This window comes from Martes martes, assembly GCF_963455335.1.
Source record: "Martes martes genome assembly, chromosome: 11".
In the NCBI taxonomy this organism is placed as follows: domain Eukaryota; kingdom Metazoa; phylum Chordata; class Mammalia; order Carnivora; family Mustelidae; genus Martes; species Martes martes.
In genome coordinates this window covers 97,512,897-98,089,612 of record NC_137899.1, presented here as the reverse complement: position 1 = coordinate 98,089,612, position 576,716 = coordinate 97,512,897, and the positions used below count along the sequence as shown (strand labels likewise).

The 576,716-nt window shown below is 40.7% G+C and overlaps 2 protein-coding genes across 7 annotated transcripts; one reads left to right on the top strand and one right to left on the bottom strand.

The window, feature by feature from the left end:
• The first annotated feature begins 138,773 nt into the window (after window positions 1-138,773).
• TPK1 (thiamin pyrophosphokinase 1) lies at window positions 138,774-486,038 on the top strand. Of its 6 annotated transcripts, none has more exons than XM_080818623.1 (9): window positions 138,779-138,864; window positions 139,939-139,997; window positions 214,010-214,081; window positions 277,189-277,258; window positions 304,784-304,856; window positions 325,619-325,714; window positions 357,185-357,331; window positions 398,063-398,174; window positions 484,599-486,038. In XM_080818623.1, the coding sequence occupies exons 2-9, from the start codon at window positions 139,955-139,957 to the stop codon at window positions 484,715-484,717; spliced, it is 732 nt and encodes a 243-aa protein (XP_080674749.1). In that variant the 5' UTR covers window positions 138,779-138,864; window positions 139,939-139,954; the 3' UTR covers window positions 484,718-486,038. The 6 variants fall into 6 exon arrangements, with proteins under 6 accessions (XP_080674753.1, XP_080674749.1, XP_080674748.1 ...); XM_080818622.1 differs by lacking the exon at window positions 138,779-138,864 and adding an exon at window positions 139,466-139,550; XM_080818627.1 differs by lacking the exon at window positions 277,189-277,258 and having other exon boundaries at window positions 138,774-138,864.
• A 49,957-nt stretch (window positions 486,039-535,995) lies between these two features.
• Window positions 535,996-560,463, bottom strand: ARHGEF5 (Rho guanine nucleotide exchange factor 5). The gene is made up of 15 exons (XM_080818757.1): window positions 560,380-560,463; window positions 550,566-553,728; window positions 549,937-549,994; window positions 549,453-549,517; window positions 548,996-549,249; window positions 546,041-546,201; window positions 545,367-545,519; window positions 545,001-545,130; window positions 544,656-544,730; window positions 544,118-544,207; window positions 542,824-542,981; window positions 542,065-542,226; window positions 540,515-540,585; window positions 538,805-538,909; window positions 535,996-538,116 (listed from the first exon to the last, which is right to left on the bottom strand). The coding sequence occupies exons 2-15, from the start codon at window positions 553,714-553,716 to the stop codon at window positions 537,959-537,961; spliced, it is 4,791 nt and encodes a 1,596-aa protein (XP_080674883.1). The 5' UTR covers window positions 553,717-553,728; window positions 560,380-560,463; the 3' UTR covers window positions 535,996-537,958.
• Between the last annotated feature and the right edge of the window lie 16,253 nt (window positions 560,464-576,716).

The following is a 576,716-nucleotide window of genomic DNA, read 5'->3' as shown; positions in this document are numbered from 1 at the left end:
GTTCAGATCTTTTCATATTTCTTAATGTAGTGTATAGACTTCTGTATAGAGATACTAAGCAGTCTTTCTGAGTTTATTCCAAAGTATTTTAGTTTTGTTATTGTTCAATTTGTTTTTCATCTTCAATACAAACAAATTATTTCCAGTATAGATAAAACCTAATGAATTTTGTAACATTATTTTTTATTCAGCCAGCTTACTGTCTTCTTATATTAATCTTACTAGATTTATTCTAGGGTGTATATTCTTAGTAAGTCAAAAGACAAAGCAACCCAAGAGAAACAAAAAAAGTATAACAAAAATAACAGATAAAAATACATTTCTTAACACACAAAAAACTCTTAAAAACCAGTAAGGAAAAAAATGCAATGGACAATCTTGTAAAGAATATGAAAAGGTAAATAGAAGAGGCAAACACAAAGAAAAACAGAAATGGCCTATAAACATTTGAAAAGATGTTAAAACTCATGACACTAAAGAAATGCAAATTAAAATGAATTACTATCACATCGGTAAACATTTTACAGGTTGCAAATGCCTAGTTTTAAAATGGCAACGAAACCGAGATATTCTCATGGGCACTTTTTTTTTTTTTAAGATTTTATTTATTTATTTGAGGAAGAGAGAGAGAGCATGAGAGGGGAGAAGGTCAGAGGGAGAAGCAGACTCTCTTCGGAGTTGGGAGCCCAGTGCGGGACTTGATCCCAGGACTCTGGGATCATGACCCAAGCTGAAGGCAGTGGCTTAACCAACTGAGCCACCCAGGTGCCCACTTTCATGGGCACTCTTAATGGCAAATTCATTTTAAATTAAACTTATGTTAGTTGGTACTACCAGTTTGGTTACCATCAGCTCGGTCAAAGTATGAACGTTCCTACAGGCCATGGTTAAACACAAGGTTAAAGACATAGACAGGGAGGAGATTGTATAACGGAAGAAGAGAGGTCCCTTCTCTATTCTATTGCTCGTGTCTGGAAGGACCTGCAGTGCAACTCATTACCAGAAGAACAGACACCTTTGCTATTAGATAATCATGACAGCACAGAGTAATGAGAATGTGCAGGTATCTTCCTTAGCCCATGCAAATGCCCCTCTGATGCCTACCTGTTATTTACCTCACTCTAATCATTTTTCTCCCCTCCTTCTTTCATGTTCCTTGTGTCTTTTCTGCTCTTTCCCCTTCACCCCCAGAACTCAAGGTGGCATTTGAAGCAATTATATAAGGGGTTCTGCTGCTGAATCCATTCAGTGAATCACTGGAAAGAATGAGATATTCTGATTCTTAAGAGTAGAACGTCTATAAGACATTAAATTGCTATCGACAGCCTTTTATAACACAAATCAACTACATTTACTCTACTAAAAAAAGGTGCCTAGTTATTCCAAGGTGCTCCTCACTTCAGGACTGAATATGGGGCAGGAGAGAAGTGAAAGTAAACCTTGTCTTGACCCAACTATACTCCGTGAAATACAGTAAAACATGTTAGAAACCAGAATCTTGCCTTTCTTCTCTGGCTGTTTCTATATTATCTCAACTCTGGCTCTTAAAAAATAAATCTTTTGGGCTCCAGAAAGATCAATTATATTCTTCCACTTAGTAACTGAGTCACGTACTGACCAAGGACAGTCTGGGAATCACTGGCAGGACAGTGTCTTGGACATCCTAGGATCTAGATTATTGTTCACTGTTGAAGGGTTGTCATGATTCCTTCTCACCTGGAACAACAGCTCAACAGATAATAAGAGATGGGAAGTCGGGCAGGGATACAGCAGAGGACCCGTTTCGCTAAAGTCACTCTGCTTGCTCTTTACGGCAAATGGCCTCCATTGAAGAATTTCAAGCTTTAACCATAAGGACAATGGTGGGGTAAATTGAGAATTATTTCATTTTAAAATGCATGGTTATCACGGGTATTGAAGGGAAAAACATAGGTCAAAGCTCAATGTGCTCGACAGAGGACATGAATGGAAAACACCTGTGTGGGGTTGTTCCCCCCTCCTGTAGATACAAAATGCACTCACCTTTCAACTCACTGTGGTCATTCGATTTATTTCCTGGATTTTGTGCCTTACCAGAACCCATCATTCAGGTTCAGGCCAGCACTTCCAGTGTAATGAATGACTGGAGCTTTTTTTTTTTTTCTTTTAAAGCCATTTTTTCAACGTCCTGTCTCCATAGCCAGGAATGTAATAATTCAGGTTGAGGATGTTAAGGATTAGCAGACAGAAGAGTGCAGTCACTAAATCATTACATCAAGCTCTGGGTCTTTGCTTTTCCATCCAGTTGTCTTTAGAATTCTCTACCCAACTTCCCAGTCTGTCCATTACCCATTGCTCAGAACTCAGCTAACATCAAGGAACCTTGTCCATTTCCCAGCCTTCACTGCCTTCTGTATCCAAGCCAGGTTTTTAATCATAGTATGTATTATTTGAGGCTTTGGGGTTGTGGTGTGTGAAAGCAGCTCCAGAAAAATGTAAAGAGTAATTATAAAAATAGAAAGGACATGAATGTAGCCATCCTCAAAAACAGAACTTGAACTGAAAAGAAAGATGTTGAAGTCTCTTTCTCATCTTGGCTTTCTTTTTTTCTTTTCCCATTTCTGTTCTACTGTTTTCTAACTCTACTGGCCAGTCTTATCTTTTTTTTTCTTCAGTCTACATACTGTATTGTGACTGCTACACAGTTCTACTGGTTAATTTTACAGTCCAGCCACATGCAGAGATTCACGACCATTCAGAGCTCACTGCCATCCTGGAAGAGGATGCCTGGCCCAGCTAGAATCAGGTGGACCCCAGGATCAACCCTAGTAGCTAAACAGCAAAGTAACAGCATAAGAGTCAGGGTCCAAACCCTGTGGATAAATGAAATTTTTCAGAAAAGTGAGCAACATTCTAAGCAGGAAAGACATCCCAAAATTATTTGCTATAATCCATAATAGTTTCTTGAACTTACTTCCCTAACTTAACCTAAATAGAATAGAAATCATTTGAGAGTTAGTATGTATCTCATCATTAATTTTTCACCGCATAAGGCTTGGAATGTGCCACATAATAAGTGCCTGGTATTGTTTATTAAACAAATTCTTTTTTATTTAGCCCTTTTGAATGAAACATTCATCCAGGTGCAAATGGATGGTCTTATCACAGCCTTATGAAACTTGAGTCCTGATCATAACCTTAATGTACTCTTCGTGGGAGGTGGACCAAGATAGTATACTTTTAGTGTCCACATGAAAGTATCTTTGGCCATGTATTGAGATAGTATAGCAAAGTGATTTTTTAAAAAAAATGAGCCTTGGAGTCAAGAACACCAGGGTTTGAATAAGGACTACGCCTCTTTCTGTTTTTATGTTGTGGGCTAAGTCATTTAACTTCTACACCTCAATTTCCTCACCCACAAAATAAAGATGATAATAATTTCCATAGGAACATTTAAATACTGAAATAAGCTAGTGTATGTAATTGCCTTATAAGAAATAGACAATCAAATGTGGGTGTTTTTCCCTCTTCTTAGCATAATGCTCCTAAGCACATTGCCCACTATGTAAATTGCCCACTATGATGCTATGAAGTGCTTAAAAGGTAAATATAATGAGGCTTAGGAGGCATAAATCAAACCAAGGATTCTAGGAAGACTCATTATTGAAGTATAGAAAAATTACAGCAATGAAAAGATTACTGAGATTGAGAAAAGGTTTAGGCACAAAGAATTTAAACATTTAGAACTTGTTGACACCACGGGTCAGATGGTTCAGTTTCCTCATTTAAAAGACAAGTATGTGGGGCACCTGGGTGACTCAGTGGGTTAAGCCTCTGCCTTCAGCTCGGGTCATGGTCTCAGGGTCCTGGGACCCAGCCCCACATCGGGCTCCCTGATCAGCAGGGAGCCTGCTTCCCTCTCTCTCTCTCTCTGCCTGCCTCTCTGCCTACTTGTGATCTCTCTCTGTCAAATAAATGAAAAAAATCTAAAAAAAAAAAAATACAAGTATGTGATGTTTATGGAATTGAAGCTAAGTCCGCAGAGTGACATAATAGCTAGTGGTGGAACTGGATTTCCTGATGACCAGCGCAGGGTTCTTTGTGAGAGTAAGGAAGGCACGACCTGTACCTGTAGAAGATGACGCACAGCTGGGTCGTCCTGTCAGTCCACATTGCCAAAATTCAAGGTTCACGGGATGACTCCACCTAACACCTACCATCCTTAATTTTCTCAGCTGAACTGAATTCACTTTACACTCTACTGCAGTCAGGCATTCCTTGCCACTCCTTTGGTTGCATAGTTGACCTTGCATTCACTCAAAACTCTGAAACCTTTAATCCTACAGCCAACCCCATGTTCACAACGTCTAGTCCTTTCAGAGCTTGAATTCCCTTTCTCCACTGCATGTTCTCTTAGAGTCATTGACATCTCCAGCTCAGTAATTCCTTCCATTTTTCCCCCCGTGCATCTTCCCAATGTTTTCCATCCTTTCTCTTTTGACCCAGATTCCAAGAAACTCCGTGGGGTTCTTGTTCGCCAATGATCTCACATCCTTGGAACCAAGTCCTCACACAATACTATTTCTAATAATGACAGACAACAAAAACAGAAACAATGTATTCCTTCTTTGCCCCTAGTCCTTGCATGCTGAGCTTTGCTGAGTAAAAACTCAAAACTGGGCAGGTTAGTTCAATTCTCAGTGTATGGATTATAACCCAACTGGCACCTCCAAGTTTCCCTGCAATGATAATTTCAAAGTCATTTACTCAGTTCTTTTTGCATCCTCAGAGAAGCATCAAATGCCCTGTTTCACAGAGAAGTAGAAAGCATTATGCTAACCCAACTCCGTTTCCTGCCCTTCTGTTTCCCTCCCATGCACATCTTCTTCTTTCCCTCTCACAGGACGAAATATTTTCCCATCAGTCCAGAGATATCCCCCCTACTGTGCTCTGTATCCCATCTCTTCTGACTCTGAAAACTTCAAGCCACCATTTTCCCCTTTAACTCTGAGAAGGCACGTGGTATATAAACATGGTATTTCTCATCTTAGAAATGACATTATAGTTAACTTTAAATCCTCCCCTTAATACCTTGTAAATTCCATGTAATGAGATATTTGACCACTCTCTGGCCATAAAGAGGAATGAATTTCTGACAAATGGTACGACATGGGTGAACCTTGAAAACATTGTGCTAGAAGCCAGACAAAGGGCCACATGTTATGTGAAATTTCCAGAGTAGGCAAATCCATAGAGCTAGATAATGAGAGCTTGAAGGAAGTGGGAAGTAGGAATCAACGGCCAGTGGGTATGGATTTTGTTTTGGGGGTGATAATGTTCTCGAACTGGTAACTTTGCCAATGTACTTAAGAAAACCGAATGATACACTTTTTAAAGGATGAATTTTATAGTATGTGAGTCATCTCTCAGTAAAGTTTTTACTTAAAAAGGAGTCAGTAGAACTGCTAAATCCTGTATTATTAGACCAGCTAAGCAAATGGAACATCAGTATTTCTATCTTTAAGGCATAAACCTATGACCAAATGACAGCTACCTAGAGAGTCCACTCATAATAGAGAATTTGCAATAGAAAATGTAACTGCAGTAAATCATTCAATAACTGCCTGATTAGAAAATGAACTCAGGCAATAATAGGTAATCAAAAATGTAAAAAAAAACAAAACAAAACTATTTTGTGTATCAAAATTAGTAGAAATTCATTTTATATATCAAAATTAAAATACATATACTTTATGCTAATGGAGATTTGGGGGAAGATTATCATTGGCCATCTACGTAAATTGTCCCTTACTTTAAATGCAGTGCAATTTTAAATAAAATGTAAATAAGGTGAGATGTCTGTAAAGTCCCCAGGATATTACATTGGACTTTATATAACCTAACAAATTTTCTTACAGACTTAAATATAAAGATAATTTTTCTCAATGAAGGAAATAATAATTAACTTCTAAAATGCATCATTGTTTCAAAAAGAAGAAATAATGCAGCATCATGTATGCCTCTTCCGCAACTTAAGAATTTCTAACGAAAGAAGATCGATTGCTATTTGTTTCTTTTAGCTTCGAAGTTGAGGACCACTTGTCCAATAAATGGACATCAAAACTTCAAGGAATCAGAGGCTATGTTCAAGTGAATCGATTTGCCCTAACAGAGAATGGTAATGGGAAAACTGTTTTATATTTTACTCAAGTCCAAATATCTTGGAAAGATTTCTTTTTGAATTTCAGTATTCTCAATTCTGCCAGTAGGTTGAAATGAGGAGTTACCTTTTTGATCAGTAAGGCTCATAAAGTATTCATTCACATAACCTCCCTGTTCAAGGCTCCTGCCTTTTCCACGTCTGTTCACTTGTTCAACATGGGATTTAAAATCGAATTATTTTTAGTTTAAAGATTTTTCCTCCCTCAAGACTTTTTTCCAGCCTATAACTCTCAGTTCTCTTTCTTCAACAAGGATTGCATTCTCTTTTTGTCTCAGTAGTGGACAGAATAGCAGAGTCCCTTAACTCTAGCTGCTCAGATGTTCTGTTTTTCTGTGTTGAAGGCATTTTCCTCGGGGGCTTCTGTAATCATGCCAGAGTCTACAAAGTAGGTGATACTGTAGGTGAAAGGAAGCTCAGCCGGCCATCAGATATAGAAACCCCCCCCCATATCACCTGTCGTTTTGCCAATAGAGAAACTGTATCTTGATCCACATAAAATAGAGCTCAGGGACCCACTGACTCAACAACAAAATGAACCAAACAACAAAAAAAAGATATATAAATTAGAACGTGAACACATTTGTTTTTGATGAGAAGGGTCTCTGTCCCCTACTCCCAGAACACTCAGTCCTGTCTTTTCACTGGAAGACAAAGAATATATGAAAACAATAAAGCTAAGCAGTGAGTAAAAACACAGGAAAAATAAGAAAGGTGATTTTAATTCAATTTTCTGATCATAAAGGTGATTCTTGGTTTTGGGGCAAGATGGAATAACAGGGATCTGATCTGCTGTCCTTTCCTGTATAGTGTCTACATGTTCCTCAGAGCTACATTGGGCGTAATCTCCAGAAGACGCCGTAGCTCATCCTCTTCTCTATTCATTGCCCGGTTCATTTTTACTTTACCGTATTGTAATTTTCCATTTACTTGCCTTTCCCTAACTAGGCTATGAGATCTCTAAGGGTGAAGGCTGTATCCATCATTTACATACCCTCAAACACGGGCACGAAGTTGGCTGTCAATAAATATTAAATAGGGAGGGCGAAAGGAAGGGAGGGAGGAAGGAAAGAAGGAAACTATATATGTACGATGATGCTTAGAAAAGATTCATACTTGGGGGCGCCTGGGTGGCTCAGTGGGTTGAAACCTCTGCCTTTGGCTCGGGTTGTGGTCGCAGGGTCCTGGGATCGAGCCCCGCGTCGGGCTCTCTGCTCAGTGGGGAGCCTGCTTCCCCCTCTCTCTCTGCCTGCCTCTCTGCCTACTTGTGGTCTCTGTCTGTCAAATAAATAAAAAAAAAAAAAAAAAAGGAAAAGATTCATACTCAACAACTGTACTTTCTCTAGATTCCATTGTAATTCTTTTCTTTCTTTTTACCCTTAGATGTTCTAAAAATTATTGACTTTTTCAGCAGTGACTTTAATTTAGGCTAATTCTTGCTTTAAGGAAGCACATTTAAATATAATGATGAAACTAGTTTATTTGTTTTTAAGATTTTATTTATTTATTTGTCATGCAGAAAGAGAGAGCACAAGCAGGGGGAGCAGCAGGCAGAGGGAAGAAGAAGCAGGCTCCAGCAGGGAGCCTGATGCAGGACTCGATCCCAGGACCCTGGGATCATGACCTGAGTCAAAGGCCCTATGAAGCTGTTTTTAAATCTCAATGTAGAATGGGTTGTTTCTGAAAAGGTTTCTGAGGACCACAAGTGTAATTTTTATACAAGGATTTTTTTTTTTTGTAATAGTACTGCAAACAAGTTTCTCTTAGATTTTTTTGTTTTTATCCACGTCCTCCTAATAAATCTGTCAACATGTACAATAAACTGCCATTTCCAAATTACTATCACTTATTCAAACCACATCACCTTTATGTCAAAAAAGCCCTCTTCTTGCTTCTAAAATATTATTTTTCTTTTTTTTTTTTTTTTTTTTTAAGATTTTTTTATTTATTTATTTGACAGAGAGAGATCAGAAGTAGGCAGAGAGGCAGAGAAAGAGAGAGAGGAGGAAGCAGGCTCCCTGCTGAGCAGAGAGCCCGATGCGGGACTCGATCCCAGGATCCTGAGATCATGACCTGAGCCGAAGGCAGAGGCTTAACCCACTGAGCCACCCAGGCGCCCTAAAATATTATTTTTCTAAACACTACAGAAATATGTTTGTATTTGAAAAATGGTCTTGAGATAGGAATTCATATTAAAATAAACTCCAAAACAGTTGAATGGTTAAACATGAAAATTAAAATCATAAATCCTTAAAGATATATTTAAGGCTTATCCAGTCTTTAAAACTATAAGTTTTGTAACTTTGAGAGTAGATTATTTAAAGAAATAATATAAAAGTGTTTAACACTTAAAAAATCAAAATAAAAACACAACTTCTTAAGAAAATTTCTTTATAATACATCAGGTACTTAATACCTACTCATTCAAAATGTAAATAAAAGCATTTGAATCCTAAAAGATGATTCAGAAATATCTTAAAGCTATAGTTATCAAAAATATATATAATATCAGTGATTCTGATGATAAAATTTATATGTGAACTGAAACTATATAATACAGGCAGAAGTAAAAGTGTAATACTTTAGGAGTTGATCTAGAAGACTTATTAAAATAGTTATAACCTTTAATTAAATATTTATTTGCTAGTATTCTGGATTTATTATCCAAAAGTAAAAACAAACCACATGCATAAAAATAATCAAAACTGCTGTGAAGTATGTAAACCTAGCAATTCACAGACCTGTGCCCCTGGGGCTAACAATACATTATATGTTAATAAAAATAAATAAATAAATAAATAAATAAATAAATAAAAATGTATTCAGAACTGGGATTTATTATGTAACATTATTGTATACTATTATTTGTATAAAGAACCAGAATATCTAGCAGTAGATTTTTCATTAAATACAAATATCATAAAAACAATGATTAGGTTTAAAAACATGAAAACTACTTAGCAAAGTGGAACATGTTTATGATACAATGTCGATTGAAAAAAATAGGATATGACAAGTTCTGCAGTATGATTATGTCTATATTGAAATTATGTATGGCCACAGATAGATCTAAATGGGAACCTGAGAAATCTAAACATTTGATTGACTGTCATAGCAGAATCATAAGTTGATTTTTTTAACTGACATCAATTTAGATTCTTGGTTACACAACGTAACATATGCACTAATTTTTCAAATGGAATAACAAAAAGCTAAATTGAAAGGATGCTTTCTTTGTAAGTTTCTTGAAGCCAGGCTAGACAGTGTCTGTGGCTAATGTTGCCAGATTTAGCAAACTAAAAAAACAGGGCTCCCAGTTAAATGTGAATTTCAGATAAACAATGAATATGTTTTTGTTTGTGGGGAAAAATTTTTATTTTGGCTGATTTTTATAACTGTCCTGAAAATATTTCACTTCAAAGGGAATTAAATTCTTTGCTTTTTTACTGTAAGTATGTGCATTTAAATATTTGGAATAGGGGCACCTGGGTGGCAGAGTCATTTAAGCATCTAACTCTCAGTTTTGGCTCGGGTCATGATCTCAGGGTCCTTGGATCAGGCCCCGGTAAGGCTCTGTGCTCAGCAGGGAGTCTGCTTGGGTGTCTCTCCCTCTCCCTCTGCCCCTTCCCCCACTTGTGCTTGCGTGCACGCGTGCGCGCTCTCTCTTTCTCTTAAATAAATACATCTTTAAAAAAAAAATAAGGGCTCCAAGGTGGCTCAGTTGGTTAAGCAGCTGCCTTCAGCTCCGGTCATGATCCCAGAGTCCTCGGATCAAGCCCTACATCGGGCTCTCTGCTCAGCGGGGAGCCTGCTTCTCCCTCTCTCTCTGCCTACTTGTGCTCTCTCTGTCAAATAAATAAATAAACCCTTTTAAAAAATAAATAAATAAAAATAAATATTTGGAACATGATTTTACTATAGAAATATTTGTTGTTTGTTTGAAATTCAGATTGAATGGAGCGACTAGGATTTTGTCTGTCAGCTCAACTTGCGCTACTTAATAACCCATACTGACTCCAACCACGAACCATTCATATTAAACAGTTGTGCTCCTGTGTGAGAAGTAGGGGAGGTGGGTAGGGAGGCAGATGAAACAGTCACAAGAAGATGCAGCCTTGGCTCTGACCAAATACAAAAATGTTTAATTTTATTGCCATAATGCATCTTCTAGGAAAGCTTTATTTTATCCAGAGGGTCAGGAATAAGAACAGCTTCTGACACCAAAGTGAGGAAGAATGATGAAGGAGATTGTGAAAACTGAGATCATAATAGACAACAGGGAGAGTTATGTCCCCGTATTTTCAGGTTTTCCCAGCTCAGCTGCCTGAGACCAGTCTACGTCTTGATTAAGCCACCGTAACAGCCCCTCCTCTTGTGCAGTGTGTATTTCCAAACAGCCCAGCTCAGGAACGCAGTTGGACAAGATCCAGGGTGGTCCCGGAGCCACTGTCCCTGATGGAGCTTATCAGTACTTTGCAGATTATTTACTTTCCTCAACACGACGCTCATGATGGTCAACTCTGGCTGGATGGCTTGGTAGAGAATGTTGCCTAGAGAGCAACGTACAGCGGCTTCCAGATTATCGCTTTATCGGCTAATGAGATGTTTCGTGGAAATTTGGTATCCAGTTTCTTCGGGATAGATTATAAATCTCAGTCTCTTTTGTCAGAGGTATAAACGGTTTGGGTGCGTGGGCTGGTGGCCGCAAGGACTCTGAAGCGATAGCCTGGGGTGTCGCAAGCCTAGAAAGCAAGCTAGTGCGGTTGGGACGTAGTGAACAAAAAGAAGAGTGACAGGTGAGCGCAGACAGGTCGGGCCCAAATTCTGGACCACGTGTTTGGATACCATCTGAACTTGCATGTGCAGCCCTGGAGGGAGCCAGAGGGAGGATTGATACAATCTGATTTGGGGCAGGTAACATAGTTTTATTCTTATCAGTTGGGCCTTTTTTAATGGTCAGCTCACTCCTAGGTCACTGTTGCTGTGAATAAGGGCTCCAGGTCAACTATTCTAAAAATGGAATCATGGAGGGGATTTTTTGGGCAGACACCCTTCAACTGGCTTGTATTTAATAACCCTATGCAATTCTGTAAGTCAGTTTGATAAGTCGACTGACATTTTGTAAACAATATGTTGCAGAACCCAAACCATGATTATTCGTCACCTTAACTACTGCAGTAGTCTCTTAAAGTAATTGGTGTTGCTGTTTCCACTTTTGCCCTCCTCCAATTCATTCAACACCCAGAAGTCAGTATAATTTTTAAAATGTAAATCAACCAAATCATGTAATTTCCATGCTTAAAATGTTCTAATAAGGGGGCTCCTGGGTTTTTTCCTCAGGGTGTAAAGACCGGAAAAGATCATCACTCCCATCCATATATTACACAAAAGCTAAGCAAACTTCAACTTCGTAGCTTTAAACCCACCAGGTGTGGAAGGAAAGGCATAGTCACTACCAGACATAAAACCTCTCTATTTCAGTCTCCACTATCCTACACAAAATATCCATTTTTCAACAAAAATCATGAGGTATATAAAAAGGCAACAAGGAACAACATATTGCCAAGTGACAAAGCAATTAACACAACCATACTCAGGTATGACACTGATATTGGGACTACCTGACAGGGAATTAAAAATAACTCACTGGGGCACCTGGGTGGCTCAGTGGGGTAAAGCCTCTGCCTTCAGCTCAGGTCATCATCTCAGGGTCCTGGGATCGAGCCCCATATCGGGCTCCCTGCTTCCTCCTCTCTCTCTGCCTGCCTCTCTGCCTACTTGTGATCTCTCTGTCAAATAAATGAATAAAATCTTAAAAAATTAAAAAAAAAAAAACTCTGTCACTGGCTCCAAAATATTCTTATGAATTCAAGATCAGATGGCAAATGTCACCAGAGAGACGAAGGAAGGAAGGAAGGAAGGACGGACGGATGGATGGGTGGGCAGAAAAAAGAAGAGGGATGAAGTGGGGAGAGAGAGAGAAAAAAAAACAGTAATGGCAGTGAAAAATGACTTTGTAGACATGTTACATCTGAGAATAGTCAGTAAACTTGAAGATAAATCAATAAAAAGTCTTTACCAGGACTTAGCTATCAAAACTCAACAGTAAGAAAGCAAACAATGCAATAAAAAATGTGCCAAAGAGTTGAATATTGCACCCAAGAAGATCTATAGATGGCAAATAAGCATAGAAAAAGATGCTCAATATCCTCAGTGTAAAACAAAACCACAATGAGATACCATCAAGCACTTTTTAGAATAGCAAAAAAAAATTTTTTTTAGTTGTTAATACCCTGTACTTACAAGGATGAGGAGCATGAGAATTCTCATACATTGGAAATGTGAAATGTTACAGCTTCTTTAGAGAATACTTTGACATTTTCTTAGAGCTAAACACGTACTTAAAATATGAGCCAGCAGTCCCAGTTCTAGTGTTTACCTAAGAAAACTGGAAACAATGTTCATACAAATACCTTTACATAAATACTCATAGTTTTTGTTTTGGTTTTGTGTTTTTTGGCTTTTAGGTTTCTTTTTTGTTTTTTTGGTTTTTTTTTTAAGATTTTATTTATTTATTTGACAGACAAGAGATCACAAGTAGGCAGAGAGGCAGGCAGAGAGAGAGGGGAAAGCAGACTCCCCGCTGAGCGAGAGAGGCTTTAATTCACTGAGCCACCCAGGCGTCCCAGTATTTTTGTTTTTGTTTTGTTTTGTTTTTTAGAGAGAGAGCCTGTGCTCATGCAAGGAAGGTTCAGGAAAAGGGTGGGGAGAGGGAGAGAGAGAATCCCAAGCAGGCTCCACTCCCGGCTTAGAGCCCAATGCATGGCTCGATCTCAAGACCCTGAAATTGTGACCTGAGCCAAAATCAAAAGTTGGACACTTAACTGATTGAGACACCCAGGTGCCCTTCATCGTTCTTATTTTTAAACTCCAAAAACTGGGGGCGCCTGGGTGGCTCAGTCATTAAGCGTCTGCCTTTGGCTTAGGTCGTGATCCCAGGGTCCTGGTATCGAGTCCTGCATGGGGCTCCCTGCTCAGTGGGAAGCCTACTTCTCTGTCTCCCACTCCCCCTGCTTGTGTTCCCTCTCTCACTGTCTCTCTCTGTCAAATAAATAAATAAAATCTTTTTTTTTTTAGTTCTTTAAAAAATAAACTCCAAAACCTTCAGGTAACTCAGATGTTCTTCAGATGGTAAATTGTATTTTATTTGTTCTCGAGCAACCACTTCCAGAGTTCAGTTATGAACGAGTCCAGGTTCAGACAAAATTATAACCCAAACCTGTGGTTTAAGACTACTGTAGAGGGGCGCCTGGGTGGCTCAGTGGGTTAAGCCTCTGCCTTCAGCTCAGGTCATGGTCTCAGGGTCCTGGGATCGAGCCCCACATCGGGCTCTCTGCTCAGCAGGGAGCCTGCTTCCCCCTCTCTCTCTGCGTGCCTCTCTGCCTACTTGCGATCTCTCTCTCTGTCAAATAAATAAATAAAATCTTTAAAAAAAAAAAAAAGACTACTGTAGAGATTTTTGATCTGTTTTAATGCCTTTTTAAAAATGTTATCAATTAATAATCCACCTTATTCTTGAAATATCATGGTTACATACAAGCATTTCTTTTTCTTTCTTTTTATATGGGTCAAGTGTTGCCTGGAAGAAATGTGGAGGAAGTAGCTCAGAAGATTTAAAACTATGGTTTTTGGATTCAGCCACTCATTTAACAAATACTTATCAACGCTTATTATATTCCAGAGATTTTTCTGTGAATGAGACATTCCCCTGCCTTCATGGAGCTTGTATTCTAGAAATGGGGACAGTTAACAATAAAAAATTTAAAATTTAAAAATGATGAAGCAGACAGGGCCATTTCAAATTCTGATCATTGTTGTAAAGTAATTAGGCCAGGTGATGTGGCAGAGGAAGAGTAAATGAGAGAATTTGTTTTAGGTTCAGTGTTAAGTCTGTCTGAGGGTTGACAGCAAAGTTGCGATGTGAAAGAGAAGAAGGAACCAACCCAATTAAGACCTGGGGGAAAAGATGATGCCAAGCGCAATAGCATGAAATGGGAGAGAGGGACATGGGGCCGGACCCGTGAGAGCACTGAGTGAGGATCGATCCCAGGCGGAAGAGGTGAGGCACCGCCACAGGGTGTGGAAACCCACTTCCGTGGTACTGTAAGTACTGCAGAGGCGACCAGAAAGTTGTTTGCTTGTTGCATTTTACTCTCTATACAGTGAAAGATACTCTTCATGACATACAGTCCTATGGACTTTGGCAAAGGCATGACATCATGCACTGACCACACACTCATGAAGCAGATGCCTTCTTACGCCTCAGATGACTCACGTGGCCCGTCTGTGGTCAACTGTGTCCTCTCTCGACCCGTGATGACTACTGATCTCTGTCCCTACCTGTGGTTTTGCCCTTTAGGGGATACCGTGTAGACAGAGGCATGCGACATGTAGTCTTTTGGAATAGATTACTCTCTATCTGAAAAAAAAAAAAAATTGTAAATCTCATTGTGAAAAACATGAGAGCCGAAACTGTTTTGTTCGGCCCATCCTCGTATTTCAGATGTTCAGCACAGACCCATACGCGCACCGGCCGCATAGTCAGTGTTTGATGTATGCAGTAAATAATTAATCCACACAATTCCTCGATAGACAAACCCGGTGTACAAATGTGAAGCGTGGTGTAAAGATGCTGTGGGTTCTGCTGTCGGCTCTGCAACTAATTAGTGCTGTGACCTTCACCTTTCTGATCTTCAGTTTCCATGGAAGGAAGGAGTTCAGTTAGATGAGTCCTCGGGTCCTCTCCGAATCTCTTGGATTTTCCCCTAGGTTGTATTCAGAAATTCACTGTAAGACAGTTTTTAGAACTGGAAAGGTTTTTCCTGCAAAGTCAATGTTTCCAAATGAAGCAGAATCTCTCAACTGTCCCAAGAAAACCTGGTCTATCCTTAATTTGATGTATTGAAAGAAACCAAAGTGTGTGTGCACACGTGTGTGTGTGTGTGTGTGAGAGAGAGAGAGAGAGAGAAGCTAAGGAATATAACAATACAACACTGGAAATTGAATAAAACTGAAAAAGAATAAAATTGAACATAGCTTATCTAACCAAACATAGTTTATCTTGGAAGCAGCTCCTTGAGGCAAAGTAATTTTAATTAGTGGAGAATGAGCTGGTAGATGGAAACTATTTTAGGAATTCTGAAAATGTTCTGAGCATTCTCAAGGCCTTTTATGTCCCAACGACACTGTTTTGCTTATTATTATTACATCTAATATTTCTAAATGTATGACTTTTCTTTTTTTTTGTTACAATATACCTCTCTGTCATAATTTTTATGCTTAACAGTGGTGCTGAATTGTTCTTTGACCTTCTCAACTGAAGAGAGAAAGATGAAGGTGATTACAGATTGTCCCAGGGCTTGCGGGGGGACCTGGGAGGGGGCCAGGCAGAAGACAGTTAACAACAGTAACAGTTTGTATTGGTGGTGTAAGAAAGTAACTGTTAACAAAGAATTAATCAAGCTTGTGGCTATAAAAGAAACAGGCTGTGGGATTGGTGGGATTAGTGAAGACAAAGAGATGGTAGGAAGGAGGGGCTGAGTCTTACCATCTCCACCCTGGGCCACATCAGTTCAAGACGCCATGCATGTGTTCTAAGGCAATCCAGAAGGAAAGGTAGAGCCGCTTCAGGACAGGGGATTGGAAACAGTTTTCCCTTTCTTGTTCTTTAAGTCTTTCCACTGGTTCCTTATAAAATTGGCCTTCCTGTCTTCTCGTGCTGTTCTTGTGGTCTACTTACTACCACATAGAATCATAATGGTGCTATCTACTGTATCTATATCTATATATCTTTATCTATTTATGTGAACGATCATATATAGTCAACTTTCAGAGTCACATGGTATTCTTGTTAACATTTGAAAATTTTCCAAGTCTTGAGTCCCCTGCCTGTAATATATTGTAATGTAAATTGACAGTGTCTACTTACAACATATCATTATAACTGTAGAGTGGTAAGGGCATTGTACATTTTGAGGGAAAAAAAACCTAAATGGGCTAAATGACAACCCTGTTGTTGACAAAGTAGCTTCTGATGATATGGAAAAAATAGCCATAAGGCAAGTATCCCATACTTCGCTTGGAAATTTCTTCTACGTGAAAATAGAAACAAGTCTACGTATTCCGGTAAAAACCAGAAGACATCTACATTTTATCAGCTCACTCCCCCTTTGTTGAATGGGTCTAATGTGATGTTTCTCAAAGTGTGGTCCCCAAATCTTCCTGCATCACAATCGCCTGTGTGCTTGTTTAAAAGCAGATGCCTGAAATCTACCCTGAGTCTTTGGAGATGAGCCTGATATCCTGAATTTCAGCAAGCTTTCTATGTTACATTTACGCGTGCTAAAATCTCAGCATCTCCAGTGAAATGCAGGATCCTGTTGTGTCAGAGCAGGCACCACGCCAGCGCTTGGCCTAGAGTTTACCAACCACAAAGTAAACTGCCCTTCCTCTCTCCCTGCAACCCCCTGCAGTGCTTCCAGACTCTTCTTGCCGATGACATAGATTAGATGCTTCCAAGCACTCAAAAGCCCAAAGGTTAATGAGGCATCTCATTCATATTTCATGATTGCTGTTTGCCCTTCTCTGCCTTTGGGACACACAATGGAAAAGTGCAATCAATAGAATAATATCAGGAGCACCAGACAATTAGAAGATACCAGAAATAATCCATAGACTCCTACTGTATTTAAAGCAAATGCCCTGAATTAATAAATTATCAGCAGAGATCATTATTCCCTCAGAATTTGTCAATGTGTGAAAAAAAAAAAACCTAAATATATCAAACTCTCAAAATAAATAGCACCTACAATTTCTTTGTTCAACATCCCATCCTCACGTGGCTGTTTTCGTAATGTCTGCTCTGTTCCTTGTCATGGGGGCCATCGTTCTACTACTTTGTTCTTTGGGCTCACAGACTATGTAGAGCTCTCTACTCTCAAGCTAATATGCTCACACGGGGGACCATGATGGAAAAGACAGGAGGAACTCAATATGTGTGGAAGATAAATTCCTCTAACATTCCCTTTCTAAATTCTCTAAATCTCCACTACATTTTAAAGTTCATTTATTGGGTAAGGTTTTTCTTAAAACCTTCTGGGAAAAGGCTACTTTATTAATTTCTATTCATTGCATCCCTGCTTCTCTGGAGCCCTTTAGCTCTCCTATAGAGTCCTTTGTTTTATATTTAAAAGTTGATTTAGAATAATAATAAAAAACCATTATTGAGTATCTAAAATATCCCAGAACTTTCGTATGCATTATTTTTAAATCTTAAACAAGCATTTGCCCAGAATACGGTTCTCGCAACTCAAGTCCTCCAAAATGTTCTTTACAAAAAATAGGATTTGGGGATTAGGTAATTTAGAAACTGTTTCACACGGTGTCTTGACTTCCCAATTCCCCAAACACCTCCACATAGTAAATTATCTGAGGAAATCTACAGTGAAAACAAAACAATGCAAAAGCTTTTTTTCCCCAGAGTTGTTCAAGTTGACTTGATCATGAAACTTTAAGGTTTAAGTGAAATCACTTTGGAAAATGCTGCCTTAGGGGGACCTGGGTGGCTCAGTGGGTTAAGCCTCTGCCTTCAGCCCAGGTCATGATCCCAGGGTCCTGGGATCGAGCCCCACATCGGGCTCTCTGCTTGGCGGGGAGCCTGCTCCCCACTCTCTCTGCCTGCCTCTCTGCCTACTTGTGAGCTCTCTCTCCCTCTATGAAATAGATAAGAAATCTTAAAAAAAGAAAAGAAAAGAAAAGAAAATGCTGCCTTAAGCCAGATTTGAAAACATGTCATATTATTATTGATATTCTTGTTGCTATTACTCTCATATTAAGTTTAGAACACTAAGGCAGTGAAAAAAATGATGACTTGCACAGAGCCACACCACCAATGAGTAGCAGAACCGAAATTTGGACTCAGAAATCCACTTTGTTCTCACTATTTCCACTGTAGGCTTTCTTCTCCAAAACATTTCTGAAGTTCTATACATTCAAAGAAACTCACATCTACCCATGGATATTGTATGTGCAAGACAGAAATCCTCATTTATGAATTCTTCATAATTCCCCTGGGGGAAATAAATCATTGGATCTTGCTTATGTAATAACGAAGTATAAAGAATTAGCACACAACACTGGTTTTCCCTGTAACCCTTGCTTAACATGAAATTTTAAGACAAAAGTTTTGAAGTAGCGATCCATCCCAGGGCAATTTTTAAAGAGTTGGAGACCCTGAGGCCGAATTTAGCAAGAAAGCATACTTCAGAGCAGAGCATCAGGGAGAAACCTTCACAAGGGAAAGGAGGAAAGGAGGGACGAAAAGAGGGAGGCAGAGGAGGAAGAAAAAGAAGAGGAAAATTAAAGAATTAAATTTGAGATGAGTGAGATGGGGAGAATAGGATCTGGAGGTCGTGAGATCAAACGACACAACACCTCCCTTCCAGGAAAATGTTCTGCATAGATGTCTGCATAGGGAAGTCAAAGTAGCATAAACAAAAATGTTCATTACAGCATTGTTTATAAGAAGAAAACGGGAACAGCTTAGGTCCAAAAATAAGGAAGTGTTTAAATAAGTTATGATACAGAATATGGAGTAAGGTTTATACGAACAAATAGGAAACAACTACAAGGTATGTTTTCTTCCATTAAGAAGAGGTCCCAGAATAGTATGTGTAGCACGATCCAATTTGTGAAGGGAGGTGGGAAGGCTGAGATAAGGAGGTTGTGAAAGGCACCTTACTTGCACGCCTGTGTGTGTTACTGTTTGTGTTTAATAGCAACAGGCATGTAGTCCCGGATTACTTTTCTGATTTAAAAATAATTTTAAGAGATCAAGTGGAGAGTGTATGTAATGCAGACAGAATATTCTAGTGAACTAAACTTCATCTGTATCCAGACGACCTGAATTAAACTGCAAGTCTGCATCCTGTGATATGGGGAACTGAGCTTTTCTTAAATTTATCCAAGTCTTCACTTTACCAGCATAAAATGGGGATAGTTAATATGTGTCTTTCGGGATTCCAAGACTTCCAAGACTTATATGATGTATATAGAGGTGCCCAGTATATGGTATTTAGCATTAATAATAGCAAATCACTTTGGAGAATTAACAGTATATCACATATTTTGCTGTGTGTTGTATCTTTTTTTTCATTTATCTGCTCCTGGATGCAAGTCCCTTAAAAAAAGACTTGGTGGCTCATACTATTAAATCTCGGTCTCTTCTGCCATATTTACTTACCACTACCTGGTAATATCTTAGGATATTGCAGATTGGGGAAATAAAGTAGAATTATGCAAATTTTGAGCTGGAATATATCTTACAGTTTACCTAGTCTGATTTCCAATTTTACTACAAAGAGAATAATTGCTCATCATGCTAATTAGTCCATTAAATTTGTCAGATTTATAGTGTGCATCCCAAGGTCCTTTGTCTTAATGCTAACTCAGGGCTGTCCTCCTAGGAGGTCTTCCCACTTAACTCACACCATTGAGCTTCATTTCCTGGTAAAGAGATAAGTTTAGTTTTTTTTAGAGGCAAGAGAAAGTTCTTTATTAGGAAATGTATCAAAATCCCAGCCCCCTGAGTCAGGTCCAAAGAGGAAGCTACTCCGGCACTGGCAGAAAGTACCCAGGGAGGGCACTGTACCAGACATCACTCCCCAGAACCATAAATAGAATAAATATGCACAGAGGTCCCCGGAAAAGTCAGACCGCTCTTCTCTCCATGAAGAGGAAGGGACTTGGGGTCCAGCCCTGCTCTTACCCCAGGGGCTGGGGGCTCCCAAGAGGCATCACATAAAATCGTGACATTAAGGATTCAGAGTCACGAGCCTTAGCAAGTGATCCAAGGACGCCGGGACCCTCAGGTCTGAAGGAGCCCAGCTGTAGTCTAGCAGTGAGGGGAGACCCCTACAGCACTGGGCTGGTTCAGCTCCCCCACATAAAGGGGTGATGCATTTAGAACATGGAATGTTGGAAAGTATGCAAGTTGAGAACCATCGCTGCGTAAACCTTGAGAAGGCAGAGATTGACTGGAATAGAGAGGGAGAAACTAAGAACATTGGTTTGAGAGACACACTTCTCCTGGTTAGCCAGTCTTTAAATTCACTTGCATCATGTCCCTTACAAACAGTGTCGTGTTTGCTTTGGTACCTGTGTGTGTCGGACAGCTGTGCTATTCAAGCAATACAAGTAAGGAGAGGCACACCGACAAGACGTCCCCTCTTGCCCTCCTTGTATCAAAGGTGATAGAGACCATTGGAATATGATGAGATATTTTTCGTAGTGATATTTCAGAGTTCCATTTTCAAATTTGGGGCATTTCATCACAGATAAAAATGACCCCTGAGGTAAATATCCTAACGAAGTAGGTCTTCCATGTTTCAGGGCCAGCGCAGGAACTCCCTGTGAAGCAAATACTTCTACTTGGGGCATCACACACTATAGGAATAATAGCCTAAAAGAGATTTTTTTTTCCCTATTTTGAAATATTTTCAGACACAGAACAGGAACAAAAAATGAATAAGCAAAACATTAGAGATCTAAACGTTGCACCTCTGATCGCTATCCTGATTCGGCATTATTCATTCCTTGAATGAAGCTTTGACTATAAAGTATGTATCCTTAAACTATATGGTATTGTTTACAAGTATCCAAACTACATATAAATTGTATCATTCTTTATATGGCCTTACACAGCTTGCTTTATTTGCTTCAGTTTTTGTTTTTGAGATTTATACATACTGATACATGTAGTTCTGGTTTATTTAGGCTGCTTTTGGTATTATCCGCTTATAAGAATATATGATAACTTAGTCTCATAACCATGAGTGTTTATGTTGTTTTTGGATGAATTGCAAACAACATGGTAATAATGTTCTGGTATCAGTACGTCTCTACATCTGTCTATCTCTACATCTCCTTCAGCTCATGGACCTGAATTACATAATCGCTGGTCAGAGGGCATAGTTGCTAGATGCTGCCAAATTATTCTTCAAACCCATCTGCCAATTTATACTCCTACTCACATCTACATAAGAGATTTTCTGAGGTTCGAAAATCCTCACCAATACATGGTAGGGTCCAACTTTCTAATTTTAAAGGAGCTAGTTTTCCCTTTCTTTAAGTATGCATTACAGTAATGAAATGTAGTTTGTTTTCTATACTACTAGACTCTGCAGATAGCAGAAAGAAGAGATGAAAAGGGGAATTGGACATAACTGGGATAAAATAAAAAATAATGATAAAACTTTGAAAGACATCTAAATATAAGAAATGAGGAAATATTAAACATCCATTTCAAGGACTTTGACATAAGTGGCATTATAAATTCCCTTTGCAAGTCAAAGGGATGCTCCAAGATAAAATCTTTTAATGTGTATGTGTGCTTTGTGGATCATACACACTTCCAATGACAATTATAAGTCTCAATACGTTACATAAGACAGAGCAATTAAGTATGGTAAAAGTGATCTATTCTTGTGTTTACTATTTAGAAAACATATTAGAACGTAATATTTTGATACATTTGGAGTTTTATTCTGAACATTTTTTGTCTTCTAACTTTCAGCAGCTTTCTAGAGGTTCTTAAATTTCTCATTTTGATCCTTTCTTTCTTGTTTACCAAGTTACAAAACTCTTCTAATGGTCTAGGATCTAAAGAAGGTCAGGAATCAGTATTCCTTTCACTGGACAATTAGAGGTCCATGACTGTGAACTTGCTGTTGAATGCCAGACTTCATTCAGGATGTTTTCACTTGGGCTTTTCACAGGCTAGTATTGATTTCCCTCTTCAGTGCAGTATCTTTTCATGTAGTAGTGCCTTGAGCAGAGCAGAGATCCAAGAAGAATTTGAATTTTTGTCTGCTGAATACTTATTTTCAAAACTTTTACATATATTGTCCTCTTCCTTCATATCAGTTGAGCAGGGCTAAGTCATTTTCCCTCAGAATCATATTTCATATTATACGTTTAGAATTTCAAATAGGTAAGGGATTGTGTCAACCATCACAATAACTTAGAGGGAGAGGAGTTGAATAAGCTAAGGAAAGCTCCCCTCCTGACTCCCAAGTGGTTTATAAGGCTTCAAACTCCTAAATAATTTGCTACAGCCCACGTTCCTGCAGGTTGATGGTGTTGATTTGTCGCCACAAAGATGGGGGCAGTCACATTAACTAAGCTTACAAAAGTAACATATAAAATAAGAACATCAATTTATTGATTTACAGTGCAAAAAATGACTACAGAGGGAACCCATCACTCAAATCCTTTGGTCCTTATACTTTTCCCTGCAGACATGCCACAAGAGAAGTCAAGTTGTCAGGGTCTATGGTGAACCTGGAGACCCTATCCTTAAATTAATATAGTAAGTGTAGAAATTCAAAAACAAAACAGAACAAAAAGAAAAAAGATAAAGGTGCTCATGCTTGACCAGAACAAAAATGTCAGGGTTAAGAAGAAGTCATCTAAGAATCCTAATCAGTTTCCCACAGACCTTTCAAGATACTCTATCTATCGAAGAAATTAGAGTTAAAGTCCTTCCCATAAGTAAAACTCCAGATTCAGATAGTGTCACTAATGAGTAGTACCAGACATTTAAAGAAGGTGTAAGACCAAGCCTACATATACTCTTCTCTTTTTTTAATTTAATTTTATTTTTTATTAACATATAATGTATCATTTGTTTCAGGGGTACAGGTCTGTGATTCATCAGTCTTACACAATTCACAGCATTCACCACAACACATACCCTCCCCAGTTTTCATCACCCAGCGTCCCCATCCCTCCCACCCTATCCCCACTCCAGCAACCCTCAGTTTGCTGAGATTAAGAGTCTCTTATGGTTTGTCTCCCTCTCTGGTTTCATCCATTTCATTTTTTCCTCTCTTCCCCATGATCTTCTGCCTTGTTTCTCAAATTCCACATATCAGCAAGATCATATGACAAATGCCTTTCTTTGATTGACTTATTTTGCTTAGCCTAATACCCTCTAGTTCCATCCACGTCTTTGCAAATGGCAAGATTTCATTTTTGATGGCTGTATAATATTCGTGTGTGTGTGTGTGTGTGTGTGTGTGTGTGTGTGTGTGTGTATCACATCTCCTTTATCCATTCATCTGCCAATGGACATCTGGGTTCTTTCCATAGTTTGGCTATTGTGGACATTGCTGCTATAAATATTCAGGTGCACGTGCCCCTTTGGATCACTACATTTGTATCTTTACAGTAAATACCCAGTAGTGCAGTTGCTGGATTGTAGGGTAGCTCTAATTTTAACTTTCTGAGGAATGTCCATACTGTTTTTCAGAGTGGCTGCACCAGCTTGCATTCCCACCAACAGTGTAGGAGGGTTCCCCTTTCTCAACATCCTCGCCAACACCTGTCATTTCCTGACTTGTTAATTTCAGCCATTCTGATCAAAACTACGTATATTCTTCTTTAAAAGTGCAGATGAGGGAACATTTCCCAACTTATTTTATGAGGTGAGCATTATCATGATACCAAAACTGTGTATAAACATGACAAGAAAGGAAAACTGAAGACTATTATCCCTCATGGCATAGATGGAAAAATTGAATCAAGCAATATGTAAGAAGGATAATATACCCTGACCCAGCACTTTCATCCCAGGAAGGCAAAGTTGGTTTATGCTCAAAGGTCAATCAGTGTATCAGCAGACACACGATAAATGAAACATGGTATATCCATACAGTGGACTATTTGTCAGTAAGAAATAGAAATGAACTATATGCTACCACATGGATGAAACTTAAAAATATTTCACAAAGTGAAATTATCCAATTACAAAAGCCATATATTACGAAATTCCATGTATATGAAAGACCCAGAATAGACAAAGATGTAAACACAGAAAATTAATCAGTAGTTACGTGGGGCTGGGGAGAGAGAGGAGAGGAAATTGGGAGGGAATGGAGAGTGACTGTTACTAGGTACAGGATTTCTTTCTCGAGTGGTAAAAATGATCTAAAACTGGTAATGGTTGCACAACTCTGTAAATGTAAAAACCATTAGATTGAATTATATGATCCATAAGTAAAGCTATTTAAAAAATAATCAATGTAACTTACCATATTAGCAAACCAAAAAAGAAGATCATATAGTCATCTCAATAGAGGCAGAAAAGCATTTTCCAAGATCTAAAATCTATTCCTCATAAAATCTTCAGCAAACTAGGAAATGAAAGGAATGTCCTCACTTGATAAAAAGTATCTAGGACAAACTTAGAGTCAAACATCATGTTTTTTTCCCCATACTTGTATCAGTGATACACATCGGTGATAGGAAAGCTGATTCAGGAGCCACAGGTTGTCTGCTTAGGATCTTGATCCCACTGGATGTAATTGCATAATGAATTTTGAAAAGATGAAAGTGGATTTCTACTTCAAAAATAGACTCTGATATAAACATTTGAGCAGTAGCAAACATTTATAATCTGCAAGTAACATTCTCCTATCCAATAAATTAAGCAATCTACATTGCCCAACTGAGTATACATTTCCCCCCACTATGCATAATAAGACTCTTTTCAGTATGAATGAAAATCTGTGCTGTGTAAAATTTACAGTTTGGGGGAAAGTCTTTGTTGGTGTTGCAAAGGAAGGCAGTGCTCACAACCACAGTGGTTCAGCCCAGGTGTCGGGTGATGGAACTGCATTTTGGCCCTCATTCTATATGGAGGAAGAACTGAAGAATAAAATTTGGCATGGACTTAGAAATAAATGATTTTTACCAGACAATACGAGAGTTGTTAGTGAACACCTTTTTAAAATTGTTTTTCCTCTTTTTTGGCTTCTATTTTCTATTATTTGTGACGCCAGGAAAGTTGTGCTTTTCCTGAGCAGTTGGGGATTTTTTTTGTTGTTTCATTTTTTGTTTTTTTGTTCTTTCTTCTTAATCTCACAGACACTATGAACTGTGTCATCCATTATATTCCCTGTTTGAGTTGGTTACTTTTAGTATATATGCATAATCTTGCTTCCAGATTTTGTGTAGTTAATATACTCAGCCTTGTTTATTTAATTTTTTTCCCTCCAATTTTCACTCTGCCTCTATTTCCTCAACAATTTATTTTTGATGTTGTTTTATCTTGTCAGGGCATGTTTTTTTTTTTTAAGATTTTATTTATTTATGTGAGCGAGAGAGAGAGGGAGAGAGAACACAAGTCAGGGGAGAGGCAGAGGGAGAGAGAGAAGCAGGCTCCCCGCTGAGCAGAGAGCCTGACATGGGGCTCTATCCCAGGACCCTGAGATCATGACCTGAGCCAAAGGCAGATGCTTACCTGACTGAGCCACCCAGGCACCCCAAAGCATATATTTTTAAGCTGATGACAGCTGACATCATCCTGTCATGTGAGTTTCAAATGCTGTTATCACTGAACCCAACCCAGCCGGCTCTGGGAAACAATGTCTTCCACCCTTTCCAGATGTTGGAGAATGGGGAAAAAGATGTGGAGATATATACAAAATCTTCCATTTCCTTGAAACAAGAATGCTTCCCAATTTCTGTTTCTAGCCAATTAATTCAGTGTATAGATCATCTTGCTTTCTTGTAGTGCTGACACTTTCTACACAGCCATACTGAATGTAGGGCAGCACTCTGATTTTTTTTTTTTTATTGCTTCAAAATACCACTGACATAAGGCTATTATTGTGGTAGACAATTACTTCTCTAAAGAAAAGGGTGCTCCCTGTGGAGGCAGATTAGACCAGAGTAAATACTTCTCTATTTCATGCCATTTTGTAAATTGCTTTAATTCCTTATCAAAATAAAGCAAGCGTATGAACATGCAGTTAAAAATCTATCTCTGTTTCTGTTGCTAATGTACAAATCTGTACAAAAGTGTTTAAAGAAAAAAGCCAGAAAGACTTTCTTCCTCAATTGCTTTTTGGGGGAAAAAAAAGTAGGCACGAAAACAAAGATGTCATCATACTGGCATAAATTTGATAATCTGGGAATAGGAAGTATTAGTGAGAAAATGGAGATACGTGATTTCAGACATCACTGTTGGGAGTGTAAATTGGCAGATACACTTCAGAAAACATTAAAGAGTTATCTTGTAAAGTTGAGCATTCACATACCCTGTGACTTGAAAGTCTGTTCCTAAGGATAGAGACTAGAGTTGAACTGTCCAAGACAGAAGCCACCAGCCACCATGGCTATAACATTTTGGATGTTGAATAAATAGAATAAAATGCCCAGTAGTGATGAGAAGACCTGGTGTCCAAATCGTGGTCTCCAGTACTATTTTCCAACAAAGGGAGCCAGTACTCCTTGAAAATGACTGATTCTAGAATCGGGGCAGGAAATACACAAGATGAACCCGGAACACACACACACTCTCTCTCTCTCCGATGGGGATGTGTCCAAGAGACACAGGAAGCAACTGAAAAAGCTCCTGATGGCCAAAGCTGGAATCACCTGAGCAATACACTAAATTCGATTATTCCCAAAGTAGAGAAGCAGTATCCGTATGAGTTCATACTGTATATACTATTGAATACAAGAGTATATGGAAGAGAAAAGACGAATCTCCCTTATAGAAAAATTCCAAAGGATTCCCACTCCTCATGTGTGGGCTACACATAGCAACTCTATTCCAAAAAGTACTGCATGGAAAGGTCGTGCAGGGAAGGGGGGTAAAGGGTAAATGTTACAGAGGAGAAACCTGATAAATGCCACCTCAGCCCTGTGATCAAGGTCAACCACAGCTGTGAGTGCTAAGTCGTGTTCATAGTATTCATAGTGTGTACCCTTGATAGGACATGATGAAAACGGCACTCTCCTTCTGTCGTCTTCTTCCCCAAAACCCACGACTCCAGTTTCATTATGAGGAGAACACCAGAAAATCCCAATAGGGGGACACTATACAAAATATGTGACCAGGACTCCTTAAAATTGCCAAGGTCATCAGAAACAAGGAGAGTCCCCGAAACTGCCACAGTCACGGAGTGCCTAAGGAAACACGATGACTGAATTTAATGTGGTTTCCTGGATGTATGCTAGCACAGAAAAAGGACTTTAAATAAAACCATCACAAGCAAATTATAATATAAGTGAATATTAATAAGGTATGGACTTTAGTAAATGATAATGTATCAGGAAACAAACTGAGGGTTGCTGGGGGGTCGGGGAGTAGGGATAGTTATGGACATTGGGGAGGGTATGTGCTCTGGTGAGTGCTGTGAAGTGTGTAAGACTGATGACTCACAGACCTGTACCCCACGGCAAATAATACATTATATGTTAATAAAAAAATATATCAATATTGGTTCAGTAATTGTTAGAAATGCACAGTACTGATGTAAGGTATTTAAAATAGGAGACATGGGGTGAGGGACATATGGGAACTCTCTATGCTACCTTTATAATTTTTCTGTAAATCTAAAACTGTTCTAAAAACTGCAGGGTTTTTTTTAAAGAAGAGATATGATCAGAGAAACAAAACACCAGTAATAATATATGAGGAAACTCTTAATGGCATGTACTGTCCTCTTTTCCCACTAATCTTTACTTCAAAATAAATTTATTTCAATACTCCATGGATTGATCTTTCTTGGAAATTAAAGGCATAAAATCAATTTTGTAAAAATTTTAAATTAAATAAAAAATTCAATTTCTCAGTCACATCAGCCATATGAAGCCAAGAACTCGAAAGCCCCTTGTGGGTATTGGTTGTGATACCGGATACTGTAGACGAAACAGTTCCCATCATTGCAGAAAATCTGGTTAGGTGTTGCTGCTCCAGAAACTCTACCTAATCTGTGCACCGATATACATAAGCATGTTGACAGCATTGTTTATGGTATTTTTTTAATTGTAAAAACAAAATAATTCCCATCAACAGAAGAAAGAATAAATAAATTATGACCTATTCATAATGTAGAATCCTACCTAACAGTGCAAATGAATGGATTGTAAATTCGTACGTCAACATGCATGAATCTTTTATATTTTGAGTGAGGGGTTCCTGGGTGGCTCAGTGGGTTAATCCTCTGCCTTCGGCTCAGGTCATGGTCTCAGGGTCCTGGGATCAAGCCCTGCATCGGGCTCCCTGCTTAGCGGGGAGCCTGCTCTCTCTCTCTCTCTCTCTCTCTGTCAAAAAAATAAATAAAATCTTTTTTAAAAAATTAAAATAGGGCGACTGGGTTGCTCAGTGGGTTGAGCCTCTGCCTTTGGCTCAGGTCATGATCTCAGGGTGGGTCCTGGGATCGAGATCCGCATCAGGCTCTCTGCTCGGCAGGGAGCCTGCTTCTCCCTCTCTCTCTGCCTGCCTCTCTGCCTACTTGTGATCTCTCTCTCTGTTAAATAAATAAATAAATAACTTTAAAATAAAATAAAATGTCGAGTGAAAGAGGCAATTTTAAAAGTCACATATATTCTGAAATCATTTGTAAAATTCAGAAACAACAGCACCAAATAATGCATTGCTTACAGATACTTGTGTATCTGGTAAAATTATAAGGAGAAGCAAGAAAATGATAATCACAAAATTCAGTCTGGGTTGGAGGACAAAGGAGACTTAATTGGGAGGAATATTTGGAATTTTAGTGGCACTGGTGAGAATGTTTTTGCCGATGTTGGGTGGTGGCTCCATATATGTCTGTTCTGTTACCATGCTTCACAGTCTTCATTTTTATTTCATAAGATATTTTGACCATATCCTCTCTCTGTCAGAGCCTTATCTGATTTCTCCTTTTCTACATAGCATTTACCCATTTTTTCTATTACGGATTGCTCATTCCCATTATCAAGTGTTGCTCTACTAGAACAGTTGAAGTGAAAACTTGCTGGCTATCACGGGTTTTACTGTTTGTCTCCTGACCCTGCAAATGGTTTTCATGCTTCCAGATTTGCATTACTACATTTTAGTCTGGGTTTGTAGCCTAATTTAGCACTTCAGAACTCAAAATGAATATTAATATATGCTTCTCAATTCAGGGGACATTATCTTGCAAGTCAAATGAGCAAGGCCAATTCAGACAATCTATTGTTTAATCTTGTGTCATCCAAATATTGACTGTTCTTATAATGGAGCATCATTACCTAGAAGAATCAACAGCACTTGAAATGCACAAAATGTTTCTGAACTCACTTAGTAAGACTTTATTAATATTCTCCTACAAAATGCTGTTGACGCTGTTTCATTCAGATTTCAAAATCCTCTCCTTGATTTACTTAACTAAACCTCTACCCACTCTCTCCAATGCTGTATTAATTACTAACTTCCTTTTATATCCTGCTAGGGTTTCAAAAATAATAGTCAGGTGGGAAAGCCTATTTGGAATTATATTTTTAGTTATTTCCCATGCTGGTTTTCTGAATTACTATATTTCTCATATTCATATTTTAAAACAAATTATGTATTTAACCACAACAGATGGATATTCTGGTTATTTTTAATGATACGTAAATTTTTGAATTAGTTAGCCCATTTTATTTTTTATTATAATGTTTAAAAGTGACCTACTATTCAGAAATTAAATGTAAGGAGAAACCAAATCAGGTTAATAGAAAAATAAGCGGTCTTTTCCACTTAGCTAAGCATTTCTCACAAATGTAAATTAGAGAGAAAGAAACTCCATAGTCTAAAGGTGTAACCAAAGCTTTCCACTGTGATCGTTGTTCCATTGTCTTTTTATGTATGATCTGAGGTATATGCTGACTCTTCAGTAAAAATAGTAAATATCTATCTTCAAAAAAAAAATATTTTGGTCCAGAAATTATAATACAGTTGACCCTTGAACAAAGTGAGGGTTAAGGATCCTGACCCACCCCACCCCCAGAGGCAGTCAAAAGCCCACATATAACTTTTCACTCCCTAAAAATTTAACTACTAAAAACCTACCATGCACTGGAAGTCTTACCAATAGCGTAAACAGCTGGTTAACATATATTTTTTATTTCATACATATTATATACTATATTCTTACCGTCAAGCAAGCCAGAGAAAAGAAATGTGATTAAGAAAATCTTTAGGAAGAGAAGTACATTTACAGTACTTACGGTATTAATGGAAAAAAAAATCCACATAGACCCACACAGTTCAAGCCCCTGCTTTTCCATGGTCCCCTGTAGCCCATAGCCACTTTTTTTTTTTTTAAGATTATTTCATTATTTATTTATTTGAGAGAGAGTGAGAGAGAGCACACAGAAGGAGCAAGAGCAGATTCCCTATTGAGCAGGGAGCCCGATGTGGGGCTCGATCCCAGGACCCTGAGTTCCTGACCTGAGACGAAGGCAGATAAGATGCTTAACCGACTGGGCCACGCAGAAGCTCCTGTGCCCACATTTCAAACTGCTCATGTGTCTACGGCCATACCACCCTGAACGCACCTGATCTCGTCGGATCAAACTGCTCTAGTTAGGGACCGAAACCAGCCTCATTTCCACTTTGACAACGTTAAGAAAATAGAAAGGTGAACACTCACACTCTTGTAAGTAAGTAGTAAAAGTTAACTAAATCTGTAATAAATCTCCCTCAAAGACAAGGCCAACAGAACTGGACAGGACACCTGTGAGCCATCTCTGCCAAGCTCCGACCCACCTGAAAATAGACAGAAATATTCTTCTGTCATTGCCTTTGTCTAGGCCTAGAAGCAACCAGAAAATGGTTCCAAATCCTGCAAAGATCTGAGGTTGCCTAAGACATACTTTGACCCGCCGGTAATTCATTCCATATATCAGGTTAGAGACTCCAAATTCCAATAAATACATAGGCAGAAAGTGGAGGGAATGGGCAGAGGCAGAATGGAGAGCTGCGACTTCTGCAGGTCGGGGGGGACAGTGGGCAGTCTGGAAGCAAGGGCCTTAGCAGCGTTGTTTATTGAGAACAGAACTTTCAATCTTCCAATTTCTTTATATTTGTAAAGAGCCAAGTGTTTTTGGTAGATGTGTCCACACCAGTTGAAAGCAAATACGCTTCTCATAAAATGGACCGCCTAGACAGCCTTGCCTGCCCCCAACCTCCACCCCAGCCCCAGCCTGGCACCAACAGCATACACTGCTCCCAGGACCATTTGGCTCCCCTCATCTGCATGGTAGCAATGACTTTGATACTGTATGACGCCAGCCCACGGGCCACAGCCGACTGGACCGTGGGTGGAAATTAGCTGGGCCAGTAAACTTCATCCCCAGGTAACGTGGACTTGGGAATACAACGTCAGATCAGTCAGGTTAGTTTGCCCACGGAAGAGGCGTTCTAGGAGAGCTAATGACAGGTGTTTTAGACCATCCCAGCTTCCCCAGCAAACTGCGTGTCTGCAGGGAGGCTAGCCAGGAAGGGAAGAGGAAGAGGGAGGAGATGCGAGAAAGAGGAGGGGAAACAGGATGGGGAGGAGCTGGAGGAGGAACAGGAGTGTAGGGGGAGAGGGAGGCGGAGGAAGGGGAGGGGGAGGCGGCGAGAGGGAAAGCGAAGGCCAGAGCAGAGACGACCCAGAGTCCCAGCGGCGGTTCATCCCTGGCCCACCAGTTTCTGTTGCTCGTTAGATTCCAAGCTGCGTCTCTGCATTTCATATTAAACTTTGCTTTGCTTTAACGTAAGCGACCGAGGTGAATTTGTGTTATTTAAATCCAATGCAGTTCTAGGAAATGTGCCGAGCTTGTTACGCAGAGAGAATTTAATTATTCTTGACACCTCGACTTGCCCAGGTGCTACAAATATACAAAGGAGCTTTAGCTACTCCTCAGTGTACAGATATTCTCATTTCAAAACGGGGTGCGCTGCTCACAGCTGTGTCGGGGGGAGGACTGTCCCTCAGTGCTGCCTCCAAAGCCACCTCCGAATGCGGCTGTCATGCAGCTGCCGTCCAGTTCCACCTCTCACACCCGTACCCCACGGACCCCTTCACAAACCAAACGTGGGCTCGTTCCTCCTTCTGCCTCCAGTACACCAGACCTGCCCTGTGCCCATGGGAGAGGGCCGGGGAAGGGCTGGGGTTCCTGGGGCAGGTGTCTGGGAGAACTCTTTCAGCTTACCCCTGTCCTCTGGCCCTTTCCGGACTCTGTTCGGGGTGTACCTTTCCCATCTTGGGATCGCCCCCCGCTGGGCCGGCCAGGCGTTTGGACTCCGCTGATCCCATCGCGGCTCACGATGAACATTCTAGATACAGAGCCACTTGATGTCACGTGACCAAGTGTCCGGCCTCTACCAAGGCCCAGTAACAGGCCAGGAACTGTCTCTAAAGCGACATAACTCTTCGCTGCGGTTGGCAGGGACTTGCTTCCAATTCCGGGGTCTGGGTTACTGTTTTCTTACCGGGCTTGCCCTGAAATTCACATCGGGTCTTTCCCACCATTAACACCCGTAGTATCAGGGGGTCTGTTGGATCACAAGACCCAAATGCCAGCGCACCTCAACCTTCCACTGAGCCCTTTCCTGTTACAGGGCCACTCAGTGCCGACACCTGCCATGCCATGCGGTGTCCGAGAAGGAGCGACATTCCTGGGATTCTTACATCTCCTAACAAGAGTACACCCCATCTTCTGGGGTCTTCAGTGAAGTATTAAATACATGTTCCAAGAAACAACCACTGAGCAAATGGTGTCGGCTATCGAGTTCTACATTCTGGCCCCCTTTTTCAAGCCCTTGGGGTGATAGGCAATATCTTGCTAAGTGGCAAAGAGACTCAGTGACATAATTTCAAGGAGGTCTGTGGCGGTCATTCATTTCCCCACCTGTCTCCATAGTGTGCAAATCATTTGTCACAGAGTGTGCTCTAGACTTCATGATTATGTCTCTACTCAGGGCTTCCTTAAATGTAGATGATTCTGAACTCTGAATTTCTAGACTCAGTCTTGTCCGGGCTAAGCCCACTGCCCCCCTCCACTTTCCCTCCTATTCTAGTACTTTCCCCAAACCTAGTCCTGCTTCTCGGGGTGGGAACATCACACAGAAGGCATATTGGAAATACCAGCAGAAATCCCAAAAAGCCTTCAGCAATGTGAGACGACATTTGAGGCTAGCCTCGATGAACGAGTGCGTCAAATATCTATAACCAGAGAATGGAATAAGGTAGGTCCAGGCAGCGGCAAGAAAAAACAGGAAAGCTCCAGAAGGATGATGAGATGTGGCTTGTTTGAGGGAGAGCCATGATCCAGTGTAATGCGACAATCCTAGAGCCATTTCAAGGAGCACAAACTAAGAGCCGTCGAAAAACTGAATATTGTGTTTTATATTTGGACTCGTCGTCATGGGGGAAAAAAAGGACTGTTACTCCCTCAGGTCTTAGGTACAACACGTCAGTTAATTTCTCACAGGACACGCAACCTTGTTTGCAGCATGTTATTGTTCATCCACATCAAATTCATTGAGGACTATGACCTTAGTGCTTTCTGCCCCACATTTGTGGCTCCAGCCCTATAATTTTCTGGCTTTCACTTCTTTTTTATTTCCTTTTCTTCATATTCCATCTTTCCCTAGTGAATTACTTTCCATTTATCTTGATTAAACCTCACTCTATTGATTTCTATCCTTTTCTGTAACTTCTCAGAAACCTGCTATATATTAACTCTGTTTTCTGTGATATTAGATAGCCCTCCTGGCTCTGGGTAACATTTAGGGAAACTCTAAAATCCAACAACATAAGAGTAACCTCCCTTTCACATTTTGGATACTATAATTCTAACAGGATAAGAAAACATGTGTGTGCATATTTTATGTGAGGATGGTATTGTTCCAATAATTAGCTCTTGCTTCACTGTATAAAATTATAATATTTAGGAGTAATCTACTAAAAAGCCAAACTTTAATATATGCCTTCCTTTGCAATGGGAGAAAATAAAGAATAGTTCACATTCTAATATCAAGCTGTATTTACTATTTGAGCATTATGATATTAATGTATAATTACTTTTGATTTTATTTTTCTGTGTGTCAAATATTAAACATTCATATCATTCATGTAATTTTCACGAGAACCCTAAGAATGCACACTTCAGTAATTTATTCAGTGTGATGCGGCAGGGCGGGATTTGAACCCACAGATTTCTGACTCTTCCTACTGTGTAGAATGCTCCACTTTTAATTTATTCAGGCAACTGAATAATTATTTTTTGAGAGTCTCCTGTTTTCCACCCACACTGCTGGATGCTGGAGATACAGTGATAAACAGACAAGTTTTCGGCTCTCATAGATCTTGTCTATGATGAAGACAAGTGTCTCACTTAGGTTCACCCATACACTTTTCTTTACTGCACAGAAAAACCACCGGACACGAGCTCCTTCAACAGACCTCCACGCACCTCAAAATGTATCGATACCTCCCCATCTTGGCTTCTCTCCCTTTCATTTCAGAGCGAGAAATGTCCATCCTCTTCTCTCGGACCCACTGTCAGTAGCCAAAGCCATGGTTTTGATCCCATGCCCTTCCGACATTTCTGGAAATTGTTTTCCCTTAGTTATCACAAGCCTCTATCTCATCTTCAGTATCTCCCTGTCAGCCGATTGTTCCCTTTTGTCAACATTCTCCCCCCAAAAAATTAATATTTTTTTGTCTTGTATCTTTCTCAAGCAACTGCTTTCGCACTTGTCCTCAGCAATAGCTTTAACAGCTTTTAGACTTGTTTTGACACTTCCGCGCATCCCATTATCTCTTCAAACCAATATGATGTGACTTTTGCCTCTCCCTCTTCCCACTTGAAAGCAAAGGGAAGTAAATACAGAATGCCCAGTCCCTCCCTCCACCATGTGCTCCTTGTGAGGAATGTACTTCGCTTGGCTTTGCAGAGTGTCCCTGGGAGATGGGGCTGTGGTCACACATACTGATGGTGTCCATCACCTGTCACTTCCCATTCCCCTGCCAGCCCATCTGTACTTCGCCCACCCAGGTCCATGTCTCAGGTCTGCTCAGAGAACCCAAATTAAGAAAAGATTCCAATGGGGGCGCCTGGGTGGCTCAGTGGGTTAAAGCCTCTGCCTTCAGCTCAGGTCATGATCCCAGGATCCTGGGATCGAGCCCCGCATCGGGCTCTCTGCTCGGCGGGGAGCCTGCTTCCCTCCTCTCTCTCTGCCTGCCTCTCTGCCTACTTGTGATCTCTGTCTGTCAAATAAATAAATAAAATCTTAAAAAAAAAAAAAAAAAAAAAGATTCCAATGGATTCTAGTCGATTCCAATTCTTTACTCTCTCCCCTAATCTTTCTTCCCACGCCCTCTGTTCCTCTTTTAAACCTCATCTCTGGCTCCTGTGCTGACTTGTCTTACTGCTTCCACCACCTTCTCCCTCTCCACCATCCTTACAGCATGGAGTACAGTTTTTTCTAAAATGTGTACCTGCTCACGTCACTCTTCTGCTTAAAAGGTGTGGATGCCTTTCTTACTGCCCGCAGAAGGAAGTTGATGCCATTGATGCGGACTGTTGAGCCCTTCCTAAATTCGCACCAGCCTACATTTTTGGTCTTACACCCTGCCATACTTCCCGTGGTCCAGCCACATCGAATTAATTACACTTTCCCTAAACACACATCATTTATCTTCATAACCCTTGTCTTTGCACACAGTTTCCTCTTCTTGGAGTGCCCCTCTCTCTTTCCCTCCTTCCCTTGCCCAGAAACTCATTCGTTCTTCAAGACTCTATCCAGATGCATCTAGAAAGCATTTCATAATTTCCCTACATGTGGCTCTGTGTCTAATGGGATGGTGTAGCACTCTGCTCAGATCTCTGTCCTGCGACTTACATTTTATTGAAATCTGTGTTCACACACCTGTCTGTTTCACTAGCCGGCGAAGTTTTCCAGGACTAGCCCAATGCTTACCGATCTTGTTCCTGAACACTGGCAATGATACCGAGCAATAAGTATCTGGATAAATGAGCGAATGATAGAAATTTCAGTTAACTGACATGAAAGGAACGAAGCAAGTGGGATGACTCTAGGTTTTTTGCTCTCCCGTTCCCTCCATCCTCCTCCTCCAACACGTATAAACTAGAATTATAAAATTACTGAAGTATATTTAATTTTAAAGCAGACTCAGGTACAGCATGATTTTTGAAACAAGAAGGCCATTCCAGCCCTAAAAACATCGCTCAGACTACCTCTCCAATGCATGAAAAGCTTTCATTAAAGACACAAACCTTTCATTTCAACACTAGGGGAAGAAATGCTGAAGTTCAAATGACTTGGGAGTTAACACATTTATGCAAATTAGTTTTATTGCTAAAGTAAATTGTATCAAATTTTAATATGAGGAGAGGACTAAAACCCAAGAAGACAATGGATCTTTGAAGAAATGGGGCTACTGGCGCCCTGAATCCGTTCCTTTGTGCTGAGACAAATGAAATTTATGCAGAGACGTTTTATATTGTATATTTCCACACATTCTCCTAAGTTTCAGATTCTTTCTTCTTCTACCACCAAAATTTGTCGAATAATGTCCCATTGCCTTAGGACCCTGCTCTGCCCTTCTCCATATGGCAAATATATGACCTCTTTTATAGTATTTCATTTAACTCAAATATTTACTGAGTGTTGTTTATATGCCGAGTATACAAGGATAATATATCTAACATTTCACATTATATTCAAGCCCACTTTTTCCAAACCCTAAGTGGGCATTTATTGCCTCCAGGGCAAGTTGTTATGGTCAAACCAGTTTAAGGGAGCCACCCCGAGCTTCCATAGAATATGAAAATGATTTGAAAGAATGTGTCATTTAACAGAGAGGATATTTCCCTTCCCTTAACTTTTACCCACCCTCCTTTCCCTTTTTTAAGGTGATTTTATTTATTTATTTGAGAGAGCGAGCAAGAGTGAGAGTGTGTGTGCACACGCACAAGTGGGAGGGTGCAGAGGGAGAGGAAGAAGCAGACTCCCCACTGGGCAGGGAGAGGGATGAGCAGGGAGACCAACCTGGGGCTGGATCCTGGATACTCCAGGATCATGAGCTGACCCAAAGGCAGATGCTACCTCACTGAGCTGCCCGTGCACCGCCCCCCCACCTCCTTGCCTTAGACCACAAAGCGTCTGTACTGAGGATGAAGCGGGGAAAGTGACAGAGCACCCACATAAGTGTAAATATTCAAGAGAAGAGGGCTTGCAAGAAAGAAGATCCAAAGTCTCCCCCCTGTTCTCAACAACCCCAGGCACGTATATGCGTTCCTGGAGTGTTAAGGGTTGTTAGAGAAAAACAGCAGCATGGCCAGAAACAGACCCCAGGGCTTCCCCCCCTCCCCCGACCTGACCTGGTATAGAGTAGAAAAAAGAACACGTTTTCCGAGTCCTAGAGAATATCAAGGAATTGTCAGACATTGAGCCACACCTGAGAACGTCCTGAGCGCCCCATGACATAGCCCCACGACAACCTGTGCGGTGTGAAGATAGGACAGAGCCAGCCGGAGCCGGTGGGAACCGGTTTTCACACTCATCAATCTCCCAAGATTTGTGGGCAGCCTCAGGAAGGGGGGTGCCCCGAATTGAGGACATCTTCAGTTAACTGAGGTCAAAGTTCACCCCAACAGAAGAATGAGGGCAAAGATAAAATAAGTTTGATTCACGGCAAATGAAAGATACATTTCTCGTAAAACTGAACTTGTGATCTAGTATTGATGCCGGGACTTCATCACTTACCTAGCGTAGTGGGTGACTCTAAAAACACAGCAAATTATAGGGTCCCTTCCTGAAAAGGAGTCTGTGGAAAGAGAACAGCCGTTAGACCCGGCCAGGGTGACTCCTGCGTGTCCCCCCTCGTGCTGTGTGTTCACGTTTATTGTGGCTCAGAGATACTTTTGTTATCTCTAAAATGAGGGTGGGGTTTTAGAATTAAAGAGGGGTAGAAGTTAAAATCCTGGATACGGGTTACAAGCTCAGGAAATGTCTTTTCCTTTATTTCTACAAAAAGTTTTTTTTTTTCTTAATTTAGAGACCATATTTATGTAAAAAAAAAAAAAAAAAGAATCATGCCTAGGTGTAATGACTAGATCCTCTAACTGCTTACAGAGTAGGACTGAATTTGTCACTATGACTATAGGGGAAGACGGTCCTATTCTACTGATTGTGTGATGACCACTCGGTCCCTCCTGCCCAATTTCAGAATGCTACCCGTTTCACCCTTTTCCCAAATGTCTTAGATGTTCGAGTCAGAGGTTAACCTGAATCACTCTGGTTGCAGTGGCCACCGGAGCTCATCTGTAAACTCAGGGTAGGGTTCTGATCACAGTATAATAGAGGGAAGCTTTTTATTTTTGCTCAGAGTGGTAAGATTTTGTGCAACCGAATTTGAATCGTAAAGTCCGTTTCAGGCCCACCCGTTTTAAGCACTGGTCTCTGCAGATGAAAGAAGTAAAATGAGATTTCTAATTTACAACGAGCGTTATGATGCACAAGGTAGCCATAGCTTTTGGGGAAGGAAAGTGAGGACTTGACACAGCGATTTAGGATTTTTATAGTTAGTATCATCTTCTTGTTAGTGGGTCCACTGGCAATCATAATACCAAGCTATAAAAGTTGGTGTTAACTTTACTTTGTTATTCCCAAATTTTTACCTTATTTTTTTCTTGTTCAAACAATCACTGACAATGATAGCGTAAGTGATTTGTAGAGATCAGGCAACCCAGGGACAGCAGCGTGGCCGTTTCTAGGCAGAAGTCCGTGGACAGGTGGTTTTATTTTCTCCCCACAAAAATGTCTACTCTGCCTTTTCTTCTTTGTTTCCCTTCGTTTCTTGTTACTGTTAGTTTCCATTTTTCTTTTTTAAATCAAGGTATGACTTAGATCCAGGAAAGTGCCCAAATCTAAAGTAAATTTTTGTATCTGTATACAGGTGTGTAAATCGCATCCCAGTCAAGATACCGAACATTCCCAGTTTCTTTATAGCCCTCTTCAATAACCACAACCATCCAAAATAGCCACCGTTCTGATATTTATTCCTGCAGATGAGTTTTGTTTGCTTAATTTTAAACCTAGCATAGACGGAATCATACAGTATGCCATCTTTTGTGTGCATGAACACAGCTGCTGTGAATGGTCTTGTACGTGTCTTTTGGCAGACGCATGCACCCATTTGCGTGTGTTTATCCAGCAATTAAATCACTAGGTCACAGGCTATAAATACTTTATAGATATATCTACATCTGCCAGTTTTCCAAAATAATCGGTTTATACCCAACAGCAGTGTGTGAGATCCACTTGTTCCAAGTCCTCAGCAAGACTTGGTAGAAATGTTTTCAGTGAATTTTAATTTAAATATATCTAAAGTCTGTGGGAATCTTCCTCGGTCCATATACCTGCCCCTTGTCCTCTATCTAGCCATTTCATATCCAGAGTTTCAGTTCATGGCCCTTGAAGGCTTTTGAGTTAGACAAACAACTACTAATCTCATCCAGTTTCTTATTGATCAGATTAAGAAAACTGGTCCCGGAAAGTCTAACTAGCTAACCCAACATCGCATAACGAGTAACGAATCTTGAAACAGATCTCAGACTGGACTTCCAGCCCAAGCCTCTTTCCACGGGATGGCAGTGCCCTCCACTGACACTCAGCCCCTCTTTTAACTCTTCTCCCCACCTGCTAGATCCCTCTTCACGTAACCTTTTGAAAGACAAGGCACCCTTCAATCATGGGCCTCACTTGGAACCATGTCGTTGGCCTGTCTCACAACACTTCCTGTGCTTCTTTTTTTGAATAATAAATGGAAAGCAGAATTTCAATTCTGTGTTGCAGAGAAGGCAACATGCTGTAGATTTTAAAAAAAAAAAAAAAAAAGGAAAATAAAAGACTGGAATGGGAATCAGCTGACCACCTGCTAGTTTTCACAGTCTTATTGAAGGAGAGAGGAGCCTCCTGATAATGGGAATGGGTCATGTTCATTCTGCCTCCAGGGCTACGTTGCTGCATTCGCAAAATCTCCATGGAAAAGTATAGTGGTTTCCTGGCAAGCATTTCTTCCTAGTCTCCACCTAATTTATATGTTATAACCATTTGCCTAAAAACAGGGAGGGGTATCAACAATGTTATGTGAATAAATATGGTATGATTTGAAAGAGGGGAAGACTATTAAAAAAGGTTGAAAAGTAACCAAAGATACTGTGACGACATCTATTGTTTTCCTCAGTTTCTTTTTATATGAAATGAGGAGTTGGCTGAATTACTTTTAAGATTGCCTCCAGCTTGGTAGTTCTATGAATGGATTAACCATAAACATAATTTATATGATGGAGGGAAAACATAAAGCAAACCCAGAGTTTATTTATGAGGATCTAGTTTGAGAAACAGACTTAATTATGTAAACTGGAGACAACTGTCATCGGATGAGCTGGCATTTCCATTAATTGGTCATTGACATGAACTTGTCTCATTATTATGTCATCATCCATCATTCTCCTTCTCCTGCCTCACCTGCCTTCCAACTGTATTTGATTAAACAAATTTATGTTTAGTATTTGACAAAGAAATACTTTCTTTTCTTACAGAGTTACACTGTATCAAAGTGATATATTCCTTACCGGTTTATCTGAGAAATATGGGATCAATTATTATGCTATACAAGAGCAAAAATCTGAAAGCAATAAATCTATCTCAAATGAACAATATAAAATTGTATTTATAGAATCCGAAATGAAATTAACATTAGTCATCTTTTCACACAGTGATCTGAGGCATGCTTCTTTTTCCAACATGAGCTGAAGCAATAGAGTAAAAACTCAGGAAGAACTTTTGAGATTTCTCATGCCTAAGAAAAAAATATGAGACCTGTAAAAAAGCTAGATTAAAATTACCAGGGAGTGTTTTGATTTGTTTTGACAGCTTGGGCACTCCAGTGATAAGACATTCAGTACCTTAGTTAGGAATCACCTTTTCCCCTTGTCATACGAGGATTCATGTTTTCTTTAATTAGAAATTGATTAGAAGCCTAATAAAGCTTGATGAGTGGTAGCAAAATCCTTTTGCAAAAGGCTGAACTCTATCTACTCACACAGTTTCTTTCCTTGTGCTCACTCCATGTCCCCAGTCCATGTCTGAAAATAGGATGGAGAGAAATTCAAGGTATTTTTCTTTGTACAGTTTCTCACTAAATTTTTAATTACTAGGAGCAGTTCTAATGAGTAGGTCAGAGTAACCGAAAAAGTGTAAATAATCTTTTTTTGTACAGAGTGAATAAATTTGAAGGTTGACTTGAGGAAGTTTCTAGAGATTTGCAGAAATGGAGGCACACAGGCTTCTTTGAGAGAAATACTTTAGTTTACACCAACAGGAGTTGTAGTTTGTGATTCACTAAGACCAAAATCTTCAACCCCCCCCTTAGGGACAAATACATGCTTAAAAAGTCAGAAATGTAGATTGTGTGTATCAGTAAAACAGTATAAAAATCTCTCAGCAAAGGCTGTTGAGTAGAGTTCACAGTCTAACCGTTCCACACGATGGTATAAGTGATGGTACTGGGTCACCTTTTTCTCGCAGTCAGGCTTGGGATTTATCAGGGGTGTATTTTGAGGGAGATCTAGAGAGAGAGCTAGAGGGAAAACTTCGGTGGTAATGAGCAAGCAAGAGATGTTACTTTTCTTTACCAGAGAAATCAAAACTTATGTGGAAAATATTTTTTTCCACAGAAAAAATATTTCTGTGGAAAAAAATTTTTCATTTTTCAAGTGAAAAAGTCTGACCATGAAGTAAAGCAAGCAAGAGCACTGTAAAAGAGCACAAACGAGATACAGAGCAGTGCCCCCTGCTGGAAGGTCCTGTTTGGGTTCAGTGAGGGACACGCTCAGCGTTGGGTACGACCAGATTAGTTCCGTGAGGAACAGACAGGGATTGGGGTCACGATCAGGTGTCAGAGCAAGTGAGCAGAGACAACAGGCTGGAGTGGGGTCGCAAACAAGCCTCGAGAAGCTGAGTAGGGCAGAAACGCTCAGGGGGGACCAGAGGGATTAAAGTCAAGGAAGTAAGAACAGCAAAATGTATTTGAGAAGACATCAGAGTTCGGTCTTTCCACAGATTTTTATTGTTCCCGTGGTTCAGTGCGGCAGCTGATTTATCTGAGGAAATGACAGGCATCCCTTTGCTGGTCATTCTTCCTTACTAGAAGGATCTGAGGCCCAGAGGAGTGGTTTTATTTTCATCTAAATAAACTTTTTCTAAGTCAATACTGGACTCTAGTCACCCTAGGCAATCCAGAGCCTTATCCAAGAAGCCAGTGGAGGCAGAATTCTTTGAATCTCCTAAAACTTTTATTGTTCACTTCCTCCCCAAGATTAGAGTTCCAGTCTAATAGCTATGTTCTTACCTGAGATCCTCACGTAAACTAGAAAAACATTCAGAGAGTCATACAGGCTCCATGCTCTGTGTGGGGTCCGCTTGAGATTCCTTCTTCCTCTCCCCCTCCTGCTCATGCTCTCTTTCTCTCTAAAATAAAAAATAAATAAATCTTCAAAGAGTCATGGAAGCTAGAGATAGCAAAATATGCAGCTCTAGGGAAAATAAAAATAACCAGTTGACTACTGTGTGTCAGCTCGAGGGTCCAGTGGAAATTTGAACCTCGATCCAGAAGGAATCTCAGTGTAGCTAGAAAGAAAGAAAACATTTCTTAAATGTCCTAGGAGGGAAAAGTAAACGCCATGAGGCGGTGTACAGGCCAGGTTTGGGAGGCAGACCAGGAGGGTTTGCTATAAATTTCAGTGATTGTATACCGGAAAGAATTTAGACTTTCAGAAATCTTCAGGTATTGCAGTTTCTGTTTCAAAATATCCTTCCTAACCACATGAAGGGATTAGGGAAGAAAAGAACTAATTCATGTGAATTTTTAAAGCAGTAATTTTAACTGGGTATTTTTAGGCTCAAGACCAAAGGACTCTACACGAGCACTGTGCCCTCGTCAGTAAACTTGTTTCTCACGGGGCACGGCTGGCAATCTTGAATTTACTTAAGTATATTCTAATGTTGAACGAATAAGTAAATAGTTTATAGATATTAAAGCCATGAAGAAGTTGCAAAGAGAGAAAGGAAAAGACTAGAATGAATTGTGCACTGCTAGATCAGGGTTGGTGGTATTGGCATGAACTCATGGCCTTTAGATGACATAGGAAGAGACAAGATCTTCTCGCGTGCATAGTTGGTATTGATTCATGATTGCCTAATGCTGTCTGCTGGGAGCACCAGAAGCAGTAACACTCAGTAGAAATAGACACTTCTTAGTACCGCACCTTGGTTTAGATACACTGTTCTTCAGTAAAAAGAAACATTTAGAGAAGTGGTTAATTCCAGGTCTGGGGCGGGGAAAGCACAAGATGAGCCTGGGGAATCCTGATGGGCTAAAAACTAAGGATTGCTCCAAAAAGAATAGGAGTCATGATGAGACAACCCAGAAGCCCCCTGAGAGGCTGCGAATAGCCCAAACTGGAACATTCTGGGATGGATGGATGGGTGGATGGATGGATGGGTGGATGAGGTTGTAGCACATAGAATAAAATAAGTATAAATTAGTAAATTTGGGAGAAGAAACAGTTCTTATTTACAGCAGAATTATTTTTTTTAAGATTTATTTATTTATCTGACAGATAGAGAGCACAAGTAGGCAGAGCGACAGGCAGAGGGAGAGGGAGAAGCAACCTCCCCGCCAATCAGAGAGCCCGACTCAGGACCCGATCCCAGGACCCCGGGATCACGACCCAAGCCGAGGGCTGCCAACCAACCGACTGAGCCACCCAGGTGCCCCCTACAGCAGAATTATTTTAAATATATGTGGAAGAAATGAGGAAGGTAGACCATTACAACACCACAATAGTTGTGCAGGCAAGATCCAGTCATGGATGCTAAAATTAGTGGGTGAAATTTTGAGAAGCTGTAATTTCTCAAACTATCTCCCCAAGATATTTATTAATTAAAAAAGTTACCTCAGTTACCTCAGAGTAGTTACCTCAGAGTGGAGAACCCAGCAGACACCACCCTCACTTGGGATAAGGCAGAGTCATCATGCCCTCGCCAAGAAGGTGTGCTGGAAAGGGGACATGGCTTCTGTCACTTTCTTGCCAAAATATGCATGACCTCAGGCTACTCTGGAGAAAACAGGGGAGAAAGGCAAGTTGAGGAACGTCTACAAAACGACAGGCATCTTCAGAAATGTCCACATACGGTCATATCTGAGTAACTGTCACAGATTTCGGGGGACTAAGGAAACATGACAAGTGAATGCGGGGTGGGCTTGTGCATTGGATCTTAGAACAAAGAAAGGACTTTAGGGGAAAAGCTGGTGGAGATCCAAATAAAATCTGTAGTTCATATCATAGTATTGTACCAACGTGAATTTCTTGGTGTTGATAATTATATGGCAGGTATGTTGTCTTAACTTTGGATGGAATTGGGTGAAAGGTAGAAGCTCTTTGTACTATTTTTGCCACTTTTATGTAAGTCTAAAATTATTTCAAGGTGAAGGTTAAAAAATTATTTTACTTAATGATGTCTGCCGTCTTCTCCCTAAAATTGGATTGAATTGCATTGAAATGAATTAAACTCCAAGAATCTCAAAGACAGAGGAGGGAATGATACGAGGAGAAAAAAATAAGACGACTGTCTGTCCTCAGGACGGAATCCACTGGGAAGGACCCCAAGGAGTGGTGTCAGACAGTGTCAAGGATGGGGGCCCAGCTTCAGCCTGAATTATATCTCACCAAAGAGCTTCCGACTTCTCCGGGCGTGTTTAGTGGGCTGTGGAGTGGTGTCCCCCAGAAGAAAATTTACATCAGGGACTGAGGAGAGTCTGGAAAAGAACTTATTCAAAGGCAGCATTTCTCAAGCTTCAGTTACTTTGCGTATCATCTGCACAATTCTTGTTAACTCTTACACCTCCTGAATGATTGTTCAATCATTTTTATAACATTGATCTTGAAATTATTCACTTTTTAAACTTGCTGTCTTCTTTGCTACTTAAAATCATCTTTGGGCACGTGACTGATGCAGCTGGTTGAGCATCCGACCTCTTTTCAGCTCGGGTCATGATATCAGGGTCGGGAGATCAAGCCCTACGTCAGGCTCCACATTCAACCCGGTGTCTGCTTGAGATTCTCTCCCCCTCTCCCTCTGCCCCTCCTGCTTGTTCTGTCTCTCTCAAAATAAGTAAATAAATCATTAAATCATCTGGCATGTCACCAGTGGCTCACAGAATATGATGCAGAGGCAGCTGAGTCTTCGAGGTTGTGTAGGAAGCCTGCAGGTAATGCAGAAGCTAAGGGGACTCTCTTTTCCAGACGACACATCACACACACACACACACACACACACACACACACACACACACCGCTGTCTCTGCAGAGGGAAACCTGGAAGAGGAGCCAGGCATCCTTGTAGCTTTGGCATGGGAGCATCTGGGCTTTGGGGCATTGAGGGATCCAGCAAACGTTAAGTTAGCTCTAGAAGCTCTAGCACGTAGACTATCAGGAGAGGGGGTGATGGGTTCCTGGTGTGGCAGAGACAGCCAGGAGGGGGGTGTGGTGTTGGCACTTGGCCGGCAGAGGAAGGCAGAACCAGAGGTGGGAGCCTCTGTAAGAGGCTGTAAGGCCCTCTCAGGCGGTGGGGTGTCCTGGAAACCACACCAAACAGGCTGGCACAGGAATGAGGCAAACGACTGTGTCACAAAGGGGCAGAACGAACGTGTATCATGAGTAAATGTACGATCCCTCCAAGAACTCAGAAGTAACTAGGGGCTGACCTGTGTGACTTCATAGGCTCGGAGGTGCTGTGCTAGAACTCGGGGTGGAAGGCAGTGAGAACTGACCTCACAAGTGGTAGCTGCGATGCACTGTTACAAGAGTGTAAGTGGATAAAATCATTCTACACACATCTTGGCAATACTGAGTGAGATAAAGTGTGGGTGCATCTTATGATCCCTTCTTATGAGAAAAATTCCTACGTGGTCTTCTAAGGGGAAATGTTCAGTACAGCTCGGGTTGTAATAGCACTAATTTGAAAGCAATCTAGGCGTTCATTATCAGATTATTGGATACGTATAGTAGGGGCATACCATGGAACACTGAGCAGCAGTCAGAACAGGGAGTTACATGTGTGTAACAGCACATGGTTTGATCTTAAAAACAGAGTTGAGAGAAAATACAAAAAAAAAAAAAAAATCGTGGGGCGCCTGGGTGGCTCAGTGGGTTAAGCCGCTGCCTTCGGCTCAGGTCATGATCTCAGGGTCCTGGGATCGAGTCCCGCATCGGGCTCTCTGCTCAGCAGGGAGCCTGCTTCCCTCTCTCCCTCTCTCTCTGCCTGCCTCTCTGTCTACTGTGATCTCTCTCTGTCAAATAAATCAATAAAATCTTTAAAAAAAAATCGTGTAATAGCTAACACTTATGTAACATGTATTATGTGTCAGGCACTGTTCTAGGCCCTGTACACTTAGGAACTCACTTGCTCCTTGCACAGAGCAATGAGGTAGGTACTGTCCTTGTCCCCCAGACTCTTATGTGAGGAAATCCAGGTATAGAGATTAAATACTTAGGGATTTGTGCAAGATCAAATAGTTAATAAGTAGTAAAAAAAAAAAAAATAGATATAGTCAGACCCAGGCCACCTACCTCGAAAATCCATGCTAACTATAGTCATCATACTGTACATTAACCACTGTATGATACTGATACTCTCTGTCAATAAAAAACAAGAAGTGAGCTAAATGCACAGTTGCTATTTTAAAAAAAAACAAGTACATCCCCAAATTAGAGTACAAATATACAAAGATACATACATTTCTGAGAGCATTTAACAGGAAAGAGTAGAATGAATGCATGTGCCTCTTTGGGGTAGACAGGCAAGGGTGAGTGAAGAATAGGGTAGAAAGGGGAAAATAAACCAAATGAATGAAATAATGTAAAATAAACTCCATAAGGAGTAAGGCTTAGAACTGAGGAGACAGGCAGGGAAGTTTTAAGAAAAAGCAAGGAAGCCAGTGCTGGGAGTGTCTGATCAGCATCGTCCAGACCGAGAGAGAGATAAGCAAAGCCTGAAACTGATGGTCTACCCCATGAACCAGGATGCACTCACTCAGTGAAGGAAGCATTACTCTAGGATAGAGACTCTCTTCTTTCGTTCAGATGTACTATATAATATTCATTAAATTACTGGTCCTTTTATTCACCCAAGCAGAATATTTGTAGAGTTGAGGTGTAATGGACATAAAACAATATGTTAGTTTTAGATGTACAACATGATAGTTTGGTATATGTCTATGTTGCACATGGATTGCCATAATAAATTAAGTTACCATCCATCACCATACATTGTTACAAACATTTTTTTTTTCTTGTGATGAGAACGTGGAGGATCTGCTCTCTTAGCAACTTCCAGTTGGACACTAGACTACTGTTAACTTAGCCACCATCCCGTCCATTACATCCGCAGAACTTGTCTTAAAACTAGAAGTTTGGATGTCGTGACCACCTTCATTCACCCTTTGCCCACCCCACCTCCCCATCTTCCTCCTCTGGTAACCACCAGTCTGTTCTCTGTATCTCTGAGTTTGGGGGTTTCTGGGTATTTTTTGTTTTTTTTCTTTTTCTCTTTTTCTTTTTCTCTTTTGTAGTTCCACATACAAGTGAGATCATAGAGTATTTGTCTTTTTCTGTCTGACTTATTTCACTTGGCTTAATGCCCTCAGGTTCCGTCCATGCTGTTGCAAATGGCAGGATTTTCTTCCTTTTTATAGCTGAGTAATATCCCCTTGTATATATATACCACATCTCCATTATCCATTCATCTGTTGATGGACACTTGGGTTGTTTCCATGTCTTGGCTCTTGTGAATAATGCTGCAATGAGCATGGGGTGTATATAGCTTTTCAAGACCGTGATTTCACTTCCTTTGGATAAATACCCAGAACTGCAATTGTTGTGTCATAGGGCAGATCTATTTTTAATTTTGGAAGTAGTCTCTGTATAATTTTCCATAGTGCCTACATCAATTTATATTTCCTCCAACAGTGCACGAGGGTTCCCTTTTATCCACAGCCTCAACAACACTTATTATTTCTTGTCTTTTGATAAAAGTCATTCTAACAAATGTGAGATGATATCTAACTGTGGTTTTGATTTGTATTTCCCTGATGATGAGGGATGTTGAGCATCTTTTCAAGTACCTGTCTGTCTTTTTCGGGAAAATGTCTATGCAGTTACTCTGTTCATTTTTAACCAAATTGTTTGGTTTTGATTTTTTTCTTTTGAGTTACGTGCATTCTTTATGTATTTTGGATATTAGTTCCTTGTCATATGTATGATTTGCAAATATTTTCTCCCATTTAGTATGTTGCCTTTCCGTTTGGTTGATGGTTTCGCTTACTGTACAGAAGCTTTTTAGTTTGATGTCGTCTCACTTGTTGATTTTTGCTTTTGTGTTTGCTTTTGGTGTTAAATCCAAAAACTCCATGCCAAGACCCATGTTAGGCAGTTTTTCCCCTTTGTTTTCTTCTAGGGGTTTTATAGTTTCAATCTTATATAAGGCAGGATAGTTTGACCCCAAAATTTTGTCACCATATGCCTCAGATTCTATACCTTTGACCCATTAATTCTTTGTTCTTTCTGTCAAGAATTAAATAGTAGGTATTAATCTTACATCTGATTCATAATTAATCTTTCTGGTAGCAATAATCACTACAAAATTAAACTGATGACTAAAGTTATAAACTTAATATTTATTAGTGACTACAAAGTGTTGGAAATATCAAACATATCTTGCAAAAATAGATCTCAAAATTTGGCTCAAGAAAATTGGGCACCTTTTGTACACGGGAAATAGTAGACACAAAAGAAAATGGCAGTAGTGGAAATTTTAATCTCTAGTGTTGGACTAATGGATGGATTTAATCTTTGTTTTAAAATTTATGCAGAAAATTGTTTTCAACATACTTTCATTAAAATAAAAATAGAACAGAAGAAAATTTTTAATGACTTTTACCCTTGCTGTATAAAAAGTGATTAAGTAATTTAATTATAGTTAGCTCCAGGAAATTCTGAAAATTCATCCATGATAAAATATACATTTAACATATCTGTAGTAATAGGAAAGCAACCCTTCTTAGGGTCACAACCAGGGAGAACATCAGGTTCTCACAAACTTCAGGGCAACACCAGACACCACGGTTATTTTGACACGGGGTAGGGCAGACAAGCCCATCCAATTATATGTAAAAGTGCTGGAAAATTAAATTAAAAGTTTAGATTTCACAGCAAATACTGTTGGCTAGGGAGAGCGGGAAATGTTTTCTGATCTGAGCCTTAAATGATGAATAAGATTTTAATGGGTGTAGAGCATGGGTCAGAGGAATAGGAACCTTCTGAGACAGTTAATGAAAAAAGGAAAATATAAGACACGATCAGAAGTCAAAGGGCAACCTGTTTGGCTTGATCATAGGTTTTATGTAGGGAAATATGAGAAGATGAAGTGGAAAAGTAGGCGTGTGTCAGACTTCAAGGAATCTTGAAAACCAATCTGCATAGTAAGGATGCTATTAGAAAAATCATTGAATGGCCTAAAATTTTTGTCTGTTTAATAAGCAAACATTGATTTTTTTTAAAAAAGGAACCCCTCAAAATCCAAGATGCTTTAGAAAAAAATATTAGAAATTATGCCCTAAAAGATAGGATCCAATGATGTAATTTTGTACTTTCACAAGTCCTAGGAAAATACCACACTAGCAAAAACAGAATCCTCATAAGGGCCTTGGTTGGAGAATTGTCTGTCTCCCCCAGCAAGTGCAATAAATTTACTGCTCAGAATCTATCCCGCTTTTTGACTCAGCTCCAACCCAGCAGCAACTCTGCCTTCGGTGCAACCTTCCAAGGGCTTGGGATTTCTGTCTGCAGCTGTCACCTCCTGCTAAGGGCTCTTCCTCTCTTCTGCTGAACCAAGACAGCTGGGGTTGTAGTGGGAAGAAGCCTGAAACAGAGGACAGAGTTCACTTCTCAACTCGGCCACTCTAGAGCTTTGTAACCTGGGTAACTGCCTTCCCCACACTGAGCTTCATTATCTTTCCCTGCAAGGTAAAGGACTTGACCTGGGATGACCTCGCAGTTTCCTCAAGGTCTGACTTTTCGTGTCTCGAAGACGTTCCTTTAATAAGCTACCCTGGCGTTTCCAGAGCCACATCATCCTGTGGTGCAACACAGAAAGTTCTTGAAAACAGGTGTTAAGAGATCAACGATCAGGACAAAATTATAAGTACGTTAAGCCAAAGTAGCTCTTTCTATATTCAGTTTAACATACAGACCTCAGGAATTTGCCTTGTTTCCATATACCTTTAAGTAAAATACAGCTGAGCTACCTGGGCACAGCCTAGGGGTGCTCCAGCATCATTCTGCGGCACAGATTAGAAAGCAAACGAACAAATATCTAATTCCATTCTATTCTTTTCAGTCTACTTTTAATACTAATCTTGGCAGAAATAAACATGGTGATCAATAATATAGAGATTAGGACTAGAAAACACATGTGTTTGACTATTGTCACTACCACTTACTATGTTACTCTGATCAAGTTAGTTAATTTCCCTAAGCCCCAGTTTCCACATTTATAAAGTGATGTTTTATGAGGATTTAATAAGATAATGTAAATAAAGTCTTGACATATAATAAGAGTTCAGTAAAACAGAATGGTATGACAATGTAAAACATGTAAAACAAAATATCGACTCCCAAAAAGGAGTGGATTTTAATATGGCAGCTTCCCCTTAAAAAGTGTCCGGCCCGAAAAAAGTTACCTGCTGACATTTGCTGTTGTCTAATTAAGTGGTTCTCAATACTGACTTCATGGTGGAAACACTGGGAAGTTTTCAAAACTACCAATTCCCAAGTCCAGCCCCACACAGTAAATCAGAATATCCGGCTCACTTAGGTGAGGAGGCGATGGGCTGGAAAAATGGGCTCCTCAGTTTGAGAGCCCTCAGATCTCAAGATCTAGACATAATTTAAACTTAGAGACTCAAATCTAATTGGGTTGCATCCTCCCATAAATACCTGAAATTTATAGACCTGGACTAGTTTATAGGTGAACTCATGCTCTGTTTTATACAGTGAAAATCCCCTGTGGAAAAGCAGTGATTTTCCCCCAAACCTGGAATTCTTCTATATTCTGTATATTCTGGGAGAATTTCCTTTTCAAATATGCTAATGAATGTCTAAATATGGAGTTTGGAATCAGTTGTCTGTCATCTAGCTCAGACCTAAAAGCAGAAAGCGGACCTGAATGATACATGATGGCAAGATTAATATCACAAATCGTACTGGTCAGTTTTCGCATATATGCTGGTGCACTAGTATGTGATCTGGTAATGGGATGGAGTAACCTAGAGAGAGAAAAAAGCTTTCAAGTTTTTTATTCTCAGTATAAAATGTTTTTTTTTTCCCAATTTGATAAAGATATTTTGCACTTTGAAGTTTTGTTTTTAAAAATAGATTTTGGGGGGGCTGCCTGGCTGGCTCCATCGTTACAGCATGCAATTCTTGATCTCAGGGTTGTAAGTTCCAGCCCCATGTTAGGTGTCGTGATTACTTAAAAATAAAAGAATCTTTAAAAAAAATAAATCAAATTTTAGGTGTAATAAGGGCCCCATAACTAAATTAGAAAAAATAAAGTTAAAAATGTTAACTCTTCACGTGACTATTTCCATTTCAGTTTTGAAAGCATACTAATATTTTGGTGATGACTTTTGTAGGCCAACATACTTTCAGGCATCATGAGCCACTCCTGCTCTGATGGAGAGATAAGATGACTACACCATTTTTCCCGTGAAATGGCCACTGCTCAAAATATTGAACTTCCGTATATCATTATCTATATTTAGAAATGACACATGGTACTAAATAATATTATCACTTCTCTGCAAAACAGGTGATACTCTTTAGGAATTAACTTGCAGATTTGCTTTTGGGGTTCCTAGACTCTGCCTTCTCTAGCACATCTTGAATTAAATTGGCATAGCTAAATATATCACTATCAATCAGCAAAAACCTTGATGTCATATCTTGATAAATTTTTCAAAATACAGTACCTTTGGAGATGAAGCAGTTTGCATCATAAATAAAGATATCTTTCACTAAAATAATAGCAAATGGAACATCCTGTGATTATCACAATGGAGATTAATTTAAAAGATTCCCTAAAAACAACAACAACAACAAAAAACCCAGGGCAGGGAGTAGAAACAGCACTAGTCAGAGCGAGCCCCTGATCTTCGTCTAATTAATAATGTGACTCTGGAGAGATTACTTAAATTATCTGGGCTTCCGTGTTCTCCCTCTATCTCTCAAATCCTTTCAAGCTTCAATATTCTTTAATTCTTTAATTATATGTGCTGTCATGTTTATAATCAAGAGAACCGAAATCTCATTTCCGTGATACGCGAAGTGAGTGAGTTTCTCCTTGGTTATGTGCTGATCTTTAACGTGAGAATTCTGGCCTGCCAGGAACTGCTGTGTCTCCATTAAAATGAATAAACTTACTTCCTAGCCTAAGTTACTGTTCTGTGATTTGGGACAGCTATATTATTTAAGGAAAAGGTTAAGCTTCTGTAATAAGGAGGCCCCAGAATACAATGGCCTAAATAAGAGAGAAGTTTATTTCTCTTTCATATACCATTCCAGGGGACCTGAGGCGGTGGGGAGGACAGCTCTTTTTCATGAGATCATTCTGGCATCCAATTTCTTTCCCTTATGGTACTCTATAATACCATAATACCCTGGAGGCAGGGTATTATCCTCATCCCAATTTGGGAGTTGAAAATTTCCTTAATAAAAAAAGTTCTGGTTTCAAAACCTCAGTTTTCAGTGAAAAGAAATACATGGAGAAGAAGTGATTGATCCAGTCAGGGCTAGATCCAGTCAGATCCGGATGTGGTCAGATCCAGAAGACAGCCAGCCGGGGTTGGCATTAATCCCACACTTACCAGCTTCAGCAACATGTCTCTTCCATCACCTCCAACACAAAGCAGCCACTACTTGAGTACGATGGAAAGATCAGTGGCTTTAGAGGAAGCAAGCATTTCTTTCTTGAGCAAACGACATAATGTTGCATCCTTATAAAAATGAGATAATTCTTATTTCATGGAGAAGTTGGTATGAAATCACATAATGCAGGAGTGCCTGGGTGGCTCAGTGGGTTAAGCACTCAGCTCTTGGTTTTGGCTCAGGTCATGATCCTGGCTTCTGGTGTTTGAACCCCTCTTCCTGCTCTGTGCTCAGCAGGGAGTCGGCTGGAAGAGTTTCACCCTCTGCCCCTCCCCCCACTCAGGAGCTGGCAGTCTCCCTTAAATGAGCAAAAAAAATTTTTTTAAAAAGGAGGTCACATAATGTAAATAAACTCACTTACCATGGAACTAGACACATAGTAAATGCTACATAATGCCCCTCACCCTTCCTCACACAGATACGGAAGAAAGTATTTTTCCGTGCTCAAGGACTGCATTGTGGTAGCGAGATACTCTACCACAGACATCTCTTAAATGACCAGCCTCCTGAGCAATACAGTGTTTCACATTCACACAGTCCTCTGCAGTTATCAAACCACATGTGCACATCTTATCTCATTGGCTATCACCCCCCGAGGCAGGTAGTGCTGGAAAAATCCCTCTCATTTCACGACCATGTGCAAACCACTGCATCACACTTTGCATTTCCGAAGCCTCCAATACACATTACACTGTTTGATGAGCACAACTTCGTGGAGAAGGAAGAGCAGACATCATTGTCATCATTGTATATGTTAGAAAACTGAGTTTGGGAGAAGTCATTACTTCATTTTTTTTTTTTTAATCAGAGTAAGGAGCTAAATTTATATATGGTCAGTTCTCAAAAACTGTTTTTTAAATAAAAAAAGCAAAGGGATAAATCTGACTCTTGATTTCAAAAACTATTTTATCTTGAATTCTCAGAGAAAACTCTATCTCCCAGTTCGGACATGATCCTGAATTTAAAAAAAAATGTGTATATATATATATATACCAGTATATTTTGCACGTCACTATACCGGAAGGTCCCTGAGGCATTATCTGAGGTATTAGAGCCCCAGAAATCAGGGGTTATCCTCAGCATTTCTCTCCGAGAAAGACGGAGATGGCCACGTCTGTGACAGTGGAGCCTGCCTGACTGTTGTTATTACTCCCCTCTCCTGCTACCCCAGCAGGCTGTCAGTCAACAGGATGGGTCCCGGGAGCTGGAGGTGCTGATCCACCACAGTAGTGTTATGGTCTCCCTGGGCCAGCGAGGGATGTCTCTCCCCCTAGGGCTGCAGACTCTCATAGTTCATTGACTCTGGAAACTCCACCTCCAGGAGCTCACTCACTCCTTTGCAGCCAGGAATACTTTGAGCTGGAAGGATCTATTGTTATCAACTAGGAGTCTATTTAAAAGAAATAGACAATGTGAGGTGGTCACTGTTCTTGGTCCAGTGGCTCTGTGATAGCAGCTATGGTAGCTCCATGATCTTTCTGGCCTTTGGCGGGTCCATATGCTTGCATCTGCACTGCAGTCCTCCCAGGCCTTTCAAGACAATGTGAAGTTGGACACCTGCAAACATCCGCTTGACTGTATCCCTCCCTGGCCAGAATTCTATCATGTGGCCACTCTTACTTACAAGAAAGCTAACCACCTATGCTAGAATAGTATCTACTTTCGCTAATCTCAGGGGAATAAAATCTGGATGTTTGGGTCATGGGGAACTAACTTTCTTCTGATTTCTTCCTACTATCTTTTTCTTTCCAAGGTAAAACAGAAAAAAAAAAAATGACTAACTCCTGATAATTGTTTAAATTGGTGACTAAATATGTACCAATACAGAAAAAGTTAAAAAATATTTTGTACATACACACATTCAATGCCTAGAAGATAGTCTGAAAAGATATATACCAAACTCCTGATAGTCATAACTGTGGGGAGAAACATTAACTCCACTTATTTTATTTAGTTTTTAAAAACATATCCAAGTGTCACTTGCATGTATCTTTTAAAGACGATACCCACCAAAAAATTCTTGGAAACCAAGTTCTTGATGTTTTAATTGTCACCCATCTTCTTCGTGAGTATTTTCTCTCTATAGAAAAGATGCTTCCATTGAGGCCGTCTATATGTTTAGACTCTATCCGAGTGACTTTAATGAGATTGATTTCATAAAGAATCTTTGTCCTCTGTACTCTTGAATATTTAAAACCATAATTTAAGTAGAACAAAACAAACTTAGTTATGCCATGAACTCCTTACATTAATTTCTTCTCCCTAGAAATAACATATAAGGCACTAATAAGATTTACTCTATGATGTTTAGTCAAACTAATAATATAACACATTTAAGTGCCACATGTACTACAGGAAAGAGAATAATTATGTGTAATGAATCTATAAATTACACAAAACCAGTGGGCTGCAGTCGAGCTTATTAGTGGTAAAGAAATGGCATAATAAGCTCAACAATGGAATGATGTTCCATATGGGATTATTAAAGCAGCAATTTTTAAAGAGTATAAATGGAAAACTAAAAGTACAATTAGTTGCAGAAAAATATTGATTGCACCCTGTAGTTTTATAAAGAAATGACAAAACAAAAACATGTAGTTCTGTGATTGGCTATTAAAATATGATGCAGATGACATTTATAAGCCAAATGTCATTATGCTTAAGAGAGTATCACCAATGGGAACAATGTGTGCCTCATCAGTACCTCTAAATTACATTGAACTCTTCCAGTTGGATGCCTTGCAACTTGTTCCCTTTTAAGAAAGAAAAAGAATTTGTTAAAAAGCAAAAAAAAAAAAAAAAAAAGTATATATACATTAAAAATTGGAATATTTGGCAGTTTGATAGCCTGCTTCTAGACCAATGTTGGCAAATAGGAGGCACACAATAGCTATTGTTGAATAGATTACGAGATTGAAATACACACCCAAAAATGTTATCTTAGGGAAATGGGATTCGAAGGCATGTTCATTTTTCTTTCTTTATTTTTCTCTGCATCTCAAATTTTTAATGATTATATATTTCCTTGTCATCAGATAAAATAAATGATAAAGCAATCTTTAAAACAAAGCAACTTAATTAAGGCAAGAACCATTTGAAAACCTACTGGGTCAGGTTACAGGGTCAGGCAGTTAGGAATAAATCATACTCAGGGTTATCTGAGGGAGACACTGAAGAGGTGAGGACAAGAGCAAAGAGAGACCTGGATATAGGTCTTACAGGTTCAGATTTTATGCATGTTTTCACTTAGAAAGCCGATATCCAGGAACATGTTGCCCTTCTCTGAATATAAACCTGAATATCTCTTCACTACCCTGGGGTTATGGTCATGAATGAGCCAGTAGCCTCAGGTCCTGGAGAAAAGGAAAAACAAAAAAACAGTTAACATGAAAGATTGAAATGCCAAGTTTGTGCTACATATGCCTATATGGTCTGAATTCAGGCTCTCCATATAGAATACATCCTCCCAAAACAGTAATGTAAAATTGACTTAAAGGAGGAAAACTACATGAGTCAATCCTTTAGTGCAACTTCATGGCTGTTCTTACCTGTGAACCTCTAAAGATGATACTTTCAGGTAATGAGTATGGATAAGGATTACAAAACATGTGAAGAAATACAAAGCCTAATTGGGGAAGGCAAAAAAAAAAAAAAAAAAAAAACAAATGGAATAACTCATAGGAAGGTATTCAAATAGAATAAAACAAACTGGAAAAGAAAAACTTTACAACAGGATTATTAAAGAGTGCAAACAGATGCCATGCAGAAGAGTACCTTTCAGCCGAAACAAGCAGTTATAAAACAAGGAAAGGAGAAAATGTAAAAGAGCCAAGGTAGGAATCCTGGGTTTGAAACATAAAGTCACTGAAATAAAAGTAAAATATGTAGTATACTAGTAAGAGTAGAATAGATACAGTTGAAAAGGGAATTAGTACATTGGAAAAACAAAGTACATCTCCCTGAATATAGCACAAAGAAATAAACTTGAAAGGCTTAGAGAACAATTAGAATGAGAAACTCCAGCATCTGTGTAAGGGAAGTTCCAGAAAAAGAGGAGAGAATATGACTGAGAGAAGATATATAATACAACAATGGTTGCCAGTTTTCTGGAAATAAGTCAAGAGATAAGCCCTTGGTCCAAACAGAACTAAGTAAAATTTTTAAATTTTACTTAGAGAAAGTCAGATCATCAGAGATGGAATCAAAACTATTTAAAGCCACTGGAGACAAGAGAACAATTTTCCTATCAAAGAACTAAAATCAGACAAGTAGATACCATATCAATGAAAATAGACACCAGACCGTAGGGGAGAAACATTTTCAAAGTACTAAAGTTAAGTGATTTTGAATCTGAAATTTTTAAGTAACCAAATTATTATTTTAGAGAAAGTATAAAAAAGACATTGCAGAAATGCAAGGTAATAGAAATTCACAGGCCACAGAACTACTAAATATGTTTCTGCCTAGCTCAGTTGGCAGCCAAGTGCCCTATCAAATCTCTGTCATTTAAAAACTTCAGGGAGTAAAAAACAAAGGAAAGCTACCCATTGCATCTTATGAATCAATTATTAACATGATACTCCAACCAAAGAAAACCATTACTGGGGAAGAAAACTATAACCTATTTTATTTATATTTTCACAGTAAAATTTCCTTACAAAATAGCAGTAAATTAAATCCAAAGGTACCTAAAAAAGTATGTCATGATGAAGAAGAATTTTTCCCAGGAATACAAAGATGTTTTGACATTAAAAATTGTTACTGTTTCTAACATATTAAAGATGAGAGGAAAAAATGAATAGTCATCTAAACAGAGAAAAATTATTTAAAGAAATCAGTAATCATTTATTGTTTTTAAAATGATTAATAAACTATGAATGTAAGGAGAGTTACTTTACATAATAAGGTTGAATCTGGCAAAAACCTAAAACAAATTTCACACTTTAGAAACTTTAGAAACTTTAGAAAGTGTTATTACTGCTGGAAACAGGACAGTAAAGCCTCCTATTACTTAGTCAGTATTCTTTAGGAAATAATAATCAATACAATAAAGTGAGAAAAAAGGAAATAAGAGAATTATGGCAATTAAGGGATAGGAAGTGAAAATAGTATGGATCTTGCCCTGTCACTTTATGAAATTGTAACACTGGACAAACGCTGGATAAAGCAAGTGTTTCCAAGAATTGGACAACAGATGTGAATGGAGTAGTCCTTGAAAGAAAGAAATAACAAATTAAGCCCTATTTTCCAAGCTGTGACAGAGCACATGAAACCAAACAGAATGCAATGGCCTTGTTGGACTACAAAAACCGACTGGAAGTTGGGTTTTGAGGGAGCTGGAATTTGTGGGCAGGGGAACAGGAGAGCAGAAGTCCTGGACATCACTAGAAGGTTCCATTTTGTTCTTAACCCAACCCTGTGCTGTGCATTCACAAAGCAAAGGTCCCTAGGCCTGGTTGTAAACAGCTACTGGAAATGAGGATGCGGCTCTGAGCTAAGCAGAGATTCTGTGAATAAGGCCTTTGTGGAAGAATTATGTAACTTTACTAAAAGAAAGAAAACAATTATGAATATATTAAGACATTTACCATGTTTGCCAGGAGAACATGCTAAATACATTTATTCTCTTCTAATTAATCCATAAATTCAATTTCATTTCAATAAAAATTTCTCCTAAAATTAAACATGGAAAAAATAAAGGTGTATACAAACCCAAGACAACGTTTTTAGAAATGAAACCAAGAGGGGATGTGAACCTTGGGGTAGAGAAGATATTAAGACACACCCATCAAAAACATAAAGCAAAATTAGATGAGTTTGACTCTATCACAATTCAAAATTTCTGTAAGGCTTAAGGAGCTATAAACAATAATATAAATCAAGGAAAAACCAGAAAAAGTATCATCCAGAATATGTAAAAGATAGTAAAATGGTTAAAGTAGGAAATGTTAGAAAAAGACAATGGGTAGAAGAGGGAATACTAATGGAAAGTTAATACAAAAAGTTGCTCAACCTCAACAATAATCAAGGAACCACTGACTGGAACATGAGATACCGTTCTTCTTCCCTCAAGTCAAACGTAAATAAGTCTCCTCGTGTAAAGTGCTAGTGAAGATATGAGGAAAAGAAATTCTCATACACTGTAGGAGGGAGTAAAATCAAGTAGGGCCCCTTCAGAGGATAAATAAGGAGACTGTAATATCATTGGCAACACTCATAACTTTGAACCCTGCCATTTCATTTCTGGACATATAACCTCTTCCCACAGAATCCTTGGTGGGGGGGGGGGCAAGGATTTCCATGCACAAGGAAACACATTCAAAGATGTCTTTTGTGGTGTATTTTTAATAACAGGGGGGAGATTAATGTAATTGTAGGTAAACATGAGATTGAACAAATAGCAGTATCCTTGTGATAAAATACTTTGTAGCATTTAAAAAGAATGAACTATATTTATATATATTAATATGGTTTGAGAGCAGCATAATGGCAGGTTATAGAAGGCAAATACAGAATAAGATACATATATATATGCACATATATACACACACAGACATATACATAAAACACAATATAGAGTATATGTTTATGTATGTATTTTGCTTGTTTGTTTTTAAGGATTGGTAGAGCAACCATCATAGAATTCACTCCCAAGTTCAGAATTATGAGTGGCTTAGCTAAATCCCTTATGTTTTACCTAAGAAAAAAATACTAAAATTTGTGATAAAATACTAACATGTCAGGGGGGTTAGTAATTGTGTATTATCTTGATCCTCTATTTTTTTAAAAATATCCTGAAACTTAAAGAAAGTCATCATTTGTATAACAGTTGACAGAAATTGGTGGTGGTGAAAAATAATTGAGAAAATCTAGGGTCATTGCAAATACTGTCACAAGTCATTTGGGGGAATCTTGTCTTGCTTGTCAGGGCTTTGAGATCTCTAGGTTTTCTTTTTTTATCAAAGAGGTAAATTAGAATGGCTTAAGCTACAAAAAGAAACTTTTTGTTAGTTTACCTGAAATAACTCCCATCTGAAATATTTGTTGGTAGCACATAAGCTTGGAAGAATTCTTTTGTTCCCTGTTCTCAGGCAGTGAAGTTTTCCCTAAGAACATTTTGAAGCAAAAACCAGACACAAGGCCATGCTCTAACGGCACCATTAAATTGTTCAGTGCTTGGTCTGGTACTTACAGTAATACTTAAAGCATTCCCCCAAGACCCATCAGAATAGAGCTGAGATATTATGTTCATTCAAACAAATGTCTTGCAATTTACACCTAATGAAATTTTCTCTAACATTGTTTCCTCCACTCCTCCCTCGTTAATCAATTAAGAAGGAGTAGAATTAAAATACCAACTGTAGCATAATGCAAAAAAGTTTTCCAGCATTCCATAACTGGGGAGTAAGCAATACATGTTTTGTTTTGTTTTTTTTTAAATGTGTGCAATATATCAGAAGTGGACAGAGGACATTAATGTGAACTTGGGGGAAATAATACAGCTAAGATTGTTCAGTAGCAGATCTTAGATTTGTTTTTCTCTTTGATTTTGAAATTATTGGATACTTTTATGGACTTTGCCAGTAAAATAATTCCAGTTTTATTGCTATCCATATCCTGTGGTTTTATTTCCTAATAAAAAGATGTGTAGTGTTAGTGTTGTCCTGAAATGTAATTGATTTCTGAGAGGTATAATTTGCTATCTGGGAAATGGTCTTGTGAATTTCTATAAAATAGTGCATGGATGAATGAGATGCTGAGAAAGACTGCTGTGCCAAAGAGTAATAATGGAGATAAAAATTATTTTTCATTATTTCAGTATTGGGTAGTTTTGAGTTTAATTTACTGAGCTTTTTAAAGCTTTTATCAAAATTGCATATTTCAACAGAAACCTTCAAAAATTCGTTTTGATGTCGTGAAATTTTTTCATTCCTCAAATCATTATGCTCTCAGTAATTTTAAGCTGAACCCACCTTTTTTTTCCCACCAGAAATGCAGAGAGATTTACTTGGGTTAAAATCAATGATCACATGAAATTTCACTGGGCAGTCCTTAAAAAGACAGTTTCTGATTTGTTTAGGGTCTAGCCACAGGAACCTGTGAAACATCCCAAAGAATTTATAATGTGGGCTCATGTGAAGGACACATCCTAAGCATTACAGGAGGCGTGAAGACACAAGATCTAACTGGGAAGAAAGCTGTATCAGCTCCTACTGTAGCCCAATTACCAAAGACAGGAGTCAGCTCATCTCCCATACCTGCCCGCAGAGCCCAGCGCCAGCCATCGAACCATTCAGCAGCCTAGCAAGGCCACTGTGCTCTGCTGGGGCATCATTTCCTTAAGTCCTAGTTTGGGAAGGAGCCCCAGGGAGAAAGCTGACTTTGTGTGCTTGCTTTCTCTCCCAAGTCACACCTGCGCTTCTGTTGTCGAGTTGCAGAAACAGTTGCTTTGAGTATCTTTTGCTGGGCTGTAGTTGTTCGTGATCTTCATGCTTTCATGGGCAGGACTGGAAGTCTGTTCTCCTCTCTTCATAGCCCTGTAACTCTTAGGTCTTTTTTCCTTCTCCTCCCACACTAGGGCCTGAGCGACCCAAGGGCTGGACTTACATATTTGCCTATGATATAGACTGAGGGCCCAGTGAGATGTACATTGAATGAAACTAAAGGGACCAACAATTTACATATGATGGATGGCTCAAAGGTTTTTCCAGTCCTGTTTTCCTTATTTCCTCTGAACAAAGATGATTTTGTTTTGGATTTCTCTTGAGAATAAGAATAAAATGACCAGAGGTAACAGTCTCTGGATGCAGATACACAATCCTTTGTCCACAATTCTGAAAACCACCAAAACTCAATTTTTTCCCCAATTTTGTGCCAAAACTCATTGGGTAGCCAAACCAGACCAGAAGTGGCACGGGTAGTCAGCTACGTGTCCGTGTCCCAGCCACATGCACTGGTAATGATTATTGATTTTTGTTATAAATTTTGGTTTAACTGAACAATGAAAATGCCAAGAGAGTTAGCATTTGGGTGACATTGAAGAGAAAAGGAAGCATCTGTCATTATCAGCAGTGCCGAAAATGGAGTTAATGGGCAACTATAAAGCATCTTCCTGAAGAAAATAGTGTGGCAGCTGCCACCATCGATAATTTAGAGGGAGGTGAAGACAAGATGCTTAAACTTTATGGTGACAGTGATGACAAGAACCACTGAAAACAGGGAAGTCTTTTCAGAAGGGAGTAAGTACATAGCTGTGGGTTGATTAAAGAGTTCTGACTACAAAAAAAAATTTTTTGTAAGCATACCATTGATCAGTTTGCCAGACAAGCCACCAACCGTGAAACATGGAGATCATTTTCCAGAGTATGCTTATCAGATGTTCTGCCCACGCAAGTCATACATATTTTCCGTTTCGTTCTTCAAAACAATAGACTGTTAAGAAAATGGGACCTCATCAAAATTCCCACATAATGCTGAAGTTTCAGTCTTCAGCACTGTTGTTCTCCTGGAGAAAGGCCAAACAATGCCATCCTGGGACTTGACTTCTAGAATTAGGCTAGCCAGAACACTCCACTAGCATTCCAAAATGTTATGTTCAATGCATGTGAGTTAGTGAAAATAATAATAATAAAAAAAAAGACACCGTAAGTCAAAATTTGACTTATCATATCAAATAATAATATGCGAATTTAGACATGTTTGTATTTACTATATCTTAAAAGTAATTATGTTGTTACTAGAAGTGAGTTTTGGGGGACACCTGGGTGGCTCAGTCAGTTAAGTGTCTGCCTTCAGCTCAGGTCATGATCCCAGGGTGCTGGGATTGAGTCCCACATCGGGCTCCCTGCTCAGTGGGTAACCCGCTTCTCCCTCTGCCTGCTTGTGTGCTCTCTCTGACAAATAAATAAATAAAATATTAAAAAAAAAAAAAGAAGAAAAGTGGGGTTTGGGGGTGGGGTTTGTAAGTCTATGAGCAATTCCCTTCCACTTTTCTAACTTTCTTATTGGGTCAGCCTGTTTCACAGACAACACAAGAGAAACATGGTAGAGAGAGAAGAGAAAGGACAGAGCTAGAATTTTTTTGGTTAATTTGACTATAGTACTATGAAGCCAAATTGTAATGCTATAAGGTTCTTGTGAATTCCTTTCAGAAGAGATGTGGACAAGAATTGCGGAAATTCTGATTTACTCACCCATATGAAAACTGGTTTTTTTCATTCCCCCATCTTTTTTATTTATGCCATTAATTATGTCTAACATTATTGGAGTGAGATCATAGCAAGTAGGGCATTCTCGATCATTTTTCTGCACCATATTGGATTTCAAGGAAATGATCTGATTTTCACTTGTTTTTATATAATTTCATTTGTATAGATGTAGCCACCAAATGGATTTTTTTTTCCTGCTTTCTTGAATTTAAAGCCAATTTAATAAACCCTGTCTTGATCCAAATTGCCATTTGGAAACCTAGATACTATGGATTTATTTTTTTGGTTTCCATAGTATAAACACAACTCTGAAAAATCTGCCTAATTCCATGGATGGTTTTCTAGGTAAATGAAACCTTTCCTTTTATACCTAATGAGTTAATGAAATGTATGTAAATAAATTTCCTCTTTCTCTAATACATGTTTTAAAAACATAGAAAGTATATATTCAAACAAAAACAAGATTCTTGTCAGTTGTGTAGATACAATTCCAAATGATTAAAAAAAAAAATAACACGGGACGCCTGGGTGGCTCAGTTGGTTAAGCGGCTACCTTCAGCTCAGGTCATGATCCCGGCGTCCTGGGATCGAGTCCCACATCGGGCTCCTTGCTCCGCAGGGAGCCTGCTTCTCCCTCTGCCACTCTGTCTGCCTGTGCTCACTCTCTCTCTCTCTCTCTGGCAAATAAATAAATAAAATCTTTTAAAAAAAAAATAACACTGAATGCCTTCTCCACTGACTGAAAAAAAAATAGTTTATAAAAGCTGTTAACAAAACATGAAATGATCTTATCCTAGACAATAATAAAAGACATACAGATCTCAGCAAACTTGAGATCTCAGCAAACTTGAGATCTCATCACTTTTACCTTACTTACTACATTAGCAAAAGAAATTCTAATTTTAAATTTACCTTTGTCGAAGGTGTGTAAAACTGATACACTCCTGTATTGTTACAAGTTTTCTTGGAAAGCAGTAAATAGATATTGAATCATAAGAATGTTCATATATCAATTATTTAAAATAATGCTGGTGAAAAGAATAGTCTCATAAAACTTATTTAGTATCCAACGTGAAATGACAATATCACATAATAAATGTTCACTATAATTGCAACCGTCAGTAAAAATCCAAAATCTTGCTCTGACACAGAGATTTAAGAGAAAGCTAGAGCCTTATTTATCAAAAATAACAAAATATTACCTGTGGATTTTCTCTCCGTTTTTTAAAAAATGGCAAAAAGGGAATTATTTTCAGACTCTAGAGGCACATGTAACTATTGAGCCCTTAAAAAGTGACTAGTCCAAACTGAGACATGCTATAAACATAAGATATACTCTGGATTTGAAAAATTTAGTATAAAAAAGAACGCAAAATATATCACTAATAATTGTTATATTGATTACATGTTTAGATTATAGTATTTAGCTACATTGAGTTAAATAGCATATTGTTAAATTAACTTGGCCTGTTTTTATGTGACTAAGTCATTAATTAAGCATGATCCTGAACTAAAGAAAGCCCCTAGGCAAAGGATTGCAGATTCCTGAGAAGGGTGTCTACAAAGCTACAGGGGCCCGTATAGTGGACCCGAAAGCTATGGGCGAGGCACCTTCTGCTGTGCGAATGTTTGATTGGATCCATCAATATTACTGAGACTGCTTCTGATTGCAAGCAGAAAATTCAATTCCAACTATATTAAGTAATAAACAGAATGTATTATTCTATGGAACTCAGAAGTGCACAGGCAGTCCAGGTAACTTCTGATGCCATAATTCCCCAATTCAACAATGTCACAAAAATCCAATGTCCTTCTGTATGCAAAATCGGATTCATCCTAACAAGAGCCCCTTGTGGCAGTATGATGGTTGCCAAATGATAATGGAGAGCTCTGTGCTTAAATTGCCTACTTTAAGACCAGCCAGTGAAAGAGAATGTGTCCTTTTCTTTTTTTTCTTCCCTTTTTTTTTTTTTTTTTTTTGGTTGCTCTCCTGGAATGAAAAGGAAGTTTCTTTCCCAAAAGAGGCTAACAAATACCTCTCATTAGCCTTAATTGCATCCCAGTTTCATCTCTAAACCAATCGCTGTTGCCAAGTGTTAAGACGAGCTGAATGACTTAAGGCAGTCAGGGATCACCACCTGTATTTGAGAGCTTCAGGCTAGGGGTCAGTCCTGCCCAAACTGCGCAGTTGGGAAATTCAGAGTTGTTTAGGAAAGGATAAAAAGTAAAACGGATGCTAGGGATGGACCCAACAAATAAGCACTCCGCAACCTCAGGCATAAACACAGAGGCAGGAATTCTGATGGGAATTTTAATTAACATCTTAGCATGAGAAAAAAAATACCCACGAGGGAAAATGAATATATAAACTTTGTTAGACTTTTTAGGAAACTTTGTACTATCTCCAGGTTCTTTGCTATCTATCTCGTTTTTGTTTTTTTTTTTCTCATAGTCTAAACAATATAACCCTTAAACTTAAGAGGCCTAGGTATTTCTTTTTTTCATCTCGTGAGGGGCTATTGAGCTAAAAAGGTAGGAGAATGACACAAACCAAAGCAAGTATTAAGAGTTTGAAAGGACAAACATTAATCTCTCACTCCATACTTCTGCTTATCTGTCCATGTCTTAACTAGATTTATCCAAGGAAAGTAGGATTAAAATTCTCATTTGTCAGTGGTTATGACATGGTCTGCCTGATCACAACCAGCTGGGAAATTTGGTTTGTATATATTAAATGAGTAGAGCTGCCCATATGCTTCCTTTATTCATAATAAAAAGTAAGGTGGTAAGGTATTTCTACCCCTAATTCTATTTCTGTTATTTATCTTATGGATTTTCTTTCTTTTTTTTTAAAGATTTTATTTATTTATTTGACAGAGAGAGAAATGAAAGCAGAATGTCTCTAAATTTATAGCGTATTTTTCCCATAGCTAGGATTTTTACCCTGAACACTGAAAAATCTGGGAATGTTTTATTTCCCCACTCTTATATATCCAACAGAAATCTGTGTGCATGTTTACTGAAGACACATTCAAGAATGTTCATTGCAGCATTATTCTCAAGACCTCCAATCCAGAAACCACTCAAATATCTATCAATGGTAGAATGAATAATTACCTATCACAGTTTATTTATACCATAGAATTCAACATAGCAATTAAAAATGAGGGGCACCTGGGTGGCTCAGTGGGTTAAAGGCCCTGCCTTCAGCTCAGGTCATGATCCCAGGGTCCTGGGATCAAGCCCCACATGGGGCTCACTGCTCAGTGGGGAGCCTGCTCCCCCCACTCTCTATGCCTGCCTCTCTGCCTACTTGTGCTCTCTCTCTCTCTGTCAAATAAATAAATAAAATTTAAAAAAAAAAACCTTTAAAAATGAATGAAACTTGGGGTGCCTGGATGGCTCAGTTGGTTAAGCAACCAACTCTTGGTTTCAGCTCAGGTCATGATTGCAGGGTCACGGGATCAAGTGCCGTGTCTGGCTGCACGTTCAGGGAAGAGTCGACTTGAGATTCTCTTCCACTCCCTCGCATTCCCCTTCTGCTCCTCCCCTTGTCCGTGTGCTCTGTCTCTCTCAAATGAAAAAACAAAACAAAAAAAACCCTTAAATAAATGAACATTTGCTATATACAGCAACACAGATGATTCTCATACACATAGCTTTAAGCAAATGAGGATGACATAAAAGAATTCATGCTCTATGATTCCGCTGAAATAAAATTTGAAAATAAGCAAAACTGATCTATGATGTTAGAAGTCGGGATAATGCTTACCTCTGGCAAAAAAAATAAAAAAAAAAATGGGGACAGCATGTGGGAGGGAAGTAAAACGGGGACTTCTGAGTAATATTCTTTGTGTGGATTGAGTAGTGGTTACACAGGTGTGTTTATTTCACAAAACTCAGGCTGTTCAGTTATGATTTGTACTTTTCAATACATATGTTATAGTCAAAATTTAAAAGGGGGGCATTTTTCATAAGGGCTCAGCAGTTCTGGCAGAATTTAAGGTCAGCAGACATTCTGGCCTCTGGAAGTGCTAAAACAGAGGCAAGAAAGTGACATAACCCCAGTGTTCCCTTTCTCTGCCTCTCCTCCCTGCTTCTCACCATTCCTCTACCTCTCTCTCTCTTTCCGTCCTCTCAAGTCCGTTGTCAGAGTAAGACAAATGAAGTAGTAAGAGTAGTTAATAGTGTGGTTAATATCATTTATTCCTAAAGGGTTTTCTTAATGGAAAATGTACAGGATTTGAAGTTCTCTTGTTGGTTTTATTCCCGGTAGGGATTAGAACAGAGCTGATATTTTTAGCCTCTAACAGGCAGGGTAAGCACTTATTCTGATTGGTGTTGGCCATTCCAGATTCTTATTAAATAGCTTGAAAATGACCTCTGGCTTAGTTTTGTTTTGTTTTGTTTTGTTTTTTTAATAAAAGGGGAAAGAAACCCTTCATGTCAAAGCAAATAGACACTAATTACAAATTTAAACTTTAAATTTTCTGTAATGAAAAAACTTTGATCGCTGAAAGAATAAAATAAAGCAATCTGACAGTTTTCTACGCCAAAGGGACTACAGGTGATAGCTAGTAAATTGAGAGATATCTCTAATGTTCCAAAGCAATTTTCTAACGCCGGAATCATTCCTTCACACACCTGCGAAAGATTCAGAAGCCCATGGGGAAGTAAACATTTATTTCAAAAATAAACTCTAAAGTTTGGAAATAAAAACAGACAAGCCATTTTCGTCTGTAAGAAAATGTGGCTCTGCGCTACCAGAGGTACTGTAATCAGAATTTCGAGGAGCGGAAATAACAGGTGACAACTTACTCAGAGACACTCCAACCAAGTGAACCGCAGAACAAGTGTCATTTACCTCCATTACGCACAAGATGAGCAGAGAAAACTAGAATAAGGAGGCAGGGGGTCTCACTCCCGGTTGCCCCAGACTGAATTTTCTCCTCTGTAAAATGGGAACAAGCACGCATGCTCTCTTGAGAAACAGATGATGGAGGTGAAAATTCTCCCGCAGGAAGTAACTTACAACTTGCCTTTGTAGTTATTATTTTAAAACCTTCTGAGGTCTCTTTCTCCTTTGCCTTGTGCCTCCTTGTTTTCTTCCCCCTTTACAATTTTTCCTCCCCCTCTTTTCCTCTTTCCTCCTTATCTTTACGTTTTTCTTTCTTGGTTTTTTTTTTTTTTCTTTTTTAAGATTTTATTTTTTAAATACTCTCTCCACCCATCGTGACACTGCAACTCACAACCCTGAGATCAAGGTCACACGTTCCACCGACCGAGTCACGCAGGCGCCCCTACCCTTTTCTTTCCTCTCGCCCTTCTCTGTCAGGGACATAACTATCCATAGCATGTTATTCTGACTAACCACATGGTATATGTGTATTTGTATTTCCCTCTTAAAAATCAACTAAACTGTTATTTTTACTTGTTTGCAACCCAAAATTAATTTTTAGTCTCAATGGGTGATTGGTTTATAAAAGAAAAACAAAAAACTCTCTTTACCCTAATCTAAAAGAATCATCCTTGGGTTTATTGAAATTAAAAGATTTCGTTTGTCAGTGAACGATATTTCAGGGTCACAAGGAGCCAACCTATTAGTGATTTTCCTTTCTGGGACATTGAACCAAACACCACCTCATTTCCTTTGGCTGCCCTATATCCTACCCTTGGGTGAGTATGTGTCTAGCGTGCCTCCCTGCTCTGCCCACTTCCTGAATGTTAAATGAGATCCCAGGATCTCTGATCAATGTTAATCAATCAATAAACACTTTCTTAGCATTCATAGTATGCATAGCTTGTGTTAGATCTTTGGGAAAGTAGAGTTAAGAGAGATGGGTTTCTGACTTCAAATATCTTGCTACACATTTATCCTGGGAAACAGTATAAATATAGTCTTTTAAATAAGAATAGATGCATTAGGTCTCATTCTCTCTTTCAGTAAACATAGAGAACCCTCTGCTGGGTATTATCGGCCTGGTGAAGATACAAGAAAATTAGGAGAGGATCACCAAAGTGGAGGCATGTGCCATCTAAAAGGAAAGAAAGGCAAACAAATAAATGTAATAAATGTAATAACTATCGTAATAGCAGATCTGGAGGAAGGATTAACTCTACCTGAGGGAGTCAAAGCTTCACCATGGAGGGAGCATCCAGCTGAGGTGAAGGAAGGAGAGGTGGGGCAGGAGAGCACAGGTAGATGGAGAGTGTCTTGTCATGTGTTGGCTTCTCTTCCTCCGTCCACCCCTCAAATGCTGGTATCCTTCAGATTTCTCTAGAGGGTCCTCATCCCTTCCTCTCCTGAATATCCTGTTAGAGTGCTTTTGTCCCATTCATAACTTTGATGCCGGGACTCCCGAACCTGCCATCTTCAGTCTAGAAACCATCTGTCTAGCAACTGGCCAGAAATGTACCTTTAAAAGTTCCAGAAGCACTTCCTAGTCGTCATGTCAAACTCAACTTATTTTCTCAGCCTTTTCCCCTGTAATAGTGCATCAGCCTCTTCATTGTTCCGCTCTTGTCCATTCTCAGGACTAGGGACTTAGTCCTGAGAATGAAGAAAGATAGGACTTCCTATCTTCTTAGATAGGAATTTACTTTTGACATTTTCTCTTTGAAACTTTTCAAAGTGTTTCCATTGTTCTTAGAAAAAGTCCAACATCTTTTTCCTAATAAGACACTGGGTCACCTGGTCATTGTTTACCCCACCAGAGATCTTTCTTGTTCCCAGACCTTCTCATACTCTATCCTAGCAATACTGAGTCTCCTCTAATTCCTCAGATCAAACATCATTTGGGGGCTTCCCTGCTTGTGTGCTTTCCACCTTCAACACAGTCTTCTCCTGTACTTTGTCCAGGGTCAGGTCTTCTCATTCTCCAGATGTCGGATTAAAGGTTTCTGACCCCACAGTGCAGGCTGGCTCCCATCCCGTAGGGTCCCCTCCACGGCAAGACCTCAGGGGGTGAATATGTCAGTCTTGAATAATGTTCTACCGCTTGGCATGTTGGCTCTCAACATGTGCAAGGAAATGCAGACCAGAACTGGTGAGAATAAAGTCCGAGTGAGAGAGAAAAAAGGAAGAAGAGAGCAGTTTAAGAGCGTGCCAGGCACCTGTAAACCCCAAGAAGGAAAGCTCGCCCAGCCAGAGGGCACGTGGTATGGAGTCTAGAGAGCAAAGGCACAGAAACCGCTGAGCTGGTTAAAGAGAACGTTCACAAGTTTGTATCAAAGGGACTGGCCAAGGCACCACCCACATCGCAGCTAAATCCAATTCTTTTCATTCAGACACTCCTTTGAAGAGCGGGATTTCAGTTACCTAAGTTATTGCCGAAGACTCTTGACTCTTTGCCGCTCCTGAGCAATCTTTTGTTCGGTTCCCTAGCTCCCACTGAACTCCTGGCGGGCTTGAACCACCACCCAGAATCCACACAACAATACGGGCTGGTGCAACGTGCTTCCTGAACAACTAAGACATTTGTTCAAATAATGTTCCCATCCTAATGAGTTGATTATTTCTTAAGATATCACATATTTAGTTCAATAAATACTTAATGTATCTCACTGGACTTGTTCATGTAAATCTCTGAAGAGCCATTGGATCTTCTCTTCCATCTTGCTGTCTTTGGAAATCAGCTGACATGTAAGGACAGAGCAGGGCTAAAATAGCTATAAAAGGCTTACGTAAGCATCATCACTTCTTCCATAGACAGCATTACTCAAACAGGTGTCATTCTGGAGAGTGGCATGGAGCTGTCCTAGAATTGTCTCTAAAACTAAATAGTTAAATTACTGAAATGTGCTAACGTAAAATAAACTTAGGGTATTTCTTCCTTTTTTTTTTTTTTTTAAGTTCTGCAGTGTTCGGGAGATCAGTTTCATATGTTTCTGTCAATGGACTTATGGTATGTCTATAACCGAGAAAATGGTGAAAGCTCAATACTCATAGCCAAATAGCTTCTCAGCCTGTAGCCAGGGAAAGCAAACAGCTTGGGACCCACTTATTAGAAAGGTCCCAACCAGATGAAGGGGCATGTTGTTATTCCATTTCATGAGGAGAGGATCCTTCTGGGAATGGAGGACGTGTGGATCAACACAGGACACTGAGGGAAGAATCCAATTCCAGGATCTAGGGAACAGGGAGGGCCTAAGCAGAGCTTCTTTGTGGGGATAACGAGGCTTCAGGTAAGCCTCGGTCACTTAAAAAACATGAACTGGACCCATTTCCTTACTCTCAGTTTCTGTGTTCTGCCTTCTTAGTGTAGGTTCTGTTTTTGATAGGCTGTGATCTTGAGATCCTGAAGTAGCTTCCACATCTCACTGAGCTACACAGTTCAAGGAGTAACTTTCAAGAAAGTCTGTGACATGGCGTGTTCAAACAAAAGTCCTGCCTTTGAATCTCATTGGACTTTTTTTGGCCAACTTGAGACAAATGTCTTCAACCATTGTGACCGAGGGGGTGGGATCTATTGATTGGCTTAGCCAGTTGGGTTTTTACCTTGGGAATTGACAGTGGGTTTCCTCTCATCTGACTCATAGGGCTGGAAAATGTGGGATATTGTTAGGAAAGGAGCAAAGAAGGCTGCGTTCTGGGAAAGCATCCAAAAAATATCTTATTTCATACCACTTCAGTGACCCCAAACATTTATTGTTTACATAGAATATGCCGGGCACTGTACTAGGTGCTGGGCCGGGGGAAGATTTGGAATGAGATGAAGGGAATGTGCAAGTTATAAAGATGAGTATGACATGGTTACTGACTATGGGGAACCCAACCCTCTGCTTGGGGAGATAAACATGTTAATGATTTTCTTGGCAGATCATGGCAGGAGTTGGCAAAAATGGGTTCTTCATACAATCACACTGGAGACACCTGCAGGACAAACTGGCAGTGAATCTGGGTCCCCTTCCTGCCTTCATGTCCGTGGTTCCCACATCCTATGTACTCAGGTCCCTCTATGGTGGCAAATTTTGACAAAGCAGAAAACATCCAGATTATTGTGAGATTGTTGTAAATAGATGGGGAAGGAAGCAAATATTTTCATTTTAAAAATTTGGAAGATTTTATGAAACCAGTGACTGCCTAAGATAACAGCACTCATTTATTTAAATCACCCTCTATGTTTTCTTTCATAGTTTACTTTAAATTTAATTTAAACAGTAATTATTCTTTCCCCAGCATTATGTCTTGCCTGTCCCCTCTCCTGCTGATGGTGTTTTTAAATAATGACAAAATGACATTAAAAATTCAATCAAAATGGCGATTTTTTTCATCACTATTCAACTAGAATTATGTATTAACTGTGAAGAATGGCCTCTTTCTCAACATGAGGAGCGTTACTAGAATCTATCGCCAAGATTCACAGGGTTTCTCTTAAAATACCAAGACTTGCTTATGTTTTATAAAGTCACATTTTCTGTGCCTGGACCATAACCTAAGTATGCGGTTATCCCATGAATTTCCAAAAATTTTGCAGCTCTCTGTTAGGATTTGTTGTGACACGTTATAAAATATCTGCTATAGGAAACCTGATTGGTTAGAGGATTCAAATTAGAAGAGACACGAGCTTCTTTACTGCCCCCTAGCGCCACTGTTCAGGATGGAATGAGAGACCACAGGAACGGGTAAAGCCATTTTAGACAGGAAAATAGAGATGAAAGAAGCCCGGAAGGATAAGCATAAGCATCCTAAGAAATCCCTCTCAAGAAGAGAAGGAGGGGAGCCTGGATGGCGCAGTTGCTTTAAGTGTCCGACTCTTGATTTTGGCTCAGGTTGCTATCTCATGGTGTGGGATCAAGCCCCACGTCGGGCTACAAGCTCAGCATAGAGTCTGCTTGGAACTCTCTCTCCCTCACCCCTCCCACTCATTTTCCTCTCTCTCTCAAATAATCTTTTAAAAAAGAAGAAGAAAAGGAGGAGGAGGAAGAGCGGGAGGGCTAGCCGAGGCATCAGAACCCAAAAAGATAAGTGCTAACAGCCCTGTGAGAGAAGAAGTACAGAAAGAGAGAACATAGCTTGGGGGGGAGGGGATGCAGGAGAGAACTTGGGTGTGCACTGGAAGGGAAGGAAGGGCTCATGAGGGGTCCCTGAGAGAGCCCCCTGGAGCCCCAGGGGAGCACCCTCAGCAGGGAGCCGAATAAGGGTTTTGCCTTTGTGCGTCCCAATCTGGGACCTCGCATGCGTACGGTTTTGCTTGACTGATGCCAACCACCCCCTTCTACCAGGGTCCAGCCCCACGAGCTAATCCCTACAAACTCAGTTTGGAAACTTTGGAACTCATATATGGTCGTGTCCGTAGGAGGATTGCTGCTAGTGGATGAACAGCAGCACAAAGTTGTAAATTAAACACCCAGTCCCCTTTCGTCCTCTTAATTAACTCTGAGACATAGATTATTACATAACTCTGTCTCACTTCCCAGTTGTTTTGTTTGGGCTCAGAGTCAGTCATAATGGGGCCACTACATTTTCCTTCTCGTCTGTGACAGAAAGTACTTGGCATCTCATCCTAGCAGAGATGCCAGTCTTACATGGCCACCTTCACATCTAGGTTCCAGGAGATGTCAAGATATCCCTGATGCTGTGCAAAGAAGTTCTGCTGAGGCTAAAGCCTGTGTGTCTCGTGTGGAATTTTCTCCTGTTTTTGCCCTGAGAGTGAACCACATCTCTCGTCCTTCCTCAGTGTCTCTAACTTTGGTGAGTGCCCCCATCCTCTAACCAGAGAATGTAAGCAGCCTTCTGTGTTTTGACAGACTGGCCAAGTTGGTGGATTATTTGGAGTTATGTATGTTAGTAACCAAAAACATTTTAATAATTTTTCTAGATATATACATATAAAGTTTTAACAGAACCCTTTATTATTTAATCAGAAAGTATTATCAGGGGATTTCAAAAGAATAGCCTTTCAGTATCCCCCACATAAACCATGGCTGCCCATTGTATGATGTACAGGGTGTCTTCTCCCCACCAACCCTCCCAGAATCCTTCATATTTTCTCCTTAAGTGGCCGCATGTTAATTTTATACCTACGAGCCTATTTGATGTTTGATTATTGGTCTTTCTGCATTTGAAATCCACGTGCCTCAGTGATGCACTGAATTTTTTAAATTATAGCTTACCAGAGGAGAGGGTATCTGCCTAATTCTACCTAATACAGCATCATATTTGGGTAAATGTATTTAGTAAATGCTTTTTATAATTCAAAAAAAAAAATGCAGGGGCACCTGGGTGCCTTAGTCAGTTAAGCGTCGAACTCTTGGTTTCAGCTCAGGTCGTCATCTCAGGGTCATTGTGAGACCAAGTCCCGTGTCGGGCTCCCTCCTAGGCGTGGAACCTGCTTAAGATTCTCTCTCCCTCTCCCTTTGCCTCTTACCCTGCTCACTCACTCATGTCTCTAAAAAAAAATAAGTAATAAAAAAATATACATGCAATATTATGTTCACAGAATTATTTCTTCACAGTATCTTTTAGGGGGTCTACTGTTCACCTGCCTTTACACTGAACTTTTCAAAATCTCTCTTAATAGTGTTCCCGGCATAGAGGACAAGAAGCAACGGTCCTTAAAAAACATGGTAAAAAAAGAACACGCAGGGTCGCCTCATCTCTGGATGTGTCCCTGGTCACAGAATGAGTTTCGTTTCTCCAGTATGCAATGCAGATCACATAGTTTTATAAGACACACATTTCCCCTGAGAATTTAAGATGACAGCTTTCTGCTCAAGCCACCAACTTTCACATCTCTGTATGTCAAAAATGCATCTCTTCTTTTTTTAATCTCTTATTTTACAAATGAGGGAATCGAGATCTTTAGAGGTTAAATGGCTTGTTCATGGGGACACAGCTAATTAGCAGACTTGCAGACATCATTCATCAACCTTAAAATGTCCTTTCAGTACGTTACCAAGTATAACCTATTATGTTAAGAAAGCTCCTTTCCTACGAGCTAGGAGTTCCATCAATACTTCCCACCTTCCTTTGTAATTAACTTTTGTTTTATCTCTCTTAATAGAGTCCATAAAATAGAGGACAAACAGCAGTAGGTATTTTTAACCTGTTATAGTTTCTGTATGTTATTAGACCAACTTTAAAACAACATAAAATATTTAAGAAGCAGCCATAGAGGCACCTGGCTGGCTCAGTCAGTTAAGCATCTGCCTTCGGCTCAGGTCATGATCTCGGGGTCCTGGGATCAAACCCCACATTGGGCTCCCTGCCCAGCAGGGAGCCTGCTACTCCCTTTCCCTCTGTTCCTTCCCTCTGCTCTCGATCTCTTTCAAATAGATAAATAAAACCTTTTTAAAAAAAAGAAAAGAAAAAGCAGCCATAGTCTCCCCAACATCGTAATACTACAAGTAATTGATATGAGGCTCCTTCCCAAACTTTTTTTTTCTTTTCCTTTCAAATGTATTTTAATTTTAATGGACTCTCTTGCAAACATTGAAGATCTTCTTGATCTGAAGAAATTACATTAAAATGAATGAACATTGGCATCTGTACTTTTTTTTAATTAACTTTTTTTATTTTTTTATTAACATATAATGTATTGGGACGCCTGGGTGGCTCAGTTGGTTAAGCAGCTGCCTTTGGCTCAGGTCATGATCCCAGCGTCCTGGGATTGAGTCCCACATCGGGCTCCTTGCTCAGCGGGGAGCCTGCTTCTCCCTCTGCCTCTGCCTGCCTGTGCTTGCTCTCTCGTTCTCTCTCTTTCTGACAAATAAATAAATGAAGTCTTATAAAAAAAATATATATATAATGTATTATTAGCCCCAGGGATACAGGTCTGTGAATCGCCAGGTTTACACACTTCATAGCACTCACCATAGCACATACCTTCCCCAGTGTCAATAACACCACCACCCTCTCCCTACCCCCCAAACTTTTTTTTTAATGTAGCAATATGTACTTTTTAGAAGACTGTAGAGTATTGGTTATATGTGAATTTATGTGTATTATTGTTCTCTTTTTTCTCTTAACATTGTCTTGTTCCTTTTTCTATTCTGCTACAAAACAGTACAAACATTCCTACAAAATGACTGCCTGATCATGATGCAAGAGGATAATTAACATAACCTTTCCCCTATTCTTGGACACGTGGGGTATTTCTGGTTTGTTGCCGTTGTGAGTAAATGCAGGAGAGAACACATTTATGCGAGTAAAAGCACAGCACACAGGGACAAATATCCTCACGCCAAGTGAAAATTCTGGTTCAGATTTACCTTCTGTGAAGAACAACATCCAAATATCGATCGTTGCTTTGACACAGAATGTGTTTGCTTTGCCATGACGGGGCTGGGGATAGAATGAACTTCTCTTCGAAACAAATGTTTTTCTTGGGTGGTGGACTTCTTTATTGAACTGTAGGCTCTGGATGGGTAAATAGTCCCCTTTTCTTCAATTTAGACAAGGATAGGCAGTTATAAATGATACTATTTTATACATACTATTGGCCAAGTCCTTAATCTATGTTATCTAGAACCTTCCCAGAAACTCTATAAGGCAGGTGCTGTTACTCTGTTTTATAAATTTACAGATGAGGAACCCGAGGCTCAAAAAGCTTTAGCGACGGCAGGAGCCGACTGCCCGGCAGTTGACTTCGAGCCCACATTCTTGACATTGGACTCTCTCGTGTCACATCCCAGCTGAGCAGAGATGAGAGGGACGATACCCAGTTGTTTTATTTGCACAGATTTGTTGAGATGTAATCCACATGCTATATGATTTATTCCGTTCAAGTGTGCATTTCAATTTTTTTATTAACATATAATGTATTATTTGTTTCAGGGGTACAGGTCAGTGACTCATCAGTCTTATAGATTCACAGATACGTCCAACCACACACCATCTATTTTGGAACATTTTCATCACCTCAAAGAGAAACCCCATACCCTTCAGCTATCACCCTTTCTAATCCTCCGACACCCAACCCTAAGCAATAATTAATCCACTTTCTGTCCTTGTGGATCTCCCCATCTGAACTTGCCTATCGTTGGACTCACACAACACATAGACTTTTGTGTTGCTGGCTTCTCTCACTTAGCATAACATCTTCAAGTTTCATTCAAGTTGTAGTATGTATCAGTACTTCTTTCCTTTTCATGGCTGAGTAATATTCCATTGCATGGATATGCCACATTTGGGTTGTATAGTGGTCCACTGATGGACATTTGGGTTATTTCTACCCTTTGGCTATTATGAATGGGCTGCAACAAACATTTAAATACAAGTTTTTATGAGGGCCTATGTCGTTATTTTTCTTGGCTATATATCTGAGAATGGAATTGCAAGGTCATATGGTAATTCTGATTAAATATTTGAGGAGGTACCAGACTTTTCAAAGTGGCTGTATCATTTTACATTTCTACCAGCAGTGTGCGAGGGTTTTAATTTCTCCACATCCTGACCGACACTTCTTATAATCTGGCTTTTTTATTCTAACCATTCTAGTGGGTGTTTTTGACTTCATGTTCTTCTGGCCAGAACTATATTCAGATGGATGTAAAGACTTATGTCACTGTCTCTCAACTCCACCTTTGGGGATAAAGCAGATCTGACCAATCACAGAAAAAGCTCAAAGCCAAGGAAAAAATCAAAAGCAAGGCAACTCAAAACTGCATTTTGTGTTTGTCAGACACATAAGGCTCAAGAATAAGGAATACTTACACAGTCCACGTATCCACACATCATTATTTATCACTATGAACCTTATGAACTTATTTCAGTTGCAAAAGGGTAGTTATGCCTCTTTACCTCCACCCGCCCCCCCCTTCATATCCTACCCCTTCACCCAAAGTCACCTGTGGATTTAAGAACATCAATTCTCTAAAATCTCGTGCTACGTACTTTTCAGGGTTACTAGGCAATTTATTCCACATGAATACATTTACGGAGCATCTCCTATAGCCATACCCTGACTATAGACGGTGTTTGAGCCCCAGTTGTGAATATAAACCAAATAAAATCCTTGCTACTTTGAGACTTACTGTATAGTGAGGAAGAAGTTATCAATCAAATAATCACACAAATTAATATAAGTCCCCACCTGTGCTAAGTGCCACAGGGACAGGTACTTAATTTGTGCAGGGGATGTGGGGAATCAGGTTGGCAGAGCAACTTTATTTGCAGGGAACGTTTGTGACAGTGAGATGTTGAATTTATGGCAGTGTGTTAATAGTGTCACTTGATTTCAATTTTTCTCAAAACCACACTAATAAATAGCTTCTAGTGAGGCTTCTGGGAGCTCAGATTAAAACAAAAGGTATTTTTTTCCATACAGTAAACAAACATTATGTTACTAATATGAAAGCTCCTGTTCTTTTTTTTTTTTCCTTAAGATTTTATTTATTTATTTGTCAGAGAGAGAGTGCACACAAGCAGGGGGAACAGGAGAGGGAGACACAAGGACCCTGACACGGGGCTTGATCCCAGGACCCTGGGATCATGACCTGAGCCAAAGGCAGATGCATCAGTGACTGAGCCACATAGGTACCCCAAAAACTCAAGTTATGATAAACATGTATATTAGTCTCACTACTAAGCTACCTTAAAAATTCAAATATATTTCCATGGACCTGATCACACAAAATCTATTTTCCTTATGTTTGTTTATTTTTATTTCTTTTCCTTTGTTTTAAATTCTACTTGTTCTTTCAGATGTTTGTTATTTCAGTATTTGTTTTACTATTAAATGTTTATTTCACATAATGGCTCCTTTTTTGAGCATTTGAAGTTTTATCTGCTGTTTTATCTACAAATGGATTGAAGTTTATTTTCAAAATAAGACACTTTCTCAGAGATTTCTAATTGGTATAAGGAGAAATGGCCTTGATCTTCTATAAGTTTCTATCAAAGCTGAACTAGGGGTGCTTGGGTGGCTCAGTTGGTTAAGCATCTGCCTTTGGCTCAGGTCATGATCCAAGGATCCTGGAGTTGAGCCCCACGTTGGGCTCCTTGTTTGGTGAGGAGTCTGCTTCTCCCTCTGCCCCTGCCTGCTTGCGCTCTCTCTCTCTGTGTCAAATAAATAAGGCAAATCTTTATATTAAAAAAAAAATGCTGAACTAGACCTCTAATCTACATATCTATTATTCCCTGTTGTTTTGACACTGTTCTTTGGAGGACTGGGATTCCAAACAAGTGGACTTTATCTGGATTTCCCCTGGCTTTCCTACATCTTAATGCCTGATGCTGTTCAGCTGAGGTAGGCTCTGAGGTCAGATCTGAGCCTGAGTCCAGACTCTCTTATCTACTGCAGGTGTGATCTTCAATGGCCTGTGGGACCTCTCTGAACCTCAGTGTTTTCATGAAAAAAAAAAAAAATGGAATACCTCTGCAGGGTTTTAAACATTTAACAATAGAATTTATATAAAATGTGTTGTACATTTGGCAAAAAAAAAAATATTATAGAAGAGTAACCTATTGAATAATTACATTGTTTTGTATTTTCCTCTGCTGTAGATTCATCTGGAATGGAGGAGAGCTTCCTTCCTTCCTGCCAGGAGAGTTACAGAGCATTTCGTTTCCACATGCTAATTGCTTTTGACCAAGGAGAAAGGTAAGCAAGCTCTTTGGGTTACTAGGCTCTGAAACCTGGCTTCTTCAGAAATCAAACCCCAGGGGTGCCTGGATGACTCAGTGGGTTAAGCCTCTGCCTTTGGCTCAGATCATGATCTCGAGGTCCTGGGATCAAGTCCTGCATCGGGCTCTCTGCTCAGTGGGGAGTCTGCCTCCCCCCCTTCTCTCTCTGCCTGCCTCTCTGCCTGCTTGTGATCTCTCTCTCTGTGTCAAATAAATAAATAAAATCTTTAAAAAAAAAGAAATCAAACCCCAGCTGATTGGCAATATTGGTGAGGGAGAAATGGGTATGATGAAATGCAGTGTCCTGTTTTATGTTATGGGAGGAAGGGAATTTGAGAGGTAAAGTCAGCCAGTCCTCACTGGGGTCCCTGAAGTCTAAAGGAGGGCTGTAGCAACGTAGGGGGTGGTGCCTGGAGCCTGCTGTGATGAGCACTTTGGAGCCAGAAGGGTTCCCCAAATGACGCTGGGGGGGCCCCTGAGTGTGGGGGCCTGCTTAGGGAGGCTGTGGCTGCCCCCACCCTCTGCTTCACTGTGTGGACAGAAGCTGCTGACCTGCTGGGTGCAGAGCTTGACAGTGGTCCCCAGCAGCAGTCAGGAGGTGACGGAGGTGACCAACCACTCCCCGTTCACAGTAGCTCTGAAAGCATCGTAGCAGTGGTGGCAACTGAGAGCTCCTCCCTACTGAGAAGTTGAAAGGTAACAGAGCTCTTTAAGTATCTGGGAATTCTTGAAAAATTCCAAAGAGGACAAAAGATCGCCACCAAAACTACTAAGGGACATCCCGCCAATTGTGTGCGTGTTTGTTTGTACTGGAGGACGGGATGGGAGCATTCTGGGCTTTTTGCAACTAAAGCGGAAAAAGAAAAATGTGGCATTATTTACGCTCTGAGTGATGGGAGGCAGTTCCTAGGCACTGCATGTATCTACAAAAGGACTAAGTATCAATCACTTGATAATGAGAAAAGCCCCTATGTTATTTTGGCAACAACATTGAAATAATAAATGCTCAGGGCTCCTGGGTGGCTCAGTCGTTAAGCCTCTGCCTTTGGTTCAGGTCATGATCCCGGGGTCCTGTGATGGAGCCCCACATCGGGCTCCCTGCTCGGCAGGAAGCCTGCTTCTCCCTCTCCCACTCCCCCTGCTTGTGGTCCCTCTCTCGCTGTCTCTCTCTGTCAAATAAATAAATAAGATCTTTAAAAAAAAAAAAAAAAGACGAAGAAGAAGAAAGAAAATAAATAACAAATGCTGGGATGCCTGGGTGGCTCAGTTGGTTAAGCATCTGCCTTCAGCTCAGGTCATGATCCTGGGGTCCTGGGATCGAGTCTTACATCGGGCTCCCTGCTCAGCGGGGAGCCTACTTCTTCCTCGGCCTCTCTCTCTCTCTCTGCCAAATAAATAAAATCTTTAAAAAAAAAAAAACAAAAAGGAAGAAAGAAAGAAATAGATGCCTATATGGTATTTTATTATTTTGCCTTTTGAGTCCTTTTCTCAACTAAAACCCCGTGCTTTCAAAAACAGGCGTAAAACCATAGGGAGCCTGGCTCTCCTGATCTGTCACCCCCCGTCCTTGCCTTTCCCCTTTCTCTCTCTCTGTTTCTGTCTCTCCTTCACCTGTTCAGTTCCTCGTTCTCTTTCCTTTCTTTTCCTCCACATTCTAGATGTTTCTTGTTCTCTCCCCTCTCTCCGTTTCCCATTTTACCATGCATCCCTTCCCACCCCCTTCCCCGTGACCCCTGCTTCCTCCCTTCCACTCACCTCCTCCTCCCTGCGTTGTACTTGCCTACTCTTGCCATTAGTCCCACTCCTCCTCCCCACCTTGCACTGACTTCTTCAAAATAGAATTTTCTTTAAATAGAATCGGTGCTGTAGATCTATATTCCCTCCTTTCATCCACGAGGGAAAACTCACCTCAAACCATCAAGAGCCGGAAGTTTCCAGTGTTAGCACTGGAGCGTCTTACATTCTGGACCATGGTTCTGAAATCTGCTTCTGTCTGTGGAGGAAACTTGATATTTCAGTCGAAAGTGCCTAACATTATCTACGTAAACTTTTTTTAATAGCTTATCTTTCAGGTAAAACAAAACAAAACAGACATGGTCACTGGTAACAGAAAGGGTTCTTTGGGACTGATTAAAACGGAGACATATTCCGATAAAATATCTGGTGAGGTAAAAACCATAACACCTTAGTGTAATAAGATTCTGTATTAAAATAGCTGAAGTAGAAAAAAGTATATGTAATATTCCGCCTACCTAAGTAATTATGACTTACAATTTCTCTTGCTGCTGTAGCTTCAAGGCCTGACCTTGTTTACCCTTGGAACTTCTGTTCTAGAGGCCAAAAGAGCCCTGTGTGGGCTGGGGAGAGACAGCAGGAGGCCTGACTCTTACAATGGTGTTGATTTGAATAGATGGACCAGGTGTTTCTTTTCGCTCTTTCAAGAACTGGTATTTTTTCCAAGAGGCTAATCAACCAAAACAGTAGAGCCCGTGTGCATGCCAGGGACTTTTTACCTCCAGACCTTTTCAGCAAATGCCTAACAGGACTTTAAAAACATTTCCTAATATTTAAAGTGAGTCCCTGTGAACAGAAAGTTCCCAGTGAAGAGAGCCAATGCAAACACAGGAGGGAAATGTGAACGAGGAAGGCTTCCACGTTCTTCTTAATGACAGTCCATTTATAAGACAAGGAATGTTATCACGACAGCCTCATGCTTAGGTAAAGAGGCTATAATCTCCGAAATTGTAGAACTTTAAGGGCTTCTCAGCATTCAGAATGTTGCCCATCCGGGCCTGCCTGATGTTTCACAATGAGAAAGTAATTCCTTTGGATAAGTCTCCCTGTCTCCTGTTAACTGAATATATTATGTCAGAATGGCTAAATCAGTAAAGAAGAACTGAAGATAGTTTTTCTAAAAGCAGATTCTGTATCAGTGCTGTCTAGTAAAAACACAGCATGAGTCATATATGTAGTTTTAACTTCTCTATGAACCACGTTAAAGAAGTAAAATTAAACAGAAGCAGGTAAAATTAATTTTAATAATATATTTTATTTAACCCAGCACAGTCAGAGTATTATCATTTAAACACGAAGAAAATAGTAATGCGTTATTTCACATTCTTTTTGGGCCAAACAGGAAAGGACAAATATTGTATGATTCCATATACATGAAGTATCTAGAGCAGAGAAATTCATAGACATAGAAAGTAGAATGGTGGTTGCCATGGGTTTAGGACTGAGGAATGGGGAGTTGTTTATTAATAGGTACAGAGTTTAGTTTGGGGTTATGGGAAAATTCTGGAAATGAATGGTGATGGTGATTGCATAAGATTGTGAATTACTTAATGCCACTGATTATACACTTAAAAATGGTTAAAACAATAGATGTTATGTTATGTATATTTTACCACAATAAATAAATTATTTTATTTATTTATATATAAATATATATTTATATTTATATTTATTTATTTATTTATTATAAAATATTTACCACAATACAAAAAAAAAGAAAATTCACTGCTATAACTCCCTGTTGATAATATTCAGCCTTTTAGGACAGCTGGGTGGCTCAGTCGGTTAAGTGTCTGCCTTCAGCTCAGGTCATGATCCCAAGGTCCTGGGATCTTGGGGCTTCTTGCTCAGCGGGGAGCCTGCTTCTCCTTCTGCCTGCCACTCCCCCTGCTGCTTCTCTCTCTCTCTGACAAATAAATAAATAAAATTTTTAAGAACAATAATAATAATATTCAGCCTTTCAGCTCTGAAGTTATCTACTTTGGGAAGATTAGCTTCTCTGTGTTGTTTGATGATCATAGTTTAGGAAGTGTTCAATTATATTATTAATTGCAAAATTACACCTTTTTTTCTATATGGTGGAGTATTGGGTGGATTATGCAACAATGAGTGGGTTCAACTTTCAGTTGCAATCAGGGACGCTGGGGCCAACTGAGGCTCAAACACAGTGCTAGAAAACTGGACTCCTGCTACGGAGACGAGTGTGCTTGAAAGGAGGAAAGCAGTTCAGTTCAATAGAAGAGCTGTTATTTTAAAAATACAATACGTGAAATTCTGGCTTTTGATGAGACATAAGAAGTGCTTTATAATTAGTAAACGGACAAAAAGAATTGCCAGGTTTTTCTTTCTTTCTTTCTTTTTTTCTTCCATAATGACTCCCACCAGGTCTGTACTCAGCCTGTCAGGAAGTGTGGGTATTTGACGTGGAAAAGAAGGGTGCATTTTTCTAACTTAAAAGTCAATTAACTAGTACATAAGTACTGAGCTTTAGGATAACCTCATCTTGAAAATCAAAGCGAAAAGCAACCTTCCATTATGAGAGAGCAAGTTCCCAGGTTCCCTGTCACTGCGTGCGTCCTGCCCACAGGAGAGCTGTGATGCTGGAAAGCCTATGTTCAGCTGTTAGAGAGGCCTGTGGTCAAGCCCCAGCACCGGCATCATTACCTGTAAACCACTAAGAAGTTAGTTAGAAAAAAAAAAAAAGAAGAAGAAGTTAGTTAGACTAGGGGGCGCCTGGGTGACTCAGTGGGTTAAAGCCTCTCCCTTTGGCTCAGGTCATGATCCCAGGGTCCTGGGATCAAGCCCTGCATAGGGCTCCCTGCCCAGAGGGGAGCCTCCCTCCCCCTCTCCCTCTGCTTGCCTCTCTGCCTGCTTGTGATCTCCGTCTGTCAAATAAATAAATACAATCTTTAAAAAAAAAAAAAAGAAGAAAAAGTTAGTTAGACTCTTTGAATGTCTTTCTGACCTGTCAGATGGGGAAATACTTACTCCTCAGAATTGCCATGAGGATTCAAGGTAATTTACATGACGTGTCTGACATCATTAAATGAACCCTATTATTACTTTCCTTTTGGAAGTTAGCTTAGGACTTACTCAACTTCTGGACCTACTTTTACCCGGAGGAGAGTAAAAATTTTATTTGTGCCTGTACTTTGTAGCATAATTACAACAGTAATTAAATAATTGTTTGTTTCATCCCTGGCTAAATGCTGCTTTCCCCTGCCACGCTTTTTCTCTATAACACTTTCTGTAAACTTCACGAAGTCAGGGGCCCATCTGTTTTCTTCTCCAGTACACTCCAATCCTTGGGAAATCATGCAAATAGATAAAGAGACATGGAGAGAAGAGAATCCTATGGCTGGGTTGGTACCCGAGTTATGAATTACATAACTGTAATTCTGAGAGTAAGAGCTTCGTGTTCTACCAGACCCAGTTAATCTGGGCTGCTAAACACAGGAATGTGGGTTCCAGCCCCTTCTGAGATGACATCTTTGCCCTGCCCCCTTCACATGGTTTATACTCTACATATGACTTACCAAGGTACGTAAGCTTGGTGCCTACCACGGGCCCAACACATAAAAGGTATTCAACAGATACCTTTTTTTTTTCTAGATTTTATTTATTTATTTGACGGAGAGAGAGATCCCAAGTAGGCAGGGCAGCACACAGAGAGAGAGGGGAGCAGGCTCCCTGCTGAGTAAAGAGCCCGATGCAGCCCTCGATCCCAGGACCCTGAGATCATGACCTGAGCTGAAGGCAGAGGCTTAACCCACTGAGCCACCCAGGCGCCCTTCAACAGATGCTTTTGATAAACCAGTATAAGTCAGCCTTCTTCATGTACCAATGTGAAGGGTGCCCCTGACTTTTTGTAAACTGTAATGGGACTGTTCATAGAGTCTATTACTTTTTAACCTAAACAGCCATAGGAACGTCAATATGTTGCTCTTTGCATAGGTGCCAATGTAGAAACAACACTGGGTCAGGTTTTGGAAAATGTGACTTCTAAAGCACTTTGATTTTGGTTTGCCCATCTCCAAACTAAGAAAGTTGGAATAAATGAACTCTAGTTTCCTTCCAGATATACCATTATTGATTTTTAAATATGTATTACTTAAGGAGAAAATAGTAAAAGATAATAATTAAAATGGTGAGGAGTTTTTAGTGATTTAAAGCAGTGTAATAGCTTCTGGTCACCAGAGTGTTCTGGGCAATGTATTTATACCCACCAAGTCTTAATTAACTATTCAAATCAACATTGAAGATACTGGTCCTAATCACTCTGGTGTCAAGTGAGAACTCGGGCAACTTGTCCATGTTGTTTCCCGTGGATGGAGGCTCCTTGAACCTGAGCAAGGATTCCTTTGTCTGCTGTGTTGACAATTTAGACACTGGAAAATAGAGCTTTTGGAAAGCAGAACCATAAATCTATCCACCCCACCGTTCAACTCCTTATTGACCCATAAGAGCAAACTGTCCACATAGATAATTGGGTGCCTATGTCTCCATCCAGTATCATCTAACATAAACCAGGAGTACACGTCATTGCACCCTCTAAGAAGTAAGCAGAAAGTTATCTTTCTTGCTTGCATCCGTCCTCTCTGAAGTGTTGTTTAGCTTTGTAGATTTTCCTTTCTACTCCCACTTTCGTGGGCACTGATCCGTGGAAAGAGATGTAACCATGACCTAATAGCAGCCATCTATTCGGTAAGGTATTGTCCATCCCCAGCAGACCTTCCAAAGAGATGGGGGTCTCTTCCCTCAAGCTGTCCTTCTGTCTTTTCCTTTCTGTTGCGTCAGAATCCCCAAGATTAGGTCATTGGTATGTATATGGACAATATAGTGATAGTCAAGATATTTAGCAACTGGTTCTGCAGAAGCATGAATCTGTAAGAAAGGATGATAGTATTTATTGCTATGTAGGGTCCTGGAGGTTCCCTGATAGGCCAGCAGTTAACCATTTACTTGCTTGAGGAGGTCAATGTTCCAGACGAGTCTGGCTGGATTGATAGGCAAAGGAACATTTAGAGGACCTCAGGGAAGTATAATAAGCAGGAAGAACTTAAATATTTTAACAATTAGTGTAACCATTACATAGTATGCTGATGGAGTATCAGCCTTGAGTATATGTGATTGCTCTACTAAAGAGTTCAGACAATTTCAAGAGTGAATTACAATAGGAAGGAAAAGGTTAAAGCTCTAGGGAATTGGACTTCTCCTCGCAGCTCCATACTAAAGGCAGGTACAATGTAAATCCTAATCTTCAGGTTCCAAATGCCCACCTCCTCCCATCCTCGGGATTGCGTCACCTTTCCCAAGTAGCTCCTTAATCTTTCTTTTTGAATTTCCAAACATTTTCCCTTGGAGCAGCCTTTGCCTCCAACTACCAAAAGAAACCTCTTCTTGTGAATCATTCTTCCCTTTGCCCGATGCCATGCCCAAGAGTGAACCGAGCAGGCTTGAAGGCTCCCGAGGAGGATTAGCCCAATGGATAACTATACCCAGCGTTTTTAAGCAGCCAGGGTGAGAGTGGCCTCCAATACTACTGGAAAGCAAGGGTGGGATCCTGTAGTCTGAACTTCTTTTTAATATTCTTACCAATGTGATCTATAGGTCTCCCAATTTTTAAATTTTATTACATATTCCTTAAAGTAAGAACATCTAGTTTTAAGTAGATTAAAACTAAATGGTTAACTCTCATTAACCATTTTCACACTGCATAGTTGCTGAGAACTGAATTGTGCCCCTCGAAGACTCATATGTTGAAGCCTAACCCTCAGTGAGACTGTATTTGGAGTAAGGAAGTTATTCAGGTTACATGAAATCATCTGGGTAGAGCTAGGGCCCAAAACTAATAGGAGACACCAGAAATCTCACTCTCTCTTTGCCAGGTGAGGTCACATCAAGAAGGTAGCCATCTGCAAACCAGAAAGAGAGCCCTCGCCAGAAGCCACGTTGGCCTGCACGTTGATCTTGGACCTCGCATTTCCCTATGGCATTTTATTATGGCAACCTGAATGGAATAAGACAATAGTCCAATCCCATAGTGAGAAAAAAATTTTTTTTTCTCAATTCACGTGGGACTGCCATAGCCTTTGTGCTAAATGTTCTCCTTTATTCCTCAAAAGCAGTGCTTTGTTTTCTTTTGTTGGGAGATTTTTATCTCTGACCTAGTAGCCTATTTCAGTTATATGTTAAAGAAAAAAAATTGCGAACGTTAGTTTTAATGGTTGTTTTCAAAGCTTCTGAAAAGAGCCTTGAAAGAGCCTGATGAGGGGGATGGGGGTCCAGGAGGTGTTTCTCTGCTCATCCCATGTGCCGCACTCATACTAATATCCTTTAAATCTACCTAGCTACTTCCTGCTCCCAAAGAGCGCTCTCTTGAATTGTCAGAACTCTAAGACATAAAGAACTTTGTTTCATTTCAAAGCTGTTAAAATTGTCTCAGAACAATTAAGAAATTTGCCCCCATATCCCAACAGAATAGTATATGATGCAGATACTAAACTAAATGCTCTTTCTTCGGGTCTAACATTTTTTCCACTCTACTATTCCCAAGAAAAGAAAACAAAGCAATGCTTTGACATGGAGGAAATCAAAATAAGTCTCCACTTGGAAGTTAAAGGCTGAAAGTTAATTGTTGGGAAGCTAACAGTAAGGATAAGTTACCCTCCACCTCGTCCTGAGTGGAGAGATGATGAAGCCAACAGGTAGGGAGAAGGAGGGAAATGGAAGCTGACTTGCTCTCAAGTCTCTGTTTTAGAGGTTCCTGAGATCCCTTGGGAAAGCTGCTTCTGCTCTTTCTGAAATTTGGTTTCTGCTCTTCCTTTATTTCTAAAAGCCAACATTCTGGGGGTTGAGTTTGTTTGTTTCTGGTATTTTCATTTTATGCTTTTTTTGCTTAAGCTAAGTCAAGTTGGGTTTGTGGCTTCCAATCAAAAGCCTCAACTGATACAAAGATCCACACATCATTTTAGTAGCAAAAGTAGGGAAGGGATTCAATTCACCATAGTCCTATAAGGAAAAGTAAAAGGTACGAAAATAAATTTTAATATTTCTTAACAAGACCTATTCCTCACCTGACTTTATTTCACAAAGAACAACTGAATTCTGCTTCTGGAAGGATACTTGGAAATTATTCCAAGGCAATATTTGAACACTGCCCTTGAGCTTTTTACATCGGAGGACACAGAGGCCCAGAGCCTTTATATGTCAAGCCCAGGGGCGCCTGGGTGGCTCAGTGGGTTAAAGCCTCTGCCTTCAGCTCAGGTCGTGATCCCAGGGTCCTGGGCCTCACATCGGATGCTCAGGGCAGAGCCTGCTTCCCCCGCTCCCTCTCAATCTGCCTCTCTGCATACTTGTGATCTCTCTGTCAAATAAATAAATAAAATCGTTAAAAATTTTTAAAATAAATAAATAAATAAATAAATGTCAAGCCCAGTTCTGTCAAGAATGGAATCACGTTACCAGAGTCCAGGTGAAATGTTTCCTTCCATGCAAATATGGTAGCGCTGTCCAGGAGTATACTAAATGACTACTGAGAGTAACACACTGTGCTAGTCACTGAGGAAATCACTGTGCACATAATTTATGATATCCTACAAAGCAGGTTGGACATCACTTTTATCTCTCATTGACAGGGTTTCCGTTTTCTCTCCATCTTTCTGTCTCTGTCTCTCCATCTTTTATCTATCTGTCTAATATTTTTACCTTCTCCCTGAGTTTTTCCCCCAGCCAGGTGGTTGTGCGTTCCACAAGGTCTATTTATTTACCTGTCTTTTGTATCCCCTGTAGCTCCAAGCACAATACATCAAAACTGAGATTGCCTGCTGGATAGTCATCAGGTTGCTGGTGATACCTGAAGTGCTCCATATGAATTATTTTTCTGAAGGACCAACATTTTTGGAAATACCCGTAATTAGAAGGCTTAAATGGGATAAGAAAGAATCTGGGGCACCTGGGTGGCTTAGTCGGTTAAGTCCAATTCTTAATGTCAACTCAGGTCACAGTCTCAGGGTCATGAGATCAAGCCCTGCATCAGGCTCACACTCAGCATGGTATCTGCTTGAGATTCTCTCTCTCCTCCCTCTGTTCCTCTCCCTGCTCATGTGCATGCTCTCTCTCTCTCAAATAAATACATAAATAAAATCTTTTTAAAAAGAGAAAAAAATCCATGAAAAAAGAGAGTTGTAGTTGAGTCCTTCACACTTTCTGATCCCTCTTCCAAATTCCTTCCTCCCTTCCGTCTTCTCCCCATATTTCCCCTGGCTAACTCGTCCTCACTCCACTCCCAGCTAATGTCTCATTCCCTCAGGAAAGCCTTTTCCAGACCCCCAGAGTAGATTTATGACTTCCCATAATAAATGTCCATTGCACTCCATATTTCCACATTTATGGTGCTTATTACACTACTCATTATTTATTGATATTTGCATTTCCCTCAACGATGAAGCGAGGAGCTCATCTTTCTTGTTCTGTGGTTTATTAGTGATACCGACCAGTACTTGGCACATAGAAGACACCTAATAATTGCTGTCTTTATTGAAGGAATGGAAATACATTTTCATAGAAACCAAAACACAGAAAACAGGAAATTTATTCATTAATATGCCTATTCAGTAATTAACCAAACACTCAATAAATTTATAGAGCTGTCTGTTATATTTCTGACACCATGTTATATGGAGATTGAAAGAAAAAAGCTACTGATCCCTGAGAAAGATGCTCCCTCTAATGGGGGAGAGTCACAAATCCTTCTAAGCAAATGTGATCATTTCTAGATAAACATATAGCCATGTGAAATTGTCGATGTTACCAAGTGTTATAGAGAAGGCAAGAAGAATCAAGTATATGAAACACGTTACATATATGCTTGGCATGGAATTAGTAAATTAGTAAATTTAAGTTAAAAAATTAGTAAATTCTATTAGTAATTAGTAAATTAGTAAATTTAAGATTTGTAATCTTCTTAATCATTGATGATTCATTAATCATGTTTAAGCTTTGTCTTCTTTAAAAAGGTATATACTTAATTCTTGTGCTGTGATGAGTCTGTATATAGTCCTTCAGATTTGTTTTAAAAGAGATTGTAGACCAAACTGCCATGTTCTGTTTAAAATACTTATTCAAATCCTTCAAAATATTTTATATAACTTTTAATCCATCAGCAAATAGTCATGATATCCTATTTGCTCAGTATTATACTACATATGAAATACAGCTCTAATTTTAGATTAAAAAAAAAAGTGATAACCATGTAAAAATATTCCACCAGGAAGAAGATAATAAATATCTCATTATTCTCTTCTATTTATATGTGTATTCCACCCACTCTAGTGGATAATGAAGCGGCTGTTAAAAGTTCAGTAAAAGATAAAATAGTAGTGATCCTGAACCCCAATTTAATTAGGCTTGGCCAGGATTTATTATGAGTGTAGAGAGACCGTCGAGCAAGTTTAAAGAAGTGAAGCCCAATGGAGATTATCTATGCAGTGTGCATATGTATTTATAACTCCACTGGGCTCTTTTAACTCCACAAATAACCTTATTTTTCTCTTGCCCAAATAACTTTCTCTTCTAGAAAAAATAAATTTCCTGGAACAATAGGAACACTTATTTTTAAGTGTAGGAACTGGCTTTATCGTTGGTCAAAAGAGGCCATAAATCAAGGCATCCTTATTGTTTATTTGAAATCTATGACTCACAATCTGGTGGGTTGAGAAGCTTGTCCTCTTGAAACAGTTGTGCTGCTGCTGCCTTTAATCCTAGAAGTCACATGATCTGGACTGTCAGGGCTCCACTAACTTGTGAAATTGTCATTACTCCTTTTGGGGACAACCGTACTGGCCCGTATCTCATGGTAAGATAAAGTGACTACATTATATTCTGGGAATACAGCTGCTCACTCAGTCAAAACACAGGCTTCTCTAGACCGTGAACGGTCAAGTCCCTGGAACAGAGTGTCACTTCCGGGAGGAACAACCCATCTTACTTTTATAAATGGCTGTGAGGAATCGTAGGACAGGTTTACCAACATTATACTACAGATGCCAGTGTTTTCCATCGAGTGATTTGTTGGACTTCAACTGCCATCTGTTTTGCTGGGACATATTTCACACCCTTTCTCTGGAGACAATTAACATGATTCAGCATGCTACAGGAGTTCACTGGGCGGAGGGAAGAGTTCCAGGCAGTTGAGACGCAATTAATTAAATAGATACTCAGAGCTTTATAATTCTATTAGAATCCATTGTCATGTCAAAAGTGTCTTCCAATATTATGCTGAAAACCTGGAACATTCTGTCCTTGAATGTTCATTACAGTCGCTGAAAAGGGCTAAGGGAATTCATTTCTGTTTTGTTTTTTCAGTCTTTGTTTGAACTTCTAACTAACCTATTTTTTTCCATCCTCCTCTCTTGCCGTAGCTGGGGTAGTGAGTATTTATACAGCTGTTCTCATCCCTGAGCTGCTGAATAAGGGCCTGATTATTTCAAACAACTTTTGTAATTAGCCTTCAAGAAGCAAATTGCTATGTTATGTACAGTATCTGTGATTACGATAAACTGTTCTTTTTTATAACATTTCAATGTGGGCTTTAATTGGCAAGCCCCAGCAGCTTGGTGAGCATTCTGTGAACTCACTCAATATATTGAAAAAACAGAAGAATATTTGACAATCAATAGAACAAGTACAGTACTTTTAGCTCAGTTTGGTTTTAAAAGGATCTATTAAATAGAAAAAAATTTTTTAAAAATCCTAAAGTGCCATGTTATACTTCTTCCCCGGGGGTAATTCTGTGACTCCGAAGTGGGAGTGATAACTTAGCAAGCTCAGTAATTCGGGCAGATAAATCTCCCAGGCTCTGCCATGCTTTGATATTTCTGTATTTAACATTCACTCTGCAAATACTTAGGCAAACATTTAGGATCCCTTAGAACTGTTGTCAGGTACCCCTGGGGAAATATTCGCATCAGCTTCTGTTGGATGTAGCCACCGAAGATGATGCTATGGGAGACTCCTGAGGGGGAGAGCTTGGAGAATTAGCTGCCTAACTGGAAACCCACTGCCCTGGCCGGGAGACAGGCCACATACACTGGGGGCGGTGACTGAGCATGTTGTTTTCCCCTTTCTTATTTCCACGAGGAAATATTTCCGCAGTCAGTCATCCTTTTTCCCTTTGTACCCTGTTTTCTGGGCGTGTTCAGGTAGCTATCATTCTAGGTGCTACCTGACTAGAACACCTACCTGCACATAGCCATGAAGCCCATAGCATCGCCCAGAAATCCAGGAGCTCAAACTGAATGAGCTTTTGGTATCTGTCTGTTTTAGGAGAGAGAACATGCGTTTCTTAGTGGACGTACAACAGATAGTTACCTTATGTTAATGGAACTGTCTGAAATTGAGAATATAAGGGTGTGTGTTACCTATGCTGGGAATTAAAGGGTTCACACCCAATTCCAGGTTGTGTGGGGTGGGGTGGGGGTTTCCCATACCACCATGCGATTCTCAGCTACCAACTGGATGTCCTACGATTCAACTCAATTCTGACAGTATCCACCCAGAGGTGACGTGTGATCGCACAGCTTAAAGGGTCAGTCCTACAAGACTCCCCCTCACCCCCGCCTGACTTCAGACACCAGTCACAGGATCCGGCTGTCTGCTGTGCTTCTGACTGACTGGCTACAGATTAGGTGTTTCAACACCCTTTTCTAGGGTTTCGTTAATTTGCCACTGTGGCTCACATAACTCAGAGAAACATTTTCCTTAGATTACCTGTTTATCGTAGAAGTATCTAACTCAGAAACAGTCAGACAGAGGTATGGGGAAGAGGCACAGAGCTTCCCTCTCTAGGCAGGACACTCTCCCAGCAGCTCCATGCGTCCGCCAACCCAGAAGCTCTCCCGATGCTGATTTGGGGGGTTTGTATGGAGGCTTCATTGCAAAGACATGACTGATTAAATCATCGGCCATTGGTGACTGAGTTGACTTCCAGCCCCTCTCTCCTCCCCAGCCGTCCATAGGTGCTTTCCAAAGTCACTTACCGACCTCACCTATATGGTTCAGGAACGGAGGACAAGAGACCAAATAAAGAACAAAAGATGATCGCACTGCTCTTATCACTCAGGGAATCACGAGGGTTTGGGGAGCTGTGAGCCAGGAACTGTAGATGAAAACCAAATATATATGAGGAATATGTTTGGGACCAGATGACCCAACATATATTTCTTACAAATCACAATATTGCAGGAATCTAAGAGGTGAAATCTAGCAGGCATCCATTGTCTCCCCTTTCTTCATTCCTTCTTTATTCTAGTATAAATACCTCTTGGGACACCTGGGTGGCTCAGTCATTAAGCATCTGCCTTCGGCTCAGGTCATGATTCCAGTGGAGCCCTACATTGGGCTCCTTGCTCTGCAGGAAGCCTGCTTCTCCCTCTCCCACTCCCCCTGCTTGTGTTCTTTCTCTTGCTGTGCCTTTCTCTGTCAAATAAGTAAAATCTTTAAAAAAACAAAACAAAACAAAACCTCTCTTCCTTTCTCTCACTGCCTGTCCCCAATCCAATGATCTGGACAGTTACAAACCCTAGTAACATGCAAGAGAAGTGATGCTCACTGGCCCAAAGGATTCTGCAGACCCTTGTCCAGAGATGGGTGCTGGACTCAAGCAGGTCCAGTCCCCTCTGCAGGGGGTGATCTTCATTCTGGGAGGCACTGGTGGGCTCTGGGTGCTGAAGCTTTGGGAGCCCTGGGCAAGGCCTCTCACACAGGAGCTGAACATGGAAGAAGAAAGGCTGCTGGTAGACCTTCTGATGCCAGTGATAAAGTTGTCATAGTCCCTAAATAGGAAGCAGAACAAGAAAGTCATATTCAAGATGAAGCCACATCCAGGGGAGGACCAGCTCCAAACGGTGGCATCCAGAGCTCAGCAGAGCGATGAACATGGACTAAGAACCCTGTCTGAGGATATCTAGAAGTTTCTGCAGCTCCCATACAACTCTGAGAAGAGACTGAGTGTCCTCAAAAATAACCACTTGGTTGGCCTTGAGTTTGTAGGTACATCCCAAATCAGGATTTTGGTAAAAGTGGTTTATTGTACAAGTGATTTCAGGAAGTAAAGTAAAGAAGTGGGAAGTAAGACTGGAAAAAAAGATGAAAAGTGCCAATAAAGATCAAGTTGCTGCTATGGACAGGGGGCCCCAATCTTACCAGCACCTTCTGAGAGACCACGTCCAACACAGCAGACAGCAAGGGATCTGGATGTTTATCTGCCAACTCTTCTCCCTCTTTAATTGAGGGTCAGTCCTCAGCATTAACTTCCTCCACACATTCAACTAGCCCACAAGCTTGTTCACGGGGCCAGAGGATGCTCTGACATAGAGAGGCATAGAAAGTTGAAACCATCTATGAGTGCCTGCCCAGGTGGGCCCAGGGGGTGTATGCAGGACACCAGCGAAGTCAGCTGCAATTTGTCACCACTCTTGGGGAATAGAGTTCTAATTATTTTATTTATTTGATTTACAAAAATAGAGATTCTAATCAAAATGACAAAGTAAGCCAATTCATGGAGACCACTTCTTTTCACCCCAGCTCCAAATATAAGAAAGTGCAAGTGCAAATATTTCATTTAAGAGTGGTTCATTAGCGCTGAGCTTTCAAAACAATGTCTGAATGAAAAAAAGACGTCTCCAGGTAACACCTACAGAACCCTTGCAGTGATGATTTGAAGCAACATGGTCCATGGGAATAACCAAATATGTGATTTAGGGTTAGGGTTGTAAAACTTGAGTGAAGGCTACAGTTTTAAAAATGAATCAGACAGATTCTAGATGTGAAAAATACAGCCACTGAAAGAAAAATGAAGAAATATATCTTTTTTTATTTCAAGTATTGTAAAGCAACGTATACCTGTTACAAAGAGACAAAGATGACTTTAAATGCAATGCAGCACTAGAACCATATCTTTAAAATTCTGAGGGAAAAATTACGGAACATGAATTTATTATATATTTGGCTAAATTATGAATCCGTATGGTGGCAGAATTAAAATAAATTTGGATATACAAGGACCTTAAAGATTACTGTCATATGTCCATTCTTCGAAAGATGCCTGGAGCTGTACCCCAGCAGAATGAAGGAGAAAACAAAGACAGAGAGGACAGAACTTCCCAGTAACAGCCATTAAAGGAAGGTCTTGGGCCATAGGCATGCACAGGCCTGGGGAGCAGCCAGTTAATATTAGCACAGGAGGCAAAGAGCTCCAATATCAATAGAAAAGGGGAAACAACATCTAGCAAGTAGTATGACTGGAAAGAGAGGGCATTCCAGAGAAGATGGGGAAAATGACAGAGACGTGAAAAAGTGTCCTGTGTTCAGGGAACTTACAATATTTCAGAAGTCAGAGGTGACAAGAGATGAGTCTGGAGAAGTGAGCAGAGCAGGATCACTCAGGGAAGTTATGACATTCACAGGAGATATGCTGTTTTCCCAGACCACCGCCCTCCTGCTCACCGGAGAATGACAGTCAGACCCCCACACACACCATACTCCTATCTCTCTTTTCAATCTCTTTGAGTTTTTTCAGCAGGATTCTGTGTGTGTGTGTGTGTGTGTGTGTGTGTGTGTGTGTGTGTGTGTATGTACGTGCACGTGTATTTGTTTAATTTTAATACCAATACAGTTAACATACACTGTTATATTAGCTTCAGGTGTACAATATGGTGATTCAACAATTTTGTATATTACTCAGTGCTTGTCATAATGAGTGTATTCTTAATCCCCTTCACCGATTTCTCCCGCCCTTCCAACCACCTCCCCTCTGGTAACCATCAATTTGTTCTCTATAGTTAAGAGTCTGTTTTTTTGTTTGTCTCTTTTTTCCTTTGTTTATTTATTTTGTTTCTTAAATTCCACATATGAGTGAGATCATAGGGTATTTGTCTTTCTCTGACTATTTCACTTAGCATTATACCCTCTGTATTGTTGCACATGGCAAGATTCCATTCCTTTTTACGGCTGAGTAATATTCCACTGTCTATATGTATTCCACTTTGTCTTTATCTGTTCACCAGTTGATGGACACTTGGGTCGTTTCCCTAATTTGATTCCATACCAACCTATATTCAGATGGCCAAAGCCAAGAGAGGAAAAATTTGAAATAATCAGGTGTCCTCTTTCATGACATTTTTTGTGTCCTTTTCTTCAGTGACTGGATCTACCACCTAGAGTCTGGGATTTTTACTTTAATCTCTCCCCTAACAAAATGAACTTTAATAGAAGCTTCCAAACTTAATCATTCATCACTATAAATGAATGTGCTGTTATCATTTTAAGCCTTTCTGAAAATTGTGAAGTAAAAGACTTTGCTTTCTCTTTAGTAAGCTGTTAACGATAAGCTGATGTGATCCAGTCAAGGAAATTTTTCTAACTTACACAATATTGTCATCATTTAGAAAACAGTTAAACCAGAAAGGAAACTTCCTAGGGTTTAGATATACTTGTATATTAAGTGTAATTTATATATTTACATATATAATTAGTTTATATATATACTAAATATGTACATTTAATTACATATTAAAATAATATGATAAAATCATACTTTTAAATTTAACAAAATTTTTAAAATCTTATAATCATATAATTAAGAGAAATGATAATTTTATAGTGAAAATATTTAAATATGTTCAAAATAATAGCAATATGATTATGCTGTACTTAACAAATTAAAGTTAAATGCTAATTTTTTTTTAAATTACATGTTTTGGTTTTCCCAGCACTTATCTTTGTAGTGCCCTAAGTTTAGACAGTGATAAAACACCTTAATACCACTGCCTTTTCATCTGCAGTAATTTCAGCATTTGTACTTTTGTTAGCCCAGAATTCACTACCTCATACCACATAGAAACTTTTCTTCAATCAGTTTACATAACATACTCTGATAGGAATAGAAGCAAATTCAGGACTTTTCAGTTTCAGGACTGATTCAGTGATGAGAGATATGCTGTTCTGCTGGGACATATCAGACAACATAATGTTAGAATAGTTCTAAAACTTTAACCTGCATTGGGCCCATAATAGCTAAAAACAGTCACTAAAGTTGACAGATTTAGCCATGTTAACCTTTCTACTTTGTTGAAGTAATGACAAATATCCACTTTAGAAGCCAGGGAAACATCAGATATCTTTGCAAAGTAAATACGTCTTTTCCAACATAATAAATACTAAACTCACAGCTCTTAAATGTAATGCTTCTATTAATATAAATGTAAAATGTATATAAACATGTTCTGTACACTGTAAAGTATTATAAATTTCATGAAGTGAAATAAAGGGTCAAATCTTAATCCCAAGGAATAATTTCATCTCTTTGCAGAAGCAATTACAATTCAGTAACAATAAAATAATGTCAAGGTATTCCTAGATCCCCTAAACCTAGGGACTTAGATTGAATTTACAACCTAATCACTTGTGAATTCCTCTTGTGCCAAAATATGTTAATATAGGTAATACATAGATATCCACATATATTGCTTCCAAAGACATGTTAGTTTTCTTAAGTTGATTTTTCCATAGGATTTTTATTTTCCCCGTTAGTCTTATATCCGTTTTTGACGACTCGTATGTAGAGTGACCATATGATGTATCATCCAAACCAGGACACTTTTGAGAAGAAAGGAGGTCCTAACAGACATAAACATAGCCTGAGGATCCTGGGTCACATGGTTACCCCAGTGTAGGGAGGAGCAGTATGGCTCCTAACTTACATACTTCTGCAGCTGTCCATGTATTGAGGTTTGAATTTTTAAGCATAAGTGATCTAAAACATGTTAATCATCTTTCATTTAGCTTTTTCAGATAGTTCACCTTTTAAAATTGTATGTTTGAACAATTGGAGATTTATTTGGACCTATGTATACTACATTTTCCCAATTATCTTTGGGATCAGTCTAGACAAATAAAATATAAAGGATTATGTATGGCACCAAAAAGTCATTCATTATGACAACTATTTAACCTCATTAATTCTATGATTTATCAATAAGCACTATGTTTATTACATTTAAATCATTGCCAAACCACAGTATATTGTAGGAGACAGAAAAAAAAAATACAATCAAAACTGAGCTTGGTAATACAATCCTAGAACTATATACAAATAATTGGTAAAGGCCATGCCCAAGAAGAATGGGTAAGGATTAAGCTGAGTCTCAAAAGAAAGTTCATTAATTGAATAATGACATTTCAATTGTCATGTGTAAAAGTGTGGAAGAATTCAGAAGTGTGGCATGTTAATGCGAGGAGATCTAAGATCACATCAGTATGACCTAATATGCTTTCGATGGAAACAAAGTTAAGTTGAAACTCAACCATGAAAGGTATTGGGTAAGGCTGATGATAAGAATATGTATGGAAGATGAAGTTCTAAAGACAATTTAAAAAGGTGAGAATTACATTTAGTTAAAATTGACCTTGAAAATCACTTATATTGCCCATAGAGTACAGTATTCATTTCTTAAAAATATAGTCCTATGTGGTGTTCTTGTGCACAGTAAGACTTGAGAACCTACTAAATTTCCTATAGGAAGGACCAAGTGAAATTGACATGCAGATTATCCGGTCATTCAAATCTTTCTACTTTTAAGATGACTATAAAATCTGGAGGATAGGGAACAATTCTCTGACTGCTTGCCTCCAGGGGTTATCAAAATCTGTTTTAAGTTTAAGCCTCTATAACCATAATTCAAGCTAATTTGATTAGATGATGTGACTTCACTGTGTTGATTAGATTCATTTAATACAGACTGTACAGAATACATTCCGTATAGAATATGTTACAATAAACTAACTCTAAACCCAGAATCTATAATTTACCGTGAGTTAAATTAGATTTGTCTATCAAAGAGACACAATTTATATAGCAAACTTTAAACAAATTTAAGTTTTCTAAGATTAATTTAACTTGTGAATAACTTTTAGATTAAATTATTCTCATGCGATTGTGAAATTTTAATTAAGATATTGGCACTGAAACCTCTACTTGATAAACACTCTGTTAGGAGTTAGTCACCAATGTGCTTGAAAACATGTATTTCTTTGTTTAGAAATTTTTCCATAATGTACTTTTTCACTAATTCAGGCTGACTCTGTCTTTCAAACTGCCCCTCCTACCCCTGTGATGTTAATTAAGTAGGTGCTATTTTAATGTTGTAGGCTTCTCCATTTCCAATTAAGAATGATATTAGGCAAATCAAATTAAAAGTAAAGCAGAGGCTGCAAAACTGAGTTAAGATGTATAAGATTGCTGATAAGGTAGGAACACAAATAAATAGATTACCACGTTGTGGCTTTTTAAAAGGACTTACTTTAAATGATAGATCACTCATATCAAGAGTATTGCAAAGAAGGGCTAACATCTACCAAAAGTCATTTTTAATTTTTAAAATTACCTAAAATATGTTTAAACTACTAACACAGAATGTAAAATGAACTGGAGGTAGATACTTTCAAATGAGGAACATAGAGATAAGGTGTTAGAATAAATTATCTATTCTGTCTATATTATTCGGCTTTATCTTGATGCTTTTAAATTAATTGTACTGAGCTAATGGAACTATGAAATTAGCCTTATTAAAAAAAACTTGAGATCTAGAGTCAGTAAATATTTATTGAGTGTCTACTATTTAATGATGCAAGACAAGGCATTGGGAATGTCTTTATACATTCAAGATAATAATTTGAGACATTTTTAAAAGAAACTTTCTAGTATATTCCATTGGAGGAATGCATTTTTTATTTCATATTTCTGTTTATCCCACCTTGCTCTGCAAAAGGGTTTAAAGTTACCAGTATTTGAGGGGACTAAAAGGGATGTATGAAAACAATACCATAAATCAGTATATATCATATAAACTCCATAAGCATCATACAAACAAAAATACTATTCGATTTTGAAGAGAACAAACTACTTCGGTCTTTGATGATCCAAGAGATATCTTTAATGATGTAGCGCTATTTGAATCTGGCTTCAAAGGACAAATAAGATTTTTTTTTGTTTAAATTCAATTAGCCGACGTATAGTACATCATTAGTTTCAGATGTAGTGTTCAATAATTTATCACTTGGTGTATAACACCCAGTGCTCATCACATTACATGCCCTCCTTAATGCCCAAATAAGATTTCAAATAAAGGGGACTGCAAGAACAGACTATTTCCTATTCCAAAAATGGGTTACTTCAAGGGAACAAGACAGGCAAGCCTGTGATGCATTTGAGTAGAGTGAATTCACCTGTCTTTTGTTGACAATTGTTTAATTGGTTGGTTAGTTGAGAGAGGGGAGAAAAAGATGGGCCTTTCATTGGTTTTTCAAACACTGAGTTCAAGTAAGGGAAATGTTGAGATTAGAAGGAGTTGTGTAGAGAAGATAGGTTTCAAAACCAAACAGTCCAGAGATCAGTATCAGAGCAGGTTACTTAACCCTTGAGAACCTCTATCATTTTGTCCTCTAAAATGAGAGTAATAATTGGTTACTACAAAACTTAAATGCCATGTAGAACATCTGGCCCATAGCTCTGATGTGATTTTTACTATTGGAAAGCTGTGAATGCTAATAAAAATAATGTTGTTGAGGGCTTACAATGTGCCAAACTCTGTTTTAAGCATTTGACAAGTATTAATTTCCAAGAGAGTGGAAGTAGATTCCCCAAGGTCATAGCTAGAGCCAGGATTTGGATACCAAACCAGTACTAGGAAAGTTGTGACTGGGAAGGTTCTGGAGTCAGATGCCTACATATGAATCCTCCTGATTCCACCACTTTCTAGCTGAGTGACATTGTCAAGTAATGACCTTTTCATGGTCCCAATTTCTTCTTAACGTGGAAAATACACTTACTCCTTCATAAGGGTAAGTCTGTGTTACAGTAAAACTTTGTTTATCAAAACAAACAATGGCTGGACTTGCCCTCCCCCCTCACCTCCTCCTCCCCCCATCATAGTTTGCCGACCCCTGGTCTAGCCAACTACCATCTGGGTGCCATTTTGAAAATCATATAACTCACTTTTCTGACTTCACTTTCCCCTTCTGTTATTTCAACATGAAAACATTGTGAGGATAAAATTAAATGCAGTGCGCAGAAATGCTTTGTAAGTTCAAACTACTATAAACTTTAGATTTTATAGTGTAAAGTCTACAAAATGTAAATTGCTGAAATGGAAGATGTCATCCATTCCTATTGAAGAGCCATGGATCCCGGTGTTCCACTGTTTCAGAAACTCGGAATTCAATGATGTTTGAAGTGTTTCCTTCCTAAAATTTATGGGATCCATGACTAGTCTCAAAGTTTCCAATAGTTTATTTTTGATCTTTCCTGTCAAGCCTGTTCTTCCTACCCTGGGTTCTTGTGGGATGTATTCTAGAACTAATAAAGTAAAGACAGTGACCATTGACATGGAGTTAGTGATACATGGTGAAAAGAAATAAATTACAGGAAACATTTGCCCATCATAGTTAGCAATATCCTGATTTTATTTGGTTCCTTCTTTCAACAAATATTGATTGGGCACCTATTATAAAGCTAAGCATGCCAACGTCCTTGAGCTACAAAGAGGAATAAGATGAAGCCCCTAGTCCATGTGAAAAGACCAGTTACATGAACTATACTGTTTGAGAATATGAAACTCGTCTACCTTGAATGGTTCATTAAACAAGCAATCTTTGAGCTGGACATGCAAAGATTTTGCTAAATAGAGAGAAGATGTGTGTACAGTCATGAAAGAACATGTCGCAAGAGGACCATGTTTCAGAAATGGCATTCATTTGCACACAATCTTTTTAACTTTTATCATGTCTACATACCATGTTCTGTTATTCATGATTTCTATTTAAATCAACACATAGTTTTAAGTTTGAGTAAATTTATTTACAAAGAAAACCTCAGTTTTGTTGAACCAGTTACAGTTTTCTCAGATACAAAAATTAAAACAAATCTGTGATTTTTTTTCTTTTTTTTTTTAATTTGTGATTATAGAAATAAAAAAAATAGCAATAAGTTTTAAAATGTTAATTCTTATCCCATTAAACATTATTTCCTTGACCACCAGTGATGTGCATTTCACTTTGGGAAACATTTATTATTTTGGGTAACAGCATTTGGAGGACTGGTGAATTCAACCAGGGATTTGAAATTACCTAATAAAATCACAGAATGTTTAGTCTAGAAGGAATCTTAGAAGCCATGTAATCTAATTGCCTACATTTTACTGAGACCTAGGGAGAAAGTATTTTGCCCAAGATGGCAAAGATAAATCTTGAATTGAGAACTTACAACTTCTAATCTAATGTTCTTTCCGGTGCTCTGTGGCATTAGATTTAGCTTTCAATACTTAATGACTCTGATAAATAAATTTATAGATCTCCAATTTTAGCATGAGTCATCTAGAAACTTGCTTGGGGAAAAAAATGCATTCAAGATGCCCTATTCTTCAGTAATGACATTAATAATTTTAAAAAACACTAATGAGATTTCTAATTTCACTCAATACCACCGTTAGGCTAATGCCCGAAGATAAAAGAGTGAATAATGGCCTTTCTAAATAAACATGCCAAACACAAGATGTGTTTGTTTCTGCTCTGTCATGAAAACTCTAGCAAAATAACCACAAAAGATTATTAAAAAAAAAAAAAAAAGTAGCCCTCCCCCCAAAAGAAAAATGAAAGGAGGCAACAGTAAATAGCAGGTAGCAATGGAATTTTGTGACAAAGAAAATAAGGGGCTAAACAGATACTGAATTAGCAGAGTAGAGACATAGCTAGTATTGAAGTGCCAACAAGCCAGGACATGGAAAAACCAAAAGCAAAAATTGAGGGCTCCCAGCACACCTGCATTGAGGGTGTGGAAAATGGAAGTCGAAGGATCAGTTGAGGGTCTGCATAAGGGGCAATTAGACCCTGCTATCTGCTTGCCAGTCCACATAGCCAGACAACTCGCCCTTCTTGGGTAATTAAATCAGCAAGTCCCTGGACTTGGGACACCAGGCATAGCTGACAGCCATGCTTAAATGACGGGATTAAATAAAAGTGAGCCTAGAGGTCAGGGGAGACCCCCTTCCTCACTGCCCTTACTCCCAAGATAGCCTAAGCAGGCAATGAAGGGATTCCTTTCTGAGGAAAGTAACCAGGACCGAAGAAAGAACCTGCAAGTACTGACACACCAGTATCCTAACCAGATGCACGGTCTTCCCAGTCAGTTCACTTGGAGCAGACCAATCCCCCCCACGCAAAAGTGCCTCCTGCCCTCAGACTGGCTTTGCAATAATTCTGTTTCATATATACATGGGCAAACGATCACCAGACATATTAAGGGGAGCTTTAGCATAAAGAAGAGTGACAAAAATTAACATAAAAATAATTTGAAATTGAGAGATAAGGAACTAGAAAAACCTAAGTAAGATTTTATTGAATGATTTCCAAGAGATAGAAGATAATTGCTTTCCTTAAACAAAATCAGGTTACCAGAAAAAAAAAATGAAGAACATTTTAAAAATCAATCAAATTGGAAATGATAGAGTAGGAAAATATTTTTTAAATCAATGAAAGGTTGGGAGTTGAAAAGAGGAAATAACTCCCAAAAAGCAGGATCAAAAGACATATTAATAGGAAATAGGAATAGGAGAGAAAATACTTTAGAAAGTAGATTTCCCTAGTGAGACTTATATAGAATTGATCTATTTTAATTATAAAAGGGAAATTTCCCCAAGTAGCAACTTGGATATTTCCCATTCACATCATATATGTTTACATTAGGCTTGCTCCAAATTGGGTTATCAACTCTTTTTATTGAGAACAGAAGGTTTTAAATGTTTAAAATAGTCAAGTGGCAACTTAACCATATGAGCATAGTCTTCTTGTGTGTGTATACACACACACACACACACACACACACACACACACACACCCTACTCCTGCTTTATCCACTTCAACCCATTCGGTTCTCAGTGCTTTAAGAAGCCTTCTGTGCTGCTCATTGGGAACTCCCATTTCCAGCTCTGTGCTGTGCTTCCATGAGCGGCCTTGGGGGAAAGGAGGGAGGAATGGAGGGGAGCACAGTATGGGTTGAGGCTACAGAGGTGTGGGGTGGGGGCTAAGAGCCATCTGATCAAATGAGTAAAGCCATCTCTGGTGATATTGTGTAGAAATTTCTGCAACAATCCCCCAATAACATGGCCACCCACAGACGCCAGGGGTTTGATCACTATGAGAGGAAACCAGAGCTGGGCACTGGTAACAGCAGTAAAAACAGATTTTCTTCAGGAACTATTGCGACAGGGGAGAAGAGACCTCAGTATCGAACGGGGCTCAGTTCCAAATACGGCATGGACAGGTGGGAGTCCAGTGAAGAAACAAATGTGGGGGGTGGGTTCTCACAAAAAATGGATTCCACAGGGTAGAGACGGAAGCCCAGGGTCGGGCTCACACAGAGGGGCCTGACTAAAGTGTGGTCAGGGAGCGGTTCTTTCTCACTACCTTAAAATGAAATCTGTGTTCACTCCCCTTGTAGCTTTCCCACACCGTTTTAGAAACTGAGGTAAGCATGTGGCATTCCAGCCAGCGAAGACCAACACGGAGAAGCAAGAAGCTTCCACAACCCATCCGCCCAGCACCCACACTCTCTCCAGTGAGTCCCCTGCATTGTCCGTCTATTCCCCAAAACTGAGATGTATGTGTGTGCGCTCGGAGGTGCCCTGGTATAGAGCCTACGAGCTCAGACTTGGAGCCAGAGGGTGTGGGTTCCGATTTTGACTCTGCCACTTGCTAGCCATGTAATCTTGAGAAAATCACCTCGTCTCCCTCCAGCTTGGTTTTGCCGTTAGTGAAACAGAGATACTCACTACACAAGACCTCACAGAGTTGTTAGATTCAAGATTTTATGTAAAGAGCTTGGAACGGTTCCTGGTACATAGTAAAGGCTACCGTTGTTAGCCATCACTAGCACATTTTCTTGATGGTTGGAGTTCTGGGGAATATGGGATCTGCCAACCTGCCAACCCTCACCCCCTCATGCTCTCCTCCTAAGGTTTCCTCCCTCCATCTGCTCCTTTGAACCCATACTTGCTCTCTCCCCACCACATAATTCTTTCCTATTTCTCTAGATTAAACCAATGCCATACTGTAAAATACTAAATAATCCAATATAATCTTACAAAAAGGGTGGGACAAACCTGACTCTTCCCATCAGTGAAGCAAGCCAGTTGTTCTGGAACCTTGGAAAACCAGAAACACTAGTTTTAATGGGTACTATATTTTGATGAATATTTTAAAAATACAATAATGTGATTTAGGGAAAAAATAAAATACAACTCAGAGGTTTTTAATGAAAACCAAACCCTTTGCCCCAACATGCTAATCCTCTAAGTTCTTTCCCAAGAGACAAACGTTTTTGACTCCTAATATCTTTCTTCTTGTCATTATCTTCCTACTCTATATAATATGCTTATATGAATATCTTATTTTTTCCATTATATGCTTTTGTGCTGTGAGTGAGGACGTAGTTCATATACACCAAGTCCATCTCCCTCTCCCCATCTGCCCTAGCACAGTGGTATCGCTCTTTAGGTGAAGTCAGTAAACCATGGTTATATTACTACAAATATGTATTATAGTTTACTACAAAGCAAAGTAGTATACTATGATTCTTTTTCCATTTTTTTTTTTAAGAGAGTGCACGCCCTTGTCTGACAGGTGGTGGGGGGGTGAGATGGGGGGAGGCAGAGGGACAGGGAGGGAAACTTAAATAGACTCCCAACTGAGCACAGAGCCCTGGAGGGACTCCATCACATGACCCTGAGATGGTGACCTGGAGCCGAAATCAAGAGTAGGACACTTAACCCACAGCCACCCAGCCACCCCTCTTTTTCCATTCTTAAAAAGTCATTTGTTCCCCTGGAATTTCAGATGGATTCTTTATCCGTTCTTCCACTGTTTGTCCTTTCTGTATTTGAAAGTGTTTCCAAGTTCTGGGTCACAGCATATATTCTTCCAAGAAGCAGAAACTCACAGTAGTTTATATTTTAACTGTAGCATTGCCTTGCATTTTCATTTCCGTGGATTTCTGAATTGTTCCAGAAGGTAGAAGCCACTGCACTAAGTTTTGTGATTCATCCTTTTCAGTTCTGTCCAGGCATCGTCTTTGCTTCTTTAGGGCAATCGGGCCACCATGATTTGACCACCTCTGACTCATGATCATTCACGTCCCGTGACGGAGGTTAGAGCTCAGGCTTAATGTGCTTAAATCTAGCACTTACCAAATATGTGATCTTAGGCTATGTAATCACCCTGGCCCTTCAATTGCCACTGTGCATTAAGAAATGTATTAGCGAATTCTTCAAGAAATAGGCATTTCCTTATTGAGCACGTAGCGTGTCCCTGGGCACTATTCTATGCTCTTTACATGCATTTTCTCATTTCATCCTCATACCAATTCATGAAGTAGATAGTAGCATAACCCTCATTTTACATCTAAGCAATCTGAGCCAAATGGAGTTTAAGGACTGGGCCTCAGGTCACCCAGCAGCAAGGAGGGGGCCGGGACTCGCGCTCAGGAGGCTGAGTTCCTGCCACAGACTCTCCCCCTTAGTGCGAAGGTGCGTCTCCACAAACAGCTCCCCATGAAAATAAACCCTACGGCTTCTCATAAGCACTACATGTCCCAGGATTTATCTGTAAAGGCTGGTCAACCTAATGGAACATTCTGTTGAAAAACAAAAAAACAAAAAACAAAAAAAAAAAAAAAAAATAAAAATAAAACCAAACACCTGATCTGCTGTAACTAGTCTCTAGACAGAGCCCGAAGGCAGCAAGGCGGACTGAGCTCGTTCCACACACCCGCTGCAGGCCCCACAGGCTAGAGCTGCCGGGAGCCTTCTCGCCCCCGTCATTCCCTTCACCGCCCCCACGCGGCGGGCGGAAGGTTCGAGTCACACCTCCGGAATCCCCCGAACGGCAACCCCCTCCCCAGGTCTCTTATGACCAAGAAGCAAGCCTATCCTCCTTAACCTACTGCTTCGTGGTTTATTGAAAAGATTGCGTGAGGGCACCTGGGTAGGGCTCAGGGGGTTAAGCCTCTGCCTTCGGCTCAGGTCAGGATCCCAGGGTCCTGGGATCGAGTCCCCCATCAGGCTCTCTGCTCAGCGGGGAGCCTGTTTCCCTTCCTCTCTCTCTGCCTGCCTCTCTGCCTTCCTGTGATCTCTCTGTCAAATAAGTAAATAAATAAAATCTTAAAAAAAAGAAAAGAAAAGATTGCGTGAGTGTGAGTCCCCAGATTACCAGCCGTCTGAGTCCCTCGCGGAGCATCTCCATGATGGAGGGGACAAGCAAACTTATAACATACGCACTCATCTGTATTGCTGGGCCTCCCATCTAGAGATTCACACTCCGGAGGTCCCGGGAAAGGACACCTTAACACGGTTTTTAAAAGCTCCTCAGATGACTGTGCTGATCAGCCGGGGGTGGGGAGCCCTGCTCGAGGCTCCTGGCGCCATCCTCGCAGGACACGTCCGCTCTGCCCTGCTTTGCTGCTTCTCCCCTGCAGCTCCGCCGTCAGCGGGTCGTATCCCCGCGTCTTTCTTTGCCTCTTAGGATGCCTGTCCGACTGTTAACCTATATATTTTCTACTTAGATCATCACTGAGCTAAAACCACAAGTTTGTTTCTCAGCAGGCATTACATTGACCTGTGGTATTTGCCTTTTAAATTGATTTTTTTTTTCATTAGCTCTTTTTCCTTCCGTCAGTTTTCCATATTAATTCCCATGGAACGATCCCCAGTTCTCATTTTCTTTTCTTTTTTTTTTTTTAAAGATTTTATTTATTTATTTGACAGAGAGAGATCACAAGTAGGCAGAGAGGCAGGCAGAGAGAGAGAGGAGGAAGCAGGCTCCCCGCTGAGCAGAGAGCCCGATGCGGGGCTCGATCCCAGGACCCCGGGATCATGACCTGAGCTGAAGGCAGAGGCTTTAACCCACTGAGCCACCCAGGCGCCCCCCCACCAGTTCTCATTTTCTACTGTTCGCTTCGCCCAGACCTTTACCTCAGCCCTTTGGCTCCCCTTAAGTTGCCTTATCTCCTCGCATGTCCGGGACCCTTGCAGAGGACACGGCCACCAAATGGCCATAGACACATGTTTATGGGGGGGGAGGGGGATGAGGAGAATGTGAGACCCAGTTAGCTGATCCCCTTGCTGCTGGCTTCCTGGCTCTGCTTTCTCAGCGGGAAGCCAGCAAATTGCAGAGAATGGCAGGAAAGTTCTGAGAGAGCAGGAGTGGGGAGAGGACCAGAGCACAGGTGGAAAAGATGTCATTATCAGAAGATTGATACCTTGTACTTCAAGACTAGAGAAAGGACTGACAAAAATAGATGGAGAGAGAGAGAGATCTATTGACCTGGGTCAAGTTCCATGACCTGGAAAGTGGGGTTATTTGCTCTGCTACAAGTGATGCAGAATTCGGTGTTTGGACTAAAATTCCTCATTTGGAATATAAGCCGGGTCCTGATAAAGCTGAGACTGATGGGATGTGAGGAGTAGGGAGTAACCTAAAGAGAGGCCTTTCATGCTGGGTGGGCATTTTGTTCCCCTTCCCCACCCCCCACATCCCCCACACCCCCACCCGCCCCCATGAGTGGCCACGGCAGGAGGCCTTCTGATTTGACTTCAAATCCCATTGTTGATTCCATATTAGAACTCTAATGCTTCAATTTCAGATGTTTATCAGTTCGTATGTGTTTCAAATAAAGTGGAAACGCTCAGTGGACGGATAGCGCCGCATTCCCAATTTATGTAATTCTGAGTTGGCCAGGCTGTTGAGTTTTCAAGCACCTGACACCTTCTTTTCACTTGGAGGCCATCTCGGCAGGACAGGAAACACTGGGACTGGCTGGGAGGGGAGGGGGCGGCAGGGATAGAGCAGGGCTGGGGCTAAGAGGCATTATTGCTTTTTAAAAATGTCACAGAACAAAAACCAGAGCTCAACATAAATACCACAACATAGAAACATGCTGTGCCCCATCCTGAAAGCCCTTCTGCCCTGCCTGAAAAACTTTTATTTACCTTCCACTTATGCCTCAAAGCCACTCTGTAATAAGCTATTTTGTGGTCTCTCTGGGCATTTCTGTTTTTTTCTATGCTCCCACACCAGTTTGAACTGACTCTATAAACTACCCTGTTCATCATGATGTATTTTGAATAATTGGCTTCATCTATCTCTCGATTACGTGTTGAGTTTCTCCCGGGAACTGTGTTTTATTCACCTTCCTACTCCTTCAGGGGCAATGTGGTGGCAGACAGGGAGGGGAAGGCTTACAAATGAGCAGCGGTAGGCAACTGGAAATAAATATTTCCATAAAATATTTTAATGATGTAGAGACATGAGACCCTACTCTGGGACAGGCTGAAAATCTAGCTCTGAGATTAAATAGACTGAAAATCCAGTGGTGAGATAAAGGTAGAGGAGATTTGTCACGACTCTCAGAATCTTGTCCGTGTGTTAAATTTCCACTGGATGGAGGGTCAGAGCTCTGGATTTGGAGTCAGACAGCGTGGAATTTACTAGGTCTGAGGCCTTAGGCAAGTCACTACCTCTCAAAGCTTATCTCCTGGTCTGTAGGCGGGGGAAGTTAAGGCAATGAAATAAGTACAGTCCTTGGTACGCAATAAATATTGTTGTTGTTGTTGTTGTTATAATCCAACGTCATTGGTACAAGAAAGGAAAATACTGTCTTAGAAACATAAAATTGTCAGTCACTAGCCATGTATTATGAATGTCCAAAAATCTCATATAAAACTGAGAATTAGAGGGGCGTGTGGTGGCTGAGTGGGTGAAGCATCTGCCTTCGGCTCAGGTCCTGATCCCTGGGTGCTGGGATCAAGCCCCACATCGGGCTCCCTGCTCAGCGGGAGTCTGCTTGTCCCTCTCCTTCTGCCTGCCGCTCCCTTTGCTCGTGCTCTCTCTCTCTCTGTCAAATAGGTAAATAAAATCTTAAAAAAAAAAAAACAACTGAAAAGTAGAGACTACATACTAAGCCAAGGCTATCTGTGTGTCTGTGGTCTGCAGGGATGTCTACATGCATGGGGGAGATTGGTGGGGGGAAGCTATGGGTAAGCACTGATTGCCAAGTTACAGTTCATCATGCACCTGTTAGAATAGAACAGAGGGCTTTCCTGAACCTTGTAGACTGAACTGTGTTCCCATAACATTCACAGATTGGAGCCCTAACCCCACATGTGCTCTGTATTTCGGGATGGTGTCTTTAAGGAGAAAATTAAAGTTAAATGCAGTCCTATGTGTTGGGCTCTCTCATCCAAGAGGATTGAGATCCTTTTAAGAAGGAAAAGAGATACCCGGAAGTCAGGCACACAGACCAAAAAAAAAAAAAGGCCGCGTGAGGTCACAGTGAGAAGACAGCGGTCTGCGGCCCACGAGGGAGACCTCACCAGAAGCTGCCCCTGCCCCCACCATGATCTGGGACCTCCAGCCTGCGGAACAGTGAGACAATAAATTTCTGTTATTTAAGCCACCCAGTCTGTGGTATGTTGTAATGGCAGCCTGAAGGAATTAAGACACTGAGTGATTACTCTTCAGTTCCCCACACAGATTTCTCTCTTTCTAGAAGCAGGAATTGGGAGACCGTACAGCCCGGTCCTTCATTCTCAGTGGATGCCTCTGGCACACGCACGACTTTTCCTTCTACTGGGGGCCCGAGGGGAAGCTCTCACATCAAAGGCCTTCTCAGTGCTTATCTGGCAGCGAATATTTATGGCAGTTTCTTTTTATCTGTTAAAAAAAAAAAAAAAAAACTTTCTAAGGATGCAGGAAGAGCAGACGTGAGGCCGTGGTTCCTATCCAAAGATACCGACTCTGATGTCTGAACTTCTTCTAGAACAGACTCCTCCCAGAATTTCCCCAGCCTGACCCATACGAGGTGGTCCTAAAGTTCGGCTGAACGCTTAACTGAAAATTGAATAGTGTGTCAACTCGTCTTATTCACACGAGTTGACTATACATAGATACATACATTGGCTTTAGTTTGTGGCAGTTATCGGACAGGAGGAACAATAACGCTAAAAAAGAAAAACAACTAGAGGATACATTTGCATAAAGTCACCGAAAAATAAAACAATCAGGAGCCTGCCCTGAAGTGTTTAAATTTGCTAATGAAGTTTTCAGCATTACCTTCCTAATAATGCTGGCTTCAAATACACAGATGTACTTTTTATTTTTATCTCTTTTTTAGCGGGTTCAGTTTTTACTTTCTCCCTTACCTTTAGAAGAAGCATCTGTTTGGGACTTCTCCTGTTCCCAAGGCTATAGCTGGAGCATGGAATTAGCTGATGCGTGGAGGGGGTTGCCATGTGCTTGTACCCCCCAGCCCCCCCCCCCCCACCCCGAGGCCATTAAGTCTGCTGCTGACTGCGCTGACGAAGCAGCCAGGAAGACCAGGCAGTCTCCAATTCTGCTTAAGTCAAGGAACAGAAAAATAAAAAGGAATAGGATCTGGCCCACCTGCCTATTTGCTTTTCTAAAAAACACAGAAAACTCACTTTCTTCCGAAAGCTTTGCGTTAGAAGACTGAGGGAATACCAGTCATGATGAATGTCTTCATAACTTTTCTAATACTTCACCTTTCTGGAGATTTACCTTGATTAATTAGTTGTTTTCTTTATCTGTTTACTGAATAAAGAAACCCAAATAACAGTGTCACTCATTGCATTGTCATGCATTGTGGAAACTCGAGATGAGCTTTTTTTTTTTTTTTTTTTGCATTAAAGTTCAACAGTGAAACAAACAAAAAAGCACCTTGATAGCAAGTGTGCATCACTCTCTAGTTTCCATTTCCTGAATATTGGAGGAGGGAGGAGGGAAGACATGATGACACCTGCCATTTCTCCTGTAATGGGCTTTTCCTAGGTTAATTCCCCCCCCCTTTTTTTTTAAAGATTTTATTTATTTGACAGACAGAGATCACAAGTAGGCAGAGAGGCAGGCAGAGAGAGAAGGAAGCAGGCTCCCCGCTGAGCAGAGAGCCCGATGGGGCTCGATACCAGGACCCTGGGATCATGACCTGAGCCAAAGGCAGAGGCTTAACCCACTGAGCCACCCAGGTGCTCCAATTTTGCCCATTTTTAAAAGATAGTTTGTTTGTTTGTTTTTTTGTTTTTTCAGAATTCTTTTTTGAATACTTGCTTTCTACAGCTTCTGATGGCTCAGCCCACGCTCAGACCTTCTCCCCCCGCCCCTTTTTTTTAAGATTCAACTTATTTATTTGACAGAGAGAGGGAATACAAGCAGGGGGAGTGGGAGAGGGAGATGCAGGCTTCCCCTGAGCAGGGAGCCAGGACCCTGGGATCATGATCTGAGCTGAAGGCAGACGCTTAACCACTGAGCCACCCAGGCACCCCAGACCTTCTTCCATTTAAAAAAAAGTGAGAATAGAGGTGATAGTTTGGGATTCTGTTCAGTACTTACTTCTTTTGAATATCACCAGTTTAGTAAAACTTTTAAGAATCCAGAAGAAAAATGGTCTTTTTACAGTCAAACCTGTCTGTCCCGAAAAAAAATGATTCTAACTACAACAAGTGGAATTATATATCTGTTTGTAAATTTGATAAAGAATATTTTTAAAGGATTAGAGTTGATTTCTAAGCCTTAATTAGGGAAGAAAGAAAAACAGATAAACACTTGCACCAAGAAATTATAACCAAACACAAAAATAAGACACTGAAGCAAAAATCATTTTGGTAAGCCACAGTGTTGCAATATGAAGAAAAAAAAATGAAAAGAGAGTCAAATGGAAGAAAAAAACAATTTAAAACTAAAAGTAAATACCTGGGGTAGAGTCCAATGACCTGTATATCCTATTGGCAGATATTTGCACGTGAAGAAACTGGGAGAATAGAAATGCTGTTGAGAAACTCATGCACAAGTAACCTTAGAGGCGATCTAATTTTTCATTCTCCATCTTCCTACTAAGGAATAGTGGCCAATCCAATATTATGAAGCAAGTAACAAGTAGTAAGCTAACTAAAATTAGCCAGCATTTTTCTCTCCGGAAATAAGTCCTGGGTGGAAAGCATAACTCACTTCAGGGTTTTCTCCATTTCTAACAGAGAAGCAAAGGACACAGTAATGTTTGAAATGGGAGTTTATATTTAGGATTTCTTTTTCCTTCCTTGTTTCTTTGATATTTTGATGTCACAACCAAGTGTCCTTAATCTATATCAGAAGAGTCAGGTAACTGCTGTGAGCTGAGTTAACCCTTAAGTGTTTGGTTATATATTAGGGAACTGACAATTTAGACACCTCCTCTGGACAGATGGGGGAAAGACACAAACCAGAAAGACAGATTTTGCAATAACTGTGGTGGCCATGACTCCTTCTTTCCATACAAGCATCTTCAAGCAGTTAAATACTTCTTGGCTTTGTTCTTTTACGCCATGAGTAAGCTGTAAATTATTAGAATAATAAATAAATTCAGCAAGGTTATGGGATATAAGATCAATATGCAGAAATCAATTGTGTTACTATATAGTTGCAATGAACAATCCAAAAATTAAATTAAGAAAGCAATTCCATTTACAATAACATCAAAAAGAATAAAATGCTCGGTAATAAATTTAACAAAAGAAGTGCTGAACTTATACTCTGAAAACTATAAAGCATGATTGAAATTAAGGAAGATATAAATACATAAAAATATCAATACTCCCTAAACTGATCTACAGATTCAACACAATCCCTGTCAGAATCCCAGCTGATTTTTTCATAGAAATTGAAAAACTGATTCTATAATACCTGTGGAAATACAAAGGATACAGAAAAGCCAAAACAATCATTAAAAAGAAGAATAAAGTAGGAGAACTCAGACTTCCTAATTTCAAAACTTACGACAAAGCAACAGTAACCGAGACAGTATGGTGCTGACTCAAGGATAGACACACAGACCAAGGAAATAGAATTAAAAGTCCCGAAATAAAGTCATGTGTCTGGGGTCAACTGATTTTCAACGACTGCATAGACCATTTAATGAAGAAATATTCAGTCTTTTCAACAAAATTATGTTGGTATGAGTGGTAATCACATGCAAAGGGAAAAAAGAAGAAATTGGATGCTTATCTCATACCATAAACAAAAATTAACTCAAAATAGATCCAAGACCTAAATGTAGGTGCCTAAGGTATAAAACTCTTAAGAATAAAACAGAAGGTGGGGCGTCTGGGTGGCTCAGTCGTTAAGCATCTGCCTTCGCTCAGGTCATGATCCCAGGGTCCTGGGATGGAGCCCTGCATCCAGCCCCGTATTGATCCCCACATCAAGCTCCCCTCTCAGTGGGAAGCCTGCTTCTCCCTCTCCCACTCCCCCTGTTTGTGTTCCCTCTCTCGTTGTGTCTCTCTCTGTCAAATAAATAAATAAAATCTTAAAAAAAAAAAAAAAACAGAATGGTATATCTTCATGACCTCAGATTTGGCAAATAGATACTTTGGGGGTCTTCAAACTAAAAAGTTTTGTGTTCTAAAGGACACCATGAAGAGAGTGATAGCCCACAGAATGGGAGAAAACATTTGCATTTCATATACTATAGGGACTCCTATCCATAGTATGTAAAGAACTTACAACTCAACAAAAAGAGAAAACAATCCAGTTTTCAAAATGGGCAAAGGACTTGAATAGACATTTCTCCAAGGAAGATATACAAATGACCAACAAACACATGAAAAGATACTCAAAATCTTTGGTCATCAAGAATCCTCAAATCAAAACTACAATGAAATACTATATCATACCCACATGCATGATTTAGAAGCAAAAAGACAAACACTAACAGGTGATGGTAAACATGTAGAGAAATCAAAACCTTTAAACACTTCCGGATGGGAATGTAAAATGGTACAGCTGCTTTAGAAAACAATTTGACAGTTCCTCGACCAATTTAACATAGAATTACCATATGGCCCAACATTTCTACTGCTAGGTATATATCCAAGAGAAATTAAAATACATCTCCATAAAAACTTGTGCATGAATTACTATAACAGCATTATTCATAAAGCCAAAAAGTGGGACTGACACAAATATCCATCAACTGACAAATAAACAAAACAAAATGTAGTATATGTGTACAACAGAGTATTATTTGGCCATAAAAGGGAAAAATGGACTGATACATGCTGCAACACCAGTGAACCTTGAAAACATTATGAGAAGTAAAATAATCCAGTTGTAGATGTCTGCATACTACATGATTCCATTCATATGGAGTTTCAGAAAAGGGGAATTTGTAAGACAGGCAGTTTTTTTCCGGTTCAGTGGTTGCTCGGGGTAGGGGTTGTGGGAGAAAGAAAGGTGGTAATAAAAGGGGATATGGTTTCTTTTTGAGGTGATGCAATGTATTTTATTTTTTAATTTTATTTTTTTCAGTAATCTCTATCCCCAGTGTGGGGTTTGAACCCACGACTCCAAGAGCATGAGTTGCATGCTCTACCCACCAAACCAGCCAGGCACCCTGTGGCAATGCAATGTTCTAAAATTGACCGTAGTGATAGTTGTACATATCTGTGACTGTATGGGAAACCATTGAAATTGTCCACCGTAAAGGGGTGATTTGTATGGTGTGTGAATTATATCTCAATAAAGCTGTTTCCAAAAAATTTTCAGTGCACTGTATCAGTAATCTGAAAAGTAAATGAAATTATACCATAAAATGCCTGATACATTATGCATTTTCATTTAATTTTTCATTGCTCCAGTATTTCCAGAATTGCAGCACAATTATTTTTTCTAATATTAAACGCATCAATATCATCCTTGTGTCCCCAGAGCTTGCAGAGAAAAACTGTAACTCCTCAGTTTGGAATTCAGTGATCTTCATAATCAGCTTTGTACTACCATCAGAAAAAAAAATTAAATTTTTCAATATCAATTTAAAAAGTGATATGAGCACGAATAAATAATTAAAACCATTCAAAAAGGGATACGGTGAAAAGTGTGAATCTCCTACCTATTTCACATTCCTAGGTTCCTTCCTTACTGGCAACCAGTTGCCAATTTTCCTGTGTATCTTCCCAAGGATGTTTGCTATGACTCTGTACCCAACCTATTGGCATATTGCACTCACTCAGCACCTAAGATGGACTATTTTTATTATTAATCATGAGTTCATGTTCATAAAAGTTAAGTTGCCCACTAAAAGTACAATTGCACACTTCTTTTTTTTTTCACTAATAGCACCAAAAATCCAGGACTTTCTACATTGTAGATATCCCAGTAAATATTTGTTGATGGCAAGATTAGAGGAAACTACTCAAAAAAAAAAAAAAAAAATCTTGGCTCTCTGCTGACAGTAGAGACCTTAACAAGGCAAAAGAGGTAGGACTGGGATAGAAGTATATGGAGGAAATATTTTCTGGAATGTTTTCATAAATGCAGAGGAGAGCATACTAACTTCCATTGAGAATCACCAAACTCAGTATTGCTCTTCTGATAATATTGCAAACTAGCTGAGAGTAAACCATACTCCCCACATGGAAATTCATGGTCAAATAACTGTGCTCATAAAATGTTACAATTAGACAAGCTTAAGCAGTACTTTGTCTTGAGGTCAGTGGGGTATTCTACTAGATTACAAGTTCATTTCTAACACAGGAAAGATTTTCTTGTAGCTCAAAACCTAACAATGAAGATAACAATGAAACAATTGCTCTATTCATATCCCTGTTAGTATTTGATTCTTGGTATTGAGAAAAATAATGTTTCTCTTTAAGTAACTTTTATAAGGGTTTGTCTTCTTTTCACACCTTCTTATCACACTTTTTTCTAGATACATTCTTTGACTTTTTGGAATTAGTCATCATTATATTTACTTCCTTTCTTATTTCTACACGTTTCATGACATTGAATGACAATCTTAACTTTTGTGCTCTGTTTCCACTCTGCTTCACTAATTAGGAACGAGGCAGATACTCCCTTGAAGATCACAAACACAAAAGTGTGATGGATTCATCTTGCATTATTAAGTAATAGTACTGTTATGCGATTGAACCTGGTTCTCCAAGATCCCCCAGTCTTTATCTTTCCTGGGTACTACTGATGGCGGCACTGTGCTAATTTGCCTGGACAAAATGCTTGCAGTGAAACTAATAAAGCTCCTTAATTAGTGAGTTGGGTGAATGAGCAGTCTGAGTTTATTAGTGTTTGAATGGTAAGATGTTAAAAACAAACAAGGGAACACCTAACAGTATAGAAAGTAACAATTGAAATACCCAACTGATTTATTTAAATTTTTTCAGTTGTAGAACTTCACCTTGGTTCTGTATGTGTTTATTTGTGTGTACTGTGGTTAAAATAATGATATGGTTAAATGTTTCATTTCTTCTTTCCAGAGGACAGTGACTAATTCCACATTTCATTTCAAGATTTCTTTTCAGCCCTGGGCTTTAACCTAATGTAATACGGCAAATAGAACAAATTAAAACTTGCCAATCTATTTCCTTTTCGAAAGAGTGGAAACATCCCAGATTAATTCCAGATTTTTGTATACTTATTAGAAAAGTTTAGTGATTGACATCTGAGCTTAAACATAACTTCTATAACCTCATCTATCTAAACACATTAGTTTGAGAAAACATATTCAATAATATGTTTATTCAAGAGACCTTCAGAATGCTAGTCAACAAGCAATGGAATGATACATATTTGAGTACCTTAATATTCTTAAAATTGTGCTCATTACAGACAACAGAATGATCCATTGGTGAAACTCCCGACGGCAGACCCACAGATGACAAGCTATTTAGTGAACAATTTAGTGAGTGTCTCATTACCTTTTCCCCAACCACAGACATGTGAGTTCATTCTATTAACCTTAATAAGGTTGCTTTTGAAGCTCTTTACTTCTAAGATTTAAATGGGAACTCTGTCATATGTCAGCCTACAACAGAATCAAAATAACCAGACCAATAAAGCAGATGCAATGTGCTAAAAAGACTTCATCTGCTACAGATGAGTTAGGATGCTCCCTTTTGCTTAAGCGAAGCTATTTATAGCCTGTCGGAAAATGAAAACTTAAGCAAGGAATAGGTTTCTATATCCTCGGAGCGCTGATGCTCCTTCATCCTTCCAGGTTAGCGAAGCACATCTCTCTCTAGGGCTGACCTATATAATCCTTGCCCAGAAAGTTATTCTAAACAGGATAATTTGAAAACCCATGAAGTGTATACATTAAAATTTAAGTCACAAAGAGCTTTCATGTTTCTAACTGAGCCAAGACACTATTAAACAGTTGATTTTGTATGATCAGCACATCCAAAGGTTTGGTTCTTTACAAACGGAATATTACCTGTTTTAAATGCTGCTGAATGAAATGCTGTTCAGAAGATTCATCATTTTTTGTTCGTTTTATAAAATAATGGGAAAATACCGAGTCTTAGAAGTTAAGTCGTCTTAACATCTAACCCTTCTATCCCATCTCTGACAACTAGCTTCTCAGCCTCTGCTGAAAAATGTTGAGTCACAGAGAACCAAATGCTTCCTTATTGGGAGAGTCCAAGATTTAAAAATTCTTCCTTCTGTTTAATCAAAAGCAGTTCTCAGTAAGTTCTGTTCATTCTACCTCTTGAAGAAACATAAATCAGTCCAAATTCAAGGAGTAAATAAAACTGTAGATAACAACAAAAAAAGTGCATTTCAAACTTGGGTTTCTTGAATCCTTAATTAAATAGCCTAATATATGTACCAGAACTTCCCAAGGCATATCAGGGAGCAAGGGAAGCCCTTATATGAAGAAAAGGATATTATTGGCATCAGAGAGATCAAAGATATATTTGTGAATACCTTTCCTTTCACTTTTGTGGCCTTTCCTCTGTTTTCTTCATTTTTCCCTTTAAATTGAAACTCCTTTCCACTGGGGATGATTTTTCCTCTCTGATTAAAGCAAAAACCATTTTTATTCCAAAGAGGTGTTTGTTAGAATGAGTGAATATCTAATTGGTGAAATGGAGAGAGTAGAATGTTTTGGGGCTTTGTAGCACTCCAAGAAACCACTTCCTTCTCCAAGTGTTCCAGGTGAGCCACCAGGGGGTAAAATACACAGGACTACGCCCACTGTATATGAAAGCACAGCCACACGTTATTTGCGAACCGCTTTGCAGGGAATAGTGCCTTTAACACTAAACCCTGATGTGGGGTAGCCTCTACCTCTCTGGCAGGAATTTATGCTCAAGGTCACATAGTAAAATGCCTTTCTCTTTCAAATGCCAGTATTAAAAGTTGAATTCCGCCTTTGTTTGCACTGTGCAGAATCAAACAAAATCTCAGCTTACATAATAATGTACGCCCAGGGCACCTGAGAAGTCCTCCTTCTGGGGGATGTGATAAATGAAGATTGCTTCTGGAACTTTGTTGCCAGAGGTAAAGGCTAAGTGTGAATTTGAACTGGATCCAGAGCCTGATGCTTAGTTGGACATTAAAACTGCTGAGGGGTCTTATAAAACATGCCTAGTGCTTGTTTCACTGGGCCAACTGGCCTTTTAAGTGTACTGACTTCCAAGTTTCATCTGAGACTCTACCTGAGCGCCAAGAAACGTGAAACTGTTGATGCAACAGGACATAATGTTTGTAATAAAATACTGTGTTTGTCTCTTTTATACCTATGCTTTTTTTTTTTTTTTTTAAATTACAAGACACTTAAGGGTGTTGTTCACGCAGTCAAGCTTTGGACAGGCTTAACATTTAAACTCTGCTGGGAGTTTTAAACAACTTCACTCTGAACTTCCTATATCTGCATAGATTTGTTATAACAATGTGTTAATTGAATGACTAATCAAATTACCTATTTTTAATCCTTAGGGTTTTTAAGAATTTATTTTTGGTGACATGACCCTATCACAGTATTAATTGCTCCTTGTGTTCTAAATAGGAATTCTGGGTTCTTTTTTGTGAAGGCATAACTTTCTTTTTCTACTGATACTCATAAGCATATGAACAGTTGCTAACAAAGTTTTCGTTGCCAGAGAAGGTAAGAATGAAGAAGTGAGGTAGTCGTTTTGGTGACTTGTGATATATGGGGAACTATGTTCTGTGTGTACCAAGACTTTCTTGGCCTCAGATTCCCCATTCATAAAATGGATATAAAAATGTCACATTTTATCAAATGTGAGACACTGTTGATTATGATGTACACAGTGTCGCTACTACTTAAACTGTAGCACGGTACTTTCTTCTCCCTTGGGATTGTTATTTGATACTTACTGAAAGGTCTTTTTTAAACCTGATGTAGACATATTTAATCATATGTCACACATTTGTTTCTATGATTTTCTGTGTGCGCAATAATTCTCAATACACTTAAAAAAAAAAAAAGCTATATCCAATCTGCGAATTCACAGGCAGTGAAAACTGTTCTCCTGCCTACTACAGTTATAATCTACCATTAATTATAGATATTCTCATGGTCAAAGGAATAGCTTTGTGAAGGAAAAAAAAATGTGTCTTAGACTCTGTGGAGTATGGAATTATATTATGATCAATAATCTGATATATAATTATTTTGTGGTTTGCCTTGGTACTTGGAGCTATCAAAGTCTTCCAGGTACTGTGGACAGCACCACGCTCCAATAAACTTCCCTCTAATTAAGTACACAGATATGAGTGGCTTTTAACAGTAACTCCCTGTGAGACTGACCCAGAAGGCACCCAAGTGTATAAGCCAGGCTATCCGACTTGCTGTCTTTCAACTTCTACCTCCTCCTGTGACAGCAAACCTTTAAAAAAATGATAGCTCCATTCTGTCAAGTTTTACAGACTTTAGGGCTTTATATAAATCCCATTGAACCTCCATATTCTAACTTGATGGCCTCATCCTCGCTGAAGACTGCACTGAAATGTTCACTCAGTAGAAGTATCTTTGGAATCGTCCGGCACATGCCTCCATGATTCACTTTCCCTGGCTCATAATGCAAGGTATACAGTACTGCAGACTTTATCTCTCTAAATTCAGTAACCTTCCTGGTTCACTCAACCAAATGAGGAAGACATTAAACCACATAATATAAAAATAAATCCCGTAGGTGTGATCTGTGAAAAGACTGGAAATGTTTGTAGTTCATACTTAAACTTCCTTTGCCTATGTAATGAACACAAACCCAATCTGTTTTAATGCATCGCTTTGGTGTTTTCAATCAAAGCATGAGTGAATTATTAAGGAAAAATAAGAAAAGCTAGGGTCTGCTGTTGCCAGGAATAGTGCTTGTATTTCTGTTCATGAGAATAAAATGTAAAACATCTCCTTTTAAAAGCAACACGTTTAAAATTCTGTGGGTGTTACAAATTTTGAGACATTTAGTGACTTTATACTTACTATCTCTTCTCAACTTGTAGCTTCTCAAATTGATTAAGTCTTCCTTTAAGTGACCTAGCCTCGCATTATTCCAAGGGGAGCCCTAACAAAGGGACTTTGAGTCCCGCCCCTGATTTTCATCCTGAGATGTGCTCCTCTACTGCCCTCTACTGTAAGTATCAGTAATTTCTGCAAGGCTTCCAGAATGTGTACTGTTACTAATTGAAAAGCAGAATATCAAGAAAAAGCTCTACTTTGGAAAGAGAAAAACCACAAAGATGACCTTTTGAAAGTGGTAATTTTTCATTATAAGTTACCACAAAAAGGTTCTATTTTAAGTCACCATTACTAGAACAGTGTTCCAAAAACATGACACATCATGCTTAAGAGAGTTGGCTATATTTGTAGCAGCAGGAGGGAATTATTTTAGAATTGCATGTTCGAACTTTTTGATTCACTCCATGGTAAGTAAATGAGTTAAAACATGAAGTGTAGTAAAGTCCATAAACTGACTTCTCCCAATTTCCTTTTTCTAAATGTCTCCTTTCTTTACTGAGGAAAGGTATTCATTTTTCCTCTTTTATTGAAACTGGAGTGTAATATATGGTTGGCTATTTACTCTTGTTTTTTTTTTTTTAAGATCTTATTTATTGATTGATTTGTCAGAGAGAGAGAGAGAGGCAGAGAGAGAGCACAAGCAGTGGGAGAAGCAGGCTCCCTGCTGAGCAAGGAGCCCAACTGGGACTTGATCCCAGGACCCTGGGGATCATGACCTGAGCCGAAGGAAGACGCTTAACGACTGAGCCACCCAGGTGCCCCTACTCTTTTTTATACTTGGATCAATTGCACTTTAACAAAAGTTGATTCATATTAAGGCTCTTGATATTTTGTTTTCTTCTTTCTGTTCTGCCTTCCTTTCTTCCTTCAACAAATATTTTTTGAGCAACTTGTACCTTGTTGAGAGCTGGAACAAGATTGGTTCCTGTCCCCGTGGAACTTACAGTCTATGAGGAGAAAATAGACATGTAACAAGCAATTGCAAGAATAAGTATTTCATTATAATTTCTAGAACAACATTACAGAGTGAGCAAGTAGTATAGGTAAAGGCCCTGAACTGGGAGGAACTCAAGAAACTGAAAGGGACCTGAAAGGTCAGCATGCTAAAGAAATGTGGTAGGTGAGGCTGGAGAATGAGGCAGGAGTAGAACATTCTGGGTCTTCCAGGACATGTTATAGATTTTGGCCTTTATCTCTAGAGTAGTTGGAAACAGTCAGTCATTTTAGGCAGAGGAATGATATAATTTAGACTGCGTTTAAGAGAGATAACGATGGGGCGCCTGGTTGGCTCAGTGGGTTAAAGCCTCTGCCTTCAGCTCAGGTCATGGTCCCAGGGTCCTGGGATTGAGCCCTGCATCGGGCTCACTGCTCGGTGGGGAGCCTGCTTCCTCCTCTCTCTCTGCCTGCCTCTCTGCCTGCTTGTGATCTCTGCCTGTCAAATAAATAAATAAAATCTTAAAAAAAAAAAAAGAAAAAAGAGAGAGATAACGATGTCATCTGGGTGGATGCAGATTTTTTTCGGGGGATATCACCCAAGTCCAGTGAAATAGGATGGAGGCCTGCAATAAATAGGAGGCAGTGGATGAGTTAGAGAAAATTTTAGAAAACAGGAAGGAAAGGATTTGGTGTGTAGTTGGAGGAGAGTGTACAAAGGAAAAGTTGTGGAGTTGGACTAAAAGCAAAGAGTATTTCTGAAGTATAGGAGGCTTGTAAATTCATCACTAGGTGTGCTAAGTTTTCTCTGTTATTCAAAAGAAAACTGCCCCTTCTTTATCTTCTCTGCTCACACAGCAGCACATATGCAAACATGTAAAAATCCCCACATTTTACAGTAATTTTAGGCACATTTTAGTTCTACATCAGCTAAACTGATACAGAAGACTCATCCTCCCACCATATATATACTGACATGTTAGATAATTTAAATACAAAAGTGTGTAAATATGTATACATAAATGTACTTGTTTTGTGTATGTATATGTATATTGTGTATAGATGTGTATACACACACACACACACACATCTGTGCATGATGATTCAGGTGCTGCTAATAAGGATTCAGATCCTGCTATGAACCTTACAGTCAGGGACCAGAACACTAAAGCACATTTGGGACTCATGTGGTGGGCCTGCACCTTCCACTCAGGAACTCAGGCAGGAAAACCATAAGGTAGCTTCCTTGTACTTTATTCAGTGTGTTAAACAGAAAGGCAATTAAAAACCAGCCATGAATAAACTAGTCTGAAATTTCTGTCACACAGCAGTGCAAAAAAATGTGAACTGAAAATTTAAAGTAAAATCTAATTCAGAAAAGTTGAAATCCAAAAGATGTTTTCATAAGCAAACACAACTGCTGTTTACATATAATCAAAACTTTTAAACCATAAAAGAAGCAAATAACAATGTGAAAGAGTCAGTAGAAGCAATAGGAAAATTAAGACTTAAAAATCACAGATGACTTAACAATCTGAAAAGGACTATAAAATAAGCTTAAAATAACTGAAAAGGTGAAAGAAAGAATGGATATCATAACAGTATAAAATGGGATGAATAAAATATCAGTTAGATTTGAAAATTTAAAAAGAGATTCTGAAAATATCAAAAAATTAAGGGAAAATATCTTCAGAATATTGTTAAGTAGCAGAAGAAGTAAAATTTAAAAGAGAATTATTAGACCACCCAAATAGAATTGTTAGACCACAAATAGAAAATAAAAGATTTATTTTCTAGAGACATCTAACCAAAAAAGATCTGACTCAGAAATAATTGAATTTCAAAGTGAGATCTCCAAAAGAATGGTTCTGCGGATAATGGCTTGAATGAGGAAAGATAATGAAATCAATCACCCATTCTATCCTGTGGATCAACAGCCAAAAAGTCTTCATCATAAGCACAGAACTTTTGAAGATATTTCTGGGATTTAAGGTTTAACTTTCAACTTTATGAAAAGAAGTTCCTCCCATATAGAAGAATGTGGCACAAAGATCTGCTTTTCTGCATAAACAACCAGAAAACTGTATAAAATATATGAAACAGAGCAGAAATGTGATGCCTGAGAGAAGAGAAACAAACAAGATGAATCTATCATCATTTCAGCTTTCTATCTGGAAGTAATCGCCACATTACAGGCTAGATATAAAACAAACCAAAACAAGTAAAACCAACTGCCTTACTGAGATGAAAAGACAGACATAAAATTTGGGGAGGCTAAGGTGGCTGAGATTTTCTGGGCCAAGTACCAGGGAACCATGCAGAAAAGAGCTCCAGAGATTTGCATAGAGATCACTTCAAATCTTTGGCTGAATTCAGTTCTGGTCATGCATTAAGTAAGGACTCTACAAAGACCAGCCAAAAACAACATCTAGAAAACTATACACTAAAAAATTCCCAGATTTCACACAGGTTTGGAAGATATTGGAATTCCTAACAGCCAGAGAGGGACAAATCTGTTAAATACACAGGACATTCATTAGAGACTTCAGAAGAATCATGCCATAGTACTGGGACTCAATAGTCCTAGAAGAAAGGCTACAGAACTATACACCCATTCTAACAAAGCCTGAAAACAAACATCAAGAGGATGAAGCAGATCCTCAAGTAACTTAACTGTCTGCCAAAATATAGTTCAAGATCGTTAAAGGAAAAAAACAGAATTCACTTAACTCCACAAATCATAATGTCCAGCACCTAACCAAAAATTGCTAGACATGCAAAGAAGCAGAATTAGCTGACTCATACTAGGAAAAGAAAAAACTACAAAAAGATCCCCCATGGCAGAGATGGTAGAATTAGCAGATAAAGACTCTTAAAAGCTGTTCTAATTATGCTCAAGACTTTATAGGAAAATGAAAGATGTTTTTTAAATAATAAAACAGAACTTCTAGCACTGAAAAATACAGTATCTGAAATGAAAAATTCACAGCGATGCCAGCATCATGGTGGCGTAAGATGTCCCTCATATTTGTCCCCTTTCCTAAACAAAAATCCACCATCCAGACAGACAAAAGTGCCCCTGGGGGAGCTGTGGGATTCCAGCACCAAACGTCATGGGATCCAGGAGGAATCTTGCCTACCCATGCAGGGTAACAGGCAGGCAGACTGCAGTAGCAGGTGTGGACTCTGCAGCCATTCATGAACCAGCTCTAGCCTCACTCAGCTATGATCTGGAAGCCCCTGGAAAACACTGTCTTAGATAATCACCCAATCTGAGAGAGCATTTGTGGAAGTACAGGTTTCTAGAGTTCACAGTGCTGCACACCATTAGAGCAAAAAAACACGAATTTGGACACATGAATTTAGATGGGTAAGAGGAACAGCTTGACTTTACCCACCTCACCCTTCCCGCAAGGCAGCACAGCTGAGGGCCCTCACCCAAAACCAAAGATTTTATAGGAAAAGAATAACATTAATAATTCCTCATGATCATAGATGCAAAATCTCTAACAAAATACAAGCAAATCAAATCTAGTAATATATAAAAAGGATAATACATCACGACTGATTAATGGAGTTTAAAATGTTAAACATTTTAATAACAAGCCGTATGACTGTCATATTAACTGAATTAAGCAGGAAAACCATATAATTGTAATCTTAAATCATACAATCATATAATCTTAAGTCATATAACCTTAACCAGTGGGGGGAAAATAGACATTTCACAAAATTAGCTCATTTAGGGTGAAAATCTCAGCAAACTAAGGAATAGAAGGAAATTCCTCACCTGAAGAAAGCACATTATGAAAAACCTACACATAACCTTGTAGTTAATGGTGAAAGACTGAATGACCTATGCCTAAGATTTGAAACAAGGCAAGGATGTGTCTTCCTTTTGAAATTATATTGGAGGTCCTATCCAGTACAATAAGGCCAAGAATAAAGATAAGTAAATACATAAAAGACATACAGATTAGAGAGGAAGAAACAAAACTGTATTGCAAATAAAATAATCAGATTTTCACACAATATAATCTGTAAATTCTAAGAAATCTACAAACATGGGGCACATGGGTGGCTCAGTGGGTTAAAGCTTCTGCCTTTGGCTCAGGTCATGATCCCAGGGTCCTGGGATCAAGCCCCACATCGGGCTCTCTGCTCAGTGGCAAGCCTGCTCCCCCCCACCCCCAGCCTGCCTCTCTGCCTACTTGTGATCTCTGTCTGTCAAATAAATAAAAATAAAATCTTTAAAAAATAAAATCTACAAACAAGTTAAATGACTTAAAGTAAATTTAACAAGATCACAGGATACAAGACCAATGTAAAAAATAAATTAAATTCTATATACTAACAAACAATTGATGTATAGTAATTGATGTATAAATATCTCATAAGTGGCACAATCCTGAAGTATGTGTTTCCCAGCATTTAACATGGGATGTAGCTCCAGTGTCCCATAGATATACCTGGCTTGTGCACCCTTCTGCAGCCCTTCTTTAATAACTCCACTCTTGACAAGTGCTTTTGAACCTCCAAATAAACAACAGTTGACCACCAAACAGTGTGTGGGTTACGGATGCCAACCTCCTGTATAGTTGAAAATCCAGATATAACTTCTGACTCCCTAAAATCTTAGCCTACTGTTGACTGGAAGCCTTACAGATAACATAAATGGTTGATTAACACATTGTGTATGTTATATATATTAAATACTACATTCTTACAATAAAGTAAGCCAGAGAAAAGAAAACATTAAGAAAATCCTAAGAAAGAGAAAATGCATGCTCAAGACTGTACTGATATTTATAAAAACAAAACCCACATATAAGTGATGCATGCAGTTCGAACTCATTGTTGTCAAAAGGTCATCTGTGCTTATACCCCAAATCCCCATTTTAGGTTCTGTTCCTGAGAAACTCAAACCAAACCATGTGGCAATATGGTATGACCTGGAGTTGAGGACATCATGACCAAGCCCTTTGGTGCCTACTTCCTGAGAAGTACAGAAAATGGATCTTCTGCTTACAAATAGGCCCAGATTTTAGGTAGGTGAAGTTACGGACTACAGGCTTGGAGGGGGTTGGGGGTGTCTGTGCAGTGTGTGGTACCAGGCTATGCCCGTAGGAGCTGTTTTGAATTGATTCCTTTATAAATACATTCATGATTTCATTATCAATGAAGTGTGATGGTATCACTTTCAGTTCATGCTGATGTCTGCAAGCAGTCAAAAGCGCATGATAACCAATGAAAAAGAGACAGCAATATCATCTTGACAGTCTGTCTACTTTTTCCCTCTTCAGGCTCCAAAGTTGAGTGTTAATCCCAAAAAAGGGTGGGAAAGAGAAAGTTGTGGGAGAGCAGAATGCTTTTCTCCCACACTCAATATCGTTAACCCCACAAGTCTCATTTGGGAGATGGGAGAGGAAGAAAGTCTTTAATCAAATATGAGATCTAAGTTTCACAGTGAATAGTCCAGAATTTTAATAACTGAGCCTATTTTAATATCTAGTTTTTAGACTTACAGTGAATTTTAGTATTAAAATAGACTTCGATACTTAATTAAAACATACAAAAATATACTAGCTTACTATATGCTCTAATATAATTAAAATACACTAATTTAATATTTAATTAAAATATACTTATGTTCATACTAAATACTCAATACTAGAAGTGACCAAAAATGATGAATTAGGGTGATGTCCTAAATGAGTCTCATATTTACCAGAAGATAGAGATGGGTAAGGTGTGGGGTCTGTGGTTTTTTAAACAGAGCATACCTGGTGGTAGTCATTGAAAAATAAACATCGTACATAGAAATACATATGAGTATATAACAAAATATAATTTAAATGCTGCTTAAGTGAGCTGTGTCTGTTTCCTGGAGCATGCATATATATTTAACCACCGAAAAAATGGAGCATGAATTTGGGATGGTGTTTCTGAAGGATGGTTGTCAATCCATCCAAATCACCTGGATTGTCAGGATTTCTGGGAGTGTGGCCTCAGAAATGTTCATTTTTAAACAAGCTCAGGGCACCTGGGTGGCTCAGTGGGTTAAGCCTCTGCCTTTGGTTCGGGTCATGATCTCAGGGTCCTGGGAATGAGCCCTGCATCGGGCTCTCTGCTCAGCAGGGAGCCTGCTTCCTCCTCTCTCTCTGCCTGCCTCTCTGCCTACTTGTGATCTCTCTGTCTGTCAAATGAATAAATAAAATCTTTAAAAAATAAAATAAAATAAAATAAACAAGCTCATCAGGTGAATCTTAAGAACATTACAGTTTAAAAATTGTTCCACATATTATCCTGTATCTTGACTTTTTTAGAGATATTTTCCTCCTACTTTATTCTTCTTTGTAAAGATTCTTTTGGCTCTTCTGTTTTCTTTGTAATTCTGTATGAATTGTAAAATCAGTTTGTCATTTTCTAGAGTATATAGAGCTGCTTCATTTCATTTAATCATTGCATCAGATTATATTGTATTCTTTAAATTAATTTATCAACCATTCCTCTATTTTGGACATTTTAAACTTTTTGCCATTTTAAACCATCCAACAGCTAACACCTGTGTGCACACATCATTAGAAAGTGTGCAAGTCCTATTTTCAGGCAGAGTCTTAGAAGTAGAAGAGCTGGATCACAAGGAATGTGCATTTAAAATAATGATAGAAATGATAAAATTCACTACCAGAAAGGGAATTACCCACTTAGAATACATGAATGTGTATGAAAATGCCCATTTCCCTAAGTCCTCTTAAACACTAGATATTATTCATCTTTTCCATTCTTTAATTTTATAAGGTTTATTGTTTTCGTTTCTATTTCTGCAATTATTAGAGTTGGATATCTTTGATGTACTTATTGGCATTTTTTTTTTCCTTCCCTGAACTGCTTTTCTCTGAACTGCTTTGTCTTTTTAAGTGGCAGAGGCTCTTTTTATGTACTGGTTAGTAAGTTTTTGCTTGATATTCATGGTGCATAGATTTCTTCCCTATGTGCTGCTTGTCTCTTTAGTTGGTTTTCTCTTTATAAAAGTTTGAAATTTCTTAGTCAAATCTGAGTTGACTTCTGAGTTGAGTTACTGAGGAAGACCTTCCTCATCTAAATATTACTTTTTAAAATCCTTACTCAAAAAGGATTTATATTTTATATTTAGCTTTTAATATTTAGCTTTTATTTATATTTAGCTTTTAATACATTAGAAATTTATCTTTATGTGGTATGAAGTAGAAATTTATTTTTATTTATTTCCATGGATAATTATATCAAGATACACTTTTTAAAGATATTTATTAACTATATCACTATATTTTTTGTGTAATGTAAAATGTCACCTTTATCATAAACTAAATTCCCACACATGTAAGTGTGCTTCTGAACTCTATTTTACTCTATCAAAATACCTGTTCCTATGCTCATGCTACCTTTTTATTTTCTATTTTTAAATTTTTTTATTATTATTATTTTTTAAGTAGGCTCCACACCTAGCCTGGAGCCCAAAACGGGGCTTAAACTCATGACTCTGAGATCAAGACCTGAGCTGAGAGCAAGAGTTGGGGGCTTAACTAAGCCACCCAGGTGCCCCACCTCATGCTACCTTTTAAAAATTACTGTCATGACATGTATTTTTCTTTACCTACTAGGAAAATCTCATTTTATTGACTTTCTTTTTTAAAAAAAAAGTTATTGGGGTACCTGGGTGGCTGAGTTGGTTAAGCTTCCAACTCTTGATTTCGGCTCAAGTCAGGATCACAGGGTAGAGAGATCAAGCCTTTCTATGGGCTCTGCACTAGGTGTGGAGCCTGCTTAAGATTCTTTCCTGTTCTCTCTGCCCCTCCCCCTCCACCTCTATGCACACTCTCGCTAAGGAAAAAAAAGAGTTATTCTTCTCCTGGTATACTTACAAATCAGTTTGTAAAATTCCTTAAAAATCATCCCAACTGCTCAGAAAATCCCAAATGCTCAGAAAAAGAGCATTTAATTTATTAGATTTATCTGGAGTGTTTTTTTTTTTTTTTTTTTAGTGATAATGAGTCTTCTTGATTAAAAACATGTATGTCTTACTATTTATAAAAATCTTTTATAGAAAACAAGATGATTTTTTAACATTTAACATTCGGCAGGTCTCCCAAATTCTATAATTTATTGATTGAAAAGCACATAGTCAAGACTATGGTAGATAAGCTAATAAGGCTTTTAAATCCTGAAGAGTGGCAGGCTATACGACACCCCCAAATATACCATTGTGGCATAAGGAATATTTGAATTAAAGGCACTTGAAAAACAGCACGTTCGAGAAGAGCACTCTGACCTCTTTCTGAAAGCAGGGGCTCAAACGCCCATGTGAAAGCTACCTTCTCTGTACCAGGAGAAGAGAAACATTCTTACCACCAGAGACCCAGAGTGGAGGCAGAGAGAATTCGGTACAAACAGACCTTGTAAAAATAGCTCATCTTCTGTTAGCCTCCCCATAGATTTTACTTACTTTTCCACAATTGCCTTTATTTGTTCAACCCACTTTGAAGGCATTTGGGTTTTACTACTTCTTTGGGTCTTCATTTACTTATGAGGGCTCGCACGTTACATGAAACTTATATTAAATACATTTGTATGGTTTTGCCAGTTAATCTGTTACACTAATTTAATTCTCAGGCCCAGCTGACGACCATAAGAGGAAACAGGTGAGGTTTGGACCCTGCCCACATTTACACATATATTCCCTCCATTTATATTATTCCTCTTAAATTCATTTCCCTCCCCTTTCACTTGTCCTCTCCCATTTCAGTAAATAAAATTACTATACCTCACTGTAAAAGCAAAAAATGTAGGAGTCAAATCTCTCATACCCCATATTTGATGCATGACCAAGAAGAGCTGATTCTGACACCAGAATATACCCCAAATCCTTTCACTTTTGTGCTTCTCTACTCCAGGCATCATTTCTTAGCTGATGTGTCAGTTCAGACTAAGGTTGGATTGTGTATAACCAAAGCTTGGCGGGGTGGGGGGGATTAGATTAGATAAGAATGGCTTAACCAAGATAGATAGATAGATACTTATTATTCTTTCACAAATATAACAGTGTTTGAAACAAGATAAGAGTTTGTTCCCTTTTGCTACTAAAAGCCAGGTTATTGACTGCTAAAGCAAGAAAGTTTTCTATTATGTAAGTGGCTTCTAACATAGAAGGTGTCAATGTCTGGGAGTTCATGGAGTGTCCAGGTGTTCCTAAAGCCTCTCATTCATCAAGTATTATCCATAGGTTAACACTGAAAAGAAACAAAATAAAATAAAATGAAAAAAGAAAGTATTATCTGTAGGTTAAATAAATAATATGTCTAGCTCATATTTATCCTATGGCATAATGGATCTTTTTAGTGATATGCCAATCTTTTTGTGGTTAATAAATAAATCCTGTGGTTAATAAATAAATCCTGTACAAATATGCATACATATATTATATAATATATATAATTATACATATATAATATATGTGTGTATACATATATACCTATATATACATGTATATATACATATATATATATACATGTGTGCATACATATATGTGTACATATATACACACATATATGTATATATGCACACACATATATGTATACACACATGCATGTATACACACATATATGTATATATACACACTTATATATACATATATATACACACATACACGCAATTATATAGGGCGGAAGGAGAGAGAGGCAGAAAAATAGAGCTTACTATGCGCTGTATACTATGGCCCTGAGAATATAGCAGTGAACAGATTAGGCCAAGTTCTTGCCTCGTCATGGAAAACAGGGTCAATAAATAAATGAATAAATGTTCTACACTTGATCTTAGCCAAAAGGCCAAGAAGCGATGAACAAATGTTCTAAAGAAGAAAAACAGTGTCTAAGATAGAGAGTGACTGAGGGAGGTAATTTTTTGACGGAAAATTAAAGACTCTGAAGAGGTGACATTTGAGCTCAAAATGAGCCAATGATGTGAAGAACTTGTTGGGACAGGGAGACAAACATTCTAGAAAGAAAATGGAACAGCTAGGACTTGTTCTGTTTAAAAAGCATGACAGAAGCAAGTTAGGTGGGATCTTCATAAGTAAGGAGAAGAAATGCTATAAGATAAAATTGCAGATAGGCAAAGGCCAGATTATTCAGGGCCTTTTCAGTTTAGATTTTCTTCTTAAATCAGCTGATGAGTTTAAGCAAGCAGGGACACGATCTCTTTCACAGTTTAGAAGAACTTTGGCTACTCTGTGGGCACTAGAGGAGAAAGGCAGGCAGATGAAAGAGGAAAAGAGACCGTGGTTGTTATGGAGTCTGGATACGGCAACCCGGGGTTGGCTAGCCTGCTATTAACATTGGATCTTTTTCTATTTAGCAATAATACCCATTTTTGTGAGCTCTACTGCATCCCATCTAAAAGACTGCATTTCCCAGCCTCCATTAAACCAGATGGGCCACGTGATTGAGTGCTAGCCAATTAGGTTTGACTAAAGTATTGTGTGAGACTTAACTGAGAAGACTAACGATGTTAGTTAGAGTTTCACCTGAGCCTGAGCTCCAGCGAGAGAGTGATGGCTAAGAAATTCCCCCACCTTCTTGTTTGCTGAACACCTCCTCCCCATCTTTTTGTGTTCCAGGAAAAGGGTTACTTCAATGAAATACCCTCCCCATATGACTTTGATAAGACTCCCATAAGACTCTCAGATGATTCCCTTGTGTTTAACTGATAAAAAGACCTCTTTATTTATCTATTTATTAAGAGATACTCCAACTCTCTCTCTCTCTCTCTCTCTCTCTCTCTCTCTCTTTTTTTTTTTGAAATAGAATTGACTGTGCTCCAGGTATATCCAGCACCTCATTCTTTGTCTCATGAATGATTAGATGATATTAAAAATGTTTGCCTGAAAAGAGCTAAACACAGAGATGTTTCCTGTTCAGTTGACTGAGATATCCCCCTGTGTGCAAAACGGTCCCAGCTCTAAATCATCCCAATTTCAATTTATCTATGCCTCCCCATAAAATCTAAGGCAAAATTATTACACTGTGATGACATGTGGATCTTAGGATCTAGGGTGTGCTCCTTGTTGCAATAGCCTGAAAATGTTCTCCTTAATTGTCTGGTGCATTTTGTCTCTCAGGTCTCTTTATATGGCAGATAGTATCTTCCTTGCTCTTCTTCCTTCCTAATGCTTGAAATGTATAAGGTGAAGGCTGGACTTCAGGCAGCCTTCTTGTGCCACAAGGTGGCATACATTTAAAATGAATCCTACTGTATCAGACTATGGAAAGGGCTATAAAAGAAGCATAAAAGAATGTAATGAAGTTATAAGCAAAATGAGATTAATTGTGAGGGGTTTGAGCAAATCTCAGGGAAGACTTTTCAGATATGATCTTTCATGTAGGTCCTAAAATAAGCATTTTTATTGATGGATGAGTGAAAATGACAAGCATGATAGAATCTGATCCAAATTGCCCTCAACAGGTTAGAATAAGTGAACTATTAAAATTTGGTCCTTGTTATGTTAGGGCCTCCATTTTAAGGTAATGAAATAAAATATAAAAGACCTTAAACCAGTGACTGCAACAAAATAATTGCTCAATAAATGTAAATTTGCTTTACTTAATAGTTTTGCAATCTGACAAATAAACTTATCTCACTGTTGAAATTTGTAATGATAAGGGAAATTTCAACCTTTAATGTTTGTGGGCCTTGCTCCTGGGCTTCCAGGAAAGCTATATTTTAACATTTACTAAGGTCAAAATGACCTCAAAGAACCCCAAAGCATGGGCATTATTTGTGCTTCAGGCATACATTGTACATCTGCTTTGTTCACGCCTAAAAGGAGCATTCTGAACACAGAGGTTAAGAAGAAGGAAGAAACTTCCCTGGTTCCCATGATGTCAAAGTCCTACAGCCCTGCATACACTAGAAACTTAAGGTCTACAACTTTCTGAAATGTCCTTTGTCTAATGATTTATAACTTTTTATGGTAAAAGTGTGTATGACCCTATAGCAAATGTTCCTTTGCCAGAGCACTCTCTTGCTAAGACTGTGTATCCAGGGCAGCTATCCTGACTTGGGCTCAAATAAAACTCCTTTCTTTTAGAAAATCTGGAAGGTTTGTTCATTTTCCATCAATGGTTGTGTTTTTCACATGTTTATTTGCCATGTGAATATTTTCTGTAATTTGCCTGTTTATAACCTTTGTCATTCTCTCATTGTTTTGCTTGACTTACTGATGGATTTGTAGTTCTTCATGTCATCTGGATAGAGCAACCACTTGTCTGTTAGATGTGCAAATATTCTCACTCCATCTCCGGTTTGTTGTCTTCTTAGTTTCACTGGTGGCATCTTTAAACAGGTGGACTTTTGAAATTTATTGTAGTTAAGTATTTCAGCTTTCTTTTAAACAATTTTGGGAAATACTTGGTCTAGAGTACCCATAAAAACTTTGCAAAGATGTAGGCTACAGCTATTAACAGTGAAGTCTTCAAGATATATGTGGAGTACCATGTTCATGGAGCAGGACAAACATTTGCTGCCAATCTGTATGTGCTAGCACCAGCCCAGGTGTTTATCTGTACCAAATCCTTTGATCCTTACAGAACCCTTCCAAAGTAGGCAGTGTTGTTTCTGTCTTATACTTGAGGAAACTGAAGTTTTAATGTCCCATAGCTAGTAGGTGACATAGTTGAAATGGCCTGTGGGCCCCAACTGTGAGTGCAAACTCATAATACTAATTAGCAATTTGGTTTAAAATTGTGTATGACATAGGTGTACATTTGGCTTAAGAGAGGTAAATGTGAAAAACACCTGAAAGTTCTATTTGATCTGGTAGCTAAAAAAGTGAAGGAACATAGACAATGTTGTACTCTTCTATGACTGGATTACACCTGGAACATTGTGAGATAAACAGTCAGATATTAGATAAAGCAGTTAAAACAGATTTTATTTAGTAACTACCAATAGTAGGAGAAAAAGCTGAGCTCCATTCTGATTTGCGCAGAAGTGATTTGAGTGTTTTAAAGGGAGAATAAGGGAGGAAGAAGATGAGGACCTAGTAGAGTCAGAGAAGTGAAAAATTATAAAGGGATGGTCAGTGTCAATGTGATTAGGACACACATTGTTTGCTAGCTTGAAGTTAGGATTCTGTCCCCCAACAGAAAGGAGGAAACAGAGGCCCAGTCCCTCCTGATGATTATATTCCAAAGAAATGGCTCTCAGGTCCTGGAGAGAGAGGCAGGTGGCGACAGAGAGAGGAGAGAAAGAGGCACTTCTGAGTTGCTAGAGATAATATGTCACAATTTTAAGCCCTTTGAGAGGTAAGAGGCTATCATCAAATTTTGGCTAGAACAAACAGTAAATCTGGCAGCCATAATGTTGGGAACAAAAGAGGCCCTCAAATTAGAAAGTAATAACTGACAGACATGATGAGTTCCCTGATGCCACGGGAGGAAACACTAACATTTTAAACAAGCCGAATGACCATGAGGGAAAAAAGCAGTCACACAGCCTAAGGTGACAGACTTGCACAAAATTCAGCAAAATTTGCAAAAAGACTCCTGTAACCCTTGGTGTCATGCTCTCCAATGGCTGCCACATCTTGAGACCACCACCACCAATATCGAGCTGTATTCTGCTCCTGAAACTAGTAGTTTGGGACTTGAGTCTAACCAGGTTCCATAAAAGGCACAGAATTTGCGTGTTTTGCCTATTTAACCTACGCCTAATCCTCCCTCTTCAGAGCATAATCTTAGCTTGTAACTCAAGACTGCATTTCCCTATTTGCAAACTGCATGATAATACAATTTTTCCTTGTCTCTGACCAGATTTTTTGATGACAAGTATTCTCAGGCAGGCATTTTATGGGGGTGGGAGGAGCAGCACTGGGGTCAATCTAGGGACAGGGCTTTTGCAACTAGAAGTCATATTAGAAGTTGCTCAGGGGTCTTAGTCTTGCAGAGGTCTGCAGGAGTTGCTGTGTGCTGAGAAATGTGCAGTTCTCGCTGGTTTTGGAACCACAATTTACGAGCAACATTAAATACAGAGAATAGGAACCAGGATGGTAGAGTCTAAAAGTCACATCACATTAGAACCTTGAGAAAATTGAGCTTAACCTAGAAAAGGTGAAGTCTGGGTAGTTGTCACGAGCACACTATGGAGGTACACACGTGAGTTGTGTCTTTCCACAATGTCAGCTTTATTCTGTCATGAAGCAAGATTAACATAATTGTAAAGCAGCTTAAAGATTTCAAACTCAATGGCATTTTGCTGTGTGTTTCACTTGGCTTCTCACACATCACACGAAGCAAAGTGTAAGACAAAGTCAACTGCCAAGCAAAATACAAGGGGTAGGAAGTTAACAAACCAAAGTCAAAGTCAGTCTGGGAGTGTGCAGTTGAGATAAAGCCTCAGTCCAGTCAGGGAGAGCTGTTGGCACGTGCTGCTTATTATGTTCAAGCCATGGAGAATGTTCAGAGATCAACAGGGCAGAGCCTTTGGTGGCAATTACCTTTTTGATGTGGTCAGCTGTGAAAAGATCATTATCTAGAAAGTCTGGTCATTTCCTGCAAAGATCCTCACTCTTTAAAGGCGTTTAATCGGACTTTGTGCCTTTTCAGACCTCCTTTGGCTTCCCTGGTTATCAGTTCTGGGTATCCTCAGCTTGTGTTGTTTTCAGTGATATCTAGTCTTAGCTACAACATATTTGGCTGCATAAATCACGGCTTAACCTAGGTCACTGTTGGATATGAGTGACTCCATCTTGCTTTCTACTCAATACATTTAAGATGATCATGAGGATCAGGGATGCCTCCAACATGTGGTGGTGCTGGGAGTTGGGAACAGTGACAGGTACAGTGAGGGGATTTTTGCCTAAAGTAAGAATTTTTCCGGTGATTAGGGTTGCTTAGTTTTGGAAAAGCTCCATGGCAAAAAGAGTGAGCTCTCCATCCTAGGAGTGGAAATGGAACTGCTAGTAGGTGGCTTAAAATTTTTTCGAACTAAAAATTTATTGACCGTCGTCCGCCTGGGTGGCTCAGCGGGTTAAGAGTCCAATTCTTGATTTCAGCTCAGGTCATAATGTCAGAGGTCCTGGGATGAGCCCCAAGTCCTGCTCAAGTTTATCAGAGAGTTCTGCTTGGGGATTTTTCTCTCTCCCTCTGCCCCTCACCCTGCTCACAGGCTGTGCTCTCTCTCAAATAAATGAATCTTTAAAAACAAACAAACAGGGGCGCCTGGGTGGCTCAGGGGGTTGGGCCTCTGCCTTCGGCTCGGGTCATGATCTCAGGGTCCTGGGATTGAGCCCCGCATCGGGCTCTCTGCTCAGCGGGGAGCCTGTTTCCTCTTTCTCGCTGTCTATCTCTCTGCCTACTTGTGATCTCTCTCTCTCTGTCAAATAAATAAATAAAATCTTTAAAAACAAACAAAAAACCCCAAACACACACACACACAATTTTATTGACCTGAAAGATGAAACAGTAAGTTTTGTCAGCAAAATGCGTTTATTCCAGAATAGGAAAGAACTGCAATTCAGGACCTGCAAGCTATGGCAAAGCCCCAGGTAGGCCCCACAAAGGAGAGGACCGTTATTTCAGGGAGGAGGAGGAGGGTGGGAGGGTTGCTTTGACCTGAAAGTTCCTGGCGAAAAGGAAGAGTTCAGGATGAGGAGGGATCTCCTTGGTCGAGCGTGCTGGGCTTGCGAGCAGATGCGACAAACATCTTTTTCCAGGTGGGGCCTGTTATTGTTACGTCCTTCCCGTTGAAGATTCTCCTGTTGGGGTCTGTAATTGACGATTCTTCCTGTAACTGGCAATTTTTCTTATAACTGGCAGGCGAGGGCACGGCCTGAGCGCTCCACTCGAACGAGGGTTCCCTTTATGAGTTTCGACACCTTCCTCTGGTTAGGGTCACCAGGAAGGGAGGAAGGACAGACGCGGGTGCGCTCAGGATGCAGGCGGCAAGCAGGCATCAGAGAGAAGGGGGACCGGGACGACGGGCTCCGGAAAACGGGGAAGGTTGCCCGGCTGTGAGGCCAGGCTGAGGAAGGGTGACGGAGCGGCTGCTGCTTGGTTTTGAGCAAAGCGCGGCCTCCTCACTGACGGCAGCGCAGAGCGCTGGGCAGAGACGCCAGCGGCAGCGGGAGCGCGGAGCTGGCATAGAAGAAAGCAGCGGGAGGAAGGAAGCTGGCGGACCGCCCGGCGTCGGCGACGTCGGGGGCGCGCGGCCCCGCGGGAACGCGCGGCCCGCACCGGCCCACGGCTCCGGAAGGGGGCGGGGCCGCCTCGCGCGCCCGTTACTTAAGCCTGCGAGCGCCTGCCGCGCGCCGTCGAGGCTCCTCAGCTGAGCTCCGAGCGGTCGATCGCCCTCGCTCCCGCAGCCCCGGCTTCTCTCGCCGCGGGCTCCACCCGCCATTGTGTAAGTGCGGCCGCCGCTCAGCGCGCCGCCCGCCATGTGGGCGCGCGGGCCGCGGGATGGGGCGGGCAGCGCGAGGAGGCGGGTGGGGGCAGCCGCGTCCGGCTCTGCAGTCCCCGGATGGTGGCAGTGCGCGGGGACAGGGAGGGGGGAGCGGCTCCCGGAGGCACGCGTGGCGTCTGCCCGCCCCGCAGGCCGGCCTCCCTCTTGGCTCCTCCCCGCGGAGCCGGGCGGCGGGGCCCCCAGCGCCGCGGCTCCCTGGAGCTCCGCCTGGAAGCCGCCGCGGGAGCGCGGGATGGACGCGGCCGGCGTTCTGGGGGAGTTCGCGGACTGTTGAATTAGCTGGGAGGCATCCTAACGTGGCGTTTCTGTTGTTTTTGTTTAAATGCAGAGGCCCGTAGTCTGATATGGAGCATGCCTTTACCCCGCTGGAGCCCCTTCTTCCCACCGGTACTGTACTTCTTCCACCTTTCGCTGTCACCTGCCCCCTCCTTGGAGCCCTGAAAGGTTAAAAGGGCCGAACTCTAGCCCCAGAAAGATTTCCAGTCGGCCTCAGACTCCCGAGTTCTGAGCCGTTAGGCATACTCCTCAGCCTCTCTTCTGCCTCAGTTTCCTCCCCTGAAATAACAGGGATAGATGTCAGTCCTTGCCACAGAGTTTTACCGGGTGAGCGCCACCTGGAGAAGAGTGAGCGCCACGTGCGACATTAGCCCTTCGGTCTCGAGAGCAGCTCTTAACTAGTCTCTGACATCGCAGATCTTAGCCGCCAAGGGGGTTAAGATCAGGCATTATTGCCTGTCTTGCATTTTTTTTTTTAAAGATTTTATTTATTTATTTGACAGAGAGAGATCACCAGTAGGCGGAGAGGCAGGCAGAGTGAGAGGAGGAAGCCGGCTCCCTGCTGAGCAGAGAGCCCGATGCGGGGCTCGATCCCAGGACCCTGAGATCATGACCTGAGCCGAAGGCAGAGGCTTAACCCACTGAGCCACCCAGGCGCCCCTGTCTTGCATTTTTAATCCATTGATTTTTAATCAATCGGAAGCCCCACAGTTTATCCAGTACAGGAAGTTTCAAAGCTCTAACACTCACTTGGATTTTTATCGTTTTACCAAATGATCGTCAATCACAGAGTTATAGATGGGAGGTATGAGTTAGGGTGATCGCATTCTCATGTGTTGTAATTGACTTAGGTGATAATTTCTTAATAAGAAATATATTTCTTTACCAGTTTTTTTTGGTTGTGTAGAAGTCCTGTTTTATCCGTGCATAAATTTAAAAGGAACGCATAGTTCCTTTTAAATTTATGCACGGATAAAACAGTAGATAGATAGATAGATAGATAGTTTCCTATAGACACGTGAATGATTGGGTCTGGTTAGAGTATTGAATTTGATTTGGACTTGTCCAGTTGTTTCATATCCTGGGAATATTGGTGGTAAAACAAAGAGTAGAAGTAGGGGACCTTGACTTCTTACTCTTCAGTCATTCAGTATGCTAAGTTTTTCACATATACCTTTATGTCTTATTTGCAAGTAAAGGAAAGAAGTAACAGAACGAGAATCTGAACACAAATCTGTTTGACTTGGTTGAGAGGTTGAGTATTTATTATTATTGTAAATGGCTTTTCAGAAGTTGAGAAAAGCAGTGGCTTTTCTATGGCTTTTCTACTGTGAAGCAAGTTCATAGTAACCCAGTGGTAGCCAGACTTGCATTTCTGTGAGTAAACATTTGATCCATGTGGCATGTTGATGTTCAGTTTTGTGAAAACCTAAGCACCTTACTGTGATAAAGGAAATTTTCAGCTTTTAGTATTTGTGGGCCCTGCTCATGGGCCCCTCAGGAAGCTAGCTATACTTTAACATTTACTAAGGTCAGGCAGAATCTCAGAGTAGAGGCTCTCTTTGTGCCCAGAGCACATACTGTACATCTGCTTTGTTAAACAAACAAAAAACAAACACATACACCAAAGAGGCGCCTTCTGAACTTTTACAAAAGATAAGAAAAAGAAACTTCCCTGTTTCCCATAAGATTAAAGTCCTACAGCCTATTCTAGAAATTTAAGATAAGGTCTGCAACTTTCTGAAATGTTCTTTGTCTAATTATTTGTAACTTTTTACATAAAAAAAGGTGTATAACCTTACATCAAATATTCCTTTGCTGGAGCACTGTCTTTACAAAGATTGTGTATCCAGGGCAGCTGTCCAAGACTTGAGCTTGAATAAAACTTTTTTTTTCCCTTAGAAATTCTAAAAGATTTTTCCATTTTCTGGCAACATCTGACTGAAGATTTCTGGTGTTTTCTAGGTTGAAGAGAATATACCCCAGAGATAGTGTGGTATAATAAAGCTTAGATTGAGGAATCAATCTCTGGGTTTAAACCCTAGTTTTTCGACTGTTTACTATGTTAACCAACATTCAGCTGAGTGAATTTTCAAGATGTAATTGGCTTTATTTGATTCGTGAAATCCGGCAGTATCCCAGCTCGCAAGTAGAGGGGAGCTCCAAAGGGCTACAGAAAGGGAGAGGTTTTTTTTGTTTTTGTTTTTGTTTTTTTAAAGGTGGAAAAAGGAAATCAACAGAGAAAAGGATTGTTTGGGATGAGGTCAACTTCCTCTGGGCCCATGTAACAGATAACCTCATTGGTGCCAACCAGATAATTCCTAACTGAAGACCATTTCTGGGTGGGGTTGAAACTGCAGTTAGTTTGGCCTAGCATAAGTGACTCCATTTTTGAGCCTGTGGTTTTCTTTTTAGCACGAATTATCAAACCTTCTATTTCAGGTTTTTTACTGATAAAATATGAATAATTAACAGGATTGTTAGTATAAATTGGTTGTAATACATATAAAGCACTTAGCATCAGTAGTGATAAGCTGTTCAGCAGTAAGTCCAAGGGGAAAACAAAATGGTAGTTGGACCTCTGGGTCAGTGCTGAGATGGGAAAATATTTGGAGCAGTAGCGAAAACCGGGCAGTTCCTTGCTCTGTTTTTATCAAAGGTTTAGTGGAGAAGGTCGGGACGTGTTAAGTCAGACATTGGTAAGCCCTTCTGTGGAGCGGGGCATGTAGAGTAACTGTAAGAACTATAATATCCTTTATGAAGCACAGATCCATGGAGACAGAATCCAGTGCTCCCTTGGGATTCTCTGTGATTTAGTGGTTCTCAGAGTTCCTTCCTCTACTAATGGTGAAAGTATGTAGGGATTTCTGCCTCCTCTCAGGTGTTGGCCTTGAAACAAAGGCCTGAGGCAAGTTTGCGGTAGACTTCAGATACCCAAGAGATACTTAAAAACAGAACCGTGTATTAGGAGAGACCAGTGCAATGCCTGCCTTTTGCAGTGATTCAGCAAATATTTAAGCGTCACTTTACGTTAGCAGTATTGCCTTCATCAGGCAGATATTTAATACTTGGCTAGTAGGGAGGTAGCTTTTCAGTCAGTAATTTCTGTGAATCTGATTTGCAGATGTGATTTACCTGTAATGCTTACTCAGATTTAATATAGTGGGCTGTCCAACAGTTAAGCTGGTTTTAAACTAATTGCCAGGTGGACCAAAAGGCTTCTCTCTCTGGGATCGCTAGCTCAAATATATATATATTTTTAATCTTTTTTTTGTGTGTGTGGGGGGAGGGTAACTAAAGTAAGTGCTTATTAAAAGAAACAATAATGTAGAGTTTCCTGTAGTCCCTCTTCTAGGAATAACTATTAACAGTTGGCATATGTTCTAAATACTCATTTTGGTACATGTACCTCAGCATATTATGATCCTTGTCTTAAAGAAAATGGATTCATATTATAAAATCTTTTGTAATTCACTCTGTTGGGGCAGTGAGTGAAATTTTTTTTTTAAGTCCATCCGATTTACCAGAGATTATCATTCTAAAATTTTGTTATAAATTATGTGTGTGTATATAAATAAGACCTATTTACCCTCTTCCTGCAACTTTTTTCACTGATGTTATGATCCATATGTATAGGCATCCCAAGTTTTTTTAACTTTAATTCCAGTGTAGCTAACATAATTAGTTTCAGGTGTACAATATAGTGGTTCAAAAAACAAAGAAAGTGATGGTGAGATGCCACAAAGTAGGTGGCAGTGACTTTATATATGGCTGTTGTCAGGCCGGAGGGCCTCATCCATCCTTGTCAAGGGAAGTATCGACCTTCTCTGCTTTCATACAACACCCCAAGTTTTGTTTTTTGATAGGCGGTATGGACTTAAATTAACTAGTCTTTCTTAATAGACATTTAGGTTATTTGTAATTTTATTGTTACTTTCTATAATGCATATCTTTGATCATATGTTTTTGTGTCTATGCGTATATATCAGTAGCATAAATTCCTAGAAATGGAACTGTTGGATGACAGGGTATGTTTCTGTTATCAAGAGGGACTGGCAGCTGGCTATGTATTTTCTTTGGTAGTAGGTGCTACAGGGATACAGAAGTGAAAGGTGTGATCCCTTTAGCCACGAGTTAATAGTCTGGTTAGAGAGTTGAGAACAAAATAATACGGATTCTAGTTCAATGTTGAATTACCTAGTATAGGCAAGGGAAGGGAAGGACTAGGAGGAGATGAGGGCAGTTTGGAGTAGGCAGGAAATCATGGAATGTGTAGATCTCAGCTGTGCCTCTGCAAAAGCACTGGACTTAAATGGAGAGCAGGCTCGGGGGAGTGGGAGAGTAACGGAGGTGATGTGTCCTGAGTGAAAGCTCCGTGCTGCCTCTGACCAGGTGTGAGTTCACCTGGTGGTGAGTAGGTGAGTAAAGAGAAAGGAGGTCTGAGTAGGCTGAAGAGTGCAGATGGAGATTTTGGTTAAGGAGTGAAGGTAACATCAGATTGTGGAGAACAGAGAAATTTAATTCAGGATAGGAGATAAGAAATTCTTCTGAAAGTTTCTGTATCCCCCCCCACCCCCCGGTCCTTGGAACATTCTGTACAAAGCTGTCATCCGTGTCATGGGGTTGCTAATCATATATGGGTTAAAGTCCTTCTGTTGGACTTGAAGATACCCGGAGTTCTGATTCCTAACTCCTTTTCCAGAATACATTTTATCTTTCCCTGTCTGTGACCAAACCACATGAACTACCCATGTTTTACTTATATGAACATTTGTTCCAGCTTTAATACTCTTGCCTTAGCTCATGCTAAATTCATCCCCTAGAATGTTCTTTTCTAAACCTTAGAATTAGTTTTAAGTTTTAGCCATTTGGTGGATGTCTAGAGGTATTTCTGTGATGTTAATTTACATTTCCTTTATGGCAGGATACTTGTTTTTCGAGTGTTCATTGGCCTTTTGTAGATCATTTGTGAAATGTTTTACTCTTGCCATTTTTCTATGGGGGAGGGTTTTTATTCTTTTATTATTTTTAAGCGATCTCCACACCTAATATGGGACTTGAACTCATGACCCTGAGAGTCGGTGCTCTACTGATTGAGCCAGCCGGGTGCTCCATCTTTCCTTTTTTCAAAATAAATTTTTAGGGACGCCGGTCTGGTGAAGCCAGTGACCCTTGATCTCGGGGTTGTAGGTTTAAACCCCATGCTGGATGTAGAGATTAGTTAAAGAAAATCTTTTTAAAAATCGATTTGTGGTTTTTAATTCTAAAAATTGAGGTATAACTGACATAACATTGTGTTAGTTTCAGAGGTACAGCTTAATGATTTGATATATGTGTAAACAGTACTGGAAAATGATTGCCAAGCAGGAGTTTCTTATATATTCTGGATGCATTTCCTAAGCTTTTTTTTCTCATCATGATATACAGAGAATGAGACTTTCCAAGGACAGTTGTTGGGAAGATTTAAGACTCGCATTTTAACATTGATAAATAGCAAGAATACATTTTTATTTTTCTCATTTCCTTTTTATCTTAAGATTTTTGTTTTAATTCATGGTGAACAATATTTAACTGGTACGAGCATACAATTGCTATTTTAAACTCTCTAAATATAGGTGACTTTTCAAAATAGTTTTATAAATAGGGACTTTTTTGGGCTTTGTTCTTGTCTGTGATCATTTCATTTTTTTATCATGAAGCTTATATTCAGAACGCTGTGTGTTTGAAAATAAAGTTGATTTTAAACACCTGAGAGCTAAAATAAAAGTGAAGAGTCAAATCATCTTCAGAATCATTTCACATCTACTTATTTCACAAAGGTAAGACACAGCAGATGGAGAGGTTTTTCTTTTGGCTTAATAAAAATATTGATATTTTAAAATTTTCATATATTTACAACGTAGTACATATGCGTTATAAAACTTTAGAAGGTAAACAAAAATGAAATCACAATGCTGTATTCTAGTGTCTCCGAAATTACCACTGTTACTGCCATGTATGTGGGTAAGTGGTGTGTTTATATCTATATCCCTCCAGATATTTGTTGTGTATAACCACACAATGAAGTATTTTTAAACCTAAATGAGAACGTACTGTAAGTTGTTTCATTCAAATGAAACTCCACTTTTTCTACCTAAAATTTTGTAGTGCGGGTCCATATTTAAATTTTCCCATTGTTTCAAAAATAACTTTTCCTGTTGCTTGTTTCCCACCTGTTCGTTCTTCAGTCTTTTTAAATCTAGCTCAGTTCCTCACTTTTTAAATCCCCCTTAACGTTGAATATTGACCTTCTAAATCACTTTTATATCACTCTTAAGTGGATCTGATGGAATAAAGAATATAGCAGTTAGATATAAAACATTCACTTAAACGATATATAAAAAAACTCTAGTTTTAAAAGTTCCATTTTATTTTCCTCACCTAATTTGATTATCATAAATAAATTTTATGCTAGAAAGCCCTTTATCTATCACTTGGTATTTCTTTGCAAAAATATTATATACATTTAAATTTTAAAAAGATTCCTGTGAACATAATGCTCTTGGGAGTTATTTCTTCTAAACTGAATTACTATGGTTGAGATTTATTCTGAATTTAATTACCATTTTAAGTATTGTTAGTACACACTTGACCAAGTCACTGTAATTGCATTAAAAATTTTTGTTATAACTAACATTTACATAACACTGCACTAGGCATAGTTTTAATGCTTTAACAGGGTGAAGCCTATACAAAGTTTTGGAACTAGAGAACTAAGGTTTGACTTTTAGTCCTTTACAAATTATGTGACATTGGGTGTGTCACATAATTTCTTCTAGCCTTAGTTTCTTTATGTAAACTAAGAATATATCCAAACGTGAAGTCCTTGGGCAAATTTAAGATAACGTATAATAAGCCAGTTAAAGAAGTAAAGTTCTGGAGCGCCTGGGTGGCTCATTCGGATGGGCATCTGCTTTCAGCCCAGGTCATGACCCAGGCTCATGGGATCCAGTCCCGTGTGGGGCTCCTTGCTCAGTGGGGAGCCTGCTTATCCCTCCCTCTGTCTGATGCTCCCCCTGCTTATGCGTGCATGGGCACGCGCTCTCTCTCTCTCTGACAAATAAATAAGTTAAATCATTTTTAAAAAAAAAAGCTTTAAAGTTCTATGCAATGTAAAATACTTTCCAGTAGATGAACTTTATTATACTGAGGATTGCATTTTGGACTCCGTGTTCTTTCTTTTTTTTTTTTAAGGATGGAAGAGTGGTGGGGGGCACAGAGGAAGTGAGTGTATCTTAAGCAGGCTCTGTGCCCAGTGGTGAGCCCAACTCAGGATTCCATCCCGTGACCCTGAGATCATGACCTGAGCTGAGATGGAGTCAGCCACTTAACTGACTGAGCGACCCAGGAGTCCCCCTACTTTCATTTTTCTAATTCTTAAAGGAGATCACTAATTTTAGTAGATGTGTTCAGTCCTATTGGGCCAGTCTAGCAGAGCTATTTGTTTCCTGAATTCTGTATTTTTTTCCATGCTGCTTAACTTAATTATTTATAGATGCATGAAGTTCTTAATAGTAGACATACTTTTTTGATGCCTCATGGTTAAATGGTAATGAATCCAGGAATATCCTGTTCAGTATAGTATTCATGCCATCTCTTATGTTTCTGGAATTTAATTTCTATCGAAAATGCTTGATTAAGTTGACAAGAGGCATGATAAAATCTACAGCTGACTATTAGCGTTCTCCAACTTTTTAGTGGATGACTTAGGAATTTCTGGGAAATCATACCTAGAATTCTGACTTTTTTGTACTGATAAATGTATCCTGGTCACCTATGTCAGTAATTCTCTGTATTGTGCAGCAGTGGACACACGTCAGGGAATCTTGGTGATGACATTCAGATGTACCAAACATAGCTATAAACTATGAACTCCCTTCCTTAATCTACTCAGCAAATCATAGTAAGAGTAACTCAAGGGTGGATTTAAATCCTCTGCATTTGCATTTTGTTTTAAAATTAAAGATGAAACATGCCTCACTGTATAGTAAGAACACATTTTTTGGTTACATCTGTCAACTACTTAAGCAATCTTTTTGGAAATTTTTGGTTTGGTGTTCTCTCTAGGTCTGTACTGTACAGTAGCCTGGCCATTAGCTGCATATGGCTATTGAGCACTTGGAATATGGCTAGTGTGAGTGAGGAACGTAATTTGTAACTTGTGTAAAGGCCAAAACTCCACTAAGAAACTGGAAAAGTTTTTAAGTGTTTAGGGCAATGTATTAGTGTACTAGGGCTGCCACAGAGTACCATAGACTGGGTGGCTTAAGTGATAGAAATTTATTTTGTCCTAATTCTCAAGCTGTAAGTCCAAGATCAAGGTGTTGGCAGCTTTGGTTTCTTCTGAAGCCTCTCTCCTTGACTTGCGGATAGATGCTTGTCTTCTCTCTGTGTCCTCATGGATTGCCGGTTCATCTGTATGTTAATTATGTTCTAATCTCCTATTCTTTTTTTTTTCTTTTTTAAATTTATTTTTTCAGTGTTCCAAGATTCATTGTTTATGCATCACACCCTGTGTGCTTTATGCAACATGTGCCCTCCTTAATACCCACCACCAGGCTCACCAACCCCCCACCCTCTCCCTCCAAAACCCTCAGTTTGTTTCTCAGAGTCCACAGTCTCATGGTTTGTCTCCCCTTCTGATTCCCCCCAATTCAGTTCTCTCTGTCTCCCAATGTCCTCCGTGTTATGCCTTATGCTCCACAAGTAAGTGAAATCATATGATAATTGACTTTCTCTGCTTGACTTATTTCACTCAGTGTAACCTCCTCCAGTCCTATCCATGTTGATACAAAAGTTGGGTATTCATCCTTTCTGATGGCTGAGTAATATTCCATTGTATATATGGAGCACATCTTTATGCATTCGTATTTTGAAGGGCATCTTGGCTCTTTCCACAGTTTGGCGACTGTGGCCATTGCTGCTGTGAACATTAGGGTACAGATGGCCCTTTTCACTACATCTGTATCATTGGGGTAAATACGCAGTAGTGCAATTGCAGGGTCATAGGGAAGCTCTATTTTTAATTTCTTAAGGAATCTCCACACTGTTTCCCAAAGTGCCTGCACCAATTTGCATTCCCACCAACAGTGTAAGAGGGTTCCCCTTTCTCCCCATCTCCTCCAACACTTGTTGTTTACTGTCTTGTTAATTTTGGCCATTCTAACTGGTGTAAGGTGGTATCTCAATGTGGTTTTGATTTGAATCTCCCTGATGGCTAGTGATGATGAACATTTTTTCATGTGTCTGGTAGCCATTTGTATGTCTTCATTGGAGAAGTGTCTGTTCATATCTTCTGCCCATTTTTTGATATGATTCTCTGTTTTGTGTGTGTTGAGATTGAGGAGTTCTTTATAGATCCTGGATATCAACCTTTTGTCTGTACTGCCATTTGCAAATATCTTCTCCCATTCCGTGGGTTGCCTCTTTGTTTTGTTGACTGTTTCCTTTGCTGTGCAGAAGCTTTTGATCTTGATGAAGTCCCAAAAGTTCATTTTCGTTTTGTTTCCTTTGCCTTTGGAGACATGTCTTGAAAGAAGTTGTTGTGGCCGATGTGGAAGAGGTTACTACCTATGTTCTCCTCTAGGATTTTGATAGATTTCTGCCTCATGTTGAGGTCTTTTATCCATTTCAAGTTTATCTTTGTGTATGGTATAAGAGAATGGTCAAGCTTCATTTCAAGCTTTACTACAAAGCTGTGATCACCAAGACAGCATGGTACTGGCACAAAAACAGACACATAGACCAGTGGAACAGAGTAGAGAGCCCAGGTATCACCCACAACTCTATGGCCAAATAATCTTTGACAAAGCAGGAAAAAATATACAGTGGAAAAAAGACAGTCTCTAATCTCTTACTCTTATGAAGATACCAGTCCTATTGGATTAGGTCCACCCATATGACTTATTTTTCTTTATCCTTTTAAAGACCCTATCTCCAAATATAGTGACATTCTGAGGTACAGGTATAGGACTTCAACAGGAATTTTGGGAGGACATAATGTAGCCCCATACAAATTAGGTATGTCAGTTTACTTTTTCAGCTGAAAATTTTTTTGGTTGTCTTGGTCCATAGTTTGGAATTGTTATGACTACTAAATAAGAGGTTATTACTGTCACTCAAACAGAAGATAGCTGGTATATGAATCAAAAAGTCAATTTTGATCTTACTTAGTTGCTGCTTTGTGCTTCTATATAAAGTTCATTTAATGGTTTTTGAGTATTTGTTATGTGCCATACTTCAGTAGATGCTGTAGAAAATAATTTACAGTCCTGACTGTGAAGAGTTCAGCCTGCAGCAGGCCATTCAATACAATAGAAATGTAATTTTATATGTAACAGACTTTCCCAGTAACCTCGTTAAAAAGATACAACAAATGAACTTGGTTTTATACATTTAACTTAATATCTAAAATGTTATTTCAGTGTGTAATCAGAATAAGCAATTACTAATGCAATAGTTGACTTTTTTTTTTAAAAGATTTTTATTTGAGAGAGGGCATGAGTGAGCCTGAGCTAGGGGGAGGAACAAAAGGGGAGGGGCAAGCCGACTCCCTGCTGAGCAGGGATTCCCAGAGCGACAGGGGCTCAGTCTCAGGACCCTGGTGTCACAGACTGAGCTGAAGGCAGACACTTAACTGACTGAGCCACCCAGGAGCCCCAGGAGTTGACTTTTTTTTTTAACTAAATTTTCAAACACCAGTGTGTAGTTTACACTTGCAGCACATCTGAATTCAGATGTTAAATTTTCTTCAGAAATACTTGGTCTGTATTTAATGATAATTTGTGATACCTATATATTAAAAATTTGTCCTTTTATTCATATAAGCAAGGAGCAACAGATAGACTCATAATTTTGGAATATACTTCATATACAGAGAATAAAATACTCCTTTCCAAAGGAAAAGCTTTTGGAAATGGATATTGGAGGTAGAACTGAGACCAAAACCTGGGTTTTCTGACTACATATTTTTCCTAAAAATCAGCATGGCATTTTTGTATTTAAATTAAAGCACTAGACCTACTTTGAAACTTGGAAAACTTGCAGTTTCTTTTCTTTCTTTTTTTTTTTTAAACTTTGTGAATGGCCAAGAAATCTCTGGCTAAAGCTGCTGCTTAAGGATTGTGATATTTTTGTTATCTGAGGCTAGCTAAGATATCTGAGAGACAAAGTAGTGGATTTTCAAGTTTCAGGGTTTAATCCTCTTACTTTACTCTACTGTTGTATTAGAAATCCATCCCAGGTAGTTGTCAGGTCTCTTAAATGTTCAATGGGAAATTTACTTTTGACTAGTCACACTTTCCTTAGTGTATTACCTATTTAATTGTTGGAATTCTGTTTATTCTTACATTTATTTTTAACTTGTCAGGACTTGCTGCTATAACTATACTTCATTTCATGTGGTTTGTGTAGTTTTTTTCCTGTACTTTAGTTGATTTTCATATCTCCTTTAGTTTTTGTCGTTCCTTTAATTAGTGTCATTATAGTTGATGACAAAAATGTTTGGTTTATCCTCATTGTTAATGGGCAAATTGTTTCTTTTGCCTTAAGTAATATCTCATTAACTTTATAAGCCAGCTTTTCCACATCATCTAGAGAATCAATTTCCTGTGTTTTACTGGTATTAAGTCTCTGTTGCATCCCCACCTCATCTTTCCATATTAGCATTTTAATAGCTACATGCTTCTAGAAGCTAAAGTTTCTAAAGTAAGTGTAAAAATAATCTTAATTCTTTAAAAAAAATCTTGTAAATTGATACATTGTAGCATTATTAGAATTTATGGTATTCTTCTAGATGAAATCATTGAAAACACCAAGTAATGTTATGAGGGCAGTTTTAATATTCACAATGCTAAAATATTATGGCTTGATCACACCACAAAAAAAAAAAATCTGGGTTTTGATACATTAACACCAGATGTCTTTTGAGGTTTTCTAGGAAAATGAGGTGTTTGTGCACTAACGTGCCATCAAATGAATTTTATTATCTTTTTTCTTGGTTAAATCCATCAGAAAGAGTTACTCTTTGTAGGTGGCAAACAGATGCTTAAACAAATGGATTTAATTCTGAGTAGTCCTATATTTTTATCATACCATTGTCTTTGAAGGTACTCCTTTATCACAATGGAATAGTTTCTTTTGTTTTTATGACTTCCAGAGAATTTAAGCCTTTGATTTACTTTGAGGTCATGTGTAAGGTTGTGGGTTGTGGCCCAATGGCTGCTGTTTTGAGGCAACTTTATTTTTTATTTTCAAAGTAGGAAAACTGTTGTTGAAATTTATTCCTAATCTAGTGAAGATGTTGTGAGTAGTGAATCCCATGTGTGGGGGTGGGGGGCAACTTTAGGAAACCTAGTGTTTGCAGGGCCGTTGTGTTTTCTTTAGTGTCCCTCTGAGACAGCCATTTGGCTTCTTTGCTTGAACGCATTCAGGTAGTTCTATTTGAAAGAACATATATGTTGAACAACTGATAAAAATGTGTATTTAAAATAGGCTGAAATAGACTTTTCATTTTCTTATTTTCCTACTATAATGGTATGGAAGACTTAGTTGATTTCTACGTAGCTACCTTCAAATACTGAAAAGCCTTAATCAGGCTTTCTCTTTTTTTTTCTCTTCTCCTAGGCTAAATGCCATAGTCATATGTGCAGTGATTATTTGAGTCCCTGTGCTAGGAGCTCTTCTAGGTGCTGGAAGATCTACCAGCAACTTTCTTTAGTTTCATACTTTGCAGATCCACTAGCCCAGTAGAGGTATCAGAATCCATTCCTGGAAAATCAGGTGTTCTTGTCAAGAATGCTTATTGGGTGCCCATTTTCTTTTTTCTTTTTTTTTTTTTTTAAGACTTCTTTACAGTAGTTGTAGGTTTACAACAAAATTGAGAGAAGTGTTATATAGGTTTCCCGTGTGCTCCCTGAACATGCACAGCCTCCCCCATTATCACCACCCACCAATCACAGTGGGACATTTGTTAACAACTGACAAAACTTGGGGTGCCTGGGTGGCTCAATGGGTTAAGCATTTGCCTTCGGCCCAGGTCATGATCTTAGGGTCCTGGGATTGAGCCCCGCATCGGGCTCTGCTCAGCAGGGAGCCTGCTTCCCCCTCTCTGCCTGCCTCTCTGCCTACTTGATCTCTCTCTGTCAAATAAATAAATCTTAAAAAAAAAAAAAAAACCTGACAAAACCACATTGATACTACATAATCACTCCCAAGTTCATAGTTTACATTACATATTCTATGGATTTAGACAAATGTGTAAAATCTATCCATCATTATAGTATCATACAGAGTATTTTTACTGTCCTAAAAGTCCTCTGTGCTCTGCCTATTTACCTAAATCTTCCCACCTCCAGCAACCACTTAGCTTTTTATTTTCATCATAGTTGTGCCTTTTCCAGAATGTCATAACTTAGAATAATACAGCACATGGCTTTTTTGGATGGACTTCTTGAACTCATTATGGATTTAAGGTTCTCTGTGTCCTCTCATGGCTTGATAGTGCATTCCTTTTTTAGCACTGAATAATATTCCATTGTCTGGAGTCCAAAGTGGCTGTACTGTTGAGCATTCCCACCAGCAATGTGAGATTTCTATTAGTCCACATCCTCACCAGCATTTGACGGCATCAGTGTTCAAGATTTTGTCCATTATGATAAGTGTGTTATAACATTTGTGATAGTGTTATTTTAAATTGCGGTTTTCTGATGAATTGTGAAGTAGAACATCTTTTCATATGCTTATTTGCCTTCTGTATATCATCCTAGATGAGGTGTTTTTTAAAAATTTATTTTATTTTATTTTAGATTTTTTATTTATTTGACAGCGAGATCACAAGTAGGCAGAGAGGCAGGCAGAGAGCGAGGGGGAAGCAGCCTAGGCTGGTGAGTTGTTAAAGTCACTGGCTCATTTTATAATTGGGTTGTTTTCTTATTTTTGAGCTTTAAGTGCTTCTTGTATATTTGAAAAACAACCCTTTATGAGATGTGTCTTTGGCAGATATTTTCTCCCAGTCTGTGCTTGTCTTCTCATTCTCGTGACATTCCTTTGCAGAGCAGAAAATTTTAATGTTAATGAAGACCAGTGTATCAATTTCTTCCATGGATTGTACCTTTCTTTGTTTTTGTGTCTGAGAAGACCTCACCATACCTAAGGATGTGGAGGTTTACTCCTATGTTGCCTTGTAGGAATCTTATTTTGTTTTTTACATCTATTTTGAGTTGATTTTGGTGAAGGGTGTAAGGAAGATCTGCATCTAAATTACTTTTTGCCTGCGAATATCCTGTTGTTCCAGCACCATTTGTTGAAGAGGCCATCTTTGATCCATTGTATTGCTTATGCTCCTGTGTCAGAAGATTGGTTGACTGTATTTGAGAGTCTATTTCTGGGCTGTCTTATTATTTTCCACTGACTTACTTGTCTAATCTTTTGCCATTATCACACTGGGAAAGCTTCAAGTTTCTTACCATGCTTGCTGTAAGTACTTTGTAGGTAGTCTTAATCAAGTTGAGAAAGTTCCCCTCTGTTTCTAGTTTACTGAGAGTTTTTATGGTGTATGGGTGTTGGATTTTTTTCAAATGTTTTTTCTGCACATAGTCCTATAAAACTATTTTTCTTTTTTACTTAGTTGATATAATGGATTACATTGCATTTTTTTCGAATGTTGACTCAGCCCTGCATACCTGAAATCTAACTTTGTTATAATTCTTTTTATACTTTTCTTGGATTCATTTTGGTTGTATTTTGTTAAGGATTTTTGCATCTGTTCATGAGCGAGATCGGTCTGTAGTTTTCTTAAGATGTTTTTGTCCAATTTTGACATTGGGGCAATGCTGGCCTCATATTGATTTAGGAAGCTTTCCCTCTGCTTTGATCCCCTGAAAGAGATTGTGTAGAATTGGCATCCTGTTCTTTTCACATGTTTGGCAGAATTCACCAGTGAACCCATCTGGGTCTTGTACCTTCTATTTTGGAAGGATGCTAACTATGGACTTCATTTCTTTAATAGATGTAGTCCTATTCAGATTACCCATTTCTTTTCTTTTTTTTTTTTTTTAAGATTTTATTTATTTGAGAGAGAGACAGTGAGAGAGAGCACGAGAGGGTAGAAGGTCAGAGGGAGAAGCAGACTCCCCATGGAGCTGGGAGCCCGACGCGGGACTCAATCCCAGGACTCTGGGATCATGACCCGAGCCGAAGGCAGTTACTTAACTAAGTGAGCCACCCAGGCACCCTACCCATTTCTTTTCATGTGAGTTTTGGCAGATTGTGTCTTTTCAAGGAGTTGATCTATTTTATCTAGATTATCACATTTTGGGGCATAATGTTATTCATAGTATTTCTTTTATATACTTCAAATTTTCATTGGCTCTATAGTGATCCTTTATTTCTCTTTCCCATTATTTTAAATTGTAGATCTGTAGGATATTGAGAATCCTAAACCAGGAATGGTTTGAAAAATCATCAGAGGAGATAGGTGCTTTAGGATTCCTAAAAACAACAACAAAACAGGAAAGTGGAGCTCTGTATACCTTTCTTTGCATCTAGTAATTTCTAAGAACCTGCTACTCGGATTGAAGTCCCCAGATCAGCATCCTTGGTTTTACCTGAGAGCTTGTAAGAAGTGCAGTCTCGGGCTCACTTTAGACTGACTGAAGAATAAGAACCCATGTTTTAATAAAACCCCTACGTGAGTCTCATGCTCTAAGGCTTGAGAAGCCTGGCCTAAGAAACATCAGATTTTTTTAAAATAATGTAGAAAAAAAAATCTCCATCACAATTAAGGATGTTTATCCTTATTCAAAAGTTTCTTCAAGTAGTTGCATAACAGAAATTTTCTTTTGAGCTTATTTTTGCATCCTTAGATGCATAATGTGTCCAGGACACACACCGTGGCAAAGAATGGCTCACGTGACAAGAGACTGTGGTGCCTGCCTGTGCACTAGCGGTAGCTGAAGTGCATGGCCCTTTATGGCAGTCCGTGTGCTTTTCAAAATACCTGCATGTGATCTTGATATTCAATAGCATTGGGATGGTAACTTGAGGCTTTTCTCATGTTTTTGTTTTGATGTTCAGTACTTATTGTTCAATACTTATTACCCCTCTCTATAGAGGAAACATACTCCTATATGTATTTTGAGATTGTGTAACATTTTATTCAGTGAGCCAGCATTTGAGTGCCTACTGTACATGTGACATCGTGCTAAATTCATGCAACTGAATTCTCTGGCACAAGCCTTTGTAGAGGTTAGAGCCTAAGAGGGCAGAGGGATAAACAAATTGGAAATTAGAGTGCACTGTAAGAGACGTCATAGGGGAAATCCTGGGTATTAAGTGGATTACATAGAAACGGTGTAGAGACTCAGTGAGGGCTTTTGGAAAACCTATTTTAAGCTGGGAAATCTACATAAGTTATTTTACATGTTAAAATTTCTATAGTTACTGCTGTGATAGGTTTATATCTTAGTCCATATCTGATTATATGTTGAATGAAAATTTCTAGGAGTGGAATTATGGAATCAAATATCCAAGCCTCAACAGTTTCTAGAATATGTTACTAGGTGGCTTTTCTGCAATGTTATAGCAAGTTGTATGGCCACTAGCAGTGTATTCTCCTGTCCCTTTTAGTGTACGTTTGCTGGCAATGCAAGCTCTCCCATTCTTTTTTTTTTTTTTTTTTTAAAGATTTTATTTATTTATTTGACAGAGAGAGATCACAAGTAGACAGAGAGGCAGGCAGAGAGAAGGGGAGGGGGAAGCAGGCTCCCCGCTGAGCAGAGAGCCTGATGCGGGACTGGATCCCAGGACCCTGAGATCATGACCTGAGCGGAAGGCAGCGGCTTAACCACTGAGCCACCCAGGTGCCCCAAGCTCTCCCATTCTTGATGGAAATACTCAAGGCTGTAGCTGCCACGGCATCCTTCCTCCCACCTGTTGTGATTTTTGCTTTGCTCCTGTTAGAACCAACCATAATCTAAAAGGGAGAGATTGCCCAAGACTTGTAAATGAGCCAAAGAGATTACTGGGTGACTTTTCAGTGAAATGCTGGGCTTGTCTAGTAGATCCTCTGTAACTATACTTGGAGTATAAGCCTTTTACTCATTTTGTTTTGATTAGGTTATTGGGCAACTCTACAGGGGAAGAAGTTGCAAAATAGTTGTGCAAATGATTCTTAATCATGCCTTTCCCTCTCCCACTCCCCCCACTTGTGTTCCCTCTCTTGCTGTGTCCGTCAAATAAATAAATAAAATCTTTAAAAAAAAAAAAAAAAAGTTATGTCCAGGCAACTCGGTAGTGGTTTGTGTGCTCTGGTGCCCATTTTGTAAAACTTTTTCATAGTAGATTCACAATTTTTGCATCCATTAGTAAATTCATTTAGGTAATCCTGTTTGCCTTTATTCAAATTTTTATTGATACTCTCAGTAATTAATGAGTTGAATAATAGCTTTTGCATTTGTTCGTTTTATATTTTCATGAAAGTCAGGGTTTTAAAGTTTTGAAAATTACACTTCACCAGTTAAATTCTTATTTTGTTAATTTAAAAGGTGAATTAAGTAGATAAGAATTTTTTTGAACTGTTTAGCTCTAAGTGATCTGTCACAGAATGTGAGTCATGAGTGAAAATGCATCTGGAAAGACCTAGCATAGAGACTTGCAGGAGAATGGGCAAAGTGGACAGGGGACACAACATACTAGACAATGCAATTGTTAACTAGTGTTTCTTGGCGGGGGAAAGTGCATATAAGCAGAGAAGTAGCAGATCACACAGGATTATCCAGGCTCTTCTCCACGGAGAAGTGTCTTAGGCAGGGCACAGCTAGTTTGGGATGTGCCATGGAAATGGCTTTAGAAGAGGAATTTCACCCCATAATTTTCCACCTATCTTCTGGAACCTCTAGGTTATTGTGTAACACCACAGAACTTCAAGTTGTTAGCAAGGGTAGCCTCTCTTGCATGGCAGCTACTTTCAGCCAGTTCATTCATTGTTAACTCTGGCCTTTTGAATTAGCCCCTTGCAAAGATAGGGAAATAAAGGGGAATGAACCTCCCAGGCCAACTGGATTTGTATTTGTGCGTATTCGTTTTCTAAATGGATGTAGTAGTTAGTAACTTTACAGTTACATAATTTTACACATTTTATTTATTCAAGTGTAACTCACATACACTATATTTCAGGTGTACAATGTGATTCAACAATTCTAAACATTTCTCAGTGCTATCAAGATAGATGTATTCTTAATCCCCTTTATCTATTTCACCCATGCAGCCACCCACCTCCCCTCTGGTAACTCTAAGTTCCTATAGTTAAGTCTGTTTTTTGTTTGTCTCTGTTTTATTTCTTAAATATCACATGTGAGTGAAATCATTCAGTATTTGCCTTTCTCCAACTGGCTTCACTTAGCATTATCACCTCTAGGTCCATCCACGCTGTTGCAAATGGCAAGTTTTCGTTCTTTTTATAGCCGAGTAATATTCCTGTGTGTGTGTGAGAGAGAGAGAGAGAGAGAGAGAGAGAGAGAGAGAGACAGAGGTGCATGTCCCCTTGCTGGCAGTCTGTGTGCTTTCAGTGTGAGGTTAGGTTATTTTTCTTGCTTTTTGAGGTAGGAATGTATTGCTTTAATTTTCCATCTTGGAACAGCTTTTGCTGTAATGGGGTTTTGGAGTATAGGTGAGGTTCAGTAGGGTCGAGTCCAGAGCCCCAACAACCAAGAAAGAATTCTTGAGACATCTTTGGTACAAAATGGTGGCTTATTAAAAGTATGGAACAGGACCCGTGGGCAGAAAGAGCTGCTCTCCGGGGGGGGGGGTTGGTTGGGTATGAGGGGGTGGGTGATTATATACTATGGGGTTGGGGGAGGTAAGGAAGAAGGGAGGTTTCAGAAAGAACTTTCCTATGCTAAAGAAGACCACAGAATACCTGTGGCCTTGCCATAGGCAGGCATTAACATTAAGATGGGTGGGAACTTCCTGGAGGAGCATTACATTCTGCCCATTTCACGGGTCTGTCAATGGGCTGCAGATTATAAGGATATTTAACTGGATCTGCATTTTCTTCTGGAAGCTAGGTTATTGATAGAAATGCTTTCTTAGATTGTTAAGACACTTGTAAACTGAGGGAGACTCCTGTCTTGCAGGATTGTGATCTCTATAAGTTTAACTACTTGTTTCTCCTTTCCTTAGCTTTAGGGCTACCAGGAGTGCATGAGGAATGTCCCATACATCCCATGCGGGGAGGGTTTGTGGGGTGTCAGCTTCTGCTTTGTCCTCAGTTTGCCTTCTGTTCTCGCATCAGCTACATTCCTAAGATTTTGGACCATTGTGTTTTCCTTTTCATTTGTCTCCTTTTTTTTTTTTTTTAACTTTCTGATTTCTTGGTTGGTGCATCATTTAGTAGCATGTTATTCAGCCTCCATGTATTTGTGCTCTTGCCAGATTTTTTTCTTGTGGTTAATTTCTAGTTTCATAGCACTGTGGTCAAGAAAGATGTGTGGAATGACTTTAATCTTCTTAAATTTGTTGAGATTTGCTTTGTGGCCAAATACGTGATCTGTTCTGGAGAACGTTCCATGCACGCTTGAAAAGAATATGTATTTCCACTGGTTTGGGGTGGAATGTTCTGCATATATGTTAGGTCTGTCTGGTCCAAGGTGTCATTCAGAGTCACTGTTTTCTTGTTGACTTTTCTGTTTGGATGATCTATTGATATGAGGTGTTAAAGTCCCTTACTGTTGTTTTATTACTGTCAGTTTCTCCCTTTATGTCTGTTAATAGTTGCTTTATATATTTAGGTGCTCCCCTGTTGTGTGCATAAATACTTAAAATTGTTAAGTTCTCCTGTTGGATTTTTCCCTTTATCATTATATAGTGCCCTTCTTTGTCTCTTGTTAGTCTTTGTTTTATAGTCTATTTTGTCTGATATCCATATTGCTACCCCAGCTTTTTTTCCCTTTTCATTTGCATGGTAAATGTTTTCCCTTCCCTTTATTTTTATTTTTTTATTTTTTAAAAGATTATTTATTTATTTATTTATCTGACAGAGATCACAAGTAGGCAGAGAGGCAGGCAGAGGGAGAGGGGGAAGCAGGCTCCCTGCCGAGCAGAGAGCCGGTTGCGGGGCTCGATCCCAGGACCCCGGGATCATGACCCAAGCTGAAGGCAGAGGCTTTAACCAACTGAGCCACCCAGGCGCCCCTTCCCTTCACTTTTAATCAGCAGATGTTTTTAAGTCTGAAGTGAGTTTCTTTTAGGCCATATATCGAAGGATCTTTCTTTTTAATCCATTGAATCACCGGGTGACTTTTGACTGAAGCATTTAGTTCATTTACATTCAGAGCACCTACTGATGGGATCTACTTACTGTCATTTTGTTAGGGGTTTTCCTGTTTTTATTCTCCTCTTGCCCTCTTCTCTTTCGGTTTGATGGCTTTGTTTGGATTCCTTTCTCTTTATTTTTAACTATTTATTATAGTTTTTGCATTTGTGGTTTTCCTGTTTTTATTCTCCTCTTGCCCTCTTCGCTTTCGGTTTGATGGCTTTGTTTGGATTCCTTTCTCTTTATTTTTAACTATTTATTATAGTTTTTGCATTTGTGATTACCACTAGGCTCATATGTAAGATCTTACATAGCAGTCTGTATTAAGTTGATGATTGCTTCTATTTGAACCCATCCAAAAGCACTAAATTTTAACCCCCTACCACATTTTATGTATATGATGTCACATTTTACATCCGGTTACTCTGTAAATTCCTGACTAGTCCTTACAGGTGTAGTTGACTTTCCTGCTTTTGTGCTTTACCCTCCATATTTCTTTTATAAATGATTAGTCTGTTACTTTTATTATGTTTGTATTACCTTTGAAATTTTTCCTTTCCATAATTTTCTTTTTTCTTTCTTTAAAATTTTATTTATTTATTTGACAGCAAGAGAGAGGGAGCGAGAGCAGGAACAGGAGCAGGCGGAGTGGGAGGGGGAAAGCAGGCTTCCCGCAGGGAGCCCGATGTGGGGCTGGATCCCAGGACCCTGCTGAGCCACCCAGGCACCCCCCTTCCATAAGTTTCTTAATCCTGACTATGGCCTTTTCTTTCTACTCAAAGAAGTCCCTTCAACTTTTTGTGAGGCTGGTTTAGTGGTGATGAAATGAACTCCATTAACTCTTGTTTTTTTGGGAAACTCTTTATCTCCTGTTCTGAGTGGTGGTCTTACTGGATAGTGTCTTGCTTGCATGTTTTTTCCTTTCAGCATTTCAATTATATCTTGCCACTCTCTTCTGGCCTGTGAAGTTTCTGCTAAAAAATCACAGACAGCCTTTATATGTTATTGTTTTCTACTGCTGCTTTTAAAATTCTTTGTCATTACTTTTTGCCATTCGAATTATTATGTGTCTCTTTTTTTTTTTTTAAGATTTTATTTATTTATTTGACAGAGATCACAAGTAGGCAGAGAGGCAGGCAGAGAGAGAGGAGGGAAAGCAGGCTCCCTGCTGAGCAGAGAGCCCGTTGTGGGGCTCGATCCAGGACCCTGAGATCATGACCTGAGCCGAAAGCAGAGGCTTTAACCCACTGAGCCACCCAGGCGCCCCTGAATTATTATGTGTCTTGACATGGACCTTCTTGAGCTAATTTTGTTGGAGGCTCTCTGTGTGTGCCTCTTGGATCTGGATTTGTGTTTTTTTTCCCCCCCAGATTTGGAAAGTCTTTAGCTGTTATTCCTTCAAATAAGTTTTTTTCCCCTTTTCTCTCTTTTCCTTCTGAAATCACTATACTGAGGATGTTGAAGTGCTTGGTGATGTTGGTGAGCTCCCTTAACCTGTTACCATGTTTTCCTTTTTTTTTTCTTCTTAGCTTGGTTGCTTTCCATTACTCTTCAGCTCACTGATACATTCTTCTGCTTCCTGTAATCCACTATTGATTCTTTGTAGTTTATTTTTAATTTCAATTATTGTGTTCATCTCTGGGTTTTTGTTTTGTTTTGTTTTTGTATTTTCTATCTGTGTGGAAGGTCTGAGATCCTCTTAGTAAGTATCTTTATGACCATTACTTTGACTTTTTTTATCATGCCTATTGCTTATGTCCATTTCATTTAGTTCTGTCTCATTCTGTCAGTTTGCATGTATTAGGAATGTCCGTTACATTGCCTGATCTTAAAGTACTGGTCTGATTGAAAAAGAGATCCTGTGGTGCCCTGTAGCCCAATGTCCCTTGTTCACCAGAGTCTGGTGCTTCCGCATTGTGTCCTTTGTGTGTTGCATACACTCTGACTTCATTTAACTGTAGTGACCCACTTTGCCTGTTGTGGGCCAGGTTTGATCCCTGTGCAGTTATGACCAGTCTGGGACCGTAGTGGGTGTGTTGGTGTCAGTAGTCAAACCAGATGTCTGCCTTTAGTCTATTTACTGGGGCTGTGATTGCACTGAACTATAGGGTTCTCTCCCTAGATTGTCTCCTGAGAGGCTTTTGTTGGTGGGCAGAGGATGGTAGTCAGCCCAGATGCCTGTTGGGGCTAGAGACAATCTGATTGGCAAGGCACTCTCTGTGTGCCACTTATAAGATTCAGTTGCCAAGACTGGGAATTACTGGTGTGTGTGGTTATTTTTCCCTCTCCCCAGGACAAGAGTCATTCTGAAGTGGTGCTCGTTTCTTGCTGGAGCTGTTTGAGGGAGGAAACAGGGCAGGAGCCACTTTGGGATGGACTCCTGCTGACTGAGGCATGCTGGATGGGACAGATAAGTAAGCAAACATGGGGCAGGGATGCACTTTGTAAGCAAGGGAGGTGGAAAGTGTGGTTTCCCGCAGGTGTCTCTCGACCTAGGCTGGGGGGCAGTGGTGTGAGAGAAATGGTGTCTACCTTTTTTGTTCTTGGAGAAGTCTCTTAAAGTCCCTGCCCCTCCAGTATAAATTCTGGGATTAGTAGTAAGTCCACTATAGGTACTTTTCAAACCGCTACTTCTGTGCTCTGTCTTGCTGGGATTGTTACACTGTCTCTTTAGAGGTGGGAATTTAGTTTCCTCTTGCCCTCCAGCTCTCTAGCTGAGCCTGCTCATTTCTGAAATACCTAGAGTTCAGTCCCGCCAGTTATTAAAAACTCCGAAAGTTCAGGCCTGATGGTTTTCAAAGCCAAACGTTATGGGGACTTGTCCTCCCAGTGCAGGTCCCCCATGTCTTGAGTACTTGCTGTGGGGTCTGCTCCTCTCCCCTGAGCTTGTGGCGGTCCTCCCTTTTGTAGTGAGTCTGGCCAGGAGTTTGGTTCCTGACCATGACTCTACCCCTACTTTTGGTTTGCCATGTTCCTTCCTCTCTACAGTTGAGTGGAAAGTCTGTTCTGCCAGTCTTCGAGTTCTTTTCTGGGTTGAATGCACAGATGTGGCTATTGTGGGACAAGATAACCTTAGGATTCTCCTATTCTGCCCTTGTCCCAGAAATCCATGATTTTACACATTTTAAGCTCTGTAGGCTTGATCTCTGTGTGTTAGGTTTTATCTGTTGACTATAGAAGATGGCTTTTTATTTCTTAAACTAGAGTGTTGCAGTCAATTCTGAAAGTGTCCTTTCCCCCCAAATTTAAGTTTTTTAAAAATTATAACTGAAATGTGGAATTAGGATGAGATGCATGTGGGACTGAGGTGTCCAAGGAATGGAAAGTAAAAGCTGGTGTATCTGTGATACGGATGAGTGTGGAAAGGCTAGGACCATTGATAGAGGGACATCAGGAATAGAACATGACCGGGGAAAAGTGAAATGATGATGGGAGTTTACAGGTATCTAGTGCCTGAGGCTTTTAAGTAAATTTTATAATCAGACTAGCTTGGGGGTAGAGTCCTGATGGAAACTGTGATTACTTTTCATTCAGAACTATAAAATAGTTTACATTTTGAATTTCTGCTTTCCCTTAATTGATTCAGATTATTATTATCATAGGAACAATTAGTTTTTGAAAGTAATACTTTGCTTATTAATGACTCACCTGAATTAGTGTTACCTGCTTCACTGGCTCTGTTAGGATTTGCCTTCAGTAATTCCTGCTGATGAATAAGTCTCATGTGAAGGGAGCCCATACGCATGCCAGCTCATACTAATGTCATTCATAGAAACAATTCAGCTGAAATGTGCATTGGGCTCTGATATCTGATACTGTGAAAGGATTATGCATATTGAAGTATTGTATACTTGAAATCGATTATAAATTCACCCTTTCTATTACTGTTAGGAGATGAGTTACTGTTTCCACTCACCAGGTAAGAACAATACCTGAGGTAAAATCTAACATTACACTTTTGCCCTTCAACTGCTTTGTGAAGTGTAAATGGCCTATGTTTAACCAATCTCCTTGTTACAAAATTGAATCATTTTTATGGAATCTAAGCTAGAACTGCTGATGCAGCTATTAACTGACACAGAAGAACTACTCAGTTGAGAGGAGCACTTTAAAGATGGTCGAGTTCAGGGGGGAGTGTTCTGCTCACTTGTACCACACTATTTGAGCTGTGTGTGAGCTGCATAAACTGTACTCATTTTTATCTGTTTGTGTTTGCATAATAGCTGTTTATGTTTGTATCGTCAGTGTAAAGATGATGGTGATTACACATATTTGCTGAGAGCTTACTGTATAAGAGGAACTGTTCCAAGAGTTTAATATGTATTACCTTGTTTGTTCTTAAAACCTTTCTTAAAAGGTTACTCTCATTTTAAGAGTTGAGAATCCTGAAGTACAGAGGTACCTTGGATATCTTGCCCGAGATCACATACTTAGTTACTGGCAGAATCATGGTTTAGACTTGAGGCTGCCTGTCTGCAGAGCTTGCTACATAGGCCCTATTTGATAGTGATTCTGTATGTGTGCATGTGGAATGTCTTATAGCGTTTAATATCTGTCTTTTGAAGGCTTTTCCAGCCTCTCTCTTCTCTCTAGGACCACTTTAAACTTGCTCTCATCCCCATCTGTGAGACCACCCTGTTCTTAGTTGGAAAAATAGTGTATCAGTTAGGAATGCCTATTTGGGTATAAATCATAGAAATGCTAATCCCATAGTACATTCAATGATTAGGGCTTTATTTTTCTTAAATAACAAGAGATCTTGTTATGTAGGTGGTTGAAAGTTGATGCAGCTGCTGAATCCTCTTGGTAAGGACTCAGAGCTGTTCTCTGTGCTCTTCCATTCTTACCTGCTGGCTGTTGACTTCATGCTTGTTAGTCTCATGGAGGCAAAATGATTTTTGGAACTCTAGGTATTTTTTTTTTTAAGATTTTTAATTTTTTATTTGACAGAGATCACAAGTAAGCAGAGAGGCAGACAGAGACAGAGAGGAGGGGAAGCAGGCTCCCTGCTGAGCAGAGAGCCCGATGCGGGGCTCGATCCCAGGACCCTGAGACCATGACCTGAGCTGAAGGCAGAGGCTTTAACCCACTGAGCCACCCAGGTGCCCCCTGGAACTCTAGGTATTAAAGATGCATTCCAAGTAGAAAGAAAAGGATGGAGGGATTTTAAAAGGGGACAGCCAGCCTTGTTCATCCTTTTATATTAAAAAAAAAAAAAAAGAAAGAAAAAGAAAAGGAAGCTTTTCCAAAAGATTCATGCAATTGACATTTTTGTTTTATGTCCTTTTGGCCAGAACTAGGTCACATGGCCAGTCCTAGAGACCAGCTACATGGAATCAGGTTTTCATGACTGGTTCAGACCAGTCACAGTGTGTCACCTGGAACTGCAGGGCCGTACCACCACCGCATAAGTTAAGGTTGAGTCGATAGAAGAAAGGTTGGGTGGGGGGTGGGTATTGGGAAGACAGCTGACGAAGCTGACCGTAGGATGACATCCAGGAGCTCTGGTGCTGTACTCGGGATTTGGAATCATTGTCATTTTGCTTATAGTTAAGTTCTAAGTGCTCTAGTCCTCATGAAAATTTCTAGGGTATATCTTTTATCTCGGATGAAGGGACTTAATAGCTGCTTTTCCTTAAAAGGTTTTTTTTGTAACACTCAGAGTCTAGTTTTTTTTTTTTTTTAAACTGGGAATTTACCTTTATCTTTGTTTCTGCCCATTCCAAAGCATCTTAAATATGAGAATCCTACTGAATTCCAGTCCAGGAATGAGACCTTGGTATTTGTTGACAATTTTCTCTGATATCTTTTTGTTTCAAAGGGTTGTCTCATTCTAAAGTTGAGGAGGGGCAAGGGTCTTCACATAAAGGAAGTAAGTCGGGGCGCCTGGGTGGCTCAGTGGGTTAAAGCCTCAGCCTTCGGCTTGGGTCATGATCTCAGGGTCCTGGGATCAAGCCCCGCATCGGGTTCTCTGCTCAGCGGGGAGCCTGCTTCCCTTCCTCTCTCTCTGCCTGCCTCTCTGCCTACTTGTGATCTCTGTCTGTCAAATGGATAAATAAAATCTTTAAAAAAAAAAAAAAAGGAAGTAGGTCAAGGATCACAAGGCTGTATCACTTAATGAGTGGTACTGTAACTGATGTGTACACTGTCTGAGTTCTTGGAGGGCAGTGATGTAAATTACTCATCGTTATGTCTCCTGCACTAAGTGTTCTGCATGTATCAGAGAAGGAGGTAGGCTCCAAATCCCTGCTTTTCATGTACCATGGTTTCTTTTCTCATCCTTGATTAGTGGCAAAACCCAAACTAAGAAGAGCCTAATAAGGCCCGGCCTCTAGCTAGACTTGCTCTACTCCTTGTCTTGACCCTTGGCTAACAACATCTGCTCATGAATTTACTACTCTGGCCTTCAGTTTCCTCATGTTATCCACCAACGCTCACTCCCCGCCCCACCAACACACACATTTGGGAATTTTCTTCTCGTGTAAGGCCAGCTGTGTTTTTAGAGAGAGATTTTATTTACTTATTCTTTTTCATCCAGCGTTTTGAGGTGTTTATAGTAAGAGGCTTGGTATAAGTTTAGTCTGCCATGTTTCTAGGTCTTCCTTATCTTAAGGAGAGTATCTTACACACACTTAAACCTTTTGTGGATAACTCACTATTTTATCTACCATTGTGTTTATTAACCATCAACTTAGTGTCTTAAGACAATAATGTCTAAAGACAATAATCACTTTATTCCTGACAGTTCTGCAACCTGGGCTATATGAGGGGGTTATTCTTTCACTTAAATTGCCACCTCTTGGACCAGAGTGCCTGAGATCACTTTTTCACTTACATGTGTGTGCATGTAATGGAATGCAGATAGCGAAATGGCTGGAATAGGCCTGGCTGAGTGTCTGTTTCCACATAATTTCTCTAATGTGGGCCCTGGACCTGTTTTCCAAGAGCTCCAGGAAAGAACCTACCAGGAGAGTAAGCACCTCCACAGAAGCAGGCATCAACATCCTGCTTGTGTTGTGCTTGTTAATATTCCTTTGGCTGAAGCAATCACTTCACTAGCTCAGACTATCAGGGTTGTGTTTCATCGGGGACTGTCAGTGTAACAGAGTGGGCTACTGGGTACCTATACATTATATGTAATCTCATACAATAAATTTTGTAGTGGCTGCATTTTATTTCATTTTGTTTTGTATGCAGTTAATTTTGCTATTAAGTCTCCTCTTCCTTTTAAATTACAACCACATTTTGAGGTGACAGATTTACCCACAAGTTGCAAGCCTTGGGTTCCCACGCGCCTTTCACTCAGCTTCCACTGATGCTACCGTACTTCCTTGACCACAAAACCAAAAACTAACATTGGCACAATATAATTCTATTTACTAAACTACAAACTTCACTCGGTGTTTACCAGTTTTTCTACTAATGCCCATTTTCTGTTACAGAATCTAATCCTGGATCCCACATTGCATTTAGTGGTCATGTCTCCATCTTTCCAAGTCTTTCATAACCTGGATACTTTAAAAGAGCAATAGTTAGTTATTTTGTAGAATATCCTTTGATTTGTGCTTGTCTGGTCTTTTCTCATAACTAGGTTTAGGCAATGCATTTTTTGACAGATAGGCCAAAAAGGATAGACCCTTCTCAGGGTCTCCTATCAGGGGCATATGATGTCAGTATATCGTAATTACTGATGCTGAGAACCTTCTTCACACTTAATTAAAGCAACTTTTCCCAAGTTTTTCTACTAAAATTGTAGCTTTCCTTTTTCAATTAATATCTTCAGGTAAATACTTTGATGGAAATATTGTTGAGATTTTGGCTCATTATTTTTGTATGCATTGGTGAGTTTTTGTCTGCAGCCGTTAACACTGTGGTGTTCCAGTGGTAATTTTCTGTTTCTCTCTTCCTTTCTACATTTATTTATATCAGTATGAAATTGTCTGTTTTATTTAATGCATTAGAATCCAACAGTATCATTTATTTTGTTAAATTTATTTGCTTAAATTGTTACAGCTTTGACCACAGAGAGCTCAGATTCATTCTCGAGTCCTTTTGATCTGTATCCATCCTTTTTGAGTATATTTAATTTCTGGCACCATAGGCTTATCTTGTATTTTCCTTGTCCCAGCCCTGGAATCAACCACTTCAAGGAGCCCTGACTCCTCTTATTGGAGAATTGTATTTGGAAGCCAAGATCTTGGAACTGCCTGTGCTTACTGCTACAGGTCTATCAACTTCTTAAAGACCCTGTCTGTGGAAAGAGCCAGGGAAGTATGTACACTAACGCATGCCCTGCATACAGCTCTGTTCACTTCCATGTGTCTATTTGTGTGCACACTAAAATTTTACAAGTTAACGTGATAACCTCAAATTAAGCTCAGTATCATAGGACTCATTCCCTGTGTTCCTTATTTGCAGTTTCTATGACAGTGAGAAACCTGCTTCTCATTATCCACAGTATGTTTACTTGTTTGTTTAACCCTAGTGTATGTATAATGTGCTTCAGAATTGCTAACCCATTACCTGTGAGAAACAGTGTCGCTAACTGGAGCACAAAATTTATACATCATTCTTGTTGTCTTGAGCCTTACAGTATCTGGTCAAAATACTGTTTTCCAAAATGTTGTTTGACTTTTAATGTGCTATTTAACAAATAGTTGTTAGTTTGTCAAATGTAGGAGAAAATGAAGAAAAATAGGAAAATAGGGAAAAGATGAAGGAATTAGGGCTGTTTTTTGAGGGAAGTGTGTGTGTGTTTCTGGTTTTTCTGACTTCTGATGCAGTTGGTAAGAGGTATTCTACATAGTTTTGATTCAACTTGATCAATTTGTCAGAGGTAAAGTAATATAGTAATACAATATTTCAGTTTCTTTATATATTTTACTGATATATTAAAACTGTTAAACATAAGTAAGAATTTTAAATTCCCCTTTGATATACATGCAAAAATTTTTATTATAGTATGTATAAAAATGGCACATGATACATTTTCAGCCTGATCCCATTCACAAATTGTTTTAAAATAAGGTAACCTACTTTTTTTTACTACAAAGATAGTTTTACTAGAATGCTGTAGTATGCTTGCAGAATGTCAGTAGTATAATGCATTAAGTGTCTTTGAGTGGTAAAATTATTGTTGTTTTCTAGAAGAGACAAATTTAGAAAAATTGGGAACAATTGTCTCTTGGTTACATACAGATAGGTGAATTAAAAGAAAAAAAGGAATATTGGAGCCCAACAGATTTCTTATCTTTAATGGGACATCTAATTTGAGTAGTATTGTAAATAGAAATGTACTTGAACTGAAAAGTCTTGCAAGAAGAGAAATAATGATTATATATTTGAGTTTTTAAAACAATAGTAGTTAACTTAAAAATGTCTCTGTACACTGTCATTCTAGTCAACGTAAACAGCTTCAATAGGTAGCATCTGGGTAATGCCATAAAAATAGCCAGTTTATTGAAAAAAAAAATCTGGAGTATGTTACATTTTATGTTAAATAAATACTGTATTAGAGAAAACAAATGCTGTCCAAGTATAATAAAATTGTAAGTATATTCATTACTATGTGTTGGTACTATGCCTACCAGAAACAATCAAGTTTTGATGTATATCTTGGGAGGATTGCCAGGTAACAAAATTCAGTGGGTTCTATAAGGTATAATTGCTGCTTAGAGTTAATCAGAGTTACCTCTGTTAAAGAGTTCAGTTAAAATGTAGAGTACAAAGTAGGAGTTCGGAAAAGCTTTGAAAATTATTTCATTGTTTTTAATGACATGACTTAAAATTAGAAGTACAACTGCCACCTGTATCTTATAAGTTACAGCAAGTAGTAATATTATTAAAACAAAAATATGATTGATTATAGCTTCCTGGCCTTTTCCCTTTTCCTTCTTAGCTTTAAACATTTTTTTTTCCTTTTTTTCCCTTTCAAGCCTCTTTCCAATCTGTTCTTGAATTTTAAAGAGCTTGAGGAATAATAGGGAAGTAAAGGAGAACTCAAAACAGATTGTTGAAGTGGACAGAAAGGTCATGTGTCATGCATGTATATAATTTATTATATATGTGATTTTGAGAATTTGTTGTATGTATAAGATAAGCATAACAAACCTGTATATGTAAATACATATAGCACATACATATAAAATGTAGGTATATAACAAGGTCTGAAAATCGGTAGTAATATAAATTGTCCTTTTGTCTAAACAACCATCTGCTCTGTTTTAGTCCTGCCTCATCAGTCTTTTATGAATAGACAGGATTTCTATGTAGAATTCTGCCAATAAATTATGTATCCCAATATGTTCCCTCTGTTTTTGATAAAACTAGACAGTATTTGGAAACATAGAAACCCCATCCAAAACTAATTACTGTAAAGTTATCAAATAGGATTGCATGGTAATTGGTTGTTAGCTGCTTTGTTCTGCCATGGAATAGCATAAGGGCAAGCAAGGGCTATGGGCTGTGAGCATTTTGTAAGTTACTGGACTTACTTGCTGTGAATTTTATTTATTTATTTATTTTTACTTACTGTGAATTTTAGTGTTTGGGTTTAATGCATAGCTAAGGATATTTGGCTTGGTTTTATAAAAACAAATTAATGGTGAAGGGTTGATCTATTGGAGTGTCAGATTTTACTCTGTGAAAGAATATTGTTTTCCTGGTTAGCTTTTAGTAATAATAACTTTAAATTCATTTAGACAACTAAATTTACTTTATAGTTTTAAACTCAGAATGTATTTTTTCCTGGAAAAGTTGTAATGTTGGTCAAGGTCTCAGACTAGTCTTTAAAAACCCACTTAATGCATTAATGTAGCAAGATTGTCATAATTGTAGTAGCGAGATGTTTCTGGCTTCTGAAATGCAGGCAGGAAATGTGAGATGGGGACTCTGGACAGGGCTGTGGTGGGAGGTTTGGAGGGTTCCCTGCTGTGGTGGCATTCAACACTAGAAGTGGTGGCTTTTCCATATCCCGGCCCTAAATCCTGTTGATGAGTACTTACTGCCTGGGTCGTATGTTCCAGCTTATTTTTCTTCACTGGGCTCATTTTATGTATTTAAGCTTCACTTGCCAAATAACTCATAGGCTACATTATAATTTAGTTTTCTTTCACATAGTTCCTGCGCATGAGCAATTGTAACTTTCAGTTGTGAAAACTAATTATAATATGAAACTGAAAGCTGAATGTTCTTGTAGCTTGGAATATATTGACAGCTTTTTCTTTGAAAATTACTTTAATTTCTTTTATCTTTGTTCAGTATCTTAACTTAAGCTTTTAAAATAAGAACTAATTTTCAGGAGAACTGTTCTTTCCCTTAACGTCAGAATCCCACATAGTGATAGCAGGCTAAATTTCCACTGAAAGTTGAAAAGTAATTGTCTTTTTTTAATGGCAACACTGTCAAACTAGTGGTGGAATGATGGAAATAATTTTTGTGGGCTGTAGCTATTACTGTCCTACACATGTAATTTCAGGTGTATTCAGTCTTTATGCAAGCTTGAAACCTAGGCAGCTGATCTGGTAGTTTGCACATGCCAAGGTTTTAAAGTTTATTGTGTTTCTATTGAAAGTTCCCATGTCAAGTTTCTAAGGGATGACAGAATAAGCTGAGTTACTCTGCAGTTAAAGGTTTGGTGATTTTTCTCTCGTAGGTTTCTCCTCTCCATAAGAACAGCAGAGTGGAATTTCTTCCAAAGATTTAACCTCCAAAATCTCTTTCTTCAGACTTTCCTCTAAGACTCTTTCAGTAATTCTGTGGGTAGGCCTTGAGAGTACAAGATTTCTTTGCTATAGAGAGAAATGACAATCTTGGGATGTGAATGCTATTCAGGAAAGTTTAGTTTAACGGTGATCATACAGCTACAGTTCTAGCTTATTCGGGCTGTAATTTTTGGCCAGGTTCTGGATGACCAGCATTGAAGTGGTTACCTAAGTTCAGATGGGCATTACTGTTGTCTAGATTTTGCCCTGTACATCTTTATCCTTATAGGATGGATACTTCTGTGTTTATTCTCTTCTTTTACACTTCTGACTGTTCTTGAGGTGTTCAAGTATTTTCTTCATGGCCTCTTGGGAGAAAGTAGATAGTCATACTGGTTGGGGAGTTGGATCAGATATGCTCACTTTGAACCCAGGAGCCTGTGGCCCTGGTCTACCTTTGCAGGGCACGTTGCTTTGTCTCTGGTCAAAGGAGGCATTTGGGGATTCTGAAGAGCTTGGGTCGGGTGATGAAGAAATTAGATCTGTTTCCTTTGATGAAAGGGCAATGAGAATGAGAAGTATATGACAAAGTATGTGGTGGAGAGTGGCTGTTACCTAAAGGGATTCATCCCTGATGGGCTGAATTGATCCTAGGTCACTCAGGGCTACTGCTCTGACTAAACATGAAGAAGTAGCTAATGTGTTGAATAACGTATTTTTGGTGAAGAAGTCATGGGTTTTTCATTTGATGTAATTACACACGTTGTATTTATTACTGGCATGTATTATTGAACCTTTGAATAGACCTCCTGGAGAACAGTAACAATGTAAAAAGTGCCATCTTTGAAATAGAGGACCGGAAAAACACCCTTAGGCTCTGAAATTGTACAGAGATCAGTCATTAAAGGAAAAGACTTAATAGAAGTTGCACATAGGGCTGGAATTTTTCAGTAAGTCGAGGATTCAAAATATTTTTTTTTTGAAAATTCTTTATAATGTGAAACTTTATGATAATACGGGTTGGGGGAGAAGTAAGTATGTTTCCACTGCTCCTCCAGGGTAGGTAGAGAGGAGTGAGTATAATTTGCTATGAAAATATTTGTATTTGGACCTCCAGTGATGTTCATATGTATTTGTGTGGAATCCATTTTAAGTTTAGTTATGTACTTAGCTAAGGAGCATAGAAATGAGGCTCAGATTGCAGAAGGATAAATTATTTTAATAGTCTGTCATAACCACAAGACAGAAGACCAGCTAGCCATTTTTCTTTTATACTCAGAATCTTCATTACTATAAAACTTCCCTTTAAAAGCATCTTTCATGGGACGCCTGGATGGCTCAGTTGGTTAAGCAGCTGCCTTCGGCTCAGGTCATGATCCCAGCGTCCTGGGATCAAGTCCCGCATTGGGCTCCTTGCTCGGCAGGAAGCCTGCTTCTCCCTCTGCCTCCCTCTGCCTCCGTCTGCCAGTGCTCGCTCTCGCGCGCTCTCTCTCTCTCTCTCTGACAAATAAATAAATAAAATCTTAAAAAAAAGCATCTTTCATAAATTTAATTAGTTGTTTACTAACCAACGAATACAGAACATGGACTTGATCCCCTTGTTGAGGAAAAAGAATCTGTGTAGTTACGTAGTCCTTGAATTTCATGATGAGTTGGGATTACTGACATTTAGTGTGTATAAACATGTATGTTTTTGGATTATTTCAGAAATATCTCATATGTTAGTTAAAATAGAATAATTTTATTCTTGAAAAATGACCTTTAAAGTCTTTTTTTTCCACCGATTTTCATTAGAATTGAGAATTTATGTTCCATCAAATTATGTTAAATTTGCATCATGATTAGTAGAGGTTGGAAATAAAAAAAGTAAATTGATTTTTCTTTTTTTTTTTTTCCGATCAAAAAGACTGGTACAACTACATGGTTTTCTTCCCCTTTAGAAATATATTATGAGCTACAAAAAATGAAGAATACGTTAAAACTTGTAATGAAGGGAGAAGAGCATTTTTTTCTTCAGCTCCACATTGTTTAGTAATTTTAGAGTAAATGTTGCGGAATTAATACTCTAGCCAGTCCTATTTGAAGAGGGAGGAATATTTGTGGATATGTCTAAAAGCTAACTGCAAGCAAGTATTTGGATCTTTTTTGAAAGATAAAAGGTGATGAAGCTAATGTTATGTAGTTCCAGTAGCTTAGTACTGGCAGCAGGAAATGGGCTGTTTGTGAAAATAGCATGAAATTTAATTCAGAGCATCTGTCTAATTTATCAGCAAGAACAAATTGCTCAGGTTTTAAAGTGTATCTATTACTCTAGGAATCCATTATTGACCTGTTCAACCTAATGTTTGCTCAAAACTAGAGAAAGTTTGCCAGTCTTCTTAAAATAAGCCAAATGAACCTCTTACATTTTAAATATTAATTAAATTTTGAATTTGTACCTACTAGCCATAAAAAAATAAATGAAAACTTGATTGAGGTATAATAACCAGAACCAGGAAAGTGTTGAGCCTGGTCAGTTTTCACATATTGGATGCACCCCCTGTCCTCAGCCCCCAAATCCTCTTGCTCTGTCCGTAGCAAGGACTGTGGGAGACCTCCATAGGTCTCTAGATTGAGCAGTGTGGAGTCACTGCTGGCTGTAATGTGAGCATTTTCATTGGGTGGAAGTGAAAACCTGATAGTGTACATGGTTTAAAGAGAATGGGATATCAAGGGATGGGGGAAAAAATTACAGTTCTCAAATTTTTGAAGGATTTTGCATTAATGTCAACCAGAGAAATGGAGAGGTAGCATTAGGGTGTGTGTGTGTGTGTGTGTGTGTGTGTGTGTGAGAGAGAGAGAGAGAGAGAGAGAGAGAAAGAGAGAGAGAGAGCATGGAGAATTAATAGCATTATGTAAGCTAATAGGAATGGTTATATAGGAGAAAAGAGGGAAGAAGCACAGAAATGATGGAATCGCATGATGAACTCTAGTCCCAGAGGGAATGGATCCTGGGCATGCGAGGAGTTTGGTGGAGGAGCTTGAACAGTGACTTCTGTAGGAAGGAGGGCAGTGATGATGTAAGTGGGCAGATCTGTTTGTGTGACTTTGTGGAAGTTTTCTGACTTTTTATCGCTGAAGAATGGCTAAAGGTTATAAGGTAAGAGTGAGAAGCGGGCTCGAGGGGAGAGGAGTGAAATAACCGGTCTAGATGAGCATGGGACCTGTGTCCAGTCATTCAGTTTGGGCCATCTCCCTGTCCCTGAGAAGCACATCATGACTGAATATTTTTTCATTTGGCTTGAGATGGAGTTATTTGGTGACTAATGGGAATAACCGATCTCCATGTATAATTCAAAGATATTTAAAATGCCCCCAAGCTCTGTAGCTCTGCGTTGTAAATATTGGAAAAGGGTCTTTCAGTCAGTGTCTGCCAAGCATTCAGTCCAAGAATGTGCAGGATTTAATATAGGGCAGTGCTTAGGAGTGGGAAACTCTGGGGCCAGACTCCCCACTGTTAGTTCTGGGATTCTGGCCATCTGAACTATCCTGTGTAATTTTCTCATCTTAACAACTGGAAAGGGAGAGGGTACTTACCTGCAGCGCTTGGAACAGTTAGGGCTCAGGTAATGCCAGTTATAAATAACGATTATTCACACCTTTCTGCTTCCACATTGTAGCTGAAGGAGCTTTTTAAAAATTTTCTTTGTGGAAGCAGATAGCATCTTTTGGGTCAGATTTCTTTCTCTTGGTTGCTCCAGTTTATCTGCAATATGTACAAATGCGCAACTCAAATTCAAGTTTACTTTTTCCCATTTAGTAAGGTGGGTCCAGATCCAATCTGCTCTACTAGTAACTGGCACCTTTCTCCTGACTGAGTTGACTGGTGCACTGCGGTGAAGATCTCTTCCTCGTGGTGTGGGAGAGGTTCTGGTGATACAAATACTTCCAGGATGTTTCTTGGTGGTCTGCAGTAAAATTAGCTAAACACCAAGAACTGGTTGAATAAAGGAGAACCAAAGCATGAATATGATTCTTTATATCATGATTAAAACACCTTATGAACTGTTACTTGATTTTGGGATGGGATGGGGAAAGACTCTCTCTCAATATTTACCTTCTAGTGGAAACCTCACCTAAACTGATGATTTTCTATATTTTAAAAAAACCTCAAAGAATTTATAGATAATCAGAGTATATAGAACATTTTTGTGTTTCACCAGAGGGGTAAAACTGCATTGTACGCAGAACGTGTTTTACTGAGAATAGAAGTGCTTGTTAAAAGGAAACATTTTTGTAAAATTGTTCATGGTAATTGAGTCTCAGTGAGCCATGGGGCCATGACGGACATGGGAGCTCATGGAAATATTTTATGAAAGCAGGAAAGCGCTGGATATTGAACCCGGTTCTTACCTCTTTTGTTAAGAAGTGTTGATCATCTGCTGAGTGCAGAGCTCTGTCTCGGGTGCTAGAGGGGAGACAAAGCTTTCTGCCCTTGAGGTATGGGGTGGAGATGGTATAAATTTTTAGGATTTATGCGAGCCAGATTTAGTCGGTTCTCCTCGTTTTCCAGCCATGCAGCCAGAGTATGCAGATGCAGCTTCATACTCTGTGGTGATCATTAACTGATGCCGTGATTTGTCAGCAGACAGGTAGGATTGCAGGAGGCTCACGTCTGCCTGTAACTTGTTAAAGGATCACTGTGCTTAGCCGTTTTAACCAACTGATTATGCAGCAGTTACCACATAGTTACATTTTCAAGTTACAGAACATTTAATCAATTTAGGAGTTTTACGTTGTACGTGGGGAGGAGACGTGACCAATTCAGAAACTTCCATTTACCACCAAGCAGGCTTCAATAGTTGATCTTTTCTTAAACCAGTATTTTTATACATGCCTTATTGGTTGTATATAATTTTTTGGATGCTCTTCTTCCTAAAATAATATTTGGTCATCCTTTTTATAATTGCCTTTTTATGGATTATAATTCCATTTTTTAAAAAAGACTTTTATTTATTTATTTGAAAGAGAGAGCATGAGAGGGGAGAGGTCAGAGGGAGAAGCAGACTCCCCGGTGAGCAGGGAGCCCAATGTGGGACTCCATCCTGGGACTCCAGGATCATGACCTGAGCCGAAAGCAGTTGCTTAACCAACTGAGCCACCCAGGCGCCCTATAATTTCATTTTTGATAATATAAAATTTCAAGTATTGACTTTTATTTTGTACTTATTTGTAAATGAATTTTATAATGGCTGTAAGAAAATGGGTGAGTGCATGACTCAAGATAATGTACACTTACGAAGTGAATATAATTTGTAAAATTACCCTTAAAATGATATCCAGAATATTATATCATTTAGTATGACAGGGTGTCAAAATAAGGATTTTTTGGATAACATTTAATACCTAAAGGAAATGAATAATAATAAAGTCAGTAAAAATAAAATACTGATTATCTGATTCAGTGATCACTAGGAATATTGAGTTAATTTTTATTTCAGTGTAAGGTTTTTTTTTTTTCTTTAAAGCTAGACTTTTTTTTTTTTTTTTTTAAAGATCTTATTTATTTATTTGACAGAGATCACAAGTAGGCAGAGAGGCAGCCAGAGACAGAGAGAGGGGGAAGCAGACTGCTTGCTGAGCAGAGAGCCCAATGCGGGGCTTGATCCCAGGACCCTGAGATCATGACCTGAGGATCCTGGTATCATGACCTGAGCTGAAGGCAGAAGCTTTAACCCACTGGGCCACCCAGGCGCCCCTCAGTGTAAGGTTTTGATGTTTTGTGTTTGTGTGTCAAATAATATTGTCTTGTAAGTGAACTCTTTTTTAAGATGAGAATTATTTACTTTGCGTTTGTATATTTTGAGGTAAAGGATATGCTGCTATCAAACTTTTCGCTTATATACTTTGAGCTCTGTTGGAGGCCTAGTGATGACTATTTTATTTTTTAAAGGTTTTATTTATTTCTCAGCACAAGCAGGTGGAGGGACAGAGGCAAAGGAAGAAGGCTCCCCATTAAGGAGGGAGCCCAGTATAGGGGCTCTTTCCCAGAACCCTGTGATCATAACCTGAGCCAAAGACATATGCCCAACCAACTAAGCCACCCAGGCATCACCTAGTGATGAGTATTTTAGCAAGTTGACCTAAAAATGGCATTGTAGGAAATTCTACTACTTCCCATTCTGTCAATCAAAGTGTTTGAGTTACCTACTCTTGATCCCAAACCCTGTTAGGTATCTTAAGGATTATGGATTTGTCATCAGTATAGGGCATATATTTCCCTAGTAATCTGTTTTGGAGGAGTGGTACTAAGTTGACAAAATATATCTGAAATTAGTAACTTTAGCAAGGTAGTTGAGATGAGGTCTGTTAATATAACTGCATTAGTTACTTTTTGGTTAATACTTTCCTACTATGGTATTTTTTTTCTATTTTCATACTTTTAGATTTATGGGTCCTTACATTTTGGCTCTTTATAAATAGCATACAGCTGGTTTTCAGTTTTATATACGGTCTATCTTTAAATAAGAAGCTAGAAATATTACTTTGTTTCTTAACTGTAATTACAGATAATTTGTACTTATTCCTCCAATTTTTTTTTTTTAGAATGAAAGTTTTGTGTGAATTTTTTTTTAACTTTGAAATAAGTATAGATTTACAGGAAGTTGCAAAGAAAATCTTTATATATGGAGGTCCTGTGTACACCTCATCCAGTTTACCCTATAATGGTAGCATCTTATGTAAATATAACAGATACAAAAAACAATATCAAGACTAGGAAATAGACATTAGTACTTTCCACAAAGCTTGTGCACATTTCACCAGTCTTTTTTTTTTTTTTTTAAGATTTTATTTATTTATTTGACAGAGAGAGACAAGGAGAGAGGGAACACAAGCAGGGGCAGTGGGAGAGGGAGAAGCAGGCTTCCCGCTGAGCAGGGAGCCCGATGCGGGGCTCGGTCCCAGGACCCTGGGATCATCACCCAAGCCGAAGGCAGACACTTAATGACTGAGCCACCCAGGTGCCCTGCATTTCACCAGTCTTACATGTATTTGTATGTACATGTGTGTGTAGATGAGCATGTGCTTAAGTCCACAGAGTTTTCTCTCCTGTATGTTTCTGTAACTGCCACCAAATTCAAGATACGGGACTATTCCATCACCACAGGCTCTCTTGTGCCACCTCCTTTAGCCTCACCTTCTTCTCTCTCTCTCCCTGTTTTCTAGCCCTAACTTGTGGTATCCACTCATCTGTTCTCTGTTGCTCCAATTTTATCTTAAGAATTTTAAGTGGGGGGTGCCTGGGTGGCTCAGGGGGTTAAAGCCTCTGCCTTCAGCTCAGGTCATGATCCCAGGGTCCTGGGATTGAATCCCGCATCGGGCTCTCTGCTCAAGAGGGAGCCTGCTTCCCCCTCTCTCTCTGCCTGCCTCTCTGCCTACTTGTGATCTCTCCCTCTGTCAAATAAAGAAATAAAATCTTTAAAAGAAAAAAAAAATTTTTAAGTGGAACATACCATATGTAACTTTCTGAAATTTCCTTTTTTTCACTCAGTATAATTCCCTTGATCCGTTTGAGTTTTTGAGTGCATCAAGAGTTAATTCCCTTTTACTGCAAAACAGTACTATGGTAGAAATGAAACTTTTTTAGCCATTTATTCCACTGGGTTGTTTCCAGTTTTTAGCTATTTCAAATAAAACTGCTATGAACACTCGTGTACTGGTTTTTATGTGAACAACTCTTCATTTCTTTGGGATAACAATTGCCCAGGAGTGCAGTTGCTGGATTTTGGTAGTTGCAGGTGTCGTTTAAGAAACTGAAAACTGAGTATTTGTTCTCACTAGCAGCGTATGAGTGATCTACTTTCTCTGCAGCTTCCCAAACGTTTGGTTTGTCACTCTTTGTACTCCAGGTATTCTGGTAGGTGTGTAATGATAATCATTGTGGTGGTAATTTGCATTTGCCTACTAGCTAGTGGGGAACATCTATTTATGTACTTATTTCCTGTCTGTGTATTTTTTTTTAGTATTTTATTTATTAGAAAGAGATCACAAGTAGGCAGAGAGGCAGGCAGAGAGAGAGAGGAGGAAGCAGGCTCCCCACTGAGCAGAGAGCCCGATGTGGGGCTCGATCCCAGAACCCTGGGATCATGACCTGAGCCGAAGGCAGAGGCTTAACCCACTGAGGTGTCCCTGTCTGTGTATCTTTGAGTGAACTGTCTATTCATGTTTTTTTGCCCAGTTTCTAGTTGGATTGTCTTTTTTGGGGGGGTAATTGTTGAATTTTGAGAGTTCTTTCTGTATTTTAGATACAAATCCTTAATGAGATATGTGGTTTTCAGATATTTACTGCAGTCTGCAGCTTGTCTTTTCCTCCTCTCAACAGGGTCCTTTGTGGAGCAAAAATTCTTAATTTTGATGAGATTCTTACCAGTTTTTCTTGTCAGGCATCATGCTTTTGGTGTCAAATGTGACTTTCTTTGTTCTTTCTTGTCTAGGCATTTTGTTGTTTTTCTAATTTTCTGGTAGATAAAGGAAAAGTCAAATGTTTGTTCTGCCATTCTTAAACAAATTGACTATCAGGGTAGTCCAAAATTCATATGAGGCAGTTTCTCTTTACAGGAGTATTCCAGGTAATAAGTAAGAGTGAGGATAGAATTAGAATCTCACTGACCCCTAATAAGCAATGATAGAATTAAATAGCAGGAATAGAATTAGAATTTCAACCCCTAACAAAATAATGGATGTAGACTGTGGCAATACCAAAACCAAAGAAATCTTAGTCCAGTTGGCTACAGATGGGGTAGCTTATGGCAATAAAACTTTATTTCTCACAGTTCTAGAGGCTGAGAAGTCCAAGATGAAGGTGCCAACATGGTCACCTTCTGGTGAGGGCTCCCTTTTCAGTTCATAGCAGGCGCTTTCTCTTTGTGTCCTCACTTGGTGGAAGGGCTGAAGGGTCTCTGTGGGATCTCTTCTATAAGGCGCTAATCTTATTTATGAGGGCTCTAACCTCATGACCTAATCACCTCTCAAAGGTCCCACCTACTACTAATGCCATCACCTTTGGGGGAGGCTATCTCAAGGGAAATGGTAGCTGCTGGTACTGTATTGACATAGAATTTCTGCCTTTAAAAAGGTTCACCAAAATAGCAACCAAGAGTAGTCAATTTTAAAGAATTGGGTGATGAACATTAAGGAAGGCATGTGATGTAATGAACGCTGGCTATTATATAAGACTCCTGAATCATGGAACTCTACCTTGAAACTGATAATACACTATATGTTAATTGAATTTATTTGTTTATTTATTTATTTTTAAAGATTTTATTTATTTGACAGAGATCACAAGTGGGCAGAGAGGCAGGCAGAGAGAGAGGAAAGGAAGCAGGCTCCCTGCTGAGCAGAGCGCCCAATGCGGGGCTCGATCGATCCCAGGACCCTGAGATCATGACCTGAGCCCAAGGCAGAGGCTTTAACCCACTGAGCCACCCAGGCGCCCCTGTTAATTGAATTTAAATTGAAAAAAATAAACGGGATTGGATAGTTCAGGTATTCTTAGATCCTAGAATTTGCTTTGGAGGTAGGTAAACATTAACTTTATATTATAAGTTAAACATACCAGTTAGAAATGTTAAGATAAGCACAAAAAGAACATACATGGGATATGTAACGTTTATTGGCAAAGCCTAATGTTGGGTCAGTTGGCAAAGGAGAAATAACCATGTTCAGCTCCACTGTCACAGAGCAGGCAAGAAAAGTAGATTTGGAGCTAGGGATGTGGGGAGGAGGTAAAAAATTAACCGATAAAAACTACCAGATTACAAGAAATTTAAACAATAGAAGAGCATTCTATGTGATACCATTAGATAAAATCAGCAAAATCCAGAATATGGGATGAACAAACTAGTTTCTTCAGCAAATAAATTGCAAGGAAAACAAAAAGAGATGGAAGCCTGGATCAAAACAGACTTTTGTGTGGACCTTATTTAAATTGTCAATTGAATGAACCAAATATAAAAGATTTTTTTTTTTTGATTCAAGTGGAAATTTGAATACAGTGTAATTGATGCTAAGCAATCATTTTGCAGATGTGACAATGGTATTGTGGATATGTCTTGCAGGGGGAGAAAAACTCCTCTTTTAGAGATGCCCACTGAAATATTTACAGATGAAATGATACTATGTCTAGGGTTTACTTCAGTATTGTTTTTGTTGCTGTTGTGTTGAAAAAGCTGAAAGAAAACACCATTTTTTCTTATAGTATAAAAGTTATTACTCTCCGGTAGCCCCCTACCTTAGCTATGTACAGAAGTCATCGATCATGAATGAAGACCTGTCTTTAAAATAATGTAATTTTGAATCTTGTTCCTGGATTTTGTTTATAATGAACTGTTAGAAATTTATGATGAAGAAAACTGTCATTTACCGAGTCCTATTCCATGGTTACATTCAAATGCACGTATTTTGACTTGGTAGTTTATGATGGGAACGAAAGTGCCTTGTGCTTTATAGGATAGTTAATATTGTCTTAGGGAAGGAAAGAAAGTCAGTGATCACTTTCAGCAATTTGGTTGGTGTAGACATATGTTTTCTACCTATAAGCCCGAATATGTATTCTTTTGACATGTTTACTATTTCTATAAACTATGGTATTCTTAAACATTTCAAAAGTGTGACTTCCATAGTATTTATCCTCTGCTGATAGATTATTTACAGCATAAACTAGAGTTATAAATTCTGAGAAAAATTCATATTAAAACAACTACAAATTCCCAGGGCCCATATTTTAGATACCAATCAGTGTTTTTATTAATTCCTGAAAAATTTTGAAATAACGTTTTTTTATAGTCAGTTTTCTAGTATTCCTCAGACCTGTATGATTTCAGTCTTGATCATTTTATAGATAAAAGTAAAGAATTGGAAATATATGAAGTTCAAGTGGCATGATATAGGTAATGAAATTCAGCGCTTTCCAGTATTGATGATACTTTTGGTGGGGGAAGGGCTGAGCAGAGGCGGATATGCATTTTTTGTTAAATTTAATAACATTTAACTTTTTAGGGGCTTCATAAATGGGCATATACAGCTAATTCTTGTGCCTTAAACTATGATAATTTACTTTTTTTGATGCTGTAAATAGCAAGAATTGTGAATTACCTCAGATTTTATCCCACTTGAAGCTAACAAGTCAGCTAGCCCCAGTTTTGTGGACACTAGTAAAAGACATGAGACTTTATTACTCATAGCAGTAGCAGTAGTCAGATGATTAGTGATTTTTATGTCAGTTTCCTGGATCTCGTTTCCCACAAGATGATGTGAAGAGGGTCAGAGGACACCCGTTTGGGCTATGGATTGCATCACAGACCGGAACCGAGAACTTAGGAATCTCAAGTTTTTTATAATGAGAAATGCCCTGGAAAGAGGTACTACCTTTATTTTCTGGAGAGAAGTATTCTTGCACTTTGTTCCAGAGGTGATACCATCTCTCTTCCAAACTATCCTTGAAATGATAGTCTAGTCTGGAATAAAAACAGTTGAGACATCTCCCTTGTAAGGCAGGTGGAAACATGAGAGGCCTGTGGAGATGTGCTCTCAACAGTATCTACTTCCTGTACTGTCTTGGCTTCTGATGAACTTTCACATGAATTACCCCACTCTGTCAAACAATCCTATTAATCAGATTAACACTTAGATTGTATCTGTTCAATTTTTCTCATACATAATTTAACCAAGAGCGCTGTCAATAATGCTTCAAGTGGTCAGAGGAGGCCAACCTGAGCTCGACCCACTGGTAGTACCCCAAGAGTCAGTAAAAATACAGTTCATGAAGGCCATATTGCTCAGAGCTGTAAGAGTAGCCTTGAGTTTGTCCTGTAGAGCAGAGACACCTTGTCCACTTCGCTTCTGCACAGTTGGTGCTTAGCTTGAACAGCTGCAGCAGTCTGGTGGACGCTAGGTTTCTGCTTAGCCAAGAGCCACATGGGCTGGTGACTTGACTTCAAGTGGCAGGGTTGGGAATAGTTTCCCCCAGAAGGAGAACTGCCGCCTTTTCATGGAAATCTGAGATGTCAAGTGGGAACCAGTCTAGCTCGTTCTTAAGTATATCATTTCTGTTTGTCACAGGACACTTATGGGCCCTTCCCAACTTGATAGTAATTGAGTTCAAGTTGAGCCATCCTTAAGAGTCTCAGGGCTTCAGTGTGTCAGTTAGTTTCAGTGAGAGCCCAGCAGCATACTCATCGCTGTTCTGTTGTTGTTGTTGTTGTTTGTTTGTTTTTTTAAGGATGCAGTTGGTAAATGTGGCATAGAGATGAGGAATCGAAAACCCCAGGGCAGGTCTCTAGTTGGAGGCTATTCCCTGCCTTGTTGCTTAATGGTCCAGTTGGTAAAATCATTAGTCACAGAGACGTGTCACTCAGAGGTCGTTTGGGTTATGGAGCCCCAAGGGTTGAGAGCATGTCACAGATTGTCAGATGATTTCCCGTAGAGCCTCTTTGTTCAGGCCACTGTCGTTGGCTGCTGATTCGTAGATTAGCAGATTCAAAGTACCAAGTAGAATGTCAAGTGCAGCACATAGTGCACAGAATCTGGTAAGATTTAGGCCCCCTTTTGGTGGTGGTTGAGGGAACTGAAGAGCCAGTGGATTTCCTTGATTGCCAGAGGGATTGAACATGGATTGGTCCACTTAATCCCAAGAAATGTAACTAGAGAAAGGTCTTGTATCTTGTGAGAATTTTTAGCTACCCTTGCAGGCAGAGGTGTGATAACACTACAGTCAGGACTGTTGAGAATGAGGTTTAACTTATAACCAACAGGATCTCCTTTTAGTGGAAACTTTGGGTGTCAGAGGACACTAAATCTCAACCCACCTACTGGTAGCAAATAGGGTGAGGAGTTTAGATTTCCCTAGAGTTATATTTAGAGGCCTTGTACCTGACTGCAGATTGCTCTTGGGCTTTAGGTGACTGTGGGGAAGAAATCATTGGTAATGCCCAAGACAGTGACCAAGTGGCATCAGTTACAGTCACAGTATTGGAATAGTCTAGAGCAACAGCCGAGTTTAGTCAGTGATTATTTCACTCTAAACCTCCAGCTCCTGTTAGCCTTTGCGTTGGTCACATGTGGCTGTTAGTTGTGTTGAGATATTATTTCCCTTACTGCTTCTGCTTCCTGTAAGTCCTTAACTACGAATATGATTTTGCTTTCCCTCCTGGGACTCTAGTTTTAAAGATTTTATTTATTTTGAGAGAGAGCGAGAAAACACACATGAGAGCGTGGCGGGGTGGGGCGGGAGGGACAGAGAGAATTTCAAGCAGTCTCCATTCTGAGCATGGACCGCAACATGGGGCTCATTCCCACGACCCCTGAGATCGTGGCTCGAGCTGAAATCAAGAGTTGGGCGCTTAACCAGCTGAGCCACCAAGCGCCTCAGCCTGGGATACTATTTTGTTTCAGCTGGTCCACTACAGGGAAGAGGGAGCAGGAGCAATTTGCATGTTCAATAGTTATTTACATGAGGTTTTTCCTCATCTGGATAAATCTCTAGCACTTAAGGATAGGGAAGTACAAGCCTTTCACATGTAATTCCTAGTATACATTCAGATCTGGAAGCAACAACTACCATATATAGGAGAGCCCTCTATAAGGTCCCCTGCTGTGCTCCAGAGGGAGACATTCCATCTCCCAAGTGTCTTGACGATACAAATACCCTTAAAAAGATGGTCCAAAACAAAGGCAATCAGTGCTTCACTTGAAGGTGGATAACTTGTGGAGAATTGTCTCCTAACAGTAAATACTACCTTGACACAATGTCACCTTCTACTGTGCTTATAGTCTGGGGTTCTGTTTGTTTTATTGGAATGCAATCACATCTTTTCTGTCTTTTCAAATTTTCCAAAGTTTTGGTTCAGCGATGTTGTTTAAATTTTTATACTTCAGTATGTTTACCTCAAAGTGATGTGAGAAAGGATCGGCCTGTTTCGTGTGCTTGCTCTGATTGATACATACTCAGATTTCCTTCCCTTTCGCTTTCAGGAACCCCTGGCTTCAGATTTCCCTTTTTTACTCACTGTGTCTTCTAGATTTTTCCCACTCCTTTTAATGCTTCTTATTGTAATATTAGTTATTCAGTAAAGTTTTCTGTTGATAATTATTCTGTTCTCAAACATGACTGAACATTGATTACATGGCAGTCACCTTCTATACCCTGAGGCCATAGCAATGAACAAAAGAGGTAAGATTCCCAACTTTGGTAGACTTTGTGCTGAGTGTTCATTATTATAGTCCTCACACCAGCTTAATGGGAATGGCATTATCTCCCCCTCGCCCCCACTTTGAGCTCCGACATCTCATGATGTCTTGCCCTCTTCACCTCTGACCCCGCAACGCACCCCGCCGAACACATTCTTGCATACGTGCTCACTTGCCATGTTCAGGCTTACCTGAATTGTTCACGAGGAGAAGAGGAAGAGGTAGTAAATACATATATATTTTAAAGAATAAGTTTCTTCCCAAATTTGTGTGCATATTTCGTGTATGAGCATTTTTTGGGGGGTGACATAATCCACAGTGTTCTTGAGAAATCAGTGACTCAATGACCTTATTTGGAGCACACAATCAAGTAAAAACTGAATAAAAGTTACAGCTAGGTAGTTTTTCTTAGAGTAAGAGAGATGTTTTTCTCCCTTCTGCTAATTGAACCAACACATTTGTTAGACATTCATATTTTATTTGAGACAAAGTGTGACCATCTTCCTGGAATCTTACAGAAGGAATTCTGCAGTGTGCTAGTGATTCTGGGCCAGGCCAAGAATGTTGCACGAGGTGATCTCCACTCAAACACCACATGTTACCTGTAAACAATGAATGGTTGTACATATGTGCCCTTGAGATAGTCATCTAAATGTTATTAGTGCATGTCATTCTTTGGTTATAGGAATATTAGAGAAAACCTACTAGCCACATTTAATATTCAAAATGGAGTTCTGAGAAATTAGTAAAATTGTTCACCCTAGAGAGGGGTAACTGGTTGGGAGTAGACTGGAAAGACTTCTTTCTCACTCTATAGTAGATCATAACTTTTGACATTGATTCCAAGTGCATTAATTATTCAGTTAAAAAATCAGAAAAATATCCCTACAATTTTGATCAATTGCAAATAATTCTAGTTTGTTTCTCTAAACTGTTCTTAATGATCTTTTGTCATTTGTTCCTACAAAGGAAAGGAAAACACACATACGGTTATACAGTGGGAACTTGCCATAAGATTCAGTGTAAAAGTGCCAAGAAATTTACTATATTTCAAACCTTACATTGTTCTTAGAAAAATCTCGAGTGTTTATATTTACAGAATATTTAAATATCTTGCTATTTAAAATTTGTTATTCCAGGTTTTTACAAGTTTGCCCCATGAGACATAGCAAATGATAAATATTTAGCAAAAGAAAACAATTTTTTATACCTGCCAGTGGAAGAAACTAGCACTAGACCCTCTAGTTTACAATATTTCATGGATTCACATTGTAAATTGGTCTTCAGAGAACAAAACTAAATCTTATTTGTTCTAGTATCTTCACCAAAAATAACAAATACTATAGGTGTCAGTATTAAATGCCAACTACTTAAATGAATTTTGAACAAAAGGATGAATGAAATATAAAAGCGAACCAAGTCTCACAGTCGACTGAAAAATTTGGAACAGAGTAACTTACATAATTGAGTAAATACTTGCTTTCAAAGAAGGTGTTAGAGACACGTTACCAGATGCTAAGAAAAAAACCGTATCTTCATTTTTACCTAAGGAATTAAATTTCATTATTTTTGGTAATATTTTCCTCAATAGGAAAACCTTGAGTTGTGTTTTCTCTTTATTTATTATTAATGGATTTCCTTGTACACTCTTTTCTCTTGTAAGTATTCTCTGTAATATTTCCTTCTATTTTAGGAGGTTTCCTTAACATATCTTTTATATCTATAGTAAAGTCTTTTTTTTTTTTTCCAGTGACTATTCTATTCACTGCTTGGGTTGATTTTCATTATAATTATAATTTCTGTTTGTCCCTCCACTCTCCTCCCTCCTGCAAGACTTTCCTTCCTTCCTTCCATTGTTACATTCATCCTCATAACATCCTCAGATCTCTGAAGATCATCCTTAAGGAAGTTCCTTTGATCCCTGCGATCACCTCAAGGTGGTAGTTCTCTAACTCCCTGCTCTTCTTCTTTAGTATTCTTATTTATCCTTAGGTATCTCTGAACTTTTTCATTTAGCAATGAAAGATCTTGATTGGTTTAGGCAGGTGTGGGTTTCCTTTATGGTTGTATGGGCTTATATATCCATATGGGTTCTTCCCGGAAGGAAACTGTCAGAAATTCAGGTTTTGTGATTAGAAATTAATACTTTTTAGGGGACACATGAGTTTTTATTGCTAACAGTGGGGTTTTAGGGCCCAGGATGTGATTCAAATATATGGGATTTTCCCATTTTTATCTAATTGTTTCAGACAATATAGTTTTTTTTTTCTTTTCAGCGTAACAGAATTCATTGTTTTTTGCACCACACCCAGTGCTCCATGCAATACGTGCCCTCCGCAGAGACAATATAGTTTTAAATTTGAGATCAGTTTTATAATTCCATGCAGATATAATTTTTAATTCCAGCCAGTTTGAGAAATGGATACAAGTTATTTAATTCTTCAGATTAATACTTTTGATGAAAATTTTCAGAATAACCTTGGCCCTGCGTCCACAAATGCTAATCCTAGGTTTATTCTTACACTTTTACTTTACTTTTTTTCTCTGTTAACCTTATGTTAATCATATGTCTTCTGCTAAATTCTGGTATATTTGAGAGCAGATATAATGTTTCTATCTGTAGTAACTATGTCAAGCTCATAAAAATGCCAACTACAAGAAAACATGGTTATATAAATAGATATGAGAAAATTGAGGCCCAGAAACTGACTTTTTAAAAAAGCTACAGGTACATACTGAGTTTTCTATTGCGTGCTACAGGTAGAATTATCTTCCAGACCTTATGGAATCCATGTCCAGGTAATGATGGTGAAATGGAACTCAAGTCCAATATTACTACTTGGTCTACTTCACCTTGCTCTACCAAGAATTAATGAAAATGTGTAGGAGGGTTATAACAGGTAAATCCATTATATTGTTTGGGGTCAGAGTATATTTGTGCTCAGGAGACTTTCCTATTTGGTAGCAAAGTTTAGATCTATGACTGGGGTGCCTGGGTGGTGCAGTCAGTTAAATGTCCTGACTCTTGGTTTTGGCTCAGGTCATGAGGTCAAGCCCACGTCAGGCTCCAAGCTCACTGTGGAGTCTGCTTGAGACTTTCTCCCCTTTCCTCTACCCCTTCTCCTCCTGTCCCTTTCCCCTGCTCCCCAATAAATAAATCTTGAAAAGATTAGGTCTATAATTTCTTTTATGTTGCTTCCTGGGTCCTAATATTGATGTTTATCAGTTCCTGTTTTCCTCCTCTCCCTAGCCTGCCCCCGTGTGCTGCGAAATAATATATTTAACCTGGGGATAGGCCTGCACATAGCTTTTCTTTTTGTTCCATTTAGTCTGTTTGCCATTTAGCCTAGTCAGTCTTTCTGACTTCCTCCCATATATACTGCCCCAGATTTATTCTGACGCACTTGAACTTTCTTTACATATAGTTTTATCAAAGTCTTTTGTAGGTGTTCCCCATTTTTTTTCAGGGTAAAAAAAAAAATCTGACCACAAATTTCTGTAGTTGTCTTCTGCTTGATTCTTGGTTTTCTATTTTTTGTTTTTCAGTCAGTAAAAAGTTGTATAGAAAAGTGAGGAAACCTTGCCATTTATAACCCTACCACTATTTTAGGATTTTTTACTTCTTACATTTTATTTTTTAAAGATTTTATTATTCAACAGAGAGAGAGAGCACAAGCAGGGGGAGCAGCAGAGAGAGAGGGAGAAGCAGACCCCCCACCCCCAAGAGCAGGGAGCCTGATGGGGGGCTCAATTCCTGAATCCTGGGATCATGTCCCGAGCCACAGGCAGACACTTAACCAACTGAGCCACCCAGGTGCCTCTAGGATATTTTATTTTTACTTTCTTCCTCATGTCTAATAGATGTTGAAGAAAAATACTCTAACTTTTTAACTCTAACTCTAAATTTTTTCTAAGGAAAAAATTATTCAGTGACCTTCATTAAAGCACAGTAAGTCTTTATTGAAGGGAGGGGCCATGGCTGTTGGTGCAGGGACCACTTTAATGGGGTCTTAGTGTGGGAGACTGATGCAGCTCCGAATACCGCAGGAGTGGGTAGGAATTTGTAGCTAAGGAGCAGGATGGGGATCAGTGGATGGAGAATTTCTGAGAGGAAACATCCAGGGTAGGAAGATTCTGGCTTAAATGGTCTAACAGGATTCTTGCTGAAGGCAAGCCAAGATGATCACCCAGGGGATGCTGGGGGATAATGGATATGATCTGATCTGGAGGGTGATCAGATATCGAGAGTAAGGTGGAGCTGGCCTTGGGGGGGGGGGCAGTTCTGTTTAAACTGACTCAGCAGGATTCTTGCTAAAATTGGGCAGTGTGGAAAGAGCATGGAAGTCCAAAAGTCTGGTGAAGTCAGAAAAAGAATTGAGTTAGTCTGAGTAGAGTTTGGGCAGTGAGAGAATCTCTGTCATAGGCAGTATACCATTTGCGTCTGAGACTCTTCTTATTTTCTTGTTTGACAACTTAGAGTTCTTATAAACTCACCTTCAGTTTAATCTGATACCATTTATATATAATTTGCATTTGAAGAACACCAAGTTCGACTTAAAGCTTTATATTAGCTGTATTTTGTTCACTGCGGGTTTTAGATCCAATGTGTATTAAGAATAATTGGGCCATGTGTGTGATACAGTATATAATACAGTATACAAATGAACTATGATATGAAAAATCAACAATAACCATGACAATTCTAGTTACCTACAATGAGTATCTGCTCAGTACTCCTTGAAAGTAAAAATTATTTTTGTTGTTCTTGCAAACCTTTCAGCGTCTGTAGGAGCCTTCCTGTACTGTCCTATCTTCGTGTGATATAATCCTTACCTCCCATGCATTCTTTCCAGTTTTTTTTTAACTTTAAATATGCAGTCTCTCATGAAATGTTAACAAACCCAGGGGTTTGGAAATGAACCATTTTTCCAGTTTATCTGTTCTTTTGTTTTAAGGCGATGTTTTAGTACCTCTCTGTTGAAAGTTTTACCTTAGATATTATTTCACATTATTTATTTTAAAGTTTTATTTATTTATTTATTTATTTAGAGGCAGGGGAGGGGTGAGGGGTGGGGAAAATCCCAAGGAGACTCATGCTGAGTGCAGAGCCCACCGGGGCACAGTCTCGCGGCCCTGACTGAGATCATGACCTGAGCTGAAATCAGGACCAGAGCCAAAATTGAGTCGGATGCTTAACAGACTGAGCCACCCAGTGGTGGCCCTAGATTATTTTTTTTAAAAGAAGTTCTCTGTTGGGGCACCTGGGTAGCTCAGTCCTTAAGCGGTTGCCTTCTGCTCAGGTTATGATCCCAGGGTCCTGGGATCCTGCTCAGGCTCCCTGCTTGGCAGGAAGCCTGCTTCTCCCTCTCCCACTCCCCCTGCTTGTATTCCCTCCCTCACTGTGTCTCTCTCCATCAATTAAATAAATTTAAAAAAACAAACAAAAAAGTAAAAAGTTCTCTGCATATACAGAATTTCAAAGGAAAGCACTAGTTGTTCTATGTATTTTTGTTGATACTTACTGAACTGCTGCTTCTTGTTTCATTTTGTGTTAAGGCTTTTTGGAGGAAGCATAAGATTCTTTTGTTAAGAAACTTTCACACTTGCACGGTCTCTAGCTGTTTCTGCTTTTCGATGGGTTCTAAAGAGGTATATTTTTTCTGTCACATTTTAACCTTCCTGAAATTGGAATGGTACCTTTCATTCAGGGCCAGCGAAGTGACAGTCATGACCTAGTTGTATGAAAAATCATTCTTGGAAACATTCTGGTAAGCTCTGGCTTAGATTTGACAAACAGATATTACTTTAAAAAAATCAATACATTCATTTTATACAATTTGGGAAACAAATAAAAAAAAACTTCTTTTAAATAAGTAATCTCTGTGCCCAATGTGGGGCTCAAAGACAATGACCCCGAGATCAAGCATTGCATTCTCTCCCAAATGAGCCAGCCAGGCACTCCTGGGAAACATTTGTTTTTACTGATAGAAGGAAGAATAGTAGTATAAAAAAAGAAACTTTACTTACATCAGTATTCAGGAAAATTTCAGACATTCAAACAACAGGACTTTTTTTTTTTTTTTTTAAGATTTTATTTATTTATTTGACAGACAGAGATCACAAGTAGGCAGAGAGGCAGGCAGTGAGAGAGAGGGGGAAGCAGGCTCCCAGGTGAGCAGAGAGCCCGATGTGGGGCTTGATCCCAGGATTCTGGGGATCATGATCTGAGCTGAAGGCAGAGGCTTTAACCCACTGAGCCACCCAGGCGCCCCAAAACAACAGGACTTTTAAATGCTAAAATCTCCACCAAAACTGTCCTTTATCCTTGGGATTCCCTTAATTTTTCTCATCTGTTGTGGCTTCTTTGAAAGTTCTTAAGCAGCCTCTTGCTCTGTTGGAAACTCAGTGGTTGTTGATGGGTTACTTGAGTATCTCCCACTTAGCCTTTCCTGAGTTTTTTTTGGTTTTGTTTTTGTTTTTCTAAATCACACTCCGGGCCTCAGACCGCTTGGGATTTGTATGAAGTCTTGTCATAAGTAGGAAATCAACATAGGTATGGAAGGGGCAGCTTAGAGGTTAACCACTGAGGCTTCCGTGTGAAGGGCAGACCTTATTCTGCCACTTGGCAAGTTCCTTTCTTTTTCAGCTCTTAATTTTTCCTTTGACAAAATAGGAAAAGTGATAGAGTTTACAGGGATTAAGTGGTACATAGGCAGTGCTTTGATTTCCAACTTGCATTTTCCTTTTCATTCCGTGTTCAGTGGATACGTGTGAAGTCTCTCCTCTGTGCCAGGCTCTATGGATCTAGCCCCGAACAGGAAGAGTCACGTCCTCCTAGAGCTTCTTCCTCGGTGGGGAGAATCTCTAGTACTTGATACATAGTAAGCATTCAGTAAATGTTACCTTCTTGTATAACAGTCCGTGTAACAGTATAACTTGCTGTATAATAAAATAATAGCACCGTATTAGTCTTTTGAGGCTGACAATACTTTGGGAAATGAGAGCTCTAATTACCTCCTCACACAGCCCTACCTTATGGCTCCTGCCATATCCGTGCTCAAAGGGAGGAACAGCCAAGACTTCCAGATGACAGTTTGCTGTGCTGGCACCTATTATTCACATGCTGATGGGATAAATTCTTGGGCTTTTATATACTTGGGAGCAGATTTAACCTGTCTTCTTTAGATTTCACTCATAATCTTATTCACATTCTTTTTAGCTTTTTGAGCACTCTAATTTCAGAAGCCCTACCTGCTGAATCATAATGGTGAGGAACACGAGTTGATTAGCACAAATAATGTTAAGAGCTATTTCATTTTAATTTTAGTGTGTCAAGTCTAAAGAAGACATTCATTGGCTTACAGCTATCTGGAACACCTTGACATTGCTCTAAGCAGTAAGGCCAATAATAGCCATATCAGAATGGAGATTTTTAAAACTACCAATTTTTTGAGTCTTCAGAATCTTCAGCTGAAATTAATGGTAAGGGGAAGGTGGTGATCATTACTTAGAATGGTCAAAATATATTTTACTGTGTGCCTAGTACCTCTATCTCTGGGTTTTTCTATGGCCATTATCTTTGTTAAAAGATAAACTGAGGCACATTAAAATATTTTAGAAGTGTATTGAAGCAAATATCTCCTTGAATCAGGCAGCCACAGAGTGAGGTAGTTAGCAGTGTTCAGCTGCCAGGGGCTAGGGGCAAAGCTTTTAGAGGGCAGCCATGGAAGCAAAGCAAGGAAATTATTTGAATCACCACAGCTTAAGTGGTTGCCTCATATGGGAAAGCTTGGTTAGGTGTTTATGATTAGTTGTTCTTAAATTTCATTGACTCAGGTGCCAGTGCATTTACAGTTGAGTCTGGCTTAGGTTTTCATTTCCTTATGTAGACTACCAAGTCATTAGAGCTACCCCAGTCTAATGATCTTCTTAAACTCTGCTTTTTCCTGTTCATAGTATTGCTGGGGGTGTGTGTGTGTGTGTTTGACCCTTTTTGCATATGGTATTTTTTTCTGCAAGGAGTGCTGTACCTCTTCCAACTGGGGCACTATTGCTTAACCTTCATGAGTACTGGGACAAGTTTTGTGACTAACACCCCCACCTCAGGGCAGAGAGGGGTTATGATTCCCCTTAAATGTGGGATCTCTTTGTACTTGGCAAGTTGGTTTGTTTGATTTAATCTGTTGTTCTTTTGACTGTTTATTTTGAGACTTAATTTCTTCATTAGCTGCAAAACACTAATGTCCTTCTTAGTATTATTGGTCCCTCATGGCATCACAGGGAAATAATAACTTTTAAATATAAAGATTAGTTTCAGTTAGAAAAGCAGAGAATATTATGATCATTGCTGGTTAATACCTACTATGTTTTATTCTGACATCTTAATTCCACAAACTTTGGTTTATTTAGAAGCTTTATTTCATTCACAAATATTGGTATAAAGAAATAACAAGACTTGCTTAAATACTGGTTTTGATTGCACTGATGATGTCTTTGAGATAAATCTTTTTATTGACAACTAAAGAAGGAAAAAAATGCCAGTTACACTCTTGACACGGTGCTAAGATATCGCTGATTCTACAGTACATTTTGTTGCCTCCTAAAATGCGTTTTAGAGATGTTAAAATGTGCAAAAATGTTTATTTTGAAATCAGTGAAATATGGTAATGCCATCTATACCTTCTAAGGAAAAATTCAAGACCTTCGTCAAGGGACAGAATGAGAGATTGGTTTCCATTTGCTCTCCTTTCCTTCATTTGCCTTTCGGTAGATGTGCAAGTGAGCAGTGAGATCCACAAATGCCACAGAGCTGGGAGATGGGGGTGTCAGCCCGAAAATGAGGAACAGCAGTGAGAGGCAAATGGGGGTTTATTTGGGCTTGGAGAATTGCAATTCGGGGAGCATAGAATCAGGGTGTTCCTGCTTTAGAGTGAAAGCAAGGGGTTTTTTATGAGGAGAAGGAAGGGGGAGCAATTACATGAAATAAGTCTGAACAGAAATTTTCTGTGGGTGGTGTAACCAGCTAAGCTGCTTGGGGTTATGGGTTAAGTGACTGCTGATTTTTATCTTCAGAAAGTCCCTGTCAGTATTGTGATCATGTGTCTGTTTTGCTGACTTCTCAAACAGTTGTCATTTTGCCCAGTCCACAGGTTTCGGCCCAGTGTAAATAAAGGCGGGTGAGGTGGTTTCTCTCCAGGGGCCACTCTGGCTCCCTTTGAGAATGGCTCCAGTCATGTCAGTTTTTCAGGAGACTAGATGAAGAATCTGAGAACCCACCAGATTATATAATCTGCTTTTGTGATGCTAAACATAACCTACAGATAAAATAAGAGAATTATAAGTGGATAATCGATAAATCATATTTCTCATTAAAATTATGGATAAGTGTTTTGTCACATTTGACCAACTTTTTATAATAGGACGTTTTATGGGAAATAGCACAAGCCACCCTGTATAGCGATTTGGAACGAAAAAGAACCTTGGATGCATATTGAGGTATTAGTTGACTGTAGAACCTCACCTGAGGGGTGCCTGGGTGGCTCTGTCAGCTACGTATCTAACTCGTGATTTTGGCTCAGGGTGATAAAATCGAGCTCTGCATTGGGCTCCATGTTCAGCACAGAATCTGCTTGAGAGTCTCTCCCTCTGCACTTCCGTTAAACTGCTTTATTTATTTATATTTTTAAAGATTTTGTTTATTTGAGAGAGTGAGTGAGAGACAGAGTGAGAGGGTGAGCTGGTGCACACAAGCTGGGGGAGGGAGAGTGAGAAGAGACTCCCTGCCGAGCAGGACCTTGGGATCATGACTTGAGCTGGAGGTAGATGCTTAACCATTTAATCGCTTTTAATGAAAAAAAAAATTAAGTGTGTAAATAATGAGGTTAGGAACCTATGTTTCAAACCCCAAATTACACTCCTCCTCCTCCTATTTAGCTCTAGCCAAATTCGCTTTGCCGACATTTCTCTGAGCATCCAGGGCTAGTGGCCTGAGAGTCTCTGCACTGGGCGTTCCTTTTCCCACAGGGAGTCTTGGGCCCCATCTCTCACTTCCTACTTTCATTTCCCCTCCTCAGAGTCTAGATCTTCTGTAGTGAGCTGCCCTTTCCTTTTCTACTTCGTGGGCTTATTTGTCTCCTTAGTATTCAGTATTGTCTAACATTCTATGTATTTTACTTATTTTGTATATTTTTCTGTCTTCTTGTGAGGAGCGTAAAGTCCATGAGGCAGGATTTTCACTGCTGTATCCCTTATAGCTAGAACAGTTGTAGGCACGAAGAAAGTGTTTAGGCATAACTGGTGAGTAACTAAAACTACAGTGCCACTTGTGGTTATTTTTCTTATATAGGAGAGGTTGAATTAAATCATTGATTAGATAAAACAGTGAAAGATTCCAGATATACTACAAAAATTAGTCACTGGAATTAGGTGTCACAACTGAATGCAGTCAGTAGAGATTTTTCCGGCAAGTAAAACAAAACAAAAACCAGTTTGATTATGGTTGTTCCCTCCCCCTCTTTGGTACAAAATTCCTTTCTATTTACTGAAACATTTCATTCTGTGTCTCTATGATAGAAGAATTATTAAACTCACGAGGTATTAAAATTCCTTCCAGGTTAAATGTAGGACATTAAATTTTTTTTTCTACTAGAATTTTAAAATTAAGATGATTATTAAATTTTATTTACCGTCAAGAAATAGGGAATTTTATTTTTTTCTTTTTTAAAGGTTTTATTCATGCTGAGACTGAGATAAAATAGTACAAACCAGTTGATGACTGCAGTTCTTTGAATTTATATAAAGCTGACTCGACATACTTTGTCTTTTAAGGTTACCAGAAATCTAGGGATTCAAAGCGTCGTTCTTTTTCAAGAACAGTGATTGCAAGAGAGGGTCTGCAGCTGCTTACTAAGTACTCAGGAAATTTGCAAGGCACTTGTTAGGTTGTAAATGGCCATGGCCGTTTGCAGCATGGAAACTGGCAAGTGCTCGAAATCAGGGCTTCCTCCTTCTTTAGCTGTTTGGGCTAGTAGTTCATGGTGTAAGTTTGCTAATACTTATCAACTTCTAAAGTCACTGGTATTCCCTTAGATTCCGATAGGCTTTTTTTAAAGGCCTAGAAAGGAAAAGTTATAACGGGTTTCTTGGACATGTGCCCGGGATATTAAGACCATTCTTTTTATGTTCTGGCAGGGGAAAGAGGGGGAAGGGTACATTTCCTCCTTTTGGCCCACATCATTTCCAGATATAAGTGTGGGTGGAGCAGTTGCGGTGGGTGTGGTTTACGTGGAAGCTTCTTGGCATTGTCAGCTGGAGTATGAACGTTACTGATTATTAACTGGCCAGTAAATCTTTGGAGATTTGAGTGCCAATGTCTTATTTTATAGTGAATGCCAAAGAAAAAAATAGAATTCAGTTTATAGCTGATTTAGAACTGGAACATAAGGCTCATTAAGTGAGGGACACCTATATTGAGCCTCTTAATGGTATTTCTTTACATTAAAAAACAATTCTGAGATTTGTATTTCTGTTCATATAGGTTATGATGTTACCAGAAGCAATTTTAAAAGACCTAGAAAATCTTAGAGAGTAATGGAAAATTAGAACACTTTAAAATTGAGTAAGTTTGTGAACATGTGTGCATGTGTTGAGTTCTGGGGGTGACTCTTTAGGGATACAGGAAACAACACGATGATTGTTTTTTTAAGTTCATATTATAAAACAGTTAATTTCAAGATTTCTTTGTGCCAGGATCTATGCTCAATTTTGGAAATAAAAGGGATAAGTAAATTTTTTTTTCTACATGCCTAAAGTGTATAACCTGTTATTGTATAACTATTTTTTTTATTGTATAACTATTAATAGTGAAAAGAATTAAATGGTATGGTTTAAAGATGAGAATAATTACTGGGGGAAAAGAGAGTGAGAGGTAGGGAAAAGGAGTAACATATTCGCTCTGGGTTTTGAAAAGTAAGTTAGGTCTGTATTAGAGCAGACAACTATGTTTGAGTATCGATTTATTTTTTTCAGACACCATACAATGCTCTTCATATGTGTTTTTTCACTGAATCTCCCATTATTACAGCCTACACTCTGTGGACTGAGACATGTTAAATTTCTCAAATATCTCAAAGTCACACATAGAATAAATGACAAACCTGGCATTTGAAGTAGGTCTGTGGGATCCCAGAGTCAATGTTCTTAATCACTGCATTATTCTGAAGAGTGTTTAAGGCAAAAGGAAATCCACGAACAAAGGCGTGAGATCTGTGGAGGTGCCTGGTGTGTCCACAGAATAGGGAACCAGTCTACCAGGCCAGTAGACTAGACCCCAGGAGGAGGCGAGATGGTAACTGGAAAACTGAGGGCCTGATGCAGCTGCTGACAAAACAGGATATGCTCTTCAGTCACTCATATATTTGGTCGGTGTTCCTGAACACCTCTGTGTGCCAGGCATTTTGCTTGATGTAGGAGATCTGGAAATGAGCACAGAGCCTTGCCTTCAAAACCTGAGCCTAGTAATGATAGTATTTTTGGTTAATTTCTTTCTTTTCTTTCTTTCTTTCCCTCCTTCCTTCCTTTCTCATTTATTTATTTGAGAGAGAAAGAGAGAGTCCTAAGCAAACTCCACACTGAGCACAGAGCCTGACATGGGCCCGATCTCATGACCCTGAGATCCCACCTGAGCCAAAACCAAGAGTTGAACTGTTGGACACTTACTCAACTGTGCCACCCAGACACCCCTTGGTTATGCTTTCTTGCTTTGCACACTTGCCTAGAAAATTTTTCTTCACTTGATCTTCAGATAAATTTCTTCAGTTTTATAATTTCATAACTATATTTAAGTATATATATCATATATATAGATGTATATACCATATATAGTCAGATACCATTATACCATATATACCGTATATACCACATATATACCACATATACCATATATATATATGGGTTATACATATATAATTATATATATAACTATAGTATGTATAAGTATATGTGTGTGTGTGTGTGTGTGTGTATACTGTGTATATGGTATACACTCTTCTGGAATTTATTCTATGGTATGAGGTAGGACATTTATACCATCTGTATCTTCAGTTTTCATCTAAGTTGTAGGCCTCTTTGTTTTCCCTGTTGAACCACTGGGTTGCTCTAATTTAAGTGCTGCAGCTCTTGACTTAACAAGTGCATTGTGCATGCTGTTAAAATCCTTTATAAAGTTTGGTAAACAAATACTAAATGAGTTTGTGAGTAAATGAACCAAAATGCAAAGATTGCTTTTTTCTAACCCACATGATGGCTGGTGTTACTCCCCCCCTACCCCAGCTGCCTTTGTCAACTTCTTTTCTCACAGAACAGAACTATCATGGTGAGGTCTATCCCAGCCTGTTTTCAGTTTTTAACCTGATTTATTCTGCCATTTTTGCTCACAAATCCCCCCTCCCAACCTCCTCCTTGAAGAGCTTTTAAATGGAGTGCAGAGTTGATTTCAGCATTTATATGATGTAAAGACAAATACAGGAAAAGTTAATGATTTCTCTCTCCCCCTTTGGTTCTCATTCTCCTAAGGTAATTGGTTTTTACCTTATTACACCTTTTTCTATTTTCATTTCTGGCAAATGTCAACCTCAAAAATAAAATAGCCGGTTACTTTACCAGCAGAATGAGTTTATCAGGGAGTGGCAGAGAAATTGCAATTGGGGACAAGTAAACTGTGGTGAACCGTGGGCAAGTCTGAAGAGGGAAAGGCAAGGTCAGCTTTTACTAGGTTTAAGGAAGAAATTGGGTAGAGGTATTGTGAATGGAATTTCACTGGAGAAGAACAAGAGCTCGAAGTTGTGGTTTCTCACTGGCTGCAGGAAGTGGTTAGTGCCCTGTTGCTGGGGCAGGAAGGGATCTTCCCTTACCTTTCTTAAAGGCGGGAAATAAAATTCCTATGAGAAAAGTGCCCTCTCTTGTAAAATAACTCTTAACCTTCTGTCTTTCTGCTGGAATTGCAGGCCGAGTGAGAGAGAGAGAGTGAGAGAGAAACCGGGAGAGGGGAAGGCGAGCACACGTGCACGAGAGCGCCCCCTGCAGGGCTCCTCACTCCATTTTCAGTGAGGTTTCCTTTACTGCTGTCGAACTTTTGAACAGTTCTTTGTGAGAACAGTAGGAAAATACTAACAGAATTAGGACTTGGGTACATTCTTAAATGTAACACTGATATATAAAAATCTTACCCTAAGCTTTGAAGAACAAATATTTCCCAAGTTTTCTATGACATATTTCAGTGCTGAGGGGGAAAACACCCTATGTTCTGTTTTATAAAGTAGAGTAAGTTGCATCTTTATTTGCTGTCCTCAGAATCCGGTTGCTAAGTCACCTTCTCCAGCTTCTTAACAAGCACTTAAAAACTCTCAGTTTAGTAGTATAAATTACTTGGCAATTTTGGGAGGAAAGATTGCAAGATAGTGGTCCACAAATAATCTGCTTTTCATTTTTACTCTAAAATTCAAATAATGTACTATTTTAGTAATTCTTCATTATATTCCAATGTGGTGGTCAGTGATTGTTGGCCAACATCTTTGGGAAAGGGGGGGATGTTGCCTGGCATGTTCTTTTTGTTCCATTCGTTAAAATTTTATTTCACTTTTTTTTAAATCTCGTAAGCACAGGGTGCTAGAATCATATAAGATACAAAAGATTAACAGATAAAATTAATGTACCCTTTTATTTTTGTTTTGTAACACCTTTCCTCTTTGATAGATACACTTGGCGTTTGCAAAAATGTATGTATTTTCGGGGTGCCTGGGTGGCTCAATGGGTTGGGCCTCTGCCTTCAGCTCGGGTCATGATCTCGGGGTCCTGGGATCAAGCTCCGCATCGGGCTCTCTGCTCGGTGGGGAGCCTGCTTCCCCCTCTCTCTCTGCCTGGCCTCTCTGCCTACTTGTGATCTCTCTCTCTCTGTCAAATAAATAAATAAAATCTTAAAAAAAAAAAAGCAAAAAATGCTTTTTTTTTTTTTTAAGATTTTACTTATTTATTTGACAGAGAGAGACACAGCGAGAGAGGGAACAACAAGCAGGGGGAGTGGGAGTGGGAGAAGCAGGCTTCCTGCTGAGCAGGGAGCCTGATGCGGGGCTCAATCCCAGGACTCTGGGATCATGACCTGAGCTGAAGGCAGATGCTTAATGACTGAGCCACCCAGGTACCCCAAAAATGTATGTATTTTCTTGATAAAACTCTCACATAAATAGTTGTAGCACATATTCATTCATTCATTCATTCATTCATTCATAGCACCTTGCTTTTTCTGCTTTTATTTTGGAAATTGTTCGGTACTAAAGGATACAGAGCTGTCCCACTGTGTGGGACGTAGCATAAACCTATGCTAATGCACTGTTTCTATTCTTTTTTTATTAAAAACAAAAGCAAACCTTTGGATAGCCTTGTTTATAGACTATTTTGTGTATAGATCATTTCTATGAAAAGACAAAGCCGGAAGTTGAGAAACCTGCCGTGTTTACCTGGACCCTGCATAAGGGCCACTGAAGTTGTTAGTTGTTAACATGTGATAATGTTTATCCTTGTCCTAGTGCAGGTCATTTGTTGTCAAAGCTCTGCCTACTGATAGAAGTTCTCTTGAATTCTTTAAAAGCCCACAGTGCTTATGAGTTAAAAGTGTTTATTTACCTTGAGTTTAGTAAGATTTCTTCCAGTGCGGTTTTGCCTCCTGATGCGGACTGTGTGTGTGTGTAATCAGAATCACTTCATGGTACATGGTTCTCTGAAATTAAAATCTATTTCTTCCATTTATTTTTTTAATAAAGAGTGAACAAAAAGACTTATTCAGAAGTGCTTTGGTGGCTCAATTGTGTGCTATGTAATCACTGTCAATTTGAGAGGGACATTGATTACGTGTCTAGTAAACTCTGAAACTTCAAATAAATGTCATTTGTTCTCTCTGCAGCTAGAGGCCTCAGAGAATATCAGACTGTGTTTGAATACATACGGATTTAGCTTAATTTGGACTTATTTTGATTATAAATATCGGTATTCTTTTTAGTCAGAAATCCTGTGAAAGGAATATTAAAAGTTCTCTAAATTGCCATTTTTTATAATATTGCTACATATGAAGCCCCCTTTCCCCCAAGCAGTTCTCATGGTACCTAATCAGGCCCAAATAGAAAATCTAGAAAATATATTAAGAAAGGAAGTATTTATTGGCATGTTGAACCTTGTTGGCCTTCATTGATGGCCAGTTAAAGGGATTCTGTGCTTTTTGAGGTAATAAGAAATAGTTGAGTTTGCAGGAGTACCTAGGGATAAAAGGCCTTCTGTTTTGGAAGCATGTGCCAAACTTAAATGGATTCTGCCTTCAGAAAGTGTTATGAATTGACTTTTCAGGTGTGAGTACTGTCCTGGACTAGCTGTCAATGTGTCAAAACCAATGTGAGGGACTATAATTTTTTAGTATTTCATGATGAACCCTTAAAGTTATGACACTACATCTACAGTGTGCTAGGCAGTGATTGATTTATTGATTGACAGGAGACACAGTTTATTGTGGCCCAGGTCAGCAGGGCAAAGGACAGTTGATGGAGCAGCTTTGAATTTTATCAGCAACTTGAAAGCCATCAGTATTCCAACCTGAAGAACTCTCTTTCCTTCATTTGGGTTACAGTGAGAATGTTTTTTGGGAACAAGTATATGACTAACCTTTGCAAGAGTGAAAAAAAATATTTCTTGGTATGGCCTCTTCTTTTATGTCTAGAAACTTCAAGATTTTTAGACTTAATTTCCCTTTCCTCTTCCCCCTACTTACACAATAGAAGCTTACCAGGTATAAAATGCTTTTCTGGCATAGTGGATTCCAGGGAGAATTTATCAGGAGCATTTTGTTTTTAGGGACATAGTTTACAAAATGAGGATCATCAAACTTGGACAGAACCATTTTGGTTGCATTGTGGGAGGCAATGCTCTTCACAGAAACTGATTTAAACATTTCAGATCTAAATATACTTTTAACCTGAAGGTTGAAAGATAATAACTAGATATAGAATAAGGTTTATAGGGTTCTCAGTGTAATACATGGATTTTTAATTCCCTAAATAGGTATTAAATATAAACCTCCATTTAACTTGAAGAGCCTTAATATAATCACATGAAAAAAATTTCCAATTTATTTAGTTGCATTTCTGCAGAGCATTTCCAGTTGTTTCAGATTTTTCTTAATTTATAATTATCAAGATACCATTTATTCTTGGTATTGGAGTGCTAGCCAGAGCAATTAGGCAAGAAAAATATATAAAAGGCATCCAAATTGGAAAGGCCACTGTGAAACTGTCACAATTTCCAAATGACATATTATGTATATAAAAGCCTAAACATTCCATCAAAAAACTGTTAGAATTAATAAATTCAATAAATTTGCAAGATACAAAATCAACACACAAAAATCTGTTTTCCCCCTAATAATGAACTATCAGAGAAATTAAAATAGTTCCATTTACAATTGCATCAAGAGGAATAAAATGCCCAGGAATAAATTTAACTGAGGAGGTAAAAGACATGTGCACTGAAAACTATAGTACTGTGATGAAAGAAAGTGGAGAAGACACAAATGAATGGAAAGATACTCCATGTTTATGGTTTAGAAGAATTAATTTTGTTAATATTCCTATACTACCCAGGAGAACATACAAATTTAATGCAATCATCCCTATCAAAATTCCAGTGGCATTTTTCACAGAAATAGAAAGAACAAACCAAAACTTATATGGAACCATGAAAGACCCTGAATAATGAAAGTAATCTTAAGAAAGAAAAAGCTCAAGGGCTCACATTCCCTGATTTCAAATTATATTAGAAAGCTTTAGTAATCAAAATGATATGGTATTAGCATAAAACCAGACACAAGGGTCAATGGGAAGAATAAGGAACCCAGAAATAAACCTATGCTTATGTAGTCAATTAATTCATGACAAGCCATAAATATAAAATGGGAGATGGACAGTCTCTTCAGTAAATAGTGTTGGGAAAATTGTACAGCCACCTGCAAAAGAATGAAATCGGGCCACTATCTTACACCATATAGAAAAAATAAACTCAGAACGGATTAGACTTAAATGTAAGACCTGAAACCATAAAACTCCTAAAGAAGACCTAGGCAGTAAGCTCCTTGACATTGATCTTGGTGACGATTTTTTTTTGAATCTGATACCAAAGCATTAGTTGGGACATCAGTCTGTTAGAATTAATAGCATCACCAAAATGAAAAGACAACATACAGAGTGGGAGAGAACAACTGCAAATCATATGGAGAAAAGGAAACCCTCGTGTACTGTTGGTGGCAATATACATTGGTGCAGCCACTATTGAAAGTTGTATGGAGGTTCCTCACAAAATTAAGACTAGAACTGCCATATGACCCAGTAATTCTATTTCTGGGTATCTATTCAAAAACAAAAATACTAATTCAGAAAAGCATAAACACCTCCGCGTTTGTTGCAGCATTATTTATAATACCCAAGTATTATATACCAAGTAACTTAGTGTCTATTGATGGATGAATGGATAAAGAATTATTGTATGTATATACACAATGGGATAACTGTATTTAGCTGTTGAATTTTAGAATGGAAGGTCACTGATGACTGAGACAATAGTTATTTCCAGGAGGTGGTGGGATGAAAACCTCATTGAAGTGAGTTTTGCTGAAGACTGAAACAAAGAGATGGGGTAGAAGTGAAGGTGGATGGCAGAAAGACCATCTAACTTACCCCTCCAACCAGGGCCCTTTGCTTATGGAAGGGGGCACAATTTATTATTATACTAGTGCAACTGGGGTATATTGACTGGTCACTCTTGGTGTGTAGAGCAAGGGATTTCTCAGGAAGTATCTGTTTATGTCTTCTCTTTACTTTTTCGGAAGCAGCTTGTTATACATGACTTACCGGTGCTTAGTCTATTGCTAATTTGATGAATTTAATAGACTGGTATGAAAAATTTGCTCAGAGCTTTTTAATAGTTCTGCTTTTTCCACAAGCAGTTTATTTCCTCAACAAATTGGCTTGACAGTTTTGATTTCCCTGTGGACACTTGAAAAAAAAAATCTTGCTCTTAAATATAGAAGTTTGTACAATGTGAAAATGAAATTCAGTACCTAGAGTCTTTATATATATATATATATACACACACACACACACACAAACTTATATATATATTTTATATTATATATATATTTTAGATTTTAATTAACTATTTGATAGAGACACAGCGAGAGAGAGAATACAAGTGGAGGGAGTGCGAGAGGGAAAAGCAGGCTTCCTGCAGAGCAGGGAGCCCGATGCGGGGCTTGATCCCAGGACCCTGGGATCATGACCTGAGCTGAAGGCAGACACCCAACAACTGAGCCACCCAGGCACCCCTAGAGTTTCTATTGTTTAACTGAAATACTTTCAGGGATGAGATTTGTAGTAGTGGTCCTTAGTCCTGTGAAACATAGCTGTTACATATAATGACTGGCATGTGTTTTGTCTAATAATCAATTTTATCTGATTCCAGTAACTTTTTAAAAACCGAGACCGATCATTAAACAGTTGCTAACTTGCTAATGCATTTCACTAATTTTATCCATTGCACATTTTGTTTTATTTCAGTGTATTTTTATTTAGGGTTCTGGTCTTCAATTCTTTTTTGATCTTATACCATAGTGGTTAAAGAAAAAACCAATTTGTATTTGAATAAGTTGCAAATAATAATTGTGATATAAACAATATCTGAAATAAAAAAATTTCAGAAAACAAAGGTATGATGAATACGAAATAAAAAGTTTTTTAAAATAATAATGCTGTTGGGGCACCTGGGAGGCTGTCATTTTAGTGTCCAACTCTTGATCTCAGCTCAGGTCTTGATCTCAGTGTCATGAGTTAAACCCCATATTTTCCTAGCATGGAGCCTACTTAAAAAAAAAATTGTGCTATTAATAATGGCTTTCTACTACCATTAGTTAATATTTCAAGGCACCATACAAATGGTTCTCAACTTTGATTATTTGTTAGACTCTGTTAGGGTGATTCTGAAAAAATCATGTTGTACAGGCTCAACTGCCAGCATGTTGAATCAGAATTTCTAGGGAAGGAGATTAGCTTTTTAAAAAAAAATCTGTGATGCTGGTGCACATCAGGTTGGTAACTACTTCTCTGTGTACTTAAAGGTAGTTTAATTCATTTATGATAATTGGTGTAAATCCAAAGTTTATATCTTACTATCATCCTCTTTTCTTTCTCTCCTTCCTTCCTTTTCCTGTCATTCTTTCCCTGTTTCCCCTTTTGTCTCCCTCCCTCCCTTCCCCCACCAGGGCCTCCCTAAACTGGTAAGATTGTATTTGAAGCTTAAGAGCTAGTTTTAGGAAGTAGGAATTAGTTCTGTCATTTTCATGTACAATTATGACTTTGTGGAATTCATATTATCTTCAGTATGTGTTGAAGAATATTTTTAAGCTACTCAGCGATTTGTGAAGATGAGTTCATGTAAAAATGTGTCATTTTACTTTATTGGGCACAGGTAAAGTGCATCATTCATAATACATTGAGAGAGAAGTAAGCTCACTGCTTATGCCTTTGTGTGGAGCTAACACTTTTTCGTTAGGAAATTTCATTTATAATAGATAATTCATGATCCTTTCCTGCAGGGACAGGTGAGGTGCTGGTGTGCTCTTCTACATGTTAAATATCGTTAAGTCTTAGTTTCCTTTTCAATGAAAACAAAACAAAACAAACTTTTACACCTGAGCTGTAAGACTGCATTTTTGAAATCATTGATTTGGAGATGTGCATAGGCTCTATGTCTGTATGTATATTAACAGAACCAAAGTTAGAAATAGGCAGCAATACAATAAAAGCTGGGGAATTTAGTACCCCACTTATATCAATGGATAGATCATCCAGCAGAAAATCAGTAAGGAAACACTGGCTTTGAAGGGCATGTTAGCTGTACTTAACATATATGTGTAGAATGTTTTATGCAAAAGCAACAGAATACACATTTTCCTCAAATATATATGGAACATTTTCCAAGATAATTCGTGTTTTAGGTCATAAAACCAGCCTTAATAAATTTAAAATGCTTGAAATTATATCACGTTACTTTTCTGACCACAGTGGTATCAAACGAGAAATTAATTACATGAAGAAAACTGAAAAATTCACAAATGTATAGAGATTTACATGCTGCTGAACAACCAGTGAGTCAAAGAAATCAAAAGAGAAATACCTTGAGACATGTGAAAATGGAAATGTAACATACCAAAATCTATGCAGGAAAAGCAGTTCACAGAGGGAAGTTCATAATGATGAATGCCTACCTCAAGAAACAAAGTCTCAAACAACCTAATTACACCTCAAAAAACTCGAAAAAGAAGAAAAGATGAAACCAAATTTAGCAGAAGGAAGGAATTAAAGCCTAGAACAGAAATAAATGAAATAGAGACTAAAAAGAACAGAAAAGCTGAATGAAAGAACTCATTCTTTGAAAAGATAAACACAATCGATAAGCCTTTAGATAGACTCACCAAGGGAAAAAAAGATTCAAATAAAATCAGAAATGAAAGAGAAGATGTTACAGCTGGTACCACAGAAACACACAGGATATACAAAGGATAAGAGACTAATATATGCCAAGAAATTGAACAACCTAAAAGAATAGGTAAATTCCTAGAAACATAAAACCTACCTAAGATTGGGTAATGATGAAATACAAAATGTGAACCAATCAATTACTAGTAAGAAGATTGACTCAGTAATCAAAAACCTTCCAGCAAACAAAAGTCCAGGACCAGAATGGCTTCACAGGTTAAATTCTACAAAAACAATCAAAGAAAGTTAATATCAATCCTTCTAAAAATCTTAGTGAAAATAGAAGAGGAGGGAATTCTTCCAAAGTCATTTTACAAGGCCAGCATTACCCTAATACCAAAAACACAAGGATGCCACAAGAAAGGAAAATTACAGTCTAAATATCCCTAATAAACAAACACAGATATAAAAATCCTCAATAAAATATTAGCACATTGAATTCAACCATATATTAAAGGATCATACACGTGATCAAGTGGGATTTATTCCAGAAATACAAGGGTGGTTCATCCATAGGTCAGTCAATATGACACACCATATTAACAAAATGAAGGATAAAAATCCTAAGAACATCTCAAAAAGATGAAGAAAAATGATTTGACAAAATTTAACATCCATTTATATAAAAACTCAAAGTGGGTATGAAGGAAATATACTTCAGTGTAATAAAGGCAGTATATGACAAGTAACACCACCCTCAACTGTGAAAAGCTGAAACCTTTTCCTCTAAGGTCAGGAACAAGACAGGGGTGCCCATTATTGACACTTAACATTCAACATAATACTGAAAGTTCTAGACACAGCAGTTAAACTTCTTGAAAAAGAAACAAAGGCCTCCAGTTTGGAAAGGAAGAAGTAAAATTGTCAAAATTTACAAATGACATGATATTATATATAGAAAATCATAAAGACTCCACCAAAAAACTGTTAGGACTAACAAATGAATTCAGTAAAGTTGCAGGATAAAAAAATCAGTACACAAAAATTGTTTCATTTAAATACACTAATAATGAACTATCAGAAATTCAGAGAATAATCTCATTCACAATTTCATTAAAAAGAATAAAGTACCTAGGAATAAATTTAACCAAGAAAGTAAAAGATCTATATATTGAGAACTATAAGACATTGATGAAAGAAATTAAAAAAGACAAATAAATGAAAAGATATTCCATGCTTATGGACTAGAAGAGTTAATATTGTTAAAATGTCCATACTATTCAAAGGAATATACAGATTTAATTCAATCCCTATCAAAATTCCAAAGGGGGAAGGTGTTTTTCACCGAAATAGAATGGACAATCCTAAATTTTGCAGAAGCACAAAAGACCCCACATAGCCAAAGCAATCTTGATAAAGAACAAAGCTGGATGCATCACAATCTCTGATTTCAAAATATATTATAGAGCTATGGTAATTAAAACAGTATTGTATTGGCATAAAAACAGCCACATAAGTCAACAGAACACACTTGGGAACTCAGAAATAAATCCATACATACCTCGTCATTAATTGATGACAAAGGAGCCATGAATATACAGATGGGGAAAAGACAGTCTCTTTAATAAATGGTGTTGGGAAAAATGGACATCCATAAACAAAACAATAAAACTTGACCACTTATCATACACCATACACAAAAAATAAACTCAAAATAGATTAGAGACTTGAACATAGGACCTGAAACCATGAAACTCCTAGAAGAAAACTTGGGCAGTAAGCTCCTTGACGTAAGTCTTGGTGATGATTTTTGAATCTGATACCAGAAGCATGAGTTGGGAGATCAGTCTCAAAAGTTTCAGTGCAGCAAAGGATTGCATCACCAAAATGAAAAGACAGCCTACTGAATGGGAGAAAGCAATTGCAAATCATGTATTTGATAAGAGACTAATCAAAATATACAAATAATTTGTACAATTCAATAACAAAAAAAAAATCCAATGAAGAAATGGGCAGAAGACCTTTTTCTATTTTTTTTTTCTTTTAGAGTTTATTTTTAAATAAACTGTACCCAACAGGGAGCTAAAACTTAGACTCCTGAGACAAGAGTCACATATTCTACGAACTGAGCCAGCCAGGTGCCCCTGAATAGACCTTTTCAAAAGAAGACACATGCATGGCCAACAGGTACATGAAAAGATGCTGAATGTCAATAATCAGGGAAATGCAAATCAAAACTATATTATATGCTTTCATACTGCATCATTCTTTTCAAAAATGTCTTCACAAGATAACACCTTAGTGAAAGTATTGGTTTAGAGGAGCAGTAATGTGGATAATAAAATCTTTCCCTTTCATCACACTGCTCTTTGAGCCACAAAAATGCTGCTGAGTTTACCTATCAAAGAATCTGTGACAGAAGGTAGTTTCATTCATTCATATAAATATACAGATCATATTGTTGAATACCTTTTTTAGCGGCACAGACCTTGTCAAATGTTAAAGGACATTTGGTTTATCCAGATTACTAACTTCTTGCCATTAACATCCTGTTGAGTCCTTGTTATGTGTCAGGTTGTGACTTTAAGAAAAAAAAGATTTATGGGACACCTGGGTGGCTCGGTTAAGCAGCTGCCTTCGGCTCAGGTCATGATCCCAGCGTCCTGGGATCGAGTCCCACATCGGGCTCCTTGCTCGGCGGGAAGCCTGCTTCTCCCTCTGCCTCTGCCTGCCACTCTGCCTGCCTGTGCTCGCTTGCTCTCTCTCTCTCTTTCTCTCTCTGACAAATAAATAAAATCTTAAAAAAAAAAATAAAAAAAAAAAAGATTTATTAGAGAGGCAGGTTGGGGGCGGAGGGGGAGAAGGACGGAATCTCAAGCAGACACCCTTCTCCCCAGCGAGGAGTCCCACAGTGGGTTTGGCGGGGGAGGGTTGAATATCACCATCCTGAGATCATGACCTGAGCCAAAATCGAGAGTGGGACCCTTAACTGACTGAGCCACCCAAGCACCCCCCAGGCTATGAATTTCTTTTGTTGATGTTCCATCCATGTTGAATGAATGAATGGGCAAAAGTTTTTCTTCCTACATTTTGATGCATGCCTGTTCCTCTTTAAAATTCTCTTCTAATTCCTATCTTGATTGTCTCAGCACAGCCTGATCATTGCAGTAATTAAAATTTAGTTTCTCTGTAGGATAGGGAAACCCCAAATAATAGTGATGTAAAATGGAAGTTTAGTTTTCTTCACCTAAAAGAAGTCTGTAAGGGGCAATGAAGTGCATGTGGAATGGAAGGTTTGCTTCATGGAGTCAGGGGGTACCCCGGCTCCTTCTGGCTGTTGCTCTTGTTTCGATGGTCCTGGGGGGCTGCTAAAATTTTATTGAGCAATTCCTCAATCCTTGATCCAGATGGCAGGAAGGAGCAAGATAAGGAGAGGATGGAGCCCATTCCATTGTAAGGAGACTCCCTAAAAGTAACTTTTAAGGGTCTGATATATGTCTCCTTGGCCAGACTTAATCTTAAAACTGCATTTTGCTACAAAGGAGTCCGGGGGATACAGTTTTTCACCTGGAGAGTAATGTGCCTAGTAAAACAAAAAACAGAAAGCAAAACAAAGTAAAAACCAAAAATGAAGCAAAATGACCCTCCCCCCATCCTCCCAGGATTCTGTTGTTAAAGAAGAGAAAGTATCCTGTGGCAGTTACTGGTCTCTGCCACAGTCATTCATTCACAGTAATGCTGTCTAAAGGAACATCCTGGAGTCCCTTTATCTCTCAAGTGATTTTGCCAGTTCTCAAGCCTCCTGTCATCACTGTCTTGTTTACGCCTACTCCTGCTTGCCCTTTCCAGAAGTAGTGAGAAAGTCCTGAATCAGAGATGGACCTGATGTCCTCTCATTGCTAGTGAACTCCAAATGAATTTGTAGTTTTAAAATTATGGACTGTCACCTTTGTAATCCGCTTCTTACAGTTTGTCTTAAAATGGTTCACATTGTACTCTAATTTCGTACCCTCACTTTGGTTTTGATTTTACAAATAAATCAACCATACTCCGCCTCTGCCTCGGTTCTCCGTGTCTCTGCATGTCTTCGTGTACCTCGATCTTAGTAGGTATTGGTTTTCATCCCTGGGATCTAAGTCTGAGGAGGGCTGCAAGCTCAGTGGTGCCCAAACAGGAGTGTTTTATGCTCTATAAATGCCTGCTAAACGAATGAATGAATCCCAGCCTCTCTTCCTCTTCTCTTCGGAGTAGAAGATTGTTTCTATATTTAAAGAATCTTCTCTCGACTTTGCTGCCATTTCCTCTTCGTTTCTCATAGCTGACTTTTTATTAAGTAAACCTCCTGGTTTACTAACGCCTTGTTCTCTTCCCTGAGTTGAGGCTCCCTCCGTGATTTTTCAGATTTTGCTTTGAGATTTCCCCTCCTCATTAGCCTTTTCTGGTTGTTTAGTCTCTGTGACATCTCTAAGAGCACGCTGTGTTATTGACGGTGCATTCTGGGAAATACGGTCTTTGTTCTTTTGCCTTTCTGGCTTTTCCTTCTGCATTTCCTTTGTTGATGTCCTTCAGCTCTGTAGTGGTGACTGGTGAGCCAAACAGTACGATGTTGCTTTCCTCCTTTGTTCTTTTGTCTCTGCACTTTGCAGTATCTCAGGTGCTAGGCTGCTCTTTGACCTTGGCGATTATTTCTAAATGCACGATTACGAAATAGACACAAATTGCTTTTAGTACTCATTTCTGCATCCCTTTTAAATACTTCCTGGGAGCCTCAAACTCCTCTATTTAAGCAGTACGTCTGAAATCTGGGATGCTGGTCCTTGCCTTGGGTTCCTGTCTGTAGGGCATTGCTTCCGAAACTGCGTGGTGGTTACCCTAATGGTAACAAATAGCAGTTTCCTCTGTGGTGTTTTCCTTGTCTGGAATGCCCCTTCCTTTATTCTTTCCAACTTCTTCTTCTTCTTCTTCTTCTTCTTCTTCTTTTTAAAAAATTTTTTCCTGTTAAGATCAAGTTCAGGGATCTGCATTTCACAAAGATTTCTAGGGTGACACCAGACCTTACTGATTTTCTGGGCTTTGAATTCCTGCCATACTCATCTGTGTATTACCTGGTCCTCTTCATATGCTTTTGTCGTATTGTATTGTAGAATAAATCCTCTTTATTATAAATGTTTTACCTCACAGATACTCTGTAATCTTATTCCTCTTTGTACTCTCAGTGACTGCTTTATAATCAGCCTTTAAGAATGCGTGCTGTGGATGATGGCATCCCCTTTTCATTTCCTTATCTTGTTCCATTTCTAACACTGAGATTGCTTAAAAAATTAATTTTTCTTATCACCAAACAAACATTTCTCTTCCATAAATGAAATGGAATGCTTGGACTGAGCTGAATGACAGGTTTTCAACAGCCTGATTGCATTTTACATTGCACTATTTTTAGTACATTATAAAGGGCTTGGAATGACTGTTGGAGAAGTAACTTTTCTGTCTTTTGAGTGTCTCCGTCTCTTGAGTGTCATCTAAAAACTTGGAGTAAAAGAGTCATGAAAAGAGCTAGCGGGATTCTGTGCATACACAAAGTTTTGTATGGGGTAAGGGGGAGAGAGAGACCGGGTAGGAGAGAGAAAATGAATAAATGAGTGTGAAAACACGTGCCCTCCAGGCCCCACTACTTGGTTAATAATGCCAGGATGATGTTGGACTAGCAGGATAGAAGACTAGTTGTGTCGAAGGGAGGGATGTCCCATAACGATGAGAATTCATTTTAAGACCATTTTTGCTCCTCATCCCCTACAAAAAGAAGCTTACCCAATTGTTTTTATGATAATTTTTTTATTACAAACCACTTTATTATTTTTTTAAAGATTTTTATTTATTCATTTGACAGCGAGAGGGGAACACAAGCAGGGGCAGTGGGAGAGGGAGAAGCGGGCTTCCCCAGTGATCAGAGAGCCCCACGCGGCGCTCGATCGCAGGACCCTAGGATCATGATCTGAGCCGAAGGCAGATGCTTAACGACTGAGTCACCCAGGCGCCCCAATAAATTGTTTTTATAATCAATTCTGCAGCAATATGGTAATGTTGGATAGACATATCGGATAAAGTCAATCTGGTTAAACTCTGGTGTCTTTTAAAATTAAAGTATGAGAAATTAGCTGTGGTTGAAATTTAGCTCTGTGGAGATTGAAGATCTGGATTAGTAGAGTATGATTCCAGACTCAAATGAGGGGAACAGAGGACTCTGTTCACCTACTTATTTTACTTCTTTTATTTCCATAGGGAAGTTGAAATACTGCCTTGTGGTTCTGAATCAGCCTCTGGACAAATGTGTCCGTCATCTTTGGAGCAAAGGTAATCTTAATTAGCATTTATATCTCTACTTTCTTAATCTGTTTAGGACGAATATGACTCTTAAATATTCCAGAATCTAACTACAATACCAAAAAGTGGAACTTATAACTAAGTGGTATAATTACTAAGAATGGATCTGTTCTGTTAGTAGTTTCTGTGGGGAGTTTCCACAGGATGAACCCCCAAGGACAGAATGACAATGTAGCATCACCACGCCATGTTTCATATATTGTGTGGATGTTAATCCTGAATACTCACCAAACGTTTGTTAAGTGTAAATAGTTTTGGCACCAGCAATGGTAGAAAGTATCCTCAAGCCTAACTCATCCCAGCGTTCAGCAAAAAGGTATCTGTTGAGGGACCAGATTTGCAGGAAAAAGAAAAGAAAAGAAAAGAAAAGAGAAGAAAAAAGACCAACAGTATATTAGGATCTCAAGGGATGCTGAAAAATATAAACGTGCAGGAGTTTTGCAGAATTCATACTTCCGTGAGTTTTCCTATAAGAAACAGACTTTATTAACTATTTTTTGCATTATTCTTTGATTTTTATAGCATTAGCTATAGGTGAGAGAATAGTATTAAATATCATTTACTGTTTTGAACCTCTGCTTTTCCATGAAATCTTGGGCTTTTTTCAAAGGGATACTTCTGCGAAGGTTAGCAATGTAAATTTTGAGCCAAATTAGATTGGCAGAAGATTATGATTCTTGATGTATTGGTGTGTATTCCAGATGATTCTCTTACTGCAGAATTCTTTTGTATCCTCAGCTTCAAGGCTATGTGTCCTAGAATCCTGTCATGTCAATAAGCTCACATGTGGACAGGGGTAGTTGTGATACTAGAGGGAATAGATCATTATGGATGATTTTGTATAATGAATTTTTCTTGTCTTACGTGATTACCATGAAAACGCTTTATTCTAAATTTAGCTATTTTTATGTTAGCCGGCTGAAAATGTCACATTATTATTGTACTAAAAGTTGGAAGGCTATTTAACCAGTAACTTCACTTTCCTAGAACCTCTCACTTGCTTATAATTAGGTGGTTATTCAGGTGCCATCAGAAAGGCCTTTATGTTGTCACGGTAGCACCTAGTGCTGTGTCTGGCACATAAAAATTGCTTAGTAATTACAACCAGTGAAAGAATGAATTTAATTTGGTTCATATTGCTAATAAATACCAAAGTAAACTGATCAGGCACATTCTTTTGATTTGAACTTACCAGGTTTTCTTCTATTTTTAGGAGAGGGTCAACAATTGTGTTTTATTACACTTCCTTAAAATAGGCAAAATAATCATTAATAGGAACTGCTGGAAACCTTGGGTAGGGAAAACTACATCTAGGAAGTCTCATTTTGGAGGGTGAAGGATCCTGTTTTGTTTGTGGGGTGAAACGGTCTAGACTTTTGAGCTGACGCTTCCGATGACATTAGTTTCCTGCAGTGAATTGGATTAGAAAAAGTTTCACGCCTGACCTACACCAACTATTTGATTTGCATGAAAAATGAACGCTAGGTCAGGCTGTATACATGGGGAGAACTAAAGATATCTAAATGTGACATGGACTACAGTGGTTAGATAATGTTCATTTCCAAAATAACTTTTCTTTAGATTGTTGAAATATACTTTCCTATATATGTCCAGGATGATTCTTGGCTCTCTGGAGCAATTAACCATTACAAAAAGTGGATCTGTTCATAAGTACTGAGGAAAGGTAGAATAGGGTTTTCGTGATTCTCACAACAGAAGCTGTGATTTTTTTGTTTGTAGTATCCTGTTTTGTGTTGCTCTTCTTCCAAATAAAACTTAGAAAAAAAAAAAAAAGGTATTGGGTGCATGAGTGGCTCACTCGGTTGAGTACCCAACTGTTGGTTTTGACTCGGGCCATGATCTCAGGGTTGTGAGATTGAGCCAGCGTGGGGCTCCTCACTCAGCGGGGAGTCTGCTTGAGATTCTCTCTCTGTCTCCCTCTGGCCCTCCCGTCGTGTGTATGCATGCACACTGTCCCTCTAAAATAAATCTTTTAAAGAAACTGGGTGCTGAGGAGGGCACTTGTTATGATGAGCCCTGGGTGTTGTATGAATCACTGAATTCTACTCCTGAAACCAATATGGTACTGTATGTTAACTAACTAGAATTTAAATAAAGATTTGAAAAGAGAAAACAAAAACAAATACCAAACAAATAAAAGTAAAAAAAGAAAAACAGGGAGAATTGGAGCTTCAGCTGCTGATGTTAACGAAGAGAGAGACCTAGAAAAAATATAGGGCAGCCTTGAGGGCCTGGGAGAAGGCAGTTGTGGCAGTTTGGGATTTCAGCACTTAAGGGCTGGGAGCAGGCTTGCCCGCTACTCTGTCTTGTATGCGTGACTTTTTCTGTAACTTTCTGTAGCAAGTCTGAAGATTTGTGAAGAACAGAAATCAAAGGGTGAAATCCAGACTATTGTATCAAAACAAAGACAAAATTTAGAGGCTGTTGCACAGTGTCTGTCTTTTATATAAAATCAATAATTTAACTTTCATCTATGCTAAGGACTTTTGGCAAGTAGGGATTTCCTGAGATTCCTTTAAGGGGAAAGACTGTTTTGTAGGTTTATTTATTTTGCCCTGCAACGTTTTTATGACATATGTAATTTATTTTAAATGACTGAAGAAGGGATTCAAAGGAGATTAAAGGTAGAGATGTTTTTAAATGTATTTGCTCTTTAATACTTCATGAAGTTTCAGTGTTTTTCTTGGTTATAGGTCTTGGTCATTTTAATCCCTACCTGTCCCAGCAGTTTGTATACTTGGTTTAATCTGGAGATATAGGTACAGAGATAGGTGGATAGATGAAAGGGCAGATGGAACTGTAGTTAGTATCTAACTTTTCTGTAACTATCAGAGGTTATTGGCATTTGTGAATGGATATTGCCCTCAGATTTCTTAACTTTTTCTTTTTCATTTTTTTTAATTTTTTTTATTTTTTAAAGATTTTTATTTATTTATTTGACAGAGAGAGATCACAAGTAGGCAGAGAGGCAGGCAGAGAGACAGGGAGAAACAGGCTCCCCGCTGAGCAGAGAGCCCGATGTGGGGCTCGATCCCAGGACCCTGGGATCATGACCTGAGCCGAAGGCAGAGGCTTTACCCACCGAGCCACCCAGGCGCCCCTCTTTTTCATTTTTTTGAGTCAGACTTCCTCTTCCAATAAATGTGTTTCTCATCCTGAGATATCTGATAAGTGAAGAAAAATGGGGAAGTCTGTGTTTGAAGGATTCTGCTTATTTCTTTTGTAGATCAGTTATTCTCCACTTGGGAGCACCATACTTGTCAGGGTCTCCAAAGGTAGTAAGAGAGATCTGAGTTACATTAAAAAGAAATCTGATATTGACTTACCTGGGATGAGGTTTTAGATGGACCATATATCAGATTCCTAGGAGTTTGCCTTATTAAAGTGTATCTTCATTTTTAATGTGAGTTCTCGCTTTTCTCTGTCTTTTCCATTTGAGCCATAGAACATGGTGACCAGGTGAATTAGATTATGAGTAATCAAATTACAGTGATGCCAGGTACTTATGTACACAGTGACACTCTTCCTCTAAGAGGAGTTAGTTTTCTTCACCTGGTCTGTCTGTCTGTCTGTCTTTCTTTCTTTCTTTCTTTCTTTTTCAGTTCTCAGCTAACAAACCTTCAGATCATGCCAGGGTATAGGCACTATACTTGGGTTCATTGCTGATGAGGCTTTAAGTTATAAAATCGGGTGGGTCTTTGAGGTTAAAAGGACACCCATAGAGCATACCTGAATCAAAATAGAAACAAGGTCTTTGATTTTATGACATCAGTGTTTTCCCTTCTGTTTCATTTGTAACTGATGCTTGCTGAGGCCATTCTAGGTCAGCCATTGGGTCCAAAGCTGGGGATCTAATGGCTGGTTCTTAGTTGTGACTGCAGTTGAGATAAGAGAGCACAGACACAGGTGCTTCCTCAAGAAGGCAGGTCAGAGGCTCTCGGAGCCACAAGTCCTTAGAATGAACTTGCTCGTCCTTGTTTCTTAAGTAGCTGAAATTACCATATATTTGATTGACTATACTTTGGTCATGTCTGTATGCCTTTTGGTTTCTTTTTTAAATAAAAACACCTTGCATAAATCAGTTTTTAATAGATCCTGACTTGCTCTACTAATTAACTGATCTTATGCTAGTAAGTAGTAATGTCATCAGATTTAAGTTTTAAATGATGTAGGATTCTGCTGTGAGGCACACTACTACAAAGTAGTGTGAGGCACTACTTTGGTAGTAGTTTTGTTATATCTTTCCTTTATAAATTGTGTACTCTAGGACTCAATAAGCTTCTTTATACCTATTTATTTGAGGTTAAGCTCAGCCAAAATAGCAAATTTATATAAGATTCCTTTTCTTTTCTTTTTTTTTCTAGCCCCATTTTTCTATTCGGTGGGACCTCTACCTCATTTCTGGTATCCAGTGTGATTATTCTTCTTAAAATAAGAGAAATTGAATACATGCCATTTTTAGGTAGATTGGTTGAATTGATCGGTTTGCTTTAATATAACTTGGTATCCATCACTGTTTTAATCTTATTAAATCTGTTTGTATACTTTATCCCTGTTAGAGGGATTTCCAGGAAAACATATTTTCTGATAATTACCTTACAATTTTGAAATCACCTTAATTCTATTCTGACAGCTGACTCTGGAAGGGCTTCTGGTCCATCTTTTTTAAAAAAGAGTGTGGTTCTGCATACACTACATTTTTTCTCTCTCTCTCTCTCAGGCCTCCTCTGTCACAGCTATTTTTTCTTACGTGTTTAATGATTGATAGGATAAAAAATGACATTTGTTATTTTCTTTCTTTTTGCATAACATAGATTTTTATTTATTCATTTTGCAAACTTTCTCTCATGCTTGGAAGTCCAGCACCAGTGCTGTCTCTTGTGAAGGAAGGCTCCCTCAGCTAGCCTCCATAGAGAGATCATCTTAGTATTTGTATTGATTTTCTGTTACTTCTAAATGTCACCGTATTCATCCTTGAGGATAAGCTCCTTGACAATTGATACAAAATGCTTTGCTTGTGGTGTTTCCTCTTATCTCCTGTGAGACCAGCCTGAGGGTAGTGATTGTAGGTTATGTTGGCAGTTGCTGGAGACCAGTGTTGGTCTTTGGTGCTTTCTAGATCCTGGAAATACTCTTGCCCTGAGGTGAGCCCATTAGCAGGTGCATGCATGTGGGATCTTTCATTCGCTCTTCTGATTCATCTTCGGTCCTCAGCCTTGGTTGGGTCCCTTTTCTACTTCTGTTAAACTCGAAGACTATCGTTCATTTTTTTCCCCCTCTGCTCTCTGGCTCCCAGATGCTTATTTGGTATTTCCTCATACAATGACTTAGAACTCATATTTTCATTAATCTCTCGTTCTTTCCACATAGCTTATGTGCAAATGTATTCCTTTTTTTGCCTCTATGATTTTATGCCTTTGATGGTTGAGGTGCTAACAAATGTATCATTGTACTATATTGTCTTTGTTCATTAAGTTATTATGGTAGGATACATCTTCTATTATATACAAGGATAGAAAATTAGGCAGTTCAGCAGTACTCCTATCTTTTGACATTAGTGTCTAAATAAATTCATCATATAGTCTTATTGTAATACTCATAAAGCTCCTTTAAAATAATTTTGTTGTGAGAACTGTATATTAACTTTATTGTTGTGAATTATAAATGATTGTTTTTCTCTAGATTTCCATCCTTAATTATAGAACTATGTGTGCATTGTACAAATTTAAAGCATCAAATTTGTAATGAAAAAATCAGTCCTTATAACTGTTTACTATTCTCTTTATTGTTTCTTGCTTTTATTTTTTCCTTTTTAACTATTTCCTATGAAGTGGTTTTCATAAGTATTTTTAAATATCAGGGTAATAGATGAAGTGTTACTAATAAATAGGAAAATGCCTCTGAAATGATGAGCGCCAGGCCATGTGACTCTGTATGCTTCATGGCAGGTAAAATAGGCATTTTAAGTGTCTGTTTTTCTTTATTGTTTATGCCATTTAGTTCTGTGTCCTAATAGGTCAGTTTTTTTCTTTTTTCAAAGATTTATCTACTTGAGAGAGTGAGAAAGAGAGTGTGCATGCACAGAGGGGAGGGGCAGGTCGGAGTAGAGAGAGTCTTTAAGCAGACTCTGTGCTCAGCGTGGAGCCCCATGCTGGCCTCCATCCCAAGACCCTGAGATCACAACCTGAGCCAAAACCAAGAGGTGATCGCTTAACTGACTAAACCAGCCAGGTGCCCCTAGTATGTCAGTTTGTAATGTGACCAGAAGATGGCTTCCAGATGAGCATGGTTGCTTATGGTTTATGCCCCATAAACCGTGAGTATTTATAGAGCTATTGATGTATGCTCCATGTTTAATCTAATACACACACACACACACCTTTTTTGCCTGATGTTAAGCCTCATAGAGTGATCCTGCTGTGTGGTAATGAGAGGAGCATGAGCAGCTTATTGATGGTTATCCTTGCCCAGGAGGCTGAGAGGTAGCCTTTGTGGTGTGGTATCCGTAGTGAAACAAAGTAAAAAGAAAAAAGGTCCCAACGGATTCTAGTTCTACACTAACTATATGGTGGACTTCCACTTAAAGTCTAGAAGACATCCCCTCTGGATCGCTCTCCAGGGCTGAATGCAACGTCTTGAATTTCTTTTCTTTGTGTTCTGTAGATCAAAGTACTCAGGAGTTAGATGGCCTTCCCTGAAATGCAGACCTTGTCATGTTCAACAGTTCTTCCTAGCAATTTGTAATGAGAAATGAAGGTTTCTCTGTGGTGATTTTTCTCTGCTTCAGTTCAGTATATACCAATCCACTTAGTATGAAAAACTTCTTGAAGAACAGGCTGGAGAAGCAACCAGAGAAACATGAGGACGTTCACATTTTCTCCCACATTGTATTGTCCGTTGTGCCCTTCAGAATCAGGAAGTATTTATTTTTACCTGAGTCCTGTTTTAAACCCTGTATACTGTTAGGTGTTAGATAAGTACTAGTGTTTCTGTGTGTATTAAGCCTTTGTCCCACTTGGTTTAGTGGCTTCTCTCTTGTAATAGGGTGTTTCAAAGTCAGCTATATCTGGAAGTTTATTTAATCGACTATAGATGAGTTAAACATTTCCACAGTTAGTATTTGTGTACAATGATAGATTAAAAAATAACTGGAACTTTTATGTAGTACTAGTCTTTGGGGAAAGCTGAGCCTCTCTGAGCTTTTAGTTTTACAAGAGTAAAACTTGATTGGAGCCTTTGGAAAGAAGCTGCCACTGGGAGGCAGGGAAGGAAGAGGGTGTAAGCAGTGGGCTCTTTACCACCTCACTAGGAGACAGATGTTTGAGAGAAAATCTGGTCCACATTCTTGGTATGTGTAGTCAACCTGAGTGGAGTACCAGAGGAGAAAACCTTAGGGAAAAACGCTTATTTAAGCTACTAGAAGAGAAACAGTATTGGGAGGAAGTACTCTACTTTTGAACATGTTTAGTAGAACTGAACAGTGTGAATTGTTTGATTCGTCTAATGGCAGAATCTCGATGGAAATGAAACCATGATACCTTCTTGTGAGGCTTCTTTGCAATCTAAACAGTTACCATGAATTTAGCCTTTAGGAATAAGCTGGTTACGACTACCTGGATAGGTATAATAGCATGTACATTTTTGACATTTGAGTATATTGAGGCTAAGACCTAACAGATACGTTATCTGGGAAAATGCTAGGCTTTAGGGTAACTCGGATTTTAGTTAGGATGATTTGGGATGCATCTGTTCTAGTAATAAGTAGCTTAGTCATTAGACTTAAGAATCCTATAATAGTTAAGCTTATCACAGTTTATTGAAGCACCAAATTGACACCATTTGTGTCATTTTCTGTGCTTAGTGTTTCGCAGAACTTATGCTTGGAGCACATTTAAGTGAACATTGAGCCAAAGATCCAATGAGCAATTTGCATACTTCGTTCTGGTCCATTAAGTAAAACAGTTACGTACGAGCTGTGGTCCCTGTAAATAAGGCTGGCAGAAAAGATCTGTTCCAGTCATACAGAAACATTTGGGAGACTACAATAAGATTAATTAATATAGAAGACATTTCAGTGTATTAGTGGCACAAAACAAGTTTTGTTTGATATAAGACCAGACATCTATTTTACCATTCCCATCCCCAAGATGATGGTCCATTTCTATTAAATGAGATCTTTTATCATTCTGTGTATTATAATATAAATATCAGATACTTAAGACTTCTGTGTTATTTTCATTCCCAGGATTCCCTCTTATATTTTTGTGTAATTTTAGTAACTATAATATCATAGAGAGTATAGGGAATTTGTACCACAGTTTCAGTACCTAATATTTGAAATACATTTGGGGCGCCCTGGATGGCTTAGATGGCCCTTAAATGTCTGACTTGACGATTTTGGCCGGGCTCTACGCTCAGCAGGGAGTCTGCTTGAGATTACCTCCCTCTCTCCCTCCCCACACTTGTGATCTCTCTCTCTCTAAAATAAATAAATCTTTAAGAAAATATTTGAAATACATTTATAAATCTTGTGCTGTACTTCCTAATTCCATGGTACTTTACATAAACTGCTGCACTTGATACACTAAAGAAAGGTCATTTTCACATCAACTTTCACAGCATAACTTTTTCTAGTATGTTTACCCAAAGACAAAAAATACCCCTCCATTACTTTGTTCCTTAATCCATATTTTTTTGAGCATGGTCTTTGTCAAGCAATGTACAGGGACTGGGATACCAATGAGAAAGACACAGGCCCTTTTCTTAAAGTGTGTAGAATCTAGTGTCTGATGTACCCATTCCCAACATATATTCCAAATCGTTGCTGTAAGGTGTTAGGGACTGATTGTTAGGGACTCATTTGTTTTCTCCAGAATCATATGTTGAAGCCCCGGTGTGATAATATTTGGAGATAGTGTCATTAAAGAGGTAATTAAGATTAAATGAGGTCTTGGGTGTGGTCCTAGTGCTGTAGAAGTGGTGTCCTTACAAGAAGAAGAAGAGACACGAGGGTTGGTGTTCTGGGGAAAGGCCATGTGAGGACAGAGTGAGAAAAGGTGCCCATCTGCAAGCTGTGGGAGAGGCCTCAGGAGAAACCAGCTCTGTTCACACCTTGACTTTAGACCTCTAGTCTCCAGAACTGTGAGAAAATAAATTTCTGTTACATTATCCAGTCTATGGTATTTTGCTCTGGAAGCCCTAGCAATTTAATGCAGTTGTATACAAGGCGTCTTGGCAAGTGGAGGATTGTTCAACTCCCTGCTCTCTATAAAATAGCATTGATCTCAAAGGTCCTTTTCATTTGTAAGCCTGGTGCCAGGTGTTCTTATAGGCAGTCTTGATCTTACTGTAGTACCTTGTAGCTTCAATCCATTACCAGTACACATTGACATTCTATGCTGAATAGCCTTAGACTGATAGTGGTTCTCCTTGTTTACAGAAGACATTTCAGTAACTTCAGAAAAACAGTTGAAATACCATGTATACTAGATATTAATTTGATAGAAATAGATTTGGGAAATAAATTTTGTATACCTTAGACACAGGAAAGAGTATGGATCAAATAGAGCAAAACCCAAATTTAAATAACTCAATTATCGGTAATTATTTTGGGCATTAATTTATTACCCTGTATATATGTATTTGCTTTTCTTATAAAACATCAATTAGAAAGTTTCTTTGCATTACTTCGGCACCATTATAAACCTCAGTCTGGTTATTTTGTAGGTCATTTAATCTCAAGGCCAACCTTTGATGGATTTTTTCCCTCCTCCTTCATAGGCTGTAGTTCTTATATGATGTGGCCTGTTCGCAGTGTGGCGGCCAGGCTTTTACAATAGATTTGTTCATTGAGGAGTAAATAAGGAATTACAAATCTCACCACGGGACTCATGGTGATACTGTTACCTACTAGGTAAGATTATCTAGTGATGGAAGGATGTTTTAGGTAAGGGCGACAGTAGTTTTTGTTTGTTTTTTGTTTTTTTAAGTTTTTTTTTTTTTAATTTATTTATTTGACAGACAGATCACAAGTAGGCAGAGAGGCAGGCAGAGAGAGAAGGGAGGAAGCAGGCTCCCTGTTGAGCAGAGAGCCCGATGCGGGGCTCGATCCCAGGACACTAGGATCATGACCTGAGCCGAAGGCAGCGGCTTTAACCCACTGAGCCACCCAGGTGCCCCTAAGTTTTATTTATTTATTTGACAAAGACATAGCAGAAGAGGGAACACAAGCAGGGGGAGTGAGAGAGGGAGAAGCAGACCTCCCGCTGAGTGGGGAGCCTGATGTGGAGCTCAATCCCAGGACCCCGGGACCATGACCTGAGCCAAAGGCAGATGCCTAATGACTGAGCCACCCAGGCACCCGATGGGGACAGTAGTTTTTAAACAAAGAAATATGTTTGTAAAGAAATGTTGTTCCCGTGCGTGCTTTATTTTGTTTGTTTTTACAGTTTTGTGTTTCTGACTTGTTAACAGACATGTAATTCTTTTTAAGATTTTATTTTTAAGTAATCTGTACAACCAATACGGGGCCCAGACTCTTAACCTCAAGATCAGGAGTTTCGTATTCTACCAACTCGACCAGCCAGGTGCTCCCAGACATACGGTTCTATGATAAAAAGGTTTAAGATATGTTATTCCCTTTTTAATATGTACATTAGGAAATTACTTCACCTTTCTTCACCCTCAATTCCTGCCATGTTAATAATATATATGTAATACTTGGGTGGTTTTTATGAAGTGAGTTGACTCACTGATGTAGCCATATTGGAAAAATGATTCATCGGACCGTCCAGGGATAGTGAGTAAAGTGGGTTAGTGAGATCAGCTGATACATTTGCCAAACTTTTATCTTTTAAAAGTTACCTGCCTCTCTCTTCTTTCTATGCAACTTAATAGTGAAAGTGGGAAAAATACTGGTGGTGGTTATTTCCTCCCAGTAAGTAATAAATGAATGACCAAGAATTGAGCAATATAAAGTATTTCATTTTAAATTCCTTCACCCTGCTGTTGAAATTTTTTCTATATGTAAGTGGTCAATGTGTAAAATGTATTTCAAGGTAGTGGATGTTAATGGAAAAATAATAGAATCATCCAGAATATTTGTTTTTGCATCTATGATTCTGCCACTAAATAAAAGTGTCAAAAAATGCACTTACTCCTTCTGTACTCCATCATCCCCCTTAAGGACACAGGAGTATTTTGCTTGCTCAGTAATGTGATTATGTCTTTAGGATGTTCTTGGAAGTACAAAACAAACAATAGAGGATGAATAAGGTACACTGAGTTTTTTTCAACTGTCAGCAGCTTTTGGCTATGTTAAGAAATAGATTGGTAACATGTTTCAGATGTACTTAACATTACTAGCCTGGACCATCCACTAGACAGATATTTATTAAATATATAACTTATCACTGGTTACAAACCCAGTCTTTTTGCTTAATGATTACTTTGTACATCTTGTTTATAATTTGGTAATTTTGGTCCTTTTCTTGGGGTTCCACTGGCACTCATTCATGATTCCACTGGCACTCATTCATGATTCACATGATTCTTCCTGTTCAGTAGCATATAGAATATTGTAGAAATAATAAAAGAGGCAGTATCTTTGTACTGGCTGGAAATAGGCTGGATTTGTCACATTGGAGGGAGGAAAAAAATATAAACTAAAATTTCGTGTAGATATGAATGTACATAGAGAATTTAGGGATGTTGAGAAATAAAAATGTGCCTTCAACAACTATATATTTATTTAACTCAATAGAGTTGTTTTCACTTATCCATATGGTTTATCCATGGCCATATGTTAAAATTCACCTGATTCTCCTTTGCTTTGATTTTGTAGCTAGGACTATTAGTTTTGTTTTTCCTTACCTTTTAGTTTTACTAATATCAATGATTACTAAATCGAAGATGTCCTTTAGAAACTACGCTTTTAATCAAGACATTCAAGAGGCCTCTGAGTACTATGTCCCAAAACTCTTACTGAGTGAATAAAATATCACCTCTCATTGTTGGAAATGGTGTAGGAATATTGTCGGTTGTCATGATGTTACACATGGAACATTGTTGTGAGTTTTTAAGGGACATTTTTTAGCAGAGGCCTTCATAATAACTTGCATACCATGTGTGCCCTTTTATATCTTGTCTTAGATAACAAAGCAAAAATATAATATGTGAAGTTACAAGTTAGTCTAAAACCAGCATTTTTTCCCAACTGTAACAGAATTATAAGCATCTTTAATAACTTCCTAATATTTTCTTGCAGAGGGTGTGAATTGTTTATGTTCTCAGAGTGTAACAAATCAAGATATATCTGCTTTTTGGGTTTTAAAGAAACCACAATCGTGGGGGTGCCCGGGTGGCTCAGTTTGTTAAGCCTCTGCTTTCAGCTCTCGTCATGATCTCAGGGTCCTGGGATCCAGCCCTGCATCTGGCTCCGTGCTCAGTGGGGAGTTTGCTTCTTCCTCCTCTGCCTCTTCCCTGGCTTGTGCGCTCTCTCTCTCTCTTAAAGTAAATAAAATCTTAAACAAACAAATAAACAAACACAGCACTCCTTTCTCCACGGGAGAAAAACAGAAAACATATGCAAACTTTTTTTTGGGGGGGGGTGTAAATAGAACGTTCTCCTTTCATACTTAACAATGTTAAAGACATTACATATGTTTAGTTAAATGTGGTATAAAATGGTTTGGAGGTTCTACTTGCAGAAAATGGTTTTTCTATCATGTCTATGACATCTGTTAACTCTCCATAAGCACACAGCTATGCACTATTATAGCTAGTGTAATCCTGAGGCCTTCTACAGTAAGCTGAGGCATTACCATTCATTCAGTTTAACAAAACTCTGAGGTTGTGGTATAAATGTGTATATTTTATTCTTTATTAGCCTCAACTGACATATACGTTTCTGGAAGGAAGATTGAGCCTTATAACACTTGTGTTTCTTGTCAAAAACAAAAACAAAAATCAGCCCTAGTTATGGCAAATTTTGATGAACTGTGAATCTCAGCAAACTAGAAATTTTTTCTGCTAACCTATGAGAAGTTGTGAATCCTAAATGTCAAACTCCTAATCAGTATGAAAACAGCTTGGTAAAGATTCTGTCCATTCTCCTGTTTCTTTTCTCTCTCCACTAATGAGACTCCATATCTTAAATGTTGTTGGTCTTGGTACTTGGAGATCCTTTGCCATTAAAGTGAGTTTCAGTTATATTTACTCTATGGTTCTTACTATGTCAGGAACAGTCACTAATTATTTTATATGAAGATTTTTAATACTCGTTAAACACTGGAGCAATCTGAAGTATTTATGTATTAATATTTCTGTATCAGTGTGGTATAGATAACAACTTCATTAGCATTTCAACTTTAGAATTAATTTAAAATCTACTAGTGCCTTCTGAGCCTTTTGGGTTTCTCCTAAACAGTTTTGTATTGCCATTCAGTTGTTGACGGTGTCTGTTTTTCTTTTTAAATTTTGAACAGTGAACTAACTGTAATTTCACCTGTTTTATATTGTTTTGAATCAAAAGTAAAAGACAATGTATTCCTTGTGATACATGGATAGTGTCACTTTAGTAAATTTAAGTAGTATCTTTAAGGTAAAAATGGTTACTTACCTCTGTTCTTTTAGTTTAATGAATGATACCAAATAGTTCTGTAACCTAAGGCAAACCAATAAATATGTCAGCACAATAAGTGAAGAAACATTACAGAACTAAATAAAAGAAGTTATTTACAACTATGGAATAAAAAATGTTAAAATTAAATGAACTTAAAAATGTATATAAGAGAACGTTTATTGGTGAACTTTTTGCTATACTTGTATTCTTTTTCTTTCTTTGATGTGTCAAGACAGCCTTAACCTGTGTCAGATTGATGTTTGGTTCATCAGACTAGGAGGTTATTATATTGCTTGATTAATTGGTTGCTGTCAACATCTTTATTTCATTTGACCTTTCCAAACTGCGTTTTCAGCTTTGGTATCTTAAGTAAAAATGAGGAAACACTGCTCCAAAACAAACTAAACCGTGTTTACTACTTGTTTTCATCTTATATAACATCAGTAAAAAGATGCAATTTTTAAAATTAATTAATGAAATTGGTTGTTTTTCCAATTGGTTTCTTTAAATATGCATGATTCTTGCCCATTTTTATTTACTATGCTTGTTATTTGGAATGATTGAGATCTTTGGTGCCTTTGATATAATAGATGATGATGGTGCTTTTAATTTTTTAAGTAGGTATTGGAAACTTTCTTCAATAAATAAAAACTACCCTGTCAGTATTACTGAAGGAAATTAAAGAGTTGGGAGACCTATTTTTACCCAGGATTATTTAGTAAACAGGTCTGTAGATAACTAATATTATAAAGGGAGAAATGCAAATTAAAAAAATTCCTGTGTCTGGATGAGTTGGAGAACATTTTCCAATTTCAAAAATTCCTTTGTTTCTCTTTACTTTATTTTCTCAGGGAAATGGCTTTTTTTCTGTACAGATTCTACAAGGATGAGTGAACAAATGTTCCTTTGAGCTTTTGGAGATAAGGATTATATAGAAGCAAATAAAGTCCCGGGACTTTTCCTGAGATTTAAATTCATTAGCACAGCACGGACAGTGACCATAAGAAAGAATCAAGGTTTTAAGTGGGCAAGTGAATGTCAGAAATGGAGGCTGTATTTATTTTTCCCTTCAGTATTTCTCTGCTTCCAACTCCTTTGCCACCTCCAGCCGACACATAAGGCAGTGCTTTTTAAATATATCCTCTCCTCCCCAATTTTGCTTTACAACTGTGCTTGGGGAACAGCAATAGATAATTTTAATTAAACGGTATGGATGTTTTTCCAGGGGAAAGTACATGTAATAGGATTGTTTTAGCTGTTAACTTTCACTGCTGGATTAGATTTGTTTTCAAATAGCTCAACTGATGCTAGCTCTTATTATTTTTGGCCTGAAATATGCTTTCCACTGGAAATTTCTGTATTTGTCTCTTAGCACATTTGGAACCACCTCATCTTTGTCTTAAAATCAGAACTTCCATGATTTTCACTAAGTTAGGCTCACTCTTAGAAGCCTTCCTTAACCACCGCCCTTCTTTCTTTCAACCTTGCAGATGTATGTCAAGTGATGCCGACTTTCTTATTACAGTGTTGCCTTATTCTCCGCCATTGCTCTTTCTTGCCCCCAGCTAATCTCCGGTAGGTACTAGTCCTGACCTGCTTAGCTGCGGTTGGTCCGGGAATTATCTGCCTTCCTGTGGTGATTTTCAGTTTGTCTCTCTGCTGTATACCATCTTTAGATTCATTTATTCTGTTTGCCGAAGCTTTGCAGGTGTCGCCATTGCCCACAGGATCAAGTTCCTGGTCCTGAGGTTTGTAGGCTTCTGTATTTAACCTTTCTCTACTCTCCTCACTCTTACATGTGCTGTCTTCACAAGGAGACTTTTAACTTTTTGAGGGTAAGATCTTTGACTTTTACCTCTTAAAGATGTTCATGTAGCGCCTTTCATGTCGTGGACCATTAGAGATGATAGAATCTCTATTATTTGTCCGTCTGTCTGCTTTTCCTCCTGACTGCCTGTTGGCTTGCCTTCCTGTCGGTATGTCAGCCTGCTGCTGCTTCTCTATGCCAATTTGATTATTGGTCTCTCAGGGCCTACATTACCCATTTGAGGAAAATGAGTCTGATGTCTCCTATCTATTATATCTGACATTGTCCTGCACTTTTTTTTTTTGTAGGCACGTAAACTCAGTTTCTTCTCTTTTTCTAGATTTCTAAGATCTAGCACCCAGTTTTGTTTTTTGTTTTTTTTTTTTTTTCCCACATAACATGATGTTGCCTTTCAGAGTCCTTGGTAACATGAGAGGTCTATATATTGTATGCCAAGGAAAATTATCCTTGTAGAGTATATAGTATTTTAAAGAACTTAAAAAGTAGAAAGCAGATGAGTTCTTCGTTATGTATATCACTGTATTTCTGATTACCTTATGTACAGTGAAAGTGCTAAGTTAATATTGCAGGTGATGGAAAGTTGACTTAGAGTCATTGCTTTTTACATTTAAACAACTAACCCAAGTATGATTTTGACAGCTCAGATAGGTTACTTGTGCCACCTGGAAGCAAGTCTGGTCTCGTAGACACAGTGCAGTTAGTTCAGAAGATACTGTTAGTTCATTCAACCGTTAAAAACAGAGTCACCATTTGACCCAGCAGTTCAACTCTAAGGTGTATCCCCAAGACCTCTGAAAACACATGTCCACACAAAACCTGTATATGACTGTTCATAGCACAATTATTCAGACTAGCCAAAAGATGGAAACAGTCCTAATGGTCATTAACATGAATGGGAAAAAAGTGCTCTGTCCATACCCTGGGAAAATGTGGAGCCATAAGAAGGAATAAAATACTGATGTCTGCTCCAGCGTGGATGAACCTTGAAAGCAGTATGCTAAACGAAAGAATCTGACACGAAAGACCACGTATTACATAGTTTCATAATGTCCAGAACAGGTAAATCTATAGAAACTAAATATATATTAGTGGATGGTTAGGGCTAAGGTATGGGAATTTAGGGGAGAATTACGTGAAAGGAATGGCGTTTCTTTTTAGAGGGATGAAAATATTCTAAAATTGATGCCAATGATGGTTACACAACTCTCTGTATATTCTAAAACCATTAAATTCTTTAACAGTATTACCTTGATGGTAGGGGAGTTATATCTCAGTGGTTACAAAAAATAATAGACATTAAGGTGTAAGTTAATATCTTCTAATCTTTATTCTAATAACTTCTAATATTTGTCTTGATTAGGATGTTCCCTTTTCTTATGAGCTTTAATTATACCAAAATTTGTCTCACATGTCATCTTTACTTCTGGATTTATTCATGTGGTTTGGGCTGGTGATTCTGAAATTTAACATGCATCAGAGTTACTTGACAGGTCCCAACTCTAGCATTTCAGATTCTTTGGAGGTTGGCCTCAAGAATTTGCCTGGGAGTTTTTAACAGTTTGTGACAATTTTTAGGTGTTACAACATGTTTTCTCCCCCCACCCCACCCCCCCAGCACTATTACTTGCTTCTGAGCTAACAGCCTTGGTAGGACTTAGGTTTTAGCTCTGTATGATCTCTCTCGTTCTGCTGTACTCCTACAGCATCTCTCTCGCTCGCTCGCTCTCTTTTTTTTAACCAGTGAGAATATAGCTTTTTAGTGTTCCGTTTGTGAGCACAACTCCCCTCGTCTGCCTAATGGGCTTGATGTTTGAGTGAAAGTTTCTTATTTACTATCCAGCTTTTTAATCGTAATTTTCTTTAACATTTGTGGCACCGTTTTCTCTGTACATCTGCCTTAGAAAGTTTAGAAACTTTATGCTGCACAAAATGAAATGTTTTGAATAGAAAAAAATAAAACTGTCATAAAGTGACACACTTAAGAGGCTAGACACAAATGTAACTTATCATTTTTTAGTGTACTTTACTATTCTTTTTTTTTTAAATTAACATATAATGTATTATTAGCCCCAGGGGTACAGGTCTGTGAATCGTCAGGCTTACACACTTCACAGCACTCACCATAGCACATTCCCTCCCCAATGTCCATAAACCAACCACCCTCTCCCTACCCACCTCCCCTGGCAACCCTCAGTTTGTTTTGTGAGATTAAGAGTCTCTTATGGTTTGTCTCCCTCCCGATCCCATCTAGTTTCACTTTTTCCTTCCCTACACCCCAACCCCCCACTTTGCCTTTCAACTTCCTCATATCAGGGAGATCATATGATATTGTCTTTCTCTGATTGACTTATTTTGCTCAGCGTAATACCCTCTAGTTCCATCCACATCATTGCAAATGGCAAGATTTCATTTCTTTTGATGGCTGCATAGTATTCCATTGTATATATATACCACATCTTCTTTATCCATTCATCTGTTGATAGACATCTAGGTTCTTTCCATAGTTTGACTATTGTGGATATTGCTGCTATTAAACATTTGGGTGCACATGCCCCTTCAGATCACTACATTTGTATCCTTAGGGTAAATACCCAGTAGTACGATTGCTAGGTCGTAGGGTAGCTCTATTTTCAAGTTTTTGAGGAACCTTCATGCTATTTTCCAGAGTGGCTGCACCAGCTTGCATTCCCACCAACAGTGTAGGAGGGTTCCCCTTTCTCCACATCCTCGCCAGCATCTGTCATTTCCTGACTTGTTAATTTTAGCCATTCTGACTGGTGTGAGGTGGTTATCTCATTGTGGTTTTGATTTGTATTTCCCTGATGCCAAGTGATGTGGAGCACTTTTTCATGTGTCTGTTGGCCATCTGGAAGTCTTTGCGGAAATGTCTTTCATGTCCTCTGCCCATTTCTTGATTGGATTAATTTGTTCTTTGGGTGTTGCGTTTGATAAGTTCTTTATAGATTTTGGATACTAGCCCTTTATCTGATAAGTTGTTTGCAAATATCTCCTCCCATTCTGTCAGTTGTCTTTTGGTTTTGTTCACTGTTTCCTTTGCTGTGCAAAAGCTTTTGATCTTGATGAAATAGTTCACCAATAGTTCATTTTTGTCCCTGCTTCCCTTGCCTTTGACTGTGTTTCTAGGAAGAAGTTGCTGCAGCTGAGGTTGAAGAGGTTGCTACCTGTATTCTCCTCAAGGATTTTGATGGATTCCTGTCTCACTTTGAGGTCTTTCATCCATTTTGAGTCTGTTGCTGTGTGTAGTGTAAAGAAATGGTCCGGTTTCATTTTTCTGCCTGTGGCTGTCCAGGTTTCCCAACACCATTTGTTGAAGAGAATGTCTTTTTTCCGTTGGACATTCTTTCCTGCTTTGTCAAAGATTAGTTGACCATAGAGTTGAGGGTCTATTTCTGGGCTCTCTATTCTGTTCCATTGATCTATGTTTCTGTTTTTGTGGCAGTAACATACTGTCTTGATGATGACAGCTTTGAAATAGAGCTTGAAGTCTGGAATTGTGATGCCACCAACCTTGGGTTTCTTTTTCAACATTCTTCTGGCTATTTGAGGTCTTTTCTGGTTCCATATAAATTTTAGGATTATTTGTTCCATTTCTTTGAAAAAAAAAGATGGTATTTTGATAGGGAATGCATTAAACGTGTAGATTGCTTTAGGTAGCATAGACATTTTCACAATATTTGTTCTTCTAATCCATGAGCATGGAACATTTTTCCATTTCTTCGTGTCTTCCTCAATTTCTTTCATGAGTACTTTATAGTTTTCTGAGTATAGATTCTTTGCCTCTTGGGTTAGGATTATTCCTAGGTATCTTATGGTTTTGGGTGCAGTTGTAAATGGGATTGACTCCTTAATTTCTCTTTCTTCTGTCTTGTTGTTGGTCTGTAGAAATGCAACTCATTTCTGTGCATTGATTTTATATCCTGACACTTTATTGAATTCCTGTACAAGTTCTACCAGATTTGGAGTGGAGTCTTTGGGTTTTTCACATAAAGTACCCTATCATCTACAAAGAGTGACAGTTTAACTTCTTCTTTGCCGATTTGGATGCCTTTAATTTCTTTTTGTTGTCTGATTGCTGAGGCTAGGACTTCTAGTACTATGTTGAATAGCAGTGATGGTGATGAACATCCCTGCCATGTTCCTGACCTTAGCGGAAAAGCTCTCAGTTTTTCTCCATTGCTGTGGGTTTTTCATAGATGGCTTTGATGATATTTAGGTATGTACCCTCTGTCCTTACCTTTTGAATAGTTTTGATCAAGGAAGGATGCTGTACTTTGTCAAATGATTTTTCAGCATCTATTGAGAGTATCATATGGTTCTTGTTCTTTCTTTTATTAATGTATTGTATCACATTGATTTGCGGATGTTGAACCAACCTTGCAGCCCTGGAATAAATCCCACTTTGTCGTGGTGAATAATCCTTTTAATGTACTGTTGGATCCTATTGGCTAGAATTTTGGTGAGAATTTTTGCATCTGTGTTCATCAAGGATATTGGTCTGTAATTCTCCTTTTTGGTGGGGTCTTTGGTTGTGGGATCAAGGTGATGCTGGCCTCATAAAATGAGTTTGGAAGTGTTTCTTCCATTTCTATTTTTTGGAACAGTTTCAGGAGAATAGGAATTAATTCTTTTTTAAATGTTTGGTAGAATTCCCCTAGGAAGCCATCTGGCCCTGGGCTCTTGTTTGTTGGGAGATTTTTGATGACTGTTTCAATCTCCTCAGTGGTTATGGGTCGGTTCAGGTTTTCTATTTTTTCGTGGCTCAGTTTTGGTAGTTTAAACATCTCTAGGAATGCATCCATTTCTTCCAGATTGTCCAATTTGCTGGTGTATAGTTGCTCATAATATGTTATTATAATTGTTTGTATTTCTTTGGTGTTGGTTGTGATCTCTCCTCTTTCATTCATGATTTTATTAATTTGGGTTGTTTCTCATTTCTTTTTGATAAGTCTGGCCATGGGTTTATCAATCTTATTAATTCTTTCAAAGAACCAGCTCCTAGTTTCATTGATTTGTTCTTCTGTTTTTTTAGTTTCTATTTCATTGATTTCTGCTCTGATCTTTATGATTTCTCTTCTCCTGCTGGGTTTAGGCTTTCTTTGTTGTTCTCTCTCCAGCTCCTTTACGTGTAGGGTTAGGTTGTGTATTTGAGACCTTTCTTGTTTCTTGAGAAAGGCTTATATAGCTATATATTTTCCTCTTAGGACTGTTTTTGCTGTGTCCCACAGATTCTGAACAGTTGTGTTTTCATTATCATTTGTTTCCATGATTTTTTTCAATTCTTCTCTCATTTCCTTGTTGACCCATTCATTCTTTAGTAGGATGCTCTTTAGCCTCCATGTATTTGAGTTCTTTCCAACTTTCCTCCTGTGATTGAGTTCTAGTTTCAGAGCATTGTGGTCTAGAAATATGCCAGAAATGATCCCAATCTTTTGGTACCAGTTGAGACCTGATTCGTGACCCAGGATGTGATCTATTCTAGAGAATGTTCCATGTGCACTAGAGAAGAATGTGTATTCCGTTGCTTTGGGGTGGAATGTTCTGAATATATCTGTGATGTCCGTCTGGTCCAGTGTTTATCTAAGGCCTTTATTACCTTGATCTTTTGCTTGGATGATCTGTCCATTTCAGTGAGGGGAGTGTTAAAGTCCCCTACTATTATTGTATTATTGTCGATGTATTTCTTTGATTTTGTTATTAATTGGTTTATATAGTTGGCTGCTCCCATGTTAGGGTCATAGATATTTAAAATTGTTAGATCTTGTTGGACAGACTCTTTGAGTATGATATAGTGTCCTTCCTCATCTCTTATTATAGTCTTTGGCTTAAAGTATAATTGATCTAAAATAAGGATTGTCATCCCAGCTCTCTTTTGATGTCCATTAGCATGGTAAATGGTTTTCCACCCCCTCACTTTACATCTGGAGGTGTCTTTGGGTCTAAAATGAGTTTCTTGTAGATAGCATCTTGATGGTTTTTTTTTTTTTTTTTAACCATTCTGATACCCTGTGTGTTTTGATTGGAGCATTCAGCCCCTTTACATTCAGGGTAACTATTGAAAGATATGAATTTAGTGCCATTGTATCGCCTGTAAGGTGACTATTACTGTATATTGTGTCTGTTCCTTTCTGGTCTACTACTTTTAGGCTCTCTCTTTGCTTAAAAGACCCCTTTCAGTATTTCCTGTAGGACTGGTTTGGTGTTTACAAATTCTTTTAGTTTTTGTTTGTCCTGGAAGCTCTTTATCTCTCCTTCTATTTTCAGTGATAGCCTAGCAGGATATAGTATTCTTGGCTGCATGTTTTTCTCATTTAATGTTCTGAATATATCATGCCAGTTCCTTCTGGCCTGCCACGTCTCTTTGGATAAGTCTGCTGCCAATCTGGTATTTTTACCATTGTATGTTACAAACTCCTTGTCCCGGGATGCTTTCAGGATATTCTCTTTGTCACTAAGACTTGTAAGTTTTACTATTAGCCGACAGGATGTGGACCTATTTTTATTGACTTTGAGGGGGTTCTCTGTGCCTTCTGGATTTTGATGTTTGTTCCCTTTGCCATATTAGGGAAATTTTCTACAACAGTTCGCTCCAACATGCCTTCTGCCCCCCTCTCTCTTTCTTCTTTTTCTGGAATCCCAATTATTCTAATATTGTTTCGTCTTATAGTATCACTTATCTCTCGAATTCTCCCCTCATGGTCCAGTAGTTGTTTGTCTCTCTTTTGCTCTGGTCTTCTGTTTCACTAATTCTCTCTTTTGCCTCATTTATCCTAGCAGTAAGAACCTCCATTTTTTATTGCACCTCATTAGTAGCTTTTTTTTATTTCAGCTTGGTTAGATTTTTGTTCTTTTATTTCTCCAGAAAGGGCTTTTATTTCTCCAGACAGGTTTCTATAGTATCTTCTGTGCCTTTTTTGAGCCCAGCTAGCACCTTGAGAATTGTCATTCTGAACTCTCGATCTGACATATTACCAATGTGCATATTGATTACATCCCTAACCTTTGGTACTGTCTCTTGTTCTTTTTTTTTGTGGTGAGTTTTTCTGCCTTGTCATTTTATCCAGATAAGAATATATGAACAAGAGAATAAAATAGTAAAAGGGTGGCAAAGACCCCAGAAGAATGCACGCTAACCAAATCAGAAGAGACCCCACATCGGGAGGAGTAGAAGGGGGTAAAAAGTTAAAAAAAAAATTTATTTTTTAAATTTAAAAAAACCAAACACCTATATATTAGACTGATGAATAGAACAGAGCCACCCACTTGATTTTGGGTGTATTTTGGTCTCTTAGATGAAACTATCTCCCAAAATTTTAAAGAACAAAAACCTTATATATATACAAAAATAAGGGTAAACACGATGAAGGGATGGAATGTGACTCTAAAGATGAGAATTTTAAATTCTAAAAAAGGAATTGATAATTTGGCTGGAAAGAAAAAGAAAGTGGAGAGAATTTGCTCAGGCTAGAGACTAGAACAAGGCCTGTGCTAGATTTATGGTATATATATATATATATATATATATATATATATATATATTTTAAGATTTTATTTATTTCAGAGTAAGAGAGTTGAGAGAGAGCATGAGAGGGGAGAAGGTCAGAGGGAGAAGCAAACTTACCATGGAGCTGGGAGCAGATGTGGGACTCGATCCCGGGACTCCGGGATCATGACCTGAGCCAAAGGCAGTCGCTTAACCAACTGAGCCACCCAGTCACCCCTTTTTACGGTATATTTTGATCTATTAGAATAGATTGTATTCCAAAAATTTTTTTAAGAAAAAACCCTATATGTATACATAAAGTAAAGTTAGATACAATGACGGATAAAATATGACTATAATAATGAAGGTTTAAAAAGATTTTTTTTTAGAAAGGTATTGTTAAGATAAACTAGTTAAAAAACGTTAAAAGAGGAAGGAGGAAAAGTTAAAAAAATTAGAATAAGAAGAAAATAAAATTTAAAAAATTTAAGTAACTTTGCAAGACTAAAGAGTCATGGGGAGAAAGCCATGAATTCCGTATTTTGCTTTCCCCTCTGAAATTGTGCTGTTCTCCTTGATCAGTGAGCTTGGTCTTGGCTGGATGTCCTTTCTGATCTTCTGAGGTAGGGGCCTGTTGTAGTGATTCTCAAATGTCTTGCTGGAGGTGGAATTGTGCCGCCCTTGCCAGGGGCCGGGCTAAGTTACCTGCTCGGGTTCGCTCTTGGAGCTTTTGTTGTCTGCACGCTTTCGGTAGAGCTCTGGAGGATGGGAATGAAAATGGCGGCCTCCTAATCCTGGTCCGGAGCAGCCGAGAGCTCGTGACCCCACTCCTCAGTGCGCCTTCGGAGAAAAGTGCTCAGTCACTCCCATCTCCCTGGTCTCTGGCTGCACTCGGGCTCACCCGGCCTGTGACTGTGCATTTCTGTCTCTGGCCTAGAACCCTGTTTGGAGTCTCCAAAACCAGCAGATTCCTGCTGCTCTGCTCTTCCAGCGGATGACCGTGGGTCTCCCCGGATCTGCCACTTGTGGGGTCCCTGCTCAAAGAGCAGTGGCCCGTGCTGCGGTAACCCTGAGCTGAGCGGTCACTCCTGGGCTCCGACTCTGTAGCCGGCTTCCCTGCTCTGATACCTGTGAGCTCTGGTACACTCAGACATCCCCAATCCTTCTGTGACTTCTTGGGATCTGAGACCACACTGTTCCCGCGAGGGATCCACCCCCACTTAGCCTCTAGAGAAATGTCCCTCAGTGGAGCAGACTTCCAAAAGTTCAGATTTTGTGCTCCGTTCCTCTGCAGCTTGCCAGGAGCTGGCCCCTCCCGCCGTGGTCTGTCTTCCCGTCACCTGGGATTCACTTCTCCGCGGGTCTTACCTTTCAGAAGGTGGTTGATTTCCTGTTTCTTGTATTGCTGCTCTTCTCTTTGGTCTCCTGTTGTGTTTGTAGGTGTTCAGAATGGTTTGATAACTGTCTAACTGAACTCCTGCCACCTGATGTCATCTCAGCCTGCTACTCCTCCGCCATCTTGACGCCTCCCATACTTTAGTATTCTTAGTATTTGTTTTCATTTCTAGATTAAAGACTGACTTTCATTTGTTTTAATTAGAACATTCTCATTTGAAACGTTTTCAGTAGGTAAGCTTTATGTGGAAAAGTGTGACAAGGCGTGCATTATTAGCAAATTCTTAATGAAGGAAACTGCTTTCAGAGGAAATTTATCTTCCTGATTTAAAGCAAGCAAACCAAACCTTTTTTGGAAAGGAAATATTCTTAGGGTCTGTCATCATAAAGTCCTTAAGCCTCTTGTCCAGTGTTGAGAATTAGTAATGGTTCAAAATGCTTATTAAACTAATAAATGAATGAGTCATCAACTGGGAATCTGGCAGATTGCTGGGATTACAGAAAAGATGAGGCCCTTGCCTTGGAGGGATTTAAAGTCTGGTAGTGTGCGTTGTAAATCAATCAGGGAGGATTTACTTAGCATCTGAGATTTACCAGTGCTGTGTAAGATGCTTGAAGGGGGTCTGAGAGGCATAGAAGGAAGGCCCTGCCCTGGAGAGTTTTTAACCTGTTTTGAGATTCAATCCGGCACAAGAACTGCCTGATCTGTATAGTACATTGTGTGGTGGTGACTATGCAAGCTCTTGGAATTCAGAAAGGGACGTTGGGGATTGAGCTGGAGATGTGTGTGGATGCACGCACATCAGGAGTTCATTGAAAAACAGCTGCAGGCAAAAATGTCATCTCTGATAATAAATTGCATGGAGATCAAAAGTGATGTTTCTAAGAGGAAAAAAAAAAACCCAGCTAGGTTGTAGAATTCTTTATTGTGCTGGTGTGGAAGGAGCAGCTGTTAGCTATCAAGCTGAGGAATCCTGATGAATGCTGGCCAGTGTAACGCTCCTCTCCTGCCTACTGTTGTTACAGGCCATTTTACATTGGGATTTGGCTGGTACCACACAGTTTAGGGAACCGTCTGGAAGAGCAGAAAAACCTAGAACCAAAAAAATGGGCAAGTTACTTAGAATGTTTTACAGTGGACTAAGTAATGCAGAATTATATTTTATGAGTAGAAGTAGGAATATAATGAAAAATATAGTAATATAGAAATATTAGAAGCAACCTAATATCTTGAGCTTATCTGCCACATTTGAGCATTAGAAAAAATCTCAAGTCATTAAGACTTTGGAAAACTCTATTTCTAATAGCCATTCTGAGCCAAAATACTGGATTGTCTCTCTTTAATATAATGGTAACGGTAACCTAGACTTGTTCATGGAATACTGTGTGCCATAGGTGGGCATTAGGTGCTTAAAACGCTTTGAATTTAATTTAAAAATTACTTTTTCCTTATAGATGTTCTATGATTGTATATTGAATTGTTTAATTTGTATTGATTTATTATTGCACTAACATCGGTCTTGCATTGGGTTTTGGGACTTCAAATTTATGAGAACATTTCACTTGATTTAGGCAAATTTTTAAGTTGAGGCCATATGTTTGCTAAAGTGAATTAGTCAGTAATTTATAAGTTTGATGGGTATGTATATCATATATATTTGCCTTTTTTAGACCTTATTCCATAAATCATTTAATAAGGAAATTTACACTTAACCTACTTTCCAACACTGCTGATTAATTATGTATAAGATATTTCTTACCCGTAAAGACTGTAATAATATTGAACCCTTATATCACATGTGGTAATATTTCCAAATGTTTAAAGACAAAAATGTAAAGAATAAAAATCTTTGAAGACAGTTAGGATATATGTGAATATAGAGGGAAAGTCCATCTTAACTAGGGATTGGAAACCCAGATTCAAAAGATAGGCATTTTGATTATGTCAAAAATCTAGTAAATTTCTATAGTTGGACGTATCATAAACAGTTTTCAAAGAAAAACAGATTTCGAATAATAAGTATAAAGAGATGATAGATAAAAGGTTTTATCTATAATATAAATAGAACTCTTACGTATATAAGATAAACAAAAGCCATAAATATAAATAAATATAAATATAAAAAATAAATATAAATAATTTATATTTATAATATATAAATAAATAAATATAAATAAAAATAATATAAAAGGTAAATTAAAAAATTTGCCAAACTAAAAATAAGCATTTTAGAAGAGTACAAATTCCAGTAAACCTCAAATATATGAAAAAGTACTCATATTCACTGTAGCTGAGGAATGTATGTTAACATAGCAAGATGCCGTATTATATTTAGTAGAGTGACAAAAATGAAACTAATAGCTATTGCTACTGGAAGCAGAGGACATGGGATAATCTGATATTATTAGCAGAAAAGGGAACTATTAGGTTTTCTTTGGAAAGTAACCTGGTAATCCTTTAACATAAAAAGTACATCTCTCTTTAATTCTGCAGCTCCAACTATGACTCTCTCCCATAGAAACTTGAACTATGTATATGTGAAATATATATGTGAAAAATATTTGTGTGTGTGTGTGTGTACACATACATAGACATTTAATGCAGCACCTGCTATAGGCAGAAAACTACAACACAAAGTAAATGCCTATCTATAGATGAATAGTATCATATATTATGGCATATCTGTGTCATAGAATATTAACCCACTTTGGGGAAAAAAAAAAGAATTAGCTGTGTTAGTTGCCATGGAATTTCATTGAGGTATAATTGAGAGAGGGGTAAGGCAAGATGCAAAAATTTCCAATTACATAATTCTATTTTTATAAAAGAAAAGTCTATATATACATAATTTAGTGTGTATGTGTGAAAATTCACATCTGTTGATAAACATGGAGAAGCATAGCCTTAGTATGTTTCTTGGACAGGGGTTGAAGGAAGGGTATAAGGTAATACTTATGAGCAAAGACAAAAGGAGAGACAGAACAAAAAATGAAAAGTATAAAAATAGCATAAATAAAAGCATTAGGATGCGAACAAATTTAAGTGTGTGAGTTTTGAGACATTTATATAAATTGCATAAATGTATTTAAAAATACAATTTTAAAAAGCTGAGAACAAAAAAAAAAGTTGAGAACAATCTGAAAGAGGGAGGGTATTGATACATGTGCCAAAAGAAATGACCATAGACACCTCTTTTGGCTGGAAGTTATTGACAGAACTATAATGCTGTTGTGAAAATTTCCATTTGACAGGGGCACCTGGGTGGCTCAGTGGGTTAAAGCCTCTGCCTTTGGCTCAGGTCATGGTCTCAGGGTTCTCGGATCGAGCCCCACATCGGGCTCTCTGCTCAGTGGGGAGCCTGCTTCCTCCTCTCTGTCTCTCTCTGCCTGCCTCTTTGCCTACTTGTGATCTCTATCTGTCAAATAAATAAATTAAAAAATATTTTAAAAAGATTACCATTTGACAACTACAAAAAGCTTACCTTTAGTCTTAGAAAAAACTTTTTTTGAGATTGATAAGCCCTTTGATATTGCAACTCTACATCTTGAATTTATTGAATAGGAAAAAATAACATTCAAAAATGATTAATATACATTACTGCATTACTTCAATAAAGAAATAGATAGTGGTACCAAGTGTGATACAGATAGGTCCTGGATATAATGACACACTGTATGGGGTGAGGTATATAATTTGAGGGAGGTTACAGTAGGAAGCAGAGGAGGTTGTGGAGGTTGTGTTCTAGGCGGAGAGGCAGCAGAGAAGAAAGTGAGGAGTGTGGATTTCTGTGTTCAGTGCAATGGAGCAAACCAATCAGCTTATAAGCAATAGGTGGTAAATGGAAATTGCTCCATTTTATTGACTCTAAGACTTCATTGATTGTAAGACGTGTTATTTTGTATTCCACTCTGGAAGACCTGCTTATTGAAATGCTTGTTATATACACAAACATTTATATCTCATGGTTTCTCTGGGTCCAGAATTCAAGAGCAGTGGAAGCAGGTTGCTCTGGCTTAGGATCTCTTATGAGGGTTACCCTCAAGATACTGGCCAGGAGGACAGTCATCTAAAAGCTTGACTGGGGGATGCCTACGTGGCTTAGTTGTTAAGTGTTTGCCTTTGGCTCAGGTCATGATCCTGGAGTCCTGGGATCGAGCCCCGCATCAGGCTCCCTGCTCAGTGGGGAGCATGCTTCTTCCTCTGCCTGCCACTCCCCCTGCTTGTGCATTTTCTCTCTCTACTTGACAAATAAAATCTTTAAAATAAATAAATAAATAAATAAAGGCTTGACTTGGGCTGGAAAACCCACTTTGAGGATGGCTTTCTCACGTGGCTGACAGGAGAATCCCACATGCCCCATGGAGATGCTTGAGTGTCTTTACAACATGGAGGTTATCTTCTCACAGAGTAATCAGTCCATGAACATGAGTGAGGAAGGTGCTGTACTGTCTTTTATTACCTAGTTTCAGAAATCACTTACCATTACTTCTGTATTATTCATTAGAAGTGAGCCACTAGATCCCGACTACTTTCAATGGGAGAGAAATTAGACTCTACCTAGGAGTCTAACGGGGATGGGGAGGGGCGGTGGATCCCAAGATTCCAAGATCATGACCTGAGCCAAAGTCAGATACATAACTCACTAAGTCACTCAGGTGCCCTCTGACCATTGAAGATTTGTAAACCATAATTTTTTAAAATATTTTATTTATTTATTTGACAGAGAGAGAGAGATCACAAGTAGGCAGAGAGGCAGGCAGAGAGAGACAAGGAAGCAGGCTCCCCGCTGAGCAGAGAGCCCCATGTGGGGCTCGATCCCAGGACCCTGAGATCATGACCTGAGCCGAAGGCAGAGGCTTAACCCACTGAGCCACCCAGGCGCCCCAACAATAATTTCTTTATTTTTGTTTAATGTTCCATCTTTACAGTAAAACATAAATATCACATCTCAACCATAAAGGCAGTTGTGCTTTTTGTCTTATGAATTTAATTGTAACCAATCCTATTTTTCTCATTAGCTTTTGAGTTCTATAACTGAAGATTCTTAGACTCTTGTGATTTTCAAGAATGTTACCCTTGTAGTTGGTAAAGAAATAATCTCTTTAGAAATAAAAGAACTTTCAGATATACCATCCTGTAGATCTGATTTTTGATGTGTAGCTAGCTAAGTAAGAAGGGAAGGTAAACATAAAACTGTTAGACATCTTAAGTAATTAAGATTTTTAAGGATAGCTTACTGGTTGGTTCTCTTATTTACATTTGATTTTTACCAACTTGTTTAACTGAGGGAAATTTTTGGAATAAGGAAATTTTGGAATAAGGAAAATTACAGTTTTAGCAACCCAGAAATCTGAAGTGTGGAGCACCCCAGTTTACACACGGGACATTTGTTACACCAGGCTTCAAGCTATCACAGAAGAGTACTCAGGAGAATAAATAGTCCCATTAGATGTGAATTTTAATGGTAATATTTATATACTGTTCAAACAGAATTTACCTGAACATTAAAAACTAGACCCTACTAAAAAACTCACTCTTACTTTTTGTTGTCTTTGATTTCTTTGATCAGCATTTTGTAATTTTTACCATGCAGAGGCTTTCCTATTTTTTTAAGGAAATGAGTGATCCATGGTACATGCTGATTTTGAAATATACTTAGAGCATATTATATACAGAAACAATAATTGAAGCTTAATTTTTCTGTTGGCTATTTTTTAGATGAAACTGGTTCTGATTATTTGCTTAGTTTTAAAAAAGTCAGCTTCATCAGACTTGCCTCCAAAATTTCTCAGTATATTCCCTTCTATTTAGACAGTTATAATCACATAATGATTTGGACAGCTAGTTAATGACATTTAAAATGAACTTACACATTTTGATTTGCTTATTCAGTCTTCTGTTTAAAAGCATATATTAGGTAAATTCAGGAGTCAGCACACACAGATTCATATCTGAGGTCTTGCCGTGGATTTATGTGTTACTTTCTCAGTAACCTCTGGTTTGCTAATAACTTCGTTATTGTCTGATAAGACCTGCCTTTATTGGTTCATGTTGACTTTGCTGCCTTCACACAGTATTCACTACCACTCTTTATTGGTTGCAGAGTTACAACCACCATAAATAAATAAAGCATGAGGAGAAGGAAGAGAGAATAGTCAATTTATTTTCATGCTTTTTTTGGTTACTACCTAAATCACAATTATCAGAGGAAAGTGAAGTTTAATGGTCATCCTTAACAAGTTTAGGGAAAAATGTGCAGTTTTACTCTTTCCATGTTGTGTTTTATGGATATTTCACATTTGGTTCAGAATCATGATGATCTAATAATGGCACTTTATTATCCAAGCTTGATGAATAGGATTGGGAAGGGTTGTTTATTTTATCCTTCCATTTCACTGTTAACACTTTGACAAGAGTGAGAGACACCAACTGATGTTATACAGAGACTGTGTTTAATGTTTTTTAATGAAATGCTTGAGTTAAAATAGAAATATCTCTGGCCTAATTCAGGCCCTGGCAGGTAAGCCTTATTCTGTGTGGTGTGTTTCTTGTTTGGAGCTCTGTCAAGCTTCATTTCAAATGTATACGCAGAGGATTATAATACAAATACATAGGATTACAAATGTATATAGTGAATAATCTTTCACAGCTTTTAAATTTTGTTTTACCTGCCAAATCCTTTTATTCAAGTGAAATCCTATATGAGAAATCTTCTGAGAGTTCCCAGGCCAGGAAACAGATGGAAGTGGAGCCCCCTGGCTGAGGTGGCCTCAGGAGCTCTGGCTAGCCAGCTGCCCCCTGCTGCCTCCTTGTCTCTGCACTGGTCTGTTAAGCTACAAAATAAAAGGGATTCTTGCTCATCTCTTCTTTGCATTTCTTAGGCTTTTTTCTTCTCATGGTAGGTAAGTCATTAACTACCTTTGATTCTAAGGACGTTTAAAGTGATTGAATGATGTATTTCAACTCCTTTGGATTGAATAGATCCAAAGTTGCTTTATTTTTTCTTCATGAGCTAATATAACTATAATCAACATGACTATTTGGAGAGGAAGTGGATTTTTAGAGAATTGAACGTTTTAATATATAACCTTAGAGATAGAATCAATCCAAAGTAAATAGAATTCCATTATGCTTTCATTGTTTTGGTATTTGTTAACCAGTTTCCTTTTGTTGGCTGTGTAAGAGAATAGTGAAAAAGCAAAAAGATGCTTAAAATGAATTGTTTTGTAAATTTAACATATTTTGTATTTTTAGTTATGTGAGGTTTGAACCAGTATTCTTTTTATTTTTATTTTTTTTTAAGATTCTATTTATTCATTTGACAGACAGAAATCACAAGTAGGCAGAGAGGGGGAGGCAGGCTCCCTGCCAAGCAGAGAGCCCAATGCGGGGCTTGATCCCAGGACCCTGGGATCATGACCTAAGCTGAAGGCAGAGGCTTTAACCCACTGAGCCACCCAGGTGCCCCTGAACCAGTATTCTTTGATAAAAACATTTAAATGATTTTCTTAAAGATTTATTTATTTACTTATCTGACAGACAGTGAGAGAAGCAACACAAGCAGGGGGAGTGGCAGAGGGAGAAGGAGGCCTCCCACAGAGCAGGGAGCCCAACGCAGGGCTTGATCCCAGGACCCTAGGATCATGACCTGAGCCAAAGGCAGACGCTTAACAACTGAGCCATCCAGGCACCCCTTAAATGATTTTTTTTTAGGGATAGAATTAAGGTTGTGATATTTGCCCTTTAAGAGCTGGAATACGGACACAATGTTTGTCACTTGAAATGACCTGATAATGTGGCTGGTCATTTAGCCAAAACAAGGTTTATTGTTGCAGGTGAGGTTGCTTTAAGACTAAAGGACTGTCCATGGGTATTTTGGAAAACTGGCTTCTGGATCTGTCCATTATTCTTCTGACGGAGCCCGTCATGGCATTCTTGAAACATGTTAACAGTGAATATTCTTTATGTATGATTTTTAATCATTTGAACAAAGTTTTATGCTAGAATCATAGAACTTCACTATTTTCCTTTTAAGTATTATAAGAAGATTTAGTCATTATTATTGTAACGTAAGTGGGATTTCCAGACTCAGCATTGGTGTGTAGCTTGGTATAAAATTGGAGTTTAGGGCTGAAAGAAATATATGGTTATTTATTTACTTATTTGTTTTTAAATTTTATTTTTTTCAGTGTTCCAAAATTCATTGTTTATGCACCATACCCAGTGCTCCATGCAATACATTCCCTCCTTTATACCCACCACCAGGCTCACTCAACCCCCCACTCCTCTCACCTCCAAAACCCGCAGTTTGTTTCTCAGAGTCCACAGTCTCTCATGGTTCGTCTCCCCCCTCCAATATCCCCCAACTCATTTCTCCTCTCCATCTCCCAATGTCCTCCATGTTATTTGTTATGCTCCACAAATAAGTGAAACCATATGATAATTGACTCTCTCTGCTAGACTTATTTCACTCAGCATAATCTCCAGTCCCATCCATGTTGATACGTAAGCTGGGTATTCATCCTCTCTGATGGAGGCATAATACTCCACAGTATATATAGACCACATTTTCCTTATCCATTCATCCCTTGAAGGGCATCTTGGCTCTTTGCATAGTTTGGCGACTACGGCCATTGCTGCTATGAACATTGGGGTACAGATGGCCCTTCTTTTCACTACATCTGTATCTTTGGGGTAAATACCCAGTAGAGCACTTGCAGGGTCATAGGGTAGCTCTATTTTTAATTTTTAAAGAATCTCCACACTGTTTTCCAAAGTGGCTGCACCAACTTGCATTCCCACCAACAGTGTAAGAGGGTTCTCCTTTCTCCACATCCCCTCCAACACTTGTTGTTTACTGTCTTGTTAACTTTGGCCATTCTAACTGGTGTAAGGTGGTATCTCAATGTGGTTTTGATTTGAATCTCCCTGATGGCTAAGGATGATGAACATTTTTTCATGTGTCTGTTTATGTTTTCTGTCCATTTTTTCACATCATTATCTGGTTTTTTGAGTGTTGAGTTTGAGGAGTTCTTTATAGATCCTGGATATCAGCCCTTTTGTCTGTAGTGTCATTTGTGAATATCTTCTCCCATTCTGTGGGTTGCCTCTTTGTTTCGTTTACCGTTTCCTTTGCCGTGCAGAAGCTTTTAATCTTGATGAAGTCCCAAAAGTTCATTTTCGCTTTTGTTTCCTTTGCCTTTGGAGACATATCTTGAAAGAAGTTGCTGTGGCCGATGTGGAAGAGGTTACTACTTATGTTCTCCTCTAGGATTTTGATAGATTCCTGCCTCACATTGAGGTCTTTTATCCATTTTGAGTTTATTTGTGTGTGGTATAAGAGAATGGTCAAGTTTCATTCTTCTACACATAGCTGTCCAATTTTCCCAGCACCATTTGTTGAAGACACTGTCTTTTTTCCACTGTATATTTTTTCCTGCTTTGTCAAAGACTATTTGACCATAGAGTTGAGGGTCCATGTATGGGCTCTCTACTCTGTTCCACTGCTCTATTTGTCTGTTTTTTGGTGAATACCATGCTGTCTTGGTGATCACCACTTTGTAGTAAAGCTTGAAATCAGGCAGCGTGATGCCTCTAGTTTTCGTTTTCTTTTTCAACATTTCGATAGCAATGTGGGGTGTCTTCTGGTTCCATACAAATTTTTAAAAAGCATTTAAAAGTTTTAAAAAAGTAGTTAATGGGGTGCCTGGGTGGCTTAGTGGGTTCAGCCTCTGCCTTCAGCTCAGCTCATGATCTCAGGGTCCTGAGATCGAGCCCCACTTCGGGCTCTCTGCTCGGCAGGGAGACTGCTTCCCCCTCTCTCTCTGCCTGCCTCTCTGCATACTTGTGATCTCTCTCTCTGTCAAATAAATAAATAAAATTTTTTAAAAAGGAGCTCAATGATAATGAGAGGGTTTTTTTTGGTTTTGTTTTGAAGATTTTATTTATTTATTTGACAGAGAGACAGAGAGGGAACACACACAGGGGAAGCCGGAGAGGGAGAAGCTGGGTTCCAACTGAGCAGGGAGCCCTATGCGGGGCTTGATCCCAGGACCCTGGGATCATGACCTGAGCTGAATGCAGATGTTTAACAACTGAGCCACCCAGGTACCCCCAGAGTTTTTTAATTAAAATTTTTAAACATTGAGAGAATGGTATAATATCCCCACTGCAAATCTATGGAGTGAGTGAGTGTGTGTGTGTGCATGTGTGTGTATGCATTTATGCTTCCCAGTTGTCTACAGTGGAGTCCCTGTATTTTTTATTTTATAAATAGAAACAATAAAATCCATTTTATTGGGGTACTATGAGGATTAAGTGAGAATATCTAATCCTGGAACACTGTAAGTACTTGATAAATTGTAGTCATTATTAGGATTGTTATTTTTACAAAAACATTGTACACTTTCTACCCTTTTAGCTCTTTTGGAGTTTCGTGAATGTAGTCTATCTATGGTCTAGTGATGATGTTTGCCAAGTCTTATTCTCCTTAATCTGTTTAAGGACTATATTAGATTATTTCTTTAACTGGATTCAGTATTCCATTTATTGTTTCTTAAGAACAAAAACAAATGGAAAATGTAAAAGAAAGACAAAAGGTAGCCTGTCTTATCAACTCCAACTTTTTTATCGAAATTGCAAATGTAATTTAAGATTTTAGACAAAGTTAAAAACAAACAAAAGGAACCAAATAGGGCACCAGATTTTTGTGTATTGATTTAGTATCCTGCAGTTTTACTGATTTCATTTATTCCAACATTTTCTGTCCTTAGGGTTTTGTATATATAATGTCTTCTGTAAATAGTGACAATGTTACTTTTTTCCAATTTGGATGCGTTCTATTTCTTTTTCTTGCCTAATTGCTCTGGCTGGGCCTGCCAATACCATGTTGAATAAAAGTAGTGAGAGTGAACATCTTATTCTTATTCCTGATCTTAGAGGACAGGATTTTAGGTTTTCTCCCTTGTGTATGATATCAGCCATTGGTTTGGCATATATGGTCTTTATTATGTTGATATATGTTTCTTCTCTAACTGCTTTCTGGGGTTTTTATCATAAATGGATGTCATATTTTGTCAAAAGCCTTTTCTGTATCTATTAAGATGATCATGTGATTTTTTTTTAAAAGATTTATTTATTTGACAGAGATCACATGTAGGCAGAGAGGCAGGCAGAGACAGAGGAGGAAGCAAGCTCCCTGCTGAGCAGAGAGCCCGATTCAGGACTGGATCCCAGGACCCTGAGATCATGACCTGAGATGAAGGCAGAGGCTTTAACCCACTGAGCCACCCAGGTGCCCCAATCACATGATATTTATTCATTATTTTTAATGTGGTGTATCACACTGACTTTGAATGTTGAACCATCCTTGTATCCCTGGAATCAATCCTACTTGATCATGGTGTATGATCTTTTTAATGTATTGATGAATTCGGTGTGCTAATATTTTGTTGAGAATTTTTGCATCTGTGTTTGTCAGAGATATTGGCCTGTAATTTTCTTTTCTTGTGACATCCTGGTCTTGTTTTAGTATCAGGATATTGGTGGCTTTCTAAAATCAATTTGAAAGTATTCCCTCCTCTTCTGTTTTTTGGAAGAGTTTAGGATGAGTTAGTATTAATTCTTCTTTAAATATTTGGTAAAATCTACCAGTGAAGGCATCTAGTCCTTGACTTTTGTTTGAATCAGTAATTAAAGAGAATCCTCTGAACAAACTTTTTTCTAAAAATTGGCCTGTTCACATTTTCTGTGTCATTGTCATTTAGTCATAGTAGGATATAGGTTTCTAGGAATCTATCCGCTTCTTCCAGGTTGTCCAATTTATTGGCATGTAATTGTTCATAGTAGTCTATTAACAATCCTTTGTATTTCTTTCATGTCAGTTGTAATATCCCCTCTTAAATTTCTTTTGTTTTTGTTTTTTTTTTTTCCTTTCAAATTTCTGATTTTGAGTCCTCTCCCTACCTCCCCCCACCCTTGGTGAGCCTATTTACACATTGTCAAAAAGAATCAGCTTTCATTGATTTTTTTTTTTCTATTGTCTTTTTTAGTTTCCATTTCATTTCTTTCTGCTCTATTCTTTCCTTCCTGTTACTAATTTCGGGCCTTGTTTATTCCTTTTCTAGTCTTTTGAGGTGTAAATTAGGTTGTTCATTTGACTTCTTGTTTCTTGAGGTGTAGGCATTTATCTCCATGGACTTCCCTCTTAGAACTGCTTTTGCTGTGTTCCATAAACTTTGGTATGTTCCATTTCCATTTTCACTTGTCTCAAGGTATTATTTTTATTTCTCTTTTGATTTCTTTTATCCATCTCCATCCATCTTTTATCCATTTCAGTAGCTTGTTGTTTAATCTCTAATGTAATTGTGAATTGTGAATTTTCCAGGCTTTCTTTTGTGATTAATTTCTAGTTTTATACCATTATGGTTAGAAAAGATGCTTGATATGATTTCAAGCCTCTTAAATTTATTAAGAGTTGCTTTGTGATCTAATGTGACCTATCTTTGAAAATATTCTGTGTGTACTTTGAAAGAACGTGTATTCTGTTGCTTTTGGATGGAATGTTCTGTAAATACCTGTTAAGCCCATCTGATCTAACATGTCATTTAAGCCCAAATTCATTAAAGTTCCAGGATACAATAGCAGTACACAAAAATATGTGGTACTTCTATACACTAATAGTGAACTCTCAGCAAGAGAATTTAAGAAAACAATCCCATTTATAATTGCACCCAAAAGAATAAAGTACCTAGGAAGATATTTAACTAAGGAGCTTAAAGACCTATATATTGAAAACTATAAGACATTGATGAAGGAAATTAACGATGACACCAAGAAATGGAAAACCATTCCATGCTCATGGATTGGAAGAGCAAATGTTGTTAAAATGTCTATACTACCCAAACCAATCTACAGATTCAGTGCAATCCCTATCAAAATTCTAAAGGCATTTTTCACAGAAATAGAATAAAAAAAAAATTCTAGAATTTGTGTGAAACCATAAAATGTCCTGATAGCCAAAGCAGTCTTGAGAAAGAACAAAGCTGGAGGCATGACTGTCCCGTGTTTCAAACTATATTGTAAAGTAATAGTAGTTAAAACAATATGGTATCAACATAAAAACAAATACACATCAGTGGAACAGAAAGAGAGCCCAGAAGTGAACGACACATCCGTGGTCAATTATTTTATGACAGAGGAACCAGGAATGTACAATGGAGAAAGGACAATCTCTTCAGTAAATGGTGTTGGGAAGATTGGACAGCCACATGCAAAAAAATAAAACTGATCACTATCTTACACCATACACAAAAATGAACTCAAAATATATTAAAGACATAAACATAGGACTTGAAACCATGAAACCCCTAGAAGCAAACCTAGGCAGTAAGCTCCTTGACATAGGTTTTGGTGATTTTTTTTTGTTGTTGTTGTTTTTTTATCTGACAGTTAAAGCAACAAAGATGAAAACAAACAAGTAAAACTACATCACACTAAAAAGCTTGTGCACAGCAAATGAAACCACCAGCAAAATGAAAAGGTGACTTACAGAATGGGAGACAATTGCATATCATATATCTTATGGGATTGTTACTCAAAACATCTGAAGAACTTGTGGCACTCAGTAACAAAACAAAAACATAACCAATCCAAGTAAAAAATGGGCAGAAAATCTGAATAGACATTTTTCAAAAGACATCCAGATGGCCAACAGACACATGAAAATATGCTCAACGTCTACTCATCAAGGAAATGCAAATCAAAACAACAAGGAGATATCAACTCACACTTGTTAAAATGATTCTTATCAAAAGACTAGAAATAATAGGTGTTGGAGAGGGTGTGGAGAAAAGGGAACCCTCATGCACTGCAAACTAGTACAGCCACCAATGGAGGTTCCTCATAAGAACAGAACTTCTGTATGACCCAAGAATTCTACATTTGGGTATTTATCAGAAGAAAATGAAAACACTTATTCAAAAAGATGTACATCCCCAGCATTATTTATAATAGCTGAGGTATGAGAACAATCTCAGTGTCTATCAGTGGATGAGTGGTGAAAGAAATTGTGGTATATATACATGCGAGACTGTTACTCAGCTGTGAAAAATGGCAATCTTTCCACTTAAGATAATATGACATACCTCAGGAACATTATGCTAAGTGAGATATGTCAGTAAAAGACAAATATTGTATGAGGTCACTTACAAGTGGAATCTAAATAAGTCATCAGGTATCCTGGATATGTTCACACATCATACATTTCATACATACATCATACAGAAAACTAAATGATACAGAGAATAGCTTAGGGGTTGTGAGGGAAGGAGAAATGAGTGAACCTTTTTTTTCCTTTTATTTAGGTTTTTTTTTAATAGATTGCGGGGGAAGGAAAGAAAAGGGTACCAAAGGAAAATGATATATAATAATAATACCTGTAATTGTATCATCCAGAAATACCCTGTTAACACCTGGGAGTATTTCTTTCTAATTTTGCCTGAGACTGTATTTACTATAATAAGACATACTCTTTGAAAATTAATTCTTTGCTTACTGGTGTATCATAATTAAGCAGTCCTGTTGCTTTTTTTCTGCAGAATGAAGGAAGTATGTATTATACTCTAAAAGAAGCACCCCTTTAGCAGAAGCACTGCTGCCTAGTTTCTGCTTGCATGTTTTTCCCCTTTGCACTGATATGCCTCCCCATAATTTTTCATCATGTGCTAAACTAATTCATAAGAGCTTTTTTTTTTTTTTAAATAAGCTTATTAGTAGCCTTTGGCTCAAAATGTAGCTTAGAGATACTGAAAGTCGATGGTCCTAATCTCTTCAAGGACAAAAATTGGCATTCTATTAAATACTGAATCTCACAGATATTTTCAGTAATGAACAAACAGTGCTAATGATTTAGTCCATAGGCAATTCTTTAATGAGTTTGCATTAAAACTTAACAGTGAACTTAAAAAAATTGAAATTCAGAATTACTCCTCTAACAAATAATGTAGTTGGAAGTGTGCTACACACCAACCATTCTGGGGGCTGAAATGGCAAATAAGACATGATTTTTTTTGTCATGAGAGGACTGTCGTTTATTGGGAGGGGATATGAGGAAGACAGATCATAAATGAGTAAATAAGAAAATGAAAATAGCCAGTGGCCATTAAATTGAATTAAAGCAAAAGGTGAGGTGATCAGGGAGTGGTTTCTTGAGAGGTTTTGAGTTACAATCTAAACTTCGGAAGAAACTAGCCACCTAAAGCCCAGGTAGCAACGCATTCCTGGCTGAGGGAACAGCAGAGGCAGTGGCCCTGAGCGTGGGATGGGGTTGGTGTGTTGGAGAAACAGGAAGAAGGCTGTGGCTGCGGGGGAGTAAGTGACGAGGGTATGCAATTTCTCATTCAAGTGAGAGAAAAAATATTCTTTGAAAGTTAGATGCATACAAAAACCAAAATAAGATTTTAAAGACTTTTCCTAATAATTGTAAGTATACATATCCTTTTTCTTGGACAGAAACATTAAATCTGAGCTGTTAGACTTTTCAGAAACCATTTTTAACTTTACTGCTTGACGGGTTTTTATTCATTAAGGCTGAGAAGGATGGTGTGTCCGAAACTCCAAACTCAGTTATTTACCACAGAAAAAAAACTGGGAGGAACCCTAATGTGCATTTTTCTATATGAAGGCAGTAGCAATTCGGATGTTTGAGGATGGTGGTGGTAGGAGTGATAGCAGTGGCCATGAGAGCTAACATTTTTACAGTGTTTACAAAGTATGAGAAATCTTCCTGAGATGGTTTCATAGATTGATTCATTTAATTCTTACACTGGGAAGTAGCTGTTCTCATGATCCCCATTTAATGGATGTGGAAATTGAGACACAAAGAGATTGAATGATTTGCCCATGGTCATAGAGGAAGTTAGACTTGTTCAAGGTCACAAACAAGTAGCTGAGCTAGAGTTGAATCGCAAATTTATACGTATCTGCTTAAAATAAAGCAAAACCTTCTAACAACTCTGGTGATTCATTTCCTTTTGTCATTGAAAAGCTAATGACTATAAAGCACAGTGCGATCTAGTCCTTAATTTTTTCTTTATGGAAAATATCCTCCTTCAAACACTTAGTATATAAAACATTTTTTAGGTACTTAACAAAACTTTCTAAGGAAGAAAGTGAGACTGGATTTTTGTTTAGTTACATTTTTCTTTTTAATATAATAAAACATTTTTCAGGACTTAGAATCTTTGGATCCTATAATGTTTAAATTTTTAGGAGGGCATACATGCTTGGAATCCAACAAATTGAACATCCTGAAAGGTTAAACATGTTCTGCATCCCAAAACCATTCTAGGGAAGCAAATGCATTGAGGGTCTGTTGCATTTTAAATTATCTCAAGGTCTTGGTTAGCCACTTTTACTTTATTAAGAACAATTTGCTGAGTCTGAATTTCAGTTTCATAATCATACTTGATGTTCGTGCACTCAATTATGTGCCACATTTTATTAGGATGCAATGACAGAAGATAGAATACATCAATTAATATTTAGAGATCTAGTGATCCAAGGTGGAAACTTCCTAAGTGCATTGACATGAGGTGCTGTGCAGTGTGTGTAGTACTTAAGGATAATGCCAATGCTTACTGTTTATTTATCTTGTTCTTATTAATCTATTAATATTTTTTAAAAGCTAGAAGTAAATAGCTTTGTCTGTTTATTAATTCTTTACTTCAACTACCGCACAAAAGTGTATAGAAGGGCAGTGTAGAATGAGGTAGAGTTTTTTGGTTTGTTACCTATTTTTTGCAGTTATGTTTAATAATGGCTATGGTGTGTTAGATGTGCATTTTAGACAGAATTATTTACGAATTACATTGTCAGATTCTACAATCATTACCTTTAGAAGAGACCTCTGAGTGATTAGATTCGTGTGAACAGATAAAAGTGCTCAGCTTTTTGTTAAGTAATTTAGCAAATTAATGACCCCCCATGTACGCATCCTCCGTCTTCAACAATTACTAACTCGTGGCCATTTTTGGTTCATATATACTCTTCTCCACTGGATTATTGTGATGCAAATAACAGATATGTCATTGTCATTCACAAATAAGGAAACTATTTATAAAATGTATCCCTAAGTGTTTTATGTCATTGCACTTAATATTAGTATCATATACCTAAGCTGCTTCTATTGAAAAGTGCTGGAGGGCCTCATTTGGCATGCACGATTTAAGGCAGATGCCCAGGAAAGATGTGAAAACAGATGGAATTTTTATGTTCTCGATGCTGTGATCAAACATGCTGCCAGTCTTTCCTTGTGCTTTCCTAGATAGAAACATTGAATCATCTTTGATGATTCCTTGTTTTCCTTCTCCCCTTTCTGATATGTCTTCAATCCCTATTGTTTTTCTTCATTCTTTAACTGTCTCTTTAATTCACCTTTAACTCCATCTATCCACTGCTGCCATCTTTCTTCACTCATTATTATAAGTCCCTTAAGCTATTTTCTCTGATTGCATTTTCTTTTCTGTTGCCATTCATCTCTTGGACTGCTCTTCCTAGCTTTTACCATATCCCTTTGCGGTATCTGTAGTGTTTATTCTACCCCATTTAAATTCCTTTTTCTGATATTCACTCTCTTCCATAAGCTGACCTTGTCATAACCTCAATTTTGTTTTATTTACCAACATAAACCTCTTAGGCTGCTCTCCTGAATACCCTTCCTGTGTGCTGGTCCATGCTCATTCCTGCCTCTCTGCTTTGATGTACACTCTGCTCGGTTTGTAAATCTGTCCTTTTGTCTTCTTTGATCGATTGCCTACCTTTGACTAAAAGTCCAAAAGTTTCTTCCTCTTCTGTCAAGTCCTCCTTGATGACTTTAGTTAGGCCTGTACTGATCTTTCCCTTTCAGAATTTACATGAGTGTGACCACTCAGTGCCATGAAAATGGACTCTTTTTCTTTTTCTCATATTATTTCAAATTCTTAGGGATTTATGTTTCCAAAGTGGATAGATAACTTCTGGGGCACAGGGAGTTTTCACAACAGTACTGGCCATGTGGTATGTATGCCACATTTCATCTGTTGATTAAAACTCTTAAATATGATACATACGTGGGCTATTTTGACTAACCGTGTCGTTTTATTATAATACACATTCCCTTGTCTATTTTTGAGGCTGATTTCCCTTCTTCCTGTTGCATTTGCTTTGAATCGTTGTGCCAGCCAGTGTGTCTTTAGCTTCTGATAAAGGTGAGCCAAGAGGGGTCCGTGGTTTACACCCTTGTATCACCTTTGTCTCCATCATGACGATGCCTCTTCTGCGGAGGAGCAGTCCCATGCTTGTGCGTGTTGGGAGTGGTTCGTGGGCCTCCTCACTATCCAGTTCAGTACCGAATTCTCCTTCAGAAAGCAGGAAAGGAGAAGGCTCTGAAGTTAATTGAACCACTTTAAAAAGACTTTTTAAAATACTAGTCTCATTAAATGAGCAAAAAGCTTTATGTTTCTTCCGCAGGAACATGCATCTATTTATAAGAAGGGGAAGGAGAGGAAATGAAAAGGCAGGACAGCTCTACAGAGGGCCAGGTAGGAGCAAAGCAAATGTGAAGTGAGAATATAAAAGAAATGCAAGGAGAGTACAGTGAGTCATAAGAGCACTTTCGAGTCTGGAGAGGAAGCCTGAGAGGATAGTTATGGATTATGAAAAAGGAAAGGAAAAGATGAGCCGAAAGTTGAAAAAGAAAAACTAGAGGGGGAGGCCTGAAGTTGGAAGGGGAAAGAATGTAATCGTCACGGTCAGGGCCATCAGGGACTGCTGTGTTAGACATTCGCTACTACTTCTGTTTGTTTGTTTTTTTAAAGATTTATTTATCTTAGGGAGAGAGAAAGAGAGTCTGCGTGTGCGCATGAGCTTGCAGGGGGAGAGGTAGAGAGTCTGAAGCAGACCCTACACTAATTGTGGGGCCTGTCACGGGACTCTACGCAGGGCTTGATCTCCCAAAACTGAGACCACGAACTGAGCCGAAACCAAGAGTCGGATGCTTAACCCACTGTGCTGTCCAGGTGCCTCACTACTTCTTTTATTTAAAGGAGGAAGATAGTAGGAGGAAAAAAATAAAAACTTTTAAGAGGTTGTTATAAGAAGTAATCCTTGAAAAATAGAAAAGGTTATATTATGAAAGATTTTAAGTTGTTGGTAGTGGTGGTGATTTTGTCTGTCTCTTCTGCCTTGTTTGCTGGTTGTGCTGTCCCATTTGTGAGTTAACTGTGCAACCATAATCAAACAACTCAACTGGATCTCACAGCCATCTCCACCCACATCTCAAAGGATCAAAAATAAACTTTTAGATGTATAACCTCTTCATCTTTTGGACTGTGTTGTTTCCAATATGGTAGCTACTAGCCATATGTAGCCATTTAAATTTAAATTAATTACAGTTAACTAAATTGAAAAATTCAGTTTCTTGGTGTCTCCAGCCACATTTCTAGTGCTCAGTGGCCACATGTTATCAGGGGTAACTGAGATCGAACATTTCCATCATCACATAGAGTTGTGTCAGACAAATCCAGACTCAACGCCTTAAAAAAAAGAGGAACTTAGAGTTTTAAGATATGATCTTAAATAAATATTTTGCTTTCATGATTAGAACAAAATTTTCATGTGTTAAATCTACAATTTGCAGTTACAATAGGGAAAGAGAAAAATTACTTAAAAACTGACGCATCCTGGTTGAATACAGTTTGTTCACTGAGGGTATATAATTGTTCTTTTTCTCCTCATTTCAAGATGTCTTTTCTGGGTAGCTTTCTTCAGTTATTTAGTCATCAAAGAGAGTCTGAACACACCTATATATCCTCAGGCCTCCTTTGTTTCCAAATTATAACCATTCTAGGCACAGGAGAAACAAAATCTGTGTTTTATTTTGTAATGAATTAAAAAGACTTTTATGCAAAAAAAAAAAAAAAGCCTTTTTGTCTAGTGATAAATTGTACCCATGGCCTTCAGGGTAGGGGTGCCCTAGGACTCCTCATTTCTATCTTCTCCCCAGGTGGGTCCCAGGTGAGTTTGCTGAGCACCATTCTGACCGTGAACTTACTAAAGATTAACTTTGGCTGGTTTGTGATTGCTGACAGATATTAAATTTGCTTTACATGAATAGACTTTGCCCTTGCCTGCCAGTACAGTATATTTACAGTGTCTGAGTAGCCTGAATTCTGACATCATGTTGTAAAATAGATGGAGGAAATATTATGGAATTAGTAATGAAACTATTTTTCTATCTGTGCATTATCCTGTATTAAGTCACGGGAAATATTCTTGATCGATGAAGTTACTCAGTCATCAGTAGTAAATTATTTAATATATACTTTGGAACAAATATATGTAAGTTCTCTTAAATAATTGAGAGTTTTCTCAAGATTGAAGCTGCCTACAGTCGAGTAACTTAGGTTTGCTTATGTTTGTGAAGCAAATATTAACTTTTGGAGGAGTCAATGACTACAGTTTCATGTTTTTATAAAGTCACACCCAGTTTGTTTTAGTCTTTTGATTAAAACACTTGAGTGATATTTATTAAAATCTAGTTTTAAAAACCATTTAAAATAAAGTAAAATAGCTTCGTAGTGGGAAATAAAGCATTGTGTCATTGTTTAATTGGTATGGTTTTATTTTTTTCTTCCCTGGTGATAATGTAGAACAGTGGTGTTTCTGTTATTGATGTCTTAGGTCCAGTTGAATTAAAATATATTTGACCTTTGTGACTTCGGGTGACTATGTGAAGAATGTGTAACTTCTAGGGGAAGGAGGGACATGGGGCATGGTATGGGATGGCATGGCGGTCATGGTATAGGGTGGCATGGCGGTGGAGTCCCCCTTCTGCCATGTCTTAGCCATGTTACCTAGAGCCAAGTTAGGTTTTTGAACATTCAACCTTAGCTGCTGAATAGGATAGCAGGTATAATTTAGTGGTTCTTAACCAGAAATTAACACTATCCTCATCTATTCAATACCATATATTTTAAATAGTTCCTTTTTATGTTTGTGGTGAGGTTAGTACAGATCCCTCCCCTCCTTTTTTCCCACATAAGCAGTTCATTTGCTCTAAGTGGGCACCCACCCTCCCACTCTATTCCTCCCTTTTGACGTAGAGACTGAAAAATTTCCAAAATGCTCTTAGGTTTCTGGGTTGTTTTTTTTTTTTTTCCCCCTATTTGACAGTAGATTCCTATTTTTATTACACTATGATCATAGAGTGTTATTTGTCCTGTTTTTCGTATTTGGAATTTGTGTGACCTTTTCTTTGTGGCCTAGCTATATAGTTTTGGTAAATTTTGTATTGACAATGGAAAAGATCTATACTCAGATTACAGTGTTTGATATACTTCACTTAATTATATCTTACTAGTTATTTTTTCATGTCGTATTTTTATCTTCTTGGCTTGAGGAAAGGCAGTAAGAACCTACTGCTATTGATATATGGTCCTTGCTTTATTTTTGGTTTCACTTATAAAGTATTCCTTTGCCCATTTTCAATCTTTTGGAGTTACTTTATTTTAGATACAGTATTTACAGCACACCATCGGGTAATTTATTAGAAATGGAGAGGGAAACAAGTCCAGATAAGTGACATCAGAAAAGATTTTAAAGACCTGATGCTTGAGTTAATTCTTCATAGAAGAAAAGAGAGACCTTGGTATATGAGGAGGCAGAGAGTCAGAGAAACAAGGAGGTTGGGAGGAGGAAGGAGACAGGGAGGGAGAGAGAGGAGGAGAGCCAAGGGAAGATGCCCAGGGAATCTGACAGGGAGTTTGAGAGACAGGGAAACAGAGAGGGACAGGGAGGCTGACAGAGGCAGAGTGGCAGACAGGCAGGTGGCTGAGAGAGCCAGTGGGAGGGGTGCTTCAGGCAAAGAAAGGTATCAGTAAAGACTTGATGGTAAAGGCTTTGATGTGAGAGGCAGCCAGTGGTCTTGTTCATATATATATATATATATATATATATATATATATATATATATGTTTTTTTTTTTTTTTTGTAAGAAACTCAATGGGAATGAAATTTCGTGGATTTAAAATGTTTCAAGATGGGTATTTGTTTCCTTTAGAGTCTGACTGGAAACGCTTTCATTTCCTAAGGACTTTATTGGGATCATTTCAATTCCTCAAGTATATTGAATGTTTCTGTGAAGTCTGAGGCTAGTGAGATTTCTTTCCCCTGAATGAAGAATACAGTTGGACTTTTATCTATAAGTACCAGCAATTTTAATTAGACTTGACTCACTATCATTATGTATTGGTTTTTCTTGGCATGCGTGTGCCCTCTCTATCCATGGGCTTAAGTCTCCCTCTGGTCCTGGAAAATTGGTCTTTGATTTGTTCTGTTTTCTTCTTGGGAAAGTAGTTATACATGTGCAATTTTTTTTAATCCCCCATTTCTCATTTTCTTTTAATCTTTTCTAATTTGTTGTTAATTTCCATTTATTTTCACTCATTTCTCAGTTTTATCTAATGTGTGTCTTAGTGATGCTCACTCTGCCTCCAACAATGTATTGTTTAGGTTTAATTTCCTTGATGAACTCTTTAGGCTCATAATTCATCTTGTTCTGTGACTTTGCCATATCTCTCAAGAGCTTTCCTAACTCTTCTCGGAATGTTTTTGCTTTTTCTTTGAGTCGTGGTGATATTTCTGGTCATGATTTTCATTGCTTGGTGGCAGTATTTTTCTGGTGGCTTTCCCTCCTCTGTTTTCCTGCTTGCTTCTTCCTATCCCATTTCTTTCCCTCCTCCCACCTCTCTCCTTTAACTTCTCGGCTCAGTTCTTTTTATTGATCTTTAAATAAGTTGATTTGAAGCTGGTTTGTGTGGGGACTGGGAGGGCACGGGTAGCAGGAATCCCTCCTCAGGCACAGTGAAGGGCTTCGTGACTGTTTGACCTTGACTCACTGCTACAAGCCCGGGGGCAGCCAGAAGGCTGCTCACAGTTCAATTTTTTCTACTTTCTCCACCTCATCTCAGTGACAGTATTTCCTACATTGATTTCTGTATCTGAACCTTTAGCCAAAGACCTCTTCTCAGTATCTTCCCAACCCTTGCTTGAGTTCACTTCCTCTGGTGGCACTTTGTCACACCCTGTGATGGGGCAACAGATTTTGCCTAATTTTATCGAAGATGGAATCTTCATTTCTTTTTCATTCTGTTATTTTGGGATGGATAGAGAACAGAGACTTGTCCACTCTGCTGTCTTGAAACACTCATCTTTCTTTTTTAAGATTTATTTATTTGAGGGGCACCTGGGTGGCTCAGTGGGTTAAGCCTCTGCTTTTGGCTCAGGTCATGATCCTAGGGTCCTGGGATCGAGCCCTGCATTGGGCTCTCTGCTCAGCAGGGAGCCTGCTTCCTCCTCTCTCTCTGCCTGCCTCTCTGCCTACTTGTGATCTCTATCACAAGTCAAATAAATAAATAAAATCTTAAAAAAAAAAAGATTTATTTATTTGAGAGAGAGAGCACAAACAGGGTTAACGGTAGAGGGAGGGGGAGAAGCAGACTCCCCACTGAGCTGGGAGCCCAATGTAAGGCTTATCCCAGGACACTGAAATCATGACCTGAGCCAAAGGTAGACGCTTAACTGACTGAGCCACCCACAGGCTCCTTGAAGCACTCATCTTTAAAAACAATTTTTTTCCTTTAAATCTTTCAGTAAATTTGTTTTAGCTAACAGAAGTCCTCTTTAGAGTAATAATTAAAATTTGGCTTCACGGCTCTTCCCATTCCCCTTTGCATTGCTTGGTGATTTTTCTTCTGGTTAATTATTTTTCCTGAGCACTGGATTTTTCTGTCTGGGTGGGTTTCTCAGATGGGTTAACTGTGAACAAGAGGGGCATCACTGTACTGTGAGGCTTGTTTGTTTTGAGGGCACATGCTGGTATTGCATTTATTAGCTATATTGTATAGATCAATATTTCCATCTCAGTTCATGTCTCTGGGCTATATTGTACTTCTTTGTGCATTTATGAGGTTGTATATCCTATCAATTATTAAAGCAAGTTGAATACATCTTATAAAAAGAATGGGAGTAACTTCTACTTGTGGGCCACCCGATCTTGGGGCACTGGTTTCCTACCTGTGAATTCTACACAGTGTTTGCTTTTTATGTTCCAGGGAACAAAGATACAGAGGGGGAAAATAATTCTTGGTTCTATACTTTGGTGGGGAAAGGAGATAGTTATTTTAGTTTCTATCATATACCAGAAGTTATTTTAAAACACTGCAGCTTAAAAAAAAAAAAAAAAGTAAAAAAGAGAGAGAAAAAAAGAAAACCCTGCCAGTCAGTGAAATCAGCAGCTCGGCTGCCCTGCAGTACTTGTAATTGTTTCAGATTTACAAACCCAACAATGAAACACATTTTGCATAATGAAATATTTATTTTTATCCATCATGCTTGCAAGCTGCTCTCCATTCATCATGTTTGCAAACAGCAACAGAAATGTTTCTTTAACATGAGCCAAATGCAATTTCCAGCTGTTGATATTAATTCTTTTTAAAGTCCTGTTAAAAAACTCTCATCCAGCCACAAGTCTCAGTATTTTTATTTTTGCTCTTTCTACATTTCCATTGACTTCTGTTTTTATTTTTCACTCATTAATAAAAGTGTTTTCAGGGGCGCCAGGGTGGCTCAGTGGGTTAAGGCTTTGCCTTCGGCCCAGGTCATGGTCTCAGGGTCTGGGGATTGAGCCCCGCATTGGGCACTCTGCTCAGTGGGGAGCCTGCTTCCTCTTCCTCTCTGCCTGCCTCTCTGCCTAACTGTGATCTCTCTCTCTGTCAAATAAATAAAATCTTTGAAGTTTTGTTTCGGTTGTCTGAAGTTTCCTTCTTCAGAAGAAGAAATAATACAAGAATATGATTATTGTTATTTTAAATGAAAAATGCTGATTTTGCCCAGGGTTACAAGGGGTAACGTGGCTAAGCCTTGTTTCTGCCAGTGTAGCTAGTTTTTGTTCTCTCTTGACTCCGGGCTTCTGCCTGGAATGATTTCTTTCCCTTCCTCTTTTCCTATCTAGCTAACTCATATTTTTCATATAAGAAGACATTATTTTTTAGTATTTGTGCTCTCAGTTTCTGTGGTTTGTCTTTTGTGCCTAAAGTGAAATGGGCTTCGTCCTTTCTACACATTCCCGTAGAGATTTGAACTTGGTCCACCTCACTGTGTTACTATACTTGTCTCTCATACTTTCTTGTCTTTCAAATTATTTATTTATTTATTTAAGTAGTCTCTACAGCCCACGTGGGGCTCGAACTCCTAACCCTAAGATCAAGAGTTGGATGCTCTCCTGACTGAGCCAGCCAGGCTCACCTCTCCTAGCTTCTTGACCAGTACTGGTCCATATAGTGTGAACCACAAGTAAAAATTTAAAGTTTCTTATAGTCATGTTAAGGTAAAAAGAAACAGGAGAAATTAAATAAAATACTGTTGTATTTAGCACAATATATTCAGAATATCATTTCAGCATAGAACCAATATAACATTATTGACATGTTCTATAATCTTTTTGTACTAAGTCTTCAAAATCTAGTGTTGATTTTACACTTGGAGCAGCACATCTCAGTTGAGACTAGCTGCATTTCAGATGCTCAAGCACACAATGGCCAGTGGCTACTGTACTGTATAGGTCTAGATTGTTCTCCTCCAGAGGTGGAACTATGTCTGGTTATTGCTGGCTGGACTCCTGTAGTTGATGCTCATTCGGTACCTGCCTACAAATGAATGAAAGAAGACTAGAATCTGTCGGGAGGGTTATGTAGATTGATGCCGACCCCTAGTAATATCAGTACCTCCTGTCAGGAGAATTGAGGCACACACAGCTAGAAGGACCCTTTATCCAGACATAAAGTAGGCCAGTGGGCAGGCTTCATAGCGGTAAGTTGCTGAGGATTTATTGCAGAGGACAACTTGGCAGGGGAATTAAGAAAGTTGCCAGTCTGCTTTCCAGCTGATAGACCCTGATCCAGAGTGTTTGACGATCAGCACCTTTCACTTTTGCTGGTAGATGAGGCTGCTTCTTCCACAGTAGTCATAATAAAATTCTTAATCAAGTCCTATGTACACTTACTTAATACAAAAGAGGCTAATGCATCTGCTTCAGTTCGCTACTTAAAAAATAAAATTTTTCTTGGTGTAAATTGATAAAGTCAATGTGGATAACAATTCAGTATTTGTAGTAAAATGAATAATGTGCATATTCTATGACCCAATAATTATCCATTTATGTATATCCAATTGAGAAAATGTTTCATATGTGTACAAGGAGGCATCTAAATGATAACTGCAACATTTTTTTAAATAGTTAAAACATGTAAACCACCTAAGTATCTATAAATAGATAAATATTTTTGACACATTGGTGAACTATATATTCATAAACTCTGAATATAAAAACAAGTTTTGGAACATAATTTTTAAAAAAATTAAAAATAACACACATCACATATGTGACACGTCACAATGTGGCTCATTGACGCAAATGCATACTATAAGAGTTTTGAAAAAGACTGTAAAGGGTAAGCCATTATATACAGAATAATGGTAAGGGGCGTGGGAGTAGGTTCAGGCATTAGAGAGGTGTCTAGTAATAGAAACTCCCGTAGTTCTTTAGGTGACACAAAGTGCTGAATGAAAACAATTGGCAGTTCTAGGTGGAGGTCACAGAGGTATTTTCTTATTCTTTGCTGTATTTTAAATTGTTCTCGATTTATAAGATACATTCTACACTTTCAGAAGATTCCTTCAGGTCTGTACTATATTTTTTTGAAAGTAATAATTTAGGATTAACAATGGTAAGAATATTTTTCTTGGTACACTTCATATGAATTATTTCAATCCATTGCAGAAAAAGGATGCGCAGATGGAGAAGTGCACAAAAGTGCATTTTATAACTGAACTCTGTTCTCTCTCTCAGGCTAGAATTTTAATCCAAATTCCTATAGGAAAATACCTAATAAACTCAGTGTCCCACAAGACCTTTTGTACCCTCTTGAGTTAAGACAGAAGGTACTTTCTAAAATCTGGAATAGCTTGAGCCATTCAGAGAGGTTTTGGCTGTGGCATATTTCCATTTGGTGCAGCAAGCCCTTACGGAATGGAATGCTTGCGGTGTGAGCTACGGTGTCAGGCTTGAGGGTGGCCAGGAGGTCGTGAGGAGCACGTAAGCGGAAGAAAGAAGGAAATGGCTCCTTAGACTTGGCAGGACACTGAAGGGGTTGGGGAATGTTTCGTCAGGAATCTGCGACTCCTTTTGCACCGCCCTCCGTGTCCAGTTTATTAGCCAACAGTCCCTTCCACCTCCCAAATACATCTTGAGGCACGTTTGTTTCTCCCCGCCTTACCTGCTGCCCTCTTGGTAGAAGCCACCGTCTTCCTTCCTAACTAATTCCGGGGCTTCCACTCCTGTCTCCATCTAATCTGTTCCCTACATAGAAATGTCTTTAGTATGTAAGTTGGATTACAGCAGTTTCAGACTGAAAGCCCTTAATGACTTCCCTTTATACTTAAGCAGGTCATGGTATAGAATAGAGTTTAATGTGGTCTTTGACTGCCTCTCAACTTGATCTCTTAACACCTTTTCCCTTATCTGACTGAGGGCCAAAGCAACTGGCCTTTGTTTAATTACTTTAAAAATAAGCCTTCTCATATCTTGATAAATTATGCTTTAAAGAATAAGATAAATTTTATCTCTTAACCATGCTCTGAGGTACCTTACAAACTAGGAAGTGGGGCAGTTCCTAAAGCACTTATCCACCCCCTGAAACACTGCACCCTTGAATTCTACTTCATCCCACATGGTGTGATTCTGGGTCTAAAGAGTTTCCAGGTAGTCCCCTCTTGCTTTTAACCTGAACGCACAGATTCCTGTTCTTTCCATCTTTTTCCTTTTTTTTTTTTCTTGTTAAGATTATATTTATTTATTTGACAGAGAGAGAGAGAGCACGAGCAGAGGGAACAGCAGGCAGAGGGAGAGGGAGAAGCAAGGTCCTGCTGAGCAGAGAGCCCAGTGCGGGGCTTGATCCCAGGACTCTGGGATCATGACCTGAGCCGAAGGCTGACACTTATCCGACTGAGCCACCCACATGCCGTATTTCCACCTTTTTCTAGAAGCACTATCCCTAACTCTTCTTCTTTCTACTCATCACCTTCAAATAGCTCCCCCACTGCTACTTTTTTTTTAATCCCCTAAGCAGGAAGGAGAATTAGGTTATAATTGTGCTCAGTTAGAAAACAAGCATAGTCAAGCTGTAAGATTATAATGTGAAATTCTTACATTATTGGTAGTAATAATATGTAATTATTTCTCAGTTTCTAATTATTTTTGTAGTAAGGCCCAATTACTGAAATTAACCTATTATTACCCCTTAGATTTAATGATGAGTTTAAGAGAATGGATTTATTTGCTAGAAACCCTCAATAAACTGTGTTAAAGTATTTTATAAAGATATCAGAGGTACTAGCGAAAGTATAGACATTATCTGTAGGTTTTTTTTCTCTTTATCTACAAAATAAGATAAATGTTATCAGTTTCTTATGTAACAAACATCCAATTTTGATACATTTCACTTTTGATATGTGCAACAATGAATCGCTCATTTGAATTATGTCTTGCATATGAGTTCTGAGGTCTGTTAACACAGATTCACAAGAAAAATGGATAGGGGAATAGGCCAAGGATGCAGATAGGTTCAACCCTCTCTCCCTTCTAGTATATTCCCTATTTGCACCAGCAAAGTGATTTTTATTTAAAGGCTTTTATTTTTGCTGAGTGGATCAGGCCCCATCATTGTCTTTTCCTTCTATTTCAACTCTTCTAGTAGTTCTGATTTTACTAATTTTGCTCATTCATACAGTTTTGCCACCTCTCCTTACTTTATTATCCCCACCTTACCAATCTTTGTATATTTTGAAGTGAACTGAGCTAATAGAAGTTATCGCTTTTCATGCTCACTGGGGTGATAACTGTGCGGTGGTGGTTCTTACCCGATGTGGGACTTGATGGGAACTACCCAGCAGTTCCCAGAAGACAGAAGGACTTGGCTTCACCTTTTGTGACGGTGGCAATAATTTAGTAACAGGGACGAATGAATATGAAGTACAAATGGAGTGTGGGACCATGCTGGAAGATTACCCAGAGTATCCTAGATATCCAGTCATGTAGAGATTATATGAGAAGACTGACTGAAGGTTCAAAAAGTCTACATCTTAACCTCTAATGATGGTAGATTTGTGTCTGGAATAGAAATGAAGGCAATTTAGTTAGGACATGAGTTGCTTTGCTAATTCACCTAACTTTGGTAGCTAGGTAGAATGTCTTTTCTAGGTGATAGTCTTGCTTTTAATTTGGAGGTTTACAGAAGAGCAATTAACAATCTGCCTTAGAGCTGGATATTGTGGGATTATGAGCAGGTGCTGAGGTGTAAGTGGTCCTCTGATTGGAGCACTGGCTCTTGACTGGGAATGATTTTGCCCTTGAGGGATATTTGGCATTGTCTGCAGATAACTTTGGTAATCACAACTTGGAGCTGCTACTGGCAGTCAGTGGGTAGAGGCCAAGGGTGCTGGCAGACATTCTGCAATGCACTGAATGACCCCTCACAACAAAAGCCCTAAATGTGAGTAGTGTCCAACAACCCTGTGTTATAAACACCAGCAAGGGTTGATTGATTGTATGTTTCTTAGAAAGTGTAGATGGAGCATGCACATTTGCCACCTTATCCTTAAAGAACGGCCGGTCTTTAGTAAAAATGTAACGTTTGAGAATGTACTCAGCCATGTTTTTAACAACTCCTGTATGGATAAACATGCATATGCTAGCTTCTCATATATGAGATCATTTTTTTCTGTGCTGCTTAGCTATTTGCAGTTTTTACCCATTATGAACTTTACTTGTCTTTTTAAAAAATGTTCACTGAGCTACTTTAGGATAAACAGACAGTGATGTTTGGCTGTTTTTAAGACTTTTTAGTAATGAGGTATTTGGTATCACTCACTGTTAAAGAGCTACCTGATTTTAGACTTTATAAATTACATCAAGGATAACTAAATGTCATACTTTATCTCCACGGTGCTTAACTAGGAGGGGAGGAGACAGAAGGCGGGAGAGAGAAAGGATAATAGAATTTGCACAGCAACATTTACCTATAGATAATAAAATCTTCATTATATGGCATGAACCAGATCATTAAGACTAACACAGCACTGTGCATATAGATGCTCAGTATAAATATCACTTGCTTTTTATTTGAAATAAGGAAAATTCTGTGCTACTGACTTGACTAAAATTTAAAGAGTATGCCATTTATTCTTTTTAGGCTATTGCAAATAATATGAGCTTTTTAATAATTGTACAAAAACCTTTCATCTAAAACTGAGTTATCTAAATAGCAAATAATTACACATTTCCATACTCCTATGAGCAAAGTAAATTGTTACTATTTCTCTCAGTACAAATTCATGAACTCCTCTGAATGAAAGTGTTTCCACATGAAATAATGTCCTGATAGGAAAAGCATGCATATCCATCTCTGTTAACCATATCCATGGTTAACCATGTCCACGAACTAACCAGTTTGGACCATAATCCAAGCTTTGCTGGTGATGGTCTATTATGAGCATATACTATCTACAGAAATATGCAGCTCCTCTTAAGGACTTGGTCTGTCATAGATTCGGGACATAATAAGGTAGTATTCTGCCAACTGATGGAAGATTCAGTGTCTTTGAAGTAAAAATTAACGTTTGTATGTTAGGGCTCTTCCTGTTTCAAATGATAGAAAACCCAACCCCAATTGGTCTGAGCCCCAAATGGGAATTTATAGCTTATATAATTGTAAAGGCTAGTGCCTAGCCCTTGCTATTGTTGTGGGCCCCAAACAGTGCCCATGCCCTGCTTGCTTTACCTTTGCTGTATTGACTTCATTTTCTGTGTTGATACAGACCATAGACCCAAGCTTCTCAGTCTCAGGTCTGAGTCTCTCTGGTTGCAGAACAGTAGAAAAGGGACCCTGGAAAGTCTCTTGTGGTGTCATTATTTTTGACTGGATAGCAGGAGATTGTAATGGAATAGATTGGGCCATATGCCAAATCTGGATTTGGGTGTAGATTTAATGTCACTTATGGCTGAGAGTGCAAAAATAAATCTTCTCCAACCCCGTCCTCTTTTGCAAAAGTACCACTGTAGCAATATCTGATGGTTATAATTATATAAATATAAAAATCAATACCTATATTATTTTATATATAGATAATTGTATCTTATATGTGTTTTTTCTTTCTTTCTTCACTGGTCAGTATGTTTAACATTCCCACTTATGGAAGATCTCCAAGGAAGATCCTTTAACTTCTCTTTTAAATAACAGAAATATCCTGAACAGACATTCTGGTTTTTTATGAAGTGCTTAAAAAAACCGAAGTGGACACCCAGATGTGCTTAAAGATAATAATTCATTAAAGAAAGCCTTTCATGAATTCTTAAATAACATCTGTTTCTTATTGGGCTTCATTATATGGTTGAGTTTTTAACACAGGCAGGGAATAACTGTGGGTAAATTAAATGTTTTTAAGCAAGAGATATTTCTGGAAAAATTCATTGATTTAGAGCTTCTTGTCTGATTTAAGTATGAAGTGTGAATTACTGCTAAGTATTGTCTCTAATGATGAAAATTGGTTAAAAACACTTATCTTCGATGCAAAATGGATTGAAGATTTAAATGTAAAGTCCAAAACTATAAAACCTTCAGAAGAAAACATAGGGGAAAAACTTTATGACATTGGTTTTGACAGTGATTTCATGGATATGACACTAAAAGCACAGGCAACAAAAGCTAAATTAGATCATCGGGATTATGTCAAACCACAAAGCTTTTGTGCAACAGAGTGAAAATGCAACCTACAGAATGGGAGAAAATATTTCTGAGCCATATATCTAGTACCAAAAAATTACAACAGGACCTTATATATACAGAGAACAAATTGGTGGTGGTTGGAGGGAGCAGAAGTGGGATGGGAGAAATGGGCAAAGGGGGTCCCCCACCCCCAAATAAAAAAAAATTAAAAAGAAGAAAATCTTGCAAGATGTGAAAACATGGATTAACTTGGAGGACGTTAAGCTAAGTGAAAGAATCCAGACACAGAAGGAAAAATACTGCATGGAACCCCTTGTATGAGGGTAGATACAACAGTCAAACCTGGAAGCAGAGAATAGAACGGTGGTTGCCATGAGCTAAGGGAAGGAGCAAATGAGGAGCTGATACTCAGTTCTAGAGATCTCTTATACAACATTGCACCTGTAGTTAACAATACTGCATTGTTAAGCTCTTAAGAGGGTAGATGTCATGTTAACTGCTCTTACCATAATAAAAACACCACCGTTCTCCATAAATGGCTGATAGGTAACCTTCTACTGGCATCTGTGTAGTTGTATGTGGACTCATATGCTTATCAGTAATTTCCTTATTAGGAAATAAGGAATCCTTTCCTTATTAATGTATATATGTTAGTGAACTGTTTCTGAGTCTTAACCAGAAGGAACTACTTCCCCCCTCCCCCCGTGACTAGACTATCTCATATAGCTGCCAGAGCAGCCTTAAGGATAGAAATTGGGGATTCTGTGGTCTTCTATGTCTGGGAGGGAAAGAACCCTGACTCAAACCAGTAATTGACAAATTAGATTGATTTTGGGTACACAAAGACTAATTGAAACTTTAGGGTACTAGGGATAAGGACCTGTGTTGGTAATAAACAGAAGTTGGGTAATTGGAGTTATTTAGTGCTCTACAGATACTGTAAGACTTCTTCTAAGTAAGATTTTGCATCTTATTTTTCCTTTAGATTAACGATAGGCATCTTCAATTCAATCCTGGCAATGTCTGACAAAATATTTGATTCCTTTTAATAATGGGGTTAGATCTGGAATTATTCTTATTATTTTATGTGTATTTCCCCTTTTTAGTTATTACCATTGGTTTTAAAATTATAATTTACAATATTCAAATTCCTTGTACAAATATTTTTAACAGCATAGCATGTAATGTAAGGAATGGGGGAAAAAAATGTCTTCTCCATGACCCCATGCCCATTCCTCACAATAATCACTGTTAAAGAGTTGGATGTGTAGAATACAAAGATGGTCTTGGGTTTGGATTAACAAACTCACAAGACATAATAGGCTTTATTCAGCACTAAATTTACTTAGATTTAAGGAAGGGTATAAAATGGATAATGAAACTTGTTTGATACAAAAATAGTGATGGCCTCATCATTTCCAAGGAGGAACTTTGAAATTTTCGGTCACTCCCTGTTTGGGATGCAAATGGCCACGGAATCTGTCAATTCTTGAGGCTTATCCTATGCTAGTTTTATGAATTTCCTCAGGAGTATGTGTTGGGGGCAGGGTGTCCATTCTGCAGCGCAAGTGCATCTTATCAGTGCTGATTACTAATTACTTGCTACACATTCTTGATAAAGTAACTTTTGTCTGATTCTTAGTTTTCTTGGATTTGGTATAATCCAATATGATCTATGAGTGCTATTACAAGAAATATTTGAGCAAGGGTTATTTAAAAGTTATTTTAAGGGTCATATAACAATATATCTCATAAGAGATAACATACAAATACATGTAAGTGGGCACCTGGGTGACTCAGTCAGTTAAATGTCTGCCTTTGACTCATGTCATGATCCCAGGGTTCTGGGATTGAGTCCCTCATTGGGGAGCCTGCTTCTCCCTCTGCCTCTCTCTCTCTCTGTGTGTCTCTCATGAATAAATAAATAAAATCATAAAAATAAAAACAAATACATGTAAGAGTTACCCTTTTTTTTTAATGGTTCTCTACTATAGTTGTGATATAGTTTACCAATATTCAACTGATGACCAGTTAAGTTCTCTAGTAGTTTTTCATGATTACCCATATTATCACAATGAATATCCTTGTACATAAGCCCTTGTGAATTTGGACAAGTGTTTATGTAGGCTACATAGAATTTCTGAATCAGAGGGATGCACATTTAAATTTTTATTAATCTGCCAACCTGTCCCTCAAAATTGTCATCAACAGAGGCACCTGGATGGCTCAGTGGGTTAAGCCTCAGCCTTCAGCTCAGGTCATGGTCTCAGGGTCCTGGGATTGAGCCCTGCATTGGGCTCTCTGCTCAGTGGAGAGCCTGCTTTCCCCCTCCCCCTCTGCCTGTCTCTCTGCGTACTTGTGATCTCTCTGTCTCTGTCTGTCAAATAAATAAATAAAATCTTTAAAAAAAAATAGTCATCAGCAGCATGTGAGAGGATATTTCCCTATGCTACTTCCTTCTAGTTTTGTCTATGTTGTCTCCCTCGAGTCCCTGAAAAATTATGTGAATTTGGCAAAATACATATAATAATTTTTATTTTACATTAGAATCAGCAGGCTTTGGATTAGCTCAAAGTCATAGAAGTAATAAGTGGTCTAGATTAGAATTGAAATCTTTGATATCTGGTTTTCTTGCAGTTAAACTGAAAAATGCTTCTTTGATTAATTTTACTTTTCCTTCATTTTAATACTTGGAACTGATATAATAGTCTACTGCTGAGAAAGTCAAATTATTTCTGTCCAACTTTATTCAACAAAAATTAATGAAATAGCCAGTTAACCTCCAATGTTGAATGGAGCCCTTCATTTTCTGTCAGTAATATTAACTTACATTATGCCAGTTTTAAAAAAAACTGTTAGTTTCAGATGCATTTAATATACATACTGGTAGTACCAATATATAAAGTTAATGATTTTAATGTATTTTAGTCTTTAGTTGTATTTCAGCTTGATGCATAGGAAATAATTTCTCAACCTTTGAAGTTATGATGTTTGACAAATATGCAAAACTTTTGCTGTATATACGCCAATGAAAATTTTACATTACAAGATAACTCATGAATTAACCTATATTAAAGTTTGGAACAATTTAAATGATGGAGTGAACAGATTTGGGGGCTGATTCATTTTGACTTATAAAAAATATTTTATGTCAGAGTACCTTCTGGTTCTTTAAGTTTGTTACTTTCATTAATAGTCATACTTGCGACTCATTTTTCCAACTGCTGTCAGTGAATTCATGCCAGCATTGTTTATGCTTGAAATACTTTATTTTTCAAATGTAATTTTATTTACATATGTAGAAAGTATTTCAAACTAGCTAAAACATTTTTATCACTAACATTTAAAAATGGTAGAATACATCTTTTGTTTTTAAGTCAAACTTTATTGAAAACAAAATACTTTTAGGGACATATGGGACCTTGTTTTCCTTTGAGTGGGATTGTACCCCTACTCTCAACTGAAAGGTAGTGAGAAAAATGTCTATAGATTTACTCATGGCTATTTTTGCTCCCTTTGCCATTTAAAACAAGAATAGATGGGGACAAGTTTGCTTCCTATGATCTAAATATTTCCATAAACTGCTCTAAAAGTATCAATTTAAATTTAGGCATAGGAAGTAACAGACATTAGACAAAGTTTTGGTATTGTGAAAGTAACAGTAATCTTACTGGAGCTGCATTTATCGATAAGCAGATGTTTACTAAAATTCATCTCTCCCTTCTTTGTCTTCCCGTCGAAGTTTGTTGCCCTTATTATTGGCACTGGTCAGAGTCTGCAGCACGTCGTGTGTGTGTGTGTGTGTGTGTGTGTGTGTGTACTTGCATTGGTCTGTGTGTGTGTGTGTGTGTGTGTGTGTACTTGCGTTGGTCTCTCTTTTGCTCACTTGTGACCCTGGGGTCCTAGATCTGTTTGTTACTCATTTTGCTATTGCATTTAGGGCCTGGAACATAACAGGTATAAATGTTGAATTCGACTGATCTTTGTAGAATAAGACCTCACTGTGAAGTTGACAACTCATTCTATTTGATAATCCTTAGCCACTAAAACCCATTTCTTAGGTTTTCATATTACTTGGGTGAACCAATTTTTATATAAAAAGATTTAATATACTTGTTAATTTTGTTGACAGATAATTGTTTTATATACTCGGAGGGTGATCACTGGTAGAGTTCCCCATCTGCTTCTATTTATCAGTCTTTTCAATCTCTCTATTCACTTGTTTTATGCCATATTTTATATGTTAGACTTGTTTTACATATAAAATTTAGATTTCGATGCTTTTGAACTTTAGGTTTTGATAAAATTTATATTTACATATAAAATTTAGATTTCGATGCTTTTGAACTTTAGGTTTTGATATTTAGGAAATGTGCAGAATATTCTGTGATCTTCTGCATGTTATGCTTGTGGCTTCATTTGAATTTGGCTACCATTCCTCCTAAGGAAATGTATATTGTAGGTAATTGGTAAAATGAGCCGACCCTCTTAAATATCCTTGTAAAAACTCTTATTTTTGTTATGCACTATTTTAGTAGCTTAGGCTTTCCTTGTCCAGGAACACAAGCTTTCCCCCCCCCCCAAGGTTTTATTTATTTATTTGACACAGAGAGAGATCACAAGTAGGCAGAGAAGCAGGCAGAGAGAGAGGGGGAAACAGACTCCCTGTTGAGCAGAGAGCCTGATGAAGGGCTTGATCCCAGGACCCTGAGATCATGACCTGAGCTGAAGGCAGAGGCTTAACCCACTGAGCCACCCAGGCGCTCCTTAAAGATTTTATTTATTTATTTGATAGAGAGAGAATGAGAGAGAGAGAGAGAGCATGAGAAGAGAAAGGTCAGCGGGAGAAGCATATTCCATGGTGATCAGAGAGCCCGATGTGGGACTCAATCCCGGGACTCGAGGATCATGACCTGAGCCAAAGGCAGTCACTTAACCAACTGAGCCACCCAGGCGCCCAACACAAGCTTTTTAATCACTTCATAATGACTCTAGCAAAAATGGAGGAAGAGGACCAATGTTGATTGAATGCTTACTGTGTTCTGGTGTTCTGATAAACAAGATATACAATTATTAAATCATTAATTGCTTAGTAATGCTAAGCCATATTATCCCCACCTACAGATGAGGAAGCTGAAGCAGAAAAGGAGTATATTTTTGCCACTTGGCCTGTTGCATTTCTTTTCTTTTCTCTTTTTAAGATTTATTTATTTTGGGGGGGGTGAGAGAGAGCATGAGAGGGGAGAAGGTCAGAGGGGGAAGCAGGCTCCCCGCTAAGCTGGGAGCCGGATGTGGGACTCCATCCCGGGTCTCTGGGATCATGACCTGAGCCAAAGGCAGTTGCTTAACCAACTGAGCCACCCAGGCGCCCTGTTTTATTTCTGATAAAACATGGAACAGAGAAAATAGTCTCGCATATTATGGATTAGTAGAAAACACATTAGGACTTTTATTTCTGCCAAAGGGCTAATTAGATATCTTCTACTATATCCTGCTGCTTTTAAACACTTAGACATTTGGAGGTAAATGTATAAACACTTTTAAATGTATAAATTTGTAGAAAGGGGATAGGGATTTCATAAGTGCCATGAATCAAAGAAGTAGCTCAAAAGAGTAGTGTGTTTCTTTCAAATCTGCTGGTCCCAAGGCCTTTGCTGATCTTTATGGCTCTAGTGACTTTGGTTTTAAAAGCCGTGTGGGGACCGGAGACAGGCTTCTGTTGTTTGAGGTGAGGAATCAGAATCTCAGACATAACCGCATTCACTGTCCTTACCCAGGATAAAAAATAAAGTTTGACCTGAAACCTTCAGGTAAAGGATATTAAAAAAAAGAGGGAACAGATGCTAAGATATTGAACATTTCTAGGAAAATTGGAAATTAGAGAAGTAACAGCAACAACAAAATAGTAGCCCATGGAGTAAGAGAATTTCAAGGAACACTTCATCGGCAACATCATATCTTACAGTGAAGGCAAGACCTAAAAGCCCCAGTTGGAGAGACAGTCAGTCTTACTCAAATATCTTATTATTTACCAAATTTTAATTTTGTGCCACCTCCCAAATTTTTTTTACAGTATTTCACACATTTTCTAAATTTTCACTTAGTATTTTAAAATAACCTTAAGCAATGTTATGTTTATGATTTTTTTTTAAAGATTTTATTTATTTATTTGACAGAGATCACAAGTATGCAGAGAGGCAGGCAGAGGCAGAGAGGAGGAAGCAGGCTCCCTGCCGAGCAGAGATCCTGATGTGGGGCTCAATCCCAGGACCCTGAGATCATGACCTGAGCTGAAGGCAGAGGCTTAACCTACTGAGCCACCTAGGCACCCCTATGATTTTATTTTTAAAAGAAACGTTTTATATCAAAACAAAATGTGGAAACTTATACCTGCCATAAATAGAAAACATCTGTACAAATTAATAAAGTAAGGCCATAAAGAGATATCTATGTCCTGTTTTCTCTTACTGAGGATGAGACCTATCTTCTCTTATAAAGAAGGAAAAATAAGCTTCAAGAGAAATTGAAGACACCCTGTACTCTCTTCCCCTTTTATTTAATAAGAGGAACTGAAAAGGCTACAAAAAGGAAATACACTCTTGTCTTAGGTGATTCTGTCTGTCTTGAGTGCTGTGTAGGATCACTTGCAGTGCAGCTATCATTGGCTAAATGTGAAAAGATCCAAAGGGGAAAGTGTGAGTGTGTGTGTGTGTGTGTGTGTGTCTGATCATTTTTTAATCATTTGTTTATTATTTATGAAGTACTGCTCTAAGTTGCTTATATTGAAATGTTCTTTGTGTTTTTTTTTTGTTTTTTTTTTTTTCTATTTAAAGCCCTTTTGAGAGCCTGTGCTGATGGAGGTGCCAACCGTTTATATGATACCATGGAAGGAGAGAGGGAAAGGTATGCTTTCTTTCAGCCTGTGTCCAAAATACAACTAACCCGGTCTTCAGGTTGTTTTATTCTCTCCTTGATGAATGACCACTATTAATGTTCTTTAAAATGAACAGAAAACCACACCAGTGAGAGAACTGCTCAACCGTGTTGTATTATTTCTTAGTTTTGAGTGTATCTCTTAGAAGAACTAGGCCAGTCATTCTTTTACTTAAAAGCTTCTCATTCTAGTCAATCAGAGAAAGACAATTATCGTATAGTTTCACTCATATTTAGAACATAAAAAATAGTGCAGAGGATTATAGGGGAAGGGAGGGAAAATTGAATGGGAAGAAATCAGAGAGGGAGACAAACCATGAGCGACTTTTGACTCTAAGAAACAAACTGTGGGTTGATGGAGGGAGGTGGTGGGGGGATGGGGTAACTGGGTGATGGGCATTAAAGAGGGCATGTGATGGGATGAGCACTGGGTCTTATACACAACTGAGGAATTACTGAACTGTACATCTGAAACTAATGATGTACTGTATGTTGGCTAATTGAATTTGAATAAAAAAAACTATGGTAAAGAAAAAACAAAAACCCTTACTCTACTACTTCAAAAGTCTCATTAAGTAGCTTTATCAAATATCGATATCTGTGAGGACTTTGAACATTAAAATAAAACTCCATTTAAATGAAAAACTGACCTCATATAAATAAATGATACATGCTGTGGCAGAAGTGAGATTTTTGTAGTAGTGTTGAGTAAAGCTAAGTTTAATTTAACTTAGTTACTTCTGAGTTATGCACATACATATATTTTAGGAGATAAATACCTTAATGTTAATGATTGGTATCTGTGCTGTCTGGCTTTCCTGACCTTTGCATGGTGAGCTATTTTTAGATGAGAGAATACATTTGATGAAAGCAAATTTAAATCCAGCTCATTGCCAACATGTTTATAGTTCAACCTCTTGGCAAACATAAGAATTTATAGTCTAGATATAAGTAGACTGGCTGTGAAATTTAGTTCCACTTCTATCATATGTGTTATTAAATGTACTGAAATGTTTATAGTTTGAGAAATCACCTCCTTGCTGCAAAAAATAAAATAAAAATATTATGATTCAACATACTGCAGGTGTGAATTAAATATATGTAGTTTGAAATGATGTAAAATACATCTTTATGGCATCAGAATTTTTAACTTAGGCTTCTAATATTGGAGCTGCTGTTTGAAAGCAGCCAGTTGCTTATAGGAGGAGAACATGTTTCCTTTAAGACTGGGAATCCTAATGTCTAGGGACTGGATGAATTATCAAAGAATATGGCAATAGTGACAGCCTAGGAAACAATTTAAATTCTTAACATTTTATAATTCTTCATTTTTTAACTTTATGGATTCTTCTGACCGTATTCTCTAAGACCTGACATGGACAGCGTGTAAAAAATACTCTAAACAGTGCCTGGGCTGGTTAGTTCAGGGAAGAGCATGATGCCCATGAGGCCAAGATTATGAATTGGGTATCACGTTTCATGCCTGTAGCTGGCTTGCTGGCAAGGAATCTAGTATTCAGTACTATTTCTTTAATGGTAGGTGCAGCTCGTGAACATAATTATATGAGCCAGAGCTGTGAAAAGATATTAACACAGTGCATCCAACTCTGCTGTGACCATAAGAACCATCCAAAATGCTTGTGAAAAAAATACAAATTTATATACTGATTGTTCTTATTGGATTGGGCAGACACTAATGAGAAAGAGAACACACAACATTTTTATTCACATTAGAAAGCAAAATAGATTACAAGGTTTGTGGAGTACCTTTTTTTTTTTTAGATTTTTTATTTATTATTTATTTGACAGTGAGAGATCACAAGCAGGCAGAGAGGCAGAGAGAGAGGGGGAAGCAGGCTCCCTGCCGAGCAAAGAGCCCGATGCGGGGCTCAATCCCAGGATCCCGGGATCACGACCTGAGCCGAAGGCAGAGGCCTTAACCCACTGAGCCACCCAGGTGCCCCCATTTTTGTCCAGATTTCAAAATAACATTTCTAATATTCTTAACACATTTATACGTAATCTTATGGAAGTCTTCCAAAAGATATACATGATTTATTTAAGAATCATTTGACTGTAGATGAAGATGTTCAATAAGAAAATGTACTTTCCATTGCTTTTCTCATTCTAATATGTTTGCAATGATTCATACTCTGATACTTAGGAACATAGTGTCCTGGTAGATTGTCTAATAGGGAGATGAGTAAACTAACTGCCTCACATGGGAATTAAATCCTCGGAGTAAATCTCATTAAATACAAACCCTAACCAGTTTCACTAATTGGATATAGGTGACTAAACATGATTCCTATTAGTTCCATTTTTTTTTAAAAGATTATTTATTTATTTATTTATTTGACAAACAGAGATCACAAGTAGGCAGAGAGGCAGGCAGAGAGAGAGAGAGGAAGGGAAGCAGGCTCCCTGCTGAGCAGGGAGCCTAATGTGGGGCTTGATCCCAGGACCCTGGGATCATGACCTGAGCTGAAGGCAGAGGCTTTAACCCACTGAGCCACCCAGGCGCCCCCTATTAGTTGCCTTTTTTAAAAAAAGATTGTATTTATTTGACAGAGGCAAAGCAGGAGAAGGAACACAAGCAGGGGGAGCGGGAAAGGGAGAAGCAGGCATCCTGCAGAGCAGGGAGCCCGACGTTGGGCTCTATATCAGGGCGCTGGGATCATGACCTGAGCCGAAGGCAAATGCTTAACAACTCAGCCACCCAGGTGTGCTCCTTATTAGTAGCATTTTTAACAGAGAAGCCACACAATGAAAAAGGGAAAAAAAGTACAAGTTTTAAAAAGCCAAGTATGATTTGTGGACCATTGTTTGGCTTGTTCATGTTTGCCTTTTTATTTAATTTCCATATCTACAATGTAATACCTTATAATTTTGTAATAAAAGATGAATGTGTAGAGAATCGTCTCCCACTGAAGACATTTGGAATGGAAGGAAGGAAGACTGATGTAGATAGGAAGAGAGGAGCAAGAGGAGGAAGAGGGCTTTATGGAGGGATAGAGCTGAGGGAGACATCAGCAGTGACTTTATATCTGACCCTGTACCGTGTACTCTATACCATCTTCATAAACATCTACTCTGGAAGTGGCCTCTATTTATCAGGCCACTGTTTCTTGTTTCATTTTGTTTTTTTAAAATAAAGAAGTCCTAAGTGCTTTTTAGTGCTGTCAAAATGATACATGTTGATTTGAACATATGTTAGTTGAAAGAAACAAAAAAGAAAACATATATCTGTTATTTCTTCCTAAGTAGCAGAAAGTTACATTGAGTCTACCTATTGGTTCTGCCCTTTGGAACAACAGAAAATGTGACTCATTTTTCTTGTTCAGGTCAGTGTAAGTTTCCTGATGCCTACAAAATTGTGTGAGAATATTAAATATTCAACAAATACTTGTTAATAAATGAGTATTTTATTATAGTTACTCTGTTCTCTCTTCCTATAAGGTTTTGAGTGACTTTGATTGATCCTCACACTTTGGATAAACAGATGACCTTTGCTCTGAGGATTGATAGGTTCTGATTTGGGGGCATGCTCAGTCTGAATGTCAGACTGAGGCAGCTTGAAGACCCAGTTGGGGAAATGTAGGATGGGCACTGCCAATGACAGTTGGGTCTCCACTTTGGTTAGAAATTTGAGATTAAAGAGGAAGAGGTTTTAGGAAGACTCCATACTTTGTACTCCCATATTCTTTTTCTTTCCTTCCCTTCTTCTTCTTTTCCTTTTTTCAGTTGAGATAAAAAATCTATCTTCATCTATTTGGTCACCCAGTTTCTCCAACCTTATTTTTAAATCATCTGAACTATCCCCACTGATTCCTGACTCCAGCCTAATATGTAATTACTATATATATATATATATATATATATATATATATAAAATATATATATAATATTCCTATAGATTACTATATATATATATGCACACACACACATATACATATACATATATATATGTATATATTTCCTGAAATACAGTTGACACACAATATTAGTTTCAGGTGTGCAACTGATTGTAGTGATTCCACAACTCTATTCCCATACACCTAATTTACTGTTTCTTAACCCCAGATGTCTTTTTTTTTTTTAGAAATGTGGGGTACTGTGGTGGGGTATTAGAGGTATCAGTACCCCTAATTCTGCAGCTTCAACCTGATACTGACAAAATTGCATATCTATATTTTGGTACTAGTCTGTGATTAAAAACTCCTATGGTAACCTCATAATATCTGCTTCCTGCCTTCTTGAAAGTAGGTAAAACCCACCATTGGTCTGAACCAGGATGGTAAAGCACAGCTTTGTAGTCAGAATAATCACAGGATACAGAGGGGGAGAAAAAAATACAAGTGAAACACATAAGATTTTCTAGGAGATTTTATGGAGCAGATTTTGTTTCTTGCCCATCATCGATAGGCTTTGGAGGACCTTTGTTTTTCTTCTTCTTCTTCTTTTAAAGATTTTCTTTATTTGAGAGAAAGAGAAAGTGAGAGCACAAGTTGGGGGGGAGGGCAGAGAGAGAGGGAGATTCCCTACTGAGCAAGGGAACCCAGCCCCAGTGCAGGGCTTGATCCCAGGACCCTGAGATCATGACCTGAGCCAAAGGCAGATGTTTAATGGACTGGGCCACCCAGGTGCCCCTCTTTTGTTTTTCTACTGACAATTTTGTTGACAGTTTAATAGATCAGTAAAGACTAAAATGTCCACATCAAAGAATATTGAAAGATTATTATTTGTGGGTACCAGGCCAACAGTAAGGATTATGGGAGAGTTAAGCACCCGGACCACCCTCCTCTCATACCTGGTGATTCCTCTTTCTGCATCTTTCATAGATATTCTAAGAGAACAGTTTCTGCTTTGGTTAGTTTCTAACCAGGGGTAGAGAAGTTGTCAGCTGTGGCAGTAATTACCAACCTTTTCCACCATAGGGAATATTAAAAACAAACATGTAGAAAAGTGCACAAATTATAATGATCTAGCTCAATGAATTTTCACAAAGGGGAACACATGAATAAATGGTATAGAGATCAATAAATAGAATATTACCAGCGTTGCAGAAGCCCTCCTCATGCTCCCTCCCATCACCATCTTCCCTCATAGCACACTGCTATCAGACCCAATACATGTCAGATTAATTCTGTCTATCTCTGGTATTTATGAAATGGAACCATAATATATTGAACTTTGACTAAATGGACTTTTTTTGGGGATATAGAATTGATAGCTCTGTGAACCTGCAGAATGGATTAAGAAACATTGCTATAGGTCCTTATAAGGTCATGCTGATTATGGTAGGAGTTGGAAGAAGTGATGGAACCAAGTAGAAGAGCTACCAGCAAGAATTACAAAGTCTATGCCACATACATACATTTCTATGTAAAATGACAGTATGGGAAAAAAGAGTTGATATCATTTAAAAAAAATACCTTTAACGATAACGTAGACATTTGTAAACCTTACTCTATTAGGAAGTTGAGGTAAACCGATCAAAAAATAAAAAGAGCTTTGGAATGAGACAGTATCTCCCAAGAATAATCCAGTGGCAGAAATAAGAATGTGGCATTTAACTTATCATTCATTCATTTTTATTCATTCAAAAGCTTATTGATACCTTCTATAGTTAGACATTTTGATAGCTACTGCGAATATATAAATAATTGATTCCTGCCCACAAAAAAAAGACCTTAGAGTAATAGAAGTAAAGAAGAAATTAGTATACAATAGGATAGATTATAAAGCACATAATGAGAAAATTCTCATCCAATGTGATAGGTTCTGTGACAGAGGAAAGCACAGAGGATGGACAGTTAATCCAGAATTGGGGTATTAGAAACAATTCTGAGGATCCTGCTGAAGTATAAAAGGTTAGGGTCACAGAGTGGGGTGGGGGGGGGTGTACATGTGCACACGCATGTGCTGACTAGCAGGGAGGAGGGAAGGGAAGGTTCTGTTTGTCTCCTGGATAAAATCTAAACTCATTTCCTATCAGGGTTTGTCTTTTACTTATCATTTTAGCCAAGTTGTTTCCTCTTTTTTCCCATGCCTTCTCTCCTCAGTGCCTGGGCTTCAGAAGCAACTTCAGATAGTTTATTTTATTTTATTATTATGTATAAATCAGAATGCCTTATAGCTAGAAAGATCATGCCCGTTTTGTCTGAAATCACATGTAGAACTCGTCCTACTTACTTTCAGAATGTCTTATATTTACACTGTGTCCTCATTACTATCTCAGTGAGTCTTTTATCAGAAATGAAGATTCTTGCCTTTGAATTCATTGGTATTTTGAATGTAACATGAATATCAGTGCTACTTGTGAGTGTTTTTTGTGATTTTAAAGGATGCAGAGACTTTGAAACTCATCTGAGAAATAACTGTGGATTTGGTATCATTCGTGTATGGGGACTTGAAATGGGGAGGGGTGTTGTGTTTTGGTTAGTTTTCTCAGAGTAGTTGAATACAGATCTGAATGGGAAAGTCCCACATATGATCATATTAACATTAAATTAGCTCAGATGTTTAGGAGCTGCTTTCTGTTGAATTTAAAAGATTAGCATCCTAGAGGAGAACATAGGCAGTGACCTCTTTGATATCGGCCACAGCAACTTCTTTCAAGACCCATCTCCAAAAGCAAGGGAAACAAAAGCAAAAATGAACTTTTGCGACTTCATCAAGATCAAAAGCTTCTGCATAGCAAAGGAAACAGTCAATAAAATAAAGAGGCAACCCACGGAATGTGACAGGATATTTGTAAATGACACTACAGGGGCGCCTGGGTGGCTCAGTGGGTTAAAGCCTCTGCCTTCGGCTCAGGTCATGATCCCAGCGTCCTGGGATCGAGCCCCGCATCAGGCTCTCTGCTCGGCGGGGAGCCTCCTCTCTCTCTGCCTGCCTCTCTGCCTACTTGTGATCTCTGTCTGTCATATAAATAAATAAAAAATCTTAAAAAAACAAAAAGAAAAATGTAAATGACACTACAGATAAAGGGCTGATGATATCCAAAATCTGTAAAGAAATTCTCAAACTCAACACCCAAAAACCAAATCATCAAGTGAAAAAATGGGCAGAAGACATGAACAGACACTTCGCCAAAGAAGACATACAGATGGCTAACAGACACATGAAAAAATGTTCAATATCATTAGGCATCAGGGAGATTCAAATCAAAACCACACTGAGATACCACCTTACACCAGTTAGAATGGCCAAAATTGATAAGGTAAGAAACAACAAATGTTGGAGAGGTTGTAGAGAAAGGGAAACCCTCTTACACTGTTGGTGGGTTGCAAGGTGGTACAGCCCCTTTGGAAAACAGTGTGGAGGTTCCTCAAAAAGTAAAAATTGGAAAAAAAATTTAAAAATAGAGCTACCCTATGACCCAGCAATTGCACTACTGGGTATTTACCCTAAAGATGCAGATGTAGTGAAAAGAAGGGCCATGTGCACCCCAATGTTCATAGCAGCAATGTCCACAATAGCCAAACTGTAGAAAGAGCTGAGATTCCCTCAACAGACGAATGGGTAAAGAAGATGTGGTCCATACACACAACGGAATATTACTCAGCCATCAGAAGGGATAAATACCCAACTTTTGCAATAACATGGACGGAACTAGAGGAGATTATGCTAAGTGAAATATGTCAAGCAGAGAAAGTCAATTACCGTATGGTTTCACCTATTTATGGAACATAAGGAAGAGCATGGAGGACATTAGGGAAAGGAAGGGAAAAATGAAGGGAAATCAGAGGGAGAGATGAACCACGAGTGACTACGGACTCTCGGAAAAAAACTGAGGGTTTTAAGGGGAGGAGGTGGGGGGATGGGTTAGCCCAATAATGGACATTAAGGAGGGCACATATTGCATGGAGCACTGGGTGTTACATACAAATAATGAATCATGGAACAGCACATCAAAAACTAATGATGGAAAAAAAAAAACCCAATGATGTACTGTATTGTGAGTAACATAATTTAGAAAAAAAAAAAAGACTAGCATCCAGTAAAAATTCCCTGAAATCACACGATGACCGTTCATGTAAACAAGTGTTAATGAGGTGAGATGAAGGGGAACTTGTGATCAAATAGGAAAGAAGGATTCAGGGACGCCTGGGTGGCTCAGGTCAGGTCATGATCCCAGCATCCTGTGATGGAGTCCCACATCTGGCTCCTTGCGCAGTGGGGAGCCTGCTTCTCCTTCTGCCTCCTCTGCCTGTCACTCCCCCTGCTTGTGCTCTGTCTCTGACAGATAAATAAAATCTTAAAAAAAAGAGAGAGAAGAAAAAGTAAGGATTCATTCCCAATTTCTTATTCCAGTCAGACCATTTATTTTTTCACAGTTTGGATTTCAGACTTCCTAACTTTATACATTCTTGCAGCTTTCTTATGAGCAGATCAATACTGCTTTTCAGAGTGATCCAGTGGGAATCAGACTGACTGTTGTGGCTCTAAAACTCACTGTGCCCTAGCTAAACCAACTTTAGACTATGATTTAAATAACTGAATAATGTGGGATTCTAGCTGTTACAGATAGCAGGAATTCCAAGTTGGGAACTATGTAGTGAGAAGGCATGCACGGATTTTTCAGTTAGGTCACGATCTAAAATCTGATTCTGCAGCTTCATTACTATGAGACTTTGGCAAGTAATTTCACTTTCTCAGGCTGTGATTTTTCCACCTGTGGCATTTCAGGGAAAGATCAGGATCTTCTGGAGTATTCAGAGGAATCGTGAAGATTTTTATGAAGAAGAAATATATTACTTGGGCTGGTTACACAAGAATGGAATAAGCCAAGAGGGTAGAGGGTGGCCTTCAAAGCTACGATATGATGAATTATAGGATAGTTGAATATGTGTATGAGCTCGTTTCGGACGATAGCTGTAAATATTCACTCATAGTTAATACTTTGCACGTGGTAATTGTACTACTTCCCAGAAAAGTTGTAAGTTTTGGAATGAAGGAATATAACATTTAGCTTCTCTGGTTTTTTTTTGTTTTGATCATCTTTGTTCAGGTATAATTTTATATGATAAAATTCATCCATTTAAGCATTCAATTCAGTAGGTTTTGTAGTAGTATACAGGCATATCCACCAGTTGTCAAGAATAGAGCATGTCCATCATCCTGAAAAGTTCCTTCCTATCCTTTGGCATCAGTCCCCAACTCCTATACCCGGGCTCCTGAAACCTTCTAGAATGTCCTAGAAATGGAGTCATTCAGCTTGTTGTCTTATGTGTGTAACTTTTTTCACTTACCAGATGCTTCTGATTGATCCCTGGGATTGTATCTGTAAGTAGTTTGCCCTTTTTCAGTGTTGAGTGGTGTCCTGTTATGTGGGTACACCATAGTCTTGTTTGCTCGTTGAATGTGGTTGATAGACCTGATTCTTAGGAATCATCCTTTTAGTTGGAATCTGTTACCACTATTTCCAAGTGATTCTTTGGGAGGAATGTTAGTTCTTTTAGTCAGAGCCAAACGTAATTTTCAAAGTTGTCACTTATACCCTCGAAGTGAGATAAATAGTAGAAGAGATTCATATATAATGCTTATATTCTACTGATCTTAGTGAAAATCTTGCAAAAGCTTGCTCAGTACTGTTAGCTTTTTATGGAATAAGACAATAAATATAATATTGTTATGTAATAAATTGGTGTCAAGGATCTGAGCAGATATTGTGATCTTAATAACCTCTAATATATATGACAATTGATTTCAGTCAACCTATGACTTATTTTCTCAGTGATTGGGATTTATTTTAACTAATGTTCATGCATTTCATGCCATAGTTAAAAAAATATGCTTTCAGTGTGCTTGAACATATATAGAAAGGAAACAAGTGTGTACTTGCTTGAGGAAATCCAGAGATCATTGGTTTACCTTGATTTCTTCTAAGCCTAGCCTTAAGAATTTTAGTCACTTGCTTCAACAAGTTTCTGTTAAAAAGTATTCATGCAATCAAATTATGAGGCTCTGTAAGCATGTCAACATTATTGGGTCTTTGAATCAAAATGATGGAAGGTAAAAATGATTAACACATTTAAAAGAAAATTTGTAAGAGGAGTCTTATTATTAAAGAACCCTACACAATCAACTGTGAGGGCATATTTATCTTGAATTGTTGATTGAATTAGTTTTGTAATATATTTTAGTCTGTTGGTTATCAAATGCTATAAATCAGAGATCTCAAAGTTACCCATGCATAGCTCTGAATCATTTCGGGGAGTCAGGGGCAAATAGTGTATGCAGAGATGCTATGTTTATCAGATCATGCATGAAGTCAGAATAAATTTTCAGAAGGAAATCATTTTAAGCAGCTGCAGGAAGTCAGTTTACAACTAAATTTAATCAAAGGCATTGTTCTTTATGGCTATTCTATTTCATAAAGTATGTTCCTGACAAAACCTTTTTTCCTTTCCTGCACTGTGGATGGAGTCTTCAGAAATAAATTATCCTCAGATGATTTTTCAGAGAAACCTGGATCATCTGTCAAAAGTTTTGAGTAACACATGGCTCTTTTAATTTTGCTTTATGAAAAGAATAAACTTGAATAGTTTTAGCAGTTAATACAATTTAAGAGCTCATGTTTCCCAAGTTTTTTGGCTAATTTTCAATATATTATTAGATGGCTGGTTAAACAAAATTCCTCATTCTTGTTTTATTTACCTTGGGAAATAATTCTAGTCCATGGGCCCAGATTTGACAAAAATTGAAAATATTTTTAATTGAGCAGTATTACTCCTTTTAGATAGTTTTCCCTGAAAATAATAATAATTTCCTCACAGGCCAATAGATGACAAATCCTGAATGAACTAGGTAAGGGTATTTGGTGGCTAAATCTCTTGCTTTAACAGGTTATGTCAGTGTCCTTCTGGAATGTTTTCCTACTCAGTGTTTCCCTTAACATTTATCCCAACACGTTGGAATCACCTCTTTGCATGTTCCTGCCAGCCTGTCACCCAGTGACATTGCACTGTCTCTAGCTTTTTCACACTCTCATCCCCAGTAAGTAGGTCACTATATGCTTAATAGTTAGAATGATTAGATATGCTCTTCCATAAAAATTTAATGTATTCTACTTTCGTAGTTTAACTATGAAAGCATATTTTTGACCCAGTAAAGTAATTCTCAGTTACTTTTATTTAAGAGCAGAATCAGAGAATATCAAAGGCTCTCCTGTTAACATTGTTAGGAACTTCTTATTTATTTTATTTATTTATTTATTTTGTATCAGCGGGGGTTCCTGGTTGTAAAGAAAAGAAAACCTCTGACCAATGTAAACAACAGCAACAAAATCAATTAAAAATATTATAATTAACAGTTCATAATTGGGAAGACTGGAAAATTGGGCCTGGGAAGAAATATGCCAGATGTATCTACAGTACATTTGTGTTCTAAGAACAAGTTAGGGTTTGCACTCCACCCTCTGTGAGCCGGCCACTGGGTGCTGCTGATGAATTCCCGGTGGCTTGTCTTTTCTTGTGTAAGAGTATATGACTAACCAAGCCGAGGTGGTTAAGGGAAAATCTGCCTTTGCCCTTGTTTGTAGGGGTGGCATGAGTAAATACGCGACTCCTGTTTGTTTCTGGGTTGGTCTGTGCCTGCTATCAAGATTCACACCATGTTAGCTTCATGGGTAGGAACAAATGCAAATACAGTTACAAACAAAATCTTCACAAATGTCCACCCAAAACACCTTCTCTCTGGCTACCAGTGCTTCCACCTTGTCCCTGGATCAGCTAACGGTCTTCAGTAATCTTCATACTTCCCCTGCCATAGGCACCTCTCTAACTTAAAACTTACTGTGATCTAAAATGCTCCTAGCTATGAGATTTTTTCCCCTCGTTCTCTTAATGACGGTGAAAAGGAAGTTATGTTTACTAAACTATCATATGTGTAAATGATAAAAATATGTCTCATGTATTCTAGGAAATTTAATAACATTCCTCACAAATTTTTGGAAAAGCGTATTGTGGGTACATGGGTGGCTCAGCCGGTTAAGCATCTGACTTCTGATTTCAGCTCAGGTCACGATCTCAGGGTCATGAGATGAAGCCCCATGTGGGGCTCTACACTGAGCATGGAGTTTGCTTGGGATTCTCCCTCTCCCGCTGCTCCTGCCCCTACCCACACCCCCATCCCACTTGCAGGTGCCAGCACTCTCAAAAAAAATAAAGGAAGTAGAGTGTATAGTTTCTTAGTTTTAGAAAAGCTTGCTTTTAATCATATTCTGTTTTTCTCTGAGTTCTTGTTATCTACTCCTTAAAATCCCACTCTTAAGGTTCATGATTTTTCTGCGAGGCTTGTGATATTTTTTAGATCTCTTTTGCTTTTAAAGTATCTTCCTCTCAATGAACTATCACCAAGACAAATTTACAACACACAACATGGTTTTCTTAACTTGATCTGAATCTTTGTGACAATTAGAATATTTTTTTTTCTAATTTGTACTATGTAAAAAGGTCTCATTGTTTAAAAGCATAGCTTTGCTTTAAGAATACAGTAATACAAATTACAGCAAAATTCCCTTGATTTTTCTTTTTAAGAGGAAATTTGCCCAGATTTAGTTCTTACTAAAAAAACTAGAAGTTTGTAGATGGGAAAAAATGTTTTGTGACTTGAAGCATAGTACTTAAAGAGGCAGCTGAAGCTAGAAGCTTAGAATGCAGTTTTCTTTCTACGGCTCTCATCACGTTTTTTACTTCATGCAAAATTCACTTACCACTAGCGGCCTCTAGTGTGTATTCAATTTTTTCTTGCTAGGCTGTACATTAGTGGGTTATTAGTAACTAGAGAGCAGTTCCACGTGTTAGAAGCAAGAAAAACAACTGTAGTTTCTGTTGTCTTACCATTATATCAATCAGTGAAAAGAACATTTTCACATAGGAGTGGGGTCTTAAAATTCTTATAAGTAATAGGGCTTTCATGGTGAATTTCCTCCGTGTGGCAGCTTTTCACCAACATGTCCTTCTGATGTGGTGGGGAGAAATGGTTGATGGTCACGAATAGCACTGATGCATTCTGATGCTTTAATATGATGGGGTTGATTTAGAATATAGGTGGCAAAGGTTAACAAAACCAACGATTTTAGCCAAATCATATATAGCAAAGGTCTGAACCAAACTGTACTCGTTTGTTCAATTTTAAAGCTGTGTACAGATAATTTTAATGAAATCATAATTATAAATAATAGCGATAGAAAAAATCAATTTATTTAAAGGAACCAAATCTGTACTATTTAGTATTTACCTTTCGATTATTGATTTAACTTTATATGTTCCTCTTTTTTTCTTTTTCTTCTCTATTCTCTCCTTTTTTTTTTTTTTGAGACAGAGTGTGTGCATGTGAGTGGGGGAGAGACAGAGGGAAAGGGAGAGAGAATCTTAAGGCCCAATCTCATTACCCCTACCTATATCATGACATAGGCTGAAATCAAGTCAGACGCTTACCTAACTGAGCTATCCAGGCACCCCTATATTTTCCTTTCTCTTAAAGGTGCATGGTTCCCTACCCTTACCCACCTTTCCACTTACACAAGTAATTACAAGCTCATCATAATGAACTTAGGGAATACAGGCAAATACAAAGAAAAAATAAAAATAACTTGAAATCACCCAGGCTCTCAGTATTGATATTTTTACATATCTTTTTCAATTTCATATTTTTGTAAGCATGTTTCTCTCTTGCTGAGTGTATGTGTGCACATGTAATAAAATAGGGATTTTTGTGTATATATTGTTTCACATCACACCTGTTTTTTAACATTGTATTATGAACACATCGTGTCATTAAATAAAAATTATGTGTTACATTCTTTCAGTCTTCATATATCAGAAATGTATGTTCATAATTTTTTATAACATTGATAAGTAAAACTTATATAAATTTTATAAGTAAAATTTTGAGTTTTTGCACTTAAAGTAGATTCTTGGAAATTAAGATATGAGGTCAAAAGTTATGAATTAAAGAATATTCTCCCACTTTTCAGGCTGTTTCATTACTTTCTTGATAGTATCTTTCGAATCACAAAAATTTTAAATTCTGATGAAGTCTGGTTTAACTCTTTTGTAGCTCATGATTCTGGTGTTGTATATAAGATTCTTTGTCAAATCTGAAATCATGAGGGTTTTACCTCTGTGTTTTCTTCAAAAGTTTTATAGTTTCAGCTCTTACATTTAGATCTTTCAACCATTTTCATTTTTGTGTGTGTAGTGTGAAGTAAAGGTTTAAGCTGATTCTTCTGTGTATAGCTATCCAATTACTCCAGCCATTTGTTGATGGGTGTTTGGTTGAGACCACAGTTCTTGCCCTACTTAATGGTCTTGGTACCCTTGTCAAAAATCAGTTGACCATAGATGTATGAGTTTCTTTGGTACATTATGATTTCTGTTCCATTGATCTGTATGTCTAGTCTGATGCCGTTACCACACCATCTTGATTATTACCCTGCTTTTTAGTAAGTTCTGAAGTTGAGAAGTAAGAGTCCTCCTACCTTGTTCTTCTTTATTTTTTTGCCTATTCTGGGTTCCTTACAGTTAATTCCATATGAATTTTAAAATCGGTTTGTCAGGGTGCCTGTGTGGCTCAGTGGGTTAAGCATCTCCTTTTCTCTCCAGTCATGATCCCAGGGTCCTGGGATCAAATCCCACATCATGCTCCCTGCTCAGTGGGGAGTCTGCTTCTTCCTCTGCTGTCCCTCCCCCCTTCTCATTCTCTCTCTCTAAAATAAATAAAATATTAAATTAAAATCATGGGGCACCAGGGTGGCTCAGTCTTTAAGTGTCTGCCTTTGGCTCAGGTCATGATCCCAGGGTCCTAGGCTCGAGCCCCGCATCGGGCTTCCTGCTCATGGGAAGCCTGCTTCTCCTTCTCCCACTCCCCCTGCTTGTGTTCCCTCTCTTGCTGTGTCTCTCTCTGTCAAATAAATAAATAAAAAGTTTTTTAAAAAATTAAAAATCAGTTTGTCAGTTTCTACAAAAAGTCAACAAATTCTCGTACAAACTGTATTGAATTTGCTGATGAATTAAATCTGTTAATGGGCACTATTGCCTTACAGTGTCAGGTTTCAAAAAAAAAGTGCAGAAAAAGTTTAATACTTCTATTGGAAAGATTGCTAGAAAGACACAAAATAATGAAACTAAGAGGAACTAGGCAATCTGAGTAGACCTCATGGCAATGGGGGGATTGAATTAGTAATTTGGAAGAAACAAACTACTTCAAAGGAAAGCCCAGGTCCAGATGGCTGCACCATTGATTTCTACAAAACATTCAAAGAATAATTAATGCCAGTTCTTCAAAGTCTTTGGAAAAAATAGAAGAGGGAATGCTTCCCAACTAATTTTCTAAAGCTCAGTGTTCCCCTGATACCAGAACTAGACCAATGAGAATACAAGAAAATGATAGGCCTATATATATATATATATATATATATATATATATATATATATATATATATATATTTTAAATATGGATGTAGAAATCCTCAAAATAAAACTAGGAAACTGAATCCAACAATGTATAGAAAGGATTATCTACCATGACCAAGTGTGATTTGTCTGAGGAATGAAAAGGTGGTTCAATTTCTGAAAGTCAATTAATGTAATACATCATTTCAGCAGAATAAAAAACAAAAATCGTATGATGCTCTCAAGAGACACAAAACATATTTGACAAAATCCAACATGTTTCATGATAAAATACTTAACAAACTAGGAGTAGAAGGGAATTTCTTCAAGCTAACAAAGGACATCTACAAAAAACCCAGAATTAACATCATATTTAACAGTGAAAGACTGGGTGGTTACCCTCTAAGATTAAGAACATGGAAAGGATAATCTGCTTTTAACTTCTGTGCAACATTGTTCGGTAGTTTCTGGAATGGCAGTTAGACTAGAAAAAGAAAGACATCTGAATAACAAAAGAGGTAAAGCTATCTCTATTTGCAGATAATATGACCTTATTTATATAGAAAATCCTAAGTATACTACTAAAAAATGATTAAAAAACAGTTTCAAGGTTGCAGGAAATAAGAGATTTTATACATTTATCAATGTATAAAAACCAATTGTATATTTATATACTTGGACCGAACAATTTAAAGATGAAATTATGAAAACAATGATTCATAATAGCATCAAAAGAATAAAATAGGAGTATATTCTGTTCTTTTGAATTACTCGTTTTATCAACTTCTAAGAGGATTTTTGAAAATTGTAATGGATTTTTTCCCATCTTTGAGTATCCTGGGGCTCTTTTATTATATACAGATTGGCTAATTATTTTGATTAAATTATCATTTTATATTATGAAATTGCCCCTTCTTTATCTTTACCAGTATTCCTTGTTCTGATGTCCACCTTTTCTTATAATAATATAACCACTCTGCTTTCTTTATGGGTATTTCCATGGTATATTTCTTGCCATGCTTTTAGCTTAAATCCATCTATGTCTGTAGTTTTTTATAGACAGCATGTCTTTTTCATTTATTGTTAGATCTAGGTCTTTCAGTTGTAACATTTGGCCCATGTACATTTAATGTATTTATCAGTACAATTACATTTAAATCTAATATTTTGCTACTTTTCCCATTCTTTTTTCTTCCTTTTCCTTTTTCTTTCTTTTTTTTTTTTTTTTTTTTAGATCTTTCAATCATTTTGTACTCATGCAAAATGTGGGGCTTGGACTCATGACCCTGAGATCACAACCTGAGCTGAGATCAAGAGTCAGACACTCAACTGACTAAGCCACAAAGTTGTTCCCTTTTCCTCCTTTGGTTTTTTTTTTTTTTTTCTTAATGATTCCATTTCATGTTCACCATTGGATTATTGGCTATACCTTTGTATGGTATGTTTAATACTTTGATTAATCTGCTATTAATTCTCTAGTGTATTTTTCATTTCTGATAATGTATTTTTTATCTCTGATAGTTACTGTATTACTTCCATTTCTTGCTTCTTTATTCATGTTTGCTTTTAACTTCTTGAGTGTATGGAACGTGTTTGTAATAGTTGTTTTAATGACCTTGTCTGCTAGTACCAGCCTCTTTGTCTTTTCTGTGTCTGGTTATGGTTTTCTTCTTTGCCTGCCTGAGAGTTTTTGAATGGATGCTATACATTTTTAATTTGAAGTTGTTACCAGATTTGTTATATTCCCTTAACAGTGTTGATTTTTGTTCTGAGACGTGGTTGAATAACTTATGGGTGAGCTTGAAACTTTGAAACTACTCTTGAAACTTTATGTAAAACTTTCTTGTAGTAGGTCCAGCACAACTTTTATTCTGGGACTAATTTAGTCTTACTTTTAATGTGAGACTCTATTTAGTGACCTGTTTATTACTGTCTCTGTACTCTTTTTTTTTTTTTTTAAGATTTTATTTATTTATTTGACAGACAGAGATCACAAGTAGGCAGAGAGGCAGGCAGAGAGAGAGGGGGAAGCAGGCTCTCCGCTGAGCAGGGAGCCTGATGTGCGGCTCGATCCCAGGACCCCGAGTTCATGACCTGAGCCCAAGGCAGAGGCTTAACCCACTGAACCACCCAGGTGCCCCTGTCTCTGTACTCTTGATGACAGGAATGTGGATTCTATGTGGATTCTACCCAGCCATATTTTATTTTTAGGAATTGTTGTGACCATTGCTTTCTGGTGGTCCTCTCCCTACCCTGGACTTCTCATTTGTGTATAGAAGAGTAATGTGTCCAAACACTCAAGGAACTCTTTCTGGAGCTTTCTAGACCTCTCTTTCTCTCTGTAGTTCTATTTTCTCAGGTACTCTATACTGTATTTCCTAGCTTTTCATCTTCCCTTAAAATTGGTGCCCTCATTTGATGAGGCCACAAGCTCTCTGAATTTTCCCTCACTAGAGAACTGGCTAGAAACTGGCTCCAGGAAGAAAGCTGAGGTGATAACAGGGCTTATCTCACTTGTTTCACCAAGCCCTTTCCTGAGCTGCCTATTTTCTGCTGTCTGGATACCATTGTTTCACATATTTTGTCTGGTTTTCTAACCGGTTAAAGTGGTTACAGGTCAATTCCCATAGCATAGACAGAAAGAGCAGTCCATGTACTTTAATTTTTTACCCACAGAATTTGCACTGCTGTTATTGAGTCAGAACACTCAGTCATAATTAAATACTGTCTTGTTTGCTCACTGCTTTTGCTTTTTGCTTTTTGTCTTGTTTGCTCATATGCTTTTGGCAAGCTCATATGATTTTGTAATTGTGCTTCTCCTTACCACTTCTCTTTTCATTAAAATAAATCGCAAGCTGTAAAAGTATAAGTAGAGCCTACCTCGGGATTGATAGCTTACAGTGTGGAGTAACTTGCACTGCACTCACACCATTCTTTGATTACCATGCAGCCCTGGTTGGACATACAAGTAGGGCAATATTTCAAATAAGGGCCAAGATTTTGGAAGAAGTGGAGTTGCATCTTGTGAGGGAAGTATAGCAAGAAAATTTCTCCATACCAGGCAAGATTATCTTCAGTTCAGAAAGGAGGAGGGGGAAGAAAAGGAGGGGAGAACATTTTGAATCTGTGTGAAATCTGTGTATGTTGCTTCATATCTCTCAGACTTAGCTTTCTACCATAAAATTAGGATGATAAAAATCTTTTGGAATGATTGTGAAAATTAAATAAAATTTTACTAATTAATAAATATAAAATGCATGAACGAAATACAGACTAGCATATAGGAAGTATTCAAAAAATATTTCCTAGAAGTCTTCATCTAGATTAAGAGACCTCAGATCTTTATTTTTTTTGTTCCTTTTTTTTTCTTTTTCTCTAATTCAATTTTTTTTAAAAGATTTTATTTATTTATCTGACAGACAGAGATCACAAGTAGGCAGAGAGGCAGGCAGAGAGAGAGAGGAGGAAGCAGGTTCCCCGCTGAGCAGAGAGCCCGATGCAGGGCTTGATCCCAGGACCCTGAGATCATGACCTGAGCCGAAGGCAGAGGCTTTAACCCACTGAGCCACCCAGGTGCCCCTAATTCAATTTTTTTTTTGCAAAGTTTTATGTTTTCCCTCTTATCATTTCTCTTTTCTCACTGTGTCCTTAATTTTTATTTTAACTGTGTGATGTGGAGATGTTGTTTGTATTTCCTTTATTATTTTTTTAAAGATTTATTTATTTATTTGAGAGAGAGACAGTGAGAGAGAGCATGAAAGGGGAGAAGGTCAGAGGGAGCAGACTCCCCATGGAGCAGGGAGCCCGACGCGGGACTCCATCCCAGGACCCTGGGATCATGACCTGAGCCGAAGGCAGACACTTAACCAACTGAGCCATCCAGGCACCCCTCCTTTATTTATTTATTTATTTTTTTGGTTAGTTTTGTTTTCTCTGGGTGTTTTAGTTATCTCTTTTAGTTTGTCTTTTATTTATTAAAATCTTAAAAAAAAAAATCCCATCCTCTGAGATAATCAGCATCAATAGCTTCATCCATTCACTACCATTATTTCGTTTGCACTTATACAAAAATGTTTGAATATGTTTACAGGCATTTTTGTTTGTTTTTATTTTATTGTTTTAAAACACTGTTAATACCAAAACTTATGGGATGCATCAAAAACTAAATTAAAAGAGAAGTTAATAGTAGTAAACATCTATATTTAAAAAAAGATCTCGGGGCACCTGGGTGGCTCAGTGGGTTAAGCCTCTGCCTTCGGCTCAGGTCATGATCTCAGGGTCCTGGGATCGAGCCCCACATTGGGCTCTCTGTTCGGCAGGGAGCCTGCTTCCCCCCCTCTCTCTGCCTGCCTCTCTGCCTACTTGTGATCTCTCCATCAAATAAATAAATAAATAAAATCTTAAAAAAAAAAAAAAACCTCAAACAACCTAACATTACACTTCAGAGAACTAGAAAAAGAGCAAACTTAATCCAAAGTTAATAGAAGGAAGGAAATAAAGATTAGTGCAGCGAGAGAAAAAAAAACAGAGTAAAAGATAGAAAAATCAATGAAAATAAGAGTTGGTTTTTTGAAAAGATAAACCAAATTGAAAATCCTTACCCAGACTAACCAGGAAAAAAAGAAAGAAGAGTCAAATAAAATCATAAACGAAGGAGACATTATAACAAGTGCCACAGAAATAAAAAAAAGATCATGAGGGACTATTATGAACAATTGTGTGCCAACAAATTGGACAACCCAAAGGGAGTAAATAAATTCCTAGAAACATACAATAAAGCATACCAAGATTGAGTCAAGGAGAAACAGAAAGCCTTGGGATGCCTGGGTGGCTCAGTGGGTTAAGCATGTCTTCCACTCAGGTCTAATCCCAGAGTCCTGGGATTAAGCCACGCAGGAGCCACTTTCTCCCTCTCCCTGCCACTCCCCCTGCTTGTACTCTCTCTCTGTCAAATAAACAAAATCGTTAAAAAAGAAAGAAAGAAAGAAAGCCTGAACAGATCAATAACAAATAAGATTGAATCAATAATAAAAAACAATCTAACAGGAAAAGGCCAGAACAGATGGCATCACAGATGAATTTTTCTAAGTTTTTAAGGAAAAATTAATCCAGTCCATCTCAATATCTCCCAGAAAATAGAAGGAATACTTCCATTGTTTTTAAAATCAAGCCAGCATTACTCTGATATAAAGCCAGAGATCTGAAAACTATGAAACAGTATCCCTGATGAAAACGTATGCAAAATCCTCAACAAAATAGCAAAGCAAATTCAAGAGCACATTAAAAGAATCAGACACCATGACCAAGTGGCATTTATCCTTGCTATGCAAGGATGAGTCAACATATCATCAACATGATACACCATAGTAACAGAATGAAGGATAAAAATCACATTATCATCTCAATAGATGCATAGAAAGCATTTGACAAAATTCAACACCCTTTTGTGATTAAAAACTCAAATTACCTCAACACGATAAAGTCCATATATGGAAAGTTAACAGCTGACATCATTCTCAGTGGTGAAAAACTGAAAAGTTTTCCTCTAATATCTGGAAAAAGATAAGGATTCTCACTCTCATCACTAGTATTCAACATACTACTAGATACCCTAGCCAGAGCAATTATGCAAGAAAAAGAAATTAAAGGCTTCTAAGTCATAAAGGAAGTAGTAAAATTAGCTCTGTTTGCAGATGGCATGATCTTACATCTCTAAAACCCTAATGATTACACACACAATAAAAACAAAAAAAATCTGTTGGAACAAATAAATGAATTCAGCAAAATTACAGTATACAAAATCAATACACAAAAATCAGCTGCATTTCTACACAAAAACAACAAAAAGTCTCTGAAAAGGAAACTAGGAAAATCATTCCACTTACAAAATCATCAAAAAAGAATAAAATACTCAGGAATAAACTTAACCTAGGAAGTGAAAGACTAGTACACTGAAAGCTATGAAATGCTGATGATCTGATATTAACTGTTCTGATAAAAATTAATCAGGACATTTTGGAGGTGATGGGTATGTTGATGATGTAGATTGTGATCGTAGTTTTGTGGGTGTGTCTGTCCTTATCTCTAAATTTATTAGGTTGCATACAGTAATTATGTGCAGCCTGTATGTAAAACATTTTTTTTAAATCTCAAGGTAAGAGCATATACATTTTTCTAGAATTTGCTTTTTTTTTTCACTTAACGTGGAATAGACACTGACTGTGGGACAGTTGTCAAGTCTATGATGAAGTCAACTCATCTTAAAGCTGCCTATTTCCCTATTAGTGGACATTATATTTAACCTTCCCTGTATTATTAAATATTTATCTTTTTCTTCTTGTTGTTATTGTATAGATACTCTATGTACTATCCTTTGTAGCATAGATTCTCAAGTGGTATTGCTATAAGCTGTATTCCATTCATGATCCCAGGGGTCTGTGAGTGTGCTTGTTTTTCTTGAGGCTAGCAATACTTGCCCCTAATTTTTGACATGTTCTTGTGTCAGTCGGTATCCTACTATTGCTTTAGTATTTATTTCCTTGACAAGTAATTAGTTACCTACCATATTTTCATGTACTTGTTGCCTTTTATATTTCTTGTGTGACTTTTCCTTGTGTGGTGTGAATAGCCTTTGACAAGTTTTTCTGTTGGATTTGTTTCCTTTACCGCTTTGGAATACTATTTGTATATTAGGGATAGCAGTCTTTATGCATTATATATTCTACATATATAAAAATATTATATTTTGACTATACTTTTTTTATAAGCACATTGTTACATTTTTATACAGCACAATAGGATTTGTCATTGTGTGTTTTTTCTCAGAACGTCCCTTTTATCCAAAATTATACAAATATTTAAATAACTTTTGACACCTTTATTACATTTAGAGATGTATTTATGAAGACAGTTGAACTAATTATTTCTATATACACAGTCATTATTCATTATTATATTTTGGATTGCCCTCGTTTTTGCCCACCTTCCCTTATTTAAGTTGTACGGTTCTGCAGAGAATGTTAGTTCAAATCTTTGAATGATTAATTCCTCCTTTCCTTAGACGGAGTACCATTTTTTGCCTTGCATGTGTAGCCCTACTCTTTTTCAGCAGTATTCTCAGACATTCTCCTCCTAACCTATTCCTTTAATCAAATCCCATCTTTACTCTATAGCAAGCAGCGCAAATTGTCCTCTTCTGCTTTGCCAATACGTTTCTAAAATAAACAGTTGACCAAATTAACACCGATTACTAAAATCTGCAAGGGAGTCATGTGGTTGTATAGAGAACTTTCTCCATGACAAAGTCTGGCTCCATTTCATAAATGTGCATACGTGGAAGGCTGTAGACTTAGCTGTCCAAGAACAAAGATTAGGCTCCCTGGGTTTGAATTTTGGCTCTAGCTCTTCTTAGCCTTGTAACCTCAGGCATGTTACTTAGCTTCTCTAGTAATAACTTTTATTTTAGCTGAAGAGCTTAAAATCGTGCTTACCGTGTGCCAGGCATTTTCTAAGTGCTTTACATGGATTAACTCTTAATCTTCACAAGCACTCTAAATTATCTTCATTTTACATGTGAAGACATGAGGCTCAGAAAAGTTCAGTATTTTGGGCAAGCGAGGAAGTAGTGGTGAGGCGTAATAGGAAGTTTGTAATAAGGGCTTCTTTCCTTATGCTTCTTTTTCACTTTTGTCTTCCTCTGCCTTCTCCTGGCCTTTCTCCTCCCCTTTTACTGTTTTCCCATCTTCTCCTCTCTCCCTGCTCCCTCCCCTCCCCTCCCCTTCAGTATTCTTTCCTTCTCCCTCTTTTCCTACCACCTTTCCCCATTCTGCCCCCCTTCTTCTCGGTTCCTCCCCATTTCCACCCACTGCCTTCTCCTCTACCTTTTTACTTTATTGTATTATTACCAGCATTTGTGTGCTCGGTGCTCACACATCATGTTTAGGCATATTCTCGAAATATATCAGCCTCCCTCTTGATGATTACATGCAATGGATCTTTAGCTCACTGATTATCTTGGCTCTGGTTGAACTTTTATTTTGTCATTAGTGAGTGGCAAGTGTGGTAAGAGTTAAATGTAAAAATCAAAGGAGTCCACACCATTTATTGAGCATTTGGAACACCTTTTAGTACCAGCCAATCAGTGCCATTAGATCGAGGATAGCAAGATGAGGTGTACTGGTCTGATCGATGCCAACAGTGTACAGAAGTATGGTTAGTGGAGACAGAATTCCTTATATCTTTAGTCACTTGCTATAAGCAGTCAGTCTCCAAAGAGTTGTGAAAACAATCTTCCTGCGTAAACTCTTTATAATGTAACATTGTACCTCTGTATCTATGAAGTGTCATCCCCAGTAAGTACCTCTTCAGAATGCCGGAGTACCATGGCAACCGATGCCTCCAAAATGTGAGCTGGACTTTTAATTGCTCTGTCCAAAAACACATTTCAGGAAGTTTCCAAAACTACTGTATTATATGACAAAAAGTTATAATTATTGTAGTCATCTCAGCCTGTGTATCAGGTATATTTTTGGGATGAACCTACTTAGAAATAAGTATCCCTGTTCACTTTCTTTCCTTGTTCATTTTTAAAGCATGTATGTTATATAGGAGAAGATTATATTTAAAAAGTCAATAGAAGTTATCTTTATCAATATGTTTGTTTTCCTATTAATATTTTATATGAAAATATAAATAAATTTATATGATTGCTTATCTTCATGATTCACAGTATGCAATAAAAAGAGATCTAATTCTGTTTAAAATTATATATCCTAAGGGGACAGACACTAGTTGCCTGTGTGTATCAGTTTTTATTTTTCATTTTTATTTATTGTCAAAATCAATATGATATTTGGAAACTGGCAAATTGATTCTAGATATCTGAGGGACTAAAATCTGTGGAGCAATATTGAGTCAGTTTTATGAGGAAGTTGGGTGATTCATACTGCACAGAACCAGAGTCCTAAGTTTGAATGGCTGCCTTACATGGTGAAGTAGATTGGATACTAGCTGTACATGTAAAATTCACTTCACTTCTTGGATCTCCGTTTCTTATAAAGGATAATGAGGATATTGGAGGAATTCCTTTTACCCCGTCCAGTAATGCCTCATCCTCGCTCGCTGCTCCAGAGAATCCCATGGCCTGGATGGGTTGTAAACAACAAGTACTTATTACTCATAGTTGAGGAGGCTGGGAAGTCCAAGATCAAGATTCAGTGTGTGATAAGATCCAGTCCCTCTGGTTCATAGATGCCTGTCTTCTCACTGTGTCCTGATGTGGTGGAAGGGACAAGAGAGCGGGGCGGTGGGTGGGGGGGTTCTTTTACATGGGCACTAATCCCAGTCACAAGAGTGCCACCCTTCTGACTTAGTCACCTCCTAAAGGCCTCACCACCTAACAACATCATATTAGGGGTTAAGATTTCAACATACACATTTTAGGGGTACACAAACATTCAGACCCTAGCAAGCAATAATAATATTCTGAGATCTGTATGAGTTTTGTTCTATGGGTGTTTGAGTGTTATTTGATGGAGGGTTGATGGAGGGCTTTTTTTTTTTTTTGCTTTTGATATATATTTTATTCTTTTTATTTTTTTTAAAATTAATATGTAACGTATTATTTGCCCCAGGGGTACAGGTCTGTGAATCATCAGGCTTACATACTTCACAGCACTCACCATAGCACACACCCTCCCCAATGTCCATAACCCAGCCACCCTCTCCCTACTCCCCAACCCCAGCAATCCTCAGTTTGTTTCGTGAGATTAAGAGTCTCTTATGGTTTGTCTCCCTCCTGATCCCATCTTGTTTTGATGGAAGTATTTTAACGAAACTTTAAAAAATTCATGAATTTTTGCAACAGGAAAAACAGGAAAGAGCTAATAGTCTATTTTTAGTCCTCATGTGGATAGAGTAAAAAGTATTTACCTTGATAGGTATAAAATGAAATTAGAAGTAATTGAGATGTGGCCAGGGACATTTTGAGGAGAAAAGTTTACGGGAAGATATTGGAACCAGGCAAGTGATTTAAAAACTTAGGTACTTCCCAGTTCTGCTTTATTCTGAGATAAACTATGGTCTTTTGTACATGGTTGATATTCAGTGAATGTTACAATTTTATTAATTAGCAGACATTTCAGTAGGTTACTATCATTGGTTAACAAACCAACCATGAAATCTGAGCACGTCAAGTGGTACAGATCATTATAGTAGAACTTCTTACCATTTGTCCTAGGGACATAGAGCCCAAAGAAGAGTTGGTCTAACATAGATTAGTTAGATTAGGTTAGACCTAAGAAGTAATACTTCCAACTAAGGTCAAAATTTGAAAAAAAAAAAAAATTGCATGAAAGAACAGAGTTAGTATTGGGTTTTTCATGTTCGTCTTTATTAATTTTATCCTGAGTGAACATATAAGGAGTTCTGAGTCTAGTTTCATGATACCTCGGTCCCCATTGCTCTTGTTCTTACCCTTTGGCCCTGCAGTGACAGCCAGGTCCATTGTCCTGTGCTTGTAGCTGCACCGTTCATATGTGAAAGAAGAGGAAATATGCTTTTCCCCCTAAATGTATTAAGTGGGTTGTGGCAGCTTCTGCCCTCTTGCAAGAGTCTCTGGAAATTCTATGACCCTGAATCCTAACCCCAACCCATTGGTAGATCAGTGGAATCTCTCTAGGAGCCGAGAGCTTCTCTGTCTTGACTTTTTTTTTTTTAATATTTTATTTATTTATTTCACAGACAGAGATCACAAGTAGACAGAGAGGCAGGCAGAGAGAGGAGGAAGCAGGCTCCCCGCTGAGCAGAGAGCCCGATGCGGGGCTCGATCCCAGGACCCTGAGATCATGACCTGAGCCGAAGGCAGAAGCTTTAACCCACTGAGCCACCCAGGCGCCCCTGTCTTGACTTTTATGACTTAGAGAGGCACCCAGGTTCTGGGGCTTCAACTCTTGACATGTAATACTCAGCGAACTAAAGCTCTAGTCTCCTTTTAGCTAGGGATCTAGTCTATTATGTAGCAACGTGGCCCTCTTGAGAAGACATATTTGAAGTTTTATTATTCTTTTGAATCAGAACAGTTAACAGGTAAATAAATGCCTGCAGTGCTACTTCTCATGGGATGGGAAAAGTAGACTATTTCTGGAGGATGAAGGCAGACATTCCCTTCTTTACATAATATATTTTTCAGAGGCTCTGGAGGCTAAGGCTTTTTGTAGGAGCACTGAGAAATCCAGGAAACTTTCATTTTTCCACACTTAGTTTTAAGTTGGAAGAAATCCTACCAGGTCATGCAAACGTTTTATGTAAAAATAGTAAAGGATGGCTTATATACGTAGAGTAAGATAGGCTTTCTGGAAGAGTTCTAAAAAAATATAAATGTAGGGAAGAGAAATGAGACAATTATGTAATTAGAAGCATTCGTTTTGGGGAGTTCTCTCCTTCTACCTAGTGATTTGTGTAGTATTTCAAACCTGTCTAGAAGCCTCCTGTTTCTAGAAGTATGCCAGCAGGGCATCTAGAAAATGTCTTTGAACTGACTCCTGCTCTGCAGAGAATGAGCAATCCTCCTCCTCAAATGTTCTGTTCAAATTTGTTCAAGTTCTGAGCTTGTGTGAGGCACAATAATGTAAAGGTTTGTGTATATGTAGAAAGTAATATGGAAAGGTTTTAGGGTTTTTGAGCTGGGAGTTTATTGTATTTATTTTTTTTTTAAAGATTTTATTTATATGAGAGAGAATGAGACAGAGAGAGGGAGAAGCAGACTCCTTGTTGAGCAGGGAGCCTGATGTGGGGCTCGATCCCAGGAGCCCAAGATCATGACCTGAGCTGAAGGCGGACACTTAACTGAGCCACCCAGGTGCCTCTGAACTGGGAGTTTTTTTAACCCATAATCTTTTTTTTTTTTTTTTTTAAAGCAGGATAAACATTGACTGACAGTGTGACTAGTTTCATGTATTAGTTGGGTATGTGGAGTTACTCTTAACCATACTGTATGGAAACCAAGAGTGTAAGATATCCTCTTGGCATAGTTTTAAAGGTTAACAAACAAGTAGTCTTAATTAGTTGACTTACTTGGAATTCTTTGTTTCAGCTTTTTGCCTGAATTCATCAGTGGAGACTTTGATTCTATTAGGCCTGAAGTTAAAGAATATTACGCTGTCAAGGTAAACTGTAAACACTTTATATTTAAGATCTCGTATATGATTGCCTTTCTTATGTTCTTTCTGGCTTTCTTGGTGTATGTGTAGGGATTTAGAAAGTCTTTGGTTATTAAAAAAATTTTATAGCAATTGTAATACACATTGAAATAGGATTTAGAAAATGACAAGTAGAAACACAGGCTTAGTAATTCTTTCACCATCAGATATTCATTAATGCTTAGTCCTTCATGCATATGTATTTTAAATGAGTTTATATAAGCTTATTTAATAATATACTGTTACTGCCTACAGCCTCCTTAGTTAATATATATTTTTCAAAAGTCATTTTTAATTTCATTTAATGTATACACTGTATTTAATTGAACCAGTTCCCAGTTGACTTATTTTTAAGTGTTGTCTATTTTTTGCATTGTAAACTAGTAAACAGACTTGTAAATGAATGTTTATCAAAATGCATAATCATGTGTCCCCAAAATTTGAGAACCAGTTTTTTTCTTTAATTTTAGTTTTCTTAAAACTGTTATTACCCTGTTCTGAATAAAACTATTCATTACAACTTGAAATTAATAATGACATACCACTTATTAGGGTGTTCATTTTATCACTGTTGTGCAAGCCTCCCAGAGATCCTTACTGCTACAAAGAATGCATATATGATCCAATTAAGAATGATAGAAGACACATAGGAGTGTATTACTGTAATTAATAATTTAAGCTTTCATTGGTTTTAGAGGACAATGCAGAGTTTTTTAGATAAAAATTATAGCTCAGCAGTTCAGCCACAACACCATCATCTGTATTCTTCTGAACTGGTATTAGCAAATTGCACACACTTGTAAAAGAAACTGCAGTTACTGAGATAAAAATTTTAATTCTTTATAAGGCATGGGGATGAGTGAGATAAATTCAGAAAGAAAGGGAGTGAAACTTTCATAGGAAGGAAAGAAAGGAGAGAAGGAGGAAAGGAAGGAAAAAAAGGAAAACATGATTCTAAATGGCGATGCAGAGATACCAAGTTTCTAATGCATAGGCTGTTATGATTTGGAAATTCCGGGGCTGGCAGTGAATGCAGCTCTGGGCTTGTTCCCTCTGCCCACCAGCTGATCAGATTCTCCATCAGCAAATGAAGACTGTTCCCAAGTCAGTGTTTGATATTCATGCTCAATTACTTTAACATTGGCATCTTTCTGTTCATTCCCCACAGCCTCACTTCTCATTAACTCCGTACCTCAACCTCTTTGGGTTGGAAAGCCCTCAGCCTTGCTTACAATGCAGAGTTTTATAAATTCAAAGATATTAATCATATTTTCAGAAGCAGAAGAAACAGCAGGAGAGGCAGGAACAAGCAGACTTAGAAACTAGTTGAAGATCTGGCCAGATGTCTTTTCTCCCCTTCTCTTAAATGCTGCTGGCTTGCTGGAACTGCAAGTGTCAATCTGATCATTCCTATCCAGGATGGGGAAATAACAGAAAATGAGAGGAAGCCAGCTCCTTAATTTCTGAAATCAGTGAAATGAGGTCAAGGATAAAGGAAAATTTTGGGTTAACTACAATTTGATGAATTTCTCTTATAACTTCTGCTTCAATTTCTTTAATCTCAAAGCTAATTTTTATTTATTAAGGTATAGTTTTTAAAGTAAGATTAGCTCATCTAATAAATCCTACATTGCGTAGTTATAAATTGATATAGTGCAATTCAGTTTTTTTCAAGTATCAATGGGAACTCACAGCTTTGAACTTTTCTGATCTGTTCCCAGAGGGCACCAATGATGTATTTTATATAGCTAATGTGCCCTATATAACACATGGTGAGTGTTTAGCTATGGTTTTTATAATGATGCTAATGACAACAAGTTAATGCTGCATCTCACACAATTCATATAAACCATTATCTCCAATTTAGGCAGTCTTCAAGCTGCTCTTTTACAAATGAAAGAAGGTTATCTCTGCTTTCAAATACTTTTTTTCCCCTTCTACCTGTTCTGGGTTTTCAGTGAAGCTGAAACTGGGACTGTAGTGAAGAAAGTAAAATAAAGAATTTAAAATGCTGAAGTTTCTTAAAATTACAAAGTGGGTTTTGCAGCCAACATTTATTCACACAATTTTTTCCCCAGTAGTTTTTGACTTAAAGGAAAAACCCAAGCTTGCATGATTATATAAAACTTCATTTCTTTTTAAATTCAATTTATTTTTTTTATTTTTAAGATTTTACTTATTGAGAGAGAGAGCACGCATGAGCATGAGCGTTGGAAGGGGCAGAGGGAGAGAGAAAGGAATAGGGAGATTCCTCATGAGGCTCGATCCCAGGACCCTGAGATCATGACCTCAGCTAAGTCAGATGCTTAAGTATTGAGCCACCCAGCACTCCTGACTATACAGAACTTTAAATTGGTTTCTCTGCCTAATTTCTGAGAACACTAAATATAGAGTATTAAGGTATTTGATTCGCTGGCTTTTAAACAGAATATTTTATATCCCAGATCTTGCCATCTGCATTAGTTATCTATTGTTGTGGAATAAATTATACTAAATTTTAGCAGTTTGGAATGGCAAACAATTTGTATCTCACATGCTTTCTCCAAGTAAAGAATATGGAAGTCAATTAACTAAGTGCTTCTGGCTCAAGGTTTCTCCTGAGGTTATAGTGTAGCTGGGTTTTTCAGTCATCTCAAGGCTGCACTGCAGCTGTAGAATTCTCTTCTAAGATGGATCATGTCATTGCCGGTTGGCCTCACTGGCTGTTATTTCTCAGTGGTTAGTGACTGGAAGCATCAGTTCTATGCCATTGGGCTGCTCACAACATGGCAGCTTGCTGTCCAGAGAGGGAGGGGAGGAGGGAGTGAGGACATGCATGCAAGACAGCCAGCCCAAGACAGAAGTAGCTGTCTTTCTTGTGACCTAATTTCAGCAGTGATACACCGTCTTAGTATGTCTTCTGGCAGATGCTGCTAGTCACACAGACCAACCCTGGTACAGCGTGGGATCAGACTGCACAAGGTTGTCAATACCAGATGGCAGGAATCCTTGGTAGCCATCTTGGAGGCTGGCTACCACGCCATCTGACTGACTTTGTTCTGAGTGTTAGGCAGTGAGAAAGATGTTTTAAGGATGTCATAATAGATTCCTGGTCTTTAATTAGTGATATATAAGAAGGAAGAAGAAAACATTAGCTATTAGTGTTCCCTCTTTGATTCTTCATATGCATAACCTGCTTTAAGCGAAGTTACATACCCACAACCCAGCCACTAATCTTTATGTTCATAGGTCTTAATTATTTATTCCTTTGGGTTTTAGACATGTAGGGGAGAGTTAAGTCCACCAATTAATTCCATAGGTCCATAGAAATGCATATGCTATGCCTTTCTTAATTTACTCCATAAAGCTTTCCTTTTCAGATAGAGCTGGAAGATATTTGCATTTCTCCTTTTGCCTCTGTGTCTCAGTTCTTCCCTGCGTGGCTCATGATACTAGCTCTGAATGAAGAATGTCTCTTATAGATTTTCCCCTGATATTTTTGTTTGTTTATTTATTACTCTCTGAGTCACTATTCCTTGATTCAAGTCTAGAATCATATATTTCAGCCTTCTTAATTACCCAATCTAAATTACCCACATTTATTTTAGTTTCCTGAGAACTTTTTTTTTAAAATTTTATTTATTTATTTGACAGACAGAGATCACAAGTAGGCAGAGAGAAAGAAAGAGAGAGAGAGAGGAGGAAGCAGGCTCCCTGCTAAGCAGAGAGCCCGATGCGGGGCTCAATCCCAGGACCCTGGGATCATGACCTGAGCTGAAGGCAGAGGCTTTGAGGCTTTAACCCACTAAACCACCCAGGGTCCCCACCTGAGAACTTTTATTTATTTATTTTTTTTTTAAAGATTTTATTTATTTATTTGACAGACAGAGATCACCAGTAGGCAGAGAGGCAGACAGAGAGAGGAGGAAGCAGGCCCCCCGGCTGAGCAGTGAGCCTGATGCGGGGCTTGATCCCAGGACCCTGGGATTATGACCTGAGCTGAAGGCAGAGGCTTTACCCACTGAGCCACCCAGGTGCCCCCCCACCTGAGAACTTTTGAAGAAACTGTTATATCATGGAACTCCTGATATGCTTTGATTGACATGTGGTCTATGGAGTCTTGACTAGATATAGGAGGGGGGGTTTTCAAACATGTTTCCTTTATATTTAGTACATTAAGGAACTCGTAGCTGTATTTTAAGTGCCTTAAAGAGCCACAAAATAACAAGGTTTTTCCAAAAATGTAGGTGTGTAGGATAGATGAAAATATTTGATAAATATAATGATGAAATGTACAATAATTTAAATACAATACAAAATGAAACAGTGTTATGTAGCGCAGTTTTCTGATGAAAAAGCTAAGGTCCATAAAGTTTAAATGACTCAAAAGAAAATGGTAGATCTGGTCAGAGACAGCTCTTGGGTCAATATCCGTGACTTCTATTAAGAAGAATTTTGTTAGAATTGGGACTCAGCTGCCACTACTGCTTGTCAACACGTTGTGTCTGGCCTGTTGGGCAAGTTGCTTGCACAAGGTATTTAGCATCCCTGGGAATGAATACCAGTGTCACCACCAACAGGTTAATAGTCAGTGTGTTAACCAGACGTTGTACCTTCACATTTCCATCATGCCATTCCCTTCCACCCTCAGTGCTGGCGTGGCAGTAGTTGGGCCAGACTAAGAATGCCCAAACTAATAAGTTATTAAATTAGACAAAAGCTGTTTATAGGACACAGGATTGAGCCAAGACAGAACATTGAAGAACCAAGGTGATTTGGTAATAGAAAATTAGCAAGGGTGTAGGTAGCCTATGAATGTCTTCCTTTGTGCTACAGATGAGTGTTTTGGCATTCCAAAAAGTGTTAGTATAAACAGAAGGCCTTGTGCCAGACTGTAAAGTGAAAATGACTCTTGTTTTAAGTCAGGAAAAGGACTCTAGATCTAAGTTCTGATTTTACCTTCTTTGTTAATCCTTCCAAGTCCTGGAATAACACAATATGGTGTCACAACAGTGGTCAAAAAATACTAGAACATGGTGTGGGCCAAAGACCCTGGTAGAACTGAAGTTACAAAAGCAAGACTTGACTGAAAACATACAGTGACCCCTGGTATAAATGATGAATGAGACTAGCAGAAAGGTTGGGTTGATGCCAAACCACCAATTTTCTGTTAAAGCCATAACAAGATCATTCTAGGCTACCAGGTAGTTCTAGCACTATAAGTTCAGGAGTAGAAGTAGAGATCCAGGCATATTACTCTCCTTGTCTTTCATTATATCTTTTTCAGAATTGAAAAGATAAATTTTTTAAGCAAATAGATGAATTATTGAAGAATATCTTATATTAAATCAATGTTTTTAGTGAGGTTTTCTAATCCTCTAACACTGGTTTGACTGTACCCAAATTTTTGAAGACTACTCTTGAAAGACGAGGGTAGTATGTCTAAATGTGTTTAATCTGTGCTCCTTTTCATAACTATAAGATAGTAGGAATATTATATGCAATAAAAAGTTGCTCATCATTTTACATCTCATCTTAATGACTGTTTCTTCTATAAATGTTTCTGTTACATCTTTGGAGACTGAGGTTTTGGGTTCAGATTTTACTTTCACCTGTCAGAAAAATGGGAAATTGGCTTCTGGTTGACGTTTGAATAGAACGTCTGATTTTTCATAAATGGACTATAAATGTTAAGCAAGAAATGCTTGTGTATTAATCCAAATTTAAAGATGAGGACACTGATTCTCAAACAGTGGGGGTGGCAGGTAGAGCTAGGTATCGTACTCAGGCAGAGATGTCAGATACCACTGAGTCTTGGCTATTAGTAGAGTGCGTTTTAGTTTGTGGATTTTTATAAACAGTAAAGTCATGATTTCCTGGGCTAACTGTACGAATTATTTTTTGAGTTGCTAGCTTGCACGTCTGGAAGTCTTACTAAGGCATGTGAAATTAAGTCAGCCCTGGCTTTCTCATACACTTGTAATAATGATCATGTAATGTTAGACATGTACAAGTACTCTAAAAGTTCTTAGGTGGCAGTATTTTGTTTTACTGTCTAAAATTGTTTACATAAGAGCTTTTTTTTAAAAATACTTTTCTCAGTAATACTGCTTTTAAAAAGATTTCAATCCAGTTTTTCCGTAAGTGTACAGTTTATGGACCTAGATTTAATAAATCAGAATAAAAATTACTGAAAATATCCTTTTGAGTTTGATAATGCCTCAGGTTCAATTCTATTTAAATTTCATAGAATCTCCAGAGATATTTTTAATCTCCAGTTAAAAACATCTTTATTAATCTATGGAAGGTCATGAATCTTATTATTTCCTCCTCCTAGCTGTATCTCTTTTCTACTTCTGCTTGGCCACATGCCAACAACTTTTAGATGTGGTCCAATTAATTTAGAGAAAATGGCAAACTGGGCTGTTAGAAATTGAGAAATGTTAGCCAGTTTGACTATTATACCATACAGAGGAAACTATGTGACTGTATAAAGCTCAACTCCATTGACTAAATTCTTAGGCTTGCGCATTAAGACTGATTAACATATGTTGAGATATAAACCTCTGTTAAGGGAATTATAGACAGGCAGTTTCCATTGATAACTGAGTGACAGGTTCTTCACTTTATGTTGTTAAACTGGTTAGCCTTTCCTTATTAGCACCTCCCCAGGAGAATGATGAGACAAGCAGGGGACATTAAGTGGAAGGATCTCTCCAATATACCTTAATTCTTACGCTTGCCTCAATCATAGTCCTTTCAAATTGACTTTATTTTAAATGGTGTACATTTTTCAAAGCCTGTTTTGTTTGAGTTTGTTTAACATATTTTAGGCATTTAAAAAGGGGAATTCGACGCACTTTACATTTTTAAGAACTCCTGAGTGCCTCACAAATAACCTCAGCCTGACTGCCCAACTCCCCTGATCCTACTCTGTGTTCTCTAGGGCCTCTGTGACTCTGTCTCTTTCATTCCTTTGTGTGGCTCATGGGACGCCCCTGCTCATCAGTGTTCCCTTGCTCGGCTCCCCACCTATATCTGTTGGGACTCCTTCCTTTGTACTTTCCTTGCTGAGTTTGATATAATTTTTTCATAATTTTCTTCTCTGGTGTCTGTCAATTCGTGATCTTCTGCAGCCTGAGGTCTGTGGTCATTCATCCTGGTATCCGTAGTAGGAAGTGGCTTCTCATCACAGTAGGAGGTAGCTTCTCATCACAGAAGCAGGTATGTAATCCTGCTACTGTAATCAGCAAACCACTGGTGCCACACCATAATTGATATAAAAAAAGGTTTCTATGACCAAATGGATTTGTGGAATTTGACATTCTGTATGCCCCTTTTGGAAATTCATCATGGAAATACCATTTTAAGGAAGGCTGCCCAAAATGTAATTTTGTTTGCCTTCGTATTTCTCAGGGAGTTTGACTACCTACAACACCTGATGCACATTGGTTTCCAGATAAGTTAAAATGTATTTGGATGGTTCTAATCCTGTTTCATTGTTTCAGGTTCCTTCTACCTTTAAAAGTTGATAGGAAAAAATAATCACCACAACCTTGAAAATAACAGTATTAGACAACAATGATTTTAAAGTGCTTCCAACGTGCCAAATATTTTGTACGTACTTTTAATTATAAATTCATGTATTGTTATGCCCGAGTTTTCGCGTCCGAGAGACCACCAAGGAGCCAAGCACCGATGCAATCACACGAGGGTTTATTTGACAAGCTTAAGCTTGGGCCCAAGTATACCCGACACAGCGGAGTAGGGACTTGGACCCCAAACCAGATTACAGTCAGAGTTTTTAAAGGCAGAGTAGGGGTGGACTCGGTGGTGGGTGAGGACAAAGGGGATTATGGATGATGTAAGTCTCTAAGGAATCAAGGTCTCCAGGACCTTGAGGGGCTAGCTATTGTTGGGAGAAAGGTTATTTATTACCAGTAGTAAAAATCTTCTCGTGAGACTCTTTAGATGTATATCAGTGGGCCATATGCTTGGGAATGATTCTCAACACTATCTTGGCGGTTTAGAGATAAAGTTTCCTAAAGTAGACTTACAGGATCCTGGTTGGACCTGTTGGAGCAGGGGCTCGGTCAGGCTAGGATTATCCTTAGCAAAACCTCAAGGTGAGAGCAGTTGAGTCCCCAGGGGAGAGCCACTCTGTCTGTTTCAAGGGCTTGTCAGTAGGTAAGGAATTTTAATGATTTTCTTCTGCCTCTGTTTCCCACATCAGCTAAACTTGAGGTGGGATGGCCTTAATTTTCTTGGCCTCCACAGTATCCTTGTGGCAAACTCCATTAGGTCAAAACTATTCTCCACGCTTTATAGAGATCATGGAAAGCACAAAGAGATTATACAACTTGCCCATGCTTACACAGCTAGGAAGTGACTAAGTGGGATCTAAACAAGCATTCTGGCCCAGGAATCCACATTTTTTCTCACCACTATGCAATAATCCTCTAGTGGAAAGGAGGGAATTTTCTCAAAGCAAAGTGAGGATCAGGATCAGGTACTCAGAAGTTCTCTGACCTCCTTTTCTCTGTGTAGTATTTATTTATTTTTTATTTTTATTTTTAAGATTTTATTTATTTATTTGACAGACAGATCACAAGTAGGTAGAGAGGCAGGCAGAGAGAGAGGAGGAAGCAGGCTCCCCGATGAGCAGAGAGCCTGATGCGGGGCTCGATCCCTGGACCGTGGGATCATGACCTGAGCCGAAGGCAGAGGCTTTAACCCAATGAGCCACGCAGGTGCCCCTCTCTGTGTGGTATTTAATTTCCCTTTTCTACTTTTACTTAGTTTTAAGTAATTGGGCAACAGTACTCACCTAGGCTACCTTCGGTGCTGGCTGCCTGCCCGCCCCTCTCCTCACTTTCCAGTTTTGGGGAGACTTGGCAGGAAGCCCTGGCGGAGGCTCCTTTTTTCCTTAGCACATTCAGAGTGGCTGTGAAGGAACAACGGTCACACCAGGAGCGCATCGCAGGGTCTGGATGTGTCCAGGAACATTATAAAACAGAAGTGTATTCAAACGTCCTAATTGAGGAAGAATCTCTTAAGCTCTTTGTTTCAAGGATTTCCATGACCATCCCCAAGTCCGTGCTTCACTAGGAGGACTGACTCATGGACTTGGCATATAGTCATACTCTTGGCTGTGATTTTTTTTCTTTAATTGAATCATAGTTGACAGAAATACATTGGTTCCAGGTGTACAACATAGTGATTTGACAATTCCATCACCGTGCAGTGCTCACTGAAAGTGTAGTTACCATCTATCAGCGTACAAACTTACTAGTATTGTTGACCATATCCTCTGTGCTGTACTTTTCATTTCCATGATTTATTTCTTTTATAACTGGATAAGTTTGTACTGGTAATCCCTTTCACCTATTTTGCTCATTCCGCCCCCCCCCCCCCACTCCATCTCCTCTGGTAACTACCAGTTTGTTCTCTGTATGTGTGACTTTCTCTGTTTTTTTTTGTTCATTTGCTTTATGGATTCTGTATGTAAGTAAAATCACGTGATTATTTGCCTTTGTCTTGTTTATTTCACTTAGCACGATACCCTTTATGTCCATCCATATTGTCATGAATGGCAAGATTTGTATGGCTGAGTAACATTCTGTTGTGTATATATACCACCTCTTCTTTATCCATTCCTGTATCTGTGAACACTTAGGTTGCTTCCATACCTCAGCTATTGTGAATAATGCTGCAGTTAATATAGAAGTGCACATCTCTTTTCAAATTAGTATTTTTGTTTTCTTTGAGTAAATACCTAGAAGTGGAATTACTGGATTATGTGGTGGTTGTTTTTTAATTCTTTGGGGAACTTCTATTCTGTTTTCCACAGAGGCTGCACCAATTTACATTCCCACCAATAGTGCTGGGAGGGTTCCCTTTTCTGTACATCCTCACCAATGCTTGTTTTTTCTCGTCTTTTTGACACTAATCATGCCTGTGATTTATTATACCAAAAGGATACAAAGTAGAATCAGTGAAGGGAAAAGGCACATGGGGACAAAGTTTGGAGAAAACCAATCATTAGTTCCAAGAGTTCTTTCCAAGTGGAGTCACATGGATGTGCTTAATCAAATTGTGACAATAAATGTGAGGTATTTTCACCAGGGAAACTCAGTCCCCAAAATATTACTGGGGGCATCCATAGGTAGGGCACCCACACCCTGTGCATTGTGTGTATCAAAATTCCAGACTCCCAGGAAGAAAACAAGCAGTTGCTCAGCATAAACCACATTGAATAAACAGTTTAGGCACAATAGGCCACTATTAGCTTTTAAGGGAAAAAAAATTTTTTTTTTTCTTTTTAGTATAAAAGTTCTTAGTTGTGAGCCAAGGGCCAGCCTTGCAGGCAAAGCTTTTTTAGGATAACAGTCTGAAGCCTGCTATATTAACACTTTTGGGCACTCTCTTCCAAAAGAACTCTGGCTCTGCTTTTAGGAAAAAAGCCATCATTTAAGACCCCATGTTGTTCTAAAAAGACTTTTGACTTCCATTAATGGAAGTGGTGACTTTCTTGTTTGGAAAGCTATAGTTTTCATTCAATGCCGTGTTGAAAGGAAAGGTTATCTTATAACACCCAGGGCAGTGAAGATTGCACTAGATGAGAATGTCTCTTTATGTTTGGGATTGAATGGAGAATTGCAACAAGGTTAAATTGCGTTTATTCTTTTCTTTTATGCGTGATCTAGAAAACCAGAAGGAGAACACTAAATTATATCAGGCAACCTGTTACTTGGGGTTTTTAAGAGTTTAATCATGTGACATTCTTGCTGAAGAAATCATTACTTGTAGGCTGTCATTTGATGATAAAAAAAAAATCTTTTTAGTTTAAAAGTAAACTGTTTTTAGAAGTTTGGTAAATAAAATGGAAGGAGCAATCTACCATAGTATGCTTTATACAATAAAGAGGAAAGTGGGAAATGGTTATTTTGTGATTACATTTCTACATAGTAAAAGACCATTTTCATACCTATATCAGAAACAGTTGGCTTTGTCTAACTCAACTTAAGAACTACTTTGGGCTAATTTTGGATCTTTATCTTTGATTATCTGGAGTATATGTCATTTTGCATTATACCTGCTATACTCTTAATCTGACAGGCAGTTTCTTGTTAGAATTCTGGCCAGTTCAGTTTATTTATTTATTAATTTTTAAAAGATTATTTATTTGTTTATTAGACAGACAGAGATCACAAATAGGAGAGAGGCAGGAAGAGAGAGAGAGAGGGAAAAGTAGGCTCCGCGCTGAGCAGAGAGCCCAATGTGAGGCTCGATCCCAGGACCCTGAGATCATGACCTGAGCCAAAGGCAGAGGCTCAACCCACTGAGCCACCCAGGCACCCGGCCAGTTCAGTTTAATGAATGATTATGGAAACTCATTATTAATATTTTAACATATTCAAATTTTAGAAGGCTCTTGAATATGTCTCCCCAAAATATTTTTAAGTGTATATCATGCTTACATACAATAAGAAAGGCAACTTTACCATTAAGTAGAGGAAAATAAAAAACAAAGTGTGTGACAGCCAGAATTTTAATACTCAGTAAAACTCCTTATCATTGAGCCATGAGAGACTGTGGACTCTGGAAACAAACTGAGGGTTTCAAAGGGCAGGAGAGTGGGGGGATGGGTTAGCCAGGTGATGGGTGTTAAGGAGGGCACCTATGGCATGGAGCACTGGGTGTTACATGCAAACAATGAATCCTGGAACACGTATCAAAGACTAATGATGTACTGTATGGTGACTAACATAGCATAATAAAAAGAAAATAGAAAAAATACTCTAATATGATGGGATAGTAAATTATTTTGTTTTCTGAGCCAACTTGAAAGGTAATCTTTGATAGCTTTTTGCCTCCTCTCTTACACCTTGTTGATTGACACCTATTTCCACTTCCAGAAATGTCCATTTCTTTCAAACTGTTCTTCACCGCTCAGTCCTCAATCTGACAAACCACTTCCCGTTTCATGCCTGCTTCACACTCCAGAATTATCTTACCTTTTTCTTCCTTGCTCTCCAATGAAGTCCTCTTTCTCTTAGTGAAAGTGATTTCTTTGCTTATTAAGAAGCAGGTATAGGGACGCCTGGGTGGCTCAGTTGGTTAAGCAGCTGCCTTCGGCTCAGGTCATGATCCCAGAGTCCTGGGATCGAGTCCCACATTGGGCTCCTTGCTCAGCGGGGAGCCTGCTTCTCCCTCTGCCTCTGCCTGCCTCTCTGTCTGCCTGTGCTCACTCTCTCTGACAAATAAACAAATAAAATCTTTTAAAAAAAAAAAAAGAAGAAGCAGGTATAGCAATTAAATTAATTCACAGTAAGAAATTCATGATGAATTATCTTCCCTACTGTTATATTTTAAGAAACTCTTTACCCTCCTCTACTACTAGTGGGAATATGGAATTTTTCATCCTTCCTAGAAAGCACCCGTCACCATATATCAAAGATCATAAACAATTTTCTTACTATTTTCCTGGTGATTTCATTTTCTCTAATTCTAAGAAAAATAAGCCAAAAGAAACACTTATAGACTGAGCTATTGAGCATAATGGTAAGTTTAAATAGCAGAATTTTCATGAATATAATGATAAATATTGTGATAATATTGTAAGTTAGGAAAGCAGAAAAAAAGGAGAGCAAATAGCTAAGCATTCAGTGCCCATTTGCTGCACTGAGGTTTTTATACCTTGGGCTACTACGGAAACAGCATGGGGTCAGGCAGGAGTCATGTCTTCAAAGAGCTAAAGGATTTTCAGGTACTTAAAACTGGAGAAAACTGGGACGCCTGGGTGGCTCAGTTGGTTAAGCGGCTGCCTTCGGCTCAGGTCATGATCCCAGCATCCTGGGATCGAGTCTCGCATCGGGCTCCTTGCTCGGCGGGGAGCCTGCTTCTCCCTCTGCCTCTGCCTGCCACTCTGCCTGCCTGTGCTCGCTCGCTCTCTCTCTCTAACAAATAAATAAATAAATAAATAAAAATAAAACTGGAGAAAACCAATTAAATCAAGGTTCAGAACAAATTATAAAGGCATTTTTCTGCTTCAATCTACCAAAATACCCAAAGTTTAACTAAGTAGGGTTGAGTACAAAGTATGGTTAGTTAACAGTATGGGCTTCAGATCACATAGAAGGGCCTCAACAGTTGTGTGGATCTTGGGCAAGTATTTAATCTCTCCAAACTTGAGTCTGTGTATCTTAAATGTGATCATGACATTTACCTTATAAGGGTATTGTGGAGATGCAATAACATAACTCTTGTAAAGTGACTAAAATCTCCTGTAACAAAAGGTGTACTCAAATAGTAGTTATAGGTGTTATTAATTTAATGAGGAAGACAGTTAATTATCAGCAGATTACAATGTTAAGATTCTAATTTTAACATAGTTTTAAAATTCTCTGATTTTCCAAAGAATTAGGTTACATTTTGTTAGGAAAAATCTTAGGTTATTGAAAAGCATCTTCGATTTTATAGCTACATACATATTGCATTTAATTATGCGAGGTGAGAGGCTATATGCAAGCCATCCAAATAAATATTCAGAATCGGTGTGCATGTGGTACCTAGGAGGAAATAACACTTCTGAATTCTTAACCTTATAAACTCAGCCCATAAAGTTACAGTAGAAGTCTCAGAGCCCCATAAAATCTCTTCAGGGTAATTTGCACAAGTCCTTTCTTGTCCTGGGTAGATGGATGGGCACCAAATGACTTCACCTAAAACGAGTAAGCTAATAGCAGATTTGGGAATGCTTTCACCAGACTTAACTCCTTGCCTCTTGTTTTAATGAAGCCCAGTCTCTCTGTGGATATAGTGTATGAAATAACAACTGATACGGTACTATAATTTTTTTCAAAAGGATCTGTTTTCTTTCCCATTGAAGAGTTTTAGAGGAGTCAGCGTAATATAACCTGATAGGTTTTGCATGTGCTAAATGTAAAAACTCATTAACTTATATTAGTTAAGTTATTGGCAGACCGTAGATTAAGTCATCAACAATGACAGTCTAAAGACTTCTGCCTTGGTTTTTGGCAGTTAGGTTGATTATTGACACTCATTGCCTTGTAATAATTTCTTTGAGTTGTCATTAAATTCAAAAGTAGTTCGGTTAGCATCACACAAAGTTCTTGGGAGAATATTAACAATATGTTGCTTACTCTAGTAATCGTTGATGTGAGGTGGTCTGACTGTAGCCTCTGATGTTTCTAGAGAATCTTCAGGGGTGCCGAGATGAGCATCTGCAGCGTTCATCGCTGGGCCTGGAGCCTTATGTGCAGTAGCTCGTGGAACCTCCATCTCAGTTTTAGTTGGCAGATTAGTTCTGTTACAGACGAGGAGAACGAGGTGCAGAGAGGCTCCTTTAAAGGGCTGAATCGGGGCGCCTGAGTGGCTCAGTGGGTTAAATCCTCTGCCTTCGGCTCAGGTTATGGTCTCAGGGTCCTGGGATCCAAGGCATCAGGCTCTCTGCTCAGCAGGGAGCCTGCTTCCTCCTCTCTCTCTGCCTGTCTGTCTACTTGTAATCTCTGTCAAATGAATAAATAAAATCTTTTAAAAAATTAAAAAAAAAAGGGGGGCTGAATCTTTTCCCTTCTATTGAATTTCTCACATATGTATAGGGTTTAGTTGTAATCACAAAAACTTATTGTGGGCCTGGGTCAGGGATTGGTTGGTAAACTCCAGCCCATGGGCCAGATCTGCCTCATTGTACTTTTCTATAGCTGGCAAGCTAAGAAGTGTTTTTAAAATTTTTAAATGTTTTGAGGAAAAAAATCTAAAGAAGAATAATGTTTTATGGCCTGTGACAATTCTCTGACCTCCAAATTTCAGTTTTATTGGAACGCATATTCCTTGTTACTTCTGTATTACCTGTAGATGCTTTTATGACACAAAGGCAGTGTGAATAGTTGAGACACAGGCCCTATGGCCTGCACAGCCTGAAAGAGCTCCTTTCTGCTCCTTTGCAGAAAACTCTGCTCATCCTCGTCTAAGTGATAATTGATCTCAGACCTTTATAGGAGACTTGATTCATTACTAAATGCTTCCTACTTGCCATTTACTGTGCTGGGTTCTGGTACTGGGGATGCAGTAACGAACAGAGGGCACAGTGCACACCTTCATGATGCTTATGGCTTAAAGCTCATAGCGTGGTTAATACTTTAATAGTAGTTAAGTAGGTATAATAAGTTATATAATAATAAAATTATTTGGTCATTTGAATAAAATATTTTAATACTCAAAGTAGGCTATTAATAGTTTATACAGTAATGAGATTGGCTAACATAATAATACATTTAATTGGTTAATCTAAGCATTTAGCATAACCCTTGTTGTTTAAACATTTTTTCTTTTTTAAAAATGTAAGTATGCCACACTGAACATAAACCTTTTTTTTTTTTTTTTTAGCAAGTCAGTGAAGAATCGGGGTAAGGGCAGGGGCACATGGAGTGGGGAATTTCAAACATGCTCCATGCCTAGTGTGGAGCCCGATGTGGGGCTAAATCTTATGACCTTGAGATCATGACCCTGATTTCATGACTGTAATCAAGAGTCAGACACGTAACCCTGAGCCACTTAGGCATCCCTAAACCTATCTGTTTTAGATGATTTGTGATTTTACTGTGATTAGGATCATTCATTACACATATTACATACATTTTTGTGTTTGCTATAACCATAGATGCTAGCAGTACTAGAAATTGAAGTGAGCTATTGTCATTCTAGGGCATATTCTGAAAACTCTTTTTTGCTAAATTTTTATTAGTTCCTTGATGTCAGTTTGATTTCTTGTCATTGGTCTTAAGAAATGAATTACAACTCATTCAAAGATATTCTGAATTATTTATGTAGTACTTCCTAGTGCTTCGTTTGTTAGCCTCTATGTACATTGGTGGTTATCATTCCCTCATTGGGTGTTAACTTTGATAACATTGTTAGATTTTAATTTGTTTAATTGCATATGAAGCACTAATATTCATCGCCACTTTAAGAATCTGTATTAGTAACACCCTAAAACAAAAGCGTTACATGATTTTCTTATGGCAGCGGCAGCATAATACCTTTGAAAAAATAATGACAAAGCTGCTTTTCTGTGTTAGACTCATTGTCTAAGGCTTATCCCTGTGTATATTTTAGAGAAGTATACCATTAGTGCCATGAGGAGAGAGATGCTTTTAATCCATCCATCATTCTTCTATCCATCAAACTTCTGTTGAGTGCTTGACATGCCTTGGTATTGTCCTAGCAACTGCGATGCCAATGTTAGTTTCCTGATACTCAAGGAACATTGAGTCTCTTCCCTTCCTGACTGGAGATCATGCATTCCCAAACTAGTAGACAAGGATTCTGCTAGATGGCCGGATTTGTTCCACTTTGGTTCATTTGCTCTCTGAGCACACTCCCTTGTGTGTTGTAAAGTTCTACTTCTGTTAACTTTAGTAAGTTTGCTTCTTTTTGTCTTCAGTCTCCTCCAATCTGCTAATTTATCATGTTGACCATAGGATTAATTTACCTTATTTGTAACTTTTCTGCATCTTTCTGCACCTTTTATATCTGTTTTTAAATTTTGATTTCCTGGACCTTAGGGCACCTGTTATTTTAATATGAACTCATGGTATTTCCTTGATATTACAAACTATTTCATTTTCTTAATTCATATTTTCTATTATAATAGGATTCTCAACAGTACAGGTTTTTGATGTTCATTATACCTCTATGGAGGAGAAGCTAATCGCTCATTTTCCAAGTGTCTCATTGCACTGTATTGCAGTTGGCTTTCCTTTAGAGTGTAGCTCAGCCCTGAAACCAAAATGGAATTTCACATGCCCACAATGTCCCCACTACCCATCAGAAAGAAAGGAGCAACTTCGGGATGAATAGAAGACTGACTTCCTTTCAGGCACTTACTGGATAGTGGTGAAGTATGGCTGGGAGTGTCTTAGTATGGAAAGAGGAAGAAAAGGAGCCTCCCCTTACCTGGCTGTCTTTCCCACACTCAGACACACACATATTTCTATTTTACATGTTTACTAATTATGATATACATGTTTTTATTTACCACTGGGCCATTGGTGTTTGGTAGATTCCTACTTCCTCTGTATACAGTACAGTTTAATAAAGGAATAAACATCATCTAGTCAGCTCCTAAAAAGTAGTTGACGAGGCCTCTGGAAATTTATTTATAATTAACTTTTCATGCGTCTTTTCCTGGTTTTGATTCATGGAATGAGAAAGACCTGATGAGGAAATCTCAGTGTGTCAGTTCGACACACTGGAATGGAATTTTTAAACTAGTTTGAACTTAGTTTTCCTTTTATGTTTGGTTATGGTTTGGAGGACATAGGGTGGGCATTGTGGTTCCTCATCTTCAGAAGACTCCTTTTAGGTTAGAACAAAATTAGAATAGCCTTGATATTTACACAGACTAAAATTTGTGACATCAATCTAAATCTTTTCCTTTTGAATTCTAGTATAAAACAAAATTATTAAAAATGCAATATTAAATAATAATCCAGCTTGAAAAAGTGGTGTGTCCATAGAGGGAACTTATTATTGGAATTGAGCTATGTAAATGTCTATTTGTGTAATGACAAAAACTTCATAAGGCAAGTGCACAGAATGAGATTGGAGCCACCTGCTGGCTCATAAAATAATAATTTATATCCTAAAAAATATATTCCAAGCAACTAAGGAAAATCGAAGACAGTAGTAGTTGAAACAGAAGTTTCCACTTGAACATTGGTATGTTAAATGTGTTTTAAGGAGTTTTGTAGTTTATACTTTGGAAGGTTTCTGTGTATTCTTAAATATACATACATACATCTGTTAGAAAGCTAATATTAAAAACCATTTATTAGAAAGTGATATACTCCAAATTTCCTGGCTTTTATATCTGCTAAATCTTGGATCAGTGTGAGTTTTTGTTTTGTTTTTTAAACATCTTATCCATAGTGATTCTTCGCAGAATTCTTCACAGTACCCAGGGCTTCTGACTCTAACAAATGGAGTCTTACTCTATATCATAAATAATTCTAAATAGATATTAATATATAATAGATGAGTGTCACTTGCTACTTTAGAGCGTTTCTGCATTTTTCCTTGTCTGCAGGATTTTGATAGTTTCTCTTTGGCTTTATATTTCCCCTCTTTTAGATCTTAATATGTTATCATAAGACCCAGAAAACAGTAAAAACATCTTCAGTTGGCCAAAGGCCTGATATTGCACTTTGGCTAATGCTTTGTTTTGCCAGTCTCCTTTCTAGGTGTTGTAAGCTGCCCCGTGAGGGCTGTTGGGGCTGTTTGCACTTCCAGTGAATTCCTTCTCAGTCTGTGATGAGATTGGAATCATTTGAACTCAGGACAATTCCAAGAAGCTATGGATGGCTAATAAACACCTCAGAGTTTCTAGAAGTTCTTGGTTTAGATACGGTCTGCATTTTTCAGTTCTGGTAATCTGTTCCCATGTCCTGACTTACACTCTTATGTGTGTCTGTCTTAAATTGATGAGGTGTAAAGCCTTGCTCATATGTTTTGGAAGAGCTCATGGCGTTACTTGTGATGCCATTCTCACGGTACCAACTCTGGAGATGCTATCTGACCTTTTTGCATCAGGTATCTAGGTATTTATTTCCACATCATTGAGAGTAAAGGATTCCTAGATCTTTAGATCCTAGATCTAAATCATAAGGATTTCTAGATGTGGCAGTGTTGCACCCACCTGTCCATGGCTTAGCAAATCGATTTAAATTTCTCACTTTGATTTTCTTAATCTACAAAATATTATAGTGGGACTAGATTATTTCTTGGGTTCTCATTCACTATAATTTTTCCTGTGGATCTGTGTTGATTCTGTGAAGATAACAGTGAACATAATGGTCTGTTAATCATCTGTTGTATTATGGCTATTTCTATTTGACTTTCTCATTTTGTTTCCTTTCGCTGGAGTGATTATTTATATTGTCAGCCTAAAAAGACAAAAGTGATTTCCCATTGTTAAAAATGCAGTAATTAGTAGTAAGATACCATGCTCTCCTACCCCTTTGTCAACATATGTTTTTATTCCTCAATAATATCAGTTAAACATTTATTGAATACTTACCAGATAGGAGACTGGTGCCATGCGCTAGAAATAGTAATGCATGAAACATAATTCCTGTCCTCAGCGAACTTTCAGTATAATGATTTTTTTGGGGGGGAGGGGGTTTGGTGACAATTTAATCTCCTCAGCCCTGATAATTTCCCTGCAGGTTCTGGCATATGCTTATGTCTTTCTTCTAAGAGTGTGTTAACCTGAGACGAATCAACTTCTTTATGCCCTTGCTTGGTGATTATAGTAAATTTCAGTGCACTCTAAGGGTCAGAAAAGTACATGTCAACGATTTTGTAAAAATGACATATATCTTTTAGGGCATAGTATATTTCTGAATGATGAGAAATTAATTTTTTCATTGATCACCACCTTGTAGGACAGTAGTCATAAATGAATGAAGCCCAGGTTGAGCTTGACACATTTACAGAGACCTTGAAGTTAAAGAAGCACCGTTAAATCTACTGAGAACAGTTCTTGGAATAATTTAGGAGACAGTATGGGTGTTTTGTATCCTTGAAAACTCTTTGAATGGCAACTTTATATACTGGATTATATTTAACTTCCCCTTACTCAGCTGTTTATGAGAGACCACGAATTGTTACATTTGGGAATTAAGAAGTCTCAAGTCCCGCGTTCTGGTTTTACATGCCTTTGCCTTTGCAAGACAGTGGAGGATAAGGTGTCATTTCAGAAATACTGTTTCTCTAGCTGTCTAAGTCCAGGAGTGCCAACAAGCTGGCACTGTTGTGGCTACATAGTCATAAATATATTCCTGGTTTTTCACTCGCTCTAAGGTATCTGGTGTAGAAGAGGCAAAGACCATATAAATTCACTTCATTATGTCCAAAAGGTAATCCAAGAGACATATTTATGCAGGTGTAGCTCTTCATGCTTCTTTTTACTTTGGGTAAGAAAGGTGCTGTAAAGGAATTTCATATAAGAGCTGAGTTGATTTTACTTAAAATGTAGTTTTATCATGTGAGTTCCACAAGTTTTTCCATTCACGTAAGTAAACTTAGGAGGTCTGCTTAAATCACATTTATTTTTTAGAAATAGTTTCATTTTGGGGCGCCTGGGTGTCTCAGTGGGTTAAAGCCTCTGCCTTTGGCTCAGGTCATGATCTCAGGGTCCTGGGAATGAGCCCCGCTTCCAGCTCTCTGATCATCAAGGAGCCTGCCCGCCCCGCCTGCCTCTCTGCCTACTTGTGATCTCTGTCTGTCAAATAAATAAATAAAATCTTTAAAAAAAAAAAAAAAAAAAAAAAGAAAAAGAAAAAGTTTCACTTTAACTTCAGGTAGTTTTACTGTGAATATATTTTATAATACTTGTACCAGAGTCCTTATGTTAATCTCTAATGTCATCACAGCAGTGATTCTTAAAGACCATTAATGTAGTATAAATCTGCACTTTTGTTGAATAAAATGATTGTCATAATCAGACCATTATTGTGATATTCTGACACCATTTCTGAGATGTCTTCTTATGTGAAATAAAAAAGATAATGATACTAATGATCAGGGTATAATATAGGCATAATAGACTCTATCTATTGATATCTATTGATACCTTGTCTTTAGTTTTATAGTGTTTGATCTTGTTCATCATAAGGCTGACATCATTGTGTATTCTTACCTTTTCTCTTACTTTAAACACATAGGGATGTGAGATTATTTCAACACCTGACCAAGACCATACCGACTTTACCAAGTGTCTTGAACTTCTCCAAAAAAAGATAGAAGAAAAACACCTACAGGTAAGATACATACCTTTTTAGTGGTTAAGAGTCTTAGTACTGAGGATGTCAAAGACCCTGTTTAAAGTTTTTACTCCTCTGAAGTGGTTACTCTTGTGCCAATGTTTTGGCTGTCATATTTTTCCTGTATGTTGGATAAATCTATTCTTAGCTGCGAAAGTGTTAATGTGTGCACTTAAATCAGAGGTCAAAGATTCAAATACCTTATAGTGGTGAGGTCACAAAATGGGTAAAGTGGACCTTATGTAAAGTTACTGAAACTGGCAGCTCATTCTTGGCCTAAAATGAGTAGCAACTTTTCATCTCTCATTCATCATTTCCATGAAGACCTGTATATGTTTTCTTTTTATATGTGTGTTTAAATATTATGAGGGCAAAAAAAGCAAATGTGACCTATATTTGGCCCATGAGTCATCATTACAAACTCTTACATAAGCAAAATATGATCAACTTGAACTCAGAGAAGAGTCTGCCACGTTTCTGTCTTTGAAGACAAGCCTTGTTTATTATCCTAATTGACAAGTAGCACATTGTACAAACGGAACAAAAGTAATTGAGTGAACATTTCCCATCTCTGTTGTAGCTTGGACAATACTAAATGTATTGTGCTATTTCCAGCAATAAATTACTGTAATTAAATGTTTGTTTAACAAAAACAGAACACAGCCCATTGAGAGTTATCTGCTTCATCCAGACATAGCTGATTTTGAGTTTCTTAGAAAAGAAATTATAAATCTTAACAACTGGTGTTTCAGTTTTCCTGGGATCAACACTGAAATTATTGAAAGCTGGGAATGCACTTATACATGTCAAATTGGTAGTATCTGTATCTGTAATACAGTATTTGGTCATTAAGTCTGAAAATAAATAATCATATCTCAAACTTAACACTGAAATTCAGAGAGAGCTTCAAACTGAGGGAAGAGGGCTATCAGGCATTAGGTGTGTATATCATCTGGGAAACCAATCTGGTAAGATCTTGGATAATCCAGTAGGGAAGAAAGAATCAAGACCTTTTAGAGCAATCTTGCTCTGAGCAGAAAGGACCAGACCCTCCTCCTCCCATTGTGGTTAGTCATGGGCGGGAAGCTCTCAGGGAAGGTTGTGGCCTTGGTGGCTCACTGTGCTGCATCCTGGAGTTGCCACAGGGCCATGACAGTCAGCTGCCCCCCTCACAGCCCTAGCGAGTTCTTTCTGGGGGAAAAGCAGCAGTGTACTTCCACGGCTGCCTCAGGCCTCTGGCATGATTTGGGCTCAACACATTCTCCAGCCTCATCTTGCACTACCTTTTCTCTTTGTTCGGAAAAGATAACCTAGTCCCTCTCGTTCTCTGCCTTGAGGTGTCATCTCCTCTACCTAGATTTTTTTTGCCCATCATTTGAATATTTTTCAAATTTTTTCCTTCTCTTTGCCTGTCCCACAATGGCAAACTAGGTGAGGTTGTTGAGGCCTTCTCTTCTCCATCCCTCCAGGTTAGTTTCTGCCTCTTTATGTGTCTGTACCCCCTTTGTTCTCCTCCAAGGCACTCTGAGCACTTCCAGTACTTGTGGTGGTTATTTCTAATTGTTTGCTGGAAGCCTTTCTTCCCAGCCTGACCATATACCCCACAAAGCTAGGACAGATCTGTCTTGTTCACCCCTGAACAGCAGCACCTTGTGTGCAAGAGGTGCCTTGTGACTGTTGAGTGTGTGTTGTGCACTATGGGAATGCACAGGAGAGTCGAACACAACACGGGTAGGGGAAAGGCTTCTTAGAGAAGGCTGAGACATCATAAACAGGGGTTGCATGGCAGAGGGAAGAAGAACGTTCTGGGATAGATACTCGGTACTCAGGGAGATGGATAGCTCTTCAGTGAACAAATGGAAGGGAGTTTGAAGAGTTTTAAGATGGACAGCAGTGTGTTTAGTTCAGGGTTCTAAAAAGCGTCTGTTGGATAAACAGACGGCTCCATGTCTCACAGTGAAAACCGCGTGGTCTCATTAATATAACCTTCAGGTTACAGTAAATCTGATGAAATAGAGTATCTGTGAGCTTCCACTCAACTTTACATTTAACCTGGAGGTACAGCGTTTCATTTGATTTAATGTCACAGTAAGAGAAAAGTGAAATGAAAAAAATTAGCAAGGAAAATAATGAAAGATGCTCCTACCCCAAGTAAGATCATCATGAGATGAGGGCTGTTCACAATTTCTACTTAAAATGCACTCAACTGTATAGGAAAATCTTTTATACTTCTCCACCTAAGGTCCTATCAAATTATCATGTTTCTGTTTTTCTACTTACTATTATAAATTATAAACATGAATTTGTCATCAAAGTGTCTGTATTTCTTAGTAAGATTTTACCTTTCTAACATATACTTTAAAAGGTTAATTATAAGATAAAGTAATATTTAATATGTTAAGAAACTGTACTATGTAACATCTTAGAACTTTATAGAATTTGAATTAGTCTGTCCTTACCCTAAAGGGGCTTAGTATCCAGAACATGTGATTAATTTTCTAAAATTTCCCTAAATCACACATTTATTTATTTACTTATCTATTTTAAACCTGTTCACCCTCAACTTTTATTCTTTTGCAAAAGGTTTCACCCATACATGTGACTTTTTAATGCTTTGCTTTCATGTTACCACATTATTTATCTGTAACTGAGTCATGAATAATACATTATCAGTATGCCATCTGATACGACTGGATCTTCAAAGAGCACATATATTTTCTGATGTCGTGATGCATACTTGAGATCTAAACCTTTGAATTCAGTGGAAAACATTAAGAGCTATTGCTCCAACTTTCTAAAAATGTAAGATGCGTGTTGTTTAGGAAGAAGCAGAAACAAATGTAGATTATAAGGCCCTGAGAATAACAGGCCTTATAAAATACAATTTGGAATATTTCCTACTGTTATATGATGATAGAATTCACTATTTCAATCTCTGAGATTTTATTTTTTATTTTATTTATTTATTTATTTATTTATTTATTTACTGGCTGCTTGGAGTTTATTTTCCACTTGGTGCAAGGCACACGGTTCCGGGTGTGAGGAAGGTTTGCTTGTGGCTTGGATGGTAAAGACTGGGATTTTCTCAACTTCCTTTTTGGTGTTTTCCTATTTTGATATGAGAGAACCCAACTGCTTCTGCTTGGGGCAGCCTGCCTAGTCTACAGGAAAGGGAGGGGAGGGGAGGGGCTCTCATGTGACCAGTGCCTCCTGAATCCTGGCCATGGCCACTCAGGATGGCTGGTTGTCCGTGTTGGCTTTGCCAGGCCGGCCACCAGGCTGCTTCCTCGCGGCTTCCAGAGCCAAGTCACAGGTGATTTTGCCACTGGAGCCTGAGGAGACTCCGAGCATTCTGGGGACTCCAACACTGTAGGCCTGAATGGGAGAGTGGACTTCCCGAAGAAGCTTGCCCGCCAGTGACCCAGGTCGGCCTGGTGGTGAGGGATGGCTTCCCCAGCATACTCTGCACTTTTGCAGGAGCTGTTACTGGCCGTGGAGCCCAGGCGGCACCGGTAATAGTTGTGGGTGGCCATGAGCACACCACTGGAGGGGACGGTTGCCGTGCTCGTGGAGACCTGTGCACGTAGGGGTCAGGGTACTGCTCTGGTCACCCTCTGCCCCCAGGAAGGGTGTTCCCCAGTAGGGATAGTCTCTGAGGTTTTAAACACAGATTTAATGTTAGACAAAATTTGGGCAGAAAAGTTGTCATTAATTGCGCAGTGGTTGTATAGATTTAAATGCATACTGTTGGTTGTATAGATTTAAATGCATACTAGTTTTATTTGCTGAAACTTTAATACATTTTATCCCCCTTGTACCATATTATTTTCTTAATCAGTTTTTCAATCAAATAATGTAGGATGCTGAAACAGTACTATATGAATAAGAGTAAATGCCTAAATTTTATACACACAAATATCAATAATTACAATTAAATACTACATAAAGACTATGGGATTATTACATATTAAGTTTTTTAAAATTATTTCAATAGCCTGAGCAGATATTGGATTGGATTGTGACTTGTATGTATTAGAATAGTTTCTATGCGTTATGTCTGAATTGGAGTTCTTGACTATTGAGATTAGGTGAGGAATATTAGATAGTCTTTCTATTTAATTCCTACATGGTATGTCTCAGATACATTATGTTTAGACATCTGCAAATGCTATGAGTTTTAGAATATTTATTTATGTCCACAAATTATCAATGTTGGGTTAGGTGTACATTACTGTCTTTTAATGAACTAATGGCTTTGTTGTATGTCCATACTAAATATCTGTTGCTTCTCACTTGCAGAGGACAATTAAGACTATCTGATTGGAATAATTACTCATATCACTGTAATGAGCTCTGACTCACAGGGTTGTGGGAGGAACCATGATAGTGCTCTGAGAAATATCTTCCAAGGGTCTCTGGTGTCCTCAGTACCGTCTTCTCTGATGGACCCATGTGTTGGGCAAGATTCCAGTCTCCTCTAAAGTAGAATTTAATACATCTGTTTTGTGTGTGTCAACGTGTATTATGGAAAGGGATGACAACTAACTTCACAGTAGAGAGACTTGGCAGATACCACCTTAATCGAGTAATCAAATAATGTCAGCGAAAATCCTTGCTGATAACACATGTCCCTCTCGATAACATCAAGGGTGCTAAGGGCACTTGAGAAGTTCTTCCCTAAAACCCATAATCCCAGTTTCATCTTTGAAAAGAAATCAGAGAAGGTCAAATTGAATATTCTCCCGAATACCTGACCAGTGTTTTCAGGGTCACGACAGATAAGAAAAGATCAAAAAACTGTCACAGACCAGAGGAGATGAAAGAGACATGAAAACTAAATGCAGAGGGTGTTCTGATTTGTCCATGAACTGGAACAGGGCATTAGCGGAAAACTGGCAAAATGGGAACAAAGCCTAGAGTTTAGTTACTAGTAGTATTCGTGAAGGTTAGTTGGAAGGTAGGTAGTCAGGGACAAGGTGCCCAGTCCTAAGGGGAATCCACCCTTAAAAGGATTTTACACCATCCTGGAAGGAGCCCTCCATGGCAAAAACCTGATTGGATGACAGCACAGGGAGGGTTAATCAGATTTAAAAAGCCCGCTAACAAGCCCATAAAACCCCCTAGATTTAGAAACTCCTGTGGCAACCCTCTTGGGTCCCCTCCCTCTTTGGGAACTTTGTACCGTTGCTTCCTTGTCGTTCAGTAAACCTTGCTCTGCTACCCACCACTCTGTCTGGTCTCCCTCTTCATTCTTTGAAGTGGTATGACCAAGAACCACAAAAGGGAGAAGAAATCCTCTGACAGTATGTTGGTGTCAGTCTTGGATGGAATAGGTGTGTATCATATTTACAGAAGATGTTAGTACTGGCCGAGCCTGGGTGAAGGATATAATCCCTGTACTATCTTGGTGACTTTTCACTAAGTCTGGAATTATTCCAAAATAAGAGGCTTACTTGAAGGGGAAAAAAAAAAAAAAAGATGCTCACTGTTTCCAGTATACTCTGACAATCAGGTGGTGTGATCTTCTTGTGATAAGACTCAGTGCTACAGAATAAAAAGGCAAGTACTTCTTAGCACTTAGGCAAATCCAAATACCTTTCTATGAACTCTTTGACCTTTAAAGTGTTTCCTCAAAAAGTCTCAACTTGTGAGTCTCTGTTGCATATTTTTGGCAGCTGTTTCGTGTGAAAACTATGTCTGCTTGAAAATCTTAGCTGAAAACTTGATGATCCTTAAACTGTGATAACAGCCCAGGTCCTCAAACTGCCCAGTTTCCCAGGACATCAAAGAAGGGTAGGATTTAATCAAAGAGAACTGGCATTCGATAGCATTTTCTCAGGGTTGACTCCAGAAGGAGGAACCCTGCTCGTTCCTGTACTTACTCTCTACCTTGGTCTCCATCACCGCCTTCGTTTTCACCTGGCTCTTCCGGAGGGATAGTCTCTCCCACTTCTGTGCTGTTAACTTCCTCATTGATAACAATCATCCAGAATGCCAAGCTTATTTGTGACTTCTGACGGGAAAGCCAGAAGAACTTCATTTCAGTATCTAAAAGAAAATTCTTCATCCTTCTCACAGAATCCTATTTTCTCTTTACTTTCTGTCCCGAGCACTGGTGCTACCATCCATCCACCGGGCAGATACCTGAGAGTAGCCTTCTGTTTTTCTATACTGTCCCTTACCAGTTGGTCACAGCTCCTTTAATTCTGTAGGTATCCCTTGTGCCACTTTCTCTTTCCAGTCTTACTGAAACTAGGTTATTTCTCAGTTGGATTATTTTATTACCTTCTGTTTGACGTCATTCACTCTTTTCTCACTTGGATTATTTTATTACCTTCTGTTTGACGTCTCTCACTCTGTTCTTTTACTAAAACTCCTATCTTATGTATTAACTGTGTATCTGCCTAAAATCTTTATTGCCTCCTAGTTATTTATTCAATAAATATTTGTTCAATAAATAAATGTATTTTTGGTAACATTAATGCAAAATCCAGAGGGCATCATGGCAAACCTTAACTCATTTCTTCTTTGAAAGGATTTTTTCCTTAAAAAGATTTTCTTTATTTATTTGACAGAGAGAGACACAACTAGAGAGGGAACAGAAGTAGGGGGAGTGGGAGAGAGAGAGAAGCAGACTTCCCATGGAGCAGGGAGCCCAATGTGGGGCTCGATCCCAGGACCCTGGGATCATGACCTGAGCTGAAGGCAGCCGCTTAACTGACTGAGCCACCCAGGCGCCCTGAGGGATCTTTTTATTAACATTCTTGATATCCTATTAATTTTCCTGCAACATGTGTTTAGATGATTTATCATTCCAGTTGTGCCTACCAATTGTGATAGTAAATATGTTTATTATTAAAAGAGTTGTTTCCAATGCATTGTGGTTTCTTTGTTCAAGTTTTTCTTTAAATTCAAGTTAGTTAACATATAATATTAGTTTCAGGTATAAAATTTAATGATTCTTAAATATAACACCCAGTGCCCATCATACCAAATCCTCTCCTTAATGCCCATTAAGGGTTTAACACCCCTCCCCCCAAGGCCCACCTCCCTTCCAGCAATCCTCAGTTTGTTTCCTGTAGTTAAGAAGAGTCTTTCATGGTTTGCCTTCTTCTCTCTCTCTTTTTTTTTTAACTTCCATCCCCTATATTCATCTCTTTTGTTTCTTAAATTCTACATACGAGTGAAATCATATGGTATTTGTCTTTCTCAGACTGACTTATTTTTTTTTAAGATTTTTTTAAATATTTATTTGACAGACAGAGCTCACAAGTAGGCAGAGAGGCAGGCAGAGGGAGAGGTGGAAGCAGGCTCCCCGCCGAGCAGAGAGCCCGATGCGGGGCTCAATCCCAGGACCCTGAGATCATGACCTGAGCTATAGGCAGAGGCTTAACCCACTGAGCCACCCAGGCGCCCCTAGACAGTGTTTATTTAAAACGAGTTAGAGTTTATATCCCAGGTTCATGGACTCACCATACCATTGTTTTGGACATACTCTGATTTCACTTGAAATGAATGGAGACCTCCTTACATAGTGAAATGTTTCTCAGGGGATGCCTTCAACTTTCCTTATTCCCAGGGAACTGATGAGAATGGTATTTGTGTGCTTAGTAATGCAATCCAGTAGGGAGGTGAGTTGCACAACCCAGCTAACCATTGTTTGCACCTTGCCTTTGGTGCAGCAAGAAAATGGGGCATGCTCTGACTTCCCTAACCCTGTGATAGCCATTGTGGGCCTTACACTCACGGAGGGGTGTAGTTAGAGTCTAGAGTTGCAACAGCAGACTTCCTCCCTTCAGACATACTGTCAAAGCTACTGAGGATCTTCTTCCAATTGCTTTAACAAACTTGTGCACAGTATCTGTCTCAGTCGTTATATTTGGTTAGGTGGCTGAGCTCATGGCCCCGACCCTCCAGTCTAATAGAGGGCACAGATGCACGTATAACCACAGAATAACTCAGACTACAGTAAATGTTGTAACATGCCTCTGCAGAAAAGAGTCAACTTTTTTTTAGTAAATTGTTTATATAGAACTCTCCTCTGTTTTACCTTTAACTTTTCATTGGAGAAAATGGGATAATATAATTGTTTTTCTAAGGAAATCGCAGCTCAAATCCATGAGGACTTCTGTGACCTCCCTTTTTGAATAACACCCCTCACCCTGCCTCCTCTCCCATTCCTCCACTCAGCAGTCCTCATCCCCTTGTCTGCTGGGCCTTCTCCATCACAACTGTCACCATCTGACATTTAGGAAGTTTGTTTCTGTTACATTTCCACTCACAGAAATGTAAATATCATGTGGACAGGTAATTGTACGTGTCCATTCTCTGCAACATTCCTGGGACCTACAACACCACCTGGCACACGGTAGGCACTCCACAGATATTTACCGAATGAATGAATGTGCATGGCTATGGAAGAATCCTCTTTAAGCAAATCCTTGTTATCAAATGTTGGTAAATTATATTAAGTAATCTACTTTAATGAGGCTTATTCTACTGCTCCAGCTCTTGTTCCATTATAATGAAAATTTGGGGGGTTTGGCAGTACATGGAGCTATTATTCAGTCATTTATACTTTCAGTTTTTCTCTTCATTTTTTAAAAAAATTTATTGATTTATTTGATAGAGATCACAAGTAGGCAGATAGGCAGGCGGGGGGTGGGGGGAGCAGGCTCCCTGCTGAGCAGAGAGCCTGATTCGGGGCTCAGTTCCAGGACCCTGAGATCATGACCTGAGCCGAATGCAGAGGCTTTAACCCACTGACCCACCCAGGCGCCCCTTTTCTCTTCATTTTAAGGGTAGGGGAGGACATATGTGTGGTGAGTAATTAAAAATGGTATATGTAATGCCTTCTTTACATTTTATTAATTGGTATCTTCTAGATCTTGCTGCTTTTTCTAAGTTACTTGCAAAAGTTGAGAGCTAAAAAATGAAAACATGTAGAGATTGTCTCATAAGCCATTAACATTGTGAACTTGGCAAGAATAAATCTTGCCAACTTCCTTGAAATAATACTGAAAGCAGTGCCATTCACTTCCAACATCTGCTGGATAGCTGAGGCCTTGTAGAACTTATCGGCCAGCTTTCTCTACCTTCTGGCCTCTGCCTCTCTACCTCAAAGCAATGTTGTAAACTTAAATTAATAATTTTTATGAATTTCTAGAAAGTAACACATGTGTGCATGTAGACATATTCAGCTGTGTTTGAGTATGTCTTCACGAAACACCTCTTGTTTTTTTGTTTTTTGGTTTTTTTTTTTACACCTCTTGTTTTTAAGTATGTAACCAACATTGTTTTCTTGTCAAGTGCCAGAGTGACTACTTACATACTCAGGTTCTGGAACAAATGCTGTGCAAGTGAAGTATCAGACAAGGAAGGAAGGAAAGAGAAGGAAAGTATTCCGGACATTGAGTGAACCAGCAGGCTATTTCCTACATCATTTTGGAGAAGCCTTCAAAAGAGAAATTCACATCTCTGTTTTTCCTCCTTCTTAGAGACCAGCAATCTTTTTTATAGTGCTGTGTAACAAGAGAAAATAGATATACCCAGTGCTTTGAAGTGACTCGGGAGCTGTTGCTACGGATATAAAAAGCTTACTGCCTCAGCGGCTGCGGCGGCCTAATCCATCCCTGCCAGAGGAGCGGTGTGCTTTTATAGGCCCCGGGACAAGGGTTAAGTTTATCTGCTTACCAGGAAGCTCTGTTGGATGACTCACTTGCCAGATAAAATTTCTTATTAATGCAGAGAATTGCAGATATGCTTGGTATGATGCTCCTCTGCAGAAGACGTGCTGACCTTACAGGAGAATGACTGTTTTATTTTGAATTACTGCATTGCAAAGATGCAGAAACTGCAGACAGGAGAAGGAAACTCTTGAGGCCTTCTGTAAGGAAAACACACGTATAACGGAATATCCTGAAATTGCATGGTAGATTCAAAAATTTCTCCTTATTCTGTAAATCCCTTAGTGAGACATATGTTGTCATACCTACTACTATGACTGTGATTGACCACAATAGTAAAAATAACTATCTGTCTTTTTTTTTTTTAAGATTTTATTTATTTATTTGATAGCGAGAGAGATAGATCACAAGTAGGCAGAGCAGCAGGCAGAGGGAGAGGAAGAAGCAAGCTCCCCCACGAGCAGGAAGGCCAATGCAGGGCTCGATCCCAGGATGCTGGGATCATGACGTGAGCCGAAGGCAGCTGCTTAACTGACTGAGCCACCCAGGTGCCCCCAAAATAACTATATTTGTAAGAAATGATTTGCATATAGTTTAAGTCATGACTAAAGAACTAAAAGGATGTTACTGCTTATCATGGGGATGTATATATCAAATCAGTATATTTTCAGTGGTAGTTAATTAAGTGATTAGGAGAAGAGAATTGTATACATAGCAGTACATTCTTGTTTGTGGTAGGTGATGAGCGTCAGTATCTCAGATGTCCCATTTAAATCAGAGGAGAGGATGGAATTTGTATAGTATTCTCTTTCCATTCCTCTCCTCTCTTAGTAGCCAGAAGTAGAAAATGTCATTGTTTTCCAGGACCGTCTGCTTTCCCAGAGCAGTTCTGCTTAGCATTCCGTGGTCAACGTGCTGGTCCATGACGGCACGTGGCATACTAAAATCCAGATGCCTAGGGTCGAAGTCAGGCGATTCTAGCTCCTTTTCTCCTTTCCCCTTCAACATGTATGTGAATTTATGTGATTTCCGGTATGAACAACTGGATCAAGATTTTTGGAACACATTAGGAAATAGTATCTGAATTCAAAGTACACTGATGACATTTTAATTCTGTCTCCTCATCCATTTCTCCTGGATATTTTAGATGCTTATAAAATAGACGCTAAGTAGTCTGATTTTTTTTAAAGCATTCACATAAATAAAATATTTCAGAAAGAGGAAATTATTATTGAACAAATGTTTTATCCCAAATTATGCTTAGTTTACTGTGATGCTCTTGAATATGAAATACATTTTACAAAATAATAAATAATAGCATCGCATATAAAACATTAAGGTGAACTGGAGGATGATGAGGTGATCAGCTATTTTGTGCACATGTATTAGGTAACACACACTCACATTGCAAAAAATAAGCTTTAAGTAATTAATGTCACTGCAGTAACAGTTTTAACATTCTCATTTGGCATTATAAAATGGTCGAATGCATATCTAGAAACCAGAGTGTTAATGACCAAGTGCAGAATTTGCAATCAAAATGTTCTCTATTCTCCCAGAAGGTGGAAAGGGGATAATTAACATAAACTATTTATATAGCTCCAGATTGCAAAACCTAAGGATTGCACGACAGCAAGTCTGATAGCCGCCTGTTATAAACTGGTCAATAAAAAATGAAGAGAGTTTTATACCACCAAACTTTGGGACAATAATGCACTCAAAGTACTGCAAATACCTAACTCCAATCCATCTATACATGGAAACCAAGAGTTTCATTTATCACTTTGGACAAGAATATTCAACAAAGACTTCCTTTACAGTTGAAGCAAAGCAAGAAATATTGTTGTGTAAAAACAAATCCCAGTGATGCAAGAGAGGATAATTGCTATTAAGAAATGATCTGCCAGTGCAGAGATACTCATCATCCGGGAACAAAGCATTTTTTACTGAAGTCAGCCTGTTCGCAGAAAAGTTTGGACAATTATCTGTCTCTTCTCACCTCGCTCGGTAGGTGAAAACGACTAAAGAAAGTAGGTACAGGTTCATGTCCCAGTTTCCACAGAATGAGAAGAATGACTGCTTAGTGCTCTTTCAAATAATTCAGTTTCCAGAGGGAAACATGTATGTTAGAGAATTCTTAGAGTGAAAAGTATCTGATCTGTGTTGAACAGGAGGTTCAAGAATGCAGAATGGAATTTTTTCATTCTCTACTGAGCAATCATTTAGCTTCTGTGGACAAAGCTTATATAATGCAAATTGTAATAGCCTTTCAAACGCTACTTCCAAATAGCTGATTGTTTCTGAATATGATATAAATGCTCTTTTGATTTTTAATTTTACACTAAACACCAGCTGTGTTGAAGATGCCATGTAAGGTAGTCTGGCTGTTCCAAAGCACAAGAAGAAGATTTTTCCATTTCTCAGGACCCCCATAATTCAAAAGGAATACCTTTGTTGAATACCTTTCCCTAGAAATATCTTCGTATCCTGATAATGTGAGAGGGTTAGCGACTGTAGTTACCTCCAGTAGATTTATAATATCCATGTACTTATTTATACAAACTGTGACTTTATATAATTTTACTAACTCATAAATATATTCCTGACTCCTCAAAGAGTTTAATTTTCAGCAGAGCTAATAGAATAAAATCATGTAAAAAAAATCCATTAGTGTGTTTATTTATTCTATCCAACTCTCCTTGGCACTCACTTCCTGATACAGAGAAATGTGAACACATGCAAATTAGCTCCTGCTATCCCTTGGTGTATTTACTTGGGAAGGAAAAATAAGGCATTTCCACATTTTTGTATATATCACAGTGTTGTTTTGTTTGTATGGAAAAGATGTCTAATCCCCAGGGATCTCATTGATATGGCTTGAACCTGTAGTCCAGTTAATCAAGGATATAATAGTATTCAGGACAGATCTGTGAGGAAAGATAGAAATGCTAGTAAAATCAGACTTGAAATGTTTAACTAAAATAATTCAAAGCTTTGTCTAGGGCCAACCAAAAAAACATTGCATTATTATGGGAATGAACTCTCACTCATTGTCGTTTACTCGCTCTTGACCAGGGTACCTGACATTAAAGTGCTTTAGTCATTCTTTTTTTTTTCCATGTTTTATTATTATTATTTTTTATTTCTTTTCAGCGTAACAGTATTCATTGTGTTTGTACCACACCCAGTGCTCCATGCAATCTGTGCCCTCCCTAATACCCACCACCTGGTTCCCCCAACCTCCCACCCCCTGCCCCTTCAAAACCCTCAGGTTGTTTTTCAGAATCCATAGTCTCTCATGGTTCACCTCCCCTTCCAATTTCCCTCAACTCCCTTCTCCTCTCCATCTCCCCATGTCCTCCATGTTATTTGTTATGCTCCACAAATAAGTGAAACCATATGATACTTGACTCTCTCTGCTTGACTTATTTCACTCAGCATAATCTCTTCCAGTCCCATCCATGTTGCTACAAAAGTTGGGTATTCATCCTTTCTGATGGAGGCATAGTACTCCATAGTGTATATGGACCACAGCTTCCTTATCCATTCGTCCGTTGAAGGGCATCTTGGTTCTTTCCACAGCCTGGCGACCGTGGCCATTACTGCTATAAACATTGGGATACAGATGGCCCTTCTTTTCACTCCATCTGTATCTTTGGGGTAAATATCCAGTAGTGCAATTGCAGGGTCATAGGGAAGCTCTATTTTTAATTTCCTGAGGAATCTCCACACTGTTCTCCAAAGTGGCTGCACCAACTTGCATTCCCACCAACAGTGTAAGAGGGTTCCCCTTTCTCCACATCCTCTCCAACACACGTTGTTTCCTGTCTTGCTAATTTTGGCCATTCTAACTGGTGTAAGGTCGTATCTCAATGTGGTTTTAATTTGAATCTCCCTGATGGCTAGTGATGATGAACATTGTTTCATGTGTCTGTTAGCCATTTGTATGTCTTCATTGGAGAAGTGTCTATTCATATCTTCTGCCCGTTTTTTGATATGATTATCTGTTTTGTGTGTGTTGAGATTGAGGAGTTCTTTATAGATCCTAGATATCAACCTTTTGTCTGTACTGTCATTTGCAAATAACTTCTCCCATTCCGTGGGATGCCCGTTTGTTTTGTTGACTGTTTCCTTTGCTGTGCAGAAGCTTTTGATCTTGATGAAGTCCCAAAAGTTCATTTTCGCTTTTGTTTCCTTCGCCTTTGGAGACATATCTTGAAAGAAGTTGCTGTGGCTGATATCGAAGAGGTTACTGCCTATGTTCTCCTCTAGGATTCTGATGGATTCCTGTCTCACGTTGAAGTCTTTTATCCATTTCGAGTTTGTCTTTGTGTACGGTGTAAGAGAATGGTCGAGTTTCATTCTTCTACGTATAGCTGTCCGGTTTTATTTATTGAAGAGACTGTCTTTTTTCCACTGTATTTTTTTTCCTGTTTTGTCAAAGATTATTTGACCGTAGAGTTGAGGGTCCGTATCTGGGCTCTCTACTCTGTTCCACTGGTCTATGTGTCTGTTTTTATGCCAGTACCATGCTGTCTTGGTGATCCCAGCTTTTTAGTAAAGCTTGAAATCAGGTAACGTGATGCCGCCAGTTTTATTTTTGTTTTTCAACATTTCCTTAGCGATTCGGGGTCTCTTCTGATTCCATACAAATTTTAGGATTATTTGCTCCAGCTCCTTGAAAAATACCGGTGGAATTTTGATTGGAATGGCATTTAAAGTATAGATTGCTCTAGGCGGTATAGACATTTTAACAATGTTTATTCTTCTGATCCAAGAGCATGGAATGGTCTTCCATCTTTTTGTGTCTTCTTCACTTTCTTTCATGAGTGTTCTGTAGTTCCTCGAGTACAGATCCTTTACCTCTTTGGTTAGGTTTATTCCCAGGTATCTTATGGTTCTTGGTGCTATAGTAAATGGAATCGATTCTCTAATTTCCTTTTCTGTATTTTCATTGTTAGTGTATAAGAAAGCCACTGATTTCTGTACATTGACTTTGTATCCTGCCACGTTACTGAATTGTTGTATGAGTTCTAGTAGTTTGGGAGTGGAGTCTTTTGGGTTTTCCATATAAAGAATCATGTCATCTGCGAAGAGAGAGAGTTTGACTTCTTCCTTGCCAATTTGGATACCTTTTATTTCTCTTTGTTGTCTGATTGCTGTAGCTAGGACTTCTAATACTATGTTGAACAAGAGTGGTGAGAGTGGGCATCCTCGTCGTGTTCCTGATCTCAACGGGAAGGCTGCAAGTTTTTTCCCATTGAGGATGATACTTGCTGTGGGTCTTTCATAGATAGATTTTATGAAGTTCAGGAATGTTCCATCCTTCCCTATACTTTGAAGTATTTTAATCAGGAACGGATGCTGGATTTTGTCAAATGCTTTTTCTGCATCAATTGAGAGGACCATGTGGTTCTTCTTTCCTCTCTTACTGATTTGTTCTATCACATTGATTGATTTGTGAATGTTGAACCACCCTTGTAACCCAGGGATGAATCCCACCTGGTCATGGTGGATAATCTTTTTAATGTACTGTTGGATCCTGCTTGCTAGGATCTTGTTGAGAATCTTAGCATCCATATTCATCAATGATATTGGTCTGAAATTCTCCTTTTTGGTAGGGTCTTTACCTGGTTTGGGGATCAGGGTAATGCTGGCTTCATAAAAAGAGTCTGGAAGTTTTCCTTTTGCTTCAATTTTTTGAAACAGCTTCAGGAGAATAGGTGTTATTTCTTCTTTGAAAGTTTGGTAGAATTCCCCAGGGAATCCGTCAGGTCCTGGGCTCTTGTTTTTTGGGAGGTTTTTGATCACTGCTTCAATCTCGTTACTAGATACCGGTCTATTCAGGTTGTCAATTTCTTCCTGGTTCAATTTTGGGAGTTTATAGTTTTCCAGGAATGCATCCATTTCATCTAGGCTGCTTAGCTTATTGGCATGTAACTGTTGATAATAACTTCTGATGATTGTTTCTACTTCCTTGGTGTTAGTTGTGATCTCTCCCTTTTCATTCATAATTTTATTAATTTGGGCTTTCTCTCTTTTCTTTTGGATTAGTGTGGCCAATGGTTTATCGATCTTATTGATTCTTTCAAAAAACCAGCTTCTAGTTTCATTGATACGTTCTACTCTATCTCTGGTTTCTACCTCATTGATCTCTGCTCTAATCTTGATTATTTCCCTTCTTACGTGTGGAGTTGGTTTGATTTGTTGTTGATTCTCCAGTTCTTTAAGGTGTAGAGACAGCTGGTGTATTCTGGATTTTTCAATTTTTTTGAGAGAGGCTTGGATGGCTATGGATTTCCCTCTAAGGACCGCCTTTGCTGTATCCCAGAGGTTTTGGACCGAAGTGTCTTCATTCTCATTGGTTTCCATGAATTGTTTAAGTGCTTCTTTGATCTCCTGGTTGATCCAAGCATTCTTAAGCAAGGTGGTCTTTAGCTTCCAGGTGTTTGAGTTCCTTCCGAACTTTTCCTTGCGATTGAGCTCCAGTTTCAAAGCATTGTGATCTGAGAATATGCAGGGAATAATGTCAGTCTTTTGGTATCGGTTGAGTCCTGATTTGTGACCCAGTATGTGGTCTGTTCTGGAGAAGGTTCCATGTGCACTTGAGAAGAATGAGTATTCTGTTGTTTTAGGGTGGAATGTTCTGTATATATCTATGAGGTCCTTCTGGTCCAATGTGTCATTCAATGCTCTTGTTTCTTTATTGATTTCCTGCTTGGATGATCTGTCTATTACTGAGAGAGGCTTGTTAAGATCTCCTACTATTAATGTATTCATATCAATATGACTCTTTATCTTGATTAATAGTTTTCTTATGTAATTGGCTGCTTCCATATTGGGGGTGTAGATATTTACAATTGTTAGATCATCTTGGTGGATAGTCCCTTTAAGAATGATATAGTGTCCTTCTGTATCTCTGACTACAGTCTTTAGTTTAAAATCTAATTTATCTGATATGAGAATCGCTACCCTGGCTGCCTTTTGAGGCCCATTGGCATGAAAGATGCTTCTCCATCCCTTCACTTTCAGTCTGAGTGTATCCTTAGGTTCAAAATGGGTCTCTTGTAGACAACATATGGATGGGTCCTGTCGTTTTATCCAATCTACAACCCTGTGTCATTTTGTGGGTGCATTTAGGCCATTCACATTGAGAGTGATTATTGAGAGATACGTTTTTATTGACATCGTGTTACCTTTGAAGTCTTTCTTTCTGTAGATTGTCTTTATATTTCTGTTCAATGATATTTTTAGGATTTTTTTCTCTTTTATAAAACCCCCCTTAATATTTCCTGCAGTGTCGGCTTGGTGGTTGCATAGTCTTTTAAGCCTTGCTGGTCTTGGAAACTCTTTATCTCTCCATCCATTTTGAATGTCAGTCTTGCTGGATAAAGTATTCTTGGCTGCATGTTCTTCTCATTTAGTGCCCTGAATATATCTTGCCAGCCCTTTCTGGCTTGCCAGGTCTCTGTGGACGGGTCTGACGTTATTCTGATGGGCATTCCTCTGTACGTAAGGAGCTTCTTTGTCCTAGTTGCTTTCAAGAGGGTCTGCCTACAATTATAATTCTTCATTCTTACTATTAGGTGTCTCGAGGACTTTCAAGAATCTGTAATCTTGGGGGGAAACCATTCTGCCTCTGGTACATGAACGCTGGTTCCATTCGTGAGATTGGGAAAATTTTCTTGGACAACTTGTTCCACTATATCTTCTAGACTTCTTTCTTTCTCCCCCTTCAGGGATTCCAATAATTCTGATGTTGGAACGTTTCATGGCATCATTTATTTCCCTGATTCTGTTTTCGTGGCTTCTAAGCTGTTTGTTCCAGGCTTCCTCCTGATCCTTTCTCTCTCTCTGTTTGCCCTCCAGATCACTAATTCTATCTTCTGTCTCAGTTACCCTAGCTTTTAGAGAATTTAGATTAGATTGGAACTCATTGAGAGCATTTTGAACATCATCCCTGGTGGCTTTCAGTTCTGCTCTAACATTGTGAACATCATCCCTGGTGGCTTTCAGTTCTGCCCTAATCAATTCTGTTTGGTCATCCATGGCTTTCTCCAACCTAGCTATTGCCTGTATAATTGTTAGCCTGAATTCCCTTTCCGACATATTGTCTATGTCGATAGCCATTAGCTCTGTTGCAGAAGGCCCATCCTCTGTATTTTTCTTCTGTTGGGCATTCCTCCTCCTAGTCATTTTGATGAGAGATGACTGAACAGATGTAGCTGGATGTATCGACCACGGTGCAGTCAAGGTGCACCCTGCAATGCTTCTGAGCAATCAGGGTTCCCCACCCAAACGACGTAAAAAAGAAAAGAAAAAGAGAAAAAAGAGAGAGAGAGACAGGAAAAAGAGGGAAGATAAAAGAGAAGGCTCAGCCCAAATGGGCCCCAAGGTAAGATTTATGAAGTATGCAAACAAAAACAGACAAACAAAAAGACTGATAAAAGTATATGACAAGAGAGAAAAAAAAAATATATATATATATAAAAGCAAAAAAAGGAAGAACCTCGTCAAAAAGAACCCCAAGTATAGGATTTATATACTATCAGGATAGACACAAATACACAGAAACACTGGCAGAAGAAAAAGATGGGAGAGTGGTTATAAATTCTCAGTGTGGGCGAGGGAGGGTTATTTTGATTCTTCCTGGATGTATCTTGATATCTTTGTTAAAGGACTCAACTTTCCTAAGATAAAGGGGGATTAAAAATTGTTTTACCTATAGGGGTAGCATTGATTGGGGAAAGGGGATTACCTTGAAGTTTAACTCTATATGAATATTAGAAAATAAAAATAAAAAAAGAATAAACTAGACTAAACTAAACTAAAATTTAAAAAAAAATTAAAAAATATAAAAGCAAAAGAAAAATACCGATGTATGTATCAAAAAGTTCAGGTTAGAAGGTTATTATGGAGTTTGATGTACTGGACATCTCACTGTGATGGTAAATAGGTTAAAATATTATCTATATAAAAAAAATGAATCAGAATAGTGGGAACGAGTTAAAAATAAAAGTTGTATCTATGAAGTGGTGGTGGTTTTTCCCTTGTCGTCTTTTTTTTTTTTTTTCTTTCCTGGTTGGTTTTCTGGGGGAGGGGGCTGCCACGTGTGTTTTCAGTCAATGATATTCCCTGAGTTAAGTCCTCCCGCCCCCCTCAAGGGGGTGGGCTCTGAGGAAACCGGTTTTTCAGGCTTTTGTTCTCTGGAGGTTTTTATGTTTGTTCATTTGTTTTCTCTCGCCTTGACAGCTTTTGATGGTTTTTGGAGGTTTGGAGGAAAGCATACTGCATCCCGACCTCCCTCTCAGAGAGAAGCCTCAGTCTGCTCCCCTGTGGGTGCTGCAGAGCACATTCAGTTCCCCCTCGGCTGCTGGCAGAGCAGGTTTCGAGTCGCGGTCCCTGGGGGTGTAGGATCTCCTGCTTGTACCCAAAACCACGGCAACAGCAGCTGTCCGGGCAGCTCCAGACCGCCAGAGAGGTTCCAAGCAGGGATCGCACACTGAGATTTTCCCACTGGCCTGGGCTGGGGGTGCCTGGTCTTTCTGGGTCTGAGAGCACCGGGCTGGCACCTGGGTGCACCTCTCCCAGGGGAGGGTGTGGGGCGCGCGCGTCTCAGGCTCTGATAGTGCGGCGCGGCGCGGCGTTCTGCCGGCTGGAGAGGCTCCCAGCCCCTCACGGGAGCCAGACCTACGTGTTCTCGGGTGCACTGGCGGCTCAGGGACCAAGACCTGGTTTTTCCGCCGCACTCTCTCTGGCTCAGCGCCAGGGGAGGCTGTCCTGGGTCCGGGGACTTAAGCCCCTGTCCCTGACCTCCCCGATTCCCACAATTTCCCCCCACAACCCTTTGCCCTTTTTGAGTGCTTTCAACCAGACTCCAAGTTAATGCCGGTCCCCAGATGCAGGGCACTCTCATACTGGGGTATTACTTTCCAATCGGTCGCCTCTGGTGGCTCCCTCCCCCTTTTGTTTATCTTCCGATATCAGTCCGACGTTCCTGCTCCGCTTTACCTGCCCACTGGCGTCTTCTGCCCCCGTAGAGATCCAGACGTGTGTAATTCTGATCTCAGGCTGATTTCATGGGTGATCGGAGTTCTTTGCTAGGTAATCAGCTCACTTTAGGGTACAGGGTGAAACGGTGCCTCCTCCCACTTCCCCGCCATCTCGTCTCCCCCGCTTTAGACATTCTTAATGGCAAGTCTGAGAGTCAACAAAGAAAACTTCAAACAGTGTGTGCAGGAAGAGCTCTGAGGATGAAAACTTCGTGGCAGTTGTCATGGTTAGTTTGTGGTTCACATATGGAGAATCCTTCATCTCTAGACAAGGAACTTGAATTTTGATCTGCATGTGATGGTAATCCACTGAAGAATATTGAATGGAAAGCCATAAGATAATTTTGAGAAGCAGCATAATGGTTGTATGCAAGCTGAATTAAAGGACGGAAATTACAATGACACAAATAAAAGGACCGATTACAGGATGCTTTGAAGAATAATTCTTTAGTCATTTTCCCTATCAAGAGTTTGAGAAATAGGAACCATAGAGAGAGTAGGAACCATAAAATAGACAAAGTCTACACTTGATGGTGATTTGGTCTTGTTTGCCAAAGAGTTGCAGGGTAAAAACTGTAACTGTTTAGCTCACCATTCAGCTGACAGAAGTCCTTTATGTGGATCCAGGTGTTCTGCTAAGTGTTGTGTATTGAAAAATGCATGAGTATTAAAAAAGTGCATACTGAATGAGACAGTTTCTGATTCTAAGAATGTGTGGTCTTGGGGGTAGATGCTTTGTTAAGCAGATTATCCTGATATGTTGTCAGCGATGCTGTAGTTGAAGTCTGATGGGACCCATGAGAAGCCCTTTGGGAGCGAACCTTCTCCAGGGCCCACTCTCCTAGGGCAAGCCCGATTAAGAGCTTATCCGCAGTGAGGGGAGGGTTTCATTCTGATTATTTAGAGGGAAAGGTAGAACTCGTTGGTTTGGGATGTCAAAGGGTAGGCAATACTGAAAGTACATGCGAGCTAGCAGAGGATGCACCAGTAGGGAGGGGACCCCCCCACACAACCTGCTGGGACAGGTCAGTTCTCTTGGCTGCCTCCTTTGCTGACTTGGAGCTGGTGTGTCAAGGACCTTTGCCCCCAAGAGTTCCTTCCAGGCTGCACAAGGAGGTTGGAGTCCCCTCTGCTGAGTTCTCCAGAGAGGCACAGGGCATAGTAAGTTCCCCATATTCAGCAAGAGAGTGGGCTGCCTGGGCTTTTATGACAGAACTTTTACTAGGGATTATGGTTGATAGCAGTCAGGAGTCTTAGTACAGATCCTTATCAGGGCCTTTGTAGTTTTTCTGTCAAATGCAGACAAGGTTGGGTGCATAGATCACTTTTCAGTGATATAAATAGGTCCCTTCCTCCTCTTTTTTTTTTTTTTAACTTTTCTCTAACACGTTCAAAAACAAGTTTTGTATAAACACATTAATGACATTTCTTAATAACAATGTATTTATAGTTTGACAAAGTTGGAAAAAATACTCCGCTCAAACAAATTCACTTTTTTTAGAAAGTGGAAGTAGGCATCCTTTGAAAATGCTTAAACTAACCACACCCTTAACCTTAATTTTCTTAGATTTCTCATCTGCGAATGAAAGACTCATTATCTTGCCATCGCAAGAGGCATTTTTTCTTTCTCACCCAAAGAAGCTTACATTAAACTGTGACTCAGCCTGTTTGAATTTTTTTTTTTTTTAATTTATTTGACAGACGGAGATCACAAGTAGGCAGAGAGGCAGGCAGAGAGAGATGGAGAAGCAGGCTCCCTGCTGAGCAGAGAGCCCAATGCGGGACTCGATCCTAGGACCCTGGGATCATGACCCAAGCCGAAGGCAGAGGCTTTAACCCACTGAGCGCCGCCCGCCTGCTGAAATTGAAATGGGATCCCTCTAGTCTTATATTCACAAGCTGCCATTCAGTTAGGTATATTCTGTGTTTGTGAGTACAGTTCTCTTCTGATACCATGAAATCTGTGGTCTTTAATTTCCCTGGTGGCTCATTGTACTTTATATCAATCACTGGAATTCCTTTATAGGTTTATTAAAACATTTTGACATGGCTGATTTTTTAGCCAGTTTACTGTTTTTGCTCTATCTTGATCCAGCTTTTTCGTTCCTGGCCTGTGTTGGCGTTTCCATCTTTAAATAAGAGCATCAAACAATTGAACCAAAGAATCTCATCCTATTCAAGCCTTACTATAATACAGTACAGATCTTTGAGTTAAGGGAAGCATAAGAATAACATCTAAATTTTTTGAGCCCCTAGTGTTTACTTTTGTTAAGTTGGGTAGGCTGATGTTAGTTATAATTCTCAAACGGTAGGGTAAACATATGTCTTGGTTTACATAGCGTAGTCTTGGTTTATGCTTATATTCTTGGTATAATTATATATAATGTCCCCTTTTTACTTTCAGAAGTGTCTCAGTTTGTATGGTAAATTGTATGGTCACCCTATTTATCAGGGACAGCTATAAAGAAATTGTCCGTTTATGCAACTCTGGAATTCAATTTATGGATAGTAAATGTAATTAAAATATGCTGACAGCCACTGTCTCTGCTGTAGACTTCATGCATGCTGTATCTAAGTCTTTTTGAGGACAAATGGAGAAAAGCATATCCTTTGTTTACTGAAAGGTTTTTACTGCTATAATAGAAAAATGAAATCGCTGCTCCTTTTAGTTTTATATATCCCTCAACCAGTCTTGTCATGATTCTATTAAGGCAAATTATGCAAAGTTAAGGTTTTCATTTATTTTTCTAAACAAAATAGACACGGTTTTTATTTAACCTGTTACAGTGGAAACCAGAGAACCTCATGTGGACTGTTGGAAGTGAAAGGAATCTTGAAAAATATGTTAATGAATCTGGTCTGTCCTTTACCTTTTTTTTTTTTTTTTTTTACACAGAGATCACAAGTAGGCAGAGAGAGAGGAGAAAGCAGACTCCCTGCTGAGCAGAGAGCCTGATGCGGGGCTCGATCCCAGGACGCTGGGATCATGACCTGAGCCGAAGGCAGAGGCTTTAACCCACTGAGCCACCCAGGTGCCCCTGTCCTTTATCTTTATGGATGAGCCACCTAAGTCACAGTGAGGTTATGTAACTTTTATGTGGTTCCCTGGCTTTTGAAAGACTGTATCATGCTATAGTCAGATCTCTGATCTATTACTCCAGCGTTTCAGCGTTCCTTTGGCCATATAGGATTGCCTATGAAAGGCAACCCTATTCTCACAACACTCTCCCTTGCTCACAAATAAAGTCCATGAAAATACCCTGACTTGAGTGTAGGAAATAAACAGAAACCAGTTAGAAGTTGATTTTTCACATTTTATATATTACAGAATACGGCCTAATAGGCATGTGTTGGTTACTTGTGTGTAAGTGTACACAAATAGAATATAATAGAATATTTAAAATATTGCATTATATTTTCCTGTATTATATTTAAATATTAAATATTTAAGTGAATATTTGTGATATATTCATAATATAATATATACTATAATAATTAAATATTAAATATTGTATTAGCAATGGGGCTAATAAGATTATAACAACACTTCTTTAGAGTATAAATAATGTGCTCGCTTTGGCAGCACATATAGAGTATAAATACTGAGTCCTTCGTACATCACAACCAGTATAAAACTTGTTAGCCTCTGAGACTGGCTTCCATTTTTTAGAGAATATTAGGCATGTTAAAAAATAAATGACTTGCCCTAGACCATGTATGCCCTCCCTCTTGGTACCCTCTGAAACTCATGGTTCATTCTCACTAATATCTCCTGTATATGTACAGTGTCTTTATGTCTAACTCCAGCCATAAACTGGGATTTTTCATAAGGACAGCAATTCTTTGCAGTCATAGTGGTGCTGTTGTTTTGTTTTATTTGTTTTGTTTCTCCCACTACTTTTTCTGGAATGGGCTTTGGAAGTTAGAGGTAGGTGTCTTCACTGCTTTTTGCCGTTTTTAGATTTGTGCTGTCCAAAACTAGCCATTTGTCACTTGAATTTTAAAATGTAGCTGATTCAAATCGAGAAGTGCTATTAGTGTAAAGAACATTGATGATTTTGGAGACCAAGTGTGAAAAAAATGTTAAATATCTCTTTATTTTTACCAGCTTTATTGAGATAAAACTGATACATAACTTTGTATAAATTTAAGGCATTCAACATGATGATTTGATACACAAATATATTGCAAAATGATTACCATAGTAGAGCTAGCAAACACCTCCATCACCTCACATAGTTACCTTTTGTTTTGTTTTGATTTTTTGGGATGGTGAGAACATTTAAGATTCACTGTCTTAACAGCTTTTAAGTGTTTAATACAGTATTGGTAACTTTGGTCACCATGCTGTACAGTAGATCCCAAGACTTACTCATCTGATAACTGGATGTTTGTACCCTGTGACCAGCATCTTTCTTTTCCCCACCACCAGCCTCTGGCAACCATCATTCTACTCTCTGTTTCTGAAAGTTTGGCTTTTTTTAGATTACACATATGAAAGAGATTATACAGTATTTGTCTTTCTTTGTCTGACTTACTTCATTTAGCATAATGCTTCCATGGTCCATCTGTGTAGTTCTTACTGTAGGTTTTCCTTTTTTCTTGTGGCTGAATAATACTCCGTTTTGTGTGTGTGTGTGTGTGTGTGTGTGTGTGTGTGTGTGAGAGAGAGAGAGAGAGAGAGAGATCTTCATTCATCTATTGAGAGATACTTAGTTGTTTCTTGATCTTGGCTGTTGTGAATAATGTTGCACTGAATGTGGAACTGCAGATACCCCCTTCAAGATCCTGATTTCATTCCTTTTGGATATAGAACCTGAACTAGTTTACATTTCTCTGATGATTAGTGATGTTTGGCATCTTTTCATATACCTGTTGGCCGTTTGTGCATCTTGTTTACAAAGTGCCTAGTAAGCTCCTCTGCTCTTTTTTTAATCAGGTTGATGGGTTTTTGCTTTTGAATTATATGAGTTCCTTATACATTTTGGATATTAATTTCTCAGATAGATGATTTGCAAATGTTTTCTTCTGTAAGAAAAACTGTCTTTTCCTCCTGTTGATTGTTTATTTTGCTGTGTAGAAGCTTTTTAGTTTGATGCAGTCCAGTCCCACTTTTTAATTTTTGCTTTTGTTCCGTGTGCTTTTAGTGTCATCTCTAAAAAAGGGTTGAGGGGCGCCTGGGTGGCTCAGTGGGTTAAGCCTCTGTCTTCAGCTCAGGTCATGATCTCAGGGTCCTGGGATCAAGCCCCGCATTGGGCTCTCTGCTCAGCAGGGAGCCTGCTTCCCCCTCTCTCTCTGCCTGCCTCTCTGCCGTCTTGTGATCTCTGTCTGTCAAATAAATAAATAAAATCTTTAAAAAAATAAAAAGAAAAAAGAAAAAAGGGTTGATAAGACCAATGTCAAGGGTCTTTTTCCCTACATTTTCTTCTAGGGGTCTTATAGTTCCTTTGTTTGTTTTTTAAAAGAATTTTTTTTTTTTTTTTTGGACTCACAGAGATCACAAGTAGGCAGAGAGGCAGGCAGAGAGAGAGGAAGGGAAGCAGGCTCCCCGCTGAGCAGAGAGCCAGATGTGGGGCTCGATCCTAGGACCCTGGGATCATGACCTAAGCCTGGAGCCGAAGGCAGAGGCTTTAACCCAATGAGCCACCCAGGTGCCCCTGTTTGTTTTTTTTTAATGAATTTTATTTATTTATTTAATTCGCAGAGAGAGCGAGCGAGAGAGGGAACACAAGCAGCGGGGAGAGGCAGAGGGAGAAGCAGGCTCCCCTCTGAGCAGGGAGCCTGATACAGGGCTCCATCCCAGAACCCTGGGATCATGACCTGAACTGAAGGCAGATGCCACCCAGGTGCCTCGGGGTTTTATAGTTTCAAACCTTTTTTTTTTTTAATAGTTTCAAATCTTATGTTTAAGTCTTCAGTTTATTTTGAGTTAATTTTTGTGAGTGGTGTAAGGGTCCAGTTTTATTCTTCTGCCTGTGATTGTCCAGTTTTCCTAACATATCAATATTTTTAACACAGATAACATCTTAAAATATATTTTAGATATAATGCATTAAAATATATTTTAAAATTAATTTTCCCTGTTTTAAAAAACTTGTAAAATGTAGCTATGTAGCTCTTGAGCATTTAAAATTGCCTATATGTATCTCCTTACATTTACATTAGACAGTGATGTTTTATTCTGATCTTCTTTTGCCCCCAAAACTCTAGTTCTCAACCTCGTGACAACTTGATCACTCATTGCTGTAGTCCTCATCGTGACAGTCCTGGTCATTTTCCGTCCTGTCTTGATCAAGTACACATCTAGATCACCAATACTTTTCAACAGTACTGTCTTGATTCTTGATAAATTCTGTATATACTGAAATGAGCCTTCCACTACACAGACCTCTTGTTTCCTTAAACTTATCCCCTCTGGTTACCTTAATTACTTTTTTAACTACATTACTCAGTTCTGTAAACACACCTAGACCTTGTTGATAGCAAGTTTTATAAGCCCTCAGTAACCTCTGTTTTATCCATTTGATTCACTTTTTTGTGCCCTGACTCTAGCAGTTCTTCAGGTCAACCAGTATTCTGATGCATTGACCGTGCTCATTTACTCTCCTCCAATCCCTGTTCCATTCTTTCATTTATTCAAAAAAATACTTTTTTAAAATTTATATATTTATTTGTTTGTTTGTTTGACAGAGATCAAAAGCAGGCAGAGAGGTAGGCAGAGAGAGAGGAAGGGAAGCAGGCTCCCGCTGAGCAAGAGCCCGATGCAGGGCTGGATCCCAGGACCCTAGAATCCTGACCTGAGCCGAAGGCAGAGGCTTCAACCCACTGAGCCACCCAGGCGCCCCAGTGGCTTCTACCCCTGGTGATTTTGGTGGCTTGAGCCATGGTTGTCATGAGGTTGTGGGTATTGAGAAGTGGAGAAATTCTGGAACATACTGGTTTTGGAAATACATGGACCATGTCTTCCTCTGCTCAGAATGGCTCCCCACTTAATGCCAATAAAAGTCAGACTTTACAGTGGCTTAACAAGTCTCTACGAATCTAATACTTACATTTTACTCTGATATTTTCTACTAATTTCTCATTTAATTTTAGCAGATTGCTTCCTGATACTCTGAAAATGCCTGGGGCTCTGTCACTGCTTCAGGGCCTTAACATACTCTGCTGTCTGAAGAATCCTGCCCCAGGTATCCATGAACGTGGCCACCTCCCTCATCTCTTCTGGGTCTTTGTGCAACCTAGTCTGCTCTAGCTCCTAAAAGTGGAAGCACATTCCCTCTTCTCTCCTGCTCTGTTATTCTCCGGATTTTAGCACTTACCAGCATTTCCCCTCCCAACTAATAGGCTTATTTGTATGTCTATCAGTTGTGTATTATCCTTCACTTGAATGTCAGTGCCATGAAGGCAGAGGTTTTTGTCTTCTTTACTGATATATCATTGTTTAGAATAGCACCTAACACAAGGTAAATGATCAATAAATATTACCAGAAGTAACATATGAAATAAGTTACTCTTTTCAAAAGCTATTTGACCCAGACTATTTGAACCTTTGCTAAGTAGGGAAGTGTTCTTTTGTAGGAATGAGATGGTGTTAACTCAGCCTAACAGATAGCTTCTTGCCTCTCTGGTTATTTATTCAAATTTTCCTGAGTTTTTATATGCTTAAGGGAAGCTCAGGAAATATTGTTGTCTGCTCTGTTGCGAACTCTGGGGCGAGCCTCTGGGATACATGGGCCTCTTCCAGAAGGAGAGATACTAAAGTATATCAAAAGTTTTAACAATGTGTGCCTGGGTGTATTGTAAAGAATAATTATGTTACTTAAATTGGGAATTTTGTCTGATGCAGACACAGACATCTGAAATTTAAGGCCTTGATATACTGAGAGGTCCTAGAAAGGAAGGCATGGTGTGCCAGGCTGAGGGCTGCATGAGGGGAACACCCAGCAAGCAGACTCAAACTTGGGGGGAGCTGGAAGCTAGAGCGAGGCCCCATGGGAAGTGCTTTACTGGGGGTCGGCGTGGGTAGACAACCAAAGGCTTGCGAGGATTTCATTGGTCTGTTTGAATGTCACTAGGTCATAGTCGGGAGGGCAAGAAGGGGAGACTTGTGGCAGGGACCAGCCTTATCACCTGTGAACCTGTTTGCCTGGGCCAGGTGCTCACAGCCTGTCTGAAGATGTTGAAGCCTCGGGAAGTACAAAGTTTTAAAAATACAAAATACGCCGGGTGATATTAGAAATGAATGCACAAGGCTTTGGATCCACACAGAAGAGTCACCCTGGCAGTCTACAAATGGTCTGTTTCGGATTGAACGCTGTCCCAGTGGCATTGTAGTCCTAAACCCATAAATCTAGCCTTGTAAAGCCTACGTAAATGTGCAGGGGTGGTGTCTGTCTTTCGTTGCTCTCTGAATATCCAGATGTCCTACTTAGAGCTAGCGCCAGAGACTGCAGAAACCTCCCAGGCTGACCCTCCCCCCCACCCTGCCTGCAGCCCCCATTGATCCTCTAATGTTTTTAATCAGTCTTGCTAAATACTTCCTGTAGGGAGAATGAGTCGTGATGAGAAGTAATCTTGCGGCTTCTCTATTCTGAAAAATTCAATCACTGATCTACAGATACTGCTTATTCATCATGATACCCCAGTGCAGAAGAGGGGGATTAAATTTCATTCTTAAAGGTTATGGGATCCCTCAAGGCTTAGAGTATAGTAATGAAAAATTGAGAACCTAAAAAAGGGATTCCAGAATCTGCATAGTGAATAAACTCTCACTAGACCTTGCTTCTGATGTGAATTTAGGATTATGTGCATAAGAATATGCCATTTGCTTTTTACTAGAGCCTTAGTAATTTTGCTATATTTCATATATAACGTCTTTGAATTTTTTTTTTCTTCAGTTTAAAGCAAATTCTCTTCAGTTTTTCTGAGGTGGTATATAATTTCTGGGCCTATTCCCCACTGGTCTGGAGTAGCCTTACTAATAAGTCCTCTTAGTTAAGATTAGAAGCCATTTCCCCCCAACAGAAGCCATCTCCCTGGCAGGCCTACGCCTAATTGCTTACAAGTTACCCTCTTGCTCTGAAGATTAAGAGATGTCCCTGTCTCTGTCTATGTATTCAGAGTAATACGTGCTTCCTAGGTTGCGTACTCTTCCTGGACGCCAAGTCTAATGTTTTGAGTTCTTGAAAGATCTCCAAAACCAGTATTGTGTGTGGATCTTAAGATACTCTAGCTTTGACATGAAGTATCTTATCCAAAGTAAAAATTCCCATTCTCCCTATATTCTGATAGAGTCAGAAAACTCATTTCAAATGTCTTGGTTCTTCTGTATAACTTACCTTTTGTGTTTTTAAGGAACCCCATTCTGATTTACGTATTCCCACAATATAGCAATTAAGCTATTTCTTCCTTAAGTGATGTGTCATTTCTTACAGTGTCTTCGCTTACTCTTTCATGAAACACTTGACTGTCTTTGATGTGTTAGGCACGATTAACAATGGGACCAGAGAAACACAGCCTTTGGCTTCATGGACTTCATACCACTTACTCTTCTTCTAGGAACTGTACAGGTCATATGGGTGCTTGGTTAACGTTATTCTTTTAAAATCTTGGCATCTTTATGGACAAAATCTTATTTAAGCTCTTTTTCATGAACTATTTTAAAAACCTAACAACCACATACTCCCTACTTTTTTTTTTTAAGATTTTATTTATTTATTTGATAGAGATTACAAGTAGGCAGAGAGGCAGGCAGAGAGAGAGGAGGAAGCAGGCTTCCCGCTGCACAGAGAGCCCAATGTGGGGCTCAATCCCAGGACCCTGGGATCATGACCTGAGCTGAAGGCAGAGGCCCAACCCACTGAGCCACCCAGGCACCCCCATACTCCCTACTTTTAAACAATTTCTTTTTTATTCCAGATGGAATGATTATTATTACAGTCCATTTTTATTATTTTTAAGGTTTTCTTGTACTACTTTAAATGCTTCAGTCCTTCCTCTTCCATGATGACTATATCCACTTTGACTCTGTTGATACATTTTGAGATTAGGGTGAGTATAGAAGAAGGTGTGTAGGGTCATGGGAGGAGGCAGTGCCTTCTGTTCTCTTCTCAAGCCCACTGTAGGCTCCTTTATTCAGGAGAAGGTTCCTCCGCTCTGTTTCACTTCCCCACAACCCATCTTTACCCTTTGTCTTATATAGAAGGAAAGCAGCAAAGTAATATTATATATTAAAATCCTGGAAATACATTTTCAGCAACAGGGGAACATTTAAATGAATTATACTTTAGTTATAGGAAATGCTATCTTGAAAGTGTTAAGTGGTGGAAAAATAACATATCAAACTATAGGTAATAATAACAAAAATGTTAAAAACATGTAACTGTAATAATACCAAAAATAATATGGTGATAGAATAAGAGCTAATGTTTTTATTATTTTTTAAATTTTTATTTAAATTCAATTTAGTTAACATATACTTTACTGTTAGTTTCAGGGGCAGAATTTAATGACTTATCAGTTGCATATAACACCTAGTACTCACCACATCCTCTGCCCTCCTTAATGCTCATCACCCAGTTACCCCATCCCCACACCCATCTCCCCTCTAGCAATCCTCATCTGTTTTAAAAAAGGGAAAATAATATAAAGCTGTGTTGGCATAAAAATATCTGGAACTCTCAGTTCTCTGTTGTTAAGAGTCTCTTATGGTTTGCTCCCCTCTCTGTTTTTATCTTAATTTATTTTTCCTTCACTTCCCCTATGTTCATCTGTTTTGTTTCTTAAATTCCACATATGAGTGAAATCATATGGTATCTTTCTCTGACTTACTTTGCTTAGCCTGATACCCTCTAGTTCCATCCACATCATTGCAAATGGCAAGAGAGTAATAGCTAATAAGTTTTAAAGAATCACTATGTCATGGACATGTTCTAAATTCTTTATACTGAACTCCTTTGATTTCCTCATTTAAATCCCACAACAGGGACGCCTGGGTGGCTCAGTTGGTTAAGCGGCTGCCTTCGGCTCAGGTCATGATCCCAGCGTCCTGGGATCGAGTCCCACATCGGGCTCCTTGCTCGGCAGGGAGCCTGCTTCTCCCTCTGCCTCTGCCTGCCACTCTGTCTCCCTGTGCTCGCTCGCTCGCTCTCTAACAAATAAATAAATTTAAATAAATAAATAAATAAATCCCACAACAAACATATCAGTTGGCAAATATTATCCAATATTTGCACATGAACATAAAAATGAAGCCCTGAAAGTTTAGGCAATATTGCTAGGATCAATAAAAAGATGGTATATGTTCTCAGGATACTTGAATTCTAGTGGGGCGATGAACCTTTGTATTTATAAGAAGAGCCCATGGGTATGCTATGGGGTAGATGGGAGAGGCACCAGCTGCGAAGTCAGGGAAGATCCAAATGGAAGGAACACATAAACAGACTTGTAAAGGAAGAGTTGACTAGTTTTCCAGGTCAACAGGCAGATGGGAAAAACAAAATTTGTACTTGAAAGAGATGGTCTCAAATTGTGACTGCTTCTCACCAATTATGCAGCTTTAAACAAGTAACTTCAATCCTTCATCTGAACAAAAGAAATGATATCTGCCATTTCTCTATGGCTTATCATAGAAAATATAGTATTGGAAGCTCTTTTTCATTGTTAGATGCTTTTTAATTATTGAAAATACTTTAAATGTGTGACTTTCAGTTTTGCTTTTCCTTGCTTAGGTAGATGTAATCGTGACCTTGGGAGGTCTTGGTGGGCGTTTTGACCAGATTATGGCATCTGTGAGCACCCTGTTCCAAGCTACTTGCATCACTCCTCTGCCAATTATAATAATCCAAGAGGAATCTCTCATCTACCTGCTTCAACCAGTAAGTGAAGAGTAAATATAATGTCAGCACTTTGCCTCCACAGAACTTTTAACATTCAAGTAGACTTGCAGAAAACACGAGCCTACTGTGTGTCTTTGAAGTTGACACATGAGTGAAGTTGATCCTGTTGGCCTACTTGTGTTTACCCTGTTCCGCTGCCTCACAGCATGGAGCAGCAAACATGTACAGAAGAAGCCTCCAAGTTTGCATTTTATTATGCCCAGGAAAAAAAAAAAATCTTGTAACTTTTAATTAAATTGACTAAGAATTAAATTTAACACTTTTGCATTTTGAGCAGCTGAATGTGAATGCCACTTGAGAAAAATCTCAACAGAGGAAACACAAAGCTTGGCAAATATTTCAAATGGAATTCTCGTATATTTTCAGTGTTGTCGTTATAATTGGAAACTGGATTTGATTTTGTTAAGCACTAAAAAGAAAATCTTTAGCTTTTACTCTTCATAGGTTGCCTGCTTATTAATTTCACTGCCTCAGAATAAATTTCTAATGATCATGTCATTCACTTCCCATGATGAATATCGAGGAGATTTTCTATCAACATAGTGCTTAGAACAGAATTCTTACTGAGTAAGTTTTATAAGGTTGATCAGTGAGTTCATCTAGAAAAATAGTCATCTGGTAACATTTTTAGAAGATAGTGGACAGTTGTTCTTCTTTTTCGCCTCTCATTGTAACGTACTGCTTCCAGCATTGCTTCCACCCCATCTGCTCTCTACCATCTGTGGCATGTCATTACCTAAAAATTGTTGTTCGGTTAATATAGTGGATACAATGCATGCTCCCTGTTGTTCATCCGGCTTTGCATTTTTTTTTCCTTGCTCTTCACATTGCCTAGCTTTCTGGAACACTTCCTATGAGATGTGAAAAGAGAGCTGAAGAATTCAGTTTTCAGACTCCATACTGTCCATTTATTTAGTCAACAAACAGTTATGGAGTGCCTGCTATTCATTGCACTGCTAGGCAGTTGAGGGCTAAGAAAACTAGTAACATGATTTTTGCTCTCTAACACATGTCCGGTGAAGAAGTCATGTATAAAAACATAAACATAAAGCACCGTTAAAAAATTGGTACATAAATGAGATGAAAGATTATATGATTGGTCATAAGTGTGGTAAGGAAAGCCCACTCAGGCAATCACATTTTATTCACTCAATTAATTCAACAAATATTTATCCTGCTATATGCCAGGCACTTACTTACCCAGGGATATGGCAGCCAATTAAAGAGACAAAATGCCTGGTTTTCATTCTCTTGAGGCTACATTGGAACAGGATCTTCTAGAATAAGTGGATGTTTGCTGTGGGAGATGGTGAGGAAGCCATGCAAGGCAGAAGGAGCCACTAAAGAAAGATAGAGGCACAGGGCATGTTGTAGGATCTGCAGTATGGAAAATACTAGAAGATACAACTAGAAAACTACTTAGCTCATGAAGAGCCTTGAGTTCTGCACAGTAGAGTGTGGACGTTTTTGCTGTAGGGAATGGGAAGTCATTAAAATATTTCACTTAGTCGTATGACATGAGCAGATATGCTTCTTAGATTTCTCATTATGTGTTTGTTAAATACCTATTAATCTTCTAACAATTTCTGAAGTGTGAAACTTTCTACCGTGATAAATCATTGAGCTTCATTATATCGAATTGATGGTATGATTGCTAAAGTAGTCACCTGTAACTTGGCTGTAGGTAGATATTCTAGGGAACAGATAACCAGTTAGTTGAAGCTACAGTACAATAATTCTTAAAAAGTAAAAAAATGGAAGATTAACTGATAGAAAAAGCCACATCTGAAAAATGACTTTTGCCCTTAAGAACTGGGCAGTGCATTTGGTGTTCTGTACCATCGTGGTAATGTGGACCATGGTGGACTTCCTAAGATCCATTCAGCTTGGGATTCCCTGGATTTCCTCCAATGACAGGTTGCTGTCTGTCGTCTGTTGAAAACCCAGCCATTAGCTTTTCAGAGACTGTCTTGGCACTAGTCTTCTGCCTTCCTTGGCAACTCTAGTTAATTGTAGTTAAGATCCTGCAGTTGTGTCATGTGTATCTGCAAACTTCTCTTTCATGTCGTCTGCGCTTTAACCTCCCTGGGCTGCATTCTGAAGCTCATCCCCGGCGCGCCCGCCGCTCTTCTGCTTCAGCTGGGTCTGTTTGCTGCTAAAAGCATCCGCAGAGCTTTAAACTCCTGCTGTGATTCTTCTTTCTTTTTTTTTTTTTAAGATTTTTTTTCTTAAATTTATTTGACAGATCACAAGTAGGCAGAGAGGCAGGCAGAGAGAGAAGGGGAGACAGGCCTCCCCGCTGAGCAGAGACTCCAACGTGGGGCTCAGTCCCATGACTCTGAGATCACGACGTGAGCTGAAGGCAGAGGCTTAACCCACTGAGCCACCCAGGCGCCCCTTGATTCTTCTTTCTTATATGCTTGTCCTGTACTCACTTTTTTAAGACCTTTTTTTTTTTTAAGATTTTATTTATTTATTTGACAGAGATCACGAGTAGGCAGAGAGGCAGGCAGAGAGAGAGGGGGAAGCAGGCTCCCCACTGAGCAGAGAGCCCGATGTGGGTCTCGATCCCAGAACCCTGAGATCATGACCTGAGCCGAAGGCAGAGGCTTAAAGCCACTGAGCCACCCAGGTGCCCCTCAAGACCTTTCTTTAAAACATAATTGTCATACTTACTTTATGGTCTAGAATAATTCTGATACCTGTGGTCTTTATAAATCCACTATCTTTTGTATTCACTTTCACTTTTATATTTTGTAACCTCGATTCCTTCTGTGTGTGATGATTTTTGGCCACGACCTTATATTCCTGGGAGCTTCTCCTATGGGCATTATTTGAAGTGTGAGTTAAAAGTAAGTCCAAGGAGAATTTAGAGTAGACTCTCAGCCCAGTTATTTGTAGGCATTAACAACTTAGGACATCTGTGGAGACTTTCTGACCATCTAGGTGTTGTGAGTTTTGAAGTAGGCAGTTCTGCTAAGAGTGTGACTTCTGGTTACAGGTGCTCGGGGCACACTTGCTCCCTCTTCTCAGCTGCAGAGTGCCAGGGCTTGGTCAGGAAGTTTTCCTAGTGGTCCGGCGGGAGTGTTACTTGTACTCATCTCCCACTGGAAGTCTCTGCTTTATATGGTGCAGTCTCCTTTTGCGCTCCCACCCTGGGCAGGCCTTTGGCCTTGTCTCCTGATGACCTTCCCTACTTCAATGCCTTGGAAACCAAAGCTCAAGTTCATCTGCTTCGGTGAACACCAAATATTTCAAAGATGAATGTTAGATTTGGTTTTCTTTTTCAGTCCAACCATAGTTTTTGGCTTCTGAGTACCCTTAAAAAAAACCAAAAACAGATGTTTGATGCCTTTTAAAAGATTTCTTTAATTTTTTTCCAGCACTCTTATTAAGTTGGTCAGGGTACTAATTTGTCATACTGCTTCTGTAAGTACAGTGTTAACCCCGCCTACGTTATGGGAGTAGTTAACCCTCAATCTCAGAGGCTTACCCAAGATTATCTGTGGAATATCTCAGTGAGTATCACAGCGGAATATCTGGTCTGGTTTGGGCGGCATCCTCCATCTTGTATCTAAGCCAACTGAAAGAAATTGTGGCATCTGTGAAAAAAGATAGCTAGAAAGTGGCACTGCATATTTTTAGAGGCCAGGGCCAGCTCTGTCCTCTGTCACCTTTGGTGGGGGACACAGTGACATTCCCCAGGCCACTGCAGGGCAGTCTAGGAAAATGAGGCCGTGGCCCAGGGAGAGGAACTACTGTGTGAACACAGAACATTGTCTCTCTCAAACTGCCAGAAACTGAAGTTTGGGAAGAAAGTCTGGAATCATGAATCTACATAATTTCTAGGAGAATACTTTTTTCCTCATTTATAAAATATATTAAACTTTAATTAATTGTTAAAACAGAATCCTCAGTTCTCCCAACAAAGTTTTCTATCATAGTCTACATTCTCCAAAACAATGCCTTCTGGTGTCTTTGTGTGATATTGTGCTTTTGTCTCATTGAAATAACTGGCGGGGGGGGGGGACCTGGGTGGCTCAGTGGGTTAAAGCCTCTGCCTTCAGCTCAGGTCATGATCTGAGGGTCCTGGGATCGAGCCCCACATCGGGCTCTCTGCTCAGCGGGGAGCCTGCTCCCCCCCCCCCCCCACCAGCCTCTCTACCTAGTTGTGATCTCTGTCTGTCGGATAAATAAACAAAATCTTAAAAAAAAAAAGAGAGAGAGAGAAAAGAAAAGAAATAACTGGGAAATTACCTGTCCTAAGAAAATAATTATTATATAATGTGGGACAAAAACTTCCTGCACAGTCATACCCTCTGTCATGTAGAGGAGTGACAGTATTTAGCATAGACTTCCACCTGTGGGACTAACGGTGCTGGCTTTGCTCCTCTTTGGCACTAGTTCTAGAGAAATCTTCCCAGATTGTGCTCTTCCTCTCTCTCTCCCTCTCTCCCCACCTCCACCCCCTCCCCACTCTAAAATAAGTAAAATCTTAAGGAAAAAAAAAAAATCTCCCGAGAGACACATACAAGGTCCCAGCTTTTCAACTGCTTTTAGTAAGAGAACACTAAGACAATTATTGGTATAAATGCAAAAGTCAAAATGAGTATGTTTGAGGATTTAGGATATGAACCAATCTTATATAGTGTGCCATATTTTTAAGCAGTTTTAATTATATACTTATGAACTGTGATTAACACCAAAAATTTATTGAAAGCTATACTAAAATTAGTGCATAGAACCATTTTGCATTCTAGAAATGGGACTCAGATCATTGAACTGAACTGACTTTGCCATGTGTGTTTTCATAGAACTATGTGTGATGTTATCCATGTGCTAGAGCATACATCTGTGTTAGGCAGTGTGTATGTTTTGGGGAGATATTCAAAAAGGGTGTCTACAGTTACTGTTCATAATTAATAGGACTGATCACAATCACAATGGACAGAAGAAGCCTCATAACTTTAAATTGAAACCATTTTCAAATATTGTGGAACTAGGGCCCAAGAAAATCAATCTGGTGTGCTCAGTGCCGAATAAAGAATGGTTTGAAACTTTTGAGATGTATTTTTTAATTGAAAGTCAATGAATAGCTGTTCTCAGAAAGGAAGATAATTTTGGAACTTTTACAAGAAGCATCTAATTTTAACTTCATAACAATTCTGTGAGGAAAGCAGGACAGACATGTCAGTCACACAGCAAAGTGTTTTGACTCTATACTTTCCACTACACTACTTTCCTCTTTCTTGGGGTTGGTGACCTAACATGCAAATATCAAACTTTTTTTTTTTAGTTAACATATAATGTATTATTTGTCCCATGGGTACAGGTCTGTGAGTCATCAAGCTTACACAATTCACAGCACTTACCATAGCATGTACTCTCCCCAATGTCCATCACCCCACCACCCTATCCGTCCCACCAACCCCCAGCAACCCTCACTTTGTTTCATGAGATTAAGAGTCTCATATGGTTTGTCTCCCTCCCTGGTCCCATCTTGTTTCATTTTTTCCCTCCCTACTCGCTATGGTCCCCTACCCTGTCTCTCAGATTCCTCATATCAGAGAGATCATATGATAATTGTCTTTCTCTGATTGACTTATTTTGCTCAGCATAATACCCTCTAGTTCCATCCACGTCATTGCAAATGGCAAGATTTCAGGTTCTTTTTGATGGCCACATAGTATTCCATCATATATATATATATGTGTGTGTGTGTGTGTGTATATATATATATATATATATATATATATATATATGAATGATTACCACATCATCTTTATCCATTCATCTGTTGATGGACATCTAGGCTCTTTCCATAGTTTGGCTATTGTGGGCATTGCTGCTATAAACATTCGGGTACACATGCCCCTTTGGATCACTACATTTGTATCTTTAGAGTAAATACCCAGAAGTGTGATTGCTGGGTTGTAGGGTAGCTCTATTTTCAACTTTTTGAGGAACTTGCATACTGTTTTCCAGAGTGGTTGCACCAGCTTGCATTCCCACCAACAGTGTAGGAGGATTCCCTTTCTCCACATCCTCGCCAACATCTGTTGTTTCCTGACTTACTAATTTTAGCCACTCTGGTGTGAGGTATTATCTCACTGTGGTTTTGATTTGTATTTCCCTGATGCCGAGTGATGGAGAACTTTTTAAGTGTCTGTTGGCCATCTGGATGTCATCTTTGCAGAAATGTCTGTTCATGTCTTCTGCTTATTTCTTGATTGGATTATTTGTTCTTTGGGTGTTGAATTTAGTAAGTTCTTTATAGATTTTGGATAGCAAATATCAAACTCTTAAAACAAGTTATAGTTCATAGGCTGGTATTTATCCATGAATAGTGTTTTACTGAGTGGGCAGTTGGTGTGTGTTTAGAGTTGTGTGTGTGTGCATGTAATTATTCTCCACAATATTTTAAAATAAGATGAATTTGGGGTACACTGTAAGGGTATATCCTACCTCATTGTTCACCTAAATTAAAAATGACTCTGAATTTCCCTCAAGTATAAAAAAATCTACATACCTCAAGAATTTTTATCATTTAAGAAAATTGAATGAGATTACCTTTGAGCTTTGCTAAAATACTTCAAAAGTGGTGAAAATCAGTGTAAATGTTAATTATTTTGAGTACTATTTTTGAGAACAGTGTTTTCTGGAATTGGTTCTGTAATTATAGATTTTCTGAAATTGAAGATAATAGCAGGAGGATGAGACATCTTATGGGACCTGTTGCTGGGACTGATAAAAATGTTTTGGTGCTGTGCTTTGCGAAGAGATGTCGCCTGTGACTATTAAGTGGCAATGATAGCCTTAGACCATGGGACTAAAATGTGCTTTTTTTTATCTTTTTTAAAGAGCCACCTAAACTCTCAAATTATCTTAGCATTTCTGTAATAATCTACATGGGAGTCTCTCTTGAGACTGTTATGTAAATAAGTAAGCGTCCTTCATTCATGAGAGTTCTGTCGGATCAGGCAGATCTGGTCACTCCCTTAAAGTTTCAGAGGTAACAGAGGTTATTCCAAACCTTGGTCTTTCATCTACGTTCTGTCTTCAGTCCCCTATCTGTGACTTATTTTGGTTATTACAAATTGAATTTTAAAACAAGGGGACGATAATGTAGTTCCGGGTCTATATACATATAGAAAAATGTATGGAATTTTTTAGCCGGTTTATGTTGAATATATAATGTCCTTTACGTTGTGTTTTGACATATTTCACTTACTCTGGGTCAAACTGCCATTATGAGTGAAAGTAGGTAGCATTTACTTTAAAAATGGCAGATTGGACGTTCCTTCAAATAGAAAATTAAAAATAGAATGCATAATAGCTCCTCCCTTAAAAGTAAGCATTTTTCTTTTACTTTCCAAAATGTCTTCTTAATAAGACTTTATAGCCTTTTATGAGCAGGAGGTTTTATGAAACCAGTGAGAGACATTTTCGACATGAAACACTACTGGTATCAATTACTAGTGAGGCTATATTCCTTATGAAGACATTTAGGTGCTCCCAGCCATGTTTATCATGCGAGCCATGCAGAGTGTGGATGGTTCCAGATTTCTCATACGTACTTTCTCATTTTCTGGTCCTGTGCTTCTCAGGAGTGCAGAAACATTAGCTTCTGTACACTGAGCATAAATTATCTTTTATCTGCAAGTTTTATGGCAGTTGGTAATACAAGTTAATAGGATTTATGACCAAGAAATGAGATGTCCAAGAGTTAATAAGGCATGCCTTTTACATTATCCTAAGCCTTGTTCAGTGATTCCTAGTCAGGATTCCGGTATCTGATGCAGGGGAATGGTGTTACAGAGCAGACTTCCATCACTTTTTATCTCACCTGAGCAAACTTCTAAATATGTTGTAAATATTTCTTCCTCGTGATCTTAGTCATGTTTACTGCTACTTGTTTTTTCACTCAGTAGGACAATTTCTTGCTGTTTAAATTTCTCACATTTTATAAATCAGACGTTTGCCGTGCTGGTAACGAATACGATGGAAACATGTTCAGAGTCTGACAGAAGCTGGATGTCTCTGATGTAAATTTGTCATGCATGGTGGTTTCTGTTGTGAGCTGAGGGTGTGGGTCTGACTACCCACATGTACACACATCCAGGACCACCTCCCCAGTGACGGCACCAGGGAAGTGATCCTCAGAATATCAGCTATATCGTAGGAGCACCTGGGTGGCTCAGTCTGGTGTCCAGCTCTTGATCTTAGCTCAGGGGTTGATCTCACGGTCGTGAGTTCAAGCCCCAACATGGGCTCTAGGTTGGGTATGAAGCCTGCTTAAAAAAAGAAAACAAAACTATATAGTAGCATAGAACCATTAAATATTAGTGAAAATGGTATAAAACCTTAAAGATTGTTTTATGGATAAAGAATTGCAGGGACTTGAAGGTAAAGTGATTTGCCCAAGTCATACACAGTGTTTCTTTGAAAGAAAATGGGTGCTAAACCGTGAGGTAGATCTCAGGCAACAGTGGTCTGAAAAGGACCACCAGGCATCTCCTCTCCAAGGATGGGCTGTCGCATTGAGTGACTTTCCACTTCCATAACCACAAGTGCTAACACCCATTCCTTCCTCTGCCGTTCACCCACCCAAACTTGCTTTTCTGGGAGAGTCCTGCCACTCAGTGACTGACCTCAGCCGTCTACCTTCACACTGTGTCCTCTGCATTACTCACTCTCTTTCTTTGGCTTATCCGCTCTGCTTTTCCAGGGCAGCAGCTTCTGCATGTGGAATGCGTACAGACACACATCTTCCCGAAGCATCCTCCTCTTTTCACTTCAAACCTTGCTCAGCTTTCTAGGGAAAATGTTTCTGTGCCCGTTCTCTCCTTCTCTTCTTCTGTGTGCTTTCCCCCTTCCTCCTCTACAGGGCGCTTTAAAATTATAAACCAAAACCTATCTTGTTTAGAACATTGTGTTAGTCTTATTATACTATTATGAAAACATGACATTTTAATGAGCAATAAGACAACAAAATCCTAGAGCTATACAATTCTCATTTCTCTAAGTGCTCTAATGTCCTCTTTAGATTGCCGTAGAAATATTTCCTTTATGGTTTTATCCATGTTTAATTAAACTAATTTTATGTAACTAAGAAGTTAAACCACACATTCACAAAGAGTTTATTTCATAGGTATTGCGTTCTGTTTTGTTGATTTAAAGCATAGAATATTTCATCAACAAACATTCTTCAAACACCTGTTATGTAGTAGATACTGCGGTAGGCACTGAGAATGTGGAAATAAAACAAACAGCTTCTGTTCTTCTGCTTATAGTTCAGTGGAAAAGCCAGAAGAATAAGCCACAAAATTCAGAAATTTGTTTTAAGAGTACAGTGAGTGCAGGGCGCTGGGGTGGCTCACTTGGTTAAGCTTCTGGCTTTTGATCTCAGCTCAGGTCTTGATCTTAGGGTCGAAAGTTCAAGCCCTGTGTTAGGCTCCATGCGGGGCTTGGAGCTTCCTTAAACACACACACACATACACACACACACACACACACACTCACAAATCAAAACAGAACAGAACACTGAGTGCTGTGAGGATGGTATGGGAGAAGCATCTAATCCAGATTGGGGACAGGGTTGGTGGTGATCATGGAGATAGTTTCTCAGGGGAGATAACATCTGTTGGGGAGTTAGACTAAGAGAGATGAATAAAGACATTTAATGTGGAAGGAATATGGTGTGCAAGGAAACCTGGGAGAACTTGGCACAATTGCTACCTCCTTGGGAGCCATAGGAGATGCAGCTAGAGGTAAGAAAGCTAGAGGGACTTGTCTGCATTCTCAGGTAGATGGTCTTTATATTGATGTCACAGCTCTAGAGTACCACGTAGAGAGTTTAGTGTGATAGCAATATGGAGGAAAAATTGGTTAGGAAAGAGAAGGAAGCCATTCAACTCTTAGAAACCCGAAAAAGAAATGATGAATAAGTCAGCTTCGCTTTGCTGTTGGAGTTCTTGGGATGTGTGCTCGGAAGTCTTCTTTGGAGGAACACAGAGGGGAGTCAATATAATGACTAGGATTCTGTATTAGGCAATTGATTGCCGTCTTTCTTTGAAATAGAGAATATGAGAAGAACACGTGAAGATAGGAAGTTGGTCAGCGGACTCTGGGACACACAGAAATTGATCTGTCTTTAAAACTATGTAGAAGTGCTTAAATATAGATATATAGATATCTATAGAACAATCTCTCCTTTTAGGCAATTCTTCTGTTTGTGTGTGTATGTATATGTATATGATTCTGCTCAACTTATATACACACACATACATATAGCTTGACCCTTTGATATATCTTGAGAATGCTCAACATATACATGATATTTAAAAACTTGGAGTGGAGTCTTACCTACTGGAAGAAGGTATGGAGTGAAAAGATCAATGGCAGAACCCTAGAGAATAGAATACATTAATGGAAAAGAAACAGGAAAACTACAAGAGTGGTATCACTGAGTTTGAGGTGGTTTCGAGTTTCGGGAGGTAAGGGAGCGATCCGCTAAGGTGTTGAGAATATAAAAGACTAAGTAGAAATCCACGCTCTTGCTAACCCTTTCTCACTGTTCACTCACAGCAGTTGAATTTGGGGGACTAACCTGGGAAGTAATGATGACTTACAAAATTATTTTGGTTAGGCCATTTTCCAAGCTAAACAAAACCAGAACATGCATATCGGGGGTTATACATTTCTTTCCTGGCGTGAGCAGAAGGGCAGCTGCCATGCTGTGCTTTTGTAAGATGGCTTGCACAGTGATGGGCGCTGATTGTATCGCGCAACGCTGGTGAAGTACTTTTCGACCTATTTCAACTCTGTCTTCTTTTCCTGGCCTGCTGCCAGCTCCCCAGTCGTGGTGGGCCCTTCCCCTCCTCCTCTGCATGGACACCTTGGTCTGGGTCTAAATGTGAAGCTTTGAGTTTGACCTTTAAATCTCCCTCTTTCTGGTCTCTCATTTTCTCAGTGTTACATAACCCAAGAAATTGGTCCATCAGTAGTTTTCCAAACTGACCACAATCACTGCTTTCCTGTGCCACAGATAATTTTTAAGTCACTCTCTTAAAGCCCTACTCAAATTTTCTGACTTCTACACAGAATTTCCAAGTATGCCTTTCTGATCTTCCCTTATCTGGATCATTTTCATCAATTTTTAAAATCTTTTTTCTATGGACCCATAACAGTCTATCCATAAGAAAATTTACCAAATTAAAAGTTTTTCCATTTTCTAAACCTTAAAAAAATTATAATTACAAATTTATTATCAAAGATGAAATAATGATCACACTTAGTTCACTGGATGCTAGCCAAATCCGAATAAATAGGGAAGTTTTAGATGGTTTAAATATATTATTCCCATTAACAATTGTTCATGATTGCCTCTTCTTGTAAAATGCAGGGTGGCTGGGCATCCCAGGCTGTGACTTAGTCCACTTATTTCTCTACTGCCCTATGCTTTCTTCCTAGTTCATTGAAAGCTCATTTGAGGGAGTGATGGCTACTTTCTGTGGCCACGGGTATATTTCTGCCCTTGAGGACAATGGTGTCAGGGCCAGTAGGTTTTAAGGCAGCCTGGCTACAATGAGGTCTCAGAGGGAAAGGCATGCAGCAGCAGTCTGATTCCCACCACTCACCCGTACAGCTTACAAATTCTTTAATCTTATATGAGTCTTCCACTTAGGAGGGTTTACAGAAAGGTGGCCATCAGCAAAAACCTATGGTGATCCTTCAGTGATTCCAAAGGAACAGGGGAGGAAGTATCAAATTCAGTCTCTGTGGAAGCTGTTTAAAAACTTATTTGAACACTGGCCTTTCATTTTCAACCATGAGTGACAGAGAATCAGTTTTGGAGACTGGATTTGATCCATAAACGTGCTGTGTGTGGGTAGAACAATAGAAAAGTGAGCATCAGCGTTTGTGTGAGCTCTGTCATTGTAATTCATCATAATTCAATTGTAGGTAACGTAATGGAATATTGGATGCTAGGTGTCAGAGTTTCCTCTAGCTCCCCTTCCACAGTCCTCTGTGGCAAGGACACAAGCACACTATGTCATGTAGACTTAGTTCAATTGAGCGTTGCTTCAGCATCTCCCTTTGATTGAAAACAAAAGGTTGCCAATGCGGTATCAATGAACTGTGAAGTGATCTGAGTGTTACCAGCAGGGAAATGAAATGAGCCTCTGGGAAGAAGATTGGCACAAGTGAAGGTTTCTGTATAAAGGACTTCATACGGCTCTAGCTGGGTGGTATTACTTATTATCCAATTAAGAATTTTTCCCCCTGAACTTGGGAGCATTTTGATCTTGTTTGTTCCCAAAGTTATCAAACTGAAAGTAAAGAAAAAGTGGAAAACATATCAAAATAAAGCTAGAAGGACTGGGATTTGAGGGTACTTATTTAAACTGTGTATTTACCCTGCTGGATATTATGAAGCTCTTCCAAGGAATGGTGTAAGGTACCTTGCCCTACTAGACGCACGCGTGCGCGCGCGTGCGCGCGCGCACACACACACACACACACACACTCTGCATGTAACAGATATGCATGGATACACACACGCCTGGAATCTCAGCACTTCTAAGCCAATCTTACTGAAAGGAGGGAAAGTAAGTGTTCTATCTCTGGTCAGCTGGGTAGGATTTCTTTTTCTTTTTCCTCCTTTTTTTTTTTTTTTTTTGAAAACCACTATCCTACATAGTTGTCTTTTAAAAGGTCCACTTAATCTTTTATATCTTTGTCATGAACAGAAATCTATTTGACTTACATGCATACGGACTAGTTTAATAGTGGAATTTATAAAAATGAATCAGAGATAGGAACCAAGTTAGCAAAGCAGAGTGTAACCTAGGACGAGCTACAGACTGGCAAAGAGGATTAAACTTACTTCGACAGAGAATAGCATTAAAGGTGTCCCAATCCCGTATTGTCTTCTGAAGCTGACTGAGATAGTACTTACGTGATATCAAGTAGATAAGATAGTCTCAGTGTCAAAGACATACTGTTACCTCTGAACTGCATACCTCTGAAATCTCTTAAGAGCCATGTATGAGTTATAACATAGCCTCTGTACCTGAAACGTTGGAAAATTAGATTTTAATAAAAATTGTAGAGTTAGACAGTTTTTAACATGTATAAATCCTGTCGTCATCATTTCACTTGACTCTCCAGCAGTCCTCTTGTTCATTGTTTCTGTTTCTCAAATGAGGAAACCCTGCATAGAGCAATGTTGTAAGAGGATGGTACTTCATGGATACTCTAGAAATTTTCTGAATCCTACTCTTGTGCCATTTGCTTTATAGCCTTCTGTTAAAATTCATGCCTACTGGGGCGCCTGGGTGGCTCAGTGGGTTAAAGCCTCTGCCTTCAGCTCAGGTCATGATCCCAGGGTCCTGGGATCGAGCCCCGCATCGGGCTCTCTGCTCCATGGAGAGCCTGCTTTCTCCTCTCTCTCTGCCTGCCTCTCTGCCTACTTGTGATCTCTGTCAAATTAAAAAAAAAAAAAAAATTCATGCCTACTCTCTGAATTTCAGTGGATCCATATGGAGGGCTCCAAAAAAAATGAGGGGAAGATAGCTAGTTGGAAGCATTACCTACACATGGAGAGTGGCTCACTCAGGAGTAGGCATTGAAATCATCTGCATAACTTTATTTTTTTCTTTAGTCAGCTTTTTTATTATGGAAAGGGCCATATTTACAGAGAATTTGTAAGACTAGTATGATGCACAACATATTCCAACCATTTGTAATTTTTTAAACATTTTATCATGTGCCTTCTATCTATGTATAGACTTTTTTTTTTCCTTCTTGGTAACCATTTGAAAGTAAGCTGCAGATATCACATCACATTATCCTAAATACTTCAACAAGGAGGAGGAAATTTAGAAACCAAGATCCAGGTAACAAATGTGCTTATTGCTACTGTGGTGCTTTCAGACTTTTTCAGCAAACAGAACTAAGAAACAATGAAAAGTTATGTGTGTGTAAGTGTATAAGTCATGGGTTCACACTGATATGTTGAATTCAGTTTTAATACGTAGTTTTTAAACTTTTATTTTGTGTTTTTATTTCATTAACTCCCCCTGCCCCGAAATCCTGGCTTGAAATGCTATACTTGTTTTATACTATAGTATATAGCAGCTAGTTTCAGATTTATAATACTCACATTAGTATTAACAGTAAAGCTACTGAGTGAAATTTAAGATTTCTTTTTAGGTCTGTCTTTAAATTATATCCCAGCCAGACTACTGCATCTAAAATTTCTCACTTTAAATATTAAAATTTGTTCGTTCTGTGGTTATGCTCCCTATTTATTAATATACTGTTAGGCTCATTTGCAGTTGGTTTGAAGGTATAAGACCTTATTTTTTTTAAGTTTTTAAAAATATTTTACAGTAATTACATAGCCTAAAGGTAAAGCTTGATAAAAGATACCCTGGGGAGAGGTCTTGCTCTTATTCCTATCTCCCTCTCTACCACCATCCTCCTTCAGAATCTTTCAGGGTCTTGCAAGAAATAAAAGCAAAACCACAACAAATATATACACATTTTCCCATTTCCCCCTTTTTGTATGAAATTTAGCACACTCTATATACATCTGTCTCTACCTCCTTTTTTCCACATAATATATTTTGGAAACCACTCTGTTCAGCAATAGAGATCATCCTCATTCCTTTATTACGACTATTGTGAGGACATATCTAAATGTGCCATCATTCGTCCGTGTGTAGCTGTTTGAAAGAACACACTGGAAATTCAGATTCGGCCGCTCTTTGAGTTGTAGCTGTGTATATTTTGAGAATATTCCTCGGGTGGTTCCATGTACATTCCCATTTGAGACCTGTTTTGCTGTCTTGAGAGCAATGTGGTGGAGACAGTATGTGGTGGAGACAATATGACCCAATTTTAAAGATAAGCAAACTGGGTCTTAAAAAGATGAATTGACTTTTAGGGGTTATTCCACTCCTGAACAGTAAAGCCACATTCCAAATCCATGTCAGAGTGACACTTTAGCTTTCTCCACTCCATGATTCTGTTTCCACTTACATGATTTGTGCACTTGGTATGATGCTATTGAGTGTAGAAGAAACAATTTAAAAAGGTAAACTCATCGGGGCACCTGATTTTGATGTTGCCTCATGAGGGTCATGATCTCAGCGTCATGAGATCGAACTTCACACTGGGTGTGGAGCCTGCTTGAGATTCTCTGTGTCCCTCTGTACCCACCCCTCTCCCCAACTGTGCGCCCACTCTCTCTCTCTCTCAGAAAATAAACTCACTAAACATAGCCTATAAATACCATATAATTCTTTATAACAGAGAATTAGGCTTCCCTGCCATCCTTTGTAGAGTGTATGTGTTTTTAAATAGAAATGAATGGGCACAGTCAGATTTCTTATCAAAGAAGAAGAGTATTCTATTATACTTGAGGTAGTAATGATAATGAATCAGAGTCTTTTCTTTTTGGAAAAAGTCATGTTGATAGAGGAGCCTCAAAATTGATAAATTGCATACACATTGGCCTTTCCAATTGTCTGATGATAGGAAGCCAATTTCACTCCTAACCAGAAACCCTCAAGGTAAAAGGCACAGAGTATGGAACATTGGTCTTACTTTATCAGGGAAGGTTAATGTACAAAAATGCTGCTCAGGGGACAATGGATAAGGATTTATTTTCTCCTGGGTGAAGCTAGGCTATTAAGAAGTGGGCACTCTTTGAAATTTTGATAATAGTAATTGAAAAGCTATGATTAGAGCTTAATATTTTTTTCTGAGCATATTTCACACTATCAAATATTTCCCAGAGCAGAGTAAGCCTTGTGAAAAATAGAAGGACTTGGACAAGTTTTTTCCTATATTCATTCAACCAACATATTACTAAAGACTTACTTGTATCAGGTATTTACAAATTGCTAGACCGAAGAGTAGTAAGTTCCTCTGAAAGAGCTAATAGCAACATCATTAAATAGTTTGTGATTTCACAATAAAATAAAATAAGTTCCGTAATACAAATATATACGGAATATCATGGAAGCCTAGAGAAGCGGTATATAATGTGCCATAGGCAGGTCATACTATAGGCATGCTGTAAGAGACGAGGTGTGCCCAGGCATTCGGCCTGCATATGCACTGCTCTGTGCACATGCACTGCACTCCTACTAATTGCTACAGTACTCTGTCCATGAGAAAAAACAATTGGGGCTGTTTTCAGTGATAGACACCTAGACTGATAGGCCATAGCTACAACTCTGTATGCAGACCTTACATTCTGTTCATTGAACTTACCTCTTAGATGCAAAGATTCCTGCCCTTATAAGCACCAATTCATTGAAGGCCCATTCATAACATGATTTTAAATAGTGTTAAATATGGCTACGAGTTATTAGCACTAACACTTAATACTGCATACCATCCAGTAGGCCGCCGTAAAGAATTTCATTTCTAAAACCAAATAGTGCATAATTCTTTAAATTCATCTTATCTTTAACACACACTTCATTTAAAACAATTTTATGAACCAAATTCTAACTTACTACTTAGCATAAAAATGTTGATGTGCAACATTAAAAAAAATTAATGCTACAAATCTTGTCCTCTCTTCCTTTTATCTGCAATGCTCTTTATATGAAAAATTGCATTTATGTCTAAAACAGAAGTTTATTATAACAAGGCTCTTTTGGAAAGGAATTATACTCAAAGAAAGGAAACATTCAGAATCATTACAAAGGGAACTGGAAGGAGACTGCATATCATAGTTAATTATAGAATAGATATTTAATGAGCAAATGTATGAAGAAGCCACATGGTGTCTATTATCTTCTGCTTTGTTAGGTCTGAAAATTTTAAATTACTCAATGCCCGTAAAGGTGTTGTCTAGGCCTTCTGGCTCTGCGTGGAAGGCTCGAGTCCTGACTGGCGCTTACTGACTATGGCTCCTGGAGACTGAGTCTTAGTCTTTCCACGTGCAACTGGAATGATGATGTATGTGCTTTTCATGAAAATTAGAATGTTTAAGGCCATGCCTATGAAAGCTTATTTTGTTTTTTTGTTTGGTTTCTTTCCTTAGGGCTTTAAGTAGAAAGGGCTGAATGAATTAATCATAAATTATGGGCACAGTGTCATCATTGGTCATTTTGTTTCACTATTTGATTAGGATCTGTTGATTCAAATCCTCTCCCCCTCTAGGATTCCCTTTTCATCACTTAAGAAACCGTCCTAGTATAAGTTTTCTTTTTGTTTGTATGTCCTTGCAAATTGTGTATTGTTTTCATGGCCACTAAGAAATATTTTTGTATGTATCTCTAAAAGAAAGGGATTCCTAAAAACTGTAAGTACAGTCCCATTTCACACCCCAAAAAAAGTTAAAAATAATTAATGTGATGAAATAAAGTGTTTACCTCCATTTCCTCCTTTGTTTTAAGACGTTTTTATGGTGGATTGTATGATCAGGGACCCAAACAAGACCTGTCTGTTGCAGTAGGTTGGTTTTTTGTTGTTTTTTAAAATTTTTTATTTATTTTTTATTTTTATTTTTTAAGATTTTATTTATTTATTTGAGAGAGAGACAGTGAGAGAGAGCATGAGAGGGGAGAAGGTCAGAGGGAGAAGCAGACTCCCCATGGAGCTGGGAGCCTGATGCGGAACTTGATCCTGGAACTCCGGGATCATGACCTGAGCTGTTAAGCAGTCGCTTAACCAACTGAGCCACCCAGACGCCCTCTGTTGTTTTTTTAAACAGGTCCCCTTACCTGACTCTGCCTGCACTTCTCTTCTTCTTCTCCTTCCTCGTTTTATTTCCCTCACTCCTCAACATTTTCCTTGAAGAAATTCTGTCATTTGTTCTATGGAATTTTCAGTCTAGTTTCGTTGCATGGCATGGTATCATTACTTCCTATTATCCTTTGAATTTTTGTAATTCTTAGTTAATTCTAGAGCTGTGATCAGACCATTAGGAAATTGGGGGTGGGGATTTCTGACATGGGTGTTACTGTATCACAACATCTGGTTGCTCTTTATTGTGATGTTGTAGCCATTGATGGTCACCGTGCATCTCTGACCTGATCGGCAGTTGCTCAACGCTAGTACTAAGCTGTTCTGCCACTGTTACTTCACGGATGGCCTGAGATACCTCTCGAAAGAGAAGCTTCTCTCAGACCAGCTACTGGGCTATCCTGTGGAATGGTCTGTAAAGGAAGGCAGGCTATACACTTAATTCTTTTTCCCTTAATTTACGATTTTTTAAAATAATTAATTGTTTCCCTAACATTTTTTTAAATTACTTCACGCAGTGCAGCAAAGAAGGAGCAAAAGTTCACAGACCCTCTACACAGTGTCATAAGACACATTGCAAGGAAAAAGGGACTTAGAAGGATCAGCAGTATCCTAGGGTCTTGGTGGATACATTCTTGGGGAGGTGGACCACTAATTCCTGGTGGGGGGCCATGCCTATTCGTATCCCTCAAGCAGGGGGAAGCCCCGCTGATGGGCCCGTGGGTGGTCTCCTACCACGAGAGGGAGCCTGCAGGTGGTGTTGCTCAGCCTACAGGAGTTGGTGGCGTCCCCCATCCTGTGGCTTTGCTGCTCCAGTGTCCCTTCCCTGCAGAGTCCTTCATTTCCTGCCGGGATGGCCCCGCAACCCCTAGCACAGGGCCTCCTAAACCCGTGGGAACATGGGGAATTGGAACAGCAGCTGGCACTCCTCTGCCGGCTGCCCTGCCAAGCCCACGGCCTCCTGCAGCTGCAGCAAGCGGTGCCGGGGGGCGCCGGTACCTTCAGGGGGTGGTCCTTCCCCAGTCATGGAAACCAGGTTTTCCCCGGGTAGCAGCGCCAGACGCAAATCCCACTTTTCTTCACATTCTGGCTGCTTCACAATCTTTGGCTTGGTCTTCCTGAATTCATCAAGAAGGATTAAATTCATGTTCTTATTAAAAGCCTTAAAGGTGCCACTGAAGATGTGGTCATCTTGCAGGACACATCTCATGCTGTGGTCACTGCCCTGTAGCATCTCGCTGCTCTCTCCCACAGTCATGGTTGCTGTTCAGATCCAGTGTCTGCAGTAAGGTTTCATGATCCTCGAGAGCCAATGGAAGGCTCCAGATAAGGGTTCGATGCATGTTCTGTGAACAATCCAGGTTTGGGACAGAGGCTTCGAGCAGTAGACGGAGCTCAGTTTCTCACTTGGAAATGGGCTAGCTGGATGTTCCAGTCCAGCTCTCACCCCCTCTTGGTGTCTCGGCTAAGAACGCCTGTCTGGTTCCGGCTGGAAATCCGCCACAGGTAGTTGCTGCTGCTGGGATCTCCTTGGGCGCAGCTGACACTGTTGGTGGCTCAGCGGGACTGTCCTTCTACATGTGACGAGGACTTCCACCTCCAGTGTGTGCTGTCGGTAGTCTGCCTCAGGGGTGTCCATTGCGCTGCTGACCGCACCTCAGGACAGACCGTCCGGCATCTCCGGCAGTCACCCCAGTCTGCCGGTTCCATACCGTTCTTCAGCACCGATCGGCTACTTTTTGTTGAGGATTTAAGCATATTTGGATTTAAGCAAATTTTATGGGTGTAATGAGTCCATTCTCATTATTATCCTAACTGCTACTCAAAGTGTCCTATCTTTGGCCGGGTTGGGGGAGGAGCATATTCAGTTTAGCTCCTGAATGAATCCTTTTGGCACAAACCCACTCGTCTTTGATAACTTTCTTCCTTTCTGTTTTATGGTATGTTCCCAGCTCATCTTGCCCATTTCCCAGCTGAGTTTTGGAATTTCTCCAAAAGGCTATTTTACTAAGAAATAAGAATTAAAGACCATAATCTGGGCATTAAAGGGAATGCTTGTAGCTACTAAGTTGACTCACTTGAGAAAGCTAGGATTGTGGGGGTTTTTTGGTTGTTGTGGTGGTGGGTTTTTTTTGTTTGTTTGTTTGTTTTACAGTTAACATGAGTTTGTACTTCTACTTCCCTCTCACACTCGGTACTACAGGGAAGTACCCTTTTGATGAGCAGAGTTTTAAAATCTGGATGTTTTAAAAAGAGTTTTAAAAAGTGGATGAAGTCCACTTTACCTATTCTTTGTTATGGGCTCTGCTTTTGGAGTTTTATCTAAGAAATCTTATCTAGCCTAAGGTTATAAGAGTTTCCTTTTATGTTTTCTCTTAAGAGGTTTTATAGTTTTAGGTTTTACATTAGAACTGTGATCCGCTTTATTTTCTGTATACATGTAAGGTAGGATGTAAGGATCGACATTCCTTCATTTGCACATGGATGTCCAGTTGTTCCGGCACCATTTGTCATGAAGATATCCTGTCCCCACTGTATTGCTGCCTTTGCAGCTTTTTCAAAAATCAATTATCAGGGGCATCTGGGCGATTCAGTGGGTTAAGCCTCTGCCTTTGGCTCAGGTCATGATCTCAGGGTCTTGGGATCAAGCCCCACATTCAGCTCTCTGCTCGGGGAGCCTGCTTGCCCCCTCTCTCTGCCTGCCTCTCTGCCTACTTGTGATCTCTGTCAAGTAAATAAATAAAATCTTTTAAAAAATCAGTTATCAATGTACACGTGCATCTGTTTCTAGCCCCTCTGACATACTACACTGACTATAGTTTGTAAGTCAGGGCTTCAGTGATGGAATGCAGTGCAATGAATAGTTTTTTTCATGTGTCTTTTTGTGTTTTTGCCAGTATATCTTTTGGATAGATCCCTAGAATTGTGATCAGTGGCTCAGAGCATCTGGATGAAGCTTCTGGATGAAGTTTCAAGTGCTCCACCAGAAGGGTTATACGAGGTAGTGATAAGAGGACACATGTCCTCTCAGCCTATCTATCTAATACGTAGGGCGTAATATTCCGGAAGAGACTGAATTTGCATTTCTCTTGTTATCAATAGGATTGAGCATATTTTTATATTTTTAAAAGCTGTTCATTCTTTTTCTCTGGACTATCATCTTTCTATGAAGTTGTTGGCCTAATTTGCTTCTATTATTGTTAGAACTTCTTTTCATATTAGTAGTATGACCCCTTGGTCTATAATGTAAATTGCATATACCTTTTTTCTTATTTCTGATTTTATTTGGGGGTTTGTGTGTGTGCATTTTACATAAATGATTTTTTTTACATTTTCCTTATTACCATTGTATAATTGTATATTTTATAGACTTGTATATAATTTGTATGTAATTATACATTTAGTTTCTCCTATCACAATCTGCATTTCCCCCCAAGACTCCCTGAACCTCCTAAATGGTTCTTTAAATTTGCTTACAGGACAGTTCATTCTTTGTGTTCTAGGTAAAGTTCTGTAGGTTTTCACAAATTTCACCATTACAGTATTATGTGTTATACGTTCACCATCCCAACAGTCCCCTGGGCTTCCCCTTTTCACTGACCCCCTCCTTCCCCCACACCCTTGGGAACCACTCATTTTCTACTATTGATATAGTTTGTGGCTTTTCCCAAATGTCATATAATTGGAACTGTACGGTGTGTAGTTTTCCAGACTGGTTTGTTTTGCTCAGCATTGTGCATTTCCTCCTTGTCTCTTCTGATTATCTTTTTACTCAGCATATTTTTAAGATCTGTCTGTGTTGCCATATATATATCTATTCTTTTGAAATTATTCATAGCTCTGTATGTTGGACATCTAGTATATTTGCCCAGCCACTCTGCACACTGGACACAGAATTGCTTCCACACCTTGCATCCCTCCAACTCCACCCTGCTTCACTACCCAAATAATGTTGGATTGAGACCTCTCACGAATATACCCTTATGGACCCATGTGAGCTTTTCTTCGATGTGTCTGTGGCTACAAAAAGAATTGCTAGCTCACAGGACATAGGTTTACTTTATTTAACTAGTTCGACATTGCCCTCTAGAATGCTGCCTTTACCCAGCCAGCAGTATGTGAGGGTTTTTTATTTTTCTTGTGTTTAAAGATTATCGCTATATCCTCACCAACACTTCACATTATCCAAATTTCTGGATATAAAGTGTATAGGAATCAAGTGATATCTTGCTGTGTTCACTTGTATTTCTGTAATGACTAATGTAATGAGTCTGAGCAACTCATCATATGCTTGTTATTATTTTTTTAAATGTAAGAAGTGTTTGTATATTTTTGCTTTGAGAGGTTTTGGGGGGTTTTGTTTTTACTTATTTTAATTCTAGTGAATTAGCATACAGTGTTATATTAGTTTCAGTTGTAAAGTACAGTGAGTCATCACCCGGTGCCCATGAGAACAAGCATATTCCTTAATCCTGCTTGTTAGCGTTAACTCATTTTTTCTGTTGGGGATACTGTCGGCTTTTTACTGCTGTGTTTCTTATATATTTTTAAGATGAATCCTCTGTCAGTTTTGAACATTACACAGTGTCTCTTCTCATTACATCATCTGTCTATTAGCTTTGTCAAACAGAATAAGCAGTTTGGTCTTGGGCTTGGTAGACGGTGGTACCATTTACCGACAGGCTGAAAATATGGAGGGGGAAACCAAATATGCGGGTAGAAACCAAGTCTCATTGGACTGTGTTAAGTCAGAGATGCCCACTGAGCCTTCAAATATGAATCTTGAGCAGGCAGTTAAATATCTGACTCTGGAATGAACGTTAGATTTTGTTAAGTCTCAATATTTTATATTGTTCTCATTATTCCTTGAAGATTTTCTTTTCTTATTTTTATTTATTTTTTAAAATCTGGAACTCTAAAGTTTTGGAGAAAATTTTTATTTAAGAAATCGGATTTGAAAGTACTTTTATTTGTATCATAGTAGTAATTTTTTGCTATATGTATGTCATTTTAACCATAATTTCATTTTTTTCTAATCCCAAATACTTAATCTATGTAGCATTGCGGTATAGTTCTAACCCTACTTGCCCTCTGGCCCCCTGACTGTCCTGTCTGGTTTCAAGGGCTCTCTAGATGTATTTCATAGAACATTTACTATTCACTGTAAAAATGATTTTTCCTCCATTTCACACTGAAATTATAAGAAATAACTCAAGGTGACTCTCATCTTTAAATTGAAAATGAAAAATAGTTTTGAAGCAAATCTGTAATATGTTCATGGGATTTAGTTATCAAGTATTGAGCATTCTAGTTGTAGGGCCATCTTCCATGAGAAAACACATAGCCATGGGTATGCAGATGTGTGTCTTTTTAAACATGGAAACAGTTTTTACCTCAGGATTATTATTTTTAAAAGCAAATCCTTAATTATTAAATGCTTTTTTGAATAAAAACAAGACACTTTACACTTCTTGCCAGAAGTTTATCTTTGGCAACTCCTGAGCTTGCAAATGACAGAAAAAATATTTGAGTCAAACAATAATGCTAATGTACTTTTTCTTTTCTCTTGAAAGCTTACTCACAATGGTTATTCTAGATTCCTCCAGATTATAATTTTTTACAAGATTTATTTTTTTTACTTTCATAAAAAGTTATTTCTGTTATACACAATTGTATATCTGTCTATTATATATCTTTTTATAAACCATAGCCAATTCATTATCACATATACATGTATTTTAAGTAAAACTAATCCCTTTGGTTGTTGCAAATAATACAAAGAATCTAATTAGGATATGCAGTTATTAACATAAATCCATGGTTTTATACCTTAAGATACATTCACAGTTTACTTTTTATTATTTAGGAAGAAACTATATTATCTTAGCTATTGAAGTGTATAGAGATGACATTTCGTTCAACAGGGGATGTGTGACCATCCTTGAAGAGCCAAAACAGGGAAAATCTTTCTTTTAGGTACCCGGAAAAAAAAAAAAAAAAGCATATATTGCTGAGCTGAGCACTCATAAAAATGACTGGTGGTATTTTCAGGCATCATTCATCAGACTTACATTTTAGAGGGAAAAAAAATCTCATTATCCACTCCATATTCATTTAAGTTTTAAGTGCTTAGAAGACTTGTCATAACCTAGACTTAAGGTCTGAAATGGTAAATCTTGACACTTCTACACTCCAGCAGCTCCTCCAGGCACCGCTAGAGCTCTCAGTGCCCCCACCTACGGGAGCTTTCCATTCTGTTCTGCCCTGGTTCTTGCACACTCCTCCCCATCACTCCGCACTTTGTAATGTTATTAGCTTCTGCATCTTTCCTTATTTCAAAACTAGATGCATCTAAAAGTTTCCCATTCGGTAAGAAATGCCAGAAGAGTATATTGGGCATGTTGCACTTGCATTAACCCACTTAATCACAACGGGCAAGTGAAGAGTACTTTATTATATTCAGTTGGGCCTAGGCTGTAAAACATGATATTGGCCTTAATTTTGTGCTCTTTGTGCAGGGCCCAGAGCTCTTTCCCTCTGCCATACCATGCTGGTTTCTCATAGAACAGAATTACTCTTTTTTAATTGATTCTATTTTAGTGTATAAGTCTGGGCTGGGAGAGAAAGGACTGGAAATATTATGTATTCATTAGTATCTGAGAAGTGGCAGGTTAAAATGAGCTACTTAGGTTTAAAAGCATATGTGTCATATATATCGTTCTTTTACTTGCAAAAGTATGTTATTTATGTTAACATTTAGATGCTAACTTTCCTCATTTGAGGAAGGGGTATCTATCTCTCCTTTCAGAATGCATTTTTTCGTAAGTTATTTAAAGAATAGAATGAGGTCATTTATTAATACTCAAAGCTACTAAGGCATCAATCTTCAGCTCTCAGAAGGAGGACATAAATAGAAACAATTTTAATGGGGGCAGGGAACTGCCTGGTTTTAAAAACTGTCTTTTTTTGCTATCTAATGTTACATTCTCTTTTAAGGAAAAGACAGAAGGTTGGTAAGACAGTTCCTACAGGATGGGTCTTAATTTCTCTCTACTGTATACACGTATACAGTATACATGTATACATGTATACTGTATACACGCAGCCTAGCTCCTGTCACTTCAGTGATCCGTGTTTCTAAAAATTGAAGAATTCACTTTTTAAGTGAGTAATGTATTTAAAAATTCATTAAGGATTTAAAATGACCACAAGATTACATTTCCCCAGTAACTTCTTATGCCAGCTGTGCTGTCCATCTTGGAGTCAGAGGATGAGGTTGCAGATTTTGACTACTACTCAGATATGATGTCCAAACCAAGCAGCCCTGTGAATTGTGGAATTATTGGAGGTTCTACGATGTAAAATAAAGCTGTGCAATTAGGGCATTTTTAAGACAAATAGTGATTTGGTCACAATGGTTTTCCTCTCATGTAATGGCCTCAGTGCCCACTACTTGGTCTGTTTTCACAGCAGCCTGGAAGTCCTGAGAAAGTGATGTCACACTGCCATGTAAACTGGCCTTAGAATGGAGACTGAGGCTGGAAAGGGGCATTGTAGACATAGGTGAAACTATATTAACATGTTTCTTATAAAAGCACCACATCGAAATTGTAATATGTCTTCTGTCTCTTGTTTTCTCTGTTGGCTTATCTAACAAAAAAATAATAATTAAGGATGAGCAACAGAGCCCCTGTCCTGATACAGACACACTGTTCACACATTAAACCTACCTTATCCCTTTCTGTTTGTTTGCCATGACAAAGTAATGACCATGAGGCAGCTGAGATTTATTGGCAACCGTTCTAAGTGCTTCATGGATACTATTGACTTAACCCCTGCAGCACCTTTGTGATATTAGATAGTATCTCCTCAATTTTGCAGTTGAGGGAATTGAGATATAAAGAGATGAATTCAGTTGTCCAAAGTCACATAGCCAATAAGTGGCGGAAAAGCATCTGATCCAGATAGTCAGACCTGAGTCTGTGCCAATCCCCACTGTGGTGTAACTGCTTCTCTTGACATTGTCGTTGCCGACACGATGATAGATATAAGCTAAAACACAGTGGCTGACAGCGAATGCCAGCGTACTCATAAAAACAGTCATCTGGATGGCTATTAATAGAACTGTATTAACTTTTATTAAGATAAACAACTAATGAGAAAGCATCATTGAATTATTGTCATAGTTAAGTAAAGATAATTCATTAATTGCAAACCTTACAGATTAAAGATCCTGAGTTTTCAACTATCTTTCACATGGGATTGTTTTCAGCCCTTTACAAGGTACATCAGTATATCTCAGAGGAAATGCCCAGATACTGTGGCTCAGATGTTAAATGCCAAATGGTAAAAACTAATGTTTACTAATTATTAGAATAAAGGCTTCCCATGACCTATTTCTCAATGTTCCATGCAAAAAAGAATTGCTGACATCATACAGAAAATAAATAAATAAATAAATATTTTGTCCTGACTTAAAAAAACAAAAAACCTCTCTTTAATGTTACTTGTTTATTATATGTAGCTGGTTGCATATACTTATCTATTTCACTTGCCACTGTGTCCTTGGCTTATGTCTTAGTGTGCCCAAACCCCACATAGCTTGCACATTTTGAGTTTGGGACAACAAAGTCATGAGAGCATTAATCATGATAAAAAGTCACTAAGTCTGCAACAGTATTTCATTTGGATTTGGAGAATGAAAGAGAGGATATTAAAATGCCTGTGACATTCAAGAGCAGGACCTTTATTTTTTGTAATCCCAGAGACTGTTTTCTTACAGATGACTTTAGGAATTAAAACCTAAAAACATCCTTTGTGAGCTGGTTTTTCTAAGCGCCGGCACTCAACAATGAAAACGCTGTGCCTTTCTTGTCCAGGTCTAGAGGAAAAAAGTGCTATCAGTTATTTAGAATCTGATTTATGCCTTAAGAGAGTGGCTGCCACTCTCTGTGATTTCATGGAAGCCGGGTATCAAGGAGCAATTTTCGAAGAATTGAAAGCTGGTGCAGGGTTATGAATAAACTCAGAGAAGCTTTGACCTTCCCTGTCAAATGATAAGGCCATAAATATGTTGGTAATTCTGCTTTGTTGTGAGTACCTGTTCTTTTCCATCATTGTGGAGTTTCTAGGATACCATAAACTGGTACCAGCAAAACTAAGACAAAATTTTTTATTGTATAAAAAATTAGAAGAATAGAAAATGTAAGGTAGAGAATACAGGAAGCGTGTTGCTTCTGAAGTATGTCTGGCATTAGAGGATCAAGTTTTGGAAACTCTATAGTATCCAGAGCAAATTTAAAAATAACTATTTGGCGGGGGAGCGCCTGGGTGGCTCGGTCAGTTAAGCGACTGCCTTCGGCTCAGATGGTGATCCCAGCGTCTTGGGAGCAAATCCCCACATTGAACTCCCCGCTCAGCAGGGAGTCAGCCTCTCCCTTTTCCTCTCTTCTCCCCACCCCCAGCTCATGCTGTATTCTCTGTCTCTCAGCGAAATAAATAAAATAACTATTTGGTCACATTTTATCATTTATTTGAATGATATTAAATAAATGACTTTGGGACAGGGAGTGTAAGATAGTTAATGTCCATTATTTTAATGCTTTTTTTCTTATAACGCCAAATTCATTATGAAATAGGGCTCATTTTTCTTTGATGTGGTCTTTTTAAATAATCACATATAGTACGGTGATTTTGAATGTATGTAATAATGTTTTTAAACAAAAAAAATGTTGTTTTTCTGCTTGTATTATCTTAATGAAATTAAGATGAAATTTAATGATTGTTGGGGAACCTTTTGTGCCTCCAACTTCACTCTTCCCCTTCCCTGAGTTGGTAGCTTAAGAAAGAATAAAGATGAGGGAGAATCAATCCCAATAACCCACAGAGAAGGGGGCAAAGAAGAGCTGGTAGTGCCTTTTGGAAACCACTTACCATACTTCCACTTTTGTTTCCATTCACTCTTGTGAACAAAATATGTGTGTGTGTGTGTGTGTGTGTGTGTGTATTTGCCTATTCTGTTTTATGGACATTAAAAGAAGTAGAGAGGGCACACGAAGAGAAGGGGGAAAGCAATGGAGATCTAAATAAAGCAATGCAGGCACAGGCACCCAGAAAGGGACAGCAAAAGTTTAAGGGTGCATTAGTCATCCATTGCCGTGTAACAAATTGCCACAAACCTTGGTAGCTGAAAACAATAGTAAACATTTATTATATCTCAAACTTTCTTTGAAGGTTTAGAATTTGGGCTTTTCTGGGTGCTTTAAGCTTGGGGTCTCATGAAGTTCAGTTGCCCTGGGCATCACAGTTCTAGGATTCCAAGGCAAGGCATTCATATATACATGGCAAGTTGGTGCTAGCTGGTTGGGGAGGGGGATCGCTTTATCCCTCTCTATATGGGCCTCTACAGGGCTGTATGAATGTCCTCTTGACTTGGTGACTGACTTCCCCCAGAGCAAGTGATCTATAAAAGCCAGCAAGGGGGCAGCTGTCAGACTTGTTAGGACCTATCCTAGAAGTCACACACCAACACTTCTTCAGTACCCAGTTGATATACAAGCTTGTCCTGTTTGCTGTGGGGAATCACTACACAAAGACATAAATACCAGGATGCAAGGTTCATTGGGTGCCATTTTGGAGACTGACTACCACCAAGAAATATGAAAAAGAGATACATGAACTCACAGACTTGTATGAACAGGAGAGGGTGAAAGATTAGGTGGTTCAGTTATGAGGATGATTGTTGTGCAACACACTTGATTTGTGAGGCGAACGTGATGACCATTACACTACGGAAACAACACACTTGATTTGTGACAAATGTGAAGACTGCCGTGTTCCTTACTGCAGACCCACTGCATTGCACCCAATATGCCTCCCTGTGCCTTCATGATAATCATCTTGACAGCACAGAATATAAAGCTAAGCTTCATTAAAGCATGATATTTATCTAGAAATCTTACCATATCAAAAAACTATCCACTTTTCCCTGCAAAAATCAGTACTTTCAACTTTCTTATACTGAAGACTCTTGCCTCATATAAGAGGTACCAAAATACTGTAACAGTTAAGATGATAGTCTGTCTAACTTGAAAGGTATATTTTTGACAACATTTTACCAACACATAATATATAATGGGGTACTTTTCAGGTTACTTTTAGCAGACAAAATTATCCTAACATTGTTGACATGAAAAATGAGAGGCAAGTAAATTGACTGTCTAAAATTGAAAGTAATGCATTGTTTGGTTGCCCATTTTAATCCTTTTAATAATAGTGAATGTTTATAGAGCATTCACTCTGTGGCAGGCACTATTCTAAGTACCTCACATATCAAGTCATTTAATCCTCAACAATCCTTTTGTTCTGGTTTTATAGATAAAAAAATGAAATACAAACATGGTGAAAAGGGATTTAGATCCATGAAGTCTTTCTTCAGCACCTGTGCCCTGAACCACAGTGCTGTGCATATAACAGGCTCCCTCCAGCTAGTTCAGAACCCAGATTCATTAATAATGACAACATTTCTCTCAGATCCACTCCGTGGACAGAACCTAAAGTCTAGCTAGACTTCTCAGGGCTAGAAGAGGAAAATGGAAAGGTTCCAGAAAGCTAGGAGTGTTTCTTTCGACGGTCAGTATGGAGGTAGGTAGGTCTGAGTTGACTTTGTCAAAGGATCACTGTAGATGTTGAGTTGAGAATAAGCTCTACTGGGACAAGGGGAGATCTTGTTATGGGGAGTTGGATAGAGTGGTAGTAAAAGAAATTATGAGTAGTGATAGGAATCTGGGTATTTTGAGAATAAAGAGCCAGTGGGATTTCCTTATGGGTGTAAGAAAAGAGGAAAAACTTTTTGCCAAAGCAGTTGGAAAGATGGAGTCCATATCAACTCAGATAAAGATAGGGTAGGTTTGAGGTCAAAGATCAGGGTGTATCACAGGGACAGCTGGATGATCAGGAGCGGAGTTAGAGAAGTCTCAGCTAGAGATACAGACTGGGGATTTGCCAAGATCTAGATGGTTCAGCTCACAAAGGGCATAGCTAGATCATTTTCACAAGAGGATCTAGTTGAGACAGAGACTGAGCCCTAGGATCTGGAGAGAAGAGGAAGACACAGCAAAAGAAATTGGGGGTGAAGAGGGAGAACCAAGAGTGTGGTGGTCTGCAGGCGAAGAAAAGATGGTATGTCAGGGAGGAGAGAGGAATAACTCATTGTGAATTCTACTGGAAGGTGAGGACTAATAACTGACTGTTGGGTTTAACAATTTGGAGGTCATTGGTTATCTTGATGAAAGCAAATAATGGAGGTATAAGCAAAAGTTTAACTGGAATGAATGCAAGAGAATTGGAAGCGAGGAATTGGAAATAGTGAACTAGTAAACAGTAAATCTAGGAGTTTTAATGTAAAGAAGAACAAAGACAGGACAATGAGGGTGGTAGCTGTCACATAAATTAGAGGTTGAGAGTAGTTATCATGGAAATGGATGAGCTCAGTGCCCCCTTTCTGGTAAATATTTATTGTATTCCTACTATATGTCTAACAATGTACAAAATTTTAAAGATGTGAAAATGAATAAGACATGGCTTCTCTCCTTGAGGTGTTTACTTTTCAGTGAGAGAGTTAGACATAAAATAGTGTGCTATGGAGTCTCAAGGGTGTGCAGGTATCCAGGTTGCGGGTTCAGGGAGGGCCCTGGAGAGGGATGATGGAGAAGGTGATGTCTGAGCTGACTTGTACCATCTGAGTAATAATCCAGCTGCTTCCAATTACTATTTTAGGATCTAGGGGAGAAACAAAATTGTCCTATTGGTTCCTGACTAAAAGTAGCCAAGTCTTAAAAAATACTTTAGTGTGTTAATTTTCTTAATCTTAGTCCAGTCATTGATTTGCTTGCACTGTTCTTTGTGAACTTCCGGAAAACTCAATAGCATGTGTTGAAAACACCAATGTGTGCCCCAAACATTCTTATCAGCACCCTCCCTATATTCAGCCACTAACAAAGGACAAGTAAATGAACAAGGATGTGTAAATAGAATGGGGAATGTCGAAGATAAGTGGATGAAATCAAGGAAGATAGATGTTCATTCGCTTATTAATTCTTTCATTTACTGTTCATATATTTGTTCTTTAGGATAAACTTTGGACAGGGTCATGCAAAAGCTTAACTTGGACAGTGAATACAGGGAAAAAGTAAAAATGAGAAGAGGAGCAAAGGAATAACATATTCTGACAGGCTTTTGAAGTTAGAAGCCCAGAAAAACATGATAATGTTTTAAATTTTAAATTTTAAAATGATGCCATACTGAGGTGTAGACCCCACCTGTCCCAGCTACTAGTTGAGTGATCTTGAGCAAGCTAATGACTGTACGGAGTCTGTGATCTCCGAGTAGTTTCTCTACCACTCAAGCTCATTGTGGGAACTAGGGTGCCCAGTGGAATGTTAGGACATAGCCAATATTCAAAAATTGTTCGTCACTTCTATTTTTCTTTAGCTGGAGCTTTCTCGTTATTTCTTCTAGTTTATAAAGTTCGGTAGTCACGCTGGAGTTTGAGATAAATAACTGCAGAGCTGTCTTTCTCTCCCCTCTTCTTCGGGAGCACCAACAACATGCTATGAGCATTGTGAACATGAGTGGGGGAAAAAAAAACACAAAAACTAGATACCCAACTCAGACACACATGCTGAACATCAGCCATGCTGCATCTCTGCAAGCAGAAACACTTCCCGGAGTCTGTTTGGATAGGATAATGAACAGGATCCTTCCAGAAATTCTGTCCTTCCCTTCTGCTCCCCTACCATTCTTACTGACCTGCAGCTTCTGGGAGAAGAGAGAGAAGAGTATGGGCTGGGGTTTGTTGAGCCTGACGAAAGGGAGAGGTCAGCTAGAGGAGAATGTTGGTGCCTGAGTTATTGTGGGGAGCTCTGTTGTGACTCTACATACAGCTGTTTTATAGAGGGAAGGTTGGGGGTGGTTGATGATACAAGGAGGAAAGTTGAAATGTGTATTGCAGTGCTGCTATTCTCATCAACCCTTGACCAAATATGAGAAAATTTAAAAACTAAGCCCAGTGGATTTTGAGGCTGAACTGAATTGTATTGAAATTATTTGCTTGCACTGAAAAAAAAAAAAAAAGTGTCTGGGGGACACCTGGGTGGCTCAGTGAGTAAAGAGTCTAACTTCGGTTCAGGTCATGATCTCAGGTGTCCTGATCAAGAGCCCTCCTTCCCCCATCAGGCTCCCTGCTCAATGGGGAGTTTGCTTGTCCCTCCTCTTCCTCTGCCCCTCCTCCCATTCATGTGCACTTATACTCACTGTCATGCTCTCTCTCTCTCTAATAAATAAAATCTTAAAAAAAAAAAAAAGAGACCCTCATGTTACCTTAGTAGTAGGCTCAATTCATATTGAGCATTTTGAAAACAAAGAATTGCATTTTGGATGTGATGACTAGATAAGAGACCTCAGAAGTTCTTAGAACTTTCCTAAAATTGATGGTCAAAGTTCGTGTTTATACTCCTATAAAGAAGGACAAGATGTGGTGTGTGTATACACACACACACACACACACACACAAAATGGAATATTATGCAGCCATCAAAAATTGAAATCTTGATATTTGCAATGACATGGATGGAACCTAGAGGGTATTATGCTAAGTGAAATAAGTCGTTCAGAGAAAGACAGTTATATGATCTTGCTAATATGTGGAATTTGAGAAACAAGGCAGAGGATTATGGGGGGAGAGAGGAAAAAATGAGATGGGACAAAACCAGAGAGGGAGACAAACCATAAGAGACTCTTAATCTCAGGAAACAAACTGAGGGTTGCTGGAGTGGAGGGGTGTGGGAGGGATGGGGTGCCGGGGTGATGGACTTTGGGGAGGGTATGTGCTATGGTGAGTGCTGTGAATTGTGTAAGACTGATGATTCACAGACCTGTACCCCTGAAAAAAATAATACATTATATGTTAATTAAAAGGACAATTTCAAAATAGGGGAACTTTTTTTTAAGTTTACTAAAAACTAGAGTTTTTATAAAGCAAATGAAAATATGATTCTTCTCATGAAGACAAATTAATGCTCTATGAAGGTTTAATATAAAATGGTTAAAGAAAAAAATTTCATTTTCTCCCTTCCCTCTAATATTTTAGATTAGTCTTAGGAGTAATCACATTTATTTTCCTTCAAAAATTACTGGGTCAAAGTTCCTAGGCTTTTATAAAATAAAAAGCAGAAAAGAATGGAGGGAAAACTTGTGTTCCATTTGAATTTGGACGACCTGATGGAAGAAGAGCGAGTAAATCAAGTTGTAATGTGAATGTTGGAAGTCCTGTTCTTGGCACCTTATACGTGGTATCTCACTTAGCCCTCAAAACAACCCAGTGAGGTAGTATTGTAAATCTCATTTTACACACATAAAGTGTGTACTCTATATACACCCTGAAGTGTATTTTGAGTACTGTTGGCAAGTGCTTATAATTATTGGTGGTGTGTGCCTCTGTCCTGGTGTCCAGTTAGTCAAACGCTATCTACACAAAGAAGTTACATGTGTGTACTGAGTTTTTTGAGTTCAACTAAACAAGCCCTCATGTACTCAAACTTTGATAAAGATTTTACTAAGCATATTGACAATTTTTATCAATACATTTTGCTCTAAGCCATTGATCAATCAGATATTTATTAGACAATATGTTTCTTCCATTGTGCTATAAATCCAACAGAAATAAAAGGCAGCAGTCTTTGCCTTCAAATCCATTCTATTCTTTTTAAGGATACAACATGCACCTGTGTGAGACATGCAGTACGGTAACAAAATGCCAGTATAAAGATGGTAGCCATTAGAAGCAAGTCATCTGTGTTAACTAAAAGACACAAGGAATTTTCATATAAGAGTGGAGCTTGCCCTTTGCTCAGAAGTTTGTTGAGGTTAACAAACTTGCTGGAGAAACAGCATAGGAATAGACAGAACATGGGCAATCCTGATTATTCTCATCTGGAACTACTTGAAAATTCTGCAGTCACTCTAACTCAAAGTACATCTTTTGGCATAACCTGTCCTGTTAGAAATGCTTGCTTCTGGGATAAGTATTATCTTTAGAAGTCATCATTTGAAATGTCCGTAGCTTTGGGAGGAGCCAAGAGTAGGTTTCTGACACTCAAGCATGAGGGCACTCACCAGATGTCTCCCCTGCCTGGAATAAAAGGCGGGGGGGTTAAGACAGAATGGAAGCATTGTAAAAAAGCATCAATACAGAGTGACAGAAAATATTGGATGAATATCAGTTCCATCAGTTTTATTTTGAAATAGTTAGTGTTGGGCATTAATGAGGAAATTATCCTATCATAATATTCTACTATCTCTAGCAATAGTAGGTACTTCATAAATATTTTTGACTTTTGAATTAACAAACTAGCTTAACTAGTGTGCAGGAGGCTTTCTTTTGAAAACCAGTATTGTCATTAATCTTTTAATCAGAGAGTAAGTCTACCTCATGTCAAAACATACAATTTCAGCCTGAGGTTATCCAATAATTTCCAAAACAAAAATCAGGCGGAGATTCTTAATTTCAAAACACATTCCTGAAATGTTCTGGCTGTGGAAATATTAAACCAAAGTATTATAATTTTGGATGCAGCATATAATTCCGAATTAGTATTTTCCTACATGGGTTTCTTGAAATGCAGACTCCATGGGTAATTATGAGGTGTTATTTGAGGGCAGGAGGAGGATCTGTAGTCCGGTAAGTTTAGGGGAGCTCTCACTCAGGTAAACAGCATTTCTTCACTACAGAACTACCTGGAACATCTAATCATGCTGGGGCACGTTGTGACTTTAGGAGGAGACTCTTTCCGATCTTACCAGATCCTGGGATTCGTGCTCTTTGGACTGCTGTTTAGAAAATGTGCTTCTGCTGTGGTCGGAAACTCTAAATCTATCTACATGGAAGCTATTAGTGAATTTTCAAAAGGAAATATCTTAAATAAAATATGTAAATATATTTATATGTAACGTTAATTCTTTACAGACTACTTTAAATAAAACCAACACACTTGTGTTTTGAATTCTGCATTTGTGAAGCAGAATAAAAGTAGAGATACAAGCCTTCTAGCTCTGAGATGTTACAGCTACGGATTCACTGTGGAGGCCATTGCTCTCGTGAGTACTTTCTGGCCCATGAATAGTCTCAGCATGAAAATGCACCATCGCACAGGTCTGTGTTTGCGTGAGAGGGGTAGCCTCTTTTCCTGGCAAGTACAATGTAGATACCTCCATCCGCGCCTTTCCCTGTCTCTTCCTGCAGGCTGTTTAATTTCCTGCAGTGCTTGTTGATAAATTTTTAAGTACCTGGACAAACTAACAAAAAATGAGCTACCAGAGCTTATCCTGTGTTTCATCAGTGTGCAGTGGTGTTTCATTCATACTGGGTCCGTGTGCCAGAAATCTTAGCTGCAGGTAGCCACCGGGTGTGAGTGCAGCATTAACAGCCATCTGATGAATGGTCATCCACTTTATAACTGGCATGGGCACCTGCTTCTGAATCTTCTGCACTAAATAGAAAGTACGTTTATGTTCTTCCTGTGTTCGATTGCTTTTGAATGGTCTGGTTAAACTGTTATGTATTTTGTGAGATCCACACAAAGATCTCTTGCCATAAAACTTGGCATAGTTAATTGTATTTAACGATTTAGAGAAGTAAACAATTCCGATGGTTCGTTGATATTTTTGCAAAAGCAAAATCTAGGGTGAACTTCATCTAATCTCTCAGTGGTGTCCTAGTCATTTGCAAAGAGGAAGCATAATATAAAGTGACGGTGGTTTCTTACCCTTTCTTTAGGTATCTGTGTATGTTTTGCTCTCAGTTGACACTGCAGTCTAGCAAAAGTGATCTTATGATGCTGACTGCCTTTAACATGCTCATAAGTACGATTTCCAGCACGGGTGCCAAGCAGTAGCTCTGCTACTTTTCACTAAATTACAATTTCATACCTTACTGAGGTTGTTAATATGTTAAAAATAACCACAATTGGAAAAGCAAACTGTCTGATTGATTTTTGTCCCATCTTTACTATATAGAACTGCCTTTGACTTCAAAGAGTTATCTTAGCTCAGAACAGGGGACAAAGCAGGAACCTGTGCAATGATTCATGAGAGTAGATGGAAGTCAATGATTAGTTCATGTGCCTCTCGACTCCAGTAATGGCATAAATCTTTAGGGAAGTTCTTTAATGTCAGGCTGTATGCCTGCCTATGTCAAATCACATATAGGCTAGCATATATTATGAATTGAGAAATCTGAGGAATGAACAAAAATTCCTTTTGTTGTTCATTTTTTAAAAGATGTCACACCGATTGAAGATATAGGAGAAAAGCATAATATTGTTCACCTTTAACCATACTAAGCTAAATCTGCATATTTATAAACACTAAGACTGTTCACATATGGCTAAACATCTTATTGGAACAAAAGAAAAAATATTAATTGACTGCAAGCTTAAACCTATCTGTGACTTCTCAAGTTCACAAACTAGTTTATTCCCAGGTTAAAAATTTTAAGGTGTGTTGAATGTTAACATAATGAGGAAGGCAATGAATATATAGCAAGCCTAGAAAAGAAAGCTTACCACCGTGTCATTTAAATCAGTGGATTTTATAACAGTATCCTCTCCCTGGGATAATAAAACTTAACATGTATATGTGCTGTTTCCTTTGCATTATATGATGCAAGTTGAAGAATCTTCTCTTAGGGACTTAATGTCTACCAGTTGAGAAATCATTCCTTACTTCCTTCACCATTCTTTTTTTTTTTCTTCTTAATTTTAAATTCCAGTGTAGTTAACATAGTGTTATATTAGTTTCAGGTGTACAATATACTGATTCAACACTTCCATACATCACCCAGCGCTCATTATGAAGAGCTCACTCCCTAATCTGCATCGCCTGTATCACCCCAACCCCTCCCCCCACCAGCCCCACCCAGCTTCCTCACCATTCTCTACAGAAGTTAGCTGGAACATCAAACATACTAATGTGTTTAGCTAACCACGACCAGGCCTTCAATCAAAGATAGGGATTAACTATAACACACTAAAAATAAGACAAGGACAAGGACACACAAATCCCTCTTTGATAAGGAACGAAGTCCCAGTCTCTAACAGTGGGCCCCATTGTCAAAGATGCTGTTACCCGAGACAGAGGTAGAGCCCTCTGGGCTGGGTGAGCATTTCTGCCCTTCTGGTCCTGCCTGCCACCCAGTGCTCAGGAGGCTGCGGGTTACCTGCAGCCCCTCCGGTATGCTCTGCTTTCTGATGGGGACCCTGGCAGGACAGCCCTTCTCAGGCCAGGATCCACCAACGGGAAAAGCCACCACCGCTTTCTATTCCTTTGCTACTTAAACCAAAGCACTCCTAAGGAAATCAGAATTTCCGCAAGACTCCCTTTCGTATGAAGGAGGCTTTCAGAGTTTGTTGAAGTGTGTTATGTTTCATCCGCGGACGATAATTTGTGTTATATTTAGCATCTGTACCTTCCGAGTTATTTCTGTAAGGGAGAGTGGTGGGGAGAAACAATGCTGAGACTCGTCTGACAAAGCTAGCCAATGTAAATCAACTGAGGGAAAAATTCTGTACGAAGAAATTAAGGCAGTTCATGGTTTAAACAAACAAAGCCCTGTTTTTTAAGGGGGAAAGAGCCACCTAAGTTGTAGCGGTGCTGAGAAGCGGCTGCATGTTTCTCTCGGTGCAGTACCGGGCTACTGGCTCCCAGAGGTGGCATGCCTACTGTCACATTGCTGCCAGTCCCATTAAGGGATGAGAGACAGAGGGGTCACGGAAAGACTTTTTTCTTTTTAATTAGTAGACTATTCTTAGAATGGTTTTAGGTTTACAGAAAATTGAGCCAATTAGACAAAGTTTCCATATATCTCCTCTCCAACTCACAATTTCCCCTATTATCTTGCATTAGTGGGGGACTTGTGTGCAGGTGATGAACCAGTATTGTATATTATTATTTGTAAAAGCCCATAATTTACTTTAGGGCTCACTGCTTGTGTTATAGATTCTTTGGGTCTTGACAAATACGTAAGGTCACGTATCCGTCATGTCCCACAGAACAGCTTCACCGCCCTAACAGCCTCCTGTGCCCCGGCGTCCCACCCTCCCTGCCTGACCCCGCCAGTGAGTGTCCTGCCACCGAGTCACGGCTTTGCACACGTGCACCCTCCGCGGAGTTGATTTCTCTTCCCTCACAAGCAGCAGGGAACCCCTTGCCTACATTCTGCCCCCGACTCCTCTGCACCTGATCAGGTCTCCGACCAGCATCTTCCCGATTACTCTGTGCCTCCCCCTCCACGCAGTGATGACAGGGTTCGTATGGACAGCTGCGTGAGTCACGTCGTGGACGCTGGCACGGAGGTTTATGAGGGAGGCCAGAGAGATTTCAAGTTTCCCTTCTCGGTCCCCTTTTTGGTCTTAGGCACGTTACCCATATTACCAGCTACTCGGGCCAGGAGCAATTTATAAATCCCCTCCCCCTTAAAAGTCTACCCCTTGAGGTACTATTTCTTGATTCTTTTAGGATGTAACATGATGAGAAGATGAGGGCCCCTGCGCTTTCGTCCACCCTCCGGACCTGTGCCTTCTGGCAGTGACTGCTTTTACTCCGAATATGTACAGTGTTTCCATAGCTGTAATAATGGTCTCTGTGCTTTGCTCTGAATTGATCTAAAACAACAACAGAGATCATTATTCAGGAAGAAGATTAGTTTTCATTTCACTCATAAGTTTTTTCCGTTGCCAAGTTCCACTTATTCCTCTTACTTGAATTATTCTTCAGAATTATTAAAATATTTCCCTATTTTTTTCTTCAGAGGAGTCTAAGAATTTCTGTCTTGTATCACTTTGTATCTAAACAACATATTGTTCTTTTTATAAGATTTCAGTGTTGAGTCAGTTATGCTGGTTTGTTCCGTGGCACATTATTATCTCTGGTCCAGGCAAGAATCCTCATTGGTTGATCCATTTGCCTTTAATTTAATCCATTTCCCTTTAATTCCTCTGCCGCATTCCCATTTACCTTATTCTTCCCATAGGCAAACGTGTTTGTGTGTGTGTGTGTGTGTACATATATATACATATATATATACACACATGTATATTTAAATTTTTAACATCTTTTTAAATTTTGTTTTTAGAAAAAGTGTATTGATGTGTTTGTATTTATTTCAACTTACATAGATGGGTTCTGTAATTTCTTTTTAAAGGTTTTATTTATTAGAGAACAAGTGATAGGGACGGACAGAGAGAGAGAGAGCACGCACGCGCACAAGAGGGAGTGGGGGAGGGGCAGAGGGAAAGAGAGAGAGAGAGAGAGCAGACTCCCTGCTGAGCTGGAACCCTGATGCAGGACTCAATCCCAGGAACTGATCCCAGGACCCAGACGTCATGACCTGAGCTGAGGGCAGATGCTTAACTGACTGAGCCACCCAGGCACCCCTGATGGGTTCTGTAATTTATCCCAATTCTGTTTCGTGTGGCATTGTTTTCACAGGGCATTGTGTTTTCAGTACACCCACTTTTCTCCGAGTGTGTCTAATCCATCGCTTGGTGTTTGTCTACCTGTGTTGCCCATCTTTTCTTCCAGTGATGGGCATCAAGTTCAAATATATTTCATGTTTTCTTTAAATGGTCTTTGTCTTTGAATATATTTAAGCGCTCTTAATTAAATTTATGCCTTCTGATTGAGTGTTCAAATAGAAATGCATATTTATAAGTTGTATAGGTAGTAGAGATCTATATGAACTTGTGTTACATTTCAAGAACTGATAAGTAATTTAGAGAGCTGTTTTCCAAATAAAAGCAACCCATTGACTAAAGATAAAGCCTACTCATACGCTGAGGTCTTCTGTATAGCAGAGTAGGTTCTCAGAGCCCATAACAGAGTACAAAAGACATAACTTGGAATAAAATCCTATAAAAGGTGGTATAAGTACCTTACTCTGGTAATGTGTCATATATTAAGCTTTCAAATAATATTTCATTAAAATAAAGAACATCTTTATCCCCTCAGAGTTACATGAATTATGGAAAATATCTTTTCTGTGTCATTATTGAATAGATGTGTGCCTTGGCATTTTCCCCATAAGGACTTGAGGTATCTTTCTATAAAGACCATATATTCTGAGGATAATGAATAGAATAGAAAAGTAATGGAAAGTCATTACTTTGCAGAAGAAGAGGAAATTTCCAAGTATTTTATTTAAAAGCAAATGTTGTAGCCTTGATTAAACATTGCATTTAATGTTAACCTGCTTATAAGCTGAAAACTTGATAACATAGTAAATTATATCAGTTTTCATAATCCAGATGGGGGAAGCATCCTTATTCCTCAAGGTAGATACTATTTCCCAGTAGAGGTACTTCTCACTGAGCATCCCCTAGAGTAGCCATGGACATCGGAAGCAGATTAACCATTAGCAGGACTGACATTGAATTCTGAAAGCTAGAAGTCCACTTATAAGATAAAGTAGAGATTTTCCTTAGGGAGAAATGTTTTATTTACACTCAAGCAAGTGTTTGATTAAAACCCTAGCATGTGGAATCAGTTTAGTCTTTAGAATGAGCAAGTATAGCTGGGAGTCCTGATTCTGCCCCCTTGTTATCTGTGTGGTCCTGGACACATTTAATCTCTGCAAACTGCCATTTTCTCATGTATGAAAGTAACAAGTAACAATAAACTACCTTGTAAAATTGTGGCTAGAATTAAGTCAGGTGGAAGTTCCTGGGATTATTCAGGACATACTACTTAAATTTGTTATTAGGATTAAGTATGATAACCGCGTGAAATTCTGGGATGGCAGCTGGTGCATAGGCCTGGATGTTCAGTGACATTGATGTCCTGTCCTTTCTCTTCCCTCTGCTGATTGTCATTCCTTCTCTACTTCAGGGAAAGCACAAAATGCACGTAGATACCGGAATGGAAGGTGATTGGTGTGGCCTTATTCCTGTTGGACAGTCTTGCCATCATGTTACAACAACAGGCCTAAAGTGGAACCTCAGTAAGTAAAACCCTTGCACAAAGGGAGATTTTCTTTCTTTAAAAAAAAAAAAAAAGTGTGTATGTGTGTGTATATATATATATCTGTATATATCTGCTGTTAGGTCTAAGGTAGTCTGTGTTTAACCTTGCTGTGAACTGCCAGGCTATCTTCCAAAGGAGCTGCACCATTTTGTATTCCTTCCAGTGATGTGTGAGGCCTCCAGTTTCTCCCACAGCCTCACCAGCTGTTACTGTCTTTTTGTTTTGACACATCTTACTGGATATGCAGTGGTATCTTGTGGTTTTATTTGCTCCCCCGACCAATGACTTACGATGTCAAACACCTTTTCATGTGCTTATGGGTCATTAGTATATTTTCTTTGGAGTGATGTCTTTAGAGCTTTTGCTCATATTTTAATTGCATTATTTCCCTTTTTAGTTTGAGCTGTAAGATTTCCGTATATATCCCAGATTCAAGTCCTTTATCAGATACATGATTGGCAAATTAACTAAATTCATTAATTTAATTTTGATGAAGTCTGATTTTTTTTTTCTCTCGTGGATTGTACTTCTAGTGTTGAATCTAAGAATTCTTTGTCCAGTCTTCTTCGAGATTTTGTGTTCCTGAAACCTTCTTTACTTTTCTAGAGAAGCAGCTATTCTAACTAAAGTAGCAAGTTCTTTTCATAGTCAAACCTCTGAGATTTAGATTAGCTGCTTTTACTGTTTTAAAATGTTTCCCAGTGCTTACTAACTGTAATGGGTCCTAGTTATACTAAAACTGTCTGATTTGAAAGGAACAAAAACTGAGGTGGGTATTTTCATGAAATAAATGCTGATTCCACAACACACCATCAGGCTTGTGAAATAGGTCAGCTCTAGTCTCTTTAAAACTAATGATAATTAGTCAAAGAGCTTTGGTTGAATGTCAAAGGGATTGTCTCCTGATTGACCACCTTCCTCTAACGTTATAAAAACCAAATTACGGAACCATGTCATTCTTTTGTAACATGTAAAACTCTTAGGTTCCCACAAGGAAATAAATACTTCAAGAAGTAAGTAATTTGAAGATAAAAAGATATTTTAAAAGACTTTTCTATGAACCTTTTCTATGAACAATTAGGAAAAACTAGAGATATTTTGAGGCAAATGTCTGGAGAGCTCATCAGAATTTGAAAGGACAGTGAGACAGATCTGCTCTAGTGCACAGAAATATGTGACAGGCTCTGAAGCTGTTTAGCTGAAACTGACATGAGCTCCTGTTAGAAACTTTTTTTGAAAACATTTCCACCCTAAAACAATTGTACTCTTTGGAGTTCCATTTGTTCCTGGGACCCAGTCTCGACACCGGGGACGTCCTTCTGGATGTGCCAGGGACCTCACTTTTCAGGGCTGGCACCAAGACTGGAGGGGCACTGAGCAGGGAGGAGGGCTGCCAGTCCAGGCGTGGCCCTGCTTCCTTCCCCTGACGATGATGGGGAACACCTGGAGTACTACCCAGGCTGCTTCCGGGCTCGTTAGAACATCCTCTGATCCTCTGTGTCGCATGTCCTAATTCTATATAATAAAGTTGACCCTGGGAAGGGGCCCTTGGGCATGACGTGGTGTTTAATCTTACTGTCGGTGATAATGTTTCAATCCTACAGAAATGCTACGTACTATTATTTATATATTTATGGATTGCTTTGACTTTTGAAAAAAGTATTTCCCCTACAATTTTATGTAAAATATGTAACTAGCAACTTTATAGAGTAGGCAAAGCCAGAGAATTGAGACACAGTGTTTCATCAGTTTTCTGTGGTGAGAGCGCTACCTAAGGGGGTCTCGGGATAGGTAATATTGTGTCACTAAAAAGTAGTAGTAACAGCTGGGAAATGAGGCAATGTCAACTTGGAAAGCAGTGTCTAGATTTCTTCCACTGAGAGGGCAGGGTCCCTGCTTCACTCGCTGTCACTGTGAAAGCAGAGCCCTGAGGTCAATGTCAGCTTGTCAGTCACACCCATGAAGTGACAGGATGGCCTGAGAAGGAGAAAGGAGGTGCAGTAACTCAGCCAGGTGCTGATCACTTCTTAGGTCAAGGAGAATATGCAAGTGCTCCTAGGGAAACCTATCAAAATCTCCCTCAGGGACAGGAGGGCGATCTGGCTGCCATGTCTGTCACCCCACTGATCGCCGGTGTTGATTCAGCTGATGTGGCTGACTAGTCAAGTGCCCCCTCCACCCTCACTGCGGCTCCTTGTGCATCCCTCCCGAAGCTGCGTGCTGGGCCATAGTGGATGACCTTCCCCGACAGAGGACCGTTTTTCAGTCAGGATATAGGAGCTGCGCTTCCCTGCTAGGACCTCCAGACAAGCGCTCAAGGTCCCTTTGCAGGAGAACGAGGGTAGTCTCCCAGTGAGGCGCTGCACGTGCCTTTCTTTAAAAAATAAAAAACAAAAAGCGAAAACCCAAATCTCCCTCGGGGGGTCTGGAGTGGAGGCTGGCTGTCCCCCAGTCTTTACCCCCTCTAAAACGTGATGCCGCAAGTTCGAAAACGAACCTGATTTACCTGTTTCAGTTTGCAGTATCTCTCATCATGTTCTGTCTTTAAAATAACTGTGAAAAGATGCCTCTGTACCCGTCACGCAGAAGTGAAACTCAACAGCTGGTGTTAAAGCTACCAATGCGACCGTAGTTTAGTTCCCAGCAGTACACTGTGAACGTTCTGTGTCATGGGTCTGGTACCGGCGCTTCTCTAGGCTCTGTTCCCTTGGGAGGAAAACAGCTGCATCATAGGCAGGAGCATCACCTTTACTGGGTCTGCCACATTGCTCTGACAGTGGGTACGCCATTGTCCACTCACCCAGGTGAATACAAGAGCTCCCATGCTCTGTGTCCTCTCGCAGTTCTTGGTATTGTCAGGTTTCATCAGATTTTTGCTGATCTGATACATGTCAGTGATATTTCATCCCTATCTCCGGTTGGCCTGAGGGAAGGCATCTTTTTGTAGTTCCTAGCCACGCAGCATTGGTTTCTTCTTCTGTGCATCACTTTCTTTGGCCATTTAGCCATTGGATTATTTGTTTTTTTCTTATTATTAGAGGTTCTTCAGACCCTAATTATCTACTTCCTGGCTATACTTTGCCTTTTCTAGTTGTTTATGGCATTTTTGTATGCACTGAGGTTAGTAAGTTAAAGGCAGTCAAATGTATCCATCTTTTCCTTGGGGATTTGTAGTTTTTGTCTTACGTCATCTTTTTATTCTCCACAGTCACAGAGACGTTCTCACAATATAGTTCTAGTCTTATTTTTAGGTCTTTTCTTGCACCTGAAATTGATTTTTGTGTATGATATGGGCTACAGATCTGATTTTTTTCATTACTGATTATGAGTTGCCTCGCACCATTTATCTTACTTATCTTATCTTCCAACCGAAAGTTTTCATGTGCAGGGGGAGAACTTGCATTTCTAGTGTCTTCTCTTGGCTTACACACTTCTTGCTATGCTGATCCCACACTGCCCTGAGTAGCTTTATAATAAATCCTGAAATATGGCTAATGGAGTCTCTCAGCTTTCTTCTTCCAGAGTTTTATGGTTATTCTTGGCTTTTTGATCTTCACAAATGTTGTGAACTTGACAAGTGTCATGCACACAATTCTATTGTGAGTTTTATTGGAATTATTTTTCATTTATAGATAATAGATCTATATATACATATAGATCTATAGATATAGATCCTATACATCTTATATTCGATTTATTTCTAGGAACCCTATATTTTGTGTTGATGCTGTAAATTATACCTTTTAAAAACTTCAATTTAAAAAAAAAACTTCAATTCTCTGAGCTCCTTGGTGGTATATAGACAGACATCAAATTGGTTTAAGTATATTATATCAATATATTGCTGAATGCTCTCACTGTTTTCTGGGGGCGGGGGCAGAGGAAGAGAGAGAGAGAGAGAATTTAAGCAGGCTCCACACCCAGTGTGGAGCCCCATGTGGGGCTCAATCTCACGACCCTGAGATTGTGACCTGAGCTGAAACCAAGAGCCGGACACTTAACTGTCTAACCCACCCAGGTATCCCTCTTTTATTGTTCCTAAAAAATGTGAGTGTAGATTCACTTGGGTTTTCTCAGAAAGTCATATATTTGGTAGTAATTAAGTTTTCTTTCTTCTTCAGTCTTAACAAATAGGAAGTTATGACTAACTGAAACAGGAGCTTCAAAAAAAGCTTTTATTTCTCTTTAAAACAAAAAAAGGGGGAGGCACCTGGGTAGCTCAGTGTGTTAAGCATCTGCCTTCCGCTCAGGTCATGATCCCAGGGTCCTGGGATCGAGCCCCGCATCGGGCTCTCTGCTCAGCAGGGAGCCTGCTTCCTCCTCTCTCTCTGCCTGCCTCTCTGCCTACTTGTGATCTCTGTCTGTCAAATAAATAAAATCTTTTAAAAAAATGAAAAAAGCTTTAATATCTTTTTCCCTCATGTAACAAAGTACGGAGGTAAGTAGTTACAGGGCGTGGCTTCTGTGGGCCTCTGAGCCTTTGCCTCAAACTCTTAAGATGTTGCAACTCAGGCCAGTCAGGTCCCCATTCAGCGTCAGGAGAAAGGAAGGGTAAGAAGACAGGGTAGCACACGTAACAGGAAAGTAAGGCTTTAGGGATTCCACCATTTCCAGAAATCCTTTCTGCATCCAGTCTTTTGCCTCAGGGGCCAGAACTACCGAGCAGCCACCCTCGCTGCAGAAGAGCCTAGGTATGTGCAGTCTGTGTCTGAAGACGGGGCGGCCCAAGTGAAACCGAGGTTCTGTCAGAGAAGGTAAGAATGAGTAGGACTCTGCACTTCTATCAAGAAATGTCTTTTCTTTGTCCGCCATCTTGATGAGCAATTTAGCGACACATAGATAATAAAATCTTATTTTCATTCTCTTTTGGCCGTTCTCTTAGGGGTTTCTCTTGTTGCTGTTGAGGAAACTGCAGTTAAGCAAACCAGCTCTTATGCATTGATAATCATTTTTAACTCTGTCCTTTAGACCTCATTTTTCTTTGACGTCCTAAAGTTTTACTACCATATACGTAAGTGTAACCTTTCTTTTATTCTAATTGGTTTTCCTTCACCCTGATAAGTGGTATAGTTAATTGCTTCTGCAGATTTTTCAGATATCCCCAGTTTTCAGATAAGGACACATGGTAGTTCTAGTAATTTGCCAAAATTCACATCATTAGGGATTGTTGCACTCAAAATTGGAAATGAAGTCTATAATGCTATTTTTCCTTATTTCCAATTAGTAAATGAAAGACTTTCTATCAAAGGTAAGTTGATGTTAAAAAGAAATCACTAAAATGAATTTGGGATAAAGAGGGAAAAACCAAGAGGAAGGCACACCTATGGGGAAACCTAGAAACGAAAAAGCTTAGGAAGAAGAATTTAAATTCTCTGCGACGGAGCTCTTAACTTCTTTACACTTTGGCCTAAGAAAATATCAAATGGAATTGCTTTCCGTTTGCCCAGCCCTCTTATTTATAACACTCAAATTGAGTGTGAAATTATGCATTCATTGTTCCTTCTTTTATGTCTTTTCAAAGTATAGAAATGAATGACAGAATGAAATAATTTCAAGTACTGACTGAAAAAGACTCCAGTCTAACCCACATGAAATATTTTTGAAGGGAAGAAATTAAGAGAAAACCATTTGAAAAGATTTTTCATCTCAACGGAAAATAATTTGTAGTAAGTGTGTACAGGTACCAAGATTTTCGTAGGAGTTCTCTGTGAGGATTTTTAAGTGCCAGGCTCATAAGGGGACAGCTTATGGATCTCTAAAACTACACTGGTTAATAATGCAGTTTCAGTGAGAAGCACCCTGAATCCTCACTCCATTATGTCAAAGTATTTTCTGATCCCGTTAGTGTTGTGAGTCTGCAGTGCAGGGGAGAGGGCCCCGCTAGAGAGAGCAGTTTGGGATTTCTTGGCATATAGGTGTCATGGTTCAATGATAGCTCTGCCCACTTAGGTTATAACTTTTTGTGAACTAATGCCGCTAATGTGTGAGATGTTTTATATTTTTAGGTGTCTACGTTACTATTTTTAATTACTGCTTTTCTAGTCCAGTGCTGGAAAGATAGCACTCTGAATCTGTGACATCAGTATTTCCTGTGTGATTCAAGGACAGTATCTTTTGTATCTTTTTCTTTTTTAAGATTTATTTATTTATTTTAGAGAGAGACTGAGTGTGCAGTGGGGGAGGGGCAGAGGGTGAGAGTCTTAAAGCAGACTCTGTGCTGAGCGCTGCCAGTGTGGGACTCAATCTTGGGATCCTGAGATCATGACCCAAGCCAACAAGAACCGAATGCTTAACCCACTGCGCCACCCAGGCACCCAGGTCTCTTTTGTATCTTAATTCTTTGATACCTGGTGACCCACTTTGAATTGAAGATATTATTAAAATTTTCACATAAAACACATGCATTAGAGATCAAAGGTGATAATCAGGATGGCTTTTTTTTTTTTTTTGCCTCTGTCCCCCACCCAAGGAAGCTGTTAGTGAACGTTTCCCACCCCAGACCATTTTCTTGAGTTGACAAATAGGTGAAATGACTATTTCATCACATTTGAGATGTCAGCAGTTACAGGATGCATTTTTATTTAATGTTCACTAAGGAAAAAAATACTGATTATAATTGCAGAGATGAGGGGGAAATGTACATGTTAGAACTGATAAAATATGGTAGATCAAATAGCACAGAGCTTAATTATCAAATTATATGCATAGACATAATTTGTTTATATAATTTGTTTAATTTATTGACTTCTAAGAAGTCAGCTAGGATTCTGATAAGGACTGTGTTGATTCAGTGGGTCGGTTTGAGAAGTAAATCCATCTCATACCAATGTTAAGTCTTCCAACCCATGAACCTGAGGTACTTTCATTTAGATCTTTAATTTCTTTCAACAAAATCTTGCTGTTTTCATGTAAGTTTTGTACCTTTTTTTGTTAAATTTGTTTCAAAGTATCGTATTCTTTTAATCGCGTTGTGGATGGAATTCTCTTCTTAATTTCATTTTTAGGTTGTTCATTGCAAGTATATAGAAGTAAAACTGATTTTTGTATAAATTGATCTTGTATCCTGCAGTCTTCCTGCATTCATTCATTAGTACTAATGGTGTTTTAGTGGATTTCTTAGGATTTTTTTAAATCTTCATGATCATGTCCTTTGCAAATGGATGTAGATTCTTTTGTTTCTTTTTCTTGCCAAACTGTCCTGGCTAGAACCTCCAATACAATATTAAATATTTAAATAAATTGAAGGCAGCAAGTGTGGACATCCTTGTCCTGTTACTGATTTTGGGTGGAAAGCATCCAGCCTTTCATCATATGATGCTAACCGTTGGTCTTTCACTGATGTCTCTTATCAGATTGAGAAAATTCCATTCCAGTCATAGTTTGTTGAGTGTTTTTTTTTTATCATGAAATAGCATGGATTTTGCTTTTTTAAATTTTGTCTATTGAGATGATCGTGTGATTTTTGTGGTTTTTAAAAAATTCTATTGATATAGTATGTTACATTAATTGAATCACGGATGTTAAACCAAACTTGCTTCCTTGGGACAAACCTCACCTGGTCATGATGTACAATTCTTTTTATATATCGATGGTTTCTGTTTTCTATTTTGTTGAGGGCTTTTGTATCCATATCCTATAATAAATTGTTTTGTAGGGTTTGGTTTTGTTTTGCTTTGTGATGTCTTTGACTGGTTTTAGTGTCAGGATAATAGTGCTACCTACCCTTGAAGTCTAGGTATTCAAGAGAGAAACTCCGGGAAAGTCAGCCAAGGCAACCAAAGCAAGACACAAGGGAAATAGGTCTAGCAGGCAGGATGCAGATTTGGGAAGGACAAAGCACAGTGGTAACTCTGGTTGCAGGAGATACCTGGCATATGTTCTGACCCAAAGACAGGTGGTGCCTTGCACCTCGGCCCCCTTTTGTCTGCTCACTGCCACAAAGAGAGGAGAGGGGAGGGGAGGAGACCAACGGGGCCATCTTGTTTCTAATTAAAAACAGCTGGGGCTGGCTGGCCCTTCGGAGGAATATAGATCACTGAACATTGAAGCAAACACAACTTTAGGGGGAAGAAGTTGCATTTACACAAAAATTATATACAGTATCCTGTAAGTGTTCTTTTAAAAATCATGTATCTCAACACATGGGCAGGAGAAATTTCCCCCCTTTTGTATTTAGTTAGTCATCAATGACTTAGAGTCTCCGTGGCTTTTTATGATTAATTTAGAAAAGTCATTAATGTTTTCATAGCCCATTTTTATTTATAAATGGGAAGTGTTAGCTATAAATTCCAGGATTGATCTTTCTTCATTAATAATTTTCCACTAAGAATCTTTTCAAACCTCAGAAATAAAAAATTCTCTTACAAATTTATGTAAATTCAAGTGTGTGATGCATGGGTGAAAGATCTGTTTTTCACAATAGTCATACCTATAATATTACACTTATATTATTTACATAATTTAGGATCGTAATGGCAAATAAGTATTTTCACAGAGGCTTTTCAAGGAGGTCTTGCATTTCTATTCATAGAGTACTAAATATTTCCAAGTATTTGGTAAAACTTTAAAATGTAATAGTGCATACCAGTTTCATTACTCTAGGCTGCACCGAGTGATTTCTTATGCTTTGGACTACATTATGGGAACAGCAGAATATTACTTTCTTTATTAATAGAATGTATTAGAAAAAGAAATCTTGTTGATACTACATCTTGATTTTTTTTAGTGCATTCTATATAATATGCCAGCAAATGACAATGTCTATGATGTGTGGGCTGGACTGTGTGAATGTTATCTCCTTTACTTAGATTCTAGAATAATTATAATATCATAATGTCAAGATGATAGTATCATAATAATGTCATTGGTTGTTGAGACCTATGATTTTCAAGTGAAATAACTAATATCTAAAAATGACTTCCTAAAATAAGTAAATAAATAAGAATGACTTCCCAAACCACACAGCTTTCTGCAACCAGACCTGACCTAAAACTCAGGTGTCTCAACTCCTGGCACAGAACTTTCGCCTCCTGATCTCCTTCATTACTAGCACTGCAGGAAATTTTGGTGTTTGATAACAGATATAGATATATTGAAAGATAGATAAACCTAAAGTATGTGATGTTTGATAGATTAAAAAATGACCATATTTGTTAAATTTTTCATGATGCAAGTTTCCAGGTGTATCAGTTTCAAATTGCTGCTGTAACAAATTACCACAAACTACTGGCCTAAGCAGTGCATCCGTTGTCTTATAGTTCTGGAGGCCAGAGTCCTATATGGGTCTTAAAAAACAAAAATCAAGGTTCTGACAGAGCTGCTTTCGTCCTGGAAGCTCCAGGGGAAAATCCTCTCCTCACCATTTCCAGTTCCAGAGGCTGCCCTCATTTCTGGACAGTTATTCCTTCGTCTTCAAGGCCAGCAGCACACCATCGTCAAATCTCTCTCTCACCTCTACTTCCATTGTTCTATCTCTTCCTCCAACACTGACTCTGTCGCTGCCTGCATTTAAGGAATTTGTGATGACACTGAGACCACCCGAATGGCCCAGGATAAACCCATCTCAGAATTTTGATTAAATCACATCTTGCAAACCTCCTCCTACCATATAAGTGATTTATTCACAGGCTCCATGGATTCCAGTGTAGACATTTGGCGGGTGGGGGGGGGAGGTGGGGTGTTATTCAGCCTCTCATATCAGGTTTGTACTCAGTGAATTAAGTAATTTTCTGTTATTAGGTCATTGAATCTTTAGAGTTATCCCGAAAACTAACATGTGAAGACTTAATTTATATTGCCATCGAGAAACTGAATTTCAGTGTTGCCATTCATCTGGCCTCAGATAACTTGTGATAAAGACTCAAGATAAAATAAAAACAAAACAAATTATGTGAGCACGATTTATTTGGTGTCCACAAAGGAGAGGAACGAGGGTAACAATTTACATCTGTCTGGTTTCTGTTCTCCAAGGACTGTCGTCAGGTTTAGCCAAGTATGTACTCTGATCCGTGAGAGCCACACAGGAAGTCAGGCCTGCACAGGCCAGAGCCAGGAGCTCCATTCGGCTGGAGGGTTGCAAGCAGTCTCTTATTAGACATATTCCTTTTTAAAAATCCTTTTTGTATTTCTTACTTTGTTTAGCCTTTGAAGCTCTCCTTACGTGAGAAACCGATAGTTTCTACCAAAATCAGGCAAAAGGGGCACCTGGGTGGCTCAGGTTTTTGAGTGTCTGACTCTTGATTTTGGTTCACGTCGTGAACTCTGGGTCGTGAGATGGAGCCCCGTGTTGGGCTTTGTGCTTAGCTTGCAGAGTCTGCTTGAGATTCTCTCCCTCCTCCCTTAAAATAAATAAGTAAATCTTTAAAAATAAAAGCAACAATCTGATGTGTGATTAAGATGGTGAAAACACAAAAGGCAGAAAATTTGACTCTTCCTTATATTGCTTTTATAGCCACATTTTATTAGTCTCAGGGCTCTAACGGTCATTAAAGGTTAAGTAAGTATTAATGAACTCACTGAGCACACATAAACACCATCAAATTACTAGTTTACTTATGCCACTATCTTTGTTATTTCTGTCCCTTACACACACACACCTGTGCCACGCTCACATGCTTGTAACATGAGATATGACAAGTTTGGATTTTCTAAGCATGTACCTAGATTTGGCCAGTCAAGGGTTGTAGACCACAAAACTGCCACTTTTAATAAGTTCTGAATATTAGGGCCAAGGAATCATTGCACAAAATAACAGTCATGGGAAACTCTAGGACCCGGCTTTAATGAAGGAGGCAAAGTTAGTGGTGGTGTTGGTAAGCAGTAGATATTATTAGTACAAAGAGGAGCAAGATTATTTTTAGACTATGTCATTGAGAAGGATTTTCAAATACTCTATTTGTAAGCAAATACTATATTTTCAGACATTTAAAGCTAGTAACATATGGCCTACTACAAACTTGTGTTAAATATATATTTCATTAACTCAGCTCCAGTTCTGTTTTCTGTGTTGTAGGATTTGAACCAGACATGAATGATATTTCTTCTCTTAAGGCCTTGCCCTTTTGTGATTCTGCTGAGAGCACAAGGAACCAACAATAATTTACTATATGCCATAATCATCCTGTTTTGTTTTTAGAAAACTCCCTACAACCTGACAACACACATTTATTATGGTTGATTCTGGGCATTTAAATATGAAAACAATTAACGTGCGTTTGTAGGGAATATGACAAATGGGAACCTGCGAGCAGACCAATTTTTCACTGACCTGCGTTCAAGAACACTATTATAACTCAGGTTTGCCTCCCCAGTTTTTAAATGAGTTGATTTCCTAGTATTTATGTGGGCAGGTTGACGGATGGGAATGACTTCAGTGTAAGCCCAAGAGTCCCCTTCTATTTCCCCTCCTCCAGGTTGCACTTTTGTGCTGATTCAGATGTGTGCTCTGTGCATTCAACCATCCAGCTAATATATTGAGACAAGAAAGCAATAACTTTTGGTCATTACATGAATTGTAGAGAAAGAATCAAGGGGTGCGGGTGAATAAACTTTTACTGTGGGAATAGCTCACAGGGTGTAATTTTCTACTGAGTCCAAATAATCATACTCTGCATTGTGAATAGCACCTTCATGTATCCCATCTCTCTTTTCTCTACACTCACTGTTGTTCATATTCAACATCAACTCTCTTATTAATGCAGAGTATTACTGTCCCCATTTTATAGATGAGGAGACTGAGTCACAGGATATTAAATGAATTGTCCAAGTTCATATTTCCTGAGTCCTCTGTGCGCACAGGAGGAATTCATCACTGATGATTTACATAACTATTTTTAAAAGCTTTAAAAGGATCTCAAAATCCTTTCTCTAAATGAAAGTGGAATTTTCCTTGAAATTGGGCAACATCAAAGACAAAGGAGATAGACATTAACACCTTAGCAATTACAGTCATGTTGCAAGCCCCGCCTAAGGCACTCCTTTCCACTCTGTAAGACCCAAGTCACATGGTAGAACCCACACAGCTTTGCAGAGTGAGTAATTCAGGGGTAATTTATGCTCACTGTGATATGATTTCTGGGGTGATTATAAGCCAAATGTCAGTCACCATGGTTCTCAAGATACTTGTAATAAAGATTGAAGGGGGAAAAAAATTATTTAGCATTCACAAAGGAGGATGAATGTTTAAAACAGAATTTTTGAGTGTCTACAGATTCAAGGATGAAGAAGAAAGAACAGTGATAAAAGGGCAAGATGGCATAGTTGCAGGAGGTTTAGGCTACGTGCCGTTTTCTCAGCAGCGAGCTGCCACTCTGTCCTCTAGATTGCTTGGAGGCCAAATTGTGAAAAAGCGGAAAGTATTTGGAGAATACTGGGCTTAAATTAGGAGAAGAGAGATCAAACCGGGGGAACTGTCCAGTATGCAGACTAAAATAGAAGCCTCCACACAAAAGGGCTTTTCTATATAACCGTGTATCCCAAATAAAGTTTGTGAAGAAATATTTACTTTTTTTTTTTTTTTTTTTGGCTGTAGTTCAAGGGAAACTCAAGGTACAAATTACATAGAGAGGAGGTAAGTTCTCAAACTTAATTACGCATCAGGGAACTACACTGTAGTCTTCTTCCTCTTCCAGAGAGGAAAGTAGGATTGAACTAGCAAGAGAGGGTAGAAATCCTCTGGCTCTGAGATTTAAAACCAGCCAAAAAAAGCTTTAAACCCCTTGACAAAGCAAGTCTCCGGAGATTATTATAGAACATATAACTTACCTTATATCTATATAGTTTGTACCTTGAGTTTCCCTGGAAGTGCCGCAGAAAAATTTATGCACCTGTTTGCTTCAGTTAATCATGTGGAGGCAAGAAGACAGTAGGGTTCAGATTCTGACTCTAACATGAGGGGGTTCCATGGTATTGGGACGCCCTGCGGACTCCTCACCTGAGGATTCATAGATGATGTCAAGACTTTCTTCAGTTCAAACATGGGCTGCTGAAGCCACAGAGAAATGGAGGGGTCCAGAATAAAAATGCCAACAACTTCGATTTTCAGGGAGACCTCCATCTCCTCGGTTCCCTAGGTGCTGGCAATTAGAAGAAGCAGTAATCGGACCGGAAACAGGGGGTGTTCGTTTGAAAGCTGTGTCAGGGCTGATGCTGCGTTGTGTGGACCCATCTCGCAGAGATTTCCTGGCACGTGACTCACTGTGTGACAGGGCTTTGAACTTCACGGAGGAGGACGTCCTGTGGCATCACTAGAGTTCACAGTCTCCGGCTGAAGGTTCTCGCTCTTCAGAGGTTTACAGTGAAGCCACGAATGGGAAGTAATTACTGTTCCTCATTTGCACTGAAACAGAGTTGGACCTCTGGCTACAGTCAGGAAATTGTTCTCTGATAAAGTTCCGGTAGCAGCATTGCTGTTGCTCAGAAGCCCTGGTGCCCTCGTCACACTCTGGCCCCCTTCTCAGAAGTTTAATCGCAAGGATCACTTTGGGCAAATCTCATTGGCCTTTTTGACTTATCTGCTTTCTAGACCCATTTAATTGCAAATTAACAACCACCTGTTTCTCTCAACTATCTGTCCCCAAATCTGGTTTTCTTTCTGTGTGTGTTATGTATGTATGTGGTAAAGAATGTGCTTAGGAAAAAAAAAAAATTACCCAAGCAAGAACACTTTCTGATTTTTTTTTTTTGCCAGCTACACTGATAGCCAACTTTTATTTTTAGTCATTAAAAAAATTATTTGCACTGTATTAGTGGCAGTTGAAGTGTGACATGTAATTAAGAAAAATACAAATTTACACCTGTGGTGTTTTCAGTTGACCTGTATCCTGCCAAAGGCTGATATGAGATAGACAAGGATAAAGAAGTTTTATTTCTTACAGCCTTGCCTGGTACATACTAATTACTAATTACTGTGTGAATTACTTAAATAACTTTCACCCCTTATAGAAGGTGGGGATAGTTACTCGCAGGGGGCAATCTGGTTTGTGCTCATACGACAAAGTGAATAACAATAGTCAGGCTGTCCTCGTTCTCATCCTGGTTCTGCTGTGATTCTGATATAAGTATGAGCACTGCCCTCACCTACCCCGTTTTCAGTTCTCTTTTGTCTAAAGTGAGTGACTTTGAACGAAATCATCTCAGTCTCTTTCATCCGTAGCATTCGTCTTCTTTACTCTCACTAGCAGAATTGTACTCTTGTTCTTTCCTCCTGAATGCGTGTGAAAAGCATTTGAGGTCCAGTGCACATGCCTCTCCCCAAGACTTGAGCCCATCCCCCGGTATTCTCAGTGTGTGTTCTCTCTTGAACATCTTCCCCGGCCTCCCACCGATCTTACTCATCTCCAAGGGCCACTTCAAATCATGGCCTTCGTGAAGCTTTCCTACAAAATGTGATTTCTCTTTCTTTTGAATTCCAGAAGTGAGCTGTGCAGCCCTTTGTGTGTTGACCTGTGAGCATCTTTGTGCAGATTTCTTACTCCCTTTACTACAATGCATTTGCCTCAAGGATTTGGTGCCTGTTACCTGCGATGCCTCTTAGTAGGCTAGAATAGTGCCTTGCATGTTTTATGTCATTAATAACCTTGTGTAAATTAACACGTGCATTTTCTCCAAATGAATTTTTAATAGAGTCAGCTGCACTATAGTGAAAGATGTTGAAGCAAGAGTTCTTTATCATAAACCTTTGAAACAATTAGGATAGTAAAGGAGAAGTTGAATTTCAGTGGTGAAAATAGCCATAAAGTCTGCCAGAAGTTGGTAAGGCTTAAAGTGATGCCATTCAGAATGTGACTATAACCAGAGACCATTACTGAGTGTGAGCCAGTGTGTGTTGGATTGGGGCCTACCTGGGGATGGTCCACGGAGGCCTGAATTTAGAAATCTCACCTTACTGGGGATTTGGAGTTTTAAAGGAACTCACTGTTCCCCTAGATGACTTCTCTTGCCCATTTCTTTACTGCTGTGAGCATGAGGCAAGGTCTAAAACATTTCATTTTGTTTGGTTCCCCCGCCCCTCTTTTTTAAAGAATTATTTATTTATTTTAGAGAGAGCACACGGGAATCTCAAGCAGACTCCCCACTGAGTGCAGAGCCTGATGGAGGTGTGAGCTCGCAAACTTGAGATCTGACCTGAGCTGAAATCAGCTTAACCGACTGAGGTGCCCCTGGTTCCCTTTCTAGATGTTGAAAATCATATAAAACTATAATTTGAGAACAAGTATTATTAAAAACAAAGGCAGATGAAAATGGTTCTTTCATTGTGTGTCTATTCATAAAACTTATAACATTTGCTTTGCAAAAAGAGGGAAATAAGGAACTCCAGCTCTGCTGTACTGTGTCCTATAGGGCACTCTTACGGCATCACGTAAATGTAAAAAGTACATTCATGTTTGTTCCAGCTATTTTGTATCTTTATTTTATCCACTTAACTAGATTGTATATGTCTTTCGTTTATGGGCCCCTTAGGTTTTGTTCCTGTCCTATTTAGTAAAATCCTTAACACTGGATGTTTGAATAATCTGATTAGTAACAGGAGTCCTTATCAAAGTTGCTCTGTCTTTCTCATGTTCAGACCTTCCACATTTCTCTAGTATTGTCAATTGCAAGTAATGAAGTGGTTACTTAGCCTCGGAAACAAGCTGATTTACAGTTTGGTAAGAAATAGTGGATTCTGGAAAAAACGGCAAAGAAGGAACAGTGAGCAAGGACGGAAGAGGAAAGGACTGTACAGGTTATCTGGAAAAGACGCCGTCAGTTAAAGAGGGAGTAATGAATAGGATCATATACAAAAGAGAGAAATTGCTGGATTTCACTGAGGAAATAATTTGGTCACTCTTGAAAATGCAGAATAGTAGCAGCCTAGTAGGGATGGAAGCCAGATTTCTGTTTCTTAAAGTGATTAGAAAGGAGTTCTGAGTGCACACTGAGAGCACAACGGCAGCAGATGCATTAACCTTCGTAAAAGACGTTCATCAGTGATTCCAGAAAAGCTATAGGTATGGAGTTTTGTTACTAAGGCAGCCTTTATGTCCAAGATGTAAAAGAAGTCTGTCTATGTTGAAAATCAGAGGGAGCCGAGAAACTGCAGAGATCCAGGGAGAAATTGCCATTGGGAGAAATGGCGGGGAGGGGAGTACAGGCTGGAAGGTGGACTCCAGAGTGGGGGTGGGGGCTTTTAGGAGAAGTGCATTTAGCTCTAACTTCAAAACCAGAAACAGAGATCCAGATGGGGAGTGTGGTATTCGGTATTAAGGCGAAGACACTGCCAGGTGAAGGCACTAATCATATGTGGTGTGAATCTTCACCAGTAAGTCTGTCACAGCATCAGCAGGTAAGGCAATGGGTATAAGATTGATTTAGAAAGTTTAAAATACCTATCCAGGAGAGGGCGTTAAAATAAGTAACTTCTGGGGGCGCCTGGGTGGCTCTGGGTTAAAGCCTCTGCCTTCGGCTCAGGTCATGATCCCAGGGTCTTGGGATTGAGCTCCGCATCGGGCTCCCTGCTTAGCAGAGAGCTTAGCTTGTGTAAGTACTAATGTAAGTACTAAGTACAAATGTAAGTACTAATGATTTTGATCCAAAAAAATTCACTTTTAGTTAAAGTTAACTAACTTTTAGCAAGTTAAAGTCACTTTTTTTTTTCTCAAGATGTTATTTATTTTTTTGACATGGAGAGAGAGAGTACAAGCAGGAAGGGGGGCGGGCAGAGGGAAAGGGAGAAGCAGACTCCCCGCAGAGCAGGGAGCCCCATGCTGGTCTCCATCCCAGGACCCTGGGATCATGACCAGAGATGAAGGCGGATACTTAACCACCAAGCCACCTGGGCGCCCCTAGAGGTCACTTGTAAAATAGTGTCTCACTGGCAGTTTTGGTGTGCTTTCCTAGCCTGAGAGGACACCGCTGGATTACGTCCAGGGTTTTGGGTCCTGGGTGTACTTACACCAGCTCTTGGCGCCTCCTGCCCTGCACGGGGCTGTTACTGATTTACCATTAATGCTCATGGCAATCACAAATTATTTAGATTGTCACAGTTGAAATTTTGCAGTTAGCTGTGTTTTCTGTGTAATTTTACCATTGAACATATTTTTTTTAATGAAGAAGGTATGAATAGAAGAAGAAAATGCTAGTAGTACCTCCCTATTATACTTGGACCTAAACGATCTGGGGGTGGGGGGGGTGGGTAACACGTGTCCTGTCAGTATAGCCAAACAAATTGAAGACAAGTTTGTTACCTAGAAGTCAACTGATTTATTTTGCCAGCTTCATTTCTCATTAAGAAAATGCCCCTCTCTGCTTGGTCTGCTTCTGAGTCCCCTTCTGTCTGTCAGCTCAATGATCTGATCACAACTGATAGCTTTAAATAGGTCTAAATCCATTGCTTCTCAAATGTCTATCTCCACCCAGACTTTTGGTGACTTGTCCTCACATTTAGAATGAACACCTTGCTCCTGTCTGTGCTGCTTGTCCTGCTCTAGGATCTGACCTTCATCAGGCTGCCCTTGTACTTCCTGTCTTGGGTTCTTCGGACTTGCTTTCCCGTATTTCTCATGTTCCCGTATTCCTCGTATCTTCCGTGGCCCTCCCACATGGCGTAATTCAGGTCTCAGCTTGGGTGTTGTTTCTTTATGGAGACTCTTACCTAATAAGCAGATCTAAATCAGCATCCCCGCCCTCCCCAACCAAGCACTCCAGCACTCGCCCTGTTCAGTTTTCCTCAGTGTAACCATCCCTGTTTGAGACCATCTCATTAAATTATTGCTGTCTGTCTCTTCCCCTCGCAAAAGTTAAGCTTCATGAGAGCACGGACTGTTGCCCGGCTAGTTCTCTACTGTATCTTGAACACTTAGCATGGTTCCTGCACAGAGTAAGCAATGAGCAAGTATTTGCAGAATATGAACTTTCAGTTGGATTGGGTCAGATGGCAGATGCTAAAATTAAATCAGGAAAGAAGGATTAGCGTACGGCTTGGCATTGTGAACCTCCTGTTCTAACTGTAGTAAGAATGAAAGACTCAGCTGGAGTTATTTCTCCCAGGAGGAATTAGGAACAGCAGAATGGAAGGTTGACATGGAGCTGGCTACAGTGGTGTGGCTGGAGGCCTGTGTCAGACCAAAGACATTGTTTGAAAAAAGGTGGGGAGGGAGGAAGAAAAGGAAGGAAGAAAGAGGGAGTGAGGGAGGGAAGAAGAGGAAGGAAGGAGGGAAGAAGAGAAAGGAAGGAAGAAGAAGGAAGGAAGAAAGGAAAGGAAAGGAAGGAAGGGAGGGAGGAACAGTAGGCCCAAAATGTAGTCACGGCCCCCACAACAGCAAACCAAGACTCTACTGCACTTTTAACTTCTCCCAGAGATGTGACCTTTAACCAGTCAATCTGGAATTTCCTGATTAGCTCTAGTGATCAGGTCTGCAGGATAGATCCCCACCCTTTCCCCAAAGGGAGGTAGCCTTGCTTGAAACAATCCACTCTTTGTCCCCAACTTCTCCCCCCATCCCCTCACCCCTTGCCTGTAAAAAGTCTTCCATTTTTGTACAGTCTCCTTTCTACTTGCTGGATGGGATGCTTCCTGATTGGGGAATCCTCGAATAAAGCCAATTAAATCTTTAAACTTACACAATTGAATTTTGTGGGTTTTGTTTGTTTGTTTGTTTTATACCACATAGAGGATGTGGAAGAGGCAATACCTAGGAGGAAGTCAAAGATTAATACCTGGGGTGAATCTAAAATGATACTTTTTGCCAAGGGGGATCTTTCTGTTTAAAGTCCAACTAAATAAGACATGCTTTGAGAGCTCCCTCAAAACAGAAGTTTAAGAAACGCTGTTCATCACTGTGATTCAGTTCTGCTGTGTCCCAGAATCCAGGAATTCTCCATGTCTGCAGATTCCACCACTAGATGGTGGGCTTTCAGTCCACAGTGAAAACCAAATAGTCTTTGGTTCCTTATTGTCAGTCATCCCCGGTTTGAGGCCCGTGCCCGAGGATGGGCCGTTGATTGATGCTCTGATGCTCTGACCTCAGCTTCCGTTTTCTGCAGCCCACCTGCTCTTCTGGGCTTCTGCAAAGCAGCACTTGCCTTTTGAAGATTTATACCCCAGTCAGATGTGCTCTTTCATTTCCCTGAATCTTCAGAGTGCTTTGCATGTCTGTTTAAGCCACTCCTAGCCTTGGATTATAAGAACCTGTATAACTGCTTTTACCCCTTTCCCAACTAGATCGTAAATTCCTTGAAGGCAGAACTTGGGTCCTAATCATTCCTGAACTCTCTAAAACACAATCTACAAGCCTTGGACATCTGTGAACCAACGTAAAGCTTAGAAGTAAGAGGTGGGGGGGCGCCTGGGTGGCTCCGTGGGTTAAAGCCTGGGTAGCTCAGTGGGTTAAGCGTCTGCCTTCCGCTCAGGTCATGATCTCAGGGTCCTGGGATCGAGCCCCGAATCGGGCTCTCTGCTCAGTGGGGAGCCTGCTTCCCTCTCTTTCTCTGCCTGCTTCTCTGCCTGCTTGTGATCTCTGTCAAATAAATATATAAAATCTTTAAAAAAAAAAAAAAAGAAGAAGAAGAAGTAAGAGATGGTGGGTTTAAGTATCAGTTCTGGTACTTAGTAGGCACATGACCCTGTGGTTCACTTCTCTAAGCCTACATTTTCTAATCTCCTGAACTAAAGTAGTCATAGATAAGATGATGTCCTAGAAGTGTCAAAAGGGTTAGATGAGATCGTGTACATAGAATGCTGGGCGAAGAGTATCATAAGCAGTGGATATTATTCTGGTGACCATTTTTATGGGTACCCAAAATACCAGTCTCAAGAGGACCCAAGAGTGGCCCATCTTAAGTGACTATCTGTGATCCTGATATCGATGACATTCTGAAATAGTGACTGTCGCAGAGCCAATAATATATAATAGCAAAAATTCAGCTGAGAATACAGGCCTAGATCCTTAATTAAGAAAAAAGTGAACAGTGGAAAATCACTTCTGAGTCTTATAAATAGGAAATTGGATTTCCTAATGGGTAATTTAAAATACTTTGGGAGCATAAATACACCTGGAGCACTCAAGCTATAAGTTGGTGACTCAGAGAACAAGGGCACAGAATCCTGAAATAAGCAACAGCAAATGGCCACTTAAGCTCTTAAAGAGCAAATTGCAGAAAATAAATTAATTCACTTAAATATGCATGAATCTCCTGAGTGGTGGAATATGCTGAAATGGTGCTGAATGATTTCCTTTGTTGTGTGTGTTCTAAAGTATTAATAATGCCCTGCGCTTTGTGCCCTATACCTTTGATTAGAACAAATCCCAGAATCTTTTGCCTTTTTAAATTGTTTTTAAAGCAATTTAGATGATAAAACGGGAAATTCCAGTCAAAGTGCACATTGGTCTCATTGATTTGGAAAAATGGACAGCAGGTTTAGCAAAGGATAGATGCGGCCCAGAGGGAATGGGAAGTGATTCAGATGACATTGTTAGAAGAGAGCTTTGGGGAGGCTGACATAATTTTGCAGAAACTTCTCAAAAGTTTGAAACTTGTCAACCTTTCCCCCGAAACATGTGCCAAAATTTCAGCAGTCTCTGATACTGTGTGGCACAGCAGTTTAGGTTCCAAGAATCTACGCCGTTGTAGGCTACAGTATATTTAAAATATTTATCAGAATTATTACTCCGTTATTTCCAACACTCTTCAGATCCTTTAATTTTCATCATGGGAACCACAGACATGAAAATGCTGGTCCTTCATGTCCTTGCGTACTTAAAAACAAATTCTACAGTCATATAATTGAAAAAATAAAGGAAAGGGGCCAGGAAGAGGAGGCAGAGACATCAAAAGCAGAAGCAACTATCCACTAAAGGACTCTAATATTCAAGGCCATGTTCTATCTGATATTTTTAAGGGGAGGACTTTAAGGAAATTACTGTTTGCCCAGCACACGCCAATTATTAGGGCAGCTTTCTTTTATGGCACCATTTCATTTTTGATGCCAAGGCAGTGGAGGGGAGTTTGGCAGCAGAGTGAGGGCTGGAGCCAAGGAGACCCGAGCGATGGGGTGGTTAAAGCTTAGAGAAGGATTTGGCAGCCCTGTCTGAGAACAAAAATAATCAAAAGAATTGCCAAGAAGCATAAAACCAGGGGAGTAAGGATATGAAATACATCAACTTGATTTTCTGAACATGGAGAAATATTAAATCTATTCTAAGCCTGTTATGATGTCCATGTATTTTGTGAGTTTCTGTATTACAGGAATTTCTGTTTTGCCCTAGGGCTATGAATAGGATCAGGTCAGGTGAAGTTTTTGTTATTGTTTATTTTTTTAAGTTTGGAAAAACATACTTTTCCACACGGTTTAAATAATTTGTAACTTATGTATAAGTTTGAGTATATATGTATCCCTATTGTTGAATATTTCCTTTGATGCCAAAGGCTTATCATTTATATGCTAATTTGTTCTCTTGAACATGATATGTCACAATTACAAATAATATTTGAAGAGAAATATTTTGTAGCAACTATAAAATGAAACAGCACCTTCCAAGAAGATGGTGTAGCATCTACAAGAGTCTGTCATGATAAGTCAGAAGTACTGATGTAGCTCAAGTGTGCAATAGAGGTGGAGGTGGTGAGTGATGCTGCTGGGAATGTAGGTGGGGTCAGATCCTGAAGGGGGTGTGAACTCTAAGAGAAAGTCTGGATTTCTCTGTAGGCAATGGGGAGAGATTTTAAACAGAGAAGGGAAATAAATGATCACCTTTGTGTTTAGCAAAGATGACTCTGGAATCATGTATGAACTGGATTAGAGAAAGATACAATAATTTTTTTCTTTTTAAAAATCAGCCCAAATATGAAATTAGAATCTTATGTCAATTATTTGACTAAGCACTCAGAAGAGGCATTTTTCACTTATTCTAAGTAGGAAGGTCTGTTGAGTGACATATTCTAGAAATGATGGCTGCATTTAATGTATTATCTTTTTCAATATGTACCGCTGACCTTTGAAATTCCCAAGTTTAGGGGTTTCTGGGTAGCTCAGCCAGTTGCGGCTCCAGCTCTTGGTTTTGACTCAGGTGGTGATCTCATGGGTCCCTGAAATCGGAGGTTAGACTCCACGCTCAGCCGGGAGTGTGCTTGGAGATTCTCTCCCTCCGCCCCTTCCCGACCTCCCCACCCCATCCCCCACCGCAACTTGCGTGCTCTCTGTCCCTCTCAAAATCAATCAATAAATCTTTAAAAATATTATAAAACTCCAAGGTCAACTTTCATGTCTGCTTGTGAAAGAGGGTATTCTCTTCTTCAGGCATATAATCTGTGGGATGAGTTGGTTCTTTCCAACAAAAACAAGACTGGAAGTGTCTCTTACCCTGGTAAAATGTCCCAAATCTCTGTTTCTGTGATTTATTCTGTCCTGTTGTTCTGTTCCAAACAAATGACCTACCAGTTTTTTGCTTAAAACAAGGTGATGCAATTTAGAGGACCAGATGTACTATAAATGAAGTCTGCGGATGTTAGAAAATCTTCACAATTCCATACCTAGAACTACACACCCACTCTGCTGCATTTCACACTACCTTCTACTGCTTATAGGATTATACTTATAGGTAGAATTCAAAGATTACCTACAGAGATGTACTTATGGAGGTACCAACCGCTCATTGATGCTTCAGTAAGAGTATATGCCCTATAATAAGTTAAAAGCAGACATTTTAAAGAATTTTCAGTATGAAATACTGTTCTATCACCACTATTTTTCTAGTGATTAACTTGCTTTTCTAATAGCTGTGTGAGATGTTTTTCTAATCAGTGCACATGAGCCGTCATCAAAACTAGAATTCCTAATTCTGAGCCAAAACAGTTGGAGACCAACCAAATCAGGACCTTTAATAAAGTTTATGGGGAAAAAAACCCATCAATCTTTGATTCCCTTCCCAGTTCTGTGTACATTATTGAACAATTTTGTCAAAGTTTTTCTACTAAAAAAACCTTTAAGAAATTTGAATAGTATACCTATTTAGCATGTAGTATTATCTAATCAAAATTTGATTTGTGACGATGAATCAACTAATGTATTCATAATTTTAATCGTGTTAACAGCTCTGAAATTGGCTGATAATTACTTTAGAATTAGAGGTTCTAATTTGTACATTGGTAATGTGTTTCCAATCACCAGCCGATGTAGTAACAATAATACATTGTATTTCTATCTTCATTGAGATTGTGATAGACAGCTGAGATAGGATATTTCCACCAGAACTAGATGTCAGACTTTTTTCCTGAATATTAAAAACTTCAGAAGTTTCCAAAGATGCAAGGCCCTGTGTAGCCTGTGCTAGTCAAGCCTCTCATGTTCTCCGTGGTTTTAATTCAGTGGAAGTCTGTGACCAGGGGCAGCCTCCTCCGTGTCATTGTCACTGTCAGTTCCCTACATACAGCACCAAGCAAACATGCTCTGCACACCACTGAGAACCAAAAGTTTGGCCACATAGCTTTGTCCATGTCCAAGTTGATAAAAATCAGAGAGGCCTCAGAGAAGAAAACCCCATGGCCTGTGAATATTTCTAACAATGTGTTTTAAATCTATTAAGGACCAAGTATGCTAATGCAGGGATTATCAACATTTTCTTAAATTGCAAAACCCTTTGCTCAACCAAAATTTTACCTAGAACCTTAAACCATAAAGGTCAATAAACAACTGTTTTGTTTAAAGTGTAATACTACTGTTGCCACAAATAGTGACTTATCACAGATTTTTTTTTTTTTAAGTTACTGAAATGAGTTCATATCATTGTACATATATTTCTTTCTTTGGTTATGGCCCCTGCTTTATATTTTCCATAGGAAATAATAGCTAATAAACCCGAGTGAATACTGAGTGCTTCCTGAAGTGTCAGAAACTGTTTTGAGGCATGTCTGTGAATTCTCCTGTAGTCCAACAATGTGACCTACAGTTTCACAGGTAGCGTGACTAAGGTATAGAGATAAACTTCACTGCCTGGGGTTACGAAGCCTGAAAGCGGTATAACTGGAGCTATTCTCTGGCCATCTGATTCGAAAACCCATGTACCTACCACTCATATGCCACCGCCTACCGAAAGTAAAAATAAACCTTCACCAGGATCTCCGAATTCACAGGGCTGCTATAGAAAGATTTTTGTCAGATAAACTGGAAGAGTTTTTCTGAGAATTAGTTGCCTTATAACTTTCTGATAACTTAGTCCATAGGCCAAGGGTTTTGTCTTAGTACCTTCTTTTTTACCTCTTGAACTATTTATGAGGTAAAGGAGGGTATCAACCACAGCTGCACACTGGAATCACCCGGGAGGTGATGAAATGCTGAAGCCTGGACTTCTGTTCTGCACGTGGAGGGTCTCATGGAGTTGGCTTATCTCAGGTGTTACCTAGATGTTGTGGTTTTGTGGGCCTTTTTTTTGTTTTGTTTTTTGTTTTTTGTTTCTATTTGTTTTTTTCTTCTTGCTTTTTTAGCTTTCCCAGGTGTTTCCTGTACAGTCAAGGTTAAGAAGGGCTGCATTTAAAGCTAAGCCACCTTTCTGCGGTGATCCTGCCTCCGCTCACACAGGGCACACATGAGATGAGTGTAACTGACAGAGTGGGTGGGCTGCTGAAATCATTCCAAGTTAAGTTTTCCCATAATAGGACTACTTGGTAATGGTGATCCTTCTTTTTTTTTTTCATTTTTTCATTTTAAATTTTGTCAGTTAACATACAGTACAGTATTGGTTTCTGGAATAGAATTCAGGGTTTCGTCACTTACATACAATACCCAGTGCTCATCACAAGGGCTCTCCTTAATACCCATCACCCATCTAGACCATCCCCCACCCCCCTCCCTCCATCAACCCTCAGTTTGTTCTCTAACGTTAAGAGTCACTTATGGCATGTTTCCTTTTCTCCTTTTTTTATTTTCCTCCTTCCCATGTGTTCATCTCCTTTCTTTTTTAAATTCCACATATGAGTGAGATCACATGGTATTTGTATCTGACTTACTTCACTTAGCATAAAACCCTGTAATTCCATCCATGCCATTGCAAATGGCAAGATTTCGTTCTTTTTTATGGCTCAGTAATATTCCTCTGTGTGTGTGCGTGTGCGCGCGCACGCATGTCACATGCCACATTTTCTTCATCCATTCAATGGTTGATGGACATTTGGGTTCTCTCCGTAGTTTGGATATTGTTGATAAGGCTGAATCTTTAAATGACTCTTCTTTAATTCCACAGAACCCAATATTTCCTAAAAACTCCCAAATGAGTTCTTGAAAAACAGTCTCAGTGGCTCCTGTTCATTGTACATATGTGTTATGACCCCCCTGGCATTAGACCTTTGTGATATGAAAGGCAATAAAATCTGAAGTTTGGAAAACACCATCTTGGACAATAGAACATAGGACTGAAAATGGGACCATTCTGCAGGAAGGGAACATCTTGTTTAGTTAGCAGCAGTGGTTAAAAAACCCATTCTTCATATGGGGCTCTTACTATCTCTTTAATAAGCTGTAATGCTGCTTTCAGCTCAAGGGCATGTCCTTATGACTGCGAAAGAGCCAGGTGTCTAGGGAGGAGCTGCTAGCCCGAGCATGCGTGCAGACCCGTCCATGCACACACACATCATGTACACATACGTAGAGATGAGGAGGGAAGGAAGGGAGAAAAAGGAAAGGTTGACTTAACATGGCTTTCACTATATTTTTTGCCAAGGGGTGGGCAAATAGATTAGCTCTCTTTTCTGTGATTGCATGTGCCAGCAATTATGCTTCCATCTAGAGTAATTAAACATACTCATTTGTTTTCTTGGAAATAACTGAAAGTAGATTATATGCCATCAAGCGATTTTTACTTCAAAAAACAAATACTTGTTTAGTGGTATAACACCCCCCCCCAAACATGCATACTTCCCACCTACTACCAATTTTGGTGTATTGTGTTTTTTTTTAATCATGACTATTTAGTTCCAGTAAGTTCACGTATACTGTCATATTGAGGATGTTCCTTTTATAAATTACAAATTAAAATGTATATTGTGGTTTACTCCTTTTTTCCCTTTCCATATTCTGATTATAATGATAATTATTTTCTATATAACTTTTTATATATTTTATATATTTTGTAATATATGTATAATATATATATTATATATATAAGTTATATATATAACTTTTTATATATTTTATATATTTTCCTGTAGATACGTTTTCTTTTTTCTGAGGATTTCGTTAGAACACAGATTAACAGATCCTTGGAAGCATGCAGACAAATACTTGCCTAGGAAAGACACGAATGGAGGAGGAAAAAAATAACCAGTGTGCTCAAAATCAGAGTTTATTCCTTCCAGTTGCTGGCAGTGCTCCTTTTCACTGGAGAGCAGCAGAAGAGCAGAATTCTGTCCTGGACAGGTCCCCCATTCGGAGCTGCTGACTGTGAACGCACAGAACAATTAGTACTGAATCAGGGACTCACTAGAGTTGTACTTAACTTTTTCTTTTCAATTAAAATATGTCACGTGCAATATTAGAGTAATTGAAATCATGTCCAGTGATACACTGACCTTCCAGTACATTTGGAGAATTCCTTCAATTTTCCAGCTGTTCACTAAAACCTGACATAGAGGGACAGAGAGGAGTGTTATGCTTTGGCAGTTTATTTGTTGGTTTTCTGATCCCGGCTGTTGCCCAGCCAGGATTTTGAGAGCCCTGGGTTCCTTGTTGGATTCCTTTCAATACCTCAACCTCTAGATAATTGAAAAATAAAATCATTGTGGTCCACCTGAAGAATTGTGAGTCAGGACTGATATATTACATCCTTTCTCTCTCTTTCTGTCCAGATTGTCATTGTGCTTTCTCATCATTCTAGCACCCTCGCTGCTTCTGGATCTGAAACATCTGTCTCTGTATTATTCCTCGCTCTTTATTTCTGTCACTAAAGTTCAATTGGCCATATGGACGGGGAGGATGAGAGACTGCTTGAAGCAATAAGCTTCACAGAAGGGGGAAAAAAAGAGAGAGAGAGCACCTCCTCTCTCCGCTGTCAGCTCCTTAAGGGAGTAACTGGCTCAGACAAAGGCCCAGAGAGATTGCCAGCCTCGGTGGCATAGGTGAGCTAGTTTTCGCCAGCAGGGTCTGGCAAGGCATCTCCTTTAGTGCGGAACCCAAATAGCCAAGAGGGTGAGGACTGCAGGGCAGCCGTGACCTTTCAGCAGTCTCCTGGAAGAAAGCATTTCCTTCCCCGGGAAACTTTAGAAACTTTATCTTGATGCTCCAGTGCCCATGAAGATTAACTGCCAGACTGGCCCATCCCTCCTGCGTGTTTCAGGATTTACTTGTCAAGAAAAGGCCAGGCTAATGCAACATGCTTATTGAAGGTCCGATCAGCTATGACTTGTGTTCTAGGCTGGTGCTGGAGCCAGGAAGAACAAGTGTAAGTCAAGTGTACGGGGAGAGAGAGTAGTCCGATCCTACTAGGGCACAGTTGGAACTCCTTCGCCCCTGCTTCTACAGTTACATTACATTGGCCATTAGTGACCCCTGCAAAAAGGTTAATCAGTCAGTCAGTCCCTGTGAAATAAAATAAAAATGTGGGATTCGGAACCAGAAGCCTTGACCTTTCTCCTTCCTCAACACTCTGGCTGATTTACAGCAGTCCTTGCTCCAAACCAGGACGACAGACGCCTGCTTCACGTTACGGTCTGACTGCTGTACGGCGCCTCTGCCTTCAACCCTTTGTCCTTTACCTTCAGCAGACACTAAATCTCCCTCCCAGCAGAAAATTACTTAACTTCCTGGGCTGGGAAGTAAAAATCAAGTGCCATAAAAAAGTATTCTTTTGGTTGAGGCAGACCCAGAATCCACAGGAATGATTTATTATGAATCAGTTTATCAATGAATCATTTGTCCACTTCGAGAACAGACACTCTACCATACCTGGGAACAGGCTACAGTAGACATAGCAGGATAAACAGAATCATTTCAGCAGTTCAGCCTTTGTGGGACCTCATACTTAATAAGGACGTTTGAATTAAATTACAAATTAGAGTTGTGTCCTGCCATCGTAAAGTGATTTCTGCTTTCGGAGCAAAGGTGGTTTTCATAGTCGCCAATACGATAGTTGGCTGTGTGGGGCGGTGCTAACAAGGCTGAGCAAAGCCTCGTTGTTGGACCTGCAGTGCCATCTACAGAGCAGACTGAATAATGTGGATTCCATAAGTAACACAGCCACAAGGGAATTAAGCTGTGCATGTGTTTAGAGTTTACAGGAAGACTTTGTTACCACGAGAGAAAAGGTTATATGTTTGCAAAATGCTGTTATCCTACTTAAGTCTCTGTCAGACTCCTCAGGGAATGGAGTGTTGGGTTTCATTTTGTTTTTTATTTAATTAACTGGAGAGCCCGTTTGTTTCAAAAGTCCTCTTGATAATCTCTGTAAGATGTAGTATTTTAACTGTGTGGTTACTTTGAATAGATTGTGTGGGACTTAATATTAGTTTCATGATATTTATTGTATCTACTGTTTATATCTGTCTCTCCCTGCTAGAACGTATTCATTATAATAGAGATTTTTTAATCTATTTGCTGATTTTTCCTAAGAACCAAGAACAATGCATGCACAAAAGCTTATACTCAGACATTTGTAGAAGAATGAGTCAGTATCACTGTATATTGCTAGTAAGAGGACCAGATGTGGAAAGTCAGTTATACTTTTTGAGTCTTAGATTCTTGCATTTAAAATAAGATGCCAATACCTGTTCTTCCCATCATTCTGCTCTGACAAGTAAGCAAAATAATGAATGGAAAAGCATAGTAAACTGTAAGGCACTATTTAATTCAGACATTTCCCCCAAGTATTGTTTTTGATAGAGTTCCAGAAATGTAGACCATATAAGACCCCTCTTCTCCCCCATAATTTTCTGAGGTACTTTTAAAATGTACATATTTGGGCCTCAGACTACATAGGTTGGGGCTTGGTAATTGTGGTTTTGTAAAAAAAAAAAAATATCATGATCCTAAAGCACACTAAAATTTCAGAATTTCTGGCATGAAAAGGAGGTAGAAACCACATTGAATCCAAAATGAAAGTTGCTCCTTTAATATTAGCCCTCCCTAAATTATTTCTGGATAGGAAGTTATTTCCAATAAAATGGATTTCTTTGTCATAGGGAAACTACAGAAAAATTGAATTGATCTGTTATTATGTAGCTTATGGCATAGTGTACTGCCTTTTATAAAAATTTAGAATGGAAGGATCTAGACATATGTAAAAAAGATTCCCCTAATACATCAAAAGTATTCAGTGTTAGAGAATTTTACATGTATGTCATAAAATGTAGAATATAAATGTTATTATTAATTTAAAAAGGAAACAAAAGACAAATCTAAGCTTTTATAAAACTGATTTTTTTTAAGATTTTATTTATTTATTTGAGAGAGAATGAGTGAGAGACAGCATGAGAGAGGAGAAGGTCAGAGGGAGAAGCAGACTCCCCAAGGAGCTGGGAGCCTGATGCGGGACTCGATCCTGGAAGTCCGGGATCATGACCTGAGCTGAAGGCAGTCACTCGACCAACTGAGCCACCCAGGCGCCCCATAAAACTGATTTTTAATTTTATTTAGGAAATGCCACTTATTAAATTTTTATGCTAAAATGCTATACACTCTATGTTTTTAGCACATTACAGAATAGTTAACTTCTTAGCATTAAGGTTATTTCTCTGCCATCTTCTTGTCTTAAGCATTTTTTGAGGAATAAATGCGAAAGGTCACATCTTCAAGGTGACCAGATTTGTAGACTAACCAAGCAAGAATAAAAAAGGGTTTTTTTTTCAATAGGTTTATAGATGCTTCCATAGCATGTATCTCTTAGACCAATTAAACATGTTGATACTCATTTTATATTTGGTTTTGTTTTGAGGACATTGTCTGTATGCAGCGTCATTATCTGCCCGATAGCAGTTGCCATAGAGTATGAATGAGTGAATTAGATATTTCCTCTAAAACAAAGAACGAGTACTTTGGATAGTGGCTAAAAGTGGAATTTGCAACCAGGTAGCTGGCTCTATCACTAGATTTCTTCCTTTAACTCATCTTCTAATTTATATACAATCATGTCTTTATCATTTCTTCATATATATATTCATTTATATAGTCTATTGGGGGGGGTGTCCATATATCAAGCAGCATCGTGCTGGTACTGTCAAGGATAAATCAAATCCAAGAATTCAAGGGCTCCCGTGACACATTTGGGGAAGGGCTCACAATATAATGAACAGGTAAAATACAAGTAGGATAGACAATCAAGGTAAGTAGGCACTGTGATACGTGACGTGGAGGAAATGAGTAAATTAAAAGTAGAGTAATTGAGGAAGGTCACATTAGATAAGGTTTCTGCGGAAGGTGTTTTGAAGAGGTGAGATAGAAAGAATGAGAAAGAAGTTGGCATGCGGAGAGCTGGGGAAGAGCATTCTGGACAGAGGGGAAACAGATGAGTAGAGGGAAGGGAGGGGGCTTGGTGCGCTGAATACCGGAAGAACGGCCTGGGACTGGGGAGAGGGGTTGAATGGAACATGGCCATGAGGTCAAGAGGCAAGCACCAGTGAAGGCTTGTCAGCTCTGGGGTGTGTGCGTTCTGTTCTGAGAGCAGTAGGAACGCATCTAGAGGGTTTAACCAGGGGGTGATACTGACTGATGATTTACATTTGAAAAAGATTACTCCCAGAGATTACAAGTATACCTCCCAAATATTTCTCGACTCTTCCCCTCATCTTCAGTTCTAATACTCTTGTCTGAACTGAGTTCATCTCTCATCCCATCTACTAATTGTCTCTCAGCCTTCAGTTCTATCCCTTCAAATACGTCCCCTACGAAACTGCCAGAGCAAACTATCCTGTCACTCTTCTGAAATGTCTGATGGGTCTCCTGTACATGCATGTGAGGTGACGTCCAGGCTCACTAACCAGCTCATCAGGATCCTTTATGGCATGGACCCTGTGGTCTTAATACCCATTCCTCCTGTGTTGTGCCTTGAACTTTTGTTTTAGCAACAGCAAGCTGCCAGCGGTCCCCGTGCACCTCCCATCCTGTTCCCACCTCCCTGTCTTCCTGTACTTCCTTCCATCTGTCCTCTCCACTTGGACCAATTCCTCATTTAAAAAAAAAAAAAAAAAAAGTCTTCCTGTACTCCTTACCCATACCACTACAATCCACAACTCACTGTGCCATTGTTTCTCTTTAATGGCTTTATCTACCTGTGAGTTTCCCTGAAGATTTTCAGAGAAAAAGGTACCTGGTAGCCAAGGAACTTTCAGTAAATGTTGGGTAGAGATTTAGGGTAAAGACAGCCATGCTGATGAGTGAGATAATGTTGGTCGCATGCCCAGCTAGCCTTGGAGCACAGTCTGTACAGACAGTTGGTGCTAACCAGGTCATCATTCACTCTCCTCCTCTTCCTTTCCCACGTTCCCCTGGTCTGTCTGGCAGACTCCCGTTCCTTCTTCTCTTGTGCACATACTGTGCACGGGGCACTCTGCTGGTAGGCCTTGCAAACAGATGGGAGAATCCTGGGTCTGTCTCCAGAGGACTTAGGCTCTAGTAGAGGAGCTGGAGCACATTCCAAAAAGAATAAGCGGCTATACAAATGTGTAGGTTGAAGTGATAAATGAGATTATGGTAGGAAGAGCTAGAAAGTCTCACCTCATTTACTTCTTGGAAAAGAAAGCTGGAGAAGAATTTTGCATTACTAAGCCTTCATTACTTTTCCAAAATATCCTGCAGCGTGCTTACTAATGTATTAGGAAATTCTCATGAATAAGTCACTCTAATGTCATATCTCAAAATACGTGAACAAAGGGTATTTTTTCGAGTTTTTCTGCATACTTTATTTTGCATGTTACCTCTAGGGAATGTGTGTATGTGTATATATATACATTTAAATATTTAAATAGTATATATTTAAATAATATATATTTAAATATACTTACAGGTTTGACATACTATAAATCTCATTACTCTTAGATAATCTTGCTTATTAACTTCTTATGAATGGATTAACCCATTTTTATTACTTAAAATATGTTTAAATGGATTCTAGTATGAAAGCATCTAGAACTTTGAAAATGTTTTTAAGAAAATGGTTTTTAACATACACAACAGTAAAATCCATTCACGTTAGATCTTACGCATACACATCAGAGCTCTATCCTAATTGGCTATACTATTCTGTTTCATTCTTTTTTTCTCATGAATCTAAGAATATCCAACTTCTAAGCATTCAAGACATAAGAGATTGTCTTTCCCTCCCACATTAAGTAATTTTTAAAAATTTAAGTTCTGAGAAACTTCAGTTTAAATGTCATTCGTTTCTATCGGCCCAAACAGCACAGTGCTGATGTGCAGCTGACCTCAGGAACACTGTAGTCACTCGGAAGAGACGCTATCTTGTACGTATATGAAGAATACAGGATATAGGAAATTGTTATGTGTTCCAGAAAATATTCAATAAGAAGTACGTGTAGGAAAAATCACTGTCATGCTCTGGAAGGGCCTCACAATTCAGGTGTGAGTTGAACTGGGCCTTAAAATCAGGTAAGAGGGGAAAAAAAAATTAGGTAAGAGGAGTAGATTAAAAGGGGGGTGGGGGGAGGACAGAAAGGGAGGTAAGAGAGGAGAATACGAACTTTCCTGTCAGGAGGAAGAATATAAAAATACATGTGGAAGCAGGAATGAGCATGGTGGCAACTGAGAAACCCACCTTTTCTCCTTCTACTTAAAGTACCCTGAAACCTAATTATCCTATTATTCAGGCTAAAGATAGGCCTGTCATAGAGCCCAGTGAAGGCACCTCTTAGGCTGCCTCATACAGAAAGAAACTAGGGAGTACAGAGATTTCAGCCTTTGTAGGTAGGAATAGAATTGAGTGTGGGAGTGTGGGGAAGGGGAGGGAATATTGACCTGAAAATAGCACTTTTCATCCCTGACCAAGATTTCAAGTTCCTTGAGCACGTTTTCAACCAGGATGCAAACAGCAACTAATCCTTTCAGCTAAAGAACAAGAGAAATTCAGTTAAATCCATTTGGGATAGCTTGACAGTTAATACATTTTGTTCCCCCACCTCCACACATACCTCATCCCTCAGTCTAGTGGGTTTAGTCAAAATCGTAAAATTGCAAAGACTCAGTGTAATGTAATTCCCCACCAAGTTTTTATAGCTGCATTAACACGATCCAGGAGCGAGTCCAAAAGTAGGTGAGCTAGGATTTTATCCTTGAGTAACATCTCTTTGCTATCACCTCGGTGTTGTATTATTTAAATATTTCTTTTCAAACTAAAAGAAACTGTGTTTTATAGGACAGTTTTGAGAGTTTAAGGTCCTTAAACTATGCTATGTACAGTACAAAGTATAGAACCACATTAATGATGTAGCAAGACGCGAACAGAAATCCATTTGGTGTATGTCTGACCAGTGAGGTATGATCCTGAGTCGTCCCCCCACCCCCAGCTGCCCGACACACACACACACACACACACACGAGTGTGACAGGAGAGGCATGGAGACATTTCTGAAACAGATGAAAAAGAAATGTCTTCAGTAACCATCTTTAGTGCTCTTAGTTTTATTTATGATGCTCCCAAAAGATGTCCTGGATGAAATGAATATGTAGAAACTTCAAGGCTGATTGTAATCATGAAAAGAACCTGATGCAGAAGCCACGCAGATACAGCTTTGGCGGGGAGGGCAGGAGAAGGGTAAGGGAACCTGATGGGAGAGCTATGTGCAGTGGTGGGGAGGAAGCTGGGAAGCTGAATGGACATATATACAACTTTGCATCTTTATGCACTTTATGTGGTTCTAGAAATAAAAAGAGAGTATGTTTAAAACCACAATTCCAGTTATTAGCTGCCTACAGGATGTTTCTTCACTGGTCTGAAGAAATGTGGCATATGATTAGCCCCGTCCTCCCGCTGTAGTACAGTAATTTCCCCATCCTCCTCAAACATGTGATGTGGGGGACAGCATGTATTGTTCATGTCAATGAAACATGAACAGGGGCGGGCATATGTATCTGGTAGTGTTAATCACCCTGAATGTTTCTGTGTTAACCGACTTTGAACTGCTCACGGGTGGTAGTCGCTGCAGGCTCTGATTAGATAAATGGATGCAAATGGTAATTGTAACTGATGAATGATTGATGGTGGTTTTATGTGTGTTTCATTCTGCACCCTTGGAAGCAGCCTCTGGCCTCCCAGAGATATCGCCTATAGCCAGAGGATGATGATCAGCCTAAAATGCAGGCTCTGGTTTTTTTTACTTGGCAGTGGGGGCGGGGAAGCAGGGACGTGCAGGGCAGCGACAATGGCATGACCTGGGAAGAGTGGGACACTTCCTTCTCTTTGTCCCCAGTGTCATAACTTCATGTGCCAGATCATTGTAAATTCGAGTAGGAGGGCCAGAGAAGGAGTCTAGGTGTCCTTAGGAAATCTAGCCGGTAGCGCGCTGATGATTTCTTAGTTAAAAGTATCCAGCTCTGGGGTGCCTGGGTGGCTCAGTGGGTTGGAGCCTCTGGCTTCAGCTCAGGTCATGATCTCAGGGTCCTGGGATCGAGCCCCGCATCGGGCTCTCTGCTCAGCGGGGAGCCTGCTTCCCCCTCTCTCTCTGCCTGCCTCTCTGCCTACTTGTGATCTCTGTCTGTCAAATAAATAAATAAAATCTTTAAAAAAAAAAGTATCCAGCTCTGGAAAGCTAGGTAGGCTGACTTCTTGGTTTAAGAATCACTGGCCTACATTAAATAATAATAAATACCTACTTATTGATTGATTTTATTGACTTTAGTATTGATTTATTGATATTTATTGATTTTTAGTACGGCATCTCCTAAATTTTAGAACAAATTTAATAGATCATCTGATGCTGTTCGGATAAAATGGTAATTCTTGGCATCTCTCCAAATGGGGTGTGCGTGTGTTGTGGGGGAACAGACATATTTTGGTCATGTTTACTGAGTATATACTGAAGGAAAAACATGAGCAACATATGTATCAGGGTAGAAAACACAGAAGCATGAGTAGGAATTAAATAAGGCTACTGGCATGCAAATAGTACATCAGAAGTTTCATAAACATATTCAAGATTTTCTTCCTTTTTCCTTTCTAAATCCAAACAACGAATCCTATCAATTTGGCCCATCTTTCTGAACTGTTGTCCAACCCCGAGATGCTAGCTGAAGTGAGGTTGTCGAGAACACAAACATGAACTGATGAAAAATTAGAATGTAGATTGCCAAGAAACCAATTTATGAAATGAGGCTTACTGAGGACCTACTGCATATTCAGCACGGTTTTCTCTGCCAGTTCCCGGTATCTGGGAGCCCATCATCCTGGGAAGACGGAAGGAAATCGGGGTTGTTGGGGCCAGAGTAGAAACAGGCCTGGAGCCCAAGGACTGGGCTCTAGTGACATCTGCCTGGTGCAGTTTATATGACCCTGAAGAACCCTTTATTTCCAGATTTTCTGATGTGACAGTCTTATTATTTTTTTCTTTAACCTGTCAACTTTGTTCCACCAAGAGTTTGGCAGAACTTGCAGTAAGTCATCTAAAATAAAATGACAAAACAGAGAAAGAAGTCAAAACCCCAGTGAAAAATCAGACCCAGAGATGTAAGACAAAAAGCAAATAATTTTAACAATGCAGGAGTGTCGCAAAGTTCAAAAAAGATAACATATGGAATGCACTTTGCACTTAATAAGGTATTAACTGCATAGTATTTCAGATACAAACTCAGGGACAAAAACAGAACCAAGTAGACTCAGTATTTAAGTCTTTTCTTTTGTTGTCAGTTGTGTTTTTTTGAAGTATTGACAAGTACCTCTTTATTAAAATAGGACTTGGATGTGAGTGATGATACAGATCGTCACTAATAGACAAGTAGGGAAGTAGATAGAGTCCACGTGCTCAAAACAAGGGTCACCAAAAAAGGGCAGAATAGCAATAAAACTATAAGGAAGGAATGCACGAAACTCTCCTTGTCCCCTAAGCACTATACTTCTTTTCAGTGGGTAGAAGCAGTTTGGAAAGAATCATAGGGACATGTGTAGTTTCTATTTCTATCTAGAAGTTGGTAGATTCTTGTCTACTCCTCTGATCCCTGTATGGCCAGCAGGGATTCTGGGACTTTGGCTTCCTCTGTGGGTCAAATTGCTCCTCTGCCTTCTTATAGGACTTTCTCTTTCTCTCTCATTTTCCATAGTTTGAAAATGATGACAATGATATGCCTGTGTGTAGTGCTTCGCATTCGTCCTGCGTATCCTGCTCAGCTTCCTGGGTCTGTGGTTCTCAGCGTCTGACATTAATTTGGGGAAATTCCCAGTGGTTATTGTTTTAAGTATTTCTTCTGTTCCTTTCACTCCCCCTACTCCTGGGATTCCTGTTACATTTGCTACGCCTTTCCTACTTGTCCCACAGTTCTTAGATGCTCCTCTCCGTTTGTCACTGTTCTCTTTGCTTTACAGTGTTGGTGGATTCTGTTAACAGATCCGCAAGCTCAGAGAGACTGTGCTCAGCCATGTCCAGTCTAGCAATAAGTCTGTCAAAGGTATTCATCATTGCTGCTACTGTGTTTCAATTTCCAGTACTTCTTTTTGGTTCCTTCTCAGAATTTTCATTTCTCTGTTTACATCGCCCATCTGTTCTCACATGCTTTTGTCTTCGTCATGAGAATTCTGAGGATATTAATCAAAGTCGTTTCAAATTCCCGCACCCCTACCATATCTGAGCCTGGTTCTCATCCCTGCTCTGTCTCTTCAGACTGTTTTTTGCCTTTTAACGTACCTTGTAATTTTTTTCTTGATAGCTGGCCATGATGGGCTGGGCAGGAGTTGCTCTACACAGGCCCGTGAGGTGGTGGGGAGGCGTGGGAGATGAACGGTCTACAGTCCTGGGACTAGGTCTGACGGTCTGTAGGGAGCCTGCACCTCTGGGCTGTGGACTCTCACACACCTCTCAGACGTTTCCTTCTTTCCTCCCCTTGGTGGGAGAGGACGGCTGAGGTGGGCCGCAGCTGGGTCTCTCCCTTCTCTTCAGGGCATCTGGGCTCTGATGAAATCCCAGCAGGTTAGGCCCTGGTTAAACAGTCCCTGCTGAGGGCAGGTTGTTGAAGACGAGAAACCGAGTGCTCTGCTGTATTTCAGAATGGTTCCTCTTCCCTTCCCCCAGCCAGAAGCACGGGGTTCTTTGCTCTGATACTTACCGTGGGAATCTTGTCAAGCTCCTCAAGGTAACGCAAAAATGTGGGGACGCCCTGTGCCGGGGTCGCCCTGGAGTTTTTATCCCTCAGGCTTGTCCACACTGAGCCTCCAGCAATTCATCTACTGTAGATCTGGTCTTCTTCCCTTCTTTTTTTAAAGATTGTGTTTATTTATTTGGGGGAGGGAGAGAGAGCATGAGCGGGGGAGGGAGTGGGGAGACAGAGGGAGAAACAGACTCCCCGCTGAGCAGGGAGCCCGATGCAGGGCTCGATCCCAGGACCCTGGAATCCTGACCTGAGCTGAAGGCAGACACTAACCCACTGAGCCACCCAGGCGCCCCTATAGTTAAGATTTTCTTATCCCGCACTGCTTCCCATGGAGGTTTTGGTTTCAGGGGTTTCCGGTCTGGTTAAGATTTGATTCTCTGTATTCAGCTGTTGGTCTCAGTTTGGGGGCAGCAGCTTGCCCTGTGACCTCACTTTCTCTTAAGGATCTAAGAAGAGCTGTTGCTTTTCCAGTTCATCTGTTTACCTGTTGGGACAGAGTTGAATTGGAGGGTTCTAAGCAAAGGGATAACCTATCTGACTTACATTTTACAAGAAATACGTCAGTGGCTGTAGAGTCATTGAGGGCCAATGTGTCAGGCCTCTGCTGAATCTCGACTTGTTGACTTATTGAAAAATATGATATTTGTACAAACTATAGCTCACTCTTATGTGAGCGATAATGGGGGTTTCTAAGCTGTCTGTGGCTGTGAGGCTCATCAGGACATCTTGTGTGAGGTTTGAGGGAAGACCGAATACAAGTATCTCCAGGAGGATATGTGGAGGGTGGGGAAGCATTAATGAGACTGCAGAAAAATCCTGGGTTTTATTCTAAATTCCCCTTTTGGTAAGATGAAAATCATTTCAACAGTTGAGTTAGGTAGCAAACTTCTTAATTCATTTTTAAATGTCACTGATGATGAAAAGAAATCTTAAAGTTGATTTGGGGTATAAAATGAATTCCTCACTCTGACTTAGTACAGGAGCTAGTGGCTCCTCTTCACACAGTCGTTCTGGACACAGGCTCCTTCCACCCTCCACTCTGCATTCCTGGGCGGGGCTCTCATGTTCCTGGTCCCCCGGGCAGCTAGAGCTTTATCCCATTAGTGTGCCAGGCAGCAGGGTAGAAGTAAAGGAGCCAGAGCGTCAGCTGCCTTTTTAAGGACATTTCTCATAAGCTGCTATAAAACCTCTGCATGTACCTTCTTGCAAGGGAGTCTGAGAAATGTGACCTCCATTCTCAAGAGCTGTGAATCCAGATAAAAAGCAGTGATTCTGTTATTCTGGATGAAGACACAAACGTGTATCAGGGGACACTAAACAGTTTCTTCCCAGACAGTAAATGATACGGGGAATAGATGTTCGTTTGTTACTGACCTCAAAAACCCCCAGGGCCTAAGGACCTGAGCCAAGACAAAAAGTGTGGAAGACTGTTGTACTCAACAATTGCTAAACTGAACTTACAAATTGGTTCAGCATATTTTCCTACAGGTCACAACTTTCATTATGTCACTTGAGCCATTTATTTCTAAATCCATCCCCTGTTTTAAACTCTGTTGGAATTCACACAGATTACATCAGTCACCCCCAGACAACTGTTTTTGTGACCTTGTGACCATCCAGATCCACTGTATTCTGTTCCATAAGAGATCCTGTGGCTGAACTGCTGAATGAGAGGAAGTTGGTTTAGGAAGCACTATGAATTTAAAACAAAACAAAAACGAAAGAAGGAAGGCGAGAAGGAAAGAAGGAAAGAAAAGGATTCATACAGAGTTACTGTGTACACAGGATGAAAGTAGAAAAGTCATGATTCTCCAAACCATAAGAGCCAGATAAAGCCCTACTGACCTGAATTAGAGTCACAGCTTTCAGTATGTTTTTAAAAAGTAAAGGAAAGATGGCTAGGAGGAAACTGAGCCATCTGACATACCAGCCTAATATTCTGAGTGGCTATTTTAAGTCACCCATTCATTACTCAGAAACATCAGTCTCTGTCAGGTGTCTACTCACACTTTTCCCCTGCTTATTTATTTGCCTTTTCTTTTTCTCTCCCTTTTAATTAAAATATGAAGAAAAGACTAAGGGGGGTTTTCCTTGTTGCTTGAATCAAAACGTCAGATCTGGCAGAATGTGAAATTGACAAATGAGATGGAAACTCGGTCAGCACTTTCCGCACAGGGACCGGGGTCGCGTGCACCGAACCTGCCGCCGCTGTCTCCTCCATGGCGCAACCGGACAGCTACTCTACAGAGCTTAGAGACTGAACTTGGGAAGAATAATAAACCCAAAATATATGAATCGATTGGAAACCAAGTGCTATTTTGTTTCAACACTTAGTAAGAAAAAATGTCCGTCTACCTGGATTTGAATTTGTTTAGTCTCCGTCAGATACGTGTGTATATTACGCTGGATGGAGCTCCCTATTGCTCCATTCACAGCTACTGGAGCAAAATTCGCAACCTAATTAGGTTCTAGAAATAAGGGGCATTTTCTTCTCTACTTGTTGCTAGTAAAAGCACTTAAAATGTGCCGTGAAGGGGCGCCTGATGGCTCAGTGGGTTAAAGCCTCTGCTTTCAGCTCGGGTCATGGTCTCAGGGTCCTGGGATTGAGCCCCGCATCGGGCTCTCTGCTCAGCGGGGAGTCTGCTTCTTCCTCTCTCTCTCTGCCTGCCTCTCTGCCAGCTTGTGATCTGTCAAATAAATAAATAAATAAATCTTTTTTAAAACTGTGGCCTGAAGAATCCATTTATGTACTTCTTTTTTTTCATCTACCTGCTATATTTGTCAGGCTCCCTGCTCAGTAGGGCATCTGCTTGATATTCTCTCTCTCTGCCCCTCCGCGCACTGGTGCTTTTTCTCAAATAAGTAAATCTTTAAATAAAGTAAAAGAAAAAACCATAAATCTGTTTTTAACTCAGGAAGCTACAAATAGAATAATGCAGTGTAGCTAAGGAAGTCAAATAAAAGAAAAAGAGTCAAAGGAGAAATTAAAAATGACAAAATTGTTAAGTAGTCACAAACCTGGTTCTTAAAAATAGAGAGTGAGAAGCAACTAGAAAGTGAACTCTCAGACAGGGTCCCTGGGTGACTCAGTCAGTTGAGCGTCACTTTTGATTTCAGCTCAGGTCATGATCTCGGGCTGTGAGATCAAGCCCCGCATAGGGGTGAAGGGAGGTGGTTCATGCTCAGTGCGAAGTCTCCTGTAGATTCTCTTTCTCTCCCTCTGCCCCTCCCGTCCCCCGTCCTCTCTATCTAAAATAAATAAATAAATATTAAAAAAAAAAAAAGTGGGCTATCAGAACACATAAAGTAGAAAGCACAAAAAAGTAAAATTAGAAAAGAAAAAGGACAGCCACAGCAGAGATTAAATGAAAAAAGTGTGCAAGTGTCTACCAGATACATTTGAAGCTCTATTCATTCCAGCAAGAATATGACACTATGGGATATGCTCCCAGAGTCATTTACTGAGAGCGTAATCAGGAAGGAAATGTAGATCTACACCTGCTGAGATTCCAAAATATCCCCAAAAGACTTATAAACCCCTGATTAGATTTTAAAATATTTCCCTTCCCATCCTTGAAATGGCTACTCTTTCATGATGACGGTTAAGTGGCTCATCGAGAAACCATTTTTCATTTGGAAGATAAATTTAAAAACAATATAAAATTACACATGCTGTGATTGGACTGTGCTAAACAAAAAATCACATATATGCATAAAGATTGAAAGTGAGAAAATATATTAGAGTAATGAGATTATGGGTAATCTTTCTTATTTTCCAGCCTTTTCAAAATACTATTTCTGTAACAGAGATACAGGACAATATAAGGTGTCTTCTGTATGTGGGCCCAAATTTTGAACAGCTGTACAGACTTTCTCTTAGTAAAGTGACAAAGTACATTCTCCCTGTCATTGTCAAATTGTGGATGGTGTCAAATTATTCCTTCACAAGCCAGCCCAAATCAACCATTTCTTTAGTTGAATGCATACTCTTGGGTTTGTTATTCTTTAAAATACCAACTACTAAGGCATTCCTCAGCCTCACAGGAAGGCAGTCCATATTAGAAATCTGCAGTACATGGGCGCCTGGGTGGCTCAGTCGCTAAGCGTCTGCCTTCGGCTCAGGTCATGATCCCAGGGTCCTGGGATCGAGCCCCACATCAGGCTCCCAACTTGGCGGGAAGCCTGCTTCTCCCTCTCCCACTCCCACTGCTTGTGTTCCCTCTCTCGCTGTGTTTCTCCTTGTCAAATAAATAAATAAAATCTTTTTTTTTTTTTAAGATTATTTATTTATTTATTTATTTGACAGACAGAGATCACAAGTAGGCAGAGAGGCAGGCAGAGAGAGAGGAGGAAGCAGGCTCCCCGCCGAGCAGAGGGCTCGATGCGGGGCTCGATCCCAGGACCCTGGGATCACGACCCGAGCCGAAGGCAGAGGCTTCAACCCACTGAGCCACCCAGGCGCCCCAAATAAAATCTTTTTTTAAAAAAAAGAAATCTTTAGTACAAACTCAGTTTATATATTTTGTGGGAAATAAAGCACATTTCTTAGTAGATTAAAAGACTCTTACTAGTGGAATATTCTAGCATCCTGTATTGACTTCAGTTGGAGTAGAATGGACTGAAAGAGTACACTGGGCACTCCACTAGAGATGACAGATACTAGGAATGAATCTGATCTTGGACTTTCAAGGGGATTAGTTGGGGTGACTGTCAGATACTTCAGTCTCGGGCACAGAGAGAAAGGAGGCAAACATTCTACCATATATCAAAGAATGTCTTAGTCTTTGTATAAATAAAATGATTTATTTTAGAGCTGGCAACTAAATTTCTCATTTTAAAATGTCTTGGGAATTTGTTGAGGTTGGCAGTGGTACTACTTATCAGAAGATGCCACGGAAAATCCTCATTTGCTGCCTATACTGTGCTTTTGTGAGAGCAAGTTATCTATTTTGTGATAGAAAAGGAGGAAATATTGCCCTAAGTTTTGGTTATATTTAGTGTGTCATTATAACTTCTGGTCTTATTAATACTTAGATGATTTTGGATAGAGTACTCAGAATATTTTTGCACATCATTAAAAATTATATATCATGTCAAGAATTGGATGAATTGATGACAACCTGGATGAAATATGACCTACTTTGCATATATATAAATATTTCAAATACTGTTTCAGGTAGAAAAGTATAGAATTTTTTTTGTTTCTTTACAGTTACTTGTACTTAGAAGGGCAGTCAAGAACTTAAGGCAGTACTGTATTAATTTAGACCATTAGTAATGACCACAAAATCTCCTCGTCTAGAATAAAAGATTATATAGCACATCACTTGAAGAATCACAACTACTTTATTACCTTCTTCCATCTTTAAAATCTTCAGAAATTCTCTTTGGGTTCCCATGCTACTTATGCTACTTACTACCATCCATGTCTTTGATTATGAGCTCCCACAAAATAAATAAAATTTAAAATCAATATTAAAAAAATTTCTTCTTTGCAAAAACTATGTTGTCAAAGTAATGAAACATAGAAAATGTAGTCCCTATCATGATCTAACTGCCATAGGTAACGGCTTCCAAAAATTTGGTATTTATCTTCCTAGAACTTTATGCCTTTGTGCGTGGGTGTATGGGTATGTATTTATGATCCATTGTGAAAGGTCATTTGTGTCTTGAAGCTTTTAAGATTTTCCTTTGGGCATTGTCTTTCCTCATTTTGATTATAACGTGTTTCAGTGTGGATCTCTTTGATTTCATCCTACTTAAAATCCCTTGAGCGTCTTGGATGTCTGTATGTATATTTTTAACCAAAAAATGTTCAAAATAAATATACTGTATTGCTTTTATTCCTGCAAACATGTTATGTATTCTCAAAATACAGAGCCAGCAAATCTGCTTAATGCACACATAGGATCATGTTGTTTAGAGTTACCATGACATACTAAACCAACTGTAGTTTCATAGACATATGTGGAGTATGTCTAGATTTCTTTTTTTTTTTATTACACTGTTGTAGCCAATACCCTTGTATACGTATTTATGCGAGTAGTCAGGAAGACTCAGTGTCCAGAAGTAAGATGGCTGGATCATGAAATATATATACATATGTTACACACATGTATGTGTGTGTGTATTCACATACTTGCCAAAATGAATTTTTTTTGCCAATCTAGTGAAGAAAATTGTCACTTTAATTGGGAAGTTATTACTTAACTATTAGGGAAATAGAGCATCTTTCCTTATAGGCTTTGTAAATTTTTTTATTGCCTACTCATTCTCTGTTGGATTGTTCATCTTCTCAGTGGCAAGGACTTTTTCTCTTAGGCTTATTTAATTTATATGTAATATAAATTAATTTGTAGTTTGTCTTCTGACATGGTACACATTTCATGTGTACTCATTTATTTCATTTATTTATGCTCATTTATTTCACCCCCCAAAACTTTGAATCTTTAAAAATTTTTTTGAAATGCAGAAATGTAGAAAAATAATATAATTCTCCTTCACATTGCTACCATCCAGAATTCACAGTTCTTTGTTTTTGTTTCCAGTTCTTTTTTTTAACCTTAAGAAATAAAACACTTAAAACATTACAAGAAAACTAGTCTTCCAGACCACCACACCAGATCTCATTTATCTTCCTCAGTGATAAAATGCTCTACATCCTTCTAAAACTTTTTATGTATTTTTGAATGCCTGTATATGTTTCTATACACAATCTAATATGTTGCTTTCTCTATTTAAAATGTCTTCTGTAAAAGCAAGTTTTATGTAATATTCAGACTTCTATTACTGAACAGCCTGTTTTTGCGATTTAGTCATTTAGATATGTATAAATTAGCTAAAGATGCTTCAGTTTTATGCACTCAGATTTAGTAGTCTTGTATGTCTTATCTGTAATAGACTTTCCTCCTGTCAAAAGTGTAAAACTGTCCATGTATTTTCTTCTCTTTTTTTCCTGTTTTTTTTTGTGGATCATTTGAAATTCATTTGAGGGTAAGAAGTAATGCAGGGGGCTGATGCCATCTTCTCCTCCAGATTACTGGCTGGTTTGCTCGTCCGTCAGTTCACCATGTGCTTACCACTTGCAAACAGTGCCTTTATCAGACATACAATATCCAAGTATATACCATCAATCCCTGTGGCTTTTCTATGCATTTTTCCTATCCCTGTACTGTTTTTGATAAGTATAATTTACTCTTCCACATACTTTCCTTGGTATTCTTCTGTGCTTTCAGTGAGCTTTAGAATTGTTTTATTTTGTTCCTAAAAGAAATTCTTACTTTTATTGCAATTTCACTGAGTTTATAAGATTAGGGAAATTTTTCATACTTTTCATTTGTTCTGCGGTCACATACTTACTTCCTTACACCTTTTTCATGCCCCTTCGGTAACTTTTTAGAGCTTCCTTCATATAAGTTCAGTACATTTCTTTTCAAGCCTATGTATACAACTTGTTTTGTTGCAGTTGAGTATAAAATCTTACCTTTCATTTTTTTTTGTATTTTCTTTCTTGTTAATATTTGTGTATTATATAATTTTGTCAAACACTCCCATTGTTTTCAGTAGTTCTTAGTTGATTATCATAGGTTGTATGGGTTTGTCGTCTGTATATTTTCTTTGGCTAAGTTAATTTAAATCAGCGGTTCTCATTTGGGGCAGTTTTGCTTCCCATGGGACCCTTAGCAATGTCTTAAGACCTTTTGGGTTCTTACCACTAGGGATCTTACTGATATCTATTGGATAAGACTGGAGACGCTAAACACCTGCAGTGCACAAGACAACCTTCTACAGTGAGATTATTATCCAACCCAAACTGTCTGTAAACACCACAGTTGAAAAAACCACAGTTCAGATCTTTTGCCTATTTTTTTATTAGACTGTTGGTCTTGATATTAGAGAGTTAAAAGAGTTATATATGTAAAGTTGCATGAAAGAACTTTTTCTATTAGGCCTATTGAACTTACATGTATTGTAAATTTATTTGTAGTTTGTCTTCTGACATGGTACACATATGTGCTCATTTAGTTCACTCCCCAAATCAGTGTGCTAAAGTGGCCTGTTTGGGGTGCCATATTCTGACTCCTTTCAGTTATTTTCCTTCAACTATTCAGTTGTATATTCTAGATAAAAGTCCTTTTTTTGGATATCTGTTTTGCAAATACTGCTCATAGTCTGTGTCTACCTTTTCATTTCCCTAACAGTCTCTTTTGAAGAAAAATGTTTATTTTGAATGAAATCAAATTTATTGATACTTTAAAATTTTATAACTCATGCTTTTTTGTCTTATTTAAGAAATCTTTGTTTAACCCAAGGTCATTGAAATGTTTTCTTGTTGTATCATTGTCTAAAGGTTTCATAGCTTTTGGTCTTATATTTAAGACCATGGTCCTTGGGGCGCCTGGGTGGCTCAGTGGGTTAAAGCCTCTGCCTTCGGCTCAGGTCATGATCCCAGGGTCCTGGGATTGAGCCCCGCATGGGGCTCTCTGCTCAGCAGGGAGCCTGCTTCCCTTCTTCTCTCTGCCTGCCTCTCTGCCTACTTGTGATCTCTGTCTGTCAGATAAATAAATAAAATCTTAAAAAAAAAGACCATGGTCCATCTTGAATTAACTTTTGTAAATGATGAGTTAAGGCTTGAGGTTCATATTTTTGCAAATGGTTACTGTATGTTTCCAACACCCATTTGTTGAATTTTTTTCCCAACTGAATAGCCTTGAAATCTTTGTTGAAATCAATTGTTACATGTATGGCCCTTTTTCTGGACCCTCCATTTTGTTCCATTGATCTCTATGACTAACTATATCCCAGTACTACAGTGTCTTAGTTATTCTAGCTTTATAATTAGTCTTAGAATCAGGTAGTATAAATACTCTAACTGTGATCTTTTTAATAATACTGAATCTTCTGGGCAAAGAACACAGTGTATTCCTCCTGAGGACTTAAATTTCTCTCAAGAATGTTTTGTTTGTTTTTTTAATTTAAATTTTTCAGTGTTCCAAGATTCACTGTTTATGCACCACACCCAGTGCTCCATGCAGTATGTGCCGTCCTTAATACCCACCACCAGGCTCACCCAACCCCCCACTCCCCCCTCCCAAAACCCTCAGTTTGTTTCTCAGAGTCCACAGTCTCTCATGGTTCATCTCCCCCTTTGATTTCCCCCAACTCACTTCTCCTCTCCTTCTCCCAGTGTCTTCCGTGTTATTCCTTATGCTCCACAAGTAAGTGAAACCATATGATAATTGACTCTCTCTGCTTGACTTATTTCACTCAGCATAATCTCTTCCAGTCCCATCTATGTTGATACAAAAGTTGGGTATTCATCCTTTCTGATGGAGGCATAATATTCCATTGTATATATGGACCTTTTCTTCTTTATCCATTTGTCTGTTGAAGGGCATCTTGGCTCTTTCCACAGTTTGGTGACTATGGCCATTGCTGCTATGAACATTGGGGTACAGATGGCCCTTCCTTTTCTACATTGGTATCTTTGGGGCAAATACCCAGTAGTGCAATTGCACGGTCATAGGGTAGCTCTATTTTTAATTTTTAAGGAATCTCCACACTTTTTTCCAAAGTGGCTGCACCAACTTGTATTCCCACCAACAGTGTAAGAGGGTTCCCCTTTCTCCACATCCCCTCCAACACACGTTGTTTACTGCCTTGTTAATTTTGGCCATTCTAACTGGTGTAAGGTGGTATCTCAGTGTGGTTTTGATTTGAATCTCCCTGATGGCTAGTGATGATGAATATTTTTTCATGTGTCTGTTAGCCATTTGCATGTCTTCATTGGAGAAGTGTCCGTTCATGTCTTCTGCCCATTTTTTGACGTGATTATCTGTTTTTAGGGTGTTGAGTTTGAGTAGTTCTTTATAGATCTTGGATATCAGCCCTTTGTCTATAGTGTCATTTGTGAATATCTTCTCCCATTCTCTGGGTTGCCTCTTTGTTCTGTTGACTGTTTCCTTTGCTGTGCAGAAGCTTTTGATCTTGATGAAGTCCCAAAAGTTCATTTTCGCTTTTGCTTCCTTTGCCTTTGGAGACATGTCTTCAAAGAAGTGCTATGGCCAATATTGAAGAAGTTACTGCCTATGTTCTCCTCTAGGATTTTGATAGATTTCTGCCTCATGTTGAGGTCTTTTATCCATTTTGAGTTTATCTTTATCTCAGAAATGTTTTAGGATTTTTAGTTGACATCTCCTGTTAATCTTTTATCAATTTTATCACTATTTTATATTTCTTGAAGTTATCTTAACTAGATTTTTTTGAAGTTTTGATATTAGTACTATATTAGCTCACATTTTTTAAAAAAGATTTTTTTCTCTCTTTTTTTTAAGAGTTAGAGGAATTAACAAATGGAGACTTTGTGCAAAATGCTTTCCTCCTTCTCAGTCAAATGCTACCCATCCATTTGAGATTCTTGGCAGGAGGCTGGGAGAGAGACTTTTCCTCTACCCTCTTAGGTTCTATGGTGGGAGCCCAAAACTCAAACTGACAGAAAACAGATGAACAGGAGGAAAGCATACACATTTTAGTCAGTGTTATTATTTCTATATGTATGTGGAAGCCTTCATATATAAGAAATGACCCAAAGAAATACATAGGCCTAAAAGTTTACATGCCATTTTAACAAAGAGCAGTAAATTGTGGAGACTTGTCAAGACAAAGGAAAAAGGCGTTTGGGTCGGGGCAGTAAATTTGGCAGGGTGACTAGGAAATATATGGGGGAAACGAATGGAAATAAAGGCTTATTTTACTAGGTCTGAATGTTCTCTTCATGGGGCACCTGACTCATGGGAAATGTACGCCCTGCTTTTGGGTACAAAGGGGGGGGCACTCAGAAGGCCTTTTTTGCCTCTGCTATTTCTTAAGTGCCTTCTGCTCAAAACAGTCGGTGTGCCCAAGTGGCCTGTTTTGGGTGGCATGTTCTGATGCCCTTCAAAATGCAGTGCTTCTCATTCTTTCTAGAAGCAATTTTCCTGTAAAATGCCAGTATAGTAAATGTTATAGCAATTATTCTCTCTACAATTCACCTGATAAACACTAACGTCCACCCTTGTTTATATATTTATATTGAGCCATTATTGAATTTAATTAAATTTCTTGTGAGTTTAACCTTATTTCACTATCTACATTTCATGGATCTTGAGGTTTTCTTGACAGCACATGGCATGAGGCCTTATGCACCTTATGCACAGAGCACTAAACCCAGTCAATGATGCTTGAGTGTCTAGAGACAGGTTTCCACAAAAACCTTAAAACATTATTATTTCTCTGAGGAAGAGAAATTAGTACTTTAGGATAAACATTGCTTATAATGTTCTTGGCTAGTTTATAGATGATCTGACAATTCACCAATGATTAATTACCGATTGATTATTTCTCTGAGATACGTGTCTGACAGTCATTTCCTTTGGAGAAATGTTAGAAGGATGTAGTGAGATAACATCAAAATGAAAAATCACAGCAAGGCTGAGAACATTCTTTTTCAACAGACTGAATATAAAGGTGCCTGGGATTTATTTTTTTAACGCTTTAAACTTGGACCAGGTGTGATGAAACATGAAAGTTGTACATGTTAGTCACTTCACATTGGTGTGGTATGTACCCTAAAACAGACTACTGTAATTCAAGTTTCGGTGTGTTTTTTTACTGGAATGAATGTTGCTGCTAAGGGTAAGACACTAGAACTCTATGAAGAATAATGAAACAGGAAGAAAAAACTTGGACCCAGAGAAAACATCTTGACAAAGAAAACCTATACGTTCTCTTTTTAACATTGAGATAATAGAGCATTTTAAAGGAAGAGCCAGAAAATGAACATGGCAGTGTAGCTGCTTTGGCAAACATTGGGAAAGCTGCATTCCTTGGAAACTTCTCCTGCTGGACATGGTCGTTCACCGGAGGATACGTGCTGTGTGGTGATTGGGATACAGGCATATGTAGGTCTGGATCTGGAGATCGGGGTACAGAAGGATCAGAAACCACATATGCACCCAGCTTGCAAAGTTCTACACTAGGGAAGTCAGAGAGATTGAAGACAAAATTTAAGTAGGAAAAAACCAATCGAAAGTTATCATGGATTGCCTTCGTAAGAGCATTCCTAAGAGCAGTAAGCATAAGACTTACTGACGCAGCCACATCTGTCTCCTTCCCTGCCAGTTGCACTGGACTCTCTTGCCCGGAGCAAACAGAGGCAGCACTTGAGAGAGAGTCCTCAGGTGGACTAACATACAGTATTGAGTGCCTGAGGAAAACTTTGGTTTCTAGTGTAAAAATGCTGGGCAAAGCAACAATCGTATCAAAAGACCAGAAGGACTGTACAGAAGCTGGTTTCCCCTGAGCAGGAGAAAGTCAGGAGGCCTGAGAAATTGAAGTTGCTGATATTAATAAGGAACAGGAAAAAGAAGTAGTATTTCATATCTGAAAATAATTTGTTGATTCATCAGAACTCTGAAAAGTCTTTAGATAATGAAGTATATCTCAGAGATGGTGCCTTATCACAGCCAGAAGGCTTGACATACCTTTTATCCTTCACTTTTTACATTGTTACATGTTATATTCTAAAGCATGCCTTAAATAATGGTTTTTAAAATAAAATGATTAAAAAATTATGCTGGTGATATAGCAATGTTCAAAAAAGTACAAACTCTTACAGTGCCGCATTGAAGAAGAATTGCTGGCAGCCTCGTGGCTGTTGCCCGCAGCAAAAGCAGGGCCTGTGGGAAACTAACCAGTCCCTTCTAAGGCCATGGTAATGAGCGCCCCGTCAGTGCAGGAGGAATTGTGAATGGACGCACAACAGTGGAACGCCACCTTTTGTGCCTTACTAGTACCATTCTAGAGGGTTATCAATATCTGCAAGGTTGTGGGGGCTCATTGGAGCATATTTTCAGATAATAGTTTTTTAAAAGTTACTTTTGGATTTCATTTCTGCATCACTAAACGACTATTCTGAGCTAGTCTTCTCACAAGCAGTTTATTTTTCTTCAAGGGCATTTACAGTATCCTTTTCTTTTCATTGACATTTTTCTGGCCATTTCACGTACTTTATAAACTCTTATTTTCATGTATTCTCGTCCACTTAGTAATCTGCCTAGTATCATCCACCAAGTTGTAGTTGTCCGTATCTGTAAAATCATGGGCCTGTTTTCCAGATTATTTGTGAATAAACACACACTGACCCTATCAACTATTTGTACTTTTTGTCGTGAGAACTGATCACTTATCTCTACTCATGGCGACCCAAGCTAATTTCCTGTTCAAAACCAGAATCTTTATCCCAACTCCACCCCGACCCCCTACTCCCATTCTGTTCTTAGGTGAACCAGAACATTGTGGCCCACGAAAAATAACAACAAAACTACTTCTTTGTAGACCCTTAACAAAGGTCTTTAGAAGATCATCACAGACACACATACATATACACACGGACTCACTCACATGTGGGTTTAACTGCTTCTCTCCTTATATTTCCTCTTTTAAGCCCTCCAAGAACTCAAGAATTTTAGTCAGGTATTTCTGTTTTGAGTCTGATTTATGAACTCTTCCTTGTCTGGCCAGGTGCCGGCCAGATTCCACAATTCATAATCTGTCAACAGGAGTAATGGCCCATTTCCAAAGGTGAAGCGTAACATTTCTTTCTGCATGCATCAGATAAACAGATTGTGTGGCTGCTCAGTGATCTATCTGAAGTGGGCTGAAGAGCGCATTAACCTTCCAGCACAGCCCCATTTTCACTGTGGTTCTTTTCTTTTATGCTCTTCGTTTTTCTTCATAAAAGCCAGACCTGATAAATAACACAATATCCAATCACTAGTGAGCAGATTGCCCAAAACCTAGAAGGGGCGTGCGCGCTGGGGTACCCGGTACATTTCAAAGCATCTCGGCCTTCAGACCTGTGCATACGATGCCATTTGATGGGTATAAAGTTTCAGTTAACACAAAATGAGTAACTTCTAGAGATCTGCTGAACAACAGCATGCCTACAGTTAACGCTACTGTATTGTGCACTTAAAAATTTGTTAAGAGATCTCATGTTAAGTGTTCTTGGCACAATAAAAAGGAAGGGGAAAAAAGAAAGTCATTGAAATTAGGAGGAGAATTTGTTTTTTCTTTGGTTTGGTTCCTCAGTAGCATGAGCTACTTCTGTACCACTTGATGGTGAGGAATCCCATGGCTCTCATTGACAGCTTTTTCTTTTCTCGGTTTTGAACACTAGACTATAGATGGGCCTTTGCGTTCTAGGATTTAGGAGGCTGCCTTCTCAAGAACATCTGGAATAGATAAGCTTTAAGTGCTGGGTCCCCTTTCGTTTCATTGCCATGAATTCTTTGTGTATACTTGTGGGTTATTTCTGCTGAGACAGAAAATTTGTTTTTCAAGGTTGGGACAGTACTGTAGGAGGCCTTCAGTCCACTTGGCCTGGTGTAAGCCAGCTACGCAGGAGCACAGACATGGAGATGATCTTGAATGGAGGCATATAAGAGGGGCATTCAAAAATCATCAGGCACCAAATGCCAAGATAATTCACTTTCCAGTCAGTGTAAGGACTCTTGATGCTATCATGTTGATCTAAACTTACCCAGATTAACGACTACATCTCTGTGTACTTTCTTGTGTACTGACTACATTGGAGTGAATGTCATTTCAGAATTTTAAGAAGGAAATCAGTGAATTAATAGAGGGAGACAGAGCATAGAATTCATTCCAGGAATAGGGTAGCGAGAGAAAGTGGAATGAGATAGTCTGATCTCTAAAAGAGATATCAGTGACTGAATCAGTGAGTGAAGATTTTATTTTTGTTTTTGTTTTTTTAATAACGAAACTTGTGTTTCAAGAAGGAAGGAGAAGACATGGGCAGGGAAAGAGAATAATGACATGTGAAAAGGAGGGGCGAGGTTATAACAGTGGCCTACCTCAGTACTCCTTACACTTAATGTGTCTTGTTAAAATGCAGATTTTGATTCTGTAGGTGTGAGGGAGGTCGGGGATTCGACTTTTCTAACAAGGACCCAGGTGATACTAATGCTATGTTCTTGACACTCAGGATCTAGCTCTGGGAGACCATGTCAACACCTATAAAACTAGTCATGATCCTTTGGGCCCCTCTCTATAAAAGTACAAAGAAGACAAGTAAGTGCTAAATAAGTAGCAAGATACTTTCCAGTAAATGCAATTAAAGTCTCTCAAACTTTAAGGCTGCCATTATATCCCCAATGGTAAGAAGATTAACTCCGTATTAGACAGGAAAATGGTGCTGTCATTCAGTTCATGTGAATAATGCACTGACAAATTAAAAAAAAAAAACTATTCTTAAGTAATTTAGAAAATATAAATTAAAAGAGAAAATGAGTTAAAACCATCAAGGGTTACTGTTGTAGTTTTAATTTAAAAAATTTTATTTCTAACATTTTTATATACACACGCTCACAACTATGCTGATACATAGTAAAAAGAAATAAGGTCTTGTTCACTATCTGCAGTTTTTTGTATCCCTTTAAAAAAAAAGGCATTCAAGCTTAGCATCTTGATTTTTGTTTTTTGTTTTTTTAATCTTTGCATTTCTGCGGGAAAGGGAAGAAGGCTTGTGGCTTTGTATTCCCTTGAGCCTATAGCCCTCTGTATTCTGCACGTGTTTGACTTGTCTTTGGTTAAGAGGCAGAAAGTAGCTCTTATGTTTTAAAGATAACTTGAGAATGACCTGATGAGGAAGTTAAATGTCTCTTTATAAAATAGAAACATGAATATTCTTAGATTAAAAGAAACATAAAAAGATGAAAAATATATTAATGGGTTTTTCAACACAGATCCTTGAACCTACTAGCACAATGTAATAAAAAATGACACGCTTATCACAACCTGTAGTGTTTGATCTTTTTTTATTTTTTGACAGAGAAGCCGAGGGCCTTCCTTAATCGCTACATTACTTTTTACTACAGACAAAATTAAAATAAGTTATTATAATATTTTTATCATTATAGATCAGGGATAAAAATATTACCAGTAGAATTAGCTGTACATGGAGAGTCCTTATGTTTCTTTATAACATCTTTTTTTTTTCCTAAGATTTTACCTGAGCGCATGCACACAAGCAGGGGGAGGGGGAGGGGACAAGCAGACTCCTTGCTGAGCACGGAGCCTAGTGCCGCGGGGCTCGATCTCAGGACTCTGAGATCATGACCTGAGCCAGAACCGAGAGTCGAAACTTCATCCAACTGAGCCACCCAGGTGTCCCTCTTTACAACATTCTTTAAATCTATAATTATTTAAAAATAAAAGTTTTTTTTTTTAAAGAGAAGGTAAAATAGAATTAAAATATGCAACAATTGTAACATACACACATACAAGCCGAGATGGGTAAATGAAATTAGAGCATCCTGAGATTCTTACATTCCCCAGGATGAGGGGAAGGTATTGAAGAACATGAGACTTCATCAGCATAAGCAGGTTGAAATTTCTAAAGTAATCACTAAAAGATCTAAAGTAATCACTAATGTACAAGCAGTGTCTAACTTTCAATCCGGTAGATACTCAGGGAAACAGTGCATTTCTTTAGGGTATCTGCCAGAGAGTAAGGGGCTGCGGGAGGGTACTGGAGGGGGCCGCTGCCAAAAGGGAGCCTCTTGGAGACGAGGAGACAACAGACATAAGGGAACTCGAGTAGAGCTATGACTTGCAGCCGAAATGGAGAAAGTACTCCAGAAAGTCAGATCAGTTGAAGGAATTAAAAACACTGAGGAAATGTTCTTATTCCAACTGGAATTGAGTTCATGATAAGAGCAAGGACAGCATTGTGGGGTTAAGTGCAAGGGAAAACCAAGATTTAGTAAAAATATAATGTCAGTTCAACTCAGTAAGGTGACAAGGTAATGGTTACTATCTTGATATTTAGTTCCAAGGCATAAATTCACGTTAGGAAGATGGTTCTAATATTTTTCTTTTTTTAATTGATATACAATTTATGAAGTACAAAACATACCACCTTAACATATATAACTCAGTGTTTTTAGTATATTCACTGTGCTATGCAGAACATTTTCATCGGCCAAAAAGAAACCTTCTATCAGTAGTCAGTCCTGATACTTCATTCTCCCCCTCCCTGGCAATCACTAGTCTGCCCTCTGTTTCTATGGATTTGCCTACTCTGGACAGTTCACATGAATGGGATAATACAACATATGGCCTTTTGTGTCTGGTTTCTTTCATTTAGCATAAATTTTTTAAAAAAATATTTATTTATTTGTTTGAGAGAGAGCATGAGCAGGGGAAGGGGCAGAGGGAAAGGGAGAGAAACCTCAAATAGATTCCCTTCCAAGCACGGAGGTCATGACCTGAGCTGAAACCAAGAGACAGATGCTCAACGGACTGAGCCACCCAGGGGCCCCTTTGCAAAAAATTTTTAAGGTTTAATCATATGGTAGCATGTAACAGTACTGCATTTCTTTTTATGGCTGAATAGTATTCCATTGTATGGACATACCACATTTTGTTTATCCAGTTATCAGTTCATGGACATTTGAGTTGTTTTCACTTTTTGTCTATTACAAATCATACTGTTATCAACATCCAGGTACAAGTGATGTTTTCATTCCTCTTGGGTGTAGATCTAGTAGAGGCATTGTCAGATCATACACTAATTCTATAACTTCCTGAGAAACTGCCCAGCTGCTTTCTTCAGTGGCTACACCATTTTACATTCCCACCATTTTACATTCCTACCTATAGGGTGGAAAGGTTCAATTTTCTCCACATCCTCACCATTTTCCTTTTTTTAAAAAAATAGCCATCATAGTGGTTGTCAGTTAGCATCTCATTGTGGTCTTGATTTGCATTTCCCTAATCATTAATGATGAGCATCTTTTCATGTGTTTATTGGCCAATTGTAGGTCTTCTTTGGAGAAATACATATTCACATTTTTCGCCCTCTTAAAAATTGTGTTATCTTTTTACTATTAAGTTCTGAGTATTCTTCATATATTCTGGTTAATAGACCCTTATCAGATACATGATTTGGAAATACCTTCTTTCTGTGGGCTGCCTCTTCATGTTCTTGATAGTGTCCTTTGATGAACAGACACTTTTAATTTTGATGAATTCCCAATTTATTTTTCCTCTGGTTGCTTATGCTTTTCTATTCTTTTATTAAGCTGTTTTTACTGAAGTAAGATGGTGTTTTACATTTAAAATTCCTGCTGTCTCTCAGTTATCCATGATTTAGATAGTAACCTGTCTCACTAATGAGGTGATGTATTCATTTCCTATGGATTTTACAGAAGATTGCCACAAACTTAGTGGCTTAAAACAACATTGCATAGTTTTGTAATTCAGAAGTCATTGCATAGTTTTGTAATTCAGAAGTCCAACTGGGCTTTACTGAGCTAAAGTCATTGTATCAGCTGACCCATGTTTCTTGCTGGAGAGTCTAGGGAAGAATCTGTGTCTGACCTTTCCAGCTTCTAGTGCCCCCCCCCCCCCCCCGTTTCTTGGCTTTCGGCTCTCTTCTTCTATCTTTGGCTCCAACAATGTCTGACCATGTCTTCCTCACACCGTATCACTCTGACCTCCTCCACCTCTCTTTTCCACTTTTAAGGGACTCTTGTGATTACACTGGGCTCACCTGGATGATCCAGAGAAATCTATTTTAAGGTCAGCTGATGAGAAAATTTAGTTCCATCTGCCACCTTCATTCCCCATTGGGCACGTAACATGCATATTCACAGGTTCTGGGAATCAGGAGACGGACATCTTGCGGCAGCTGTCATTGTGTGTATCAGCCCCTTACTGCTGACCTTGCTCTACTGAAGCTAGCCACGGCAGTACATCCGTCAACAGCTAAGGAAATGGCAAGTGCTCGGAAATTAGTGATAAATGACTTTGGTCTTATTTCTAAACCTCTTCAGCTGTAGCACAGGTTATAAGAGCAGAAAATTTAGGAAATAATCCAGTTTGCTGATTCTTAATAAGCCTGTTTTATAATTCCTAAGCCAGGAGTTTCTGTTCTTGTAATCCATTCTAGAGGAAAGCAGCTTCAAAATTCGGCATTATGGATAGCAGTCTTAAAACTGGCTTTCTAGAATTGCATTATGTGGGCAGGAGTTTCCTTCATGGGCAGCCTGGCACAGCGGAGCATGAGGACCTAGGAGTCATGAGGACCTAGGGCCGGGTTTCGCCTCACCTACTTTATTAGAAAACACCACCGGAACTCAACTGTAACCAAAAAATACCACCTGGGTTTTTCTGAGCATGTATGAAACTGCATTTGTGTGGTAGTATATCTCAAATATCTCTAAAAGGTAGATTGATACTTTTTTAAAAATGGGAAAATTAGTGCTTAAATTGTCTAAAGTAGCTTAAATACACTTAGCGATACTATTTAGCAAATGATAATGCCTTTAGGAACACATGGTAAAGGTATGCATTTTAGAATCACTTTGCTGGTATAATGCTAGCGGTCAAGGGGCCCTCCCAGCCGATGCTGCTGGGAGCCACCGCTACGAGGCTGACCATGCACTCCATGAGGTCTCTCCTTTGATTAGAAAGGAAGGGAGATGGCAGACAGGCTGACTTACGTCCTGCCACGCTTCCTCTCCCCGCCTAAGTCATCTATTGTCACATGTAGACCGAGGGGAAAAGACCAACCTAACGATGGACAGAGCAGCAAGCGGGTGCTCCCAGTGATGTCCATGACATTGGAATTACTCTATGTCTGGATGCGTCGAGCTGTCTTTCATCCTGGGATATTTGGATGGCAAAAACTAAGATTACCATGAAAGAGGGCAGTGGGCAATTTGGGAAGTGCCCTGTCTCCCTGTGACAGAAGCTTTGCAGCCAGGCGCAGTGATTGATGTTGACAAATTACAGCTGTCAGAGTGTCCGGAGCGCTTCACAGGATACGTTTCTGACTTTGCATTTCTCACTCATGCATTCGGATGTACAAACTTCTACTTAGAAAAAAAGCACAGCAAGTTTCTGCAGATACTCCCTAAAATTGTCAAAACCTAAGAATGATAACAGATTATTACTGTTTCCTTTTTCCCTCGAAGTTGGTGAGGATTCTAAGATTGAAATAAATGTTAGAGGAAGAGGCCATTATTTATTTGAAAGACTTTATGTTTCTAAGAAAAGAAAAAATGCCAGCAAAGTGGGAAAAACAAACTATTCCCAAACAGGAAAACTATGCACATACTGACGAGAAGCATGAAAGGCAGTGGGAACCCTGGGCAGATAAACCAACAACTACAGAGTGCTGAGAAAAGCAATAAATAGAAAGGGCACAAAAATCCCACAGACTAACTTCTATATGTGACAGTGTCATGCCTAGTAGAACAAGGGGGAAAACTGATAGAGAAAATCTATATTCAAATAAGAGCTTGCAAACTTCGATTCTAAAAATGTTTTGTCATTGTAGCCATTAGCTGTTAGCACTAGGATGCTGTGTTTTGTGCTGCCTCAGAACTCGGGGCTTTAAAGCCACAACCATTTATTGCTCATGCAGCTGCATCTCAGGTGCAGTCTGGCTAATCACAGACTGGAGTGGTTTCAGGGTGCCTGGGTGGCTCATTTAGTTAAGCATCTGTCTGTCTTCCGTTCAGGTCATGATCCCAGGGTGAGGGATCAAGCCCAGCATTGGGCTCCTTGCTCAGCCAGGAGTCTGCTTCTCCCTCTGCCTGCCATTCTACCTGCTTGTGCACACTCTCGCTCCCTTTCTGGCAAATAAGAAAATAAAATCTTAAAAAAAGAAAAAAAAAAAAGGCTAGATTGGTTTCATAGCAGCTGGTGTGTCTCTGTTCTGCCTCTTAAAATAGATCCATGGAACATCTGGATGGCTGTGCTCCTCACTGTCTGTCTTTGGACTTCGTGCTAGAATGTTCTTAGCATAGTAGCATACATGCAAAATAGCAAGTAGAAGTGTGCAAAGCCTCTTAAGACTGAGTGCCGAGTCACACAGCCAAGCCCATGTCAAGGACAGAGGTGTATTGTGCTGTCGATGAAAATTTCTGCAAAACTGTACCAAACTTTGTAGTCAAGAAAGCCTCTGTGGTAGACAGCAAGACAATATACATAAAATTTATAATGTCTTTAAGTGAATTTTAAAAAAATCTTTAGTTTTTTACTTAACCCATACATAGACAGTCTTAACCTCTGATACAGATAAAGCTGCTGGCTTTCATGTCTCCTTTTCCTACCTGTTCTACTCAAGAAATGATCAAGCTGTAGAAACCTCTTCACTATTTGTATTCTTTCTTTTTTAATTGATCAACTTTCATTTACAGCTGTAGGTAGTTGAAAACGTTTGTTGCAGAAAACATTTGTTGGGGGAAATGAATGAATGCAGCTATCTCAGCCTCAAGAATGGAGGTCAGCGCTTGGCTAATCACGACCTCCCAGACTGAGCCATTAACACTAGCTAGACATTCTCAAGGCATCAATCAACATAAATAGTTTGTGCTTTCAGAAAAATAATTTAAAGCCGGGGTTTTTTGCTAACAAAGAATGCATAGTTATCATCTTAGGGGAGCAACAGCGTATTGGAGGTTTAATGCAAGAGTATTTTATTCTAGTTCCTACTCTGGTATGCTCTATCATGGTTGTCAGATAGCCCTAAAACACTGCTTTCAGCCTGTCAGTCCTTATAAAAAATTATACAGTGGTTCCCTGTTGCTAAATAGTCTGGAATTAAAATCTTTCTTCATCAGGTTCTTTCCAGGCCCATAAACGTGTCTCTCAAAAGACAGCATCACTTGGCTGAACCATAAATATTTACTGGTGAAATGTGTATGTGTGTTGTGGAAATCTACTTAAACGGGGAAAAGCTTACAGACCATCTCGTCTCCCTATGTTTGAACATCCAAGAATACACAGAAAGCACAACCCCGAGTGGTGCACTGTAAACAGTAATTGCTTTACAGTGAGTAGATTTTAGGAAAAGCCTGGAACAGCCAGAGGCAGGAAGAATATTGTGGGCAATAAATAAGGCATAGCCAGGGCCATAAACTTGAGTGGCGCCCAGTGGTGCTAATTCTCAAATTCAAAAGTAGATTCAGAATGTGTCACCCATAATTGCAAAGGGTTATATTCTCATCAAGAATAAGTCATGAAGGCTGGGTAGGATAAAGGACTTTGTCACTTCTAATATTTATGATTGTAACACTTGAAGGTGGTGTGATTAATGATTCTTTAAATTAAATGTCACTAATTTGGACTGTGTGATTATTCATCAGCCCTTTTATTATCTAAAGAGAAAGAATTTGCATAGCAGGGTAAACAATGGGTCATTTAAACTATCTGGACAAACAAATCATTTTAAAGAATTTTGGGGTACACTGACTTTCTTAAATGATTTCATTTATAATTATTCAAATTCATCCATCATACCTTTCCGCAACTCTACCTGCCACAAATTGGAATTAGCTTACTTTGGTTTGTTTCTAAATATTAAACTAAACATCTCTGACTAAATATTTCAGATCCTCAAAACTTCATAATTAATATTTGCATGAGTCTCGGGGCTGCGATGAATTGTGGCCGATGCGTGCAGCCTGAATTCTCTAGTTTGAGGCCTTGGACTCCTCCTTCTGAGCTGATTTCAGGTTGTCCGGATCGTCTAAACCAGTTTGGTCACCCGGCCGCACTGTCATGTCTGTTTAACGAAAACATGCCTGACAGTGACACTGAGCTGACGGAGGTTTGGTTCACCTTGCGTTGGATTCACCTCCCCTTCTCCTGTTAAGCTTTTCTGGCTGCAGGTCTTAAAAATGGGAAATGAGATGAAATGTGGCATGGAAAGTGATGTAGGATCAGTTTCTTTGTTACGGGTTTGCATTATTTTGTGATTGATTTTAGTGCCCTTCTAGACAAGCCAACAACTTAAACAGGGTTTTCGAGGCTGAGGTGGTAGTTGCTAACTTCCGGTTCTCTTTCATGAGCAATGGTAGAAATATCATTTCTTATCAGTACCAGTTCCTAAGGCCCCAGGGAATAGGCTTTGCCTAGCAGTCTTTGACCCAGAAAATCCCCGGAACTATGGAAGATAAACAGCCAACTCCCTTCGAAGTTGTCCAGAAATAAAGACCTTAGGATGTTTCCCACTGCCCTGTGGCAAGGGTCCCACCTACACAGGTGACCTTTGTCTGTCTTCTATTTATTGCTGTGATGACTCTTGTGACTGAGTGAGAGAGTGGTGAAATGGGCTGCAGAACTGACACTCAGAGGTGACAGTCCTCCATCAGGGGCACTGGGGTAAAATCAGATAAATCACCAACCACAGGCACTGAAAGGAAGGTTTTTTCCTCCCCACCAACAAGAAAAAAAGGATTCCTCCAGAATTGTATCTTGCCTAAACTTTAATTCACAGTGTTAACATTTTTTTTTAAAGTTTGAGTCAAGTATCTTTTCTTAGAGAAAGTGTGTCAAGTGTTATCAAATTAGGACGAGGTAAGAGCAGCTTCCTTTAGTTCGACTAGTGTTTGCAAGAAGGGGTCGAGAACCCGCTGTTTGTTGTCCTTGCTGTCAAACTACATACAAGGCTAATAAAATATCATCTCTGTGGTTAAGGTGTCTACGGTTTAGGGGGAGAGAAAAGACATAAATATTTTATTTTTAAAATAGACAATACAAAGTAGCATACATCAAGAGGAAATATGTCTCAACATACTCTGTATCTCAGTTTGGGGTACTGTAACAAAATACTGTAGGTAAGTGGCCTGTAAACAATGATTTCTCATCATTTTGGAGACCTGGCCAGATCAAGGTGCCAGCAAATTTGGTGTCTGGTGAGAACCCGTTTCCTGGTTCAGAGAAGGTAGTCTTCTTGCTCTGACATCATATGGTCGAAGGGCTCTAGGGTCTCTCTTTCAAGGGCACTAATTCCGTTCACAGGGATTCTACTCTTATGACCTAATCACCTCCCAAAAGCCCCATCTCCTAAAACATCACCTTGGGGATTAGGATCCTGACATAAATTTTGAGGGAGACACAGACTTTCAGTTTATAACAGTCCATGTCAAATAACCTTGGGGGGTGGGCAGCAGGGATTTTTCCCCTGTCCTACAAAAGCAGAATACAAGGAGAACAGACAAAAACATAAAATAAGAATATCCCAATTTCCCCATAATCTTCTAACACACTGTCAACATTTTGGGGATTTACTTCAGTCTCTTTTCTATGCTATATATATATATATATATATACACACACACACACACACACACACACACACACACACATACATATATGTATATATGTACACACACACACACACGCATATATATAATGTATTATTTGCCCCAGGGGTATAGGTCTGTGAATCATCAAGCTTACACATTTCATAGCTATCACCATAGCACATACCCTCCCCAGTGTCCATAACCCAACCACCCTATCCTTCCCATTCCCCTCCCCTCCAGCAACCCTCAGTTTGTTTCATGAGATTAAGAGTCTCTCATGGTTTGTCTCCCTCCCCGGTCCCATCTTGTTTCATTTTTTTCCTTCCCTACCACCCAAACCCCACACCCTGCCTCTCAAATTCCTCATATCAGAGAGATCATGTGATAATTGTCTTTCTCTGGTTGACTTATTTCACTCAGCATAATACCCTCTAGTTCTATCCATGTCATTGCACATGGCAAGATTTAATGGTTTTTGATGGCTGCATAGTATTCCATTGTATACATATACCACATCATCTTTATCCATTCATCTGTTGATGGATATCTAGGTTCTTTCCATAGTTTGGCTATTATGGACATGGCTGCTATAAACATTCGGGTGCATGTGCCCCTTCGGATCACTTCGAATCACTACATTTGTATATTCAGGGTAAATACCCAGTAGTGCAGTTGCCAGGTTGTAGGGTAGCTCTGTTTTCAACTTTTTGAGGAACCTGCATACTGTTTTCCAGAGTGACTACACCAGCTTGCATTCCCACCAACAGTGTAGGAGGGTTCCCCTTTCTCCATATGTTAGATTTTTTTTAAATTAGAAAATTCCTGTATTTAAAGCTCTTGTAGTCTAAGACTATGTTAGATTTTTAGCTTTTCTTGCACTCTGTTGTTTTTAAGCAGCATATTTATTTAATAAGCATTTGTCATGCATCTCCTCTTTGCAAACATATTAGGAGCTGAGGACTGAGGCATGTGTCTGGACCTCGGAGAGGTCAGACTCCAGGAGACCCTGCTGTGGACCACACTGATTTCAGAGTCTCCTCAGCCCCTCACACTTCACCAGTTAAGCTTTTCCTGTCCACTATGTTTGTTTTCTAACTCAAATATGTGGCTTTACATTTTCCAGTTAAACATACTCCTGTTGCTTTTGTTTGGTTTTTATAGAATAGCTTTAGCAAGACATAATTCATGCACCGTAAAATCCACCCTTTTAAAGTATATAATCTTCCCACTGCTTCTGGCTTATAACTTGAACTTTCCAGGATCACTGTGGATCTTGATTCTTTACGTTTAGCTCCCCGCATATTTTGTCCTCTACTGATCAGATTAATCTCGCTGGCTGTCTTCCAAGGCATGGATACGCAGTTGAACAGGATAGCACCAAGGACAGATTCCTGTATCGTTCAAGGCCTTCCCAGAGAGCCAGTCGTTAGTGCTCCTGGGGAAAGATATTCAACATATCTGAACTAACCTGCTTGGAATCCTTCAGCTCATACGTCACCATATTATTCTTGACAATATTCAAAAATGAAACTATCGTCTCTGAAAAGCAGACCTTCACTCAGAAGTCATTGTTGGACATTGTTAAAGACCCGAGTCCGGCAGTGGGTTCCGGTGACGTCCCATCCCTGGCGCTCGGGGCGGCGACGGAAGCTCGGCCCAGCCCAGGAGTTCTGCGGGCAGAAGCCAGCGCCTTGCTTTCCTCTGCTCCCCACGTAGCTGCGAGGGCCCCTTGCGTTACTGAACTTATTAGCACGTTATGGTTTTCTGATCTTCCCAGATTGTTAGCATTTCTGTTTTCTCATCTTTAAAACTCTTCTCTCAAATAAAAGACACCCTCTGTCAGAGTTGGGATTATAAAACAGTAATATTAAGTCCATGATGGTGAGACAGAGAATCCTGCTGTTAGGGAGGTTGTGTGCTCGGTTGGTCTCTAGGACCTAATCTGTAAAGGGCGCTCCCAGCCAGCTTGCCCGGGGATTGCAGGCTCGCCCCAGGACCGCGGTGTGGCATCCAGAAAGGCACCACATCCATCCACGGTCCCTGTTTTGGGCAGCTTTTCTGGGTGACTGTTTCCTTTCCCCTTTATATTTGAGTTTAAGCTCCTTTTATCTAATTTATAGGCTTCTTGCCGAATTTTTGCCTATATTGCATTTTGAGCCAGAAATTTGTTCTTTGTTTAAAGTCAGCACCTAGTGAACTGCTTGCTTCCTATGTTGTTGTTTTTTTTCTTTGTATAATTTTCTTTCCTTAAGGGCAACATCATTAAAGTAACAGAGTGTCTTTAACAGCATGTATCAGGTCTTATCTCCTTGCTCATACACTAAGGAAAAACAGTTGGTAAGCGGTTCTTTTTAGGACTTCTTGGCAAACTGGCAACTGTGTTTTGGGGCTTTTCTGTAAGCATTTAACAATATTTAGACAGAATGACAGATACTAATGTTTTCTTTAGTAGGGACTTTTGAGGAGTTCAGGCAATGACAGGAGCACTGTTCCAGTGTCGCGTAAATACAGAATCTTCCTCTAATTTTCTCCCTAGGCTCAGTCCCTGAAATGTGTACGGAGCCTCCTTTCCTTTTCATTTGTGTTAATGACCTATTGTTCCTCCAGCTGTCTTTACCCTCTCTCTCCACCATAAATTGCTTCCAGTGGGAGGGAAGGCAAGATAGTAAATCAGTAAATCTATGCTCTTATGTCCTCTTTTGTTTTGTTCAACTCTGTAATTACACTTCATTTTCCTAGAGTAGCAGATTTTCAAAGTTAAAGCTCACGAATTTCAATATTTATACATGTACATAATAGGAAAAAGACTTAACCACTCTCCCCCTTCATTCACGCCTACCAACTACTATTTGCCATAATGAGATAAAGGTAAATACTTTACTCAAAACGATGACTATGATTACCAAATCACACCATCTATCATTTTGCCTTTTTAGAAGTGAGTGCATATTTAGGAGAATGGAAAAACAAAGTTTTTCTTATTCTTTTCTAAAATTGGTGTGACTAGGTAAAGGCCTCTGGAGGCTTCCAGGTCATGAACAATCCCCTGCTTGCCTTAAAACCCCAGCAAGCCACAGTGCCCAGCAAACATAATTATTATAGTGTCATTGTTCTGACTTCTCTGGGTACATTAGTCAGAATTTATTGGGTTTATTACATGTGTAAGTCATGGGTTTTAAGTGGCAGAAAAGTAATACCCGTCATAGATTGAGCTTGTGTTCATGTGCCAGGAAATGTGCAGAAAATCTGGGTTTTTCATGGTATTTTCCTATCTCCTGCCATTATTAATTACCTCAGAGGAAGAAAGCAAGAATGGACCATGGGGAGGTAGAAGGGGCCCATCGGATGTGTGTTCTGCATGGAGAGATTTAACTTCTGTGAGCCCTCATTTCCAAAGGAGTAATAATACCTACGTTATCTGGTTATTATGAGGATTCTAAGAGTTAATTCAGGTAATGCTAAAGCCAAATCATAGTTCAAAATGCAGAGCTATTTTCAGAGTTGAAAGATCAAGAAAGAGGAGTTACACATCTGTCTCAATACCAGGTACTGAGAATAATACACTTTTGTATTAAGGAAAAACAAAGTTGCTGGTGATCCTAGCACAGTTTCAGTGGGTTAACCGAGGTGGAACTTGCATTGCAGCTGTGATAGAACGGATGGAAATTGAAAAGTAGTGAAATCCTGTGTCTGGGCTCTAAAGTGGGGAAGAGAGACAGAATGATAGATAGTGGAGGGGCTTGGAGTTAGGAGAGCCGGTGAAGGAGTTTAAGATGGTAGAGCCTTCAAGAAACAGGAGAGGTGAGTAATCTGTAGGTCAAAGCTATGGGAAGTTAGGGGACAACAGGACCCACAGCATTGGAGAGAGGTCTCCTTTTCTGTTGTGACCAGATGAAGGGAGGAATTGCGTGGATGAAACTATAGATATTTGGAGAAAATGTTGATAAGATGCTGAGGCAGTTGTTCCGGGCTTCTGCGTTTCCTGAGAGGTTGGGGTGGAGTCATATGCTCGGTAGATTAGTGGATAAGTGTAGTGTTAGGTTTTAGCAAGCATATAGATGTATAAGAGGTCGGAAATAAGTGTAAGTTTTTACCAAGAACTTAACAATTGACCATGAAAACACAGAAAGGATCTAGTTGAAGCTGAGAGCCTTCCCTGTGCCCTTTTTAATTCCCACTTTGGAAATAAATGAATAGAATATCAACCAAATGAGAACAAGGAACGACTATTCAGAATCACTTGTTAGGTAACTCATTTTGACAAAGACTCAAAGGCAGGCGAGGAAGAGGAGAGTTTTATACGGGAGAAACCTGAAGACTTTCAGACATGCCCTGTCCAGAGTCTGCGTGAACCTGAGCGCAGGCTGACTACAAGCGGGGCATCCTAGGTGGTTGGTTAGAGGAACATGTTTGGCTTTCTTTGGTTGGTCTGAAAGTTGGAAGCTGGGACAAAAATTAGGGAAGCCATCAGTTATTAACCAAGTCCTGGCTGTTTGGGGCTAATTATTGTACAGTTATTATCTGACTTCCTGGATTGTTAATGGAAATGGCAGGCTGGCTTCCTGGCCTGGTTTCAGCCCCTGGTGGGCCCGAGTTCTATTTTACATACGCTCTAACCATTGTCTCTCTGCATTCTGTTTCTTAACCACTTTATTATTATGAAAATGAGAATGACCTTCTGTTTAGAATCTGTTGTTCCTTTAGTTAAAAGAACACGGAACCTGAGAGATAGACCAAAGAAACAGTCAATAACGGAACGCAGGTCAAGGAATTTGTAGGACTACGTTTCAGGAAGGAAAATGGAAGTGCACACGGTGCTGTAAAAGAAAGTATTTTTTTAACCGCGTCGCATCATTTTGAGCCTTGCGGAAGGTAAACCCGAGCTGTGGACGTGCACCAGCAGGCTGGGTCTCCGGCCAGCGGCTGGGGCCTGAAGAAGCCACCCATCGCGAACTTCGTATTTTACACTTTAACCCTGAGGCCCAGACAGGACAAGGGACTTGTGGGGGCTCTCACAGCTACCCGAGGCTGGACTGCAACCCAGTGTTCTTTCATTTTCATTGATCCAAGAACTAGCCATAATGTCAAGCACATTGCACAATTCCTTTTCAAATCTAGAATCACCAAGTTCAAATAATGCAGGACATTGACCCAGACGTCCCATTAGTTACTCCCTAGAACTATCTAGAGCCATAACAAACCCATTATGAATACCTATAATTCATACTGGCTGTTTTGGCTTAAGAGAATTTAAGGAGAATTTAAACTTATAAATGTGTAACTATATGGCGTGATAAACATTATGATGAATGGTATGTCGGAATGTGCATACTTTTAGGATTACTGTTTCTCTTCCAGAAATTTCTTTGTTCCTATAAGATATCTGAGGGGCAGTTTCCCTGATCCTGATAAGAGAAACAAGGGTGCATTAACATTGATTGATTATATAGTAAACCTTTACCTTGCCTGTCTTTACATAATGAATCTCTCTTCTCCTTACTGCCTGACAGGAATATTTAATGGTATGTTTCCGCCAGTAATAAAACCACTGAGCCACAGAGAGAGTGCTTTGTACATCCAGTGAGGGAAACACCTTGGTACCAGCGAGGAAGAGTCAGAACTTCCACATTAATGTGCTAAAATGAAAGGCTTAACGATACAATTGGTTTATGAGAAACCGTAATATTTCTCAGAGTTCCATCCATGGATGTGTGGCACTTTATGGATCCAAGATAATCTGAAGTTGCTAATAAACTCAACGGGTAAAGGGAGAGAATAGGAAGCAAGGGTTTCGCCATTGAGGTCAGTGTTCTCCCCCCACCCAACCCCCGTGCTCCTGGACACACCTGTGTAAGGTGGCCTAGAAGCAATATTAAATCAATTCTGGAAAACCTGGGGCTTGTGTGCTTCAGTCAGTAATAACCACTTAGGGAAGCGCTGAGTTCTGGGAAAGGGATCTCTTTTGAAGTCAGTAAAAGACCCATTATTTGAAAGTTCAGGGAGATCTGATACCAAAGGAGTTGGGCTGGTTTTGTGTCTTGGCTTTCTGGATGAAATTATCTGACACCTAGACCCATAGCCTGGGTGGACGTTTGTAGAACAGACACCCAGTTTTGGATCAGGTTTTTTTTTTTTTTTCCCATGGTACCAAAATCATTCTTAGTCTTTATGTTGGTAGTTTTATTTAGATACTCATTTATTCATTCAATAAATATTCATTGTAAGTCCACAGTGCACTTGGCATTATGCTAAGTATACAGGTATACCAGACAGTGAAACAAACCTGGTTTCTCCTGGGCTTACATGATTCTGAACAGTGAGCAAACTGTAGAATTGTTATTTTTAATATTAATACTTTTGTCTAATTGTATAAACAATTTAGGTAGGTACCTTTAGGGATCTCTTGTTTTTATTGGAGTTTCTCAAACTGGCAGACTCTATGCTATGAATTGAGAATAACTCTAAGCATAATTTTAAAATAGGTTTTCTCCTTTCATTTTAATAAAGTTCTTTGCTAATAATACAAAGGCTGTAAATTTGCACATACAGTGAACTGTACTCCCAGCTAGCAGCCCTGCCAGTCTGTGTTACAACGTCAGAGTCTCGAACTGTGGAGCATAGCAGGTCCATTACCACACAAATAATGGACTGCTGAGGCACCGTTCAGCATGCTCATTGAATGCCTGTCTTTTTTAAACTCAAGACTCTTTTTAATAAAGATAAAAAGATTACCCTTAATGTCTGATTTTCACAGTAATTTTATACTTAAAAGGAGATTAATACAATTGCAGTTTTAAGAATTTTTTTCAGACTTCAACTTCCCACTCTATCCCTCAAAGTTACTCTTACATAATAAAGCATATGAATATCTGTTGTAGAGTACACTACTTAGGGCTTTTTTATAATTTTTGTAAGTGTTTTAAAAAAATTCAAGGGTGGGGTACACAGGGTCAGAGACGTTGAGCATCTTAAAATGGTCATTCAGTGGGCCCAACAGAAATTTTGCTAAAACCTTTACAAAAAAAGAGACCTTTATTAAAGGCGCAGTTTTTTTCTCTCTCCCATTTTAACTACCACTCTCTAACTGTAAATGTCATAAATTAGCATATACCGGAGGATCTTAGACCAGAAAATATTCTGCTGGCTTTGAATTTCCCAACTGGCTTTGTACTTGTTTCTGAGACTGTGTAAACCCCCTTGTACTCTGGGTTTTGACTACATCCAAACAGGAAGTAGATCCTTTTATCTTCGCATTAGAGGAACCAGTACCATACATCACATGCCAGAGCATGTCTTCTGCCGTTTTCCACGAGCAGTGTGTTTGGAGGTTGAACTACATGCAGTCAATTGCACTGTTAAAAATTTAATGTCTCTGCCTGCAGAGCATACCCGTGTATTAATTTAGTGGTGCATAAAACCTCTGTGTTTGAGGGTGATGAACTTACATCTCCAATCCTGGTAGATATCTAATAAGCTTCAGTATAATTAATACAGGAGTGTTTCATTTTTTTTAAAAAGGATGCTTTTTACTTAGATTTTATATTTTTTTCATGACCTGTAAAATCACGTAAGACACATTATCTAATCCTAAAACACAGCACCATTCTTGGATTGCATTTTATAAGAGCCATGAAGGATTAACTACTGTTTTAAAAAGCAGTTTACGTTTGGGACAAGTTTTTTTAAACTATTCCTTTTTGATTCAAAAATTTTAAATATTAGGGCCATTGGAGAAAAAGACCTACTAAAATGGCAAATGTAGTTAAGAATTTTGAAGCACATTGAAATCATGAATCACTCTCTTGTAAATGTTTTTACAAGGCAGGTACTGAACTATACCCTTAGTTGTAAGCCTGTTGGATCATTTTCTCTTTCCTCCTTGTTCACACTGTTACTACTACGTACCAGCAGCTAACACTGACAAGAGAAACACTCCTATAGTGTTTTCGAAATGGAATCGATGCATTTTTTAAATAAGAGAATACAGTACAAAGTGTTTCAGGTAGCACATTGTGTCCCATGTTTGTAGCTACTCAGAGAAGATGGATGAGAAACCTCTCTGTCAGTTTTGTGGCTGGTCTGAAGCCCAGGACATCGGTCTGTCTACAAGAATCCCTTCTGTTTCATAACTAACCATTAGAAAAACATAGGTGGCACTGGCACATTTTCAGGCAATTTAAATATTTGGCATGCAACTCAAATCATTTAACTTTGCTTAGCCTGTCTAATAAGTGTTCTCGAAGGTCTTCCCAGGTATTAAGTTCGCTGGTTTGACTCTGTGATAGCAGAAGGCAGACTTGTGTCCTTCGGTTGATAAAATATCTTAAATTGGTTTCCCAGTCTTGAAGTAAAGTGTTGGACATTCAGCCAGCAGTTCTTAGTCCACAGTCTCTGAAGCTGTGAAGACCCCAGCAAGTTCCCTCCGGCCACTTTGGTTTCAGAGCAAGCTAAAGCCAGGTGGCCAGAACTCTGAACCTAGCGCCTGAGTGGCTCCGCTGCTCTGTGTCACACCGCGGACAACATGTGTCAGGTCCCTTTCAGATTAGAGAGTCTATGACAGAACAAGTTGCATCAAGTCATGTGCCTGACTGGGAGAAAAAGACATCATTTAATGTATCAGATAGACTCTGCCTGCCACAGCACCACAGTTGGTATAGCAGATGCTAAATAAAAGTTACCAATTTGAAGCCTGGACAATATGTAACTTTGCATGCAAAGAGTTAATGCAAAGAAAGTTCAGCAAGAAGAGTTCAGGTTGTCATGAGGAAAGGATCCATGGTATGAATATTGAAAAATGGATTACTATAACCAGAGCAGGGTGAAATTTATTAATTATGAATTAAAGTAGCTAGTTTTTAAGAATGGCTAATATTTTCAGGCTCATTAGAATATTCATATAGTAAGATGCCAGCTATTCCTAATATGAAATATTATCATTGTATATCAGGAAGGGGAAATTAAAAATGAAAATAGGTCATGAAGAAATATAGTAGTAACAAGCATATATGTTTATGGGTTTATGGACAAAGTCTGAGATGCTGTTTTATTACCATTGATATCACAAATCATATCTGTTAATACTAAAACATCTGACTTAAATCAAATGCTATTTTTCCTAAAGGACAGTGGTCAGACTCTCACTAAATGAAATTCTGTCCTAAAAGTAGCCACGTAATCTAATGAACTCTGCTTGATAGTAAATAACCATCTACTCTTCCTGTTCTATAAATATTTTTCAGCAAGGCAGTGAAAAGCCACTGTGGCCATGGGATTTCATTTTTAGGAGCCCTGGTCTCAGGGGGAGAGAGGTCGGAAAGCTCATCCACGGTGAAGGGAGCCGAAGTCCAGCGTGCAGCACGGGAGGGTGTGCGGAGGCCGGCAGAGTTCCCGTGCCCACTCCGGGCCCCGGACCGAGGGTGGAAACAGGCAGGCGCTCGAGCCGAAGCACAGAGCAGGACGCAGTGTAGGGACCCAGGCAGCAGGGAGCCTTCTGGAGAGAAGCGGATGCTTCCTCGGCAAGGCAGCACCCCCCGAGGAACATGTGGTCTGGCTGCATTTACCAAGATGAAGCCAGATTCTGAGGCATGTCCATGAGCTTCTGTAAACTCTGGGACTCCTGAGTCCTCAGCCTATCTGACTAGCTCTTCCCAGCTCTGAACAGATAGAATCAACTTCTAACCGTACTTAAACTTCACTCCTGAAATTTATCAGTGTATTCTGTGGTTTTTCTAAATCTGCCTCGGTGGTAGAAATATTAATTTTTTTCATATACTGGTGTGTTTTTGTGTGGAGGTATGTGTAAACATATGTGATAATACAGTTTAAAAAAAAAAACTCTAAATACCCTTAAATCCCAGTTAATATACCTTATGTTCAGAATTTGGAAATATTTCCTCAGAGTGGTTCTGCACTTTGGTCCAAGGTGGCGTCCCTTCCTGTATGGTTTTTCTATGGTTCCTCTTTCTGGTATGAAAATCCATGTCATTCTCTTCTTGTTTTTATTTCATTTATTTTTTAAATACGTACGCACAAACATTTTCTCAGTTGTGATCAATGTCTAAAACGTGACATGTCAATTTTTCTTTGACTTATTTAAATTAAGCCATTTTTCTATAATCCTGGACTGTCTTCATCTTTAATCACTACATCATATTCACCAAACTTGTAATAACTTACATTAGCTTGGCATTGAAAAATGGTGAGAAATTTATTTTTAACTACGTCGGAAAGCGTTTTTGTCTGACCTGGCCTTCAAGAGCAGCAGCACTCAGCTGTGAAGCAGACTTCCCAGGCCTTCATCCGTTAGAGCTGTATTTCCACAGCCACGTGGGGTTTGGCCTTTCTGATGTCACAGACCAATGTGCGCCATTGCCCTGCATGATTTCCACACTCCCACCACTGTCATCCGCACTCGAGGCGACAGCTGTGATCCAGGTCCTGCTCAGCTAAGGTTAACAGGTACCTTCACCAACAGGCATCTATCCCGTTACAGAGGACAGTCATCTGATGCCTGAGCTATGAGTAAGCTGGTCTACAGGCTGCTTTAATCTGATCTTACTTAAATGAATGAATGTCCTTCAAAGCAGTTACTGGGGGTGGGGTGCCACCAGTCTTTCCAGCCCCACACATGCCATTTGTCGAGTCTCTTCCTGCAGGGGTAAGGGAGAGGTGCTGCGGCTGCTAACGGTCCTCCAGTACCCCTTATTTCTCCCAGGACAGCTGTTGTGCCTTTTCTTGAGTATAATTTTTGTGGGTTTTTTTTTTTTTAATTTGTCTGTTTGGGGTTATCTGATTTGACTTGGTAAATTCTAAAGAGCACAGATTACATCTCCTTAGCGTAGATGTCATCACCTGTGGGTTTGAGACGGACATGAAGTGATTACACACCACCACCGCCACATATTCTACTCTTCTTCACTTTTCTATGCTGTCTCCCTTTGCATGACGTACTTGCGGTCATCTCTGTTGCCATCTGAAGGATAGAAGCGAATGCCACTTTAAAGCTTCCTCGATGCAGATGAAATGATGATAATAATACAAACTTTCAGTACTTTCATGGAGAAGTCAAAGACCGTCACAGGCATTACTCCATCCACGTCCACAACCAGCCCTATCAGAGATAACGAAAGAGAAGTCTAAGTGGTATTTTGCAAATGGATGTCAAGGTCACCTGAAGAACTTTTAGCCAAAGTCAGAATATTGCGGTGGGCAGTTCAACTCTGTTTTGGGGGATGACACTGAGGCCAGCAGCACATAAGGACTTGCCCAGGGTTCTCCTGCCTGCTAGTTGTGCACTGGGATGGAACCTATGTCAGGGATGGTCAGCTTCTTTTTTTTTTAAAGATTTTATTTATTTATTTGATAGAGATTACAAGTAATCAGAGAGGCAGGCAGGGAGAGAGGAGGAAGCAGGCTCCCCACTGAGCAGAGACCCCCCCCCTATGCGGGACTCGATCCCAGGACCCCGGGATGACCTGAGCCTAAGGCAGAGGCTTTAACCCAATGAGCCACCCAGGCGCCCAAAGGGACGGTCAGCTTTTTCACAGGCAGTCACAATCGTCACACTTGCATGTGTGTTCAGGAGACAGGCCAATGGCACAGGAGGCAAGGCAGGGCCCCAGGAGTTGGGGTAAGTCGAGCAAAATAAATCATCTCAGAGCAGCTGCTGGATAGACTAACATTCCCTTCTTTGCACACGTTTAAATCTGATACGAAATTTCCATGCTGAAAATCTTGGGTCATTTCTACACAGATCATTCATTTCACCATTAGTAATTAAACAGGCCACATTTTATGGATTTGGATGTCCTTTTTTTCGTAAAGCAGTTCTGATGCGCTCTTTAACTGCAGGCCCTGTGAGTAGAACATGCTAGTGATAAAACACATTAGGGAATTCTTCTTAACAAAGAAAAATAATAACATGTTTTAGAAAAGCCTGAACATTTGAAAGTGCTTGGGAAACCTTTTCTAAGTGGCATAATTAGCCTTGGGTCCTCGGAGCTGCGGCATTTTCTCGTAGTCTACTTGTTTTGGGGACAGCAGGCTGAGTGGAGACACGGGCTACGTGGAGACGAAAGAGTAATGGGACATCAGAAGCCATCTAATGCCTTCCAGCCCTCATCCAAGGGCAAGGTGCGACTTCTGAGGGAGACGAAGATAAACGCAACCACTTTCAAGTAGGATTAGAATAGCCCTTCCTCAGACACTAGAGTTCAAGAAAGGACTGGTTGTCAGGTTAGAGAGGTGACCAGGCCCACCTTGGGAGAAGGCTTCATCCCCTCAGGGTCTGGAGAGAGAACTTCTACCAGAAAACACAGCGGAGGGCTTGCTGTCACAAGGAAGATGTCTGCTCCTATCATCTTTCCAGGCACCAGGCATAATTCGGGTTTTCAGGTTCTCCTGCGTCAGTAAGTGTAAGTAAAGGCTGTCCTGTGTGAGCTTCAGTAAGGTGACAAGGACGAACTCTGTCCCACGTACCGGGCTGTATGCCTGGCCTCCCTGGAGCGTCCCCTCCGAGCAGCCACTAATGCACATACCACAAGCCACATGGCTGCTTCCTAAATTCAGTGCACGTTCTCTTCAGTTCGGGTTTATTTTAATGCGCTTCAAATCAAGGAGCATTTCTTGATCTGATTCTTCTAACGGCATTACATCAGCTTTTGAGGAAGTAAAGAGCAAGGAGAAAGCACTTTCCTTCACGGGTTTAGTCTTTTTTCCTAACTTTCCCCCAAACTTTAACATTGAATTTTAATATAAAAAAAAAAATCTCAAACGTACCGAAAAATTGAAGAGAACAGTAAAATCTGTATACCTTCCATCCAGACTTAGAACTGCTAACATTTTCCTGCATTCGCATGTCTCTCTCTGTGTGTGTATTCATTTGGCCTGCGGTGGGTAGAGAGCCAAAGGGAGCGATCTCGGCTGGAATTTGACTTCGGACTGAAAGGGTGCAGCAAGCACAGAAAAGATGGGCTGCATCCCACAAGGAGGGGAAACATCAAAATTTGTGGTGGGAGTAGGAAGTTCCTGATCTGTTAAGGGAATGCCAGGTAGCATGGGTTGGCTGGCCAATGGCTCATATGGGAGAAAGTAGCCATTTGAGGAAAGGCCTTAATGCCAGGCCAAGATGTTTGGGGTGGGAGGCCGCGACGTGATAAGCAATTAGGTCTCACTGGTTATTCTCTCGGGCGGGAATGGCCGGCTCGGCTAAGGAATTTAGAGGAGTGGGGAGGACAGGTGATAAACTGGGAGTAAGGAGTTCAGTGAGAAAACCGTGTGGTACACGTCCAAGCACGAGTCTACTTACTAAGTCCCTTACAGAACTCAGGATGTATTCTGTTGGAAATTTTGTTAGGTTTGTTTAGATTTTACATTTTGGGTTTTCTTATCTAGTTTTATTATCTTTCCAGCCTTTAACTTAAAGGGCAGAGGACTCAGTCTTTTTTTTTTTTTTTGCTGAGCATATGCCAAGTGTCCAAATGTCTGCTGATCCATTCCTGTCATAAGTTGAAATAATTTGAAATGACTTGATATGCTCACTTGAATTTAATGGTCCCTTTATAACCGCAGACTCTGAATACATATCTGCAGATGAATCAGTCCAGTGATAAATGTTCCCTGAGAAAACAGATACCTGATTCATAAGTACGGTTTCTGCTTCAGTAACCTAGATCTGCACTGTCCAAGCGATATGGTAGCCACTGGCCCCATGAGGCTGTTAAACACTTATGACTGACTTGTTTGAACTGGGGTATACTATAAATACACAGCAGGTTCAAAGACTTAGTATAAAAAGGGGATGTAAAATATCTAAGTAATAATTTCTTATATGGACATGTTAAAATGGCAATATTTTAGGTATTATATGTTTTATATACATTATTATGTATATATGTATTATATGAATATAAAGTGGCCTAGTTCCACCACTTTTCTTCAAGAGTATCAGAAGTCTTTTTTTTTTAAAGATTTTATTATTTATTTGACAGACAGATCACAAGTAGGCAGAGAGAGAGGGAGAAGCAGGCTCCCTGCTGAGCAGAGAGCCTGATGCGGGGCTCGATCCCAGGACCCTGGGATCATGACCTGAGCTGAAGGCAGAGGCTTCAACCCACTGAGCCACCCAGGTGCCCCCAAGAGTATCAGAAGTCTTAGCCAAGGCGATGAGAAAGAAGCAAGAAATAAAAGTCATCAGAAGTGGTGAGGAAGAAGTAAAACTGTCCCTCTTTGCAGATGACATGACACTATATAAAGAAAATCCTAAAGACTATTTTTAAAAAAAAGTGTTGCTACTAATAAAAGAATTCAGTAAAGTTGCAGGATACAAAATTAACATAGAAAAATCTGTTGGATTTCTATACACTAACAGCAAACCATCAGAGAAATTTACAATTGCATCAGAAAGAATACATGCAATAAATTTAACGGAGATAAAGACCTATACACTAAAAATGATAATACTTTTGATGAAAGAAATTGAAAAAGACACAAATGGAAAGATATGCCATGCTCATGGATTGGAAGAATTAATAATGTCCATATAACCCAAAGCAATCTATATAGATTAGTGCAATCCCTACCAAAATTCCAATGGCATCTCTCACAAAAAATAGAGCAAACAATCGTCAAATCTGTATGGAACCACAGAAAACTCCGAACAGCCAAGGCAATCTTGATAAAGAACAACACACCTGGAGGCATCATGTTTTCTGATTTCAACCTGTATCACAAAGCTCCACTAATTAAACACTGTGTTGTTGGCATAAAAACAGGCCAGTGGAACCAGACAGAGAGCCCAGAAATGAACCTGTGCATATATGGTCAATTAAAATATGAAAAAGGAGCCAAGAATATACAATGGGAGGACAGGTGATCACTCCTCAATAGATACATATATTGAATCATTACAGAGTGTATCTGAAACTAATGTTATATGTCAATTATATCAACAAAAATAACATGTGTGTATATATAAATATTTTATCTATTTTTACTTTTTTAATGTGGCTTCTGGAAAATTAAGTTAGATATGTGGATCACGTAATTCTGTTCAACAGGGCTGATAGAGATAATTGGATGTCTTTCTATACAGATGCTCTCCAGCTTGTACTTTTTTTTTTTTTTTTAAGATCCCAGTAAATATACATGAAAGGCAGGTATTTTCCAGCTCTACACTGGAACTAGTTTGAGTTTCTGCCTTCAAGGAAATGTGAAAAAAATAATACTGAGATTTAATTTTTGATAATTTTTAAAAACCTTAAGTATAAATGCCATTTTATAGGAAACAACTTTAAAATACGAATTCTGCAAAGATAGTATTTTTAGGAAAGGGTAAATTAAAATCCAAAGTTTGTCTAACATGTCTGTCTGTAAATATCTCTTTTAAATCTGTAGTTCAAATAATTAAAATGGTAAAGACCGATGCTAGTGAACTGATTTCAGAGGCAGTATCGTTTGCTTTTTCTGCTGATGAAATCTGTTGTATCTTCTTAATATAGCATTTCTCCAAATTGGCTAAGCATCTCCAGAGAGTAAATGATGAAGGTAGAGCGTACAGTGGTGCCATTACGTCTGAGATAGTCAGTGATAATGTCCAGTACGTCTAACTGCACTCCCAGAACTTTATGTAATGTTCCAGAATGGAGGGGAACCTCGAGATCCATCATGGGGGGTTCATCACACTTTGTCTGTGGGCATATATGGCAGTCATTTAAGGCTTAGCGTGGTTTCCACCCTTTCATGGCATCGCCCACTTACTCTAGTCCATCGGGCTACCGACAGCTCCCTACCTCAGGGAAAACAGAGCAGCCGCAATTCTCTTTTAAAAGCTTTTCAAAGAATTGCCTTAACCTCCCTTGGTGACATGTGTCTAACCACTTTCATTATCATCACAGCCTGTGGACTTAACCTCTGAACTTCATTTTCCTCATCTGTAAACTGGAGACGAAAACCTGCTGTACCTCGAGCACGTGGTGCTTTTAGGTGCTCAGGTGGTGTCTGGGATGAATGAGAATGACTCCATCCCAAGTATCGCCTCTTTGCACAGCATCTCCCAGGCAAAGCTCATTCTCCCTTCTCTGAGTCACTCATTTTCATTAATTTAAGAAATGTTGGCATTATCTTTTTTATAATTCACTTATTTATTCCTACAAAATAACCATTGTCAACCCCCAGATTCCTAGGCAGCCAGGACAGGCTTGCACCCTGTGTGGCTGCGTGTGACACTGCCCACACCCCAGGATTCACCTGCTCCTTGAATATGCAACCCACCCTGGCCTCACCCTCATCAGCCCCCGCCCCATGCTTCTGTCTGGTGTGCTGGGCTTGACTGTATATATACCCGTTTCTAGCTCTAGAGTCCAGCAAAGAGGATAATACAGTAAATACCTATGAAAACAAATGATTTACCAGCCTGGCAGAGTTTATCTCATAAACCCGCTCACCTGGCTACAAACTAATCACTTGAAGTAAGGCATTTGCTAGTCCAAATCGTGGCAACCTCTCTCTTTGATTTTAAAAGATTACTAATGTGGGGAAAGAACACCTTGACCTACTTCATTGACAGAAACACGCAAGGAAGTTGAAAATTTCTTTAATACTTACCACGTGTTGCATTTTTGGCTAGGTAACTCACACGGCTTCTCTGTGAAGAAGATATTCTTATCCACATGTTATAGATGAGAAAACCGAGATCACAGAGCAAGTGAATGACAGAGCCAATGTCTGAACCTAGGCCTGACTTACTAACCTCACACGACGGGGTTTATACTTTTTTTTGACAGGTAGATGCCTCTTCTGTCAAAGTATCTGAGCAGAACAATCACCCAGGAGCAGAGGGAGCAAATCCTTCCCACTCCTGCTTCCCAGTGCTTTAAAGCATCCGAAGCCTCCCCCTGTGCTCTTTTGCACCGTCAGTCAGCTCGAAGGAGCCACAGCCCCGCTGAGTCGGTTCGCAGGGGGAGGGCAGGCAAGACACCAGGAAAAATGGCCCTACTTAGCCTCCTGTGACACAAGAAGGGTTGAATAATTTAAATTCTACCACTTTGCCAGCTTCGACTGTATAGTCCTCAGTCTTTCCAGCTTTAGACAAAAGCTGGTAGGATGTCATTAAAAGCAACAAAACTTTCATCCTTACCTTTGGGAAAGAAAACAGTTTGAGATAATGGACGAAAATTGTAAAATCTATGTTAATGTTACTCTTATTTTTAAGTACTTCTATTTCTCTAAAATCTGAAAACCCAAAAGTGAGGCTGTGCTTCTGTCTTCTCTAACATACCAAGTATCACATTTCACTGGAACAGGAGCATAACCAGCCCTCATTGGCCAGTATTGTTGTCATTACACCACAACTGCCCTTCAAACCGATGAGACACATTCAGACAAAGCAAGCAATTTTAGGTTATGTTTATCACATGTGAGATGGTTTCCTGTCATCTTATACAAAGCTGTAACTTTTATTCTTGTCTCTAGTTAAAACAGGACTTGATCGGAATGACTGGTTATCTTAGAATGATGGTTAATTCTACTCTCTGCAAACAAAGGGGGTGGGGACGACATCTCTATTGGCTAAATGCTGAATTGAATCTAAATGTTATGCCAGCCAAGGTTTTGGACAAGTTCTCTGGGGTAGATTTTGAGAGAGTGACGGCATCAAGGTGGCAATATAGGTCATTCCCAACTTTGGTTCACAAGAAACCAACAGTTACCCACAGATGAGACACCAATGTAAAGATCCTAGAACGTGGGGGTGAGCCTAAAGCACCAAGATGGGCTGCATCCGAAGGGCAAGAGTGGCCATGCCAACCACCCCACTCCTTGCCCAGGCCAGCACATCCCTGCTCCAAGAGGACCCCTAGTTTCTCCAGCAGGGAAGTGGGTCCCTTCTCAGGAGACCCAAACTCAGGTCTTACCTCAAAAGGGAATTGTTTGTGCAGCCTGACCACTGGGGATGAGATTGTGATGGAAAAGGGGAACCGTTTATAGCAGCCACCTTTGGATCCTGGAAGACCGAGTTTCCCCTCCTAGCAGCATTCGAGTAGAAACCTCAGCCAATGGTTTTGCTTATCTGCACAGTGAAGATTGTGGCCTGGTCTGACCAGGAACTTGGTGGGGCAACCGATCCGCCTGATATGGGACTACAGAGCATGAGCCATACCAGCCTTGGAACCAGTTCAGGCGCTCTGCTTGGGCAGGACAGCTAATTCATAGGGCTTCCTGCTGCTGAGTGTAGCTCCCAGTGCAGGAAGCCTGGCCTGAGCCGCTGGAAAACTATTTAGCCCAGCAGCACTCAAGCTGCCTATATGCAGAACCAGAAAGGTAACCTCACTGGCCTGGGAGCTTGGTGCAAAGTTCTGCCTGATTGGATCTCCAAACAAGAGACTTACAGGCTCTGGGACCTATTCTATGGCCCCAACCAGCTAGGGAAACTAATCTATAGTCCTTTCTCCCTACCGACCAGAAAATCCAGCCGTAGCTCCCAGGAATCTGCACAACCCATCCTGTAATCCAGTTAAGCAGCACTTGCGGGGAGAGCCTAGCCAGCGGCCCTTCCCACCTGCAGAGCCAAGACCATGGCCTGTTTGGCCTGCAGAAAAGAGCCTTGCCAGCCTTGGGGCATCTACAGCAACCCCCCCCCCCCCAAGCAGGAAAACTAATTTGTAGCCCTGACCGCTGCTGAATACAGCCTTCTGCCCACCCACCCAGGGCACCTAACCAAAGCACAGGGGAAGCCCGGTCGTCCATCCGGCAGCCCTGCTCCCAGTGGCACGTGAGCCAAGCACATAGCCAGTGGCTCTCACCATCTGCAGAGCAGAGCTGGCAACCCCATCTGGCCAGAGATGGTACACAGCCCTGCCTGATTTGAGTCCCCAAACAACAAGCCATTATGGCGTTAGCCCCTGTTCTGCTGCCCTGCCCAACCAGGGAAGCTGATTTCATAACCATGCCTGTTCCTGAGAATAGCACTTAGTAGTCCTAACTGTCTAGGAAGCCTGACCAACAGATCCACACAACTGTGGCGCCCAACCTCCAGTCGCACGGGCAGGGAACACAGCCAGCACACAGAACGTTTTTCAGGATCCTATGTTAGGCCACAAAACAAGACTTAGCAAATTCAAGAAAAATGAAATCATACCAGTTTTCCTCTCTGCCCACAGTGGTATGAAACTAAAGATCACTAACAGGAGGAAAACTGGAAAATTCATGAACACATGGAACTTAAATATTCTCCTGAACAACCAATGGGTCGAAGAGGAATTTAAAAAGTATCTTGAAACACAATATACCAAACCTTACAGGATACAACAAAAGCAGTTCTAGAGGGAAGTTCATAGCTATCATGCAAACATTAAGAAAATAGAAAGATTTGAGGGCTCCTGGGTGGCTCAGATGCTTAAGCATCTGCCTTTGGCTTAGGTCATGATCTCCAGGTCCTGGGATCCAGCCCCGCATCAGGCTCCCAACTCAGTGGGGAGCCTGCTTCTCCCTCTCCCTGTGCTCTCTCTCAAATGAATATATCTTTTTAAAAATTTTTTTAAAATTATAAAAAGGAAAATAGATTTCAAATAACCAGCTTTACACCTTTGGGACTTGAAAAGGAAGAACAAACTAAGCTCAAAGTTTGCAGAGGAAAGAAAGATTGGAATGGAAACAAAGATTAGAAAATGAAATACAGAAAAGGAAAACAATTTCTAAAAACTAAGAGTTGTTTCAATGAAAAGATAAAATTGACACCTTTAGGTAGACTAACGAACATGAGAGGACTCAATCAACAAAATTTATAATTCATACAATCTTTTCTATTTTGGTGGTTTAACCAAAATACAAAAGATTATATGAAACTACTATGAAAACTACACCAACAAACTAGACAACTGCAAAGAAATGGAAAAATTCATAGAAACATACACCCTACCAAGACTGAGTTAGGAAAAAATAGAAAATCTGAACAGATGAATGACTAGAAAGGAGCTTGAATCAGTAATGAAATTATCTCCCAATGAATAAAAGCCCAGGACCAGATGGCCTCACTGGTGCATTTTACCAAACATTTAAAGAAGAATTAGTGCCAATCCTTTTCAAACTTGAGGTGGTAGAAACACTCCCAGTTCCTTTGATGAGGCCAACATTACCCTGATACAAAAGCCAGACAAGGACACTACAAGAAAACTATCGGCCAATATCCCTGATACATACAGATGCAAAAATTTTCAACGAAATTACTAGCAAATTGAACTCAACAGCACATTAGAAGGATTATTCATATAATCAATGGTATTTATCTCTGGGATGCAAGGATGGTTCAACATACACAAGTCAATAAACATGATACATCACATTAATAGAAAAATAATGATCATTTTGACAGATGCAGAAAAAGCGTTCGACAAAATTCAACATCCATTCATGATAAAAACTCTTAACAAATGTATAGAAAGAACATGCCTCCGTATAGTAAAGGCTATATATGGCAGACCCACACCTAACATCATACTTAATGGTGAAAGTTTGAAAGCCTTTCCTGTAAGGTCAGGAAGAAGACAAGGGTGCCAGCTTTTACCACTCCTATTCAACACAGTACTGGAAGTCATAGCCAGAGTAGGTAGGCAAAATAAAAGGCATCAGAATTAGAAAAGAAGAAATAAAACTATTTTCAGATGATATGATTTTATATACAGAAAATCCTAACAACTGTACCAAAACAAACAGGTCAACAATTCAGCAAAGGTACAGGTTACAAAATTAACATACAAAAATCAATAGTGTTTCTGTATACTAACAATGACTTATCTGAAAAAGATGGAAATGATCCCACTTATAATAGCATCAAAAGCAATAAAATACTTAGTAAATTTACTCAAAGAGGCCAAAGATCTCTACATTGAAAACTATAAGACATTAATGAAAGAAATCGAGTAAGACACAAATGGAAAGATATTCCACGTTCATGGATTGGAAGAATATTGTTAAAATGTCCATACTTTTCAAAACCATCTATACATTTACTGTAATCCCTATCAAAGTTCCAATGGCATATTTTACAAAAGCTAAAAAAAAAAATCCTAAAATTTGTATGAAACCACAGAAGACCCTGAATAGCTAAATAATCTTGAGGATAAAACAAAGTTGGAGGCATCACAATTGATAACTTCAAACTATATAATAATGCTGTAGTAAGTAAAACAGTATGTTACTGGCATAAAAAATATACACATGAACCAACGGAACATAATCCAGAGTTCAGAATTAACCCCCCCACCTATACAATCAATTAATACTTGCTAAGGGATCCAAGAACACTCAATTGAGAAAAGACTCTCTCTTCAATAAGCAATATTGAGAAAATGGGGTTTTCACAAGTGAAAGAATGAAGCTAGACTCCTATCTTGAACCACTCACAAAAATTAACTCAAATAGAATAAAGACTTAAACATGAAACCTGCAGACATGAAAATCCTAGAAAAAAACCTAGGGGAAAAGTTGTCTTGACACAGGTCTTGGCAATGATGTTTTGATAAGACAGCTAAAGCACAAGCAACAAATTAAAAAAAATAAGTGGGACTCTTTCAAACAAAAACTTCTACACAACAAAAGAAGCAATCAACAAAATGAAAAGACAACCTATGTGTGAAAAGGAGAAAAAAATATTTGCAAGCTGTATATCTGATAAGGAGTTAATATCTAAAATATAGAAAGAACTCCTAAAATTCATTAGCAAAAAGAGAAAAAAAAGCAAATAATCCAGTTGAAAAATGGCCAAAGTACCTGAACAGACGTTTTTCCGAAGAAGATATTCAAATGACCAACAGGTGCCTGAAAAGGCACTCAGCATCACTTATCACTAGAGAAATGCAACTCAAAACCACAACGAGCTGTCGCCTTACACCTCGTAGAATGGCTGTCCTCAAAAAGACAAAGACCAAACATGCTGGCATGGTCTTAGAGAAAAGAGAAGCTGGGTATGCTGCTGATGGGAATGTAAGTTGGTATAGCAACTTTGGAAAAGACTATGGAGATTCCCAAAAAATTAAAACCAGAACTACCCTACAATCCAACAGTTCCACTTCGGGGACCATCTGAAGGAAACACGGACACATGTTGCTGAGATATTGCGCACCATGTTCTCTAGCAGCATTATTCACAAGAGCCAAGAAAGGGAAACAACCTCGTGTCCATCAGTAGACAAATGGATAAAGAAGTGTACACACACACACACACACACACACACACACAGGAATATTCTGCCATAAAACAGGGGAAATCCTGCCATTTGCAGCAACACAATTAGACTTTCAGGGCATTATGTTACCTGCAGTGAGTCAGACAGAGAAAGACAAATACTGTGTGATCTCACTTATATGTGTTATCTAAAAGTACCAGCCTCACAGAAAACCTGCTGCTTTGTTGCCAGGGGCACAGTGGTGGGGGGAAGTAAGGGAAGGGGGACACAGACTTCTGGTTCTAAGATCTAGGAGTACTGGGCATATAATGTACATGATAAATGTAGTCAGCAATGCCGTATGGAATGTTTGAAGGTTGGCAAGAGTAGATTCTAAAAGTTCTCATCACAAGGGAAAAAAGTTGTAATACACGTTAACTAAATTTATGTGATAATCATTTGCTAGTACATAGATATGTCAAGTCATTATGCTGTGTGCATCAATATATCGCATTGGAACTGGAAGAAAATAATTTGTTTTCCCATCTGTGGGAAGTTGTCTCTCTGCCAGTCTTGTCATTTTACTTTATGATTGACCCTCCAACATTTGGGGTAGAGAGCGTTCAATCATAATTCCAACTATTTTCCTCAAAAAAAAAAAAAAAAAGATTTTTTTTCTTATATGAGGACTTTACTGTTTGCTTGAAAAGCGTGATTCTTTGACTTAAAGGAATATACTCCAAGATAATCGCAGTGAGACAGTAAGTTAAAATTCATGATTTTGTATTTTAGCTTATTCGTCTTAGTTGTCTATCATTTTATTGTAATTTCCATAAAGTTGGGAGATTCGCAAATGTATTTAATTGTAACCCTCCTTTAATTCTGGTTGTACTGCTACACACTGAATGCGTCCCCTAAAAGTCTTATGTGGCAGCCATACGCCCCAGGGTGGTGGTGTCTGGAGGCTGGGCCTTTGGGCGGTGACTAGAGTTGAATCAGGTGGCTAGGAGAGACTCTCACGATGAGAGTAAAACTGTGTTTATTCCTTCCCCACTAAGTATTGTCAGGGAAACACAGAGAGAGGGAGAGAGACACTTAGATATATATCTGTCTCCTAAGGGTCTAGTCCTAATAATCCAAAATTGATAGTCTGCCTACACAAAAGCAGAAAGGAATTTATATGCAACTACAAACTAGAGAAATAATTTTGTGCTCTTGTCCTTTGAGCCTATGTAAAGCCAGGATTTTAATCAGTTTGCAGAATCTTAAAATGTATTGTGTCAAACTCAGGTGGTTGTGCATATATGTCCTGTTCTCCACTGGGAAGTTGGCAGGCCCACTGGAGCATCCAGAATTGTCTTTATGAATAAATGGTTTGCAGTGCTCAAACTGTTGCCAGGAGAGCCAAGGCCTCTTTCTCCAACAGATCCCAAATAGACTTTGTCATGAAGCCATGACCGCCACCCTAACCCACTATCCACATAATCGTGTCTAGTTTTGTAAATCTGTGTGCCTATTCGTATAATTTGGAAATTTCATCTCAAAGAAGTTCCAAATTATTGAAGAGCCAAGAGCTTCTGATGCTGAATTATGTATCAGGGTAATATGCGCCTGAGGTGCACTCCATATTCTTGTGTGGTTTTACCTTATAACTTGGTGTTTGCATTAAAGGCGTGGACAACTCCGAAAAATAAGTACTTTGAGTTTTAATAAGTAAACTGTGTAATTACTAATTACCATTGTCCTGTAATGCTATCTCTGAATTTTTAAATTGCCTTTTCAAGATTTCCTCAGAAAGATAACAAGCTCCCCCTAGTGGGAAGTGAGCATTATAATGAGTTATTCCCCCAAAGCAGTGTAACTTCAGAGTTACATTTTGTAATGGAAAAGGGCTCCTTTTATTTTTCTCTTTGAATTTTAACCAAGAGAATAATATTAGTTATCATGGAATGTGTATAGGACAGTCCTGAGTTTGCCATCATGTTGAGGAACTGCTCCTACCTAATAAAGAAAGAAAGTGAAGTTACCTCAGCTTAAGGCCTCAATGCCTCGGCATTCACTCCAGCTAACCTGTTAGACTCTCTACGTACATGGAATTAGAATTTACTTACCAATTACATATATATCACTTAACGCCTAACCTTTTACTTTGATATTTGATAAGTAAGTAGTTAGAAGATTATCTCTCATCTCTTGGCCTCATTTTTACAGCTGGGCTTATGGCTTCCTCAAGATTTCACAGTTGGAAGTTGGCTTCGACCTTTGAGTTCCTATTAATTTTACAGAAAGCAAGCCTCGCTCATTTTGGCTTTTCTTAATTTATGAGAAAAATATAACCCAAATCCCATGCTTTTGTGGAAGTAATTAGCTTTCCGCCCCATATCATTCAGACTTGAAGCTAAAATTGCATCTTCATAGAATTTAATAACTTATGTAAAATGTTAATTCTCAATCATCAAGAAAAGTTATAACTGCACCCAGGCAAGGAAGTAAGTAGCACATTACAAAATGGGTTTTGATTTTACAATTGGTAATGAAACAAAAATTTAAAAATTTAATGAAATTTTGTCCGAGAATGGCAAATATCCCAGAATAGTTAACAGCCGAGAACTAACTCCCGGAAAAGCAGTTATGGCAAATTATGGAAACTTTCAGTTTTGAAATCCCACAAGCTATGCTTCACGGGTCCCACATCTTACATAGCTTATGTCAAAGCACAGGCTTCCCTGCTTTTTGGTAACCGCTGACAAAGTTCTTCCACGCTGGAGAAAGGTGGTCTCTCACTAAACATTTTGTTTTATCGTTTTCTTATAGCAAACAACGTGCTTGGCTTTGGAACACTGGTCAGTACTTCCAATACCTATGATGGGTCTGGCGTCGTGACCGTAGAAACCGACCACCCGCTCCTCTGGACCATGGCCATCAAGAACTAACCCAGCAAGTGGCATCCATGGCCGGGCCTCGGATTTACCTCATTTGCTGCTGACTTACCGCTTCACAAGAACAGTTCACCTTGGTTTACAGAAATTTAAACCTCTCCATGGGATGCCCCCTAGTTTTAAAGATGTTAATGTTTCGGGAACCCCAGGGAACATAAATGACAGATCTCAGTTCTACAGTGAGGGAGAAAAATGATTTGTGAAGAAAGTCCATAAGCTCCACTACATTCACTTGGAAAACCAAAGTGGGCCGTTCCCCTACAGAATTCAGTACCGATTATTAGCATCCCATGTTTCCTAGGGAACTGTTTTTAATTCTGAAGCGGAGACGGTTCTCTGTGGAGGGTCTCTGGTGTCCAGCACATCCGCTGCCTCCTGCCCATCCTTAAATCCTTACGCGGAAGGCTCTGTCTGGTGTTGAACGCTGGAGTCCCCTGTGTCACGCGGGGAAGAGTTCCTTTCGGATTGGGCTGTTAAGGCCGGGGCGAAATGGCGCCGTCCTATTACCGTCTTTGGTGGTATCTTTTAAAAATAAACCAAGAGTCACTGACCTAATTATTAAATTTGAAAACAGGCAGTTACGACAGCTGTAGGTGCCGAGAGAAGCGGCATGAAGGGTGCGTGACAGTTCATAAAGGGCTCCCGACACCGCCACCCCCCTCAGCTCTGAGGTGAGAGCAGTAGGCTCCGGTGGAGCGACAGGTGCAAACTGCCCTCATGGGAGTCACAACCAAGGCCCGAGATGCTGTGCAGAGGAAACCTGTGCATGAAAACGGAATTGTTTCTGACATACTGAGACTGAGTTAATGCCCAGGGCCGGGAAAGGAGCGTGACACCGAGTATAAATGGAACCTGGGTCTGAGGGCCTGAGCTCCTGTCCCCGCGCGGCCATCGACCCTGGGAGGGGAGGGCGGGTGGTGCCCGAGCTTCCCTCCCCCGCCCTCAGCTCCTCGCCCCTGCCCCCTGCCAGTGCCCGGGCAGAGAAGGCGCAGCCTCGCGGGCCCGGCCCTTCAGACCAGCTGGGACACCGAGAGCCGCCCTTGCTTCACGTTTAACGAGCGCTTCGTCCATTTCCCAGCCCAAGCGGTGCCGTAGAACCGCGACGCGAGAACCCCCCCCCCCCCCGCTAGGTTTTGCGAACGCACATCCCCGTCCGCTCTCAGGCACCCGCAGCTCTGGCCACCTGCTGTTGCGACGGAGCAGGAGGCGGATCCTCAGCGCGGTCGCGACCGGGTCCCACGAGAGGGAGGTTGTAACGACGACGCGAGCGCGGGAGACGGGAATCCGATGTCGAATAAAAATAGTTACCAACCCGTGTGCGTGTCTGTGGTCCGTTTTTAAGAAAACAGCCCATTCTCTCAACTGTATTTCATGGTCCCCGATCTCTCATTATCAAAAGGAAAACAACGGCCGGAGGGTGGCTACCAGCGACAGCACGGGACCCCCCCCCCCCCCCCCGGAGCCGCCCGTGTTCCTCCGGCTCCGACCGAGGGAGGGCGCGCGCGTTCCCACGGGCGGTGCCCGCGCCCGCCCCGGACTCGCTGCCCCGCTCGGAGAGACGGCGTGGGCAGAGCGCCCTTGGGAAGCGGGAGGATCGCCTTCGAAGATATTTATAAGCCGGAGAAAAGAGGAAGGAACTGCCATAGTAGAGCAAGTGAAGAAAGCCAGTGGGGAGGAGCCTCGGGGAAGCCGGCAAAAGCGGCAGGACCGCGGCCCAGGTGAGCGGCCCAGACCCTGCGCCCGCGCGGCGCGGAAGGCCCCGCTCCGGACCCGCGCATGTTCTCCAGACGCGCGGCCCCGAGCTGCTGCCCCCGCACGGCCCACCGGCCCGCTCGCCGCAGGCACAAGGGCAAAGCAGCCAGGGCCAAGGTCCTCGGGGCCCTTTAACTCGGAACCTCCCAGGGAAAAACTTAGTACCTAAGACCTCCGAGCACCACCTGCACCAGAAGCCGCTGGAAAGGAGCGGAGGGGTCGGGGGTAGCGCGCGGCACTCCTGACCCTCGGGAGTACCTCTCCTTTCGCTCGGAAGCCGAGGCGCAGCCATTACATCTCCATCACCAGAACGCGTTCTCAGCACATGAAAGAAACGACTGTTTTAAAAATTTACCACAAAATAACGCATGTCCTATTTCTCCGAAAATCTTACCAGTGTTACTAAGTGGATACTTAGCAAAAAGAATAGCGTTTCTGAAACGCAGTAAGTGCGAGGGGGCAAGCACGGCGACAGCCCACACTCTCCGTCGCCCTATCACGCCCGAGCCACGGGAGGCCCCTGTCGGGCTCCGTTCCAGGGAAGGGCGCCCCTCCCTCCCCCCCCCCCGCCCGGCTACTGAGCAATTGGGTGTCTGACCCCATTCCATTCCTTAAAGCTACCGAAGTGCTATTTTCCTCTTGCGCTTTCTCGCCACATCATCTAACACGTATCTGTTGTGTTTTTTCTAACAGCAGGAGTCTGTAGAAGGTGAGACCTCAGGGCCCCGGGCAGCCCCCTCCCCACCCTCCCGCTCAGTTTGGATCCCGACCTCCAGCTCATAGCCGTGAAGGACCCGGGAGCTGGGCCCTGCTGCGCAAGTGACCCGCGTTCCTTGGCCACTTTGACCTCAGTCTGTTTCTTCTTTAGGTGGGTCAGACGTGTGGCTTCTATAAATCTAGTGACGGTGACCCCAGAATAACATCCGGTCACCTAAGTCACTGACCACTGAAAGCACGCTCTGCTGGGAGATGACAACGGCCACAGCTCCGGGAACGCTGGTGGGAGTCACAAGGGACTCTGAGATATAAGCTGCGTGTGGGCCAAGGAATTCAAAGGGGGCCGTTCTCCCAGACGTAAGATGGCCAGGGCAGTACAGCTCTATTCCTGAATTTTTACTAAGCAGACAGAGCGAGGTTCCCTTGGGATGGGAACTAGTGCCATCCCGGGAGTCACAGGGGACTCTCAGAGCGAGGGGGAGGTGGCGGGGACCGCATGCGCATTCACGAAGCTCAACACCTGTGTTTGCGTCCATAGGTGCAGAATGCGTTTTAAACAGACCTTGCTCACTACCCCTGCTCAAATTCACACCTTCCAGAGTTTTATCTGAACAGTCAAAATAAAGCAGCACATGGATTGGATGTTATTGAGACAGGATATAGGCCAAGTCAGTAAGCAGTAGGAAACTCTATTCCCTAGGGTGCCATGGTTATAAAAAGGGTGTGGTCTGAATGGTGACTTTCCAACTATACTGATCACAACCCACTAGAAACACATTCCATCATATGACCCAGACACACATAAAACTGCACACAGGAGCAGTGGGCTACGCCTCTGCCTTCAGCTCAGGCGTGATCTCAGGGTCCTAGGATGGAGCCTCGTTCGGGCTCTCTGCTCAGCGGGGAGCCTACTTCCTGCTCCCCCCCACCTGCCTCTCTGCCTACTATCTGTCAAACAAATAAATAAAATCTTTAAAAAAAAAAAAAAGAGTGTGTGCACACACAATATGCTTTAGTAATTTTATTTTAAACTGAAATGAAAACATCCAGAAATCTATTCCATATAGAAAAAAAACACACCCAGGGGTAGAGTGGAATGCATAAAGGACCTTCTAAAAACTGTGTATGTAAATACAAGATTGTGCATCGAGCCTACTCTTCCTAAGACAACAGGAGTCTAACTCACCACTTTATCTTCCCCCCTCTGTAATGACAGGCTTCATTCTTACCTGCGTGCTAAGAGGAACCACCTACCAATGACAGCAGCCCAAATGTGACCCTATTCGGGAACGAGAACATCAGTTTAACTTCATTAGAAGTGGGGAGGAGAGCTAGATTATTTAAGTTGTGTCTAAAACATTCTTCTCAGAATAAAATAAATGATCCTTCCACCTAGAAAGAAATGAAAATCAAAGCCACAAGGTCAAGCCATTCCCAGGGAGTCAGCGTATCGGGAATGGAAAATTCCTCGCACTTACAGTACACGTCCCTTCCTTACCCACGGCAGATTTCACTTATCAATCATAGTTTTCTTTTTTGATGAGCCCCCTTCTGAGCCTCATCTTAGAACAGTTCTCCTGGCAGGCACGATCAATTACTCTCCATTGGCTTGGCGCCCCTGGAGGCTCAGAGCTAATGTGTGATCTTCCCACCGTACACAGAACGGCGATGCTTACGACCCCAGAAAGAGGTCATGGCAACATCATTTTCTTCACACGTTATGAAGGACCTGTTCACTGTGTACTTAATTCTACCCCTGAAAGCAAGGACTTTGTATGCAGCAAAATAAAAAGAAAGATTAATGCCATCCCTGCAAGTGACTTGAAAAACCATAAGACCCTGAAATCACTCAGAGTTAAGAAATAAGAAATTTCTCATAATAGACCTATAGATCCCCGAGAACCAAGAAATCTAAGCCACACAATACTGTGTTAGTCCAAAGGTGGGAAAAGGTTTTTAACTAAGAGTAAAAGACATTGATAAAAGATTACAAGCCATACCTTAAATATTGCTTTGAAAAATACCTTCAAATCCTAAAGACTAGTGAGGATTTCATAGCCAGGTAGATTTTGAACAACAAACATGGGAAATGAGGGATATAAAATTCTGCAGAACTGAACAGAGTCCCATCTGAGAGGCATAATTAATTTTGTGCTTAGCTGCTTGCCACAGTGAGTCCCCTGCTAGACGACAGACCCTTGGGAGCACGGACTTCGTGATTCACTGTATCTGCTCCATCCTTGGTCTCCGCGTCGGGTCTGGTCTGCAGCAGGTGTCCAGGAAATCAGTGTGTGGTGGCCCTGGTGCATGGACGAGCCTCCCACCTGTACCCAGACCCCAGGAACAATGCGTGGCTTCCCAAGTCCCTGGAAACTGCTATTCTTGTCCTTCCTATCCTGAATTATCTAAGATTTAAGTAGATCTGCTCAAGTTTCACTGAAATAGGTTCCTCAGTCTGAAAGATAAAATCCCCAATTCTAGACTGGACAGATCAGGCTATATATACCTGCCCACTCACATATCTGAAAAAGGAAACAATGTTCAAAACACCAAGGCCTGGTTTAAAGACCTCATCCAGAGCAAAGCCCAGCTAGTAACAAACTCAGAAGGCCAGGGAATTTTAAAGTGCTTGAAATAGGGAAGGAAAAATGAAAGCCATGAGGCAAGAAAGGACAGAAGTTTGGAAAGTCGGTATGGACTAAAAGAATCAAGGTCAAAATAAATGAAAAGAGCATGTGTCATTGACCTAAATTGCCAGGAAAAAAAAAAGGAAAGAATATGAGATTAACAAGTTTTTCAGAGTTAGAAATCTTGTGGCTGGACCTATTTTCAGCTTTGGAGGTTCAAGGAACAACCCTAGCTGTCCGAAGTTGAAGTAGACTGCAGACAAGAATATATGTTATATTGAAATACTTGGAGACCAGGACATTCAATTCCGATATTCTCTTTGTGTTTACATCTACTTGTTCACAAAGTACACCTTCAGCATGCACAAGAAATTAGCCTCAGGAGTCTAAAACCATTTTTAAAAAATGGTGTGTTATCTCCAACTGAATTACCCATACTAAACCTCATTATCTGTCATTCTGACTTTAGTGTTCTCTATTAATAGGTAACACTGCCAACTAACTTTTTAAAAAGTATAAATGCCACAAAAGGATTCATTTTTATTTAAAAATTACCTTATCCAAAAAACCTGTCTTCCTCTCTTATTTATGTAGTTACTCAGCAAATATTTGCAGAACGCATGACCAGGCTATGTTACAGTAAGACACTCTACTCACACACTCACACACTCACCTCGTCCCGCCAGTTCCTGCTGGATAACCCCAATGGTTTTACTATCATCAGTTATGAAATTAGAAAAATAATCATCTCAAAAATAGCAAGGCTTTCAATACTATGGCTTTGGGACCAAATATATGAAGGGTTTAGATTAAGGGAGTTTTTAAAATAATAGAGAGGTTTTACTTTTTTTTGTACCATAGGAAATATTAAGTGCCAATTCTCTCTCTACTGTATCAACTTCATTAATTCAAGAAATATTTTTCACTCTGCTTTTCATTCCCTATTCATGAAAAAAAGTTTCCTAGGCCCCAATGGTCTACACATTCTGCTCTTTTACTTGGAGGCCTTAAAATTCAGGGAGCCTACATGAGTAATGAGATGAGGAGAAATGGTGCAGAAAGTTGTTGGGAAGCTTTTCGTTGGTGAATTTATTGTGCATATTTTAAAGTTGACCTTTTAATCCAAGTTTTTATTCAATTCCATTGCAAGGAATTGAGCAACACGGTCAGTTTGAATATTTGTATGCCAGCGGCGCTGGACAATGATTTTATGAGGAAAAAGTCACAGATTAAATCATGAAGAAGCCAATATATTCTTTTTAAGGCTAAATGGGAGTGGGATAGAGATTTTTTTTTTTAAGGGAGGAAGTTTTCCAACAAAAAAAAACTTGCTCTCAATTTTAAGTGGACACACAACTCATTTTTATAATTTCTTCTCTAAATGAGATTTGCTAGTAATTGTGTGTCCACATGAATACATAAAGGGCATTAATCACCCTGATGCCACCGTTACTCACTCCCGTCTTCACGAACAAATAGCTTACCACAAGTCGCTCTAAGGTTAACCTTTCTCCTGGGTAGGTGTGTGATTTATAAGAGCTGAACATCCATAGCACAAAAATCAGGTAATAGTAGAGTCAGAGGGGATGAGATGAATGGATTGACTACAAATTCAGAGTAACAAAAGCCCCAAGTTACTATAGTTTCCATTTATTCCTATTCTGGCTGTCTTGAAACATTCCATATACCAGACCTTTTGGAGACTTTATGGGAGGCACATTTCACCTTAACATAAAAAAGAATCTGACAGTTTTGCCGTCAGACAACCACAGAATGCACTCCCCCTCCCTCTCGCCAGGTCGAACACCCCGGGGTTCAGTCCAAGGCTTGACAAACACTCGTGGGGTCCCAGCCTCTAAGCTCCAAGACTCTATGTTGGTCACCTCCCCAGGAGAGCTGGCGCAGACCTACATGAAGTCAGGGACAGGAGACCTCAGTTGCCTCGATTGCACGGCTTCCGACAACCATCAGAAGCAATGTCCGTACTGTTTACAAGTGTATTCTTAGGGCCTCACTGAAAATTCACTGCTACCATCTGCCGGGCAGCATCCTAGGCTGCAGATTTCTGGCTGGCGAAGCGTCTGACCTCTCTAAGGACACAGAGGAAAGGATGGAGATGAAAACGAGTCCGCCTGTTTCCGTGCGGGCCAAAGTCCCAGGCAGGAGACCGCACGAACCCTGTGCTACTTCATTATGATAACAAGGTAACTTCCAGTAAAGGAGAAAATCCAGTTCAGTGGGACTTTCCAAACTGACATGCCGCTGTCCTTTAACACCGATCTGAGTGTGTGCTGCAAGGCCGACACTGGGGTCCGGGGGTGACCTCACTGGCTCCCATCACAGTGATGGGTGAGCGCAAGAGAGAGCGGGGAGATGGGGGACACACAAGCGGAAAGATGTGCAGGAACGCGGACGAGACTGCAGGCACGCGAGCAGACCTGAACTTCAGGAGGAGATGGTGGGGAAAGAAGAGAGACGGAAGTCTGCTTCCTTTTCTAACCCACTCGGAACGCTAAGGAAGACCAGGTTCCAGCCCGGACACGACCCGCCAACCCGCAGGACGGGATGGTTGTTCCTGCAGCAGTCCGTCACCCGGGCGGGTGGTAGGAGCAGAAGGGACACCGGGCATAGAAACATTTTTGATCACTATTATAGAAATACCAGACAACAGTGGAAGAGAATATATTTAAATTTTTACCGTGGTTAGCTTTGACTAAGGAAATTGTAGGTAACTTTTTCTTCTATCTACTTCTGTCTTTTTCCTATATTTTTAAAGAAAATAAGCATGTTCAATAACGTTTTATTTTTTGAATTACTGTACTATTTAAAATAGAGGTCATAAAAAATACACTGTCACATTTTACTTTAAAAAACACTTCCTAACACTACAAAGACATTCACACAAGCAGACAGGCCCAAAGGGACCCACGGAGGCAAGCGCAGTCAGATTCTCCACGGCACTGATGGCTCGGAGCATGCACACAGACAGACCCAGGACATCGGATGGCCCCCAGCATGGAGACCCCGACTATCTGATTCATTCTGTAGTTTCTCAGACACTGAGGGAGAGCATGTATTCCATTCTTCTAAAACACACACTTTTTTTCTCTTTTTTCAATGAAATTTTAACTTCTCATTCAATCAGGTATTCATTCAACAGACATTACAGAGCGCCTCCTCCTTGAATTCCATTTCAGTCCTTACAATCACACCCATCCTAACACCCTCAACCCTCCCTTGTGCTCACTTGCAAAGCCCAGACCCTGCGGAAGTCCAGATTTCTGCCTCCTCTGCACCGGAAAATAGCTAGAGAAAAACACACAGCCATGACGGTGGGCCTCATTTTAAGTTAAATATGTACAAACATGCGTATATGCTGTTCCTTAGTGGGTCCTCCATGGTGTCCAGCAATTAGACAACATGTCCTTAATCTAGTCACCGACATCACCAATTTCTCCTCTGCCCTGGACCACCCCTCTGGCATCAGCAAACAACACCATCTTAAATTCTTCTACTGACTCCACTCCCTCTATCTGCTACCCCTTCATTTCTTTAAATTTTCCTTGGTGGTTAAACTCCTCTCAAGTTCTCTAAATAAAGGCACTTTTCCCTATTCCCCTCCTCCCACTTCTCTCTTAAACCCACTTTGGGGTGACGCCTTGCCCCCCACCCACACCACCAAACCACTGGCAACACGGCATCAGATGGGGGAAAGCCAGTGATCGAGCCTCAGTCCTGGTTCGACTACCTAGCAGGAATATTTAACACAATGACCATGTTCTTCCCTTCCCTTCCAGAAACCACCCTCTCCTTGTTTTGCTTCTAACTCACTGGTCGCTCATTTTCTTCACCTTCTAGAAGCTTCTCCCTAGCCCCAACGCACTGCTCCTAGGTCAGTCTTTCCTCTTTCCTTTTGTTTTGTTTTGTTTTTTTTTTCTTTAGAGAGTGCTAGTGGGCAGTGGAGGGAGGGCGGCGGAGGGCCAGAGGGAGAGAAAGAATCCCAGGCAGGGTCCATGCCCAGCGTGGTGCCAGACCTGGGGCTCAGTCTCATGACCCTGAGATCATGACCTGAGCTGAAACCAAGAGTTGGATTCTTCTTCTTCTCCTTCTCCTTTTTTTATTCATTCCAAATTTATTCATTTGAGAGAGAGAGCACAAGCCGGGGGAGAGACAGAGGGAGAGATTGAAGCAGATTCCCCACTGATCTGGGAGCCCGACATGGGGCTTGATCCCAGGACCTGGAGATCATGATCTGAGTCACCCAGGTGCCCCCAAGAGTTGGATTCTTAACCGACTGCGCCACCCAGGCACTCCTCCCTCTTTTCTTTTACACTGTGTCCTCTCACCCTCTTTGTGATTTCACCTGGTACTTAGGGCCTCAAAGGTCTGTGTGGAGTCACCTGTCCCACTGTCTACTTGGCATCTCCACTCTGATATCCGAGACTCCTCACGCCCAGCACGCCCCCCACTAACCCTGCGGTGCCCCTCAAGCCCGCTCCACCGAGGACCTTCCCCACCGTCCTTGCGGGCATTCAAGCCCAAATCCCTGAGTTACTCCTGTCTCCTCTTTCTCCTACAACTGGTAGCCCTACTTTCAAAATGTATTTCGAATCTGCCCACTTCTCACCATCTCTGCCATCACTGTCTCGGCCCGAGCCCTCCTCTCGCTCATCTAAATCACTGCAGATCCCCCCCAGGGGCCACTACTTCTCCTGTGTCCTCCTCCCTTGACTATTCTCAGGCCAGGAGTCACATCCAATCATTCCACTTCTCCACGCAAAGCTCTGCAGTGGTTTAGGGTGAAGGCCAAAGTCCTTAAAAGGGGTCCAAACGCCCCAGATGATCTGCCCCCACCCCCCAACCATAACCTCTTTCTCATTCTGTACTGTCCACCTGCTCACTCCGTTCAAGCCTCACGGGCCTCCCCGCTATTCCTCAGACACCCCCGGGCCCACGGCTGCTGCAGGACTTTGCTCTGCCCGGGATGTTCCTCTGCAGATGCCCACTTGGCCAGCACCCTTGCCCCACTTTCAAATCCTTTCTCAGATCTCACCTTCTCAACAGACCTACCTGAAGCCATTTAATAAATATGCCCACTACCCCATCCCAGCCCACCCCATCCCTGGCACTTAGAATCCCTGCTACTTTGCTTTAATTATTTTCTCCAAAGAATTTGTCACCTTCTAGCCTACCTATCATCTATTTATTTACTATGTTATCTCTCTTCTTCCTGCTGGAAATGTTTTATTCGCTGATGCAACCCAAGGCCCTAGAACACCACCTGGCGCATACTGGATTCCTGCATTCAGCAAGCGCCTATGGAGAATTTCCCATGGGCCAGCATGGAAGACAAACACGGAATGAGACCAACATGGTGCGTGTCTCCTTAGAGCTTACAGTCTCATTCTTACCGGGACTTCCTGGAGGTAACTAATTTTTAGGATACTCGAAGGGAGGTGGAAAAGCACCAGGAAGAAATACACCAGCTGCCCTCCCCGAGCATTAATTGCTCTAACCGAACCACCAGATGCCGCTGATGAAAACAGACGTGATAACCATGGGCTCTGGGTGGCGGGCTTCCGGGCCAGCTCAGACTTAGGAGACGGTCAGCCGGGCCCCGAGGCTCCTCCGTCCAGTACGTAAGGACGGACTCGCCCTAATGCTGCTGGATGTGCTGATGAGCAAAATGAACCACGTAAGACACTTTGTCATTCTAGTCTTTCGATACCAACTCCCCTAAATAACAAGACGTGCCCGAGAAAAGATCCCCATTTAAAAAATTATCCGCCACGGTAATCAAGTGTTATGCTTTATTCAATAATTAGCTGGACTGAAACCCTTCTCTGCCCATTTTTCTGTCGTTCTGGCAGCAAATTGATAACCTCAGGCAATTTTTAATTAGCACTTTTTAAGAATGGTTTGCTAAATTAGTCAACTATGAAATAACCTCACCCAAATGATTAGGTTCAAACTGCATTTCAAATCCATCACCTGTTTTTACGGTAGGAACATACCATCACTCCAGGATCGTTAATTACAATGCTTATCAGTCTGTTTTAATACATGCAGAACTCAGTGGGAAGCAAATGCCAGCTGGCGTCGCTCCGCGCTGCTGTTCCGAGTGGCCTGCCAGCCATTTGGTGTTGACATTTCTATTACCAGAAAGAGCTCTGGCTCCATCCTTAACCCGTGGAGATACTATGTCGAGAGAAGCCTCCCTGTGTCCCGAGACGTCCCCTGGTTACCGGGCCTGGGGAATGGACTTGGTGGCGGCTGTGCTTAGCTGGCCTGTTGGCACCGCCAGAGGAGGCCACGCTCCCCCCATACTATGCCCCCACGCCCCACTCCCCCACACCCCCCGCACCCAAGCGGAATTCTGGAAGCATCTCCTAGTTAGCAAGTGTGTTTTGTTAATTCTGAAAATAAAGCTCGGATTCAGGAACTTTTAACTCCAACTCACAGATAAGCAAACAGCGCGGCCAGAGGCTTACATCACTCGGGCAAAGTTCATGGCAGAGCCAGACTCGGCTCTCGGGGCTCCCCAGTGCACGCCGGCTGCCCACCCCACACCTCCCCGCTCGTCTCTGTTCCTCAGGTTCTGTCTCCCTCCCATCGTGTCTCCACACTGAAGCCAGAGTGACCTGCTTCGAACGCAAGCCCGCTTGTGTGACTCCTGTGTTAGCCAAGCGGCGTCAGGCGAAGGTTCCAGATGGTCCTAGCAGGCCGAGTGTCACCCGCCCTCGGTCTCCCTCTCCCGCCGCTCACCACACTGCTGCCCGCTCTGCGAGCCCCGAGCTCTCCCACGGCCTCCTCACAAGCTCGGCCCCGTGCCCCCGCTCCCGATTTTCACCAGGGTTTCCAGGCGGCCACTGGGGTCACCGAAACCGGGGCCTCAGCCTCTCTGGGGGCAGGGCCGCGTTGGTGCCCACGCCTGACCTGAGAGACCCCGGAACGCTGGGGCAGAACGAGACAGATGGCGGTGTCGGTGTCAGGTGAGGGGACAGTGGCAGGCTCACGGACCAAGCGGCCTGGGGAAGGGGCCCAGGAAATCGGGGAAGGGGCCTCCGTATGATCCCACACGTCGTTATACTAATCATCCTACAAAATCCAAGTGTCTTCCTTGTATCCTACAGTTCTGGAACTCAAAGGCAACGAGACCATTTTCCTGGGGCAGGTGTGGTCCTTTTTTAAGACATCAGAAAGGAAGACAGCAACTTAAGCGAAGTCTCTGAGGTGCTTAGCACGGCTGCCGCTGTCTTGCCCGCTCTCCCGCTCTGCCCTCCCGTACAGGGCTGTCATCTCCTAAAGGGAAATGAGAGCTCTTTCCTGCTCCGGGCTGCGCCACGAGCTCTGCCCCGGGAGTGGGTGGCTTCCAGATTTGACACCCGGATGGAACCCGCCGGTCTCTCCTCTAGCTCCGCCTGCAGCAAGAGCCCCGGCCACCCAGGCCCCCGAGCTGTTCCCCGAGCTCGGTGTAAACCTGCACGATCTCGCGGCTGGAGAGGAACCTGGAAGACCCGAGCTCCGGCGCTAGAGGCTGGTTTGCTCATGAGTAATCCCACTGGTGACAGGACCCCACAGACGTGCCCTCAACTCCGCAGACACACCACAAACACAGTTATGCTCGTGAGAGTCTTTAATTCCCCGAAGGCCACCAAACTATTTCAGAACATTGTCCCAGACAGGCCAACAGATAGTTAGCTAATGACATATGCATCTCGCTTATTTGTTCAATATTGAAAGGCACACACTGGAGAATTTCCTCCACCAGGTGGCAGCCAAGCCCTGCTAAAATGTAGACTATGCATATACTACCCATAAATCAATATATATGGATATACTCTAGATACACATATGTGTGTGTGTATATATATATATGGCTATACCGTATCTGGATACAGTATAGAGAGAGAGTCCCATTTTTAACTTGGCCACATAGAGTAAACACTGACATCCATATTTTCAGCTCAAGATGCCCACCGTACCCTGTGAAGGACGGAGACCATGGGGAACTGGCACGGATGTCATCCTCAGACTACCAGGGGTTAAAAGCTGCTCTGACGTAGCTATTGGCAGTTCAACCTGAATTGGGTTCATGTCCCCGAGAATCTTCATTTAGCCACTGAAGTAGGAAAGCCGGAGAGTGGAGCGCTGAGGTAGTCTTTTTTTTTTTTTTTTAAAGATTTTATTTATTTATTTGACAGAGAGAGATCACAAGCAGGCAGAGAGGCAGGCAGAGAGAGAGAGAGGAGGAAGCAGGCTCCCCGCTGAGCAGAGAGCCCGATGCGGGACTCGATCCCAGGACCCTGAGATCATGACCTGAGCCGAAGGCAGAGGCTTAACCCACTGAGCCACCCAGGTGCCCCGTGAGGTAGTCTTAAATACAGGGCTTTCTGTTAAGTTCCAGCTCAATAAACTCCACGTTGTGTGTCAGCTTTCGTCACCCAGCGTGCCAGCCACTCCTCTACAGAGGGTCCTGACTGTAAGAAGAACATGTCTCTTGGGGCAAGCATAGACTCACACACAGTAAGAGGAATAACGAATTTGTCTATTTCCTCAAAAAGAAATCCAGACTACAGGACTCTCTTTTATCCTTCCCCAAGGTCCTTGAGCAAACTACGGAAACACTGACAGTAACAGGTCAATGCATTTAATCCTTCCAAAGAGCCATGACGTATGATCAGTAGAAAATCATCCCTGGGTTCAAAGGAAGGAAGATAACAGCCTGCGGCCATGTAGCATCTCTCCTGATGCTGCCAATTGTTCTTAGCCGGAAAGAGAAGACGTGAATTTGACCAGTGGTTCTTTCCTTCCCCTTTTACCTCTTTTAACCGAAACTGGCCTACCTGGCCCCACGTCCCTGAGTCTTCTCCTGCGATAGCGTGGTATGTAGAGGACTGAGTGTGATTTGCAGGGAATGGGGCATGAGGTTCAGTATCCCCCCCCTTTATGGAGAGTGAAAATAGATGCTCCCAGAGACGGGGGATCCAAACATATGGGAAACAGGACCACATAGGAACCAAGTGGGGTGAAGAATTTCCTCTCTAATGTGAGGAAACGTTTAAAATAGGAAATGGTGAATAAATGAGAAGCACGCCACGGCAACTTTTTCCACACTCACGCTGTCATCCACCGCACTCTTTCCCGGTATATCCAAGTAGGATCCCCTGTCCTTCCCAACACAGTACTTGAAGCAGCCCCTTCTAATCAGGCAGACTTATTTCTCAAATCCCAACTAGAGAAATTGCCTAGAAACAAGACTCTTGGTTCCAGAACTGCCCAATATGGTAGCCATGTATGTCTATCAAGCAACTACAATGGAGCTAGTATGGCTCAAGAACTAAGTTTTTAATTTTATTTGATTTTAGTAATTAAAATTAAGTTGACATAGCCATATATGGTTGGTGGTTACTGGACTGGACGGTACAGCTCTTGAACATTTCCGTCCACCCAGAAAGTTCCATTGGACAACAACGGTCTCATCCATGGCAATATCAAAAAGCTAAGTATTCACAGAATTCACACCAAAACTCTGTTTCTTCATCTTAACCGTGGCCTTACAGGAATCTTGCAACTACTTTACAGGTTGTTTTCTTGATTTGTAATAGGAGATGATAATATCTGAATCCGATTAAATCCGATTCAGGGCCTTTCCCTGCCCTCATGCTGAGAAAGTCTAACTCAGTTCTGTCCGGGGGCATAAGAATCTTTGGTACCGTGCGCTGCCGGGACGTTTACTGTCCTCGCCCACACCAGCCGCTCACAGATGGGCGGGGCCGCCCCAGCACACCCCACCCGGGCCCAGAGATCCTTCCTGACAGACAACCAGGCCACAGCTCTCAGTCTATCTCCTACCCCCACCTTCAGCACCCACACACCACCACCCGACACGGCTTTGTTAACCAACTGGAAGGAATGTGTCAGTAAGGCATGGCTCCTCACCATTCACAAACACACACACACACACACACACACACACCTACACACGGGTGAAGGAACTCCCTTTCTCATTACAAGTCAGCTACCTCCCAGTTTGGGCCGGTTTGGCCTGTTAGAGCCCTTAACCTTTCTCCTCCTGGTACCACATTTCAGTAATTCGAGGAGAAATATTCCTTCCAACTCTGCTCTAGAGGCAAGACAGACCCTGACCCCTGGTCTTGAATTCAAATCCCTGCCTGCTGTGTAGAGGCAGTGCTGGTGTGGGGACGAGTAGATGGGAGTTGTCCGCAAAGGAAAAAGAGCTCCCGTTCTTGCAGACGTGTTTACAGCAGTGAGACTAAAATACACATAAATAACCTTCATATATTATTCTTCCAGATTTGTCAGGTATCGTTGGTTTCTAAATAGCAAGGGTACTTAACACAACCACGCAAGCTCCGGCAAGGTCAATACCACGGACAGCACATGTGGCCAACACAACTGCCCTGATCAATGACAAGTAAACAGCTTCAAGGTCAAACTGCATCTGGACGTGCCTGGGTTTGACCCCATGGAGATGGTGTTCTCCGGAAGATGTTCAATATGATCAATAAAGATCATATGGCATCTGGAGGTTCCTTCTAAATTCAGGTAGGACATTTTATCACTGACAAGGCAAGGCTGCAAGGAAGAAAATTTTAAAGTGATGTCTCCATTTAGGATGCTCTACTCGTTGTGCAGGACAGCCTGTCCTCCTGCCCTGGGAGAAGAGGACTGGAAGACCAGCTCTGCCCCGGCGTCGGCGCCAAGAGGCTCCCCGGTGCTCCAGACCGACTTGCCGTCTAGGAACACCAAAGCTGGCTGCTTCTACGAGGAACCGTGACCAAGCTCTGCCTCGCACGACGTCCTCACACCGTGTGCCCACAGGTGCACGGAGGTCTGGTCGGAGCGGAGAGCACGTGATTCATCTCCGTGTCCTCTTCTCCTTCTCCAGTCTTGGCCCCTCCTCATTTCTTCTCTCTCTCCTATCACCGCTTATTCTCGGAACTCATTCATCTGGCTAACTGCACACATCATTTCATTTGCTCTTTTTATTTTGGAGGGAGACACGTCCCTGAGGCCCCCCCAGAGCTTTCTGCTTAAATTGACGAGTTTGTTTTTGCTGGTTGCACCCCAAAACCCTGCTGATGCTGGCAAGGACTGCGATGTGCCCTCAGTGCTCTGCAGAGTGTCTAACACAGAGTCAGCTCTGATCCATGAGAAGAACAAATGCATACGAATTTTAGACACAGCGAGAACGGAACCAATGCTCACGTGTGAGCATACACGACTTCTAGGATCAGACTTCTTTATTTATTTTTTCTTTACTACCCTGGGAGGATGGGATGCAAACACGTCCGCTCACCTTCTGAGCCCTGGTCCTCCCGGTTCTCAAGAAAAGGTAAACGAAGTTTGGGCTGCTAATAAGTCATCCAAGAACAGGGTTGAGGGGGAAAAGCAGAGTGGACTAGAGGAGCAGACAAAGGAAGGAGCTTTGTGTGACACAGAAAGGGCTGTCGTGTGCGGGGGGGACGGACCGCGTCAGGAGAGAAGCAGCAAGACCCCAGGGCGGAGGACGGTGCGCTCCCGACAGCCGGCTAAGATTCCTGCCTCCCCTCGGAGAGCTCCCGGGCCTACAGGGAACGTGTAGACCAGGACAGTAAATGTCTCGGTGATGACACATGTGAACAGAGACAGAAAACCAGGTGGTCTCGACAGTGTAAAGCCCAGAACCTTGAGAAGCCCTCAGTACGACACTGAATTTCTTGGCAGCGCAGAGAGACAGATGTTTAGCAACAGAATTAGAATGACTTACAGAACTTAAAGGTGATACTTCTCCCGTACGGGAGTGTGTGAACTTAGATTCGTACATGCCACAGTTGTTAAGTAAATAGGTCGCCCCCGGAGGAAACTCCGCATGCATTCAGCCTTTTCACTGAGCCGTTGGTCACACTGCCCGCCTCCTCGATGTCATCAGGAAGTGCGCTTCTCTGCCAGGAGCCAAGGAGCGGGGATGCTGCGCGCTTCCGACGGGCTGCATCAGACTATGCTACTCCTTGGTGAAGGTCAGGAGCAGAGCCCACGGAGGCTTCTCTTTTTGGTGTTTAGCATTCTTGTAAGTCTAAGGTCAAATTTATGATGTAGAATTGTCCCAGAACAAATGGTACTTTTTCGCCTCTCTGCCGCTAATGATTTACTACTACGACCATCTTCTAACTCAGAGGTCAAAGAATCAAGGAAATTGAGATCTCCCTCTTCAACTTTTAAATGAAAATCTATAAAGAAAATTTCAAGGTGAGAAAAGACATAAAGCCATATCAATATATAAAGCACAGGAGAAAGGAAAATTGTATAATACTCTTAATACCAAAAAAAAACCCCAACCTGTCAGTGTGGAAGGAAGCAGCCTCCTTATTCTAACCCCTTACTTACTGGAGACTGTTCGTTCCAGGGGAGTGAACAATGGCAGAACCCTTTAAAGAGAGATAGCTCCATGGCACAAAACAAACTTACAAACACACTGGTAAGTTTGCAAAGATGCCCAAGGAAATGATGTGGGCTCGATCTTAATCTGCCCTAATGAAGGAGTGAATACTCACGGCAGGTCATGGGCACCACGCACTCTGCAGGAGGTCATTCCGACGACTACTGTGGCTTGTGGTGGGACGCGTGCAGGTGTGCCTTAGTGACGGCCTGTTGGGCTGCAGACCAGAAGCCCCAGCACAGTTGCCGTAGATGAGTATCAGAACCAGGACGGTTTGCATCAGATACCTGTGGTTTACGGGCAGCCTTCACGCCCATCAGCCAGGACCTGTGCCCTTCCAGGCATCCAATGCCGTATCACTGGGAGCAGTCATGCAAAACCCAATTTCTGGAAGTACAGCCAAATCTCAGGGAGTGGAAAGCAGAAGGCAGTTTCCCTCTGTCCCCCTGAGCCTATCACCAAGCAGAAGCAGAGAGAAGTTCTGTGAAAGCGATGGAGGGAGAGTTAGATAATAAAGCCAACAAGAGGGAAAGATGACTCGAAGACATTATTTGCAATAGTGAAGGCACACTGTTTTGAGGAAAAGAACAGGAAAATTTGACAGATTTGATGGAGAAAGAGTTGGTAAGAGTTTGTAACAGATGAGAACCCTGCTTCTCAAAGAGAACAGCCGTTGCCAGTATCAAAATTAGATGTGCCATCTGCTAAACCTTGAAGATTCCTGGGCCCTGCTCTAGAGGCCAAACATCAGAACTGGGGAGGTGGCGTGAATCCAGGGAATGTGCATTTCAACTCATTTCCCAAGTGATCCTTGAAGCAAGAGAGAGTATGAGAAGGGGAAGGAAGATGATGTGCCCAGCCTAGGCCAGCTTGGACGGCCATGGAGCATCCAAGAGGGAGGCTCTGAATGCACCTGGGAAGAGAGGACCCCGCAGGGGAGACAGGTCAGAGCCAGGGTTATGCATCTGGCATGAATCGGAGTCTCCTGATAAAATACGGGCAGGTCACGATACTTGAAAAGATCCTTAATTTGTATATATATTTGGCCACCAAATACCCTTCTATTTGAGAAGAACCCTTACTCGTTCATGGATTTTGGTGGAAGCAGGGCCCCATTTCTCAACATGGGAGCCTAGAAGCCAGTAACACTGCCCCATCAAGACCAGGTCCATCGGATGATTCTGCTCAGGAGTCTGAGTCTTAAAGGAGGAACTCAAAGAGGCAGAAGGAGTTAAGAAACGATTCACAGCAATGGCCTCCCTGGTGTCAAGGCACCCGTGGAGATGCCAAACCCAGATTCTTCAAGTGGCGGGAACTTCACTCCTGCTAAGCCATTTTCCAAGAATGACTCTTCAGCTTCCCCTTCCCCAAATCTATGAGCTGCTCAAATATTTTCCAATAAATTCATTTTTTACCTACATTTTTAAGACCTGAAGAACACTAGAGGACACGAATAAACCCCTGATAAACTTCTCCAGCTGTTGGAGAGAAAGAAATACAGACAGAAGGGAGAGAATGCGTCTCAGAAAGCAAAGCGTCCGAGAACTGCTTGAGAAAAGGATTCGGGAGACATGACAGCAGAGGGAGAAGGACAGTTCACCGCAGAGGGAGAAGGAAGTGAAGCGTGAGGGGTGGCCATGTCCTTTCCTCTCTCTCAGACTGCTTAGACCCTATTTCTGCTCTCTGATTGTCACCCTGTAATTATGTCCCCCCAGCCGAGTTCGGGGCCACCAGCGTAAGAACCATCCCTTACTCGCTGCATCCACACGGCATGTCCGAGCGCCGTCCACGGCAGCCACTCCGGAAACACGTGAGGGAGGCGGGAAGGAGGAAAGGAAAGACTGAACCTTGGAGAAGGTAAGACACATGGAATCGCAGTTCCCGTGGACGCCCTGAGACGCAAACGGAGCCCGCCCCCGAGTGGTCCTTCCTCGACCCTGGGACGCGGGCAAGGCAGCAGCGGGGCTCCAACCACCACCGCTTCCCAGCAGGGCACTCTTCCTGCCTGCTCCTTTCAAAGACACTCTCCCCTTGCTTTCTCCTCCTCACCAGCCACTTTACTGTCTCTTATGCTTTCAAGAAAGGCAGGAAAGTTCTCTGATTCCAAGCAGCTTTCTTTGCCTCTCTGCCCTGCAAACACTCCTGATTCTGGGGAATGTGAAGGATTTAATCATGCGTCTGATACATGAGAGAGGAAAAATTACAATGAACAAAATACAGATTAATAGCTCAAAAAGTGATCTCCAACATCTCTTTCCTACCTATTTCCAGGAGAATCTGAGCACCACTAAGAATCCTGGGTCATCTCCGTCTGTGTCAGTGTGTAACCTCGGTGTCAGGCTTTGCACAGAGAATGTGCTTAAGACACGTAACAATTACCTGCACTCAAGTGGAAGAGAAGAAATCGACGGAGACAAGGGGTTAACCATCCAAATGGGTGGGCAGATGTTCCTAGAGAAGCTGGAAGAATCAGAAGGATTCTGCAGCAGGAGAGATTACATTTAGAAATGTGCGACCCCTCTCAGACAGCAGGGGAAAGGCCAGAGGTGGAAGGAAAGCCGCCTCTTTCTGGTGAAAAGACTGAACGCACAAAACTTCAGTCACAAAATGCGTTTGTTTCCGCCCACCTGTTCGTCCCACCACGTGGGCCCGTACGGGGACAGCAGATCGCTTGTCTTCCTGCTTCTGAGACCTCCAGCCTAGAGGAGTCAGGTCATAACCCAACAGAGTGACAACCGTACAGCTCTCGGCGGTCTGAGAATTGGTGCCAGGGGCAAAGATCATACGAAACTCTTAGATGGTCTGAAATTGGGAAGAAAAGGGCACCTGGGTGGCTCAGTGGGTTAAAGCCTCTGCCTTCAGCTCAGGTCATGATCCCAGGGTCCTGGGATCGAGTCCCACATCGGGCTCCCTGCTCAGCGGGGAGTCTGCTTCTCCCTTTCCCTCTGCTGTTCCTCTGCTGCTCCCCTTGCTTGTGCCCTCTTGCTTTCTCGGTCAAATAAATAATTAAAATATTTTTTTAAAAATTGGGAAGAAGGAAGCAGATAGATATCTGATGACATGAGACACAGCAGTGCTCCCTAAATAGTCCATTTTCTCCCCGACTTCCCACTTCCCTGCCTTGTTCAAGGTAACAATATAAGGGCAAAAAGGATGGGGGGCGGATTCCTAGCTGAGGGAGCTGAAAAGTCCTCACTTCCGCCGGCAGGTCTGAGGAACAGGACGTGATCTCCAGATTACGAGGCAGAGAGAGGGTAGCTTGCATCCCTGAGCATTTGGAGAATGCCCCACTGACAAGTGCTGGGCACGTAGAAGACCACTCAGCCTTCTTGTTTCCAAGCCCTGGGATTTCAGAATCTCTTTTTTTAAATCATTACTTTGCAGCAAAACCAATCCTATAACTTGTCCTACCCACTCTGCAATCTCTTCTCTACCCCCACGCCCCAATAAAGTTCACACTGTTCACATCTTCCACGGATGGACCTTTCCATATAAACACTAACCATTAGTCTCCAACCTGCCTAAAGAAGTTGCAAACCAACCATGCAATCATTCTAAGTCACGATCTACCGTCCACCTTGGTCACTGCTCGAGAAGAAGTCTTCCAGGGGCATGAGGAAGAAATTTACATTTGGCAAGAGAATGTTGGAGAAAATTCACAGTGCCCCTCGGGTTTTAGGGACAGTGATCCAGAAGACTCGACTTTTCAAAGGCGTAGTATTCCTTTTGATTAAACAAGGTACCCAGTTCTCCACCTCCTTCAACAAGAATTTGAGTAGTTTACAGTTTATAATCCCACTAATCCCCTGGTCTCCTAGAATCTCCACACCTTGACCATTTTGTCCTATGACCAGAAGGAATACTCGGCCATTCAGCCTTGCTCAATGAGCATCAAATGTTCCAAGGTATTCTGGGCTCTGTCACACAAGGTCTTTACAGTTAGAGTAAAGTAGGATTATGCGATAGACCATACAGGGCCCTATCTTTGAGATGGGGGATTAAGAGGAGACATACTCACTGGTTCTGGGCATCTAAAATGCTGGTTCTCTGATGTCCCGAAATCAAAAACTCCTTTAGGCTTGCATCTGACTATTTGATTTTCCCCAAAGCAGCTCCCTTTTCCAACGCTAAGCATTTAGAATCTTATTCTAGTCCAAGTTTTATTTAGTTTGTCGTATTTATCATTCAGAAGAGTGCTGTGCTGAAATATAATCTAGTCTGTGAGTGAAGACGATGAATAAAGGTTACCTTTGGGCCTGCAAATATTAAGTATTGAGAGGAAAAGGGAGAAATGAAAGGGGAAATGTAAGGGAAAGGGGGACAAGCAAGGGAGGGGTGTGCTCGGGAGGCTGGGAGCCCAGGAGCGCACGGAGGGACAGCAGGGGCATTCATACGCATGGGGTTGCAGTGGGGGGGGGTAGTTCGCAGGGAGGGAAGCTAGCGATCCACTGTCCATCCCGGAGGAGCGGGAAGGCCACCATGCACGGTGCTTTATATACACCATTTCATTGCATCTTCCCAGTAAGTGACAGGAGACTGATATTGTTATCTATGTTTCACACACACACAAAACCTGAGACTTGGATGAATCTATAAAGCTAATATGTGGCTAAACTGCAAAGCAAAACCAAGCCTACTCTACTCCAAAGCCAAGTTCTTTCCTTTGGCATTTGATAAATTTTACCTGTTGAGAGTCCCAGATTTGTAACATCTTTCACTTTCCCCTACCAATAAAGAGCCCACGCTGTACTCTTCTTCCAGCTAGATCAGGTGTGTCCCCTCAAAATTCTGTGGGATAAATCACATTATCCCACTTACAGTCACACATGCTAAAGAGAAATAAAATTTGCTGAGTTTCACTAAAACTATTTTCAACCAGGTGAAGTTGTTAAACAAGTAAAAACGTTCAGCAAGCCACCATCCTAAGCTAATAAAAGACACAACTCTGAGTAATCTGATACGTCAGACCTTTATGGGGACCCAACTATAGACTCTTTTCTGACCAATGAACTTGCATCACATATAGACTCATTCGGTTCCATTCGGAGAAGTTTTCAATCATGACTTATCACAACCATAATGACACCTCCATTCCACTGGATAAATCCCTCTAACCCCCACCTTCACATGCCCACTCCTATTAACTGTTTGGTGAGGGTTTTTTGGTGTTATATCTTCCTTTGCCTGGCAAGCAAGATAATAAACTCATGTTTTGTCTTGTTTTTTTCTTTATAGTCTCATAGGCTTTGTTCTATTTGGTGACACAGCGGATCACCCTTCTCCATCCTGATCCTGGAGGCAGGCATCCAAAAGGTTTGGCCTTTCCTAAGCTGTCAGCTTTCAAGAATAGTCAAGAATATTGAATCTCCAGTATACATTATTTTGGTTTCACAAGTCCAAGGCAATTCAAGGGACATCTCAGTCATAGTCTCTAAGATACTGGCCTTCCGTCAGGCCAGCAGTATCCTGATTCTAATGATGTCTCAGAGCTGAAGCTGGTGATTTGAAAATGACTATATTATATTAACTCTGGGGAACTCCTAAGGAAAACCTATTCCTGCACTTACTTCTCACAAAAATCACTCACAGAACTCTACCACCTGTGAAAGAGAGAGCGAAAAAACCAATATTGGCTATGAATGCTTTTAATGCCCTAGAAGGGAACCAGCACCTGTTCAGCGTTCTCACTGATAAGCGTGATTTGGAACACCTGCTAGCCAGCGGCAGCTACTCTAGTCCAAGTTTTACTTAGTTTGTCTTATTTATCATTCCCAAGTTTCTCAACTAAGCAAGCCAATAACTATCTCTGGAAAGCAGTATCATACGTTGTGACAGGACGTTCATTTGCCGAGTAAATATTTGCCAAGAACCGACTCCGAGTAAGGTACTGAACTAGGCTGAGAAATGAAAACGTGACTAAGATGTAGCGGTGATTACCCTCCAGGAGATTCAAAGACTTCAGTCAGGTGTAAAAGCCAAAGTAAGAATCTCATTAAAAGTGTCTTAAGTGTTGGGGCACCTGGGTGGCTCAGTGGGTTAAAGCCTCTGCCTTCGGCTCGGGTCGTGATCCTGGGGTCCTGGGATCAAGCCCCACGTCGGGCTCTCTGCTCAGCGGGGAGCCTGCTTCTCCCTCGCTTTCTGCCTGTGATCTCTGTCTGTCAAATAAATAAAATCTTTAAAAAAAAAAAAAAGTGTCTTAAGTGCACAAGAGTCCTATTCTGAGTGGTACAGGAACACAGCAGCAGTTATGAACACAGATTTGTGGAAAGTTTAACAGAAGAACTGACAATTGGTTACATCTTAAAGGACAAGCAGAATTTGGTCGGATGGGGGATACCTTGGAAGAAAGTCTTTCTGGGGAGACAGAGCACGGGCAGCACACTGAGGATGAAGACATTTGGGTATGATGAAGACTTGGCCAATGTTTTAATTAAGCAGGTGAAGCTGGGGATGGACGTTGTCATGAAGTCAGCTTTTAAAGAACTGACTATGCTAAACTAGGAGTCTGAACGTCACAGCGTAGGCAGTAGAGAGCTAACTGAAATTTAAAACGTAGTTTCTATGTGCTTCCACTTCCAGTCGGTATGGAATAAGAGACACAAGATCTACCCTATCATCAAAACCACTAAAACCTACACAAAATTGATGCAACAATGACTTTGAGACATTGGACAACAGTTGATGCAGGACAGTCACTCCTGAAGAAAAAAGAAATAAATGAGCTGAACCCTATGATTACCCCAGCATACCGTCTGGATGAAAAATCTCCCAGTTTGATGGATACTACAAATGCACGAAGCCAAGAAGCTATAAGAACCCTAAGTAAAAGAGACATAAAAAAAAAAAAAAAAACCCTTGGGGCGCCTGTGTGGCTCATTGGGTTAAAGCCTCTGCCTTCGGCTCAGGACATGATCCCAGGGTCCTGGGATCGAGCACTGTGCCAGGCTTCCCACTCAGGGGGGAGTACACTTCTCTCTCTCCCTCTGTCGCTCCCTCTGCTTGTTCTCTCTCTTTCTAATAAATAAACAAAATAAAAATAACCAAAAAAAAAAAAAAACCAAAAACCAAACAAACCAAGACCTCTCTATATGCTGCTTACAAGAGGCTCATTTCAGACCCAAAGACACATGAAGATTGAAAGTGAGGGGAGGGGCGCCTGGGTGGCTCAGTGGGTTAAAGCCTCTGCCTTCGGCTCGGGTCACGATCCCAGGGTCCTGGGATCGAGCCCCGCATCGGGCTCTCTGCTCAGCAGGGAGCCTGCTTCCCTTCCTCTCTCTCTCTCTCTCTGCCCACCTCTCTGCCTACTTGTGATCTCTGCCTGTCAAATAAATAAATAAAATCTTAAAAAAAAAAAAAAAAAAGAAAGTGAGGGGATATAGAAACATTTGTCACACAAATGGGTGTCAAAAGACAGCCAGGGTAGCAATAATTATATCGGACAAAGTAGACCCTAAAACAAATACTATAACATGAGACAGAGAATGACACTACCTAATCATAAAGAGGACAGTGCAAAAAGAAGATACAATTGTAAATATTTATGCACCGACATGGGCACACTCCATACCTAAAACAGTTAATAACATAAAAGAATTAATTGATAGTAGTGCACTAAGAGTAGGGGACTTTAACATGTCACTTACATCACTGGATGGATCATCCAAACAGAAAATAAAAAAAGCAAATAGTGGCTTTGTATGACGCACTGGACCGGATGGACTTAACTGATACATCCAGAACATTCCATCCTAAAAAAGCAGAATGCACATTCTTTTCAGGTGCACATAGATCATCTCAGAAGAGATCAGATATTAGGCCACAAAACAAGTCTCAGCGAATTCAAGAAGATCGAAGTCCTACCATGCATCTTTTCTGAAAACAATACTATGAAACTGTAGGTTAACCACAAAAAAAGAAAAATCTGGAAAGAGCAGAAACACATAGAGGGGAAATAACACGTTGCTGAATGAATGGGTCAAGCAGGAAATCGAGGAGAAATCAAAAACTACATGGAAACAAATGAAAATGAGAACACAACGATCCAAAATCTTTAGGATGCAGGGGGCGCCTGGGTGGCTCAGTGGGTTAAAGCCTCTGCTTTCGGCTCAGGTCATGATCCCGGGGTCCTGGGATCGAGCCCCGCATCGGGCTCTCTGCTCTGCAGGGAGCCTGCTTCCTCCTCTCTCTGCCTGCCTCTCTGCCTACTTGTAATCTCTGTCTGTCGAATAAATAAATAAAATCTTAAAAAAAAAAAAAGATTCAAAATCTTTAGGATGCAGCAAAAGCAGTTTGAAGAGGGAAGTTTGTAACAACACAGGCCTGTCTCAGGAAGCAAGAAAAATCTCAAATAAAGAACCTAATCTTACACCTAAAGGAGCTAGAAAAAGAATAACTAAACAAAACCTAAAGCCAGCAGAAGGAAGGAAAAATACAAAGATTAGAGCATAAATACGTGACGGAGAAACTCGAAAAGCAACAGAAGAACAACAACAAGAGAAGCAACAGAACAGATCGATAATGCCAGAAGCTGGTCACTGAAAAGATCAACAACACTGATACATCTTTAGCCAGACTCATAAAGAAAAAAAAAAAAGAAAGATGATCCAAATAACAAACAAAATCATAAATGGAAGAAGACAAATAACAACACCACAGAAAGACAAACAGCTGCATAAGAATATTATGAAAAACTCTATGCCAACAAACGGGGCAATCTCGAAGAAATGGATAAATTCCTAGAAACATAGAACCTACTAAAACTGAAGCAGGAAGAAATAGAAAATTTGAACAGACCAATTACCAGCAATGAGAGTGAATCAGTCATCAAAAAGTTCCCAACAAACAAAAATCCAGGACCAGATGGCTTCACAGGCAAAGTCTGCCAAATATTCAAAGAAGAGCTAATACCTATTCTTCTCAAGCTACCCCAAAAGATAGAAGAGGGAAGAAAATGTCCAAATTCATTCTATGAAGCTAGTATCATCCTGATACCAAAGCCAGAGAGAACCACTACCGGCCTATATCCCTGATGAACATAGACACAAAAATCCTCAACAAAACCCTAACAAATGGAATCCAACAATACATTAAAAGAAATCATTCGCCACAATCAAGTAGGATTTATTCCCAAGATGCAAGAGTGATCGATACTCACAAATCAATCAACATGATATCACATCAATAAGAGAAAGGGCAACAACCATCCGATCATTTCAATATAGGCTGGAAAAAACACTTGATAAAGTACAACATCCATTCATGATAAAACCCCTCGACAAAGTGGGTTTAGAGGGAACACATCTCAACATAATCAAGGCCTTATATGCAAAACCCGCAGCTAACATCATACTCAACGGGAAACACTGAGAGCCTCTCCCCTAATGTCAGGAAAAAGACAAGACCCTCCACTCTTATTCAACACTTTTATTCAATGTAGTACTGGAAGTCCTAAACACAGCAATCAGGCAAGAAATAAAAGGCACCCAAATTGGTGAGGAAAAAATAAAGCTTTCACTATTTGCAGGTGACATGATACTATCTACTGAAAACCCTAAGGACTCCACCAAAAAACAAACAAACAAAAAAAAAACCCCCACTAAAACTGATGAATGAATTTGGTAAAGTCACAGGGTACAAAACCAAGGCACAGAAGTCTGTTATATTCATATACACCAATTATGAAGCAGCAGAAAATGGAATTAAGAAAACAATCTCATTTATAATTGTACCAAAAATAGTAAAATCGCCAAGAATAAACTTAGCCAAAAAGGTGGAAGATGTGTACTCTGAAAACTGTAGACATTAACGAAAGAAGCTGAAGACGACACAAAGAAATGGAAAGATACTCCATGCTCAAAGACCGGTGGAACAAATATTGTTAAAATAAATGTATTACCCAAAGTGATCCACACATTTAATGCAATCCCTATCAATATGCCAGTAGCGTTTTTCACAGTAAAATTTGTCAAAGACAAATACCGTATGATTTCACTCATAAGCGAAATTTAAGAAACAAAGGAGCAAAGAGAAAAGAGAAAGAGAGAGAGAGAAAGAGAGACAAACTACAGGGAACACACTGAGGCTTACACCCCCTCCCTCTGGGGAACAGGCAATGGAGATTAAGGAGCACACTTGTGGTGAGCACTGGGTGTCGTATGGAAGTGTGGAGTCACTCCGCCGCACACCTGAAACTAATACAACACTGTACGTTAACTATACTGGAGTTAAAATGAAAATCGGAGTTGGGGGCGCCTGAGTGGCTCAGTGGGTTGAGCCTCTGCCTTCAACTCAGGTCATGGTCCCAGGGTCCTGGCATCGAGCCCCGCATCGGGCTCTCTGCTCAGCAGGGGGTCTGCTTCCCCCTCTCTCTCTGCCTGCCTCTCTGCCTACTTGTGTCTGTCAAATTAATAAATAAAATCTTAAAAAAAAACCCGAAAATTGTGGTCAAATGTAAAAAGAGTTGTAATGGTAACAAGGAGAACATATTAGGAGGCAGGTGTTAAGCAGGGTGACCAAGGGGCCCACGGTGAGGGAGCACATTCAAGCTAAGATCCGAGGACGAACGAGCCATTTCCAAGCGCAGGAACAGCACAGCTAAGACCCCGGAACAGGACTGAGTAAGTTCAAGGTGCTAGAAGGACAAGAGCAGTTGCCTGAGATTCGGTTGGGTCTGCCGGAGCCAACCCCGCAGGGCTCTCGGGAGAAGTCTGCTGCTCCTCTCAGGCCCGCGGACAGTCCTTCCCACACACTGACAGAAGATGACACGTGGCTTAGTGCACATTTGCAGACTATTGCGCAAGCCTGGCGGAATGGATGCTGGCCCAGCAGGAGTGGAAACGAGGAGACCAGGCTAGGGAGCTGTCACGTAGGGGCAGGCGGCGGTGGATCGGGGCCTGGACCACAGTGGTGAGGATCTGGAGAGGAATCGTGGAGGTCGGTCTGACAGTTCATACATCAGCTGGGACATAGGCAGGGAAATCAGGGTGATTCCAACAGGGCGGTTGGTAAGAAAATAAAGAGGACTGGGGGTGTCACAAGTTCTGGGGTGGTATCGGGAGTGTAGTTTGAGAAGTCTGAAAGGCATCCCGTGCAGCCCTGGCTCATGAGCCCAAACCCACAGAGAAGCCAACAAATCGGGCCTTGGAGCAGCATCTCTAAGAGGTCAGATCAGAAATTAGATCCCCGGACTCAAGATGTGTGGAACAAGGTCTAGTTCATCTCTGTTTCTAAACACGGCCTTTCCCATCTCCGTCGGCTCTTTCTCCCTCTCCCGGGCCTGCTCTGGCTGCCTGAACTCCAGGCGGCCCCGTGCACACACTCCCTTGCACCAAGTTAAGAGCCCACGCAGCACCCCGCTGGGAAGGTAGAGATGCTCAGAAGCCTTCTGCAAACCGAGACTGGGTCTAGCGGCCCATCTGGCTCTATTGCGCCCTTATCTTTCCAACAAACGGAATGACAGGTTTTGCAGGCCTAATTATTTCTCGGGTAATCGATCTCATCTCTTATCACTTCACTTCTCGACTTCACTGTCTGCTGGTCTAGTATTTCTCCGTTCCCCCTTCCATGTGAAGGAAGCCTCTCCCAGCCTCTAACCCACACTAGGGATCCTGCCCTGGACTGGCAGGAAGCACAGGAGGCATTTAAAGCAAGGGCAGGTCCCCTGCGGTCCCAACGCCCTTAAACTTCACCTTCCGGTTAAGGAGACCAGAAATCTGGAGTCCCCAAAGGGCCAAGGAGCCTGCTGACGACACGACCTCACTTTTCACACCAATGACCAGACCTAGAGGGAACCTAGGTCATGGGGGACAGGAAGGCTTCAAAGCCCAGGAGGGCATGAGTCCATGTCCCAAAAGGACCAGTAGAACTGTAAGGGCCACCACACTCTGGCCAGAAGACCGCGCTCTCTTCCTGCACACTAAAGTCTCCTGGAAGAGCACTTTTTCCTGGGAGCCACTGACCCAGACCTGAACACCAGAAAAATCAGTCACGCCACCCGCAGAGGTGGAGAATACCGAAGGAGGAAGACACCGTGTTCGGGGACTCTTACTCTCATAAGAGCTGCCTTGCCGGCCTGTCAGGTTTATGACCTCAGAATCCCTGATTCCTCCATGATGATCAACACCTTCACCCAACCCTTGCCACCCTGGCTGCCTATTTCTGCACAATGAGCGACTTGGCAGCTCCTCATGGACTTGGGACCACACAAACTGTGGACCAGAGAGATCAGTCACTAACGGGGAGAGATTAAAAAAGAAGAAGAAGAAGATGTCTGTAAGAGAAAAACTTAGAAGCTGTGTTTCAAATTTGCTTTTTAGTTTTGAAAAATGTAAGGTTTTAAATTAAGTTGGTTTTTTCCCCCTCAACAGAGGCAGAATGAATTGCAGTATCACGTAGTAAATGCTGAAGCCTGAAACATTATGGAACTGTGTGACTGAGAGAAGAAAAAGTTTCAAAATTCTATGTGGAGAATTACAATCCCGGAGAACATACGTAAAACACAATAATGGCAAACATGCTATGAGGAACTATACAAACGGTTAATAACTGATGCTGCTGACAGGAAATTGTTTTTCCCTTTCTAATCCTTCAGTATTTACCAATATTTTCTAATAAATTTGCATTTCTGTTATTAACAGAGACATTGCTATTGTTTCACTTTTTAAATTTCTTAAAAATTCATTTTAAGTCGAGGTACTTGGGTGGCTTAGTCAGAGCGTGGAGCCTACTTAAAAAATACATAAGACAAGATTTATTTTAAGTAGGTTCCATGCCCAGTGGGGGCTTGGATTCATGACCCTGAGATCAAGGGTCCCAGGCTCTATGGACTGAGCCAGCCAGGCAGCCCTATTGTTTTATTTTTTTAAAACAAGTTAGACATAAATTCCTCCACTTTTCTCTCCACAGCCCTGTTAAAGAAATAGATATAACTTAAATCTAAATGTTTTAAAATTGCTCTCAACAACAGGTTAGTAGTGCTACTACACACAAATGTTATTTCCGTGAACTTAATGTAACTGAGCCCAGGAGAACTGAATTTGTGATCAGAACTCCAGGATTAACAATAAAAATATTTTCTGGAGATAACTGTATATTCACATACAGTCGCAAGAAATGAGAGAGAGATTCCAAGCACGCATCACCCATTTCCCCCCAATGGCAACCTTCTCCGTGGCTATAATACATGATCACGCCAGGAGACGGACATCGGTGCTAGACACGGACCTTCCTCAGATGTCCCCAGTTTTATACGCACTCGTCTGTGCATGTATATGGCTATACCCAGTTCTAGGAAATTGTATTTCAGCTGTAGATTCATGGGACTGTCACCGGCCAAGCTTCAGAACATTCCCATCACTGTGGCTCCTTGAAGAGCCAGGGCACCGCTCACCGCCCCTCTCCTGCTTCCTAACTCCTGCCAGTGCTGGGTCACTTTTGATCAATGGAAAATTATTGATCCCCCACGTGCAAATCACCGTGCCAGGCGCTGAGGGATCATGACAGAAATATACATCGTGCCAAGCACAGAGGGACTGGGACAGAAATAGAAATAAAATAAGGTGTGTAGTCTGGTGGTTAAGAGGACAGGTAGGAACCAGACAAACTGGGTTCGAATGTTGGGTGTGTCGCTTACTGGCTGTGTGACCTTGGCAGAGTACCCAAGCTCTACACCACGGTTTCTTCCATAAAATGTGGCTAATAATAGTCCTAGGGTTATTAGGAGGACTCAGCGAGGTGGCATTTGTAAAGCAAGTAGAAAGCGCCTGGCACGGAGAGACGTTATGTTAACACTCAAAAACTCACACTCCAGCAGAGAACCCAGAAAACTCCAACCAGGCCAGCCCGTGTGGCTGCGGGAAGACGGGTGCAAACCCAGTGCCGTGGGAGGACGTGGGCGGGAGCTGCTCATTTCAACTGTGGAAAGCCGAGGTAGGGCTCACAGAAAGGAGAGTATTTGGGTTGGGCTTTGGAGTATGAGTAAGACTTTGACAGAAATAAAAGGGAAGGGACGGCGTTTCGTGCCCATAAAACGACCGCTGCGGCCCTGAGGGAGGAGAAGGCACAGCCATTCTGAGAGAGGACGAGGTCTGCACGAGAGCCTGTGAGGAGACTGGAGGGGTGGGCAGGGGAAGGGGCTTCCGACGAAGTCTGAGGGAACGCTGGGGCCGGTTCTGGGGCGTCCTGAAGGCCATGCAGTCATCACCACGAGCACGGAGCGGAAACGGCTCCAGTTCTCCAGAGCGCCGGGGGGGGGAGACCACCAGAGCAGATGGGAAGGTCCTTCCTAAATCACAAAACACAGCAACGGGGCTTATTATTACAACAATCGCAGCAGCAACGCCGCGTCTTAAGCACGGGCCCCTCTCCTTGGTGCAAGCGCGAGATCTTGAGTGTTTGGGGCGTGGGGATTAGAGGTTGTGAGGCTAACTCACGCCGGAACCTGTGTTCTCCCTGCCAGGGCAGAACCGCCCCCCCAACCCCACCAGCCAGGAGTTCTCAAGGCCCCAGATCTGCAACCTCCAACAGTCCTCTGCTGGGATTTCCAAAGGAAGCCACCGGGCACCCTCAGCTTGGCCGTCACAGCACCACAGTGTTTATCCGATCGTCTGGCCCTCCGCCCTCTTCAGGCTCGGGTGTCCTGGTCCTTGAACCTGAGACTGGCCCAGCTGCCCTCCCCTGTCTTGGACAGGTGCCTCTTCTCCCCTGGTTGTCTTGGGGTCCTCACACTCCCCTGTGTGCTGTGATCCTGCTCTCTCTCCCCGCCCAAGGCCTGTTCGGATTTCTGTCTTTCCCAACCGTATTCCTGCCTCCCTGGTCCCAGCCTTCCAGGGACCTGCAGCCGCCTCTCCCTGGGCGTGGCAGGTAGGACGAGAGCAAATTACCCGGCTTCTGCTTTGACATTTTTCTCAACCAGCCACCTTCTGGTTGTTTTTCTCACCGTAAAAAGAGAAGAAGGACAAAGAATGCTTATTCGACCTGCCTAACCTAATGGTCCGGAGGGTTCCACACAGACTGCGAACACGCCTGACGACGCTGCCTCACAGCACCAAAGTGTTTCTTTTTGTCTGTTATTCTCCTATCCATGAGCAGAAAAAGATGTTGGAATAAGGGATTCTTTTTTTTTTTTAATTAAAAGATTTTATTTATTTGACAAAGACCACAAGTAGGCAGAGAGAGGGGGAAGCAGGCTCCCCGCTGAGCAGCAGAGAGCCCGATGCGGGACTCGATCCCAGGACCCTGAGATCGTGACCTGAGCCGAAGGCAGAGGCTCACCCACTGAGCCACCCAGGCACCCTGGAATAAGGGCTTCTTGGTTAAGAGGGTGGTAGTGGTGGTTTGTAATTTAACTTTGAAAACGAAGAACCCCTCCAAAATAAAAATAAACCTTCCCTCGAAGAAAGGTTGAGCCGATGAACTGGTCTGAACATCACCAAGATGAAATCTAACCAAACCAGACTTAGAAATGATTATTTCCAAGTATCCTAGAACAACGCATTCTTGTCCTCCCTGTAAGGAGCGGTCTTCCTCCCCTGCCTCCCGCCCTGGCAGCTGATCTTAAGGGAGGACTTTCAACAGCCTGTATCATCAGCACAACCCCTTCCCAAGGAAACACCTCAAGATGTTCTTCTAAACCTTAAGAGGCCAAATTCACTCACAGCAAAGAAACCAAATTTTCATGTAAATAGACAAACAGTATGTCATTTAGCGAAAAAAAAAAGAAAAAGCCACACCATGGCAAGCCAAGAATAACCACAAAGAAAACTTAGATTTTTCTAACGTCATCGTCCAAACCTAACAGATTCAACTATTTATGTGTTCAGAAAAATGCCAACATTTTCAATTTCCTAAAACGCAGAGCAAACGCTTTCATACGGTCAGACCTTGAATCTTGTTTAAAGGTGGTATTCGCTCTGTGATTTCAGTCTTGGCTTTTCTGACCTTCTCCCAGGCAGAGGGCAACCAGACAGTGAGAGGAAATACAACATAAATGATAGAGAAGAATGATTTATTCTTAATTTAATGCAGTATTATCTATTAATAAATTAAGTGTGCTGGCTTCTCACCGCTGCAGACAGCTCAGTAAAGGTCAAAAGGTCATTTTCCCCCACTCTCATCCCCAGGATGGTTTTAATTGACTTTGTTTTTGAAAGGCCTAGGAGTGTCTCCAACTCGAACATGAATAAAAATCACCTGAGGGGCTTGTTACGATGATTATTTTTGAGTCCTTCTCTAGACCTACCAATTTAAATTTCTGGGAATGGGGCCTGGGAGCCACATTTTGCACAAATTCCCTAAGAAATTTTGATCTAGGGGAAAGTTAGGAAAACTTTTTGAGAAACACTAAGTCGAAAAGAATAAAACTGGAGTCCTTTGGGCAGGGGAAGCAGACAAGCTGAGGCAGAGATTTGGAAGGCTCCTGCCCCCTTAGGGAGCTCGGTCTTTATCTCCTGGGCAGGCAGGGACCACTGCAGGGTTTTAAGCAGGGTTGGGTCAAGATCAGTTTTGCATTTAACTCGCCTCTTTCTTCAACCTTCAGCTCACAGCTCCTGGGTCATCCTCGCCTCTCCTGCTCCCTCAGTCCTAGGACAGGCGACGTTCCTGCTCCTCTGGGCTCCTATGAGCCTGTGCATACTCCTAACTCACCACTGACTACCCTGTATTGACACAGTCCCTTTACCTACAGAATTGTTCAAGTCCCCTCTATACCAGTAAGCTTCTGCAGGCAAGGAATCGACTTGTGCACAGGACCTGGCAAACAGCAGGTGTCCTATAAATGTTTCATCAAGCCGATTATTGTGTTCCGTTTACAACCATATCACCATCTGAGGGTCCTGGTAGAGAACAACCTCACCCCCGCCCCATGCACTGCTCACAAGGCCCCCAATGAGGGTCCTGGTAGAGAACAACCTCACCCCCCCCCCATGCCCTGCTCACAAGGCCCCTCATGTTTCATTTCTAGCTGAGAAACTGGGCCCTATTTCTTTTATTTTTTTTAAATTTTATTTATCTATTTGACAGAAAGAGATCACAAGTAGGCAGAGGGGCAGGGAGCAGGCTCCCCGCTGAGCAGAGAGCCCAACGCAGGGCTCAATCCCGGAACCCTGAGATCATGACTTGAGCCAAACACAGAGGCTTAACCCACTGAGCCACCCAGGCGCCCCGAAACTGGGCCCTATTTCTAAACCTCTCATTTATCAGGGGATATTAGTCTCAGAGGGGTTGACTGAAACATCAGATTCCTAAAGTTCTCGTCTTATCGTCATGAAGTTAACTGGTTTGTATTTTTATGTTTCAAAAAGAACTAAAGCCCTGGCAGCTCTCCCAGGTCCTCAAAGGAAAGGCGGCGCAGGAAGACGGACGGAGCCAGGATTGCGGCCGGCAAGCACGTGCTGACCAGACTCTCTTAAGTCTTAAAAGCAAGACACCTGGATTCCGTTCTGGACACCCCCCCCACCCCCCCACCCCCCTCACCCCCACCCCCACCCCCAGCCTCCCCATGCCCAGCTTCCAGCACCTGTTTCCATCTCTGGCTGAGCTTTCCACTCCGGGTCAGACACAGACCTAAGCAGTCGGCCGTGAGAATTTCAAATTCTGTAAAACTTTGTTTCAAGGCAAGAACCGTGCTATGAACTAGGAATTACAGACCTCAGCCATGTGAGCGCTCCCTTAGGAGGCTCCCTGGCATTCTCAGAGAATCGGAATGGGACATCAAGCGTGGGGGGGACGACGACCAGGAACCCCGGGCCCGCGATGGCTCCTGGCGGGTACCCGCGGCCTGGAGGGCCTGCGCGCCCCGCTCCCTCCGGCGCGCCCCGCCGGCGCACTCTGGCCTCGTGCGGCTTACCTGGCTGCCCGGCCCCGGCGGCCTCCTCCTCGTCCCCGAGGCCAGCTCGGCGCTCTCACAACCTTCGGTCAGGAGGCGTCTCGGGGGCGCGTTCCTCTTGAGGCCTGGGGAAGCCGCGAGCCCAGCGTGTGGGGCTCCCGTGATGAGTGGCCCCAGAGTGGCCCTCCCTCGGCCAGCACGGAGAGGCCGGTCCCGGGGCGCCGCGGGGCCCGGGGCTGTCGCCAGCCCTCGGAGGCCAGGCGGCCCTGCCCGCGGAGCTGCGGCCGAGGGGAGGGGAGGGGAGAGGAAGGGAGGGGCGGCGGGCCGCACACCTGGGCCGCCCTCGGGGCCGGCGGGGGCGGGGCGGCCCCCAGGCCCGCGCGGCCCTGCAGCTGCCCCACGCGCCTCCCGCCCGGGTGGGCCTCGCCCTGGCGGCGCGGTGAGGGGCGCGGGCTCGGGCTCCCCAGGGCCCGGGCGGCCCCTGCACACCTGCCCGCCGGCGAGGCTTCATTAGGCCGCGCCAGGGCAGCCCGGCAGGACTCAGCGGCGCGAGTCCGGGCCATGGAACCCACCCAGGAGGCCTGCCCGGAACCGCGAGGTGAGCGTGGGGCGGCCTCTGGCCACGCGGCCCGAGTCGGCTGACTTCGGGGTTGGGGTGGGCTGAGGGGCTGCGGGTGCTGGGGGGCGCGAGGGAGGCCCACCAGCGCGCGCGCCCTCGGTCCTTGCGGCCCCCATCTCTCCGCACGCCGGGCGCGGAGCCCTCGGACCCGTCTTGTCTGCGTTCGGGCCCCTGTGCCCTTTCCTCTCAAGGCCCAGCGCTCTGACGCGTCGCGTGCATTGAGCACGTACTACGCGCCAGTTTCCCTAAGCTACAAACTCGCCTAAAATGCTGGAAACCCAACGTGTCCCCCACTCTCCTTCCTCATACCACCAGCCAGCCTGTCCTTGTCCCTTCTCTTAAGCAGTAAAGCCCCTACCTGCGGGAGAACAAGCTCCCGTCTTAGAAGCAGCAGCCTCCGTCTCTCTCTCCCAGTACGCTCCCAGCGTCACCATTTGTCCCTTAGAAATGCCCGAACAGATTCCTGTCCCTTGACTCACATTCCTGGTGGCGGTCTGGGGGGAAGAACCCAGGCAGCTCCCAGAAAGGAAGTACCCCCCAGATTAGGACTGCTCTCCTGCGGTCTGTGTCTGTGAGCTCAGGCCCCCTCGTGGGTGCGTATGTTTGTTCACATCTTTCAAAGCTGAGAATGAGCTCATTCGATCTTTGCAACAGCCGAGGGAGAACGGTCAGCCTAGAATTACTGCCCTCCTTGCCGAGGGGACACACGAAAGCTGGAGGCCAAACAGGACAGAGCAGGAAGCAGCACATCCTCTAGTCCAGGCTCTTCCTTCTCCCTGGTGCTAAGCTCTGTGGGTGCTGTTCCCCACTAGGCCAGGACGCGGGAGGCAAGCCCCCGGCTGCTGCGCCAGAGGAGTTGCTGCAGAGTCCAGCCCCCCCCAGTCGGAATGCGCCGGGTGAGGCACTGCCCCCCTCCCGCCCGGCCGCTGGGGAGAAGCCGCCACCCGAGGCCCCTGGAGAACCAGCTGGGGCAGATACGGGGAGGGTGAGCCGGCCCTCTGGCTCCGGGACGCTCCACAAAGACACAGTTATGGACTCACTGAGACCTGGGCCTCCCGGGGAAGGTGGTTCCTTCCCAGGGAGAGAGGCAAAGCCAGGGAAGAGGTCCTACTCTCCAGCCTCCAGTAAGCAGAAAACGCTCAGTGTTGGGGGTCTGGCCTCCGCCTCATCTCCCAGCGCCATTAACGCCACCCATGCCACACACAACCTAGTGCCTTGCGGGTCAGGCCCGGGGCCCTGCCACCTGGCCAACCTCCTCAGCACCTTGACTCAGAACAGCCAAAACACAGATCGGAAGAGGACCCCAGAAGTGACCTGCCAAGTTCGGAAAAAGACTCGGACCCTATACCGCTCAGGTAAGTCCGTGAAGGTGAGAGGCCCTCAGTGGGTTCATCCGAAAGTGAAATTGGGACCAGGCTAGAAGGAGCCAGAAAGTAAACACCTCACAGTTCCCTGCCACAAAGCCCAGGAGAGAGAGAAGGCACCAGCCTAATGGGGAACTTAGTTACAAGGCCCTGGGAAGACCCTTGGGTTAGGGACAGTGGTCTCATCAGGAAGTCATCTTTCTCATCTGCTGCCACATCACTGTCCTCATGCACGTTTCTTCTTCTTCCAGACCAGCTGGAGGAGCTAGAAAGGATCTTCCAAGAAGACCACTACCCAGATGGCGATAAGCGCCGGGAGATTGCCCAGACGGTGGGGGTCACCCCCCAACGCATCATGGTAATGGGGGTTGGCCAACGGGTCTCCAGGTGGAGGAGAAACGACCAGCTGGAACTCTTGGGGAGCACAGCAAGCGCTCAGCAGCTCCCTTTAGGGGCTGAGGTTAGGTCTTAGATCTGGCTGTGTTCTGCCCGTTTCCATGTCGTTAACGCCTCAGATTAGAAGAGGAAAATACCTCAGAGCTATCTAGGTGAACCTTTTCCTAAAACCACTCTCGCAGAGAAAGGCGTCTGAAGCCAAGCGTAAAGTGACGTCCTCAAGTCATGCAGCTCGTCATGCAACACTCAGAGCCTGAGTCTTGGTCTCTTCCAAGTGTCTGGAACTTCACAAGGGTCTCTGCCCTCCAGGTGTGGTTCCAGAATCGCCGGGCGAAGTGGCGAAAAGTGGAGAAGCTGAACGGACAGGAGAACAAGGGCAGTCCTGCGCGCCCTCCCCTCACCCCCACCGGCAGTCAGAGCAGGTAGAATTTCTCCTCCTCCTAGATCTCATCCCCATAGGTAGGAGGTGGGCTCTGAGCTGGGCTCCTGGGGTCTAGAGGGAGAGAGTGTTGGAGAGTTGGCCATGAAGCTGGAGTTCTTGGCTGATATTTAGAGACGCTTTGGTTGGAGGGGGTCGGGAAGTTGCCAGTGTCTTGCAGGAAGTCAGTGTTTGGGACTCTGGTGTCCCTTTCCCTGCACTGAAGCCCTGGTCTAACTCTAGGGACACTAGGGCTGCGGTCTTCACTCTGCCTGCCTCCGGCACCGCAGCCGAGCTGCCACCCACTGTGCCCCTGGCCCCAGAGCCTGGTACCTTCCCTCAGGAGCCTCCTCTGGATACTCTCACAGGTAAGCTGACCACCTTCTGAGGGTTATATGGGGGGAGGTGGCAGCTGGAAAGACAGAGTTCTTTCTAGATAGATGGGGAAGTGGGCCAGTGCTCTCTAGGGTTTTGGTCCAGTGGGGCCTAGTCAAGGGGACCTAGGCATGGCACACTTCTAACCACCCATAATTCCAAATCTGCATCCCCACTTTCTTACCCTTGTAACCCCTCTTTGGCTTTGGTTCCTAGAGCCTCCCATGCTGCTGACCTCTGACCAGACTCTGGCCCCAGCCCAACAGAATGAGAACACGCAAAGGGCAGCCGTGACCCCACCACTCTTCAGCCCCCCACCGGTCCGAAGAGTCAACCTTCCTTTTCCCCTGGGCCCTGTCCCTACCCCCCAAATGATGCCTTTGCTTCTGGATACTCCTGGCAGTGACAACAGCCACAAAGATGGCCCCTGTGGGTCCTGGGGGACAAGGTATGGAGACTGATGCGGGTGGTCCCTGAGTTATCTTGGGCAGGAACAGAAGGAGAAAAGATATCTCCGTGGGGATGGTTAGCCAGCTGAGAGAAGCAGGAGTCCTAATTGTGATGACAATTAAAAGCATAAGGTGGGAAAGATCAGCAGGGAGTGTGAGAAGCCAGGAACTGGAAGAGAGAGAAGAGGAAGTGGCAAGTCTGGGGTCGTGGACATGCGGAGGGACTCAGCTACTGTGTGGCCGCAGTGAGGAAGCTACCCCTGAGCCTCTCAAAATACTCCTTTGTCCCCCACAGTGTCACGCCACCATCCCTCTGTTCATACTTGGAGGAGCTGGAGCCCCAGGAGTACCAGCAGAGCCCCCCGCCAGGACCGGCCCCGTTCCCCCAGGCCCCGCAGCCCCAGCTTTACCAGCAGCCTCAAGCCCAGTTCTCCTACCTGCACCCCTTCCCCTTCCCCACGCCCCCCTCCCTGATCCCTCCGTTGCCGGATGACTCCCTCTTCATGTCGCCTTATGGCCCCGGTGCGGGTCCCTCTCAGGGCTACTTCCTGGGCCCCCCGCCAGGGCCGATGATGCTGCAGCCTCCTGCGGGGAACATGGGTGAGTTGGGGCTGGGAGAGAAGGGGCCCCTGTGACTGCGGGAGGTGACAAGAGACAGGGAGCCTCAGTGGCCCAAGGGCGGGCTGAGGCAGGGCGAGGCCGTGAGCGAATCCCCTTTCCGCGCCCCTGCTTGGCTTTCCGGAGCTTTCCGGGCGTCTGGGGAGCTGCACGGTGAGAGCCGCGGCATTAAACCTGCAGCCTGAGGTCCAGCGCGGCCATTCCCAGCTCTGCCGAGTCTCCGTTTCTGGCCTGAAATGGGAATCGTATTCCTGGGTCGGGGAGGGACTTGCTGAGGGTGAAAAACAGTAGCAGGGAAACACGACGTGAGGGGAAGGTGCAGAGTAAGTGGCAGCGGATGAGCCTCCGGACAGGCCTCCCGGACCTCTGCAATCTGGACGCAGCCATCGTAGTAAGAACCAGTCCCGTGGAGGGACGAGAGAGGTGTGCGGTCCGTTCCCGGTCTCCCGGCCGCCTGACCCACAGGCCACTCTGTGTCCACGATACCAAACCACAGAACGTGGAGTCCGGAGCGAGCCGGTCCCGTGGGGGCTCCCGGTGTCACCTCGTCTGCACTGGCGCGGGGCTCCTACGCTGCGCTCCGGTGGGAGGAGGGGGGGAGTCTGTCCCAGAGGATGTTGAAGGGCGGTGGGTGCCCGTCATCCTGTCTGACCTTTCTGCACTCCGACCCCGCAGGCACAGTCCCTTGGAATGACCCTTGCTTGCCAGAACTGCCTTTCCCCGGTCCCTTCTGTCCGCAAGCCTTGGGGCACCAGCCCGGAGGCGAGGGCTTCCTCCCGGATCTGCCCCCAGCGCCCTGCGCTCCGGCCCTGAGCCGGCAGCCTTCTCCAGGTGTCGCCCCGCTGCCCGACGCGGCCGGACCGGGACCGGCGCCCTTCCTTGGCAAGACCCGAGAGGAGCCGCCTGCCCCCCCTGGGGAGGAGCCCTTAGCACTCCAGGAGGTCCAGGAAGACAAGGACAGCTGCGGCCCCTAGTCGTGGGGCCAAGGAGTGGGGGGGGCGGGGGGGTGGGCGAGGGCTGGGTGCCGCGGAGGAGACAGTGGGGTCGGGAAGGACCGTGGACTCTGTTGACGGGTGGAAGTCAGACATCTCCCCCCCTCCGGGCCCACCCAGCCGGCCCCACCCTCTCCTCCACACCCCTGTACGGCAGCCTTGAGCCAAAGGATGGTGCGCGTGACTTCCCAGCGCTGTGTTGGTTGATGTTCCTTTCCTTGCCAGACAAATGAGCCCGCGTCTGTTGTAGGCAGTAAACTAGTTTACTCTCGGGTTTCCCTCAGTGATTATGTGTCTCCCCACTCACTAATTAAAAGCTGCATTTCTTTCACTGTCTTCCCCTCAGCTGACCGGTTAGTTGCTGGATGCCATCCGAGCTGTCCAGGCCAGGTCTCCTTTGGGCATGATCACGTGGAACCTGGCATCTTCCCTGGGCCCATCTCTTGGAGGAGAAATTGGGCATCTTGGGCCTTGTTTTCAGTCCTGGCATTAAATCATGTGCTAGTCCCAAACTCGGGACTGAACCTGAGCAAATCTGAGCCCGGACTTCTCTCTGGAATTTGGGCTTTATAGGAATAGGATTACAGGAGACAGTCAAGGACATTTTAGGTCAAGCCTCTAGCATTGCGAACCATAACTTATTTTTCCAAAGCTCTTTTTTGGGGAGGGACATAGGAATGAGGGGTGGGAGCACCAAGGAGAGGATGTTCCTACCTGTATGTATAGCACCCACATCTCATGGCCCTGCAGTGCCCAAATCACTAGGATCTGAGGGCTTTTGATTCAAGCCACATCACTGCGTTTGGTGAAGGTGTATATGTGTACCCTTCTGGACCTCCAAACCCTATGATTATTGGAAAATACACTTTTTCCCCAAAAAACGTGTATTAAGTAGTTAACTTAGGGTTGGAACAGCCCGGCTTCAACAGCCTTAATTTAGGGATTAGAATGTGTACGGTGAAATCTGAAAGGACTTAGGTTATGATTCATATCTGGGTCCTTTAAAGTATATGTTTCACAAATCTTTTGTTTTCGCACTCTGTCCCATGAGGCCCACGGCATGAACAGCCTAAGAGCAGACATAAGGGGGGAACGATGGAAGGCTCTCCCTGTTCGATCCCACGGTACTGGCCCACTCTTTCCAGCAGCCACCGCAATGCTTTCAGAGCCCCGTGAGCCCCATGGGGAGGCTGGGTATTTTCCCCGCCAGCTCTTAATTGGTTCAGTCTCCTGCCCCTCAGAATCATAGCAACTGAGTACGGAGCAAATGCAACAGTGTAGCCGTCTAAAGCCAAGAACCAGAGGGAAAGAGACTTCAAGGTCTATGCCTGGGGCGCCTGGGTGGCTCAGTTGGTTAGGTGACTGCCTTCAGCTCAGGTCATGATTCCAGGACCCTAGGATTGAGCCCTGTGTCAGGCTCTTCTCCCTCTCCCTCTGCCCATCCCCTCCACTAGTGCCCCCCACCTCTCTCAAATAAATAAAATATTAGGAAAAAAAAATGCTATGCCTACATGCAACACAGCTAAAAGCGTTACACGTTCTAGTGGCGAACTAAAAAGAAATGAGATAATAACTAAGAAATAATGGTAGACCAAACAGAGAAAATGGTGAAAAGTTATTAGAAGCATAGAATCCTAGAGGTAGAAGAAAACTGACAAGCTGACAAGTCCAACCTCCTGACAAACCCCAGAGTCTCCTCTATGTCCCCACAGATGGAGGACTGCTGAGTCTTGATTTTTCAGCTGCAGGCCACGAAGGTAGTTGACTAAGTCGCCTAGGCAAGGGGCCATGGAAGTTTTGAAAGCTTTAATTATCATTGAGTTCTTTCTTCTGTTAGGGAGAAATCACTATTTTTTTTTAAGATTTTATTGATTTATTTGAGAGACAGAGGTCACAAGTAGGCAGAGAGGCAGGCAGAGAGAGAGGGAAGCAGGCTCCCGGCTGAGCAGAGAGCCCGATGCAGGGCTCGATCCCAGGACCCCAAGACCATGACCTGAGCCGAAGGCAGAGGCTTTAACCCACTGAGCCACCCAGGTACCCCAGGAGAAATCACTATTGTTTAATTGATCTGAGTGTTGCTTTCCATGTGCTACAAAAAATAGATCCAGTGTTACAAAATCTGAGGTCCTCGGGTCATTCGTCTAAGTCTTGCCCTCCCTCGGCTTGCTCCCTAGGCTTCTTACCATCCTGCACGCCTCCCTCCAAATGGAGAGGAGTTTATGGTTGTTCCTTTTAGGATGGTACCAGAACCGTACCTGCCTTTAGTACAGTCTGGCCCATTGCACTGTACAGTGTGACTGTCCCCTCCATCAGAAAGGACACTCTCTTCTATTGTTGTCTGGAGAGGAATTGGATTTTTTTTTCCCCCAGTCACTTCATATTCTTGGTCCCATACAAACTTGACTGTCCCTTTTAATAGGAACTGTCTTAAAATCACTCTCTCTTACTTTGTATTTAGAGAATTGATATTTTTTCATCTAAATAGACAAAAATATACATTGTTTGTTTAGTCTCATGTGGTTGACTGTAGCCCATTCCCGAGTTTGTCAGGGTGGTTTGGAGTCCTGCTCCAGCACTACCATTGTTTGGTCTCTGCAAATTGGATCAGTACGCTTTCTACATTTTATGATCATCATTAGTAGGCAAGTAATTAGAGAGCATTTTGACATCCCTCCTTGAAAATACTCCCTTAATGAGCACTTTTTTGGGGCTGAAAGTTAAACTGGCTAAAAATCTTCAACTATACTATCATCCAGGGCCATCCTTTGTTATCTCCAGGATTTTGAAAATACATTTGGGAAAAAACTTTGCTGTATGGCGTACTAAAATAAAAACATATTCTCTTTATAGCACTCTAATGATTTAATATTCTCGTAAATGTAACATAGTAAATGAGATCAGTTTGGCATGGCTTATCTGAGGAGACACTGATTCTCTTTCACAATTATTTTTCATCTAACATCTTTCAATAATCTCTTCTAGAAATTTATGACAATTACACATTAAATTTATTCTTCTTTGGCTTCTACAAATCGTGCCTTTAAAAATTAGGATAATTGCCTCTATTAAATCTTCAAGATCCTCTCCTGTTCTACTCTGAAAAAAAAAAAAAACAAAAACAAAACCAAAAACTAGAATTATTTAAATCAGCTAGAAGATTGTGTTTGGGTTTTAAGATCATCTTATGTTTTTGGTCCAAGCTTTTAAATTTTAGAGTATCATCCTTTCTGGAGAAGAGTGGCTAAAATAAGAGCCAAGTGCTTCTGCTTTCTCTGTATATTACATGTTGACACGATAACATCTGCCTCAAGGCATATGTTTGAGCTCACACTAGTCCTCCTGTTCCCAGCTTGGTTTTATTATCATCAAGGCCCGTATTGTTGTTAGTAGTGGACTTTAGCACGTTTTGCAGCACAGAACTGCTTCTGGGCTTCACATTTAGAGAGAGGATCCTTGGAATTCCAGAATGTGCTGCCTTTTAGCATTTACATCTTTTCAGTCCTTTTAAAATCTGACCTTGTAGCCTCTCCGTTACCTTTTGCAGGACTTCTTTAGTTCATTATCATTGTGATTACATCTGCAGACATAGATTTCTGATAGTTCCACATCCATGTGAGCCGTCTGCATCTGGAAGGATTCTGTGGCTCTTAACAGTTAGCTCCAGCTTTGGTTTGGGTTTTTGCTGGAGCGCCAGAGGAAGTGTGCATGCTGGAGAGCCAAAGTCAGGCCACTCCTCTCCTTAGATCGCGGGGGGCCAGCCGCATCTCAGTATTCCTCCTACCTCGCCTTCCCCCCACGGCCTGCTCATCCTGTTGACCTCATCACCCTCACCACCGCAACCTCAAGACTTCGCACCCGGCCAGAGCAGAATCCTTTCTTGCAGACTCTAGGAAAAAGCCGATCCCTCCAATTTAAGCCGTCACTATCACAAGATTTCCACTAGATGGCAATCTACCACCAGTTTCATTGTGGTCTTAAACTCTTCCGGCGGTGTACAGCCAGAAAGCCAGTGCTAACTTTTTCTCCAAAATACCCTACAGCCACTAATGTCAGGTTCAAAGATATTCATGTCATTTGGGTTGCAGCTTGGTTTGCCAGATAAAATATTAGATGTCCAGTTAAATTTGAATTGGGGACAAACAACAAATGATTGTTTAGTGTCAGTACACTTCCTGCAATATTTGGATGTTTTGTGTTTTTATTCGCTAAATCTGGCAGGAGTAGCACTTTGCTAGGGACATCTACGTCCATGAGAGCTGCACAACTGAACGTTGTGCCTCCAGCTCTCTACTCCGCTCTCCTGCTCCGCAGGCCCCTGTTGGGTCTCGTGCTCACCGTGGGAACCGGTTCATTCCGTGCCCCACGCCCACCCGCCATTCTAACTCTCCATACGGGCTCAGCACGTGTCTAGAAACACTCTAACATCTCTTGGAGTCCCATTCTCTTTTCTGTTCCTGTTAGTTAAATTCTATCTATTGTTTGTGTATTTCTGAGACAGTCCATTAGAATTTTTGACTGCATATTTTAACATCATCTGCATGAGAAGAATGCGTAAACATCCTCTGCAGAAGACAATCTGGCTTTTGGTGATTCCACACCAAGTCTTAAGCGGTCTTGATGAATCAAGAATCAGTCTGATTTCCTGGAAATGAAACCCTTCACCCACCTCAAAGGGGTGTTCTTTTAGTACGGAGGGACGGTCTGGGAGATTCGGGATTCTTACACTTGTGTTTAGTTTATACTGCTCTTTCAAAAATGCCCACTTATTTGAGTTTTATAACAAAGTCCTGAGAAATCAAGGCGGAGACATCCATTCTGCCCTTCAGTGGGGATTTCTAAGCACCTCCAGTACTGGTGGACATGAAGATAGATGAAGCGTCTTCCTGGCTTTCAGAAACAGCCGCTCCCACTGGGGAGGACCGGCCGATGCTGGAGGACAGCGCTGTGCGGGCCGCGCATAAGGACAAAGAGCCCTGAAGTCCCCGAGAGGGAGCAGCCACGCCTGCTGGGGCTGAGGAAGCTTCAGAGTCCCGAAGGAAGAGTGGAATGTGGGTAAGCAGACAAGGCAGGGAAGGGGATGTCCGGCTTCTAGAAGGTACAGTGAGTGTAAAGCCCCTGAGTTGGGGGAGTTCAGAGAGGCTGGCGCGTCTGCGGGAGCGGCCGGCGGAGGGGCCGTGGTGGAGGTGGCCGCTGGGGAGGAAGACGGGGAAAAGCCACGCGTAAACGCTAAGACCTTGGAACTGTACTTTCTGGTCCGTTCGAGGCATCCACAGTGGTACCTCGTCGGCATGACGGGCTCAGATTTGTGTTTTAGAAAGACAAACGGAGAACAAGATCGGAGGGCTCAGAGAGGAGACGCGGGGAAACCGGACCAGGCTACGGAATTGATCCGAGACGAGAGCTGAGAGCAGGTGGTCTGGAGGCCGGAGAGGGATTTCTTTCCTGAGAGATATTTAAGAGCCAGAACCAGTGTGACAGGAGAGACAATCCGCTGAATCAAAGTAAAAAGGAAGAGGACAAAGACCTTTTAACTAAGAAATGTTTTCAAGCGAGAGAGGAAATACGGGCATGGAGCGACGTTGGGGACAGGGAGACTGCTGTGTTTGGGGACGCCGATGTTGACGTGCCCGTGCTTATCTGGGTGCACGTGTCTGAGGAGAAAATTACGGACCTCGGGTCTGTGACAGAGCCAAGAACTCAAGGGCCTGTGGCAACTACAGGGTCTCCTCAGCACAGAAGATGCTAGTTGAGGTCAAGACACCACACGAAATTGCACAGCACGAAGCATGGAGAAAAGTGGTCTTAGGGTGGCCTCACGGAAACACTAGGGAAGGGAAGGAGAAACGGGCAGAAGGAGAGGTGGCGTTGAGGTAGGTAAGGAATGGCCCAAGGGTAGGGGTGGGAAGATGGGGAAGAGGTGTTGAATGGGCAAAGACCAAAGGCCCAGTTGGGTTCATAGGGCTAGAAAGGAGGTTGGACAAATGACTGAGCACAACATATGTAATTATCCCAACTCACAGAGGAGGACACTGAGGTTTAAATGATTTTCTAATCATACCTTAACCAAATCTAGAGAGAACTCTCAGGCATTTATTCTCCACTTCACTAAATGCAGATAAAAGAATCTTGCTTCCAGAATACCACTATATCATTTTAAAAAAAGGCAAGAGCCTTCATAGGTAAAAGGCTATCAATGGTAGATAACTCACGTGTTTGTACCCTTTACATGATCACATGAGAAACTGAACGAGCTTACTTGCTTTGCCTGGAAATTGGTCCTCAGACAAAATACTAATGATGGTGGTAACCATTTATTGAGCACTTACTGTGTACCTAGCTCTCTAATAGGGAATTTCATTTTACAACGATCCTGGAAGATAGTACTCATTTGACAGGTGAAGATCCAAGGCTTAGAGAGGTTTAAATATTTGCCCAAAGTTGTGAAAGAAATACATTTTGGACAGGATGTAAACCTATGCCAGGGGGCGCCAGCTTCAAGAAGCCATGTTTTTGCTCATTTTAGAGGGAGACAATAAAGGAAGTCAGAAGATGGGGAGAGCACAATCCAACAATGGGCGTACCCTGGATTAGATTTAGAATCAGATCCTTCCATAGATCCTAGCTCTGCATTTAAATGACACAAAGACTCAGGAGTGTTTAGTTTTATTTGAAAGAGAGACCTGCTGGGAGAGGAGGGAATGGAGGCAGCAGTGAAAGCCAACAGGGAGCCTGATCTTCCCAAACTGGAAAGGGTTCTAGAATGGGTGGACAGAGCAGGTGGAGAGTGAAACGAAGGGGGTTTAAGGGGCAGGGAGAGGGGGTGCCGTGGGAGCTGGACGCCAGGTTGGACCTGGCTTTGACAAGCATAATTATGCGGCAGATACAATCAAATCGGAGACTGTTATAGCCCATTCCTCCAGAAAGATCGCAGTCAAAAGTTTGGGAGCACACAGACCAACCGGAACGTCATTCCAGCGTCAGGAATTGGGCGTTGGGAGTAAAAGAGTGGTAGGGGAACAGGAGAGAAACAGTGCGAGAGAGGCTATGACTCCGTTAACGGAATCTGACTGTGTGGGCAGGGAGGAGGGAATGGCAAGCTGACCCTGGGTTTTAGCGCCCAGGCATCACAAGATACAGAACTGCAAAGGAGCTGGTTCCTCCCTCTACATTGTAGCCTCTGCGCCTTCATTTGTAGCTTTCACATTTTATTTGTCTCTCAGTCTCATTACTCTGGTCAAGTTGCCTCAAGTACATTCCTCTGCCACAGTTTTTATTATCTGAGAATGGAATTCCCACCCACAGAAATCCCATGGTCCTTTCTGGTGCATTTTTGCCCAATTGTAGTTTATGTCATCCCTTTCATTAAATTCTGTCCAGTGCATCCTTCTCTCCAGCGTGGCACCCTTGTCCCAATCCACATTCTCTCATAGCCTGCCAGGGTGCCATCCGTTTTTAGCGACCCACTTAGCACTAATGTTTCCAAGCATTCTGGTTTGTCCGCTTGTGTATTTCGCCTTCTTGCTCATTGTTCATTTTGATTTGACTTTTCTGTCACGTCCTTTAACTCCTAATTATCTGAACTGGTGCAATCGGGCACTTTCAAACCCAGTGAATAAAAAAATGTCCCTGATTTAAAGGACCATTTTTAAAAAAAATTTAGATATTCATCTTTCTTGATTTTCAACCAGAAAATTCCATCTTTTTCCTCCATGTGTTAATGCCAGTTCTATTTTATTTCAAGGAGAAAGCCCAGTCTCTCTGCATAAAACCATTTAGTAAAGACTCTTGCGTCCTCTTACCCTAAACAGTCACCTCTTTACACATGCACACACACACACGCATGCACACGCACACACACGCAGGCATGTCCACACCTGAGACCCTCCAGTTCTTCAAGGCCGTGCTGTGCTAGGATGATAAAGTTATGAAAACCACACCTTATCTCTGTTCCAGTCTGTTGCCTGGCCAGGCTCGGTTCTATCACCAAATCTGGCTACCAACAATTCCACAAGTCTGACTACCACCTCCTCCCCCTGTCCCCAAAATAATCTGCCCACACATATTCTGTTGACTCAATCCTTGCATTTTTTATGGCAAGTCACCTTCAACCTTTTGTAACGAGTACAAGCTCAACAGACATTTGCTTACATCCTAGAGGTGAACACTGGGGGGTGCTAACCCGCGCTCCATACCTAACTGGCTGTGTGATGGGCGGCAAACCGTCTCCCCCCTGCAGGCTCCCCTGTGACAAGTAAGGGCCTTAGACGCAAAGATCTTTTGGGTTCTTTGGGCTCCGACAGTGGATGATTCTCATCCTCACCACAAATCGGTCTCAGTAAGAAAACCTGTTAGAAGATGCTGGAGGAGTCCCATCCCAGGGGTGCTCCTCTCTCCTCCTCTCTCCGCCTTCTGCATTTTCCTTTTTCTCCCTGGGACTGTCTACTTCTCTGATGGCAAAGTCTCTTGCTGATTTTGTGGACTCTACCACAGTAACTCATGGCCTGTGGCTCACAGCCACCCTTTCCTGAGGAGGATGAACTTTCTCCCCGGGGGGTTCGGGAGCCCCCTGGTCCGCGAGCAGGTTTAGAACCTCCATCTCGCACGGTGCAATGAAGTGACTCGTCTCCCACTCTCCTGAATTTCCATCTGCACTGTGCGGAGATAATTGCGCTCTGAGAGGCCTGGGTAAGCTGCCAGGAAAATATTTATCTGCCCATTGGTGCTCCTGGGGAACTCTGTGGGCCAGACTCAGGCCCCTCCCTGTAGCAGGCTCTGCCCTCAGGCCCATGACTCATTCTCCAAGCAGCAGGGATCAGTAGTCACTCCCTTGGAGCTCCTTTACCAGCTTGGAGAAAGTTTACAGCACACACCGGCCAACCCAGCTCCTTTCCTCCGCACATGGCCCGTTCAGAGGCCACCCAGAAGGAATAAACACCCTTATCCACTCACCTGCATTCCCTGGTCTTCTCCGCGCCTGGAGCCTCGTTTCTGCAAAGCTCCCTGGGAATTCAGCAGAAAGAAGGGCTGCTTTGCTTCACCCTCTTCCGGGGAAGAGACTAGAGAAATGCCCACTCCGCAACTGCCAGGACGGTTGGAGGAAGTGGGTCAGAAACTTTCAAGTACAGAGAACGTTCTCAGTGCATTTGAATCATGACCGAGTTTGGCATCTGTTCCTCTGTAGCTCATTTGCCTGTAACCTTTGGCCTCTCTGCACACCTGATTTCAGAGCTAGAAGATTACGTTAAAACAACAGCCTTGGAGTTGCCGTAATCACGCAGCTCCTGAGTCATGTTACAGCAAATGCAGCTCTAGGGTCACTGAACCTGTTAGTGATAGAAACAAACCGCCACCACGAGACATTAATACAGAGGTTTGGAAAACCATGTGCAAACATGAACAAGTCCTAACGGCGCTCCTTAGGGTGGGTGGGTGAGACACAGTGGTGTCTGGAAAGGGCGACTCCACCGAAATACCGGATTCCTAATTTAACTTCATTAACCAGAAGAGGCTATGATAAGGGGAGTATCACTTAACACTTAAGCGTACAGTCTGCTGTGGGTAGAGCCACAGGGGAGACAAAAGGTAGTCGGGCTCATTTCAAGGGGATAAATATATGTGTGAAAGAAGGGGAGCCAGTGAGTATAATTTTCTTTAGATTTTTCAAAGACTTTTAAACAACTTCTAGCCCAAAGACTAAAAAAAAAAAAAAAAAAAAAAATCAGTCATCATGGGACCAAAATCTATTTTGCTTTGACTCATGGATATAGAAGTTATTTAAGAGACAGAAAGAAAATAAAATTAGGGGAAATAAATACATCTCAAACTGTGAGCCTTCCAAATATTAACATGTAGGCTGATGTTACTATCATTATAAATGACCATGACAGAGCAAACAGTACACAATAAGAATCTTCACATCATAGTTAAGTGGAAGTGAAAAGGCGATGGTGAAAATAAACTTGAAAGAAGGGCTAAGGTGTGTAACTGGCAAAAGGGACAGATAGAAAGTCAATGTGGTCAAGGGCATGAAGAAAATAGAAATCTGCATGATACTAAGCTCTAAGCATGTTCTAATCCAGAAAAGGGCCATAAAGAATTCCTGTTGATGTCTAGTGAAGACACCACCCTTGTGCATGGCTTTGGTTAAAACAAAACAAAACAAAAACAACACCCTAGAGGCGCCTGGGTGGGTCAGTGGGTTGAGCATCTGCCTTCAGCTCAGGTCATGATCCCAGAGTCCCAGAATTGAGCCCCATGTCCATAGGGTTCCCTGCTCAGAGAGGAGCCTGCTTCCCCCTCTCCCTCCGCTGCTTCTCCTGCTTGTAGATGCTCCCTCTCTGTCAGATATATAAATAAAACCTTAAAAAAAAGAAACCCCAAACCAAAACACTGTACATTTATACATGCCTCAAATGGAATTCTGTCTGAAAAGTATTGGTAAACAGTTGTTTTCACAAACTCAGATAAGAAATTGCTGTTTCTAAGACAATGATGCCAATCAGAATTAAAGAATAAGTTGAGTTAAATTCTGAAAATCCGAAGATAGAAGAAAGAAGTAGACCTGTACATAGTTCTCCAAAACCCAAAGTATAGGAACTTTAGTAATTCAACTGAGGAGAGATGACGCGTGTCTAAGTTTTTGTTTGTTTCACTTTTGTTTTAAAACCAAGGATCTAAAGACAGGGCGCAACCAACTGACTTTTAATCTCCCAGATTAGGGTAACCCAATTAAATGAATACATATTAAATATCTAAAGACAGTTTTAGTGTTACAGATGTCAGCTTCAAAGGCACTCAGAAAGCCTTAGCAACTTCACACAAAGAAGCAGTCATTCAACCAAAAAATGATTTGCCTGTGTATCATTCGTAAGTTGACATTTTACCCCTTTGGGAAAATAAGGGAGAATTTGCCTATAAAATGTAAGGTTGGATACAACTCTGTTTGAGCCATATGGCCAGTATTCAAATACTGGTTTGAACAAATAATTAGGATTATATTAATTGTTATTGCTATTAATACAATATGTACATATTATTATATCAATTATTAATAATAAAAAGCTGGCTTTATGAAAATAGTGAAAACTTCAACTGAACTTCTCTAAAACCATCCCTATTTTAGATTTTTTGGTAGGTCAACCTGTTTAGGATAAATGAATATTAGTCCCATCCCAGTTACATAGTGAGAACTTTCCTAAGAATGAAGCAAGCTAGTTTACATTTTAGGATGGATAAAGAACAGAATGTGTTATCAAATGTGATACTATCGTGCGGTATCATCATTAATTGGGTACAGGACAAAGTTTATCGTATTATTTTTACCTCTGCACAAAGCTGCAATGCAATTCTACTTCTGAGCTTCCTAAAAATGAGACAGAGCAGTAGAATATCCAGGGAAGGACTACAACGATCCAGCTTAAAAGATGACTACTCTATGGCTGTATGAGGTCTCTACATGAGAAATAACATAGAGTGACGCTCTTCAACTGAGAAAGACAATCCAATAGGAGATAATAAGATTCTCATCTTATTTGGCAAAGTTGGATAGGACTTTGAGGTTACTTGGTCCAATCCTGTCTTTTGCATTTAAGGAAACTGAGACATGGATGGACAGGCTGAATCATGGCAGCGCAGTAACTGAAAGTGGTCTCTTGACTTGGGTTCTAGGACTCTTCCATTACACACACTGCTTTTCACAAAGAGGGTGAAACAGCTGGGAAGATACCTTCACCATAATTCAAGCCAAAATATAAAACCATGAATGTCTGAGTAGAATTTCCAAATCCACTCCAACTAACCTATGACTTAACTTACGGGTTCAATAAAAAAGAAGGTTTGAATGGGATTTTCATCACTCATCAGTTCCTTCTAAGTCCTTATACAACCTCTGAGGCCAAAACAAACAGAAAAGCTGCCCAAACTCTTGGAAGTCATAAAGCAAGAGTCGGCATCTGCTGTGACCTAGGCACCATCTTGGTCTTTCATGGCACCTAAATCAAGTGGCCTGGAATCTTCATGGGATCCCATGTTCTGTCATTTGCTCAGTGTTCAGGAGTCTGAGAAGAAAACACTCAGAGAAGTGCCAGGTTTATTAGAGTGAGAGAGTACTACCCTCACATTGCCACCAACAGACATAGATCCCAGAGATGCATGCCCTGACCTCACACCAATAATTATGGAAAATCTCTTGAGTTGGAAGATACCTTAGAGGTGACAAGGATGACCCTCTCATCTGATGTGCTAATCCCCCTTAAACATCTCCGTCCAGTGGAGTGAGGTCAGATTCTGTTTAACTTGTAGCCACGATGGAAACTTTCGTCAGTCCTGAATCTGCACTCTGGAAACAGAGAATGTTTAAGTACTATATGGTAGTAGAGGTAAAGTTCCTTGGCTTAGGCCCCATTTGTCCCTTTTCTTATGAGAAAAGGTTCTCAGAGTCCAGTGCAAAGTCCCTCAAAATCCCTCCACCAAGCACAAAGCACAGAAAGGAGGTTTGGGACTAGTGACTGGTAGCTGCATTTTGTCCTCGAGTTTTCAGAAGGTCTACTTCTTGGTCCCCAGAAGGCCTCTGTTGCAGGGTTCTAGGGCCAGCCCCTTCCAGGAACATCTTGTCCTTACGTTCAGGGAATTCCTCCGAGAAAACAACTAGGTCTGCTGTTCTACCAGCTGCAGTTTGGCAGTCTTGACTCGGTGGGCTTCCTTCAGGTTCCGTGCTCGGACCTCTGGGTTGGAAATGAACTCCACTTGCTGCACAGGGAACCAGCCTCGCTCCCCATCTGAGAGTCGCATACCCTCCAGCCAGCCTAGGGGCACAGGGTAGGTGGGAAGAAGAATTATCCAGGACCGACCCATAATAACCTGCCCCTAATCTCCTTCCCTAAAGCTTTTCTGAATGGCAAGGCTGAAAGGACTGGAAAGCCCGGGGCATGGGAAATCCAGCCTCCCTGTGTGTTAACACTGGCTGTTCTAGGTCTGACAAGGTCTACAGCTGCCTACTCTTGGGCCTTCTCCACTCTTGTGGGTTGAACTCTGTTCCCACAAAATATATATTGATGTTTTAACCGCAAGTGCCTCAGAATGTGGCCTTATTTGGGAATAGGGTTTTTGCAGGTGTAATTAGTAAAGTTAAGGTGAGGTCACACTTGAGTAAAGTGGGCCTTAATCCCATATAACTGGTATCCTTATTAAAAAGAGGGAAATTTGGGAAGAAAGGGGAAGAAAGAGGTAGTGACTGGAGTTAGGCTACCACAAGCCAAGAACACCTGGGGCCACCAGAAGCTAGAAGAGACATCTCTCCCGAAGAGATGTCCGAGAGAACATGGCCCTGGCAACAATCTGATTTTGGATTTCTGGCTTCTAGAACCATGAGAGAATACATTCTATTGTTTTAAGGCACCCCCTTTGTGGTACTTTGTTATGTAGGAAACAAACACCTCTACCTAGAGTATCCCGCCTCCACCGGCCAGCTTGCTCACGGATTCTCCCTCTTACCATCGCTGCTCTGCTGAGTCACCATCACCACGTCTGCCTTCTCTAGCGCCAACTCGTCGTTCTCTCGGGGTTTGTAGGCCCGAAGGCACTGTACTTGGGGCGAGTCTTTGGAAGAGAAGAGTGTGAAGATAAATTAGGAAAGGCAAGTGACCGGAGCCCTGAGGGGGATTACAAGGGGGTGGGAGGACTCAGGAGAGAGGGTGTTCAGGCTTTAGAAAGTTAGACAAATGAGGCAATTGCAAAAATCTTCATCCTCTACCAGGAAACAAAATAGTCCAAAAGGAAATGGAAATACCGAAACAGAAATGAATCCAAAATTCTATTTCTCCGAGGAAGATGAATTGAGAAATACGCTTGTGACCACCTTCAGTGACTCATTATCATGAATACTCAAATTCTGCGGAAGACCGTCCTCCTTCTGTAACTTCCCGTGACTCTAGTCCTCAATGGATTCTGAATTCCTTTGAAAGTAATCGTCCAGGCCAAACCCATTTACCACTTATCCAGCTGCTTTGTGTTTGTGTTCTGTCTCCCCAAAGAGACTGTAAAATCTGAGACTGTAAAATCTGACTCTGTGACTCAGTCTTCATTTCCTTCCCGTACCGGATGCGGGACTGGAAGAGAGGCAACCCTGGGCTCCAGGTATGCCCTCCAGGTATGACCTTAATCCCCTTCAGCTTCCGTTTCCTCCCTTGTAAGGGACGGGATTGGTCAAGATGATTCCTCAGGAAATTCTGGATTTTCTCTTTCTCAACATTTTTGTGAGCCAGAGGAAATTTCCACAGTTTTAAAGTTCAAGATAACAAGCCTCAGAGGACGCCTGACCCACAAGCATCCCAGCTCCCGTGGGTGTATCACTCTTTCTACATTACCACACTTCGCTGGTTCCCTCAGAAAACAAACAGAACACTACGTTTTTATCAGTACTTCTTTTTCTAAAGCTTATCTCCTTCTGCCATTTATGAGACAACAGCGAAGGAGGAAGCATCATCTTCTCGCCTTCCTTCCAACTGGGGAGCAGAGGGCCAGCAGGCTGGTCAGGGAACAAACAAGTTAGTAAGACTCGGTTTGCAGCCTGGTTCTCCTACTTCCTTTTCCAAGGTTCCTTGTATTTGCTTTGTTCTTTGGAGTTACCCATGTTCCTTTGAGTTCGGTTCCTCTCTGGATAGCAATTAGGGAATTCTTGCTGGAGGACAACTGTGGGGCTTAGGTGAGAGCCGGAAATCCAGGCTTCGCATGAATGCAAGACACATTCGTAATATGTGTGCGTCTATGGCTACCTGGGGGGTACCTGGAAGCCTGGGCTGCGGGCAGTGGTCTCAGGTCAGTCTGTACAGGGGACGGCGTGGTTAAGACAAATCTAGGTTGCTGTTCTCCCACAACTCCCACTCCAGCCCTACTTTTCCCCCATATTTCCCCAAGACCTTTAAGCAGGTGACATCTAGCAGGATAGACTTATGGGGACAAATGTTGAAAAAAGAGCAAATTATTGCCCAAGAGAGGAAGTATATTGAGGAGGAGGCAGTACCATTGGGGTGAGTTTTAAGTGGATCATCTCAGGGGCTTAAGCTCCAGGGGCCAGACTTCCACTCTAAACCTCTGGACAGAAGCAGTAAGTGGGAGTCTCAGGGTTAGCACCCGGCCTCCTGAACCCCTACATCCGAAGGTGACTTCCAGCCATTTTCCTCTCCCTTTTATCCCTTCACTCACCGTAACACTCCAGAAGGTCCAACTCCTCTCTGGGCATGGCCAAGGCTGAGATCCATCGAAGCTTTTCGCTTCTGAGGAAACAAAGCGGAGTCAATGTCTCAACGGCAGCTCGGGGGTGCGGGGTGAAGGCCAGACGGGGAAGGGAAATGACTGTGGGAAAGAACTGTCTGTCCAAAATGCCAAGTTCAATGACATCTAGAACAAAAGCCGATGGGACTTTGCTTGCTCGGGAACACGAGATCTTGAATTGTGTGTTACTGTGTTTATCACCCTTTGCTTTTCTCCTTCTCTTCCTAAGCTTATCCTCCTAATGGCGCACCTTTCAAGAGGCAACGAAATGTCAACTGTCAGTTATACACATGAGGTTTTCCATTTTGTACTGAGCAAAATGCTCATCTCAGTTTACAGTCCCTCTTTCCCTTTGCGTAATTCTCGATACTCTATCGCCCACCTCCTTTCCATCAAATATCTCAGAGATAAAAATTATTTTGTAATCATAATTAGGTCAGGGAAATGTATCTGCTATTTTTTTCATCATGCAATATAACCCAAACTGATTTTGTAATTATCTGAAGGATTTTGTATTATGTGAGGCTCTGCTTCCAAACACACTAGAGTAATTGAGAGCTGACACTATTCTATTCCAGGAAGATGCTGCCCAAAACACTAAATAAACACGAGTCTGTATCTGATTGCTTGATTTCGGTGACATTTTGTATACAAACCCTTAATGTCAGCCCCTGTGTTCCATAAGTGAAGACAGGTATGGTTGATTCTACCCTGAGGGGACTTCCAAGAGACAAAACTGAAAAGTGTCCACAACACAAGGATCCTTGGACCATTTGGTGTCATGTCAAACTTTTTAAAGAAGAGGCTTCTTGTATCTCTTACAGCAGCCATAGTAGTTATAGCGCTGTAGTTGTTCATTATTTTAGGTATAGTGTACTAGGGTTTATAGGTATTATTCTTTAATACTCTCCAAAATGTATGTATCTCTGTGTGAATGTATTTATTATTATTACCATTATTAAAAAGATGAGCATATCAAAGTTCTCAACACTACAGATTTCTGCTCAACAGAGGACTGGGTTGGAAGGTGGGAACGAAGCGAGCTAAAGACATCCCAGTGCTTGTCTTGTTCACATGTATGTCCACCAGCCTTTGGGACTGAAGACTTTCTGGCTTATACACTTATACACTTATCACTCGGGGACATCAGTAATTCCGTCCTTTAGTTAATCCATACCAGCCCATCTCCTTTCTGTTGTCTTGCAGACTTTGTAACTCTTGAATGAACAGCATAAAAGAGATATTAAACTTTGGTAGTAACTTTGCACCCTTTCCTACCCCATCTCTTGCAAGTTGTCTCTTAGCTCTAAGAGTTTGGGTTTGGGGTGCCCTATGGATGCCCTCCAGTCCAGAATAGGATAAACAGTGCTGTGGCTGTTTTCTGGGCACATTTTCTGCCCTGGCCCCACCTCCTTCCCAGGGTGTCCACCCGCCCTCCCTCCCGCCCTCCCTCCCGGCTCCTTTGCCTAGCCCCATCTCACTGGGTCTCGGTGCTGAAGAGGAACTCGGCCTGGGTGCCCTGTGCGTTGTGCAGCAGGAAGAGTCGGAAGAGGTTTTTGTGAGGTCCATGGAGCTTCATTTCACACTTTTCCCCTCGGATGGAGGAGAAGGGCGCATGGTCGAACACCAGGAACCGGCTACCCCTGCAAAACACAAGGCTCGTCAACCCAGTTCTGTAACTGTTACACTTCATCCTCCCTCCCGTCTCTGGATTCAAAATCCCTATCCTTTGCAGCTCGCGAATTCTCCCAAACACCAGGAGATGGTGCTACCTCGCTCCCAAGATGGTCACTCCAGAGGCCCCGGGGATCTGTCACCAATCTGGCCAACCACGCATCTACTGCAACGACTCCTTCACCACTTTAAAGAGTTGGTGAGACAGAACCAACATACATTTTCCAAGGCCCTTAGGACCAAAGAGTTAGGATCCAGAACTGGCTAAGAACGTCTATGCTAAGGCTGAGTCTAGCCCAAATAAACCGATTTGAGAACGTGGTGAGCTCGTTCGCTACATTTTGCTGTGTCCGTAACGCAGTACAAGCCCTGCCATGCGATCTTGGGACAGAATTTGGTGGGATCCCCTTTCTTTCTCTTCTCTAGGCCATGACCTGCACTCCACGGGCTGGGCCACGGAGAAGGGCTCCTCTAGGAACACGAGCCTTCTCTGTCCCTGCGAGTCCTGCCCTCCTGCTTCATCCCGTTCCCCTCTTGTGCTCCGGCCTCCCGTTCCGGCCACTGACTCTCGGGGCCGGGACAGCAACAGACAGTCGTTGAAGAGATGCAGGTGGACGGGACGCGTGTTCAGCTTCCTCCGCAGCCCCGGGGAGAGGCTGAACTCCAGGGCGGTCAGCTCTCCACTCTTCACCAGCCAGCGCGACTGCGAAATGAGCGGGAATATCTGCAGCGTGGGGAGACACAAAAGGCCACGTCACGGACAGGGCAAGCGTGAGCCTTTCTCAGCCCTGCGCGCCCCACCGTGCCTCTTGCTCGTGAGTCCCACCACCGACACCTCTTCCGGGTCCTCCTTCCTGCTCATCACCCAACCGCTGTTTCCCTCGGAGCCCTCTGCCTGCCACTGTCTGTTGCTGTGCAGCTCCCGCGTCCACAGCGCAGGCAAATGGCAGGTGCCTGTGGTTCAACCCAAGACGGTGACTCCATGAGAGAGCCCAGGAAGCCTGAACTGAACGGGGCCTGGGAGACCCCCATTAGGGCATGCGAGGGTGTAAGGCAGGGAACAGGAGCTGACTGTCTTAGAAGTTAACAGACATGGTCGGTTCCGACATCTGTTCTTTTCTGCTTATGACCGGAGACTGGGGGGTAGTAGGATTGAGACTAAGGAGAACGAGGTGGGGTCTGCTGGGCACCGGACGCTGGTGAAGACAAGGGTCCCGGGCGACCATGAACATGTGCATCAGGGATCTTCCCGGCTCTTCAAGGGAAGCAAGGGCGGTTCTCTGCTCTGAGGAGGAATCTGAATGTGGAATGTTTCTTTACAATTGTATTTCGATGGGAGATTTTGGCCCTGTATTTGGAATTAATTTCATATGTATTGCTTTGGTTAGACAAGGCGAAGACTTGGTAAAATACTCAATGGTTTAAGCACTAAATGTATCTTCACGAAGGTTTACGCTGGTCAGTTCTCCCTCACCTGCCCACTTCCCAAACGCACTTTCTTCCCTCAGGTAACCCCCCCCTCAAGTGACCACTGTCCTTTATTTCCCATGTATCCTTCACAGTTTCTCTATTAGACACAAGCAAACACAGACACAGATCTGTACCCTCCTACTCTGTCACCGAAGATAATACACCATAATCCACGCAGTTCCGTGTTTATCCTTTTTCACTTAATACTGTGCTCTGGAGACTGAAGCAGACACTTGGGTGTCCCAGAACCAGGACAGAAGAGAAGGCATGTAGGAGTGAGGGCAGACACGGGTCACTGTGAGAACGACGGTTCGGCGTTAGAGGGCGACCCGTGGGGGATGCTCAGGTGAGGATTCGCAGGTGAGATCGGGGTGCAAGGGACCCACTCACTTTGCATTCGAACTCAATCTTCTGGCTCAGGTAGATGAGCTCCTCCGTCCGTCGCATCCTCTGGACGTTGTTATTGCAGTCCCGGATCAGCTGAGAGTCGAGCAGGGCGAGGAGAGAGAAGAGCTCTGCGTTAGAGGCTGTGACCTTGGAGTCCCCCCCAAGAAATCTGGAGGTTGGTTGTGACTGCCTCCGTTTTTTCCCAGCAGGCTGGGAGGGCATGAAGGCAGCATCAACTGAAGTTCTAGGCCTCTGGTCTACCTTGTACGACCTGCGAGGACATTCCTGGGCGGAGTGAATGTAAGATTTAATCTGGGGATGGCGGTAGTGAGAGCACAGTCCCTTGGTGTGGAGTGTCCCCAGCGTGGGAAGGAGGTGGGGAGGGGGCTGGGGGAGAGGTGTCTGGAGGTCTGGTGGGCTCCTGAGGTGGCTGAGCAATCCCATTAGCATGGTCTTGTGCTCTCTGGAGTCATGGGACCGCGCAGAAGAAGAAATCTCTGAGAAGGCCAGTCAAGGGGTCTGAGTGGGGGTGGCTGCTTACCTCCTCCAGGGCATGATGTGCCTTGGTGGCCTCTGCCTCCTCGGAAGAGCCCGGCTGTGTTCTCTTCAGAATGTTCTATAGAACAAACAGTAGGCCGGAGCCAGAGGGAAAGAAGGGACGAGAAAACAGGAAGAGGAAATTCAGGGTCGGCTAACGAAGTCTAGGAACACATTTTTTGCAGCAAATTCACCCCGAGGAAGAGAGGTGTGGGCAGTGGGGAGAGGGCACGCATCGTCCACAGGGTGTGGGAAAGGGGCAAAAGAATGGCCAGGCCCGTGCCTTGGGGCTCCCTGAGATTATCCCTTTCGGGTGGAGGGGAGAGGCCCAGAGGGGGACCCGTGGTACCTGGAGCAGCAGCTTGAGACGCGTGATGCGCTGGAAAGGCAGGATCAGGAAGGACTTGAGGGAAAGGCGCTGGCAGACGGGGTCGCTCTCCAGCTTCTCCAGGACCTCTCGGAAACTGCTGTTGCTGGTCCTGTGTGGGCAGCGAGCCTCGAGTGAGGAGGGACACGGAGAGGACTGGAGACACGGCGAAGGCACGGGGAGCGGACGTGCAGGGGCATGTCTGCGGCGGGGGGCGTCTAAGAGGTGGGTCGGGGTTGGGATCACGGAGCAGGCATGGGAACACGACTCAGGGTTGGGGCTGGGGGGTTTTGGGGCAAGGTTTCGGGGCCGAGCCCACAGGGGGACCGGATGGGGATCAGGTCTTACAGCAGGCCTTGGAAGGTCCGTTCCTGGTAGGTCTGGTTGGTGACGTAAGGCAGGTAGACCCGGCGGAAACTGGGAGCGTGGTTCAGGACGACATCACACACTTGGAAGGTGAAGATGTTGCTCTCGAAGTTCTCCTCCAGGTCGGAAAGGAACCTGCGCAGCATTGACACAAGTCGCCTGAGGCTTGTGAGCCTCACGTGAGCAGTCGGCTGAGCCCTGCTGCTCCTTGAGTTGGTGACTCCTCCTTTCCACTTGTCGGTAACTTCTACCGACTGTTCTTAGCTCTGCGCCCCTGCTGTCCAGGGCAGTCCCTAGTTTGCCCCGATATAACCTCTGATCCTTACAGTCCATTTCCTATTCTTCTTTGGATTTTTCTGGCTTTCTGGTCTTTACGTTTCCCACAGCCCATCTCCGTGCAGTGCCTGCCCACAGGACATCCCGTCCGCAGCCTAGGAAGCACGTCCCGTGCGTCTGCTGATCCGTGAATGGATCTGTCCACCCCCACACGCCCTCCTCGTCCTTGCTCTCCCCATCCCCACAGCACTGGCAATCATGAAGGGAGCAGTGAGAGGGCTGCCGAGAGAGCAGAACCACCACCACCACCACCAGTGATGGTTTTCAGGCTAAAGATACGGAGGCCGAGGGAGCGGCGCCTGGGAGAAGAGGACTCTCACGTGGTGCTGACGTCACGCACATCCTGTAGCCGAGAGAAGAGCCACTGGTATTCCTGGTTGGAAAGCGTGGCCCGCAGCGGGGCGGACAGCTGGAAATGATCCACGGCCACGTGCAGGCTGCGTAGGTACGAGGCTTCTGACACGATCAGCTCAAATTTGGCCTGGGAAGTTGTAGAGGAGATTAATCTAAAATAAGCATCGAGGGCCACCTGGGTGGCTCAGTGGGCTAAAGCCTCTGCCTTCCGCTTGGGTCATGATCCCAGGCTCCTGGGATCGAGTCCCGCGTGGGGCTCTCTGCTCAGCAGGGAGCCTGCTTCCCCCGCCCCCTCACCTGCCTCTCTGCCTACTTGTGATCTCTGTCTGTCAAATAAATAAATAAAGTCTTTAAAAAAATAAAATAAAATAGGTATCGAGTCCCCGGTGTACGTGAGCCACTGCATAACGTTCTAGGGGCAGAGGAGGGAACACCGCTCCTCCTCTCACAGCCACATCAGAGCCCAACGCGGTGCCGGGAGGATAAGGAAAGAGCACTGGAGCCCGAGGGAAGAATGAGTACAAGCCCCTACAGGTGTAAGAGAAAAGGATACTTTCAAGAAGCTTAAATAAATGGAGTGTTTTTGGAACCAAGTATTTACGCTACAGTAGTGGCAGGAGACGGAGCCGGGGAGGCGAACGGAGAGGCCTGGAGGACTGCGTAAAGAAAGCAAACGGTTGGGACGTAAGGCGATCGGAAGATTAAAAGAGGATTCATGCAGGGAAATAACTTGGTCAGATCTGGTTTTATAAAGGTTATTTCTGAGCACTTTGTGGAGAGGCGTAGAGGGGCAAGGGAGCCATGTTAGGAAACTGCCACAATCATTGCAGGTGACAGACGGGGGTCTGAATGGCCATGGGGGTGGGGGAGGGGGTGGGGGAGGCGGCCAGCTTCCTAATTACTTAGGAGGCAGATCTGAAGAACTTGGTTCTTTGCTGGAAACGGGGCCTGAGCGAGCCGCCAGAGGCACAATTTAATGTCTTGGTTCTGGATTTCGGTAACTGAGGGAATGGCGGGCTCACTCACTGAGCCGAGGAAGTTTGAAGGAAGGACGGATTTAGGGGGTGAAGGTCATTTGGGGCGTGAGGAGAAACGGGAGGAAGCAGGGGATCTGAGAACGGGATGTGCGGCGGGGCTTCACGGTGATGGTCCAGCACTTGTGAACTTAGGTGGAGGTTCCAGCAGGCGGCGCCACGGCTCCCGGGCCCGCCCTCTTCCATGGGGCTGCTCGGGGCTCTCCACCCGAGCGCACGGCTTCGAGGTAGATGCAGGGACAGGAAAGACAGAGACGACACACACACACCTGGCTGATGACCGTCACATACAACACTGAACGGGGACAGAAGCTACGTCTGAATACTGGTTCCAACATTCACTACGACTGTGGCTCAGCTAACCTCACCGAACCTCAGGTTTTTTGTCTTTTTGTGTAGGTACAATGACCCCCATGTCACAAAGATGTGGTGACAGTCAAAAGAAATGGAGCTGGTGCAAGCACCTTGTGCTCGTGCACCCACAATGCTGTTTTATGGAAGGACTATGTGCACAGAGGCCTGTCTTCTCAGAACAGCGGACGAGGGCTGGCCCAGGAGGCCTGGGGGACTTCTCCGTGTGCTGGAGCTGTGGACAGAGAGCGAGGCTTCCTATCGTCTCCTGCCATTGGACCCGTAAGTACTGGGCAGGCCACTGATTTTCTACGTAACCCCCATGTACTTGAAAGCTGAGGGCATTATAAGGCCCCCAAGTCTGAGCTTCCAAAAAAACCTAAACATTTATAGCGGCCTCTGTCTGCTTTGTTCATCCATAAGCCCTTCTGGCCAACACCTGACTCCTTCCCACCTCTGAAAGGGGGAGAACACGGCATGAAGATGCACCAAACTAGTACAGCATGCTAAAAGCTAGGTACGGATACTTCACTTAAACCACACAGCAATCCTGAAAGATACACATTATCCTCAAGCTTTAGACAAGGAAACTGAGGTTTGGTGGTTCTATGACTTGCCTGAAGGAACACGGCCTGCAAATGCTGAAGCCAGGATTCAGACCCAGCGGGACCTGACTTGAAATTACAGTACGGCAGTGAACATTCTCGGAGTGATTGCTAGGCACTAGGCACTCACCCTTTTTGCGACCCAGTTTTACAGATGAGAAAGCAGAAGGTTAGAAAGATCAAGTGATCAGGCCAACGTTAAACAGCCAGCAAACAGCAAAGTGGGCCTCACGACCGGGTCATTTATTCCAGAGCCCAGTATGTACACATGATTCCATGATGCCTGTCCATGGTGCCATGTTGTCTTCCCGGGAAGAGGGTTCTAACCCACATTTCAGGTGGATTATTAAGAGAAGCCCTCCAGGTGAAACCTAGTAATGGTACCCACGTAACAGCCTGTAACATCCGACAAGCAGCCTCTACTACAGTCTTGTTACTGGGTGTACGGACTGAGCCGAGGCTGATGGTCGTCCCAAAGCCTGTAGGAGACCAGTGGGCCACAGGACAGCTGCAAGGGACGCAGCAAAAAGCCACTCACATACACGCTTTGGTGGAAGAGAAAAGCTTCAGTGCAGTGTGGAACCCTGGCTGAGGAGGGAAATTTGAGTCCGGCCTGAAGCGGCCACAAAGGGATCAATTCCACATTCCTCCCAACAGACTCAAGGCCATGGTCACTTTGTGTGAGCCCCAGCCAGCAACAGTAGGAGGAAGCGCCCGTGGATGGGGGGAGGAGGGCCAGTGCTGACACCCCAAAAGCAGTCCAGATGCCCCGAGTGGAGACGAGCGACAGCTGTGGCGGGCACAGAGCGTGTGATGGGGACAGCCTGCTCCTGCTGGTGGCGGTGGCAGCGAGGAGGAAATCCGGAGGAGACTCTGCTCTCCCTCGATAGCGCCCCCCCCCGCCCCCGCCCGGCCCCTGCCCACCGGGTACCTCCTGTAGTTTTTGGTCTTCGTGGGTCATGGAGAGCAGCACGGTGCTGTTGCGCACCACGGGGATTTCCTGCCAGAGGGAGCCGCTGGAGGCCACGGACAGGCGCTGCAGGTAAGACTCTGAGGAGACCAGGGTCCTCCGGGGCTGCCGGGGGGAGGCCGGCCCGGTCGCCTCTCCCAGGCTGTCCAACCGCTGCTGGCTTTGAATCTCCTTGTTCAGAACCACATCGCTGTACTCCTGGTACAGCAGCTGGGCTGCGGGGGCACAGAAGCACGGCAGAGGGAGAGAATCAGGGAGGCAGGGAGGCTGAGGCATGAAGACAGAAGCCACCGAGCTGCTTCTGACTGTCCCAGAGACTCTCTCCCCCTGCAGAGATCACAGCCTTGCTGAGGACAGCCAGGAGCTCCAGTCTGGGGCAAAGCGCCGTATGGGTCTACTTCTGTTTCAAGGTACTCACAGGAGTTGATGAGCTTCGAGCGGCGTCTTGAGAAGCCTCCCATGACCTCCTTTGGTTTCTTCTCCCTGTGGAGGCAAGGAGGGCTCTGGGTGCTTGCTGGACACTGCAGAGAAGCCCCAGGTGAGCAGAGATGAGACAGTCTCCTGACCCCTGACCACGTGCTGGGATGTGAGGGTCGAATCCCCTCGGGAGGCAAGCTGCGGCCTGACCCACCCTGAGGTAGTTCGGAGCTGTTTCAGACGTCATGTTGCACTTTACCAGGGGTTTAGTTCGTGGGTAAAGAACCTAGGAGGATGGGAGGGTCAGAGCCCGCTGGCAGCCAGGCAGAGAAAGGATGCCCTTACCCTGGAGTCCTGGTGTATGTCTCTTACCCTCCCCGCCCCTGGAAGACACAGTGTCCCAAAATGCTTGTCAACTAACGGGAATCTCAGGATCCTAAGCAAAGACAGTCCAAACGTGTCTGTCCGGAGAGAAGGCGACTCACCGAAAAACAATGGTGTCTGAAGGGCCAAGCGCTTTTTCGACGGCTGGACCTCTTGCATCTGGAAATGGAGATGGGGAAGTCACTGAGATTTTAGACGGACATTCAGAGCCCAAGAAGGTAAGACCTAGAGCCGGAGATTGCAGGCACCTGAGGGAACAGAAGCGCTAACTGGGAGTCTGTGCCGGGGAGCGGTGCCGAAGTAGAAGGCACTCGAGGACACCACTTTACCAGGGGCGTCCCCATCCCTGGTATCAGATGTGAACTGGACAAGAAGAGGATGTCCTCTCTACGACAAGGAGGACGTCAGGCAGGTGTTGGTAGCTGGAGAGTGTGTGCGTCATGGAGGGGAGAGGGGGGACATCCACAACCACCTTGGGAAAAACAGATACACAGTAAAAGGACACCGCGGCTGGGTGAGAGAGACAGAGGGGGAGGGAACGGAAGAGCATTATAGGGCGCTCAGAGGGGTTTTCGAGGGCTTCCCTCTGTACTGACATTGGGTATGTGCATGAGTGAAGCCACCAGAAGGAACAGTAGAGGCCCTGGGGACAGAAGACGGGGGCGGTGCTGAGAGCTGGAGAAAGCTTGGTCTGACAGGAGCGCCACCATGCTCCTCGCTTGTCGCTTACCTGAAGAGCCCTCGGGCAAGATGGAAGGTCGGCGCAGGCCTTGGCGGTTCCAACCCTTGTGCTTACTGGATCCCTCACCAGGGTCTACAACCTGCCCGCTGCTGCTCTCCGGTGGTCTCCCTGGGTCCCGCCTGTGGGGCCAGCTGGACGCCTTCTCCAGATGGGGATGGCTGAGTTTGGCCGACGGCCTTGCCTGGCCCACATCCAACCTCCTCAGGCCATTGGCTCCTTCCCGAGGGGCTGCTCTCCTCAAAGATCCTCTGGCAGGGGCCTCAGACTCTTCCGAGGGTCCTGGTTCCGAAGTGGGTCCCGGGAGCTCCAGACTCCAGGGTGTGGTTGGGGAAGAGGGACTTAGAAGGGTTGCCACGTTGCTGAAAGCCATGCCAGGGGACCCTTCACTTTTGCTCCTGCTGGTGGGGGCCAAAGAGTCTGCTGATCGGCCCATGGCTGGGGGCCAGGAGGTACGTCCAACAGAATGGGGAGTGGACACTGTCCGCTCTTGACAAATAGGCCTTGGCTTGCCCTGAGCCCCTGCATTCATGAGTTCTCCCTGAGTGCTCCTACTCCTCCCCCTGGACTTCGGGGGTAATGGGGGTGGTTCAGTGGGAGGATCCATAATAGGGACAGGGGGTAGAGGCCTGTAGGTCCTTGGACTACAAGAAGAAGAAACAGAATGGTGGGTCTGCGACAAATCAGGGGTTGGGGGTAATGGCTTGTTGTATCTCAGCCTGCGGGAGGAGGAGGTCTGAGCAGAGTGGGGAGTGTCTGGGGTAGAGGGCAGAGGTCGGTGCTGCCTTGCCACAAGGGAGTCAGGAACTGGGGGAAGTGGGCCTTTGGGGGGACCATGTAGCCCCGAACCTGGGGCCAAAGGAAGAGGATGGCCACACCGCTTCAGCATGGGAACTCCTGTGTGGAGATGGCTGTCTCTCTCCACCACGGAGGGGTGGACACGCCTCTTCTCTGGGGGAGGAGGGGGCAGAGGTTCGTGGATCCTCGCATCTACAGAGACAAGGGGTGGGGAAGAGCCATAGGCAATAGACTCCGGGGCAGAGGCTGAAGTGTGTTGGGAGCCACATGGCTGGGTGCTACAGGGACTACTGGATCTTTCTGGATTTGAGGTGAATTCTTGAGAGTCCTGCCCCAGAGTAGATAATGAACTAGGGGATTCTGGAATGATCCTGCAGTCCCTGCCACTTTTCCTGTCCCTTCTTGGGATCACAGAGCCATAGATGGCAGGTTTGGGGGCCCTCTGGGGCAACTCTGAATGGGAGAAGGAAAGTGATAGTCCCAGCAGGTCCGGAGCTGGCTCTGTCCTATGAGAGCCTGGAAAGGAGTTGCTCCTTAGGTGCTGGAAAGCCCCTGTGGAGTGGCCTAGGGGGCTCGGAGGGTTGGCCCGGTTGGAGCTGGTGGATGTTTCCACGGTGGCCTCTGTAGTCAGGAAGCCACGGGGGGGAGCTGGGGGAGTCTCAGAAGCCCCACAGTGAGATGCATTGTTGGTCCAAAGAGATGCTCTGGAGGTTTCTGAAGAATGTGCAGCAAGAGAGCATTCTCTCCTGGAAGAGGCAACCGGGGGGCTGGCAGATGATGATGTGGCTGTGCTCGGGGAGACGTCGGCAGGACTCGAAGGAGCTGACCCGGGCGTCCTTGGAGGAGCTGCCGATGTACCGGCAGAGACCAGCTCAGTCCCCTGGCTGAACACTGCCCCCTTCCCCAGCTCGGATCCCTCCTGCTGGCCATCCTGAGCTGTTTCTACATCAGGTGACTCCCCAGTAGGGAAAGAGCCTGGTAAAGAAACAGGCTGCGAGGACCATCCTCCTGACTCCGGTGTAGGAGCTGGAGCCGCAGGGGATAGTTCCTCGGCCCGAGGCTCCCTCTGAGTCCCAGGAACACCGGTCATGGGATGACAGGTGTCTAGAAACAAGTCACAGGGAGAAGAGACCTCAGAGGCTACCGGAGCCTGTGTGGAAGGACCATCACATGCTTCCCCCTCTTCTGTACTCCCCCCTCCGGCCTCTCCCCGCAGCGGGTCCCTATCCCAGTTCCCGGGCTCCTTCTCCTGGCCCTGCACGAGCATCGCTTTCCGCTGAAGACCTTGACCTTCTTGCCTTCCAGTTACCTCCCCTGATCTCCCCACCAAGCTTTGCCTCTCCTCTTTCTGGGCATCCATGCTGCTCTCCTTTGGCCCCCCGGACCCCCTCTTCCCCTCCTCTCCCTGCTGCAGGTCTCCCCAGCTCTGAGTCTTCATCTCCCGCTCACGACAGTGTAGACGTTCCAAGTCGCCACAAAGCCCTGTTCTTTCTCCTTGTTTTGCAAGCATCGCGTCACCTTGCACCTGCTCCTGTTTTTGCCTTTGTTCTCCCTCTGCACCGTCCACCTGCTCCCCCTTCTGTTCCTGCTCCCCTGAACGCCCACCCTCCCCGACCGCTGCCTCCTCCAGGAAGCCCGCCTCTGCTAGTCCCTGCTCCCCCAGCCCCTCGGCCCCCAGAAGGCACATGGGTCCCCCGCTCCCTGGACCTTCTCGTGCCGCCATGGGCTGCGGCTCTTCCCCCTGCCAGACAGAGTCCCCTGGCTGGTGGGTCTCTTCAGGGCGCCGTTCACAGGAAGGACCAAATCTGGGCTGAGCAGAGGCGTCTGGAAAAGCTTCCTCCTTCTCTTCCGCGTGTCCAGTTTCCCCAGTCGAAGATGTGAGTTCCGGTCCACATTCCATCTCCACTCCACCACCCAGCTCACTGGATCCTGGGACCACGTCCAGATGTTCATCTGGAACAGGGCAGGCCCCGAGCTCTGAGGGAGCCGGCGTCCTCGCCTCCCCACCTGTCGGGCTCTGAGGCACCAGCTCCTGGCGCTCTGGGGTATCCCCCATCTCGCCCACGGAGTCTTCCGGGCTGGTCTCTGCACCTGCAGGGGCTTCCTCGGGGAAAGACGTCACGCTCTTGGTCGCACGGCTCTTCACATCCCTTAAGTCTCCCTGCTGGGTCTCTGAGAGCCCTCGTCCCTCTGCCCACGTGGAGGATGGCTCCCAGCCTTTCCGAGCTTCGGGCCCCAAGGCAGCGGCCTGACGGCTTCTCCTGAGAGCTTCTGGGATAACACTGAGCTCCGCTAAGGCAGGGATGGGGGTCGAGACCCCATGTTGGGGCTCCTCAGCCTCCATCAGGGCTGAGCCCTAGAGGGGAATAGAACACAGTTTGTATCACCCTTTCCGCTTGTACCTATCAAAAGGACACACCACGGAGAGCAAGAGTGGCACATTTCCTTGGACCCATTTCCAGTCATTCTTTGTCAACAGAGTCAGCGATAGCCTCTATGGAATGTATCACTGATTTATTCATCTAATAAATATTTACCAGGTGACCTCCTTAAGGGCAGGGCCTTTGGCGGTAAATCAGACAGACCAAGACCGTGTCCTCGTGGAGCCTGCTGTCTTGTGGAGGAGACAGATAATAAATGATTAAATGAGAGCGTAAGACCGTTGTCAAAGAGCAGGGAGCACTCCCAGTGGTCATTACTCTCTAGAGTGTATGATGTCACACTGTCTCTCCCTGTCTCCTCTCTGGACACCAAGCGTGACTCAGTCCTGTATAACTGCCAGACACCGTGAGTGACACACCCTACATCCAACAGCCCAGAGAAGCAAGGTGGGGGGGTCTTCCTCGGGCTGCCGAGGGCATTAAAATCGGCCTGGCCCCTGTAGCCAGTGTCCGAGGCACGAAAGGGTAGTGTGATCTCCCTGTGGATTTGACTCAACTTATTTTCCATAGTATCCAGCAGCGCCTTGCAACTAATGAGCAATTCTGTCTTCCATTACAGAAGCAGCTGTTGTAGGTGTGCCGGGGTGGCTCAGTCGGTAAGGGCACAGGTCATGATCCCAGGGTCCTCGGAGAGACCCCCCCCCCAATCCCTGTTGGGTTTCCTGCTCAGCAGGGAGTCTGCTTCTCCCTCTCCCTCTGCCCCTCCCCCCCCACAAACAAACAAAATCTTGAAAATAAAAAAATATTTTTTACAGAAGCAGCTGTTGTGAAGTAGAATGATAACTAACCAGACTAGAACTGTAGTAGACACAGAAGTTACGCCCTCAGCCAGGTCCACGACGTGGTGCTACCCTCACGAGCTTACTCCCCCCTGCTTCCAACAACCTTGTGAACTCTTCCCACCACTTCTTAAAAATCTGACCTTCCCACCCGCCTTCTCACTTCCAGCAGAAAACATCATCTCCCACCTTGCAAAGAATTTAGAAACCCAAGGAGAGGAACTACTTCAGTTCCTGGCAATTCAGAGCACCCTGAGTTTCACTCTTTCCCTCTTCCTGCTTTGATGGCCCAACAGGTGTCCCTCCCTCCCCTTCCATCCCGTGTTCTGTAGCTTGTTGTCTTCTTCGTCACCTCCTGTGATGGATTTTCTCTTCTCGCACCATCCCCCTCTCTGTCAGAACCATCCCACAACTAAAGCATAGCCATGGCTTTCTCACCTAAACTGTGGAAGGAACTGAGGTCCTCACCTCTGCGCATCTCACCTGCCTCCACTCCTCCTTCACCAGGCACCACGCTGCCCACCTCCCCTACCATCGCCCATGTTGACACCAGAGGACACTTAGTGTGGTGGCTCTTGTCGGAGTCTGACACCACTGCCTTTTAGAGATACTCCTCCTTTCTATCCGTGAGACCACACATTCCTGGTTTAGCTCCGTAAGTTTCTCCAGGCCTCTGACCAGGGGACTGCACTCCTCTCCGTAGACTCACCAGCGCTCATTCACATCACTTCTCTTCCGCAACATTTATACAATTACAATTACATGTGTATTTCGAGTTATCATCTATCCCCAACAATAGCGGTAAGCTTCACCAGATCAACATCCATCGTGCTCGACTGTCTGCACCTAGCACCATACCTGGCCCATACTCAGAGTTCACTACATGCTTTTCATTTTTTTTTATTTTTTAAAGTTTTCTTTCTTCCTCTGTCAGAGAGAGAGACAGAGCACAAGTCGGGGAAGCGACAGGCAGAGGAGGCAGGAGGAGAAGCAGGCTTTCTGCTGAGCAAGGAGCCTGATGCGGGACTCGATCCCAGGACCCTGGGATCATGACCTGAGCTGACTGAGCCACCCAGGCATCCCTCAATACATGCTTTTCAATGATGGAACAAAAGCCTTGCTTCCCTCCTGGCCCACCTTCCCCAGACTGAACCTGCTGCCAAGTCCCGTTGAACGCACCTCCTCCTTATCCCTTGAGTCTGGCCCCTTCTCTGCATCCACACTGCTAGCCCCTGGTGCGCTTTCCTGCCCACTGCAGTGGCCTGCACTGCAGCCGGGGCCCAGCCTGGCCACTGGCCTCCACGCAGCTCCTCTTGCCCTAAAACCACGGTACTCTCTGCTCGGCATGGGAGTGATGCTTCCGTGCCTCACTTCTAGTTTAAATTCTCAGCAGCCTCTGACGATGACTGGGATGAAACCCAAATATTCAGTCTGGGTTCCATGCCCTCCGCGCCTGACCTCTGCCTTCCCCCGCAGGGGCCTCAACAGCGGTCAGCAGCCCCCCCCCCCCCCCGTGCCTGCGCTGTGGGCCTCCATGTGTGCTGCCCCTCAGCCTGGAATCCTTTTCTGGCCCAGCGCACCCTTTGCTTCTCTCACACTCACTGCACTTGTAATTACACATTTAATGTCTGTTTTCCAGGCTAGAGCGTGAGCTTCATGAGAGCACAAAGGCTGCCATGTTAACTGCTCAGTCTCCTTGCCTGCAGCTGACTTTGTCCTCCCCAAAGATTTATCGCATGAATGCAGAAGGAAAGAAGAGTTCAAAGCATGTTGCTCAATTTTTACTTCTGCCTTGTATGTATCTTGTGAATTTTGCTCATTGTCATTTTAGACGATTGTAGGAATCATTTAATTTATGTGGACACCCATTTTCTTACCTTTACCAGGGGTTTAAATTCCTTCTTTGCAAGGATTTCTAATGAAGACTAGGTAACATTAAAAAGTACACTGTTAACTTCGAGGGTCACAGAAGTGTTAGGGATTGTAATTACTGTTGAGGAGAGAGAAAGTATAAAAGAGAAATAGAGGATTTACGAGCAGGAAGGTCATTCAGAGACACACAAGAAGCTCTGCCTCCCTTACAGACGGGGAAACCGGAGGTCCCATAACCTAGACCCTTGCTCAAACGTCTTAAGCAAATGGTACAGGTGAGCTCAAACCGAAGTCTCCTGATGGACGTCTACTATAGGACACCAGGAGCCCGGCTGCGAGAAGCCGGCAGGTCACTGGCCTAGAGAAGATCCCGGGGGACCTGTGGAACCCAAGCTGCCCCCCTGACCCACATATTTCTCTTGTCTTCTCTGGGCTTAACATGGAGGCCCACCCCCCAAAATGCACAAGCATACACCTTCACACAAGCATGCTTGCACGAGCACCCAAGCACACCCACGCATGCACACACGTGCACACACACACACACACACACACACAGTAAGCCACCCTTGCTGCTCCCATGCAACAGAGCCTGACATAACCAAACAGACAGGTCCCTAGCCACCCTGCAGAGGCAGTGTGTGACAAGTTCCTGGCCACCCCACAGACACAGATACCATCTATATGGGGCAAAGAGTCGCGTCTAACGTAAGCACACTTGTGTGGAAGGACTTTTGTGTCCTTTTCCAGTTATCTGAAACAGTGCGTGATTCACTCCCTATTTCTAGCCCCAAGTGCAAAACACTATAATCACGAGATGATACTGTGACATGACCCTGTTCTCTCAACCGCACAGTAAATACTACAGTTGCTCACCATAAACACTTTCTGAAACTTGGCTCCTACCTAAGGAGGCTGCGTGACTTCACCTGAAGTCTCTCCTCACCCATATCTGTATTGTGCTGGCCCTGCCCCCAAGTACACGCTCAAGTCCTCGAATCTAGTGGCCCCTAAACACGTGAGCGTCTGCTGCTCTCTTCAGCCCGTATCTCCACGCGCCCTGGGGTATGTGGGTATCCTCGGTTCCGACTGGGTTACGCCACGCACGTCTGTCCCCTACATGCCCACGGACACTATTTCTACCACTGCCTTTATCCATCTGGAAATAGTGGAGGTCACCAGATCAGCCACCATTTACCACAAAGGAAGAACATAGCCTATGGCCCCTGTACCTGATCCTGTCCTGATCTGACCGCAATCAGGCATGACCAAGCTACAAGGTGAGAGAGCTCAAGGAAAGCTGCAAACGTGGTTCCGCGCATAGAGGCGTCAGGAGCGAGCCTTTCTGCATTACCCATGTGCCCGTTACCCTCCTCATCTCCTTCTCCACCAGGGGTGACTACTCACTATTTATCTGGGCACAGGCAAAGACGGGGCATGGCACTGTGGTGATCCGGCCTTCCTCCGGACCAGAAACATTTTGCATCTGCTGACCCTGTCCACATGCCACTACTTTCAAGCCCCAAGTCACTCTATGAATACAGCGTGTGACAGAGCTCAGCATCTCCTTGGGAGCCTCCAAGACCTGAGCTCTTGGCCATTTCTAATCACCAGACAGACAACTGTATTTCAAAGATATCCTCTCCTCCCCGTCACACTACTTGTTCTTCGAACCTGTGTTGAGCACCATGTGTTTTTTTGAGGAGCGTGCTTCCTGGATTTTCTAGCAGCGTCGGGTTCAAATATTCTGACTGACACCAAAAATCACTACCATACTCTTGAACTTACAATGCGACTGAATTCACACTCTTGCTTATACTGCTGCTCATGTTTGGTAAATATCTACCAAATCAAAATGTTCTCCTGAGTTAGAGCATAGGACCACCATATGGATGTATGCCTTTATTCACTGTTTGACATTATATTACAAAGATAGGAAAACGAGAGCAGCTTTCTGGACCACTAACTGCTAACACCTGCGTTCTACCCACTTGAGGAAAGCTCCACCAAACCAGCAAAAACTGTAATAAACATCTCTTATCTGTTCCCTCATGTCTGAAAATACCACATTATCCACTGCCTGGTAGACCCCATTGGCTGACCCCGAACATCAATGCCAGTGGATGCCCCACATACCCATCCGTGGCCCTGGTGCCACTCCCAGAGATAACGCGAGTATGAGCAACCGACCTCTTTGTGTCCCTAACAGAGACCCTGAGGTGACCTTGTTCTGGGTCCACCTTACAGACACTATAAACGACCAGCTCCTGTGCACTCCACAGACAGAGTGACTCATCCCTGTCTACACCAGATGCAGTAAGTCACCTGTTTGAGTCTACACGACTGACACTTGAGCAACTTTGATCCTGTTCAACCCATGATCCCGTGTGTGACCCCATTCTTGTCCACACCGCACAGTGACTGACCACTCCAGACACCACGAATGACAAGTTCCTGTCTATTCTACAGGCGCCATGCTTAATGTGGTTATAGTCAACCTCAGACAGACGACGTTATGGGAAGCCATACACATTGGGGACCCCTAACATAGGACGACTCCTGACTATATTTAGAATTACTGTGTTTTTTTTTTTTTTTAACTTAAATTGAATTAGCCAACACACAGTACATCATTAGTTTTTGGTGAGGGACTCCCCTTCGTATGTCCTGACTTCTCTCTCTTCCCCACTAGGATACTAACAGGCAATCCTGTCAAACAGTCTCTCTTATAATTGATACCTCCACCCTTTCTCCTTCCCAGTCCCCAAGAACCCCCCCAACAGACATGGCTTCAGTGGCCGTCAACCCAAATTTGTTAACAAATGATCCCCACTTTGCTAGGGCCTAGGCCAGGAGCTTCTTCACACTCCGGTGTAGATAAAACAGGAAGCCTGAGAAAGAGGCCCCATCTGGAGCTGTCTAGTTAGGAGCTGGGGTTCCTGGAGTTGACCAAGGATGCAAGACCAGGGAATGCAAGTTGGGGAGCAAAGGAAGCAAGAAAGTGGAAAAGAAAGTTCTCTCCCTGGTCTGTCTGACACACCCTCACCCCTCAACCTGACGAGAGTCCTGGCCAGAGTTCACTTCTAGGTAGACAGGAGAACACATCTGTCTTGGGAATCCGAGATCCAGGAAGGGGACAGGGTCTGAGATCTGAAAACCCACTGGCATCAGGACTAGCCTTCCTGGGACAGTCGTGCTGGAGGGCGACCGGAAGCGATGCTCAGAACCAGCCCTGTTCTAGCATCGCCACCCCAACTCCCGGCTCCGAGAGTTCCCTTCCCACCTCCCCAACGTCAGAATGCAAAGTCACCATTATCAAGAAGCTTTGGAAGTTCTTCGAATATATGGGATAATAGGGCGGGGGCAGGGCAGGAGTCACTTTTACGGGTTCAGGCACCTTGGCGAGCAGGGAGAGGCGTGTACTTAGACACCGAACGCAAATCCATAGGAAGGTAAATGAAGGAAGCAGGCCCAGGCCTGGGTAAGAAAAGGGACCATAAAACACGTCTCGATGGGGAATACGGCCACAAAGGGAGTCTCAGGTAATCTCACTCTGGGGGTTAGGTTTCCCCAGAGCCGGGACTCAGAAGGAAGAGCCCCGACCATTGGCCCAGGGATCATCTGGGGGCAGGGTGCCCAGTTCCAAGGCGGGGACCAGGCCGGAAGCAAGTTTTTCAGGCAAGAGCCTTTCCTCCAGCCTCCCTCCTCTTCAGACCAGGGTCCTCAGCCGCACACCCCAACTCTGCCTGCCTGCCCTGCCCCCCATTTCCGGAGCCCGTGGCCCGCGACCCCGGGCCGGGGCTGGCCGCAGGGCGAAGGCCCGGATTCCCGTCCTTCCCGGCCCTCCCTCACCTCCGCCGGGGCTCCACCGCCGCCCGCCCGGAGCCACGGGCCGCGGGGGAGGAGGGCACCCACCTGGGCAGCGTCACATGCTGTCTCGGCCCGAGAGTCCCCTCCGGGTCCCCGGCGCCGGCCGGCCGTCCCCAGCGCAGGCCCGGCCGCCCCAGCCGCCCCACCCGCGGCCCGCCCCTCCCCGCCCGGCCGGGAGGGCGGGATCTGACTCTCCTCGGAAGTTTCAGGTGTGGAAACCGGGGACACACCTTCCTGGGGGAGGGGCAGGGCCCGGCGGCGCCCGAGCCCCATTGGTGTGGAGGAGGCTCCCGCGTCAGCGCTGGGAAGTGGCGGGCGGCCCGGGAGCGGGGCCCGGGGCGCGGGGCGCGGGGCGCGGGGCGCAGGCGGCGGCGCGGCGGGGAGAGCGGCGCGGGGCGCGCGGGGTAGGGCGCGCCCGGGCCGGCGGCGGGACGGCGGGGCGCGGGGCCCGGGGGGGACCGAGGGGGCCCCTCGTGAGTCGCGCGTGTCTCCGCGGACGGCCCGGGTGTTTCTTCTCCGGGGATTTCTTCGGGTCGCCGCCGAAGCCCGCCCCTGGGCCCCGCCGATCTGCCCGCGGCGGGCGGTCACCCTTCGGCGGCTCCGGGTCTCGGACGTCCGAGGTTGTGTGTTCGTGCGCTTTGTCTTCGGGCCCCCGGTTCGTCCCTCTCCCTTGATGCCCACCTGTCTCCATCTCTTAGGGCCCAGGAACGCGCACCTCTCAACCAGCGTGGCCGTGCTTTCCTCCGCGGACTGTCTGCTTTTGCATTTGTTAAAGTTCATCCAGGTCGATGATGCCCCCCAGGGTGTGCGTTCCCTCTGTATTCTTCCCGGGACGCGTGTCTGTACTCAGGCGTCTAGGTCTCAGGCCTGAGTGAGTGTTTCTCATGCTTGTATTCTTTTCTGATTCTTCTAGGGAAGCCTTAGGTGCTGTTGGTCTCCCGCGCCATGCTTGAGGGGGTCTAGCTCTGTGCCTCTCCATAGGCTCCAGAGAAAGCCACGATGTTCTGTGGCACAACCCCACACTGTGAGAACCCCTCACCTCGGGGGCCACAGATTCCTGATCTGTTCATTGTAGTCAGATCACGCCCCCTGCCCGGTTCCGTACTCCAGGGATTTCCAAGTAGAGTCTTAATAGGCTCTCGGGCTGTTTTGTTCTTGGGAATGCCACGATCTATAAGCCCAAATATCGAGTGCGTTAGACCAGGTCCAGATTACTGTGCCCATTGGCTGCTCCAGTGATCCTAGTGTGCCTACTAGGATTTTGAAGACTTTAGGATAGATTATCATTAAGGTAGAAGGGTATCTTCTCCGGGAAAGTCCTGAAGCATCTCTGTGTTCAAAGAATGAGCTGCTTTGGTCATTATTACTCTGAAGGGTTAAGCCCTACACAGTTAAGCAACCTCCCACTGCCTCTAAGCTACTGCCTTAAGGTGTGGGAAGCAGTGAGGAAAGCAGTATCAGGAGTTCGGGTCTGTACCTGCAGGCCTTGCAAGTGTCCTAAGCTCAGCGAGAGGGTAAGAATGGGGAGTGCGGTAAATCAAAGAGTTTAAGGTAAAAAACTCTTTCTTTCGGGCCACCTGGGTGGCTCAGTGGGATGGGCCTCTGCCTTTGATTCAGGTCCTGATCTCGGAGTCCTGGGATCAGCCCTGCGCTGGGCTCTCTGCTCAGCGGGGAGCTTGCTTTCCCCTCTCTCTGCCTGCCTACTTGTGATCTCCCTCTGTCAAATAAATAAATAAAATCTTTAAAAACAAAACAAAACAAAAAATCAAAAAACCTCTCTCTTTCTAGGCTAGGAGAGAAAACAGTCCAGGGCACAAGGGGGCCCTTGATTTCTAGCAGAAAGCAAAGTAAGTAAACTAATCCTTGGGCAGAGCTTGCAGATCCCTCCTCTTCTGCACTGCCTGTCGGAAGTGGCCGATACCATGGGAGGTGCTGGAGCGGCCTCAGAAACCCACCTGGCTATTCTCGCTCCCCTCCATCTTGACTTGGTCCCCCTGCCCCAGTGACAGCTCTGCGTGACTTAGTTTCCGCTGAATGGCAGGTCTTACAAAACAAACTCCTCTTGTTCTGCCAGCTCTGACCTACCAGCATTTTTTCTTTTAGTCACCACCCTTGATTCCATGACCTCTGGGCTGTCATCCAGAGAGTTAGGCATAGCTGCACCTGACTTTTCAGCCAGTGGTGAGATGTAAGAAAGTTAAAATGGATCCCTTAGGGGGCTGGCTTCTCCCCAGGGAGCATCTCTGTCTGCAGGGGGGACACATTTGGGGAGCAATCCATGCTCTAGGCTCCTTGTCTCCTCACTTTGCAAAGAACAGTTCTCATTTTATTCTTTTTTTTTTTTTTTTTCTATTTCTTGATGCTTGCTCATGGTGCCCTGATCAGGGCTTTCATCCTATCTTATGATTTTGAAATTTCCTTTGGGCTTATATTTCTTCTGTCAAGTCCTAGAGAGGAGAGAGTGTGATACAACGGAAAGAGGATTGGATTTAGATGCGGGCAGGGGCGGATCTGAATCCTACCTTCACCACCCACTTAATGCAAAAATGTGGCATCTTAACTTCCTGTGCTCCACCTCCCTCACGTCTTAAATGCAGATCGTTCTGTTTAACAACACCTGCCTCACATACAGGGCTGTTGTGCTGCTTCAGTAAGGTATCATACAGAGGTCACCTCACGGCAAGGGTAGGAGGTGATCCACACGGATTAGTTTCTTTTCCTAACAGCACTGAATGAATAAACTTACAATAACAAGGCAATAAGGGTTGGGAAAGGTGAGCAGATTCAACACAAAGTCATTTTTAAAGGAAAGCTGTATTCGCTGGGGAAGAAAAAGTATAGGTTGGAGACCGTGCCTTTGAGATCCAGCTTTGGAAGGGGAAGAAGGACAGAGAAGGGCTCCAGCATAGGTTCGGGTATCAGGGCTAAGGGAATGGTAATGACCTTTTTAAAAGCAGGAACTCACTGAGTTCTGCCCCGGACTCTCACTACTCTGACCAGACATCCTCCCGTGTTCTTGGCTACTTGGTTTCTCACTTGCTTAACTCGGACTCTCCGCTGATCCAGTGCTAGTTCTGTGAATACTTCTCCGGCTTTAATGACTCTGCTTTTTGCCTGATCCCATGAACCACCTTTGAACCTTTTTGAAGTGACTTTGAACTCAATTCTTTTCTTAAGTTGGCTTAAGAGACCACAGTCTCTCCATCCTTCTCCTTTAAATCCCCCCTGACCTGGATGCTGTGGTTCTTAGCTATTCAGTCCCATTCTGATGAACATATTTTTCCTTTCCCCTCCGTGGTCTCCCTTTATTTCTTTTCTCCATCTTTACACATTGGCACGAGCCTCAATTTAATGGTGTTCAGGGTTTAGTTATGAATTACCTGATTCATTTTTAAAAATTCATTTACTCTGTATGCATTTTTTGGAAACCAGATACACAAAGACCAAGTCTGTGCTCCAGGGAGCTCTCAGTCTAATCAAGGAGAGAAACAAGTAGCAAATAATGATAGCAGAGTGTGATAAGTGTTGAGATACACACCAAGTGCAATGGTAGGCTTAAAGGAGAGAACACCGCTTGGGGACTAAGAGAAATCTTAACGGATAAGGTGCTGTTTGAGTTGACTTGTCCTAAAAAAGTACTCTGTACCCGGTGGAGAGGGGAATAGAGGAAAGGCATACCAACAGCGGAAATGGGATATGTAAAAATAGAAGCCTGAGAACATTCTGTGCAGGGAAAGGCAAATACTGTGGGCTTAACAAGAGGTAAGGGGAAGGAGTGGCAGAGAAGAAAAAGAATGTTAACTGCGTAGGGTGGCGGATACGTCTCAGAGCTTGATTTTGGTGGTCATTGCAAAATGGATATACCTACGACAACATCAAGTTGTACACCTTCAACATAGACAATGTTTATTTGTCGATCATACCCCAGCAAAACTGAATGAAATCCTTTAGAAGAGCCCCATCTCTGAAGGTATAAAGTCTGAACTCAGTAGCATGCTTGGCTTACAAGCCCTTTCATCATCCAGTCGCCTGACTTCATACTCTCCCCCGGTCGCTGGAGGCTCCTACTTTCTGAAATTTCTCCTGAAGGTGTATTCTTAACTTGGGTGCAGGTATCAGAAGAAAATACATATGCCTTTGCATCTTATTCAGTTGAATCTCTAAGATGTCTGGCAAATCCTGTCTGAGAAGGACCAGGTGTTCCCCGGGAATGGTCACAGCTGTGGTAGAGTGCTGGCCGTCGTGGAGAGACAGTAGGGTCCTATCCTGCATGGCAGTAAGCAATCCCCGAAGTGCCTTCGTTCAAATTGTCTTGTTTTTTGGTGTGTGTTTAGTTTCAGGATGTTTTCAGAAGTTTTCCACCCCAGATTCTTGGAAGATAAGGATGGGAAGATCTCTTTTTGCAAGGAGACTGAAACACATGACATCCATTTAGAGGAGTTCTGGCTTTTTCGCCGTGGTTCTCAAACCTGGCAAATCAGCACACCCTCCAGGAAAGACTATTAGTTTGCTGTTGTTTGTTTTTAAGTGCGATGAAGACGAGAAGCCAGATTTGGGAACTGTGATGTGAGCAGTGGTCCTTTACACCAGAGGCTTCCGTCACAATCACCTGGTGAGCTTTATGAATTTGCCCTTGTTCAAAAATATATGAGTGTCAGTTCTGGAGGTGTGGGGTCAAGCAGAACTATTGAAAAATAGCCCCTTGCTGATTTGGATGCCTAATGATAATGGAGACCCTCTGATCTATAGCAGTGATTTCAAAACGTCTTTTATCCTACCTTCTATTTTTTTTAAAAATTCAACGAGCATCCCTAATATTCAAGTGTTTTATTTATTTGTAAACTATATAGACAGGTATATCTTTATTTATTTTTTTTTTAAGATTTTACTTATTTGAGAGAAAGAGTGTGAGAGAGAGAGAGCATGAGCAGGGGGGAGGGGTAGAGGGAGAGGGAGAAGCTGACTCACCACTGAGCAGGGAGCCTGATGGGGGACTTGATCCCAGGAGCCCGGGATCATGACCTGAGCTGAAGGCAGACACTTAACTAAATGAGCCACCCAGGCATCCCTAGACATGTATTTCTTTATAAGGGTGGGCCCAAGGTATCCTGTTGTCACTCTGCCCCTAGGCTCCCACTTACCTGCCCTTTCTTCCCTGAGGGAGTAGAGAGGTTGTGGGAACAAAAAAAGAGAGCCATGTATCACTGTGTTGTGGTTTTGTCTGTGAGGCACAGAGACACAGAATGGAAGACATAAAAATGGAGAGGAGAATAAAAACAAATAGAGAGATGCCATTGATGTGAGCAGAAACATTCTACTTAGGATACAAATATTTTTGCCTCCATGGCTCCCTCAAGGCAGGGATACTGAAGGCAGTAAAGTCATAGAGGCAAAACATTAAAAAGAAAAACAGAGTTAGGACAACAGTTTAATCTTATCCCTTTAGAGATGACCAAACAGCATTGGAGAGGCTAGGACTTACAAGAACACACTCCTAGCTCCTAGGTGGGGGCCCGCTGGGGCTAGCCTCCTCCCAATCACTCAGGCTACTGACCAAGGTTACTGACCACTCACTTTAGACTGTCTGTGTTCACAATCTCATTACTATGCATATATTCAAGGTAGAATGCTTGTCGTTGTACAGGAAACATGCAAAGGGGATTATGACACAGACTCCGTCTCAAAAGAACTTGAGGAATTTACATGGAAATGGTAAGATAATATTCCAAATGCCAGGGAAATTCAAAGGAAAGTATGACCAAATGTGACAGGCCAGAGTGACAGGCCAAGTTCTGAAGAGCCGAGTCTCGAGCTGCCCCTGGGTGCACGGCGTGGGTGGGTGTGGGAGATACATTTCCATGACTGGGGACATGCATGCCACTCCTTAATAGCCAGGTTCCCTTCCTGACACACATACACGCCTGACAGCGGGAAGAGGAGCCCTTTGGACAAGGAGGGGCTGGAGGTGAGCACGAAGCCTTGAGACATCGGCTCTGGCATGTGTGGAGGTGGCGGACGGCATTCCTACCTGAACAGCCTTCATTCACCCTTGGAGCCAAGCCAACCCCACCAGAATCTTTTTGCACAACGTGCTTCTGGGACAGATTCACCAAAGCACATAGAGATCTGGTTCCCCTCGGGAGTGTGTCTTGGATTTCTAGCTCCTGAAGGAAGTGTTGTGTCCTCTTTGGCAGAAGCTATGGCGCCATCTTGTGGAAAGAAATGCTTCAAATCACAAGGCTTTCCGTTGTGGAACCCTTCGTCTTCTTTAAAAAAAATCAATCTGGCAACTCATTCTTGGCCCCAGATCCTTCTTGGAATACACAGTTTCTGAGTAACAAAAGCCATCTCCTATATTCTCAGTCTTTGAAGGCTCCCTTAGCAGTTCTCCATCCGTCACAGCTTCCTTATTTTCAGAAGAATTACATATGCTTAGGATCCAATACTCTCTCTGGCTCAGACTTGTTTCTTTTAGGCTGTGCCCTCGGGTTTGGCTTTTAACCATGTCCCAGGGGGATCCTGTGTTCTTTGAGTTCAGCAAAGCAACTCTAAGTCCCCAATGAGAATAAAGGAAAATACAAGAAGAAACACTGCTCCCGTGGCCCTTTTCTGTCTCCTCTAGGAGTTAGGCAGAGGACATCCCTTCATCTTTAAAGAGCTAATGCGCTATAATGGGGAGCTCAGAGAAGAATTCATAGCTCTCACGAACTTACAGAAGAATCATTTCCTGGAAATTTAATTGGGTTCGTCCTCAGGAGTAGGTTTCCTTTTGGATAATAAGTTATTGGCTCAGTCTCCTCAAATCCTCCCTTGCCCCAGGCTGGTCTGCATCCAAAGTGGAACTTCCCCAGGGTTTGGGACTTCAACAGGCTGTCCTTGACCAGCGTCAGGCTTCACTGGAGTTTAAGGGGGATTTTGCAGAATTTTAAAAACTCTGTCCTAACGTTTTCAAAAATCTTATTTCAAAAAAGTCACACATTGACATGTTCCAAAATTTAAAAGTACAAAAGTTTTCCTTTCACACATGTCTCCCCGCCCCCGCTATCCATGTCCCCTCTGGTCACTCCAGTCTTGCAGGTGGTTTGTGAAATGCTTGCAAAAACATTCTGCACTTATAGGAAACACATTACATCCATGATAGCCCACAATGTATACTGAAACCTGGGTTTTTTTTTTTTTGTTTTTTTTTTTGTTTGTTTGTTTTTTGGGTTAAATATATACAGATTGTTCTGTCATATCTGGTTTATTTTTCAGCTGTGCCACATTCTGAATGGAGGTAGTAGCAAAATTGATCTAGCCAGTCTCCGACGGAGGTAGCCCCATCAGGTTGGCAGAACAAGCAATGCTGCCGTGGATAACATTGGCATCTGTTGCTTTGCACACGTGCCAGTCCACCTGTAGGATATATTCCTGGACGCTGACTTGCTGGGTCAAATGGTATGTGCATCCGTAATCGTGGGAGGCATTGGCAAATCATTCCCCGTGGAGGTCACTCAGACCAAATTAAGGCAACGAATGACAAGCCATGCCCACACTACCTGTTTTTAAAATGTTTTGATCTTTGCCAACCCAATAGGTGAAATACAGTATTTCAGATAGTTACCACGATAGCTTTCATAATTTCCTCGTTATGAATCGGATTATATGAACTCAAGTTTTTCACACGGCTCAGTCACCTAATCAATTCACCTAATCAATTCACCTAATCAATTCACCTAGTCAATTCTCTTTCTCCAAAGCCATGTTGGTAAAACACTGATTTCTTAAAAATTTCATTTCTTGGCTAGCTAAAAATGGCTCAAGTGTCTAGCAGCTTTCATAGTATTTTTTGATGTTCTCTCCCACCTGCTTATCCCCCGTGCTGGATTTACCACGTGCGAGAGAAAATTAAGCTTCAGAGCCCTACTAAGGACCCTTCTGAGGCTCTCAACTAACTTTGTAGTCATATGTTAACATTCTTTTTCTTAAAGAAGCTGCCTCAAATTTTATAAGCTTTAGCATGGATATGTTTCTGCTTGTCACCATCATCTTTGTTTCTAGACTAGCAGTCCTCCGGAGTAGTCCTCCAGAATCGTTTTATGCACATATAACCCCATATAAATATAGGGTGTTTATCCCTCTTCCAATGACCTCGACTTTACTCCATGCATCTTGGGGATTTTCGCCCACGATATGAAGAACACCCATCTAAGATATGAAGAGCATCCATAATACTTCTTGTTTGTTAAAAATTGCACGGTATGCCACGCCAGGGAGGTACCAGTCTTTACTTAATCAGCCTCCCTACTGGTGGAACTTAGTGTTTATTTGTTTTGTTTTGTTTTTATCATTTTCTAAATCTCCTGGCTGTTTCCAGAGACTTCAATGGTAGCTGAAAAATTTGGCGTGGCCACGGTCTTCAGAAGTAACGATTACAATAGGCGAAATTGCAGTGGGAGTCCCAGCCTCCCTCCCTCCCCACGCTCTCTGGGTATTTAGGACTCTTGTGACCAAACAGATCCCCTAGCACCGGGGGATTCACAGCCGAGCCGGGTAGAAGTACATCTGCATATGAAGTTTATCTATGATTGTGAAACCCAAGATTGTCTTGATAAAGAAATTCTGAGTATCTAAAGGCGGTAGAGAGAGGTGATCGTAAGCCCAGGCTGCCTCTAAAATTATACGGAATAGGCGTTGGCTTCGCAAAAGGGCAAATAGCCCGTGAGGTCGTCACTCTCTCAGCAGAGCCGCCGCAGCCCACAGAAAGAAACCCACTGCACACACTAACCATCTGTTCTGTTGGACCTCACGGAGAAGGATCCAACCACCCAGGCATGGAGTGCTGGATGTCTTCTGCACTCCAGAAGATTCGATCCCTTAGAACTTTCGCTCGTGACCAACTTCAGTCATTACTTTCTTCCTGCTGCTCCAGTTCGGTGCAGACACCACGGGGATATCATTTTGGATAGCTAGAAATTCAGCCTCTCCATGCCCCCTACCCTCTTAAAGTATCAGCTGTCCAGTCTCCCAGCACAGCCTACTTTCTGGGTAGAAAAGATCATAAAACTGTCTGATTTGGGTGCCCCAAATTTAACCCTTTTGCCCAATTATATCTTTTGTTCAGACACTGTCCTTTGGCTCTTCTCGGATACCTTCCTTAGAACTGAACTGTCCTCGATCTCTTTTACAAGGGGGTTGGGTAAAAAAGTACAGAGAGAAAGTAGGGAAGGGGAAAATAAAAGGTAAGAGACGATAATTGATGAATCTCTGTACTATAGGACTAAGAGCCATGTTTAGAACTTCTCGGTTTAAAAAGTACTGACAAGTATATTACCTTTTCCGAAGCTCACAATGTCCCCTTGGAACAGTCAGGATGGGTGGTGTCTTATCGCCATTGCCTAGACGGGGAAGCAAAACAAGGATACAGCTGAGTGTGGCACAGCTCAACCTGGGTTTACAGGATTACCCACTATATTGCAGTGTGATGGCTCAGGTTTGATACTGGCTGAGTCCCTCAGGAAGTGACCTGGGGAACAGTACTGAAGAGGGGTCTTGGGGATTTGTCTGGAAGCTTTGAGTTGTATTTCACATAAAATTGAAGATAGAAAATCGATTGTATATATCAGTGGGGGTGTTGCTTTTGAAGATCTGTGGAGGCTCACATGTCTCGATTTCTTCTCTCAGTACCCTCCAGAGTTTTGCTGTTGTCCTGAAGAACCACAGAGCTAGAAATGATGAAGTTCTAGAACCTAGGTCAGGCTCGGTGGGGTGAGGTTCGGAGCCGACGGCTAAGAAAGAATTCTTAAGACGTCTCTGGTGCCAAAAGGTGGTTTATTAAAGCACGGGGACAGGACCCGTGGGCAGGCAGAGGTGCAGCTGCCCCGGGTTGTGAGGGACGGCAGGTTATGTACCCTGCGGTTGGGGGAAGGTGAGGGAAATGGAGGTTTGAACAGAGTTTTCACATGTTAAAGGAGGCCTCCAAGGTGCAGGGATACCGGAGGCTTGATCAATGCTGTCTTTTGGCAAGCCATTAACATCAAGATGGTTGGGAGATTCCTGGTGAAATGTCACAATTCTGCTATCAAGCGTCTTTGTTAATGAGATTTAGGTATAGAAGAAACTTAACTTCACTTACATTTCCTTCTACCCCAGCCTCCTTCAGTTTTGTTTACAGAGGGGAGGGTGACATTAAGGCTTGAGGAACTGAGTCATTTGCCTCTGGAAATTGTGCTATTGATAATGTAACTTCTTTGTTCATAGATCTCTAGGACATTTGTAAACCAAGGGAGACTCCTGTCTTGCGGGATTGTGATCTCAGCAAGTTAACTATTTGTTTTGGCAGGCAGGGGTACCTGAGGAATGCCACACACATCACCGAGGGGAGCGGATGGAGAGGGGGTGCAAGGTGCCAGCTTTTGCTTTGTCCTCAGCCAGCCTCCCGCTCCCTCATCAGAAACACGGGCTCTCTGAGTACTTGTGGCAGAGACTGGTAGATGTTTATCGAACCGGTTTCCTCTTATTCCTGGGTACCTGTAGAGACCATATCTCCCAGAATGCCTTGCATTTTTGTGTGACTGTACTGATGCGAGAACCAAAGGCAGAAGGAAAGGGAGATAAAATCACATGTGCTTATAACCTGCAGCCCATTGACAAATGCTCGAGATAGGCAGATAATAGCATTCCTCCAGGATCCTGAGTCTTCTTTGACACAGGAGAAGTCCTTTTGGAACCTCCCTTATCTTTACTTCTCCCGAAGCCAAGGTATATTATCAGTTGCTCCTCACAATATTGGAGCAGCAGGCGGCAGCCCTTTCTTCCCACGGGGCCTGCCCCTGTGCTTTAACATAGCCACCTTTTTGCAACAAAGACGTTTCAAGAATCCTTTCTTGGCCGTGGACTCTGGCCCCCACCAAACACACCAACATTCCAAAAACTATATCCGATATGACCAAGTTTTAGCCAATGGGATGCGGGCAAAAATGCCCAGTCCACTTTTAGATCAGGCCCTCTGAAAGCCACCGTGCTTTTGCTCCTTCCAACATCCAGGACAAGCTTGGGAGCCACATGGAAAGGAGGAGGGCTTCCTTCCACAAGGTGTAAGGACCTGGGTCGCTTTTCTTTTTCTTTTTTAAAAATTGCAACACTAACACTTGATTACTTTAAAATTTTCTAATAATGTGTTATTGTCCATAGTATGCTTTCCATTTTGAGAGTCACCCCCTTGAACCTTTTAATGGTTATCATTTTGAACATTTTCCTGTGCCTTAATATGTCTGTACACACGCATGCACACACACAAGCAACTTTTTCCCTAGCTGAATGAGAAAGTACTACATCACTACGACTTCTTTTACTCACTTATTTTTAAGGGAACCTCTCCTGGACATTAGAGAGAGAAAACTTATTTTAATAGTTGCATAATACTTCATGGTATAGATTTATAATGTTTTAGTCAACAGATCCGCCACTGAAGAATATTAGCTTATTTGCAACATTTTGACATTGTAAGTAATTCTTTGATTTAAAATAAATATACATGTATATATTTTGCACATACATATGAATATTTCTGCAGGATATGTTCCTAGAATTGGAGTTGTTGCATAAAAAGGGTACAAACTTCAATTTTTGAAGCTATATTCCCAAATTAGCACCAAATCAATTTACACTGCTACCCAGACTATTACCCACACACTCAGCAGCAGTAGGAAATATCCATCCTTTTATTTTTGTCCCATTCAATGGGCAGGAAACGGTATCTCGTGCTTTAAAATTTGTTTCTGTAATTACTAGAGAGCCTGAACATCTCTCATCATAATCATGAGTGGTTTTTACTGTTCTACTGTGCATGGCTCATTTGTCTTTGCTTATATCTATGTAATTTTTGCCCAGTTAAAAAACTGATGTGTATATTACTATTTTGCTCATCCTGTATGTATTGAAAACTCTGTCAGCTCTATTTTTATCTTTTTTAAAAAATGTGTTTTCAGGACATTGAGGCTGATTTTCTTGAATGTCACTTAATGATAGACAGAAAAAGAGTGTACGCATCCAGGGTGCAGAGAGGCGGTGTGCTGACTGGTTATGGGTGTGGTCTTTGGAGTCAGGCTGACCTGGATTAGGGCCCAGGCTGTCACATACTTGTAATCACAGCAAAGTTGTTACTGTCTGTTTTGCCCCTTCCTTCCTCCCTCTCTCCTGCCTTCCCTCCCCTCCCTCTCTCTCTCTTTCTCTTTCTTTCTTTCCTCCTTCCTTTCATTCCTCCCTCCCCTTCCTTTCCCTTCCCTTCTTCCCCTTTTCATGAGTGCAATAAAAGTGTCAAACTCATTAAATTCATGGAATTGTCACAGAATTTAGACAAGATAATAATTCATATATATCAGCACAATGCTTGGTGCTTGGTAAGTGGTCAGTACGTACTGGATATGAAAATTATTATTTACGATGTGGGCAACAGAGATACCAAAGTAGATATAAAGTTTGATTTCTGGTCCCAGAACCTTTCCCAATGAAAGTTATATTTAATAAGACCCTGGGAGGCTAATAAAACTGACTTTTCTAAGAGTCGTCATTTCACTTCCTGTTTCAGCCAGTCTTAAACAATTTCAATAAAACACTAAAATAGTCAGCTCGCTCGTTGACTCAGCGGTTACCCTTGAGTTCCTACTATGTTGAAGGCCCCGGATATTCAATTATCTTTGAGTCCACTTCATTTTCTCTGCGTGGAACTTAATTTATATTCCTTTGAAAAAGTGAAAATCCACATTTCGATGAAATGTGAGGAAATCAACAGAGAGAGAACAAGAAAATAAGAAGAATCTTAGAAAGTGTCTATATCAAATTTCATTTTATCGGTGAAGAAACTGAAGGCTAGAGGAGCTAAGCAGCTTTTCTAGGGTCACACAGTGAGTGAGTGGGGAAGCTGGGATGGGAACCCGGATATCCCAACGCCGAGCCGGCACTCTGTCGTCTAAATCCAAGGGTGCTCAAGGGTCCACCTCTTCTTTTGCCCAAACATGATTTCAAAAATTAAGGGGCACCTGGGTGGCTCAGTGGGTTAAAGCCTCTGCCTTCGGATCGGGTCATGATCCCAGGGTCCTGGGATCGAGCCCCACATCAGGCTCTCTGCTCAGCAGGGATCCTGCTTCCTCCTCCCTCTCTGCCTCCTTCTCTGCCTACTTGTGATCTCTGTCAAATAAATAAATAAAATCTTTAAAAAAAAAAAATTAAAATAGAAAAAAACAGAAACACGGGTTAAAAAAAAAAAGTCATATATCAAAATGAGCCAACGACGTTTGTCAAGAAAGCAAGGAGAGTAAGACACTTCCTTGCTAGTTGGAGAAACACGGTCACGCTTTCATCCAGTGGGACGACATTCCAACCCTCCTTTCATTTTTGTCTGCCCTCAACAACCCATATTTAACGATGCTGCTTTACATTCACGGCAAACAGTAAACAACCATCCTGTAGGTTGGTGGTTGGCAATCCCTGGCCCACACGCCAAGGATACTGCAGGTGCTAATTTCAGGAGGCAAGGGAAGCAGCTACCACACACAGATTCCCATCCCTGTCATTTCCAGTAGTTACCGCCCATAATTGTCTCCGCCCTTTTGCCAGTTTTCAAGGGCAACACCCTACCATGGCTTCCCGTCTGGCACCGGCAGCCTCCTAGCCTTCCAGAATCACAGGCTCAGCGATCTGGCACACTCCTCTGAGAAGCCAGTGACCACTGCTTCCTATGACAGAAATGAATAAGCAGCCCCAGGATTTTTTATAGTTAGTGCTAAATTTCCACCCTAGTTTTTTTCCTTCTCTTCTGTGATTTTAGAGCAATAACATATTCTTATTTATTAATACCCATCGCATAAGAATGTACTAAAGGCAAGAATTGGATAAATCTAATAGACAATAAGATGCCCCAATGTAAAGAAATGAAGGGTAACACATGCCCAGGCCGGTAAGTTATGGGTGGAAATTTAAATATGATGAATATTTATTTGTTCATTCAGTCGAGGTGGACTAAGTACATACTATGAACAGTCCTTATGCCAGTCATTCGGGTTAGGAATAGCAGTAGATTGCTGCAAAAGAGCAATTCAGAGTTAATTTAAAGCCAGACTGCCTAGTCTTTTTTTTTTTTTTTAAAGATTTTATTTATTTATTTGTCAGAGAGAGAGAGAGAGAGAGAGAGCGCACTGGCAGACGGAGGCAGAGGGAGAAGCAGGCTCCCTGCCGAGCAAGGGGCCTGATATGGGACTCAATCCCAGGATGCTGGGATCATGACCTGAGCCGAAGGCAGCTGCTTAACCAACTGAGCCACCCAGGCGTCCCCAGACTGCCTAGTCTTGAATTACGTTTCCACCAGTGGATAATTCTGTGACCTTGGGTAGATAATTAATTTCTCTAAACTTTATTTCCTCATCATTATCTAATGACAGCAATAGTGTCCACTCTACAGATTCAATGCGAAGATGATATTAAAGCATTTCATGTCGTATAGTAAGTGCTCAATAACTTTCAGCTACAATTATATTTCTATATACTATAATCTGCCGTTTGAGGAATGTAAAAAAGGTTAGAAATCAGAAGATAGTTCAACACTGAAAATTTGGAAATGAGGCTAATGGATAAAGGGTCCTTTACTTACCAAAAGTTTAGTGAGTATGATATCGCGGATGAAGAGATGATCAGATTTTGTCCTTCTCCCTGTAGAGAGAGGATACGTAATTGTGCCGTCAATCCCAGGTTAAAGACGGTACATTTTGGAAATAAACAGAATCTGAAAACAAAGAACAAGAAACAGAAAACAAACCCTGAACTCTGAATTCCCTTGCTTTGAGAACTCTGAATTCCCCCATGCTTTCTTAGTGGAGAGGCTATGAACAGGTTCAAAGAGAGAGAGGTTCCCCCTGGAGCCTTTGCCAACTGACTCACAGACAGGTCACTGAGTCTGGTCTGCAGCCTGGACTCTGGGGAAGGCTAGTCCCTCCAAGGCTGAAAGGGGGATGCAGAAGGCACGCAGGCAAAAGTCTGGGTGACTTATCAACCCCAGTGCTCCCCTGGCTAAGGAATAGCTTTGATACCAGACTCAAAGTTTAGCAAGCCTCACAATATTAAAATAATTTCTGACCTAATGGTAACTATAATAATAGCGATATCTTATGTTTGCGCAGCACTTCAAGTCTTCAAAACATGTCCATTTGCACCCCTTCTTGTTTGAGGCCTGTAGCAGTCCTGTGGGGCCACCTAAGCAGCTCTCATTCTGCATGCCTGGTGGATGGGGAACAGACTCTGGCAATCTTAGGGGATTTTCCCGGAAAGAGCACAGCTAGCAAATGGTAGAGCTGGGACCAGAACCCAGGTCTCTAGCCTCAGATCCTGCATGTTTAAGGGTCCAGATGCCTAGGCCAACCTTAGGAGAGCACTGCACAGAGTTAGGAAGCCACGACAGTGGCTCCTGGGGCATGCTTTCTGCATCCCACACTTTTCTGCAGCTGAACCTTGTACCAGGAGAGCTTTTTTCCTTTGAGACCTGTCAGTAACATTACAGCTCTGTTCTGCTGTTGTCCTGCATCCCACCGAACCTTGCCATACAGTACCCAGCACTGGTCATGAAACAGCGGATTAAAAACTGTGTTAGGCAATATCTGAAGTACAAAGTATATCCAGTTTAGGTAAATTACACGATCACTATCTAAGGCTCTTCCATTTGATGAACCATCCATCTAAAACTGCATTGTTAACTTCTTTCTACCCCTGTTTTGTTTTATGGTCCAGACTCCCAGGGGGCCCTATTTCCATCCCTGGCCCCTTTAACTATCTCACCCTTATTTCCACTCCAGTATAAAGTCAAGTTGTGGGTGTGTGTGTTTTAACCTTAAGTCCCGTGACACTTGTTTATTATAAAGGTGACCCCTGATCCTCATGCTGGGTTTATCGGCAGGATTTCTGGTCGCCAGCACCAGGGCTGCCAAACTTTTTGGAGTCCGTGCTGGGGATCCGCTTCTAGCAGGGTCAGGTCGTGCTGGATGAGAATGTTCTTGGGTCGCCTTCTTGGAAGCCTCATCCCCTGTATTAGGCCACCAGGGTTTCGGAGGCTGACCAGCAGATTGTGCCAGTCTGGACCACGTGACCACCCGCCCAGCAAATCGCTCCTGGCGCAGAGCAGGTTCCTGTAGCTTGTCCTGCCGTGGGTGCGCCTTGATCACCTCCATGCGCTGCCCATTCACGTGGATGTGGCCGTTGCCACGTTTGCAGTGCGACTGGCTGTGGCTGCCTCCTTGAGTCCGAAGACCTGTCTGGACTGCCGGGACCCTCGGACTGCAGACAAGGGCTGCTCCCCCCGTGGCACTACCCCGTGGCACTGCCCTGGCCAGGAAGAGGGCTCTAGATGCGTTCTATAA

Bases quoted from the DNA above. Each gene is read 5' to 3' on its own strand.
- TPK1 (XM_080818623.1), top strand. From the start codon at position 139,955: ATGGAGCATGCCTTTACCCCGCTGGAGCCCCTTCTTCCCACCG. The intron at 214,082-277,188 runs GTAATCTTAATT...TTCTATTTAAAG, and splicing joins CCGTCATCTTTGGAGCAAAG to CCCTTTTGAGAGCCTGTGCT. The intron at 277,259-304,783 runs GTATGCTTTCTT...TCTTTGTTTCAG, and splicing joins ATGGAAGGAGAGAGGGAAAG to CTTTTTGCCTGAATTCATCA.
- ARHGEF5 (XM_080818757.1), bottom strand. From the start codon at position 553,716: ATGGAGGCTGAGGAGCCCCAACATGGGGTCTCGACCCCCATCCCTGCC. The intron at 549,518-549,936 runs GTGAGTCGCCTT...TTGCCTCCACAG, and splicing joins TCAGACACCATTGTTTTTCG to GGAGAAGAAACCAAAGGAGG. The intron at 538,117-538,804 runs GTAAGAGGGAGA...CTGTGCCCCTAG, and splicing joins GACTCAGCAGAGCAGCGATG to GCTGGCTGGAGGGTATGCGA.